This window comes from Musa acuminata, chromosome BXJ3-9 (assembly GCF_036884655.1).
Source record: "Musa acuminata AAA Group cultivar baxijiao chromosome BXJ3-9, Cavendish_Baxijiao_AAA, whole genome shotgun sequence".
Taxonomy (NCBI): domain Eukaryota; kingdom Viridiplantae; phylum Streptophyta; class Magnoliopsida; order Zingiberales; family Musaceae; genus Musa; species Musa acuminata.
Window position 1 is genome coordinate 8,038,986 of NC_088357.1, and position 535,946 is coordinate 8,574,931.

General features: G+C 40.3%; 67 protein-coding genes, 1 non-coding gene and 3 pseudogenes across 147 annotated transcripts; 30 read left to right on the top strand and 41 right to left on the bottom strand.

Moving 5' to 3' along the window:
* Positions 1-1,019: 1,019 nt before the first annotated feature.
* Positions 1,020-2,217, bottom strand: LOC135649006 (AT-hook motif nuclear-localized protein 25-like; annotated as a pseudogene).
* Positions 2,218-7,916: 5,699 nt separating this feature from the next.
* On the top strand, positions 7,917-9,268 carry LOC135648338 (uncharacterized). The gene has a single exon (XM_065165949.1). The coding sequence runs from the start codon at positions 8,138-8,140 to the stop codon at positions 9,128-9,130; it is 993 nt and encodes a 330-aa protein (XP_065022021.1). The 5' UTR covers positions 7,917-8,137; the 3' UTR covers positions 9,131-9,268.
* A 177-nt stretch (positions 9,269-9,445) lies between these two features.
* LOC103997707 (pyrophosphate--fructose 6-phosphate 1-phosphotransferase subunit alpha-like) lies at positions 9,446-23,697 on the bottom strand. Its single transcript, XM_009419012.3, has 19 exons — positions 23,541-23,697; positions 22,536-22,708; positions 21,757-21,869; positions 20,572-20,646; positions 20,114-20,227; positions 19,971-20,038; positions 19,721-19,804; positions 19,510-19,563; positions 11,643-11,723; positions 11,428-11,521; positions 11,270-11,343; positions 11,014-11,124; positions 10,885-10,929; positions 10,738-10,794; positions 10,533-10,637; positions 10,330-10,446; positions 10,124-10,224; positions 9,797-9,962; positions 9,446-9,657 (listed from the first exon to the last, which is right to left on the bottom strand). The coding sequence occupies exons 1-19, from the start codon at positions 23,628-23,630 to the stop codon at positions 9,529-9,531; spliced, it is 1,851 nt and encodes a 616-aa protein (XP_009417287.2). The 5' UTR covers positions 23,631-23,697; the 3' UTR covers positions 9,446-9,528.
* A 4,240-nt stretch (positions 23,698-27,937) lies between these two features.
* On the bottom strand, positions 27,938-29,802 carry LOC135648341 (splicing factor U2af small subunit B-like). Of its 3 annotated transcripts, none has more exons than XM_065165955.1 (3): positions 29,647-29,802; positions 29,299-29,388; positions 27,938-29,037 (listed from the first exon to the last, which is right to left on the bottom strand). In XM_065165955.1, the coding sequence occupies exon 3, from the start codon at positions 28,994-28,996 to the stop codon at positions 28,157-28,159; it is 840 nt and encodes a 279-aa protein (XP_065022027.1). In that variant the 5' UTR covers positions 28,997-29,037; positions 29,299-29,388; positions 29,647-29,802; the 3' UTR covers positions 27,938-28,156. The 3 variants fall into 3 exon arrangements, with proteins under 3 accessions (XP_065022027.1, XP_065022028.1, XP_065022026.1); XM_065165956.1 differs by having other exon boundaries at positions 29,292-29,388; XM_065165954.1 differs by lacking the exon at positions 29,299-29,388.
* Positions 29,803-30,635: 833 nt separating this feature from the next.
* Positions 30,636-35,591, bottom strand: LOC103997709 (cell division control protein 2 homolog D). The gene is made up of 8 exons (XM_009419015.3): positions 35,119-35,591; positions 34,565-34,706; positions 31,954-32,015; positions 31,762-31,873; positions 31,591-31,684; positions 31,417-31,486; positions 31,198-31,336; positions 30,636-30,927 (listed from the first exon to the last, which is right to left on the bottom strand). Exons 1-8 carry the CDS (start codon positions 35,373-35,375, stop codon positions 30,835-30,837), a joined length of 969 nt encoding a protein of 322 aa, XP_009417290.1. The 5' UTR covers positions 35,376-35,591; the 3' UTR covers positions 30,636-30,834.
* Positions 35,592-38,343: 2,752 nt separating this feature from the next.
* On the top strand, positions 38,344-44,369 carry LOC103997710 (AT-hook motif nuclear-localized protein 10). The gene is made up of 6 exons (XM_009419016.3): positions 38,344-38,651; positions 39,001-39,843; positions 40,603-40,655; positions 41,813-41,944; positions 42,499-42,660; positions 43,852-44,369. Exons 2-6 carry the CDS (start codon positions 39,333-39,335, stop codon positions 44,086-44,088), a joined length of 1,095 nt encoding a protein of 364 aa, XP_009417291.1. The 5' UTR covers positions 38,344-38,651; positions 39,001-39,332; the 3' UTR covers positions 44,089-44,369.
* Positions 44,370-44,990: 621 nt separating this feature from the next.
* Positions 44,991-53,478, top strand: LOC135648813 (damage-control phosphatase At2g17340-like). Its single transcript, XM_065166781.1, has 12 exons — positions 44,991-45,385; positions 48,220-48,285; positions 49,006-49,072; positions 49,181-49,249; positions 49,337-49,477; positions 50,342-50,470; positions 51,217-51,303; positions 52,432-52,506; positions 52,584-52,661; positions 52,766-52,843; positions 52,922-52,984; positions 53,110-53,478. The coding sequence occupies exons 1-12, from the start codon at positions 45,216-45,218 to the stop codon at positions 53,191-53,193; spliced, it is 1,107 nt and encodes a 368-aa protein (XP_065022853.1). The 5' UTR covers positions 44,991-45,215; the 3' UTR covers positions 53,194-53,478.
* Positions 53,479-54,215: 737 nt separating this feature from the next.
* LOC103997712 (delta(12)-fatty-acid desaturase FAD2-like) lies at positions 54,216-56,206 on the bottom strand. Of its 2 annotated transcripts, none has more exons than XM_018831246.2 (2): positions 56,065-56,206; positions 54,216-55,594 (listed from the first exon to the last, which is right to left on the bottom strand). In XM_018831246.2, exons 1-2 carry the CDS (start codon positions 56,153-56,155, stop codon positions 54,408-54,410), a joined length of 1,278 nt encoding a protein of 425 aa, XP_018686791.2. In that variant the 5' UTR covers positions 56,156-56,206; the 3' UTR covers positions 54,216-54,407. The 2 variants fall into 2 exon arrangements, with proteins under 2 accessions (XP_018686791.2, XP_009417293.2); XM_009419018.3 differs by having other exon boundaries at positions 56,045-56,200.
* Positions 56,207-60,635: 4,429 nt separating this feature from the next.
* Positions 60,636-62,169, top strand: LOC103997713 (uncharacterized). Its single transcript, XM_009419019.3, has one exon. The coding sequence runs from the start codon at positions 60,900-60,902 to the stop codon at positions 61,965-61,967; it is 1,068 nt and encodes a 355-aa protein (XP_009417294.2). The 5' UTR covers positions 60,636-60,899; the 3' UTR covers positions 61,968-62,169.
* A 1,336-nt stretch (positions 62,170-63,505) lies between these two features.
* On the top strand, positions 63,506-67,362 carry LOC103997714 (uncharacterized). Of its 2 annotated transcripts, XM_065169316.1 has the most exons (4): positions 63,506-64,051; positions 64,198-64,810; positions 65,587-66,646; positions 67,247-67,362. In XM_065169316.1, exons 1-3 carry the CDS (start codon positions 63,708-63,710, stop codon positions 66,643-66,645), a joined length of 2,016 nt encoding a protein of 671 aa, XP_065025388.1. In that variant the 5' UTR covers positions 63,506-63,707; the 3' UTR covers position 66,646; positions 67,247-67,362. The 2 variants fall into 2 exon arrangements, with proteins under 2 accessions (XP_065025388.1, XP_009417295.2); XM_009419020.3 differs by lacking the exon at positions 67,247-67,362 and having other exon boundaries at positions 65,587-66,841.
* On the top strand, positions 67,248-70,406 carry LOC103997715 (uncharacterized). Its single transcript, XM_009419021.3, has 4 exons — positions 67,248-67,362; positions 67,587-67,956; positions 69,561-69,790; positions 70,096-70,406. The coding sequence occupies exons 2-4, from the start codon at positions 67,602-67,604 to the stop codon at positions 70,372-70,374; spliced, it is 864 nt and encodes a 287-aa protein (XP_009417296.1). The 5' UTR covers positions 67,248-67,362; positions 67,587-67,601; the 3' UTR covers positions 70,375-70,406.
* A 697-nt stretch (positions 70,407-71,103) lies between these two features.
* LOC135650078 (UBP1-associated protein 2C-like) lies at positions 71,104-76,537 on the top strand. The gene is made up of 6 exons (XM_065169194.1): positions 71,104-71,311; positions 73,551-73,671; positions 73,854-73,997; positions 75,532-75,728; positions 75,807-75,882; positions 76,018-76,537. Exons 1-6 carry the CDS (start codon positions 71,175-71,177, stop codon positions 76,348-76,350), a joined length of 1,008 nt encoding a protein of 335 aa, XP_065025266.1. The 5' UTR covers positions 71,104-71,174; the 3' UTR covers positions 76,351-76,537.
* Positions 76,538-77,369: 832 nt separating this feature from the next.
* Positions 77,370-80,011, bottom strand: LOC103997718 (transcription termination factor MTEF18, mitochondrial). The gene has a single exon (XM_009419023.3). It carries the CDS (start codon positions 79,742-79,744, stop codon positions 77,792-77,794), a length of 1,953 nt encoding a protein of 650 aa, XP_009417298.2. The 5' UTR covers positions 79,745-80,011; the 3' UTR covers positions 77,370-77,791.
* Positions 80,012-81,439: 1,428 nt separating this feature from the next.
* On the top strand, positions 81,440-82,557 carry LOC135648946 (polygalacturonase inhibitor-like). The gene has a single exon (XM_065166983.1). It carries the CDS (start codon positions 81,464-81,466, stop codon positions 82,448-82,450), a length of 987 nt encoding a protein of 328 aa, XP_065023055.1. The 5' UTR covers positions 81,440-81,463; the 3' UTR covers positions 82,451-82,557.
* A 10,732-nt stretch (positions 82,558-93,289) lies between these two features.
* Positions 93,290-96,458, top strand: LOC135649397 (beta-glucosidase 12-like). Of its 2 annotated transcripts, XM_065167698.1 has the most exons (13): positions 93,292-93,508; positions 93,613-93,682; positions 94,090-94,148; positions 94,216-94,291; positions 94,385-94,462; positions 94,537-94,624; positions 94,751-95,006; positions 95,067-95,182; positions 95,268-95,485; positions 95,564-95,595; positions 95,667-95,769; positions 95,859-95,967; positions 96,037-96,458. In XM_065167698.1, the coding sequence occupies exons 1-13, from the start codon at positions 93,362-93,364 to the stop codon at positions 96,203-96,205; spliced, it is 1,521 nt and encodes a 506-aa protein (XP_065023770.1). In that variant the 5' UTR covers positions 93,292-93,361; the 3' UTR covers positions 96,206-96,458. The 2 variants fall into 2 exon arrangements, with proteins under 2 accessions (XP_065023769.1, XP_065023770.1); XM_065167697.1 differs by having other exon boundaries at positions 93,290-93,508; positions 94,751-95,182.
* A 4,526-nt stretch (positions 96,459-100,984) lies between these two features.
* On the top strand, positions 100,985-103,786 carry LOC135649747 (O-fucosyltransferase 20-like). Its single transcript, XM_065168491.1, has 5 exons — positions 100,985-101,717; positions 101,967-102,135; positions 102,509-102,598; positions 102,697-102,980; positions 103,058-103,786. Exons 1-5 carry the CDS (start codon positions 101,119-101,121, stop codon positions 103,551-103,553), a joined length of 1,638 nt encoding a protein of 545 aa, XP_065024563.1. The 5' UTR covers positions 100,985-101,118; the 3' UTR covers positions 103,554-103,786.
* Positions 103,787-103,854: 68 nt separating this feature from the next.
* On the bottom strand, positions 103,855-108,113 carry LOC135649746 (probable lipoxygenase 8, chloroplastic). Its single transcript, XM_065168490.1, has 9 exons — positions 107,715-108,113; positions 106,555-106,835; positions 106,226-106,466; positions 105,814-106,134; positions 105,648-105,733; positions 105,469-105,579; positions 105,096-105,397; positions 104,744-105,010; positions 103,855-104,666 (listed from the first exon to the last, which is right to left on the bottom strand). Exons 1-9 carry the CDS (start codon positions 108,055-108,057, stop codon positions 103,907-103,909), a joined length of 2,712 nt encoding a protein of 903 aa, XP_065024562.1. The 5' UTR covers positions 108,058-108,113; the 3' UTR covers positions 103,855-103,906.
* A 2,264-nt stretch (positions 108,114-110,377) lies between these two features.
* On the top strand, positions 110,378-113,870 carry LOC103997723 (outer envelope pore protein 16-3, chloroplastic/mitochondrial). Its single transcript, XM_009419028.3, has 3 exons — positions 110,378-110,482; positions 110,845-111,204; positions 113,400-113,870. The coding sequence occupies exons 2-3, from the start codon at positions 110,874-110,876 to the stop codon at positions 113,543-113,545; spliced, it is 477 nt and encodes a 158-aa protein (XP_009417303.1). The 5' UTR covers positions 110,378-110,482; positions 110,845-110,873; the 3' UTR covers positions 113,546-113,870.
* Positions 113,871-114,326: 456 nt separating this feature from the next.
* Positions 114,327-121,879, top strand: LOC135649696 (FT-interacting protein 7-like). Of its 2 annotated transcripts, XM_065168363.1 has the most exons (5): positions 114,327-114,543; positions 116,368-116,671; positions 116,836-117,886; positions 117,990-118,547; positions 119,202-121,879. In XM_065168363.1, the coding sequence occupies exon 5, from the start codon at positions 119,211-119,213 to the stop codon at positions 121,542-121,544; it is 2,334 nt and encodes a 777-aa protein (XP_065024435.1). In that variant the 5' UTR covers positions 114,327-114,543; positions 116,368-116,671; positions 116,836-117,886; positions 117,990-118,547; positions 119,202-119,210; the 3' UTR covers positions 121,545-121,879. The 2 variants fall into 2 exon arrangements, with proteins under 2 accessions (XP_065024435.1, XP_065024434.1); XM_065168362.1 differs by lacking the exons at positions 114,327-114,543; positions 116,368-116,671; positions 116,836-117,886 and having other exon boundaries at positions 117,937-118,547.
* A 388-nt stretch (positions 121,880-122,267) lies between these two features.
* LOC103997725 (IRK-interacting protein-like) lies at positions 122,268-130,152 on the top strand. Of its 16 annotated transcripts, none has more exons than XM_065167537.1 (10): positions 122,268-122,480; positions 122,567-122,722; positions 123,229-123,306; positions 124,551-124,624; positions 124,768-124,847; positions 124,949-125,144; positions 125,299-125,393; positions 125,672-125,761; positions 125,861-127,246; positions 128,561-130,152. In XM_065167537.1, the coding sequence occupies exons 9-10, from the start codon at positions 127,022-127,024 to the stop codon at positions 130,058-130,060; spliced, it is 1,725 nt and encodes a 574-aa protein (XP_065023609.1). In that variant the 5' UTR covers positions 122,268-122,480; positions 122,567-122,722; positions 123,229-123,306; positions 124,551-124,624; positions 124,768-124,847; positions 124,949-125,144; positions 125,299-125,393; positions 125,672-125,761; positions 125,861-127,021; the 3' UTR covers positions 130,061-130,152. The 16 variants fall into 16 exon arrangements, 14 of the variants coding, with proteins under 14 accessions (XP_065023609.1, XP_065023607.1, XP_065023608.1 ...); XM_065167535.1 differs by having other exon boundaries at positions 124,555-124,697; XM_065167536.1 differs by having other exon boundaries at positions 124,555-124,624.
* A 143-nt stretch (positions 130,153-130,295) lies between these two features.
* Positions 130,296-133,348, top strand: LOC135649306 (probable glucosamine 6-phosphate N-acetyltransferase 2). Of its 3 annotated transcripts, none has more exons than XM_065167540.1 (2): positions 130,296-131,051; positions 132,940-133,348. In XM_065167540.1, the coding sequence occupies exon 1, from the start codon at positions 130,542-130,544 to the stop codon at positions 131,010-131,012; it is 471 nt and encodes a 156-aa protein (XP_065023612.1). In that variant the 5' UTR covers positions 130,296-130,541; the 3' UTR covers positions 131,013-131,051; positions 132,940-133,348. The 3 variants fall into 3 exon arrangements, with proteins under 3 accessions (XP_065023612.1, XP_065023611.1, XP_065023613.1); XM_065167539.1 differs by having other exon boundaries at positions 132,955-133,348; XM_065167541.1 differs by having other exon boundaries at positions 132,963-133,348.
* A 365-nt stretch (positions 133,349-133,713) lies between these two features.
* Positions 133,714-135,075, top strand: LOC135649304 (DNA damage-repair/toleration protein DRT100-like). The gene has a single exon (XM_065167538.1). The coding sequence runs from the start codon at positions 133,829-133,831 to the stop codon at positions 134,912-134,914; it is 1,086 nt and encodes a 361-aa protein (XP_065023610.1). The 5' UTR covers positions 133,714-133,828; the 3' UTR covers positions 134,915-135,075.
* A 7,322-nt stretch (positions 135,076-142,397) lies between these two features.
* On the bottom strand, positions 142,398-144,560 carry LOC103997730 (large ribosomal subunit protein eL31). Its single transcript, XM_009419035.3, has 2 exons — positions 144,416-144,560; positions 142,398-142,814 (listed from the first exon to the last, which is right to left on the bottom strand). Exons 1-2 carry the CDS (start codon positions 144,496-144,498, stop codon positions 142,535-142,537), a joined length of 363 nt encoding a protein of 120 aa, XP_009417310.1. The 5' UTR covers positions 144,499-144,560; the 3' UTR covers positions 142,398-142,534.
* A 532-nt stretch (positions 144,561-145,092) lies between these two features.
* On the bottom strand, positions 145,093-150,216 carry LOC135648611 (U-box domain-containing protein 4-like). 3 transcript variants are annotated; one of them, XM_065166450.1, is made up of 4 exons: positions 149,907-150,216; positions 149,749-149,826; positions 148,130-148,960; positions 145,093-145,450 (listed from the first exon to the last, which is right to left on the bottom strand). In XM_065166450.1, exons 2-4 carry the CDS (start codon positions 149,758-149,760, stop codon positions 145,391-145,393), a joined length of 903 nt encoding a protein of 300 aa, XP_065022522.1. In that variant the 5' UTR covers positions 149,761-149,826; positions 149,907-150,216; the 3' UTR covers positions 145,093-145,390. The 3 variants fall into 3 exon arrangements, with proteins under 3 accessions (XP_065022522.1, XP_065022521.1, XP_065022523.1); XM_065166449.1 differs by having other exon boundaries at positions 149,749-149,838; XM_065166451.1 differs by lacking the exon at positions 149,749-149,826.
* Positions 150,217-150,451: 235 nt separating this feature from the next.
* Positions 150,452-150,894, bottom strand: LOC135648612 (arabinogalactan protein 23-like). Its single transcript, XM_065166452.1, has one exon. It carries the CDS (start codon positions 150,761-150,763, stop codon positions 150,587-150,589), a length of 177 nt encoding a protein of 58 aa, XP_065022524.1. The 5' UTR covers positions 150,764-150,894; the 3' UTR covers positions 150,452-150,586.
* A 740-nt stretch (positions 150,895-151,634) lies between these two features.
* On the bottom strand, positions 151,635-157,801 carry LOC135648387 (E3 ubiquitin-protein ligase makorin-like). 4 transcript variants are annotated; one of them, XM_065166043.1, is made up of 8 exons: positions 157,580-157,801; positions 155,668-155,755; positions 154,747-155,579; positions 153,603-153,672; positions 152,471-152,559; positions 152,275-152,377; positions 151,998-152,092; positions 151,635-151,908 (listed from the first exon to the last, which is right to left on the bottom strand). In XM_065166043.1, exons 1-6 carry the CDS (start codon positions 157,588-157,590, stop codon positions 152,344-152,346), a joined length of 1,125 nt encoding a protein of 374 aa, XP_065022115.1. In that variant the 5' UTR covers positions 157,591-157,801; the 3' UTR covers positions 151,635-151,908; positions 151,998-152,092; positions 152,275-152,343. The 4 variants fall into 4 exon arrangements, with proteins under 4 accessions (XP_065022115.1, XP_065022114.1, XP_065022113.1 ...); XM_065166042.1 differs by having other exon boundaries at positions 151,635-151,914; XM_065166041.1 differs by having other exon boundaries at positions 152,317-152,377; positions 157,580-157,800.
* Positions 157,802-161,861: 4,060 nt separating this feature from the next.
* LOC135648305 (zinc finger protein WIP2-like) lies at positions 161,862-164,202 on the bottom strand. The gene is made up of 2 exons (XM_065165840.1): positions 163,475-164,202; positions 161,862-162,603 (listed from the first exon to the last, which is right to left on the bottom strand). Exons 1-2 carry the CDS (start codon positions 164,030-164,032, stop codon positions 162,157-162,159), a joined length of 1,005 nt encoding a protein of 334 aa, XP_065021912.1. The 5' UTR covers positions 164,033-164,202; the 3' UTR covers positions 161,862-162,156.
* A 24,911-nt stretch (positions 164,203-189,113) lies between these two features.
* On the bottom strand, positions 189,114-199,060 carry LOC103997736 (glycerophosphodiester phosphodiesterase GDPDL4). The gene is made up of 9 exons (XM_009419043.3): positions 198,624-199,060; positions 196,324-196,617; positions 194,436-194,551; positions 193,818-194,319; positions 193,625-193,663; positions 193,242-193,529; positions 190,600-190,739; positions 189,817-190,297; positions 189,114-189,651 (listed from the first exon to the last, which is right to left on the bottom strand). Exons 1-9 carry the CDS (start codon positions 198,724-198,726, stop codon positions 189,356-189,358), a joined length of 2,259 nt encoding a protein of 752 aa, XP_009417318.2. The 5' UTR covers positions 198,727-199,060; the 3' UTR covers positions 189,114-189,355.
* Positions 199,061-209,439: 10,379 nt separating this feature from the next.
* Positions 209,440-218,208, bottom strand: LOC103997740 (probable splicing factor 3A subunit 1). 7 transcript variants are annotated; one of them, XM_065169004.1, is made up of 6 exons: positions 215,594-218,208; positions 215,189-215,478; positions 214,202-215,032; positions 213,878-214,030; positions 213,669-213,773; positions 209,440-211,005 (listed from the first exon to the last, which is right to left on the bottom strand). In XM_065169004.1, the coding sequence occupies exons 1-2, from the start codon at positions 217,751-217,753 to the stop codon at positions 215,209-215,211; spliced, it is 2,430 nt and encodes an 809-aa protein (XP_065025076.1). In that variant the 5' UTR covers positions 217,754-218,208; the 3' UTR covers positions 209,440-211,005; positions 213,669-213,773; positions 213,878-214,030; positions 214,202-215,032; positions 215,189-215,208. The 7 variants fall into 7 exon arrangements, with proteins under 7 accessions (XP_065025076.1, XP_009417326.2, XP_009417325.2 ...); XM_009419051.3 differs by lacking the exon at positions 209,440-211,005 and having other exon boundaries at positions 213,572-213,773; positions 215,594-217,778; positions 218,024-218,208; XM_009419050.3 differs by lacking the exon at positions 209,440-211,005 and having other exon boundaries at positions 213,572-213,773; positions 215,594-217,778; positions 218,005-218,208.
* LOC135649986 (rho GDP-dissociation inhibitor 1-like) lies at positions 210,086-211,299 on the top strand. The gene is made up of 5 exons (XM_065169010.1): positions 210,086-210,367; positions 210,443-210,509; positions 210,585-210,803; positions 210,895-211,019; positions 211,162-211,299. Exons 1-5 carry the CDS (start codon positions 210,086-210,088, stop codon positions 211,240-211,242), a joined length of 774 nt encoding a protein of 257 aa, XP_065025082.1. The 3' UTR covers positions 211,243-211,299.
* A 1,788-nt stretch (positions 218,209-219,996) lies between the features above and the next one.
* Positions 219,997-223,675, bottom strand: LOC135649784 (protein HOMOLOG OF MAMMALIAN LYST-INTERACTING PROTEIN 5-like). The gene is made up of 7 exons (XM_065168584.1): positions 223,417-223,675; positions 223,235-223,335; positions 222,110-222,219; positions 221,962-222,037; positions 221,728-221,856; positions 220,967-221,038; positions 219,997-220,868 (listed from the first exon to the last, which is right to left on the bottom strand). Exons 1-7 carry the CDS (start codon positions 223,514-223,516, stop codon positions 220,212-220,214), a joined length of 1,245 nt encoding a protein of 414 aa, XP_065024656.1. The 5' UTR covers positions 223,517-223,675; the 3' UTR covers positions 219,997-220,211.
* Positions 223,676-224,334: 659 nt separating this feature from the next.
* On the bottom strand, positions 224,335-227,285 carry LOC135649785 (large ribosomal subunit protein uL10c-like). Its single transcript, XM_065168585.1, has 2 exons — positions 226,584-227,285; positions 224,335-224,564 (listed from the first exon to the last, which is right to left on the bottom strand). Exon 1 carries the CDS (start codon positions 227,174-227,176, stop codon positions 226,604-226,606), a length of 573 nt encoding a protein of 190 aa, XP_065024657.1. The 5' UTR covers positions 227,177-227,285; the 3' UTR covers positions 224,335-224,564; positions 226,584-226,603.
* A 455-nt stretch (positions 227,286-227,740) lies between these two features.
* On the top strand, positions 227,741-230,875 carry LOC135649783 (heat shock protein 81-1-like). The gene is made up of 3 exons (XM_065168583.1): positions 227,741-227,943; positions 228,044-228,466; positions 229,093-230,875. Exons 1-3 carry the CDS (start codon positions 227,818-227,820, stop codon positions 230,641-230,643), a joined length of 2,100 nt encoding a protein of 699 aa, XP_065024655.1. The 5' UTR covers positions 227,741-227,817; the 3' UTR covers positions 230,644-230,875.
* Positions 230,876-232,971: 2,096 nt separating this feature from the next.
* LOC103997745 (uncharacterized) lies at positions 232,972-240,217 on the top strand. 2 transcript variants are annotated; one of them, XM_065168582.1, is made up of 4 exons: positions 232,972-233,059; positions 234,302-234,651; positions 235,270-236,428; positions 237,109-240,217. In XM_065168582.1, the coding sequence occupies exons 2-4, from the start codon at positions 234,506-234,508 to the stop codon at positions 239,791-239,793; spliced, it is 3,990 nt and encodes a 1,329-aa protein (XP_065024654.1). In that variant the 5' UTR covers positions 232,972-233,059; positions 234,302-234,505; the 3' UTR covers positions 239,794-240,217. The 2 variants fall into 2 exon arrangements, with proteins under 2 accessions (XP_065024654.1, XP_018674118.2); XM_018818573.2 differs by having other exon boundaries at positions 232,993-233,245.
* A 915-nt stretch (positions 240,218-241,132) lies between these two features.
* LOC135583243 (uncharacterized CRM domain-containing protein At3g25440, chloroplastic-like) lies at positions 241,133-244,515 on the bottom strand. 2 transcript variants are annotated; one of them, XM_065168685.1, is made up of 4 exons: positions 244,287-244,515; positions 242,413-242,857; positions 241,738-242,139; positions 241,133-241,486 (listed from the first exon to the last, which is right to left on the bottom strand). In XM_065168685.1, exons 1-4 carry the CDS (start codon positions 244,388-244,390, stop codon positions 241,331-241,333), a joined length of 1,107 nt encoding a protein of 368 aa, XP_065024757.1. In that variant the 5' UTR covers positions 244,391-244,515; the 3' UTR covers positions 241,133-241,330. The 2 variants fall into 2 exon arrangements, with proteins under 2 accessions (XP_065024757.1, XP_065024758.1); XM_065168686.1 differs by lacking the exon at positions 244,287-244,515 and having other exon boundaries at positions 242,413-242,587; positions 242,710-242,848.
* Positions 244,516-244,830: 315 nt separating this feature from the next.
* On the bottom strand, positions 244,831-249,889 carry LOC135583245 (ubiquitin-conjugating enzyme E2 5A-like). Of its 3 annotated transcripts, XM_065168689.1 has the most exons (5): positions 249,644-249,703; positions 249,485-249,541; positions 247,409-247,949; positions 245,913-246,136; positions 244,831-245,307 (listed from the first exon to the last, which is right to left on the bottom strand). In XM_065168689.1, the coding sequence occupies exons 4-5, from the start codon at positions 246,126-246,128 to the stop codon at positions 245,077-245,079; spliced, it is 447 nt and encodes a 148-aa protein (XP_065024761.1). In that variant the 5' UTR covers positions 246,129-246,136; positions 247,409-247,949; positions 249,485-249,541; positions 249,644-249,703; the 3' UTR covers positions 244,831-245,076. The 3 variants fall into 3 exon arrangements, with proteins under 3 accessions (XP_065024761.1, XP_065024759.1, XP_065024760.1); XM_065168687.1 differs by lacking the exon at positions 247,409-247,949 and having other exon boundaries at positions 249,644-249,889; XM_065168688.1 differs by lacking the exons at positions 244,831-245,307; positions 245,913-246,136; positions 247,409-247,949 and adding an exon at positions 248,030-248,592 and having other exon boundaries at positions 249,644-249,889.
* Positions 249,890-250,620: 731 nt separating this feature from the next.
* LOC103997749 (uncharacterized) lies at positions 250,621-259,501 on the bottom strand. 4 transcript variants are annotated; one of them, XM_009419061.3, is made up of 10 exons: positions 259,344-259,501; positions 257,359-258,651; positions 256,932-257,016; positions 255,720-255,831; positions 253,813-253,925; positions 252,847-252,944; positions 252,057-252,133; positions 251,840-251,914; positions 251,657-251,719; positions 250,621-250,944 (listed from the first exon to the last, which is right to left on the bottom strand). In XM_009419061.3, exons 2-10 carry the CDS (start codon positions 258,583-258,585, stop codon positions 250,809-250,811), a joined length of 1,986 nt encoding a protein of 661 aa, XP_009417336.2. In that variant the 5' UTR covers positions 258,586-258,651; positions 259,344-259,501; the 3' UTR covers positions 250,621-250,808. The 4 variants fall into 4 exon arrangements, with proteins under 4 accessions (XP_009417336.2, XP_009417337.2, XP_009417338.2 ...); XM_009419062.3 differs by having other exon boundaries at positions 259,341-259,493; XM_009419063.3 differs by having other exon boundaries at positions 259,286-259,493.
* A 900-nt stretch (positions 259,502-260,401) lies between these two features.
* Positions 260,402-265,521, bottom strand: LOC103997750 (ubiquitin-conjugating enzyme E2-17 kDa). 3 transcript variants are annotated; one of them, XM_009419065.3, is made up of 5 exons: positions 265,381-265,521; positions 265,008-265,087; positions 264,182-264,309; positions 261,090-261,194; positions 260,402-260,721 (listed from the first exon to the last, which is right to left on the bottom strand). In XM_009419065.3, exons 2-5 carry the CDS (start codon positions 265,075-265,077, stop codon positions 260,578-260,580), a joined length of 447 nt encoding a protein of 148 aa, XP_009417340.1. In that variant the 5' UTR covers positions 265,078-265,087; positions 265,381-265,521; the 3' UTR covers positions 260,402-260,577. The 3 variants fall into 3 exon arrangements, with proteins under 3 accessions (XP_009417340.1, XP_009417341.1, XP_009417343.1); XM_009419066.3 differs by lacking the exon at positions 265,381-265,521 and adding an exon at positions 265,248-265,356; XM_009419068.3 differs by lacking the exon at positions 265,381-265,521 and adding an exon at positions 265,275-265,349.
* A 770-nt stretch (positions 265,522-266,291) lies between these two features.
* LOC135650086 (uncharacterized protein At4g14342) lies at positions 266,292-269,658 on the bottom strand. The gene is made up of 4 exons (XM_065169210.1): positions 269,517-269,658; positions 268,739-268,824; positions 268,528-268,651; positions 266,292-266,639 (listed from the first exon to the last, which is right to left on the bottom strand). The coding sequence occupies exons 1-4, from the start codon at positions 269,526-269,528 to the stop codon at positions 266,592-266,594; spliced, it is 270 nt and encodes an 89-aa protein (XP_065025282.1). The 5' UTR covers positions 269,529-269,658; the 3' UTR covers positions 266,292-266,591.
* A 1,263-nt stretch (positions 269,659-270,921) lies between these two features.
* On the bottom strand, positions 270,922-276,390 carry LOC135650023 (ADP-ribosylation factor GTPase-activating protein AGD12-like). 3 transcript variants are annotated; one of them, XM_065169078.1, is made up of 9 exons: positions 276,193-276,390; positions 275,553-275,640; positions 274,497-274,581; positions 274,100-274,175; positions 273,026-273,189; positions 272,812-272,941; positions 272,508-272,624; positions 272,270-272,365; positions 270,922-271,440 (listed from the first exon to the last, which is right to left on the bottom strand). In XM_065169078.1, the coding sequence occupies exons 2-9, from the start codon at positions 275,590-275,592 to the stop codon at positions 271,159-271,161; spliced, it is 990 nt and encodes a 329-aa protein (XP_065025150.1). In that variant the 5' UTR covers positions 275,593-275,640; positions 276,193-276,390; the 3' UTR covers positions 270,922-271,158. The 3 variants fall into 3 exon arrangements, with proteins under 3 accessions (XP_065025150.1, XP_065025148.1, XP_065025151.1); XM_065169076.1 differs by having other exon boundaries at positions 276,240-276,388; XM_065169079.1 differs by having other exon boundaries at positions 276,299-276,328.
* Positions 276,391-277,679: 1,289 nt separating this feature from the next.
* On the bottom strand, positions 277,680-283,319 carry LOC135650024 (uncharacterized). The gene is made up of 7 exons (XM_065169080.1): positions 283,116-283,319; positions 281,442-281,552; positions 281,070-281,152; positions 278,705-278,791; positions 278,460-278,608; positions 278,147-278,278; positions 277,680-278,036 (listed from the first exon to the last, which is right to left on the bottom strand). The coding sequence occupies exons 1-7, from the start codon at positions 283,306-283,308 to the stop codon at positions 277,847-277,849; spliced, it is 945 nt and encodes a 314-aa protein (XP_065025152.1). The 5' UTR covers positions 283,309-283,319; the 3' UTR covers positions 277,680-277,846.
* Positions 283,320-283,868: 549 nt separating this feature from the next.
* LOC135583262 (protein FATTY ACID EXPORT 1, chloroplastic-like) lies at positions 283,869-287,386 on the top strand. Its single transcript, XM_065169081.1, has 7 exons — positions 283,869-284,003; positions 284,121-284,308; positions 285,192-285,429; positions 286,356-286,511; positions 286,869-286,915; positions 287,003-287,043; positions 287,126-287,386. The coding sequence occupies exons 1-7, from the start codon at positions 284,000-284,002 to the stop codon at positions 287,211-287,213; spliced, it is 762 nt and encodes a 253-aa protein (XP_065025153.1). The 5' UTR covers positions 283,869-283,999; the 3' UTR covers positions 287,214-287,386.
* A 117-nt stretch (positions 287,387-287,503) lies between these two features.
* LOC135650022 (disease resistance protein RPM1-like) lies at positions 287,504-290,582 on the bottom strand. The gene has a single exon (XM_065169075.1). The coding sequence runs from the start codon at positions 290,447-290,449 to the stop codon at positions 287,678-287,680; it is 2,772 nt and encodes a 923-aa protein (XP_065025147.1). The 5' UTR covers positions 290,450-290,582; the 3' UTR covers positions 287,504-287,677.
* A 4,090-nt stretch (positions 290,583-294,672) lies between these two features.
* On the bottom strand, positions 294,673-295,740 carry LOC103997818 (uncharacterized). The gene has a single exon (XM_009419143.3). The coding sequence runs from the start codon at positions 295,359-295,361 to the stop codon at positions 294,873-294,875; it is 489 nt and encodes a 162-aa protein (XP_009417418.2). The 5' UTR covers positions 295,362-295,740; the 3' UTR covers positions 294,673-294,872.
* A 25-nt stretch (positions 295,741-295,765) lies between these two features.
* On the bottom strand, positions 295,766-298,001 carry LOC103997757 (BTB/POZ domain-containing protein At1g55760). Of its 2 annotated transcripts, none has more exons than XM_009419077.3 (4): positions 297,371-298,001; positions 296,847-296,995; positions 296,659-296,777; positions 295,766-296,573 (listed from the first exon to the last, which is right to left on the bottom strand). In XM_009419077.3, the coding sequence occupies exons 1-4, from the start codon at positions 297,487-297,489 to the stop codon at positions 295,971-295,973; spliced, it is 990 nt and encodes a 329-aa protein (XP_009417352.2). In that variant the 5' UTR covers positions 297,490-298,001; the 3' UTR covers positions 295,766-295,970. The 2 variants fall into 2 exon arrangements, with proteins under 2 accessions (XP_009417352.2, XP_009417353.2); XM_009419078.3 differs by having other exon boundaries at positions 296,847-297,304.
* Positions 298,002-299,863: 1,862 nt separating this feature from the next.
* Positions 299,864-304,675, top strand: LOC103997759 (E3 ubiquitin-protein ligase RGLG2). Of its 5 annotated transcripts, XM_009419081.3 has the most exons (12): positions 299,873-300,060; positions 300,444-300,698; positions 301,692-301,776; positions 302,443-302,583; positions 302,669-302,782; positions 302,873-302,970; positions 303,220-303,299; positions 303,402-303,507; positions 303,603-303,733; positions 303,859-304,018; positions 304,258-304,314; positions 304,383-304,675. In XM_009419081.3, the coding sequence occupies exons 2-12, from the start codon at positions 300,519-300,521 to the stop codon at positions 304,461-304,463; spliced, it is 1,233 nt and encodes a 410-aa protein (XP_009417356.2). In that variant the 5' UTR covers positions 299,873-300,060; positions 300,444-300,518; the 3' UTR covers positions 304,464-304,675. The 5 variants fall into 5 exon arrangements, with proteins under 5 accessions (XP_065024319.1, XP_065024318.1, XP_065024317.1 ...); XM_065168247.1 differs by having other exon boundaries at positions 299,864-300,060; positions 302,708-302,782; positions 304,258-304,675; XM_065168246.1 differs by having other exon boundaries at positions 299,870-300,060; positions 300,511-300,698; positions 304,258-304,675.
* Positions 304,676-305,419: 744 nt separating this feature from the next.
* Positions 305,420-319,841, bottom strand: LOC135649648 (calcineurin B-like protein 3). The gene is made up of 9 exons (XM_065168250.1): positions 319,713-319,841; positions 317,985-318,139; positions 317,745-317,827; positions 317,353-317,412; positions 316,570-316,678; positions 315,031-315,083; positions 313,853-313,933; positions 311,844-311,956; positions 305,420-305,741 (listed from the first exon to the last, which is right to left on the bottom strand). Exons 2-9 carry the CDS (start codon positions 318,106-318,108, stop codon positions 305,684-305,686), a joined length of 681 nt encoding a protein of 226 aa, XP_065024322.1. The 5' UTR covers positions 318,109-318,139; positions 319,713-319,841; the 3' UTR covers positions 305,420-305,683.
* A 1,085-nt stretch (positions 319,842-320,926) lies between these two features.
* Positions 320,927-326,961, top strand: LOC103997761 (zinc finger protein CONSTANS-LIKE 9). 3 transcript variants are annotated; one of them, XM_065166086.1, is made up of 6 exons: positions 320,927-321,258; positions 321,515-321,607; positions 322,060-322,734; positions 323,443-323,667; positions 324,852-325,174; positions 326,198-326,961. In XM_065166086.1, the coding sequence occupies exons 3-6, from the start codon at positions 322,159-322,161 to the stop codon at positions 326,325-326,327; spliced, it is 1,254 nt and encodes a 417-aa protein (XP_065022158.1). In that variant the 5' UTR covers positions 320,927-321,258; positions 321,515-321,607; positions 322,060-322,158; the 3' UTR covers positions 326,328-326,961. The 3 variants fall into 3 exon arrangements, with proteins under 3 accessions (XP_065022158.1, XP_018686646.2, XP_009417361.2); XM_018831101.2 differs by having other exon boundaries at positions 320,927-321,607; XM_009419086.3 differs by lacking the exon at positions 321,515-321,607 and having other exon boundaries at positions 320,928-321,258.
* A 1,028-nt stretch (positions 326,962-327,989) lies between these two features.
* Positions 327,990-332,802, bottom strand: LOC103997762 (uncharacterized). Of its 4 annotated transcripts, none has more exons than XR_010501372.1 (4): positions 330,841-332,802; positions 329,963-330,196; positions 328,523-328,627; positions 327,990-328,326 (listed from the first exon to the last, which is right to left on the bottom strand). XR_010501372.1 is itself a non-coding variant. In XM_009419090.3 (2 exons), exons 1-2 carry the CDS (start codon positions 332,689-332,691, stop codon positions 330,062-330,064), a joined length of 1,986 nt encoding a protein of 661 aa, XP_009417365.2. In that variant the 5' UTR covers positions 332,692-332,802; the 3' UTR covers positions 329,706-330,061. The 4 variants fall into 4 exon arrangements, 1 of the variants encoding a protein (XP_009417365.2); XR_010501371.1 differs by having other exon boundaries at positions 328,411-328,627; XR_010501370.1 differs by having other exon boundaries at positions 327,990-328,627.
* A 1,505-nt stretch (positions 332,803-334,307) lies between these two features.
* On the bottom strand, positions 334,308-339,701 carry LOC103997820 (uncharacterized). Of its 5 annotated transcripts, XM_065167063.1 has the most exons (6): positions 339,430-339,701; positions 339,258-339,331; positions 339,065-339,131; positions 336,192-336,291; positions 335,316-335,485; positions 334,308-335,089 (listed from the first exon to the last, which is right to left on the bottom strand). In XM_065167063.1, exons 1-5 carry the CDS (start codon positions 339,489-339,491, stop codon positions 335,363-335,365), a joined length of 426 nt encoding a protein of 141 aa, XP_065023135.1. In that variant the 5' UTR covers positions 339,492-339,701; the 3' UTR covers positions 334,308-335,089; positions 335,316-335,362. The 5 variants fall into 5 exon arrangements, 3 of the variants coding, with proteins under 3 accessions (XP_065023135.1, XP_065023136.1, XP_065023134.1); XM_065167064.1 differs by lacking the exon at positions 335,316-335,485; XM_065167062.1 differs by having other exon boundaries at positions 334,308-335,485.
* A 2,084-nt stretch (positions 339,702-341,785) lies between these two features.
* Positions 341,786-345,173, top strand: LOC135649225 (uncharacterized). Its single transcript, XM_065167417.1, has 3 exons — positions 341,786-342,054; positions 344,057-344,245; positions 344,620-345,173. The coding sequence occupies exons 1-3, from the start codon at positions 341,815-341,817 to the stop codon at positions 344,707-344,709; spliced, it is 519 nt and encodes a 172-aa protein (XP_065023489.1). The 5' UTR covers positions 341,786-341,814; the 3' UTR covers positions 344,710-345,173.
* Positions 345,174-345,981: 808 nt separating this feature from the next.
* LOC135649425 (sister chromatid cohesion protein PDS5 homolog A-like) lies at positions 345,982-368,032 on the top strand. Of its 2 annotated transcripts, none has more exons than XM_065167749.1 (33): positions 345,982-346,279; positions 348,770-348,973; positions 349,086-349,267; positions 350,478-350,604; positions 350,696-350,914; positions 353,921-354,137; positions 354,227-354,372; positions 354,458-354,603; positions 356,373-356,522; positions 356,636-356,684; positions 356,764-356,952; positions 357,168-357,350; positions 357,979-358,133; positions 358,278-358,404; positions 358,483-358,632; positions 358,724-358,789; positions 358,913-359,049; positions 359,418-359,535; positions 359,664-359,798; positions 359,896-360,095; positions 360,670-360,826; positions 361,000-361,143; positions 362,729-362,809; positions 362,932-363,555; positions 363,624-363,728; positions 365,615-365,694; positions 365,908-365,959; positions 366,442-366,528; positions 366,626-366,663; positions 366,982-367,050; positions 367,124-367,290; positions 367,385-367,536; positions 367,626-368,032. In XM_065167749.1, the coding sequence occupies exons 1-33, from the start codon at positions 346,187-346,189 to the stop codon at positions 367,659-367,661; spliced, it is 4,785 nt and encodes a 1,594-aa protein (XP_065023821.1). In that variant the 5' UTR covers positions 345,982-346,186; the 3' UTR covers positions 367,662-368,032. The 2 variants fall into 2 exon arrangements, with proteins under 2 accessions (XP_065023821.1, XP_065023822.1); XM_065167750.1 differs by having other exon boundaries at positions 358,727-358,789.
* Positions 368,033-373,817: 5,785 nt separating this feature from the next.
* Positions 373,818-374,900, bottom strand: LOC135650033 (uncharacterized). The gene has a single exon (XM_065169099.1). It carries the CDS (start codon positions 374,898-374,900, stop codon positions 373,818-373,820), a length of 1,083 nt encoding a protein of 360 aa, XP_065025171.1.
* A 7,086-nt stretch (positions 374,901-381,986) lies between these two features.
* On the bottom strand, positions 381,987-390,633 carry LOC108953761 (uncharacterized). Of its 8 annotated transcripts, XM_065166184.1 has the most exons (7): positions 388,881-390,633; positions 388,625-388,718; positions 388,328-388,427; positions 387,947-388,047; positions 387,752-387,808; positions 387,081-387,166; positions 381,987-384,807 (listed from the first exon to the last, which is right to left on the bottom strand). In XM_065166184.1, exon 7 carries the CDS (start codon positions 382,920-382,922, stop codon positions 382,140-382,142), a length of 783 nt encoding a protein of 260 aa, XP_065022256.1. In that variant the 5' UTR covers positions 382,923-384,807; positions 387,081-387,166; positions 387,752-387,808; positions 387,947-388,047; positions 388,328-388,427; positions 388,625-388,718; positions 388,881-390,633; the 3' UTR covers positions 381,987-382,139. The 8 variants fall into 8 exon arrangements, with proteins under 8 accessions (XP_065022256.1, XP_065022254.1, XP_065022255.1 ...); XM_065166182.1 differs by having other exon boundaries at positions 388,328-388,718; XM_065166183.1 differs by having other exon boundaries at positions 387,752-388,427.
* On the top strand, positions 384,890-386,981 carry LOC103997822 (uncharacterized). Its single transcript, XM_009419146.3, has 2 exons — positions 384,890-386,095; positions 386,164-386,981. The coding sequence occupies exons 1-2, from the start codon at positions 385,684-385,686 to the stop codon at positions 386,727-386,729; spliced, it is 978 nt and encodes a 325-aa protein (XP_009417421.2). The 5' UTR covers positions 384,890-385,683; the 3' UTR covers positions 386,730-386,981.
* Positions 390,634-392,750: 2,117 nt separating the features above from the next.
* LOC135648577 (probable trehalose-phosphate phosphatase 6) lies at positions 392,751-394,939 on the bottom strand. The gene is made up of 11 exons (XM_065166382.1): positions 394,797-394,939; positions 394,582-394,722; positions 394,423-394,494; positions 394,243-394,329; positions 394,101-394,154; positions 393,878-393,979; positions 393,717-393,794; positions 393,550-393,619; positions 393,393-393,463; positions 393,190-393,282; positions 392,751-393,067 (listed from the first exon to the last, which is right to left on the bottom strand). Exons 1-11 carry the CDS (start codon positions 394,824-394,826, stop codon positions 392,999-393,001), a joined length of 867 nt encoding a protein of 288 aa, XP_065022454.1. The 5' UTR covers positions 394,827-394,939; the 3' UTR covers positions 392,751-392,998.
* Positions 394,940-406,693: 11,754 nt separating this feature from the next.
* LOC135649824 (ethylene-responsive transcription factor RAP2-4-like) lies at positions 406,694-408,857 on the bottom strand. Its single transcript, XM_065168675.1, has one exon. The coding sequence runs from the start codon at positions 408,047-408,049 to the stop codon at positions 406,946-406,948; it is 1,104 nt and encodes a 367-aa protein (XP_065024747.1). The 5' UTR covers positions 408,050-408,857; the 3' UTR covers positions 406,694-406,945.
* Positions 408,858-410,203: 1,346 nt separating this feature from the next.
* On the bottom strand, positions 410,204-414,408 carry LOC135649823 (uncharacterized). The gene is made up of 4 exons (XM_065168674.1): positions 414,009-414,408; positions 413,192-413,787; positions 411,374-411,460; positions 410,204-410,575 (listed from the first exon to the last, which is right to left on the bottom strand). Exons 1-4 carry the CDS (start codon positions 414,234-414,236, stop codon positions 410,314-410,316), a joined length of 1,173 nt encoding a protein of 390 aa, XP_065024746.1. The 5' UTR covers positions 414,237-414,408; the 3' UTR covers positions 410,204-410,313.
* A 538-nt stretch (positions 414,409-414,946) lies between these two features.
* Positions 414,947-417,805, bottom strand: LOC103998113 (type I inositol polyphosphate 5-phosphatase 5-like). The gene is made up of 9 exons (XM_065166993.1): positions 417,229-417,805; positions 417,085-417,147; positions 416,910-417,000; positions 416,732-416,836; positions 416,061-416,595; positions 415,792-415,985; positions 415,582-415,690; positions 415,366-415,514; positions 414,947-415,267 (listed from the first exon to the last, which is right to left on the bottom strand). Exons 1-9 carry the CDS (start codon positions 417,434-417,436, stop codon positions 415,063-415,065), a joined length of 1,659 nt encoding a protein of 552 aa, XP_065023065.1. The 5' UTR covers positions 417,437-417,805; the 3' UTR covers positions 414,947-415,062.
* Positions 417,806-418,630: 825 nt separating this feature from the next.
* Positions 418,631-422,740, bottom strand: LOC103997823 (2,3-bisphosphoglycerate-dependent phosphoglycerate mutase 1-like; annotated as a pseudogene).
* A 5,325-nt stretch (positions 422,741-428,065) lies between these two features.
* On the top strand, positions 428,066-429,373 carry LOC103997824 (FCS-Like Zinc finger 6). Its single transcript, XM_009419150.3, has 2 exons — positions 428,066-428,611; positions 428,977-429,373. The coding sequence occupies exons 1-2, from the start codon at positions 428,244-428,246 to the stop codon at positions 429,131-429,133; spliced, it is 525 nt and encodes a 174-aa protein (XP_009417425.2). The 5' UTR covers positions 428,066-428,243; the 3' UTR covers positions 429,134-429,373.
* Positions 429,374-431,946: 2,573 nt separating this feature from the next.
* TRNAY-GUA (transfer RNA tyrosine (anticodon GUA)) lies at positions 431,947-432,038 on the bottom strand. The gene is given in 2 exon segments: positions 431,947-431,982; positions 432,002-432,038. It is a non-coding gene; the product is annotated as a tRNA-Tyr (tRNA).
* Positions 432,039-432,107: 69 nt separating this feature from the next.
* On the bottom strand, positions 432,108-442,553 carry LOC103998117 (agamous-like MADS-box protein AGL104). Its single transcript, XM_065169100.1, has 13 exons — positions 442,369-442,553; positions 442,243-442,296; positions 442,151-442,169; positions 442,001-442,059; positions 441,865-441,892; positions 441,720-441,781; positions 441,528-441,627; positions 441,389-441,445; positions 441,146-441,276; positions 440,889-441,060; positions 440,668-440,805; positions 437,816-437,928; positions 432,108-432,432 (listed from the first exon to the last, which is right to left on the bottom strand). The coding sequence occupies exons 1-13, from the start codon at positions 442,551-442,553 to the stop codon at positions 432,108-432,110; spliced, it is 1,443 nt and encodes a 480-aa protein (XP_065025172.1).
* A 531-nt stretch (positions 442,554-443,084) lies between these two features.
* Positions 443,085-450,245, top strand: LOC135649546 (uncharacterized). 6 transcript variants are annotated; one of them, XR_010501305.1, is made up of 6 exons: positions 443,085-443,332; positions 443,764-443,900; positions 444,169-447,320; positions 447,443-447,823; positions 448,373-448,515; positions 449,654-450,245. XR_010501305.1 is itself a non-coding variant. In XM_065168023.1 (4 exons), the coding sequence occupies exons 3-4, from the start codon at positions 448,393-448,395 to the stop codon at positions 450,044-450,046; spliced, it is 516 nt and encodes a 171-aa protein (XP_065024095.1). In that variant the 5' UTR covers positions 446,006-447,320; positions 447,443-447,823; positions 448,373-448,392; the 3' UTR covers positions 450,047-450,245. The 6 variants fall into 6 exon arrangements, 1 of the variants encoding a protein (XP_065024095.1); XR_010501304.1 differs by having other exon boundaries at positions 443,085-443,328; XR_010501308.1 differs by having other exon boundaries at positions 443,085-443,328; positions 444,751-447,320.
* Positions 450,246-450,511: 266 nt separating this feature from the next.
* On the bottom strand, positions 450,512-451,474 carry LOC135649547 (ATP synthase delta chain, chloroplastic-like). Its single transcript, XM_065168024.1, has one exon. The coding sequence runs from the start codon at positions 451,407-451,409 to the stop codon at positions 450,672-450,674; it is 738 nt and encodes a 245-aa protein (XP_065024096.1). The 5' UTR covers positions 451,410-451,474; the 3' UTR covers positions 450,512-450,671.
* A 600-nt stretch (positions 451,475-452,074) lies between these two features.
* On the top strand, positions 452,075-472,223 carry LOC135650153 (DNA polymerase I A, chloroplastic-like). 3 transcript variants are annotated; one of them, XM_065169336.1, is made up of 13 exons: positions 452,075-452,390; positions 452,992-453,197; positions 453,276-453,517; positions 454,549-454,737; positions 457,698-458,359; positions 459,249-459,726; positions 460,041-460,136; positions 461,901-461,993; positions 462,100-462,294; positions 463,184-463,276; positions 468,279-468,491; positions 470,594-470,683; positions 471,759-472,223. In XM_065169336.1, exons 1-13 carry the CDS (start codon positions 452,245-452,247, stop codon positions 471,918-471,920), a joined length of 2,865 nt encoding a protein of 954 aa, XP_065025408.1. In that variant the 5' UTR covers positions 452,075-452,244; the 3' UTR covers positions 471,921-472,223. The 3 variants fall into 3 exon arrangements, with proteins under 3 accessions (XP_065025408.1, XP_065025407.1, XP_065025409.1); XM_065169335.1 differs by having other exon boundaries at positions 452,992-453,517; XM_065169337.1 differs by lacking the exon at positions 468,279-468,491 and having other exon boundaries at positions 452,992-453,517.
* A 4,519-nt stretch (positions 472,224-476,742) lies between these two features.
* On the top strand, positions 476,743-480,353 carry LOC135649745 (transmembrane 9 superfamily member 11-like; annotated as a pseudogene).
* LOC108951192 (sugar transport protein 7-like) lies at positions 476,766-490,252 on the top strand. Of its 4 annotated transcripts, none has more exons than XM_065168485.1 (8): positions 476,766-476,843; positions 480,820-480,865; positions 480,937-481,048; positions 482,039-482,145; positions 482,277-482,383; positions 482,485-483,106; positions 488,594-488,913; positions 488,984-490,252. In XM_065168485.1, the coding sequence occupies exons 6-8, from the start codon at positions 482,956-482,958 to the stop codon at positions 490,076-490,078; spliced, it is 1,566 nt and encodes a 521-aa protein (XP_065024557.1). In that variant the 5' UTR covers positions 476,766-476,843; positions 480,820-480,865; positions 480,937-481,048; positions 482,039-482,145; positions 482,277-482,383; positions 482,485-482,955; the 3' UTR covers positions 490,079-490,252. The 4 variants fall into 4 exon arrangements, with proteins under 4 accessions (XP_065024557.1, XP_065024558.1, XP_065024560.1 ...); XM_065168486.1 differs by having other exon boundaries at positions 482,053-482,145; XM_065168488.1 differs by lacking the exon at positions 482,039-482,145.
* Positions 488,065-493,319, bottom strand: LOC135649744 (uncharacterized). Its single transcript, XM_065168489.1, has 2 exons — positions 492,387-493,319; positions 488,065-490,061 (listed from the first exon to the last, which is right to left on the bottom strand). Exon 1 carries the CDS (start codon positions 493,216-493,218, stop codon positions 492,673-492,675), a length of 546 nt encoding a protein of 181 aa, XP_065024561.1. The 5' UTR covers positions 493,219-493,319; the 3' UTR covers positions 488,065-490,061; positions 492,387-492,672.
* A 5,944-nt stretch (positions 493,320-499,263) lies between these two features.
* LOC135648661 (ATP synthase delta chain, chloroplastic-like) lies at positions 499,264-500,220 on the bottom strand. The gene has a single exon (XM_065166537.1). The coding sequence runs from the start codon at positions 500,183-500,185 to the stop codon at positions 499,448-499,450; it is 738 nt and encodes a 245-aa protein (XP_065022609.1). The 5' UTR covers positions 500,186-500,220; the 3' UTR covers positions 499,264-499,447.
* Positions 500,221-500,878: 658 nt separating this feature from the next.
* On the top strand, positions 500,879-522,209 carry LOC103998110 (DNA polymerase I A, chloroplastic/mitochondrial). 3 transcript variants are annotated; one of them, XM_065169421.1, is made up of 12 exons: positions 500,879-501,201; positions 501,800-502,316; positions 503,348-503,536; positions 507,028-507,689; positions 508,578-509,070; positions 509,386-509,481; positions 511,270-511,362; positions 511,469-511,663; positions 512,532-512,624; positions 516,100-516,312; positions 520,633-520,722; positions 521,799-522,209. In XM_065169421.1, the coding sequence occupies exons 1-12, from the start codon at positions 501,056-501,058 to the stop codon at positions 521,961-521,963; spliced, it is 2,952 nt and encodes a 983-aa protein (XP_065025493.1). In that variant the 5' UTR covers positions 500,879-501,055; the 3' UTR covers positions 521,964-522,209. The 3 variants fall into 3 exon arrangements, with proteins under 3 accessions (XP_065025493.1, XP_065025494.1, XP_065025495.1); XM_065169422.1 differs by lacking the exon at positions 520,633-520,722; XM_065169423.1 differs by lacking the exon at positions 516,100-516,312.
* Positions 522,210-535,946: the final 13,737 nt, after the last annotated feature.

The window sequence follows — 535,946 nt, forward strand, 5'->3', positions numbered from 1 at the left end:
AGACAATAAAGACTTATAAAAGAATAAACTAATTTAACTATTTCGTGAAAGAATCTTTCAGAACAAAAGATTCATATTAAGAATAATAAATATAATATATCTATAGAAATTATATAAATTTCATATATTGGATCATAAAAAATATAATTTTTTTAAGTAAAACATAAAATATTTTATCTTATTCTTTCTCTTCATTTGAATCACAGCTTTACCTCTTTTTTTTCCTATCTAATTCAACGTTATCAACAGAGTTCCCAAAATTACTTCCCATCACGCTTCTAAAGTTGCGATTCGTTTAGAACCGATCTAAGTAGAAACCCTCCAACTTGGGAAGACAAAAGACCAAAGAAGCCGTGTGAATCTTCCAGTCTGCAGTCAATATAATATTGTCAGTTTCCCTTCCGTGGCCAATAAATGGCAGCACAGCTGCGCCTTCGAACTCATTCTAACTCGTCGTCTACCACTGCCTAGCAGAAAGGAGAGTTGACAGCATTCACTTGCACATCTTTACTCCCATTTTCCCAACAAAGATAGGGGACCAAAAGGAGAGGGGTTCTTCTGTCAAGCCAGCGAACAAAAAGGCAGGTCCTCATGTAGAGAAGATCAAATAGCAGAAGATAAAAACACCGTAACCCCTGTGAATGGTCATTTCAGGATGAGCAGATAGCACAGAACATAGTAGTGCCAGCATAGACAGTGTGAGAGAAGCCTCCGAGATGGAGACTTGGCAGAGTCTTCTGCACGACGCTCATAGATGTGAGAGAGAGAGAGGAGAATTTGTAAGATCGACTTGCAAACATAAATACTGTACTCACCACGGGAATCGGCGAATCCCATCTTCAGCAGAGTCTGCATGAGTTGTCTCTTCACGGCCTTCTCTTCTCTGTTTCACCATCTCGCATTACCCACCGCCAGCAATCGTTGGTCTTCTTGGGAGCAACATCACCGAGAGAAGCTTCCTTCATCTCGAACCTAGATCTCGTTTTGCATTCATATCATCACTCAGTGATCATAAGAACAATGGCACATTAATTTGATGTCTACTAGCAGCCGAGATCAAAACCAGCATAACAAAACAAGAAAAAGCAACTCAATGACTTCTTATTTCATCATGACATCTAAATGATTTCTTTCTCCTTAATTCCCATCGTCATCGTCTTCTTCTTCTTTAGTGGCATTGGATGTGATCAGTCAGCAGTAATCAGAATGGTGGCCTGAACCCTCCAAAAGCATCGCCTGCAAACGGATAACTTCCTCCCAAGTTGTAGAACGGCACACCGTCACTTCCACCACTCTCGCCGCCGGCAGCGGTAGCGCCGGAGGACTGAGACACCACCGGTTGCTGACCCTGCTCGGCCGCAGCAGCAGCTTCCTCGCACTCCTCCAAAGGCAGCCGCTCGTACACCGCGTTCGAGAAGCACGCCGCCGTCAGCACCACCGGCCCGGCTGCCACCAGCGGCCCCACGACGCTACCCCCCACGACTTGCCCCTGATTACCACCGGCTAAAAATACGGTCAGGCTGCCGGCGCCGGGCGGTGCTGGCGGCGGCAGAACAGTTCCCGTGAGTGACAGGATCTCGAACCGCCCTCTCAGCGTCCACGACGCTGCCAGGAGGCGACGCCCCAGGCTGGCGGAGTGCGACGTTGGCGACGGCCCCGCCGCCACTCAGGACGCTCACTCCACGAACGCGCCGCCGCGCGTACTCGGCGACGCACTCAACCACGTCGGCTCCGTTGGCGACCTCGATCACGTGGGAGCGGAGCGCGTTGGGGCTGTCGCGCGTGACGACGATGGGGGGTTTCGGCTTGTTCTTGGAGCCAGGGGGACGCCCGCGTGGGCGACGAACGGGGCCTACGGAGGAACCTGCCGCGGCCGACGTAGCGGCCTGTTGGTCGCCGCCGTGGTTGGGGGAAAGCTTGGTGCTTTTTTCCGGGGAGGGCTTCGATTTTTCCGGTTGCAAGTGCGCGGAAGGTGGCGGTGGGCGGAGGTAGCGAGAGAAACCTCCGGTGCCGGCGCTTCTGCCCCCGGATTCCGTTCCGGCCATCGCCAACACATCCAATCTCTCCCACCAATTGTTTGCCAGCTTTTCTTCGCCCTCTCACCACTCTCGTCTATCTCTTGTGAAGCTTCTGTTGGCTGCTTCCTCTACGGACTTCTCTCACCAAACGTAGAAAACACACGAGCTTTTGTGTCTTCGTCGGCCTCTCTATCTCTCCTTCCCTCTATATATGTATTACTATCAAAAAGTACAAAGTACAGAATATCTTTGTATGTGTTTTGTGGTTCTCTTTCTCCTATCCCAATTCACGTGTAGGGCTTGGAGCCCATTCGAAAGAGAACCTCCTTGTGGTTGACTGACTCAATCGAGTCGATCTACCACCTTTTCCTGTTAATAGCTCCAAGACAATGCATCAATGGAGCCACTCTTTTCACCTCATCAGTCTTCTGCAGAAGGAAGCAATTGAAAAGAAGAGAGAGAGAGAGAGAGCGACGCAAGACTGCTTCTTTTCCGACATGGATCACTGATACAGGCCAGAAAACCTTATCAACAGAGAGCGGCAGGATGCACTCCGTTCTTTATCTTCCTGTTTTATATTTCTCCTCAGGGATGGAGGTTGAGTCCACGATGAGCTTTGAGTGGAAAGGTCTGCCTCTGACAGGTGCAAGCCACGGATGGTGGAAATTGTGCATCGAAGGAGATGGATGCAAAAGTGACCGAATGGGGCGAGTAGAGAGAGAGAGAGAGAGACACACACACACAATGAAATGAAGAAGAGAATGACCATTCTACTTGTACTGGACGCAGACACGGAGGAAGTATCTTTTGTGATGTGTTGTCGTCTTCGTCGGTAGTGTCCTAAGCTCGCTTTATGGACTTTGAGCTGCCACTTCATTTGGTCAAGTTGGTATTAAATTGGGTTTAGATTCATTTTAATACTTATAATTTTGATTATATATTTTTTTTAAATTTTTATAATTTATTTATGTCTAAAATAATTTTTATATTTTTAAAAATATAATATATAAGTTATTCCTATTAAATTTAAGTTAACAAACGTTAGAGTCTACTTACATGACATGTTGACTCACAGTAAATCATTAATATAATGATACGTATAATTTAAATTAAAAAAAAACTGAGACTTCCATTAATAACGAGAAGAGACGTTATCGTGAAAGCGACCACTAGTAGTAACACTGAGCCACTACCGCTTAACAGGGTGTCATATGTACGTAACATCTCCCGCGCTAACGATGAGCTTATGAGCTTTTGGTTATATCTCAGGTGGACTAGTTCGACGCTAGGCACGAAACAGTCTCTTTATCCCTCATCCTTCTCTTAAGCGTCTTTGCTCCCACAGCCTCTCACTTTGTCCTCTCTTATGCCCTCACCCATTACGCCTATGACGTGATGGTTCAGCTCTCTCTCACCTCCATCTCCGCCCTCTCCTACATTTATCTTTTCATATGGGAGGTGGCTTACAAGGTATGATGGTACTCGTCGGGATCAGAGTGGGTGTTATTTGCAGTGGCGAATAACGTCGTGGTGGCATGTGTCCTGGATTTGTCAAGTGACATCTGGTAGATCTAGCTCGCCAACTCAAGGGCACATGCCACCATATCGCCCACCATGGCGTTGCTCGTCGTTGTGAATGATACTCGCTCCGATTCTGATGAGTACCACCTTACCCTGTAAGCCACCTCCACCATGAAGCACGATATCATGAAGATGAAGAGCAAGTGAAAGGAGCTGTTGAGTTGGTCCATGTAGCCCTCCCGCACCCGCTCGCTCTCCTTGACTAGCTTATCGAGGAAGATGTTGAGGTTGTAGTAGTGGACGAAGGTAGTGAGGTAGAGGTATGAAAGGTCAGAGATGGAGGTGAGAGAGAGCTGGATCACCATATTATAGGCGCAACGAGTAGGTGTACAAAAGAGGATGAAGTGGGAAGCAGTGGGGATGAAAACACCCAAAAAAAGGAAGAGGGACTAAAAGACCATTACATGCCTAGCGTCAGATTGATTAAGATACATCAACCTTAGATAGGATCGGAAGCTCCTAAGCTCATCGTTAGTGCGAGAGAGGTCACATGCATATGACACCCTACTAGGCATCAATGGTTCAATGCTGTTGCCAGTATCCGCTTCCACGATAACACCTCCTCCCACTATTGATAGTAGTATGTGTTTTTTTTAAACTTTATTTACACGTATCATTATATTAATGATTTATTATGAGTCAACACGTCACAGACTCTAATGTTTATTAACTAAGATTTGATGGGAGTAGCTTATATGTTATGTTTTTGAAAATATATGAATTATTTTATATACGAGTGAACTATAAGAACTTAAAATATTCATAACCAAAATCACAAGCACTAAAATAGACCTTAATCCTATTAAATTAAATCTTTTGGGTTTAATGAGATTTTTTAGGAGAGTCGAATCAATGTTTGTCTATATATATATATATATATATATATATATATATATATATATATATATATATATATATATATATATATATATATATAGTTTATTTGATCTATGAAATTTTAATAATTTTAAAAATATAAATTTATTTATTTATTTTTAAATATATTTAAACAAAAGTTAATAGAAGATCATAATCACACATATGAGAGATTTCGACTGGCTTTCTTGTTGGTGTTACGAGTAATCTAAGCTCAAAAATTACATTGATACTTTTGAGTAAAGCTATTATATTTTCAAACTACTCATGTCAAAAATGTTATTCTATTAAGCCAAAGTATAATAAACCGATGGCTCATTTAATCTAAATGTCTTTTAAGTCTTGAGAGGCAATAAAAAATAGCTAGACATTTAATAATAATAGGGTAGGAAGCCCGGACAAAGTTGTATGTAACAACAACAACAGATCTAGTAGTGATTCAAATGGTATAATCTATTCCGACTAACTTGGAGGGAACATTGAAGGACCTATTTCATTCAATATAATATTTATGATGGGGAATTATTATTTAGTAATATAAGATAAGAGTCTACGGATCTCGCTAGACTTGTATTGAATCATGTAATCATTGGATATAATAAGAACATAACACTAAGTTGATAGCAATGTGGAATGATGGTTGCCAAACAAATTTATCTACACAAACCACAGGGAGTTGGCAATTAAGTTACTTTGGAAAATATTAGAATCCCTATTAAAATTAGATCCATCATTGATCCAAGCCTCTTGTTCTTAAGAATCAAAATGTTTGACTGAATAATTGAATTTAGATTCCATAAATTTGGAGTTTCAATATTAAATGATTTATACCAACGAGTTCCACACTAGAAAGATATTTGAGGAGAGAAAAAGATAGTATGAGTTTCGAGATCATCCTTGACATTATAAATTGAATATTAAATGTAATATTAATCTTGGCTCAGTTACAATCAAATTGAATTGAAACTATGATCATCAAAATGATTATGATTATAGTTCGATTCTAAGACAAAAGGGAGACGGGCAAAAACCCTCTACTCTCTTATTTATACTACTCATATTACTGTCTTTCTTTATCTACATCTTTCGCTAACTTAACCATTGGAGGGGTTAAGCTGGCATGCCCTCGGTATCGACCAGTTGTGCATGACCCCTCGACGCTATTCGAAGACATGGTCAGGAGGCAACTCAGCAACTAGGAGAATTCAGCTCTCCTACCTGGCTTCATCATACCAAGGTCAAGCTGCTCCCAACGAACCATCTCCCCCAACGGGCTCTCTATGTTGACCGACAATGTCAGCTCCCTCTGTCAGCAAGGAGGAGTCACCAGGAAAGACCTGCACCTTCGACAGTGAATCAATCGAACTGTCTCACTCGTCGTCGATGGTTTTGTGTACTAACATAAATAAATTTGATTATCTACTAATCAAAACTTTAAACATAAAAGTCTAATGATTTATATTCAAATCTTAAAGAAGTAATTTAATTTTGTTTACCAATCAAAATTGATATATCGAAGACGAATAGTCTAGAATAGATTTGATTTTGATTTTAAATTTAATAAAATCGAAATTAAGGATTCCAAAATCATAGGTAACGAGATCAAACTCAAATATTGCCTGAGCTTAGGTGGCGACGATACACAGGGCAAGAGGAACCAACCTGTGTTGACATATATTATTCAACAACGAAACGGGTTTCATCCTCGAATGGCCAAAGGAGACCCCATTTAGGTCTTGACCGGCAAAAAGACGGGTTTGATGGCGTTGGTTCTCACCAAATCGACCCATTCACGTCTGATCAACAGACACGTGCTGGCTTGGGGATTTTTTTTCTTCAAAATTACAAAATAGATGTAAATAGTTAATAATAAAATATAGATTTAAAAATAATGAACGTGATTCAGTCGTTCTTATTTATATTAAAAAATAAAAAAAACCAAATCCTAAAATAATAAAATATATATGTTAGAAAATTCGAAAAGCTACATTAGAAATTAAAAAAATAAACTCATGTTACCATATTAGAAAATTTCTCATGAAAACTGATCGGTATAAAAACATATAAAAAAGAGTCTAGAGAAACTTCAAATATAAAAACTCTTAATAAAAATAAAATTTATAATCTCATGCATGATAGTATATATCTGAGTCTCCATTCAAATTCATCTCTTTCTCTTAAATTATATCTAAAATATTACATCTCTTTATGTCATGGCTTGGGAAGGGATACGATTTGGTTCGATCCCAATAGAGTAAGGTCATTTGCATTGTTACTCAGAATGAAGGTGTCATAGAGAATGGACGAGGGATCGTGGTTATCATCTCATAGGGTGTTTTCTGACGGATTCATAAGAGGTTTTTGGTCTTGAGTTCATGCATAATAAGTCAATGCCGGAGAGGGGAGTCTCGACTTAATCCCTTCGAAACTTAAGTTAATTTTTATGGATAATGTTTCTTATCCCCCAACATCTATCGGGGGTGATTTTTATATCTTCCATACGAAGTCAGCTCCTCTGCCAACATGAATCCTTGATTTATAGAAAAAAAAATAAATTGAAGACTTTAACCTAAGTATGATGGAGTCCCCCCATCTTGACTAAAACTCTTAAACTAAAATTTTATTTAATCATAAAATCATATCTAATCATAAATTTTAACTTATATTATAGTAATATAAAACTAAAAGTCCCTTTTCCTATATCCTTTGAATTGGGGGGAGTCTTCCTCTTCCTTTTTCCTTGTAAGGCCTTGAAGTGCCTATTTGTTTCTCTCCGAGCTGATTCGCCGGAGGCAAGTCGAGCCGCAAGTCCTTTTAGTCGACGACCTCTTTTCATCCTTTCATGAGACGAGTTTTTCTCCTCATATACGGATGTGGGTGCAATCGGTGCTACAAAAGAATAGTGCCACGGGCCAAAATGTTCCTGACAGCTCCTATGGTGTTAATTAGACGTCGTCTCCTTCTAACATACATCCTGCATGCAACAACGGCGGACTGAGCCTGCAATAGAAGAAGAATGGCTGTTAGGTTAGGCTGGTACAGTTTTCTCAGTGTCCGTCTTCGTGATGAGACGATACGGGTTTGGGTTGTGAAGATGGAAGCTGAAATACCACAGCACAAACCGAGTTGTTCGTCGGAGTGATGATGATGCCAACCGGCGTACACATTCTTCCCGAGTCAAAAACCATGGATTTGGGATTTGGGATTTGGAAGGCTGAGTTGGACAGCCACGGCCGCAAGATCTACGATCCAACAGAATGGATTGCATCCGATGGAGACCAAAGTGCTGGTCGGATAGAGCTGTAGTCCGGAGGAATCGGGATGACGAACCCCATCGTCGTCCAGGTTGTGTACGCTCGAGACTCGCACGGTGTATGCACGTTGGCACGTACCCAATCAAAAGTGTTGAGGACCGTGGGATGACCAGACGGACGGTGAGTGCAGGACCAGCTCGTCCTCGCCTCCTCCCTTCCCTCCCTCCCTCTCGTTTCGTGGCGCGCTAAAAACGAAAAGAAACAACCGAACAAAACAGATAGGGAAAGACGGGGAGGAGGAGGAGGAGGACGAGGGCGACGACGGCTGCTGAAGTCACGTAATGGAGCGTGGGAGGGAAAACTGGCGTTGACCAGACCTGATACGACCTCGCCGGAGGAGGTGACGACATGCGGCTGATCGACCGCTCCGACTCCCCCCAGGACGTGGCCGCCGCCGTCGTATGCTCCGCCCTCCTCGTCCTCTCCGCTGCCTCCGCCGCAGCCGTTCTTCGTGTACGCCGCCTCTGCCGCAGGCGCCTCCACGACATCGTCAACCCGCTCTGGTCCGTCCGCCTCGTCCTCCTCCTCTTCGCCTCCATCTGGTCCCTCTCCGACATCCTCCGCTCCCCAATCTTCCGACGTCGCCTCCCGCTCCCCTTCCGCCGCCGCCTGGACATCCTCTGCCACGCCCACCTCGTCGCCACGCAGGCTCTAGCCGAGCCCGCCTTCCTCACCGTCGTCCTCTTCCTCCTCCGCGCCTCCATCCGCCCCAAACCAGCCTCCTCAGCCTCCGCATTCGCTGCCGCCATCGCCGCCGCGCTCGTCTCCGCCCTCCCATTTCTCACCCTTTACTCTCTCTACCTCACCGTCTCTACCTGGGACCTCCGCCGACTTAGCCTCCCCCCCGTCCTCTTCGGCCCCAGCGACGGCGGTGTAACTTCGATCTCTTCCTCCGCCGCCGCGGCCTACCAGTGCACGTACCCGCTCATCGGCGCCGTTCTCCTCGCGGTACTGGGCGCGGTGTACGTACCGGTCTTCATCTCCGCCTCGTGGGGAGCGGTGTCGGTGGTCATAAACCGGCGGCTGAGGGCGCGGCTTTACGCGCTCTCCGCCACGGTGGTGGGTGCGCTCTCCGTCCAGGTGGCTGCTCTCACCTTCTCAACGCTCTGCAACCCTGGCGACACCGCGTTCCAGTGGCTCTCCCTCGCCGCCGCCGTCGCGTTCGCGACGTTAGCAGCAGTCGGCGAGGCGATCCTGGTCGTCTGGCCCATCATCGATGCGCTCTCCGTCGGCAAGACGGAGGAGGCAACACCGAAGCACATGCAAAGCACGTGCGTGGTGGGTGTGCGGGACGTGGCACAGGAGGAGGGGGAGGTGGACGGCGGGTGGTCTGACCGCTAACGGTGGCAGTTTCCATGGCCTTTGACTACTATAATCGGGTTGGGTGATCGTATTTACTTCCCTTAATTTTTTTTTTGCACCTTGAATTGTGGACATAGAAATTCTTCTTTTTTTTTTCGGCGACAAATTTGTTCAGTCAAAGAAGTTAATATATCGGTCTTTTTCAAGCTTTTTTTTGTGTACATACATACATAATCTAGTATTTATCTCAAGGAAATTCCATTTATGTATTGACGTTCTCTAATGTTTCTCAATAAACTATAGTGTGCTTTAACCATTATTCAACTCCCAAGTACAAATGGGGGGCACAGAATCTCAATAAAAACTATAACGCTTTAACTCGTTGGAACTGGAAAAGAAGAGTAGTAGACGAGAAGAGACGGAGCAAATCTAACATCTCAGAGAGGTGTCTGCCCATTCATGGAGGAGGAAGACATCAGCGCTAACACGTCTGTCACCGAAGCCATAGCACTCAAAGCTGCTTTCAGCACATCCTGCGAACACCCAGGCTTAACGATGCTTTTCACCTGTATAAACATAAGAATAATCCTCCATGATAACTTTTCTACGGGTAATTCATGGATATTGTCCATTCCATGGCTCCAATATATAAAGGTTAAAAAATGAAGGAAAAATTATATATCATGTAATGAGAAAGTTATGGACCTTATCCAAATACTCCTGAAGCAATTTTATTCGGCCCATGTAGTCTTGGTCTTCGACGCACAACGAAATAGACTTTGCATCAGCACCCGGCCCTTCAAATTGGATTGGCCCTGGGTTTCTATATATGTCGTCCATCAGAAAACTGGAAGCTCTGAGCCTCACCAACCTGGAACCAAAAGTTCAAAATTAACTCTCGCAGGAAAAACGAACATCAGAATTGTGCAGAAATAAAGCGATAATTACAAAACAATAATGTCCTAAGAGGAAGACCTTCTCACAGGGCTTAGCTGCAAAAATAGGTATTAATACAACGTCGTAAAGACATACTCATAGGCTTTTCCTTCCAAGTCAACTGTGGCAGGATGGATGGCAGGCTTTCCGATAGCTGTTGCTCCTGCGCCATATAACCTCTTGACAGTCATCATTGCCTGGCGTTCAGCCAAAACAGTGTGTTATCAAGTGAGTGTAATGTAAAATAAGAGAGCAGTGTCCATTTATTTGCAAACAAGTAAAAAAGATAAAAACAATTTTACCGGTATCGGAGCAGCTCCACACCTCCACTTATTCACAGGGTTCTTCAGATTTGTTATGGTCGCCATGTAACCATTCAAACCAGCAGCTAATATGTGATAGCAAACATGGCCAAGCGCCTATGCAGTACAGATCTATCTATGAGTGGCTCATTCACAAGGAAAGAAAACACAAGAAAAAAAAAATACTACTTAACAGAACATACATAGGCATAATCGCAATCGAATTTTGATGGCAAAGATCCCCGAGCTTGGTATCCAAAAAAGTGGCAGATTGCATTGAACTTCTTTCCTATATATGTGCCTTCTTTCTGTACACCAATTTAGTAAAATGAAATTTCTCTACCTTACAAGGTTGATCAGAAACAAATCTTGAATAATGTTTAAAGAGCGAGTATGAACCTATCGTACCAACCGTCTGTTCATTTCTGTCTCCACCAGATGGGCTAGCAGCCTTTCAGTCTCGATCTGAAAATAAATGAATTAAGCAAAACGAGTTGATGCATGGTAGAGCTTAATATATCTTCTACATTATTAGTCCAACTAGTGGAGATTTACCTGGGAAAGTTGTGCAGAGTCATCAGACTCCGGGTGGAGAACCAGCTGCGGAGTCGAGGATCTCGTCAGGGAAAAGTCCTCAGTGGATCAGATATATATATGCGATTGCGAGTAATAAAAAAAAGTAACCTGTTTCCTCATAAATGGGGGCAAAAATTCAAACAACGCGGATGCCCATGGTGAAAGCTGAGAAGGTATTGTCTCAACAGAAACTCCTTGGCGATGAAGACCGTGGATTTCCTTAAGCAATTACAAATAATATACTCAGTCCATCAGAAACCATGATCCGCAACTAGATGAAGAAAAGTAAAAAAAATAGAAGTCATTCCAATACGAAACTAGGCAAAATACCATAAAACTAATTAGTCTGAAGCAGATCATGTACCTGGAGCAGGGCGTACAATTCTGGAATACTTTCTACTAGCCCCTCGGGGATAAGAATGACACCATGATACTTGTCTGCATCAAGAACATATTGGTAAGTCACTGCGCTGTATTTCATGCTAATCAGTAAAAGAAACAGTACTCACTTCTATATGTTACCTTTCTCTGCCCTGACTTGGACTGCATCGCAGATCTGTTTTGTTATGTAAAAAATTGTAAGTTTCGATGCGGCAACATCCTCACCTAGGATAACCTGGGAATAGATTAAGGGTAATTTGAGATGAAATACACAAGATGATATCAAACAGACTCCGTTGAAAAGATGGGATAAAGTAGAGGAAAAAAATAATTAAAAAATAGCATGAAAGACTGACCATGTTTGGATGAGACTGGAGAGTACACTCTAAGGCCACATGAGATGCCTTACGTCCCATCAAGCGAATAAAATAGTAATACTGCAAGGTCAAACGTAAGTGACAGAACATGAAACCAGCTGAAGATGACATATAAGACTGATGATAGCCACATTGGATAAGAAAGTAAATAACGAGCTACTCATTGGAATGAAAAACGAACATCCAGAGAACGCAAACAAAAAAAGGGAGAGCCAAAGCAAAATTTCATTTCTTAGCAAGCAAGAAAGCACATCAGTGTCAGCTTGATTAACATTAAAAAGAAAGCCCATCTTTCTTGCCGACCATGACAAAACTATACGTCACTTAAGTATAGTTTTCTGCTCAAGTAAGCCTCCCGACAAGCACTTGAGGCATTGCAACAATTCTTCGACATCCACTTAATCAAGACTAAAGAGTATCAGAGAAGGAGCGGTGGAAAAGACAACTGGTACAGGGACTGGTTACCAGTCGTTCTTCAACAACAACGACAACTGGAGGAGGCCCTATCTCTGGTAAAAGACGTCTCACAAAGGACAACCAGCTTCAGCCTTTAAACAGCTGGAAAATATACTTTGCTCAAGCCGCCAAGTAAAGACAAATGGTGTGGGACAAAATATCTGCTTTTCTTAGCTACTAAGGAAAATGAGTTGAGCCCCGGGGAGCCGCTCATAGTATCATCAATAATTGTGCCAAGGAATATGCGGAATATGCTTTCCTTCGTTAAGAAGTTAGAGAAATATCTGACGAGAGGATAAGAATGCGATGGGGCCCAATGAGCACCCGGTTCTATCCTCTTCCTCTATATATTCTCTAGCTCAGTCTCTTGCAAGACATCGGTTAAAAAAACCAGAGTCTTACTTGAGCAGAAATCTATCATCTGACTAAGCCTTTCAACCTTTGTCTATATCCAATCTATTGTAAGCATTTTAAGCTTTCTTTAGTTCTTTGTGCTTATCATTTCTTATAATATTTTGGATACGCTTCCATTTCTTGTTGGTATCAGAGCCAATTGTATTCTGTTTTGATATAGTCTCTATCCGAATTGCTATGATATTTATGCTAAGTTTGCTTTGTAAAACATCACTTACGATTTAAAACTTGTGAGGAGCCCGAGGAAGGCAGCCAGGTCAAGGAACCACAGTAAGACCTTTGACGCAAGCCCTCGAAGTTAAGAACGTAAGAAGATCTAAAACAATGCATATTTAGCATATGTCTAAGCTTTGGGAAGAAGCTATTCAAAAATGGTATACAGACTCCCATACCTCCCATCTGGACTACCTAAATCTAGCGGAGACTTCAAAACCCACTAAGAAAGAACTAGCTCACAACATCTCTGTTATTTACGACCGAACTTGCCTATCAAGCAGAGTAAATCTTAGAAACTTCAAACTTTTGCTTGAAGAAAACCGCAACCTTGAGCAAAGGGTTAACAATCTTGAAACCTCAATAACAACGCTATCTTCCTTACTTATCAAAAACAAGCCTCTTACTCAAGCTGATGTTCAAAAATTGGTGCTAGAAATAACTAAGCAACCCAAACTCATTGAGGAAGAAGCCTTACGACTTTCACAGAACCTGGACCAAAAACTCCAAAGGATTGAAATTTTATTATCCAAAATAGAAAAACAAATCTTTGGATGAGCCATATATCCTCCAGGGGCACCGAATCTTACAAGGAAGCTCTTAAAGCTACTGAATCTATTGAACCCCCATCACTTGGGTTTCTCAAATCAAGTGATTTTCCGGGAGCTCTCAGCCATCAGGTAGCCATAATCAAGCAGCATAACGTACAAATTCAACTGCTGGTATAAATTGCTGAAGACATAAAAGGAATACGAACGGAGCTACAGACAATACGGGAACTGCAACAATCAAAGACAACGCAATCCCAATTAGTACCAGACGAACTCATCACCAAATTAGCAAACCTTAACCTAGGCCCCTCTGAAAGGCCTAAAGAAACAAAAGGAAAAATATTAGTCTTTAAAGATCCTATAAAGATCTTCCAGGAAGCAAGAAGATGACTTCCAGAACACAGACCCAAGAGGTATCTACGTCAACTCCTCTCATAGAAGACCAAATCAGGAACTACAGAAGAAACCAGAGGAGAATATTCAACGCTAGAAGACGACTTGGGCAACTTATCTTCAGAAATACAGACTCAAACGCTCAGGTTCTGGAACAACAAATAGACCCTCAGGCGCAGTTGCAATTATCCATGAGGGAAAGAGCTGCAATAGCACCGGCCGAAGTATTATACCACTCAAGAAGAGATGATGCGCATCACAGGGTCTACATGCATCGATCTGAAGAAGCTATGTTGGTCACCAACAATCAAGAAGACAGGGCTTTTATTCAGGAGCAAAGCTTTGACCAACTAATCAGAAGCGGGATGAGGTATATTCATCTCGGGATCCTACAAACAAGGGTCCAGACACTTCATAGACAGGAAGAGGGAACACTGGCACTATTAGTGTTCCGAGACAACAGATGGGCTGATGATAGGTCCATCATTGCCACAATGGAAGTAGACCTGACTAGAGGAAGTCAACTGGTCTACGTTGTACCAGACACCATGATGACGGTAGGAGATTTTTACCGTAATATACAACTTTCTATACTAACCCGTGGGTATGACACATGGCAGAATGGAGAAGCGAATCTACTGATCACCAGGGGAATGGTGGGGCGACTTTCAAATACCCCGAACGTCGCCTTTGCATATGAAATTTCAGGGGTGGTGGATTACTTAATAAGCCATGGCGTAAGGGCTTTACCAGGAAGAAAGTATTCCACAGCAGAAATCAGAGGAAGAGACTGGATGATCAGACCCACACAGGTCTCAATTCCCATGCAGCCTGCCGAACTCAGGAGTCGAAATCTAATTGATGGAAGAATTTCAATTAGCTTCGACAATTATAAAGCAGCATCAACATCCAGCAGAATCCGTTACAACAACGCGGATGACGAAACATTCAGTGATGAAGAGGAAATCCGAAGCCACACAATAGCTGTCAATATTCAATTGGATGACAGCAAGGACGAAGCTGAGGAGCTACGGGAAAACCTTAATTCCTACTTCAGAGACACCCACATCACAGGAAAGGAAGTAGAGATGCCGTACCCTCGGAAGCATCAAAAGGAATTAATCGCAGCAGGACTAGAAGAAGAATTGATAATGGAATACCCACAGTTAGCAAGGCTATCTCAACAGGTATATTCATCATCTGCTGTATCAAACTACAGGCCACCAACGGACTCAACCATGGGACCTGTAAACTATCCCCCGGCTGTAAACATAGAATCCACAAGTCAGAGACCAGAATATGAAGGACACTCAAGACAACCGAGGTTCAAGGCAAAGAACTTCTCGGAAGCCTGGAACCTCCCTTCAGCCTTTCAGCAGCAAGGAGCAATATTTATAATCCCATCCCAATTGGGAATGTTTGATGAGGTGTTTATGAGGTGGGAATCAATAACAAAGAATTTAGTATCTTTACAAGGGTTCACAGATCCTCTAGCAAAAATGGAATTTATCGAAAATCTGCTCGGAGAAGCAGAGAAACTAGCGTGGATCCAATGGCGGATGGCTTACCCAGAAGAATACCAACTACTTCTAGCCAATGCGGATGGAATGGGGGGAACACAAAATATCCTCTCACAACTGAGGACGATCTTTATACTAGAAGACCCATTTCAAGGATCTACGACAACACAAGAAGAAGCTTACAGAGATCTCGAAAGGTTATCTTGTACTAACCTTAAACATATTATTCAATTCTTAAATGACTATATGAGGTTGGCATCCAAAACAGGAAGGATGTTCCTAGGACCAGAATTATCCGAAAAGTTGTGGTCCAAAATGCCAGGGGAGCTAGGAAAAAGGATCAAAGAGGCATTTGAAGCAAAATATAGGGGAAACACCATAGGGGTAATCCCAAGGATTCTCTTCTCCTACAAATATTTGGAAGCGGAATGCAAGGATGCTGCATTCAGGAGAGCATTAAAAGACCTATCCTTTTGCAGTGAGATTCCTATCCCAGGATATTACAACAAACCTGAAAGAAAATATGGGGTAAGGAGATCAACCACCTACAAGGGCAAACCTCATTCATCTCATGCAAGAATTGAAAAGAGAAAGCACTTGATGAGAAATAAGAAATGCAAGTGCTATCTGTGTGGAGAAGAAGGGCATTTTGCAAGGGAATGCCCTAACGACCGAAAAAATATCAAAAGAGTAGCAATATTCGAACAATTGGACATTCCGGAAGAATACGAAATACTATCAGTACAAGAAGGAGAAAACCAAAGCGACGCAATTTATTCAATATCTAAAGGGGAAGATACAGAAGACCTGCAGCATGGTATTCACTCCTTTACTCATAAAATCTTTGCTTTAATAGAAGATAGTAGAACTTGGTGGATAGGACCTGAGACGGGATACCGAGAAAGAGTACAAGTTTCCCAAGAACAAGCTGAGTGCAGACATATATGGGAAATCAACACGGAGCTACCACCAGTATTTGAAGGATGCAAGTGCTGCAAGAGAAAGTCACAAAGAAGGCATAGGAGACACTGTCCCTTATGCAAGATCACTTCGTGCGGGATGTGCAGCATATATTACTTTGATAAAAGAACCCCCGTAATGATGGAGGAACCACCAAGGTATGAACCTAAAAACTTGCTTCAAACACAACAAGATTTCATTAATCATTGTGAAGCAGAAATAAGAAGGCTCAAAATGGCGGTTGAATTTGAACAACAAAAAACCAAGGAGCTTGAAGAAATGCATGCTCAATCCATAGCCACAGCCCAAGAAAATCTCCGTTTACAAAATGAGGTGGCAGAACTAAAAGCAAAATATGATAAATTGGAAGGAGAAGTACTGGAAGTGGATCGATTGAGGCTGGAAAAGGCAGATCTCCTGAAAGAGATACAAAGGCTGGGAAAAAGAAAAATTGAGGAGAGCGAAGAAGAAGAAAGTGAAGGGGCTCTTGTTCTCTTAGAAGAAGAAACTCAGAAGATCCTTTCTATGGAAACAAAGGAAACAGGAGGATCAAGAAAATCTAAGAATATGCTCTTCAACCTAAAGGTAACTATGGAAATTCTAAATATTCCCCCTTTCGAGGTTAATGCTATACTAGATACAGGTGCGACCACTTGTTGCATAGATGAAAAGGCTGTACCAAAAGCAGCAATGGAGGAAAATCCTTATGTTGTACATTTCAGCGGGATTACCTCCAAAACAACAGCGAATAAAAAATTAAGGGGAGGCAAGATGACTATTGGAAACAACATCTTCAGAATCCCTTACACCTATGCATTCTCAATGAAGTTAGGGGATGATATTCAGATGATAATAGGATGCAATTTCATAAGGGCAATGCAAGGAGGGGTTAGGATCGAAGGTAACACGGTTACATTCTACAAAAATTTGACAACTATTATTACTCTGCCCTATATCTCGACAGCCGCAGCAATAGAGGAACTAGACCTGGAAGAAGATGACTATATTCAAATCCAGGAGTCAGTATTTTACTCGGCAGAAGCTCAACAAAGCGATGAAAGAATAAGAGCCAAGTTCGGAAGCCTACTAGACCAGCTAAAGGCCCAAGGTTATATTGGGGAGGACCCTCTCAAGCATTGGAGAAAGAATGAAATAACATGCAAGTTGGAAATCAAGAATCAAGATTTTGTGGTGGAGGACAAGCCTCTCAGACATTTAACACCACAAGCAAAGGAAGCTTTTTCCAAACATATAAAAGCACTACTGGAAATAGGGGTTATCAGACCAAGCAAAAGCAAGCACCGTACCACTGCTATAATTGTTAACTCAGGAACCACGGTGGACCCCATAACAGGAGCGGAAAGAAAAGGGAAGGAAAGGATGGTTTTTAACTACAAAAGGCTCAATGACATCACGGAGAAGGATCAATATAGCCTCCCTGGTATCAATACCATCCTCAAAAAGGTCAGCAATAGTAAAATTTACTCAAAGTTTGATCTAAAATCTGGCTTTCATCAAGTCGCCATGCACCCTGATTCCATCGAATGGACTGCATTCTGGGTACCTGAAGGATTGTATGAATGACTTGCAATGCCATTTGGTCTCAAAAATGCCCCTGCTGTATTCCAAAAGAAAATGGATAATTGCTTCAAAGGTACGGAACAATTCATTGCAGTCTACATTGATGATATCCTTGTTTTCTCAGAAAACGAAAAGGAGCATGAGCAACACCTCACCAAGATGTTAAAAATATGCCAAGAGAATGGCCTTGTTTTAAGCCCGACAAAGATGAAAATTGCAGTAAAGGAAATTGAATTTCTTGGAGCAGTCCTGGGGAATTCCAAAATCAAATTGCAACCCCATATCATTAAAAAAATTACTGATTATCGGGAAGAAGACCTCACTACCAAGAAAGGCCTCAGATCATGGCTAGGGATCCTAAACTATGCAAGGAGCTACATACCCAACCTTGGCAGACTCTTAGGCCCGTTGTATTAAAAAACAAGCCCAACAGGCGAGAAAAGGATGAACAAGCAAGATTGGGAACTGATCAAGAAAATCAAGGGCTTAGTACAAAATCTTCCTGACCTAGAAGTACCTCCTGAAGATTGTTTCATAATACTGGAAACAGACGGATGCATGGAAGGGTGGGGAGGAATTTGTAAATGGAAAAAACAAAAATACAACCCCAAAAATACTGAAAAGGTATGTGCCTACGCCAGCGGAAAGTACAATCCCATCAAGTCCACTATAGACGCTGAAATGCATGCAGTTATGAAAACCCTGAAGGCATTAAAGATTTACTTTCTTGACAAAAAGGAAATCATTATCAGAACAGATTGCCAAGCAATAATAAGCTTCTTCAACAAATCAGCTCAGAACAAGCCATCTAGAGTCAGATGGATGGCCTTCGTAGACTATATCACTGGGAGCGGCGTGGAAGAAAAATTTGAGCACATCGAAGGAGAAAGTAACATTCTAGCTGACTCTTTATCCAGACTAATAAATATTTTGGTTGCAGGATGGCCAAGCGAATCATTACTCCTAATCCTGGAAGTCACTCAGGAAGTTCAAGCCAAGCCAAACTTCAAGGCTGCTACACACCTGAATCAACTGATAAACCAGGTGACCTCCTCCTGCAATACCAACAGGAAATGGATAAGCTCAGAACCAGGACACGTGAAGGACTCTCATTTAATGAAGTGGGATTATCTGAAAGAAGACTTGGATCAATTCAAAAGGAAGCCTCCCGACAAGCACTTGAGGCATTGCAACAATTCTTCGACATCCACTTAATCAAGACTAAAGAGTATCAGAGAAGGAGCGGTGGAAAAGACAACTGGTACAGGGACTGGTTACCAGTCGTTCTTCAACAACAACGACAACTGGAGGAGGCCCTATCTCTGGTAAAAGACGTCTCACAAAGGACAACCAGCTTCAGCCTTTAAACAGCTGGAAAATATACTTTGCTCAAGCCGCCAAGTAAAGACAAATGGTGTGGGACAAAATATCTGCTTTTCTTAGCTACTAAGGAAAATGAGTTGAGCCCCGGGGAGCCGCTCATAGTATCATCAATAATTGTGCCAAGGAATATGCGGAATATGCTTTCCTTCGTTAAGAAGTTAGAGAAATATCTGACGAGAGGATAAGAATGCGATGGGGCCCAATGAGCACCCGGTTCTATCCTCTTCCTCTATATATTCTCTAGCTAGCAGAAATCTATCATCTGTTCAAACCAGAGTCTTACTTGAACAGAAGATAACTCTGCGCAGGCCAAGTACAATGTGAAGCAACTGCAGGAACTACTTCACCCAAAAAACACATAAATTAAGGTGTTACCTTCTCTGCAGAAAGGGCGTCTGTACAAACATTGCTGATGAGTTGCGAATTAACCTGGGAAAAGAATTTCCAAAAGCAATCTTCAAACTTATACTTCAAGACAAGTCACAAGAAGAAGTACTAAAAGATGTCAAATTAATGACGAAGAGTCTTTATACATGGTTAATTTGTTTACGCGATTAAAGTATAGTTCACAAAAATGCATTAATACCTTGCATATTGTGTCAAACCCTACGTCTGTCTCAACAAATTGGTTCTTGAGATCTCCGTTCAAGGTTACAGGAACTCCAACTACCTGTCGACAGACGCTATTGTATTCAGGTATACAGCTAAAAAAGAGATACAACATCTCCCAACATATAGGAGACTGTTTCAGGAACTTATAGGGTTACGGTAAGTTTGTTTTGCTAGAAAGAGAGAATGAGAGATAGAGAGCGAGAGAGCTGTAGCAGAACTGAAACCTTTGTTTGACATTTGGACTCCACAAAGGTCTCTGCTAGCTGAGCAGCATCTGTGTGGGATGTAACTCCTAAAAGTGGACAAGAAACAGAACGTAAGCAACATAATTTGTTTTGAGCTTGCCTAGCTATGCCATTGGACTCACCACCAATAATGACAAGACCGGTTAAATTCAGTTCTTGGCACGCAGACATTGCAGCATTGACTTGCTCACTTGTTCTTATTTGATCTTTCGTCCGTCCGAGCAAATCATAACCACCTTTAGAAGTCAAACAGAAATGCATAATTAAAAAGAGAATATGCACAAAGAGCAAACCATTTCGCGGTTGCATATAGTAAGGTGTGAATCATGTCGCAACAGTGTCAGCATGATTCAGAGGCCACATCTGCACCTACATGTTGATGTGACACAGGCAACACAGCACATGGCGAAATGGATCTGTCCTAAAAGAAATGACTTAAAACATGCTCCAGTGCAAGTTAGACAAGCACAGTACTATTTCAACTTCATTGTGCCACTGTCAAGCATTTCATAAGTAATTTATAACACCTAAATCTACAGAAACAACACGAATATAACTATGAAGCAACAATGTAACTTACCCTGATTTTTATATGTGGAAAGTATATCGTCTGTAATTTTCAGAATTCTCCTAGCAAATAAGCCCTCCGTACCACCTACAAACAAAATATAAATTGTTTTATCCCGAATGCAAATGAGAATCATAGCAATGACACGATAGAATTAGAATGAAGAACAAACAGACAACTATTACATCTTTTGGGATTTGCGATGTGGACACTTTCCTGCCACTTAGCTGAGGAAAAATTCAATTACCATTCAAGGGCTACATACTTTCCCACTATTCCTGCCCGATTCTTCCTTGATCTAGCTCTCTCTCCAAAAATTCTTTGAGTTGCATTGTTGATATATGTTCAAAGTCTTGTCCTCAAGCTCACCATAAGTATTGTGATTTCTCTTCTTTATAGCCCCTGTTTTTTATCTCATCATCCTTGTTCCTACTACACTTTTCTTAAAAATTTTATTCATAAGTCAATTAATCACAAGAACACATAAATCTCATAGCCAAACCCACAAACTTGATCTTAGTGTCAGAGCTAAGGAATGGTAACTACCTAAACACACCTCAGAGAGAGAGAGAGAGAGAGAGAGAGAGAGAGAGCATCTGTAAGTTAAGTGTTAGTTTGGAAGATAAAGCCACATAATACAGCAAGAACTTCACCAAATATACAAGTACATGGGGATTTTTTTTGAAGTCCATAGGGGATGTTTGATTCAAGTAGTCGTTCCTAAGGTAAGTTCATCCAAAGGTTGGGCACTTCTCCTGCTTGAATCGTTGAAATAAAGTGTTTTGGAAGACTTAAAGTTTTAGCTCAACTTTGTCTGGGAGGACCTAGAATTAGCTCAACTTTGGGTCGAGCTCCGAGAATACAAACTAGTAAAAACATTGTTATTATTGGGATTGGTGTGAACAGTCATAAATAGTGCCCTGAAAATGACTCTTTCATTGATGAACTTGACTCCACTGATTATATAGTCCCTATAAAATTCAGGATGTTTTACAAAACTATATAAATTGCTTTACCATAAAAGTGCATAAAACTGTTTAAAATATTAAATAACCAAAGGAAAATAATTGGGAAAAAACGTTTAAGTGAGATGGCACAAATATATATGATATCAAACGAATTAAAATATATATAACGAGGAGCAAACTTTTAATAGAGTGATCAATCAAGATGGGAGGGGATAACACAAATGCTTACCAACAAATCCAAATAATGTGCTCTCTGGGTTATGAGATTTAATGGCATTATAAAGACCCCAAATTACATTATGTCCTCCTGGGGATTGTCTCCCACAAAAGACAATTCCCACCCTGCATCAGAAGATTTAGAGATAAAATGATGTTCGATAAGATAAGTTGTCGAACTAAGCAAAACCTGTTAGGGACTAGACAAAATAAGCAAATCCAGAAGGTTAAGAAAAGGTTTAATAAAGCAAATAATTCTCAAATTCAAAATTGACCTGCTACACAAAAATGATACAAATATGTAATGAAAAAATATCTCTATTTTGCACCGCAGTGACAATCTTAATAAAAAAAAGCTTATATTACAGATAAAAATAGAACTTTTGACAAGAAATGTACAAATGCTTGCCAACGGTGAAGTTTCATGGTGAGAAAGAGCGATATAAACAAGAAGTCTAGTGAATGACAAGTCCTTCAAAACTTTTTCTGAAAAGATTATATTATAGAAATGACTTCCCTGTGATGTATAAAATCTGTTAAATGACCAGCCAAGTGTAATTATTCTAGCAATCGAGTTTCGGTATTACAATGAATCATAAAACTGTTGGTCCCTGTCTAGAAGTTTAAGGCCATGGAAGAGACAAGGAAGCCGTATTGAAGAGTAAATAAAAGACTAATTAGATCTTCGAGACCATAACCATATAAAATTCAAATGACAGAAGAACATTCTCTCATCAAATACAATCCAAATTAGGCAGAAAAATCAAATAAATCTAGCGAACCAGTATGGACCTGATAGCTGGATGCTCTTCTATTATCTGTGCATCTGGAACATTAGCGGTAGCCCTCAAAAAATGAGCCAAAGGTTGCCCAGATGTGTGAGGAAAGGCCTGTCTGATAGCATGGTCATCTGCAGGGTCTGCAGCAATTGTTGTGTCACCAAACTCAACCCTAACTGTTGTCCCCTGTTAAAGATGCAACAGGGAAAAAGGAAACAGGAAAAAAGATTCAGAACGAAAAATATGGTGCACTACATATGAGAAAGAAAGGAAAAAGTTGAAACAAATATTCAGTATGGGTACTGAATTCATGTATAAGATCGCCATAAACGAATATCTTGATCTGAAGTTGTGCCATCTAATTATTCGATCCTAGATAACAATTTTACATATGATAAATGCCATAATACATGTTTTTTTTCCCTATACTATACCACATTGACACAGCAAAATGAAACGGTGATATTAAACAAGAATGCTTCTTTCTCAGGGTATCATCACAAATCTAATCAAATTGTGGGGAAAAATCATATCCTATGGTTTGTCGCAACTAGTCGCCAAACATAATGGAAGGAAAGGCACATATGAGACACAAATTTGTCCTGAAAGGGTTTAGAGATATCTTTGCTCTCCTAAAGTGGACGAGGCAGTCCACCGACCCAGCGAAGTTGCTGCGAGGAATATGATAGGTGACCAAACACTAGTATAGTAGAAAGGAGTACGCTCTTATGTTGAACTATGACTTCAAGATCACTCGCTTATGTCGTATCGAAACTAAAAACCATCGGAATGAGAATGCAGCCACAAGAATAAGAAAAACATCACAATGTTCCGAACTTGAAAGGATCGACGTTTTTATTACGATCTGAAACCCCACGATCCAATTACTCGGAACCGACCACTTCGATCAAAAAAATTATATTATAGAAGACAAGGTAGCAAAAAGATTACAGAATAAGAGGAGGGCGGAGGAGATCTCGACGGAAGCGAACCATAGCGAAGGAGACAAAGAGTATACCTGAAGGCATAGAGGGAGTTCCGGCTGGTAAAGAGCCCGCTGCTTCTGTAGACCCGACAGGTCTCGCGGGACGCCGTAGTCGGATTCCATCGTCGTCGCTCTGCTTCTTCCTCTGTCGTCTCGTCTCCTATAGCGTTACCGGTTGGAAGAAGCGTTATATATACCCCCCACCAACCCTTCGCATCCGCTCCCCGGAGAAACCCCAAAGAGTTGGCCGGTATTTACGAAAGAGACACGGCGGCGGTGCGGTGCCGATGAAACGGGTTTCGGTCTGTCCCTGAGGACGTCGATGGCATCGAGTGGCCGATCCCATCGAGGAGGTGCATGTAACCCGTTAACCGGGGAATGTACCCACTGCTTTCTTTCCAAATTTATTTATTGAACAATATTTAGTTATTGGTAGAATTAAAAAAAATAAAGAGTTAAGGACGATTTCCTTTAAAAAAATATATTCATATTTTAAATATTGTTAAATCGATATCTCACTTTATTTTTTTCAAATAATATTTCTAATTTAAAAATATTCAAAAAAAATTCTATCATTTTTTTAATTTTTTACAAGTTTTATATTGTTATAGTATTCTTATTTGATTTACTTATAATATTTTTTATAATATTTTAATTAAAATATTTAAAATATTATAGATGCTATTAAAAAATATTATAAGTAACATAATCTCTTTGGTTGTTATTGTTCGTCAACTATCATAATAGCATATTTTTATGGTTTATAGTTGGTTTGGTAAAGGTTAGGAGTTCATTTTGATCATTTATAATTATTTTGAGTAGGTTTAACAATTTAAAATATAAATATTTCAGAATTTTTTAATGAATAATTTATGGGTAAATATTCATCTTGAAGACGCAATTGATGATTTTGGAAATGTAGTTTAACATCCCAAAAACTTGGGACTTTTCGGCTTCACGCTGCTGTGCATCAGAGTTTGAGAGGACGGACGGACGCACCCATTAGTCGTTGGCTCAGCACCAAATTGCATTTACACAGAAAACAAAAGAAAAGATTATATTCGTTGTGATGCCGATGCCTTCGTCTGCGCCCACAGCAGTTCAGGAGATCCACTCGATGCGTGCATCCGCCAGTCAACACTCTGATATGGGATGGTTCTTTTAGCTCAAGTGCCACAATATTTCCCCTCTGCCACACTAGACAAGCATATCACACCATATAAAATAAGGGGGAGGAGAGAAAATACATGCAAATATATCTTCTCTAGAGAGAGAGAGAGAGAGAGCTCTTTTGATGAGCATCGTCCTCTAACTTGGTAGCTGACGAATCCTGATACAAAAGACACAAGATTGTTGTTCATTTCAACGATAAAACCTACATTCCTGGCAGCAGTCCCCACAAATGAAAGGATGCACACCCGGACATGAGACAGACAGTTACATAGTGACAGCAAAACCAAGATTAACGTTCCATTTGCTCCCAAATTACATCATCCTTTTGGATTTTACTAGAAACCTTTTGATAGTAAAAAGAGAAAGAGGTGTCCGAAATATTTGATGCTTCTTTACCAGAAGAACTAATATCGACAAGAAAATTTTCATTCTCCTAATAACATGTCACTATTTGTATCTTTAGTTGTACATCCACCTTGCAATCACAACACACACACACATGCGAAATAAAAGACCTGTATGTATCTGGATATTTAATTGGATACGGTTCTAACTCACAGATAAACGCCTAACCAAAAATGTACTACTTGATAAAAGACCACTAAGGTGCCTTGCAGAGAAAACTATAATTTGAACTATTTGAATTCATAAGTTAATAGCAGAGCAATATCATATCATTTTCTAAAATCACTAAAGGACCTTGCAGAGAAACTATACTTTTACACCACTTTGATTCATTAGTTGACAGCACAGCAAAAAAGAAGTCTATCCTATTCTTTTAGTTAAAGCTCCATCAAGTAGCCTCGAAAGAACAACAATGAGACAAATTACATTTGTTGCATTATCGGATACTGGATAGGAATCCATACTAATTTTTTATCAAGTCTTGGACCATTCACTTCCTCCGCCGTTCTAATCAGAATGTAGATTATAAGGAAAAATAGTCATAGACAAACAACCAAAAAAGGCATCAATATTTTTGAACCATTCATTTCTGAGCTGCTATCCCAATCTATACTAATTAGGAGTTCTTTTGGCTTCGAATGGATGATTTTGAGATATGTTCCCTGCACCTTGGATGGGTAAATGAGTCATGATCTACTTAAGTATTTAAAAGTAAACACAAGATCTGTCTACAACAATAATAAGCAAATATCCTATAAATTCTTAGAGCAAGAACCTTCCAAAGAAATGTTTCATGATTTTTATCTATATGAAATCCAGCATTCGGCCATCTAACAACATTCACTCTTAAGTTATCAAATTTACTCTCCTCTCCAATTTCTCCTAACGTTCAAGACCAACCTTTAGTCATTTTCTTGTCCACTGATCTCATACAGGTCAGTCACTGAGAAAAGGCTGCAAAAGGCATAACTGGCCTTTTTGTGGAACCCTGGGAGAATAACAATCACTTATAAACCACAACCCAATTGCCATTCAGATACTACCATGCTAATAACCTGTTCCATGCATACAAACACATCAACTTGGAAGTCTTAGCAGGGTTTCGTAAATCCCAAGCAACAACAACCTACAAAAAGTTAATGAGAACTTTTTGATTGCATCTCATATCAACAGTTTCTCACCTTTACTCTGAATATTTCGAACCTGCTATAGTAACTCTTATGTTCATCTTCTACCAAATCTGAGCTTAAGGAGAATTCTGCTGTTTTAGGTTTATAAGCATTTAATTACTTTCTCCTTTGAAGCATGATGGTCAAGACTCAATAATGCATGATGAGGCCAGACAAGCTTAAAAACAGGATAAATCTAACAGTACCATAGTTGTTTCCTAAAAAGCAGCAACGGCTAACAAGTTTACACTTCCCCTACTGGTTTACCTAGTAAATTGCAACTTCAAACAAAATTTAGTCCATGCAGAGTGGATGTATTCGTGTGAGAACAGCTAAATGACCTTTAGCTAATCCCAAATCCATAGAGATGATAACAAATGCAAACTGCTTCACCTATAATTTCATTTCCTATCTTGTACTCCTTCATGTAAGATTTGCAGATCCAACGTCTACCTTATAACCAGACATCTTAGCACATGGCCATGATCTTTCTGTCCAAGAAAGATACCTGAGTGTGACGACTTTGGACAGAACTTTAGTATCCAGGACGAGATTAATTAAAAGTTTCTTAAGACTACCAATTATATGATATCTATATCCTTGGAAGTCATGTAACACAACTGTCCTTATTTTCTTCTCTACAAACTCAATAATGCCGCCGAAAAAGAGTTGAAGAAATTCTTACTAGCAGAAAAGACAACCCAACCCAAGGCACAAGAATCCGACTAATGCAGGATCAAATCCATGCAACCTAACACTGCATGCATAAAGTTGTTTGTGCTTCTACAAGTCAAATCCTTCACATCCAGAGCAAAAGAACAACCTTACCAAGATGCCAAGACATTTTTAGTTAGTGTAATCATATATGTCCTAGATATACAGGTAAAACTTGGTTATATGATGGGCATGGATTTGAATGTGAATTTATGAGCGACTAACTAAGGTTGTAACTCAAATACATAATAAAAATTCTTAGATAGCAGGAGTTGAAAGTAAATACAAAAACTTATAGATTTCAACTCATAACTGCATCAAATGATCCTAGTCAGATAACTTCAAAGACTTAAAATTGTTTCACTGAGTAAATAAAGTACAAAAGTCGATCATAAAAGGCAAGGCCACATAAGTAAGAGATGCCATATGAAGATTTTAATCAGGTAAACGAAATTGCATGTCCAACTTTAAGAACATCTAAACATACAGATGCACTATGCTATCATTGCAACAACTAAATGAACTTTTAAAATGAATAAAGAAATTTGCATCTATAACACCATTATAAAATTGTACCAATGAACAGCTGCTGGGCAAGGACGTTCAAACAAAAATTGGCATAAAGCTTTACTATGTCATCCAAAGAAAGTCCTTATAACTAGATAAGCAACCAGATGACACTAATAACAGAGGGCATGTATGACCATGTTTTCTCTTGCTTTCAAAACCACAGCAGTATGAATCTCTATAGATAGCATGAAAACAGGAAACTAGCAAGGAATCTGCCTCTTGAAGCTGTGCTAGTAATATTTAGAAAACAGAATGATGAAAATGGCAATAATTCTTTGGTTCCAAGCTAATTGTAAGATCAAAATGGCCATGGTGCATTAAATCCAAACATAACAGAGGCATCTTATAACAAGTATAACAAAGATATGGTATTATAGTAGGTTCAGAGATAGCAGACAATTGAGCTCAAACACATGAAAATCCAAATAGAAATGTAACAGGGTACAAAGTTCATTCTAGTGGTAGAAGCAAAGAGAAAAGGGTTTATGTTCAAGATATGCAATTAAAATGGCTGGAGACATTTTGGTTCAACAAGATTAAAAGAAACAAACAGACTAAACCCTCACCCAGTCATCTCAGGATTAGAGTAGCAATAAGAAAAAGACCATGTGACCCAATTTATCCATGCTTCTCTTCTCTCTCCCGATTCCATTGTTCAATCTTAGCCCTTCGCTCCTCACTTCCTTCCCTTATCGGACTCTTTGTACGCCTCGGGTTTCCATGCCACCGCCTTCCCCCATCCCTTTCATAGTTTCCATGTCTATCACCACTCCTCCGCCCACCGTCCCGATAGTCTCCACGGTCACGATAATCACCATGATCACGGTCACGGGATCCTCTTCTGAGATATGGGCTTGGGCTGCGGCTCCGACTTCTTCGGATACTGGATCGCCGATATCGTCCAAAAAGCTTCCTCCTCAGCTCCCTACCTATCTGTTTTACATGCATAAAATTGCAGTATCCACCACGGTTGCAACTATTCTCCTCATACTGCCGGCATGTGGCTTCCCGGAAGTCTGTGACAGGAGAGAAGTCCACAATTATAGGGCGTCCCGAGTAGAACCGGCCCTGCAGGGCTCTCATAGCTGCAGCTGCTTGTTCCTCTTCCCTAAACTGAACATAGACATTTCCGATCATGTGATCAGCAAGGTTGTCACACACATTGAGGCTCTCGATCTCACCAAACTTGCCCAGCTCCTCAAAGATGTCCTCGTAGAAGTCCTCGAAGTGTTCTTGGATCTTCTGAGGTTCAATTGGCTGGCCTTGAGCGTCAACACCTGGAGTGATCATGTCTGGTCGCTGATACATATTGGAGAGGAGGAGGGTCGGTGATATCGTAGGTCGGTTATGGAGGCGGGAGCACCTGTCCCCATGACGGCAAGCCCCAATCTTGAAGTAGAAGGGGCAGTTGACCCTGTCCTTCTCAGTGCCAAAGATTGAAGCCAAGTGCTCCGCCATCAATCCAAGCTGTCAAAGAGCTCGCAAAACCTCCGGAAACCCTAGATGGTTGCAACACCGATATCAAAGATACCATCTTTCAAAAATCTCACCTTTTTTTTTTCTTCATGTGTGTAGCAATTGAAACTTGGAACGCAATAGAAAAATGTAAGGTGGGAATTAGATGTAGTTTCCTATTGGAAGCACCTATCAATATTTTGTAACATGGACCAACAACACGTTGTAAATATGAACGATCTCAAAAAAGAAAAATTAGAATTGATATTTCGACTAAGAAAACTGCCTGAAGACCAACCAAACACCTCTATCCAGTTCGGCAAGAAAGTAAAATGCACGGGCAGCTAAAAGCCCTAACTTGTATGATCTCCTCAAAGACCTGCTTCCCCGAGTGCCTAAAATTAAAATCGGAGAGACATAAGTATGTCTTCTTTAAAAAGAAATATATAAATAGTTTTGCCCCCAAATTAGCAGTCTCGATCAAATAAGTCGAAACTCCAACCAAAAAAATACAGAAAAGGAAAAACCCTAGCTCGAGCCGGAAATGAAATCAAAAGCCGAGCCGTTTATTCAAGAGAAACGACGACAAGAACGATTTCGAGCACAATCAAGGGATCAGAGAGCAATTTATGTTTTACAACAAGGCGACGGACCTCAAGAGCAAAGGAGGGAGTAGAGCCGACGGTAGAGCGGCGATCCCGGAACGAAGCGTGCGACAGCAGGGTTTCGCTGGTGTGCGTCGTCGAGGTTTCGACAAGGCGGCAGGTGCGGCAGAGTGGGGAGGGTCGACCCGACGATTACTTATGGACAAAAAATACGAACCGAACCAAACGGACTCCTCAGACCGTGCTCGAGCAAACGGGCTGAGGTTGGGTTCGCTCACTACGAAAGTCGGTCGAGAAGGCGAAATTGTTTGGTTCCGTCGACGTCCTCTTCGTGATTCAACCGAATGAGTCAATCAATTAAACGTACGGGAGCTCGGGCAGGAGAGATCTCACATACGCTTCATTCGGGGCGGCGGAATGAAGCGTCGTCGTGGCCCATTGCACCTTCAACTGTAAGAGCAATTCTGATCATGTGGTCAGAAATTTTGGAGGTTCAGCTACTGAGACATTGGTGGACAACGTGAATTTGAGTACAAAAAAAAGTTAGGAGATCATGATCCATTAGTAACTTTCAGCAGTGTAAGGCATGTGAGTTACATGTTTTGTATGGATGATTGAGACCTGCAGCAGCGACAACACAGACTTGCCCCCAAAGCCAGCAGCATTGTGGTAAAAGAGTCTTAATCTCATTGGTGGAGCATCATCATGTTAGAGGGCAAAGCACCCAGCATGAAGGTACCTAATCCTGTAACAACACTATTTGGCCACCACATAAACCATGTTGGATCATAATGCCATCAGTTGAAAGCGAATGACCTGTTATTGTTCTCTGGGCATACACGTTTTCCCTGCCATCAGTTTAAGTGAGACTTGCAATTGATCTCAAGATTTATCAGCAAACTGACGACAAATAGACCCTCAGTATGCACTGCACCGACTCGTCTGCCTAATCTTTGCAGTTCTTTTAAACATGGTCTTCATCCGCATATGTTGTAAAAGTTGCTTCTTGGTTGTCTTTTAAAGAAGAAACACCGCACTGCTACTGAATCATCATCTTTAGGTAAAAAACAAGCTGATGGCATTCTAACAAGCGCTAAATGCTTCAGCAGGTGTTGTAGTACACGAACAATGCTTAATGCTCGAGAAAAGCTATACATCATCCTAAATGACCACAACCGTGGTGGTACAGTTGTTAGTTTCAGGATCAAGACTTCCCAGCGGCGGCCGGTTAAGAGCTCAGTAATTAGCCTTGTTTATATCATCAAAATATGGGTGCTCCATGGCTCGCTTTGCTGAAATCCGTTTTGATGGCTGGTACTGCAGCATCTTCTGCAAGTGTCAGGTAAAAATGAATCGAGGAAAGCTGATCAGTATAGCCCAAAAAAGCTGATTACCAAAGACATGCGATAATATTTCAGAGGGCAAAGAAAAATCCTTTTTCAATAAAAAGTATGCTAGCATCTAAGATCTTCTTATGCTTAAAATATTACAGTGAAATACAACGTAAACATTTTATGATACCAAATACATTTTCTTTTGCTTTACGCATATAAAAGAATCGGTACAATATCAAGACAATCTACCCGAACCTACACTCACCGAAAGCAGGTCTAACCCATCGGCATCCAGGTTAGGCACAGCTGATGAAAGATTCTTGGGGCTCCACTTAGGATATTCGTGCCAGTTACTTAATCTGTCTACCCCAGGCCAAACTTCTTCGCTTGGAGTACCGAGAAACCTGCATCAGCAGTGTAATCGACGTAAATAACAAAGAAACATATATAGGTGAAAAGATGTGTGGATTGAGAAACAATTTACTGGAAGATGTAAAGAAGCTGCTGCAGTTCGGAGTCACCAGGAAAGAGTGCATGGGTTGTGACTAGTTCAGCTGAAGTTCACAAGAAACCAGGAACCACCAATTAGAAGGGCCTCTATGTATGACTATACTGTAGAAATTCTTTGCATTTCAATTGATGGGAGAGAACTTCTTACCAAATATACAGCCAACTGACCACATATCTACTGGTGTTGAATAATGTGTGGCACCAAGAAGCACTTCTGGAGCTCGATACCAGAGAGTCAGGATCTGAAACAATCAAACCAAGATTAAGAGATCTGCTGGATGCCATAAGCCCTTCCTACCAAAGTTCAAAACTATTATACCTCATGAGTATACTTTTTTAAGGGAATAGTGAAAGCTCTGCTGAGCCCAAGATCTGCAATTTTTAGCATCATGGTCTTCTGATCCATTAAAAGATTATGAGGCTTCAGGTCCCTGCACCAATGAGGTGTTACACTAATTCCCTCTGTATAAGATACTGGAATTAGGAAAGGCAGCATCAACGTTATTTTTACCTGTGCAGCACGCCACGGCCATGACAAAATGCAATTCCCTTGCAGAGTTGATACATCAAAATCTGTAGAAAGAATAATAACCTTGTATGAATGTTGGGGGAACTATCATATGGCCATTGGATGAGTAACAGAAGCAATACAAAAATATTGTTACGAGAAAAATTGACATGGACGTCACCTCAACGTCAAATGTGATTGTCACCTCAACACCACACGGCTATCCCCTCGACGCCACCTGTGGTTAGCACATGCCCAACATGTGGCTCAACACATGATTGACACCTTAACAATCGCCCTCCTTAATTGTTGTTGATCACAAGAGTAATCGTCCAAGAAACCCACTATAAAAGGGGGTCCTTAGCTGTTGCTTACCATTTCCAATGCTATTCAAATTATTGGTTGAATTATTTAAGTCCAAAATTGACTTAAGTCTCAGAATGGCATTTATTGGGAACGCCCCCGATGCAATTCTGTATGGTTCAACCTCCTTGGAGTCAGATGTGTTTGACGTTTCAAGGTTGGAGAAATGTAGCGTTAGCCGAGATCGACCTATGATGGATGTGGAATAAACCTCGATTGACTCTAAATTTGTATCAAAATCAGATAGCACAAACAGAGGGGTCACCCGGTGATCCACTGTCTACGAGTGTGGCAACTCTATTTTCTCGGAACAAGATTTATGCTAAAAGCAGACAATATCATATTGAGTTACTTCCAAACTCAAAAAAAGCTCTCCCTAAAACAAGCATGGTGGTAGGACTTCTTGGTTAAATTTGATATGATAAGTGCAAAGCCCGAAAGAGCAAATGTCGTGATCGATGCATTGAGTATGAAAGTGGAGCTAGTGAATGTCATGCGATTGAAAGACGAAGGCCAAGTAAGTAAGTTACACTCTGACTTCCTTTCCAAGATTAAGGATGGACTGAACAGATCCCCAGGCAATAACCCTGATGTAACTAATCAAAGAAGGCAAGACAATGATTTTAGGTACAAAAAGGACATCTACACCAAAGAAAATAAAGTATATTTCCCGAATGGACAATTTGAGAAGTGAACTCTTGAGAGTGTGTCAGCTCTCATGGAGAGAGTCTTCTATTTGCCGAAGATGGGGATTAATGTAAAATAATATATTCGAATGGTTCTTACTTGCTAACAAGACAAGGTAGAGCAACAAAAGTTGGTGGGACTTTTGGAGTCGTTGCTCATACCTAAAAGGTCGTGGGAGTGCATTTCCTTGGGCTTTATATCAAACTTGTCAACGGTAGGGAGACTTGGGTCGATACTTATTGTAGTCGATCGATTTTCAAAGTATACAATATTCATTGCTATACCCCTACACTGTTTAGCAAAGGGGGTGATAAAGAATATGGTGAAGTATTGGGGAGTTCTACGTAATATCATCAGCGATTGAGATACATGACTCTTGGGACGATTTTGAACCGAGTTATTCAAATTGCTAGGAGTAGCCCATCAACGTATCATTTTGCAAAGCAATGACATCGAATTGCATATATTGCCTAAGCTTACTTGAAGAAGGTAGCCAAAAAGATAAAAAAAAGTAGTCAGATTTAGGAAGACAACCATAAGAGTTTTAAGTCGGCAACTTGGTGCTAATAAAGCTCAAACCAACATCAATCTATTTTTTTAGGCATAAAGTGTACAAGGGACTGGTACGCAACTATGAAAGACCCTTTCTAATTATCAATAAGATAGACAATGTCTCCTACAAATTAAAACTGCCAACATGGCTTAAAATTCATAATATCTTCCACATGAACAATTTGAAAACCTACCATTCAACGCAAGATGCTTCTCGAAGTATTCCAACTCGACTACTCTCCACTAGAGCCTTCTACGAAAAGTGAGTTAAAGCCATTTTAATAGATCATATGATAAAACTACCTAACAGAACAAAGCAAATCAAGTATTTAATGAAGTAACAAAAGCTTTCTCAGACAAAAGCCAATTGAGAGCCTGAAAAAGCTCTGCAACACGAAAAGCCTACTAACAAGAGTCGACGAGAGCGTTGACAGTTTAAATGAGATAGAATGTCACGAACGATCGTCACGCACCCGCAACACTTTCATCAATAGACTGTTCATCACTTTTGTTTACTTACATGTTTTGCTCTATTTTTGTATGTTTTTGCTTGAAAACTATGAACAAGAATAATTTGCAATGCTACAAAAAGATCGCTCACCAAAATGGACAAAACTGCCTTAGAATCACCTAGTTTTTGCATGTCATGACCTATTTTCTGTAGACTACGACATGATGCCAATCATCAGCCATCTCAACAACAAAGCAACTTAAGGGAACTGTTTGCTCTAGAATTCATACATCAATAGTTTATTAATGAAAGGTTCTATGATTTGGTGTGATGATTTCATAACCACAGGGGCTACTCTGCTTCTCTCTCTAGTAATCCGAAGGGTGTTCATCAAGGAGTGTCAATTCTTGAGGGATAAAGAGAATAAGAACAAAGAAAGTGAAACCCACGATATTTAGAGCACAACAACTAAATTGTAAATTACAGTGCCAGAAGACTATCAATTGTTTGCAACATGTAGTAGAACAATGAAACAGTTCGTTTACTGACGTAGCTCGTTACCTTGATAGTTTTGGGCGGGATCATGTCACGATTCTGGCGGAAGCTTCTAATGTACTTCTTAAGATCAGTGTCCATGTACTCGAAGACGAGATACAGAATGGTCTGCCCTTGTTTGTTCTGGCCTTGCTTGAGATCCAGCAGTCTGTGGTGAGTAGTACGAGGAAACAAATCGATCATTACATGGGAAAATTAACAAGAAAAGCCAGGCGATACTGAAACTACGACAGGAAGAATTGCCAGAAAGTGGGAACAAATAGCAGACAAGAGAGCAATTTCCAGAAACGACTGACTTGGTAGATAACACAAAATTTTGAAACACAAGGCCAATAAAGCACGGGGAGTTCCTCCGATCCATCAATTACAGAGGGGAGGAAGGAATCTAATGCCTATCCGCATGAAAAGGTAGATATCGCACCATAAAATTAGTGAAGAAAACGTATGCAAAGAAGGAATCGAGGACGAGACAGAGACGATGGCGTCAAACTTCAATTACGAGACGAAAAGGATGGGGAATTCCCTAAACCAAGGAGGTATTGGCGTTCAGGGAACACCACCTGACGACATGGGGATCGACGGAGAGCATGCGGAGGAGGGAGACCTCGCGGAGGGTGGTGGGCGGAACGCCCTCGTCGTCCTCGGGGAGGCGGGTCTTCTTGAGGGCGACGATCTTGCCGGTAGCCTTCTCCCTCGCCTTGAACACCTTCCCGTACGTCCCTTCCCCCAGCTTCTCCAGCTTCTCGTACGCATCCATCGCCTGCTCCGTCCGCGGCTTAGGCTGCGCCGGCAGCTGCACCGTCGTCGCCGTCTCCATCCTTGTCTATTTCTCGATCGTCCAACGAGGAATCAACAGACAGACTAAACGGAAGAATCGAATCACGCAACAAATAGGCGGCAGTGGCGAGGATTGCGATTGTAATTAGGTTTCCCAGTTCAGTCAATTTGTAACGGCTAATGATTCGGATTTCAAACGCCATCCTCATCCTATCCCTGCAACGGTTGATGGGATCATCGTTTCATACGCAAGGGGCTTTGGAACGGATGAGATGGCATCACCAATCGCCATTCGTGTTCTTTGTTCTCATATGTCTCCACAGGAGGATTGCACAGAACTGCAATGGGCCGGCCTAGCGTGGAGGCGCGGCCCGTGGAATTGGTTCGGATGAGGCAGGCAGCTCAAGCTTAGACCAAGAATTGCAATGAGATGTGAAGATGGGTCGGATCTCATCTAGCGAGTCCATTGATCCAATTACACGGGGAAGGTCGAGTCAGCAAGTCAAAGCATTAACGAGGAGATGACTTGCACGTCACCCTTCGCCTTTCCATGCTTGGGCTAATGGTACACATCCCACGAGACGATATCCTATTCTTACGTTGGTGTTGGGAGGCTGCGCTTTAGGAATCACTGCCCACAAGAAGAAAAAGAGTATGCGTCGAGCGAAGCGATGAGGCGGGGTGGTGGTCACGTGGGTGACTCGTCCTTTTGTTTTTTGTTACTACTCCTTCGTAAACCCATCTCTCATTCACTATCCTTCCCGTGCGGATACCTAACCGGGTCACAGGTGCACATCTTTTTGGTATCCTTCCCATCTAATTTCTGTGCATGGAATTAAATTAGAGTATCCCGACGTGAAGATAAGGCTTCCGTATCCCCCGGCTTTCCGCTGCTCGTTCAACTACACAAATCCAAGGACTAGTAGTTGAAAAGGCTGTCCATTAGCTCTCGTCTTTTTGTTGGCCTCCTACGAGAGTTAGATTCCCCTACGGAAATATAATTAGACCATTTCTTTTCTTGTATTTGCTTTTGTTATTTATTTATTTATTTATATATCCGGGATTATATATAATAAGCACTCGCCCATAGGATGCATATTTCTCCCCGGTCTCGACAATTAAAACTCTTTCTGGGGTTGCTAAGGTGTAATAGCACTAGAGGCATTTAATCTTCCGTACGTCTTCTTTTGGTGATGTTCTTGGAAAGTTTGGTGGGAATTCCGCCTAAAAGTCTTGAGAAAAAGTCGAAGAACTAAAGACTCCGTAGAACATATCAAATGGAAGCTTACGTGGGTATGGCTAGTAGATATTAATGTTATGCATTTTAACGGTGTTATCTCATCATATGCAGACCATTCGTCCACGTGGCAATGGATATAATTGATCAGGTCAGTTTTTCCACTCTACGATTTTACTGTCTTGGTCATAAGCCAGGTGATGTGTTCCACCGGAGGTGGTGACATTCATGTCCAAGAGCAATTGATTGTCAACCTCCCTCTAATGCCTAAGTCAAAAGGTACTTTATGTTGGTGGACAAATGAGTCATCGTTGGTGAGTCAGCACGGCTCGGTCCACGGGTCGATGTCAGGAGTCTTCTGTTGATTGAGTTGGATGTCAAGATAGGTCGGATCTTTATGACGGGGTGTTGATCAGCATTTCTCGATCCGAGTGCCATCTGCATTGAGCAACGTCTCTCCGTTCTCGGGCTGGTAGGCAGCTCGCCTTGGTTCACTGGATGGCGATTCCCAGGTCGAGACGCTCGTGGCTCGGGATGGCCGCTTGCTTGCAAAAATAATCTTCGTCGAGTGATCCTCGACTTTGGCCCCTTTAATGAGCAAGTCGGTAATTGTTTTTCTCTTATCTTTTGTATCTTCTCCCCCTCTTGCCGGATGTCGGCCAGAGACTTTTATATTATTGTACGAGGGTCAGTCGCACACAGGTTCAACATGACGGTTGATCCTCGGGGGACAAGACGGTACTGTGCGGTCGTTGTCCCGGGACGCGTGGGATGACGTCAAACGGCGTCGCCCCGAGCTTCTGGGACGGGACGTACTAAACAGTGCCTTGGTATATGTTCTGACTTAGCGTGTAGGGATGCTCCCCTTGCTGACCCGGTATTGGTACGGATTCTGACTTAGCGTGTGGGGGTGCTCCCCTTACCGTAGCACGACGTGAGATTGATTATGATGTGTCTTGGACCCAAAATATACCCTATCATTTTACATTAAGAGTAGGTTACGATGAGTTTGAGATAATAACTTAGTTTTCTTGTCTTTTTCCTTGTAAAAAGGAGGAAAAGGTCCTTGTATGAACACTCATGCATATGAGCGGAGATTAACTTGTTACACAGAGGCAAGCGTAGGGATCGTGATGGAAGAACCATAGAGCAATGAATATTCTTGACATCTTTATATTGTGTTAAAAAATAATTGTCTATAGTTTATAGTTGAGGTAGAAGATATCAACATGATTACATGTCAACATCAGAGGAGTGTGGATTGTACTTGCTCATCACATTCTAAAACATGTCAGATTGATTTGAGGTTTCCACAGTGCATACGTGTGGAACTATATTCCTGATATTTATCGTAATCATATTTTTGATTTGAGGTTTCCACAGTGCAAACATACGAGTGATGACAACTGAAAGCTTACAGATTGGAGAGTCAAATCGAACATCTCAGTAGTGGTTAGGCCAGAGAAATAAAACTGATATCGTCCTGCCGACCAAGTCTAAAATCAATAATTGCGTTGACCAGTACGACCACCGTGCGAGCCGACTCCAAAACGTTCTCATCGTTGCATTTGCGGTCTCGGCGGCAGCGGCTTCCGACCGGTCACTGACGGCGCAGGTTGCACTGCCGTGAGCGCTCGCCATTATTTGATCTCCGAGTCAACAGTGTCGAAGCCCGAAAAGTCAACGGTCAACGGCGTCCGTCGATTAGGCTTCAAATGAAAGAGGATGGAGAGAGGGGTGGGGGGTCCACCGATCCTGGGGGCGCACTCGGCTTAATTGGCGCTTTAAATAAATCGGCCCTTTTTCTAAAATGATGTTATCGTGTGAAAGCAGTTTGGGGTGGCTTTACTTGTCTTTTTCCTGCTTTTTCGTTTCCACCATTATTTTCCCCTAAAAAATAAAAAGTCCTTACCAATTCCACAGAAGAGAGAGAGGGAGGCTTCTGGAAATTTATAGAAAAAGGGGTTAAATTTGGGCACGGAGGGGTGCCGGAAATATTAGGGCACGATTTGGCCCCCTCTTTTTCTCTCATCTCAGCCTGTTGGTGAGGCTCTGGGAGCGGTCCGACATGGGATTAAGGTTTTTAGTTTCCGTATTTTCTTCTTTCTCTTTGGTAAAGCAACCGGCTTTCTTCCTAGTTTCCTCGATTTTTCGGTGGGCCTTTTTCTACGAAATTGGTGGTGAAATCGTGGTTTATATGGATAAATTGGGGAAAAAAAGGGAGGAATTTTTGAGGAGAGTTGGGTTTGAAAATTCATGGTTTATTAGCTGGATCGAGGGTAGTATTAGGGTGTTTTCTTCTCTTTTTTACTGCTTGTGCTTCTTTTTTTAGCCCAGTCTTGTTTCCTCTTTACTTTGTACAGTGGCTTGTGGCCTGATCCTGATGCCGTCGCTCTTTCTTCTTGTTTGTTTCTGCTGTAATACGCAGGGATAAAGATGGGACTTCGATGCTTAGGGTTTTTGAATAATTGTTGCCCGTCGGTACTGCTTTCGAGCTTGTTCGAGTGGGTTTCTGCAGTAAAAATTCAAACTTTCTACTGATTTATCTCCTGATCTCGTCGATGCTCGCTTAGTAGAGTAAACTTTCCAGACTGTTTTTGTTCAAGTTGTCTTGCAAATTTGCGCTATTTTAAGTTCCAAGGAGAATCTAGAGTTGTGATCTTACTTTGTGCTGTGCTTCCTGCGGAGTTCTCGGGGTTGTTCCACCGGTAGGGTTTGGGTTTTCCCGGTAATGGTGTTTTGAGCTTCCTCACCGTGGCCATGGAAGTGCGATCAGAACCAGGAATTATGCCTGCTAGGGAACCCTTTAGCTCCGGAATGCAGAAAAGTCCCGCGCAGGCTCCGCCAGCCATCCAGAGCATGAGATTGGCCTTTACACCGGACGGTACAGCGATCTACAAGCCAATAACCAGCACCTCTCCTCCTCCTCCTGCTCCTGCTCCTGCCCCTTACCAAGGAGGAGGCGGAGGGGGAGGGACCACTGGCAGCGGCGTCGAAGGTCCCTCTCCAATGATGGCTCCACATGGCCTAAATATCACCATGGGTGAGCCTGTGAAGCGGAAGCGAGGACGGCCGAGAAAGTACGGGCCCGATGGAACCATGGCTCTTGCTCTGATCCCTACATCGGCTGCTGCTTCAGGCGCACCGGGGGGCGGTGGATTCTCCCTTTCCCCTACTGGAACAACTAACAGAGCATCCTCGGCAGATCCTTCGAAGAAAGCAAGGGGCCGACCTCCTGGTTCTGGCAAGAAGCAGCAGATGGCTGCTCTAGGTAATCCCAGTTCTGTCTATGTATCTGTAGATCTGATGATCTTTTCCAATGGAGGAGGGTTCCACTGTTGCAACATGGTTTGCTTGGCCTTTTAATCATCTGGTGGTTCATATAGGTTTTACTTGTTTGGGATCTGGCTGTAAAACAAAGGCTTGATGGTATGGTGGGAATGAGAGATTATTTTGTCAGAGGCATAAATATAATGCTCTTTGACTCTGCTGGGGACTTCTGAGTTCTGGTAGATCTGACAGCCTGGAGAATGATCTGCTTGAAATTACTTTTGCACCCTTATTTGTTTTTTTTAAATGTCTGTTGAGATTTGAGGAATTCAAGAATCATTTGTTATTTGTTTGATGTTAAGTGTATCATCTGCTTTTCTACAGTTTCAAAGTTTAAACTTTTATGATAATTTGTAAATTAAATTGCTAAGTTAGTGCATGCTACACTGATGGAATTCAACTTGATTTTTTTAATTTAATTTTCTTGACAAAAAACTTCGTTTTTCTTATGTGTTTTCTTTTTTAAAAAAATTGCTGTGTTCATATTATACTTACTGTATTTACCAAGTATTGGATATTCATCATCACAGGCACCTTTGTGGATTCTTAAAATGAGACTTTATCTTAAAGTCCATGGAATATGAGGTTAATTTTATATGCTTGATTGGCCATTTTAATAACCTTTTTAATTTAATTTATTATTGATATTTGTAACTCTACATTTCTATAAATTAGCCTGATGTAGAGAATAAACTTTCAGGATCAGCAGGGATTGGATTTACTCCTCATGTTATCACAGTGAAGACTGGAGAGGTATTCATTTATATTTGTTGCATAATGAGACCTACATCGGTGATGTGGGTGATGCTGCTAAATTTGTTTAATTTGAGTTAGAATGTGTTCTTCTGCTATAGTTAGTGTTTCTTGGGTGTCTCCGCAATGTTTGTTTAGATTTCCTTTTTGGTGCTTCTAGTAATACTCAGAATCAAGGAGAGCTTATATTGTATCCAACTTGTTTCTGAAGTCCACTTTTTTATGCTTTATGAGTTATGAGCAACAAACACGAAATGCATTGATTCTCTGTTCTGGTCTCTGGTTCATATCTGCAGTGTGATGCCGAAGAGAATGGCAATTGTAGATATTTCAAATTTAATATCCTCTTCTGGTGCTATTTTACTGTTGGAAGTTTTTAGGAACAAGCTAATAAACTATATAAGGTTTCAAGTTTGCCTTATCCAATTAGGTTTACCTTACCATAGTCTACTTCACTAGTTGCCAGTGTAACTGTCTTATTTATTCGCTATTGCGTTTGTTCACATATGATTTTTATTGTTTTTATGAGGTTGTCTGGCTTTCCACACACACACACACACACACACATACATACAGTAAGTCTATTTACTCAATCACTTACGTCTTCTTAATGTTACGATTTTTTAGTTAAATATTTCCATATATGAGATAGCATGTTGATCTAATTTCTGGCTGAATTACTATTTGTTAATTGTTGATTTCTTCCATTGAATAGCCGCAGGTGCTTTTAGCCTTTAGTACATTGAAAATTTTGAAACAGTTAATATTTTAATAAACTGAAAATCAACATAGGTGCTTGGAGATTTTTGCTTCGCATCAGCTGCCAATAACAGTTTTTGTGAATGACCAGAGCTGATGATCTGACAGTCACTTAGAATCATCTGGCAGCTCTTGGTTGTTAATTATGTTGTAAATTATCTATGTCCTTTGAGCGAGTGGGTCCTGGATGCACTTGATTAGAAAATACATACATTTGGTCAGTACTTTTGGCGCATCTCTTTCTATCAGATCTAATTTGCCTTCTCTTCAATCACTTGATGAATGACTTAGTACAAACTTCTGGTGGACCAATAGGTCCTTTTACAATATAAAACTATTTTGATATGTTAAGTTTCACAACACAAATTTGATGATAAAAATTTGTTCTATGTTTTCAGGATGTATCTTCAAAAATTATGTCATTTTCTCAGCATGGTCCACGTGCTGTTTGCATTCTTTCTGCAAATGGTGCAATATCTAATGTAACACTTCGTCAAGCAGCAACTTCTGGTGGAACTGTAACTTATGAGGTCTGCGCTTGAAACTGACATATTGACAGATTCAGCTTCTTGCAGGAACTGTTTGTATGGACTGCAAGTTATTAAATCTTGTTTCATTTGATTATAGTGTTAATTTTGCTGCTTGATCAGTTTGTACAATTGCATGATTCTTGGCGTATATCGTGGGTAATTCTTGTCATTGTTTACAGCTTTGGTTTGCACAAACAGCTAAGACTTGCTGTTGATAGTCTTAAAACTTGGCATTGGCTGAACCTATTTGCCATATTGTTAACCAGGGTAGATGGTGAGCAGATAGACCTTTTAAAATAATTATTTGGTGAGCTTTGACTTTATGGACTTATCCAGTTTCAAAGGCATGATTATCATTTTATATCAAGAAAGATATGATTACCATATATTGAAACACATTCCTATATAGCATGGGCTGTCTGGTATAAATGTCTGATTACATAAACTAGACAATTTATGATTGGTCTTTCTCAATCGTCTCCCTTTGCCTAACATTTTCTTTCCGAGTATATTAATCTGTAATGCCATCATAGTTTTATAATTTCCATGTGCAGGGACGGTTTGAGATATTGTCATTGTCGGGCTCATTTCTGCTTTCAGAGAGTGGTGGTCAGCGTAGCCGAACAGGTGGATTGAGTGTTTCACTTGCCGGTCCCGATGGGCGCGTGTTGGGCGGGGGAGTGGCAGGACTGTTGACTGCAGCATCACCTGTCCAGGTCTCTCTTTTTGTGACATGAGACATCCTTAGGCTAATATTATACTGTGCTTCAGCCTAATTTCTTTGCAACAATACTATGCAAATATGTTTACAGGTTTTGTGTAAGTTTTGTTAGTACATGCTTGTGTCTTCATCTAAGGCATTCTCACCCGAGCCATATACTGGTGAAATATGCTTGGTGCCTATGGATCCCACACACTACCATTTTGTCCTTATTTAGATGATTTTGGTCATGGGATAGAGTTATCTTCATGACTGCTTTGTTCCTACAGATATACATGGAATCAGCATTGTTTCTAGTCTTTTTTATCCAATAGTTTCTTCTTCTCATTTCAATTTGCATGGAATCCCCCAAGCATGGTTTTTTCTTTTTCTTTTTCCTCTCTCTTTTTCCCTCTCCCTTTTCCTTTTCGAGTATCAAACCTCAAAACATATTACTTTACCCTTGAGTTCTTAGGTTTATTGGGAAGGGTTCTATGTAAAGTTTGGTTCTTGGTTACGAAATTGCTACATTCATGTTACTACTCGGATCTTATTGTGACTGTAGACCTAATGTGGACTTGCATAATAAAATTATGCAGTAATCTTTCTTATAGTGAAAAGATATAATATCGATCGCCTTCTTGTTGTACACTAAATAGATTTTTCCTAGCCTCATCCCTGAACTATTTTAAGTTGTGTGTTCATTAGCATCTTGTGGAACAAGCCATCTGGCACCCCTGTTGATGTCAGTCATGAGGTGATAAGTGTGATGGGCCCTCTGCCCTTTGTTAGACCCGCAGCTGAGTGCGAATTGTCAACCCTGGGTTCCATTTGTTGTAACTTATTAATTGTGACATGATATAAGTATCCAAGCCTTAGTGGAAGGTTAAGTGAAGCATCTGTTCATGTTCACCTGACAGCAGGTGAAGATGCCACCTAGCTTTACTAAATTGACCTGCAATGTGATTCATCTTCTCCACAAGATTTTTATGCTCCTGTATCTTATCAGATAGTTGTGCTATGCTGTTTGAATGAGAAGCATCCTAGTTCCAAATTATACAAGTGATGTAGCAGTATGTTTATATGGTTTAAAGCGGATATAGAGTCAGAAGCCAGAAGGACCAAGTTTGCTTGTGTATCAGTGCCTGTATTTTACAGTAAAGAGGGCTTTTATAAATAACTGGTAACAGTTGGTTTGTCTCTGCAGGTGGTTGTGGGGAGCTTCATTGCCGGTAAAAAAGAACCGAAACAGGTCAATAATCCCTTGGAACCGATGTCGGCCCCTGGAAAGCTTGCACCTGTTCCAGCACCAGCCCCCAGCAGCCCAACCTCACGGGGCACCTTGAGCGAATCCTCCGGTGGGCCTGGGAGTCCGCTCAACCAGAGTATGGGAACATGCAATAACAACAACCAGCAAGGGTTGTCTAACATGCCATGGAAATAACTTATGCTATCATTACTGTGTGTTTGTAATTGTATTTGAATCTTGTTTAGGGGTAGTTCCTAGCGACTGCGGAAACAAACTGTTGTGTGTTTCTTCTCCCTGCGGTAGGTTATTTTAGTTGTGGTGTTTAGCTTAGAGACAAGAGTTTATATGTTTCAAGGATTCTTCAGCACCTGTTTGGACCTTCCTGTAATGCTTGTACCATTATTACTGACGTCCCAAGATGTTGTAGATTATTATTTTGCTTACGAGCCAATCTGGTTGCATATCCTCCTTTGAAATCTGTGTTTTTCCATGATCATACTGTTGACATCTCCGGAGCTTATGTTTTAGCTTGGCTCATGTATTGCTGGCCGCTTTGTTGGGGAAAAAAAATAATAGGAAGGTTGGTGGGGGTTTTACGTACCCCAATAGAACAGTAATCATCTTTAATGAGATTGGATAGTTTTAATGTGAATAATCATCCATCAAATCATTGATAAAAAGTACTTTAGGTTCAATTAATGATAGTTGATCTATATCATCATCATAAGTCAATTCAAATCTGTCCCTACTTACATTGAGATTTAATTAGAGGTTTACAATCAACGTTAATTAGATTGTTTTTCTCAGTTACTTTTACTCACTTTTTTATTTACTGTTAATTCGCGTTAGAAAAGGTTTTAAATCTCATAAATTATTGACGATACTGTGTGCTGGTAATGATTTTAATAGAACAATGCGAAGAAAACGTTGCAAGGATATATATATATATATATATATATATATATATATATATATATATATATATATATATATATATATATATATTTCAAGAAATTAAAATAAACTATAACATATATGGATCGCAAATCTTATTATATGGTGAAATCCAATAATAGATAAATAATTGTAAATACGTTAACCGAGGGCCGTCTCTTTGGCCCGCTCCGTGCTTTCGCCGCCAGCGTCATAAGAGCCCGACGGAGGAAAAGGAAATCCCCCTACTTCGCGTTGCGACTTCCATTCCGTTCTCTCAGATTTCCAATTAAGTTGTTCGCTTCCTCTTGGAGCCGCCGGAGCTCCATCGAGGGGGGAAGCAGCACGAGTCCAAACCCTCGTCGCGTTAGCGGAGAAACAGGGAAGGCATGGAGAGCTCCTCACCGACGGTGCCGTTTCCGCTCCTCCAAACCCCGATCGAATCCAAATACAGAGTCTGTACGATCCCTTACCGCTTTCCCTCTGACAATCCCCGCAAGGCCACGCCCGTGGAGATCCAGTGGATCGATCTCTTCTTGAACTCCGTCCCCTCCTTTAGGTCCGCATTTCTTGCTTTTCCTTTTGATCCGTGGTCTCTTGATCTTTACAATCTTGGGAATGAATGTGGACGGGGTGATATTCTCCATCAAGGCGTCGATTGTTGTGCTTTTCTTGATGATGTTTTAGGGTTGATGATAGTTATGTGATGCTTATTTCTCATGCTAGTGTGGGAGTTGTTTGTTGTGGATTATGCTGGACCTACTTGGCTACTAAAGCTCGGGAAATTAGAAGTCTACTGCTAGATGAGAAACGAAACTAAATAATATGATCGGGAACTGTGTTGTTTGTATAGTAGTGACATCTGAGGGCATTAAAAAATAAACAGAACAACCAAAGCTAGTAACTGGGAAACCTCTATTTGCTTTTCCTGTGATGGAGGTCTTGGTTAATCCTCTTCTCATACGTACATAACCTATTTAGTTGTTAGCTAATTACAATTTTTGAAGGAAGAGAGAGAACACAAATAGAACATAATTAATATGTATATGCCCACCAACCTAGAATTCTCTCTATTTCTCTATCAGAATAGTTACTTTCTTTTGATTCGGTATCTATTGTAGCTTGAGATGCCACACGCTGTTTTAACTATAGTATGACTCCTGAAGGAGAATAAAATCATTCACAATTTCATTTAACCCTTCATATGAGCCCCTTTCTTTTGGATGAATTTCTGCCCTTATTGGATTATTTCCCTTAGAAAAAGGGCTGCTGCATAGAGATAAGAATGTAACACTTAAATAGCTACTAATCTTCCTCTATTTGGAAGCCTGAGAAAATTCTTATTACAGATCTAAAGATAATAAAGATAGCTTCCAAGGAATCTTAGAAAAATGAAAAAAACAACCTGGACTTAGTTTGGCTGAAATCTTGAGATATTTTAAATTTAAAGTTGACCTTTGGGTGCATCAAGTCTCTTCTGTGTGCACATATCTCACCATGATCATCCAGTCAATGTCCATAAGTTCGCTAAGTTGGTGGATACTCGACGTATAATATTGTAACCAGGAGAACCCAAGCCAAACATGAAAATTTGGGGTTTGTAGGTCTTGAAATTTGTCCAGCTCAGGAAAGCTCAAATTTTTTACTCAGGTATGTTTGGTTTGAGGGGTTGTGCTACCCAACCCAGCTTGACCCAGTTTGTACTTATGTAAAGATAAACATACGTGGCACAAAACTTTAAATTAGCCAACTGATTGTCTATTACCATTGCTGCCTTCAAACATTTCGTTCCTCATTTCATCTCTCTACATTTCTTCCTATTCATATCAAGTCGTTTTGTATCACTATTGCAAGATTTTATGCTTCCATTAGTGTACCATGCCTCCACTTAACTTTGACAATTGGCATGTTCAAGTCCGCCAGCGATGGTCCAACTAGAGATTTTATGCTTAGAGTGCATTCTCTCTCCTCCTATTCCTCTTATTGTGTTCTCCCTGAGGTTCTTATTTCTGATCTACTGTCCAGCATGCACGGATTCAGCATTGACTGAAGAGACTCTTTTATTCGACCCTTTGAATTTAAGATATTTTGATGACACTTCTTTTGCAACCAAAAACACATTTCATGTCGGTGTCTTATTTCCCATGTAGATTGACCAATTTGGTCATTTTAATAATGGATCACTTCACATGTGTTGTTGTGATCATGCAGTTCAGAAAACACACCATTATTTATGAGCTCAACCTGATCAGCGAGGATTGAGGTGGACAGTGATACTTGATGGCTGCTGAATATATTCTTTCGGCAGAGATGCTAATTGATTAGAAAGAGGTGGAGATAGAGGTATGGGTAGAAATAGGAGATAAATTAAAAAAACAAAAGGCTATGCGTCCAAAAGAAGAAAAAGTAAGTATAAAAAAATAAAGTACTGTAGATGATGTAGGATTGTTTTATAAATCGCAACTTTAACAACTTGAATAGAAGAAGGGAGTTATAGTTGAACATTGAAATAGATAATGAAATTATCAAATGTAGAAAAAAACTATGATGTTATGGATCTATTATTCAAAAAGATCAGGACACTGGAAAGAAATATTTTTTATCTGATTGAAGTGACGATTAATGTAGAGAGACGGGTATAACAAATTCTGTATGAAGATAAAACAAACAATAATGGTGCACTACTGCCAGCATGCGTGAAAAATCCTATGAATGCACTGGTCAAGCGAGGCAAGGGATAGAGGAATACCAAAGAAGACTTAAAAGTAATACTTGCCAAGTAATTAATTATCTACAGTCAATGGTGCAGTTTAGTGCCAGGAAAGGATCAGACTAGCCTACCTCAAATAGTTGGACAAATGGCTTGTTTTTGACACCATGACTAACTAACCGAGAGAAAATTGATTGCCTTTGGGTAATTTGTTGAATTCATTTTGGGTAATTTGTCATTGACTTTAAAATTGATTGCCTTAGACATGTAGTTTATCTGCTGAATAAGTTATCTCTTTTCTTTTTTTGATTCTTGGAATGTCTTCAGATAATCATTTATGTAGAAAAATCTAGCAGGATGATCATGTGTTGGGATAATATTCACTTCATAATGAAGGCAGTTTGATATGTAACAGCACTTGGTGCCTCTTTTCCTTTCAGTATGGTTTGGATTTTGTTAGATGGTCCAAATTGTAACATTCATCTACATAACTGATTTGCTTATAAAGTTTAAGATCAGTGTATTTGAAGCTTATAATTGCTCATATTCTCTAATAGTCCTAGAATGAACTAGTTTGACTTGCTTCTGTCCTGGTTTTAGTTTGTTTATCATGTAGTTTTATTACTAGTTCATCTTGTTAAACCCTTTTGCTGATTATAATGGCCATATTGGTTTTTATGCAGGCAACGAGCAGAGAATGACCCTACGGTTGTTGATGCCCCTATTAAAGCTGAAAAGTTTGCTCAGAGGTAAGTCTTTGTCATTTGAATCATCATTGTCCTTGTATGTTATCAAGTTATATTCTTTTGTGATGCGCTAAATTTGCTTTTGGAATGTTTTCGATATTTTGCTAATTAATTACATATCATTGAAGCTGCCTAAAAGCTTCTGTTATTATTGTTCGTTTAAAAGAAATTATAAACCATCTATGGCATGTTTAGACTGTTTCATTTTCTTCTTAAACTGTTCTATGTAAAACAGCTTTAACATGTGGCACTCATGTTAGTTCTGGAAATAATGCTAGCCTTAAAGATGTATATAGCTTTGTTTAGTCATGAGGCACAGCAATGCACAAATCTGTAATCATATCTCAAATGTAGCACAGAAACTTCACAAATGTGATCTCAGTTGTGCTGCCTCTTGTGTGTGTATTCCTGCTTTGAATTCATTCCAAAAACAAAAACAAAAAGAATGATGGCTAAAGACTGATCTGTTTGACATGGCTGTGGGTTTGAGAGCTAACATGTTTTTATGTTTGGTTTAGCTGTTTGATCATGGATTAGCTTGCTATACTATGCACATAGTATTTTGATGACAAATAATTCAAACTGAATAGTTGGAATGCTGAAATATTCTCTGATGACTGTATGTCCTGTTTGTCTAGATCTTGGTTTCAGGTGTTCTATCTGAGGATGCAATTCAAATATAAGCATACCTAATCTACTTTGCCTCTTTTTCTTCTGCACTAGATATACAGCTATGCTTGAGGACATGAAGAAAAATCCTGAAAGCAATGGTGGGCCACCAGATTGTGTTGTAAGCTTGCTTTTGCTATATTTACTCTCATGATTTTTTCAATTTACAATTAGAATGTGGTTTAGTAAAGAATCAGTTCAGGTCTCATGCTTTTGAGGACGATTTTAGCTTCTTTGCAGGCTCCGTGAACAGGTACTTAGAGAATTGGGATTTAGAGATATTTTCAAGAAGGTTAAGGTAAATGCAAATTCTTAAACTTCTTGAATTTGATTCTTTGTTTATTTAGAATTATGATATTAAATTCAAGCAATCTGTTTTAAACAGGATGAAGAGAATGCTAAAGCTATCTCACTTTTTGAGGGTGTTGTCCGACTTAATGACGCTATTGAAGATGATAGTAAACGAGTGGAAAACTTGATTAGGGGAATTTTGGCGGGTAACATTTTTGATCTGGGATCTGCTCAGGTACATTATACATTGGATGGCAGTTAACAAGGTTGTGCATCACTTTCATAGTCACATATCTTTGTAAATTTATTTATATTTGATTTACATAATTAGCAAGGGAAAGTGAGAATATATTATATTGGTCTGGTTTGCTTATAATCCTTTGGTTCCCTCTGCATCTATTAGGTTGAGATTTAAGTTTCTGAAGGAACAGTTCAGGTTGATAATGTGTAACCTGGCAACCTACACATAATCCTATTCATCATATCTAAAGTTTAAAATTTGAATTTTTCAACACTTGAACATGTTCACTAGGCTACATCAATTCCACTTTTTTGGACAAAAGGTCTCTCTCTCGTTCTTGTTCACAATGACTAATCACACATCTGGTATGCCTTCAGCAAGAATCATTCAGACATTAATTATATAAAATTACCAACTTTGTCTGTGGTAGGTAATCCAAGTTTTAGTTTGCTGAGCCTTTGTGCAACTGAATTATTATAGCCTACCAACACTAGAGGCATGATTTCTCCGACACTAACAGTGATTCTACAGCTGAAGATAAATTAAACTCTACATGAGTGGTGTTTCTCGTCTTATGATCTTGATCTCTGTGCTATAGAGAAATAACGTCTTACATGTTGTGACTCTCTGATCTCGATAACTATTAGCTATGCACTAAGCTGGCATCTTGTGTGTGTGGATCAGTGATCTTTTCCTATCTAGTACTGAAGTGTGTAAAATTAACAAATTTTATCTTCTCAAGCAGAAGATATTATGGTATGTCTCATCAATTAATTATGAAAAGAGAGTGGTTGCATTTTTTCTTTCCAAGTATAATTAGTTTTCTTTTTTTATATATATATTTTTTCATTCTTGAAGCTAGCAGAGGTGTTTGCAAAGGATGGCATGTCCTTCTTGGCTAGTTGTCAAAATCTTGTTTCTCGACCTTGGGTTATTGATGACTTGGACAATTTTAAAATGAAATGGACTACGAAGACTTGGAAGAAGGTAATATTTTCCCTTTTTTTGGCTAATGTTTCCCTTTGCATTCCTTTGGTGAACATAAGAAGGTAAGATTTCCCCCTTTTAGCTAAAGTCTCCCTTTACATTCCTTTGGTGAATATAACATGTAGTATGGTAATGACAAAAAAATTCAAAAGGTCAAAACTTATATTATTTTTTAGTTCAGTGTTGATTATTTCCAAGTAAGAAGATTGTAATTAGCCTATGCCTACTTATCTTTTACTTCTATTTTATATGACCGCAAGCTGTTCAAGAAATTTCTAGGAGTAAGCAGAACTGAGCATCCTGTCCTCATTGTCTTCTAAATTAACTTGGTGAAATATTTACATCTGAGTTCATATGATCTCCTATATTCTTTTGACTTCAAAATCTCACTATGCACCACAATTCTTGGTGCAATAATTAGTGCTTCTGTTACAAATGTGGAGACTTTTGACTCCTACATGGGAACTCAACATTTTATGCTTTCTCTCCTCTTCAGTCTTCAGTATATCCATAGTGCATATTTGCAGCATTATCTTGATATTTTGCTCTTCTTACGATACCATGAAAGAGCAGCCTGTGTATGGAGTTCTCACTTCATGCTTGTTTGTGCTTTTGTGGTCCTTTGTCAAACGGTATCCTACTTGTTAATTACTTGACTTACCAGTCAGAGAAACTATCCTTGTTACTGGCTGTTATTTTTTGTGATAATTCTGGACTCACCAGCCAGAGAAACATATTTTTCACAGGCTGTTATCTTTGTTGATAACTCTGGTGCTGATATCATTTTGGGTGTATTGCCATTTGCAAGAGAGTTACTTCGACGTGGTACAACGGTATATCTTGTTTTGTTCGGCAATGTATTTACGATCTGTAGTTAAATCTTTTTATTTTTTGTAAGCTGAATTCAGCAAATCTCTTTTTGTCATCCCACTGTTTAGATTATGATGTCTGCATGTAGTTCACACTTGTCTGTGCGGTTCTGCTGTAGTGGTAGTTGAGCCATTTGAGAGGAATTTGTTTGCCATTTTTTTCCAGCTGTTCCATATTCACTAGGTAACAGTTTTTGCACTATATGCAGGCATCACTATCTTCTTCCATGATTTTCCTGTACATGTATACTGGAAAATGATGCATGGAAAAATATGATCTATAAAATATGTTGAATATATATAAGCAACAAATGTTGCATGGCAATATGCATTAGCAAATCCACGCATGGATTGGTTCAGCTGGAGGGAAGTCCTCTTCCTGGCTATCGATTAGTCATGTTTGGACATTTATTTTTGATTGGCATTACTTTGAAAAAATATTAGCGTATTTCACATATAAATATTTCACTATTTTCATTATATTTATGTAGTAGAATCAATCATGCAAGTTATTCCTTGCATGTTTGAATAGAGCTATATCCTTGTATTCAACATATTTTATAAACCTTGTCAAAGCAACAAAAGTATGGACTACGGGGTACCAGAAAAAAAGTGACAATCAGTTATATGTTAATTATGAGGGTGATTTGCTTTATTATGAATCTGAATGAGTTTAAATCATTGTCAGCAAAAAATATCACAAGCATGATGTTGTGAGATTGTGCCTAGGAAAGAAAAAATAGCTGGTCTTTGAGACCAATTCAGCATTGTCTATAGAGATAAGAGTAACTGGAAACAAGGCCATGGGTAAAGATTGTACTGTTTGCGGTTAGATCTGAGGAACAACCTGGTTCTTGCTGTTAGATTTTATACTTTGGCTTTTAGATGTCCAACATAATTAGAGATTAAGAGATTGCCTGTCTGTCAATTTTTCTGCTGTCTAATTAAAATGAACTTGAATGAATTTTGTGTTACTGCTTCTTTTCAAGGTTTTATTTATCAAATATACAATTTGAATTTTCCTTCTCAGATTTTCACAAAGAATCCTTTATGTGGTCATCTTCCTGATGCCGGTTTCTTTTGTTTGCTCAGGTAGTTCTAGCAGCTAATGACTTGCCTTCAATCAATGATGTTACATACCCTGAATTGGTTGAGATTATTTCAAAGGTGATAGAGAGGATTGCTTGACTCATCTTGTTTCTATGAGTGGATTGATTCTGATATTTATATTCACTGTTTAACAGCTGAAGGATGAAAATGGGCAACTCATGGGAGTGGATGCTTCTGGCCTTCTCATTGCCAATTCTGGTAATGATTTACCGGTAAGATGGTGAAAACATTGCACCTCTTGGTTTATTTCTAAGGAAAATAGCCATTGTCTAGGAGGTAATCATATTGTTTGATATGGAGTTGTATTGTTCTTCAGGTTATTGACCTTAGCAATGTATCACCAGATCTGGCATACCTTGCAAGTGATGCGGACCTAGTCATATTGGAGGGAATGGTAAGCTGTCTTTCGGATGTACAACAAATGTGAAATATAGCATCTCTACTCTATTTTCCTTTTCTTTTCAATTTTCAGGGAAGGGCGATAGAGACAAACCTGTATGCTCAACTGAAGTGTGATTCCATCAAGATTGGAATGGTATTATTAATTAACCCTTTTGCATTTATTCTCATTCATATTCTGAGATCCCATGCTTTTCTCTATTAAGGTTATTAGCTTGAATACAGTTGATGGCAGTGACTGGGCCTTTTTAACTTTGGCAGGTGAAGCACCCAGAGGTTGCTCAGTTCTTGGGAGGAAGGCTTTATGATTGCGTATTCAAGTATCATGAAGTTTTAAATTATTGAGGCATCTGAATTCTTTGGTTCAATTTTCTCATAACCTACACTATTTGTCATCCATGACACAGTAAGACCACCATACCCAAGGAGTAGCAGCTAAGAAAATGAAGTACTTTGCAGTTAATGGAATAAAAAAAAGTATGAAACAGTTTCCTCTGTTATTGCCCCCACTTAAAATATTTCGAGGATGGAGAAATTTCATAGAAATCATTCATGTGTTCATGTATTTCGTAAAATTGACGATATATATCAAAGGTGATATGATATAGTGACTAGTAGTTTTTCATTTTATTCGTGCGATGTGCATTTTGCCTTTTGTTGTTTCTTTTTGTCTTGATTGCTTGCCCCTCCAGGCATGTGAACCACCAGTTACATGATAATGAAGATGGAACAATTTCCTTTTGCTATCTAACTAATTTTTTCATCAGGTGCGATGCAATATGTATATGTATATGTATATGTATATGTATATGTATATGTATGTGTATGTATATATATATATATATATATATATATATATATATATATATATATATATATATATATATATATATATATATATATATGTGATCGCTGTCAGCAATAAAACAGCATAAGGGACCATCGACTACTTAATTCTTTTGTTTGTGATAGGTGACCAACTATTCCAAGAATTGTAGTACGGTCTCTCACACTGTCATCAAGAGCCCCCTCAGTGGTGACCTGCCACCAGTGCCTTCTCTCTCTGTCTCTCTCTCTCTCTCTCTCTTCATGTAGCACCGCAACCAGAACACGAACAAATTCTGGGCCAACGTCGCCAGAGCTCGATGCCAACCTATAGGGAGGACCACAAGTGCAGTAAATATGACGACGATGAAGATAGGTAGGCTTAGTGCACGTCAACCATGTGGTGGGTGTTTAACTAGACTTTTCCTTGTAGGTTGTACTTGCTTGCCCAACTAAGCTAATAGGTTAAGTACTCCAAATTACGACTACTTCACAAACCCCATCATCTACCTATCAATGATTTCTACTGTTCACTGCGCACGTCATGAATGCAAACCATTTTCGTACACGCTTCGAACATAGGCAATGCCGGCTGCAGTGATACGCTCATAAATTAGGCGTATCACTTGGAAAGATACATGGAAATTCCATATCAATCGCTAAATTAGCGACTAAGGAGGAAGCAAAGGTAAACACGACAACCTAGCCATCTTCTCCCGAGCAGAGCCGTCGACTTAGAACTCGTTCCGATACCACAGCACGCCCTTCTGCTTACTATCCTCGTCCGGTTCCACGTATATGCACTCCCGCACCTCCCTCCACATGGCCTTCAAAAGCGGCGTGTCGTCGGACTGGTAGTACTCGCCCAGAAGCGGCTTGATGACCTTGGTCGCCTCCATGGCGTGGTAGTGTGGCATGGTGGAGAAGAGATGGTGGGCGACGTGGGTGTCCGTGATGTTGTGGAACACCTTGTTGAGTACCCCGTAGTCCCTGTCCACCGTCGCCAGCGCACCCCGGAGCCAGTCCCACTCGCTCGAGTCGTAGTGGGGCAGCGACGGGTGCGTGTGCTGCAGGTAGGTGATGATGACCAGCCAGGCGTTCACGATCAGGAGCGGCACGCCGTACACCCGGACCAGCCACCAGAAACCGTAGCTGGCGGCGACGCGGTAGAGGACGAAGGAGGCCGCCACGATGCCGGCATCGGAGATGAAGATCTGGCCCCGCTCGCGGTCCGAGTAGATGGGCCCGTAGGGGTCGAAGTGGCAGGCGAAGCGAGGGTAGGCACGACCGGAGACGTTGAAGGCAAGGTACAGCGGCCAGCCGAGGGAAAGGGTGATAGCCAGGGTGAGGACGCGGCCGGGGAGGTTGTTGAGGTACTTGGTGAACCACGAGAGGGCGGACTTGGGCTTCGGGACGAAGACCTCGTCGCGCTCAATGGAGCCGGTGTTGGAGTGGTGGCGCCGGTGGCTGTACTTCCAGGAGAAGTAGGGGACGAGGAGGGATGAGTGGAGGACGAGACCGACTACGTCGTCGAGGATGGAGTAGTCGGAGAAGGCGTGGTGGCCGCACTCGTGAGCGATGACCCAAACCCCGATGAGGATGCAGCCTTGGAGGACCCAGTAGAGGGGCCAGGCGGCGAGGGCGAGGCCGGACGGGAGCTTCGGCATGACGGCGACGGCGAAGTAAAGGAAGAGGGCCGCGAACAGCAGGTCGTGGACGAGGTAAGAGAAGGAGCGAAGGATGGAGCGCTCGAAGCAGTGAGGGGGAATCGCCTTTTTGATCTGCCCAAGGGTGAAGGCGGGCTTCTCAGTTGGCGATCGTTGGAGACCGTTGTCGCCGCAGCCATAGTGGAAGTGGAAGGGCTCCTCCTTCACCGTCATGCGTCCGCCTCCTCCTCCTCCTCCTGCTGCTATGGGCTCACCTGCGACGCAGTCATCCGTATACCTCCTTTGTTAAAGGGAGAATCGAATAAATGCTGCCAGCTCGAAATAGATGCCATGAAGCTGGAAATTGCCTCGCAAATCAAAAGGCTTCCTCCTCTTCTACTTAAATCTAGTGAAAACAACAGAAACAAAGGACGTGCACATCTAATCAATTGAAGCGGATCACGCAATCTTACTCCCGGTTGGGTACATTAATTTCAATAAGAGGATAAATATCGTTTCCTCCGTCTCCAAACTAAAAGCTAGAAGACACTGTGCATGGAACGGAAGGGGTAAACAGTGTACGTCTTACGACGGCAAAAGACAATCTCAAACAGCGTCATCGAGATAGAGACCATATGAGCGAGACACAGAATCAACATTTCATTCATCTCAAGATCCAACAGAGGACACGAAATCTAACAGAGAAAACATTTGTTTTCATGTACCTGAGACGGGAACTACTTACTACTGATGAGGGTAATTCCCCTGTGCTTCAGCGTTCTCTGCCGCCCGAGGAGGAGAATACTACGCTCTCTCCGCGGCGCCTTTATAGGCATCTCCTCCGCCTCTTCCGCCCAATCCTTATGGAAAGAAACCACGCTGGCGTCTTATGGCAGCCGCTGCCTCCTTTATCGCTTCACGTCCCGTGTGGCGTCAATTCATTGGATACTCCGGCACGCTTCCTCGGACTCTCGATCCTCCAGATCATGACCGTCAGTTTCCCTGGGGATTCGACCAAGATCTGAAGGTCAAAAAACATACCGTGATTCGACGAAGTACCAGGAACACCCCCATCTCACCCACTGCTAGGCTAGCCCTACGAAGGATAGAATGATCATTTCCTCGCGGTGATCTCTTCCAGGCCCGCCCTGTGCATGAGGATCTGTTTCACGCTATGAACGATGCTGATTCATTTACTATTTATGATCTTTACCGTCTCGTGTCGCATCTCCCTCTCGTTCTGTGAGACGCTGGAGGACGAGCCGACTGAAGATAGTCTGCACAGCCCACAGTTTTGTTCTTAGTCACGGGGCAAACCAATGTCAGCTGGGGAACATGGCAGAAAAGCTCCACCAGGCGTAGTAGTCCTTTTGGTCCAGATCGTGTTACCGAGGGGCTGCTGCAGAAGATTTAAGCTACTTTAAGTACTAAGAGCATGGACTGTGGTGGATCACGTGAGATATAGTTTACACGATCGCTCTAATTCTAATAGATCGCCAACTAAATTCGCAATGTTATGTATCTAATCTTTGTCGTCATATTTAGATTCTGAGGCATAGGATTCTGCGAGCTACGCTTCCGGGCAGGCAGGCCGTATTGCCAAATCGACCAAGCTATTTACGTTCTACTTCACCAAAGATCAGCATGTTGTTGGGCGAGCATTGCCCCTGGAACAATGAATCGGAGGGTATGGTCGACAGCAGAAATGGCATGGAGAAACAAGAGGTTATAGAAACCTGTGAATGTGCTGCGAGAGTTTGCATGGCAACAAGTGAATGTGCTGCGACTTTTCCGGACCTTTACGACTTGGACTACTCTTCTCGTAGTTGGTATGCCATTCTCAGTTCTATTCCGTCATGAAAAAGACAGCAAAATTTGATGGCACAAAATGGGTTGTTCTCCAATCCCGTCCGATTCGCCTGCGCCTGTTTTGACCTTTTATATCCATCCTTATCAACAATGACTTGGTTATTGGCCTATTTCTTGTCGCTTGTTGTTTCTCACAGTAGCAAGCTTTCCTCGCAGTGCAATTCCCCTCTTCTCTCTCTCTCTCTCTCTCTCTCTCTCTCTCTCTTAACCCTACGTTTTGTGGTTGTCAACCTGGTGCATAAATGCATACTAGAAGCTTACCATTCTTCATCAAAGACTGCTAAATTCTTCGGAAGCCTGACGAAGTTTGGGTGGTGAACAGTGGTTGAGCACGTTCTTCATGCAATCGTAATTCTCAAAACAGCTGAATGCGCTCTCGCTCGTCGGAGAGTATTTAGGAGGAGCCCAAATTCTTCCAGAATGGGTAGGCGTCGTGATCAAAAGTGAAACTTTGGGGGTAGATCTCGATCCACGAAGCTTTACCCCTCTTGGGAGTTCATGCTACGATAGAAGATCGTTCCTCTCTGTTGTACGTCTCCGACTTGCAGCCATAAGTGCAAACGTCTCCCTCACAGATGAAGCTTCAGAACAGATTTGTGGATGCATGGTTGCCCCACGTAACTGTTTAGGGTGTTCTCAACTGTTAAGGTTGCTTCTGAATGAAACCTTCCTCCGATTACCTGACCAGTAGCACTCGCGTTGCGAAGTTGTATTCCTTCAGCTTCGCGGGGGTTTCCTGTTCCGGGAATTCAACAGCAACATTGACGAGCGAGCGAGCAACTCCAAAACACGCGTCGGGCTGGCAGATAAAAGCTGCCCTACAGATGCGTGACAAGCTCGTTGTGGGCAAGACTCTTAAGAAAGAAGGGATGTCCGTTTCACATCCCTTACCACCCACACCTACAACTCATGTGTGTTCAGTCACACAATAGTGTTAGGGGAAAGTTGACGTAGCCAACATCATGATATTAGTTGACATCTCCGACACCTTGTGTCATGTGCCTAACATCATGACACTATGTGGTTGACACTTGACCTCAGGTGCCCGATATCTTGATACTATGTGGTTGACATCTCATGTCATGTGGTCAATATGTTAATATTGGATGATTCCTCTTCGTTCCACCCTACTAATCAATTATCTTTCATCCACCCTGCCGATCAATTATCTTTCATCATGCACCGGCACTATATATCATAGCATGCGAAATGGCGACAATTACATTCGAGATCGGCATCCCCACATCTGATTATAATGGTTATATCAATCTACTATAAAAGAGGTTTAATAGGTGTGTGCATCCTAGTACGTAGACTTAAACTTGTTGACCAGTCTGACAAACTTGCTAACTTAGTATTAGAGGAAAAAATAATAAAATAGATCAACATATAAAAGAAATATTCGAGCGAAACGACGCAATAGAAGAGCCAACACATATCTCGAATGTGATTTTAAATCCTCAACCTTTGATAGGTCGATGGATGTCATATTCTGGATTTTTTTTTTTCTTTATAAGATCACAATATCGTTCCATAGGTACATCAAGAGTCGAATAAATAAACATCATTTTTATTAATATTCATAAATTAAAAATATTTATTATAATTAATTTATTCATCAAAATATAAGTTAAAATTAGTTATAGGTTTTATTCACTTTACCCGACGTTAGAAAAAGATCTACTTTGCATTGTAATTTAATCTACTACTACTGATAGGCTACTTTAAAAATAAAATATAAAACAAAAAATATTTCAATACCGTTAAGTAGAAACCATGTAAAGCATTTGTAAAATAAATAATATTCAAGAGTCAAACATTCTCACTAGTATATTCAAATATCCAAAGGAGCACTCCCCCAACAATTTATATATTTTTAATAACGTATAGAGACAAACCCATATCACACTCTCAATGATGAATGGAGTAATATCTCTCACCTACCAAATAATGACATATTCATCCCAATAACAAATAGAGTAACTATCCAATTATCATATTTTATGGTCCACTAATTCCCAAAAGAAATCATCCTACATGTCTTAACTAGGGAAACAAAAACATCTAAATATATCTTTTAAACATCATTAATGTCAAATAATATCAATTAAGTCTAAATTGATTTGAACAATAGTTCATTCAATCTAATTAAACTAGATTTTACTATAACATAAATCAATTTTTAATTCTCATTGAACTAATTTTAAACTACTATAAATTGGTATATTTTAGACTATATTAGGTTTAATTTAGGTTAAATAAACTTAAATAAATCAAATTTAGAATTATCATGAATTAATCTAAACTTATCAAATATGATTTGATTCAATTAATGCTTTGGGTCTAAATTAAATAAAGTAAACACAATGAGCTAGATTACATAGCAATAAGTTATGTGCACTACATATAACTATGTATTCACCATACCAAGTTAAGTGAACCCATAGCCTATGGATTGGCCATATGTATTGCACATGATTATTTATATTGGGCTAAGTTGAGTTATCTTTTGGACTAGAGCTTGACCTATGCTAAGCCTAGTCTACAAGGCTTGGCCTACGAATTGATTTCAGCCCAAAATACTAATCAATTCTCTTATTTTTGAATTATAGTACCATAGAATTATAATCAAAATATCTAATCATTAACATGGAGTCACTACAATATAATAAATAATAGTATATTAAAAATAAAATTACATAAAAAATAATATTTTTAACTAACTATTATATGAATCTAATATAAATCAAATATTACAACTAGAATGCAATTTTTTTTAGAAATTACATATAACATGAATAATTATAATATATTTTAATACTATAATAAAATTTTAAACAAATGAAGGAATATAAGAAGATTATAAAAACTATATATAGCATGGATACTTATAATATATTTTAATTCAAAAATAAAATTTTTAATCCTTAAAAGAATTATTTAAAAAAATAAGTATATCATAAATAATTATAAAATTATTTAATCTAAAAATAAAAAAATATTTATTTTTCATGAAAGGCAAAGAAATCTATCTCTAAGGAGGACAATTTTTTGTTTCTCTTACTGTTAGGTTTTGACGTAAAAAAAAAAAATCTCTCCCTTAAATAGGAGGAAGGTGAGTCCTCCACCTAAGATTATTATTTTTTAATTATTATATTTATTGAAATTTAATTTATTAATAAAAAATAATATAACTCAATTTGAAATGTTAAATATTTATTATTTTATTTTTATTAGCTAAAAAAATCATTATATTTAAATTTATTGATTTGATTACATGAGGCCGGTTGGGTTTTATGGATCATGGCGGCATCCACTTTATGTCACCATGGGTCCTCCTTCTATTCGGCCCAAACCGTAGATGCTGACGGGGAGTTTCGTTGTTAAGCGCTTCATACGGAAACCGTGACACACACACCTAAATTTCGCTTTTCTATTTCACAACTGCTCCCTCTGGCGTGAAACATCCAATTGAACTGCTAACCCGAGAAAAAACGCAAACCCTCCAACAAACGTCGTCGGGCGAAACGAAAAGAAATGTAATTCCAACCGTGCCCCCCTCGTCATTATGCTCCCTTCCCTCATTTGCCAAAACCCTAACCTCGATCACGAGCTGCGTGCTGTTCCTGCAATCGGCGACTAAATCGAAGCTTCGTAATAATAGAAGAAGCGGTGAATCATAGAGTCGAGTCGCCGTCATCGACCTTATCGATGAAGGCGTCCCTCAAGTTCCGGGAGGATCGCCAGCCCTTACTGCGGGCCAAGGTCCCCGTCAGCATCCTGGGCCTCCCATTCCTCTCTGGCCTCGCCGCCGCCCTCGACGATGTCCGCCACCTCCGCCTTGACCTCTCCACCGCTTTTGCCTCCGGCCCCTCCCTCCGCCTCTCCTACCGTCCGAACGACCCCGCCGCCCCCTTCTCTCTCGCTCTCAAGACCGGCCTCGGCCCCCTTGGCTCGCCTGCCATGGGAACCCCCTTCTCCATGGCCGCCGAGTTCGGCCTTCTCGCCCGCCCCGGCTCTGCCGGCCCCTCCTTCTCCATCCTCTTCAAGCCCCGCTTCGGGGACTTCGCTGTAAAGAAGACTGTCTCTTCCACCGCCGCCTCGGCAGCCGCTGCGGCTAAGTTCGACCCCCTCGGAGGCACGGAAGGCGACGGCTTGGTCAACGGCGCCGAGACCCCGATTGTGGGGTTCGGAGGAGAGAACCGGTTCCTTGCGAACGGCTTCGGAGATGGGATTCACGGGCTCGTCTCAGGTTTCGAGGTCAGCACGACTAGCGTCCTCCCCTTACGAAGCCACACCGCCGTCAAGTTCAAGTGGGGACTGAGAGCAACGCCAGAGCTCCGCACCGCATTCCATGATCCAGCGGCCGGGATCTCGTTCGCCAAGCTTCCCCTCCTCGTGATGAGCAAGATCTCGATCGAGCACGGGGCCAACGGCAGGGACGCTCCTGCGACCGAGAAGAAGGGCAGCGACGGCGAGTTGCTGGAGGAGCGTTCGTCCATGAGGCGGCAATTGGAGGCGCTGCAGGCGGAGAATGGGACACTGAGGAGGGCCGTAGAAGAGCTCCGTGCGGAGGTCGGCGGGTGGAAGGCGGCTTCGCCCGCTGCAAGCGGGGAAGACGACAGCAAGGGCAGGTCTAATTTTGCGGCGCCGGCCGGTAAAAGAGCTCGACGTGGCGATGAGAAGGCGCCAGAGCACCCCGCCAAAGCGGCGCCTGAGGACGTCAAGAAGGAGCTGAAGAAAGCTTTGGTGATGGGATCCACCGGTGGCGGTATCTAAGCCCGCCCCCTGGCGTTGGAAGGAGACTTGGATTTTGGGGTGTATTTTGTTTATAATAGCCCCTTGGTATTTCCTCCTCTTTCGTTTCTTGTTTTGTGTACATGATGACCGTGTTTGTAATGAAGTCGTGTTTTATGTAAATACTATTTTTGATAGGATAAGTATTTTAGATCAATCTAATCATATTAAATGGTGAATTATATGTCGCGCGAGTAAAACTACTTATCTGTTGTCCGTGTTAGAAGAAAGTGATTCGATCATTTATTGGTTCCCCGGCTACAATACGGTAGAAAGATACATCACCCACCCAGCTCTCTACCATCATTTTACTTCGAGATGAAGGTAGTAATTCAGCAAATCCAGGATCCCAAGAGAACAGAAAAGGAAAAATATTAAACAATGATGAAGCTAATTTATTAATTAGCTTATAGAAGATGAGTGATATCTTTTCTTTCTACAATATTCCATATCTAAAAGTTCAGAGTGCATTCCATCGACACTCCACCTCCTTTAACTAATAGGAGGCCGGAGAGCGGTGTTCCGTGCCGTAGAACCCTCTGGATTTTACCTGATGCGATCCAGAGGTGTAAAGCTGTCCTTTGAAGCGTTGGACTAGTGAAATAAAAGGCATCGAATAAAAGCATATCAGCAAGGAACTAATAAGGTTCTGCATACGCACCTGGCATTGGGCAAACACACATGTATGATAATTATTACTGAACTTACAACTCCAGCACTGTCAATAATATATGCGATTCGGCTTCTCTGTTTCCTGGAAGGCGCCCCAAAACTCACCATCTTTGAGGAAGTTGAATGCACGTGTTGAACAGCATGAGTTGCATGCACTTAAGTCGTTGAATGGTGCCGGATTTTAGTCATCAAGTTCTTTGGTTTTCCCTGGTCAAGCCTGATAACAACTAGAACTGATTCGATCGGTCCACGGCTGCAGAGCCGTCGGATCTAAAATACATGGTTGTCACACAAGATCGTGCGCCTAGTGTATCTATCATCGAGATGACCCGCATTATGGTCGGTATTGCTCATTTTCCACGTCGAATCATTTAACCAAGTATAGCTGGGGAAATCGCGCACTAATGTGCTCCGAATAAGTTGCTGCATTGGTGGCCATTACTTTCTCCTGCAAGGGTCCAACGCGTGAGTCTATTTGCCCGTAGATGCGTGCGTCAGACATGACATCAGAGTCCGATGTAGATAGCAGCAGATCATCTCAAAAGATGTCGCATGAAAGCGGCCATCCAGCCGATCATCTCCGCAGAAACCGGCATCCATCCGGGATCCAAGATTAGACCCAATCAGACGGTGATGATCGCCCCTTCCACCTAAACCAAAAGCCTACCCGAGACCCTTTACCTAACCCATCCTCACGACACGAAAGACAAAATGAACCGGACCACAGAGTGGGGGGTATTTTCGTCAACGAGAAGTTAGAAGACCCGAATCAAGTCCCTCCCCTCCGCTCGCTGGGGATTAACATGATTAGGGCCAATGAATCCCATGACTTGGTAACTTGAATGAAAGACGGAAGATTAAATTTCAAGTCTAATTTAAATGAATTTCAAGTCTAATTTAAATGGGACCCCAAATGAAAAGAAATTGAACAATACCAAGCCAAAACCAGAGAACAGAAAGAGAAAGAGGGAAGGGGAAGAGATCAAACCCTAGACTTCGAAGCGGCGGAGTGAAGACGACGGTGGCGGTCGGGTTTTGCGAGCGGCGACGATGGAGAGCCCCGGTCATCCCGAGGGAGAGGTGTGGGGAACGTGGGAAGAGCTCCTCCTAGCTTTCGCTGTTAACCGCCACGGTACCCGGAGTTGGGACTCTGTCGCCATGGAGATCCAGTCCCGGAGCCCCTTCTCGCACCTGTTAACCCCCCAGAGCTGCCGCCGGCGGTACCGCGACCTGAAGCTACGGTTCGCCGGTTCCGGCGGCGAAGAAGGCAGACACGAGGACGACGAAGGCGAGGAGGCTGGCTCATCTGTCGAGGTGCCCTGGGTCGAGGAGCTCCGGAAGCTTCGAGTCGCCGAGCTCCGCCGCGATGTCGAACGCTACGATGCGTCGATCGGGTAATTAAATAACAATTTACGGTGTTTTTTCATTTTTCTCAATTTATAGGATTATGTTTTATCTGCCGTCAGATCAGGATCAGGCGCATCTGAGCGCTTGATCTTGGATATATTTAAATATTTTTTTAATTATTTGTATATTTTAGATATTTGCAACTAAAGGTAAAAAGGTTGGAAGAAGAGCGCGAACGGAGCTTGAGGGAGACGGAATCCGTCGAGGAAAAACCGGATCAGGAGAAGGAGGCGGGCAACTCGGCGAGTCACACGCCGGAGGCTGCCGTCGGTGATGCGATCTCCGGTAAGGATTCCGGCCGCTCCTGCGGGGAGTCCAACTCGACTCTTCCAAAGGAAGGCGAGAAGAAACTCGATGGAGATGATGGAAAAGCGGAGGAAGCCGTTGGAACCGGCGGCGAGTCGGCCGATCCGGTGGAGCGGCTGCCGGCGGGTGAGTCGGGCGAGTCGATGGTGGCCGAATCCAAGGGCGAGGAGGAGGAGGAGGGTGAGAAGGAGGGCAGCGACGTGCAGTGTTCGATGAGCCCCTCAAGGCGGCGTAGGGGACGGCGGAGGAGGTTAATCCCCGGCGGCAGCAACAGCAGAGAGGAGGCGGATGCGGATGCGGATGCGGACGCGGGTGCCGCAGAGGAGTCGATCATCATGGGCAAGCGGGTCGCTGCTGAATCTGAGCCGTTGATGATGTTCCTTGACACGATTCGATCAGATCAACAGGTGTCAATTCTGGAGCGTCGGCTCGGGTGCCAGGTAATTATCCCCGATTTCTCGCCTCCCCCTCTTGGTCTTGATTTGAATGGACGTCGGGTAACGTATCGCTTTGGCATGAAGGCGAGGCAAACGCATATTCATTCTCGTCCTCTAAGCGAGAATTGTCATTATCATTCGATATGCGATGTGCGCCTTTTTGCCCAAAGATATACTTTACTGCGTTGCTGAACTCGAAATGCTTAAGCTTTTATGGAAACTAACTTGATTTTGGTTTATGACGTTCTGATCTAATCGATCATTTGGTTGATTGAGATATACAGACCTTTGAACATCACGAGTATGATTGAGATCTAAGAATGAACGAACCAGACAAAGATGCTCCAAGTTTACTTCTTTTTTAAATACAATGCTGCCTTGAATTGACTTGGCTAATATATTACAACAAGCTAAAGCATGTTAAAGGAAATGGCCAACAAAGACTTACTTCTGCCTCTCTGATTTGGATGGAAATTTAATGGTTACGGGGATCTTGATTTTTGTTTTGGTTCCGGAGATCTTTCTTGTAGTATATGTCTGGGTTTCCGCTGCTGCAGAATTCACAAAATGCCATATTAGTGTTTGTTTGTTTGTTTGCTTAACGTGTGGGCCGAGCAGTTCCGAACCTGAAGGTGGTGGGTCGTAACTCCTCACCAACATTGACTTTTTGGGTTCGCATGCTTGCGTGTAACGATTTGACTGTATATAGAAATATATCGTCCTTTATTTTTTTTTCTGTGGTTCGAAAAAAAAAAATGTTTTATTTTGGTTATCCACAGGAAACCGTCAGATATCACAGTCTGATACGGCGACACGTGGATCTAGAGATGGTGCGTGCCAAGGTGGACGGCTTAGGTCAGGGAGGTGGTTCGTACACGACCGCGGAGTTCTTGCGCGATCTGCTGCTGCTCTGCACCAACGTCATTGTCTTTCACCCCAAAGACACTCCCGAATCCATCGCCGCTGCTCGTCTCCGTGACAAAGTCACTAAAGAGATCTCCGTCTGCGTTGGGCCTCCCACACCGTCATCACGGCCGCCGATAGAACCCACTCCGTCTCCAACGCCAGATCTGGACCTCACTGCTTCTCTTCCTGATAAGCCGACGACAGCGGCACCTCTGATCGCTTGCCGGACGCGAAGCTCTACGTCGAACGTGTCTGAGGAGGTCGAGGAGGAGAAGGAGAAAGAGGAGACGCCAAAAACAGAACCGGAGGAGTCCGTCAACGAGGAGAAGGCCGCCCTCGAGAAGAAGGTGAATAAAGAAACAAACGTGCTTTCGAGGAAGACAAGGGGATTGAGGACCAACAAGCTCCGCAGCGGCCATGCAGGAGAAGGTTCCGCTGCTAAGAGGCCTAGTGTTGCTGTAGTTCCAAATGTTAAGACCAGACCCGTCCAGAACGCGGCGGTTGTGGACGCAGCAGCAACATCACATAGGAAGAGTGATGGTTCTGTCGCTTCAACGGCTGCTTTGGAAAAGCAGAAACGGCAGGACAACTCGCCGAACCAGGTCAAGCGGAGCTCCAAGGGGACCGTGAAGGAGACGCTCAAAAGTCCGTCCTCCAGAGGAGGCGGCGTCGGCGGAAAAGCTGCGGAAATACAGAGGAAGCGTGGAAGGAGTATCGGAGGGAAGGATCAGAGAACCCGTCAAGGGACCGGTGCCATTCGCGTTGAATCCGCCACGAAGAAGGTGGCGGATACAAGCGGTCCGGCGAAGAGGAGCGTGGGGCGGCCACCGAAACGGGCAGCGTCTCCATCTACACTCCGTCCGGGGAAGAGGGCGAAGGGGCATACGGAGGCCCGGGCGACGCCGGGTTCCAGGAAGCGAGGGCGGAAGTGAGGTGCGTTAGTGCGGAGCATCACCTAAATTAAGACTCGAATAGCTGTGACGTTACACACCTATTCTTGTTTTCTCTTTATATTTGTTTTTCGTGTTCTTGGGGTGCGAACTTAACCCGAGGATGGGATTTGGTTTGTGCTCCGCATTCATTTAACCGGTCGATAATTAACTCCCAAATGCCGGGTAATTACAATTAGTTGTGGCCCTATGCTAAGCTTTGTGAATACGGACTTCCAAGTCAAGAAATTGGTGCCTTGGTATGTTCTCGCCAAGTCCGCTAAAGCGTAGGGCCCCACATATATTGGACTGCAAGCCAGGTGCTCTCGTGAATGCGCTTCTTCATGGCCTTCGGCCTGGGCGATGTGTGTGTGACTCACGTGTTATTGATTGTGACTCGGTGGATTTCAATATCAATCAAACACTTCAGAGAAAGAGAATGATTATTTAGGAGCTTGACCGCACGTGTATAACTTTCCGGTTTAATCTTAAAGGAAGTTTTCGACATTTTTAATTATTTTTTACTTGACTTATAAACTTTAATATAATTTTAATTATTTTGGAATGACTCTTCATAATTTTAATTATATCGTGCATCCCTCAGGAAACGATGAGTGAAGTGTGGGGCCGGTTGGGAGCCAACGTGTTTTCAGAAGCGTTCGCCAACATAATCAGCAGGAAAAAGAACACAAGAATCAATCCTGGTTGAATGTTGAATCGGTAAGCGTTGTTCATACCAAGGAAAACTTTCACTTGACATTCCCTTTAGTTCCCACTGTCTTCTGTATTATTAGATTAAGACTTCGGGGTCAATTTTGACCACAGGTCAACCACGTGTTCCGAAAAACGGCAATCATCGTAATTTGCTAGGAAATTGCCACGCTGTTCCTTCTCACTCTTCCATTTCTGGGCTCCACTGCTTTATATATATGTGTCCTTCGCAGACTCGAAATCCAACCATGGCGGAGGCGGTAAACGAGGCGGCGAAACGGACGCCGGGGCTCATGCCATGGAGGAGCTTAGAGGGCAAGGTCGTCATGGTGACCGGCGCGTCCTCCGGCATCGGCCGAGACCTGTGCCTCGACCTCGCGAAGGCCGGTTGCCGGGTCATCGCGGCAGCGCGGCGGACCGACCGATTGAGGTCCCTCTGCGAGGAGATCAACGGATCCGGGGCGTCGGAGCCATCCGCCGTCCGATCGGTGGCGGTCGAACTCGACGTGAGCGCGGATGAACCGGCCATCGCCGCCTCCGTGCAGAGGGCGTGGGATGCGTTTGGCCGGATCGATGGGTTGGTGAATAATGCCGGAGTTCGAGGTACCATTTCTCTTCTTCTCTTCGGTAAGAAACCTGTTTACCGATCATATTTGGTCCACAATTTGGTGCTCAAACCTACGGCACGTCTGATAGTTTTTTGGAGTAGTTGATCGTGTCCAATACTTTTTCCTGAGTTGTTGTAGGCATGGCCAAAAAGTTAGTGCTAACGAAACATCTCGGAGAGTCTCTGTCTTGGCAATTGTGAAACGACAAACTAAAAACATCTCTCTCTCTCTCTCTCTGTCTCTCTCTTCCAAACTCAAAATAAGTCTTCTGTTTCTTCTCTTTCGAATAAACAAAGGAATATTATGGCTTTCATCACCGGAAACATTGCATTTATGTCCACAATGTTAGAGGAGAGATGGCCATAGAACAGTGCCATACAGTATCCATACAATGTATCATAGATAATTACATTGGAATTAGACTTGTGCCAATGCGAATAGTGTGAAAGACTAGAGAAAGAAAGAGGAGATGGAAAACCAGAATATAATTTTTTTTATTCATTGGTCTTCTATGTATATAAAAGGGAGATGTATATGGACTGATTATAATCTATACAACTAAGAAAATTGATTCTAATAATTTTATATAATATTTTTTTTCTAATTTATTTCCTATAATATGAATTGATTTGATACTAATTAAGAATCCCTTAATTATGATAATAATTTATTTTCTTAACTATGGGATTATAAAATCCTTTAGTTATGGGATTTAGAATCCCTTAATCATGAGATTTTCTATGAAGACTCATGGACATTGTTTCTTCTTTTTGTTGTTGTGCAATGCAACTAATGGAATTACTGAATGAATCTTATATTAATTTGGGGCATCAGATTGGGAAATTTGCTCAGAATGTTGAAGGCTTGATTTCTTTATCTATCTATTCTTTTTAAAATATTGGTATGTCCTAAGATCACTACGGAATGTTGTAATTCTTCTCTAAGATAGTTTTTGAGATGCTGGTGTCAGGAACCCCATATTTAACATGAATTAAACCGTAAATACTTTTGCATAGCAGACTTCCTGTACTTATTTCAACATATGAGTCAAACATTGTGATAACTGGAATGTATCTGCGAGTGAGAAGATATTCTTCCCTTGCAAAATGAATTACAACTGACTTTGAACTACTAGTATCCGATGACTTTTTCCTGCATGATATGTTTCCCTTTCAAGGATTATTTTTGTTAAGATTAGACGCCGCAAAACATTCAGTTAATCATTCCTTCTATTCTCCTTTTGATACCTACTTGCAGAAAATGATGTTAAAATTGGGTATGATATTCTCAGAGCAATAAACAAGATGTTGGAAATAGAATATAAGTTTCTAACTAGCCATATTTCCAATTTGCATATCATAATCTTATGGTATCGGTATCACATTAAATTGAGGAAGGGGGGATTTATAGATTTCCTTGATTGTTCAGATTTCTAGATACTTGTAAGTTTCTTCAATAATTTCACCAAGTACAAGAGTTTGCGAATTTAATCTTCTTCTTTTACATGATGATACATATCTGAATTTAATCTTATACCTTAATTTGATTGGTTGTTTGCCTACTCGATTCTACAACGCTGAAATGCTGTCTCTTCCTCAGGTGATGTGCACTCACCATTAGATTGGTCCGAGGAGGAGTGGAGTAGCAATATCAGAACAAATTTGACTGGATTGTGGCTGGTTTCCAAACATGTCTGCAAACACATGCGTGATGCAAAACAGAAAGGATCCGTGATCAATATATCATCTATTGGTGGCATTGAACGTGGCCAGTTACCTGGAGGGCTTGCTTATGTTGCATCAAAGACAGGTGTTAACGCAGTTACTAAGGTAATTCGACTGCTAGAACCCTAAATTCCCCATGTTTGTCTTGCATTGCATATGCTCTGTACCATGGCAGCTAAAAAAGCTGACTATTAATATGGATATGGACTCCATGTGTTAGTGTCACTTGTCATTTCGAGATCCAAATATTATATTACACATATTTTCTTCTTCAGATCTAATTTGTGGTTTTCATTGACTCATGTAATCCTTTGTTACAATTATGACACTTCTGTGTTGTTGAAAAAGCCTTCTTTTGTGCTGCTGTTGGTGTCTTAATGGTAGCTGACAAAGTTGTCTTTGGCAAACAGGTGATGGCATTGGAGCTGGGTGCTTTTAACATTCGTGTGAACTCCATAGCGCCTGGACTGTTCAAGTCCGAGATAACTGATGGCCTGATGAAGAGAGAATGGCTGAACAAGGTGGCTGAAAGAACAGTTCCACTAAGAACATATGGCACATTAGATCCAGCATTGACATCAATTGTTCGTTTCCTGATGCATGACTCCTCGGCATATGTTTCCGGCAACATTTTCGTTGTCGACGCAGGTGTCACTCTGCCGGGGATCCCCCTTTTCTCTTCCCTCTGATACTAATTCTTGTTGATGCTTTCTTGATTCCAGGATTTTTTTTTCCTTTTCTTGGAACTCCATGAGTTGAAAGATCGTTTTCTGCTTTAAAAAGGTTCATATGGTTAATCTTGTCACTGAAAAAAAGTTTGTAGTTCATCTTTGGTGTGACCCATTAATGGCCTATGCAGCATAATGGTCATATGAAATATAATTGCTGCATCATGTTAATAAAGATTTAATAATTACAAACCTTTTTCTTCTAAAAAATTACAAAATTTCTAAGTCTCTTTTTCCCTCTTATATATATATATATATATATATATATATATATATATATTTGTCGAACGTGTGTCATGTAATTCTGAAGGTTTATTTATTAAAACAAAAACAGAAAACCAAAGTAGAAGGAAGCTAAATGCTAATAATTAATTTGAGTAAAAAAAGAATTAAATTAAAGTCGGCTGTGATGAGATTCCTATTTTCCCTTTTTTTTTCGATCCGTTTATAGGTGGATTAATCTGCCCTTAGCCTTAATGCATGAAAACAAGTAATGTTAAAATAAGTATTTTTAGAGCTGGAAACTATTGCTGGTGCGGTTTCGGGGACGAATCTGGACGCGGTGGGCCCGGCCCACGTCGAACTTTCTTTTAACTTATCTCGTAGTCACGTGAGTTGTCCGCGTAGGAAATCTCCGTGCGGCCCCTAAAGGGTTCACCCAAACGAATAATAAAATGCTGATAACCCCGAAAGGCACCACCCATCACACCGCCCCCTGCTCCTACAACAGATAGCGGAGAGAAGAGAAGAGACGAGCGACGATGGAAGACTCGAAGAAGCGAAAGCTGGAGGAGGAAGGCGGCAGTGGAGGCGCCTTCGCTATGGAATTCTCCAAGCAGCTGCGCTTCCTTCTCGACCCTCTCAGAAAGGATCAGCTCGTCGATCTCCTCGTCAAATTGTAAGCGCTCCTCCTCCTAAAACCCCCCGATTCGATGAGCATCGGAGGTGGTTCGATTTCTTAATTACTTTCGCACGCTTCACATGCCCGCTCGTCCTTGATTTACCGGGAAAGGAAGAGAGTGGCGAGTCCTTTGATGCCTATTAGGTCTTCCCATTGATGATTTGGGGCAAATTTTTTGGGTCCCATTAGTGCTGTTCTGTCTGTGTAACAATCTTGCTTTTTTTATTTCGTAGTTCTGAATTCTCTTCACCCCCTTTTTTTCCCATGTCTTTATGCTATTCTTGAGGATCTCTTTTCTAGTTGTCAATGCTGTGGCATGAATTCTGCGTACTGTTTTTCATCTTCATTTTTTGTCTGTTGGCTACAGCATTCGTTTATCATGTAAAATTTCTTTTGTTCATAATGTGTATTGTCTATTACCGAGGTATTTCTTTGGCGTTCATGATCCTTGGCCATGAAAGGTACTTGTCTGATATCGTGGAGGGTATATTATCTGAATGAAAAAGTTGGCGTAGAAGGGAGAGACCAATTTACATGAGATAATCAGAGGGATGTGTGTCCTGAATTTGACTAGATCAGCATGTTATCAACACCCAAAGTAAGAGGTGAATTGCTAGAAGACGCAGGGGGGCTTAGATTGTCTGAGATAAGAATGACCAACATATGTTTATGTTTGACATCATTTGTTATTAGATACTTTAAAAATGGTTGGAACAAAAATTATGTCTCAAGGCTTTGCCTTTTGATTGGAAAGACTGGCATCAGATATATCCAACAACACAGTTACTACAGGATTCTCAGATTTTGCTGCATGGTTAATTAAGAAATTGCAGGTGAAAAGTCTGATCATTTTAATTATCACTAAACTCTTTTGACATTAGCATTAATAGTCAACCATTGGACCTGTGAACCTTATAATTGTGTTTTTTATGAAAATTGTTTAAATCATGATTATGATTTGTCGATCAGGTGCACCACACCAGCAAAGTAGAAATGATACCATGAATTTCATTAGGATTCCATACAAGTGAAGCATCAGGATAGAAGATGAAAAAAGAAGTATCATGATTTTTCTTGGCATCCAAAATGATGTCTCACAAAGTAGAAGCCCGTGATAGTATTTTCCATTTGGGCATAACAGTTAGAATACAATGCAAAGTAAAATAGAAGAATGTTAACTTGTATGTCTTGATTATTGTCCTAAATTAACAAAATGGATGTTTTCTCAAGGCATGAAAGTGAGGACAATAAAATGGCACCCTTTAAAAATTGTATTCGATCATAATGGTTATGATGGAATGCAACGTGTACTATGGGCTTCTGGTTCAGATTAATTTTCTTTTTGTCATATAAAAAAATGACTTCTGAGCTTAGTGTATTTAAGTTTTCCTTTAAGTTGATTGAATTTCTCTTTAGGTATGAACTTGATATAGCACAAAGTCCTCACTTCACCCACATTTTACTATGCTATTTGCTGCAGCAACTAGTTGTTTGGGTTATGGATACACTATTCTTATGCTGTTAAGATGTTAGCTAGGCCATGGTTGCAGTAATTTTTAGCTTACAGTTGCTTCTGAAAAACAGCATGCATGTCTGATGTGTTTCACCTTTTCTCAGACTGCTTTGTTCATAAGAAATTACACATTGGTCTTGTGTTATGGCAAAGTCAGAACCAAGCTAAGTTACTCGTTATGCTTTATTATGATTTCGGTTTGTTATCAAAGTTCATTTAACTGATGGTTTTTATTAGTATCACTTGTAATTTCCTCCTCCTCTTCCTCTTCCTCTTCCTCTTTTCCCCTCTCCCTCTGTCTCACACATACACATGCACACACTCTTTTCTCTTTTTCCCCTATGCACTTGCACATGTGTGTAACCTGCCCCTTTCACATCTGCTTAGAAGCACACCCCTTTGATCTCTAAATTAGTTATCAGTGCTTACTATGTGCTTGCCAATGTTACAGAATGTTTGGATGAGTCAAAAAAATTGGTTCGACTGTGTCTTTTCATTATTTAAATTCTATGTACCTCATGGTTCATGCTGTAATCTCCAGAATGGCCAGCCTGTTTGTTTTCACGAGAATCATTGTAGGTTTATCGTCTTTCCTTGAATCCATTTTTATTCGAGTTTATTGTCATTCTTCAATATAAGTGGGTGTATGACTGCTGCTATTGTTTGTTTTTGTATGAATTGCGGGTGCAAATGTTTGCCTGTGTGCACTGCATGATGTTGCAGAGGTAACCAGTATCCTTCAGTTGCAGAAGAAATTAAAGGTCTTGCCAGTGAAGATCCTGTTCATCGCAAGCTTTTTGTTCGTGGCTTGTCTTGGGAGACTACTTCAGAAACTCTGTGTGCTGTGAGTGCTTTGCTGCCTGCTTGTTGCTTGTTGTGAATGCCTGATGCATCTTTGATGACATGACCCTAACCAACAATGTCTTTGTTGTCATAATACAGCTAACCATGGACTAATTTTAAAGCCTGAAAATATTTTTATTTGCAGTATTCATGTTATAAACTAGAAGTTATCTGTTAATTTAGGTTTTCAGTGTTCACGGAGAAATTGAGGAGGGAGCCGTTATTGTTGACAAGGCAACTGGGAAATCCCGTGGTTATGGCTTCATTACCTACAAGCATATGGAATCCACTCAAAAGGCATTGCAAGAACCCAGCAAGTTGATTGATGTAAGAAATCTGTTTCAAACATCTACGGCATTTTTTTCTGCTTGTTTTCAGTTGTTTTTGCCATAGATAGTTTGATCACCACTTTGACATTGGCAAAGAGCTGATTATTGCTACTGGACTCATTTTGTAGCCCTCAAAAGTTCTATGTAATCCAAGTAGAACATTATAAACCTTGTGAAGATGCACCTTTTGAAATCCAAGAACATCGAGGACTCATGTGCGCTTACAATTGGATAAGATTTGTAACAATCCCCTTATTTTCAAAATTTTTATCATGTTTAGTTGAATTTCATCGAATGTTTCTTCAGTTTCACGATCTTACTAATGAGATGATAGATCTTCTTATCTACAGACTAATCATTTAGGTGCCATGGTAATCACACTCTTGACGATAGTTACTCTAGCTACGAATTCTGAACCAAGTTAAATGGTCGAAGGAATTGTCTTTGCTAGGATTCTGAACCGAGTTACTCTAAACCTACCTAAAAGAGTCCAAGACTAACAGTGTATTTATACACATCTATCCATATTCATATGCAGTAGTAAACATAGTCATTGCAAGTATAAATTTTATAGGCAATATATTCACAAGTACTTCTTGGTCACATGTGGAATTTTGTCAAATCTGATCATTAGTTGGATATGATCAACTTGTAGTAAAATGAAAATCAAACTTAAAAATCTAATATCAACCTTGGCATTTTGCAACTGATTCAAGCTTGTTCATTATTTTATGGTATGAAGTCTAACATGGGTTTGTTGTGACTACCTTGATGACTTGAAGTGCAGCCATTCTTGAGCATGAGCTGATATTGAAGTTGAATGAGACTTCAAAGTGAATCAAAATTTGGTGCATGTGAGTTTGTTTAAGTACTGAAAAACATAGCATCGACTACTGAAAGTCTCTGTTGAATTTGGTGAACAGTCAGATTGAGTCTCTATTTATTCCTTATACTTACTATATGCAAAAACCAATTAATGTGCCAGCATCTTTGTTTGCCAAAAGTCGATTTCTTGACATATTTTTTTCAATATGGTGATAACAGCTAATGATGTAGAAATCATTACATGAACAGTAGAGAATCAAATCATTTTTTTAGTCATTATAATTGCCTCTACACTTGTCTCTATTTTGTTATTTCCTTGTTTTCCTTGGGCATTATTTGACTTATGGTTTTGTTGTGCCTATGCTAATACATGGAAAAAAAGGTTACAACTAGACTTAACTATGATTCTCTATGTACTATTTACCGTCTGCCTGCAAGTAGTGTAAACCTCCTTTCTAGAACTAAGTTGCATACTAGAAATTAAAGGAATCTGCTAATCCAACAGGTAGAATTAAATGTTACTTGATAGTGAGAGTCCTTTTTTGTTGGATTTATCTGGTGTTCTGTTGCATTCACCATCATGCTGCATATCTATGGTGCTATCATTAAAGATGGGAATTCGCGCATCTAAAACCGGTAATTTTTTTCCTGTGCTATTTATCTCTGATTTGGCTTTAACATTCCTTTTCATTTAACAAAAATCTCAGGGCCGTTTGGCTGTCTGCAACCTTGCGTGTGAAGGCCTAAGCAGCACTTCTGTAACCAGTGATTTAGCACTTAGGAAGATATATATAGGAGGCCTTTCTCCGGATATATCCAGTGAGAACTTGCTTAGTTTCTTTAGCAGGCATGGAGAGATCGAAGAAGGTTCAGTTGCCTATGATAAAGAGACTAACAAATCAAGGTGTGGTATTTCAGTATAACTCATCGCATTTTGGGTTGGATCAACTAGAGTTAAATGTTTTTTGCTTATTTTGGACAGAGGGTTTGGTTTTGTCACATTCAGGACAGTTGAGGCAGCAAAGAAGGCCATAGATGACCCAAACAAGACACTTGGGGTGAGCAGGACAACTTCATTTTCATTTTTTTCTTTATGGTAGCAGGCAAAGAGCCGTAATATTTCTTTGGTTGTCAATACCTCGACTCTTCTTCCAGTCCTTGGTTTTGACAGAAAGAACTGTTTATATCTACAGGGAAGGAACATTACTGTGAAGCTCGCAGACTCACCCAAGAGCAAAATCATGCAATCACAAGTTCCAGCTGCAATGGTCCCAATAACTATACCAGTTCCAGTGGGATATGCACAGACTGGAAAGGCGCAGATCGGTAGCTCAGCGACTGTTGGCTATGCTTCTTACCCACCAGCACTGGCAGCATATCCCGTTGCTTATCCAAATGCTCAAATTCAGTACCCAACCGCACCGCAAGTTTCATACCCACAGACTGCAAAAAGAGAATCGGTTGGATTGCCTGCAGTAGCATCTACTGGAATTACTGGGTTCCCATATTATGTTACTAAACCATGATGGTCACCTATAAACTATTTTAGGGTCCATGGTAACTCCTATATCATCTGCCACAAACACTCCCCAGTGTCTAGGTCGGAAGCATTACACATCAGGTAGTTTCTAGCCTTTGTGCCGTGTCAAAATGAAATAGTCTGGAATTCATAACCATTTTTATCAGAAATTGAATGTTATGTGGGTTGTTTGATTGCTGGTTATTTATAATTTCCATGATGCCTGGTGTGTGTTTAATGCACACCATGCAATATGGTATATCTTTGATGGTATTTCCTGCTACCAATTTATTCGCGTAGATGGTATATCTTTGATGATATTTTCCTACTACCAATTTATTCGTGTGTTCACTAATCTCTCAAGACTGCAGAGTACGATCGAGAGAATACTTTGATCACTTCCCGGTCGCTCGTTAAAGTAAAAGACGAATATGCCATTTGCATCTTATCAGTTTATTTCTTGCGCCTCCTTTTAACGATAGAGTCCAGTATAACAAAATTTTCTTTCCAGGAGCTATCTGAGACTATAATACAGTGTCTACCATTTTTTCGGTCATTAAAAAGCCTGTATACGTAGACACCTTCCGTTGGATACGCAAAAAAAGGTCCTGAAGGTATAACACTATCTACGCCAAGTCTGATGTTGCAAGAGAAATAGTAAGAATATCACAAGTCGGATAATAGCAACCGGCGAGAAAGAAGAAAAAAACTCTACCAGTAAACCAACAATTGTGCTGTCCTCCAAACGCCATCATCATGTAACTATTCCCCTTTACCATAACAAAGATTTGAATGACCTCAACCCTCGGTGCACGGGTTTTATAGAACCCGGGTTTCACCGCTCTCTATTTGCAGATTTTCAATGTTTAAATTGTTCAAGTTGCATTCTATAGCATTGCTTATAGGTCAAGTTTCACTATTGTGGCTTTGGATCAGAAGGCTTAAGGCATACCATGAGGAAACTATCTGGTGTTTAATACATTTGATAATGCAATCGCTCAATAAGCAAATCGAAAAAAAACAAAGTAACAAGTGACATGGAATAATCTTATTGCTATAAAAAAGGGCATATCATTAATGAACTTAGCTATCAGGAAATTCAGTATGGCACTAACAGCATAAAAAATAAGTATTTGTTGGCGTGCCTCCAAACTGAAATCAACTTAGAGACGGTTCTAGTCTGAACAAGCTCTATCAGCAGTGCGACGGTTTATGATCCGAAAAAAACTATAGACAAATTTGGAGGACCATTAGGAACCTGATGCATAAAGCCCTGATCATAATGTCATCAAAGAAGAGTCGAAGAAAGACTAACTGATGCATCTCGGTCACTTGTCCAACACTGCAGCACATTGGGATGTGTCCTCGTGCCAAAGTTTCAATGAATACTTGTTGGTAAGAAAAACAGTAAATAGTGGAAAATGCTCCTTTGATTGGGATATAACATTTTATCTCAAAGATACTGATCTTTTCAACTTCTTCCATTCATCTGGCCCTCCAGGATGGCAGTTGACAAAATATTTTGTGAATCTTTCCTCCGAAGATGAAAGAATTGTGCCCAAGGGTATGGTGGAGTGGTACGTTTTCCTTCTTTTAGCATCTGTTGGTAATCCTTGCTCCTTAAACCAAAAATACATTGAAAACCTGAGCTTTATCTTATCTATACTGTAGCACAAAAATGCTGGATAAGCCACAAGCGATTCCAGAGGGTAGCCCAAATTATTCAAAAGATAGTCGATCTTCTTCTCGATTACTTCTGTTGATTGATTAAGTATAGCAGGAACCAACTTTATCATCTCCGAGGCAGTGCCCCATTCTAATCCAGCATTCAATAGGCAATCAAATCTCTCCTGCAGTTGGTCACCTCTGCCCCGGAACTTGGAAAGTGCTTTCACCATATCGTCCGAGTTCTCAACAAATCCTAGCTTCAACAAGAAGTTGGTCTTTTCTTTAAGAAAAATTCCAACTTCTTTAGCTAAAGCACTAGCCTTTGTCCTTGAAGCCAAGTTAGTAAACTGTTCAGGATCCTCCTTTATAATTTCACACAATCTTTTGGCAGATAAGTTCAAGCGTGACAAAACAACATCGGGTTTCTTATAAGAACAAGAACCCAAAACTTTGACATGGGAAGACAAAATTCTCGCAATATCATCTGATGCCATCCCAATTTCTGCTAAGAATTGCACAGATTCCGACAAGTTCTTTGGGAAATTCCCAACAAGGAGTTGAGGGTACTGCACGAACAAAACTAAAATGTTGTTCATTTTAATACCCAGCTTCAATAGGATTGCAACTAAAATGTATAATTTCTTTCCAGAATCATCAAAAATAAACCTTGGATTACTTTTAATAAAAGCAGCCAATTCGTCCTTGCTACAATGCATTCCATCAAGAAAGCTCAGCATTTTAAGTATCCGGCTCCAACTATATGAATGTTTGTCCGATAAACATCCTCTGATACCATCCAGCTCAACCCCTATGCTTCTCAACTTCTCAAGAAGCTGAAGAAATTCATCATCTACATCACCAACCAAAATTGTAGGACAGCATTGAACCAACTTAATAACAGTAGGTATGCCAAGTCCAAGCTTTTCATAAGCTTGGAGCTTCGTGTATAAGACACCATAACCATATCTAAACATGTCAGTTCCTTCTTTGTACATCCTCCCAATCGTACTTCGAGGAACTCCATAATTGCAAAGAACATGGTAATTCTCAAACAAGACCTCATCATCACTAAGAAACATGATATCACGGGGAAGAAGGGGATTCAACTCTGATGGCTTCAGACCCAAACTCTCAAAGAATGGCTCAAACTCATTTATGGGATGGTAGCGAAGGAACCTGGTGATGGATCTGCCAACATTATGCTCATTATCAACCTTCGCAAGGAGATTCTGGAGGAACACAGGAGAGTTCTTGCTGATATGATCGGCATCAGCGAACTGCAGGCTTCTAGTCTCATGAAGGTACTCAAAGAGAGCTTTTTGCGCACTGGCCCGGGTAACACGAGAGATTCGTGATCCAGCAGAACCATCATATGCATCCATCAGGGCCGGGTTGGCAGAGAAGGAACGATGCGGCAGCTGGTTTTGCCAATTCTTGGGAACCGAAGCATACAGTGACACACCAATACCAAGCCGAGTTCTTCCAAGATCATATGACGGAGTGCTACTCAACTTAACATCCCTTCGATCTGTCGGTTGGTATTTCTGAACAGCGGACGAGGTTGGAAGAAGAAAAATACGACAAAGACTATGTCTACCTTTCCCAAATCTAAAAGGCGTCTTTTTGAAAGAAGCAAGAATGTCCGGAGAAACAGCCGGCAGAATCGAGAGGGAACTCAACTGGCAAGGCATCTTGGAGGAACCAATGCTTCGACTCAATCGGCGCCTTATCATGACCAGTTTCACCAAGCACCAGAACGCGAAATGTCGGGATGCTCAAGGACACACCTCCCCGCGGCGAACAAGCGCTCAAATTGCTCTCTCTTGCAGAGTCCCAGGAATTGCATCCTCACCTCGAATCGTAGGGTTCCGTATCACAATGGCTTCGCCTGGGAGAAAAGGACTTGCTCTTGTTGGGAGCGGCACGGTCGAGCGCCGCCATTAGAGAGGAATCGAGACCGGCGGATTTTGGGTTAAAACCCTAACTTTCCGGAGGTCGTCAGGGGGATAAGCGATGATCCATTAGAGAACAGGGGATTGCATCATCGCCGTTAATTTTACGATGATCCGCGTATCGGACGGTTCCAGTGATGGGGTCTATAAGAGAGGCCCTTTTGTGTGAAGGAATCGTAACCTTCTGGGATGAGATCATGCCAAAAAAAAAACCATGCAGCTTTCGCTTTTTAGTGAGAATGTATTACATCATACTGCTTTGATCTCATCATATCATAAATCTGAACCTAAACAGTCAATTCTGAACGAGTCAAAATTTTCACGTGAAACTATATGGTTAGATTAACTCGACGCAGTGGTTAATTGCCATTCTGGCAGGCTGAATGATTTATAGAGTTACTTACTACAAGTTTAGAACTCGGAGTTACATAATGATTTTTATTCTTTTAACATATTTTATGAAGTAACTGAGTGTGCAGTATTATGAAAGCTCTATGTGGTAGTCATTGTTACGTATTTTGATTTATGAAGTGTAATTAGCCATATCTGTACGACTCCCTAATCTTACACTCATAGTCCTATTTATTATTTTTCTTATTCTTTATAACACTTCATATTAGTCCCATATTAAAATAAATAAAACTAAAATTAACTTATAAATATCTGATGAACATATTATTATTAACTTTAATACGTAAGATGAATATATATATTATTATTAAGAAAGTGATAACAATACTCATTTTTATATTATAATAATATATAGTGATCAAGAAAGTTGATAACAGTATTCATTTCTATATTATAGTCTTAGATCAATTAATTTATAGGTCGATTTGAGCTAGGTTAGCTTTAAATACCTTCTGTTCATGCCAACTCTCTTCTATCGACTGAGGCAATAGTAGAAACCTCATGAGGAAGGAGCAATAGATAGAAGTTGTAATCCCCAATCCGATTCAACTCATTCTAAATGACAGTCAACCATCTCCACTGGCTTTTGTCGACCCGTAGTGACCACATACGCACACCGGATAGCTCATACCACTATCTATAGCTCATAGCAATAGATAGAAGATACATATTATGGTCCCTGGGAGAATTATGAGCATGTGAAACACGTGGTATTGCTTTCCGCATCCTAAGTGCAATTATTGTTGACAGGATCTCACAACAATGGATGAAGTGCTACAAGACGTCCATTTAATAGGATTTTAATTTCGTACCGGTGGCAATTGTTGCTACACCCGGACAGGATACGGACACGTCATGCGTGACAAAAAGCCACACCGATTTGGATCCAGTAAAGATCATGCGTGTCACCGGACACATGTCTTGTGTGTGGCTAATCGACACAGGAGGCCACGTGGTGGTGTCATCTCCGTGACCGACGGTGACACTAATGATTCGAGTCCCAACTGCACTCGCGCTGTCCCCCGGTAGTGGCGAAGCCTCTATACAAACCATTGCCAACCTTACCTTTCGTCTCCGTCTCCTTCGATAATGGCTTCTGTTCTGGACTTCCTTTGTCTTCTCTTCTTAGTGCTTCTCCTTTCCTCCTCGCCGGTCTCCTCGGGCAAATGCAACAAGGATGACAAGAAGGCCCTGTTCGCCATCAAGAAGGCTCTCGGCGACCCCTACGTCCTCATCGCATGGACCTCCCAGTATGCCTGCTGCGACTGGGCCGGCGTCCGTTGCAACGAGACCACCAGCCGGGTCACCTCCCTCGACATCGATGGCACCAACACCTCCTTCGCCATCCCGTCCGCTGTCGCCCACCTCCCCTTCCTCACCTCCCTCACTTTCCACAAGAACCCCGGCCTCACCGGCCCCATTCCCCCTGCCATCGGCACCATTACCGACCTCACCTTCCTGCGCCTCGACTGGAACAGCCTCTCCGGCCCCGTCCCGGACTTCCTCGCACGTCTCACCCGCCTTGATTACCTCAACCTCGCCTTCAACCAGTTCTCCGGCGCCATTCCCGCGTCCCTCGCGACGCACCCCCTCGGCTACCTCGCCATCGACCACAACCGGCTCACTGGTCCCATCCCCGAGTCGCTGGCCCGGTCGCCCGCCGCCTACCTTTATCTCAGCAACAACAACCTCACGGGCTCCATTCCCCCGTCCTTCGCGTCCAACACCTTCGAGAGGATCGACCTGTCTCGCAACCAACTTAGCGGCGACGCGGCGCACCTGTTCGGAAAGTCCAAGCCATTGCAGGTTCTGGACCTGTCAAGGAACCACGCAATCGAGTTCAACATAACCCAGGTGGAGATCCCGGAGGAAATGACGGCGTTGGACTTAAACCACAACCGGGTCTACGGGAGGCTGCCGCCGGAGATGGGGAATGTGGAGTGGCAGCTGTTGAACGTGAGCTACAACCGGCTCTGCGGTCCGATACCCAGCGGGGAGGGGATCCAAAGGTTCGATCGATACGCCTTCTTCCACAACAAGTGCCTCTGCGGGCCGCCGCTCCCGGCTTGCAAGTGATGAATTGCCGATGAGGGTTGTGGCTATAGCATGACGATGCAAAGCGAAAGGCGAAATAAATATTCGGCAACAACCGTATTTGATTATAATTATAATTATAGTATCAACGAATATCTTATTCGAACAGGAAATTATTAGATGAATGAAGATTATTTCATATAATAAGGATATAAATATGAATAATACTAATAATTCATCCATAAATATTTCAATAGTTAAAATATTTCAAACTTAAGATAGATAACTTTAGTAAAATTTAAAAAATAGAACATTTTCATGAAAAAAAGAACATAAAAATGAAACTTTTGTTCATAAATTGTAACACTAGACTCCAAAACCTCACAACATCCCGAGGATGATGGTGATAGTAGGAGTTCCTGTGTCGGTCGGTGCCACTGTTGCCACCGACAAAGAGGTAGAAGCAAGTACTACAGGATGAGAAGTAGCGACCCCCAAAGCCTGATGTCAGATGGAGGGTTATAGGATGGATGTAACTGTGATGACACATTATTATCGACATGTGGGACGCACTCAAAGGCCTCCGAGAGTGATTAGAAAGCATATTTTTAAGTCCATCTATTTTAGACTTATTTTTCCATAGCAATAAGTATACCATCAACATTCAACATAAATATATTATAAAATTATTTACACTTTTTAGATATACATAATTATCATAAAATAATCTATTATATCTAGAATTAAGCATAAATTGATTAAATAATTTATACCATTACGAAAACAGTTTGATGTTGTAGGGGGAGTTCTTACTAAATATAGTTCTCTTTCTCTTTTTCCTTAAACCCTTCTTATTATTATTTAATATAGTTCTCTTTTTCCAGTTTTTTCGAAGAATTATCATTTTCACTTTCAGCTACTCTAATTTCAGATGGAATGTTGTTACTAAGGCCAGCAAAACTCAAATAGAAGTATGTTTAACAACTAAAATTATATGTATTTTTTATAATTGATACCTAATATCTAGCTATATTTCTTAGCGACCAAACAAGTTTTATAGTTGCCTCCTTTTTTTATCTTAAAGATCCATTTTCACCTAACTAGCTTCTTGTTGGGTTGAGGTTTCACCTATTTCTATGTACGATTGTAACTCCTCTATTATCATCTTGCTTGATGTGATTTCTTTGAGCATGAACTACCAAAAGCCTCGTTGTATGAAGTTGATTATTTTGCACTCCGTAACTTCTCAACAACAACAATTGCTTACGTGATGTCATTCGTGTCTTTTAGATTTGGATGTGATCGGTAACGTGATCGATAGAGGGCAATGCTATAGGGTTGCTCATCCTTGGTTAATTATAGTTCGTCTAATTTTTTTTATCTTCTGGAGATGTATGAGTGACAATAGGTATTCCATGTGCGAAGGATGATTTTGAAATCAAAACTCTTTGTGGAACCCGACTTCAAAGCTTTTTACCCCTAAGAGATAACTAAAACAAATATAATATTTTGACTTACGTTCTTCTAGTTTACCATTATTCACCCTTATATATACTTTATAACCATAAATTCTTAAAAGTAAATAAGAAGCAGGGGATCTGCTCCACTTTTCTTCTAATATCTTGAACTCAATTGCTGATGATAGCAATTTGTTTAGCAAGTTGCATACGATCGATTTGTCTTGACCCAGAATGATTTGGAAGCTCAGCTTTTAAGATTATGTACAATACCCTTTCCAAGATAGTACAAGTCATTCTCTTTGCTATTCCATTCTATTATAATTATACTAAGGATCTTGGCAAATGGAGATCCATTACCGTCTATATCTTCCCTATAGGTGAATGAGTTGGAAAGTGGGTTCCAATCTACTATTGTGCTTTCGACCACCAAGGTGATAACTAAAGTAATAAAAAAAAATAATTTAGTTAAATTTACAAATTAAAAAGAAGATGTCATCGTGCATATTTTTGAAGGACCAAACATATCGACGTCAAATATCATTTTATTTATGAAGTTATCACTAAAAGGAAATTTGAACTTCACATGATCGATATAGCTCGCAACTCGACGGACATGAAGATGAAGCCGCGTCCTCTAGCCAACTTCACAGTGTTGATATAGCTTGCAACCCAACGGACTGTTTGAATTTGGTCAATCTACGGCAAGCTTTAGTTTAATGCCCTATGGGGTATTTTTGGAAGAAGAGAAGATGGAAGTTTTTAGAGTTGAACCCACATCAATTTTTTTCTGACTAGAATTTATGGGAACTATCTTAAAATTGAATCAGATTTGAGTGAGTCTAGTCCAAGAATCAATATTAATAATAATAATAATAATAATTGTTATTATTATTATTATTTTATATAAAATATAAATGGTGAGATTCGAGCTCATGATCTTATGATAACTATCAACTAGATTAGCTTATATCTTATTCGAACAGGAAATTATTAGATGAATGAAGATTATTTCATATAATAAGGATATAAAGATGAATAATACTAATAGTTTATCCACAAATATTTCAATAGTTAAAATATTTCAAACTTAAGATAGATAATCTTAGTAAATTTTGAAAAATATAACATTTTCATGTTAAAAAACATAAAGTGGAACTTTTGTTCATAAGTTATAGTACTGGACTCTGAAACCCCACAACAACACTACCCAACTACTATTATGACTCCTAAGCCCCCATCTCCTAGTAAATCTCTCACAACAACATCTCAGCAATGAAGATGGGTTCTCTCGACTCTCTTGGATTCTTCGGGGCTTTTCTTGTCTCCGTTGGCTATCTCAAAGGATGGTGGTGGTGGTAGAAACTTCTTAAACCCCCTCAGGCTCCTGCTCCTGTGTTGATGCCACCATTGCCGACAAGAAAGAGGCAGAAGAAGGTGGTATTGGGTGAGAAGTATTGACCCAAAAGTTCCACGTGGAGGGTTATAGGACTTATTATTATTGATGTGTTGGATGCACTCAAAGGCGTCAAGAGTGATTGTAAAACATATTTTTAAGTCTATTTATTTTTAGATTTATTTTTTTAGTAATAAATATATCATCAATATATAATATAAATATAATATAAAATTATTTATTTTTTTAGATATATATATTTATCATAAAATAATCTATTATATCTAAGATTAAGGATAAATTGATCGAGTCATCTGTATCTTACAAGATTGTTTGAGGTCATATTGGGACTTCTTAGTAAATAAATATGGTTCTCATTCTTTTTTTTTCTCAAGCCCTTCTAACTACTCAATAGAGATCTCTACTTCTAAGTTTTCATAAAAAAAATATCAGTATCACATTTAGTTACTTTAATTTTATACTGAATGTTGCTATCAAGACTAGTAAGACTCGACTAAAAATATGTTTAACAATTAAAGAAAAATATCTTTATAATTGATATTTAATATACGACTATATTTCTTAATCAAATGAGTCTTATAGCACTTGCACCCACTTGCACCCAACCAACTTCTTGTTGGGTGTAGGTTTTACCAATTTCCAAGTAGATTCTTCAATAATGATTGTAACTCCTCTATTATCGTCTTGATGTCACTTCTTTGAGCATATACTACCAAGAACCTCATTGTATGAAGTTGACTATTCTGTACTTTACAAGTTCTTAGCAACTACAAGTGCGTAGGTGATGACATTCGTGTACTTTGGGTTTGGATATGGTTCACGACATGATTGGTCAAGGGTAATGCTATAGGGGTGCTCCTCCTCGATCAATTATTTTTCTCCTCATATTTATCTTCTAGAGATGTATAGGTGATGACAGGCTCTGGATAATTTTAAAATCAAAACTCGTTATGTAATTGATTTTACATCTTTTGCAGTCTCCTTGTCCTTCCTCAATAGCACATACTCATCAAAAATAGCATCGCTATGTATTTTGAATTTATGAATCTTTAGGTTCTAATCTACCATCATTTACCTTTACATAAACTTTATGACAAAAAATATTAAAAATAAATAAGAAACCATGGATCCACTCCACTTTTCTTCTAATATCTTGAACTTAATTACAAATAATGATGATTTGTTTATCAAATAGCATATGATCCATGTCGTCTCGACCGAAGTTAGGCTTTTAAGATTATGCATGATACCATTTTCAAGATGGTATAATTTATTCTCTCTGCTATCTCATTCTATTATGGAGTGTGAGATTGATTATATGGTGGTGAATGATTCTTTCCTTCGTTCAAGAACTATTGAATTCATTATTATAAAATTTCATATTATTGTATGGCATGTTTTAACATGCTTCCCAATTTATTTCTCCATCATATCTCTCTTGTGTTTAACAAAGTATACTCATACTTTCGTCAAGAACGCTCTTTCTTTAAATATTACCTACGAGAGGTCACATAAATTTGAATGGATGCAATAAAGGATTTCATTCGAGTAGGGGTAAGAATTTTATTATTCTCTTACTTTATGTTAATGACATATTTATTCTTGGGAAAGATATGTCTAAAATTGACATATTGAAGAAGGAACCGAGTGAGTCTTTTGCAATGAAGGATAGGGACTAGTAAAGCAAATACTAGGTATGCAGATTTTCCGTGACAAGAAAAATAAGAAGATTTGGTTGTCATAAGAGAAATACATCGAGAAGGTATTGGAAAGATTCAGTATGAGCAATGCAAAATTAGTTGGTTCTCCACTTGTAGGTCACTTCAAGTTGTGCTCAGAGTCCGTCAAGTGATGAGGCGAATGAGAAAATGCAAAATGTTTGTTATGTTTCAACAGTCAGAAGTTTAATGTATGTAATGATATGTACGAGGCCGGACATCGCATATGCAGTTAGTGTTACTAGCATATTTCTTGCAAATCCAGGCAAAGAGCACTAGGCAGTAGTGATGTGGATTTTTAGATATCTCAAAGGGATCTCTAAGGTTTGTTTAAGCTTTGGAGGTAGACCACCTATGTTGACAAGTTACATGGATGCAGATATGACAAGAGATATAGATACGAGGAAGTTCACATCAAGTTATGTACTTACTTTTGCAGGGGGAGCTATGTCATGGCAATCCAGATTGTAAAGGTGTATTGCTCTCTCCACCATAGAGATAGAATATATTGCTGCTATAGAGGTTTGCAAAGAAATGTTATGGATGAAAGAATTCTTATAAGAATTAGGGCTAAAACAGGAAAATTATGTGGTGCATTATGACAGCCAAAGTGCCATTCATTTGTGTAAAAACCCAATGTTTCATTCTAAGTCAAAGCATATAGATGTCAGATACCATTGGATTCGAAATGTATTTGAAAAGAATCAGTTGCGGTTTAGAAAATTCATACATATGACAACGAAGTAGACATGTTGATAAAGACTTTATCAAAAGAAAGACATGAGATGTTGATAAAGACTTTATCAAAAGAAAGACATGAGATATGCCGACAGTTGATCGGTATAACTTCACATTGAGGAGTTATGGGATAACCTCCCTTATAGGTTGAAGGGGGAGATTGTTGGGTTGATAGCCCATAGTTCAACCCATAGTGGGCTTGAACAGCCCACAACCCACCTCCTCTCTTAACCTAACCCTAATTCATATTGGGGGGTGTGGTGGCTATAATAAGAGGCAGAAAAAGGCGAGGAGTTTTTGGCACGGGATTCCAAAGAAAATAAGGAGAACAAGGTAGAAAAGGAAGAGAAAGAAAGGGAAGAAAACAAGAACAACACAAAGAAACTATTCTCAATCATCTAGCAGTGTTCTTATCTCATGTTAGATCAAATCTACAATAGATTCTTACTGTGATTACTTGGAGAGAATTAGAAGAATTTAGAATTTTGTGTACAGTGATGTCATCATTGTATCCCAGTTATTCTCTTGTGATTGTTGCCAGGGTTTTGAGTAAGAGATTGAGATTTGTATATTCATTATTTTTATAGTGGATTATCTCTAGTTTGCTTCATAGTTTTTACCGTTTATATTGAAGGGATTTTATGTATATCTTGGTATTTTATTTGATTGTGATTTCATTTAATTCCATTATGTATTATAACCTATTAGTATTTATTTATATACAAAATTTTTTTTTTTTTTTTTATGAAGTCGCTTCCTTTAGCTAAATTCAAGCACGATTTGAATTTGATCAATTTATATTAAGTTTTAATTTAATGCCACATGAACGAGGCATTTTTGGGAGAAGTGAACCCAACCAATATCAATTTTTTTGTCACGAGGAGAATTTGTGAAAACGGACTTAAAATTCAGTCAGATTTGGTCGAGTCGGGTCAACTGGAGATGTTGACCATGTCAACTTCTCACCGGCCCCACTCCTCGCTCCCTCACCGCAGCGTGCGTAATGTTCGCTGCTTGCGCTCGCGCCGCCGTCCTCACCCGAGAGTTCCATACCGCGTGCCTCATCGTTCGGCCCCCCACCGCGACGCTCACCATGGCCGCTCATGTGCTGTCGCTCCTCGCCCTCGTCGCTCCTCGCCCGCTCGTGGGCCCGTGGCGCTCGCCACAGTCGCCCACGTGCAGCCACACCTCTCCGCTCGCGGGTAGCGACCCCTCCACCTTCCCTGGCTCCTATAATGGAGGTTTGGGGAACAACAAAGGGGGATGGGAGAAGAAGAGAGGAGAAACCTGTGAAGTGAGGGAGACGTGAGAGAGATCTCACACTGCTCCAGCCCAAATCTGACCGAGGACTGTCTCCTCCTCATCCTCGATCTTCGTCGCCGGCCGGCCGTAGAGAAGAGGAAACAGAGGTAGTTGACGGGTCAACATGTCAACTTTGGCCGATAGGGGCAATTCTATAATTTCATATTTTTATTATTTTTTAGCACATTTAAGGATTTTCTCCGGTCGTCAAGTTACTTGTGCTTGTTTCAAATTTTATCATCTGATCTTTTCATTGACTCGATCTATATATAGTGGAGTCATAATATACTAATCCTTCTAACAGGAACAAAAGTTCTGTCAGTCAGCCATGTAGCAGGCTTGATTTGATTCTGTTTGCTTCGTTGCTTCTTTGAGTCTCTTTAGTTGGCAAATTTTGTTCCTTTAGTTTCTACGCCTCTGCATCTGACTTTGATTTCAATATGATGTTTAGGTAGGAAGACATCGATATCTGTTCTTTGCTGGAAATGTCACTATGGGCTCTGCAACATCATGTTAGACTGCTTTATGTAAGATTTGCATCCTCTTAGTAGATGGTTCTCAGATTGACTTTATTCTGTTCAGTAAAAAGCTTTCCAGTTTCCTCTATGTTGCATGCTTTCTGTAGCTTGAGCTATAGGAATTTGAATCGATCTTAGGATAACCTTTTGGGATTAATCTGAATGATGGACGAACAATATATGTTTATTGCTCCAGTTTAATGCATTTAAATAATTAATTAAGACCTGTTCATCAACTTCATGGAAAAGATGCCAAATCCAGGTTTCATCCACTACCTGACTTCGATCATGGGAAGCGTAGTTGCTGCCGACGGCTGGCGGGCCTCAGTGAGCGTCGAAGGAAGCCGCCTCCTGTGACTCCCTCATCACAGTTTCAACGTGAGGCCTCATCTTTGCATGGTAGAAACATCTGTGCTGTGCTATGTTGTTCGTTTGTTAGACTTGTCGGACGAGTTCTGGATTGGAATCCATGATGCTTTATTTTGTTTGATAGGAGAACTCAGCAGACTCAGAAGCTTTCAAGGAACTCTTTAAATCACCCAAGTTCATCAAACTCTACAGCAGATGTTTTGCATGATTGGGTAGCTGGTGATCACCGGGTCTTGTGTCCGCCATCTGTGGTGCATGGGTCTCATTATTATTCTATGCAGCAAGTTATGAGAAGCCCTTCTTCTGTGTCGGACGTCTTGCAGGAGTCGCTCACTCCAAGTGCTTTCTCTCTCTTCTGTCGGCGCCACCATGGAACAACAGGAACCAGGTTTCAGCTACCTCGGCGAGCGGTAGCTGTGATGGAACGTCAGTGGACAGTTAGCCATGGCAAACCCTTTGGAGGTTGCAACAAGCACTTAAGGTGTCGTACGTCTTGCAGGAGTCCCTCACTCCAGGTGCTCTCTCTCTCGTATGTCAGCGCCACCATGGAACAAGAGCAACCTACTTCAGCGAGCAGTAGCTGTGATGGAACCTCAATGGGACAGCCAGCAATGACAAACCCTTGGGGTCTACTGCCTGTGGAGGTTGGACAACGACTCCAGGTGTCGGACGTCTTGCAGGAGTCTCTCACTCCAGGTGCTCTCTGTCTCTATCTTCTGTCAGCGCCACCATGAAACAACAGGAATCAGGTTTCAGCTACCTTGACGAGCAACAGGATGGAACCGCAATGGGACAGCCAGCCATGACAAACCCTTAGGGTCTACTACTACCTGTGGAGGTGGGACAAGCACTGAGAACACCCAACATGATATGGGAATAGCGAGACCAGCTGGGTTTGGTCATGGACAGATTTCAGGTATGCCTGAGTCGGCTCGGCAGGTAAATTGGAGCTATCATGGCTTAAATAGGGTAGCAGATGACCCATCAGGCCGTCCAACGCACTGATCCCTGCACGATATTTTGATATTGGCATTCATTTCAATTGCTATTTCCAGCAAACAGTAGGTCCCAAGTTGGGCAGTAATTGCTTGGTCGCGACCTGACTCAGTCAATTCCTTTCCCTTAGAAAAGATTTTTTATTAATTATATATTATTCTTTATATGTAGATATTTTTAGTATCTCGATCGACTTAAAAATTTTATATTAAAATCTATATAAATATAAAAAGTAAAATATTTAATTTTATTTATTCTAGCATCCTTAATTTTATCGATGAAAGTATAAAAATAATAAATAAAAAGATAATTTTAATATTCTAATTATGTTTTTGATTATGATGAATGAGAACAATAAATGACTATGATGGATGAGAAGAAAGAGCACGAAGGATGAGGCAAAAGAATATGATGAAAAGGATGATGTAATACTCTATTTATATGATGACAATACAGATAGAGTGGTCTTTTCATTGCTATATATCTGCATTGGCACCGACGTAGATATAGAGTAGTACAAACACATATGTAGAACGTTGACATCTATGTCGTCCTCTCCCTTTGTTTCACCTCTCGTAATCATTCTCTCTTCTTATCGACAATAGCCACCTATACCCATAACGACATCGTTGTTTGCTATCATTAAAATATTAATATTATTTATTATTTTTATTTTTATTATTTTTATTATTAAAATCAATAATATTAGAGTAAATAGAGTTATATATTTTATTTTTATAACTATAGGATTTTAATATAATTTTTTTAAATCTAAAGACCGAGATACTATACTAAAAAAATCTAACAAAAATATATAATTATCCCAAGATTTATTTATTCCTTTTTATCTATCGCATTCACATGTCTCAAAACATAATTAGAGCAAGCAAAGCATTGAAACAAGACTGACAAGGTTCCACAAGATCAATAGAACCATTAAAGGCGCATTAAATGAAGTGCACAGAAGCATCTCCACTATGGATATTAGTTGGTGGCCATAAAAATGTTGTCAGATCATTTTAGATCTATATATGTATATATGTTTATATTTTTGAAACCGTTTTCATTTTTAAATTTTATATTATTTTATAAATATTTATTATTTATATATATTTATGAGGATTTGATCGGTAATGGGATTTTTGTTACGTATGTTTTGATATTTGATTATTATTATTTTCTTGCACAATAAGATATCTAAAACCTATGAAACTGTGGTTCATGTCATTGTAAGTAATGTTCAATGACCCATCTTCAGTAAAAACTTTCCACTGTGTCAACTTCCCAAACAGAATCACAAGAAAATGTTGAGATAATAATGTGTTAACTCTCCAATGGTTTTTTTAGTCTTAATCTAATTAATAAGAGAGTTCATAAGAACCTAAGCCAAAACCTAAATGGTCATTTTACATATTCAATCGTAAGATTAGCATCATATGACAGGTGGATTGAACTAAGTATCTACAAAACAAAATTGAATACGTGTCGAATACAAATCTTTTCGATATTTAAGTCAAAAATATAAAGATAATATTAAATCGAAATGAATCAATGCATTGGATCGAACTAATCTTTGTAAAGTTATTTTATAAATGACTACGCTAAGCATTAATATTTCGTAGAGTTGTTAAACATCATTAGACCTAATCGTCTAACCATTATAGTTAGTATCAATGAATCAATCATACGACGACCGAAGGGCAAAAGGTTAGTGTGACATAGTAAGGAATGAATCCAGATATAAATTTAATATCATTTTTAGTAAAGTCTAGAAAAAGATCATTTCTTATCATGGAATATTCTGGATTAAGATGTAAAAGAAATAATTTCTTAACAGCAATAAGGGTAACCTATGGTGAATCAGTCCATGAATGGTATCACAAAAGTACAATACAAAATTGTACTAATATTTGCTGGGGTTGCAATTGTCAACTATACTATTATATTTGAATCAGTAAATTTAAGAAGGAATATATTTATTGTCTTCGAATATCATTGATAATGTAAAAGATTTGTTATGATTTAGTAATAACAAAATGTGCTAACTATACTTCTTATACGTATGATGGGAAAGAAAAGACTGACTGTTCTCACTGTAATCAGAGATGGCCGATTGGGAGAAATAATTGCGATCTGCACCTCCATGTCATCGCCTTGTGTCCGCTTGACCGGTTCACATAATTTGGATCACCAAAGATGTCTGCCTCTGTGCATCAATCAACCCACACAAGGCTTCGATGCCGCTCATTGCAAACCATGCATTAGCAAAACAGGTTTTACCACCACAGAAACTGCAGTATATTTGGCGATTCTACCGACCGCATACGACGTTGTGCCATCAATTTAAGACCCAGTGGCGCTATATCATGCTTTGACGTTCTCCTCTCCCCACTCCCACCTCCACTTGTTGGCGACGTTTTGCCACCTCTTGGACATCAATGGCTCTCGGACTCTGTAGCCTTCTCCTCCCCCTCTCCTTGCTGATACTGATGGTGGCAGCGCAAGAGCATACGGAGCAGAAGGATGTGCATCGAAGCAGTTTTCCGACGGGTTTCATCTTCGGAGCTGCCTCCGCCGCGTATCAGGTCGGCCCTTCATGGCTTTCTCGATCTTAATTAGTTTTCAGAAAGAAGACTTCTGGTTCTGTGTCTCTTGATCGATCATCAACTGATTTGTCTCCTGTTCACAGTACGAAGGCGCTGCTGCTGAAGGTCATAGGGGACCAAGTATTTGGGATACCTTCACCCACGATCACCCAGGTTCTCTCTCTCTCTCTCTCACACACACACACACACACAGTCAACAATTTGTATGCGACGAAATACTTGCTTGATGTTGTTACTTTTGGAATAGTTCTATATATGATTCTTTTATTGGTAACCCAATAACTAGTGCACCTCAATTAATGTGTCATAAGCTCAACGCTGCTAACTCAATTAATCTCTTCCATCTCCAACATGATTTATACGTTTTCTTTGTATTATTTCTGGTTGTATTGATGAAGTGTAACATTTGTAAGGTAAGAAGAAGTAGGTGTGCTATCTCTGTCTTGCGTTCAAGTATTCCACAGCGTGCGATTGACTCTACACACACCATCCTACTTGTTGCTATCGTTTGACTTGTTCAGCTAAGAGATATATATGACATATGGCTTTGTGTTTGGCAGAAGCGATAGCAGATCGAAGCACCGGCGACGTGGCCATCGATTTTTATCATCGCTCCAAGGTAAAGCAGCAATCGTTATCCTCGTGATACTCATTGCCTACCAATTGCTGATTACCGAAAACTGCAGGAAGATATGGGCTTCTTGAAATATATGGGCATGGATGCTTTCAGGTTCTCCATTTCCTGGTCCAGGATACTACCCAGTAAGAAAGCTACGAATTTGGAACGATCTCCTATCATTGGATTCCTTTCCTAGATAATGAAACGTTTGACAAGTCCTCGTTGTCTGATATCAGATGGAAGTTTGAGTGGTGGAGTCAATCAAGAAGGCGTAGATTATTACAACACTCTTATTAATGATCTTCTAGACCATGGTATGTGGCCCTTCAACATAGGATTGGAAAGGTTAGCAACCATGTAGAATAACTCTTCTTCTCGAAATCGACAGGCTTGCAGCCCTTTGTGACCCTCTTCCACTGGGATCTTCCTCAGGGTCTTGAATCACAATACCAAGGTTTCCTTAGCCCAAGTATCGTGTAAGTCACAGATTTCTTGTGGACCTCAAACGTATCTCTTCTTCGAGAGGCTTGACTCATCAGCAGCTGGCCTCTTCAGACAAACCAATACCTAGACTAATTGCTCACCGTGATCCAAACATGCAGGAATGACTTCCGCGACTACAGCGAGATATGCTTCAAGGAATTCGGGGACCGGGTAAAGCATTGGATCACGTTGAACGAGCCATGGACGTTTTGCGACAGGGGGTATTCGAGCGGTATATTTGCACCCGGTCGGTGTTCTCCATGGACCGAAGGCAAGTGCACCGAAGGCGATTCGGGTCGGGAGCCCTACCTCTGTGCTCACCATCAGCTGCTATCCCATGCAGCTGCCGTGAAGCGGTACCGACGCAAGTATCAGGTAAGCAGCACATCCATTTATATACATGTAAGCTATCTTATTATATACATTTGTCGTCAGGCATCTCAGAAGGGAATGATAGGCATAACACTGATCACTCACTGGTTCGTGCCTTACTCGAATTCCAAATCTGATGAAGATGCTGTGTCACGAGCTTTAGATTTCATGTTTGGATGGTGAGTTGTGGCCTTCACGCAAACACTAACAGGATGGCCTTCTTCACAAAATCTTGATCATGGATTTATGCGAGTTGTGGTGTAGGTTTATGGATCCTCTGACTCAAGGCGACTATCCATTTACGATGAGGGCGATCGTCGGGAATCGCCTGCCAAAATTCACTGCCAAGCAATCTAAAATGGTTCGAGGATCATTCGACTTCATCGGACTAAATTACTACACCACCTACTTCGCTAATAGCATTTCCCTTTTGACAAAACTTAACGCCAGCTACGAAACCGATTCCTACACACTCCAGAGCGGTAAACAGGCGCAGACTTCCTTCTTGTCATCTCATATTTCTGCGTATTAAGTGTTGTTCTTTCTTTCCATTGAAACAGGTAAACGACAAGGGACTCCCATCGGCACTCAGGTAAGATCAGCTTAATGTTGCAGCACAGTGGCTGGCTCGATGAGCAACTCATTTCTATGCTTGTGATGCAGGCTGCCTCGGATTGGCTATTTGTTTACCCAGAGGGCATCAGAGAGGCCTTGTTGTATCTTAAGAACAGATACAACAACCCAATCATCTACATCACTGAGAACGGCAAGTATCTGAGAATATTCACCGACACGCATGAGACATAATGTACGCACGACCAAGTCTTAATCATCATGTGTTGCTGTCCCTCTTAGGAGTCGACGAGGTCAACAACGCGTCATGGCCACTTAACGAAGCCCTACAAGATGATATGAGGGTTGACTACTACAAGAATCATCTATACTTCGTCGAGAAAGCTATCAGGTTTGCTTGCATTTGAATTGTACTTGTTCCAGGAGTAAAGTGGAGCTGTGTGTTCGTTGGTATTGGCAGGGACGGAGTCGACGTGAGAGGGTACTTCGCATGGTCGTTGCTGGATAACTTCGAGTGGTCCGACGGCTACACTGTTCGCTTCGGGATCGTATACGTCGACTACAGGAATGGGTTGAAGAGATACCCCAAGACCTCTGCTCACTGGTTCCAAGAAGTACTTAATAATTGATCGTAGCTGTTGGGGTCTATCCTGCCACTATGTACTGGGAAATCAAATAAGGTTTTCAACCTCAAAGTCTCTGCTCTAGATAGAAATCAAGTTGTCGTTGTTGTGCGTCTAGGATTGCTGGTGATCAGCAGTACCTCATGAGCTGACATTCGTTGTCGGCAATGTATTAATGATGAGTGCTTCTTCATCTTCCTACTTGTAGCAGTGGGTGCTTCCGGTAAAGCAAATAAAGTTCTTCTGTTTCTTCACCAAAGAGCTGACGGTGTCGATACTATTCTGCAACTTCATGGCGATTGGCACAAGTTCAAACGCATAGTTCCATTCTTTTCTTGTTGCGGAGACTTTGCCATCGTCCTCCTTCCCGTCCCCACTTGTCTCGGTGCCCTCGATCGGTTGTCGTCTCAAGGTGCAAAAGCTTAAGATTCTTCTCGTGACGAGAGAGGCTTTTTGGCGCATCGGTGGCACACGGCACGGCAGGGCTGTGCTGCTACGGTTTGGACTTTGGAGGTTTGTGAATGTGCGCGGTACTGTCAGTGGCTTTCTTTCTCGTCAGTGCATCGGATTCCTCGTGCTTCGCTTTGGTTATTCCTCAGAGGAGGGCTGTGTGGATGTACACTTGACGCCAAATGGAGTAGATTCGTGGACATACTAATACGTGATCCTTCGATCCAAAAGCTCATTGTAGTCGAGACGGGAAACCAAACAGCATCAAGGCGGCTGGCGGAAGGGTCCTTAACATATATATAGAGATCTCTCTCATAAACTATAAGATTAGATGAACCGTGTCCAATTAGTACTTGGCACGTAGTACAAATACGTTTGTACAGTAGGGTAGAAAGGAAAACTCCATGAAGAAAACTCTAAATTTGAACTTAGTAGAGTGACTAAGTGAAGAGAATCATTAAAGTATTTTATCATCATCCATCAGACTAGTAAAATTTGACATCACACGAGAGATTATGTCACGAGAGTATAGATCGAGTCGGTGAGAGAACTCAACCTACTCGATCATGAGAGTATCTAAAGACTACATTCTTGATGTCCTACTTTCGATACCATCCAAACTGATGTGTGAATGTGGAGATATTAATAGAGGATCTCTACTGTTCAGAGTACAAAGCTACCATACTGATTCGTCAGTGCCGTAAACCAATCATACCCTCCATCTGTTTTCCGCAGCTTTTTATCTATTAGCTACTCATTGCCACTCGTAGATCGTTAGTATAATATTTCTCTGCTTTTGCATTGTCTTAGCACACACTTACCATTCGGTCCTCCTCTCCACGAGCTGTGTTCGGATTGATTTGGCGTGTTCTTCTCCGAATCAGTTGTGCTTCGCATCGGTGCTTCATTTAGAACTTGGAACCCTAATTTCTTTTTTCTTTTGTAGACAGACTGACGCACCGTCAGATTGAAATCAGAAAAAGTAGCTGAAGAACACAGTCCAATAGCAGAGCAGTAATTGCTTGGTCGCGACCGGACTCATTCAATTCCTTTCCCTTAGAAAAGTTTTTTCATTAATTATATATTATTTCTTTATATTTAGATATTTTAAACTAAAAATATATATTAAAATTTATATAATTATGAAAGTAAAACATCTAATTTTGTTTATTCTAGCATCGTCAATTTTATCAATGAAAGTATAAAAATAATAGTTAAAAAAATAATTTTAATATTCTAATGATACTTTCGATGGTGACGGACGAGGCCACCGCATGGGTGATTGTGACGGATGAGAATGCAGAGTTATGACAAAAGATGAGGTAAAGGGAGAAGACGAAAAGGATAACATAACACTCTATATATGCGTCAACGATAATGAGTGGTCATTTCGTTGCTCTTTATATGTATTAGTACCGACGCAGTTACCAAGTGAAGCGGACGTAAATGTAGAGTAATACTGATACATATGTAAAGCATCTACATCATCCTTTTCCTCCTCTTCCTTTACTCCATCTCTCATAATCGTACTCTTTCCTTATTAACAACAGTCATCTATGCCCCCAGCGACATAGTTGTCTTCCATCATTAAAAAAAATAATTATGATGTTAAAATTATTATTATTTATTATTATTTGTAAAATCGATGACGTTAGAGGAAATGGAGTTATATGTTTCGCTTTCAACTATAGAGAATCTAATATAAATTTCTTAAATCAAAGAGCAAGATAATATACTAAAAAAATCTAACAAAAATATATAATTATCCCAATATTTATTTATTCCTTTTTATCAATCGCCTTCACATATCTCAAAACATAATTAGAGTAAGCAAAGCATCGAAACAAGGCTGACAAGATTCCGCAAGGTCAATAGAACCATTGAAAGCGCATTAAATGAAGTACACAGAAGCATCTCCCACTATGGATATCGGTTGGTGGCTATAAAATGTTGTCAGATCATTTTAGATCTATATATGTATATATGTTTATATTTTTGAAACCGTTTTCATTTTTAAATTTTATATTATTTTATAAATATTTATTATTTTATATATTTTTGAGGATTTGATCGGTAATGGGATTTTTGTTACGTATGTTTTGATATTTGATTATTATTATTTTCTTGCACAATAAGATATCTAAAACCTATGAAACTGTGGTTCATGTCATTGTAAGTAATGTTCAATGACCCATCCTCAGTAAAAACTTTCCACTGTGTCAACTTCCCAAACAGAATCACAAGAAAGTGTTGAGATAATAATGTGTTAACTCTCCAATGGTTTTTTTAGTCTTAATCTAATTAATAAGAGAGTTCATAAGAACCTAAGCCAAAACCTAAATGGTCATTTTGTTCGAGTCGCAAAGCCAACTTGGTTTGAATATGATTCAATCATAGGATTAGCATAGGTGGATTGAATTAAACATCTATGAAACTAAATTGAATATGTGTCGAATACAAATATCTTCGATATTTAAGTCAAAAATATAAAGATAATATCAAATCGAAATGAATCAATGCATTCGATTGAACTAATCTACGTAAAGTTATTTTATAAATGACTACGCTGAGCATTAACATTTCGTATAGTTGTTAAGCATCATTAGATTTAATCGTCTAACCATTATAGTTAGTATCAATGTATCGATCACACGACTGACCTGAGTTGACTGATAATACATTTGAATATGTATCATACCAATGATGATGAAGTAAATATGTATCATTACACTCTCCAAAGTGGACTAGATTCTAGTAAACATAGATAAAGGAACGGAATCTAAAGTGAGAACAACCACAGACACCATGAATCGAGGGCGAATAGAATAGGATGGCAAACACGACATGCATTTAATCGGTAAGGGGTGCATTAAATTTGTCTGAGCCCAACGTATATGGATGCTCACATGATGAGGCCAACACCACACCCACCTTCTTCCATTAATTAACCCAATTCACCTACCTAACCCACTTTCATAATCGCCTTCACATGCGACATGACATGCATTTGCCACCCACAATCCATGTGTGTTATGTCAGACAAAGTATGACCACAGTTTTAATTTGCTCCTCTTTAATCTTTAACCTCTTCGTCCTATTCTTAGATCTCGGGCAGCAATGCATGCATGATTGCAAGAAGAGGAAAAGCCTTGACCTTTATGTATACACAGACAAATGCATGATAATTCCCAATTAAGCACGTAAATTGTCATATTACATTAATACAGATAGTTCTCATGATGAAATATATAATAATAATAATAATTAGATCCACTTCGAACTAATGCGAGATTAAGTTTATTTTAAGGTCTATCATTAGTTTTCCAGAGTAGCTTAATTTTTGAGTTGTAAGAAATTATTCGGATGAGTCTCGTACGATTTTATCCTTTCAATTTTTTTACTCTTCACTCGATATGAAATTAAATGAAAAAATAAGAAAAATATAAATGAAAATGGTAGCTGTAAGCAAAAAGGAATAGACACATCTAACATCCAACAATCACGGACGTGTTGGTGGCAAAGTTGCAGCCGTTCATACTGTTTCCAGACCATTGACAGCCCGTGAGAGATGCATGCAACACATGAATGCACCGAAACATCGATGTTCCGAGTCGAGAGCCGCAAAGAACCGACACATTACCTCCAACCATGCACCCAACTCACCGCTCTCCATTCACTAATCGATACGTTCGTCCTCCGATGATGACTGAGCCATCCCATCCCATCCCATCCCTATCGCTTAGACCCCATGGAGCGGTATGTTTGGTCTCTCGTCTTCTCCGAACTCCCCAATCAACGGTGTTAGCTTTTTCTTCCACGTTTTCTAGAGGTTTGACTGCTTTTACTGTCATTTTCTTCTGGAAATAATGACCACTGTAAATTTCGATCCACATTTGATGATCCACGTGTAACGTGGGATCTCATTTCTCGGAGTTGCTATGGGACGAATGGTCTCACCTTTAATCTTCCGACATGTAAAAGTCATGATTGATCCCATCTTTTCCCACCTCAAAAGTCTGGAATGGTACCATTGCTCGTCATAGGATACATTAATCACTTCAATTTTGGTGTCACATCCACATAAAAGTCCTTTATCACTTCGATGCATTAATGAGGGCTCGCCACAAGTGGTCCAACGCGTAGCAGTAAACCACCGCTTTGAGCCCCATCACGGCTCGATCCACCGTCCGATTCTTCGCGAGAGATGGGATTGGTTGACGTAGCTTCGGACCTCGCACTTGGATGCGCTCCAGCTGTCGACTTGTTGTCCCGCCACGTCTCGTTCTCGGGGTCCTATAACTCTAAATACCCCTCTTGGGTGAGGGTGTTTTCGTCATTCAATAGGGAACGAGTTTCCAGTTCCGACCACCTTCCCTACGCCCGCTTGATCGTGATATCACTGGATTACTCCCACGTCTCTTCTTCTTCCTCTTCTTCCTTGTGCTCCGTCTCCCTCTGTTTGTGGTCTAATGGCGAGGGCGAAGACGAAGCATCTATCCGACATTGCGGTGCCGTCGCAGCTCATCCACTCGCTCTCCGCTTCCGCGTTCCACACGCTCCACCTGTCCCCCAGGAAGGCCCCGCGGCAGGCAGGCCACCGATTCCCCTCCCTCGCCCGTAGCCCAAAGTTCCTCCTTGTGTCTCTCTTCTTCCTCCTCGCGCTGTTCCGAACCCTCAGGATAGGGTCCGAGCTGGACCGTCTCCTCCCCTTGTCTCCCGTACCCTGCTCCTCCTCTTCCTCGCCGGAACCCGTACGGTCGGTGTTAGAAGTGGCGGTGGAAGGGGGAGGAAGTGGTGTCGGTGTTGGTGCGGGAGCGGTGGAGGGGGAGTTCTGGAGGCAGCCGGACGGGATGGGCTACAGGCCGTGCCTTGATTTCAGCGAGCAGTACCGGGTAGAGACCGAGGCGGCGCGGGGAGGCAGGCGGCGGAAGTACCTGCTGGTGGTGGTCTCCGGTGGGCTCAACCAGCAGCGGAACCAGATTGTCGATGCGGTTGTGATCGCTCGCATCCTCGGGGCGGCGCTCGTCGTGCCCGTTCTGCAGGTCAATCTCATCTGGGGCGACGACAGGTGCCATTCTGCCTGTTCATATCTCTACTTCTCCTAATCTAAGATCCAAAGCTCATCTTTGCCTCTATCGTCTTCTCTCGCTACAAATATATCTTTTTCCTAAAGAGGCATCTATGTTTGGCTATCTTAAGCTCATTCATCGAAACATTACTAGTAAATGTACTATGAACATGATCTATATCTGCACCTCATATGAGGACTCGGTTTTATGAGGCATCTTAATTTTTGCTCTGTTCTTTGATCGGGCAGTGAGTTCTCTGACATATTTGATCTGGAGCATTTCAAGCGGGTTCTCGCCGACGACGTCAAGGTGGTGTCGTCGCTGCCGTCGACTCATATCAGAACAAGGCCGGTGGAGGAGAAGCAGACACCTCTACACGTCTCCCCTCAATGGATCAAGAACAGGTACCTGAAGAGAGTAAGTGATTCTTCTTCTTCTTCTTCTTCTTCTTCTTCTTCTTCTTCTTCTTCCGGTCTCATTGCTCTCTGGTTGGATGCAATGGGATATTAGCTGTGATCCACTTGTTCACTAACATATACTTCTTGTCTGAATCCATCTTCCCGAACTGCATTATTCCATTGTTTACTAAAACATGTTAGGTGTTTGTAGCCACAACTCCTCCAACCACCGATGAATGATCGCCAAAAAGCAGTGATGAACAGTGATATTAGTTCATTATTCCATACTTCATTATTAGCTCGTCGGTTTGTGACGGATGAATTGAATTATCACTTACCCTTCGACGGTGAGGGAGTACTGAATACAACCTCTCGTCTTGTTCTTTCTGCAGCTTAATCGAGAGGGGGTTTTGCTTCTCAGAGGCTTAGATTCACGGCTATCAAAGGACCTCCCACCTGATCTGCAAAAGCTCCGATGCAAAGTAAGTAATCACAAGATCCACCCCTTCCATCCTTGCACATTCGCCACAAGTCTCCCTGACATAGTACTGATGCATATACTTCCCTCGTGTCCCACAAGGTGGCATTCCATGCCCTGAGGTTTGCTGCGCCCATCCAGGAGCTTGGCAACAAGCTCGCCATGAGGATGCGGAGCAAAGGGCCTTACCTCGCGCTGCACCTTCGACTGGAGAAGGATGTGTGGGTGCGTACCGGTTGCCTTCCTGGGCTAAGCCCCGAGCACGATGATGCTGTCCAGCGAGAGAGAAAGCTCCGGCCGAAGCTCCTCACTGGGAGGTCCAACATGACTCACCACCAGCGCAAACTCGCCGGGTTCTGCCCACTGAATGCTCTTGAAGTAACCAGGTATAGGAAGAACCAGGAAGCAAATCTTTGATTCTATTACTTGTTTTCGAGTTACTGACGACAATTCTTCGATTCAGATTGATCAAGGCACTCGGAGCTCCCAAGGATGCAAGGATATACTGGGCAGGCGGCGAGCCATTCGGAGGGCCGGAGGCCCTGCTGCCATTGATCACAGAGTTCCCGCATTTGTGCAACAAGGAGAACATCTCACAGCCCGGCGAACTCGAGCGATTTGCGAGCAAATCTTCGGTGCTTGCGGCGATCGACTACATCGTGTGCGAGCAGAGCGACGTGTTCATGCCGTCACACGGAGGAAACATGGGGCACTTGATGCAGGGGCACAGGGCGTATGCCGGGCACAGAAAGTTCATCACCCCCAACAAGCGGCAGATGCTCCCATATTTCGTCGACGCTTCTTTGCCGGACTCGGAATTCAATCGGATCATCAAGGACCTGCACCGAGGATCGCTAGGCCAGCCGGAGTGGAGGACCGACAAGGTTGGCAAGGATGTCACGGCCTACCCTGTTCCCGAGTGCATGTGCAATGGAACAAGCACGAGTGCAGCGCTATAAGGACACACTACTGCCGATTGCTTATTCTCGACCGATTCCAATCTGCCGAAGCATCAACCTTCAGCGTCTACTGGCCAAAGTTTTGGCTGAGCGGCTACAGATACACGGAAGCGAGCCTCTGCATCATGTAATCAGAAGTCATTTTGATGCACGGAACACAACCGAGGAATGGAATTCTTTCTTAGAGTTTTCGATGTCATAACTCATTTATGGATGATAAATTCGATTCTTTCTATGATGGCGTGTATTGCTGCATTGTAAAAGATGCTACAGGCGATTCCAATCAATCAATAAATAGAAATATTCGAAGGTAAAAAATGTGATGATAGTTAATCTACCAGTATATATGATTGTTAGATAGAGACACTGTTAGGAATCCCCATCCCTGTAATTCCAGGCTTAGAGAACGGCTTCATGAGCTCGTAAGGGACGACGCCCGCTCCGACTCTGTTCTTCAGCTTAGGATCAGAATTCCGTGAATCGATGATCCCCTCGATCTCCCTTATCCTTCCATTGAATCTCTCATAGGCTCGTTGGATTACCGGATCTTTCACCCACGCCGCCTCCAGCTCGCTACCCAGGTACTCCTCGTCCACCGAATGGCTCGACAGCACATCCAGCACCGCCATCACCACCGTCGCTTGGATCTGGCTGGGCAGGCATTCAAGAAGTGATACCTCCGGCTTCCTCAAGAACCTGACAAAATTCTCCTTCTGCGCATCCTCCGTGGGCATGTTGGTGCGCGCGATAGATGGGCGATTCGGAAAGTAGCCTCCGAATCCGTACTGCCCAAAGTTCACGGCGGCGTGGTGCGCCGACGCTACCCATATGATGGTGGTCAGGGTGTGGATGAGGCTCTCTAACGTGTTAAGTTTCGGCCACCATGGCTCGTCCTTCTTGTCGCCGTGTCCCTCGGTCCGGACCTCGTCCCACCACCTCTGGAGCTCATAGTCGTCGGTGATGTGGCTCGGATCTGGGTAGTAGTGTGAGACGTAGTCCTCAACCCACTGCTTGATGGCAGACCAGATCAGAAGGCCGTCGTTCGCGAATGGGTAGTCGTCGACGGTCAGCCGCAGGCCGTGCTCGGCTGTGGGGTCCTCAACAGCCATTCCCCTGAAATGAACGGCCAGTTTAATCCATCGTTTGCTAAGGATGACTTCCAGCAATCCACCTGTTGTAGTGGTTAGTACCTTCGGATCAAGTCGGCGGGCAGGGCTTCCATGTCGAAGCGCCAAAGCTGGTCGTAGGCGACGGAGCTGATCTCCATGGAGTACTTGAGCGGGGAGAACGATATCTCGATGATCCCCCCGCCGTTTATGAGGGCCTGCCTTGCAAGCGCATTGATCTCCATGGTGTACCGGAAATGGGGGTGCAGCAACCGGTAGATCGGGTGCATCTCGCTGAGCTGCCGATGCGCCGCGATGCTGTAGGGCTCGACGCAACAATGTGTTCTTAGCCTGCGAGTCAAGTCACAGGTCAGATCGGTGCCGCAAGAACAGTAATCGACAATGCTAAAAGAAAGAGAAAGATGATGAACCATACCAATGGCTGATGAGCTCGTGGTGGCACGAATCGTGAGCACGCACATGCGACTTTGCATGCCTCCATAGCCAAGCCCCGGTTGCGTCCCGACGAGGACGGAACACCTGCTTCCATTGGGGCCCCGTCGCAGAGGCTGGTATAGTGAGCTCGATCGCAAGCGGCCTCAGAGTGCCATCGTTGGTGAGGAAGAAGATGGTGCGAGACCCATACAACGTGGTGCCTTCTAGCTTCCGCACCTTGTGCACGTACGGCAACAACAGATCATGGTAATCTAACATGAACAGCCTCTTATTCTCGATTGCCTGACGAAATTAAGCAGACCTATGAGGTTCCTTTAAACACCTAATGTTGCCCTTTGATATTTAGTCAATACCTCATGCACGGTCATGACTCCGTTTATCTCTTCCTCGATCATCTCCTCCGTTATTGCTGACTCAGGAGGTCCAAAGACCTCAGGGTCGAGTTTGCTTACCAGAGGAAATTCCTGCCCGATGGTGGAGATGTTAGATCATGATTCACAAAGATGACACGATAGCAAGAACTGGTCGTCACCTTGATCAGCTCAATGGCATAAGGGTTCACTCCGGCCAACGTTTGGCGAGCAAACTCTTCGTCCCTAAGCCATGAGAACTTGTCCCCTGCGATGGATACACAACGGAGCGACCTTCAGCAAACGCCAATGCGCGAAAGATAGCAGTCGAAGATAACAGGAGGTTACTCTCTATCATTTCAGGTGAATCGAACAGCAGCAGTTCCTGAGTTCCACCGGTAATGGCATTTACCAAACGAGGAAGCAAGCCTTGGAAGAAACCCACTCCTTGTCGCTTTGGCAGTGTCAAGCCATCACCGAACAATGAGTCAATGGCAGTGAAGTGCGGGAATCCGAGCTTGGCATCGATGACAGCGGTCTCGATGGAGGGAATAGCCGCACGAAGCGCCGATCGCAATGTCCTGGACGAGAAGGTCGCTGATTTGACCTCAGAGAAAGCCTCGTCTCTTGGAACGTACACGAAGCCGCTCCTTGTTTCCGATTCTGGATCTGTTTGCATGCCACAAATTATACTCAACGTACGTACTACAAAGCACCGTAACTCTACTGTCCTTCCTTTCATGTCAACATATCTGAATACCTTTCTTTGATCTCGGGCGGCCTGTCCTACAGCGCCTCGGATACGGGAACTCCTTGCTACCACCAAGAACTGGTCTGGTTTTGCTCACATCATGATCTGGATCACCTAGATCATTATACAGATCGTAGTCGTAGATCCTCTCGAACGCCTTTCGCTCTCCCTGACCGTCTCCTCTGATGACTTCAAGCTCTTCTTCCCTCAATCTGCGAAGCCCAGCTGGTGTTTGGGCAGGCAGGTATGACTGATTCCAAGCACAGGAAGCACATTTAGGATCAGTCGTCTATGCGATTCAAATATGTGCGCGCACACACAGACACACACATATATACCTTGTTGACGAAGAACAATCTCTTGTCCGTGTTGTCTGACTTGGAGTGTACCCATGATTTGCATGTTATAGTGAGCGTAGTAGCAGTAGCAGTATGATCGCTGGCGTCGAGCTTGATTTCCTCCAGAAACATCTCCTTGCGGTGCTCGTTCACTACAAAAACCCCTCCAATGTCGCCAAAATCCTTTGGAACTTTGAAGGAAGCCTCGTACTCGATCTCATCCCCATGTTGCTTAGCCTTTTTAGCATAAGCCTTGACGGTCTCCTTTTCCCGTCCAGTCTCTTTCACATAGTCAAACAACGAGTGAATTAAGTCAAAATATGGACCACCGGACTCGTGCATGCACGGAATTAATGCTTGGTAAGGTATTGTGGTTTTCCTCGTCTTCTCTTCCCACTTGGATGAAGATATTCTCTAGCCACCAGAGCTCTAATAGCCTTACGTTTGGCTCACTACAATAGCAGGGAATGGTGCAACGTACGTCTTCCATACGTGTCTTATTCGTCCGTAGACTTTTCTTGGACTATACGACGTCTTTTGGTTAGCGTCACTCTGCCCAAATCAGTGTAGGTTGATTTGTACGTCGATGGTAGGGAATTGCAGTTCATTGTTCTTGCGATGGTTTATCTTTGTGGCACCATGTTGAATGAGAAACTTGGAATTTGGCCTCGGAGAATGCATCTTCAGGAAGAAGATTCCCAAGTTTGGGGGTCATGTTTTCTATTTGTATTTCACAAATGAAATATGGTGGGATCTTCCTCTTTTCAGTACAAAAAATAAAAGAATCACTGGATCGACAATTTAGATGAACCGAACCTATTCTTCTATCAAATTAGACTTGAAAGTTCCTAAAATAATCAAAAAATAATAATAAATCAACAAAGGCAAGGAAGATCAATGGAGTAACTATTTCTATCATATTTTCACGTGGTTTCTCAGATCATTTGGCAAGCCAAGCCCAACTAGAACGACTCCAATTCATCATGCAAAATAATCAAGTTTAAAGATATGTGATCAAAGAGAAGGACTCCTCATGGTTTAATGTTTCTATCTATCGATGCGGAATAGGGAAGAAGAAAGGGAGAGAAAAGAGATGCATGTGATGATAATGGATGTTTCATGGGCGGATAATGCATACAAATGTGGCTACGAAAGCTTACTTGGATCCAGCTCGGTGCTGACGAGCTCGAGCAAGAGCGTTTTGCCGAGCAAATCCTTGACGTCGTCGATCCCGCGCGGCAGTCCAAGGTTACTCAGTAAGCCGCCCACCGTCACCTTGACGGTGGCGACCGCTTTGATGGCCAAGACGGCATCCGTCTCCGCTTGAGAGGACCGGAATTCCTTCAACGCGCAGCGTATACTGCGCACGCCGCTCCTCTTCGAGGTCTTCTTCGACCTCACCAGCACCGCCGGTCCGTGGGGTACTCCACGGCCGGAAGGAAGGGAGCCGCCATGGCAGAAGAGGAGGGAGGAAGCATGGCGATTGAGTTGAGGCGTCAGCATATTCTAAAGATAAGAGAGGGCGGTGAAGGTTTCGCAACTGCGTCGAAGACGATTGGCTTACGGTGTATATAAAGACGAACTTGCGTGGTGGAACAGTGGGCTTAGCTTAACCCATACGACATATGTGCGTGTCCGAAGTCAAACAGGGATTTCGTACGAAAGTAAGGTGGGGGAACACATTTAAAATGCAAATATATTTGAAACATGTGTCGAGGGTTTGTCCGGTGAGAATACATTTCAAAGGCGTCTCGACGTCTAATATATATTTTAAATATGAATTGATATTTAGTAATTTTTTTAAAAAAATCAAACTTGCTTCGATGTTATATTTACGAGATGTTAATGTAATTTTTAAAATATTATATGATATTATCTAAAATTATAAGTTTGTCAAATTTAGTAAGAAACAAATAAAATTTATGTCTTTGTAGAATTTTATTTATTTATTTTTAAAATTATTTATATTCATTTTATATTATTTTTAATTTATATTTATTATATATATATTTTATAAGATTATATTTATTTATTAGAAGGATAAATTTATCATATTATATTTAATGTATTTTTAAATTTTAATTTTATCAAATAATACTTACATATATGTTTCTATTATTTATCGAACACTCAAAACATTTCATACTTACATATTCACTAAAACTTATTTTGAGCCTAACATCATCATCTTATCCCATCATTTCTAACGTGGATCTTCGGAAAGAAAGAAAAAAAATGTCAGATTTATTCAACTATGTAATGTGGTTCAATAACAACATTATAGTAAAAAAAACCTAATCATGCAGGAGGAATTTAATGACAGAAAATTCAAATAGAGATTGGATAGTTGGTATGGTTGCCCCAAAAACCACGTAAACGGTTGACAATTTGGCTTCAAGCAGAACGACACCGATAGATTTCGGTTCCCATTGCTATTCCTAAACGTGAAGTCCAAATCCTCCATCAACACAGGAAAACGAAAATGGCGGTAGGAGTCCAAATCCTCCATCAACATATGTCACGTGTTCTCAAACTTATTGAGACTGCTGAGTTGTCGTGCCACATCTTATCGAAGCTCCAGTGATTTCAACGATCAATCATCATAACGTGTAAGACTACTGAGTGTTCTTTTTGGGTTGGGACTCCGTACGGTTCACTAACAAAGCAAGTTCCACGTGTAAAAGCCTTCAGCCTTCAGCCTTGGTGTTTGACTCGTCGTAGATGTGATGATCCATTTCGAGCGCGTTACTATTTCCTTAAACGGATATATATATATATATCAATTCCATGCGAGGTTACGTAAAGATATATCGAAAACTCAAAGTCTCCACCTCAAGCATGCTACTGTTTCTCCGATGCCTAGACTTGTTGGCACAAACTACGTGGCATGATGGAAACCATACTGACTTCCACCAAACGTGAGGATATCTTTTACGTTACATCCTTAATTTATGATGATTGTGAACCAATCACCACAAAAGCAATTTCAAGTGTTCATCTTTTTTTTTTCTTTTTTTAATACAATAACTACTTCCTTATACACTTATGCACGAGATATTCTTTCATGATAAAACGATGTTGCCTTCTCCGATCTAAGATATTTGATAGCTCGACTTAAAACAAACTATAGTAACACATGCAGATCAATAAATCTTAAAAAATCTTGACATGCCATAAAATAACATTCAATACATGAATATTAACCCAGTTTGAAACGAAATATGAGTTAGGAAACACTACAAAAATCGAGTCCATAATGGATATCGTTTTTATATTTCGACTTTGTTGTTATGAATAAACTTCTATCAGCCTAGTAGATGAGCTCAAAAATAAGTTAATTATCTTTCTCCGATTATAATCTTATTAAATTATTATGATTGAATTAAGTCATGCTCATGTCATCAAATAATAGAGAATGGATCGATCTTTTTCTATTGATATTATTATTTACTTGTATTATAAAAAAATCATTAAAACACCAACAAATACAAATTAATTTTTTCTAATTTTTTCATCCATAAAACTCAAAGTTTCGATTTCTTAATGAATATCTTATGACTTAAGTGTAGGGAGCTCAATGATATTAATTTGGATAAAACGATATCGTTGAATTTGAAAACATGATCACGAGATCTCTGATAACTTTGCAACATTTTGCGTTAACCAAATTATATTTGTGCTGTTTATAATTGATAGAAAAAGAGGAAATGACCCAAATTACAAAAATAAAAGATAAAAAAAGCAGGTAGCCGTTCTTTTCGATCAAACGGCCACGATATCTTCAGAGACCGATCGCCATCTGATCGTGATTCGGAAGGACGAGGGCGCTCTGGTAATTTCACTATCTTACCACGCATACTCTATAGGTCCGCCTGCGGTTTGCGAGAACTCACCCTCGCGCAAAGGTCCAGAAGAGCCGCAAGCCAAGGTAACCTTCCCCAATCATTCCGCAATTGTTGCTTAGGAAATTTCAATTGTCGCAATCCTGATCTTAATAACTCTCTCGTAATTGTGGTTGTATCTGATCTCATAGAGCAATCGCCCAATTCAATTTTCGGAATCTTTTAGGGCACCGTTCTTTTGTCGATTTGATCGGTACCATTTTCCGATCATCCCCTTGCATCTCTTGGATCTTGGTGTGGTTTCTCGTTATACCGTGGGTACTGCGATCAAATTTTAGTTCAAGAAAGAATCTTGATTTGCGATCTTGGTTTTTCTGGGCTGTGGCTCCTCGTCTCCCTTCTTTATTTGTATGATTATTTGGATCTATTGTTTGATCATGGGTTTTAGGGTTCCATTTCATCGAGTGGAAGAGAAGGATGGATCAATTGGACATGGGATATCTGGAGGACGAGGATTCTCCAGCCATGAAGACGTTTAAGGCTGCGACGACGGGATTAGTGGCAGGGACCATTTGGGGCACCATTGTTGCTACTTGGCATGATGTGCCTCGTGTCGAGAGGAACGTTGCTCTTCCGGGGTTGATAAGAACATTGAAGCTGTGCGGGAACTATGGGCTCACCTTTGCTGCCGTCGGTGGACTGTACATCGGTGTGGAGCAGTTGGTGCAAAAGCAAAGGATGAAGAGGGATTTCATAAATGGTGCTGTGGGCGCATTTGTTGCTGGAGCAACTGTTTATGGTTTTAGAGGTACCATTTTTCTCTATTTTCATCTAGCACTAGAATGTAGAACGTAAGCTCGCCGTCTTCCTTCATATATCTGTGGTCTGAGTGGCTCTTGTTATGACATTACTGAAAATTTTAATTTTCCACAATGGTTCTGTTAGTGGATAGTATCCGTAACACACACTGCATCTTGATTTTCTCTGGGAAATATGGTCTCGGAAATTTCTTGTTATTGAACCTTGGTTGGCATATCTGTTGTCTACCTGAAGAACATATTTTTCTGACATTTGTGTTAATGTGTTGCTTTGCTTGGAAACCTTGGTTGTTCTTAAGCTTGGCTGCAAAAGTGAGTGCTCTAGTCGTCAATCTTGAGGTTATTTAACATGGTGCTGGAGCATTTTATCACGTTATGCAATTGATCACCCATGAATCCATTAAGCTAACTGTCGAAATGCTTTCCTACTTGAATTTTGATAGACCGTATATATGGATTGATACTAGGTTCTTTAATGACCTTTTCGTTGAGTACATTTTTAAGTTGTTTTGTTTGAACTATCTTGCACCACCCGAGACATAAAATATCACATGCTTTGTGCGTAATACAAACCATGGTTTCAAGTATCAGTTTCAAATTTATGTAAGCTGTGGAATTTCAATTGTGACCTTTTTAGGATGAATTACAGTAGTTCCAGCTGAGATTCAGGAAGACTAAAAAATGAACAAACTAAACTAGTTAGATCTCACTCAGGTGAAAAATCTGCACTGAATTTTGTTTTTGCTAAATTAAGATTTAATACCTTGAAAATAAAGATCTGGTTATGTAATGTAGAAATAGATGCTCTTCTATATGGAGGTACATATACAGATATACTTATATATCAATAATGTATATGCCAAGTGAAGTATCATGTTATAATATACTAGTGTTTTTTAAAGAAATTTGTATCCAAAACATGGCTACTGATCACTTGTTTTGTTTTGCATGGTCTTGACAATTCTAAAAATATTTGATAGTGAGTTAATCTCTTGCCAGCCGAGATAACTGATCAAGAAAACATCAAAAGTAAAGCCAACGGACACATTAACCTTAATTAGTTCGTTCACTTGGAACACAAAACTTTGGCCAAAGTTCTAAACTTAGACTTGACTCTGGACCATAACTAGTCAAAGTTTATTGAAACTTCAAAGGTACTTTACCTCCTGATTGACTAAATAAATTGGTGTCAGCTGAAAATAAAACCTCAGTACAGGACCATATGATATATATCTATTGATGCAGCTTCTATAGGTTATCTGATTTTTCAAGCTGACTAGCTTCTTTTGTTGCTAGAGGACCAGTATGAAGAATTTCATTCATATCGTGGCATGTTTGATTAAAACAGCATGCTGTTGTTTGGTTAGTGCTCACTTTCCACCGAAATAGTTGTTATAGCTAGCCTACTATTTATCACTTATAATGATCCTCCAATGCTTATCCATCTTGCTAGCTTAATGGTTTTTGATTGTAGAAGTATTTTGCTTTAGTTGTCAAACTTGTGCTCAGGTCTGCATCTTTTGGTTATAGATGGTTTTAATTGGAGATATATTTAACATGCATTTGTTTCTGTATCTTTTCTAGTGACTTTAATAAAAAACTATTTGATCCAGAATGTTATGGCAGTTGACCACAAAATTGTTTCTTGAACTTGTGTGTTATGAACTGTATCTGTTGAAGAAATCATAAAGAATTTTTTTCACTTAGGAGTTATGCTATGATTTAAAATATTATAGAGTAAAAGGTCCATATAGCTGACCCAAATAGTCTGGATATTGTAAACTTGTTGTTGTCATCATAATATTTCCACGCTAAAGCTATTTAATAATGTAAACAGATTTTCAGGCTGTAGTTTATGAATTTTGCATTAGTATTAATAACTGTTTTGTGAGTAGGAGTGTAATGTCAAGATGCTATCTGATTGTTGCTTGGTGATTTGCAAAGATATCTACACATAATTTCCTCTAGTTTGTTCTTTTGACTTGCACTTGTTACCATCACCATAATGTGTCCTTGCCCCGAAAGGAGATAAAAGTTTACTGAATCTATGGTATCTGTTTCTTGGGACCATCCTGGAGAAAAGTCATAATACGAGTCTTTTTCTGATGTGTAATATCCATGCTTTATCATCATTTTTGCTTGAGATAACCCAGTTTACCTGATGTGTATTTCATCTGATGTTCAGGCAGGAACATTCAAGCAGCTCTCACTGGGGGATCAGCTCTTGCATTTACTTCTGCTGTTCTGGACATTGGAGGGCGCACGACAAGAATTGATAACGGGAAGGTGTACGCCCCGGTTACTATCGAGAAAAGACCTGCTGATAGCTAATTTCTCGTAAAAGGTGTTCAGCATCTGGCGACCACCGCAACCATCGAAATGGGGCTCCTGCCATCTAGTTTGTGTTCTGAACTAATTTTAATTTGTTCTATCCGAAGGAATATTACCTTGCTGCTGTTCTCAGTACCTACGCTTTGTCTGTGAAACCAAAGTGGAGGAAACTGCGAAATAAGCCAGTCCTGGTGTTGTTTTGGTTGATGACTATGGTGGACTTCCTTGAGATAAATTTTCTGGTGTTTGTTGCTGAGCAGTGGAGATGATTTCTCGTTTCACTGCTAAACTAAATCGTGGAATAAATTTGAGAGTAGCACATCTACACAGCAAGCTGTTGAGTAATTATCAGACTCGTCATGCGTAGCAACAACCTAGTGATGGGAAGGTGCAACATGCCGTGTCTTTGGTCTTTGCTAAGTTTCGACCACAGTGAAGGAGACTCGAGGGTAAGAATTGTTAGCTCACACGTACTGTCTGCTGCATATAATCCATATGACACAGTAATTCCTCCTCTTGTTTCGATCCTCTTATGAGGCTTCACATTAACTTTTGGATACATGTAAAAAGCTGATATATTTAGTTACACCTTCCCTGGTGGTGATCTCAGTGGCGACGACGCGTCATTAACTGTGGCAATCACCCGCTGTCTGATCATCTTGTTTCTTCTTCGCCAATCTTAAAGTCTTTTTTATGGAGCTCTCTCTCTCTCTCTCTCTCTCGTTCTCGTGCCTTCTTTGCTTGATTGATATTCATATCGTCTAGTTTCTTTTTGTCGTCGATCCCATGGTTCAGCGGTCTAGACGAGAGACCCAGAATCGAGAAGGAAAAAAGGGGGGGAAGGATGACCTTCAAGACCGTGGACGCTGTCGTCTCCGGTTTCGGGGGATCCCTCAACTCGGAATCGGCTGAGAGCTCCCCGCTTGCACCGGATCAGCCAAACCTGCTCGTCTTCTTGGCCGACAAAGACCCCCCAACCAATCGCAGCCGGTGCGCTGGTACGTGTATATTAGTAGCAGTAGCAACTTCTTCCCTCTCGTATTAGATGTGTTCCAGTTCTCGTTATTTGAAAGGATTAAGAGACGGAGACCCTTTTCTCTTCCTTCCGATTGAGAACAGTCCTCTCTTGGCGCGAAACCCTTCTGATCTCCTTTTTCTCTAAATCAGCAGATTGGTTTTTTTAACGTCGACTAATTATTTTCTCTGTTGTTCGATCTGGTATGTTTATGTGGACGGTGCCCAATGCCGTCAAGATTATTCTTTTATTGTTTTGTTTTGAAGTGGTATTATTTCCCACATCTACGTGATAATGGGTTTGGAACTGTGAGGTGATGCGTTCTGATTGTTACATTTGGTTTCTTTATCATCTTTCCGATACTCTGACTTTTAATTGAGGTTCAAATTTCTTGATCTGCTTTAGTTTAGGGCAAACCACGGGAAGAGATAAACCCACTGGATGGAAAAAAAAGCATTTTTGAACGTGGACTCCTTTAATTAATGGCAATCTTTGTTAATAATCTCTCCGTGGAGATATTACTTTAATTTGTTTCTACATGATTTGTAAGTTACATATACTGATAGGAAATAAACTCATTTCTATTCTGTAATAGATATTGATCCGATCTGTGGCAGATAATAATGCTAATGACTAAAGTATGCTAGTTAAAGAAATGCGTCATCAATGTTCCTTTCAGCACTTCATAAATTTAGCTTCTATTATGGAAAAGTTTAAATCAATTGCCTTTTTCATTCCAGCATGTTGTTTTTATAGTTTCTATGATATCATTCCGATTCCTTTTCTTTTTTGTTTTTCTGAACGAGGTGATGCTAACTTGTGCCTTCTTTTCCTTGCATGAAAATTTAGATGGTTGCATGCATGGTACCATTTGGCACTTCAATGTAACAGCATGTTTGCATTGTTACTCATGCTCACAGTTCCAGATTGGAAGGGGAAGAATGTCATGGTGGTCTCTAAGGTCGTATGGGTCTCATCATTCTTCCCCTGAGCTGAAGTATTTGAATGTGCAGTTTAATGTGTAGAATCAAGGTTTCATGCAGTGTAGCCTATGCTATGGCATATTCTTGGGTAAAATCAAGTTACTCGTGCATTTCTTTGGAAGATACACATTGGATCGAGGAGATAAACGAGAACTGTGGTCCTTGTGGCTGATGGATAATCATTAATAGTTGTTCTAAACTAAAGTATCAGTTATGATTACAATCGTATTGATTCAAGATCAACTGCATGATAATGCCTTCGTTATCTTCATCCTTTTGTTCTTCACTGCCTTGGAACTTGAAATGTCTGGATAAATTCGCAACGTGTTTCCACTTTTAGTTCTTCATCCTATTTAGAGGACTTTTTTATTTCTCTGTATACCAAACTTCTCTGATTGACAGTGCTGCGCGTTGTTGAAACATTGCATTTCTCATTATAGATTGCTTTATGACCCTCATATTGTTCCATTTGCATGATGGATGAAGGATTGAATTCATTTGTTTCTCTTCAACTCTTTTTGTGGATGCAATGTTGCTTCTTCATGCCTGCCTAGATCCTTTACCTTAGTTTCTAGGAAAATTTGGGAAAACCAAAGTATGATGGCCTTATGACTGTTTGGTTGTCTTGTCTAATGAAAGCTTTAGTTTTGTGAATCTATGATTGCCTATAAAACGACATAGTGTAACAACAGTTGCTTTTTTATATATTATTTAGTCATGTCAGATTCTACAAGGAAAATTACTTTGAGATCATAGAACTTTGTTTAAATTTACCCGATCTGACCCCTTTTTTTGTAACCAAGAGACTCAATTTCTGTCCCTAGTGTGCAGGTGATACACACAGCAATATGGTACTTCTCAGAGCATATGTTGAAAAATCCCAGCCATTGGTGGCGAGTAGACCTTAAATATCAATCGGAGAATGGTGCTATTGCCGGACTCTTAGCATGATGCTCATCCCAGTGACAATATTGACACCCTTCTGGCTAGCAATTGGTTTAGCAAACCTGGATTTACTTATGTTTTCTGAATTATTTCGCAGCCTCATCATCAATGAGTTATGTTGCAGAGAGCCTCTTCGCAGATGTCCCATCCTTGTTGACCGGCTTCCAGAAATTATTGCCTCAGGTCAGAAGCCACACTGTACTCACTATAGCTCTCTTGCCATGCAATTACTCTCTTAGATACAGCTGCAATTATTCAGTCCAAGTTGCCGTTTAGGTTTTTAGATTTTGGAGGTTTTGAGAAAGGTTGGGTGGAAATTAATTTGGTATGTTGGTGATGTGTGGTAGGCCTAAGCTTTGATCATCAGCTACAAATAGAGGCATGTGGAAGAGTGCAGAAAATGGCAAGTTACTGTCTGAGCAAAGCAGGGTCGAGACAGAGAGTTGACGATGACCGATGGACATCGAATGGACAATTATTTCCAATATTTGGCTGTGATTGACCAAAAGGTAAGAGAAGGTCGGTGTATCTTCTGGTCTGGTGAGAGAGTGCACACTTGACATTACAAGAGAGCTATGGTGTTTCACTGGCCAGTTTTGAATCCAATGAGTAGCTCAACAATGCACTGGGTGGGCTTACATGGTTCAGCACCCAGTCAATGGCTATCTTAAAGGGAAGCTGCTGTGGCCTGACCTCTCGTCTCCATGCTGTGAGAGAAGAATGGTGTGTTCCACAGCTGAGGCGTGCCCCTGTGGATGACCGGTCTAATGTTTTACGGTGCAGATGACTACGAAGGCATGTAACCCTCGTGATGCATCTATGATGATGCACAGTGTTCACAAGGGAAATTAAAGTTGGAGAGAAGAAGTAAAGGGAGACGATGGCCAAAAGCCAAAACAAAAGGTAGCAAAAGAAGGGTGAAAAGGACAACTGGGGGACAACAAAAAGACACTGCAGATGGCCCCACGGCCCGCTGCGGCCTGGTTATGATAACCCTCGACAAAAAGGGGGAGAAATAAAAGAGAGAGAGAGAGAGAGAATTAAAAGGGTAGAAAAACCTACGAACCTAGCAATGGAGCATTAATGGACTGGCTTTTGTGCGTGCCAAGACGGAGAGAAAAGGCTGCAATCGTGTTGGCAACCTGACACGTCTCACCTCTCCCTCTTTCTGATGAAACTTTCCGCCATCAGGCGGTTTGAAAGGAGTAATAAGAAGCGTCGCGGGGTTGCAAAATGGGTAGCTCACGCAACATTTGTATATGATCACGAGAAAGTGCTACTACTTAGTTGGACCACATGGACCGCCCTTCAAAACGATGAGACTTAATTGAGTTACTCACTTTGGTAATTGATGGGGAACGGACTGTTGAAAAGAAAAGCGTACAGTGTGACATAACAGTAGGTATTTTAAGCTCTTCAAAAAGCATAATTTAGCTTCCCTTTTTCTGTTTTTAGGTTCACTAGTTTAATATATTCTCATAATCTATGCGATGTACGTAAGATGATACAAAATGGAGAAGAGGCTGGAAAATGGTGGTTTGCAGCTGGAGTTGGAGACGCCAGCGGGGAGGGGCACGTGACAACCGCCCGATCGCGGTCTCCGCCCACGTTCGCCTCGGGTTCCCTGCACCGCACCAGTAAAATATCATTCTCCCGAGGAACATGAGTCTTGTTTAAAGAGCCACGCAGTGGCAGTAACAATGATGGTTATTATAATGCTGTAAGCCGAGACAGTAGTGTGGTGTGGTGTGTCGTGGGGTGCGCCAGCCTCTGCTGCGCTTGTCCCTTCCTTTTTCGTGTCTCCCACCACCCTCTCTTGTGGATTCAGATCTCTTTCTTGGTCTCACCCACTGAGCCACTGAAAAGAGATTAGACACCGAGGGAGTGAGCGAGAGAGTGTGATCAGTAAATGTAATGGAGCCGAACCTTCCATTTACATCATCGAGATGAGGAGGATCGGCGAGTCGGTCTCTTCTACGCCTTCTGGTTGCATCTGAGGTCCTCCAACCTCCTCCTCCTCCTCCTCCTCTGTCTTCCCCTCCCTTGTATTTTCCGTCAGGTACGTTGGATCACTCCTGCTGGTTACGGCATTTTACGTTGCTAAAGGTTGTAGCTTTTCCTATGGTTCTTTCTTCGCTTCGCACCTTGGTCTCGTCAACTTTCTTCGTTTAGAACTCAAAAAGATCGATTTTTCCCTATAATGTGATGGATTTGCTTGTTTCTGTTTCTTCCAAGTTCCAAGTAATGAAGATTGTTTTTCTTTTCACATGTACAAGTTTGTGGTTTTCTGGGGTCTTCATGCCTGGGTTTGGAACAAAAACCATCCAAGATTTGAAATCGGTCGCTCCACATTTTGATCGTCATGCACTAAATTTCTCCGAGTTAAAAAAGTTAGGGCTCTTCCTCTTCTGAAGTTTAGAGCTTGCAGTACATAAGCCTCCGTTTGTAGATGCTTTCTTGTGACAGGCACCCGGTTGTTTCCTCTGCAAAAGTCGCGGTTTCGAGTTTGCTTTTGTAACATTTTGTAGATGCCCTCTGTTCGGATCTTCCTCGTACCCCGGAGGTCTCCTGGATTCTGATGTGGTTTAACCTTCAGATGCCAAACGGCTGTATCTATTTGAGTTCATGGCTGGAATCATGTTTTCTTAATATCTAAAATGTTTACACATAGTTGTACAATCTAAAGATTTAACGCTGCTTCTTTTGCCATCAGTTTTAGAAGATGCAGAGGCCATTCCCGCTGCCTCAGGAGGACTTCTCCTTGAAGGAGACAGCCCCCCGCCTTGGTGGCGGAGGACTTGGTGGCGGCGATAAGCTCACCAACACGTATGACCTCGTTGAGCAGATGCAGTACCTCTATGTTCGTGTTGTGAAAGCCAAGGATCTACCAGCTAAGGATGTTACGGGAAGCTGTGATCCCTATGTGGAGGTAAAACTTGGTAACTACAAAGGCACCACTCGCCATTTCGAGAAGAAGACGAATCCTGAATGGAACCAAGTGTTTGCTTTCTCAAAAGATCGGATCCAAGCTTCTGTGGTGGAGGTCGTGGTCAAGGACAAGGATTTCGTGAAGGATGATTTCATGGGAATGGTTTTGTTTGATCTGAATGAGATTCCGAAAAGAGTTCCGCCAGATAGCCCGTTGGCACCACAGTGGTACAGATTGGAAGATCGCAAGGGGGAGAAGGTAAAGGGAGAGCTGATGCTAGCTGTTTGGATGGGTACACAGGCGGATGAGGCGTTCCCGGATGCGTGGCACTCTGATGCTGCAACAGTTCCCGGTGATGGCCTTGCAAACATCAGATCGAAGGTATACCTCTCTCCCAAGCTTTGGTATGTGAGAGTTAACATCATCGAAGCCCAAGATTTGCTGCTCAATGCAAAGCCAGGATTCCCAGAAGTCTTTGTTAAAGCTACTATTGGCAATCAAACACTTAGGACCAGGATTTCACCAAGCAGGTGCCCGAACCCTTTGTGGAATGAGGATTTGATGTTTGTTGTAGCAGAACCATTCGAAGAACATTTGATCCTAAGTGTAGAAGAGAGAATCGGGCCTAACAAGGACGAGGTGTTGGGGAAGGCTGTTATTCATCTGCAGAAGGTGGAGCGGAGGTTTGACTGTAGGATAATCAATTCAAGGTGGTATCACCTGGAGAAGCATGTGGCAGCTGATGGTGAGCAGAAGAAGGAGGTGAAATTTGCTAGTCGAATTCATCTAAGGTTATGTTTGGATGGTGGATACCATGTTTTGGATGAGTCCACCCACTATAGCAGTGATCTTAGGCCCACTGCGAAACAACTGTGGAAGCCAAGCATTGGTATCCTAGAGCTAGGTATATTGACTGCCCAGGGATTGCTCCCGATGAAGACTAAGGATGGGCGTGGAACTACTGATGCGTATTGTGTAGCTAAATATGGGCAGAAATGGGTTCGTACTAGAACGATCATTGACAGTTTTAGTCCGAAATGGAATGAGCAATACACTTGGGAGGTATATGACCCATGTACTGTAATCACAGTTGGCGTGTTCGACAACTGCCACTTACAGGGTGGAGACAAGGCAAATGGTGCAAAAGATAACAGAATTGGCAAGGTACGAATTCGACTTTCTACGCTAGAGACTGATAAAGTCTACACACATTCGTACCCCCTTCTGGTTTTGCATACAACAGGGGTTAAGAAGATGGGAGAAGTTCACTTGGCTGTTCGATTCTCCTGTTCCTCTCTGCTTAATATGCTGCATACTTATTCTAGGCCACTGCTGCCAAAGATGCATTACCTACATCCTTTGACTGTTACCCAGCTTGACTACTTGAGGCACCAGTCCACTCAGATAGTGTCAACCAGGTTGGGTCGTGCAGAGCCGCCGCTGAGAAAGGAGGTTGTGGAATATATGTTGGATGTCGGCTCCCATATGTGGAGCATGAGGAGGAGCAAAGCTAATTTCTTTCGAATTATTAATGTTTTGAGTGGTTTGATTGCGACCGGAAGATGGTTTGGCCAGATATGCCTTTGGAAGAACCCCATAACGACCGTACTTATACATGTTCTCTACGTAATACTGGTTCTATATCCGGAACTGATACTTCCAACAATGTTCCTCTACTTGTTTCTGATTGGAGTATGGTACTACCGATGGCGGCCAAGGAAGCCTCCTCACATGGACACTCGACTATCACATGCAGACACTGCCCATCCTGATGAGCTTGACGAGGAATTCGATACATTTCCTACATCGAGACCACCTGAAATTGTGAGGATGAGGTACGATCGATTAAGGAGCGTTGCTGGAAGGGTGCAAACTGTGGTTGGAGACCTGGCTACACAGGGGGAGAGATTTCAGTCCCTGTTGAGCTGGCGAGATCCAAGAGCGACTGCTCTCTTTTTGATCTTTTGCCTTGCTGCTGCCATTGTGCTCTATGTAACGCCATTCCAGGTTGTCGCCCTCCTCACAGGCTTTTACGTGCTGAGGCACCCAAGGTTCCGGCACAGGCTTCCCTCAGTACCGCTCAACTTCTTCAGGAGATTGCCAGCAAGGACCGATAGCATGTTATGAGAAGCTTTTTGTTTGGAGAACTTGTTCGCCCCTGAGACAATGTAGTGGCAAAGCTATTGAAACCCGAGTCTTCATCAGAAAGCAAGAGCGAGGATCAGTATTTTGGTCGATCGTCAACTCATGCTATGGTGTTCCTCCAACTCTACCTGTGTCGATCAGTCTTCATGTTATGCATTTCTTTCTTCTCTTATTTGTTTTCTATTGCTTTGTGAGATCTAGTTATGGTTTGAACTGGTCGCTAATGATGTATTGTTACCGTGATTAGAAGCTGTTGAGTCACTGATTAAGGCCTCAAATCCTATTGTGTCTGAACGAGTTTTTTGTCTTTCATGGTCTCTTATCTTCTTGGTGATGGTTAGGATAAATCCTTCCAGGTCGTTTGTAATCTTGTTCAAATCGTTGTTTATTGGACAACATCTGCTTGCTGTAGAGTGCATTGTTATCGACAGAAAGATGTGAGCCTCAACTCCCAGCTTGTTCCATGGCACTCCCGACTTTGTGCAATCTCTCATGCATGTGGTGTCTTCTCATATGGTGATCACTGTTCATATTGACCGGAACTTTGTCTTTAATCCACAGATATTGTGATACATGGAGCCTCTTTGCTTCATTCCTTCCCTTTTGTGGAGTGGTATCTCCACAGAACCATCAAGCAGTGAATTGTTGGCAAAGGGGTGTTTTTGTTGCTGCCTCACATCTCAGAAGCCGAGAGCGTAAATATAATGAGTTACTCAACCCCTCTTATTCTATTTTAGTTTACCTGACAAGAACAGAGTCCCTGACTACAGCTCGCGTGCTAATCACGTGAACGAGAAGACCGCTACGCAAATGAGAAACCCTAATTTTCCCTCGATTACTTGAGCCCGACGGGTTCAGAGCAGTGCGCGCTGCCTGGCGGCGATGATAGCGGCGATTCGGACGTCGCCAAGCCCTTTGGTAGCCTAACGAACCTGTTGTCGTTGTTCCTTGCTGCGCTGCTGCTTCTTCTTCTTCTTCTTCTTCATTTTCCTCTCGTCTGTTAGATCTGTAGGGAATCTCTTGGTGGACTTGTCTAATGTTCTGCTTGCTGCGCCGATTTAACGAAGCCCTCGCTGCTGCTTGCGTTAGATCTATTTGCCGCCGATTTGAATCCTGCTTTGAGGAAGTAGGAATTTTGCGACTGCAGCATGCTTAAAGCTGTGATAAATTTCTCCCCTTCTTAAGTTTGTCAAAGCAACCAGTCGCCTTTCTTTGAATTGTTCTAAGTTTCTCCTCCTGTAGAATTCACATGGGAATTGCTAATTCAATTTCTTAGTAGAAGACAATGTTCTCATACTTCCAAACAAACTTTGCATGTGATACTCGTTTTACCTAACATAATTTAGAATGCATCAAGCGTCAAAATATGAATTTTCTTGTGGTTGTTACGTTTGGGCTTCTTGAACAAAGTGCACATATCAAACAAAAGAAAATTGATGCTTGGACTGACGACTCCTTAAGATATCTATCGATGGAGGAGGTAGTAAAGCAAGCAACAAACCTGAAATGAAGCTTGAGTTCTATGGGTTCCGTAAACCTTAGATTGATTATTGATTTCCCATGGACCATAGACATCAAACTGGCAATTGAACTGATGGCTTTTTTTTCGGTATTCTTAAAAAATGGAATTTTAATCTTCACAAGATGGCTTTTTGCTTCATGCTAGGTCTTTGAATTTAGAGGATTTTACAAGTGGATCGATTAGGCCTATGCAGTGCAAGAACCAGAGAATTTCTTCTATCAGGTATTGTTGACTTACTTATAGAAGACGCAAATTACATGCTTTTAGAAACAGAGCAGCTGTTACATTATTTTTCATTATGTTTGTAGCTTGCTGGTCTTGGATGCTTGAAATTTGAACTGCTGCTTCTGAACAAATACAAAGAGAATCCATTTTATTTAAATGCCAAAAAAGCGACTGCTTTTGTAAAGAAGTTACACTCTTTTTCAATTTTGTTAGGTTATAAATGACAACGGTCGGGAGGAAACGATATGGTCCCAGACATCATTGCCAATAACCGTTGGAAAATCCTAGGGTTATTCGTGTTGTGTGCAGCATATATGTAGAAAATAATTATACATTGTTGGATATGTCAGATTGTGCTAAACCTTGGACCAAACTCCTAGAAAACCATGCAATCATTCCCATGTAGGCCACGGAATACAACTAAAGGCAGCCATAAGCATCTCATCTTACATACTAATGGTGATGGGATTGTTAGAAGCAGTGACTATCTGTTGTTTTCTGGAGGAGCTAGGTTGTGTTCATGAATAGTGGCTGGAGCCGGATTATCTTATCAGTTTTGTTTTAGTAATCCTGATGTTTATTTTTATCCATATAGGTTGTTAGTTTCTGCTTCTATTATGTTCAACTTATCTACTAACAAGTCTTGTTTGTGCTATTATCTTGTCATGAATATTAATTTGGTTTGTTTATGCTTGTGATCCCCTCTTGATCTTTCATCCTGTGTTCCATCTGAATGTAAAACTTGGTTTTGTTTTTGGTTACGTTGAAGATAATGTTTCTCCAAGTTTGTCTTCTACCATCATTATCACTATGAATATATTCTTTGAGCTTGTAGGGCTATTTACTTAATTGTTTTGTAGATATACAAGTCATACAGTCTTATTGTGTCTTTTACTTCCACATGGTTTAGGATTTTCTATAAGCAACTTCAGGATCTTGAATTTCTCAAAGAAGTGAAGCGACATGAATTCTTGTACTGCCACATTGTCAAATATATTAATGTCTCAAATACAAGAAAATAAAGTCTAATTAAGAAGTGTACAAGTAGGATTTGATCTTGTGATGGCGTCCTTCTAAATATGTTTAAGAAAGATGATAATTGCTGTTAACCAAAGCTTATGACATGAGTATTATGTTTTAATTCAACAATGAAAAAAAAGGAAATAAAAATTTTTCGATCTCTAAAATAGTTTGTCCTGCCATGCTGGTCCCCACTAACCCCTATCACTCCTTGATTGAAGCAAGGCTTCGGTGGGTCTCAGCCTTGTTCAGGGTGGTCATCACTTGTGCTGCTTTCATTTGCAGAGGATGACAGGTCTGCAGACTTAATGGCATCCAATTGCATATCGAGAAGATATTTCAGCTTTCCTGTCACCTGTGGGTTTTTGGTATGACGGCCATGCATGCTAAGCACTGACAACTGGGTGCAGCAACCTTCTCATTTCTCTCCATCAACAGGATGCAGTGTTCTTCTATCTCAACCGAGAGGGGAAGGAGTGGGTGCCTGAACTTGAAGACAACCAAACCCTTGGTGGCAGGTGCTTTGTCACTTTCTATTCACCATCAAATCCTTTTTATTTCATCAGAAGAAAACTGATACAATGCTTGAAAGTGACTCATGATCTTGGAACCACCGCAGGCCTACTGTAATATCAATTCTTATCACTTGTTTATGGAATTACCAAAAGGAAGAGGGCAGCACATGATGGCAATGCAGCAAGGAAGCATCTGCGTGTAACTATTGTCTCTAGTTCCACAAAATAGCTGTATATTTGGATGTGCCTTGACAACCATCATTTCTTGTGACATTCTTCTGCTAGTTGAGTTAAACAAAGGTCCATCATCTATTGCCTTGGTCGGAGTTATGTTTATAATATCAAGATAATAGGCCTACTTTATTCTTGTTGTATTTGTGTTTCTGAAGAGAGAGAGAGAGAGAGAGAGAGAGAGAGAGAGAGAGAATGACTTGTGTTTTGGATGGCTATGCAGATGTCTCCTAGCTATCAGTTGCCAGCCTCACCACAATCGTTCTTTGGAGCCACCCATCAACTTGAACCTGAAGAATAACTCGGCCATTATCGCAGGTATGCAGTTTCTGGAGAGATTACTCCTTGAAAGTTACGTGAAAGAAATTTACTACAGCATTGTACTTGCTGATATCGGCACATCTCCTCCTCTGTGCTTCATATTTTATTATTTAGTTCCATTCCTTGCAATCAATCCTTCTGAACATTCTCTATCTTTTTTATACAGTGGACAGTCACATGCTAACAGGCATTCTTACCCTGTGAAAACAAGAAAAAAAAATTGTTCTAGAGGTTAGATGTGATTGAAAGCCTTCTTCATGTTATTGTCATTTCAGATATGATCCGGTATGTGTGAGGACCTGGTTGGAAGACACTTGGCCTTTCTTCCTTCGGCCATGCTTTTCTCCGACCAGATGAGCTTCATGGTAGTGTCATTTCCCAGAGAGTAACATGGAAAAAGATGCTGCAGAACATGTGCCAGAATGCATTGATGTTGCCATGACATTAAGCTTCCCCCGTTTCAGGTTATGATGATGAAGACTGTACCGGAATCGAGTAGCCATCGACTTTGGAGGAACGAACAAGTTTAGCCTCTAGGCAAGGAAGGTCAGGTCTGTAATCATAGCTGCAACTGAGCCAGCATTGGGTGTGAAACACCGTGACAGGAAACCATAGAGAAGCCTATGGTCGGTCATACAGTGTTGAGACCTGTGAACCATGGAGAAGCTCGTCAGCATCTTTTTCATGTACCTTGATCTCATTTACGTGTGGCTTTGAAGCATAAAGAAATCATCATGAGATTGACGCATCTGAGGCATGCCAAGAAGCTTAAGATTCAAGATCATGTTCTGCGATCGCTATCAGCCCTACTTTTTCGTCTCGAGACTGGTGCTTGATTCCATCTAATTTGTTTGTTGATCACAGCAGCAAACAAAGGAGCACAGCTAGAGAGAGAGAGAGGACTTCGCCCACCTTGCCCTGTTGGCTTTTCCTGGGTGGAGAGTTGTCCCTTAGCCAATTGCTGCCAAAAAGAAAGTCCCAGCGCTGTTGGCCCATTTCGTTTGCAGACACAAACATCAAATCGGCTGCGGTAATATTAGCAGAAAGGTGCCAACAGACCTGTTGGTCACATCACGCCAAGATCGAGCAACCGATCTCGATTGATGGCCTATGTGCTGAATGTTTGTGCTGGTTCTAACCTGTAACTCCATGTTGCTATCCGAAACAATCAATCGAAAAAACAAGCAGCATCACTGTCACAATTCTGCCCTCAAATCAACTTCTTCGATCTGATGGAATTCGGATTACATTGATCTATAAATCTTTTACACCTTCATTCAATCTAGTCATTAGAAAAATAATTATTATTATTGCAGGAGACATATTTCAACTGCAAACACACACACCGAATGCTGCGGACACCCATGCAGACAACCTCTCTTCATCCCTTCCACGAGGAACGAAGAAGAACAGAGGCTGTCCTCCGTATGTATATAAGGTCCCCGCGCTCATCCTCCACCACCTCTGACCTCTGAGAGTAAACCAGCGTTACATTTCTTCTTTTCTTTGTCTCCTCCTCCTCGAATCTTGTCTCTCTTCTTCCATAGTTTTCTCTTCGAGTATTATGACCACCTCACCATGCCCTTTTGAGTTCAGTCCCCGCTCTCCGATATCTTCTTGGTGCCATGGCTTCTTCCACCGCTTCTTCTCAGCCGCATGGGACCCAGAACGAGGATGTCCACGCCGCCATTGCCAAGGCCGTGGAGCTGAGGTCTCTGCACGCGGCGCTGCTGCAAAGGAGCAACCTTGGCAGCCCCGCCGTCCTCGGCCCCCACGTCGGTGCTTCCCCTTCTCTCTTGCGGCGTTCTAATCCGCTCTCCACGGCCGAAGACTACCCCGTCTTCGCACCTGTGAGGATTCTTGCTGCCCTCAGCCTTTAGCTTCATTCGCTTCCTCGTCTCTAATAAACGCGTTAACTCGGTGTGAATCTTTCGATCGATTCTTCGTTCGGTTTGACCTTGGTGGATTCTTGATGTTAGTATCGCGACAAATATTTTGGAGGATTTCAAGTGGATTCCGTCGTTGTTAACTTCCATTAAAACCTTTGGAGCTTCTTGGTATGTTCCTTCTTGTTCGTTTCTTGAATGTGGCTGCGAACTACTTCCAGGTTGCTCTATGCGTGTTCACTAGGATCTTTTCTGGGGTTGTATTCTGCTGATTCTGATGTTTGATATCTTGGAATATAGCGAGGTAATTTAGATTTCGTTTCTCGAAGGTCTTCACACTTGCAACGAGCAATCTGCTTGGTCTTCACACTTCCTTATGCTTTTGTCTTGGGAGGGACTCTATATATGTGGTGGCTATTCTTCTTCTTCAAGGAAGGATGTGTCTAGCAATGCTTCCCTCTTTGTCTCAACATCCATCATCCTTGGCATGCAGAAATTTTATTTGTCTTAGAGATGAGACATCTTGTAGTGCTAAGACTCTCATTATGAATGAACTGCCAACTAGTATAACTACACCAACAAGTAAATGTATGAAAAGCAAAATAATAAGATCCTCCTCTGTAAATTTCTCTGGTTGTTTTTTATTCTGATTATTAATCATGTCTCATCTTACAGCAGGGATAACTGGATTGAGTGTCATTTACTTCCAACTTTGAGTATCTTAGCTATGAACATATGTTCTTCTTGATTCCTCTTTTTAGGCTTGGATCTTGTTGAGGACTTTAATTATCCACACTTGAGTTAATAATAATTTTAATATGGATCATATCACATTGCATTCTTAGGCTAATGAGTTTTAATGTCTCATAATTTTTCTCATTTTTTCCATCAATCAAATACTACTGTAGGCTCTGGTCTCTTCGATATAGGTTTATTGTTGATTTCATTTTATGATGTTTTCTCCATAAAGATATTGCTTACTCTTTCCCATGAGTATAGTTTGCTCATTCTTTCACTTGAATCTGATACCCAATGAACTCGAAAACACAGCAGAGTAGTAGGGCTAAACTAAGATATGAATGTATGTTTTTAGTGTGAACAATTATTGGGAACATTCTTCACTCTGTTACTGATCTGAATAGAATTATGGCCTCGAGGAATCTGAAATCTCAACATATTCTAATCTAACAACACTTTTCATTAAAACTGTTTTATTTATTTTCTGTTTTTCCCCCTGTTTTGTAATTGAAACTTAAAATGTCTATCTATGTTTGGCAGAGTTACGAAGAAGAGCCATTACGAGCTTATCACAGTATCCATCCAGAAAACCGAAGCTTATCAGGAACCTGGAGAGCCATGAAGCCAGCAGAAGGCAAGCAAGATGAATCAGTAAACATAGTTAGAAATGAACATTCTTCCCCTTACAGCGAGCGGAACATTTGCTTTACAACTGAACATTTCTCCAAGAGAAGCTCATGCGTAAATCACAATCTGCAAGCTTCTCTTGTGGCTGATGCCCTCAATTCTTCTAGTAGTAGAACCAGTCCAGGATACGAAACCATCGCTACATGCAACGCATGCAAGCCTCCAACCATCAATCGGGAATACGAAATCGAGCATAAGAACTTGAAGGCAGTCACGAGCATAGTAGGATCATTGCATGACTCAGAGCCACCAACACATGCGCACACCAAGCACAGAGGGCCTATCCTGTCATGGTTATTCCCCAGATTGAAGAAGAAACCCAAGCCAGAGATGTCGCCAAACCCTGTAGAATCCGAAGACATGGCTCAGCTTTTGAAGGACTGGGGATTGCTTTCACTTGAATCGGTGAAGAAGGAAGTGTTTAAAGCCAACAAGAACAGGGACGCAGCACTGGCAGAAGTCTCAGAAATGAGGTCTTCGCTGGGAGAGCTGCAACAAAAGCTAGTCAATTTAGAAACATACTGTGAAGAGTTGAAGAAGGCCTTAAAGCAGGCAAAGCATGCGAAGAATACCCTGGTTTTGGACCGGCCTAGTTTGCCGATGAGAACAAAATTCAATGGCAGCATAAAAGACAACACGATGACCGTCAGCCACGAGGTAATGGCGGAAGGTTTTCTGCAGATGGTATCAGAAGCCAGGCTATCCGTCAAACAGTTCTGCGAGATGCTGATCCATCAAATCGAAGAGACTGATTGTGAACTGATGGAGAAGCTGAAATCGCTTCTCCAGCCTCACCAGATGGCACCACCCAGTAATAAACACTCGAAAGCATTGTTACACCATGTGGAAGCTCTGATAAACCAATCTTTGTATCAGGATTTCGAGAACTGTGTGTTCCAGAAGAATGGCTCACCAAAATTTCTAGATCCGCAGCAAGATCGCCAGGAGAACTTCTCATCATTCATTTCACTACGGAACTTGAGTTGGAATGAGGTACTGCGCAAGGGGACCAAGTACTACAGTGAAGATTTCAGCAGGTTCTGTGATCAAAAAATGAGCTGCATCGTTTCCTTGCTAAATTCTTCAAGAGCATGGCCCGAACAGCTCCTCCACTGCTTCTTTGTGGCTGCCAAATGCATATGGTTGCTTCACCTGCTCGCTTTCTCGTTCGGCCCACCATTGATGATCCTGCGAGTTGAGGAGAATCAGAACTTCGATCCTCTTTACATGGAAGACATTCCTGTAGACAGAAAGACAGCACAAATCCCGGGCCTAGTTAAGATCATGGTCATGCCAGGATTCTACATTCAAGATAGTGTTCTCAAGTGCCGGGTTCTTTGCAGATATCAGTGACTCAATTCTCTTTGACCTTTGCTCTCCTCATGGATTTGGTGCTTGCAGGAGCTGTCGAAATCGATTCTCCATCCTGAAACTGTATTGTTCTATGAGTACAGGCTTGATAAAACAACTGTAATTTCTTTCCGTCTAACAAGGTAAATGTATTGTCTTGCAGATGAAGTGAGACTGAAAAGAAACGAGGAACTAATAATATTGATGGCATGGGGTTATTGTGATGGAAGTCATGGTGTTATCGTAGCTGCAGATTCTGAAACCATGTTTTGTGTTAGAAGCAGGCTCGTATGCTATGGTCTTCTTATCGGATTCTTGTGTCACGATCCGAACGAGCCGAAAAGCCCGTTAAAAGAGTCACGTGATTCCCACGTGGCGATCGCTGGATGATCGGCTCAGTAGTAATTGGTGGCACCAAGTGGAACTCGATCCATCGAAGTTCCGGCTACTTTCGAAGGGGGAAAAGGAAGAGCGATCGGACACGATGGCTGTCGATGGTGAGGAAGACGATCTGCTCCTCCCGCTACGCCGCCTCGAGATCTCCGACAACGCCAAGGGCTTCGTCGAGCTCCTCTCCCAGCTCAGCCCCGCCACCTCACCCCTCTCCGATGCCGACTTCCTTGCCCGATTCGCTGACCTAGCTGCCCTCGGAGACGACCACCTAATCGTCGTAGCCGAGGACCAACGCTCAGGCCGGATCGTCGCCACTGGCAGCGTCTTCCTCGAGCGCAAGTTCCTCCGCGGCGGCAGCAAGGTCGGCCACATCGAGGACGTCGTCGTCGACGCCGCCGCCCGCGGCCAACATCTGGGGCAGCGGGTGGTCCGCTACCTCGCGGACCACGCCAAGGCCGCTGGCTGCTACAAGGTCATACTCGACTGCACGCCCGATCTGAGGTCGTTCTACGAGAAGTGTGGGTTCACGGAGAAGAACATCCAGATGGCCCTCTACTTCTGATCACAGAATGGCCCGTCGTCTACTTGATTCATTGCTCGGGTAATCTGAAATCTATTTGCTTTGCTATTTATTTGAACTGTGCTGCTCCCATTTCTCTTTTGGGTGTATGATTTTGGATGTGCCTGTTAGATTTTGTTGACATGTTGGTATAATTTGAAATGTAGCTCGATGAACTAATTTGATTCAGATAAATATGCAAAATGAGGTGTGAAATCAGATACAGAACCACATAATCTTGCCACGGAGTATGTGGGTAGATCTTTGTTCTTCAAGCAATAAACAGAATCATCTTGGACATTTTGTCCATTGGAATTGATAATAAGCAAAATATAGACTTCGGATGAAGAAAAAATCATACTTGTTTTTGTTTCATTGTCTTTTATTTGTCATTGGGAGGAGAAAGAAGATCAAGGGAACTGTCCAATTGAATTGAATTGAATTGCACAGGATAATATGAATATATGCATATGTCGAAGACAAATAGTACTGGAACTTTGAGATGTATATCTGTCCGGTTCACATCCTGCCATTGGTGTGATGATGACCACACCAGTTGTTTAGTGAATTCTTCTGTTGCTCAAGCTACAAATTCTCTAGGATCAGTAATTATATCTTGTCAAATTGCACGATTATACTATGGGGTGCAGTTGAGGTGAAATCTTAATGAGGATGTATTTTACAAGGAACACATGCATAGTAACCAATAGAACATCATAAATGCTCTATGTGAGTATGTTCAGTGAAATAGGGGGTTAGAGAAAAAATTGATAGACATTTAATCATGTTGCTGACTCTACGAATTACAAAAATGAATAGTAGATTCAATAAGGCCTTGCGATCATATAGTTCAACAAATTTCAAAATTTTCATGCCTTATTCTCCTCTTCATTGTCCTATTGTTCTCTTAGTAATAACTAGTTGTTTAATTTGCCAATTCGAAGTATGTACACCACCTCATAAACAAAATTTATGACTTGAATAAATTATTATACAATATTAGTTTAATTAATCATAAAACAAGATTTAGTTAGTTTAATTAGTGAACTAGTTTAACCCCACCAATGTCTTTCACTTGTGGTGGTTATTATACAATATTAGTCAAGCAGTTTCCTTCTTATCAGATATATACAACACGGAATACATGAAAAATCCATTGTCATTTATTTTTTTATTATTTCTGATGTCTATCTTTCACTGACGGAAAGAGAACGAAACTTACTTTGCATTTGAGGATGTGAGATGCCTGCTTTGCCTATGTACTTCATTGAAGTCTGTTCTCCTCAATGCTTATTATATACCAAACCAAAATTAGTTTAAGGGGTGTGCTATGATACGGTAAAGCATTTTTCTTGCTGTGGTATACTATAGAGATTAGAGAAAGTAATTTTTTTTGTTAGAATTCCTTGTCTCTATTAACTTGTTGGTAGAACAATCTGATGTGGATCGTGAGATACATACATGATCCCACAAAATATCTGGTACATACTACCTTTCTAGAGAAACAAGCATTGGTACCCATTAAGTGCTTTAGTTTAATTCCTAGCAGATAATAAATAAATTGTGATTTCTTCACTAGCCACTGATTGTTTCATTGAAGCTAAAATTCTTAATCCTGTTCTTACTCTATTCCTCTTCGTTTCACCAAGTCATCTTTCCGAGATTGATATCTTTCGTTCTACTTTGGTTTCACAATACTTACAAAAGTAGTTTTTCGATTGAATGGAAGACTTGCATCCTCATATAACAATCTGCATCTAATTTCTGTAGCATTTTGACATCAAATTGGAAATGGAAAGAAACTATAAGACTGAAATGTTGTCTAAGGATCACATAGTAGTCTTACATCTTTCTTGATTTTAACGAAAAATAGATTGTTACATTAAGTCATCATATGTGCAGAACCAAGAGGTTAACTTACATTCTCTAGATATGTGTTGCCTAGCCATGCAGCTATTCAATGAAAAGAACCCCTGCCAACAATGATCCACAATTACAAAGATAAGCATCAACTGAAGGATCTTGCTGCTGCTGATGTATTAGACGAAAACCAGGATGACCTATAACTCCACCCACAATAGATCGACATCGAGACAGAGTGAAATAGACCACAATGGAGGTCCCCCATGGATTCTATTTGTTGCCTGTTTCTTGAATTCTTGAAACCAATCTCCTCTTAAATCTTAGTCACTGTTTTCACCAAAAGTCTTTTGGGATTTGATTGTTGATGAGGAAGGAACTTGGACAGGGTGGATTTTCATTGATCAGAATACGTGTTTGTATGTGAAGATCATCTTAGCTGAAACTAAAATATAATCAATTTGAATCTTAAATATTCACATCATAGTCTTTCAATATTAGTATATTTGCCTACTTAAATCAGTTTGAATCTTCAGTCTCGATTAGTTTGCTTCACTCTTTGGTACTGCCCCCCGGTTGTAGTTTCCACCTCTTATTCTCTGATTTGAATCTAATGTTAGCATTGGTTTGGTAGAGGCAGTTGTTTTCTTAGCTGCTGGATTTATGTTAATTGGTTCCAGACCTGTTGTGTGCTCTCGGCACATCCAATCCCATTTATCTCTGTTTCCTGTGCTCCTTACTTGGGAATGCACAGTTGATTCGGAATGCGTCGCCGACTATATTTATTTGCATCAAATGAGATGGGCCCTAATGCCCCCCACCGCCTATGTGGATCCGGCCCATCTTATCTCATCTGCATTGCTTTACAACTCACACTACTCAGACACGGGGCTTCCCTCGTCCTTCAAAGGAGCACATAACCCAGGGCACAGAGCGAGGAAAGGCTCGCCCATCCCTCCATGCCGCCTCGTAGGCTCTCCTTCGTCCTCCTCGTCGTCGCTGTATTGGCTGGCGGCGGCGCCGGATGCCCGGCATCCGATCGCGAAGCGCTTCTGGCCTTCCGGTCGGCCCTGTCTGAGTCGCACCTGGGGATCTTCTCCTCGTGGACCGGCGACGACTGCTGCTCCCAGTGGTATGGCGTGAGCTGCGACCCCACCACCGGGCGCGTAGCCGACATTTCCCTCCGTGGCGAATCGAAGGACCGCTCCGGCGGCCTCATGTACGGCCGTATCTCGCCGGAGATCTGCCGCCTGGACCGCCTCACCACCCTCGTCCTCGCCGACTGGAAGCACATCTCCGGGCCCATTCCCCCCTGCCTCACCTCCCTCCCCCTCCTCCGCATCCTCGACCTCATCGGCAACCGCCTCTCCGGCCCCATCCCCGACGACATCGGCAACCTTTCCCGCCTCGCCGTCCTCAACGTGGCCGACAACCAGATATCCGGCTCCATCCCCGCCTCCCTCTCCGCCCTCTCCTCCCTCATGCACCTCGACCTCAGCAACAACCAGATCGCCGGCCCCATCCCCGGCGACTTCGGCGAGCTGCGCATGCTCAGCCGCGCCCTCCTCGCCCGCAACCGCATCTCCGGTGTCATCCCCTCCTCCGTCGGTCACATGACCCGGCTCGCCGACCTCGACCTCGCCCAGAACCGCATCTCCGGGGAGATCCCGGACAGCCTCGGGTCCACGCCGGTGCTGTCGTCTCTATACCTCGATTCGAACCGGCTCAGCGGCCAGATCCCGGTGGAGCTGTTCTCCAGCCGGGGGCTGGGGATCCTGAACCTGAGCCGGAACGCCATCGAGGGGGAGATGCCGGACGCGTTCGGCTCCCACTCGTACTACACTGCGCTGGACCTGTCGTACAACCGGTTGAGCGGCCCGGTGCCGAAGACGCTAGTGATGGCGGCCTACGTGGGCCACTTGGACCTCAGCCACAACCGCCTCTGCGGCGCCCTCCCCGTCGGCTCCCCCTTGGACCACCTCCAGCCCGCGTCCTTCGCCGACAACCACTGCCTCTGCGGTGGCCCGCTGCCAGCTTGTAAGTGAGGCGCACGGTACAAAGATCCCAGCGATGGTAACGTGATTTCTCTCTCTCTCTCCCTCTCCCTCTCAGACTGGTGATTGCTACTAGTGCACTGAGAGTGAATAAACAGGGGTAGGGGAATGTAATTGCTTGCATGATGTTAATTCAAAGAAGCTTCTAATCCCGCGATCTCGCTGCGCACACGAGCAGGCATCATCGCCTCGGTACGGTCGTACGAGCAGTATGTGCTGTTCATGCCGGTCTCACATGCCATATGATAATATCGAAGCAAATGTTTTTAACATTTGCTGCTATGTATCTCCTGCAATCCGACGTGTGAACGGTATATATATATATATATATATATATATATATATATATATATATATATATATATATAGAGAGAGAGAGAGAGAGAGAGAGAACAGCTGGTGCTTTCCTCGCCCAATTGGATGGTCTAACAAAGTAAGTGTCGGTGGACCGGACAAAAGATAACGACACCAACAACTAATTAGTATCGTTACTGCCTTCACCAACTACTGTCGGTGCAAATTTCTACCTTGTCGACCGTAGTTAAGAAGTGATGGGGACAAAAACGACTCTTTTTTATAGAAAATGAGTAAATAAATAACTCTCTCTCTCTCTCTCTCTCTCTCTCTATATATATATATATATATATATATATATATATATATATATATATATATATATATATATATATATATATATATATATATATATATATATATATATATATAGAAGTGTGTTTGATGTGAAATTACCGGTGGGTTAGGTGTGATGGTTCTCCAATTAAGCGTCAAGAGCCATTCATAGTGATTCACTGGGCAAAAGGCTACCCGAATGAGATCGGAGATGTGCGAGGTATAGCAGGCAATGGTGGTGTCTCTGTCCTTGAGATATTGGAATGGATCAGATATGAAAGCCAAGGTTGTTCCCGATAGAAATTAAGCGAAGAAGATAGAAATTGTAGAAGAAACTATGAAATGTATAAGATATAATTGTCTAATGCATTTTGATAGTGAGTTCTTGACAGCCATTTATACACACTCAGTAGGGAGGTTATACATGGAGGATTTTTCTCAACTGCTGAGAGATTTCCTCAACTGCCTTGAGGAAATCTTATCTGCTTCTCAACTACGGAGAGATTTCCTCAACTGCCTTGAGGAAATCTTATCTGCTTATCATGCCCCCGCAAGATTGAGCTTCCATCAAGGATGCCGATCTTGGACCGATGAGATGAAAATAGTTTACGGGCGAGAGGCTTTGTGAGTGAGTCGGCTAGTTGATCTGCTGTATGTACATGAGAAACTCGGAGTTGATGTCTGGCAACTTGATCTCGCACAAAATGGAAGTCGATGACTATGTGTTTCATGCGGGAATGAAACACTGGATTGGCACATAAATAAGTAGCTCCAATATTATCACAATATATTGTAGGAATAACCGTGGAGTTGACGTTGAGTTCCTTGAGCAAATTTGTGACCCAATTGAGTTCAGCGGCGGTGGCGACGGCACGGTATTCAGCTTCAGTTGTAGATCGTGCAACCGTCTTTTGTTTTTTAGAACTCCAACTGATTGGAGTAGCTCCAAGGAAGACAATGTATCCGGACATAGATGTTCTATCATCAAAGTTCCCTGCCCAATCAGTATCAGCAAAGGCATGGAGATGGAGTGAAGTATTTTTGCGAAGAAAAATGCCATGATTAAGAGTCCCTTTAAGATACCGCAAAATTCGTTTGACCGCAGACCAATGCGTAGTAGATGGTCGATGCATGAATTGCGATAACTTATTGACGGCAAATGAAATATCTGGACGGGTGAGAGCCAAGTACTGTAAGGAGCCAAGGACTTGTCGATACTGAGTCGAATCTGTAGCAGGACTTCCATCATATAATTTAAGTGATTCACTGGTAGAGAGAGGAGTTGTAACCTCTTTCGCATCCTGCATGTTTGCCTTTGATAATAAATCTTGAATATACTTTCTTTGTGATAGGAAGAGACCTGAAGATGTAAATGTTGCTTCTACTCCCAGAAAGTAGCTTAAAGTTCCTAGATCTTTGAGGGAGAATCGATCGGCCAAGTGCTTTAGAAATGCCTGAGTCTTCAAAGGATTATTTCCTGTGACAATAATATCATCCACATATACTAAAAGATATATTATGCTTCCATTGTGCTGGCAAATGAATAACGAGGTATCAGACTTTGAATTGATGAAGCCAATTGAGGTCAAAAACGAGCCAAGCTCGTTATACCAAGCCCTTGGAGCTTGACGAAGTCCATAAATAGCTTTTTGAAGTTTGCAGACATGCCTCGGATATTGAGGATGAACGAAACCAGGAGGTTGTTGCATAAAGACATCTTCAGTAAGTGACCCCTGTAAAAAGGCATTGTTAACATCCAATTGTCGTATGTGTCAGCCCTTTGAGATAGCCAAACTCAGGATAAGACGGATTGTTGTGGGTTTAACAACGGGACTAAATGTCTCTGTGAAGTCGACACCAGGTCGTTGATGAAACCCTTTGGCGACTAGACGTGCTTTGTATCTGGCAACGGATCCGTCTGGGTTCCGCTTAATTCGAAAGACCCATTTACACCCGATGATATTTTGTGTGTGATGAAAGGGTACTAAGGTCCATGTAGAGTTATGGAGGAGAGCATCATATTCGTCACACATGGCTTTACGCCAGTGAGAAGATTTTTGAGCTTGAGTGATTGTAGTGGGTTCACTGGCCTCAGTGGAGGAATTTGTTATAGCATGTAAGTCAAGGACTTGACGTGGTTTGAAAATACCACTTTTGGAGCGTGTTGTCATTGGATGTCTAGGGGGGGTGGAAGTGGTAGATTGTGTTGGTGGTATAGCCGAGGGCGAGTCACTGTCATGGACCGGGTCAACCGTCGGCACAACAATGTCACTAGATCTAGGAGAAGGTAAAGCCAGTGGCAATGTTGCCGAGGGTATGACTTCATTAATAGGGGAAACTTGTGAGGAAGGGAGTGGAGGAATAGAGGGAGTGAGAAGCTGTTGAACTGGAGTAATAGTAGTATGTGAATCTTGAGAGTAAGGACTGGACGGTGTCATTGGAGGTTCGTGTGATGAGATCGGAGGGATATTCCAGTGATGTATGTTTATCGGAGTAGTTTGCATGGTAGGATTATTTTGAAAAGGAAAGACAGACTCCTTAAAGATAACATGACGTGATATAAAGACCTTTTTAGTTTGGGGTTCATAGCATCGAAAAGCATTATGTTCAAGAGAGTAGCCTATAAAAGTGCAAGGCTTAGATCGTGGTGTTAGCTTATGTGACGCATAGGGACGGAGCCATGGATAACATAAACAGCCAAAAACTCTGAGTTTATGAAGGTTTGGAAGTTTGTGGAATAATTTTTCAAATGGTGACTGGTATTGTAAGACTGGAGTGAGCATACGATTAATGAGATAAACTGCAGTTTGAAAAGCTACTGACCAAAAAGATGGTGGCATGGATGCTTGATGTAGAAGGGAGAGACCAGTTTCAACGATATGCCGATGTTTGCGTTCGGCAGAACCAACCAATTGGGGAGTATGTGGGGGTGACTTGAGGTGTTGTATACCACAAGCAGAGAGACAGGATGTGAGGGCTTGATATTCGCCTCCACCATCAGAGTAAACTGTTTTAATGGAAGATTGAAAAAAATTCTCGACCAACTTTCGAAAGTTGGTAAATACAGTAGAAACATCAGACTTATGATGGAGAGGATATAACCATGTGTACTTAGTAAAATAATCTACAAAAATGACATAAAAACGAAACTTGTCAAAAGAAGGAATTGGGGCAGGGCCCCACACGTCGGTATAAATGATTTCAAATGGTTTAGAGCAAGAAATGGAGGTTGTCCCAAAAGGTAGTTTATGACTTTTATTGCAAAGACAAGCATCACAATGATTAATAATGCTATTGATTTTCAAGGTAGGAAGAGAATAACGAGAAAGTAATTTTTGCTGAATAAAAGGGGAGGGATGACCAAGACGACGATGCCATACATCAACCGGAGCTGCGATTGAGGAGTGAGCAGTAGGAAGGGTAATTTGTGAAGTGGATGGCCACTCATAAATGTTGTCTTTGTTCTGGCCCTGGACCAAGGATGCCCCCGTGCTCAAATCCTTGACAAGAAAAAAGTTAGGAAAGAATTCAATTGATGTATTATTTTGTTTACAGAATTGAGAAACGGAAATGAGGTTTCTTTTAATGTTAGGTGCACACAAAACATCATCGAGTGTAAAGGTTGTGGTAAGTGAACTAAGCGTTGAGGAACCAGAATGAGTAATAGGAATTCTTTTACCGTCACCGATGATGATATCTTCATTTCCGTCATAGTTGTTGTGGATGGACAAGTTTTGAAGATCAGAGGTGATGTGATGAGAGGCGCCCGAATCCACAATCCAATTAGGTTGAGTAGGAGTTGGAGTAGCCATGAAATTCGCCTGAGGCCACTGTGATGGAGTAGGGAGTCTGGGACGAGACCGACAGACTTTCGCGGAGTGTCCAACTTTATCACATAGTTGGCAAACAACTCGTTGGCGGCCTGTGAAGTCAGGACACGACGGCTGAGTATTATGAAAGTTACCACCTTGATATGGGTAAGGAGGGTTTGGTCTGGGCCCCATAAGGCTAGGAGGCAGCTTAGCCAAATCGTTGTTGACGTGCTTATTGTACTGGTTGCTCTTCCTCTTGGATTTTTGATTGACCTGAGCTGTAATAGGTGGTCCGGGCAACTTATCATCACGCTTCAAGTACGTCTCATAGTCGATCAACTTATCATAAAGTTCTTCGAATGATATTGGTGAGTCACGTGCCCGAAGTGCTGCTGTCAGTTCTTTGTACTCGCCTCCTAAGCCATTGAGGGTATGGATTAGGACTTCTTCATCGCTGAGAGAATGACCTATCAAAGCTAAATCATCGATGATAACTTTGATATTTTGTAGATAATCAGCAATAGTACTTCCCTCTTGTTTCATTTTCATCAGATTGGAGAGAAGTCCGAGCATGCGAGTACGCGAGCGATTTGCCAAAGTTGTTTGTAATTTGCACCATGCTTCTGCAGCAGTCGTACATAAGGATATCAGCGGGGCAATGGATCCAGCAACGGAAGCTTGAATAGCTTGGAGGATGAGGCGATCTTGACGTAACCATAGTTGGTGGGCTGGATTTGGCACTGGATTGGGTTCGCCTGGGATGTTGATCACTTCAGGTGGACACTGGAGAGAGCCATCAACGTAACCTAAGAGATCATAGCCAAATAAAAGATTAGAAAGTTGTGCCCGCCAAGATGCGTAGTTGCCGCCTTTGGATAATTTGAAGGGAATGAGTGCTGCAGCATTGATGGTGATAAGACTTTGAGAAGTGCTCAGAGTCCCTGCAGAAATAGGGACAGGAATAACGGAAGAGGAAAATGAAGACATCCAGATATTTTGTGGCGGGTCAAGTGATCTTTATAGAAGATGTAAAGATATAGGATGGTAGGCTGCAGCGATTCAGAGTGCAGGAGAGATTGTTGCAGCGAGGTGGAAGAAATCTCTGTAGCTTGCAGCGATTTCTGCAGCGATGCTGGAGAAATCTGCAAGGTTGGAGATAGTTGCAGTAATGCAGTATTGGAGTTTGGTGGCCGGAAGAGCAGCGGAGTTTTCAGCGGAAGACTTCGGTTGGCAAGGGAGCAGCAGCCGGCGGTAGAAACAAAGGTCGTGACTGTGCTTCCTTTAGGATCTGATATTAGCAGCCGCAAGTGCTGCAGTAGGCTACAGCGAATGGCTACGGCTGAGGGGCGGAGGCGTCGCCACGAGAGGGATGGTTGGACTCCGGAGAAGAGGGCTTGCTCTAGGCAAACTGCTCTGATACCATGATAGAAATTAAGCGAAGAAGATAGAAATTATAGAAGAAACTATGAAATGTATAAGATATAATTGTCTAATGCATTTTGATAGTGAGTTCTTGACAGCCATTTATACACACTCAGTAGGGAGGTTATACATGGAGGATTTTTCTCAACTGCTGAGAAATTTCCTCAACTGCCTTGAGGAAATCTTATCTGCTTCTCAACTACGGAGAGATTTCCTCAACTGCCTCGAGGAAATCTTATCTGCTTATCAGTTCCAAATCCTTGTCGCAGCAAATATATGTCTCAGTGCAGACGCGGACAAACCCTTTCTACAACGTTATCCCGACTGCTCTCGCTTGCTTTCTTTGCGTACGATCATCGCGAATCTTTGCGTACGATCATCACTGAATGATTTCTTCTTTTTGTTGGACATGAAGACGGACAACGTTATCCCGACTGCTCTCGCTTGCTCATCAGAGACGACCGATGGCTCCTCTGTCCACGGCGATCGATCTGACTATTTGAGGCCGCATAGGAGAGAGATGGCAGGGTGGTAGCCGAGTCATAGAAGATCGACCCAACTCCGACCAGCAGTTGCTACCGTCGCTCGTGGGGAAGTGAATGATAGAAGATGATGATATAAATAAATATAAAATTATAATTTTATATTTTTTTTATATGTTTTGATACTCAATCAATCAATGATTTAAGAATCAATTAATTGAGTATCATTTACAGATTTAAGTGCATAATTTGAGCACATGATTCATGAAGATCATTTTCTCATAACCTATATAAATACGTATTATTACAATGAATGAAATCATCCCTTTCATAACAAAATTTTCATGATATCATAGTCTTATTGCTTTAAGCAAGGTTCCCTCTTCCTCACTCTCTCTTCCTCTACTCTCTAATTTGTTAGCAACTATTATTTATCTTCCTCGCCTAGCTTAATTTGTTAGCAACTATTATTTATCTTCCTCGCCTAGCTTGTTTTTGCTTGATAACTCTTCCTACTTTTGGATTCTAGCATTGCACCGAAGACGAATACACACAACTCCTTCGTACCAATCTCTTAGCGCGATTTGCTCTGCAACATATCTACTCCACTTTGCTAATATGATCAGCCTCATCCGACGATCGACCAGCTTCTCCGATGATCCTTCAAGAGGATTGAGAGGAAGGAAGAAATCGCCCTCTTCTACACATTTCAGATCAGATCCTCCCTTATGCATTTCTCATCTCCTTTGTCAGATCAGATCCTCCCCTATGCACTTCTCAAATATGATTTCCAATAATAGATCATATCTCCATCATCTATGCATCCAAATTAGACTATTAATTGACTTTGAATTTTTCTTATTAGATTACAACTTCTTAGCATATCTTCCTTCTCTACATCTATCGCTTCAATTATTATTATTTCTGGAAATAATAGTTCGTCTCAACCAACAAGACTTATATCTATCAATGTAGCAACTCTAATCTCCTTCAAGCTCTCCAAAAACGACAACTATACATCTTGGCAAATACATTACCAATCTTCTATTTAGATATGATCTATTGGACTACATCAATGGCTCTCTTAGTTGTCCACTAGAAAAAATTCAAAAATCAGAAGAATTCGTCTCAATCACAAATCATGATCACAAGTTATGGCTAGAACAAGATCGTCTACAAATCATTCAAACCTTAGTCGTTGATTCCATAGCATCATTAATATCTTCATATAGTACTATAGTAGAAGCTGATGGATGACTCGGAACTTAGTCTGCTTCATCAACAACCTTGGTGCCCAATCCCTTGAAACCCTCTTGTGAGACCTCGGCAACTGTGACCAAAGAAAATAGCTCTTCTTTGGCATCCTCTTCATCGTTCCTTTTTCGAGCAATTCTCACCCGGACTCGCCTTGGCACGCTTCGAATCCCTCTGCTCCATATGTGCTTGTTGAGCTTCACATCAACCCTGACATCTGTGGTACCCATGGCCTTCTGTGCAAACTTTTTGATCTCCTTGATTGCCTTGGGAGCCTTCTTCTTGAATGTGCTGCCCATTAACAGAACAGGAATATGAGCATCAGCAAAAAGAAAAAAAAAAAAGAATAATATATAATTGCAGCCATTGCCTTATAGTGCAGATGATACCCACAAAAACCTTGTAATCACAAGCACACAGCTTTCCTCCTAACTTGTATGTTCTTAACAAACACAAACACCCTTGTTTTTAACTTGCATGATAGCAAGTTCAAAGAACACATTCTTCAAGATACTTGCACAATGCTGGCAGTCACATGGTGAAAGAGGAACCTACTAAAATATCATCATGTTGGACTGATTGAAGGCCTTGCATCCATATGAGAACAATATTGTAGTTTGCAACGAAGAAATAAGATGAAAAATATTAACAAAACCCAAAATCAAGATTGAATTGTTTACAAAAAGGCAGCGTGTTGCAGCATGCCAATGCACACTAAAAAATCTGTAAAATCTCTTGTAAATATTAAGAATATGAAGGAACATGAATCCTTAATGAGTTCTTGAGGGGACATTCTGAGATTCCAGCTACAAGGTAAAGCCTAAAAGTTAATTCAATCATTGGGTCAAAGCTGCGGCAATATGATGCACAATTAACAACTGCATAAAGGACAATCAAACAGTCCATAATAAGGAAACCATGCTTGGATGTGCGGAAAAGGATATACAATTTAATCATCAACTGATGAAAATCGATGGTTGATTACAGTCCTTAATGATCACATGTCTGCAAACTGAATCCATTGATGCAATCCTATAATCAAACACTTACTGAAATCAAGATTTTTCAGCTTGCTGGACTCTTCAGAGAGATATGCCAATCCCTTGTTTGGAGGAATAAGAAAGCGATATGTTTGATGCATTTGATACATATTGCATGCCTGGCATGCCTCAGATCAGGGATACAAGTCCGCATGAGTTACCTGACTTAGGACAGTTGCAAAATGCTATCATGACCTCGAAGTTCATTCCAACCGAGTTCACGAGCAGTAAACGGTTGCAATATCACCACTAGAACAATAAATAGATACTGGGAGAAGCCTAATGCATTGCCACATAGAGTCCTCTAATGACAATATATAATGATGTACATTCTTTTAACGTTTGAGCAACGATAGTAACATAAACATAACCCTTTAGACGTAACATTCGTCCTCTCCATTTTGATCACATCATCTTTGGCTATGAATCAAACTTTACCAAATAAATAAATTTCCACTTCCTATATAAATCTATGGCATTCTCATAAATGAATCGAAATTCAAATCTATAGAAAGTGTAATTGGTTCTCCCAGCTTTGTTATACAAATAACCACATAAAGAAAGCAGAGAGATGAGTATGAAAGTTCAAATTAATTGGCGGAGCATATAATAAACACAGAAATGCTATTATGATGTTCCTAAGCAACACAAATACGAAAGGTTCGATTTACTTATAGATGCAGAAACATCGGATGCAAGAGGATGACCAAGGCTGCATCTCGACATGCATTAGCCACTTCGGTTTACTAATGAGAAACGAACTACTACGATCTCGACAAAATCCCTTGAAAACATGTTGTCTACCACTGTAAAGAAAAGAACCAAGAAGACAGTGATACGCGGAAAGAATACCATCCATGTAAACGTTTATGGAGATTGATCGTGTACTCCCTCGTGATCACCTCCTTCCTCCATTTGGTGCCCTTCTCCACCATCTTCCCTGCCGCCGCTCTCCCTGGAAAGAAACCGAGCTCGAACCCTTCGCGGCGAGTAAAACGAAACCCTTGGTCGGTCGAACCGAGTGGTAATATATAGAGCGTAGTGCACTCTCACGTGCCCTAAAATTACGAGATCGCCCTCTAATGACTTAACCCGGCCTAGTGATCAGGCCGGTTCGGTCCGATCGTTTATGCCCTACAACTTGGACCGAACCGATCAACCCAACTACGAATGTCCAAGGCCAGGCCTGTTTGGAATTTAATAATGAAGGTTAGATGAGACTCATTAATACTATGAACAAAAAATTAATATTAAGGTTAAGAAAGAAAGTTAGAAGAAGAGTTATGATGTTGAAACCATAAAACAATTAAAATATTCTTAATTTAACTAAAGATATTATATGATACAGAGTTAAACGATGAAAAAGGAACATTACAATCAAATCATAAATAGTTGTGACAAAGACGTGATGGAGATAAGATTCAATGCAGAGTATAGAACTAAAAATATTCCTTTTTTCTTGAATTTTTATTTTCATGTTCTTAACGAAAAGAAGGACTCAGAGAGGGCGTCCGATGAACATCATAGGCTATCAACAATTTAACATGGAAGTTCCTTAAGGATGGAAGTCACAAGTTACAGAAATAAAAGATGACCATAACTTGATCAGCTACAAACATACACAATAAGACTACAACGAGAAAAGAATCAACAGACACCAGTAAACACGGCACAACAGATTAGTGTGTTTCTTCCACAAGGCAGCATCCCATGCAAATCTGGATTGAAATGCTTTGAAACTTCCAAGATAGACAGCTAGTTACAGTCAGGGCAATCCATGGCATTTGAATTGTTGTTACACGAAGCTGAGAAACCTGAAGATATGAATCACCTCCTCCCAGAGTGGAGATAGCCTTGATTTTGGAAGCAGTTTAGAAGAGCCCGAGCCTTGGAAACAAAAAGGATGAAAAAGCACATAATCATGTTAGTAACATCGCCAGTTAAATAATATAATTTGACTCGGCAAAAACATGTCATGTTCTATCGCTTCCTCTTTGTTCAAGGAACCATGAGGGTGGGTGTTTAACCATAGGAATAAGTCAAGAGAGGTTGAGAAATAGAACAATAAAACAAGATGGCAAATGCATTCTTATCTAAGATTGAAACCAACGTATATGTTATAAAGTTTTATTTGAAAGTAGAAACCATTCTTTAGAAACCAATGAGCTTGCAATTGCCACAAGTCAAGATCAATTCATCCATAGATCAGGAACCTATCATAAACCTTTCAGTGGTTTTGTTTATATAACAATGTCAATCAATGATGTGATTATCTAAGAGCCACACAACAATGCAAGAAAATCATATAACAACTACATTGGAAACCGTACATACATTCTTAACATTTCAGGAGCATCCTATAACCAAAGTCTGACTACCCAAAATCTCCCTGTTAACTCTTCAGAACCACTATCTGACGTGCCCTCATGACCTCCATCAACTCTCTGCCATCTACTTAATCAGCTGATTCATAAGAATCTGGAATGTGTTCCTATTGCTCTTTCAAAATGTGACGATCCAAAAGACAAAAAAAAGTGACAATCCAAGACAAGATCACCGATGCTACGTCTAACCATCTTGATCATACTCTAGCCCAAAATAGGAAGTTCCCCCACAAATATTCAAGACTCTTTAATATTTAAACTTCCAATATTAAAGTTAATTTCATCTGTTCCATCCCAATCCTCCATATTCCGATGCTTATGTGTTCAGCCATAATGATCACATTTTCAAGCTTTTCAACAAAAAGCCTAGCCCAGATGAATTTCCACAAACTGCTTGTCATGTTCAATTGTTCAAAACTTCTAAGGTTAAACAACAAAGTCATATATTCCACTCTCATCCCTTGTATCACATTCATCTATTATCCATATTCTTTTCCAGATTTATAGAACGAAGTTACAATAATCTTGCTGTCAATATTAAAATAAGCATCACTTCTAATTATACCCGAAGTTCAGATCAAGATATTCCGATACTAGCTCTTTAAATATTATTGTGAAAAGGCACTGAGTGCTTGACTTATTTATATGTAGTATATGTAAGATATCAGTACTCATACATTTGGATACTTCTTATATATGTGCTGTATATTTCCTTGAATGGTCTAAGATAAAATAATTATTTAGAAATAGGATACACTGGAATATTTTCCTTTTTCATGAACTTTAAATTAAGAGTTTCTTTTTCTTGATCCATGTGTCTTTGAAGGCATGTAGATTTAGAGAATCAAATTATGGTTGTAAAAAAAAATTTCACGTTGTTGTCTTGCTTATATTGTTATATCTGTTCTATAATTTTTGGAGTATTTTTGATGAATGGATTGGGGATGCTTGTTAAATATTGGTACCATATCATGATTTAACAACATAATCTAATACTCTAAATAAGGGTTATATATGGTTTATCATATATAATCCTATTTATTTAAAATACTTCTAAAACAATATCCATGACTTGTATCCTCTTTTTTCAAGATGTAACACCAGCATATCACTAGAGTGTCACACGGATACCCAGCATTAGTAACCATGCTTAACACTGTTTTTGAAGAAGAAAGTACAGATAATTTGGCATCTTTATATCACTTCCCAAGTTTTATATATTTTCTAAAAGTTTTATATATTTTCGTGACATATATGATATTGTCCATAACTGGCAAAACTAATTTTGAAAAGATACGAGCATCACTTTTCAAGTGTTAATAAACTCAGACTTCTGGATCACTTGTAAATCTTCATTCCTCTTTATTGATGATCTACTCTAGTGTACATCATTTGAACTTGAAACCTAAACTACCATGAAGTTTCTTGGATGAAGCCACTTATGGGCCACTCATTCCTACCATGTTACAGTTATCATCAGAACTTCAGCACAATAAACAGATATTTTCCTAAGTACCACATCCAGCTTAAAAGCTGGAACCGACAAGGTTGAACTAGTATGGTCGCAACCTATCTCAATTGATTTAATAACTTGGATATGATAGGCCAAGGACCATATAATCTAAAATGCTTGAGCTTAATCTCTCAGTAGTAGATCCATCTAACTCTACATACTACTTTAATGACTATTGCAGCATCACAATCTCGCTCACTTAAAAGAGAACAGCAATGACATGTCCCATGCTGGTCCTGGACCTGCATAGGCATGATATCCAAATTCCAACATACCATCCTTATTTATCTTATAAAACCATTCTAGCCAAACTCATATATGCCAACATGCCGTTTAGCTTATTCTATTCTTAATGATCTAAAACATGCATATGCACATATAATGAAAGAAACTACAAAAATTAGAATAATCAAAGATAAGAAATTTAAGAGCAAGGAAAATGGCACGAACTAGTAAACATTGGCATTTTTCGAACAGTAAATTTAGTATTAAGAGTATAATAGTCAGCTTTGCCCACAAGCAGAAATAACAGGAACCAAAAACCGTAGTATTGATCTCTGAGCTACAAATTTAAATTATTTAAAATTTGTCACTTGTAAAACAAGAGAAGCCTAGCAGTAAGATGATAATATAAATGCAGCAAAAGAAACAAGATATAATTGACAATACCTTCTCTTTAGCACGTGGTGTACCAAACTGTGACAATGCTACCAATGGAGGCACAGCACCTTCCTGAAGAACTAGACTACAAAATCTACCACTATTCTTACACAGCTGAAGCAAAGCTGCAGCAGCATTTTCTTTTGCTCTTGCAGACCCCAATTCAACAACCTCCACGAGTACAAAGATACCACCATCTTGACCAAGTGCATTTCTTCCTTCTGGTATACTTGCAAGGTTTGCTAAAACAGCCACAGCCTTGTCAACCATACCAGTTGCTGGGTCCATCAGCTCTACCAAGTGACTCATGGCTCCAGCCTGCACAATCCGTAGCTTGTTGTCACGCAAGGTTGACAAATTATATAATGCTGATACTGCATCTTTCTTTCCTCGAAGAGTTCCATTTGCTAAAAGTTCTACCAAAGGTCCGATAGCACCAGACCGTCCAATCTGAAGCTTGTTTTCTTCAGTTACTGAAAGGCTAAGTAATGTTGCCGCTGAGTTCTCTTGTGCTTCAGGGTTGCCTGTCTTAAGCACATGAATGAGAGGGTCAATGGCATTGGCATTTGCAATGGCAATCTTATTGTCACTTAGTGACAAGTTTAGAAGGGCTGTCACGGCATTTTCTTGAGTCTTTGGATCTGTTGAATGAAGCAGACCAACCAACAAGCTTATAGCTCCACAGTTTGCAATCACCATCCTATTTTCCATGTGTCTAGCAAGAAGACGCAGCTCAGCTGTAGCAGCTCTCTGCACATCTGTAGAATTACTCTTCAAATCTTCAATCAGCTCAAAGACTTTGGATTCATCACCTGATATATCAAACCTAGAATCCATGGCCTGAGAAGAAAAATACAACAGTCAGACATGACTCTCTAAATGAAGCTGATATGCACTAATTGATGTATGAATTTAGGGAGAGGAGGAACAAAGTCTTAGGAAGCAAATAAAAATTAAATAAGTATTCCTGCTTTTATACCCCTTGACTTAGGGATTTGTCTTTGACTGCATCGACTAAACCAACAACATATACGGTCATTTAAGGTCTCATGCCCAATTCGCGGTGCATGTACGAAATCCATTTATGGAATTCTAAGGAATAAAGAAAAATTACACATTATTCATGCTGTATATTCATGAAAGAGTACATGCAACTCCGGCAAACTTAAAACCACATTTCCCTTACAAACAGTGTGCAGTTTGCTCAATGTTTACAAGGACAAGGTAGTAAGTGATTAAGCCACCTGATGAGCCCGGGTATCAGACTAAGAATCTTAGAGGTATGATAATATACATGTATTAGATTGAGAACAGAGGCAAAAATAATGATTGCATTGAAGCATACAATTCTAAGCACAAACAAATTACGATACGGCCATATTTGATGCCAACAGAAGAACAAAAGCAGCACAACCAAATTAAGAGACAGGGCCATATATAACATTAACAGAAGAACAAGAGTAGCACAATCCAATCAACAGCAGAACGAGTGCAGGATAGAGGATTAATACATATGACTTGGGTTCGATCTAACGTAACACGTACTGCGTAACATCAACAAGTAAGATCGAACAATAAATTCGACTTTAACCAACTTTTCCTGTCGATAAAACAAAAAAAGGGACTACCTCTAAATCCATACATGTACGTTCCTCGGCGACCAAAAAACCATTCAAGATGCGACCTTGGAACGATTAAGCGAAACCCTACATTTGCATCTGGTCAAGAATTTATCAGGTGATAACAGGTTTAATACGTGGGAATGAGGTGCATATATAGAACGAACCATCTTCATCTTGCGACAACCGGACTTCCCCACTCCGATTCGTCTCCACCTATTCGCCAAAAGAGACGCAAACTTCGCGTACGCAACAGTTCGAAGAGGAAGCTCACGAAGCCGTTCTGGGGAAGAGAGCGAGCTTGGCGGTGTAAAGGACCTCGCGGCGGAGAGCGGTATCGCAGAGGACCGGCAAGACCTGCGCTAGGGCGTCGGGGTTTGACGCAGTCAACCTCTCCCTCGTTCCACACGTCTTTCGCTGCGCTAAGGCTTCGTGGCCCATTTCAAGCCCAATTAGAACACCACGTTGCGATCGGATCACTCATTGTCAGCCCAACCAAGCAACATTTGGGTTAGGATCTCATTCCCAATCTTGGAATCAGATTAACTTGCACTACAAGTGCCTCCGTGTATATGGCATGCGATAGATGCTCCAATAAAAAGGAAGAATCTATAGGCAAATTCTCATCGAAGAATCAAGTGATTGATAATGGCGCTAATATATATCTGATCATCATCAAGTGCGTTGCATTCAATGAAATGAACAACAGATATCGAAGGATGTCAACAAATGCGTTCAATTAATTATTCAGCTATTCGCATACAAACAGGTGTATGCAATATGCATATATATGTAGAGAGAGAGAGAGAGAAAGAGACAGGATCCATTTCTTTCTCCTTGCGAGAGGCTACTGCAAGTAGAAGGCGAAGAAGGAGAGGACGGAGGCCCCAAGCACGGCTCCGACAGCGGGTGCAACCGCGAAGGAGGCGCTGGTGGGGGAAGGGGCGGGGGCTTCAGCAGCGAAGGCTGCAGTTGCCGAAGCGGCGGCGACGAGGACGGCGCAGGCGATCTTCTTCATCTCCATTGTTGGCGGTGGACGGCGAGAGAGTCTGGCCGGAGCAGCACCGCCTCCTGAGCTTGGAAGCTGAGATGAAGAAGATGGGTTGGTGAGTTCTTCTTCTTCTTCTCCTTTGCAGGCCTGAGGAAACAAGGGAAGGTGGGATGGGGTTTTATAGACGTATGGGCGGGTGTGGCCTTCGTTTGTGGCTGGCGGTGACAGCCGTGCGTTGCGGTGGTGGGGGGATTATGTGCACGCATGTTCGTGAAAAATGGGGGTTCGGGGAACGTTCCGTTGACGGTTGACCGAATCCTTCGTTCATTCGTTGGGTGTGTACATATGCACTACAATTATGCCTCATGCATGTGGCGGTGGTTTGTGTTGATTATATGTATATATATTACTTGTTTGCCCGGTGTCAGGTGTGACATTTCACTGGAATGATGATGATGATGATGATAGGTGGAAGCTCAGTGATTTATAAGAAGAGCAAAGCACTTGGGATTTTGTTTTTTATGGGAAAATACACAGGGAAACATTACAGATATGATTATCACGAGCAGGTGACCACAATGTATCGTTAAGCAATATTGATGTGACCGTGGGGTTACGTGAAAGGATTAATTTGTTTTAATTTGCGAATGATGATGGGATCGAATCCGCACATGAGATGGGTGATTTGTGGGTGCACAGATCTTGATGCCGCGTGACAAAGTAGAGGATATGCCCACATCACATCGATCAACATGTCGGTGAACGTTAGAAGCTCAATGGCACGCCATTCCAACAGCGTGGAGTAAAAAGCGGGTGAATTGTCAATGGGGTCCTCTGGTTTCACATCATCGTCGGAAGATCTAAAGAAGGCGGCAGGAGGAGATTAAGAAACAATTAACACAGGTTGACCAATGTGAACTTTGTAACATTCAGACCTTCCTTTTCTAAACACAGCCATTCGATTGCCAACAATGTTGAATGTAATTACAGAACGGCAAATTTTCAATATGCACTATTCTGTCAGAAACAAATATGATGACGATGATACAAGTCTTTTCCTTTTCTGTATTGTACTTAATGTTCGTACTTGTGCAAACACAAATTCCAACCGACATTTAGGCCAAGCAAAATGATGTTCCTCATACTAGTATCATCCTCCTTCAAAACCAGAGACAAATCTGCACCTAGACAAAACACTATGTAAACTGACCAAGAAAATACGCCACTCCAAGAAATACCAAAATAAGACGCTAGAGAAACATTTTACCTTGAAAGTTTTCTCTGATAGCATTTTGACATCTATTTCAGCGCAGAGGGAGGAACCGGGGCAGTAAAATGACCTTGCTTGGCCATAAATATTTCCTGCAGTTAAAGGTGAGTACCAAGAACATGAACAAAACCAAGATGATATCAGCATAGGAAGCATGAGGGAAATTATCAAAATAAAACCAAGATGATTATCTTGCATAGTGATCGTAGAAACATAACTGTGATGTACTAGAAAGATCAAAAAGACGGATAATTGCAATTCAATCTAAAATTACCAGCTGAGGAAAAGTTGTATAAGCATCTTGCTCCACACTTACATTTTATTAGAGACAAGCAATATAATCCTAGAGATGCAATCCATTGAAAAAGTCGGAAAGCCTGAGACAACAAGCAAGCAAAGAAAGTCAGTCACAAATATATTCCTTTAAGGTTACTACATTGTTGAACAAGCTACAAAAATCATTGCAAAACCTAATATCTTTGGCAATAACGGTGCTTCCATCTTCAGTATCTAGATGGCGTAGTACCACTTCTTCTAGACGACCATCTCTATAAGCATGCTGGAAAGATTAATGTTGTTTGTTTCATCAGAAACTGATACTACGAATATCAAAATGGTAAATGAGTTTCATCAATGAATTTGAAGCAAACGAATAATGAAACAACACAAATATCAAAAGTAGATCGTGAATTATTTAAACATAATAAAATATAAGACACTGCTGATATTGTAAACAAATCAGCAAAACACCCAAAAAAAAAATGATAGAGATCGAGATCTTGCATCATAATAATTTCTTAATAGTTTGAACAGGTTTATGAACAATGTCACATCCTTGAGAAAAAGTTCCAGTGACGAACTGCACCTGCCAAAGGTTATGCTGGCCTAAAAATCACAATATACTTTCTTTTACTAAACTGATTATAATTAGTGTCTCTCTGTATTTTCTATAGAGGATAATCTCTAACAAGACAAAAGCTAACGAGTCGATCAAAATGTGAGCTAGACACTTGGAGACAAACTCAAACCTAAATTTCATAAATTTTCTTTAAGGTTTTAAAGTAACCACAAGAAAAGAACATCAAGTATAAAACAGAAATAGGATCAAATTGACTCATTGGCCGTCTTCAGGTTTCGACTTTCAAAAATCTCATCCACAGCAAATCAAACTCTCATCACAGGAAAACTTACTTTTTTACAAAATAGTTGAAGAGGATGGCTCATGGTTGACCATAGGCATGGTCCAACACAATTAGTTTTTTCAAATAAGTTTTTTTATTAAATATTATCCTGCATTTCTAGTATCTTTGATTCCCTATCAAAGTATTATATCACTAATTAAACTTACTCAGCCTCGTAATTTTGTGAGATGTTTTCCTAGTATTATCTTATAGTGGAAAATATTGCTGAAAGCATGACAAAATGTGATTTTATAAGACAAGATGCAAGAGCATGAATGCTTTTGTTTGTCTTATTTCAGTAAAAGAAAAGAAAAGGAGGCTATCAACTTTGACGGTAGGTACAATATTAGATTAGTAGAAGTGTGAAATGTAAACTTCCGCCCGCTAGGTGACATGAAGAGGAATTCCAAATCAAATATACCTTGTAGAAACAACTAGTCCCAAATGGGCAAGTCCCATTTCCAAAGTCGAAATATTTGCAATCAATTGACCTGCCGAAAAACAAAAGCTATTAATCCAGAGCAAATTATTTTTTTCTAAGTAACATGTTCAGCCACACATGAAGGAAAGCTGACCATAATCAAAATATACTGTAGCTATCAGGATTTACCTAACACTTGAAACATGCTTATATAAACAAAATCAGCTACTATTATCAAACTGAGATGGCAATAGGATGTATGAATAGCTTCAATAAACATGATTCAGAAATAAGTTACATCTGTAGACCTATGGGCTCCATTCTAGACCATAACGAAGAAGGAAAGTTTCTAGCTTTAACTTGTGATAATATCTTTTCCATCAAACTCCTTTCCCTCATAACCACATATTAGTCCCAAAATCCTGTTTAAGCAAAATAAAGACGTATTGAGCCTACATTTAGATGTTTGCAAGAAAATTTGCACTTGACATACCATAGGGAGAAGAAAGATATTCAATTTCAAAGCCATAATAGCTTCAACCGCCGCATGATCCACAGTGCAAACCATAAAGAAAAGTGTTTATTAAAATTTTTGCAGAACTGAAAAATGGCAGAGTTTTTTTCTTGAACATCCAGGCAACATGCAGTTGCAGACAGAATTGGGAACAGTTTACCCTCCTACTAGAGATCAAGGATCTTGGTTGATCATAACAGATCTCGGACAAGAATTTTCAAAACCTGACTAGCTCATTGATTTAAACAAGTCCAACCTTGTAATGATCTCTTGGTCCTCCTACCCTGAAATGTACACTGCTTGTTTTCATAAAAATAAAAGGCAAAGTTATTTGACACAGAGAAAGCAGCATAAACAGTAAGTTAACAGCTCTACAGTTACACAGGTTCACTCGTCCTTTTTGTTTTAATTTTTCTTTTCTGGAAGTTAGTTTCTAAAGGATTGGAACTTAACAAGTTAGACCAGAAACAAATTAGTTCCATATACATCACAAGCGATCAGACTAATTATGTCACAATGTTTGTGTAGGCAACTAGGCATCACATATTTTACATGGTTTATGGAAATTAGAACACAATGAAATTTGACAATTATTGGGTGAATGTAGCAGAAGGTCAAATAATGACATACTTGAGCTTGATTTTGTAGCTATCAACTATCTCTTGTTTCTCCTCCTTTGTGGAATACCAAATGACACTGGGGATGACGAAGTATGATAGCTTTCGACATATTGGGCAGGCCCTTAATGCACTGTTGACATCCATGCCCGATGCTGGAGAATTGCTACGCCAATTTCGAATACAAGAAATGCAGAATGGGTGATCACACTCTGAAAGCAACCCAAACTTCCGTTCAGCTGCGGTGGGTTTAGAAAGTACATGTTCAAGACAAACACTGCATTCTATCTCCTGACTGCATTTCAAAGCTTCAAGGTGCTTGTTATTTTTATGACACATCTTTATATGTTCCTCTCTTTCATCAGGACGGAATGGGTGTAAGCAATGCTTTCCACAAATGGAGCACAAATCACCATGAATGTGAGGACATCTATCTCCACGAGGACATTTTCCAGAAGCAGCAAAAGAGCAGATTGGTTGGTCAGCAGGGCTAACATATGTAGGACCGCAGATTGGTTGGTCAGCAGGGCTAACATATGTAGGACAAGGGCCACTCTCATCGTTTAAAGAAGTATCAACTTCAAAAGCTTTTGTCCAGGCAGGTTTACACGGCAATGTATGAGCCAGGCTCATTGCTGACACATCTACAGATGTACTTGGTTCTGGATTATATTCTCTTGTCAAAGAAACTACAGCAGGGAGAGTAACTTGATGAAAATCTGATGTTACATGAGAAGCAGTGTTTAACGATGATGGTCGTGATGTTTGTTGTCGAGAAACTTTAACATGGTCATATCTGCATCGATTACCATAAGAGCACACTCCTTTTTGGTAGAAGGTGCATATCTGTAATGAAGAATAAGCACAAAAGAAGTTACAGCAATGCTGTATGCACCCTAAGAAAAACAACAATATCAAATAGAAGTTGTGTTACATTATTGGGCTGATCTTGCCAATCATGGGAAAACTCACAGTACTCCCCCTTTAAGCATGCTCCATGCAGAAAGAACTTGCAAAGAATCCTGGATCAGCCAAAAATTCATAATTCCTTAGTAGTTGAGAGTCACAATAAAAGAATAAAAGAGCCAATATTCTAGATATGAAGATCTAAACTTCATGTTTTCTTGTGTATCTAAAATTCATAAAGAATAACCAAGGACAACAATCTACAAAATGTGGATTAGACTTGTAGAATTTCAAAAAATCTTTGTTATCGTTTGATGTTCCAATAAGAAGCAGAATGGGACTACAAAAATATCCATCTCACTGTCAACTGGATCACCCAAAACAAAATAAACTGACATATCTTAATCAGAAAACCATATCATAATTTCAGGTGAATATTCAGATCTAAATTTATGAATGAGATATGATTCATTTGAGTTCTCCACAAAATTGAGATTGATGAATTTACACGTAATAGGTAAAACCCCAAACTCAAAGAGATTATAGACCAAAAGTGGAAAGAGAAGATAAAAGAGAGTGTTGATCGATCAATCACTCGACACTACATACACCAAGTCTTCCTATCGTCCCCTCATAAAAATCAGAAAGCCAAAATCCAGAGGTAAACTCCTTTTGGAGTATGCATGTTTTCAACTTACTCCGCAATAAAAAAAATATAAAATTGATGCCAAGAAAGTACTTTGATACATTTTTGTGAAAGGCATCCATCATACACCAAATCTAACAAGAAATTAGGAAAGCAAGCATGACACTTTACAAAACAACCTAAATTTACCTACAGCTGAGGATGATGCACACACAAACGATTCCTGTAATTAGTCTTAAACAACACCAGTTTGTAAATATGGAACATCACATTGAACAGCATGTGAATGCTCATATCTCAGCATCTGAATCCTAAACACTTTCATAGTTTCAACATATTACCAAAATAAAAATATATTGAGAGGCAATGCATGCCTGTTCATAAAAATGCTGCCACCATGGCCAATCAAATGAAAAGTTCTTGACTGAATGCATCCCTTCATCTAGGGAAATCAAATATCATTCCAATTAAATGTTAATATACTGACCCTTATCCTCCTAGTCATCATAGGAACCCAAGTCGGGCAACAAACTTCCTCGAAAGTGCCTCTAGCCAGCTGCAAGACTATACCCTCTCTACTTTGGGGTCCTTAGGAACCATCATAAGTTTGGGGCTCTTAGCAAACTGTATCATCAGAAACATCTTGGAATTCAGAACTTCATCTAGTATCTTGTATTCAGACATTAAAAAATCAACTCAAGTTTCCCGCAATTTTTTTCTTACACCACCTTATCCCTGATACAATTACCCAAGCAGTTCATCTACCGCATGGTTGTGTCTCAAATCTGACAATCTTGTGGTTCAAACGTCTATTATATACGTAAATAATTAACAAATAACCATCAACGGCCTCTCACTTTATGCACTCATCCTTCATTAAAGGAGCCATCAAATTTGATGTTTTTTGGAAGAAAGCACATAATCAAAGATGGTTCCACAAGGAAAGAACAATAAGAATCCATAATCGCAAGCGGTGAGGACTCTAACAACCAACTAGCACCCAAATCCCATCAACCATATGCAAGACAGCAAGTGGCTGTACATAAAGGCACCAAAGAGCACATATAATCTAACCACTTTAGACCACGGCTCCATGCCCTAATCCAGCACACATTTCCCGTTTGTCACATCAAGAACCCAAGAAGAAATGCCGATAACAGAAGAATCGTCACTTATACATAAGGGAAAAGAAGCGACGATAAAAAAATTCCATGGAATTAAGCGAAGCATATCAAAGAATTCGCGGGCAATCGACAGTAAGAAATTGGAAGAAGGGAAGGCAGGGAGGACCAACCTCTTAGACATCGCCGACAGAGAGAGGACGAGAGGCGACGAGGAGATCGGACTTTACGATGAGAATGGTTGGTAAAGGAGAGAGAGAGAGAGAGAAGAGATCGGGGAGGAAAAAAAGTAATCCTTTGTCTTAGGGCTCGGTGCGGCACGACCTCACCTCACCTATCATTCATCGAGACCATGGAGGCGGAGCGAAGCGGTCTTTGCGTTTCCCTTAATATACAGAAACGCCCCTCGCTCATGTGGCAACGGAGTGGGCCGGTGGTTGGCACCGATGTAATCACAGACAAAGAAGGGGCCGTGGAACGGTTTGAATCGCCTGTACCTTAGGCATCGGACGGTGGGTGTGGCCTAAAACTGGACCGGGGACGTGATGGGTTCGGTGATTTGGATGGCTTTTCTTTTTTGTAATTTTGGGAGTGCTCTTATGTTTTTCTTTTAAAGAAAATTTTGTTGGATATAAATGAGATGTTTTAGTTGCATCGTATAGACATAGATAAATACATCATGCGCATCAACGATGAATGCATCATGTAAATCAAATACTTTGAAATGCATAATACATTTTATTTTTCTTACCGAAAATAGATACATTTAACATAAAATATATCAATTTTGGAATAATAATAAATTGACATAAAATATTCTAGAAAGCAACACCATGTCTTTTGCACTCATCTTCGAATTAATAGTACCCTCCTCCTGTCTTTTGCATTTATTTTTATAAATAATTTGTATTACCTTGTTATCTATTAATGACATAAAAAAAAAAAGCTTTTGTGATCGAGCATTCATCACACCGACGTGTCTGCCTGCTCACGAGGCAAATACCTCACGGTTTGTCAATCCCCACTGACCTAGTTGGACATCTGCTACCTACTGCTTTCTCGGAGAGTTCTTCTTCCATGATCTATAGTATCTTGGCTTCTGTCTGTAGCTCGGTTGGGTACTCGATATGAATTTGTTCTGCTTCAGGCCCGACCCACTGGGCAAAACTAGAAATGCTTTGCGTTAGACTGTTCTTCGACTCATGTTTCCTTCTCCTTCACTTCACCGGATACAGTAAACGACATGGGAAATGCTGCTAAATATATTTCTGTAACTTAATTTGCAGACAAAGAGCTTTTGCTGCAGTAAGAGAGCATCGAACAAACCTTTCAATGATACTTCATGGCACTCTTCCCTTCGCGGAGCAACTCATATCTCGATGAGCGTCGGACAAAGGTGCCACCACTCAAAAGTGAAAAAGGAAAGCAAACACTCCTCATCAAATAAAGGAAAGACCACTAGATCTTGTCTGCTTTACTGGAAAGGAGAGTTGTTTCGTTGCATCACACCAAACTTAGATGCATCTAGCTAGGCCCCAAGAAAGAGAAAGAACTCCCCCTGCACCAACACCCAGACAAAGTGAGATGTAACAGTTAGTCATGGGCAAGAAGAAGAAGAAGAAGAAAAGGAAGGCTGCCTCAGTCTAGAATGAGCCGATGCAGGCCTTCTTGTCATCTTTAGGACCTTTGCTTTTCTTGTAGGCCTTTGGTTCTTCCTGATCAAAGTTAGATTTTGTTGAAGGCCATGATCTTTATGCTCTCGCACCGCAGTTCATCACTCACGACGTGAACTTCGCAGTACCCTATAAAGATTCACAGTGTGTACGGACGCCACCGATTCCTTGTGCCCACAAATCTACCTTTCACATCAACTATATATTTTACTGCTCACCGTCGTAAGTTTTACCTCTCGCCTTAGGTGGGGGTCAATGACAAGTGAAATCAGACGGTTGTGATTGATCAATCAATGAACCAGCAATCTCATCATCATCATGTGGCTGAGACAGAGAGACACTGTTGCAGCAGCGTTCCGTCGCTCTTCACTTGCAGGTTGTGGGGTCCATGGTGATATATGGACGAAGGGGACCCTGGCCCACACATGTTTCTGTAAAACGGAAAGATCTCAAAAAGGATGAACGCAGTGAAAGAAACAGCTAAAACAAAAGAACACATGGAATACAAACAAAAGTCGTAGTAGATTTGTATTTATGGATCGATCAAATCGGAAGAATTGGGTTTCTTTCTCCAAAAAGCCAACCAAAAAAAAAGAGTTTTGACTTTTTCCTTGTGAATATGATCCATGAAATACAATGTATCAGCGTTTGGAGCTGTATCTCATGCTTTCAATGATGTCCCATATCATATTGAATTATGTTATAACTCGATAGAATGAGATTATCGCCATTATCAGATTGCGAGAGAATTGAGTTAGATATCAATTCAACCTAAAAGTATAGATTACGAGCCAAACTTACTCTTTGAATCCTTGACGATGCCAAACTATCCTCTCAGTCAACCTCTTTTAATCTCACACGCATGAATATTTTTAATGATTATTTCTCTTTTTTTTCCTCTTTATTTCTTTAACTAACGTCATATCTTAGTCACTAACATATGTACAAAAATGTCGTCGGAAAGTAAACAAAGCTCTATTTATCTGTAAAGTCCAGTGATGAGAGGCATTTTATGTTGCAGCAATCGGCGATTTCCATGACAACCGAGTTTTGATAAGATCTTTTGAACTCTAATATTTGTCTGAGAAAACTAATATCAACCAGCCTTGTAATCTCCAGTGCAAAACAAGCAGCAAAAGCAATTAACAGATTTATTTATGAGGGAGTCGGTCCAGTGTCTCCTTTAAAAGGCTACGAACAGTAGGTTGCACTGTCACGAAACATGTAACAGTACATGGGAGATTCTGCAGAAAAGAAGGTTTTGGTAAGGAAGACAATGAATTCTCAGGCCTCAGGTCGGCAATTCTCCATGCTCCCGTCCATCTTGTCAATCGTTTCCAGTGATCTGACCTTTCATTGTTGGGTTGCAGACACGTTCGTTTTGTTATTTTCGATGGGGATCGATGTAGATCCATCTAATAAGCTATGGTTTTCGGATCTAAAATGAGGATTGGATTCGGGCAGGTTTTCATCAGCTACACCCCCTCTATCTGTATCATGCTTCGCCGGAAGACAGACAAAGTGCAGAGAACAGAGAATATATAGATGACAGGCCATTGAAAAGGACAAGAGGACACAGCGTAAGGATCAAGTATGGGGAAGGTCAGGGAAGTGTGGAGCCTCGCTCACGTTGGGGAAGGCCTACTACTACTCCAAGACAGACTGTTCACTTCCCCCTATATACTACACTACACTACACGCAGATCTCCTGATGGACCGGTTGTAGTCTGATTGATATGACCCGTCGATATGCCTCGTATTGACTACTCTCTCTCTCTCTCTCTCTCTCTGCACATAATAAATTTGCACCAACGATATCCATTGATCATGCAACCCATTCTGCTAACTGTTGTTCCGGTTGTGGCATCATTGTCGTTTAATATTCCTTCTCTCTCTCTCTCTCTCTCTCTCTCTCGAGGGTGGATGTTGTGTAGGTATGCCAATCATTCTGACAGATATGTCCAGTACTGTTCCGAGGCATAGAACATGAGAGGATGCATTATATGTGCTCCCTAAGGAGTTTCCAATGCGTATCGAACTGCGCTCGTATGCTTCGAAAAACATGACGGACGACAATACAACACGAAGAAGAAAAAGTTGGATAGTGATATGACGGATCCATGCAACCCTTCGAAATCTCCTGTTTGAGAAGCTTACTTTTGGTAGTTGTCTTTCCTTTATAGGCAGCCATATCCAAGGCAAGGAAAGGAAGGAAGACGGCATCCAGTTGTGCGCGAGAAGTTCATCGAAAGGGGCTTTACGAAAAGAAAGGTGGTATATATGTATATTTTTTGCTGGGGTATATATAAATCGATATGGTTAATAGTAGACAAGCTTAAGGCCTGGGATTTAAGAGTGTCAATTATTGGTACGTAGAGGATCCAAACTCTTTCGAGAGCAAGAAAAGCCTTTTCGTAGAGGATCTAAACTGTCTAATAAAGCAATAACCATCCTCGTGATCTATAGCCTCTCTTGTGTGCATGTGTATGTGTATGTGATTCATATCAACAAAAGACGTGAAGAAAGAAGAAAAGGACATTTATCACATATCAATTGCCATGAACCAAAAGCAGATAGCATTTACTACTGAAATCTCCTTCCCTAAGCCCGATCGGAAAGAGAAAGCATTGCTTTGTTTATTAATGAGGAGAATTGATTATTAATGAGAGGAGAAAAAGCAGCATCAGAACATGAACACATTGCTTTGTTTCCTGTAGGCAGTGAGTTTTCGAGCGAGAGGAAAACCAGGAAAACACACAAAACTAAAACAGAACAAGAGATAGATCGATACAAATGGAATACATGCTACTGAAAACAAGGAAAACAAAAGAGGCTGTTCATCGGTTCCTCGAAACATAACAATTTAACAGCTGATCACTCCATTACATTAGCAAATTATTAGGGCTAGCACGAACAAAGTAAAGATAATAGTATGACTTCATGTACAAGACCTTAGCCCACATAGATTGATCTTCTAACTTGGCATGATACTACCGAAACCAAGACATTCGAAGAAGCAATATTATTATGAGCTAGTTAACTCGATGACGGAGGGCACCTGCTAGCTAAAAATCATGTCACCTTTGCTCATTTCGTTGATGACAATCTTGTTCGATCTCCGATGATGGATCGTCTTCCTCCTCGAAGCAGTTGATGTCGTATGCAGCGTGCTCGCCCCCAAAGGCCTTGATGTGGTCCTTCAGTGATCTCTTGTGCTTGAAGTCGGAGCCGCAGACGCAGTACCACAGTTTACCGCAGTTCTTCTCATGGGTTCTCCAATCTCCTTTCACTGCAAAGGCCTTACCGCACTTGCGGCACATGAAGGGTTTGATTCCATGCTTCCTTTTATAGTGCGTTTGGAGGGTTCTGAAGTCCTTCAGTGGCTTTGATCTCGGATGGTCTATGTTGTTCCTGCAACCAGGAGCACAGCAGTAGCATGGAAGCCTCAGCATTGCCGTAGGTTGAATGCCCCTCAGAGACTTTGGTCCCTTCCGATACTGCGATCCATGTCCCCACATATGCATCTATCATTCAGCACAATTAAAGACCCCCGTCGTAATGAGATCATAAAGTATAAGAGATCAACTTATTTTTGAGACAGGTGTCACATATTATCATCCGAAGTAATGTATGTCATGCACATAACATGTTGAAATCTAGGAAGATTATGAAAAGGAATGATTCCACATGAGAATTTCAAAGCATAAGAGAAAAACAATATGCTGTTTCTAACTAGAGAGAGAGAGAAAAGTTATATCATGTCCATTTCATACATGTTCAAGATTTATACTAATATATGATTGAATCGGTTCTTTTTTTTTTATCTGCTGTTAAATCTGAAACACCTCGCTAGTTGGTCTGTCACTCAAGAGACTTGAGTAGGCGTCACAAGAATTTCACAAAGTCTTTTGCGTGAAGATCCACAGAGAGAGAGAGAGAGAGAGAGAGAGAGAGAGAGAGAGGTGACTGTCTCTCACTATTCTGGGGAAAGCAGCTAGCTCATTTGTAAGGCTTTATATGGACTCGAGTTCTTGAGCCAGTGGCCTGAGTGCTGAAGATCCTGATTTGCCCCGCGGATCATCTGAGTCACCCTGAGAACTAAATTCTTTTCAGAATTATCAGAACCTTTTATTTTAATTCATGAAAGAAAGAAGTTTGTTCAGGATTCTTCGCAACTACCGATGCTTCACATATCAAAAGCTCCAAAAAAGCACCAAATTTGTGAGGAATATAGCCTATGTCAGGTTCAATCACATAAAAAGGAGGGGAAGCCAAATGCTACATAGCTCCAACAGACCTTTATGTTGCAGAATACAGTTCTCATCATCAAGATCTGAGATGAGAAGCAAAAGAACATGCTAACGAGTCCAAGAAATAGAGGAAGAAATGCATTACCTGCATGTTGTTGTATCTATTGAAAGTCTTGTAGCATACAGGACAAGAGAACTGGGTAGGTCCGATAAGGATTTGAGAAGGAGTTGGAATCCAATACTGGCCTTTGTTGAGCTTTCCTATGGGATTGGAAGGGTAGCCTAAAGGAACCACCTCGTCGCCACCTTCTGCTCCCTTTTCTCCATTACGATCTTCTGAGGTGGAGGGGAGTCTTGATATCAGATCAACTGCACCAGGGCTTGGGGGACCGATGTGGAGAGCCACAGTCACCGCATCATCCGCTTCATCATCGACACCTGAGGCCTTGTTCTTGGCCACTTCGGTGGAGGCACTGCACGAGGTGTCCTCGTCCTCCTCTTGGTGCCTCGTGGGGCTGAGGCTGAGGAGAGGAAGAGCCTCTCTAAGAGGAGGAGAGGGTGGATGCCCTGGGATGAACGCGTTGGTGTAGCTTTGCGTGCTCAAGTTGTAGAATTGAGGAGCAATTGATGGTGGAGGTGGCTTGGAGTTGAAAGCGTAGTGCTGGTGGATTCCTATGAAGAAATTAGTGTAGGGATCTGCCATGACAGAATATGGGAGAAAATAGAGGAGACTGATGGATCTGTATAAGGGTAGACAGAAGTAGCAGAGAGAGAGAGAGAGAGAGAGAGAGGCCTCGATCACCAAAATAAATAGACTATCAAGACCGCAAGGATGACTAAATAATTCATTTGAAAGAGATCTAGAGAGAGAGAGGAACTACCTGACTGCCAAGAACACAAAGAAGGGGAAAGTTAGAAGAGAAAGAAGAAAAAAAAAAACACGAAGGAAAAGCAAAGAAGGAAAAAGACGGATAAAAAGAGACCAGTGATGATAAAAACGTAGATGGATAGATTAAGTAAACACAACTATATTCACATACAAACATGCCATGACGTAAACAGCCGAGCTGGCTCAGCTTTCTACGAGCCTATCCATCAAGCCTTCTCTCCCAGTAGCTTCATGCAGTCTTACGTCCTAGGAGAGATCGGCTGGCTTGGCCTTGAGCCGATTTCGGCTCGACTCCGCTCAGTTATAATTGTGATCAGTTTGATGAAGTTGGTGGAAGAGAAGACTCGGCATGATGATCATATGATCGAACTGTGAAAGAGAGATGTCATCCACTGCCCTGTTTCCAGCTTTCTGCTGTGATGATGGCATCACATCCTATCTAGATGGTGTTGATACATCTCTCTTAAAGATCATGAACAGACAAGCAATGACTATCAACACATATATGTTGTCGAGATGAAAGTTTCAGCAAACTGAACTGAGCCAACTCTGGTCAGATGCAGATAAAGATTTGGATCGTTGCACCTCCTAAAACTCTGAAACCCTTTTTCCAGTACAGAACAAAGAGAATATTACAGATCAATCTGTTGTTACATGTATCTCCTAAGTAGTAAATCATCTTCCCTGAAGGAAGAGAATATGTGAGTGTAGTACAGAAGAAAATGGCAGCCAGATCTCGCGGCTAGAGTTGCAGCTCATAGACATGGCCTACACATATGCACAAGTCCGGTCCTCTCTCACACCTCGTATGCCTTAAGCTTTGAAGAGACTCTCGTTGTCTACAGTTAGTGAGCTAGCTGAACCCGTCTTGGTTCTTCCCCTGGCAGTGAGGCCTGCTCCTTGAGCATCCAAACGGAGCCCTGGTACTCCAAAGTGGGTGCTGCATCAGATGACAAATCTAGACAAATGCCAACAGTTGTGCCGTAGGCGTCTGGAGAAGAAGGCAGAGTTTTTTAGGGTAATATTTCAGACAGTCACACAAGGTCCAAGGTATGAGTTAGCAGAGATGCTGAGGTTGATAATAATTCTCCATTCCTGCAGCATGAAGAGAGAAGAAGATAGTGGTGTAGGTTTCACTGGAGATGCTATGGAGGAATCATGTGCATCACTGCTCCGAAAAAAGGTGTAAGCTCATTCACGGGTGGCAAAGAGTCTCACAGATGTGTGGGGTAGCAATAGCCAGAAACCCTCAAGGGTGCAAATTATTCCCCTCTTCCTCTGGTTTCCCAACTCTGAAGTCTAAAGTGCCAGTCCATGGCATGCAACTGGATCTGCACAAATGACAAAGCTTGTGTGCTTCGTGACAGAAGGCAGATTTTTGGATCCTCCACCACATTCATTCTTTCTCAAAGACAAATCATGGTCAAGTTACAAACAGCTAGTTCTGTAGCTGATGGACAGTGGGGGCGCCAAACTTCTATGATTGGATGCATAATGAGCTATCAGGAACAACGACGTGCACGGAGACATACACATAATTGAGAGAGAGAGAGAGAGAGAGAGAGAGAGAGAGAGATGTCCATGGAAAAGGAATGTGTCTGCAGCCAGGTAAGCCCTTTCCCTCTCATATTATTCAGCAATGTTAGACCATATGAACTATAAAGAGTTATTGGAAAACCAGCTCTCTCTTTTTTCTTTTTTTTTTGTACTTTTATCATAAACTGACTAATTAAGTATTGACAACCAAGTCAATGGGATTGTAGATCTGAAATAAAATACAAAGAAAAGAATACATGATCTAGAAGGTGTTTATGTAATAATACTAGCATTAGTAACAACAACAAAAGCATAATAATAATAGCATTTAAACTATAGTATCATTGATTAGTAGTAACAAAATCATATTACAAAAAGGATAATCCCGAAAAAGTAGAATTCATTATTCTAAACAACAATGTAGATTCATAAATAACCCTACTAAACGGTGGTAAGAAGTTTGATACTCAAAATCAATACAACAAATTATTTATGCCGGACAATATGAAAGTAATATGTCCAAAAGAAGAAAAAAAATGGAAAGGAAGGTTTATCAATGCACAGAGGCATTTTTATCTGGTGGAAAGGAAGAAAGCAAAGTTCCAATCCTTCATTTGCTTTTTCTCTCTTCTTTTGCTTTCCTCTACCAACGATTCTAGGCTTTACTTTAGTTGGGGGCTCACATCACTGAGATAAGTGACTCACTTTGGTTATGATCAACCAGTGATGAAAGCATCTTTTTTTCTTGCTTTCCATTACATGAAAGAATTGCTTATCCCGTGGCGCAAAAGAATTTTCATGCTCAATTGATTGTGTGAAGGTTTTATGACTTGCTTGTTTGCATAAAGTACTCTGTCTACCGAGCTGGGATCCAATAGTACAAACTAATTGATCCTCTAATATATATATATATATATTAGAGTATATTTTAGTTGTTGAGAAGCTATATGGAATCTAACCTAATTCTTCTTTTAGCCTTGTAATTTTTCAAGTCAAATGTTCGGACCTTAAAAAAACTATGTAACTCATTTTATAATGAGTGCCAGGGAGGCCATTACGTATTTCGTATGATAACAAAAGCGTAATAATCAATTATAATCACCCTTTGCTAATGTTGAATTATTATATCCATCTATTACGCCGATAAAAATCGTCATCAACCAATGCTGGACCATTACGCTCGTTCACCATGTTGTTCATGCAATAATGGATGTGTGAAGATTGTTCGTACTCAATTTTCATCCGATAATTATAGGGTACATTTACATGAGATTGAGGTGGTGATAGGAATTCGCTTAAATGGCTCCCATGTGCCAATTAGGTGGCTTGCCGATGTGGAGATGAGGTGTCAAACACAAAGTGGTAGTATTGGTATATAGTATTGATGGATCAACTATGTCATTTTTACCACAAAGTGGTAGTATTGGTGTCAACTATGTATTAGTGATAAGGTACATTTTGGGTCCAAGACACGGCACAATCGATGTCACGCCATGCTACAACCGAGTCAATAAGGGGAGCACTCCCACGTGCTAAGTCAAAATCCGTACCAAGGCGTTGTTTGGTATGTCTCGTCCCGGAAGCTCGGGATGACACCGTCTGGCGCCGTTCCGTGCGTCCCGGGATAGCGACCGCATAAAGGTACCATCTCATCCCTCGAGGATCGGGCACTACGCCAAACCCGTGTACGATCGACCCTCATACAGTAGTATAAAAGCCCCTAGCCGGCATTCGGCTTGGAGAGAGGACAAGAAAAAGAGAAAAACAACTACTTACTTGCACGTCGGAGGGGCCAAAGTCGGGAATCACCCTGTTGGGAAATCATGGGGGCGACATCACATGCGCAGCGGAAGAACAAGAAAACAAAATCCCCGATTCCCAAAAAGATGTTCGTCGTCGTACGAAGATTGGTGCGAAAAAATCCGCGAAACATAAAACTGCGTATAGAGTATATTCTGTTACCTAGGGAGATCGTATATCCATGTTTCCTTGCAGATCCTTAGGAGAGGGTGAAGGAGGTCAAGCGTCCTCCTCTCTAGCGGTGATCCACACAGTAGGGTTGCGACGACGCTCCTCAAGACTCCAGGCCTGCTCTGAGGTGGAGAGGAAGAGGAGAATAGGAAAGGCAAGCAAAGGCTCTAGCCTATGAGGCTCTGAATCCCTCCTATTTATAGAGGTCCCCTGTCAAACACTAATGGGTCCTCCCCTAGTGGGTATTGGATCTGCATCCAATAAGACAAGGGCTTCGTCGGATATCTCATATCCGAACCTCTACTCATCGCAATGCCTACCATATGTGTGTGACCCTCTAGGCCCAATATCGAGCTGGCCGTGAGTCATACCTGTCAGAACTCCTTCTAACTCAGTGAATTATTATCTCTGTAATAATTCACTTGACTCATCGACTACGGAAATACTAGGCCACTACGCCGTAGTCCCTAGACGATATAGGGGAATCCAATCCATTGGACCTGTCTGTCCTCAGTTACCGTGTACCTATAATCCCTCATCCATCTAATATCCCAGAGACCGTATATCGAGCATGGTGTTGTCAGACCCATACGGTTTCTACTCGAGTCTCGCTCTAATCGGATTCTCCCGGAGAACTCTTTCTCTCTCAACCCGAATGACCCTGGCCAGGGATTTGTCTGAGCAAGAACACATGGGATATTCCTCTCATGACATCGAGAGTGGATGATCCTCTATCGACACTCAATAGCCCTCGTAAGGTTGACTACCACTCCCAATGACCAGCTGTACTAGATCTGGGACAGCCAAACCTATAAGTCTGGTATCAAAGAGTGGAGCACTCATACAGGACATCCTTGGTGTCTCAAGTCTAAGGACCAGATACACCACTAGGACTACGGAATCGCTGTCTGACAATAAGGCATCATTAACCATCCAGCATTCCGTAAGCGGATCAATCAGTGAACTCATTCTCCAATGAGCACCTGTACTGTATCCCTAGTGTCCCTACACGAGCAGCTATGAGACCAGTTGCATCCATCATATGGACGGGTATACAGCACTCCAGTCTATCCGGTTATCACGATGTCCCTCTCGAGTAACCTATGACCGGGATCATTTAGGATATGTGTTTAAAGGTGAATCGATCTCATTATCGTGATCTCATCACGATCCAATTCCTATTGCACAAATCCAAGGACATCACAATATATGTATGCATTTATGCAATAGTTATAAAGTGATATACGCCAAAATATAATAAGCAAAAAGATTATGTATCAAGTCACACGTGCCATCACTCACGTGATTGGCTTGTTGGGCACCTATGACTAGCAATCTCCCACTTGACCTAAAGCCAATTGTTGAATCTCGTATTTTGATGATGAAACCACTTGATATGTGTTTATGATTTAAACTGCATTTTGAGCGATGCAGGTCTACTCGATCAGGTTTAGACAGTTGACGCAGGAGGAATTGACATTGCGCCGGAAGAGATCACGTCAGGATATTGGATGGCTGAATGCTTCGGACGTCGGGCATCGAGCCAAGGAGAGCGAAATTGCGCTAAGGATATCGGGGTTGCAGAGGTCAACCGCCGATTGGGCAATAAGCCGCAAGAGATGACGATGCACCGAAGAATCGGACGAAGCGCCAACCAATGACGTGCCGGGCAACAGAATGTCAATTCGCGTTGTAATAATTGTCTAGATCGGAGTTGAGTTTTGGTTTGTGTGTGTAGGATTAACTACGATGAAGACATAAAGCGAAACAAAGTGCTGGAGTCAAGCGCGAAGGATTCGTTGGGAGTTCGAGAGTTCGACAGAAGTCCGAAGGTTCTTCGGGAATGCTGCCGGAACTAGCCGAGAATTAATAGGGAGCTTGCCGAAGGGTTTTTCGGAAGCTCGCCGGAAGGTTCGTTGGAAGTTCGCGGAGCTCACCGAGAAAGATCAGAGCTTACCGAAGAAGCTCGTTGGAACTCGCCAAGATCAAATCGTGAAGTCTAGGAGCTTGCCGGGAGTCCGCAGAATGGTTTCCGAGAGTTTATCGGAAGACCGTCGGATGTTCGCCGGAAGCTCGCCGGAAGAAGTCTTGACTTACGGACTTTGTAATAGCTTAGAAAATGTCTTTAAATTCATAGTTAGCACATTAATTAGGGTTAGGATTAGGTGTTAATCCTATAACCCAAGTAGGGGCCAATTGGGCCCGAGTTCGGACTGGTTTGGGCCAAGTTTGGAGCCCAACTAGTGAGCTGAATTGGCCTAGGCGGTGGCACCGCCCAGCACCCGAGAGCTGGGCGGTGACCCCACCTGGGCTGGGCGGTTGCACCGCCCAGCACCCGAGCGCTGGGCAGTGGCACCGCCAGCATCGGGAACATAAGAGAATTCAAATTTTTGGAGCCCAAATTTGAATCCTCTTGAGGCCTATAAATACCCCTCAAGTCTCAGCTGAGAAGACAACTTTTTGAGCAGCAAGTGATTGAGAGAAAAGTCTTAGAAGAGTCTTTGCCTTTCTTGTTTTCAATTTGCTAGAGAGTTCTCCTCCTTCTTTCTTGAAAATTTGTAAGAGGTTGAACTGCTTGTAAAAGGTTGTAAGAGGGGTATTTGCCCTTCCATTTCAAGAGATTTGCTAGTGGAAGGTGGGAGCCTCATCGAAGAGGGGCCTCGCAAGTGGATGTAGGTCATTTGACCGAACCACTCTAAAATCGGTGTGATCTCTGGTTTGCATTTCATTATTGCTATTTACATTACTGCAAACCTTCTTACATGCTTTAGTTCCTTATTACCTTTGCTGCGCAACTTTAAGAATGCGCTTTCAAGTTAAGCTTTTCAAGTTCCGTTCTTATCGTACAAAAGATTTGTCAAAACCAACGTTTTAATCCGTTGCACTAATTCACCCCCCCCCCCCTCTTAGTGCCGCTCCGATCCTAACAATTGGTATCAGAGCCCGGTATTTCTCATTTCGGATTTACACTCGAGAGAAATGACTCTTCATGGCTTTCAAGAGGGCTTATCGGTTGTTCGTCCACCGTTGTTTAACGGATTGGACTACACTTATTGGAAAACTCGAATGAGAGTTTTCTTGATTTCTATGAATTTGGATTTATGGAATATCGTTGAAAATGGTTTTCAACTTCCCTCTAAACCGATGAACGAATGGTCGGATTTGGAGAAAAAATATTTTTCTTTAAACGCAAAGGCTATGAATGCCTTATTTTGCGCTTTGGACAAAAATGAGTTCAATCGGATTTCTACGTGCGAAACGGCTTTCGATATTTGGCGAACACTTGAAATCACGCACGAGGGAACTAGTAGAGTTAAAAACTCGAAAGTTAACATTTTATTGCATGATTTTGAGCTTTTTCAAATACAACCAAGCGAGACTATAGGCGACATGTACACCCGTTTCACGGATGTCGTCAATAATCTAAGAGTTCTTGGTAAATCTTTTTCGAATTTTGATCTCGTAAGCAAGATCTTAAGATCCCTTCCAAAAAGGTGGGATTCTAAAATAACTGCAATACAAGAAACAAAAGATTTAAATATTTTTCCACTTGAAGAACTAATTGGGTTGTTGATGACATATGAAATGGTACACAATGCACATGATGAACAAAATCACCTTTCAAAGAACAGGAAGGATTTAGAACTCCAGACAAATGGATACCACTTGAGCAATGACTCAAGTGATGAGGACAATGATGAACTTGAATTTCGAACACTAAATCTTAATAAGTTTATTAAACAAAAATCTAAAATAAACAATGAACTTAAACGGAGGAAGAGGCCAAAGAAGAGGAAGGCAACCAAGGATGAATCAAGAACTTCCAAAGGTGAAACGGCGAATTCGGCTTTGACGAGCTTCGACTACAAGGTAAGTAACTCAACTCTCTTGAATTATTTTGAAATTACTTGATGTTTTCCATGATGCATTTTCTCTTTTCTTTTGAATAATTATTTTTCTTGAAAATTGTATGTTTTATGTTAATAGAATAAAATGTTAGATTTAAATAATCATATATATGTGCTTGAAAAGCAAGAATGTGTATTTTGATGATTTCCATATTAACCTTCAATGATGATGCATGGTTTTTATATGGAAGGCTTGATGATTTTTTTTAAAACCTTGTCTTTGGTTTTCAAACATGATGTATGTTTTTGACATAAGAACAAAACTTGAGCATGCTAATATAAAGTCAATCACATAAATTAAAACTAAAGAAGTTTTAGTTATCTATAAGAATCATTCAAAATTATGTTCAATGAAACCATTGCATAATGATGTAATGAAAATATTAAACATTTTGAAACCATGTTTTAGTGTCATGCATAATGATCATGCTTAATAAATTTCGAAATTATGCATATGAATCTTGTGATTTATGGATTATTGATTTTTACCATAATGAAAGTGCCTTATTAATCTTTGTTGTAATAAATCTTACACTTTCGGTTTTAAACATTATACATGTTTTTATTTGGTATAAGTGAAATAAAATCATATGAATTGAAACAACTAAAAAGAGGAAAATATTTTTTCCTTGAAAAATTATTTTTCTCTATCCTATTGATCTTGATGTTTATTATGATAAATCTATGCATACCATTTTGAATCTCTTGAAAGTAATGTTGATATTTTGATGATTTTGATGATTTAAATTTGAAATGAGTTTTATCAAAATCATGATATTGATTTCTTGGAATAACATGAGATTACCTTTGATGATCATTTTGATTCATGGAATTTTGGATTCATGACATGGTCTTACATTTGTTTATGAGATGGTTGAAATCTTTGTACGTTTGAATTCTTCCCTTCTCCTTTCAATTTATGCATGTTATATGTTAAAGATTTAAAACCATGTTTTGGTATCATGCATATCTAAGAAATATTGATGTGACAAATTGAATAAGTTGAAAATGAATGATGATTTTTCTCTTGAATATAACTTGTGATATTTTTTTTATATAAATCATCATTTTGATTTCTCGACATTCGATACATGAGATTTTATTATAAATCAAAATTTTTCATTAATCTATCTTCTACGATTTTACTTGATATTCTGAGAGGAGATTTTCTAAATGAATCATGATTTTTCCTTGTGAGTTCTTGGAGTTATTACTTGATTTTTCTTTTAAAACAAGATCTCTTCTTTGTACTCCTATGATTTTTCTTGATATTTTATTTAAAGAAGATATTTACTATATGAATCATGTCTTTTGGTATTCAAATGATTTTATCCTTCATGACATGATTTCTTTGTATTTATGGCTTGCATGGCTTGAAATGTTTTGGTATGATGTATGCAATGATGAAATATTCATAAAGTTAAAATGATGTATGCAATACTTATGATAATGATGTACATGATGTATTTATTGCATATGATGTATATCATGAATGCTTTAAATGATGAATGTTTGGTATCATGATCAACATGTTGATAAATGCTTAAAAATTTTAATGTTTGAGTATCATGTATGATATGCTTATTAATGATGATTGATTTATTTTTCGGTATCGTGCATGAAAAATAAGGTTATTGAAATTGTGTATGTTTTAATTTGAATATATAATGATGCACAAATAAGAATGATACTTACCTTTGTCATAATATGAAAATCGATATAAGGGTCTTCCCTTTTTTTGACAATGACAAAGGGGGAGCAAGAATTTCTAGCGTGGACATCAGGAAAAGAGGCAAACTAACTAGCTTGCACAATTCAAGATGAAAGCAAAAATTGCACTTCTCAAAAGAGAAGATGCAAATGTAACATTTGCCAAATTGTTTGCTTGCCTCATGTAAAACATTATCTCTTGCTAGTTTGGCATTTTTACTAGCTTGTATGTTGCAAAACTTGATTACTTTTTCAAACATTTTGCTAGCTTACATTTTGCAAAAAAAGCAAAAATGACACTTCTAGAAGAAAGAGCTTGTTATTTTGAACATCACAAGCTTGCCTATCTTAAGAAACAAAAATTACAAAAGTGCTATCTTGTCTATCTCAAGAAGCAAAACTTGCAACTTGCACATTGCAATAGGAAGCAAGAATTATGAGCTTACACAAGAAAGCTATCTTGCATTTGCTTTCGAAATTTTTGCTAGCTTGTATATTGTGAAACTTACATATCGTAAAAATTGCTAGCTTGTAGTCTAAAGAGAAGCAAAAAGTTGCTATCTCAAAAGAAGCAAATGTGCTATCTTTCCTATCTTAAGAGGCAAAAATGCTAACTTGCACATCTAGCAAAACTTGACAAATTTGCATATTTCAAGAAGCAAGAGTTGCTTTCTTGAACATCTCAATATTGCTAGCTTGCATGATGTAGAACTTACTATCTTGAACATTACCAAAAGTGCTATCTTGTATGCTGTAAAACTTGCATATCTAAAACTTGCTAGCTTGAATGTCCTAAGCATGATGCATTACTTGCTAAATTTTCTAGCTTCAAAACTGCATGATGATAAAACTTAATATTATGTTTTTTCATGCAATAAGTTGAACTTATATTACAAACACAAAGAATAGTTGTACTTCTCCTTTTTGTTGATGACAAAGGGGGAGAAGTATGTTGATGACATGATATGCATAAGTTTATGCATATGTTCATGATGATGTGTTGCAAGTATTCATGATGAATATTGCAATGACTTGAATTCAGTTTGAATTCAAGATTCTATCAATATGGCATATTGATAGGGGGAGTTTGTTTAAACTCCGGGAGTTAAGGTTAACTCCGTCATCAAGTGGTTGTCATCATCAAAAAGGGGGAGATTGTTGAATCTCGTATTTTGATGATGAAACCACTTGATATGTGTTTATGATTTAAACTGCATTTTGAGCGATGCAGGTCTACTCGATCAGGTTTAGACAGTTGACGCAGGAGGAATTGACATTGCGCCGGAAGAGATCACGTTAGGATATTGGATGGCTGAATGCTTCGGACGTCGGGCATCGGGCCAAGGAGAGTGAAATTACGCCAAGGATATCGGGGTTGCAGAGGTCAACCGCCGATTGGGCAACAAGCCGCAAGAGAGGACGATGCACCGAAGAATCGGACGAAGCGCCAACCAATGACGTGCCGGGCAACAGAATGTCAATTCGCGTTGTAATAATTGTCTAGATCGGAGTTGAGTTTTGGTTTGTGTGTGCAGGATTAACTACGATGAAGACATAAAGCGAAACAAAGTGCTAGAGTCAAGCGCGAAGGATTCGTTGGGAGTTCGAGAGTTCGACAGAAGTCCGAAGGTTTGTCGGGAATGCTGCCGGAACTAGCCGAGAATTAGTAGGGAGCTTGCCGAAGGGTTTTTCGGAAGCTCGCCGGAAGGTTCGTTGGAAGTTCGCGGAGCTCACTGAGAAAGATCGGAGCTTACCGAAGAAGCTCGTTGGAACTCGTCAAGATCAAATCGTGAAGTCTAGGAGCTTGCCGGGAGTCCGCAGAATGGTTTCCGAGAGTTTATCGGAAGACCGTCGGAAGTTCGCCGGAAGAAGTCTTGACTTACGGACTTTGTAATAGCTTAGAAAATGTCTTTAAATTTATAGTTAGCACATTAATTAGGGTTAGGATTAGGTGTTAATCCTATAACCCAAGTAGGGGCCAATTGGGCCCGAGTTCGGACTGGTTTGGGCCAAGTTTGGAGCCCAACTAGTGAACTGAATTGGCTTAGGCGGTGGCACCGCCCAGCACCCGAGAGCTGGGCGGTGACACCACCTGGGCTGGGTGGTTGCACCGCCCAGTACCCGAGCGCTGGGCGGTGGCACCGCCAACATCGGGAACATAAGAGAATTCAAATTTTTGGAGCCCAAATTTGAATCCTCTTGAGGCCTATAAATACCCCTCAAGTCTCAGCTGAGAAGACAACTTTTTGAGCAGCAAGTGATTGAGAGAAAAGTCTTAGAAGAGTCTTTGCCTTTCTTGTTTTCAATTTGCTAGAGAGTTCTCTTCCTTCTTTCTTGAAAATTTGTAAGAGGTTGAACTGCTTGTAAAAGGTTGTAAGAGGGGTATTTGCCCTTCCATTTCAAGAGATTTGCTAGTGGAAGGTGGGAGCCTCATCGAAGAGGGGCCTCGCAAGTGGATGTAGGTCATTTGACCGAACCACTCTAAAATCGGTGTGATCTCTGGTTTACATTTCATTATTGCTATTTACATTACTGCAAACCTTCTTACATGCTTTAGTTCCTTATTACCTTTGCTGCGCAACTTTAAGAATACGCTTTCAAGTTAAGCTTTTCAAGTTCCGTTCTTATCGTACGAAAGATTTGTCAAAACCAACGTTTTAATCCGTTGCACTAATTCACCCCCCCCCCTCTTAGTGCCGCTCCGATCCTAACACCAATCACCTATGTGTCTGATCCCCATCAGACCCTTGTGACGCTCAAAGACAATCTGAGACAACGACTTTGTCAGTGGATCTGCAATGTTATCTTCGGATGGAACTCTTTCCACTACTACATCTCCTCGGGTTACGATCTCTTTGATAAGCTGGAACCTCCTCAGAACACTTCTGATGAGACCCGGGTTCCCTTATTTGAGTAATCGTCCCATAGTTATCGCAATATAAGGAAATCGGCTCCTAAATCTGTAATGAACTTCTTCAACCCGACTCCCTCCTTTGCTACATCTGATGCAGCAATGTACTCCGCCTCTGTGGTTGAGTCAGCAGTGGTATCTTGCTTGGAACTCTTCCAGCACACTGCTCCTCCATTCAAGGTGTACACATACCCTGAATTCGACTTGCTATCATCGACATCAGACTGAAAACTTGAGTTAGTGTAGCCTTCAATCTTAAGGCTATTACCTCCATATATTAGTAAAAGATCCTTAGTCCTTCTCAAGTACTTAAGGATACACTTTACTGCTTTCTAATGCTCCAAGCCTGGATCCGCCTGATACCTGCTCGTGGCACTCAGAGCATGCGCTATATCAGGCCTAGTACATAGCATGGCATACATGATAGACCCTATTGCTGAGGCATAAGGTATCATATTCATGTTTGCCCTTTCTTCTGGAGTCTTTGGGGACACACTCGTAGAAAACGATATCCCATGTCTCATCGGTATGAGACCTCTCTTGGAATTTTCCATGCCAAACCTTTTGACAATGGTTTCTATGTACCTGGACTGGGACAAGCCAAGCATCCTTTTGGATCTATCTCTATAGATTCTAATCCCCAAGATATATGATGCTTCCCCTAAGTCCTTCATGGAGAAGTGTCTAGATAACCAAGCCTTTACTGTGGATAGCATTCCTACGTCATTCCCAATGATGAGGATGTCATCAACATATAATACCAAAAAGGTGATAATGCTCCCACTTACCTTCCTGTACACACAAGGCTCATCTTCGTTCTTAACGAAGTCATAAGATCTGATTACCTCATCAAATCTTATGTTCCAACTTCGGGAAGCTTGCTTTAGTCCATAAATGTATCTAAGCAACCTACACACCTTATCTGGGCAGTTCTTGGACATGAATCCCTCAGGTTGCATCATATACATCTCCTCCTCAAGGTTCCCATTGAGGAATGCGGTTTTCACATCCATCTGTCAGATCTCATAATCATGGTGTGCTATAATAGCCAATAGAATTTTGATGAATTTTAGCATTGCCACGGGTGAGAAGGTTTCGTCGTAGTCAACACCTTGTCTTTGACGATACCCCTTAGCCACTAGCCTTGCTTTATAGGTCTATACCTTTCCATCTACTCCGATCTTTTTCTTAAAGATACATTTACAACCGATGGGTACAATACCTTTGGGCGCATCAACTAGGTTCCAAACCTTATTGGAATACATAGAATCCAATCTCAGAATTCATGGCTTCTTGCCACTTCCCGGAGTCTATACTCATAATAGCCTCTTCGTAGGTCTGAGGATCAATATCCTCAACATCCTCTCCTCTAATATGTCCTACATATCTCTCAGGAGGATGGGATACTCTATCAGACCTGTATTAGGTACCTGAACAGACTCGGGCTGTAGAGTGGTGCTTGAGCTTGGTTCTCCAACCTCGCTCAACTCTATCATTCTCCCATTGTCTCCGCCAAGAATGTGTTCCTTCTCAAGGAACACTGCTCTCTTAGCTACAAAAACCTTTTGATCCTCGAGATGATAGAAATAATACCCACAAGTTTCCTTGGAGTGTCCCATAAATTTGCATCGCTCTGTCCTTGATTCTAACTTATCGGGGTTGTGTCTTTTAATGTGGGTAGGGCAACCCCAAATCTTAACAACCTTAAGATCAGGCTTCTTCCATTTCCATATCTCATATAGTGTAGACACTACCGACTTAATTGGAACTCTGTTCAGAAGGTAAGCTGCGGTTTCTAGGGCATATCCCCAGAATGAGATGGGTAGGTCAGCGAAACTCATCATGGACCGTACCATATCTAATAACGTATGATTTCTCCTTTCAAAGACACCATTGAGCTGAGGTGTATAAGGAGGTGTCCATTGGGATAATATCCCATGGTCCTTGAGGAACTGAGTAAACTTTGTACTTAAGTACTCACCTCCTCGATCTGATCGAAGAGTTTTGATACTCTTTCCAGTCTGATTCTCCACCTCATTCTTATACTCTCTGAATTTCTCAAAGGCCTCAGACTTGTACTTCATTAAGTACACATATCCATACCTTGAGAAATCATCAGTAAATATAATGAAGTAGGAGTAACCTCCAATGACATGAGTTGACATGGGTCCACATACATCACTATGTATGAGTTCCAACAACTCAGTGGCTCTCTCTCCAATTCCACTAAATGGAGAGTTGGTCAATTTTCCACGAATGTAAGGTTCACAAGTTGCATATGACACGTAGTCGAATAGATCTAGATATGCATCATTTAGTAACTTTTGAATCCTTCTTTCATGGATGTGACCTAGCCTACAATGCCACAGGTATGCACTGTTCACTTCATCTCGTTTCCTCTTAGATACATTTACATTCATGATATGTGGAGTAGTGTCTAACATAAATAAACCATTATGCAATGTTCCTTTCGTGATGATCTTATCATCTAATAATATCGAACAACCATTGTTCTGAAAAACAAATTTATATCCACTAACTGTTAAATATGAAATGGAGATAATGTTTTTGATAATAGAAGGAACAAAATAACATGCATCTAATGCAATAAAAGCTCCACTAGGCAGATGTAGGGAGACCTCGCCAATAGCTAATACAGTAACTTTTGCTCCATTACCCATCTTGAGGTCCATCTCGCCTCTCTCTAGTCTCCTAGGCCTTGCCAGAACCTGCAATGAATTGCATATATGATAAGCACTACCGGTATCCTATACCCATGTGTTATCATAAGAGTCTGACAAATGGAGACTGATCATGAATGTACCTGAAGCTTCATCAAGCTTTTGTTTCACCCTTTCTGCAAGGTACTTTTTGCAGTTCCTCTTCCAGTGCCCATCTTTACCACAGTGGAAGCATTGGCCTTTGTCCTTTACTAGGTCTTTCTTTGCAACTTTTGCTTTACCTGGTCTGCCCTTGCCCTTTCCCTTCTTAAGAGACCTTTCTGCTTTCCTTTTCTTTCTGGTCTCACCAGTGTAGAGAACTGGCTTCTCTTTCTTAATAGTACTCTCTGCCTACCTCAACATATTGAGGAGCTCTGGGAGAGTCACCTCAAGCTTGTTCATATTAAAATTCATTATGAACCTTGAAAAGGAATCTAGTAGGGACTGAAGCACAATATCCACACACAAGTTATCCTCTAGGACCATTCCTAGACCTGTTAGTTTCTCTATCCACTCAATCATCTTTAGGACATGGTTCTGAACCGGTGTCCCCTCAGTTATCCTAGCGCGGAAAAGGCTCTTGGATATCTCATATCGTTGAGTCCTTCCCTGTTCCTCAAACAATTTACGAACATGTAGGAGAATGGATCTGGCATCCATCTTTTCATGTTGTCTCTGTAACTCAGGAGTCATAGAGCCCAACATATAGCATTGAGCAAGAGTGGAGTCATCAATGTACTTCACGTAGCGAGCGATCTCATCCTCGTTTGCCCCTTCTTCGGGCGTAGGCATCACTGAATCAAGGACGTACACGATTTTCTCCGTTGTGAGAACAATTCTCAAGTTACGGAGCCAATCCATATAATTTGGACCAGTGAGGCGGTTGACATCAAGTATGCCACGTAAGGGATTTGAAAGCGACATTTTCTAAAAATAAAGATGCAGCAGAAATGAATAACATGCAGATTTTGCAAGAAATAAACTATCAAGATATGGACTTCTATCTTAATATGCTCCCACTATTTTACTAACGAGTCACGCGGCACCCTCAGCACGTGAAACGGAAGTCTCCGGCAGACTTCTAGTGGGGATCAGGATCCAATCAGGGTCTTAGTGTAACCTCGAGGGACTCGACCAATCACACTAAGCCTAAAAGGTAGGCAACTCTTGCCGATCACAACTCCTTGTGATTCCCGTCCTGTTCGGCCTCCGAATCACCATGGTCTCGAGGGACTCGACCAACCATGATGCTCGGTTAAGTCAACACCTTCGTTACAAGATGAGTCTGATTTGATGATATACCCTCGAGGGACTCGACCAAGCATACCATGCCCTCAGGTCACCGGTGACATCTCTATGTCGTAAGCAAGATAGCGAATCGCGATATAGGTGAGTCTCGAGGGACTCGACCAACTCAACCTACATCAGGAATCGGTTCCTACTCATAACGATGGAAGGCCACGTGGGTCAATCTAATTGCCTCACGTTTACCGACTTAATATTATCGAGAGATGTTTCTATGCTTTGGTCTCCTAATATGACATGTCACACATATACAAATTTAATATATATCTACATCGCATGCAAATATATATACATATCTAGTATGTGTATAAGCAATCACACCAGATGATAATGGACCACAACCTAATATGATTAGGCCCGAGCTAGTAGGCCTAATCACTCACATCAAGATCTATGTGTGCAACGGTGCATCTTCATGCCCTGTGATCGTCCATCTCGTCCTCGTCGGTTCCGTCGACATCTTGATGCATCTCCATGCATCACGATCGTCCGTCTCGTGGGTCCCGCTATCGCATCCACGCTCCCGCTGTGCCTCCTCATGTGATTACAACTTAATCATAGGCACGTAGGCCCGACAATAAACGAGAAATATAATGGAGGCTCGCAGACCTCAATAATAATAATCACAAGTACACACATCACACGGTCAATGCTCATTCGTCCACACATCATACATCACATGTATAAATAATCATCATCATGTAGGACTACTAGATAATAATAAAAATAATAATCAACTAAACCTTTTAATTAATTAATATTTTCTGAAATCAAGGACATGTAGGGAATTTCTGAATTTATAGGGGTATTTTCGTAATTTGGACAAAAACAGTAACTGGAATTTCTCAAATTCCGAGGGGCAAAACTGTCTTTTGCCCAGAAAACCCTAATGCCCTTTCCCCTTTTCGCTGCTGCCGCCGCCGCCACCCTGCCGGCGGCGGCCTGCGCGGCGGGGCGAGGGCACTGCCCTCGCCTGCAGGCGGCACACCCGCTGGCGGCGATGCCGCTGCGGGTGGGCGCCCCCTTCGGGCGCCACTGCCTCCGCAGGCGGTGCTGTCCCGCCGGGCGGCCGCCCCTGTGGGGGGGGGGGGGGGGGGGGGGTGGTTTCGCCCGCGGGAGTAGCGGCGGCAGGCGCCGCTTCCTTGCGGCGGCAGGCGCCGCTGCCCTGCGGCGCCTCTGCCCGTGGGCTGCCAGCCCCGCCGGCAGCAAGCCTGCTGCAAGCAGGCCGCCGGCCGGCTGCTGCAGACGCAGCCCCTGTGCTGCCCACCTTCGGCTGCGCTTCACGCACGCAGATCGAGGGCAGCAACGGTTGCTGCCTTTTCTCGCTTTTGCGTCAACAATTTTGACGTCAATATTCTTCCTAACCACAACACACGCAGTTCAAAACCAATCATTCACACAAACAACCTGGCTCTGATACCACTGTTGGGAAATAATGGTACCATATGTGTGTGACCCTTTAAGCCCAATATCGAGCTGGCCGTGAGTCATACCTGTCATAACTCTGTAATAATTCACTTGACTCATCGACTACGGAAATACTAGGCCACTACGCCGTAGTCCCCAGATGATATAGGGGAATCCAATCCATTGGACTTGTCTGTCCTTAGTTACCGTGTACCTATAATCCCTCATCCATCTAATATCCCAGAGACCGTATATCGAGCATGGTGTTGTCAGACCCATACGGTTTCTACTCGAGTCTCGCTCTAATCGGATTCTCCCGGAGAACTCTTTCTCTCTCAACCCGAATGACCCTGGCCAGGGATTTGTCTGAGCAAGAACACATGGGATATTCCTCTCATGACGCCGAGAGTGGATGATCCTCTATCGACACTCAATAGCCCTCGTAAGGTCGACTACCACTCCCAATGACCAGCTGTACTAGATCTGGGACAGCCAAACCTATAAGTCTGGTATCAAAGAGTGGAGCACTCATACAGGACATCCTTGGTGTCTCAAGTCTAAGGACCAGATACACCACTAGGACTACGGAATCGCTGTCTAACAATAAGGCATTATTAACCATCCAGCATTTCGTAAGCGGATCAATCAGTGAACTCATTCTCCAATGAGCACCTGTACTGTATCCCTAGTGTCCCTACACGAGCAGCTATGAGACCAGCTGCATCCATCATATGGACGGGTATACAGCACACCAGTCTATCCGGTTATCACGATGTCCCTCTCGAGTAACCTATGACCGTGATCATTTAGGATATGTGTTTAAAGGTGAATCGATCTCATTATCGTGATCTCATCACGATCCGATTCCCATTGCACAAATCCAAGGACATCACAATATATGTATGCATTTATGCAATAGTTATAAAGTGATATACGCCAAAATATAATAAGCAAAAAGATTCTGTATCAAGTCACACGTGCCATCACTCACGTGATTGGCTTGTTGGGCACCTATGACTAGCACACCCAACGAAGGTCATTCTTATAGGAAAGCGGCCACCCTCGAGCCATGAGCATTCTGACCTGGGAGCTGCCATCTAGTGTACGAAGGCGAGCTGCCAACTAGCTTGGAAATAGAGAGACGCTACTCAACATCACAGTGCCGACACTTGTCGCACGGGCCCGACTGAGCTCGGCAACCAGCTTAGCCTACTTAAGACTCCCTACATCGACCCATGAACCAAACTATGTTGACTCATCAGCTATGGTGCATTTGTTTACCAACACTCAGTATACTAACTCAGTATATTATAGGTCAGTACTTTGACTAGACGTTATAACATGGTGGGATGATACAAATGGATACAACGACAAGGTGCGATAGCACGATAGGATTATGTAGTCGAGTACGATGGCATAGTGGGCTAGCAAAGCCAAGTGTAATAGTACACAAAGATTTGGTAAGTTAGGTGCAATGGTGTAGAGGGTCAGTGGGGTCGGGCACAGTCATTCACAAAGGGGCAGTGGGTCAAGTGTGGTGGTACAAATGGCCAATGAGGCTAGAAGTGGTGATGCACCAAGCATTGGTCGGCCAAATGCAATGGCGTAGAGGGCATGTAGCATCGGGTGCGATGAAGGGGGATGTGACATAATTATCACTTATCGCATAGCCATTACGTGGATCATGGTAGATTCAGCATAATCTCTCTGATGATCTGAATGATTATTGTATCATTAGGATTGCACCACGTGTCCTAGGGAGCACTAAATAGTATCATGTCCCACATTTTTCAAGGTGTTCAAGAGTTGAACGGGCGGCGAGGTAGAGGAGGTGCCACTCTAAGCCCCTATAAATAGTGGTTAGCTACCACAGTTGCTCTTCACCTTAGTTTGCAACTTGAACATTTTCATATAATACTCTCGGAACCACTCACATAACAAAAGGTCTATGATGTCGTCCTCAACTTCCTCTTCCAAAGGAGGCTTTGCCAGATGTCCAAGAGCCAACCCAAGAAGCCATTAAGGCATCAATTGCTAATGAGCCCATCTAGCTAGCGAACACTTTGACTCTAGACTTGGTTCTTCAGGAGGACATTATTGAAATTTTGGAAGGGTAATCGAGTTAGCTTGTCCTTTTATATCTTTTTTTTATGGTTAAAGATTTTATTTTGGAATGTAAGGACTCTCGTAGACAATGTAAATACTTTTTTCTTAATAATTTTTTTTAAGTCAAAAATGTTTTTACAAGCTTTTATTGCAATTATAAAAAAAGTTACAAAATTAAGGATAGCATTTCTTGAGGTGCGAAATATGCTAAGTTTTGGGGGTGTCTGACCCATTGAGAGTCTAGAGTTGGTAAGTTCTAAGTCAGACATATTCTATTATTTAATATGGTTCCTCGTAAGTTGGTGCCAACTTACTCCTAGTGTGAGTCGGGTCACAAACTATAGCTTTCGTCAAAACTAAGCCTTCTTCTTTCAACCGATAAGGGTGAACTTTAGTATTAAAGGTCTTTGTAGTCGTCCTCTTGTAAGCCAAGTTTTTGAGATGTGTTGGAGCTCTGATTTCATCAACTAAGTCCATATTTGCTCTGAGTTCGACCTTCGACTTCTTTTTAGAAAAGTGTAGAGTTCAAGCAGTCAATAATATCAGTTCAATTAGGAGCATAACCTCTATCTCATAGGCTAGATAGTATTGTAATTCAATTAGGAGCACAACCTTTGTCTCTAATGGAAGCTTTTGGTGTAGTTCAATAGCTCCACAAGACACTCGAGAGCTCATCGACCAATGTGTCTTTAGCTTCAAATATTCTTTTCTTTAATCCATTAAGTATGGCTCGGTTAGTGACCTCGACCTAATTGTTGGCCTATAGGTGCGCCACTAAGCTAAATCTCAAGTGAATTCCAAAGGAGTTTTAAAATTATTAGAATTTAGCATTGTTTGAACTGTGTTCCATTATTAGTGATTAATGCCCATGGAACTCCGAATCGAAAAATGATATCTTTTTTAACAAACACCTTGACTTGTTTTTCTATAATTGATGCAAAAAGCTCGGCCTTCACCCATTTGATAAAGTAGTTTACCTCAACTATTAGATACTTTCTTTGGCTCAAAGTAGGTAGAAAAGACCCTAATATAACAAATCCCCACTAAGCAAAGGACCAGGTCGCATCAATCAAAGTTAATGCTACTATCAATAACCCTTGGACTCAAGCATTGCATTGGCATCTATTGTAGTGTTAGATGTACTTCATGATATCTTGCTTGAGGTTGGCTAATAGTGGCCTTACTACAAGACTTGAACGCTAAGGATCTTACTTTGATATACTCTCCACACTATCTAAGATACAATACCATGCCCATTGTCCACACACCTTTTTTGCTTCAATTGGGTCAATTGGGAGAATTTCGATCTTAAGATACTTTAGAATGTTCCATGTCCAAGTTGTTTCTATAGATGTAGTTGCTACTTCCTGTGGATGCTCCTTTGAGTCAAAGTCTTCATAATGATCTCTCTTGATGATTATGGATGACCCTTGGTGATTAGTTTGAAAAGGGCATTAGTTGTTATATTATTCTTGCTAGAGATTTGCTCGATGCTAAATGTCAGGATGTTAATTATCATTTGTTTAACTTCCATAAGGTACAAAGCCATGATAGGACCACGGGTCTCATATGTGTCATTAATTTGGCTGATGACTAGTTGAGAATTACTATAGATCTTCAAACTTTATATTCTCATACCCTTATTAAACTCGAGTCCTATTAATAGAGCTTCATCATACTCCACTTCACTATTAGTAAATTTAAAGTTGAAATAAAGTGCATGTTCATAACTTTCTCCCTTTGGACTTTATTGGACGAGACTTACCTCCATCTATTAATGTCGTAGATTTATCTACATGGAGAGTCTAATATTTGATCTCCTTCGATACCTCTTCAGTGAGAGTAATCTCCACTACAAAGACAGTAAGAGCTTGATCTTTGATGGTAATTATTGGCTCATAGGAAATATCAAATTTGCTAAGCTCTACCGTTGTTTAAGTAGTCTCCTAGTAGCATCAACATTAGAGAGAAATTGACACATTGGTTAGTTTGTCATGATGATAATATGATGAGTTTGGAAGTATGATCGAAGCTTTCTTGCTACTAAAACCAACCCATAAGTTATCTTTTCAAAGTTGGGATACCGAGTCTCCGCATCTTAGAGTACATGGCTAGTATAATATATTGGTCTCTAGATTTGGTCCTCCTCTAAGATAATTACTAAGCTTATGGCCATCAGTGTTATAGACAAATAGAGATATAAATCTTCTCCTGGGATGGGACTGGAAAGTTGTGGTAGAGTTGCCAGATAGCACCTATGATCAAATGCCACCTAATACTGCTCAGTCCACTAAAAATCCTTTGGTCTTTTTAAAATTTTGAAAAATTATAAGTATCGATTGCTAGTTCATGATAAGAATTGGCTAAGTGAAGTGATTCAACCTATCATACGCTAAACCTCTTTAATCAAAACCTGAGGCCTCATTTTAATAATAGCCTAGACTTTCTTTAGGTTGGTATTTATTCATCGCTAATATATCATGAAACTCAAAAATTTTCTTAAACTTATGCTGGACATGCACTTAGTAAGATTTAGCCAATTTATAGATAGTCGCAAACATTTCTCCCAGATCAGACAAAAATATATCTTCAGTATAACTCTTTACTAGCATGTCATTTACATATATCTCCATGTTCTAGTCGATTCGGTACTAGAACATTTTACTAACTATCTTCTGCTATATTGCCCCAACATTCTTAAGCAAGAATGACATTACCTTATAATATATCAGCCATTGTCAGTATAGAATAGGGTGTGTTCTTCATCTTTCTATGTCATTTTTAATAGTCATAAGTGTCTTACAAGCCAATCACGTGAGTGATAACATAATAGTCCATATGCAGTTGAAGGTAGGTCGCTTGATGATGGCATTGTAAGCTGATTAAATATCAACCATAAAAAATTTAGTATTCACCATCTTCGAATAACAGTTAGATCCTAAGGTCATATATAAATTTGTGATCCCTATTGGGATGTTTGAGTCCTCTGTAAACTTAGTGAGGGTGGAGGAAATGGGTTGTAGATCCTTAGCTAATAGGTCAATTTTTTTAAAAATAATATAGTAGAGTATGTTCATAGAGCTTCTCGTATCGATCAAGATCCTTTTTACGAGTATATCATCATGTTTATGGTCTAGGTGCTTAGCCCCCTCTTTTTTTAGTATGATAGGATAATCTTTATTGGGACAGACCCTTTTTTTATTATGATTCTATTATAGACATCCAACATAGAAAGTATGAAGCCTAAGGAATCGATTCTTTGCTTATATTTTTCCGTAAAAGAGGATCATAATTATGAGTTTACCATTGGCTACTTTTCTTACTTTATTTCTTCATGAATATCCTCCAATTATTGGTCCATTTTATTAAAATAGTCTCAGACCTTGGTTGGGTGGTCGATTAATTAAGCGATCGACCCATACAAAAATTATAGTTTCGGTGGAGGAATTGGGTTTTGGGCCAATAGACCAGAGTGCACATTTGGTAATACTTGAGCCTGAGCCGAGCAAGAATCGATTGCTAGGCTAAGAACGGAAATTGGTGGTCAAATGGAGGCTAGGATTGACGAAGCAGATATTGCTAATGGTGCTTGTTAGGTAAGTTGAGGAAGATAGAGAGCAACAGTTTAGGCTATTATAGTTAAAACATGCATTAGTTGGACTAGGGTATAAAAATGTCTCTGCATAAATAATCATGATTGCAAGAGCTATGAGAGACAACTAGGTAAAAGTCAAGTCTTGGAAAAGCCATCGAAAAATCTTGAGGTCCGATATAGGGAGAGAATTCAAATCGATCAACAACCCTGATTGCCCTTGGTTTAGGATTATTAAAATTGAGAGATTTGGCAAGTGATCATTCGAGGTTGTTAGACTCAGTTCATTTGGGTTTGGAGGATTGTGATCCTCGGGATTTATTCGAGATGGACATACGAGATTTTCTTGTGGTATGTTGGTCGACTCTCTTTCTAACGTCAATCTGTTAGAATAAATTTTAGTTATCCGAGCTGAAAATTGACTTAGAAATAACTTGGTTCTTCTTTGAGCCAACTTCAAGGTGAAACTATCTGAGTTGGATATCTGAATCTTATAAAAATTACATCAAGAGTATTTCCAATAATATTTCTCCTATGCTTAAGTAATCTAGCTAGAACCATTTTTTATAGTGGGTGCCTAGGAGGTCGTTACACAACTTGTACAGTAACAGAAGCCTAAGAACCGATTATAACAGTCCTTTGCTAGGTGACTGTGGAGATGAGGTGTTAGACCATAGAGCGAGAGTGCTGACATGTCATATTAATGGATCATTGTCACCCTAACACGTAGCATGTTTAGGAGTTACTAAATACCGATGACTATTCACAACTCACTGTTGCTTACAGTCATTTATTCCTTAAAACGTGTGTGTCAACGACCATGAAGAACCCGAGAAAGCTTCATCTGACATTATTGCAGGAGCACACCCAGGGATGGGCTTGACGTATCCGGCTTATTCTTGGATGGACGAAGTCCACCATGGAGTTCTTTCATTGATCATGAGGAAGCTATACGACTCGGGTATATCGTCATGAAGCCAAGTGTCACCACGGCGGCGTGATGTCGCTGGATTTGGTTGTTTTGGGGGAGGGGGAACCAATCCTTGAGACACGGGACTGGATCTCAGTGGATGTCGCCTTGCGACTGCTGCTTCAATCACAGTTCATAGTGCAAATTATTTTGGTGGTAGTTTCGGATCTGTTGAGGACTCAAAAGTTCTTTTCTTTGCCGAATGGCTTGTTCTTGGCACCAAGATGATGCTGGAACTGGAAACTGCTTGTGGATACTCGTATCAAAGACTCCATGTACCTGAAATAACTTGGAAGTTATTTCCTTGAGGAGTTCTCCATGTCCTTGCAATGCTTGAACTCTCGTCACAAGGTGCCACACTACATGAGATCCCTGAGCCTTCAAGCTTCTGCAAGATTGAATCCTTCTTCATATCCGTTTTCTTTCATTTGAGCAAGAGTGGGAATGGAAACAAAAAGATGGAGCGGAATGAGCAGGTGCGCTGGTTCTGACTCATATATGGTTGGAGAAACTTGTAATGCCAGTTCTGAATCTTCGCAAGCTTTGCTTTAGCTTGATCGATGCGCCAATGGCGCTGGGCTTCCTCTTGGACTTTGAAGAATGAGATCGCTGGTTTCGACGACAAATAGGGAGCTCTCTCCCTGCAGTCTTGTGTGGAGGTTTGTCAAGTATCTGGACTCTTACTAACCTTTGCCTCAATCACCACACAAAATCCCAAACAAAACATATCTCATCGCACAAATGACTAGTAACATGAGATAAAAAAGAACAGCAGCAGCAACTGCAACAAAAGAGTTTATAATCGACTGTGTACAACACTACCACACTTGAAATGATTACACGGATCTGATGCTGCACAGAAAAATAGAGTAGAATGAACAGAATCAAGTCAAAAAGAATAATAGCAAAGGAACCGGAATAATCATATTAGTAGCAGCATGCTCGCTCGGCGATGGCTTATCCTCCAACATAGATTTCCATTTCAATCACCTGAAGTTGACTCAGACAAGCAGGAGAAATCCACATATCATCATCAGTGGAACTAAAATTGAAGCAGGGGATCGCTGCCCGCTTGAAGGCTTCGCAGAAGGTGATGCAGTTCCCCCGGAAGCAGGGGCCACAGCCTTCGGCGTAGCAGATGGCAAGGGAGGCTCTACTACATCGGAGACATCCAGGGGTGGTATCGGAGCTAGGGCAGGTGGCAATGAGTCTGAGTTCATTAGTGATATCAGCCCACCAGCTAAAACAGCTTGCATATAGTTTGGCATGCTGTTTCCCAAATTTCTACATGAGTTCCCTGCACAATATAGAACACCATCAAGATTCAGTACTAAATGACATTTAAGGCGTAACAGGCAAGCTGAGCGTGAAATCATCAAGGTTAGGTCAGTGTATATATGATCATCACATCATGATAAAGAACAAGGGATGAACATGAGCAAAACGGATACTGGATCCATACTTTTGTAACGACGAGCTGTCTCTGGGAAGTCTGTAATGATCCCATCCACTCTAGCTCCAAGAACATGTGCATTGATCTCGACAGTTGCATCTGAGAAGAAGTCCCATGGTTGGGATACAAACTCGTTCTGAAACACATAGACATACACATCAATACCAGCATCATGAAACATGGAGACCAGTCCCGTTTCGCCTGTAGTGAACAGACGAGTTGCAGGATAAATAGATTGTTTGCCAAGGGCCACAGCATTAGCAAACGTTTTGATATCCTCTACTGATGAAGCAACAGCATCACGGATGGGCTGATCAATTTTGTAGACAAGCTTGTATTTCGTTAGCTGCTTGAACTTCACCAGAACAGAGCTGTCTGTGGATTGAATCATAACTTCTAAAGCAGTCTTGTTGTAACCCGCATCATTTACGGCAGAAATGACAGAATCTACTACACTAAATCCTAATTGCTCCGCCATAAATGCTGCATTCTGTACCCAAAGAAAGCAACAAATGCTTGATAAGTGTGCAGTCAGTCCGTGGTTGACATAGACACTAATTCCATCTTAAGTACTATTGTTATCAAGCACTGACAAATAAAAGCTAATAGCATTCTTTGTGGGGAATTGTAGTTATCAGGCCTGAGATCTGCCTTAATCAAGCACTGACAAATAAAAGCTAATAGCATTCTTTTGGGCAATTAAGATGTTACGTACCTTGCAATGATGTCTTATATATTCAGATATTAGCTGAAACTTTGACAGTATTTATCTATGACTACTGTAATACTCACCTCTACGCTAATCAAGACTCCGGACAGAGGCTTGCCTTTTGCAAACGATAAAAAATCAGATAATCGCATAAAGCTTCCACTATTTTTATATAGTGGGTTCCGCACCAAACCATACAGTGACTCTGGCTGTGAAATTGTTGCTGCAACATGCAAAAGGCAAGTTATTTCATGTTACAGTTCTGGAAGAAACAAAGGAACAATGTTGTGCTTCATCTTACAAAACGAAATTATAGTAATAATTAAAATAAGGAAACAGGAGCCTCAAATGGAAAGATACAGGTAGCCGTATGAACCATGCTACAACCAGAGGTAAAAGCACAAGGAAAAAGAAAGGAGAAATTCAAAAGGCTGAAAAATCTTGAACATACTTCTCACGAAAAACTATGCATCTCACCTTCGATAAACTATAATGGCTTTCAGAAATAAGGTTCAAAGTCCTAGCTCCACTAGAATACATCTTTGACGACACAAAAGAGCACATCTCTTACCAATGAGGCTACTTGGATCAAGACAGTAGAAAGTTTAGCCTTATACTAAGTGTTTGGATGGTACAAGCTCATACATTCTTTTTTTTTTCTTCATTATTTTTCCAAGAAGACAATATATAGATTAATCATATATTCAACTTTATTCCCACATACAAGTCCATAAAAATATCTTGGACAAGCTAAATATTGGAAATTGACAGCTAGCACCTCTTTCTTTTCTTTTTATTGAAAAACTGGTGTAGATCTCAAAGCAATGAGCAGCCAAGCAGATGTTCATGGCATTTTATAATTCAGAAGAAGCAGATAAGATACAACAAATAATGAAAATATAGTCCATCACAATATTCTTTGTTGACTGAACAGATCAGAGAAGATGGATTTACCAACGTTTCTTGCTTTAAAGGTCTCTTGTTCCCCTATTCAAATATCACCTAAGAAATGTTTTTGGAAAGCTTGAGGACAATTGAAATGACAAAAATGGCATAACTTGAGAAACAAACGAACATAAGGATCAGAGCAACAAACCCAAACAACTACAGGGATCTTTTACAGAATATCAAAATGAAGGTCGAGCATTTAAATGAAAATCAATCCTGATTTTGCTGTTTTCTGCAATTCTTGAGTATTATATTATTGCATCTATCAAACCATTAATAAACTATATAGCTATAATTCTCTGTTACAAAGTTTGAAATATGAGCTTTGGTTTCCATTTCATAGAGAGACATAGATTTGATAAAAGGGTTGTCCACCCCTGATCCAAGGCATTTTAATATCCACTCTATAAAAGATGGCTCTACAGGTGACACACCCTTATCATGGATGTGTATACAATACTAAAAAAGAACTACAGGGGAGCACTGCACATAATTATGAATATATGAATTAGTTGTTTGGTGTAAAAAGCCATCTTAACCCTAAAAGAAAATAGGTCTTGCATAATTCTAGTTCAATCCGGAACTTGCGCTCAATTGGGGGAGAAAACAAAATTCAAGTTAAAGCAGGGTTGTGAATCATGTTGCTCTTGATAAAATTACACATTAATAAAGATGGGAAACATGAAAGCATTTTTTACATACATGAATTCATAATTATTGAATTTACACTCTTGCTTCAAGATGAAAATTTGAATACGAAAAGAATTATCAGAACAATGGAAAATAGATTCTTAATTTCAGTTTCATGCACACTGAAGCTCAAGAATTTAATATTTTTTAAAGAAAATATATTCTTAATTTGGTCCATGGAAAATATACCATAAAATAAGATTTATTTCTGGATGCTCATTCCATTGAATTTAAGTTCTTCTAGATAATATTTTTGACTTCTTGGTGACTGGTGCAACCCTAAACTATAAAGATAACAAAGTAGGCATGTTTCGATAATTCATATAATAAAAACTTGAACATAATTGCTGTAAACTATTGCACCAATTATGAAGCAAAATCTTTTGATATGTTCTTTTTTATAATTGAGCATATTTTTTGAATGCTGAGCAGCAACTGCAGACATGGTCAAAAAATAAAAGCAATTTTGGATTTTGTTTTCTATAATGCATTCAAAGAACACAAAGGCTAAGCCGAAAAACAGTTGCAACTTGCAACTTAGAACAGCATTTGTGTCATCAGGTTTGCTTGATTCTTAAATTTAAGTAACAATGAACTTTAGATACAACACTTGCATAACATGAAAGATGAACAACCAAAATATCAGGTGCATGAAATTCATAACAATTTGTTCAAGCTAATGTGAAGTGAACCTGATGGTGTTATTAAGGCTTTGAAACCGACAGGTCAGTATCATGGAAATTTTTTAGCTGTTATTCTACTTAAAGTTGACTTCTAATCTTGCACTGCCTTTATAGTCTGGATATAACTTCCACTCTCACTTAATCTCTCCTTATAAAATTAACATATACAGAACGAATTACTAGTGACTGCATGTTCTTTTTCCTTGTTTCTTCCCCTTTATCCTTTGGGATATTATGCGGTCCATAAATGTCAGAGAGACATTTTCTTTTCCAAATATTTGATTCGCATCAAGGTCCTGTAATGCTGGTTTTCCTAAAAAATTTAAGTTATCATATTATTTGAACTCTTAAATTTTAAAGTTACAGTTAATATGCAGATAAAGCAGGAAGAGATATCAACTTACGCTTCAGATTTTTCTGAATTTCATCCAATGTGAGATTGAAGGTGAATATGCCAGGAGTTTTCTTAATTTGAGGTACAACAGAAATTTGGGATCTAAAGGGTGAGTTTGTGACTGTAGTGTCTTCTATAAGGTCGATAGAACTCATGCATATGAGAATTCCATCTCGTGTTAGTTGAACAGGACAATCAATAACATCTGCACCATCATCAACTGCTTTCTGATAAGCCAGATCAGTACAGTCCGCATAATCTCCACTGGCTCCATTGTGTGAGATTATTAATGGTTTTCCTGAAGCACAAACGGAAAATAAGAAGATCAAGAAGACCCATTTTAATTGGCAACTGTATCTAAGGCAAATATAGCCCAGAGGTAAGTCAGCATACCATGATCAATGCTGCTTTTGTTTAACTGAGAAAAACAACCTGCAACAAGAAATAACCATGCCAATAAATAGATACAAGAAATTCTCATCTGTAAGTAGTTTGTGTATCTATTTCAGTTGGGAGAAAGCAGCTGATTATCTGTAAGGCAATGCCAAATTGATTATATCCTCAGGTGAAAGGCAAGAGAATTTACCTATTGCCACCGATGGAGTTACAGGAAAGTCCGTCACTACCCCATCAACTGAGAAGAAACCATTATCAATAAAAGAGAGACACTCAGCCAGTGGATCATAGCTATAGTTGTAGCTAAAAAGGTAATCATTTGCAAAATCCGCTGCATAAACCTCCAGCCCAGATTTTTGAGCATCGGTGACAATAGATGTGTAGGGTCGCAGATAATTGTCAGACGTAGTTGGCCAAATGTAATTCTTTGGAACAAGAATTCCTGAAGCAAACGTCTTAATAAATGTGAGATTATTCAACAGCAAACCATATGTTTGGTTCGTAGATGGTTCTGTAGTGTCCTTGCCAAGAAACCGAAAAATGAGCTTTGTCTTCGTGTTCCTAAATCTTGGAGCTATGCCACTAAGGAAAGCCAACTCTGGGGAGGACAGATAGTTCACAATGACACGCTTTGATACAGAAAGTACATAGTTTCTCATGCTCAAATTATGCTGCCTATAGAAAATATCATGCTGCAAAAGGAAGAGTAATGATCAAAGAAGTTAGATGGAGATAACTAATAGGAAATTTTGAGATCAATAAGTATTGAAAGGGCGAACATATGCAACCCATGTTTAAGTAGGTTTACCTGTATATTCAACCAAAGAGCACCAGGTTTAATTTGTGTCTTCACATCATCAACAGAGAGTATGGGAGATGCACTGGAGTCAAATGCATTTGTTCGAGAATAAATTGCTTGTGTTACTGCTCAAGATGGAAAGAAAAAAAAATATATATTATATATTATGTATATACAAAAGCACATTTATATAAAGGTATACATCTGCAAGTACCTGTATTATCTAATAAGCATGTGTGCATGTTTATCGACACATACAGATTTTTGGGAAAACAGAGTATAACAGTTTAATCAAATAAACTTTTTCTTCTGAATATTGTTTACGAAACCTGATGGGTGTTTACGCAAAAATTCAGAAGTAGATAATTTATACCCAGATTCCAAACTTTCCATCGATTTTATTGAAATGCAAAAGAGTTAAGGGCACATGGATATTTAATACTGTTCATTATGGAATGAGAATCTCACATTTTAAATTAACCCAGGCTTTGATTCTTTGAAGATGTCTCCATGGAATTCAGGGGGACAATCAGAATTTTTTGGTCTTCTCCCATGAGCTCCTCGACATGGTTCCCTATGCTCAAGTGAGTGATACATTTGGTGGCACTGGCTAAACAAAAAACTCATCATCAATTTTATGTGACTCAGCTCCTTAGGGTGGTTAAAAAGCCCAAGTCTAAACGCATGATCTAGCTATCTCATATCTTTTTATTGTTCTCTAAATTACTACAGTAGCAAATTTACATGTGCACCCGATGCCTCACAAACAGAGAATCTAAAGCACATTAGATGCTACAATCTATTGCGTAATAGGGAAATGGAGTAATTGATCCACTAGGTATATTTATATGGAGATCACTGTAATATTAATAAATAAGTTGGTTAAATTTTAGTTTAAAATTACAGACAAAGTTACATATTCCCCATCACTTTTCAAGTGCTGCACTTCTCTAGCTCCTATAAACCTATAGAAAAGTTGGTTGGTTAACAATTCATAAGAGAATGTAAATTCAAATACAAGAAGGGAAAAAAAATCACTAAAAATATACAGGGAGACTAAAAAAGATTTATAGCACAAGAAAGATGAAGAACAAGGTATCAATGGAAAACCACAACACAGGCAGCACACTGTTAATACAACTTATATGAGTTTGAGGATAGATTCCTTGTTGATCAGACCAAAATGATATAGTGATGAACATTAAAGGGCACACTGATTAAGTTGCATATGAGAATTTGCTGATTGGTAAAACTAGTTACTGTAAGCAGTTGATTTTTTCATCATATCACAATGTAGATTGAACATTGCGAAAAAATATTCATAAGAAATTACATGCGAACATGATTTTCATCTTTGCTTATGTTGTTTTTCCATTAAATTCCTCGTGGTGCAAGGATCCATTTCTCTTCCCATGGCAGTATATAAGATTCCCAACAGAATGAAGGGTCGCTCAAATAGTCTTGTTAAAAGTCTATCTTTCAAGATTGAAAGAAAAAGAAAAGGCAGAGTTTAGTTTCCTATTTATAATGTTATTCTTTCCATCTCCTCTAATATGACGCTTCCTTTTATACTTTACAATCTACTCTTAAACTCCTATCTCCCTCTTAGTTCTTATATAATCTGTCACACAAGTTTCAGATTGTTTGTTTTTATTGACATTAAATTTTAGCTGTTTGGCAATATTTAATGAAGCTCTGCAGCATGTCCTGTTGTCAGAACCTGAAACCCCATTTATACTATTACAAGTATTAATTACTGGTACTGGAATGGAGCCAACCAGGAAAACAGAATGTAATTATTGTTAAGATAAGGCAAGATAGCAATTTTGCAAGCTTTTCATTGCACTGCACAATTGTCAGGATATCAAGTGCTAAAAGCAGCATATGTTTTACTTACCGGTAACCTGTGCTAATTCATTTTTGTCGTAGTCCACGGAGAACCATCCAGATGTAGGCACACCATTAACCATGTAGGATTTCTTCCCTTGAGGATAGGAATATTGGATATCAGTGCAATTGTTTAAAGTTATGTCTGGAAGACAAATCCCAACACCATCTTTTGTCAGTCGCACATCACACCATAAAGTTGTATCACTTGAACTGAATAATGAAACAGATTTATAGGCATTGTAACTGGAATCAGCAAACAATCCTGAAAAGCCTCCTTTAGCTATTATTGCAGGGGCATTGCCTGTAATATCAAAAAGATTTGTAGCTTTCAGCACAATGCAGAGAATTTAAATGTGTAGAGCATGATAGATAAAATTGTAAGTCAATGTCTTCTAATAAAAGAACTGTAGGTTGTATACTTGGAGAAAATAAGCAAGGCTAACAAATTGCAGATAACATAATTCCATCATCAGCCATGAAAGCAAGAAAGCAGATAAAACAAAAAAACTAAAACTAAACCTGATACCATAAGCAGTTTTTTCAGAATGCACCTTGTCATATAAAAACAATTAACTTCCAAAAGTTAATTTCAAAGGGAATGATGCAGAACAGTCCATGAAAGACATCATACTTATGCATCCATGTTCAGCCCTATGGAGCCTCCTCGAATTCCTAGCCAAGGTTATTTTCTCCAAAATAGTGTGTTGGGTTTCAACTTTCGGCAGGTGCATTTCCTATTTCATAATGTACTCGACCCTCTGCTTTTTTAACCATTGACTCCAGACTGAAGGCAACATCCTCATTATTTTGGTCTTCCAAACTTAATTCCTTAGTATCCATGCATTATCTCATACACTTTTCAATATGATTAAATAATCATGCCAACCATATGCAACCAAATGTTACAAATTAGACAAATCATGCATTAAATATTGGCAGAAATTTATTAGATTCCCATATTAAACTTGCGGAATCATGGAGATCAGGAGGTTGTTGATAATGGTGCATATTATATGAACAATGTCTTCAAATTGCCAAAGCATGCGAATGAAACAGTTTATCTATAAAATGTCTTTTCGTCTGTTCAGACCCCTCCAGAGTCCTAGTAAAGATTGTGCTGAGTTTTCTAAATCTTTCTGAAGTAAATCTTTTGCATATGGGAATAAATTTCAAATGCAGACCTCGTCATTATTCTTTATGGTAAGTGTAATGGGCTTGAATGTATTCACATTTAAAACTGATAACTTCTCCAAACAATCCAGGCACACATCTCCATCACGCTACAAAAAATCTTAGGCTCATGGCCAACTGTTTAACCAGCTTATATAAAAAAAGGTATCAAGAAACTTGGTAGCTGTATAATGCTGTTTCTTTAAAATAGTTCCATGCTGAGTGAAAGTCTCTTCAGATCCAACCTCCCAAACACACAACATATGGACCGATTTCTCATCAAAGCACATGAGCATATATCTTTCTTTACTTTAATATGGAGATCATGCTTGTCCATAATACAACAATGAAAGAACTATTAGCAGCCAAGATGACATAAAGCAGCACACTTACCAGCAGTCAGGTGGTTATCAATTGAAATGCCACAATAATCTACCTCAAGATGTCATAAATATGTCCATAGATCTTAAGCTAATCACATAACCTTCTAAAATCTTGATTAACAACTTGAAAAATGAAAATAACCCAGAATAATTGCCCATTATTAAACAATGTTTTCAAGTCCAAAAACAGCATCAGGCTGTCCACAAGTTTTTAGATCTCCGAAGGAATCCAAATTTTTAGATCTCCCTTAAATTTCTAAAAGAAAACTCGGATTGAACTCGCTACATATATATATAAAAACAGATCACAAGATTCACATGAAATCGATACTTCTGAGAGCAAAACCAAGTAGACATTGTGAACGGAACTCAACAACAACAAAAGATGTAAATCCAAGCTACCAGTAGTTGCCTACAAGAAGAAAAGCGAGAGGATCCGCCTTGTTTCAATTAAAAAAGAAAAAGATGAATACGTTTCAAGAAAGACATTGAAGCAAAAACAGAGCTTTATTTTTCTTTTTCTAGGCAAGGATATTTGACATGGATGGCAACAAAAATCGTCCCTGAAATCTGCCCACTGGAATCAAGTACACCGAGGAACTCAAGAAACCAGATCACAAAAATCCCACCTTTTTAGCATAGAAAAACCAAGAAAGAAAGAGAAGTAAAGATCACCACTCGAGAGAACCTCATCACAAAAAACCCTCCTTTCTTTACCAAGAACCAAGAAGAAAGAAAGAGGAAGATAGAGTACCACTCAAGGTCAGCCATTTTTGAGCGGTGGTGAGGCCCAACTGCAACAAGAGGCAGGCCACGAAGAAGGAGGAGATGCCCCCTCCAGAGCTGCTCCTCCCCATTGCCCTCAGCAAGAAAAAATCTAACTCCAGATCGCACCCACGCGCCCCCGACGGAGCCTGAGGAGATCGAGCTCAAGCTGTCCTCTGCTCCGCAACACAAGAACCAAGAACTGGAACAACGCGCAAGGTGGAAGGAGGAACCAGAGACCGAGCAGCGGCAGCCTATGCCCGCAGAGCGAGTTTTGTAATGTATATCATTGTAGGCTAAGAGAATCTCGGTTCTCGAAGAAAGTTTCAACCTTTTCCCTATTTTCTAACTTGTATATATTAGCTAATCTCCATTTCTTGACCACAGTCGAAACCTTTTTCTTCCTTTATTATATATATCGACCCATAAATCTTTTGACGGTGAGTTTACGGCTCCTTGTTGAGCTCTTGAGCGGCTTCTGCGGCGGCTGAAACCATCTCATTGTTGGTATAGGGTTGTGGTAAAGATTTATACTGTTGATGATGCTTCCGCAAACAGGGCCAAGTCTAATGAAGTCCTCTGATGAGAGGAGAGAGATGCAGGTTTTATGCCCGCCTGTTCTTTTTCTGTGGGCAGCCTGTAGCTTCCGAGCAAGATTTCAAACAGTGCAAGTGTGTATTTGGCACTGCATTCAGCTACTCGTCTCATAAATTTACTTCAACATATAATTGCTGTACGATCAGCTACTGTTATTCGTTGAATTAGACTAATTTGAGGTCAACCACTGTTCGATAAAAGAGGCAGCAATCAACGTGCACAATCTATGGAGTATATCTATCTAAACTCCGTTGCTTTGGATATTCACCTTTATTTGAGCCAGCCACTTCGTTTGCAGCACTGATTTCTACAGAAACTTCATGTAGTTGATCTATTCCTGTCCGGAGAGTGTTGTTGATTGGATCCATGCATCTTCCTTGACCAGAACTTGTTTCTCTAGATTTGTCACGAGCAGTAGAACTCGTGCATCCCATAATTAAGGATTGCAAAAAAAGGAGGTGTCTCGCTCTCAAAAGAACAGTAACCATCAACCACTTTTTTTACCTACGGGGTGGATTGTCACTGCTTTTTATGGCCGTTGACTCACGAAAAGAAGATACTGATCAATGATGATACCCGATCTGTCTTCTTAAGTTAATTAAACACCCCCAATTATATAATAAATGCCAACCAACGACTCCCAGGTGGATAATAATAATAATAATAAATAAATAAATAAATAAATATCAAGAACTTGTGTGTTTTGTTAATCAAATACGAGTGAGAGTCGATTTTGAGATTAAAGAATTATTCTATTTTCCTAATTATGAATAGGGGGGGGGGGGGGGGGCAGCGCAAGCAAGGCTGTAACGCATCCAAGGTTACGCGGTGATCCTATGGATCACCATGCGCTCGAAACGATGGCAAAGAGGTCCCCCACATGGGTCGGTCCCATGGAAAGCCATCTCAGGATCACGAAAAAGCCTTCCCCACCGTTCACCGCGTCATCCATCGCCTTCGCTCCCTCATGGACAGTGGGGCCCACGCGGTACCGGTCCCATCATGGGCTCGGGTGTCCCACGCGGCACGTGGGTACGTATATAAAGGCGGGGTCGAAGGTAAGGTCACGGAACGGTGACGCTAATGCATACTCGGCGAGCCGAGCCGTGTTGCGGGATCGGCGTGGGACCGTAACCTCTGCGCCAGTCACGAGGGAGGGGACGCGTACTGAAATGTCTTATATACCCCTTCCGTCACCGTTGGGTGAACGGTGCACGTGTCGGGACGCGAGTGGAGGGAGGGAGCCTCCGAGCGAAACGCTGACGGCGACGGAGCACTAAATGCCAAATTTGCCCCACAGACATCTCTGACGCTTCGGTCTCTCTTTCTCGCGGGGGCAATCACATGCCACCATGCCGCTCACTGGTGTGCGTACGCGAGCGCAACACTCTCTCTCGATAATGGCAGTCTTCAAATGGGAACTCACAATAATAGCACGGTGTTGTGGTGTACATGGATCGCATGGGTTGTTCTCCGGACAGATGGGACCTACGGAAACTGGTTGCCCAGTGGTGACATTAATTTCCTCGGTTTAATCCTTGGTGGATGCACATGGCGTGTCAACAGATACATCCAAGCATCGGCATGATGGACGGGCCATCGGGAACCTTCTTCATCTGTACCAGCTATATGGCACCGAGACCTCTCTTTCTTCTACGCAACTACGCTGCTACGTAGTTTTCTTCCCTTTTCTTTTAATTCCTCTAAGTAGTGCAGGAGGAACCCTTCGTGAAGCTGCTCATCCGCGTGAGAGTCCGATGGTATCTTAGAGATCAACATCAGTCCGCTTGCGCCCAGCTGTGCAGCACTGGAACATGATGAGGCATTAGATAGATTCCAGGAGGATGAAAGGAGACCGTGGAGTTTCCATGTCGCTCAAAACCATAACCTTTTGGGGTCATTCAAGTGCGTGAACAACGCCACAGTCTTCCGTATCCCATTAGGAAGGAGTGGTCCCCACTGCATAATGATAATGTTCACCATATCCAAAGTTGCACCTACCGGTGTACCGAGGGGGGGTGGGGGGGGAGAAAGGAAGAAGACGGTGGGTGGGTGGCGTCACATGGAGCAGCCTCCCTCCGTCGTCCAAGTGGGCAGCTCCGTGTGGGTCCCAACCCGGAAGGCTTAGCTGGCCTCCGGTCCTCGCGATGCGGGTTGGCGTGGGAAAAAGCTGGCGCTCGACGAAATGGTGGCGAGGTTACGGGCAACCATTCTTCGAGCTTGTTTCACACCATGTGTCTGCGTGTCATGGTTACAAGCATTCTGTCGAACACCTTGCATGCCACAGAAACAAAATGGGAGAAGAGAAATGGCAACATGACATTGAAACATCCCCATAAAAGATAATATGGATGCACATCAAAGAGGGTGCTCTGTATCGAGAATAAATACCATCTCACGAGGCACCATCTACGTGTCAGTAGTTGGCCTTCTATCTATCCATTGATCTTTCATAAACATAAAAAAAAAAAAAGGAACAACAGATGTATATTTAAAATATATCTTTTACGGATAAGAGAGACTTGACGAACTTACGAGATAACAAAAGTTCTCCGACGGAAAGGACATGTGCAGTTCCTAACCAAATGAATTTCCATTTTGTCTTACAAGAGAAGATCTCGGTGGTGATAATTTCTCACTAATTTGGACATTAATCTCACCTCATTAAATTAATCATAGAGAGGTTGCACATACAGTTAGTTCTGTCTCTCTCAAAGGACATTAATCTCACCTCACATCTTCTTCGGCTCTCTCTCAAAGGAGGAGCGGACCACACGAGCTACGAAGAAGCATTTGGGAAAATGTCCACAGACATCAAATGTACATCATTGCACCAATTTTGTACTTGTTGTTGATGTGATGCATCATAGGCAGATAAGTCCGTAAACTTGTGTGTCAAAACTGAAATGTCAAAGGACCTACGATATTAAGGGGTCCCATAGTGTCATATCAAAGATTTAATATGGTTTAGTGAAGCTAACATTCATATCAAGAAAATAGAGTGAATCAAATCTTAAAACTATGTTTCTTTAATCAAGACATCAACTAACTCATGTACAGTATCAAGTATAGTCATGCATTAATAATCATACACACGAGTACCTTATTTATTTATGAAAATTTTTAATAATTATTTATATTTCTAATCGTGACTATTTATGGATTCTCTCGTAAAGATATATATAGAGTCATATTTCATAGAAAATATTATTTCAAATCTATTTTAGAGTTATGCTGTTCCGATGTCTCTACATAGAAGCATTAATCATTAAAAAGATAAAATTAAAAATAAATTATATTTATATAAATTATTATACTCGGGCAATCAATCAACTTATTATTATTATATTGAATCTCCAATCATAAAGTTTAGATTTTTATCATTGAAATACTCATAAGATTTATCTCCTTTGTCATCTAACATAAAATATAAAAATGATAGAATGAGAATTTAATCATCTAATATATTTTTGTCTATTTTTCATGTGTTACTCATTTTAGTATTTATAAGTTTATTTTAAAAACAAAAAGAGTAAGGTTTGAGACCATACAAACAACAAAAATTAAATTCATAAACCATTCTCTTTAATACTTGTGGTGTCAAGTGCTACAAGCTCAACTTATTTTTAGATAATAATATTTTGTTTCATTGATTACTAAAATATAGCACTTTCACTGAGAAGAAATACATATTTAGATGTAGATTTAATATATAAATAATCAAAAATTTAGTTGGCATCGTTATAACTTTTAAAAATAGTAAAATATCATACAAAGCTAAGTTCATAAGAAAAAATACCAAGATATCAAAAACTCATTCAAGAGCATTTTAATGAACCAAACTTAATTACTAGTATATCTACTAAGTCTGAATATAGCATAAAAAATATTAAGTATAATCATATTTGATAAATAGAGAAGAGATCTAATTATTTGAAAGTATCTTTTTTTATTTATAAAATTATCAGTATTTTTAACAAAATGAACTTTTTGATCATAAGGAGTGAAGATAGATGAATAATCATGATATTTATTTTTTTAATATAATGAGATTGAGATAATGATATAGGATTAGAAGATTTTTGAATTTTTATTCTTAAGATGATGATGTCAGCTTTACTAAGATATTTTATATCAAAGCGGTGAGATAAAAATGATTTAATCTGTATCTAGGCAAGAATTAAGATGTCACTAACATAAAGATAAAGATGAATAAGTATAAATTTATTTTTAATAGTTATCAGATTCATTGATTTCAAATCTAAAAGATAAAATCACATAAATAAATTTTTCGTGTCACTGCTTAGGTGCTTGCTTAAGTCCATACAGGGATTAGATCACACTTTTCTTCTTGTTGAAGAACAATAAATCCTTCGAGTTGATTTATTTATATCTTTTTTTCTAGCTCTTCCCATAAAAAAATAGTCTTCACATTCATTTGATAAACAAAAAGTTTATAGATTTACGTAAAAGCAAATATGACACACATAGTAGCAATTCTCATTATAGGTGCATAAGTGTTTAGCCCCGCTATAGGTAACTTAGTAAGAATCCCAAGTGTTAGTATTAATTTTGAATTCTCTTTTATTGTTAATCGCCTCTTTCTAAAAAAATTATAAAGCTCATAGCTTTTTGAAATAAACTTGATATATTTTCTATTATATAAGAGATAAAATCATCATTAAAGTTATTTTCAATCCTACTTCTATTATTTCTTCGTTAGATGTTAGATTTTATAAGAGTTGAAAAAGATAAAGATCAATCACTTAAAAGGAATATATTTTCAAAAAATGATGTATCTCCGTATTCAATCAATGTCATTTAAGATTTCAAGTATTTTAAAATTTACTATAATAAATTTATAAGTATTGCTATCAACGGAGTATTTTACAAAGATAACATACACTGTTTTGAGATTTATCTTCTTTTTCTTAGGTTTTGAGATATCGACCTTAACTAAATAACCTCATATTTAGAAATAACTTAATCTTGGTTTATAATCCTTTTAAAGTTTATAAAGAGTTATCTTTTTATTCTTTTATGATATCTTATTAAGTATATAATAGACTAATAAAATAGTCTCTTCTCATAAGTTCTGAGGTATTCTTGAATTAAAGATCAAGGTATTAATCATATTTAAAAGGATTTTATCTTTTTTTGTAGTTACATCATTAGATTAAGATGACTAGGGAGTAGTAACTTCATGAATTATGTCATGATCTTTATGAAATTTGATAAATTTATTAGAAGTGTACTCATCTCCTCTATTGTTTTAATTTTACTGTAAAAACAGTTTTCAACTTTATTCAGATCTTAAATCAGTTAAAAACTTCATCTTTAGTTCTTAAAAGATAAGTATAGTATAATTCGGAGAAATCTTCAATAAAGGTCACAAAGTAATAACTTATACGTCTAGCTTATACCGAATCATAAATATCACTATAGATTAATTCAAGTTTTTGAGTATCTCTAAATTAAATAGGTTTAAAGGGTTTTCTAAGTTATTTAGATTAAACACAAATCTCACATTTAGATTCAAATTTAGAGTTAAATTTTATAATCAAATCAAGATAAGGCATTCTTTGAATTGATCTAAAGTTGAGATGATAAGTCTCCTATGCCAAATATCACGAGATTCAAAATTTAAGACAATAGAGGATGATAATTCATATTTGTTGATTAAAGGAGTGATTACATTAAGCTTAAAAAGTCCTTCAGATATAAAATATTTTTCTACAAACATATCTCCCGTCCAGATTACAATTTTTTTTTGCTTTCAAAACTATTCTATATCCTAACTATACAAAGAGAGATCTACTGATTAGATTTTATCTAATATCTAATACATGCATTACCTTTTTAAAGTATAAGTGTCTTTCCTTAAAGTAAGCTTGAGGGTAATGCATCCAGTTCCTAACACATTCCCAGATGCACCATTCCCCATGGTTACATATCCTTCACTTAAGATCTAGTAAGAGAAAAATCATTGTTATTAGTACAAATATAAATATTTGCACCTGAATCTAGTCACTATTTAGAATCATGATATGTTAGATTCACAATTAGGATAAAGGAAATATATCTGAAAGAGGAATTTGATGGTTTAGCCTCGGTCACATTTACTTAAGTTTTAGGCTTAAGAGAGTCATTATTTGTGTAAATCATCTTTTTCTTCTTTCGGCAGAAGTAGGATGGAGTAAGAAGATTGTCTCAATTGTAACAGCAGAAGAAGTTATGTTTTCTTGGCTTCTTATTCTCTTTGAGTTTGAAGGAATACCTAGGGTTTTGAAATTAGTTGGATTTAGGGTTAGTGTTAGAATTTAGATTAGGATTTGAAAACCTTAATTTAAACCCTTTACCTTTAGGTTTGAAGTTTTTACCCTTAAGATTAAAGTTATGATATTGATTATGGTTTGAGTTTCTATGATTTTGAAAATTGCTTTGGGAATCAGCCATTGACTTAGCTCATATTTGATTTTCTTAAACTTTTTTTTGTCGATATTGATATACTATTTTGATACCTTAAATAATAGATTTAGGAGCTTAAGTAGTTTGAGATATCATAATCTCTTGATCAAATTTGGACCAAAAAGAAGGAAGTTTATCTAAATAGACAAGAGATCTGATATAATTTAGAAAAGATAGTTCTAATTCTATAAATTTGATTGATCAAATTTTGAAATGTATGAAGGCTAAATGATCCATTATTTTGAAGTTGTTAAAATAAAAAACAATGAAGCAATAGATACATTTGGAATATCTAAAAGATGTATCTTCTGAAGTTTATCAAATTTTCTTAGCAATTTCATATTTACTATAATTTTCATAAATTTATTAGATTGTTAAAAATTTATGCATTTCATGGATTTAGAAGGAGGAGTAATTTCCAAATCAGGCCTATAGTTAATTGTTCAAGCCACTCGACAAGATTAATCTCATTAAATTTCTTAAGTCTAAGAGACAGAATCGTTTAAGGTCATTCATAGATTTTGGATGAAACCTAAAAAAAGAAATAGATTTGTAATATTTATAAAATAAAATTTGAAAATCCTTATAGTTACAATTCTTGATTTAATGGAGTAAAAAGTAAGTTGAATAGATTTTTTGTTTCATTCTTTAAAATATTTATTCGCAAAGAGATCTCACAGACAATTTTGATAATAATCTAACATAAAATAAATGTAAATGTAATCATATCACAAATAACAAATATTATTTATCGAATTATATAGAATAAAATTTAAATTATAATTTAATATAATTTCGTGCCTTTTTTTTCTCTCATAATTTTAATAGTCACAACAGCACGTAATTGCCATGTGTCATACATACCTAAACCTACACCCAAATCTCACTCATCAACACCAGACAAATACATGCAAATGGCCAATCTTACTTCTTAATCTTTCGGCAACACTTCATCGACGAGAGTAAAGAAGTCTTTCCACAACCGGAAATTTGAGTTTCAACTTTATTTTGCATATTGAACTTGATAGTTAGTTCGGGTGATTGGGGCTTACGATTACAATGGCGATGTAGTACTCGTTGATCCATCAGTTCTTTTATCAGAAAGCACTCCATGACGAAGCAAAGGCAGAGCATGACGATGGAGATGGAGATGACGCGTGTTAGTGTAACATCTTTATGCCGTGGCCTCGAGCCAATACGATTGGGTTCGGATCCGAATGATTGAAGATCTTCCTGAATGACGCTTGGGACTGTTGAGGTAGCCGACCGCGGTGGTCCGATCTCGACGGGATCACTGTTTTCTTCGTGAGGGAACCCCTAGCTTGGGCGTTCGGTGGGAGGCGCTCCGTCTTCATACATGCACATAGGTCGGGTCGAGAGAGCTCGGCTCGACTCCTCTGATGATCAAGTCAGTTGACAACCTCATGGGTTTTCTTTTCTTCCCCCTCCCCCTCTCATTGTTCCGAATACGAGGGTTTTTATAGGGAAGGTCAATGTTTCCTGATGTGCAAGCTTGCAGGGAGCAGGGTCGTACCTTGGATAACGTCTGACATCGGCATTGGCATGACGTGAAGGACCGGGCTTCTGCAGGATGGCGACGTGCCTTGGTTGGTGTTTTGGTCTGCTTCGACCAATGCTGTCAGCTCAAACCAAGACAGGCAACCTCCGTAGCTCCTCGGTCTGCGTGACCTAGGAGACGTCACCAGGGAGTAGGAGACGTTAGTTCGTGTCCCGTCATTATTATTATTACCCTCATCAACGCGGCTGCCAGAATCATCGACGAGGGCACCCAATACGAAGAGGAGATCGAATGGTATTGAGGCGGGACAATATCTACATCGAGCTCAGCTGTCGTATTGATTCAAAATGCAGTCAAAACTTTGCAAGCTGTCATGCGTTAGCTTCCGGACTATAAAATCAAGTCGTTTTCGAAATATATTTCATTTTCCATCTGTTTGTTTTCTGTGGGTGGATGGAAGCTTGGTGGTCAATCGCGGCAGTGGTGGAACGTCTCTCTGCTTGAGAAATAAGCAATAATGGCTTTTGCTGCGACAGAGTCCACTGATACGCCGACCGCTCGAATCTATTAAACCATGGCCGGCGATATCCAATTTGTGATTCGGGATGGTCCATTCTATTGCAATGAATATTTAGCATCTCTGGAAACTATGGCCGCTACGCAGCAGAAGCAAGAAAGATCATAGAAAACAGGGTGCCGTGTGAAACAGGAACAAGAAATAGTGATCTTGCCATCACTGGCCATCTGTCACAGTCCATGTTGTGCGTGGTGTCCTCTCTCGAATCATGTTAGAAGCCGCTGCTGCTTCTCCTCAAAGTATTGTATCGGTGTTTACGGACGTCTCGGGCTCTCTGATACATCCAGATCGAGGTTAGCTTATCTTTTACTGGAGCACTTGAGAGCCTCATCAGATTCAAACCAAGATGTTGGTGCTGACCAGGAAAAGTAATCTACGGAAGCAAAAGGTCGAAGAAGAGTGTTGCAAACATGCAGGTGCAGGGGAGGCGAACTGTTCCAAGGGAAAGCTCTGTCAAAGGATATGGCATTTTGGTGGATGTAAAGCCAACTTTCTTATAATTATCACTCAAAAATGAAGGCTAATTTCCTTACGGAAACAACAAGAACTCAGTTGTATTTGTTCCCTTTTAAGCGACTGTCACTGTTACCTGCATGAATCAACGATTTATTGGATCATCCGAAGACATAATTCCGGATGATAGAAACAAAAAAAGGACACCGACACTGCAAGAATTGGTTTCGAACTCTCAAGTATGAGGAGGTTGGTAGGGCATTGATTCATGCCACAAGCTTTGCCGTCTCCCTCTCCACCGCCCGCTTGAGGAAGCTGCCTTCCTCCACCACCATCTGCACCGGCAGGAACCCCAGCCCGCTCGCCACCGCCATCAGCACCTCCCTCATCTCAGCCCGGAACTCCTCCAACTCCACCGTCCCATTGCCGTCGCGATCGAACCGACCGAAGAGGCCGAGGTGGAGTTGCAGGAGCTCGTCGCGGCTCGGCCCCGTTTCGTCCACGCCGAAATGGGTCTCCCGCACCCGCAGGCTCATCAGCTCCTTCGCCATCTCCGCGTACGTGAGCCGGCCGTCGTGGTCCATGTCGAGGCTCGCGAACCGTTCCTCCACCGACCCGTTGAAGGCGCCTTCGTCCTCCACGAACTCGCGAATGGTCGACCCGTCCAACATTTCCACGCTCATCTTCGCTTTACCTAAGCAAACACGCACTTAGCGGTCGAAGAAGCACTCGAGAGTACGAGAGGAAGAACTCGGAATGCTTTGGAGGCGGAGACTCTCCACACGATCCGAACTGTGACTCCATGGTTACTGTGGGCCGCGAGCGTGTTGTTTTTGACCGTCGCAGCTACAGTCAAAGCATTACGACGTCAAAACGGTCAGAAACCCCCCGTGTTGACTTCGTTGACCTTCCAGTTGAGGCGGGGACGACTAGAAGACCTCGAGCCCATTGATAGCCCAACAAAGGCGTCGTTACAACCCATTTCGAGCTTTCCAAGTGAAGATGTGAGCTCTGCTACAGCGGAATCATTCATCCACCTTAAGAATATGCATGCCAGGCTTGCAGCATCTCGGAATCTGGAGGCCCCAACACACCACCTTATCTGCCAACCCCATCGACGAACAGTGTTGTTAGGTTCGAGAAACTCGATGTCCTACATAACATGAAAAGGATGAATACAGAAGCAGGAGGTTGGGAGGCAAGCAGCAGCATGGTGGATTTATGACAATAAGATAGCAATCAGTATCAGCGCCTGTCTGACAACATCTTTGGTGCTCCACAATCCGATCCCATAATGATGTCCGATTTCTATTGGCAATCACTGAAAAGAGAAAAAGAATAATAGAATCAGAGCCATGCTTCCATCCCCCGACCCAAATGCCAGTCCAAAGAATGGGTCAGAGAACTGGTATTCTCTCTTTAATCTTTAGTCTTCTTCTGGGAAGTGACTCTCACGTTCTCTCCAATACTGCTCTCGATAAATCCATGTTGTTTCATCATGTTCCTCTTGTCTCTTCTTGGGTTCCGAGCTATCACAACAGAAGCAGGAAGCTGAATCCCCTGCATTTCTTCATCACCGCTATTTGTTCTTAGATTCCATCATTTCCTTTGGCGGCATCATCTCTCTGTTTAGCCGGATTCACCTGCTAACCTTGGTATCTTAGTCTGCACATCATCGCAAGGTACCTTCCAAGTTGCCACCTTTTCGTGTTTATTGCCGTTATCCTCTCTCTTTCTCTGGTCCTATTTCCTTTTGGTTTCTGATGAGACTGCTGTGCTTCTGACCGTTAGTAGGTGGCTGGGATTCTTTTCCCCTGCTTTCTGCTTCCTGGTTGACATGTCTTTTGCCACCGGAGCTCTCTCCTGCTCGAAGAACATGGGTTTGGAGCACAAGATGGGGAATGCTGAGAAAAATGGGATCTTGATGGCTAGGGAAGGTGAAACGGAGGAGAACAGCGAGCGTAAGCATGCTGGTAAGGAGGAGGAGATCAACAGGCAGATGAGCGAGACCTCCCTTTATGCTACCGAGGAGGAAGAGGAAGATGATGATGGGAAGGATGGCAACGGGATTGATCTGGGACCTCAAGTCAGCCTCAAAGACCAGATGGAGAAAGACAAGGTCTGACTTAAACCGCCTCCTCTTAGAACTTCCAAATCCCATGTTTTCCTTTCAGTTTCATGGCGTCTGGTGCAGGATGATGAGAGCCTGAGAAGGTGGAAGGAACAGCTTCTGGGAAGCGTCGATGTGAACTGTGTCGGAGGTACATACATAAAAGCCTAACTTTGTTCGTCAAAGTAGCACTCTCCATCTCATCGTTCACTTCTCCTTCTCGTAGAAACCTTGGAGCCCGAGGTTAACATTCTGAGCCTTTCGATCATCTCTCCCGGAAGGCCTGACGTTGTCCTCCCACTTCCTGTGGCTCCGAACTCCAAGGGCGTGTGGTTTACCTTGAAGGAAGGTAGCCATTACAGGTTGAAGTTTACCTTCTCCGTCAGCAACAACATCGTCTCTGGTCTCAGATACACTAACACGGTATGGAAGACCGGCGTCAAAGGTTAGCTTTCTACTCCCAAGTCCGCCAGCTTCGAGTTCTGGAAATCCATTCCTCTGCTGCATGATTCTGACAAAGTCGATTTCCATTTTAGTGGACCGAACAAAAGAGATGCTGGGCACCTTCGGTCCTCGGCTTGAATCATACACATACGAGACACCAGAGGAGACCACTCCCACGGGTATATTTGCAAGAGGATCATATGCTGCAAGGACCAAGGTAAAATTTCAATGCCAAGAGGCTCCCAAAACTATTGGAATCAAGTTCATGTTCTCTGTTGTGTTCTGCAGGAACGAACTCAGCACATTGATGTGGCTATATCCTCCATTTATTTGCTGATGCGATTGTTTTCTTGTATCAGTTCATCGATGATGATGGAAAGTGCTACCTGGAGATGAACTACTCCTTCGACATCCGTAGGGAATGGCCACCGATTAGCTGAATATAAGATCAGTTCCATAGAGAAAAGTCTCATGCTTTTTGAGGCGACAAGTTCATCATATCAGTGATCAGTTTCAGAAAAATCTTGCGATTTCAGGAGGAGATTGTAACATTCTCAACTTAGTCCCATCTTAATCTGCAGGAGGTAGTGGGTGTATTATCATGTATTTGAGTTTGAATCAAAGTTATGGCAAAGGATGTGGCTCCGTCATGGATTTGGAAATGAATCTAAGATATCTGAGATAGGCTTAGAGACACTGAAGCACTAAAAACTAGATTCCAAAGTTGCTCGAGATTCATTCACCTGCTTCTTCAAGCTTAAACTTTGAAGTACCAATCACCTTGCCCAACACTCGTTTCTCCCCAGGAAAGGGTTAACCCTAAGCTTATTTGTCTGCCATGTTTCCCATATTTCTAGGCTCCTGACAAGATTAAAGAAGAACAATTACGTCTTCAAATTCATCGATGAAACCAGATGGGTAAAAAGGATCGAGCTTTGGAAGAGAAAATTGCAACCGACCTGCGGTCGGGAGGCGGGAGGTCGAGAGCGGCGTAGTGGCAGCAAGGTCAGAAGGCGCCGGCTTCTTGAGGGGCACAGAGGGCTGCACGTCCTCAGGGTCGAGGTCCGGATCGCCCAGCTCCGCCGCCGGCTCGCGTCGCACCCATCGCGACCACCTATGTGCTCCCAAACACCAACAAACCCACCGGAGGAGGTGGAGATGTCTCATGTTCGTCTTGGGTTCGATTCATAGTAATATGAAGGCCCAATGGGCCATAGGGCCCAAAATAAATATTAGGCCCTGAAATTGATGTGCCATCTTCTTTTTTGGAACTCAAATATAATATACTTCCTATTTATTTCCTTTTTCTCATTTTTTGGGTATAAATTTAATTACCCATATAGATATATATAATCTGTATATTTTGTATAACACATATCGCATTGTCATGAGACAGACTGCATTTTTCCTGATATTGTTATTTTTCCTCCCCTTGCAAAATCTGAATTAGTAATATTTGAAGGGAAAAATATGTTGAAAGAAATTTTTTGCAAACAATGAAACCAATCCCGTCTGAAGGCCCCAAAGGGATCTCCATGTCTCCTCTCTCACATAGGAGGATTAGAGAGGAAGACACAGATAGCAGTGGCCTCCGTGCCACATGGAGACCCATACCATGGTTGATCCAACGACATGGTGCGTGTCAGCCTTTTGTGTTGTTATATCCCCTCCAACTCACTGTTCTCGGTGCGTGGAGTAGTACTGCTGCTACTGCTCTCCTTCCCTTCCATAACTCTCATCTATTTCTAGGGTTTCATTCTGCATCCTTCCCAGACCACTGATCAGTTCGTTGATGGTGTCTTCAAAAGACTCCAGGGGTTTCGAGGTAAATATGGCTACATATGTGGATTCATGGTTGGTCTTCCGAGTCTGAAGACCCATACATGTGGAAGAAGAGTCTTAGGGTTTCACAGAGATTCTGGAGGCTTGTGGACACCACCATTCCCATGCATGTCCAGGGTTAGGGTTTTAACAAGTGTTGGGTGCAGATCGTCAAGAACTAACTTGTTATAGATCCGCCCATGGTGGACGTGTTGATCTCATGGAGATGAGTTAATATTTAGCTTAGGGTTCTTGTAAGCAAGGCTGCAGTGGCTTCAGAAGCTTTACTGCAACACGATCACAGTCATGAGGTTTGTGAGGAGATATGGTAGAAGATGGGTTGCCTCATATTTTTCCACAGCTTTCTTGAACTTGAGATAGGAACAGAAGCTTCAACTAAGCTCAAGAAAGTTGTGGGAAAACATGGGTAAGCCCAGATATCCGATTGCATCTTTCTCTACTTCCTTCAGGTATGCTGGTCAGATCTTTGAATTATTCATCTACTTTTCTTTTGTTTTGAGTTTAAAGTAGGACTTTTAATTCCTAATACTAATGTAACAGTAATGGATCCTTAGAAGAACAAGTTGCTCTACTTTTCGTACCATGTCGAGTTCTATCACCAGAAATATCTCTCTCTCTCTCTCTCTCTCTCTCTCTCTCTCTCTTTCTATATCCAATGTAAAATTTTAATTTACTTTTCTAAGTGTTCACCTTTGGGATTTCTTTCTCATTTGGTTTTGTTTTAAAATTTCTCCCGCCATCAGCAGCATATGTATCCCTCAAACTCAGAACCTAACAACAATTTTAAATTGTATTCTAATTTCTCATCATAAATTTATAGTTGTTGAATGACTATTTCAAGCCGTTGACTGTGAGATTTCAGGTTAATTACTAAACTCAACTGAAAATTAAACCGTCTCATAAAGAGAATGTGTGGAAATAACGTCGGAACGAAAAGATGGTTTATATGCTTATCACTAACTAAATACAATAGTCAAACATCTACACAGTTAAAATAGAATCTTTATACATGATAGAATCTTACCCAAGTCCCACCCTCAGAAGGTCAATATGCGTCTGTTCTTCTGCTGCACGCCCGCCCGCACATGAGAAGCTGACCCAAGAATTTGACAACCACCAAGGATTTATGCTACAAAAATCCAGGAATTAATTGCTGTCGAAACATCGCAGAAGAAAACAAAAAAGCATTACACCAACAAAGCAACAAGAAGAAGAAAGAACTATGATCCTCACAATTCTTGGACTCTAAAATGCATTCAAACTACAGCAGAAACTTGACACTGAGGTCTCCTGGAAGAAGAAAAGTGGGTTGACATCCAGGAGCATGCTTGAGTCACAGAAAGACAGGTTTTCTTTCTCACATCTACCACAGAGCATGAATCCTACCTAGCAATGGAATCCAAGGAGCAGGTCATTGCCGCTAAAGATCAGAGCAACAATATCCATAATGCAAAAAATAGCTACAGATAGTTTGGATCCATACAATAAAATAGCCAAGAACCAAATCAAACATCACTCAGAGAATTACGATTACCAGAAACAGGTAAAACAGTTTACCTTGCAGTTGCTCCCCTTTCCCCGCTGTATAAAATGGAGGCATGATTATGCTGAGAACTAACCCTTCATGTATATCATAAACTATTATGTCAAACAATGTCACATAGTTAGACCTTTCAAATAAGTCTAAGATGAAAAAAGGGTTCACAATAAAAGGATGGTAATATATCTCACCTACAGGAGAGAGGAAAAAGGAACACACAAGTACCTGAAATTCCAAGACAGCAAGCCAGAAAAAACTGTACCTTAGCCTATGATAGCATTTCAACTCTGTTCCGCAGACTTAAGCTGGCAACAAGCTAAAGAAAGTTGAGACTTTGGACAATCGCCATATAGCATATGCAAGAATAAGAAATTGAGTCATCATCAATTGGTTCACAAGTAATATAACTTACTGAGATTTCAGTGAACTTAACAATCAATGAATATATAACATCATTAGCATGGTAAATAATGTCTAATTGCATTAACCTAATTGAATTAGCCTCTATGGAGATTCATCTTCCTTCAGATCATACTCGATCAACAATGTTGAAAAACTCTGCAAAGGCATGAAAAAGAAACCAAAGGTTCCTTGCTGAAAGAAGAAGGGCAGATGATGGTACCAAGAGATGTGAAGAATCAAATTCACTGGAATAGGAAACCTGCATCAGGTACCTAGCAGATGAGAAAGTAAGATTTAAACAAAAGAAGTGGTAAATTGAGATTATACATGAAACAAGGTTTTAAAAAAGCAATATAATAAGCCATGATATGTCGGTAAGCTTGCTCCCTTGGAGGAACACATTCATTTCAGTGACTTAAGGAAACAATATCATCCGAATTGTGAATCTGCATTACAAACCATAAAGTTCATCAGCGGAGATAAGTTTCAAGTGTCAAACTAGCAAAAACATGTCTAAAAGATTATCAAATACAATCCAACAGTTTTTATTATCTCAAACTAGCATATATGAATAACTAGATGCAGAAAATTTCTGCAGCAACCTTTCTGTTTGACGTAATGATTATCTCTTTCTCCCACCACGCTCCCTCAGCGCAAGGGTTAGTGTTTCTCCAGGGCCAATGTTGTAATAAGCAAGCGTAAGATTGTCCTTAAGAAAACCGGCCCGACCACTCAGTTTCTGTTTATTAGCAGGAAGCTGAACCTCCGCTGCAATCTTCTCCTTAAGACTGCCAACAGTCTCAGATAAAGATTGGACTGCAATCTCCAGAAGCTGTCCTTTCAAGTTTCCTTCATCCACACTTGGAACAGATACAGAAATCCGACAAGACCCCTGAGAAGAATATAGGTAGGACTAGTGATGTGATATATAATAAATAGTTGTTCAGACAGTGATGAACCGATAGAATATGATTAAAAGGAGAGATGAAGCCAAAAGTTCACTTTACCGGATGCCGAGCAAGGAACTGATCCTCTGGAATGAGTGAGACATCATCGACTCTTTGCCGTTTTGGTTCAGGTTCATCTGGCAGTGGTGGAGCTTCCTCAGGGGGAGGAGGCGGTGGCATTCCTTGTGGGGGAGGTGGTGGGGGAACCATTGGCACGTTAGGTGGTGGCATAGGCAGTGGAACAAAAGTTCGGGAAAGTACCAATGGCGTGAACTGGGATCCAGGAGGTGGAGGTGGAGGTGGGTTTACCGAAATTGCTTGAGGCAATGGCTGCTGGTTCATCATAACAGGCTGCTGTGATGAAGGCATAGGAATAGGTGAAGGAGCAGGCCTCACAGATGGAATCATTGAAATCATTCCAGGCCTTGGATGTGGAAAAAGGCCCCCACCAGCAGCAGGAACAGAATACGGAACTGTGTTTGGTGGGAATCGAGGAATATTCAATGCCAATCCAGGAGGTGGAGGGAGGGAGCGGACTAATGGCACCCCAGGCCTTGGTTGTGGCGCAGGACCTGGAAGAATCCACGAATCATTATTATTAGCTTCAGTTTGTTCCTCACCAGAAGCACTCTGTGATAATGCTTGAGTCGCGGTACGTCCAATACTTCCAGAGTGCCCATCCCATATGACCTGCTTTGGTTGTTCATCTTTCTTCTTCTCAATTTCTGCTTTCACAGCATTGGAGACTTCTTCTTCTGTGGTGCCAAAAATATCAGGACGAGTTCGTGCAAGCCCGACAATGTTCTTTGAAATCTCATCATCTGCAGCAAGAGTTGTCTCCCGGATTTTAGCCATCATCCTCTCCTTTTGCTCCTTGTATTTGGGATCTATGAGTGAAATGCGCATGTGCTCAGCCATCTCACTAATAGAAATAAGCTCATTGGTGATTGGTGAAATGACAAACTTGGTTGGATCTCTTTCAGCAGGGATCCTCTCCTCGGGTCTCTTCCAGTTCTTCACTATCCTCATAGGAGGATCAGGCTCATCACCAGGTGCTTTTGCTTCCATGGCATTCTCATTGAGTCTAGCAGCCTTCATGCCTTCTTCTACAAACTGCAACTCTTCTTCATCCATTTCCATTTCCATTTCCTTTCCTGGTTCAGATGTTTGCATCGGTTCCTCTTCATCCAATACTGATATCTTGCTTCTCCTAATGACCTCATCCAATGTCATTGGTACAGGCAGCTCCTCATCCTCGTCATCAACAAACTCGATTGTCTCCACGACAACAAAGTCATGCCAATCAATCATTGCCATTTGCATCCTCTCTTGCTCGATCTCATCCTCAGCCTTCTGCCTAGCCTGTTCCTGGGACCGCTCCCACTCCAGACGGTGCAAACACCTCTCGAGCACTGTTGTCAGATCACTGGTGCTTTTCCGCAGCTTTTCAGTTAGCCCCGTTGGAGGCATCAGAACCCTTGAGTATGCATCTGTGAGAGTCGTGAAGAATGTGAACATGCTATGGGTCGGCTTCAAAAAGTGGAATTGTGGATTGCTCATCTCCCGGCTCGTGAGGTTCGTCAAGAAGTTCTTCCCATTCCGTGCAACAAACTGTGCAGTGAGCTTAATGATATCCAACTCCTCCCCAGTGATCCCTTCTGGGAGTCTAACTGTGTACTGCTCAGCTTCGGGGGGCTCAAGGACCTTATTTGGGGGAATCCTAAACTGAACAGCGGGGTCAACCTTGGTGGTAGCCTCATCAGAAGGTGCAGTTGCAGCTGCAGGGGCAGCCAAGCCATCAGAAGGTGCTGGGGCAGAATCCAATGGCTGAGAGGAGTCACCAGAGGGCTGCTGGGATGCCGCCTGAACCAAGGTGCGGTGCTCGGAGACCTTGTGCTGGTAGTAGGCATGATAAGGGTCCGAAGCAGTCAAAAAGTTGAACTTGTTGTTGCCAGCATTGTTGGCAAGAATCCTCTTCTCAAACTCCGGGCCGTTCTTGGCAACGAAAGCGGCAGTCTTGTCTATGATCACTCGGATATCAGGAGGAGGATGGATGATACCAATCGTTCTCGTGTGGGTCGCGACCGGCGCAGGAGGGGGCTGTTCTTTCTCTTCTTGGGGCTTATTGGCCGGGGCATCATTCGAGACCTGGGCAGGGGGAGTCGGGCCGAGGTTTCCATCAGAGGGCGGCGCCGGAAGCCGCAAGATCGGGGCTAGCATGCCGTTTCCTTCGATCGTTCGGTTCCTGTGGTTGGATAGAAGAACTAGGGCACAAATTCCAAAGAGAATGAGATAAATTAAAATCTAAATTTACGTTTCTTCGTCAGATTTCCGAGATAAATTCCCAAGAAATGCAAGAAATCAATGGGAAACGAGAGTTTACTACTCTGATGAAGAGGCATCACAAATTTCTCGTACAAAACAAACCCCAAAATATCAACAACAAATGAACCTAGTGATATATAGCATACGAATATAAGTGAAACTAACTGATCCTTTCTCGATTCTATGTCCAAGATTTCCTTCGGCTTAGTGAGGGGAACGGAGAAGCTCCTTCGATTCCCCGACCAAAACTTGTGAGGTTTGGCCTCTTCGTAGGAACCCTAGGAGAGTCGAGCGCGGTTTGGAGGTGGGCCGGGAGATTTAGCTAAGGCTGGTATACCAATAAGACTGACTCTCTCTCTCTCTCTCTTTATATATATATATATGTATATATATATATATATATGTATATATATATATATATATGTATATATATATATATATGTATATATATATATATATATATGTATGTATATATATATATATATATATGTATATATGTATATATATATGTATATATGTATATATATATGTATGTATGTATATATATATATATATGTATGTATATATATATATATATGTATGTATATATATATATATGTATGTATATATATATATATATGTATGTATATATATATATGTATATATATATATATATATACATACATATATATATATATACATACATATATATATATATACATACATATATATTTATGTATGTATATATATGTATATATATGTATGTATATATATATGTATATATGTTTATATGTACATACACATACACATATATATGTATATATATATACATATACATATATATACATATATATACATATATATTTATGTATATATATATATGTATATATATGTATGTATATATATATATGTATATATGTATATATACATATATATATACATATATATCTACATATATTAGATAAATTAAAGAAAAATGTAAGCTTGCGACACACCCACTTGTACAACTTATGTGATGATCTTGATACTTCCTTCATGTCTCTTTCAACATCTGTGATCTCAAGGGCGTTAAGTTTATTATCGTACTACTTTAGAACGAGGGAGACATCATTGTGAAGAAGGTTAAGTGCTTGAACAATTGTTTTTTATGAGTGTGTGTGGTGAGAGGTGAGAGAGTGAAAAGTAGAATCTTGAAGATGATGAGGATTTGGATCTCCATCATCTCATGGATCTCCTCAAGGAACTAGAGATAATAGTCACAAGGGACGAAGGAGACAACAATGCCTCCATCGTAGCCGAATGATGGGGTGAAATGATAATATTATTTTTTAAAAAATAAAAAATATTCTACCAAAAAAAGTGCTTAAATATTTTTTGAAAATTTATTCTAAACATTATGTAGTTGGTTTAGACATTCTGTAAGAGGGTTATGAAGTGGCAATATAAAGAGAGTGACCGATAAGACTAGATTATATAGAATTTCTATTCGAGATCGTAAAGAAATTGTATGGTTTTTAATTTATTTTGCTACAAACTCTAAAAGGAAAATAGAAATAACCTTGACTATAGTTCAATCGCACTGGTGATCGGGAAGATGATAAAAAACTTGACTAGGAAGATGGAAATAACCTTTACACCACAATATGTAACTTATAGGATAGTGGTTAAATTATTAGGTTAAATTTGAGAAAACTTGGTCCAAATCTTGAGAATAGTATTTAATTCGATTAAAAATTTCATAATTTTATTTTTTAATCGAAAGAGGTATTTAGTTGGATTAAATATGTTATAATTTTATTTCTTTATATCATTTGTGCCCATTATCGTTATACATCTATTTTTTAAAATTTCAAAAATAAAATTATAATTTTTATAATTTAAATTATTTTTATATAAAAAAATTAAAATTTGACTGTTTGAACTGGAACCAGAATTGGTGGTTACAGTTCATTTCCAGAACTAGAACTTGAGTGAAATCAGACAAATCAAATTCTAATTTTAGTTCTTTGATTTTTAGAAAATCAAATGGAATTCAATATTTATCTACAATATTGTAGATAAATACTACAATCAGAGTAATCAACAAACAAACAATAAACATCGTCCATGAGCGATACTAAGCTCTCAGAATTCAATATTTATCTAGTAGAGCAAGTAGAGGTAAAACTTAAGTCTGCTCTTCATATTACCATATTACATAAACAAAATAGAAATACAAAGAACATAACATGATCCATGAGTTTCAGCAACGTACAAATGTCGAGGTTTAGAGAAGAAAAACTATCCATATAAACAACATCACATGCCCGCAAACCAAATAGTATGTACAGAAAATACAATTGCAGTTTTTAAGAAAGAGCATGGACACGCACACCTAATGAATCTCAGCTGAAGGATTGGTCAATAGTTCAAGAGAGCGCCGAAGGAAATCCACAGCAACAGGGACATCGTCAAATCCAAGAGCACCCACAGCAAACCTTGCTGCCTTGTGAGCTTCTCCAATCTTCTCTACAGATGGCTGGTAATTGCTGTCATACTTGTAATTCTCAACAGATGGGGCTGGGGGCACAGCATGGTTCACATTGCCATTGCCATTGCCACTGAACGGCACAGTTGATGGGTAATTGGGAAAAGATGGAGCTGAATGGTGAGAGGAGGCAACGCCAGGGCCATGGTGGAAAGCAGGCTGATGTGTGGGTGCTGCTGGGAACGTGCTGTCATGATAACTTGGGCAAGACTGAAAATTAGGGTAACAATAGTTGGGACTAGGATTTTTGGGTGAGTGATAATTTTGTGGAACAGGTTGTTGTTCATTTGGATAGGATCGGGGATCGTAGTGTTGAGGGTAAACAGTGTATTCAGGCCTGTTTGTTGGTGGAAACTGATGGAGACCATTAGTAGGATGCTCAGTGGTACCATAAGTTGTTGAAGGTGCTTGACTAGAGAAGTCTGTATTAATTATTTCGGAGTGCTGTGATGATAAATCAGCACCTCTGTGGCTATTCTGGAAGCCCTCACTTCTTCCTAGACTCTGTAATTAAGAAAAACAATTGCCACAAGAGGCATCTATCATTAACAGTTTAGGCAGAAAGAAAAAACAGATCTCCATGTAAAAAGTTGCAAGGTGACCTCATTTATATGCGGAGATGATGTGTCGCCACCTGGTAGGCTAGATAGAAAGCTCTCACTTGGACCAAAGTCCTAAATAAGGATAAAATGTTATAAGAATCTTTCTGCACATTCCATTAACTAATTTTTGTCCATCAAAACAACATTTGGTGAAATCACTTTAGGAATAGGAAACTTCTCCAATTCAAAAAGAATAGACCTCCCAAGAAAGAATAAGAGTGAACAAGAGTTATTATATTAAACTATCATTACAATAAAGCATAAAGATATAATAGATCTTCCAGTATGGTCTCAGATGTATATACTGTCTTGTATATAACGGGGTATTAGTGACATAATTCTCAAGTAAATTATGTATAATTCCAGACTAATCTGCCAAATACACATAAAAGTAATAGGATTCCCGACAATCTCGTTTGCCAAATCACTATAAGCTGGCAGCATTACATTGCCTGTGTCGAAATTGAGAACGCTCATAGAGGAACAAACAAAAGCTAATTATAAGAGAAAAACAAGATGTGGTACTTTAAAGTTTGTTCCAAATTCCGACCCAGGAAAATTCAAATGAGAAATAGAGAGCAATTGACTTCAATCTTGGTAGCTGGCAAGAAAGCTTTGCCTTTTTTGCATGCAACTTAAGCTCACAGAAGTAACCCCAAAATTATCCAACACATGAATTAAGTGGACGAGAAGGGGGAAATGACAAATAGTGTTATAGAATTTATCTATATGAGATATTAAAATTAGGTTAAGAAGCATACACATGTGCTTCTTGGTGAGGTTGACACGTCATCACCACCAGGAGGGCCTGGTTCAGGCTTTCTTCCTTCCTTCAAAGCTTTCCTTATATCTACAGCTTTCCAAACTGCATACTTCTGCTTCTGCTCAATCTACAAATGGCAAACCCATTTTTTGAGCATGGACATGAAGAAGTTTTTTCCACTCTAAGGAATCAAGACAACAATAAAGGAGACAGTGCTGCCTGCTAAACTTACTTCAGGATGAAGTTTACCAAATTGATTCAAAATCTCAAAGAAAATGCTGGCTGCATAAAATGTTCTTGCAGTATTCCTGTAAGATCCACAGAATTAATTTGGCTGCACTAGTAAGACAGAATGTACCACAAATAACTGCATAAAGTACAAGTCAGCTCTCCCAGCCCGATCTTGCTTATCTGCCTTTGCAAAAAGATTCGATGCAAAACCCTCCACATAAAGATTGTCATCTGGTCCTAATTTTAACGATTTCTTGTCCTGCAGCAAGATGCAGCAGTTCCACAGGAACAAAGAGAAAAAAATCTAAATCAATAATGAATTCCCATATCATAATGCATTGCACAATGCTACAATTGACAGAAAATATAAACAACTAAATGAAGAAAAAAATCTACGCCATGTATGAAGTTTATTGAGAACATAGCTTAAGTGGATTGGTGATAGACTTGATAGAAAGATCCACTTGGCCAATATCATGGTTTGGCATTTCGGGTACCAGACCCTTGCTGGTCTCTCACCGAATGGGTATGTGCCAATGTACCCATACAGTACACTGACACATACGATGAAATTTCTTTTAGGCTTTGGCTATACATGGTGTTAGGAGGCACATGCCAATGCCACAACACAACAGGTCATCCTACACACCGCCTGGTATATACCGATCTGAGAAAAATGTAAAACCATAGAGCATATTTATTAGAGTTTCTTTGTTAATGCTCATCAGTTCATGAGTGGTTGTAATACAACCTTCCTTGACAAGAAACAAGCACTGGATATTGTTCTCAAGCAAAAAGACATGTCACATATGAAACTAAAGTAGCTACTTTAGCAGCAGGGCACCCGTCTATATGTTTTATGCATGTGGGAGAGGTACACGATGCCCTAATTTTTATGAAACATCCATTTCCTCAAATAAACACAGTAGATGTGCTCAAACCAGCCCTCCTGAGGCGACCAGGTCTCTTTCACATAGTGTAATAGTGTGGCCATCATCAGTTCACGAAAGGTAACCAACAAACACAATCAATAATTTGGACTTTTGAAGCATGATCACCAGGTTTCCACAATGAATCAGGTAGTTATAATAATCTTCAGAACATGAATTCTCTTATCATGCATTCTATTAACACACACACAATCCAATTCATACCAAATTAAGTGAATGAACACAAGCGTATGTACTTGACGCAGCAGAATTCTCACAGAAGCTGCATTGAAGAATTAAAACGAGCGATGAACCTGATGATAAATAGGAAGAAAAAGACGGGACCTTCTCAAGCTGGTTCATGAGAGAGAGAAGGATGGCGTCCGTGGTCTTGGTGCGCTCCTTCTTGGGGATCTTAAGCCCACGATCCATCGCGTACAGCCGACCTATGAGACCGATAGGAGTACCGACAGAGACTTAAGGAATCGTGAGAAATATATGGCTAGGGTTTCTCTACGCGGACTCACAATAATAGGTGACGATGGGCTCGTGCTTCTGGAGCTCGTCAGCTCTCTGGAGATATGGCAGCAGCACCTTCGCCGGCTCCGACTCGCTCCCCCCTGCCATTACACCTTTTTATGCTGTGGTGATGCAGAGATCGATCCCGACGCGAAGAAGTAGAAGAAGAGATCGAATTGGGGACCGGAAAGAGGAGAAGTGTTGGGGGATTGATCGATCGATCGCTACAAAGTTCGGAGTTGATATAGTGGTGTCCGGGTTGGTTAACTCGAGACGAAGGAACCGCCACTGAAGGAATATATATATATATATATATATATATATATATAGTTTCTTAGTAGATGTGCCAAAAATATTATAAATTTATTTAAAATAATATAACCGATATAAAAGTCTCCTTAATTATCTTTATTGCTAAACCAATAACAATCCTTTTTTTACTGAATAATGATCCTATTTAAAATCTCATTTTTGTATATGAGATGGTTTCTATTGGGTTTTGAACTTATTGTTTCAAGTATAGTATATTTGAATTATTTAATTGAGGTATCAAAAAATAATATAAATCTATTCAAGAATACTATAATTGACTACTGGCCCAACGATTCTCTCGAATACTATAATTGATTATCGATGGATTAATTCACCATATGCAATGATGCATATGGTATAAAAACACTGTTTCAATGCACCTATTCAAGGACATTTTGACTGTGTTTGACTAGAAACACTGTCAAAATACTATGATGCATATCCATTATAAAAATTGATATGCACTCATAATGTCAAACAGCACTCATAATCACAGCAATTCAACCTACTTCCATGAGAGTGATCCTAAACTATTGATTACCATATGTTCTTGAAACTGGATCCTTTATGCTATTGTACATTAATGTAAAATTACCAATATAACAGACCAAATATAGTCCATAGAAATGCTCAATTTTAATCATGAGCTGAAACCTTAGAATAGCAATCAGTAATGAGAGCTGGTTTTCCACTGCATATGTCTGCGTAGATTTAGTAAGATCCAGGTTCAAGTTTATGAAACAGCCATAAATTACACACCAGCCCATTGACTTCATAGCTGCTAGGGCTAGAACCTGCTTTGATGCTAACTGATGACCTACAGAAAGCAAAACTGGACCATCACCTGCACAAATGCATAAATGAAAATTAGATCAATGAAATATATGATGTAAAAAATATAGATAAAGGCAGCCGTAAAAAATAGTGCAAGAAAACATGCATATGAATTTTCGGTCACCACCAATCCAAAGTCACTATGTTTTTTGAGTTTTGATCAGTTTGGCGCAAAACAAGAATTCATTTCTATTAAAATTATTGTTATATGTAAGTGAAATATAAATTAGGACTACTAACATGAATTATCAGTGGTAATTGATTCTGTCACCAGGAAAGTCTGCTCGAGACAAACAACAAGACTTGAACACTAGATCTATTGATTGGGAATTTTACGCTTCACTTCATGCTAAATAACCCCACTAATCACTTTTCATGTCTGCTTGGAACAAGTATAAAACCGAATCTTAAAACAGTGACAGGATAACTCAAAAATAACACAAGAATTATACACCTGGTATTTCAATTTTTACCAGAAACTATCATTAGATTAGGTGACAACATACAGTTGAGCACTTCATACAGCGAAAGTGGTCATTTTTCTGTAGTTTTGCATTTAGGAACTTAAACAAAATTGCCTCCAGATGAGAACCAAAAGTGGAACAAAATTCAATACCACGGCCTGACCCCTTGCTACAATCAAGAACATTAACTCAAATTTACAGGTTTGAGAAATAATAACAAGAGATTGATCTACAAAGGAGAGAAGTACAGTGTCCAAAGAAAAACTAGAGGACCTCATTGCTAGAACAATGTAATCCAACTAAACAATGATGATGATGATGATGATAATAATTCTGAGGTAACATTTTTCCCTATCATTAAAATCAAGAAACAATACTAGACCACTTTTTTATTCTTATTTAAAATAATGTAGTCTCAACTGAAAGATTAATCTTTTAAGCTCAGACAAAGCTTTCAAATAAAAAAATCATTAGCATATACTATCTCGAGGAAGCTTAGGATGGTGAATCCTCTATCTAGTCAATCTTAACGACTAAGCCTATCAGCATCGTTCACACTTCACAACACATTGTCGGCTGGTTGATAAGAATAACTGAGCACCTTGCGTCATCTTATAAACATTAAAAAAAAAAAACCAACAAGCCCTGAATCTTTAGATCTATAACCTGATGGTCCTGATCTGTTATATCTTCTTCTAATTGCAGCATGATCTCCACAACAAGGTCCACTTATAACATCACCGGTGATTGATTCAACCACCAGAAAATAAGTTATACAGCTCAAGGAACAATCCATATGAATGATATTGCTCCTAATTTACCTTAAACCGAAAGTTTCGACTAGAAAGATGTGTAGTTTCAACCTAACATCAGCTTGTTGATGTTTTATTGAATTACATTAAAAAACATCTTTACCATCTAAAGAAACTATCACATAGTAAATACAGCCGCAAACAAATATACCAAGTAGAACCGAGGATGTTCAAGATTTTCTTTTGGCTTGACCCTGATAACTTAGGGCCACAAAGACACAATGAGCCACCACAACACCATATGTTAAACACTTCCATCTTACATAAACTCAGATATATAAGAAGATATATGTACTTTGTTACCAAGTATTGACTATCTCTCCATTGTCATTAACTAAAATGTACATCAATAACCCAATTTTCTGTGTCTTATTATAACCATATTTTATGTATAGCATGCTAATGATAATACAACATCTTGCCAATGTGAAGTTAGATTGGAAATTTACATAATCCTCCTGAATCCCATACCACGGTAGCCGAAAGTTTTCCGTGTGCACCATGGGATTAGAAAGAAGCAATATCTGGGGTGCCGGAACAGATTATACAAGTCAATGGGCTGCTGTTTTAAGGGAGAAATCTTAATTGCCAGTGGCTCTATTCATTGAAATTTATCTTTATACAGCTTTCTTTAGTCAATGGTGAATTTAGATCCCCCATTGTGATCACAAAAATAACAATAACTCAGCATTCAATTGGTTCAAATCAAAAAACAGCAAGCTAAAGACGAGAAAAAAGGGGAAGACAACATACTGCAATCAATCGTCGAGCTTTTAATTCTCAGAGGCGGCCGCCGCCGCAGCTCCTTCGGCAGCCTGATCAGCATCCGTGTCGGGCGCCTGCAAGATGCTGAGAAGCGACACGGCGGGCGTCTGCAGGCAGCCAAGAAGATACGCGTACGATTCCATACGGGTGGGCATGGTCTCGAGGGCCTGGAAGTCGTCCGGACCGTAGAGGCGACCCTCGAAGACAGCCCCGGTGAAGTCGTTGAGAGCGAGCTTAAAATCGCGCTGGAAGTCGCGGCAGGGCTTGAGGGCGGGGGGGATCTCGTCGGAGTGGACGAAGAGCCAGGCGTTCATGCCCTTGGCGCAGGGCCGGAGGGGCTCCCACCGGGTACCGGCGATGGCCTTCTCCACCAGGGTGTTCTTGGCCACAATCAGCTTGGCCGACGGGGGGAGCGCCCCCCGGAGGGCCTGCAGCTGGCGCACCGTGAGGCCGTGGCACCAGATCCCGGCCAGGAGGTGGCAGTTTTCCAGCTCCCGCCGCACCATCTCCTTCTTCATCCTGGAAACCGCCGCCCGGATCGGCGGCAGCGAGGTGGACACAGCGGACCGCAGCGACGCCATGAGCCGCCGCCGAAGTCTACCCGCAATGCAACGGCGAGAGGGCGTGCACACAAAAATCCCAGACCTAATAACCGGACGCGAACCATGAGCAAGATGGTCCTCTGCGCTTTAAAAGTCGTGTCGTTTGATCACATACGATCCATCTCGAATATGAAGGGTAAGGATCGTATTCCAGATCTACGCATGGTAGTATCAGAACGAATGACACTGGCTACAGCGCGCCGCTCGTTGATCCTTTTGCTTCGGTCGCGCCCAATAAATGAAGACTTCGAATTGGACTAACTCAATTGAGAAGAATATAACTATATTAAGAATAATATTTACATTATGGCTGATATCAAACATGCAACGACAACATTAAGCGAATAAATTAGAATTCTCCTTAATATAATTCGTAATATCCATCATAAATATTTCGTCGCCTATCACGGATTAAAGTAGAACACTGGTCCGGTCCGGGCCAGCTCGATCCGCACAAACTCGGCCTCGTACTCGAATGCGCGACGTCACATAGAAAGATCTAGAAATGCGCCCCCTTTCCACTATATATTCCACTTCTTCCCTCCGCACTCAGCCTCTTTACCCGAAGCCCTAACGCCGTAGCGCTTACATCTCTCCCTCGATCGATTTTGAGCGAAGCCATGGCGGCCGAGACGGAGACCTTCGCTTTCCAGGCGGAGATCAACCAACTCCTCAGCCTGATCATCAACACATTCTACTCCAACAAAGAGATCTTTCTTCGTGAGCTCATCAGTAATTCTTCCGATGTAAGTTTCGTGTTCTTTTAAGATCTTAGTCCGAGGCAAAAAAAATTCTCATTTTTTGTTCTTTCCTTCGTTTTTGTTGCTGATATTGGTCTTTAAACAGGCGCTGGACAAGATTCGATTCGAGAGCCTCACGGATAAGAGCAAGCTTGACGCCCAACCAGAGCTCTTCATTCACATCGTCCCCGATAAGGCCACCAACACGTTGTCCATTATCGACAGTGGTATTGGCATGACAAAATCCGATCTTGTAAACAATCTCGGTACCATTGCTCGGTCAGGGACCAAGGAGTTCATGGAGGCGCTGGCCGCTGGGGCCGACGTCAGTATGATCGGGCAGTTTGGAGTGGGGTTTTACTCTGCATATCTGGTAGCAGAGAGGGTCGTGGTGACCACGAAGCACAACGATGATGAACAGTACGTCTGGGAGTCACAGGCCGGGGGTTCGTTCACGGTTACCAGGGATACCTCCGGGGAGAGCCTTGGAAGGGGGACAAAGATCACCCTTTTCCTCAAGGAGGATCAGGTAAACACTTTCCAGTAGGCCATAATTCTTGCAAGTATTATAACTTTTTTTCTGTTTTTTATCAGTGTGTTTTACATGATAAGAACATTCGCTTCCTGTCATTATCTCGAATTTGCATGTGGAACGATATATATTGAAAGCTGATTATGAAAGGAAGTGACCAGGGGATTGAAATTGTTATTTGTTATATCCCTCGTACTGATATTTCTATACCCATAAACTTTAGATTTTATGTGTGATGGTAAGTAATTTGTTTCTTTGTTCCTGGTTATGTAGTTTTAGGCTACTGCATTCTTACTTATCTTTGTTATGTTACAAGCCTAAGCTATGATCTATTGCCATATGAATATGTCCATGTTTGGTGATGCATGAACTATGTTTCATCATTTTGAAACAATATAATAAGCTACTCCTTGTTGATCGTGACTTAGCCCCTCTTCTCTAAAGATTACATTTGCTTTGCTCCATGATTTCTTTCTTGGCAACATCAACTAGTTTTCTCCTAGTGTATTAATTGGACAGTTCTAAATGTCTGCTCTTGTTGGAGATTCTCGTGTGAAAAAAATCCTTATTGATTAATGTTAGCATATGAATGTTATCTTGTGCTTTGCTTTGATGAATTGCAGTTGGAATATCTAGAGGAACGGCGCCTCAAGGACTTGATCAAGAAGCACTCTGAATTCATTAGCTATCCCATTTCCCTGTGGACCGAGAAGACCACAGAGAAAGAAATTTCAGATGATGAGGATGAGGAGGACAAAAAAGATACCGAGGAAGGCAAGGTGGAAGATGTTGATGAGGAGAAGGAAGAGAAAGAGAAGAAGAAGAAGAAGATCAAGGAGGTTTCTCATGAATGGTCTTTGGTCAACAAACAGAAACCTATCTGGATGAGGAAATCTGAAGAGATCACAAAGGAAGAGTATGCTGCCTTTTACAAGAGTCTCACTAATGACTGGGAGGAGCACTTGGCTGTGAAACACTTCTCTGTAGAAGGCCAGCTTGAGTTTAAGGCCATTCTTTTTGTGCCAAAGAGAGCTCCTTTTGATCTCTTTGACACAAGGAAAAAGCTCAATAACATTAAGCTTTATGTTCGTCGTGTCTTCATTATGGACAACTGTGAAGAAATAATTCCTGAATACTTGAGCTTTGTCAAAGGGATTGTGGACTCTGAAGACCTTCCCCTTAACATTTCAAGAGAGATGCTCCAGCAGAACAAGATCCTCAAGGTCATCCGCAAGAATCTGGTCAAGAAATGTATTGAACTCTTCTTTGAGATTGCTGAGAACAAGGAGGACTACAACAAGTTCTACGAGGCATTCTCAAAGAATCTCAAGCTTGGAATCCATGAAGATTCTCAGAACAGGGCGAAGATTGCAGAGTTGCTTAGATTCCACTCCACCAAGAGTGGGGATGAGCTGACTAGCCTCAAGGACTATGTTACACGAATGAAGGAGGGTCAGAACGACATTTACTACATTACTGGCGAGAGCAAAAAGGCTGTGGAGAATTCTCCCTTCCTTGAAAAGCTGAAGAAGAAGGGCTACGAGGTTCTTTTCATGGTTGATGCAATTGATGAATATGCTGTTGGTCAGCTGAAGGAGTTCGAGGGGAAGAAGCTGGTGTCTGCAACAAAGGAGGGGCTGAAGCTTGATGAGAGTGAGGATGAGAAGAAGAGGAAGGAAGCCCTGAAGGAGAAATTTGAAGGGCTCTGCAAAGTCATCAAAGAAGTATTGGGTGACAAGGTGGAGAAAGTAGTGGTGTCTGATCGCGTCGTCGACTCTCCCTGCTGTTTGGTCACTGGAGAGTATGGATGGACTGCCAACATGGAGAGGATAATGAAGGCACAAGCTCTCAGGGACTCCAGCATGGCTGGCTATATGTCTAGCAAGAAAACTATGGAGATCAACCCAGAGAATCCCATCATGGAGGAGTTGAGGAAGCGAGCGGATGCTGACAAGAACGACAAGTCAGTCAAGGACCTGACACTGCTGCTATTCGAGACGGCTCTCCTCACATCAGGTTTTAGCCTTGATGACCCCAATACCTTTGGCAACAGGATCCACCGCATGCTGAAATTAGGTCTCAGCATCGACGAGGATGAAAAGGTCGAAGACACTGACATGCCGACGCTGGAGGATGCTGATGCAGAAGAGAGCAAGATGGAGGAAGTTGACTAATCTGGCCCAAACTTTGCCTCTTGAATCCTTTGGCACTTCTTAACAGCTTAAGAGTCTCATGGTGCTGTAGTTTGGTTCTTTAGGAATTTGGTAAACCTTCTTTGCGCCTTATGGCAAAGAGGTTCTTATATCTTCCACTTATGCATGCTTGGACAACATCTGTTATTTTATGTTAGATCAGTCTATGATTTCACAAGTAGTTGATTAATTTGAATGGCACAATTTATAGGAAGTTCCTTCTGTTCCCAATTGCCTAAAAGCAGCAGTAATTTAGTGCTAAAAGTCCACAAGAAAGCATGCAGATGGATCCACAGATGACATGGCTGTTCCTAGGACGTCTGAAACAGCTTCCAGGAGCTGGCCCTTCTCAAGACTTTTCAGCATGCAGTGACAAACCATCTGCAACTCTTTGGTCAGAGTGCTGAGGCATGCATCAGTGTCTCCACCGGCAGCTGCACAGATGCAATCTGTCATGTCCAATAAGGTTACATCCCTCTTGCGCATCACCCCATGTTGCAAATTAGTAGCAGCAGACATAGGTTCATCTTTTGAGTTCATGGTAAATGAACGTTGAGACAAAACGTATTTAGAGAAATTAATATATTTAACATATATATATTTGTATAAAAAAATCAAAAGCACATAATATTATTTGCTGTGATGAAAGCCCATGATACATGATTCTATAACCAGGATTTAAGGATCTTTTCACTATTTTGTGATTTCTTTCATGACTTCCAGCACTTTTTGCCTTGTTTTCTTCCCGAGGTGCAAAGATTGGACCCAACACACAAGTTTTAGCATCATCAATGTTATGAGCATCTTAATCTAATATTCATTTCAAAGACCTAAGATTTCTATCTTCTCCTAGTTGTTCTTATTTCACAGAAAATGATTTGTCTGCTAAAAAGAAACAAGCTGAAGGATGCTAACTGCTGCTGCATTTGAGTTGTTTCCAGTCTCCATATGATGCAATAAAGATTAATAGAACTCTCACAGTCATGTGATGATAAGCCTGAATCCAATCTGTAGACTTCTAAATTGATGCCTTTTTGTTTGTAGAATTAATAGAACTCTCATATTCACTATAGACATCCAAATTAATGACTTTTAACTTTGTTTATTATATATTCAAGTCAAGTTCAACATTATCAACTTTTCTTAATGCAAGACCATCATTTTTCCCATTGCCATGTAAAAAAAAAAGAAAAAAAATCATTGTTCTAAGTCGCCATGCAACAAATAATCTCCATCCCTTCTTTCTTCACAAGTTGTTGCACACTTTTTAAGAACCCTAAAAAGTGACCTTGGTCTTCCTCCTCAACACCATGCATACATCACACACACACCCCTTTAGTAGTCAAAGTAATCTTACTTTAATCAAGTGCCTCACTTTGTGGTAGTCTTGTTTCATTGAACGAGTACTCGACAATTTCCCTCAAGAAAGCCACTGGCATTTTGGTCAGATCAGTATTCCAGTGGCATATCCAAGCTATCAATCAAAGAGGAGGGGTGCTTTGTCACAGAGCTCCATCCTTGTCTATATCTCTTCCCAAAAACACAAAGGAAAGAATTATTTATTGATTTCAATATATTTGAAGTGAGTACTGACAAAGTTCCAATAAGTTGTTACCCATTATACATCCCAATTCAATGAATTTGGACCACCTTAGATCTTCCACAACATGTCAGGGGAACATAGCATCCTCTTCTTGTTTATATAAAATAACATTAACTTGATAACTATGATTTTTGTTTAAATACATTTATCCTACTCTTCTTTGTGGGTTGAAGTGACCAGATTATTCAAGTTAAGATTATAATTCACAACTTAAGATATATTGTACAGCATAAAAATTGAAGAAATCATGCTATCAAACTCCTTTTGTTAGATAGCATCTAAAAAAAGAGAAAGAAATAAAAAGAAAATGTAGGGAAAGCAGATGCAGGTTAGAATTCTGAACTTGCTAAGGTGTGCTCAGAAGGTGATGTTTGAATGCAATCATTGATCTCAGAAAGCCTTGGCTTAGATACTAAGCTCTCAGCTCTGAGGGAAACCAGAGATGATCCCCACCTTTGCATGTTGGGCATATCATTTCATTGGAAAGTACTTGCATGCTCAAGATAAAATTGATGGTTTTAGGTTGAGATAGGGGCATGTTGGCCAAGTGAAACTGTAGAGAAAGGGAAAGGCAGTGTCAAGAGTTGGCACCTCCACATTTCACTCATGAACAATATATCAGCAAAAGATAAAAGTAAGAGAGAGAAGATAAAAAAATAGATATTAGAGTTGGTACAGCATAGGACATCCTCCATTTCCATTGCTCTCTCTCTCTCTCTCTCTCTCTCTCTCTCTCTGCAGTTGCTTGTTGCTGTACAGGCCTGCCTCTGGTGGAGAACCTGATGCCATTGATGTGTGAGTGGGTGGTGTGTTTTCGTCTTTCATTTCCTCCCAACTTCTGCTGTGAGTGGAGGAAGAAAACAAGACCCTCTTCTTTCTCATCAGCTCTTCCTCTCCTTTGGTAGAGGAGGCAGCTCTACAGCTGCACTTCTCATCTCAACACTGCTTGATTTTTTTTCCTCCCTTTGGAGTCAAGAGTGGGTAAGGCATGGAGATGCTGCCTTTTCTTTTGTGTGTGTGTGATTCTTTTTCCTCTGCTGCCATGGGTTTTCATTCCTATCTCTTGCATGTAATTTCTGTTTCTCTTGGACCCTCTGAAGGTTGCATGTGGGTGACCGTTCATGGATTTTCTTGGGATCTTGCTTTGGTCACTGCATCAGTTTGCATCAGCCATGTCCGTGTCCTTGTTGGGATCTTTCATACGATCGACCTCTCTTCCCCTCCTCTCACCCTTCTCTTTCCCATCCTTGAAATCTTTTGCTTGGATCTTGGATCTGTGCGGGGTTTCTGGTACCTCTCAGGAAAGGGAAAAATCAACAACTGGATTTCCTTCAGATTTGTGTCTGGATTTTTTAGCCCAAGATGCGTGATGACCTTCTTCTTCTTCATCATCTTTACCAACACTTTTGTCCGGTCTCTTCTACTTCATCCCCTTCTGTTCCATCCGAGGAATCCAAGGCCCTAAAGATGAATGGTAACCCTCTCATGGCTTTTCTTTCCTTCCTTTCTCTTCCATCTTATTTTCCTTCAACTTCCTTGCAAGATTTCCCCCGGTGGGTGGCCATGCTTTTGATTCTCCTCGTTCTCGGTACTCAGGCCTTGGTTTCTATTCTGTTTCCCTTGGAATTTGTTTTCCACCCATCATTTCATGTGCAGGGCTTCTGCCATCCTCTCCTTTCTACCTTCCTTCCTTCCTCCTCATCTGCTAATGAACTGGTTTATTTTTGGAGGGTGTGGGTGCCCCTGCAAATCTCCTCACCCCCTTTCATCACATAAAATGACACCTCTGCAAGTTTCCCAACCGCATGACTTTTGATCTTCTTTTTGCATGGGAGGCCTCAGGTGCCTTGGTCTTCAAGGAGCCTGATCTGTAGTCTTGGGTTTGAAGTCCCCCCCCAAAAATTCCAGTTTCGTGTCTACATGAAATAATGCTCCAGAAGTCTCCATCTTGTATCATGGGTCCTGTTTCCTCCCCTAATAGGTGACTTGCTCCTTTTTGATTACTAAGTTTAGTTTTCTTTTTGTTTAATCTTGCAGGCATCAAGTCAGGTGAGAGGTTGCAAATTCTCCTTTGTGGGATTTTACTGTTCTCCTACTTCTTCTGAGGGGTTGCTTGGGAGCTCAAGTCCTTGGTATGCTGGAGGCTAAGAACAAGAAAAGGTCCAGTAGCAATAGAGCTGTTGGGCTACTACTCCAGTTAGAATATCTAATAGGAGAAAAATTGGAGCAGGCCTTCTTCAGATGTTATCCGCTAAAAGCCCTCTAGATCCTTCATGTTCCTCCAAGGTTCCAGCACCGAAGACTGGCGAGACGGTCTCTGAAAAGCTTGCCTCCCGGGAGAGGGATCCCATTCTTGGACAGACACCAACTCCTAATTTCTCTATAAGGTAACAGTTCCCCGGAGCACTGCCTTGTGTTGGTGTTGTGCTGCTAAATATTGCTTGCATCAATCAGATTAGATGTGTTTATTTCCGGAGGGCCTTTTGCTAAAGGTTTTGGTTCTTCACTTACAAATCTATTGGATGAGTACCGACCTTTAGTGGATCTGAGCTCATTTTTCGCCAGACTATTGCCATTGATATCCATCACAGGCCTCTGGATATCTAAAGCAATCAGGAATGAAAGGCTTGATTCTTCTTCTGGTGGATGATTATGGTTTTGATTTTCTTGATATGTTATTAATTATATGGGCTTAATTAATCATATCATCTGATTAACAAAAGTTGTCCTTCTAGCGAAAGGTGACAGATTTAGAGGGTCATGGCTTTGCGGAATGTTTGTCTAGTTCCTTGATTAGTGGTTCATTTTTGTATCTAGTCTTGGTAACTAATGTGTGGTGTGATCTGAACAAGTTCACTGGTGAAATATTGTTGTGAATGAGATTGACCTCCTTTTTGTGTCTATGCTTGGAAGTGTGGAGTTGTGTTTGATCGTCTAACTTTTATGCCTTGCTTGCAAAAATATATCTGAGGCTTGTTCTTATAGAACTGTTGCTTTGATCTCAGGGATTATGTTTTCACATCAAGGAGCAAAAGCATCGAGACGAGCTGGCCGTTCACGCAGCATTTCTTGCAGCGTTGCTTGAAGCATGGTGTCAAAGATCTATTGCCACCCTTCGAACCTCCAGATTTGGTGAGTGTCCAGTGTTGGAGCAAGGGAGTAGAGTCTCAACAATCTGTAATCCGCCCGGAAATTGAACAGATCCCAGTGCATATTGGTCCTCAAGAGAAGGCCGTGAATATAAGACGGGACTTGTGTTCGCCAATAGAGACACAACCTCCAGATGGAAGGTCAGCCACTTGTCGGAGGTTTAGGACTGATGAACTGACTCATTCTGGTGCAGATATCGGCTCGATAATTACTCGTGATCAAGTTGAAGGGACTTCTGCTGCGATTGGTGGAATTTCATGCTCATTTGCTGTAAATAGAGATGTCTTTGAAGCGCCTTCAGATATAGACGTTGTTGAACCCACCAAAAAGCTTGGAAACTCACGCGAACCATCCGAAAAGAAGTGCAGGTTGATAGTCAGATTGGGTGTCATCTCCGACAGTAGCCGGGCAGAGGACATAAAATCTAGCTCCAGTACTGTTTCAGATCCTATGGCTTCAAAGGTTTGTCCGGTTTGTAAAATGTTTTCTTCCACTTCAAACACAACTTTGAATGCGCACATAGACCAGTGCCTGTCGATGGAGTCCAACACCAAGTGTTATTCAAGCAAAGTCGTAAAACCAAAAGCGAAACCAAGGAAGAAAAGATTGATGGTGGATATCTATACTACTGCTCCTCGTTGCACTCTCGAAGACCTTGATAAGAGGAATGGTTCCCACTGGGCTGTTGAATTGGCATTTGCAGCTGCACCAAGTGTCGAAGTTGACACAGAGACAAAGAAACCAAAGTTGGTACTGGTGGGTTCTGGAGAGGGCATAAAGGAAGGAGCTGTATATGTTGATTCAAATGGTGTAAAACTAGGAATTTTATCCAAGCTCAGTAGTACATCACAGTCAAAGGAAGAACTGAAGTTGCAAGAGCATGACAAAGTCGTCAGGACTGGCAAAAGTTTTCTGATCGGCAAAAAGAAACATTTCAAAGCAAAGTACTCAAAGAAGATGAAAATGAAGTCACAGAGAAAGAAGTTGAATTCATTTATGCTGTTGAAAGCAAAGGTACTTTGACTTTCTTCATCCAGAAATCTATGGCTGCATTTGAGTTCTTGCACAAACACTCTTCATTACTTATATCATTCTAAGCAAACTCTTTATGGAAATTTCGAAGTATTCTCTTCTGGTTTGATGTATTCTTTAATATGCTGAACAAGTATATTGTTCACTACATCTCTTCTATAGTTAACATAGTATCTAGAAACATGTTGAAATCTTAGATGTGCTTAAGTCTGAAGCAACATCCAGTTTATGAGTTCTTAACAAAGAACCTGCCTACTGCTTCCATGGCCTTGTTTGTGTTACATTTATTTTTTCTAATATTTTTACAGCTGGAAGTTGGAACTTGTGACTGTTTAAGCCTTCACTTTTCTCTCATTTCAAGCGTTCTCATCATGATCCACAGCTATAATCATACCAGTCACTACTTCAAATTTGTACGACTTGATGCTTTCCAGCCTTTTGGATTTGTGTCTCCGATCCTTTTATTTCTTTCCTGTCTGGGTATATTCTTCAAATAGCATCCCAGACATAATTTACAATCTGGGTTTTCTAGCATGTTTTGTGTTTATATGGTTATTTTATGGCTGAATTCTTCATCCTAACTTTTTTTTATCAGCTTTAATTCTACCTGTGTTGATCATTAGGCCAATTTGGTGGCATGATTTGTATATTTGTTTGATCAGATGCAAACTTCAGTCGAAGGAGATTGTGATGGAGAAACTCATCATGAGAATGGAGAATCACTGTTACATATATCAGATCCAGGAAACCTTGCCAACAGTAGGCCTGCGTGTCTAAGGCAGTGGATTTGTTCCAGACGATCAGATCTTCCAAAAAAACTTGCCAGCAAGAATGCCCATAGTGCATCAGATAATACTGCACTTGTTAGCCGACCAGATGCTTATATTTCTTCTGTTTCCTTAAGCCATCACTTGAAGTTTTCTAGGTTATCTGAAGATTTGACCAGCTCTCCAGGATCCAAAAATATCGATATACTGTCTAAGACGGTCCACCCCATGGATGATGGCATGAAAGTATCTGAAAAGCTAACTATCTCAGCTTCCAGATGGTCGTCTGAAAGCACTGAAAAAAATAGCCTTCTACCGAGAGTATCAAAATCATCAGGGAATTTTGAGTCTTCTTCACGAACCGAAGCAAAGGAGACTGCTCCGAGTATTCAACATCGACCTGATACTTCTTCTGACAGGACAAACATACCTTCAATCCACTGTCCCTCTGCAAAGGACCAAATCGTTTCTACTCTGATGAAGAATGACTTGGTTAGAAGATCACCCTTCAACCTACAAGCAAGGAAAGGTGATCTAAGTGTGAAACCTGATACTTGTAAGAAGTTCCGTAAGCATAGATCCATTTTAAGGAGTGGCAAGATTAGAGCAAAATTTCAGTCAGCTACCAATGGAGTGCATAATAAAGGTGTGCTTGCTCCTGCTGCTGATATTGCAAGAGCAAGTAAAACACTAGGATCTTGCGAATTAAATCACTCATGTGTCGTAGGATCTGGAACAGGAGAGATGACGAATGATGCATTGCCAGGCACGAAAGATGTCCCAGAATTTGATAAAAAAGACGAGGGAAGCACACTGGAAGAGCAGAAACACAGTAATCATCTTGAAACCAAATACCACGGTCCTGATGTTCAGAATTTAGACATGCAAGTAGAGGTCTTGGACTCTGGAAATTATGTCAGGAAACCTTCATCGGAAACGGCTGGTGGTAATCTTCTTTCTAATGATACTGTGTGTTCAGAAAGTCTGCAAGCAGCCTCTGATTGCCAGTCTATCTCGAAAAGTGAGGTCAACACAGGACAATTAATGCAAATATCTGAGAAGCAAGTGGTGTTCTTTGGTGATACTTCCAGAGAAGAAATTGATGGACAAAACATTCAAATGGTAGACAAAATGGAAGATAGAGGAGAAAAAGACTCTTATGCAGTTCAGCTTGTGGAACGTACTGTTGAAACCATGTCCATCCAGGAGTCCAGTGGTTGTTCAACCAATCATGGGAATGCGGGGCATGAAATCCGCCAAAAGTGCTCCTCGATAACCTCAGTTAGAACAACAACAAATGAAGAGTTGGTTGGTGATGGTAAACCATGTGGATCACCTGATTCAACTGCTTCAACCATCTCACTCCCCTCTCCAAAAGATCTCAAATATACAGATTCAGATGCTAATGTATTTGCATCTGCTATCAATGCTGAAAATAAGTTGGGCTCGATAGATCCATTAGCTGAAGATACTGTAGTATCTGAAGAAAGAAATGTCAAGGAGAGGAATGAAGAACTTAAGGTGAATCTACCAGCAGAAATATCTGGTTGCATGGTAGATGATAAGACTTTCTGTTGCTCATGTAGGGAGAGCCTTTCAAGAGAGTTTCAAATTTTACAACCAAATGCTACTCACAGGACACCCAAGGTGAAGCAGGTTTCCAAGTTGTTCGCGAGGCCAAGAGTCTCTTCCTCTTTTAATTCATGTCAAAATCACAGAATTAATACCACAGTCATCTCCAATTTGCAAGCAGCTGGTCAGCCTACTACCAGCAAGGGTTTGTCAGATTGTGCAGTCAAGGTTCCAACTTGCAGTGTTCTAGGTTCTGCTATCCCATCATCTCAGTCACAGAACCGGTCAATATCCAATCCGATCCTTAGGCTGATGGGTAAAAATTTGATGGTGATGAACAATGAAGAGTTTGTGCAACCTCAAAGAACAGTTCTGGAATACCCACCAAATGTAAACTTCTTGTCACCTCTTGGATTTGCTTTAAACACCAATCACTCGAAGCAGGAGAATTTTCGATACCATCACAAGATCTTCAGCGGGCCTCCGGCCTTTGATGCAACTGCATCGGTGGGTGAGCACCAATTTCCCATATGCATGCCTAGCGCACAGATGGCTGGTTTTTCAGTGACTCCCTTGCATACTGCTTTTGTGCCAAGACTTGATCACCACACTTGGCAAAAGAATGCATGCAGAAGGTCCAACTCCTCTCCAGCTTCCTGCATAATGAATGAGGTTCTTGTGATCGATGACCCTATTGAATTTGAGAGACGACCAGTCACTTCTCTGAGCAGTCCAATAAGTACTTTGCCTTTTGCTACTTCAGGCTTGAATCCTTTGTCTCAGAGGCCATTTTCCTGCGTCTCTTCGCAATGCCAGATTAGATATCTTCGTGGTGGCTCAAGGCCCTTGTTACCAAAACCATCCACTGGAATTAATGCTAATTTGACGAAGAGTGGCAGCATTACAGAAGGCCATGGTCCTCTACCTCCCAGCCCCTTTTTGCTCCAAACTGCTACCGCTGCTCACATGCAGTCATCAGTATGTTACTCACAGTTGCATGGGTCCTAAACTGTACAAAAGTGCTTGCGGAACCTCTGTCTCAAGTTCTACTTTGCAGCCATTGTTCCAGATCTTAGCTTACTTGACTGAGTACCCTCCGAGCACGGTTGTCTTGCAGCAGATTTCTTGCTATACGGTCTTTCTAGCAGCCATGAAGCATCCTTTGGAACAAAAAGAACAGAACCAACAGGAATGTGACTCTGAGTTTTGAAACACTTCATGTATCGAATTTGATGTTCTAAAGGCCTTGTTGGCTGCGACGGCAAACATTCTGCAAAGTTGCAGTTTTGAACTTGTCAAAGTACATGTAAAATTCTCAATAATCCATGCATCTGAATCCTTCCAAACTCTTGTGTGAAGCTTCTTAGTACTACTGATGCTTATAATGAATTTTGAATTGGGGTAGTGGTATTGGTGGGTTCCTGTGGTCAATTTTATTTCTGTTCCAAAATGACTATGAAGTGATCAATAATTGTTTATGGTTTAAAGACTCGAATAAAAATCGTACTTGAAAATTTCTGTGCCCCATGATCTCTCTCCATCAACATGTTATGACGTGTATTCAGATCCATTTCAGCTGCCCAAAATGAAACAAAGCTACAGAGTGCACTGAAGAATGCAGGATGATCCTACCATTAAACCTGAGCTTTCACTGCTTTCATTCGTCTACTGCTGTGGGCGTGTGGATCTGACATCAGAATGGATTCATGAGTGAGTTGTAACGCTAAATACAACGAGCTCTTTCACGCTAGTTATCCCATTGCGTGTATATTAATGGATTCAAAGATGATCCATCGCCACATGAAATATAGCCGTTGCAATGGGAGAGGTGAGAGATGGGAAGGAACAAAGCCTTCTTGCACGAACAGTAGTAACACATATGGGCAGTACGACGAACAGTCGAGAGAGAGAGAGAGTGTGTGTGCAATGATCTGATTCCTTCTGGTGGCATGGCGACAGCCATCGTTTCTTGATGCCGCTGTTCGACGTTGGACGACACCAAAAAAGCTGCCCATCCACTCGTTACCACGTGCCGACACCGAGGGAGTGGGGCCCGGCAGCCAGTGATCAAAGCCTGGGGATTTGGAACGCGTCGATTGGCGACGCGGGTGGAACAGTGCGTGCGTCAGCCATGTCTCTTCTTCCCTGTGAGGGGCAGCGGCCCACCGTGCGGTGAACGGAGGGGAGGCGAGGGGCCATTAATGGCGTTTACCGAGTGCCATCCATGTGCATCGCTTCCCGTAGGTACGGGCAGCAGGGGAGGCCGTACGGTTGCCGTCCTTCGCGTTTTCGAGTCCTCTCTCTCTCTCTCTCTCTCCGTCCGAGGAAAAGCGAAGAGATCGATGAATATAATTTAGACATTTTTCATGTGCCTTTTGCTGCTCACAACAATACTGCCTCGACATGCCTTGTGAAGAAGACAAAGGTAGGAGTAGCGGATATCTTAAACACACCGATCGGTTTCGAAATGGAATTTTAAGGAACAGTTTCCGGTAAAAGATGAGGCAGAGAACAAATCAATCACTGTTTCGCGGATTTGAGAGTGCTACTTTTCTTCGCCGGCCGTGCTTTTGGTGGTAATCTCTTTGTTCTTCTGATACAACGCAACATGCTTATGGTACTCCTCCAGTTCCTGCTCCAGCTTTTCGATGAATTCACTGGTGTGCTCCAGAGATTGCTCGAATCTATATTTCTCCAGAGCCTGTAAGACATTTCAACGAAAAATAAGTATTGCGAGGATTAACTAGTTAGTTTATCATTTCCGAAAAGTACGACAGCAAAAGAACCTATGAGATTCAAAATTCCATTTTGGCCAGATGAACATGGAAATTGATTGATTGGGTGCTTCTCCAGTTTGTAGCATGATGCGGATACATGGATTCTATTGCCGATGCCAGGGGTCATATTACCATATGGATAATGTACATGAATGTGATAATCCAAGACCATTACCTTCTGCTTAGAAAGTGTCCCAGGAGGTGACATTATATCAGGTTGCACATAGTTCTTCCCCCGGTAAAATATGATGGTGTTATTGGCCTTTACGTCGATCGCGGTACCTTTGCTGAGCCGCGCCAGTTCTTGGGCATATTCATGGATCTGGCCAGGTCTGCAAGGCCTGCAGACAACTTTTACTGTTTCATGCTTCTTCCAGTGGAGATGCATGTTGAGAACCACACCGCCAAACACTCCTCGCCGCCCGACCGGAACATAATTCTTCTTCTTTTCACCGGTTCGTCTTAGGTAAAACCGCTCTTCTTCGGTGAGGATTTCGGGATCATGTACTTGCTCCGGAGCTTTCGGAATCTCATATTTCCTCAGCTTCTCAATCAACCATTCTTCTTTTCTTTTTGCCTGAACAATGAAAATGCTGGCCTAAGCAGAACAATCTACTTATAGAAGGCACGAAAAGCAACAAACTGAGTATATTTTATAAAAAAATCAATTGACCACTAAAAATCAACATTCATTAAAGAAGATTATCAAATGGCATATCACTGTAAGTATTAACCCGTGGAACTACAGATAGAAATCTAGAGAACTATGAACGACTATACTGAAGTTCTACAGCATGAAATGAGTGTTTGCAAGAAGAAATAGAAAGACTAGAATGCTTACGTATCAAACCTTTTCAAGCTTGTACCTAATTCTAACTTCAGGATTTGGCGACTTCATCTTCTTTTTTGCCTTCAATCGATACCATTTGAGCTCATTTAGTTTTGCTTTTCTTGACATCATCTTTCGCTTTTTCGTTGGCCTTGATTGAAATCCTGGTTTGGGATTTGGTATACCGACGGAAAATCTGGCCACATCATCATCTGTGTTAAGAGTCACTAGTGCATTGCTCCTAAATCTGATTGACTGCCACCTTTGTGGGTTAAACGGATAATATATGATTGGTTTGTGATAAATCAAAGAAGATACCAGAACGCAAGATGAAAATGGCATATCCTTGTATCCTCTCGGACCAGAACATGTACACATTGAAAGACGCAAAATGCATGTACATCTATGCATATGTGATGTCCAATTCATCAAGTAATATCCATTCCTGAACCCCACCAAAGATGTCCTGCAAGAAACATATCATAATTTGCAAATGCCCTCCAAAAAATCACCATGTAAGAAAACTTAATAGAAGAGAAAACACGCTCAAAATCACTTGTGTCTTTGTATATTTAAAGCAACAAAAGGATTTGAGGAATGATACAATAGCAGCTCTATCAATAGATGCATCGAGCAAATTCCTCTCTGTATACCCACCAGACACATCCCAATAAGAGGTTTGCATAACAATGTCAAACAGCAGTAGCATCAACAAGTGCACTAGCTGACTTGGTGGAATGCATTAATCGAGATTTTCACGATACGGTCTCATGGGTTTTTCCAGGAAAAGGCTCCTAAAACATTCACCGCACAGTAATAGCATCAAACTTTTAGTATGTTAAACTTACATACAGGGCAGATAAGCTCCTAAAATTGACAAAATATAGACTTAAGAACCATTAAGAATCCTTGTGGAATGGTCTGAAAGAAGGATATCCTTATGATAAATGGAACTGGAGACTACGAAGCCACCAACCTATGGATGCTTATTTAATCTAAAAACAATTAAGAATGCAGTTCTGTTTATGATTTAAGTTTGATGAAAGCAAGGTACAATAATGCAACAGAGAAAATTTAAGCTCCATATTTAAAAAAGATAAACAAGATAAAAAAATATGCAAAAGAAAATTCCTAGTCTTACAAGTATGGCAATAAAACTCCTAGTCTTACAAGGCCTTAAAATACTCGAAGCAAACCCCCCTGCCCTGAAAGCAAAACAACACATATGCACTCAGAAACACACAAGAATTATCTCGAGGCAACAAACGAGTAACTGAACTCAATCAAGCTCAAAGTGCACAAGAACAATAACAACAAACTAAGAAGCTTGAACTCATCACGAGTACATCTACTCATCAAGCATCGTATAACTAATGCCGATCAAACAAGAGGTTATGCGCATCTAGTATGTTTATCCTTTTCTTCTTTAATAGCATAGGAAACACATGTTAGGACAAGAAGCAATTCCGACAAGGTTATGAAATTTGTATCATGTCATGAGGATTATGAACATCCACCTTTCAGTCATTGATTCACAAAAAAGTAAGACTTAAAGTAGCTATTGCCTTCTCAAGCACAGTCAAAAACTCATTCCAATAGGTATACTGTTCAGACACTTTATTACTCCTCAGATGTCAAACTTCGATGGGAAGAGCAGCCAAAAGATAACCATATTAAACAGAATTCACGAGAATCACTGAAGCATATAAGACATTGAAGGAATCAAACAGATACAATAAACGGATTCGCCTATTATGAACTTGAAGAGAAAAAAAGGACAGAGAAAACGAAACATCTCTCGAAAAGTTCTACCAAAATGCTCCATGCAGAAAAATAATCGAACAAGAAGGAAGACAAACACAGAATTTATCAAGGAAAACCGAAAAAGGAATCACCTTGTCGGATTAGAAAGAGGAATTCCTTGACGACCGCACCAAGAAATCAATCCACGGAACAATCCGACACTCTTACTTCTCAGAAACCAAGAAGCAGAAATCATGGGAAGACGTCGCGTCTTCTACTGATTGCCACCACCAGCGAGAGGACGGCGCTGTTCCCGGCAGCGAGGTAAGCGGCGGAGCCCGAGTTCAGGTAGGGTTTTTCCCTCGGATATGTTGGGATTTGAAGCCTAGGCAAAAACAACTAATTCTACCCGATTCTTATCCCACCTTATGCGTCCCACATTTCTTCAATCACGGAACAGGTAATTTAAAGGGTACACTTAAACGGGTAACGAAAGTATTGTTCTTCTGTGATCTATGGGCGAATTGGGTTGATTTATTGAAGGCAATATATATATATATATATATATACTGCCTACATTATTTATATTCATATTAAGACGCGCATTACCCATCTAAAACATGTTTATTCTTAATTAGGTTTTATAAGGTGATTAGTCTGTAAGTAAAACAACCAATCAAAAAATACCAACAAATCTAAAACAAAATAATTAATGATATGACATTTCTAATAAAAAATTGTGAGAGTATGCCAAATATTATTAGAACTTAAACCACACATCATATTGAACTGATCCTTCTCCAAGATATTAGTTTCGATACAGAGAAATCTCATTTGTGGTCTTTAAGCATCTACAACAACAATACATAAACTTGGATTACTCCAGTGATAATTAGCATAGACTTCTCCTTCCTTTCTCTTTGGCACTGAGCTCGCCACCGGTCAACCCATGGCATGCTTTTGAGTCCATGATCTTGCCATCTCTTCGTAGCGAGGCCTCTGGTTCTTGTACAGGTGCGCGATCTCTGGGACGAGAGGGTCGTCCGGGTTTGGGTCTGTGAGCAGAGAGGAAATGGAGAGGAGCACCTTCGATATGGTCAGGGCTGGACTCCACTGATCCTTCAGGATGTCGAGGCAGATGCTGCCATTTGAATTGATGTTCGGATGGTAAACCTGCAAGTTTTCGAGCAAATCAAACACATTTGATGAGATTTCCTTCTCACCAATATATGATGACTTGAAGGCACGGTTCAAAGTTCAAACAACATACATCCATTAAATTCCTAGAATAAAGAAACTATTCACTGAACCAAGCAAAATGGAAATCATGACTCGAAAACATATTTAATCGTGTCTTCTAAAAGAAATAGTAGAGTTTAAGCATCGACTCTTGCATTCATGTACATGCCATGATCATAGTGGAATGCTTTGCTTCTTATATTTCGGAGTCAGAATGGCCACCATGATGAAAAGATGATGCTACTTGAGAGGGAGAGCAAAGACAAGACGACTTGATCAGTTCGGAGGAATAGCTCAATGAAACAGTAATACACACACAACCACCAAGAAATCCTGAATTCTTCTTCATGGCATTCTACATATTCACATGCAGTCCCTTTAGGAAATCATAACTTACTGCTATATCTAAGAAACAAAATATGGAGATCAATAATTTTTTTGTGAATGATCAATAATTAAAGTAAAACTCCTTGAGACAACTTTGCAACATATATCGTGGAAGAGAAATAACAAAAGGAGAAGCCGTTGGACCCTCTCACCTTGGTCTGAAAGTTGACCGTGGGAGGCTTAAATGGATAGTCGGGAGGGAAATGAATGGTAACAAAGAAAACTCCCCCGGCATAGGGACTGTCCGAAGGACCCATTATTGTGGCTTGCCAGTGAAACAGGTCTTCTCCCACAGGTCCGGCACTGCATGATGCCGGAGGATCCCTTTGCAGATCCTGAAGCTCTTTTTGGATCCGTCTGCTAGCCATAGAAGCTCCTGCACCAACACAAAAGAGGCTTACATATCAAGATATGCAACCGGAGAAAAGGAAGGAAAAAATAACAAGATATGTGCAAGTCCAAGTCCAACCACCAAGTAACCATAAACAACTAGAATAAGCTACATCAGAGTGCACAAATGAAGCTAAATCACGAGGCGATTCGCTAGCATCTGACCTCAATGGATTCTTCATTGATCCACATGGGCAAGAGATTGAATACAAAGAGAAATCTGTGAGCTCATGATGGTATCAAACTCTCTAAATTAAGACAATGGCCAAGACACTATTCTGCATCGATAACAAGATGCAGGATCAGAAAGATGTTTAATATATGGCTTTGGGATGGCCATCCTAAACTTCGGTCATCTAATAGCGCAAAAACAATGCAACAATCTCATAAGACAAGAAAACTTATGAACAAAACAGCTCATTAAACAGGACTTAAGAGTTCTTGAAGACTCTGATCTGAATTTAATTCCATGCTTTGATAATGAGAAGACAGATTCAGCCAAAACATTACCTCTCTATCAACAATCGAGCCAAATTAGTTTCCTATGAACATAAGGAATCCAATCTAATCTCCATAAAAACTGAAGGCATTCTTTTTTTCTTTTTTGCCTACTTTCCAGAAAGAAAAGCATGTTGTTAATAAATGGCTGCTTAAACAATCACAATTGGAAGATTTCACAGATGGAATGAGAAAAAGGAAACCCAGTACTATTTTAGAGATGAACTATTGCTTTGTATGAATCGACAAGCCGCATAAATACAGGGACTTTCTTGTAGCCCAAACACCAAAATGAATATATGTTGCATATTTAAGCTCACTTCTCATAATACAATCCATCGTATATATAATTTTCTTGTTCAAAAAACAAAAAAAAAAGGCCCACATCTAATACTTGCATGAAGACATAACCTGAACTCCAATAGCAGCTAAACTTTCTAACAAGATCTACAGACGCTATAGATTGAATCAATGAAAGTCTACTAATTTTGTATATATATATATATATATATATATACAAAAGCATGAATCAGAATGCGAGAACCAAAACCTAGAAATCAATCAAAGACCGATGCATAACTATGTCAAAACAACCAAAGCAATCAGCTTTTCGCTTCCCGGAGACGAATTCAAAGTTTAAGAGCAATAATGACTCGAAAAATCGAATAAAAAAGGAAAAAGGAGTGGCACCGCATGAAAGATCAGAACCAGAAAGCTTCCGAACTAATCGAGGAAGACAAGGCGAACAGGATTCACTTACAGGTTAGAGGAATTGATGGTAGATGAGCTGCGAGACCGGATTGGAACGAGAACCAGCTCCTCAAGGGAGAGAGATGACGGACGAACGGGGGGAAGAACTAGGAGGACAGCATCGGGTATCAGCTGGGCGGTGGAACCATCGAGGGACGGAACGGTGGATCTCATCCGTCTCGGTCGAGGCAGCGGACACGGTTTCGGCCCAATCGCAGGCGCTGGGCGTCACATTCGGCTTGTGGGGACGGGGACTGCTTTCCCGTCCCATCCCCATCTTATCCCCCCCATCGCACCTCTGAGCACGTCCTGTCGAAGGGGATTGGAGGTTGGATATCTTGTGGAAGTGAAACTTCGAATGGAGTAGAAAAGACGAAGAAGAATCTATGCTTAGATACGACTGAAGACTCGGGAAGTCCTTCCATCTGCATCAAGACAAAAATCTTTAGCTCCGACTTTCGCAGACACTTCCTGGTTGATCCTCCAACCCAACTTCATCAGATGATGTTGTGTTCTTGCTTCTTGGACTCGGGGATGACAGCAGTCAACCTCTACAACAAGAAAAAAGATCGTCTTTCAACCAGGATCGGAAGTGGCCTTGCGTGCTCGCCCACTCTTTAGAGTTCAAGTATGATATCAATCACAATTTCTTGAAGTTGAAGACATACGACATATGGACAAACACAAAGTTACAATCTCGGATACTCCACCGATGTTAGGATGAAGAACAAGAATACATTTTGTGTCACCAAGAACCCAATTTCCCCAAGCAATTTTACCAAGTAAACTCATCTGCGATCCTGCAACTTTCAGAGCTCAGCTGCTTCTACCTTCAAGAAAGCAGACACTTCAGAACGACTCCACACGCAAGGAAGATGACGGACATGAGGCTCTGCCGATTCATGTAGCCAGAACTTGCATCTTCCTGCGACTGCGGTGCACTAGCAGGACACACAAGTCCTATCTTGTCGTCCCGGCACTCACTGGAAAACAGGCCAGGAGGATACCTCCCATAGAGGTTGATGTAGGTGAACATGGTCGATGCACAGTTGCTCGTCAGATCATTCAATTCTGCGGCGTATGGGCATGCGAGTTCCTTGAAAGCTCCACAGCAGAGGTCGGCAGGGTAGAGGGGACCCTTGCACTGGCTTGTGATGATTGTGTAGTTCAGGAACTCAAAGCTCAGAGGGCAATCTACAAAGTTTCTTAAGATGAGCACAGCTGCAATTCCACTATTAGGCCAATCGGAGAACTATAGAACAACAGAAACAAGCTACGAGATTTTGCTCTCCATTTCAATGAGAATTCCATTCTACAATGTTCCAATACAATCAGTGTCGCACATGTATCACAAGCTTGTGATCATGTTCCGATAGGCAAAGTTTCTTTCGAAATGATATTACCTATGGGCTTCTTCCTGGAAAAAGAACAAAAGGGATAGGCCGATGGTTTCAGGATGTCCATTCTTTGACTCATTCGTGCTCGCACTGGTCAACATTCTGAAATGTTCAGCAGCCTTTGTCGACATCCACCGATAGCTTTTATTAGATTATCTTTTATATCCCTTTGCCATTAAGTCTATCAATCATAGTAAGTCTACATCGACTTCACAGATATTGTTATTTAATTTCATATTTTAATATCGAAATATCATGATTTTTATGCTTACAGAATCAAAATCTTTATGTATACAACGTGATAAGGACACAAATGAAAACCATCAAGAATTCTAGCGTTAGTCTTTTATGTTTGAATTCTTTTTCGGTATCGCTCCTCGGGATCATATGGTCATCCCCATCTCTATATTAACACAATTCAACAGGCCTAATGAGTTCGATTCGATCCTGCTCCTCAAAAATGGATTCGACTGATCTAGCAAAATAGAAAGAAATCCAGACAAAATAATCCGATAATTGAAGCCTACGACATCTCGTAAGACCAATCACCGGCTCGTTACCTCCTTCGACGTTTCTCCTAAATTACGTTATGGCAGTTGCTCACGCCACGGCCAAAGCCCAAATATCGGAAGAGAGAGAACTACAAATTACAGACGAAAAAGAGGAGAGGAAAAGAAAGCAGATCTTACTCGTCGGTGTCTGCAGCAAGCTCCGCCCTCCGGATCCACGAGGCACCAGCACATCATCTAAACCGAAACACCCGAGCGTGTTTTCAGCACGAGAAGAACCCCATGAAAAAAAATTCAAACTTTTGCTACAAAATCCAAACTTTATGGATGGATCAGTACCTGATATGAAGCTCGAAGCAGTCGCCAACCCAGCAAACGCCACCAAAATAAGTGCCATCATGGAAAGCTTTGGATCCAAATCCATCTCGATTCGTCTCTCCTAGCCTCCTCCAATCTAGAGAGAGAGAGAGAGAGAGATGTGAATTAGTAAGAAGAGGGCGGTCACGAAGTCGGGGCTCGGCGACCGCGTCTGCGTCTGCGTCTGCGTCAACTCGGGGCTCGGTGGGAGGGAAGTGGCTCACGAGCTTCGGCCCAGCCATCGTCTGACGGTTATCGGGAAGGTCTATCTTCGTGGGGCCCGCGTCGCTGACCAGTGGCACGGGAGGTTCCTTCCTACCTGGCGTCAGCCGGGACAGGTGATGACGCTAATCTACGTTCGGCGCCTGTGTACTAACTAACTTGAAGAGGCTTTGACGGTCTTGATCGTTCAAAGAGAGAAGGCGTCCAGTGATCGAACGGCGCTATCTTGAGACCAAGTTCGTGAACGACCCGCATAGTGGGACCCATCCCAAGCTGGATCTCTCCGCAAGACGTTTGACGGCGCGTTGCGTATAAAGACCGGCAGAATGACGGCAACATCCCTCAAGCATAAAGCCTTTATTTTTTTGTCTTTTGCCCTTTAAATTTAAGAAACATCCGCATACGTACATACGCACGTATACATGCATACATACATTATATATATATATATATATATATATATATATATGTGTATGTATATATCATTAATCTCCATTAGCTAGCTATCATCTGATCATTGATAATAAAAAAGATCATTAGGCTAAAACACCTGAGAAAAATAATAATACACAGACCCTTGGTATCACAGAGCACTATTAAATTACTTTATATAATGAAACCATCATCCCTTAATATGCATGCAACCATTTAAGTGACTATAATGATTAAAAGGAACTTAATATGCAACCTTCCGGTAGAATCTTACTGCAGCAAAGTCACATCAATGGCGATCACACTAGGCAAACAAACCACAGTTGCATTTCCACGAGAAACAAAAATAGTTCTGGTATCCTTTTTATCCATCCAACAACCGCACCTCAAACCGGTGTTTCCCTATGACATGTTAACAGATACACATTTGGCACAGTAGATACAAAAAATTTCGAATACTCCGAGTAAAAACCTTCAGATACACTTGCGGGCTTCAGTTTCTGTATTCAATCATTTCGGGGCAATAGCGTTTTGAAAGCACTTCCACTTGCTCAATAAAAGGCTTCTCCTTGAATCCACCAATGTGTCGTGTCATTTGACCCCATCGTTTTCGGCAAATTTCTGCTGATCTGAAGAACAAAATAGAAGATATAGCTAACTTCCTAAACAAGATGTCTGATAAAATAATTTGGTGGGCAGCAAGGAGTGTAGCTCAGACTGAGGTTCTGAATCTAGCTGGTTATTGGAGTGGCTGAATATAAGTGACATGTACAACAGAAAATCGTTTAACCAGGTTAAGATGCCAAATTTGATGGACAAAGGAATCAGAAACAGGAAGCAATCTAGCATCACGGAGATTAACCCATTTCTAAAATCACAACATGTTGTAACTAAAGATAACCCATTTCTTTAAGCAACTAGGCAAGAAATACAGCTCTTAGAATGGTCAGACAACCAAACATGTGCTGCTTGTCATATGGGAGGAGCATTATCTTCTCCCAAATAAAATTTTGAACAATATATCTAGCTTAGGTAATCTTTGATGCAAAATGAATCCAAATAGATTTCTGTGAAGGAGTATAGTCACTCAGAAGAAATTTCCTTCAACTCAGTCCAATTACAAGGGTTGAAACCGGCTGAAAGATAAGTTTGTACCTAAATTATATCAGGAATCCTGACCCATGGAAACTACTTATTAACCACAAAGGTTTCAGTTTTATTTTAGGTTCCACATTGAGGAATTGTATAGCAGTTTGTGTAATATAAGATGAATTTATAAGATTTTAAGAATATACTCTTACGTGATCCATGTCCAACAAAATATAAATGAATCACACATACCTGTGCTCAAGAAGATTGTCCCAGTCAACATCTTCTAGACAGCATGCATCGACTTTAAGAAGCCTGAAATCCATGTTGACAACCATGTAAATGCATTTAGACAACCTTACAAGGATTCATACAAAATGTTATTCTTTACAGAAAGGAAAAAAAGACATGATAAACAAAAGATGACAGTCTTACGCATCCAATAACAGATAGTCATCTGAGTCAGACCATAGACCTTGATTGACCAAAGGTGATGTTAGTTGTTGATACCTGAAAGAGCAGGACAACAATATATATAAATGGAAGAAAAATAAGCAACCAATATCTCGGATGATACAGAAAATTTTTTTGTCAATATGGTTCCAAAAATAAATGAATCTTACAGTACAAATATAAAAAAAATACCACTTACCACTTCTCACAGCAAGCAGCATCATATCGAGTAGACAGCTTCTGACTGATTGCTTCCCAAGAGATATTGTCCCTCAGCTACCAAAAGCACATACAGATCATGAAGACAAAAATAAAAATAGTGACGTAAATGAATATAAGTAACAAAATTATAAAAAAAAACAATGTGTAAGTGTGTAACCCTCTAGTACAAGCAAGATAACTAAGTATCAATGAAACAAGCAACAACAGTAATATGGACAAGCAATAAAAGCCAACCAGTCATGCTTATACTAGTGAAGTAAACGACTATAAGCCAAGGTAAGCAATACCGAATAATACCGTCCGGTACGGGCGGTACGTACCGGTCCGATGATATACCGGTACGTGGACCGCCCGTTACCGGACGGAACAAATAATAATAATAAAATTATATATATATATATATATATATATATATATATATATATATATATATATATATATATATATATATATATTAGAAAAAGGCTCGGCGACGTCACCCCACGTGGGGAAGGAAGAGGCGACGTCGCCGAGGCGATGCGACGTCGGCTTTTAAATATAAATATATATATATATATAATATACCGAACGGTATACCGCTCGGTATACCGTTCTGTACCGTACCGAGCGAACGTCGAAACGCCGGTACGGTACGATATTTCGAACCTTGCAATAAGCAACTCGATAAAAGAGAAACAACACAACCATCTTATACTAGTGCAAGCAAGACGACTAAGTCTCAATGAAGCAAGCAACAACAGTAATATGGACAAGCAATAAGAGCCAACCATGCCGTGCTTAGTCTTTTTTTCCTCGAAGGCTTTCATCCGCAGATCCAAGTTCACTAAATCAAATAAAGTCTGATACTCATCCTGAGTCCAGGTCCCTGTGCCAAGAGAAACAATAGAATTAAACAGATGGATCAAAAATGAAATGCTAACTGAATGAACAACCAAATATAAGCCAAATTCACTCCATCCTGGAAGCTGTACAGGTAATTATTAGCAAAACACTAAACATGTTCAGATCACACCTTAAAATGCTAGAACAATCTGAACCTTAATTGCAATGCATATCCTCACCACATATATCAGGATTTAGCTTGATAAAGTTACATTTAGCAGGGCACCGAAAATGAATGAGAAACTTCAATTTTGTAACCAAAAATGGACTTGAAAGCAGGGAAAATAGTGGAATAAAATCTTCAAGTAAAAAGCTATATTTGTCTCTTTCGATATTTAACAAATTGTCATATCTACATACACTTAGACATGCTTTACTTAATAAAAGAGCTAGCAATCTGTCATATTCATGTAACCATAGCCTGCACCTTAAGCAAAAGAAACGAGCTTTAGCAGTCTACAAGCCACTAACCTTTAAAACTAGGCCAATAACAAATATAAGAAAAATATTTCTAGTGGTTATTAGGGAATGACAACATGGGAGTCCAAGTGATCATTGGTTTAAGCAAGTCAAATACTATCTCAAATTATGATGAATTCTCAGATACAAATGTATCTATATAACATAAACACTACACTAGCATTAATTTGTCTTATAGCAAACGTTTTTAGTTATTGTAATCTAGTAAGGGTCACCTATAAGCTCAAAAAACTCATTACCAAAACTTTCAATTCTGAAGAGATTGAACTGTGGAGAAACAACAGACTAAATAACTGTCAGAAAATATTATATAATATTATACCCCGTCAGAACAGCTACTATCAAGAAATCAATAATAACAGAAATCATACCTCTTCTAAAATTAGGTGATTTTATCCTCCGCCAACAATCTTTAAGATGTATCCTATGTTTCCTGAGTTGGGCTGCTAGAGTTTTCCAGTCTGCTCCATGTTTTGCATGGAACCTATATGCACATGTTACCAATGGTAAATAGCAATCTGCAATGTAATAGAGTGATGTCTTCACTATAATAAGAAAAAATTATGAAAACAAAATACTTCATATCATGCAAGCTGTCAAGTGTCAGTATTTTTTAAAATTTAATTTTTGATGCCCAAAACTTGGTCAGCTGTAGCATGACCCAAGTGGATCTGGCTTTGCTTTCACACACACAATTTTATACCAAAATACCAACAAACAGCTAAAACTGATAGATTGATTTATGTCTAGGAGAAATAAGATCATTTGCAAAACAGGGCGTCGAGCTATATATTTGGACCACATGTTGGGTCAGTTCAAGAATGATCCATATATCCCAAAAAAAGCTGCTTTATTTGCCATCAAACAAGTGTCCTAAAAGCTATGCAAGAAAGCATAAATAACAAAGGGAACAAGGATAATACAATACAAGATAAACTTCTATAAACAGTTCTTCCTTAATGACAATCTCTTGTGGTTAATTTTTTCTGCATTTAGAACTGGTATGATATGGATGGCATGAACCGGTATGCAGATCGCCTCCATTTCAGATGCTCCGAACTAACCAATAAAAAAAAAGAAAAAATAACTATTTCACATGTATAGGGTTCCCATTCACGAGCCCTCTTCCCATCATCTATTTCAGGTATGCTTCCTCCTCTTCTCTTTCTCCTCCTCTTCCTCCACCACTTCCTCCTCATCCTTCTTCCTCCTCTTCCTCCATGAGAATCTGTTCCTTCCTCTTCTCCTTGTTCTTCTTCCTCTTTGAGTCTTCAATATGTAATGGGGTACCATGTGTCGAAACACCGGTACCGACCGGTATGTATCGATTTGGCCAAGGACCAATACATCAGTACAAGACGACAAACCTTGCTCTGAATCAAATAATTTGCATTTGATATTTAAGTGTACTGCATAGTATAGTATTTATAAGTAGACAACCTTCCTTGAATCTTGTAATTTTTGATGCATTTGAGTTGCAACAAAAACATATTTCCTTACCCCCTAATGACAAAATAATTTGGTTTGATATAAATTCTTAGAATCAAGCTTATATGAAAAGCATGGCATCCATTCTCCAAAATAAGTATTAAATATTCATTAATTAAAAATGAGAAACTTAAACTTCAAGTGGAAATTTATAGTTTTCCAAATATTGTTTATATAAAGTTTTACTGAACAAATCTAACTAGTTTTATCTCATGGGCCTAAGATGCTCATCAACAATAAAAGGTGAAGTCAAATTTGACCGACAGAAAATAACATGCTTTCTTGCATTGCTCGATGACTACTGCCTGGTTGCAGCTTTGCATGGTCCAAAAAAGTGCAGGATTTTGTCCAGCATACATGCACATAGGCAAATTAGCAATTAAATGATTAAGATATTTTAACAATGACAACTTTTTTTCAAGTATTTTAATAAATAAATCATATTTTCTTATAGAAACTTCAAAGTTCAATAGATTTGTCATTTATGTTGTTCTGGTAAAGAAATTGAGCTTTAAATCAAGCATGGTTGTTGTCTGTTGAATATCTTATATGTTTATTACATTGAAATATTTAGGCTCAGCACTTAAATATTTAGGAAGTTTATTAGATAGTTTATTTTATGTGCAAGTACCATTTCTGATTCCTAGATAACCAGTAGAAGCCAAATATGACTTATGTAGCGTATATAAAGATATTCAGGGACAAATATCTCAAACCACATTAAGCACCATAACTAGAACAAACAGGAAAGTAGAATTCCAACTCTGAGCCATGAGGGGGTTTGGGTTACCTCCGAAGGATATCATATTCCTCAGGATCCCACTTACGCTTCTCACTCCTTTCTAGTAGAACATGAGCTCGATAATATACAGCAACATAAGGCCGACGAGGCAAACAAGCACCTGTCGAGAAGAATGGATGACAAGTAATCCTCAGGATAATCTAAGGACAATGAGATTGGATGACTGAAGATATTCTAAGCAACTCATAACTTTAAAACTAGCCTAGCTGACAGGAATAGATGCATTTACCTTAATATTCCGAAAACATGTTACAGCACTAACAATAACATAAAAGCAATTTGTTATTACAAGGAAAATTAATGTAAGGAGGCCTCTAAGTGCTTCAAGGTGATACAACAAATATAAAGAAGAAAAAGGAGAAGCTCAGCTAAAAGATTAAGAATTAGCCAAAATCAGATAAAAATTTGTTTCATAACTTAAATAATTACAGCACAACCATGATTGAACATTACAATTAAAGAGGCAACCTACTGCCAGAATCAGGATATATTTTTTAAAGATCTGCTGTAAATTTAAAATGTTTAGAACTTACATATTCTGTTAGAAAGTTCAAAAACCATACCTTAAAAGATATATATTCTGCTAGAAGTGCAACAACTATATTGCAAAAGATACAAATTTTGTCAGAAGTGCAACAAAAAATATATAGAATACACTTGTCAATAATCGATTCGTAAAATGAAATATACTAGAAAGGCTCAATGCAAATTACTGCAACTGGTCACTGCATGACTGTGCAAAGAAACTAAAGTAATGAAGATCCCTTGACCCTAGTGGCCATCATTACCTACTTGGAAGTGAAAGAAGCTGACCTAATGCAGTTACATATTCATCCCAGTTCCCAAAAAACGAGGCAGCATATGCTGCAACAATCACATGCTGCTCTACAGCTACCAAAAAATTTTATACACTTAAAGTAGTCAAATTATGATTCGCTCAGTTAACTTTTATTAGCTCAACAAGCTGGTCTTTCCAAGACTCAAAAAAGCTCTGCAAATAGTAAACTCTTGATCCATTATTTTTAGCCAAATGGACTAGATAGTGCAATTTGCTCAAAGCCTCAGTCATACATAGGTAAACATTGAGAAAACTAAAATTAGGGGGGCAAAATAAAGGAGAAAATAGAGAAGAACTCGAATATCCTCTGTTAAACATGATAAGTAAATAAGCAATATCAGGATCAGTAAATGAATGCCTACCGATTTCCTTCCAACAACTTTTTATTTCTGGGTAATTTTTACAGTTGAGAATCATATGCTTGCCCTCCTCTCCCAACTGATGTGCCTGAAAGATAAAGAAACATTATGACACAGTCCAGGGGATCAAAATGAACTAACAACAGTAATACATCATCCGACAGCAATGAAGAAAATGAAATAAGTTATAAGAAGCATCTTCAACAATTTAATTAATTCATACGGAGAACGTAAGAGAAAACATTGCAGGAATATCTATTGGGAGCCTAAAAGATCCTTATAAAGTTAGCTCTTTGTCAATGAAAATATGGTAGTTTGACAGTAATTCATGACAAGATTTTGTGGCAACAATAGCATTCCCAATAGCAAGACTGCAAGACAATGCCCATACAATTTCTAAACCTTCAATTAGAAATGCAAGTAGACTAACCAGTATATACTCATCTATTGCTTCCTTAATCTTTTTGTCTTCCTCTGGAGTAAAACGTTTGCCTTGGATTAAAGGTTCTTCAGTATTTTCATTGTTCATGTTCTCATTCCCAGCAGGAAACACCTCAACTTCACTTGAAAAACTCACTTTCTTTTTATTTTTCTTTAGTGCAGATGTATCAGAACCATCTTTGGTGCGCTTGCCTTTGTTTTTTGTATCAGAAGCCTCAAAGTCATCAGAGCCTTTCTTCTTTTTCTTCGTGCTAGATATCTCTCCATTTCCTTCAGGTTTGGCAGCAGGAGATTTTTTCTCTGTCTTCTTGTCCACCAAATTTACTTCATTTTTGGAAGGTCCTTTGGCTGTTTGGTCATCTCCTTTTTTATCCTTCTTTTCCTTGTTCTTCTTTCTTTTCTTGCCAATTGCTGTTGCATGAGATGCCATTTCACTAATGCCATCTTCTGCAGCCTTGTTGTCTTCGATGCTCAATGACTGCTTAACTTCCTTCCCCGTCTCATAGCTACCATTTTCAAATTCAGGGTTATCAAATGCCTTCTCCCTCTTCGTCCTCTTTTTATAACCTGAAGTTTGAACTTCTTCATGGTCTTTCCTCCTCTCCTCCATTTCATCCCTTGACCCAACCTTACACCTGCCAAAACCAAGATTATTTTCTAAACTTGCATCTGCAGCATTTCCAGCGGTCTTGTTTTCGTCTGTACCAAGAGCACTTGCTGTAGACATTCTGTCCTTCTTTCTCACCTTTACCTCTGCATGTACAGACAACCTTGCTCCTACATCATCTCCCTGGTTCCTCTTCCTCTTCCTGCTTTCCTCCCCTTTTTGTGCCTCATCTTCTTGGACATGATTAACCCTCTTATCACATTCTTCATCACCATTCCCGTTCTTCTTTCTTTTATTCTTCTTCTTCTTCTTGTTGCCATCCTCTTTTGAATCCAATTCTAACTCTGCCTCTATCCTCTCATGTTCTTGAACCTTGTCATCAGGATTTTTTTGATTTTTCTCAAGATCCTTACTTTTCTTCTTCTTATGCTTCTTTGAAGCTACTTTAGCTTCCTCCAAGGCTGCACTCACATCACAGTCATCGAAACCCTGTTCCACTTTATCACCGCTCTCACCATCCATCCTCTTGTCTTTCCGCTTTTTCTTCCTATCCTTCTTATCTTTCTTGTTCTCAAGTTTGTTGCTTTCCTCTTTTGCTTCGTCTTGCATGATTAAGTGGAGTGACCTTTTTCTCTTCTAAATTATTCCTCTTAAGTTGGCGGACGTCAAGCAAATCTGAAACCACAAAAGCAAATCCAACGAATAATATATCAGAAGCGAGAGCGAAAAAGAGGGAAAGCAAGTGATCGGGGAGGTGGCTGCCGATAGAGAGGGAGAATACCGACAGAAAAGAATGGAGAGGGAGGGGGTGGGAGGTGACTGCCGGGAGAAAGCGAGACGGCGACAGCGGGATGTGGCTGCCAGGCAAGGAGGTGGGGAGGAAGACCAAGCAAGAAAGGAGGGGCGGGGCTGCACCGCCAGGAGGAGACAGAAAGATAGCGAGCGAGGGGAGAGAGCTAACGGATAGGAAGGTACCACCGTCCGCGAGAGAGGGGGCACCACCGGGGCAATAAAGGGTCGGACTAGGAGTAAATTAGGGTTTTTAACTAGGAATCACGTCGGTAGGGTACCTGCAAATTTATCCCTGTCCTTTCTCAATCCAGTGATTTTGCACAACACAAGCGCTCCCCGAGGGAAAGGAATGCCTAAATTTTTGGTCAGAGTCTCGTCGTCGCAGGACGAACTAACGCTTACACTAAGAGAGGAACGGGACCAAACCGGCATCGACTGGGCAAGAAAGCCCTACGCCCTTACCAGAACAAAGAACACAGAATAATACGAGAAGCTTAGGATTAAACGGTGGCCGTACCAAACAACAGCTAGGGTTTACGATGCAAAGAGTTAGGAATAAGAGGGACTCGTACGACTTCCGTCAGGTGGCGATGACGACCGCCTTGCGCGGTGCCACGCTCCGCCCGCTTCCGGATCTCGCTGCGAACGGAGGAGGTGGGCGATCCCTGTCGCTTGCCGAAGGTGTGGTTCTCGTCCGCGGCCAAGCGGCTCAGGGCAGAGGTGTCACGCGGTTGAGAAAGTGACGAACAGCTGCATCAGGTGATGGGTTAATATTGACCTCTGATCCGACCCGTTTTTAGATCCGACTACGTGCCCGAATCCGCTTCAAATCCAGTCCGAAATATTTTTTTTCTTCTTACCGTAAATTTCAATTCTGGTTAATCAATAACATATATCAATTTTGACGGGAGTAGACTTCTAGAAAATATTGTAATGATGATTTTTATATATAATTTTTAAAATACTATTGCATTCACCACATTAATATCAATATAATATGTATATTTTTCAAATATTAAGATTCTACATATAATCTCATTAAAATCCAATCAAAAAAATCGTATTGATCGCTATCAACATCGATTATTACTAATTAATTCAATTTCAAAAATATAAAAATAAAATAAAATTATCTGTAGTTTATTAAAATAGTGACAACTATTTTTTTGACATGGATAAATCTTTTTTTTTCTCTCATAATGTTTCTTTTAGATTTATTCTCATAAACTCTTATTTCACAAAGGATGAACATGTCCTTCTTAAAGATGACATAGTGGAAGATGGAGGAGGGTCAAAGAGGATGAAACATGCCAGAATGAGGGCACACAACTAATTAGGCCCAAGGTGACAAAAAAGAATGCTCTATGGGAAAAAAAAAAAAAATTTAAGATTTTTTTGAGAAATTTAACTTTATGATGGAATTATAAGCTATAAATAAACGTTGAAGAGATTTGATCGAAGCTATTTATTCTAAAAAAGGGCTATATCTCCCGAAAACCACAAAAACTTGAAACTGTTTTGTGTCTCCAGCACGCTAAGTCAACCACAGTAAGGCGCAATTTCAGGATATGATCTGCTGTAGATGTACATGCAATACAAACGTATAAAGTATATTTGTCGGGAACCAAATCACTGCAGAAACAACAGGAAGAAATTAAGATTCATATGTATATTAAGGTCTACAAGAGTTTTAAGGATCTCCAGTTGGGTACCAAATAGTAGTTTAGCCCATGACAATAGCACTACTACTACATATCTTATTTTCCAAGAGATCCAACCTGCGAATGCTCCACAAAAGTAGAAAGTTTTCTATCCCATGGCATACTTCTGAGTCCAAGACTTGGCAGTTGTCTCGTACTTGGCTCTGTCAGTCTTGTACATGTGAGCGATCTCAGGTACCAATGGATCATCAGGGTTGGGATCCGTCAGAAGTGAGCATATGGATAACAGCACCTGCAATTGAAGTATTAAATGTCAATTACCTTCTTTTTCCATACTACAAAAAAAAAATTGTAAAACTAAGCAAAACTGCATAAACACTATTTCCTTTCCTTGAACTCATTGACTACTCTCTCTTGACCTCCCAATTTATACAACCCTCGCTCGACTATGCATCCGCATCATCTACACTACTGAAGACATGCGCCAATGATGATTTTGTAGGTCATGGATGTTAATATGAACTGCAGACAAGCACCATGTCTAAAGATATCAAACCATAATTGACTTCTTGTCAGCTTTGGGTTGCTCCTGAGTGTTTAAGTATGATATCTTGAGGATGTTTGTTCCAGAAACCAGGAGAAATAAGAGGGCATAGTCACCTTTGATATGGTCAAAGCAGGGCTCCACTGCTCCTTGAGGATGTCGAGGCAGATGCTACCATTGCTGTTGACATTTGGATGAAAAACTTTGGTGCGAAAAGAGACCTGCAAGGTTATTGTCTTGTTAAGAAATTATGAAACTAGATCAGATCAAATACTAATGATTTCAAATAAGTTCCTCAAGAATTTTCCTTGGTAACAACCAACCCTGTTACAGATATTGTAACTGCAAGTAAGATATGACTAGGACCAGGATGATAACATACATGGTAAATGAGACTTAAGTTGATGGATATATTTCAGCATATCTCTAAGTATTATGGCATGTTTTTTGGTGTATCAGCATAATAATGATGTAGAGTTCACAATAAACTTGTTATGACCGCTAGATCGCAGGGAAGCAGCAAACTCTTTAAGGTGCAAAGATTAACTTCAGATGTTAATAAAACACTTAACAGATTAATATTGCTGTTGCTTATGTATTTGTAAATGCCATCGCACAATTGTCAAAGGCAGAAGAGCAAGCACCCATTACACATTTAGACATGTGATGGCAATGTATATGTTCCATGTTCTAGTGCAGAACAGCATATATAATCAGACATGCCATGGTGCTTAAGCAGCATGGTGTGGTGTATCCAAGTACAACACTACAACCGTGGCAGCCAGAATTCTAATGAAATATCTACAACAACAAAGCCGTAAGTCCCAACTATTTGAGGTCGCTTATATAGATCTTTTACCGCTATTGAAATCTGTAAAAAGTCATATATTTAGTTAAGTTCTAAGTACTTAATTCTTAATTTATAATTTCTAATAAGATCTTTCTCTATCTCTTCTCATGGCATTGACATGAATCATTTCACCGCTCCTGACTATTACATCTAGAGGTCTCCTAAGCACATGCTCATACCATCTTAAATGATTTTCTTTAATCTTATCCTCTATCGACGCGGTACCTAGTTGAAGTATTTATTTTCCTATCTTTCCTAGTAACTCCACACATCTATCTCACCATTCTCATCGCGACAACACAATCTTCTTGTATATGTTATATTTTTTAACTACCCAACACTCAGATCCACAAAACATTATTGATCTCACAACTATCTCATAAAATTTTTCTTTTAATCTCAAAGGTATCTGATGATCACATAAAACTTCTAACACCCCTTACTATCTTAATCATCGTATTTTTACTTTGAAAAATATCTTCATCGATCTCTCCATCTTGTTGAATTATTGATCTAGGATACCTAAAGTTTTTTAACTTCTAGTCCATCTAACTTATCTATATTATCCTATCTATTCCTAGAATTACTAAAACTGCATCTCATATATTTAGTTTTAGTCTCACTTAATATAAATTCTTTAGTTTCTAATGATTGTATCCATAGTTCAAGTTTATAATTAATTCCACTTAGATTTTCATCAATTAAAATAATATCATTAGCAAATAACAATCTAATGAAATTTCTACAATAACTAAAAATTGCAAGATTGATTTTTTATTAATCCTTTCATAGTTTAATTTAGATATCGATTCCAACATTGACAAAACCTTATAAATAGAATAAAATGAATGACAATGTTTCATCGAAACAACATGTTGTTCATCTCATCGAAGGAAATACAAAGACATCTAAATCTGTGTTACATTAGTTTTATTTTTGGAAAACAAGCTCACCTACAGGAGAATGTTTGTGTCATTTTGTAATAAAACATACAAACTCTACAACCAAAAACGACAGACAATATGGTTTGCAAAGCAACTTTTTTACACAATGGAAAATTTATGAAGTTTGCACGTCAAGTACATTGTTCAGATTTGGTCATCATAATCGTCTAGTTCTTGTTTTACACGAAAGTAAATTTTCCTGATTAAAATACAATATGTTCAACGCAAAGCTTAACACACATCATATGGACAAGTTAAAATTTAAAAAATAAAAAGTACAACTCTCATTTTTATTATTAGAGTTATAGCTCTTACCAAGCATCCTTCAAATTAAAATTAGCACTCGTCCTTCAAATTCTGGGACTACAATTCTAAAATATTACAAATAAAAGATATGGTTAATATTATTAGAAATGACCTAAACTGTCATGTTCTTAAAGCAAAATTAGATAAACATACAAATCCACCACCTCAATTACAGATACCTACACCCTATTTGTTTTTTTCTAACACCACCACCAGAGCCTTATTACAATTGTAATCACTTCCTCTTCATCGCTTCTACTACCCTATCAACACATAATGATTGGTTCCTCTTCCTCCTCTTCCTCCAAAAGTACCATGTCTTCTTCCAACATCAACAACTTCATATGTAACCACCACACCTCGGGGTGGTTGGTAAATGAACAAAAAAGTACAACCTCAATAAACCCCAACTAGAGTTGGGTTAGGGTTGATTTAGAACCCAACCTAACCAAAACCAAAATGATAGCACAAGGAATGGGGAGATCCTAACTTTAGGTTGTGTTGGGTTGGGTTGCGTTAGGTTGGGTTTGGGTTGAAGAAAATATACTGATGGCTTGGATCGTGGTTGCCATTGTCAGCTGCAGCTCTATCTATGGTTAGTGTCACCCATCCAGACAACTCAGTATGAAACTGAAAATGTCCTTGTAAATTCTTCATGTTTCCCAGATGGTATGCCATAATCTGCAAAAAGGTGGAATGAACCAAAAGACCTAAATGATAGCAATCCCAAGGCAAATAGAAAACTAGCACTCAGTATATTCCAAAATAACTTACGACTCCCATAAAGTGATCATTCTAGGTAAATTTGCCTACTCAAGAAACATATTATCGTATTTAACACCTTAAATGTCTGAGCATACGAGACATAGCAACATATTCAGGAAACACTTTTTATTACTTACAAATTAATGGTTCAAGCTAATACTAAAAGATAAGTTTGTAATACACTTATCTAATCTCTGAAAGGGCAAGAAGAGCAATGAAAGCTAACATAATAAATTTTCTGATACCAATACAATCACAGGAAGTAATTGATCCAATTGTATAAATATAGAGCACAAATAGGACACCATGTCCATGGACAACGAGTCAAAGAAAGAGCAGCTACCTTTGGTGGCTTGAATGGGTAGTCTGGTGGAAAGTGAATATTCACTAAAAATACACCACCAGCATAGGGGCTGTCAGCAGGTCCCATAATGGTTGCTTGCCAGTGGAACATGTCCTCGCCGACAGGGCCTATCAATGTTAATTAACAACAAGAAAGGTATCGATAATACATTTTGCTGTGGAGACAGTTCTAAGGAATGCTCAACATTTTCTAGTATCTTTAGCATCAACAACACCAATGAGGGAAAAAAGTCAGCATATGCAGGCAACAAACAACTATTACAACAAAAAATCGAGATGGCATATTGATCCATCTGAAAGCGCTGATGCAATCAGGGGAGCAGCAACGTGTCATATGCCAAATTAAGGCAACAGATAGAATTAATACATTTGGTTGAGAATGATGGAAGGAGGCTTCAAGAATAACAAGAAAAAATACATCAAATACATATAACATATGAACTACAGCCACAGATATGAGATGAATTCCAAAATTTGAAAACCTTATTTCTTAATATGGATATGGATCAGACATATGGAAATATGGTACAGACTTTATGAGGCACTAACCCATCATTAGCATTGATATATCAAATAATTGACATCTTTCATTAAAATAATTAATATAATCTGATAACTTGGGTTAGATATAACTCAACCAAACACAGAATATGGGTTGTATTATTGGCAAACACAATTGACATGCGACCGACAGATAATACTCCTCATAGCAACAAACGATCAAACAAAAATAATGAGGCAAAGCAAGAAGAAGGTAATGTCTACATGTTCACAAAGCCGAAGGGGACACATTATATAGAGCTAACCTGCACTGCAAGACACAGGAGGGTCCCTCTCCAAGTCCTTCAGCTCCTTTTGGATCCTCTTGGAAGCCATAGATCAAAGTCTGAACCGAAATCGATCATACACATAAAAATACATGATCAGACTACCGAAACGATGAAGCAGAACACTCGGCATTTACCACAAAAGGATCAAACTCTTCAGAGCGAAACAAAGGGAATTAAGCGATCTAAGACAAATCGACCATATGAAAACAAAACCACCGTCAAAAATCAAGATCGATCATCAACCCTTAGAACCCAGGGAGCGGTGGCCACCAACAGGCCAGAAACGCATCAGAAACGGGAGCAGATCAACCGGTCCGGCGTCGATGACATTATAGTCTAGATTCGTTACCTGGGAAGCGGCCAAGAAGACGTGTTAGCGCGATCACCACCCACGCTAGGGTTTCTTGCCTATCGCCACCGGCGAAGCGAATGGTCGTCAGACTTGCTTTCCTTTTCCTCGAAGAGACCGAGAGAGAGATAGAGATAGAGAGAGACCTTTCGAGCGCCTCGTTATTTATAACGCCCCGAGAGGCGGACACACAATAGTGAATGGTGAAGCAGACACGTCCACCGCTGGTTGGAGATGATGATGCCATCTCGACCGTCCATTTGGAGGACGTGCTTTCGCCACCAAGGATTCCTACCCGCTCGATCACCTGACGCGTAATGGCTGAGGATCCCGTGGAACCCACCTGTGAAGAGCACTGATTGCCTAAATCCTTCTTAGAAATTTTATATCCATCCTTGCTTTTTAAATGACCAAAATACAAAAAGAGTAGCTGAAAGTGAAGTTTGTATTTTTGTCATATCCAACAATAGTTATTTGTTTAGAAATGTGTTGTTTGTTTTACAATCTTTTCCTCAAGAATCTCTCTTTTCAAAGTCTCTAATTCCTTTTTTATGCTGATAACTTCAAATAACGAACTAAAATTTCCAAAATATTCAATATACTGTTTGGAATATATATTTTCCCACATATGGAATACTTTTGGTTTCCTTATGAGAAAATGAATATGCATGCTAAACAAATTAAAAAAACATACATTGAAAGATAACTAAAAAGAGAGATACCAAAAGAGCAACATGGACTAATTGAGATTCTAAACAGCAGCAGACTTCCCCAGCTAATAAACCATTCTTATCTTCACAATTCTATCAATCTGCAACATAAAACCAACAAAAATATAAGTGTGGATTTGAACACTTTAATAACAGTACAGAAAGTAGGCCAAGGTGGAACAGTTTCATCTTTGCAAGATATCCAGAAAGCTCTGTTTTACTAGGCTCTCACAACATAGGAATTACAGGATAACAAGTCTCACCACTGAACAGTATGCATGGCCACAGCATTTAGAAAAGTACAAATCAAGATTCAGGTAAAAAGGAACAGCTCCTTCTAGACTGAACTAAAGTTCAAATCCCCAACTCAAAAGTTCAAAGGAGAGTGATAAGCAACATAATCGAGATAGAAATACAGTTACATCCCAGTTTTCTCCAATCCTGGAAAAGAACAGCATCGATTGACAACAGAATTCATTTGCTGCACTGCTCCAATCGTCTTCAATCTTCTTCTCTCTCTGGAGGAAGACCGCAGGGCAGCAACATTTTCTGCAAGAAAAGCCGTTATATCACCACCCACCAATCACGCTGTCACAAGAAAAATTTTGAAAACCACCAAACAAAATGCACAGTTTGTAATAATGACAAAGATGGATCTTATCATCCTCAAATATTTCATAGTATGTTTCTTATGGCAAAAGAGACGTTATCTAATGCCAAAAGAACTGATCTATTGTTCATACTTAAACCGAATTGTTGTTTTTTTTTAGTCAAGGCAAACATTTGTTTTTTTATTGAAAGGATGATAAGACGAAAGCCCAAACAAGTGAGAAGTTTTAACTTCTTTGTAATAAAAAACAGTTTAGTCAGTGTTAGTAAGATATAGTTGACAAAATAGCAACAAAATATTTCATAGTATGTTTCTTGGAGCAAAAGAGACGTTATCTAATGCCAAAAGTATTGATCTATTGTTCATACTTAAACTGAATTGTTGTTTTTTTTTAATCAAGGTGAACATTTGTTTTTTTATTGAAAGGATGATAAGATGAAGGCCCAAACATGAGAAGTTTTAACTTCTTTGTAATAAAAAACAACTTAGTCAGTGTTAGTTATATATAGTTGACATAATATCAGAAGACATAAAAGGATTTTTAGTAGGCTTGAGAAGAGAGAACACCAATTATGCAAAAAAGAAGATTAAACTGATACAAATGAATTAATATTTTACTCATATACCTTCAATATTTTAAATCCAATTTCGCAAACAAAACAAACCAACCCTACTAAGATTACAGCAGGCATGAGAAAAGAACAATTATGTCAAAAAACAGATTTAACCAATGACGATCGAATTAATGATTCAACAACAAAATTTTGAGTACAATCTCTCTCAAACAAACCAAGCAAGCCCCATAAAGCCTTAGCAGGAACAAGCAGAGAACACAATTATGTTCAAAAGTACTTGTAACAGATTACAATCGAATTAATGATCCATCTACAAAATTTTGAATCTGATCTATCTAATACATAACAAACAAATCCTAAGTGAGAACATGTTCAGGTTAGTTATCAATTGTGTTTTCCAGTTCCATCCATCATATCGCAACATTCAAAATACTGCGATGGTCCTAACATAGTGACAAATTGTATATGGTTTGAAAATTTGGATTCACTAATCTTGTGAAATATGAAAACCATTGATTGAACCTGTTTGTTAATACTTTATTGCATTTGCAAAAGTTTATTTTGTTCAATTTAATTAGAAATTCTACTTAAAATCAGGTATGGTATCAACTCATGTGATTGGGACCACCATAACATGCCAAGCATAAAGCATCTCTATAGAACATGCAACTCCATAAGTTGTTTCTTTCCAATGATATCCTAACTGGTGAGCTAGCCAGGAGTTTCAGACTAAAGTCCGCTGGTTATGACGAAAAGTCAATTACAGGTACCATAACCTGTAATAAGGCTAATCAGTGTTCATTAACTTTGATTATAAAGCAGCAATTGAAATTCCATTTGCTAGAAAATGTTGAAAGCATCAAACCAATAAGCTGACATTAAGTAGTGGAAAATAATGACCAATTTGTTAAACTTATTTGTTATGTAAAAGTAAAAGAAGGAAAACAACATCAAAATTTCAAAAAAAAAATTACAAGTATAGCATGAATGCTACTTAGTAAATAATTACATGCAAGCTTTCCTGGAAGATGTCACAGATCAATATTTGGTGAACCAAAGCAACAGAAAATTTCTCATAGTTATTATTAATACACAATAAATAAAACTAATCCAGAGAATCACAACTCACCCATTTCTGCCTAACTACCACATTCTTTTTAAGGTGTGAGAATTCAGTGCATAGCAGCTTCATATTATGAATTACTGACAAAAAATGTAACCCATAGTAAAAATAATGGAATTGATGCCTTACTTGCATAAAATTGTAGCGTTCCCTTCCAATTGACTCATTTTCAGAAATGGCAAAATATGCCAGGACAGGGTAGTGACCAATATATGATGCATAACTATCACGTTGGATGTTCACTGCCCATTCACTGTAAGATATACAAAGATTTTATCGAGTCAGATTCAAACATAATAAGGAAGAAGAAATAAGTTTGACCAAAGATTTGGAAACTCACAATCTACTCAAGTCAGCATGGCCTGTTCCAACATATTTAGCTTGAAGATGCTCAAGCTGAGAATTGATATTGAATCTGTCGCTAGCCTGAATACAGCAGAAATTTTGTGGATATTAAGTCACAAAGAAAAATAAACCAGAAAGAGCAAGTGATTACTGCACCAAATCCTGATTTTATACATACATACATAAATAAATAAATAAATATATATATATATATATATATATATATAAAACCTAAATTTAAAAGTTTAAGAACAAACATTGCTGTAATTCTCCTAACATGATAAATTAAAATCGGAAATAACACTATGGCACTGGACAATGGAAGTTAGTAAATCAAAAGTTTCAATACGCCAGGCAGGAAGCAATCCATCTAATCTATCAATCTTCTAAGATGCATTTAACTCAGAAATGAAATCACTTTTATGGTCAGTTTTAATCCGAATAAAGAAAAGTGTAAAATCATCTCCACTCAGAATACTTTCGAGCATCAAAATTTAGACACCTCAAAAACTAACAATCAAGCATTTTATAACCGTATATCAACATTCTAGCAACTATGAGTGATCATAAAGCACTCGTAAAGGCATAAAAGTACCACCTAAGTCATTCAACATCCAAATTGTCAGACTTGCCTGATCAATTATCTGGTGAATTTTACCAAAAGCAACAATGAAAATAATTCAAACCAAGCCTAAAGAGTAACAAGATCGAGAAAAGTACTATCAATTCCATCCGTAAGAACTCATTCGGCGAGTAGAGATCGCAACGGATACCTTCAAATCCATCTTCTGTTCTCTTCGTGGCGGGTGGCGCGTGCCGGTAGCGGAGTTCGCCCTGCGACGCAAAAAGGTTCGAGGTTAGGGTTCTCTCTCGGTGCTTTTGAAGGCGACGGACTTCATCAAACACCACTCAGATCGTCGGGAGCAGAAAAAGAAAATTCAAGATCACGAATCTTGAAGCAATATCAACGTCCATGATTAGATGACACGATTGAGGTGGCACCTCCGTGGAATTATAGATCTAATGAAATCAGATTCATTTCAAACAAGTTATTTTGTGTTTGAGGTGTACTATTTAGAATCCTGTTGGTAACTCTCTTATTATTATAATTCTTTAAAAAAATAATAAAATAATATTTTTAGAATTTATTGTCCTGCTACTATTGATTTTCTTTTTTTTTTTCTAACAACTCATATGATGGCCACACTACGCATCCTAGCATCGTCGATACCCTATAAACTTGGATTCCTTATTATGCATCATAGCATCATTGATGCATTCCTAGTTCGTATTCTATGTCGCCTTACACTTCATAAATGGTTTCCCCTCTAACAATCATAGTCTTGTGCTTTGTCGATGCTTTCTCCTCCTTTGTTCTGTGTTGCCTAATGCTTCGACGATGATATCCTCCTTCTATGCTTCTCTTACCCTGTGATACATTTTTCCCTTCTCCCATGCTCCCTATTGTCTCACATTTTGTCGACAATCCCATCTCTTGTACCTTCTATCACCTCGCGCTTCATCAACTCTTCTCATTTATCGATGTTGACCCTATTAATTGTAAATGCTAAACTAATCTGACATCGATCGCTAACCTACTTTGATATCGATTGTTATCCCCTCGACACCATCCTCTAAGAAGTAAAAAAAAAAAAGAAAAAGAGGAAGAGATGGTTTAGAAATATTAAAATATTTCAAGATAGGATTGTAAATAGAAATAAGGGGTTATAAATAGCAATCTCTTTTGAATATTTCGTTTATGAATTTCAAAATAATAAATATGAGAATTGATTGTGATAAACAATATAATCAATTGATTTAAAAAAAATTATTGCTAATCTTAATATTGATTTCGAAATTCATAACTCAAATACAATAAAAATTAGTCATTTCAAAATTGATTTCAATTTTATTGTATTTCCAATATTTTTGCCCATTTTGATTGTGACAATGACCCAAACGTCTGAATCAGAAGGGCAAAATAAGAAGTAAATTCTAAATTCTATAATCCAAACAGAAATGACTAAATAAAATTAATAAATAATTTTGAAATGATTAGTAATCCCGAAAACTTAAGCATCTAGGAAAAAGAAAACTTAACAACAGGTGAAATAAAGGACAAATATATACTTGAAATAACATGATAAAAAATTTGATAGGACGATGAGTGATCTAAAATAAATAAATTGTTATGAAAACAAAAGATCTAATATATATTAGGTTCAACAAAAAAAATTATCAGCCAAAACAAAAGATGGTTTGAAACAATCTTTGTTCAGATACATTTAGATTAACTGGGCCACCCACAAAATTTGCATCACAAACTGCCAACTTGAACAAAAAAGGCCCTCAAATCCAAAACCAACTTATGCAAGTATATCAACAACAAAACCAATTACAAAAATACAACCGAGTTTATTCATCCAGAGGCATCCATTCCAGTTCTAATTCAATCTCTCCAGACTCCACATTCTGTAGCTTCAGGAGTACCTCCTGCTTTATCTTTCCATCTACAATGTTGACGATGCTGTCTTTGACGAGAGCGTTGTCACTTGTTTTCAGCCACTTCCCGATCTGCATGTTTGCAAGGAGCTCAGAATCCCCGAAAGCCATCGTGGCGGTGATCATAGGTTGTAGGTCGATCTCTGCCTCACCCATTATGTCATCAGCAGATAAAACGTCGTGGTCGTATACTTGCTATTAAGAGGAGAAAAACTGATGTTACAGCATCTTCATAAGCAATTGTCCATGGCAAACTACCATTATGGTTGGTTTAAAACTCATGTGACAGTAAATTCCATAGCAGATCGATAAACTAAGGCATGAACTCAGCTAATATAAGAAGTGAAAAGAATGAGAAGAGAACTTCCTAGCAAGCCAAGAAAACATTACAAATCAAAAACTTCAGATAAAGGAGTGAAGGAAATAAACCCGGAAGCTAAGTCACCACAGATAGCTACACTTCCAAGGGTAGACACCAATTCAAAATCTCAGGAGAAAGAAACATTGAATGGCTATGATGTTACTCTTCCAGATATTTTGTTCCATGCAATTTCATGCTGCACAAAGCATATAAAGAATTTGAAACAAAAAACGACAGCAACTCAAGCAGTGAACATTTTATAATCAAATATGGTATTACATTTTGATAGGCTCAATGGAAGGAATCACATGAAACAAAATATAAACACTCTAAACCAGAGAGAGAGAGAGAGAGAGAGAGAGAGAGGAGAGGGGATGTCATATATGGTGGTGTAAGAGAAACTCATGATTATGAATATGTAGACAAATAGGCCATATCTTTTTTTTGTGCGACTACCATTTCACAGGAACAAAAATAACTCATGACAAGATTTTGAAAGCAAATAGTGAATATCTAACTTTGCTTGAACAAGTATCATTGCACACAAAAAAAAGAAAGAAAATAAAAAATCATGACTTAAAAATAAACAACTGAATCTTCGTAATGTGAACATATAACCATGTATGTACAGAACACACAAAATAATAGTTTATATGAACTAACCAACTTCAGAGCCCCATAGCGTTGTGGTATTGAAAACTTGAGCTCTTCATTCCATACTGGGTTCAAGTTGCTTTTCTTTACTGTTGTCTGGGCTTTCTGAAACAATGAGAAATCCATACACAGTTGAAGATAGAACATAAAGTAACTCAACCTCAAAAACACTTTTCGCTTTAACTAAACTAAACCAATTTAACCACTTTGAATAAGCAAGGATTCATGCTTATTAACAACAGTTCACCTGCTGCCCAAGTATCAAGACAACATATGGATCACTAGTTAGCATATCTCTAACAGCCAAATTCGAACCTCGGACTACTTTGATCTTCAAATTTCCAAGGAATTGTCCCATCTCTTCCTGTCATTGTCCCAAAAACCTCTTCATTAAGAGTACCGACAAAGATAAAGCTAGCTGACAAAAGTACCTAGTATTGATGCAAGAACAGTCACAATAAATGCATATCTATAAGATGCAGAAAACAGAAAACAGAGGTGTCAAGAACTCATGTAAGTATCCAAATGGAAATAGGCATGTGATTGCTTACATTTTTCTTTGAACTGTTGGAAGTGATGCTGCAACCCAAATCTTTTCCAGATTCGAGAGTTTGAAAAGACATCTTAGATGACACAATACGCAAGCTTGGTGTCAAGAAGTCTTGCGACACATACTTGGAACTATTGAACCAAAGAAAGAAGTGTTTTTGCATGAGAAATCATCCAAGCATCATGCAGCATAAATCTCTCTACAAAATAATGTACCTGATAAACTTGGTTCGCTCCTCATTACTAGAGTTTGGTTTAGGTTTTGGATAGTCTTTAGGAAGAAAAGCCTCATAAATTGAGTTAGCATAGGAGTTTCCACCAACCTGAATCATGGAATCCATATCGGTTTCAGACCATTCATCCAGTGTCAGAGACAGCACCTGGATGCCAAGAATAGCAAAGGAAAAAAGATCAAAATCCTGAGCAGCCAAGTTATCATATTCAGTGTTTAATATAATGCTGATGTTAGTGCAAAAGGTTAGCACCTCCACCTCCTTATAGGTAAGCAAATGAATGGCTGGATCCATGACAGACAAAGCACCCTCAAGTTAATTTTTCACTTGGGAACTGGAGAAAATCGTACCTATGTGCTTAACAATTATATCCTAACTCAAAAAACAAACTTAGGATTTAGCAGGTACCACCAATTTAGCTATAACTTATGTTGTTTAAGATTTGCAGGTCCCAGAAGACCAACCCTGCTTGAAGGCAAGCAGACATGCAGAACCAAAAACATGAGCCAAGCTTCTACCAGGGTCCAAATTGCAATTAGTTGAAAAAGGATCTGATGCTGAAAGACATCTAAATTTCATATCCCAGACGATGTAAGTAGGAAGTTGTACAGTGCACATCTGCAGAAATCTTATTGTTCCCGTTTTGAGATGATATCAGTCATAAGCATATTTACATTAAATCTCGGAGACAAGTTCTTCATATGGTGATTAACTCGGTATCCAAATTTTCTACATGCACACACATGAAATTGCAGCAGGATCTGTTAGGCCTCATGCTTTTAAGTAATCATATTCAGAACCAGTACATCCAAGAAGGGTGAGGCTTGTGCTAGAATTGAAACTTTGTAATCACTCATGACATAATTATGACAGAAAATAAAGTGAAAAAAACAAGTGCCCGTAATCTATGAAAATCCCACACTTTCTAAATGTTAAAGGGCATGGTTAAATAACTGAACGCTTATAACACAAATAAATAGATGGATTCATAAGGACAATGAAGATTAATTTAACGCAACATCCAAACAAGGAAGACATCAGATGCCTGAAGCTATACCTTTGAAATTTCTGCACCAAGGCTTCTATGGACCTCACTACATTTTAAGCATATAAAAACTCCAATATTAGCAGACCTGTAGCAACGAGCACCAATTGTTCTAAAAACCATGCATTTTAAATTGTCAGACATCAAAACATCAACTATATGCATTTGCAATATAAGTGTCATACTTAAGCTCAACCAGTGTTATCTAGATGAATAAAACGACTGGCAAAATTGTCACCAAAAGATATTAAAAGCTTAAGCTATAACTTAACATTAGAAACATGGTCTTTCTTCTTTTCTTAAGGGGGGGTAAAATTTGCATAACGACTTACAATATTAACAGTAAAAAAATCTATATCATAAAATGTTTCATGATAACTGTAACAAATTGACAATTTACTGTACTCACGCCCATTTTGGATCTGGAGCACAACAATCTGCACAAATGCGATTGTCACTTCTAATCATAAGACCCCTCAGTTTCTTCCATTTACCTGTTATTCAAATAAGAACTAATTATGACTTAAGACAAGAAAATATCTCCTGAAGTTTCAAATATGTTATTGGTAGTTAACAACGAACAAATAGTATGATGTGCAAAGAAGTGTATGCTAGATGAAAACACATGTAGAACTGAATTATTGATGTTTGAAGTTCTGCATCAGAATATTTCATTTACTTGGTTAATATATATTGAAACATTATTCATGCATGTACACAAAAATGATGATGTTTAACTAATGGTACAGTACTAACTCTCCAGAGCCTAGTCAATGAGTTTTATTAAAGAAAGATCACTCCATGAAATGATTCCAAACATACTGTGACCACAATCATAACCATGAGCAGCAGTCCTTGGCTCAAGAGGACTACGGCTGTTGAATATTTTCATATACAATCACGACTTTATTAAATAGAAGCTCTTACAAATTTCATTTATTTCACCCAGTCATCCATCTCAGGCCCCCAATGACTTTCTCTTAACCAAAGAAATTAAGCTGATGGTTATGCAACTATGCTTCACTAATGACAAAAGACAATCGGAGCCTTGATCACAAGGACAATGAATTGCAAACCAGTGAAAAACACTTTTTCCTGGAAAAGTAGCTATTTTTTTGCTTAAAGTGATCCATAATGGAAAAGCACTGAGAAGCTGGCTAACTCATGCACAAAGAAATAACCCAACAGAGTGCTTCCACATACACCTCATAAAACAAACCTGATTAGCAGTCATACATTCAGTCAAATAATATTACAAGCAATTATTTCCCATCTTAATGTTTCTTCTTAGACTAAGCTTCCCTTTAAAAGAATACCAAATTCCAATGCATCTGGTATCTAAATGATGAAGCCTACCTATTCAAATTTAAATTAGTTAGTCTATGGGTTATTCAAATTTACTTTTATGTACTAATGAACGTATCAAGTATGAGCATTTGAAATGAACAGATATTTAAATGTGTACCTGAAACAGGTTTGTCAGGCCTAGAGTAGCGATTACTCATTTCTCCACCTCAAAAACACCTAAACTTTTGATGTTCAACAAAGGCAACCTTTATTGACAAACGAAAAAGAAAAAATCAACAAACCTTCAACAACTAGAAGTCAAACATAGAATCGCATAACAATTTAAAGTCGACCTGAGAATGAAACAAGAAAAACATCTACGTCACATGACGGGATCATTGGGTGATGAGAGATATATCCATTTCTGGACAGATAAATGGACTAAGAAGAGGATACTAGCAGTGGATTTTCAAGATCTTTATCATGACCTCACACAACTATTCAGATAGAACAAAATCGTGATTTATTCATACAATTTCTTTGTATATATCAGAAAGGTCGACCGCATAAAAGCTAACAAACAAATTCTCCAAGAAATAAAACATAGATTACAAACTCGTCATCCGTAGGAACATGCTTGCCACAGCAAAGAAGCATCCCAGATCAGAAACATGATCCAAGAGAACTTTCTTTTCCGGTCCACCCACAGAGAAAAAGGTCAAAACCAGGAGATTTAGTCTCTTCCTCAACCTAAACGACTGAAAAATCATCTACGAAGCTTGAAGAAACAAACTTTAACAAGCAAGAAAAAATCCGACCAGTTTAAAGCTCGGAATACGGATCGGATCATCAAGAAATCAACTACCAGTCAGGCACATCAAAGTGTTCGCGAGAAATCCTCAAAGAAATGGCGAGTAGAATAACTTGAGCTCAATATTGCACTTAGCTACGGGGGAAACAAGTAGCTATTTGCGAGAAAGAAACATCCCTGAATCGAGATCGAGGAGAAGAGACGGATGGCCGACCCTTTTATTTTCAGTGCATAGAAATTATTAGAAGGGCTCATTTTACCATATTACTCCTCTAATATTCTCTTATTAACTTATGCAAGACTTTGTGAATTACCTTTCAAAATTGCATGTATTTTATTACTATTTTTAATATAACATGTAAATAAATATCCACCAAAATATTATTTTTTAATAAATTAAAAGTATAATAATAATTACATCTAATTGTGATGAAAAAAATAATAACTAAAATAAATATATTTATATTAATTAGATTTTTGAGGGGTTGTTGTAGAGAAAAGGGGTTTTTTTTTTTGTTGCTACCATTGTCTTTTTTCTTTAATTTCGATCCTACACCTAATTGTGATGAAAAATAATAATAACTAAAATATTTCTAATATTTTTAACATCATAATTAACATTTGAAATATATCTATATCAAGTAAATTTTGGATGAGTTATTCTAGAGAGAGGGATGTTTTTTTTACCAATATTATCTTTTTTTTTTATCTTGATCCTTAAAATATTGATCCGATAATAATGTATCAAATTCATTTATTAAATATTAAATACTTGAAATCTCATCTGATATATTTTTTTTAAAGACACGACTGATAAATATTTTATCTCGTTTTTGTGGTATTGATAAAAACATTATAACGGAGTCAAATTTTTTTTCAGTCAACCATTCTCATTTACTCCCATCCGATTTTGTTGTTGTTTTTTTTTTGGTGCCTTTCTTGGAAGATATTTATGCAGCTCTCACTCTTATCATACCTATTTTTCAGTAGTGGTTTGCATCTACAATTAAATTTAAGATTCATATAAAAATTAATTTTGGTTAATGGAGATAATTTTAATAATTATGGACTGATTAGATATCATCACAGTTGTTCCTGCATCGTGCAACGTAGTAGGAATGCTACACGCAAGCAAGCAAGCATACGTGATGCCCATTACAGTCATTTTTCACGAACTACATAGTCAATGCCATTTCTTTGGTTATATGACTTCAGCCTCAAACACCAACAATGAATCCTCAATGGACAACATAAACTCAGTCGACATCACAACTTAATGGCTTCGTCTATGTAAACCAGGGAAAACTAATAATCCAGCCACAAGGGCTCGACAGCAGAAACCTGAAGCATAAGAAAAATGTAGGCAAAAGTTCGACAGCAGAAACCTTAAGCTAAAGAATTTGCAGTCCTCAAAACACATTACAGAACTGCATCAGCTTTCAACCAAGGCAAATGAGCTTAGAATGGATACTCTACATCAAAGAAAATGAACACTCAAGGCAAATGAGTTATGCATGAGAGCAGTTCTTCAGCATTAAGAGTGTCTAGAAAATCCTCAACTCTGATATATGATATGATGATAGCATGGGAGTTCAAGCTGCATGGTTTATTAAGGTCTCAGCGTCTCAAAGGGGTCAAAAAGCGAATGTCAACAGAATCAATTATGGCCTCACTAGCTCTCTGATGAACTGCTCGACCTGGGAGATCTCTCCCGTTAGCCCAGATGCATCAGCTACTGTCACCTTGTTTTGACAATGAGAAAACAAAAATGCTTCTCCGGGAACCCCAAGGGTATAGTCACTGGTTATATCAGCAGTTGAAATTGCACTTCTTGAGGTACGAAGCTTGTCTCTGCCCAAAAACAAAAAAACGTAATGATACTATATACATAGACTAAAGAGTACAGTAAGGCATTGAAAAAAAAGAAGGCGATGACTTCAAATATCAAATTAAGGTCATACATTTCCTTCTCCAACTGTTTTCTAATAAATTCCTTGGAATGTGCCGTCACTTTGTCTGCCTTGTTGCACAATATCAAAATGGGTATTCTTCGCTTCACTATGATTGCCTTTGTCAGTACATCATACAAGTACCTTGCAGACCACAGTATACAGAAGATAATCAACACAGTAATTCATAAATAGGGACCTGTTGACAAATATAAGGAAAAAACATATAACAGCACAGCTTTACCATTATCAGTCAGTCTACAAATAATGCTTAAAAAAAAAGAAGCAAATCATATATTTTTATCAGAGCGAGTTGGTGAATTACTCAGCAGCCGCTCGGCAATTTGGTAAGAAATCTAAACTGTCCACAACAAAAATGACTCCAGCCGCATGAGGCAAGAATTCATCAAGCTTTGGTCTCAGTCGTGAATGCCCAGGAACATCAATCAAATGAACTGGATTTAGTTTTCCCTTCTGTGCATATAAAAGGGAGACAAATTCAACATGTACCTCATGTCATCATAACAACACTATAGCATGCTTTAATCTAGTAAGTCCCCAAACCATTACCTTTTCCAGCTCAGAGTGCAGCACAAAAGTACCATCATTTGGTTCCATTGATGTAACAGTACCAAGATGTGGGGAGCCATCACGAAGCTAGTGTAGTAACAATGATAAAGACGATGGTATCAGAAAGCTGATAACAAATCAAGCATGTCTGGTCTATATCTGCATTAGTTATATTTAACAATATAAAGAAATTTAAGTTTTCTCTAAAAGTTTTGACAAGCACCAGCAAAGTTCAGCACATTAATCACTGTAAAGATGTTAGGTTGTTATTATGCAGGACAGCTAGATATTTAACATCTGATCATTTTACATTGAGCTGTTTGTTTCGATAATATTTACATACACGTTAAGCTGTTTGTTTCGATAATAATTGCATACACGTTAAATTCTCCTGAACCATGAGAGACAAAAACTAAACATCCTACATAAAAGATAACATGTTGACTGAGCAAACTAGCTAATGATGAGCCAGAAGCTCTATTTATTGGTCAAAACGTTGAACCAAGCATCACATAGTACAATTGGTGTTGCCCTATGCCCATAAAGTCATCTCAGCTAAACAAATATAAGTATGATATTTCCATTATCTTGTGACATCACATAAAAACTTTTGACAACCAAGGCATATGGCATTTTGCTAACAAACAAAGACAGGATATGCAACACCTAATACTTGATTCTGGAGACAAGATGGTTATAGTTATGTTTATTTGCTTTTAAGTCATGCTACAGTATTCTATGTGCGTTTTTATGATCGTTATACTTGTTTCATACAGAGAGAAACTAGTTTAACAAACTTTTCAAAGTACTGCTTGTAACTTCGTCATGAATTAAAGAATACTTATGGAAAATGTTTAGTATTTGAACTTACAAACCTTAAAAGAGTTAGTGTCAATTAATATAATGTGGGTTGTAGCATAAAGAAATTGATCAAATCAAATCATCAAGCTATTTAATTGTGTTCTGGGGTATAATGAATGTCTTACATTTTTGAATTATTTATGATATCCATAATTTTTTTGTTTAAAATATATTCATACCTCTATGATTTTACTTTGAGGATGTGACAGAGGTAGTATCAGAGCATGATTTAAGAATTTATTTAGAACTTATGTCATGGATTGGAAAGGTGATTGAGATAAAGATCTTAAGGAATCATATCATTCTTTTGATTGAAAATGATTTGGAAACACCATTCTATTAAAAAATTTACTTGGAGAAATGATGAAGGCTTACCCCCCATCTTTAAGGCTTACCCCTCATCTTTTCATTGATTAAAGAATTTCCTTGGGAGAAATGATATCCATAATTTTCTTGTTTAAGAATAGGTTCACACCTCTATGATTTTACTTTGAGGATGTGACACGAGGATCCCACAAATGTTAAAGACTCTAATAAGCCACCGTGCTACGTAAAAGCATGCAATGCTCAACTCAAACAATATAAGTTCATGGAGTGACCCTCAACAAATTTGACAGTCTAAGTCTCGTCCCTTCTTTTGCCTTTGAAATACCCTTTTCCCTCATTTGTTATTAATATTTATGAGTTCTTAGCCATAGAAATAAAAAAACATATGCCAGATAGATGAATGCTAAAGATGGTTCAAGTGCTAACAAGATACACTTTTGAGTCAGGATTTTGTAGTTAGCTACAAGGTTCGCCGTACCGTACCGTACCGGCGTTTCGATCCACGCTCGGTACGGTACGGTACGGGTGTACCGACCGGTATACCGGAACGGTAAGAGGCGGTCCGCGTACCGAAAGTCTGTCGGACCGGTACGTACCGGAACGGTAAGAGGCGGTCCGCGTACCGAAAGTCTGTCGGACCGGTACGTACCGCCCGTACCGGGCGGTACTGTTCGGTACGGCAAACCATGGTTAGCTAGATTTTGAATTTTTTGCCAACCCCAATCCAGATCAGGAACGGGCATTCAGATCCAAAACTCTTGAGTTTCTGTGTTCAGACCTTAGCATGGACTGAAATCAACAAAACCAACCACTGAGACTGTCCAAGATCTCATTAATTAATTTAGACATTTATTATTCAATGAATTATTTCTTCAAAGGCTCTTAGATGATTATAATTGGTCAAAACTGCTGAAAATTGTTTTAATATGTTGAAAGCATCAGACTACCAAAGCATGAATACTGTTGAAGCTGCAAATTGTGAAAACTAAATCTCTTTGACACAACTGAAACGACTTCCAACGTTAAAAGCCCAACCAACTTTTGTTATAATATATTATATTCCATATTTTAGTTAATTAGAGAATAAACATATCTATGATAATATCACATCAACAACAAAATTTAGATGAATAAATCAAGATTTTAATATTAGTAAGTGAACAATATAGAAATATACCTGGTAAAAAAGAACAGTTTTTCCACTACCACTTAAGCCAACAAGCACTATGGTATTGGACTTTGAGCGTCTCAAGATACGAACTGAGATAAAAAAAAGGTACACAGTTAAATTTAATAGCTCTTCAAGAACGCCAAAGATTTCCTTATCATTGCACTCCTTTGGAGAATCATATACGTCCTTTTCCAGAAAACTCTTGGAGGATATGTTAAAAGCCCAATTTGCACAATAGATTAAATTAATTTCTTCTTTGCATATCTGAGCTTCTCTTTTTCATACTTTTAAGCACATCAGTCAGCTCTTGAACAGGAAAATACCATGTCTAAACAAAAATGGACGTGCAAAGAAGAAAAGAGGGTAGAGTGAACCTACACAACCCAAAGAAAACAAATGTGAAGACTAGAACAGCGAAAGCAACATAGAGTTGCTCTATGGGCTGCTGATGAGTCCATTCTTCAATTTGATGTATCCATTTCTCCATATCTACCACAAAACAGAAAATGAATTATTTACATTGAAATATGAATCTAAAGGAAATGAGTAAACCTGAAGTACTTGCAAACAATTTTTAATTTCCCAAACAATCCCAAGTGAATCTAGTAATGTGAAACATAGCAGCATGATTCAGCCACTAGTGGATTATACCATACATAGATACTACTATTCTTTCCTAATAACGCTATTGGATTGGGTTCCATTACAAGAAGCTGAATGCACACTTTTCTTAGTGATACGGAAAAGCTTGGCATTGCTAACTTCCCTCGCCACCTGGGCCAGCAATGCCACCTAAGCCAAACGTGGGAGCCCCCACCAACTCCCCCTAGCTGCCAGCAGGGATCTCCCCTGCCTGTCTTGGCTTCCCAAAGTAGGCATGCAAGACTCACTCCTTGCTGATACCACAATTGAAAAAACTATGTCTAGCATTAATGGCTAACAGCATGCCCCAGCTTTCCCAGCTGCCTCCTGGCTGACATCTCAACAAAAGTCATGCCTTCACATTAATGACTAACAACATGATCCGACTTTACTAGCCTTCCCTTCCGAACAGCTGATGGAGGAATCACTCCCTGCCTAACCTAAAGAGGCAAGGGAGTCAGCCCAGAGGCATCCCAATGGCCCACCCAAGGCGCCAGAGGACACACGCCAGCAAGTCACCCTCACTAATGCCTCCACCATACAGGGTAAGGGGGACCTTGGCTAACGCACGTCCAGACCACTCGGCGTGCAAGTATAAAAGCCAAGCCCCAAACCAAGAAGAGAGAGAGAGAGGGGCAGGGGGCGGCAGGCAAAAACCCTATATTCTATCATTTATATTATCTTCCTCCCTGTCCAATTTTCGCTGACTTAAACATCGGAGGGGTCGAGCTGGGATGCCCCCGAAACGGACCAGTTATGTAGGACCCCCGGTTCCATCCAGAGAAGTGGCTAGAAGGTGGCTTAGTAGCTAGGAGAATCCAGCTCTCCGACCAGGCTTCACCATACCAAGGCCAGGCCGCTTCCAGTGAATCACCTCCCCTGGCGGGATCTCTAACCAGCTGACAACGTCAGCTTCCCCCATCAGCAAGGAGGAGTCATCATGATGGACCTGCACCTTCGACACTAAACCAATCGGACCAACTCACCCGTTGACGGTCTCTATGTACCAACACTTAGAATCGTTACGATGAAGATGAAAGGAATAACTTAAAGCAGAAACAGAATGAAGCTTCCATTGCCAGACCCGCAACATCTCCCATTCTGAGAATGAACCAACGCAAAACAATTCTGGAATCTGAGTGGCAGACCATAACGAGGATTCAATGACGACTTGATGATGATAAGTCTGAAACTGATCCAATTGTTAAATACATCTAATTTGTGATTGGTAATGCTATATCTCCAAGTCTCATCTAAGGTTACATGAAAACAAAGTAGCTCACTTGCCTTGCAAAGGAGGTCAAACATCTTCGTTCTGATAAAAATAAAGTCTTGCTCTATACACTACATGTTTGCTCTCACTCAAACAAGAAAGTTACATCAGCGTAATGACGAAGCTTTCTGTTATACCTGTTATACGAAGAAGGCCACCGGTGGCTGAGAGCGATCGTGCAGACAATGGAAGAACAGCAAGTTTCGGGGGACAGAGGGTGTGGAGAAGGAGGAGCGCCGAAGGAGGCGCGGCAGGGAGGTCCGGCGACGGGGAGAGACCGCAGATCGCGGGATTTAGGGCAAAGAGAAGATGCCGATACATCTGTATCATTCTTCCGCTTTAATGAGTATGAATTTACCTGTATACCCTTCAATAATAGTCCCTTTTGATGGATATTAAAAATGAAGCGTTTTAGTCTTTCTACGTGTTGAAATACCAGTCCGGTTCAATCTTGGCTCGGTTCTTCGGCTCGACCGGATCGGCCACCAAAATGTCCTTTTAGTGTGCATAAATTGATCATATTGCAATTGCCAAGCAATGACTGTCATCGGCAGAATTCGACTGTGTAATTCTCACAAGGGCTTGGAGATGGTCCAAGAAATAATCCATATATGTAAACCGGGTTTATTCGTACATTATCCAACCGGTTCATGTCCACTGTGTGAGCCGGCGGTTCAAAGTGACTGTTCAGAGCTTGTCTAGTCAAAAGACTTTAATGCCCATCATTTATGTTTCCCTTCACCACAAGTAAAGGGTATAGCAGAAAATTATAATTATACCGACGGCAAAAGTCGAAACAGAACACGACGAGCTCCCAACTCTTGGCTCGAAGCGTTCTCCAGTCATCCGCCGACCTGCGCTGCTTTGACCCACCCCACCCCTCTCCGTCTTCGCCCCTGACCGGACCATTCGACTGCGGCGCTTCGCCTCCGCAATCCTCTCCGCCGTTACACCGCCACCTTGGTACGCTTCCAACTCGCCATCCTCGGTGGCGAGCACACGCTGGTCGCTGCCCACGAGGATGGGTATATCTTAAGATTTCCTTCATAATTCCTGATTTCGAACGGATAAATCCTCGATTACCCGAATTTATTCCGTACCTTAATCTATCATTGATTCTGATCTCATGAATTCTTCTTCAGCCTGTAGATCGATGGCTGCCTCGCAGCTTTATGGATCCGGTTTGGTGGCGAGGAGGAGCATGCGATCCTTGGAGGGGCTTCGGCCTTCTCTGCCGTGGTCTAGGGTTTCTTCTTCCGATTCCGTGGATGTCAAAAGCATGTTTTTCAGAGTCCCTGCCTTTAGAGTTTCCAACATCAGTGGCAGAAAGGTGCGAGTTTATTTGCCACGCCTCGCCTAGTCTTTTTATTTCCTTGCCTCTTGTCAGCGTTGTTGCGAACTTGAAGAGAGGTGGTGGACTGGTGGGACTGAAGTATTATCATCGGCTTTTAGCTTTGATGCATAGTTTTCGTATGCTGTTAGGTGTTCAATTTATCCTTAAGAAAATCTCTGACACTGACAGCATCTTCCCAATGCGTGTTTAGCACTATCAGATAACAATGACATGCATTTGAAGATCAATGTATGTACGTTGACAGGTTATTTAGTACCTATGCAAAAATATAACCGGAATGACTAGTTATTGACATACATGAGCAAGGGGCAACTTGAAGTTGGTGTTTTTTCTGCATTGTATTTGGAAATAGTTCCTTTCCAAAGATATGAAATGTTGTCTGACTGAATCTCTATTTCTTGTTTTTGACGTTTGTGTTCTTTGATCATGTGATTATAAATTCATGTGTTGTCAAGCCTATTTGTTAAAATTCTTCTTTACCAAACTTCCTTATACTCTGGTCACATATTCATTGCACTAGTAATTCTAGACTCTAAATTGTTGTTTTTTTCTTTTCATTTGTATGAGGTCCTCCTGCTGATGTGCCATTGTAATTGGGATCCTAGACAAAAGATTTCGTAAGAAACCTTAAAGAAATGTAACTATAACTATATTTATTTAGGTCAGATGTTTTGGTGTTTCAGCTGAAGCTTTCATGGTCTCTGAAATTAGAAAGGAAAAGGGAGAAATTGCAGTAAAAGCAAGACAAAAGCAAAAGATAACTCATTTTGGCTTGTAGAGCTTTTACTTATATTCTGTTTTCCTTTTCTTTATGTGGTGAGTGAGACATTGACTCTTAACTCTTTTCTTCAATTTACAGCTTTCAGTTTCTATGTCCCTTAATGGAACCAGTGCTGGAAGCAATGTTGATGCCAATAATGCCATAAGATATGCAGAGGGTACTAAACCAGATCTAGTCTATGATCCACTTAAATCTAATCCAACTGAAGAATCATTCGATGGGAAAATGGGTATGGACATGCGTATACAGAAGGAGGGCATCATCCCAACCAAAAGAAGTGCAAAATTACATGATTTTTGCTTCGGCATCCCTTTTGGTGAGCCAATCTGAACTGAAGTCCAAATATTAAGCTTATTTCTGTTCATTGTAGAATGTCACTTAAGAAATTGTCAAGTAGGTTGTTTTGTTTCTTGGTGGTTGATGCATCTGTGCATTTGTTTAATGTTTCAGTTTGTTTCGGAGAGAAGAAAAACTCTTGTTTTCTCTTGACTGGGATTTATTTCTTGGTCTCTAAACTGACAAGGAATTACATGTTGATCACAGATAACATACTGATATTTTCATAAATGAGTTTTGCATAGATAAGAAGTGTTTGTCCCTGTAAGTATAGCAAATATTTTAGCTTATTGTTCTTCATTATTTGGTACCAACAATCATCATAGATCATAGTTTTGGTATGAAACAACCGATCTCTCTCTCTCTCTCTCCTCTCTTCTCTCTCTCTCTCTGTATTTGGGTCTGTTGCACGTTCTGTGGAATCCAATGTTATTTCTGTATAGCTTATTCAGCTTTCTTTAATAAGATAGCTTCTTTAGTTTTTATGACAATCGAAAGCAAGATATATTGTACTGGATAGTTTTTTGTTTCTATTTATCAAGGTGATGTTGCTTTTCTGGTGAGGATTGCTGTTTTACTTGTAAGGTAGTCCTGCTGTTTGGTTGTTGCAGTTTGTCCTAGGGGAACCATGATACATGAAATTCTTGTGTCTGAGAAAAGGCAATTTGTTACTTAGATCTGTTATTGTTTACACAAATCCATATTTTGCAACCCTTGTAATCATGATAACTTCCTTCTGATGGGCTTAGATTATGGCCTCTTTTCTATGGAGAAAAAATTCATTATTTATTATTCAGTTTAACATTTTAAGTAAATTAATTAAAAGAACCTGAGTATCGGTATTGTGATGGATGTGAAGAACACAAGCTACATCCTTTCTGATGAGTATAATATTTCCTGTTATAGGTGGATTTTTATTTGCTGGAGGGCTGCTAGGCTTTATTTTCTCTAGAAATGCCACGGCCATGATACATGGTGGTGCTATTTTGGTGCTGAGTGTACTTAGCCTAAAAGTTTGGAGGACTGGAAGATCCAGCTTACCATTTATACTGGGTCAAGCAGGTATGAACCGCAGTTTCTTTATTACAAAATGAATGCCTTTATGCTTAGCCTTTCAACTTCAAGTAATCTTGTTGTGGTTCAGTATAAAGAAAAAATTCCTATAGTTTAATGTCATCTAGGATTTTTTTATGACTGAATGTTTCAAAATTCACATTTAGGACATTATTAGCATTACCAACATTGAGTTTTACATTTATAATTAATCTACCCTTGGAGGTGAGTGGCCAATTCTCACGCATAGAGGATTGGGCATCTAGCGCTCACACGTAATACTATGTGTACATATATATTTCCATACAATACATATGTTAATTTATAATTTTAAAACTTATATCAATTCTGTCTGTTGTTTTTTAGCCTTCTCTGCTGCATTTCTCTGGAAGCTTATGCAGGCATACACATTGGTAAGTACCTTATTTGGTTTCGCATTCACTAGCATATAGTCCCAATTACTATGCAGTAATGACTTAATTGGCTTCTTATCGATGCAGTCAAAGAAACTCTTTCCCACAGGATTTTATATCTTCTTGAGGTATTTATCTCCACTCATAAACTATTTGGGACTTGACTTCTCAGAATCTACTGATGCCTGGCCGCATTTCTACCACTGGCAGTGCTGCAATGATATGCTTTTATTCGTATGTGTTGATCTCCGGCGGAAACCCACCACCGAAGAAGTTGGCAGCAGCTCCCCAGTCATAAGCCATGAGAATTTGTACAAAAAAACTCTCTATGAGCATGGTAAGATAACCCGATTTACGATACATTATATTAGTTAAAAAGTTTTGATGAATTTGTACAAAAGATTCATTATATAAACTGATAGTGAAATTATGGAAAGTTTTGATGAAAGCTGGAATATGAATCGTTGAGTATCGTCCTTGCAATTAATTATTTGCATGATGCAGTGTCTTCATTTAAATTAATAGCTTGGTTTGGAATAGTGGAATGATCCTTTTTTCACTGAGATGCCTACAAATCGGAGCATTCAATTTGCAGTCCTAAATTTCAATGATGATGATCCTTGTTATGTAAATCGCAATTACATTGTTCCAGATGCATAACTTGTGTTTCCAATTGCAATCAAGTTCAGGTAATGATTCTATACGCCAGCAACTGAGATCTAAACGATCACAGGCTACGATCTAAACAATGGTGAAAAGATGTTAAGAGAGCCTTTCCTCCATCCAACATCCGTCTCTCTGGAACCAGTTCATGATGATGGGGATATGTTGAAGCCGCGCACGGTCGTCCTCGGTCTGTCCCCCTCCATGCAGCTTCTCCACCAGCTCAATTGGCATGCCCTCGAGTTCCAGCTTCTGCAAGCCACCGAGGTACTCTATGCCAACCGGAATCGTCTTCAACTTGCCACACCTTACCAGTCTCAGCTCACGCAGGCTCTCGAGGGCGTTCTCTTCTACTTCCATTCGGCTGAGGTGGATCATATCACACAGCCCCAAAGACTTGAGCCTCCGGAGCCAACCGGCACGGAAGCACAGCTCGGTCCCGTCGTATGCTTGCATGAGAAAGAGGGACACCAGGTTGGGCAACTCCATGAGCGAAGACAGCGAGTCCTCCTTGAGTCTCGACATCTTTAGGACCAAATGAGTGAGAGCTCTGAGAGAGTCAGGCCACCGAGACGTCATCCCCTTCTCCAGCATCCCGTACAAGCTTAGCTTCCGCAGCTGCGGCGGAGGAGTGAGGTTGTTTAGCAGCAAGGTGTCGTCTTTGTGCCTCGCCATCACCACCAGGCGAACAAGGCGATCCATATTGGATATGGACGCCGAGAGCAACTTGCTGTGGATGGTTCTCACGCCTCTGATGTCCAAGCTCTTCATCTGCGTCAGACTCCGCAGATGCCGGACCGTCGTCTCGTCCTCCACTACTACGGCCTTCAGAGTCTGCAGCTTCTGCAGCTTGCCCATCCCGCCCGGAACGACGACTCCGCCGCCGAGAATGGTGTATCTTGAAGTCTGACGGTGGAACTTCTTCACCATCAGATGCCGCAGGCTCTCCAGCCTTGTGACTCCGCTGGGGAGCTCCTCGACGTGGGTGTAGACCGCATCCAAGGTTTCAAGCTTCCGAAGGCTTCCCAGTGTTTTGGGCAGGTGCCTGACATTGGTGCGCCGTATGCTCAGGTATCGCAGGTTGAAGAGGTGGCCTATCTCGTCCGGCAAGCTCTCCAATGGGGCGGCGCGGAGATCCAAGACTCTTATCAGCCGACACTTGGAGAGCAGCGAGGTGGAAGCCGGTGAGAACGCAAGGAAGGACCGAAGCAGCGGCATCTTCTCGCTCAGCCTCTCATCTTCACCCTGCACGAGGGAGAGTCGCCGGATCCGATCGCTTAAATCTTCCGGCTTGCCGTCGTACGCCTCGGCGAAGTGCTCCTCTCTGGATCTGGCCACGATGAGCTCCCTGACGAGGTCATGAACTCGGCAGAAGCGCACCCTTCCGGACTCGTTTGTGTGGGTGACTTGGAGCAGGCAGCGGCCGACCAGTTGGTTGAGGTAGTCCTCGGCCACCTCCTCCATCGACCTCTGACGCCGCTCCTTCACGAACCCTTCCGCCACCCAGAGCCTGATCAACCGATTTCTTCCGATGAGGTAACCCTCCGGGAAGAGGCTGCAGTGTAAGAGGCAGTTCCTGAGGTGGTACGGTAGATGCCTGATGCTTAGGCTCAGGATTCTGGAGACTCTATGGAGCCCTGTGTGTTCGGTGGTAGACCATGTCAGGCCGTCGTGCATGCTCTTCCATGTCGACTCCGCCCTGTCCCTGTGGGACAACAGGATGCCGATGGCGACGATGGCGAGGGGGAGGCCTTCGCACTTGTCCACGATTCTTCTGGCCCAGTGCTCCAGCGCCGGGGGGCACACGCTTCCTTCCCCCCTCGGAAACGCCTTCTTGCAGAAGAGAGACCACGCCATCTCCTCCGGCAGAGGGTCCACTGTCATGACCCGGCTGCCACCCGCCACCGAAGCCACTTCCTGCATCCTCGTGGTGATGACGACTCTGCTCCGGCAGCTGTTGGCGAGCAGCGCGTAGCTGATGTCCGTCCAGATGCTGACTTGCCACACATCGTCCAGCACAATCAGGTACCTCTGGCGGTCCAGATGCGCGCGGAGTGCTTCCACCAGCCTCCTGTACTCCATCGAATCGAAGTCGTCGGCGGCCTCTTCCATCCTCTCCTGCAGCAGCGCCCTCAGGATCTTCCGCAGCAGGTCATCGATGTTGTAGTTTTGGGACACAAAGACCCACGCGCGGCAGCTGAAGTGGCTGAGGATTGCTCTGTCTCTGTAAACTCGGGTCACGAGGGTGGTCTTCCCGACGCCGCCCATGCCGAAGACGGCGACTGCGGTGCGCCGGCGCTCCTCGTCCGTCAGCAACCCGATAAGCCTATCCTTGTGGTCGTCGATCCCCACAAGTTCGTCTTCCTCGACGAAGTGTGCTGATTCCGCTAAATGGTAGCCCGGCTGGGGGTCGTCGGGCAGCTCCGCCAACCTGTGTGGGATTCTGATGACAGGCAACTCTCCGATTCCTGATAGCTGAGCAAGGCTAACTTCCTTGGCCTCCAGTCTCCTGGCGATTTCGCGCAAAGCAGTGGCCTTGGCGTCGTTGGAGAGGCCACGGACGAAGGCTCCCAAGCTGCCCCAGCTGCTACCGGCGACGACGTAGGTGTACTCGTCGACGATGTCCTCGATATCGTAGGCCACATCTTGAACCTGCTTGGCCCAGGAGATAAAGACCAGCTCTTGTTCGCCTCTGTACGTGTTCATGGACTTGAGGAACTCGTGCATCACCTCGAGCTCGCTCTTGATCCGGATCATCCCTTCGTGAACGTTCTGCTGAGGCCTGGCGAGCCAGCCGGGAGGTCGGACTGCTGCAGTGGCCACAGCATCGGTCATCTTCTCGATCAAGCTGAAGACTACAACCTCTGCCATCTTATCTCAAGATCTTCCTCTATCGGAGAAACTGCTACTGTACAAGGCCAGATCAAAGGCCAGAGTTCATCTACCCACCATTTGGCCTCTATAGAGTTGATATTGTTTTCGGAGCATTTAGCTCCAAGATTTCTCCATCTCTCTGACAACGAAAGAAAATTCCTGTTAGACCAAACTCAGCACGAACGGTAAGGGACGAAGAAGAAGAAGTCCAATTTTCTATGCTTTCCTTGATCCTTCACACAGATTCCTTCTTGTACCAGCTCATGTCTCATTCGGTGGTGTGGTGTCGGCAGTCGAAACAAGGGACAGGCATTGCTTTCATCTGTCCTCGGAAGAAAGCATATGATAGGTGACAAAGAGGACTATCATTGGCTTACCCGCAAAGATCTCTCTATCCACACTTGTTTCTTAGTAAGAAAGCGTGGCAAAGGTGACACAGAGTACTACCATTGGCTACCGGTAAAGATCTCTCTATCCACACCTATTGTTTCTAGTAAGAGTCAACACAAGACTCCGAGGCTTTTGATGCGGAAGGATTGTAAGGCTTCGAAGAATCAAGGCCGCATGAAGCGGCCGTTTTGGGTCACCTTCTGCTACTTGGACTTGTTCTTAGGTCAGGGCAGTTTCATTGCAGAAAACAGAGACCGGCATGCTCTACTTGCTCAGACCGTTTGGAAGAAGACGAGAGGAAAAGCTGAAATAGAAGATGAACTCCAAAAGTTGGCTGCTGTACTATTATTTCTCATGAACTAATAATACCATTTATGATGTCCTAACTTTATTAGATAAACGACTCATTAATTTTATTGGGTTTAATCCACTAAGTTTTTTTTTTTCCTTATCTCCTCTCTTACTAAGATTATATATACATATATAAATAAATATAAAATCAAACTCTACACTTTTGGAGTTTGTCTCCCTAACATTGGAAGTCTTTTAGCAATTAAAATCTAAAAATATGTGTAAAATTTCTCTTGCATAAACTTCTAACAAAAACGTAATATAATTTAGTCTGTGTCATGAAAATTCATAGGAATATTGAAAACAGGAAAAGAAAGAATCCACTGCATCACACAAAAGCAACAAAACAACTGAGAGGGACAACGACAAACCAGAAAAGCCTCGAAGAAGGTCCCATCTTGTTCTGCTCGAACGCCAACTGCGAACTCCGAAGCAGACAAAAGAGGCAGAAAGTGTCTGCTGGAGAAAGATGAGAGCTCGTTGTTCTGCTCGAACACGAACTGCGAACTCCGAAGCGGACAAGACGAGGCAGAAAGTGCCTTGTTGGAGAAAGAAGAGCTGTGTCTGTGCCTTGTTGGAGCCGTAGGCTTTGTATTTAAAGCGTGGGACGTGGTCTCAGAGAAGAAGAAGAGTCTCGGATTGCACGCAAGCAAGGAAGACTTGAAAGGTCCTCGGATCCGAGTGTATGGCAAATGGGCCTCTGCTCGGTCAAAATTATATGTTGACCACCAACTAAACATTGTAGCATCCATCTTATCCCTCTCTCTTAAACTAATTTTATTTCAACAAAATCCATGTTGTCTTAAATTTTTTTAAACTTAGGCCACTGAAGTTTTGGATTCATGAGGATACACAAAAATAATAACCATGAATCATAATACCTCAATTATTTGATATCAAATGCTTAAATTATTAGTCCAAATCCAATAAATGAAATTTAAATCGATCGCGATATATAACATTGGTCGTAGTAAGCTATAATGTCTCAACTATTCAAAACAAGTAATCAAATAATTCAAAGTAGGTGATAGGTGAAGAATAACATATCAGATATGATGTCGTCTAAGTGGTGATACATGATCCATAGATCAATCGTAAAAAAACACACGAATCATACGTGATGAATTGGTGGCAATCGATCCTAAGACATGTATTCATTGTAAGGTGATACGTGACCGAACGATTAACCATCGAAAACTATAATTGATACGACCAACCTTTGTAAGCATCGGATTCGACGATCGTCACACTAAATCTCCACCACGTTCCCCTCATAAAGTTGATGACTCCGGATATAACCATCCTCAAAATCATATATAAAAGGGACTCCATGTATGCTCCCACATAGACAAAATTCGTTTTGGTTTTGATTAACTAGTTCGATCAGACCGAGTTCAAAACTGACTTGATCATCCAATGTATATTTGTCAGGAACACCCCTAACAGTATGATTAGAACCTACAACTCAATATCATTTCACACAAAAGCTTAAATTATAGTAACCAAAACCATGTCCTACTTGATTAGCTAGAAATTTTTATATATAAGAAAACCATCTGTCAACTACATATGTGGGCTTAAGCTTCTTTGCAGATAATATATTAAAAAAATAATGATAGATTACCTTGTCTATGATTAATTGATCTCTATATCAATTGCAGCCTAATATTCTCCAGCCTAGCTTCTTTGCAGATAATTCTACATCCCAACAGTGCTCAGCCACAACAGTCAACCTCCATTTATGATTCAACTCATGCAGATGACACCCACCACCAGCAATTTTTCTGCAGGATATTGAGGGACGCAGCAAGTCTTTTGATTGGCAAATGACTCCAAGAAGCTTCTGAGAAAAATCCAAAAACCAAAAAATCCTTTTGGTCCAAATAAGCTGCCCACCTTGGACTGCAATGCCAGTCTTCACCCACATTTTTTGCATTCAATAAATGAGATGAATTAAAATTCCAAGCAAAGTCTATAGGTGTAAGGAGATGTGGATTGCAGACACCTCACTTGGATGAGTCTCCTCCTCAGACAAGGGGTAATACATGTGATTGTGCAAGTGCCAGTAAGACGGTGATTAAGGATGGTGCCTGGAATATTCATTAAAATATTAATTTATATAAAGATCGAAGTTGTGTGGAGTGTTCGATCAGATTTCTCCGATGCTCAAGTTAGCACTAAGATGAAAAGTGAAATCATGGGTAAATAATATAAAAAATATATATTATTTATTGGATTCATCACTATTATAGTGCTTATGTGGTTGCCACATTATCTGGGCCCACTTCTCATGCTGATTGGACAATCACATGATAAGCTACTGTTTCATGTAAACTTCTCCCCTGTCTACAGGAAAATATGTCCTACCTCATGCAAATTACCTAGGTTTCATTTCTAACACTATCCACTTGAGCATCACATGAATTGATCCTTTAGGTGGATATTGTAGCTTAAGAAATTTTCCCTTCATTCAACAGCATAAAGAGAGTTTTTATATGAAACAAATCATAAATATTAGAGCTTTGGAATTTATGCAAATATATACAAGAGATTTACTCATAATATATAATTTATTTTCACATCAAGAACAATTTATTTATTCTTTATGAATATTGTAAAGGAACACAATTGTGTTATATTGTTGATTATCTTAAACATTCATTTAATACCAACATTAATCACCATCAGATTTTTAACATTATCTAATGAGGCAATCATCTGGGCATAGTTGACATCATGTAATCAACCTATGTCTTGTTATTATGGATATAGTTGTAAATATTTTTTTGTTTTTCACTCTTTCTAATATTTTTGTTCACTTGTTCTCCTTTAAAAAAGATTTTTTATTAAATAAAAAAAGAAAGAGGTCTTGCCACTGGTGCTGCTCTCATGAGCTTCAGAGAATGGTCATGGTTCATCATGGTTCTACTGATACATACAAGAACCCTTCTGACTTCATCATCATTTGGATGATCAACTAGCACAAGCTTAAAACCAATCCATGATCATTTCGGCCAGACTGCTTGTCCATGATCAAAGGCACTTTGGTAAACAGTCTCAAGGTCATCAAACTTAGGGTAGACAAACATGTATCCTTCTGAAATCTCAGCATTTCCAAGTCTGATAACACAACACAAGCATTGTGCTAAGACAATCCCAGAGCCTATACAAAACCTAATTATAAATTGTTGAACCCTAATGTTAGTTCTGATATCAACAAGAATACAAATTTACTAATAGTTGAAGGAGGTGATAAAAGAAGGTGAAGAAATGGACCAATTTGGAAAGGAGGGCTCAAGTCATGAATGCATTAACATCTAATTGGCTTCGGCATCATTGGCTTTGCTTGCAACAGTTGCTTTTAGTAGCTTGTTGACAATGGACACAATTAGCAACTCAGTGTCTTGCTTGTGAATCAAGAAATCAAGAAACCAAATAAGTGAAGGTGGTAGCTGAACACACAACAATCATTTCTATCAAAACCAAACTTCCAAGTTACAACTTTCAGAAAAAAGAATGATTCCCAATGCACGCAGAATACTTTCACATCATTCACTTCCTCTAAGACACCATTCTGTAGTGTATGACATAAATCTCTAAATGACGAGATATGTGCAGACATGGCAGGATAGCAACATCCTAAACATTCCTAATCCCTCTATTGTTCATACTGTTATCATTACGGGTAATGTGTGGAGTTCAAGCAAGAAGAAGAACCTGTGATGATTCCTTCTTTCTTCATGCATTGCAGCTCTTGCTGTACACGGCGGAGAGCGGCTGGCGGAGGGCGGAGGACGGAGCTCCAGAAGCACTCCGCGCCGCCGTCGGGATCCCCGTCGGACGGATCCTCGGGGAGGCAGAAGGGCTCCGGGGCGGCGGGGTAGAGCCGGTCGCCGGGGACCCCGATGGCGGCAGAGCAGCCGTCAACGAGGGAGGAGAAGAAGACGTCGCGGAGGTCCCACTCGTCGGGGGGCTCCGGCACCATCAGGCGCTCCCCCTTCTGCCACGGGAACTCGAAAAGCCCCGGCGGGCGGGACACGTCCATGCGGCGGCTCTCCCCCGTCTCGCCCCGCTTCCCCTTCTTCTTCGCCAGCTCCGCCGCTGCTACCGCGATGGGCCCTCCCTCCCTGGGCTCCTCTCTGTCTCTCTTCTCGGCGTCTCGATCCATGAATCGCGCCTGGGCAATGGCCGGTTGTACGAGAGAGGTGAGGCGAGGGGAGGAAGATGTGTCTGTACGGAAACGGCCTCAACGACTCACGACGCGCTCTCGCCTTTCCCTTTTCCGTTTGTTTTATTTTTATTGGTTTTTTTTTTCTATTTTTTATATTTACTCTCTAATTTTTATACGCAAGAATTAATCATCTGATCCGTGAGATCAAATCCGCACCGTCGATGTTAGGCTCCGTCATAACCCGAAGAGCATTCTGCAGACAATCCTATCGTTCTGGTCAAACAAATCTGATCGCTGGTCAACTGAAGTCCCTCCAGACTCTGCTCCTAAGTTGCCATTCAACTCTGTTCATGCTGACAATAGCAATTCTCATCCATTTGTGGTAAGAACAGAATGCTGTGTATTATGGATGCAGATCTTCCTTTTTCCAATCAAATTATACATACATATTCTTCTCGATCTAAAGAATGCACACATTTTGTGATGATCAATCCTGTACAGTGTTTTCAGCAACCCCTGTATACAGTGACACCCAACCAGAGAAGACGAGATTGCGAGGAACTCACACAAAGCATGTACCATGATCTCTCTGTCATCGATGGTGGACTAGAAACCTTTCCAGGCAGCAAGAACTTCCTGAAATATTTCAGCTATGAGCTCCCTATCGGCAGTCTGCAGGAAGACACTGAAATCTTCACCGAGCTCATAGATCTTTCCGAAGGCCACCAGGTACCTCATGCAGCTGCTCTTCAGCTCAGGCAAACGGTGGAGGTGGGCGGTTTGCAGCCTCTCGAGCACGTTCTTAGCATCGATGTCTTCCAAAAGGCTCTCGTGGCACGCCTCCTTCAGGTCCGATAGGTCATACTTGTCGGCCGCTCGCAGGAGTGCGAGGCGGTGGCCGAGGAACTCGTCGGCCTGGAAGTTTCCGTAGATGAAGTCGAGGAAGGCCCGGCAAGCCTCGAAGGACATGTCGCATATGTCGACGGCAGAGAGTTCCTTCTCCTTGAGGTCGTGCGAGAACATGCTGCGGAAGACGGGCGACCTCGCCGCGAGGACGGCGCGGTGCGAGCCGATGCTGCCGCCCCTGGCGTTGATCGTGATGTCGGTGTGGATGCCGTCGGCCAGCATCCGGCCGAGAGTGGTGAGGGCGGTGGCCGCCGAGTGCTTCGCGACCTGGTAGCTGCCCCAAATTGAAGAAGGCTCGCCACCCTGAAGTCCAAGAACATGAGAAAAGCCAAAGACAATGCTGAGAAATCTAAAGATTAGAGTTCATGAGCGAAATGCATGAGCATACTGATGACGGCACAATCTTTAGATCAAGGAATTCAACGTCGATTATGAATCTGCCGGGGAGCAGGGTGTCGATTGCCCATACAAAGTCGTCGCTGTTCTTCAGCTGCCTGTCCCGGATTCCTGCACACAGAAAGACATTTGGTACAAGAAGAAGAAGAAGGAAGATTTTCTGGCAGGGAAGAACAAGACCTGGATGGATGAGCGTCTTGCGGTTTGGAGATGATGGGGAGACAACCTTGATGACGAAGGAGGCAATGGGCGGCTGCTCCCTCGTGAGGCTTGAAACCTCAGGGAACAGCTTCACAGACAGTTGTTTACTCTTCTCCACTGCAAGATACCTTCTTATCATGATCAAAACAAAGGATCGAATGATTAGATTCTATACTTCAGACACTGCATCTGACATCAATCTACGGGGAAAAAGAAAAGAAATTGATAGTAAGAAGTAAAGAATCATGATTTCCAGTGCTCATAAAGAAGAAGAGAGTGCTCCAGACAGAGTCGAAAAGCAGCAAAAGAAACAGCAGAAGAAGATGAACCGAAGGATACTATAGGACATCGAGATGATCTGCAACTCCAAAATCCCAATTTTCTTCGTTACGTCCATGAAAGACCAGATCTTTATGCAGGAGAACTCCTAGTCGCCCCTTCGTCAACATTAAATCTGCTAAATTCAGGAAAAAGAAGCAGGGGACAATCGCTTGTGCACGTACCAGTTCCAGAGGCCGATCTTGAAGGGGTCGGACTTGCGGTAGGTGTAGGAGGCGAGGCTTTCGATCCTCCATTGCGCGAGCCGCGGCGTGGTCTCCACCTGGCATGCCCGCTCGCTCATCCCCGCCGATGATGCTGCCGCGATCGCTGCGGTGACTTCATTGATGCAGTCGAAGATCCCCAGCAGCTCCCCTACCTTTCCCAGCTTCACTCGTTGGGCTTCCTCCCTTCCACCTCCACTCCCCTCTCCTCATGTACTCCAAAAGACACAAGGCAAAGCAAACAAGAACAGCACCAGTCCAGTCCTCAACTAAACCAGAAACAGGAGATGAGAGCAGCAAAAGAGGGTCTCTTATTGGAGGGGAACCTGTTCCAGGAGTAATCCGGCACGCAAGGCTCAAAGTAATTGCTTCCACGCCATCAAAGGCCGAGGCAAGGGAGAGGGAGAGGGAGGAAAGGTGCTTCTTTTATTGGCTTCCACTCCACTTCCCAAGTTCCAGAATTGCTATTCTTTAAAGCTCTGTCCGTCCGTAACAATGGAGACGAGGTGAGGTGAGGAGTCGTATCTAACCATTCAAATGATTCGACATGTGATGGCTCGATATCCTCCAAACTTCAATGGTGAAATTGCCAAGATACTCTTGAAGTTAACTTTTCTTGGTAAGAATCTTACTGGCTTTGCTCGCGCAGCTCTAAAAAAGGGATTCTGGTGTTTTGTCTCATTTCAAGCCTCTAACAGCGATTGCTTTGGAGGATTTATTTGAAGAACTTGCATCTACGATATGACCTCTGTCCTAAGCTGTAAAATTGCAAGTCTGGTCATCTACTGAGATGGCATAGGAACATGTCAACCATCATCTTCTGTTCCATGTTGACTCCGGCGTCACTTGGCCAGGAGACACTCCTCCATCAAATGCTACTCTCCTATCAGACATCAACCATGATCGGACAGAGTAGTAAAGCATATCCCATCCATCGGGCAAGAAGGTTCAAAGGTTTCCTACATTCCAACTTCAGCAGCATGCATCATAAACCCTGCCAGTGGGCATCCAAGCGGCATGGCTCTTCTTCTTCTTCTTCTTCTTCTTCAGTCTGGACAGTGGTCAGTGACAAGTAGATGCATCTGACAGCAACAGCATGGAGGTGTCAGTATGAAGCTCACAGAGAGAAGTCTGTCTACATGGGTACTAGTGGTGACACTGCTTGTAACAGAGAGCAAGCTGAGCATATGTTTAGTCTTCAAATGCTGTGTGTCAAAGATCTGAGTCATGTCAGCTGTAACTATGAATAAGAACAAGAGGTTAAATTAATCCATCTCCTATTCTTAATTCTTTGGAGATCCCAAGCAGACAAGAAAGGTATCTTTGAATCCTTGGTGGCTCCACTCCCACCCACTGGAATCTGAAAGCATTCCACTGCTGCAAGCGACTTGTATGTAACCCCCAACAATATCTTTAATTGCTCTGTCTCATTGCTTTCCAGTAGTGCCTTTTACTATGTACATCCAAAACACTTAATTCTCAATGTAAAAGATCAATCTTAAAAGATGATGATGATGGCTATGATATTATATGATCAAATTCTGAATGAGAAAAATATCTCCTTTTGTTTGGATTCTGAATCATTTGAATCTTGTGGGGTTGACAACTAGTTGAATTGTATGGCACACAAGATGGATTCAGCTGATCCCTTCTTCTCCTATCACCAAACGTCAGTGAGGGCCACTGGGGACTTCTTCTGTGGTATCTGTTGCTTGCACCAAAAGCAACACAACTGTTGAAGGTGACAATGGTGATGCAAGCTATGGAACCCACTTGACAAGCTGCCTCTCTCTTCCATTGCCTCTATTTCTCCTGCCTTGTGCTGTCCCTTCATGGCTTACAAGTGGTTGAATGATAGACAGATCTCTCTTCCTTTAGATGGAAAGTGAGAGGGCCTCAGAACACTATCTTATCATAGCAAGCAACTTGCTGCATTATCCTCAGCTTTATATGAATTATATCTGATTGATTCGAATTCGAATATAAGTGATCAAAAATCAAAAAACGAATCGGGTTCTAAGTCGAACTGATAAGAAAAAACATAAAAAGAAGTTTACTATTGATAATTTCTTATTATTGATGTTTTTGTGCTCATTGTGGACGCCACTTACTTGCAGTCCCCTTAAACGACGATCTTCGATGCTTACACGATGATCCATTGACGTTCGTCGCCTCTGTGAGATTTGGGCCTATTATGGGCCGGGCTTTGAAAGGTCCGCTTCGCAGCCCAATAAGACCGATTGCGTACTTTTGGATTATATCGTGCTCTTATTCTTATCCATTAGTTTTATATTATCGTATTAAAAATGCCGTTGAAAAGATCGACGGCTGGTGATGCAATCAAAACTTTAAACGAGAAAGAACCATCGATTAGACTCACTCACACATTCGTTCCCCGCTACTAAACTCCGGCCTTCGTTTGTTGGATTAGCCCACGTGGGCTCCACTATGTCAGCTTCGGTGTGAAATTGGGTAGGAGTCGAGATGCCATTGGAACGCCGACTCGAGGAACCATCCACGCGAGCCACTCCGTTCGACGGTTTCCGGAGACGTTCTCCTTCTCCGCCGTCAGCGGCTGGTGGTGTTCTCAGATTCGTGCTTCTTCCGCCCTTCTTCGTCTTGTTCTTTCGTCCGTGATGTTCTAATCGAAGGCAAGTATGGTTTCCTTGGCTTCTTTCTGCACTGCGTCTTTCGAACTTTATTTTTCTTTCAGTTTAGTGTACAGAAAGGTTCGGTCTTTGTCGGTATATCGATGGTTTAGAGGAAGATTAGGTTTTGGAAAGGTACAAGTTTTGCTCGATTCTGCTTGTTTTACTTTCCATCCGGAAGATTTAAGAGGGTTTTGCCCCTGTATTGCGAAAAGGATCTAATTTTTCGTAGCGTTCACCGAACTGCAATCTGGTTTGATCTGAATGGATTCGGGAACTCCAGCGAAAGGAATTTTTTGTAGTTCTGATGCTTGCTTAATTCGTCTGGAGGATTTTGGTGCGAACAGTGAAAAACTATTTTAATTTCTGGCTTTGACCATGAACAGAGCATTTTGCTTGGGGAAGAGAGAGAGAAAGGCATACGATTCTTATAGATCTTATGCGATATTTCAGCTCTGCCCATGGGAGGCAGATTATCGAAGTCCAGAGGGTCTAATCATTATCCGCAATATGTATCTACGACTTCACGGAGCACTTCGAGGTACTCATCACACCCGGGGGCACATGACCTGCCCAGGGCGACAGGGATGTTGCAGAAGAAGTATTCGAAGATAGGCGATGATTACGACTCTGTTGAACAGGTACGTTATGCTCTTGGGTCTTCACCATGCGAGGTTAAAAGCATTCATTTGGTGTCGCTTAACTACAATTTGTGAAACTATGGTCTAGTTCTTAGTATGCACTTGACAAGTTTTAGAACAAGATCAGACGTCACTCATAAAGAAGATCCTAAATTTGTGGTTGAAAGGTGAGCACAGGAATGATATAGGGTTGTATACTTTACATGCATGATCCCAAATTTAAAATGAGTTATAGGATTACAGTCACTTTGAGTATTTGTATGTGCACAAGACGGGGAATTAATTGGACCAAGAATAAGTAATAAGTTATAATTAGCCTTTTAGGGAAGGTCTAGATTGCTACCTATGTTATGAAAGTGAATCTTGGCCCGAATTCATGTTGTCTGGTGAGGACATCAATATGTAAGCTCGGAAATATGTGATCACTTATGTTGGCTTGTGTCGAGTCCCACACCGAATTTATTTTCACAAAAGAAAACTTTGGGTATAGGCAAAATACAATATTATTTGTGATTCTTAGGTTAAAATTTGGTCTCCTCAGATTTTTGTGGAACCATAGGACTTTCAGGAATTTATGAAAACAAAACTTAATATGCTAAATTTATTCAAAAACTTGCTTAGTTGACTCAAAACTCAACTATATTGGAAATGTGTACCGTGGGCTCTGACAACATGGCATCTTTGTGCACTTCTGGGGCGAGGGAAGAAAGGAGCAATAACCAATTCCCCAAAAGTGCAGTTTAAGGTTCACTTTTAACTGATGTTAGAATATCATATATTGAGGGATGGTCAATAACTCAAATAAATAGAAGTTTTATCAGCCGTCAGCTATACAGTATCCTGCTGACGTTTTGGAACATTTTAGTATTCCATTTGGCACTTTAAGCTACGTTAATGAGTTGAAATTGATGATAGTCCCTGTAGAGAAACTCTAGTTATGATTCTTTGTCACATAACTTACTACATTAATACCTTTCCACCTTTTAAATGCAGGTAACAGAAGCTCTTTCAAATGCTGGTCTTGAATCATCTAATCTGATTGTTGGCATTGATTTTACAAAGAGCAATGAGTGGACAGGTTTGTTCCTGTCTCAGTGTTGCTATTATTCATGTTGTTGGTTTACACGCATCTGGTGTTGCTATTATTTCTCAGAAACAATTTCTGACATGATTTTACTTATTGCAAGACAAATTTGAATGATATTTTGGGGAAAACATTTTAATTATTCTCATAATATTGGTAAAATCAAGAGAATTGATCAAACAGAACCATGTTCTGATATTATTTTACGGGGAAATTATTCTAACTATTCTCAGCATATTGGTAAAAATCAAGAGAATTGATCAACCTCAACCATAAAGTTTCACCTTATAAATCTTACATATATATATACCAGCAATTTCCCTTTTTCTAGGACTGTGTATAAGGTGATTTGCTGCCTGATCATCACAGTTCCACGATCGGTCATCTGTTGCTTGCATGTATTAATTGCAAATCTTTGTCAAAGAAGAGTCATTCTCCTTTAGTTTAAAGATTCTATGTAATGCAAGTCCAAAATATTTTTTGGATTGATTATTCTAGTCGGAGTTTGGGCTCACGGTTTTGTTGTTATATTATCGTAGTTGGAATATCTAGATTTAGTTAGTCTTACACTAAAAGAGCATAAAATGCTAGTTATTATTAAGTTATAAAATTATTGAGCCTTTGACATTTTTACAATTTGTCAATGCAATCTGCTATTAGGTAAGGTTTCTTTCAATCGCCGAAGTTTACATGATATGGATCATTTTCCAAACCCTTATGAAAAAGCAATATCAATCATTGGAAGGACTCTCTCTGCATTCGATGAGGATAACCTTATTCCCTGCTTTGGATTTGGAGATGGTTAGTTACACTCTAGCTTATACATCTATTCAGCTGGAAAATTTATCTATAGTTGTTAGAAATTTTAAGCTACCTTCTATTGCAGCAACCACTCATGATCAGAAAGTGTTCAGTTTTTTTCCAGACAACCGACCGTGTAATGGCTTTGAGGAAGCACTTCAAAGATACAGAGAAATAGTTCCACAACTTCGTCTTGCTGGTTTGTTCATGTAGTTTTGGTTCCCTATAATTACACGAACTTCATGAAATTTTCAAATTGGTTAGTTATGGTTATTGGTATTTATAATAGGTCCAACATCCTTTGCTCCAATAATTGAAACAGCTATCAGCATCGTAGATCACAGTGGTGGCCAGTATCATGTTCTTCTTATTATAGCAGATGGACAGGTTTGTTACTCAAGCTGCTTCTTGAAGAACATGGCAGTTATTTGAGATGTTTTTTGAAGAGCATGACAGTTATGATATGCATCTTTTGATCCTTCCGATTCTGTTTTCTCTCCAGAGCAGCTTACTCTTTAGGACAAAGCTGTATTTGATGGGCTTGTTCTTGAAGTTCATAGACTATCATATTCTGGTAGTTTGTGTGTAATTTCTGCATATTGCTGATCTAATCCTTTTTGTTTAAACTTGGTCTAGGTTACACGTAGTGTGGACAGAGATCGTGGTCAGTTAAGCTCACAAGAGAGAGATACTATAAATGCTATTGCTAAAGCTAGGTAAATAGTGGCATTTGCCACAAGAGGCATTCCCAATTCTTTATATATATATATATATATACATTTTGTCTGCTCTTCTGATTTACATCTTTGGTACTGTAGTGATTATCCACTGTCAATAGTTCTTGTTGGAGTCGGTGATGGTCCTTGGGACATGATGCAGCAATTCGATGATAACATACCTTCTAGGGCATTTGATAATTTCCAGGTAATAGGCTAAACATACATTTCAGACACGTGTGTTGTCTAACATGTTACATTTGTGTGGAAAAATCACTTGACATTTGTTTTATTACCATGCAGTTTGTGAATTTTACAGAAATCATGTCGAGAAATATCACCAGTAGTAGCAAAATGGAGGCGGAGTTTGCACTTGCAGCTTTGATGGAAATTCCTTCGCAATACAAAGCAACACTGGATCTCCAACTTCTCGGGTATCATGATAATGTTTTAGTCTTATCTTCAAGAGGTTTAGAGCTGATAGGTTTTTTCTATCTTCCTTTTTTGTGTGGTAACAAACTGGCAGATATTTGAGTTTGTTTAATTTCTTGCTTCTCAGTAATCGTAGAGGAATCGAGGAAAGGTTTTGTCTTCCGCCACCAGTGAATGGTAATGGTTCGACTGCAAAACGCCCAGAATCAAGCATTACTTATCGGAGTACTGGATTGAAAAAAAGCATCCCTGCTGAGACATCAGAGAGTTCTACAGAAGAGAGAAAGGTACATCAGAATTGTAGATGACTTGATCTCACATTGCAGTCCTTTTACAAGTTTCTTAGTTGATAGAAAAAGAGGTTGCCGATTTAATTTGAAGCTTGTTGATAAGCAAACTGTCGGGCTTTGTTGTTTCTGACTTTTAACTTCATACAATCTGTTGAATACCAAATTAGGACAAAAAAAAAGGGATAAAGTCTGGTCAATACGCTTTCTTTAATAAAAATGAATTCTAAAACATTCAGATCTGTGGCATATGTGGGTATCTAATGAAGAACCTAGCTTTCGGGTGTGGGCATCAGGTACATATATCTTTTCTTTGCTGCTTGCGATATCTGCGACATGTACTAACAATGTCTTGTGTAAACAGACTTGCTATGACTGTGGGAAGGATTTGAATGTCTGCCCAATTTGCTCGAGCCCGATAGCCAAGAGGATTAAACTCTATTAACACTCAAGATGTAATGTTTAAAGGAGCTGTCGGCCTTGTCTCGGCATTGCCATAAAGGCTTCTTTGAACTCGTATGGTTGTTGCTGTTGTTCTGATATGTTTATGGTGTACATGCGATCTACTAATGAATTGTGTATATTGTTGGGTTGCAGTTTTATTTTTGATTTTGTAATTTATGGTTGTCTACCTAAATACATTGGCTTTTCTTCTTCCCTTTCTGTTTTAATATGATGCTGATGCATCGGTGACATTTGTATTGAGAACTAATACAACTTGATTACCACATCAGGTTGGCTCTCAGATTTGGATCGATCACACCTACTTGATTACCACATCAGCTGATTGGCTTTTCACGTGTACGAAAAATTTGGAGCACTATTTCTTGGACAGCTTGAAATGGTGTTGCTAATTAGTGCAATGAGTGGAGACTCGATCGAGCAGCCTTGAATGGTAGAAAATGAGACCCAATTGAAGGATTAGATAGTCGTCAGCCAAAGTTAGTTGATGTCTTAAAACTTATCTGATGAGATTTCCAAACTCGACGTAGGTATCTCACAGTCAGACCAGTATTTTGATGAGATTTCAAACCTCAATCTAAGAAAAGTGTGTTAGATATTTTATATGTAAAATCTATAGACTAAGGTTCTAAATTAAAGATATGGAAAACGGCATTTAGAGGCACTCTTCGTTAACTACTTTGACTTGATAGCTTATTTCCAAAGAGAAATAGACAGTAAAGCATATTACAAGGAGTTGGAAAAACAATACACATACCATTTCCAAAGCATGTTAGATAATTGTAAATCAATACTTATACCATTTCCAAAATCAATGCTTTAAAGCTTCCCCAAAGAAGATTTAACCATCAAGTTGGGATGGGAAACTTTTCCAAAGCATCACACAAAAGCCCGAACACTTCAAACACCGTCACGTGTGTTCTTCGTATGCTAGCCATCTTAAAGCCAAATCAACTAATGTTTTCTTATTTTATTTTTCACGCAATTCATCACTTTGTGTTATTCTTTACATGATTCGACAAAAGATGATAATAGAAATTAAGAAGGATATCATTCACTCACAAAACAAAACCATGAAGAGAAGAAAATCCTAACACCAATCAACTATCTCTTGGTCAGATACTTATCTGACATCACCCAAACATCGAAGAAGTCAATCAACAAATATGCTGGTCCGCGAAATTGCAACAGAGAATCAGATGCTCAGGTATCGTCAACTTGTGAATGGAAAACAAAGCTCGGGAAAGTAGTTGTGATGTCCCTGGTGACAGAAAACACGTTGATTAGCTACTCGTGGTAAATTAGCTGGAACTAGTTTTTAACTACATGATGACATGCATGAACTCCATAACAAGAAGACCAGATCTTATTAGACAGTTATAAACCAAAAATAATAATTATAGATTCAATATTAAAGACACAGTTATATTAACAAGTAAAAGCCATAAAGAATGGTTTTCACTTTTCAGCACTCAGCAAATGAGTTAAAACAGGAACATGTGTACTTCACTGCAGGTTTTTAAATAATAATAATAATAATAATAATGTTCAAAATAAAAGGATAAGACCATGCCTTGTTTACTGGTACCACATTAATATGATTGTCTCACATGCATAAATTAGTTAAATGGTAGATCAAAAAATATAACATATGAAGATGGAATATATAAGAATTGAAAAAGCATATTGGGTGGAAAACTTGATATAGTCTTGCTAGTAAGAAGCGTACTTAGCAACCACAATATTCCATAGAAATAAGAAACTTAACTTCTTAATCATAAACTCCACTCCTCGAGCCTTCCTATTTCAGACCCAATCTCATAATAGAACAACTCTTAACTTCTGAAAGTTGTGATGCCTTGTAAACAGAAAAGCAGCATTCACATAGCTTGTTTTACCTTTTCTTTTTGTGTATGCAACTCTTCATGGATAATTCCAGTAAAATTGGTAAATATAAATTGTGAGCATTTCCTGATACTGTTATTTATGGTCCTAAACTCCAGGAATATGTTCCTTTATATGATATACGGCTTGACACCTAGAGCAATTTTTATTTCTTTGACAACAGAAACTTACATACTATATATAACTATATACAGATAAGAGAACAAAGAACGAAGATTGTTTAACCTCCTATTTTGGATACTACATTGTCAGACAAAAAAAGGAACCACTAAGCATGGTTGAAAATTTTTGGTACAAGATCTTTACTGGTCCGGGGACCAGGTCTGGTACATACAGGCACGCTGACACATAATATGTTGGCATGCTAGACTGTCACGACCTTAGCTGGTTTTGCCTAAGGCGTGCGGCACCCTCGCGCGTCCGTCCGCAAAGGTCAGCCTCCCCGAAGCCTCCCATTGTCCCTTAGGACCAACAAAAGAGAGAACGGGTTAAAGAGAACGGCTCAATCGGGATCCACAAGCAAACATGTCCGAAAAACACTTCATAGACAATGCAAGTTACAAACAGACTTTACAAGCTCTGAACAGTGGCACAACAAAGGGTAAAATGGTCCATTACAGACCGAAAAGCTCTCGAGCGTGTCCACATGACACAATCTTTATTTACAAGCCTAAAGAGGCCACCAACCCAACTAAAATGGGACTATTAAGCCTTCGGCCGCCCCTTTACATTCTGTACAAGGCATGAACATGCCAAAAGACACGGACATACATAAGCATTACATCAAACACCTTGTTTAGAAGTTTGTCCGTGACATTCTCCCCCACTTATCCCTTCGACGTCCTCGTCGAAGCCTTTGTGAACACTGCAACTCTTCGCCTTTGCTAAGTCTTCAATCTTCTGCTCCAGCTGCAATGCGCCTCCTGGCTCCCAGCTGCTCTCCGCTGCTGTTTTTGAGTAGTCGAACCTTTGATCCGCCATGCTGCTTCAACTCGCCAATGACTCTGACTCTGGTGTGGGGTTGGCTGAGTTGTGTTGATCCTCATTGATTCCTGCGGATCCACCAACTGAAGGAAAAGACCATTCTTACTGCGCCAGTTTCTCAAAATTTCCACATGCTGCTTGAACTGGGTGGATGCTTGTTGGAGCTTTAACGAGCATCGCCTCGCAAACTTCTGAAGTTTTGGGTCCTTCCTCCACAAAATCTGCTCATTGACTCTTCTTTCAGTTAGTTGTCACATCCAAGTAGGTTCGCATCACTTCCGCTTTCGATTGGCATTTCGTTGGGAAATGAAGCGGACAATCTACTCTCAGTAGCACTGATCACCGTTGGTGAGGATTTGACAACTATTGTCTTCCATTATCTTCGAAGGGTCTTTGAACTTGTGCAGAGCTCCTCTGCTGGATAGATAAGAGAACTGGGGTACTCGGTTTCGCCCATTCTCTTAAGAGTTGAGAAGGCAAAGGTTACTTGACTTCGCCCGCCTCCTCGAGGTTGTACTTCATGCATCGAGCTGGTTACTGGCCTTCGCCTGCTCTTTGCTCACACTTCTGAAGCACTTGAAGTGTTTGCACTCCTTGCGTTGAGTTAGCTACTGTGATTCACCTTCTCAATGCCATTGAACTTCTGGAATGCAGGAAGTTTTCACCCCAACTTGGAGTAATTCTCTGATAGATGAGGTCGCCTCTGGGATTGTACCGTCTTCTCCATCAACCCTGCCGCCTACTCCACTGAGTAGCAAAGGTACAGCACCGCGTACTGCCTGCTTCGTTCCTTGGTCGTGCACTCTTGCATGACCCGAAGTCCTTCACTTACGGCTATCTTGATGAGAAACTTGTTGACACCGGTCTTACGAAGTTTCTTGGCCTCTGCCCTTCAGCCTTGTCTCGGTACTTGGAGATTGCCTCTGCATGCTCCACCTCCTCGGCCCCTTTCACGACCAAGCGCTCTCCCTCCGTGAGAGCAAGGGATCAATGACTTGCACGGAAGTCCCACCTCTGCGGTACCATGGCGCTGCCATGCCCATGGCCCTACTATCCGTCGCCTCGCCTCTGTATCCCTTTTCTTCACAATCAGTAGAGATGTCTCCGTGGCACTCCTCTGAGTCCACCTCCATTCTAACTGATGCTTGATTTTTGGGTAGCTAAGTCCCTCTGGACTCATCGTCGCTTCCTCGCCCCTTTCGACCCCCTGCTTCAACACCTCTGTGTTCTCCAAGCAGTCCGTTTGGTCGATGGAAAGACAGACTGCAAGTCCCATGCATGGCCTCTGCCATCACGTTGTAGAGTTTGCACCGATTCTGTTCTCCTTAGCTTCCTTGGTAGCAACGTTCGCTTACTCGACCTTGTCCTCTGACTTGTCGGGCTCCCTTAAGCGAATATGAGCTTTGGAGCAATCCAACTCTCCAGTTGCTTCGATCATACCTCTGCATGATCAAGTCCCTCCCATGGAACTCACTGGTACTTGCATTCGAACTTTTCCCTTGGTGGAACCCAACCCCCATATGCTGATGACCAAGGTTTTCATCCGATGCAAAATTCGGTGCACGCCCGGAAGACCCGCCTCTGCGGTACCATGGCCTTCACTCCTTGCATCCATAGCCCTTCTTGCCGTCGTGTTGTTCACCAAAGCGGAGCTCCCAGTAGCTCCCGATCATACCTCCATATGATCTAGTCCCTCCCGGGACTATGTCGTGTGTGTCGCATTGCCACGAACTGTTCCACCACGATCCGCTGCACCATGTCGCCTCCTGGTGACATCTCCATTGCATTCTGATCCTTGTGGAATAAACTCGAATTGTGAACCCTCCATGTGTGGCCTCTGCCAATACATCGCAGGGTCTCCTCCACCTTCGATTTTGTTCGCTCCTTTGGCAATCGACCTTCATCCACCCACTCTTGGGTCACACCTAGATGAAGCACCGCTCTAGGACAGTCCGTCGCCTAGTAGCTCCCGAAGTCCACCGACTTCGCTGTAATTTGTGCGCCATTGCCTGGATCCTGGGCCTCTGCCCCTACCAGCACAATCTCCGCTGCGCACTGCTTCCTTCATGGCAACTTGAATGGCAACACTGTGGCATATTCTTCAAGAGTACCCGCCTCTGCGTCCTCTTGCCCCGTGCTAAGGCCTTCTGAACCCAACTTCGCCTCCGCAAATTGAGTCGCCTTAGTTCCTCCATCAAATGCTCCTCCGAGATAAGGTGCATGTGCCTAGAAGCTCCCTTCATCTTTGGCACCATGCAAGATGAGTCCGCTCCGTCAGAATGAAGGACCCATGGAACAACATGATCCTACTCTTGCCTCTGCAAGAGTTCATGTCTTTGACCTCTGTCTAAGGAAAGCACTGTGCTTCTGCTCCATGTTCCAACTTCTCTGCTGGCTCCCTTCATGCGGCTTGGGTACTTCACCAAGTTACACCCAAGTTGCTCCGCTCCTCGTTTTTGCATTGAGTCGATGGTGGCCCTCGTGCCCTCCATTCCACGGGTCAGCCCTCCCTTGAGTCCGATCTCCATATCGACTCTAAGTGTGCCTTCATTTAAGTTGCTTCAGGTCGCTCCCCCACTTGATCTCGCAATGCATCCACCAATGCATTCTCTCGAGCGAGATCATGCGACAACTCCTCGCCGCTTGCTCAGTCCATCGAGCTTCGTGAAGTTGTTGTTTGTGAGGTACTCCTCCTCAACATGTGAAGTCCGTCTCACATGATTCTCCCTCTGGAGTGCCGAGACTTATCCCTCCTAGATAACTGTCCCGTTGGAGCAACATCTCTCTTCGTTTCGGAGACCACCATCCCCTTGGACTACTCCGATCTGCTGAACAAACTGTGCAATGTCTTGCCTCCTGCAAACGCACTTGCTAGATTGCGCCTCCACGTCAATACAGCCACCGCCGCACCCCTCAAGGCCTAGCAACATGCTAAACTCGTTGCACACTTCAGCCTCCTCCGGACGTATCCTTTGCATGCCGAAGAGAAAGTTTCAATGCTCCATGGCGCCGAGTCTGGGTCACCTTGGGATGGCCACGAACATTCCATCGTCTGCATACAAGCCCATGCATGAGTACCAAATTCTTCGAGTTAGCAATTCCCCTCACCTCTGTGAGCTTTGAATAACTCTTTTGGTCGTTGAACAACTCATTCCACCTTGGATGGTCTCATTCTTGCCAAGCGCCTCGCTTGCCTAGAGCACCATCAAGTATAGTTGTCAACGTTGAGCCGTAGCTCAAACTCAGCCATCCCAACCTTTGTGCGCTCCGCATTCTTCCAAGCTTGCCTGTTCTTGTGGTGCCTCTTGCGCGAAGGGTTGGCCATTCCTCAAAATGCAAATGTTAGATGCCCGCTCCTCTGAGCGACTCTTTTCCCTACATCTCCATGCCCGTTTTCCCTCAAACGGTCGCGCGTGTGCTGACTGCCCTCAACGCAGCCCCGCTAGGTCCCCCACGTTTGCATGTCAAGTGTTTCTATGAGTGCTTGTCCCGCTCTGATACCATAATTGTCACGACCTTAGCTGGTTTTGCCTAAGGCGTGCGGCACCCTCGCGCGTCCGTCCGCAAAGGTCAGCCTCCCCGAAGCCTCCCATTGTCCCTTAGGACCAACAAAAGAGAGAACGGGTTAAAGAGAACGCCTCAATCGGGATCCACAAGTAAACATGTCCGAAAAACACTTCATAGACAATGCAAGTTACAAACAGACTTTACAAGCTCTGAACAGTGGCACAACAAAGGGTAAAATGGTCCATTACAGACCGAAAAGCTCTCGAGCGTGTCCACATGACACAATCTTTATTTACAAGCCTAAAGAGGCCACCAACCCAACTAAAATGGGACTATTAAGCCTTCGGCCGCCCCTTTACATTCTGTACAAGGCATGAACATGCCAAAAGACACGGACATACATAAGCATTACATCAAACACCTTGTTTAGAAGTTTGTCCGTGACAAGACGGCAGAGAGAAGGGTGGTAGTGGACGAAAAAGAGGCGAGGTGGAGGAAGAGAATAGGTGCTGGAACAAGACTAGGCAGAGGAAGAGAGGAGGAATACCGGACAGGGGCCGCAGCAGTTGAGCAGCAGGCGATGGCAGTGAATGAGGATCAGAAGTAAGAACTTTCTCCGGTTCAGAGAATGCGAAAGTGAGATTAAATCATTGAAAACCCTACAACTATTGATTCACAAAAAGAAAGGAATGGGTTAAGCCCTGCTTTGCAGAGTTACTGGATGGAAACCTCGAACTGGACTCAAACCAGTCGAAGCAGGTTGATCAGCACCTAGTTCTTTACAGACTGGTATACACTGGTCCAAGCAGTTTCTCAAAAATGATGCTGCTATGATCATAAAACCTCCGAAGTGACGCATTATACCAAAATATCAACTAGAATCTATTGTTATCACCAAATGTAACAGTCATCTAGAAAATCAAAATTGAAAAAAAAAATCAGAAATGACAAGAGTGAAAATTATTACTTGAGATATTGAAGAGTCATGTTTTTCAGCAGAGAAGGATGCCTCAAGACAAGGTTCCGCCACTCTTCCTTATCAATTTTCCCATCATGTTTTGTATCAGCTTCCTCGAATGTCTGAGAATCAACAGAAGAAAGAAACACATGTAAGTCAAGTTAGAAATGTGCAACAAGATTATTAATTGAACAATTCACTAAAAGAAACAATAATGATGCATATGATGTGATTTTTAGGTTACCAACGGACTAGATGTCAGATGATAACTTCATTAATCACAAGTCAATTTAGTGAGTAGCTAAACATCAATGTGCTGTCCATGTCATCATGAGACAGAACATTTACTAATTTGCATCTACAATTACCAAAACTGGAAATATAAAGCATATTCCAAAGGTAAATATCCAACCAGCTAAAACTTGATATCAGTCACACCAAAACGTATGCCTTCTTCACCTCCTGTAACAACTATATAAGATGTATGCTATCTGCAACTACTGAGAGCCAAGAATTAACATTGACTTGGATCAACATGACCACAACTTAAGACACCATTTTACCTCTTTACTCTTTCAGTCCCTAAGATATGTTGCAGTATATTTGGTCATCACATGCACTTACTACAATTCTACTGCAACTTTTTTTCTTTTGTGTAGTTGAATCTATTTCCATCTCATACTTGGACAGAATTGAAATCCAGGAGGTTAAAAATATAACAGGCCATCAAGGTTCGTAACTTCATACCATACCAGAGTATCGAGCTTAGCTTGGTACGAGTATACCGAGCAGTACGCCTTGGCGTACTGCTCGGTGTGTGTGTGTATATGCATATATATATATATATATATATATATATATATATATATATATATGTATATATATATATATATATATATGTATATGTATATATATATAATATATAAAAAAAAAAATCACAACGTCGCCTCGTTTCTTCTCCCCACGCGGATGAGGAGAAGTCGCCGACGATGCTACGGCCTCATCGCCTCAGACGAGGAGGAGGTGACATCTCATCTGTGACGTCCAGCGAGGGAGGGCGGTGACGGATCGGGATCGTCAAGGGAGAGCGACACTAGATCTCCAGGTTCTCCCTTTTCTTCTCCCTCTTCTTCCTTCTCCCTCGGATAATACCGCCCGACAGCGAGCGGCGACGGTTGAAATTGATCGTCACCGGCCGATTTCGCATGGTAACAGGGCGGAAATAGGCCCAATCGACGGTATCATTCGAAATTAAAAACCCAGTAGACCATATACCCAACTACTTTGGATCACATGGATCCTTCAAGTCATTTAGCATTATTATTGCGGAAGTCTTCTGACAGTCGTAAGGCCATAACATATGTTATTTCTAATCAAATTTGTCTTTGGTCTTCTCTTGACTTGCACCTCAATTGTGGCGATAATGGTCAACTTCATGTATGTCCAAAACATATTAAATGATTCTCTGCATCTTGCCATTAACCATAAAAAATGTAGTAATTAGAAAATTTTGAGACAACACTAAAGATTGCAATGAAAACGTGTTGCCAATTATATTATCAAGATCCAACTAGGATCGCATCTTCCAACCATGCAAATTTTTTCAGCAATTATGACCATCAAAATTCAAAATAGTTTATCGCTACGCCCTATTCAATCTCATTTCATATTCTTCCAGCAACACCTTTTTTTTTATCTGGCAATAGCTCAAGTACATACAACCTTACAAAAGTAACAATCATGCTTAGAATAAATGACTGCAGGTTAAGTTAATACAAGTCGCACAGACTAATAGAACAATCACTCAACTTCCACAAAGATTGTGGTGGACTAATAGAACAAGGAAAGATATAGTTTAAAGAAAATCATGTATTTAATCATACAAAATAAGTGATGCAAAGATGTGGCAAAATATCAGAATATTAGAATGGTTACTCATTAAAGAGCACAAAGACATCATGTATGCAATAACTAGAAATTATATCAGGAATAAAGACAACATAAAATGCTAGAATCACCTTATCAATAATACTTTCTATAACTTCATCTGACAAATTCATGCCCGACTCAGCAAGAGTTGCCACGACCATTTGCTTCACCTGTAAAGAATAAATCCTTATATCATACTTCGATACCAAATGAAACACATATGACCCGATAAATCAATTGCTTAGATAAGCTATAAAATTGTTCTAACTAAAATAGCAAGTCAACTGTGAATAGATAGACAAGCTAATTAAAGAAACAATGATTTCTTGGTATTTCTTTTATTCTTAAGTTCCATATCACATATATATTTCTCTATATTACACTTTCTCAATGTCATTCATTCAATAGAAGTCATCTGTAATAAATTATAACATGCTAAAGGGTATACAAGATACTATGCATTTCACATGGGTTCGCAAGCAAATACGAAATCTTTGACAGGGTATACACACAAAAATTAATTGACATTGGCCTGATGGTAAGGTTGCTAAACTGCAATATGGTAAAGTTGCTAAACTACAAGCTGTGTGTCATTGTTCGAAATGTGGATGAAAATTTTGATCAAATTTATGCAGTAGCTTATTTAGCAACTTACATCCATTAGCAATGTGGAGAAAACTGTTACACAGAAAGATTTGCTTATTTCTTTTATTGTAACAAGTGGTCATCTGACATCCATAGCTCTAGATTCTCAATGTGTAGTATGTCATGCTGATATCATGTTTCTTGGTGTTACCATATTAGCTGTCAGAGAAAATTTGCAGAAAACATATTTGGTTCATAATCATCAGCGTTAAATAACTTTGTTTCAGTTAAATGTTTCCGTCATTTGCTTGATCTTTTATATTAACCAATACCATTAAGCATGATAATACATTTATCATATAGATGTTAACAGTATCACCTCTGGTGGCAAACATCAATCTTAAGAGCATAGATTTTACTAGATTTAACAATTGAATGATCAACTAGAAGCTAAGAAAGTGATTTTGACACAAACTAACATAGTTGGTTAGAGCACTGAGTTAAAGTTAAGAAATGATATGTTAATTGGAGAACAGAACCTATGTTGTCACAAGTGTCTGTAACAGGCTATTTAGATTCCGAGACCTTGTTCATATATGAGAATCGAAGTTAGCACAAGGTCTTCATTATTGAATTTTTTATTATATACAGAATCATAATAATTTTATTATTGACTAAATACCTCTTGTCTTTCAATAAAACCTTGCTGCTTCAGATCATATAGTTGGAAAGAGACTGTAACAAAAGAAAACATTAGGTTATTCATTATCAAAACATCAAAACAAAATATGGCCAGTGAAAAACACAAAGTTAGCATATATGGGTAGTTGGTATGGAAAAAATGAAACAAAATACCAAAAATTTATAGCAACTTCCCACATCATCATGTCTACAATCCATCTAAAAGAGTTGAGACACGACCATCACAACTATGGAAAAAAAAAAGACGAAAAGAAAATGGCAATGCATGATCTAGCAATTGCCAGCTAATTAGTTGTTGATATTAGCATGAAATGATATATCAAATATATAAATCTTAGAGGACACAGTATCAAAAGGAAATATAGAATTGAAAGGGTTCAATGTAGCATTTTGAGTGACATAGACCTAACACAAATATTATAGTCATTATGATCAAAGCTTTTTCCACCATGCCAATGTAGTGTTAGAAGAAAATTCAAAATCCAGAAGGCTCCATAGAAAGATTTAATAAAATTGTTTATGATCTACTACCCAGATGATGTCAATCCCCTAAAGCAAATGTCATATTTTACACCAGAGAAAATTTAGGAAAGATATGGACTTTAGAGCTAAAAAGTTAGTTAGCGTGTAGGATCTCAGAATATATGTCCATGCAACCACAGAGCAACCCTCCAGGACTCCTCAAGTATGAGAAGAAGCTAGGAGATGGGGGTGAAGAAAGTTTGACACAGAACCAACATTCATACCAAAAAGCACAAATAAGACAAAAGGTTCCTGAAACTATATTCCTGTCATTAAATAGGAAAACAATTTGAATATATAGTACAAGTGAAAAAGCTTGGGCTTATATTAAGGGTACTTATAGTGACAATTTTTAAAAGAATAGTCCAGATTGCAACTCACATTATTGAATCAGAAATTTACGTTAAGGGTACTTATAGTGACAATTTTTAAACCAACAGTCCAGATTGCAACTCACACATTATTGAATCAGAAATTTACATTAAGGGTACTTATAGTGACAATGTTTAAAAGAATAGTCCAGATTGCAACTCACACATTATTGAATCAGAAATGCATAATATAGGAGGGAACCAACGAGACAACTATGACTTTGCTAGCATGTGATACGTGACAACATATGAATTACCAAGACAGCATTTTAATAAAGAAAACTTGAACAACACAGACTCAAGTGATAAGATTTAAATATTTGGTAAAGCATATACAGTGCACTGGATTTTGGATCTAACAAAACAATAGTAATTTCAGATCTTTTTAATTGGGATTCAAACATATCCTGGCATATCTGTCTGCTAGAATGTTCCAGACAAGTTGAACAAAGAAAACAACAAAAGAGAGTATATTACATCAAATTGCATTGCTTCGACATGTATGTGGTGCTTTACTTGGTTAACTTGCACCACCAGATACATCAAATTAAATATTTGATTACCATACAGTCTGTATATGTTGAGAATTCTTCAAGGCATTAATGAAATAACATTGACAGACTTACACTCAATCTTATCATCAATTGGAGCATTAGGATGGAATACAGAAAGAGCACGTGCAAACTCTTCAAATCCCAAAATTCCATTGTGTTTTGTATCAAATAAGTCGAACACCTGTGTAATTAAAAATTATAAAAGCCATAAGAAATTTCATATGTACAAAAAACACAAGAACACTAAGTTACCGGCCTTGTTATTTTGTCATTAAAAAAAAGCCCATACTACATGTTGGAAACATAAACCAACAAAAATCAATTTACTATGATTTAGACTTGGCATAAAACCAGAAACCAGTGGTTGTACTTCAATCATGCACAGAAAATTTGAGTGTGGAATCCCTCCAAGAAAAACACTGTCTACTCATGATAAAAACACGTTCAAAGCTTTAGGCTTATAAATTAGACCACATGGTACACATAAATAAGAAATAAGCCATGCCAAAAACCAGGATTGGTTATCTGGTTATAACTAAGGCCAACTGATGTGGCTTTAGACAGAGTACAAGACTAATAAGTGCTTTGGCAAGGCAACTCTATTAAAAGAGATGGTGAAAGAGGAGAGGCCTATGTGAGCAACGAGAAACTGAGATAAAGATTGCCAGACCCAGAAAAAAATGTAAAGGATGTAAACTGAGATATGAAATTTTTAATGCAATTCAACACTGGGATACTCCAATCCTGTTGAAGCAACCACCTGGCAACATGTGATGATATTCCAGAACAGAGAAACAAAAACATTTTTTTAATCCAGAGGGAAAATCAAGCACCAAATAGTTCCATAGGGCATACCCGATCAGCAAATAAGCTCTCCTTCTTGTTAGTCTTGAATAAAGCTAATTGGAATTCTTCCTGAAACATGATGATTAAAGCAAGCAGTCAATTGTATAATAGAATCGTTGCACTTTGTTCATTAAACCTTGACAACTTAAATTTAAATGAAAAGCATATACCCCTTATAACAGGACAGTGGCACAAACTTTATGATTTCAAAACTTTAAAGGATAAGAAAAGGTTAATATTTAATAACACATCTAATAACTGCAAAAGAATAAAGAATCATGCAAAATCTACTGCCAGTTCATCAAGTTAAAAATTTTTGATGGAATGTAGCAAAAAATTACGAGACTGGAATTTTTTATCAAAATATTTTTATAGTCATGAAAAGTAGATAAGATCCAAACCTTGTTGATCAACCCATCATCAATTACAGCACTGCTGATCTTCTTGAATAACTCATATAGTGCTTCTATTTCACTTACACTAACTGCAAAGAAATTAGCATACAATGTTTTAGCCACTACTTTGCGGACTTCATTGTTGAAAAGTATACACACATCGAAAGACAGGTGCAAGAAAAGCAAAAAAAATCTTATTTTCACTGCCAATAAATGATCACAACTTAGGAAGTGGTATGAGCATACAAACGGTTTCCCTGGCCAAAACCTCAGGATCTTCAAGACCCTTTGCCTGATTGTACAGATCAATATCACAACACCTTAGCAAGACAGCAAGTGAATGCTTGAAAATTTCTAGGCACTGCAACATTATAATTCCAACTCATCAATACACTCCATTCCTGCAATTGGAATAAAAACCAATGAATTTCACAATTAAATTTCCTGCAAAATCAGCAAAATATATGTCTTGAGTCTTGACAGCAAAAGTTGTGGCAAAAATTCTAATATACTTTGAGTTTCTCCTCATTTTGATTCTGATACAAAGGACTAAAGAAACTTGATTAAATTGGAAGTATGCAAGGACTTCACTACACTGACTAGCAGGAAGCACCGATCTGGGTGGAAGAGCAACTCCTAAACTTTACAAATGACTAGTGTCGGAGATGAAGATATGGAAATTTAGATTGTGAACAAAATGGAACCAAAAAATGACCAATTCTGAATTTAAGAGATATGCTTGCTCCCCAATCTTTCAGCACAACGGTAGAGGAATTATAATTAAAAAGAAATCTAACAAGTCAACTAATTTCCAGTTTGTACAGAGGCACTGGAATTGCAGGAGCATTTAGAAAGGCATAGACAATAAACACTCTGTGCACCTCTGACAATATGCCAATGTTACATAGACACCAACAGGCACATGGTCCAGCCTTTTAGGGATAAGAGAATAAATCATCCAAACCCATATGAAAGTGATCAAAGAATGTGAACATAAACAAAATGTCATCTGAAAAGAAAGGTTATTTTTGCCAGTGTTGCACAGAACTCCAACTCGGCTGTTGAACATAATTTTCAAGGTTTCGTTAAATTGACAATATCCCAGATACTCAGCTGTGATATGGATGTAGCAAATAGGATACCACCAGCGAGGACTTGTTATCGTTTTCATCAAATCAATCTCAACCAAAGTTGATGTCGAATGTAACATAATCAAATAACTTGCCAGGGTTGGAACACCGAAAAGAGATCAGAGAATGAAGCAATATACAAATTTAGTTGAGACAACAATATCTCATTATTCTTTAACAATCCCGACCACTCATACTGGTAAAAGAAAACAGTCGGAAAAATCCATTAAAACAGGTGGGAAGTGATAACCAACTTACGGACAAAGCGACCACCTTAAGGAATCCCTTACGAATCAAAAGGATCATGAATTTAATCCCTTTCGAATCAAAACGACTATGAATTTGTTGTATAGTTAAATGTAAAAGCGGAGAAAATATTAATTACCATGAATATTAGTATCAAATTTCACCCTTCCCATATAACTACAACCGATTAACCATTTGTCTTATGACAAATTCCATTTCTCTCGCACAATCTATTACATGAATTTCAAGGTACCTTTCTCCTTCCCCACGACACCAAACCAGATTTTTTTCCTTCAGCCCCAAAATTTTGCCTTTCCTTCTTTCCCCAATCTACGACTTCACTAATACACATAAATCTGGGGAAACATTGCAGATCGTCCTTTCAGAACGCTTAATTACCCAACGAGAAAATAACAAAATTCTCTTAGAAAACAAACCAAATATTGCCATCTCAAACAGATCCACAACACCGTCGTTTCGATCGAGGGGTCCCCGATTCGGGAAGAATATTGAATGCACGGATCCAAGAAGACGAACCAAAATTAGGGTTCCAACCCCGAAGATGCAACGAGGAAATGACACGGAGAGGGAACCTTACCGCTGAATAAGAACGGGAATCCAAGAGACGAGGAATGGGTAGGCCGCGTTCGGCGACTCGATGATGACGATGCTCTTCCTCTCCGTTTCTCTCGCGGAACAAGGCCTCATTGCTTATATAGCAGTCCCGAGCTCCACCGTCTCATAACGTCCGTTAAATTTCTGTCATTAACGCCGCTTCTTCGCGTACGAAACACGTACGCCCGTCCCGTTATTGCTGATGTTGATGCGGTCGTGTGAGTTCGACTCGGCTCTCATACGACACGTACGAGCCACATCGACACCAACGAATCAAGGACAGGGGATTCGATGATGTCATCTTGGATCGGTATCTCTGTTATTATCTGTGATATTTGTTTGGGTCATCATCATTAATACCTCTAAGAAAATATTATCATCATCATTTTTTTTGTTTTTCTTTATTTTAACATTTAGAACTGTTTAATATATTCGGTAGAGTAAAACTACCCGAAAATCTCAAAAATATTCCCAAATTCGATTTGTCAGGTAAAATATCGCAGCCGTCCATGTGGGTTCCCCTTCCAATCATTTCCGTGCAAGTATCATCCGACGGCTTCCATTGCTCCGTACTTGATGACGGGTAAACTGAGACGTCTCTTTTTTGACGGACGGCCAGGATGCGTCCGATGTCACTCAGCCCATCTTATCGACGAACGAGAAGTGCGCTTTCCCTGTTTGGTGGCTTGCACGGAACACCGGAGTCAGAATCTTAGTCACGGGGCATATATATATAGCACACTCGAAGTCACCTTTGCTGGTCCTTCAATAGCATAGTTTCTTTGGCACTTAGTTGCAATGATGTCATTGATACTGCAGCAGCCATCGATTATATCTCATATTTACGATCATGTAATCTGATCATCAAGAAATTACTTGATCTCTACAAGTTTCCCGTCGACGTTGCAAGCCTAAGCCCGGCCCAGCCCATGACAGTAAAAGAGGAATGGGGGGTAGAAGAGTCATTACGTGCACGGCAAAGAAAAGGTCGTCGTGGGTTCGAGAAATGGCCTGCTTCGATATCGCGGCGGTCCGCGGGGCCCGCGCAGGCCGCCACCTGATCCCTCCCGCTCGCGATTTACCCAAAACGCCCCCACGGAAGCGCAATAATAACGAAAAGGACGGGGAGCGAGGAAAACAAAAGGCACGCCTTCGGTCGCCTTTTCGCTGGAGGGCACTCACTACCTTTCACCGTCCCACCCTCATCTCGTACCGTCCCTTTCTTCAACTGGAGTTGTATGCGGGGCCCACCTGTGTTTCGCTACCTTCTCCATCTCCGGCTCCAACCACACGGCGGGTGCAAAACGGGTAGTTCAAAAACGAGTAGAAGTAGTTTGTCTAGTACACGGGAACCCCTTCCGGCTTCCTCATCCTGTCATCTTCCTCCCCGCCTTTCTTCCCTCCCATCTGTTCGTCGACGATTCCTCCCGTGTGGGAATTCGATTTTGCATCCCTCGTCTTCTGCTAGGGTTCCCACTTTTGTTCCGTGCACGGAAAGAGAAAGCTTTTGATAAGATCTCCATGAATCGGTAGTTTATTTCGAGGAAGCTTGTTGTTGATTCTCGTTAGATATTTTGCGTCATGATCAGTCGTTTCGCTCGGTGGATTCTTTTCCCCTTGATGTGGATTTCGTACAAGCTGTCCGTGTGTCTTTTCGTTCCTTGGATAATTAGCGGGATAATGACGCAGTATTAAGTGATGCATAGTTCAACCTTGGTCTTATCAGTTTACTTTTCTTAGATTTGATGGAAGTCGAATTTGACTAAAAAAAGTATCCTTTTTCAGATTCTTCAGTTTCCCAAACGTTGCTTTTGAGAAGCATGGAATCTTCTCGCTGGACATAGTAGTATTGCCGGTGAAGTTGGATTGTTCATGGAGGTCTCTTGCTTTTTCCGTATACGCTTTTAGATGTTAGGCAGCTTCCAAGATTCCAAGAAGTACTTTTAGACCATTGCCTTTGTGAATTTTCAAAGACAGGTTGCCAGATTGAAAGAAATCTATATAGTTGTGAGATTCCTAAGTGGAGATTTTATTACAATAAGATAAAAAATTTCGATTGGCAATTCGTATGTAAGCAATGTTGGGAGTTAGAGCGTTAACCTTAGCTCTTTGTTGTTATCATGATTAATGAACTCGGGCTGGCAAATCTTTCTTTATAACAAAATCTATTAATTGTGACTTTTCTTTTTGGCTAAATTCGAGAAAATGCATTGAAAAGTTCTCTTTTTGTTTTTACTAATTTGAAACCTAGCCAAGTATAACTTAGTAACTTATAACTTTTAGGTTTTTTTTTCTTTGGGATATATGCTGACATTGATCGAGTTTTTCAGGAGTATGCTGATAACTACGACAGTGAAGACATTCTTGTTAAACCACAGGAACAGGAGCAGAATTTGATTTGTTTGCTTGTCCTCTGAGAGTGAGGAAGCATGAGCCATCTTTGTGATTTTTGTGGGGAGCAAAGATCTGTCATCTATTGCAGGTCCGATGCTGCTGCTTTGTGCTTGTCATGTGACCGCATAGTTCATTCTGCAAATGCACTTTCTCGACGCCATTCGCGCACTCTTTTGTGTGACAGATGCAGCACACAACCTGCTTTTGTTAGGTGCATTGAGGAAAGTGTTTCACTCTGCCAAAATTGTGATTGGAATGAGGATGGTGGATCAGCAGTTGCCAAGGGACATAAAAGAGAGACAATAAATTGCTACATAGGTTGCCCGTCTGCAGCTGAGCTTTCGAGAATGTGGCCATTTTTTAAGGAGTTTCCTCCTATAGAGGATGCTGATTGTGAACAGGGATTGGGCTTGATGACCATCGATGAGAACAGTGTTACTAATTGTTGGGGACATCCGGAAAACAGCATTTCTGGTGCAGGCAAGCTGAATAATCCAGGAGCTTTTGATAAGTTTGATTCCTTGATTGGATCATCTTCGGGGCCTGCAATATGTTCGATGCCCTGTACTGCTGATCTGGTAGCTGGTTCAGTAGATTCAACTACACCTAAGGTGCATTTAGGTTTTAGTTCACTTTATTTAGCTTCAAATTTTAGAGCCCATCAATGGTTGCTGTCTTTTAGACAAAAATCTACTACAAATTCAATTACCAAATGCAGCTCTACAATTCAAATTCCTCTTTTGCCTTAACAGACTTGATACCAAGAGTTGACTTGAGTTTTATGTTCCAGATCTTTTTTTGTTGCCAGCAAAGATGTATAGTTGCTAATTTCATTAACAAGTAGTCTATACAGGATAGATTAATATGTTTAGGTGTACCCTTGATTACTCTGGTACCATTAATTACAGTCTACCAAAGTATCAGGTCTTCTGGCATTTTCACATAGCGAGAACCTCAGCCATGCTGCTTTTACACCTCATTCCTCATTTTTTGTTGCCAGAAAAGATGTGTAGTTGCTTTTCTCATTAATGAGCAGCCTACACGATATATTAATAGGTTTAGGTGTTCCTCCATTCCTCTGGTATCATAAATTACAGTAGATTATAGTAAACTCTCTTCTTCGGCTGCTGCAGAAGCTTCATTTGGGCTGAAGGATTAAAATTTGCTGAGAGAAACTGATTTGTAACTTAAATATATGATGCACTATCTGTGAGATCTAAGTACGGTCCTTATTCTTTGAGAAATATGCTTAAGTGCACTTCAATGTTTAGCTTCATATACCGATTCCAATTGCCAATAGCTTTTTGACTCATTTGCAGTTATCTTGTCCTGGGACAAATGATTCTGAATTATGCAAAGATGGTCTCCGTGATGATTTTAAATTGGATGATGTGGATTTGACTTTTCAAAACTATGAAGAACTTTTTGGTTTATCTCATAACCAAACAGGGCATCTTTTTGATGATCACGGAATAGATGTGATTTTTGATCCATGGGACACTTGTGCTGCCAATTCAAACTGCCAGGATGAATTTGTTGGAGAGGTACATATTGTCACTTTTTCTTTTGCACTTTCTGTTTTTTTAAGAGCAAACACCATCATTCTTTTATCTTTTAATTAAAATCAAACAATAGTTCAACAGACTCCACCAGCTACATACATCACCTAGTGTGCGCTCAACTTTATTTTGTTGTCATGCATGAAGTACTTCCTGCACCATGTTCTCTTTGGATTTTTATTATGGAAGAAAAGATGGTTTCATAGAAATTCATCCCTTCATTGAGGTTATGATTCTTTGTTGTTGTTGTGGCTTGTAAAGGTTGTCAGATTTCAAGTGCTTACTTAAGAGGAAGGAATGCTTTAAACTAGTTGTGAGTTTGTGAGGAACCTGAACTAACTGCTCGATGGAGATAAATGTTACAGTTTATGAGTTATAGCTTGAAAAAAAAAATTGTGCATGTTGTTCCATTTTTCTTTGGAATTACAAAAAAAAAAATCTTGTGTTCTACAACCATGTTAGAAGATGACATAATTTTGCTAACTAATTCATTGGCTACAAGCACACTTGTGGATTAGCAATTACATCTTGATTCAACCATTTCTTCTTCATCTATTCTCATTGTCTCAATGTCCTTGATAATTGCCTGATATTATCTATATGTCAATACCCTATCTGAATATCCCGATTACAATTGGTAAGAGATTTCATGCCACAATAGATTAATTCATGCAGAATTTAGTTGCCAACAATGGAAGGAACATTGTTATTTTACGCCTGCCCTGCTTGCTTCCATCACTGCCAATATGTTAGTCAAGCTCAAGAGTCATCACCTTGTATATTCATGACAACATGGTTTTGTGAAACACCTGATGAGTCTCATATTGAATTACCTGAGACAGATACGATGCTGTGCTGTGCATGGTTACTATATCCATTTAAAAAAAATGATATATGCATGACAGTGAGCAGCTATCATATGATAACATAATAGATGCTTCTTTGGATTACATAATTTAAAATTGATTTACATGGTAGTATGTATCTGTGTTTTGTTTTCCTAATTAACTGTTTAAGCAGGTTTTGCCAATTTTATCAACTGATGATTTCAAGTTGTGAACTACTTATCTATTTATGTGTCATCAAGCAGTGTACTTAAGATTGACAACATTTTTCACTCTTGTGGTCTCTTGTTTGTTCAAAATAATTGTCCCTATTATCTTTCCTAGGCATCTTCTGAGGGGCAGGTTAAGCCTTTGCCAACAACGTGTAGCAATGCAGTCTCTGCTGATTCTGTGATGTCAAATCCAGGACAAAATGTGGATTCAAGTATGTTTTTTCCAGCACGACAAGCCCACTCCTGTCTATCCTTTTCCTTTTCTAGTTTGACTGGTGAAAGCAGTGCCCGGGATTATCAAGATTGTGGTGTGTCATCAATGCTTCTTATGGGTGAGCCTCCAGTGTTCCCAGCTGGACCTGAGAGTTCCATGTTGCCTACAGCCAGCAGGGATAGCGCTGTGATGCGCTATAAAGAAAAGAAGAAAACACGCAAGTAAGTTTAGACTCTGGCAATACTAAAATGGATGTTATATCTGAAATGTAATTTCTCATCAAAGTTACTGAGCTTAATGTTTTCTTGAACTCCTTGATAACTGGGTTAGATGTACAGTCTTGAACCTTAATAATTAAAAATGCACCCTGCTCCAGTAGCCAGACCCATGACCTTAGAATTTGCACTTCTAAAAGCCCTGAGGCCTTGCGGGGAAAATTATCACATGAAATATTCATAACCGATGTCAAATTAATTTATAGTTTTAGCTTGTGTTGTTTTCTGTTGGCACAGTAAATATGGATTTTTTATGTTTGCATTATATGCAATTTAGTGTGTTCAACCACTGTTAGTAGGATATAAATGAACATGGTTGGCTGCCTAGCTGTGAGAGTACAACAGTGTAGTCATATATGAGAGTTATTTGTGTGGTTCATATATATCTAATCTCTGTCAATCTGCTCAAGATCTTACAGTTGTGCAGATTGAATAGTGATGAGAAAGAGTCAGTAAATGAGATTAAAAATAATCTGCTTGATTGTGTTTGTGACAGACAGGAAATTTAGCAATTTTAATAGCATTCTCATTTAGAGAATCAATCACCCATGTCAGAGAGAAGGTGGTGAAGCCAAATAAGCTCCTTGAGGCCAAAATCGATCTCTAGGAATAATATGCAGTATGAAATTAGTAAGCATGTTGTGTTGTAAAGTTACAAAGAACTGGACTCATTTGGAATTTTGTTGATCTGAAGTTCAGCAACTTGACCTATTTAATCATGAATGTATGAAAATTAATTAGATGTATATTGCTGCAAAAAAAAATGTTAAATAAAAAATAATTATCATGTCTTAATGAAATTATTTGAAGCTATATGTGATACCTCATTTTACAAATGAAGAATCCAATTTAAATATAATTATTATGGAGATAGTTGTTAGATATGGAGTGTTATTGTGATTGCTCATAGTATTTCAATGAATATGTCTGAAAAAATTCTCAGCAACTTCTTTCTTTTCCTCTGGACAGGTTTGAGAAAAAAATAAGGTATGCTTCTCGCAAGGCTATGGCCGATGTGAGAAGGCGGGTGAAGGGCCGGTTTGTCAAGGCTGGTGAAGCTTATGATTATGATCCACTTGCAAAGACAAGAAGCTGTTAAGAGCACAGCGTTATCTTAGTATAGTATAAAAATCAGTTGGTATATATTTGGGAAAACAAAGACGGATGTTGGTCACCCTTCCCTGGTGATTAATATGTTTATCAGCCTACTCGAAGAAATAAAAAGGAGAACAAAGAAAGGCAGTCTGATTGGCAGCTGAAAATATTCCAGTTGAAAGTGCTCAGTCCATGCTAAATTGCCGAGGCACATTCTGGAAATTCCCAACAATCTGATCCTGTAAATGTTGGCCTTTACAATGTTCGATAGTAAATATTCTACAACTGTGTAAACGGCAGCACATATTGGTTTAATGTTTACATGGTATCGATGCTGCTATACGTTGACTCTGATGACGAGTCTTATTCCTCTTCTTCCTTCGTTTTTTTTTTTTTTTTTTTTTTCTGATTCCACTTGAGGGTTAGCCGCCAAGCGACATGCTGCAGTGTGCTATTCCCAGCTTAGATATCTGATTCTGACATTTATACCATTCTCTATATTGTTTCATGTTAAATTTGCAGAGTATAACTCTGTTGTTGTAATCAGCAAATAGCTCTTTGTATCCATTCAAATGTGAAGGAGAATTTTGGATGTAACAAGATTCTTGGAAAAGCTATACACTTGGTTTTCGATGTCAGTGACTATAGAAACATAATGAACTGGCTCAATTTTTTTTCGCATCTGTTCACAGCAATTAGTTGATGCTGTAAAACTTTGCTTGTCCATCTCAAACACTTGACAATGTGTTTTAAGGTATTGAATGATTCCTTGATACAGAAAAGGCTTCCTTCTCCTTTGTGATGCTGTTGGTGATAGTTGTCTGACATCAATATTATCACATTTTGTGTGTCTTACATCATCTTAACACACAGAGGTGATGTGTTCTCATTGGTGATAAAGTCAAAAAATAATATAAAAATCGTAACATATCTAAACCACTCCTAATATTTTTACTAACATAATGGAATATATATATATATATAATAATAATAATAATAATATGTAGAACTTAAATTTAGAATAGTAAATATGAAATCACTAATTACGGAAGGATGCAGAAATGCATAAACCGAGCAAGCAAAAGTTTCGCAATCCGATTGACTTCCCTCGCAACTTTAATTATATATTAATCTTTATAATTAATTATCTTTAATATATTTAATTTTTATATTTTAAAAATTTATATTGACATTCTTAAGAAAGTAAAACCTTAATATAATATAAAATCAGTTAAAAGCATAGTGGTACCTTAGTATAGTATAAAAATCAATTAACATATATTTTAACGTTCGTGTTGATGATGACGGACGGTGTCAATGGTAACGAACAACGATGCCACTAAGAGCTATAAGTGACTATTGTGAATGAAAAAAATGACGATGAGATATGAGGACCTCTATGCATTTATGTTGACACCAACATAATTATAAAACGAATCTCACCTCTCGTCATCACTCTTCTCATTCACAATAGTCATCCATAGTCTCCAACGACGTCATCATCATCGTTATCCATTACAACCAATTAAAATGTTTAAATTATCTTTCTATCTTTTATTTTCGTATTTCTGTTGATAAAACTGACGATGATAAATAAATTTAAATATTTTAATTATAATTACTATAGATGTCAATATAATTTTTTAAAATATAAAGATCGAAATATTAAAAATAATTGACTATAAAGATGGATAATATGAAAAATTACGGTCGACAAATTGGTGGACAGAGAGCACTTAAATACTTAGTGGTCATATCCTCCTCTCTCTCATAGAAAGCTATCTTTCGTATCGTCAAACCAGCTTGGAGAACTCGAGCATCTCCGCGTCGAGACAAGGCAACAGTGCATCAGTATCTTGGACGAGCATTGCAGTACCCACAAACATAAGCATCTCCATGCCCACAGGTCAACTTAAAAAGGGGCATTGGCATCCAAACCTCTACATAAATCTCATTGTCTTCTTCAAGCTGAGAAGTCGCAAGTCCTCGTGCTATTATGAGACCTGCAAAATGTTATAGATGATTATTAGAAAGTGGTATATGCTTCCGGATAATATCAAATGTGATTGAAAAAGGTAATCCTGCACATCATAATTAGCTCAGTGAGATCAAAGATGATGTGCATGTCGAAGCTGACATCTCCTTGATTGCTAGTGTTCTTCGTTTCCACGAATTAACGAGGACCAGGAGCACACACACCTGATGATCCTTCCAACCACAACCAAAAGCATGACCATCTAACCACATCCTCCCTTTATGCATGAGAGATCATGTAGATCATATCATGTTGGTCCTGGAAGAAGTCTGCAAACAAAGAATGTTGAGTTACTTACAAATGTACAAGTCCCACACCTTGAATCAGCTGTACACCAACTGGTACTGCTAAGAAAAAGCAGAAAGAATCTATGGTAGCTGTCAATGAAATGGACTTTGACAAAATGCTGGTATCTCAAATTGACTTGTAAATTTCTCATTCATAAAATAGTTTTTCCAATGACATAATATTACAGAAACTCAGAAAGCAACCAAACACCATTTCAGCAAAATAATAACTGGTAAATTTGGTACCAGATCAGTTTTCCAGACAGACAGCTCCCAAGAACTGCTTATTATGGTCATTCCACCAGTAAAAATGAATCATAGCAGCTCTGACACCACCATGCATTTGAAATATGAAAAGGGAAACAGGGGAAGAATGAATGCAGCTGATTAAAAGAAATTCTGCAACCATAGTTTTGATAGTTTTCCAATACTTCCAGAAAGTAGATAAACCATAGAAAGCTTGGAACATGTAGATTTCAAAGTGCATGATCCACTAAATAATGGAACAGTAGAGAATCAGATCAGTATTGTTTAAGTATGTAGGGGTGGTCAGTCAATGCCCATGTGCTGTGGGAAGAAGAAAGGCACCTTTGGAGCTTCCATTCATTCTCCTGTTGTTGGACTGAACATGCAAACAAGCCTTTGTCGGTCTATCATTAACATAAATAATGAGAAACAACAACACAATTTTTCAGGCAAGAAGTGGAGGAATAGAACTCCAGAGTTCAAACAATTGCAGCCACATCCTCCAGACCACATATTTCTTAGTTGCCAGAAACTCCCAATTATATGTGAATGCTAGGTGTCTCAAGTCCACCAAACTTAATTAATGTCATGTGAGGTCTTGGTATTTAAACAATTAAGTGGAGCCTTGGTATGCAGTAAGATGCTCTCTCAATAATCACTTCCTTTAGCTGATGAAACTTGTATCCCAAGCATGATAAGGTAATCTCACAAGTTATTTAGTCCCATGCTCAGTGTTTCCATCCCAACCAAGTGACACAAATCTCCTAATTGTGTTTACACATTGTTTTACGTTCCAAAAAGGAAAACAAAAGGCTTAGTTTCAAGCTAACATGAATATCTTATTTTCAAATGTTTAAAAATGCTAAGATGAACTTGTTCTTACAGATCCAAATATTGCAACACTTTATCGCTCTTTAATGACACTAACTTACTGCTTGTGTAAGACTCGTACAAGGAATGTACAATTTTTTCATCAACCAAACGACAAAATGATCGATACATACAAAATCCACATCCTAAAGAATAACTGACCCCTAATAAAATGGAACGGCCAACAAAAGATAAATATACCACATCGGTCCAGTGACTAGAAATCTCTGACATGCTCCTGAAATGATGCTAAACAGTCTGCATAATCTTACTTATATGAAGGTATGCTCTTAATAAGAACTAGCTGCTGCTATTCTCTTTATCAGTAACCACAGATTCTCTGCCACTTTCCTCTTTATCAGCAAGAACAAACTCCACATACAAGTTCTTCAAAGCAATGACAACCGTCATAATTAGCGGACCCATTATGGCTCCCTGAAGGATGATAAACAAAAAAGGCTACTTAAGATCTGCATATTAATGGGCATAGATACAAAGAATAAAAATACCAATACAAATTTAACAAAGACAATAACCAACCTGTAAATGCAAGAAAAAAGAAAGACTCCTAACAGGATTACTGGCAAAGAGAACACAGTGACAAAGTTCAAAAGAATGAAATCGCATGATTGTATATTGTGCCCTTGCAAGAAGTAGCAAGATATACAAAGTGAATCTGCATTATATTTGTTAAAATCTAAATTCTAGCAAGAAAATATTGTAAGGATTTGTTGCATGATCTCAATACTCTTCTTAAGTTATTGCCTTGCTTTTGTTCGAAAATAAGATTGTTCTCTTTGCAGAGATTTTGTTCCTTTGAACATGCTCATATTTAAATTTTAGCAGCACATGACGTCATAAGATTTTTTTTCCAAGAAGAAGTTTTAGTAAGCCAGCAATGTGTTTGCTGTACCATGTCCGGCATTGAGGTATGAACGGATTCAATAATCAGAATCTCATGACAGACATCTCTTTTCCTCAGAAAACATCCAAAACCTCAAGATTATTATCATGTAATTGTGGCAGAGATGCAAAGCGAACAAGGCAACCAATAGGGACATCATATGATGGAATAGTACCTCCAAAGCATTAGGGAACAATGTCATGCCACCAATGATGCTAAGGCCAGTTAGATATGCATTATGCCCAGGTATATCCTCCTGAAGCACCGTAGTACCATAATCCATCATCATAAGGTGAATCACCGTGACCACAACCGCCCATACAAATTTGCCTTCCATGAACAACTGAACCACAGCAGGGATCGTTGACAGCCAAAGTGGGAGTATAGGCACCAACGAGCTAATAAAAGCAAGGAGAGTCGAGGTATACACGAAATGAACGGAGCAGAACCTGAATAGCAGCCATGTTAGAGAACCTTGGAAGATTGCAATCTTCGCTGTGGCCAAGAACACACTGCTGATGGCATGGTTGATAACCTCGACACAACGTACTCTTGCCCATTTTGACATGGGCAGCATATCCATGACCTGCTCTGTCACCCCGCCTGACTCCGAGGTGATGAGATAATACAACACCCACAGGAAAACCGTCAACTGGGAAACAAAATTCAATACTTCGGCTGCACCCGAGGCCAACTTCAAGGCAATGGATACCATTAAACTAGCACTGCCACCGATGACCGAAGTACTACTTGAAAGAACCCGCTTTGAGATTTCCATCCCTCGGAAAGCAAGCCCTTTCGCTGTCACCACCAGATCCTCTCTGGTGATCAGCAATTCCCTGAAGAACGAGTCCAATTCCTTGTAGATCTCTGCCCAATCGTGATTCTTGAAGTGGATGCTCAAAGATTGGAGCTTTACGCTGTAAGGATGCTGAGCCGAGGCCATCAAAGAGGTGGAAGCGCCTCCCGAGGGGTTCCTGGATCGACTGATCAAGAATTGCCGGAAACCATTGGCAAAATCTGTAAGATTGTATTCGACCGCCAAGCTATCGATCTGCTGCCAGACAGTATCGTAGAGGTTGGCCGAGTATTGATCCACCAGGCCGGGGATATCGTTGTCGTCCAACCACTTCTTGAATCCGATCCTCTCGGCGTAATTGCTCTTCTGGACGTGGGATTTCAGCGATATCACCGCATCCTTCCCTTCCACTCCGATCTTGTAGGAGAAGAAGATGCCTCCGGCCAAGGCCCCGATAATCATCCAGACGATTAAGCTGACGGCGATTATGGTATTCAGGTGCTTGAGGATGCGTTTGGTGAAGAATCCGCCACCGCCCCGCTCGGAGGGGCGTGTGGAGGACCGACCGCGAACGAAGCTGGCATTTTTTACGGCGGAGGTCGCGGTGGGGCTGGCCAGGAGGAGACCGAGGGCGAATAGTGCGACGGTGGCAGCGGGGCCGAGCTGCTCGTGAGAGATGATGAAGACCCAGAAGGAGACGAGCCAGCGGATGAGGCGGGAAAAGCCGACCTTGCGGGAGGACCGGAGCTTTCGGCGGAGGATGGCGGTGCGGAGGTCGGCGAGGGTGTCGGCGGAGGCGCGGACGAGGGCAGCGGGGACGGCAAGGAAGGCGGGGGCGAGGCCCAGGTGGAGAGGCGGGGACCAGAAGTCGACGAGGGCGCGCTGGAGCTCGTGGAGGGGGATGGAGCAGAGGAGCGCCCACTGGAGGGGTCGGACGAAGTCGTGGAGGAGGCGGTAGAGGCCGTAAAGGAGGAGGAGGGTGAGGGCGAGGCCGGCGTGCGCCATGGCGATGTAGAGAGCGAGGCGGGCGGCGTCGTGGGAGGACTCGACTGAGGCCGCCTCGGGGGACGGAGGCGGCGGTGCCTCCTGGCGACGACGGGGATGAGGAGGTGAAGATGGGCGGGAGGGGGGAAGCGAGTCCGGCGGGCGGCGGAGGGAGGCGGCGCGGAACATCTCGGACCAGGGGACGTTCGGGTTACGGTTGGACGCGTAGGGGACGAGCTCCATCAATGGCGACGGCCTCAGCCTCAAGTGAGTCTCCTCTCTCTCTCTCTCTCTCTCTCTCTCTCTGCCCTTCTCCCACCTGTCCTTCTTAAGCAAGGAAACCGAGGGAAAGGGGGAAGGACAAGACTAATAATGGCTGGCTTGTTATAGAAGTAAATATAAGAGATTCTTTTTAATGACATATTAGCACAAATTGATTTATAATTATTATTATTATTATATATATATATATATATATATTTATTTATATTTATATTGTGGGAGGATAGCAGGAAGAGATGGATTACAGGGGGAGGGAATGGCCTGGTGAGTGGCAGTACATCTAATACATAAAAATTAGGGGAGCAGGTGATCCTTGTAAGGACAAAGGCACACTAGTGTAACTTGACTTACTTTTTAGTTTGGATTAGGTACCAATACCACTTTTTAATGGCTTGATCATGTAATATTAGCAGATCTTTAGCTTAGTTCGCTAACGACCAAAAATAAGGCAGGTCCATTCCAATAGGCTATCGATGCTGACCCAAAGCTTATCTCGGTCCACAACAATTATTATGAGATGAGATGTGGAGGAAGAGCATCGCCTCTTTTTTTAATGACGGAGAGAGCACACCTTCCAATTATAAGCTACAGTTGAAGTTATTTTTTTGAGATAATCGAAGTTGAAATATTTAATTTTAATTCTTCTTATACAGTTAATTTCATCGATAAAAAAAATCAAAAGTAAATAAAAAAAATATAATTTAAATTATTAATTTTATAAAAAAAAACATTTTATCTTAATCGATTTTTTCTTCTTCTCCTCTTTCTAATTTGCTCGTTCCTCACCGTCTCCCGCATCTAATTGTCCGTCGCACTCGCCGCGTGCCTACCTAAAATAGAGAAATCTAATGAAGGAAGTTTTGAGTTTTACAAGAACATCAATGAGAATATTTTGATCTTTAAGCCTTACCTTAAAGAATAGGTAGCAATACATAAATCAACCAGTGTATCCAAGTCCCACTAACTTCATGATCTTCGGAAGCTGCAAGCACGTAACATTTTTGTCTCGATTTGATTGAATAAAAAAGGACGAGTTAATAGCACCGACGACGATGGAAGATAGATAGCTACACCGTAAGGAGTGCACCGTGGACGTGTTCTCAATCGATTCCCACTGTCATTGCAATGCCATCAGTTGGAGCATTTAGGAGACGATGGCATAACTTCAAAAAATGTTGAGACGAGAAAAAGGAAGAGAAAATCGATTAGGACTAGAAGTTAATATAAAATTAATAATTTAAAAGATAATAAAATTATATTTTTATCTTTTTCTTTTTCTTGGAGAATGAATCAGGAAAGTCACTCTACATGATCTTAGCAGATGGTTTCGTGATTGCAAACATCAATCAATCAAATGTGGGAGCCATCGGCTTTAACATAAGAAAAACCTAGAAACCAACATTAACCATAACTTGGTTCTCGGTAAAAGGTAGAGGTCGGTGAAACAATAACCTACATCAGACCGCACTAACAACAGAAGCTTGGGAACTAAACTTGACAAGTCCGAGATGCCAACAATCAAATTTCATTTCAATCTCCCATTACATGAACATCTAAAGAACTAGCGAGAAATCAAATGCTGGATAGAAACTGATATTAAAGCATTCTACACACCAAGGTATGTGGTCTACAAGTCTAGAATAACCAAAAAAAGAGCAAGAAAAAACAAACCAGAGAGCATCTAATTTGTGTTCTATGTATTACATGGCTCTCACAACAGTCAAACAAGCAAACTAGCAAAGCTCTTCTATCAGTGACCTTGGAAAGATTGCAGATCAAGAACTATGCATCTGGTGCACTAATGCAAGCTGTCGTGAAATGACTAGAACAAAAAGCATACTGAGGAGAAACTGCCAGCACCACTGCCATAGCTTCCCCGACTATGATACATTCCACCAGATTCGGCACCTGGGCTAGAATCATCATATGCACCACCATAGAAAGCATCATAACGACCAAAGGTATCATCACCGTGACCATAGCCACCGAAGCCACTCGGCCCATATCCACCACCAAGCCCTCCCCCATAAGATCCAAGCCAACTTGAATGACCAAGGGAAGATTCCCCTAGGTTGCCACACCTAATCCTCGATCAAAACCACCATATCCTCCACCGAATTCACCAGCACCAACACCATAGCCACCAAACCTACCACCAAAACCTCCAGGAGTCCTATAGGGACCAGGGCCATATCCACCACCTCCAAAACCACTATAAGTGTTGGCAAGACCACCAAAGCTATCACTAAAAGACCGTGGCCTAGGTTCACTACCATATGAAGCCGGCTAGTTTGAGACTTTCTTTGGTTCAGCTGTCTTGATCTCCACCTACAACAATGCAACAGCATTAACCTAATTCCTGTTACATGAAAAAGTCAACAGCCTTGGTCAGGAATATCTATGAACCCAAAATCAACCTACAATGCGACATGGTTATCGAATATCAGTGTGGCAAAAATAAGCATGTTAACTGCTTGTTTATCTTCATAATTCCAAAACACAAAATGGAACAGTGCAAAATGCACATGGGGCAAACTTGGATCAATTTTAATGAGATCATTTTTCAACAACTGTATAAAACTCACCTTAGAACCAGCTAGATCAATCATATTTCCCTCAGATAACAAATCATCTACAATTTCTTCCGAATCAAATATGATAAAGCCAAAGCCACATGCTCTGTTGGTTGAATGGTCACGTATAATCTGGTGATTCTCCACCTTTCCATACTTTGAGAAGAAATTCTTGAACTCATCTGCTCAGTTTGTGATATAATAGGAAAAGAAGCAAGGACATTAATCTTCAATTTTTTTTAAAAAAAGACACTTACTTTGACCCATCTGATCAGGTCATAGTGCTTCAAAAACAGGCAATTTTTCCCAAGAACCCTTCTGTATATTAATATTTATATCAAGGTAGACAATACCGAATGATACCGCCCGGTACGGGCGATACGTACTGGTCCGACGGCATATCGGTACGCGGACCGCCCGCTATCGAGAGGAACAAAAAATAATTATATATATATATATATATATATATATATATATATATATATATATATATATATATATATATATATATATATATCGAGCGGTATACCGAACGATACATCGCTCGGTATACAGTTTTGTACCGTACCGAGCGAATGTCGAAACTCCGGTACGGTACGAAATTGCACACCTTGATTTATATATTCCTCTGAAGTTGAGAAACTTCATGAATGTTCCAACTCAAAATTTTGCATTGGGCATATGTGGAAAAATTGGGTATCTATAATATAAAATTTTGTTGTCTTTTAAAAGGGAATTCATGTTATATAAAACTATAGAGGGACAGACATGAAATTCACTTTTTTTTAAAGTATACATAGAAAATTGCTCCTAAAACATAGCAAGAAACTACAAAAAAATTAGACAAAGCATATTTCATTTTAAGCCTTAACAACTGAAAAACATTACCTTCTGTAACAGTTGACCGAATCCCACCAACAAATATTTTCTTGGTTTTAAAATCTTTAGACCGAAGAGAGCCCCGTGGTATAGTTTTTTTGGTTTCAACCTACAGATAGAAACTCATAAGGTGGCAAGTATCAAGAACTTGAAAACATAAGACGAATGACATTTGGTGGCAAGATCAACAAGTTACAAAGAACAAATGGCATTTTGAGAACCTAAACAAGAACCTTTAGGAGTAAAACAATTAGGGTCAATGATCCCAACAATTCAAGATCATGATATGGATCTGTTCCTGCCATTGTGCACAGTTGAAGGCAATGTCACTACATAATTATCACTTCTAAGAAGTGCTAATTCATCTTCCTATAGCCATAATAGCACCTCTAGTGTGAATTAGCATGTGTTTCTGGTTCATAGATAAGGTATCTTTAAACATACCATAGATGCAGCAATTTCTTATTCTTTTTTTTTTTAGTCCACAGATAGAAAATTTAAATAAGTTAGCTTAAGTCATAAAAAGTTAAATTAAACCAATGACAAACAATAAGAAAAAAAATTTTAAAAAGGGAATACTAGAAAGATTGAGAAATAAAAGCATATACCTTTAAAAAGAAGAACGAGGACAATTAACAAAGTAGGCAAGGCACATCAGTAAAAGAATAAGATAGACATTCATTCGTTATAAAACATCTCAACCTTCAGAAGTGAACTTAATGATACTGTATCTAGTGGCCCAAAACTGTAACTGAAATATGGATAGGACGAATTTATGATATGTATCAAATCTCTATGCAACCATCTTAAAATTGTAACCTTAAGATATATTTTAAATATTGAAATCTTAAAATATACACTTAAAAATTGACTATATGACAACATATAAAAATAATTTTCTATTATTTTTAATTCCTTCACAAATGAGAATTACAATCGAATATTGAAGGCTTGAGATAAATGTTTACAGTTCCTCAAACTGCCACCAGATGGTTCGACTAAATGTAACTTCATTTGTTTTAAATAATTGAATATATCAATTAGTGGATAACTTGTGCAAAAGAGTCAAATAAACAGTTTAGATAACCTAAAGAATGACCTGTCAGCATCATTTGTCAAAACATAAAGGACAAGAGGCCCTGTGTTATTACGAGGCTAATAACAAATGACAGAGACAAGTCAAAAATTGTAACTAAAATGCTGTGACAAATTGATGGCATAGTACCACTTATTTCAAAAGATGATTGTTGACAAAACAAAATAATTACACACACACTCTTAAACAAAACCCCTTTCTGCTCGTTTGTCCATTTGATTTCTAGACCAATCTAGAAAATCCAGAGAGTGTCTCCCCTCTTTAAGACTCAATGACTGCTTACCTTGATATTTTTATTTGATTTTGTAGGATGCTGGTGACTCATCTCTCACATTCTTCCTCTTAATATCCAGAGTATTAAACCATTCAAAATGTTCCAATGAGTACTCTATCACATGCCCTACCCATGAGTGATCAACAACTGTAACTTTTTTATCTCTTTTGCATTTGAGACCCATGTCATAACATATTCCCATATCCATTCATAATCATATAGATCTTCGTTACTTGCTCTTATAAATCCGTAAACATTATAAGTAACAAATATTAAATTTAGTCTCACTCTAGAGGGCAATTAACCTTAGCTAAGTCCATATTTAGCCCCTTCCTTTTAGAAAAGCAAAAAGTACTGAAGTAGTTAACTAAACTTCAATGGAACTAATTTTTAATATTATCAAACAACTCTATTTCTCTTGTTTTATAAGTTCTATAAATTATATGTCATGTATGAAATGGAACATATTCAATTTACATACTCAGATCAATCATAATGCTCCTTATTTTGCCACTATTTCAATGCATGCATGAAAATATGCAAGGGTTTCAAACTACGAAATCCAAAATGCCTATGGAATACAATCCCTAAAAAAACATGCTAATAGTTATTTGACTAATAACTCGATCAATAGATAACTGATTCTTTGAAGCTTGCAAGACACTTTTTCCCATTGATAAAATGTGTGTCCTCAATTACGTTGTCAACAACTGAAGGATTAGCAAAAGTGACAAAACCAAAACCCCTCAGTCGAGATGTGTTCTTATCCATCATTATTACAGCATTTATTATATCTCCATACTTGCCAAAATGGTTCGTAAATGTAGCTGGAAAAAACTGACTTAGAAATACAGAATGCATGTGATGAATAGTCAATTTTCACAACCACATGAAATACAACCAATAATCAAAAGTGTGAGTATATGCAGCCAACAATAATACCTAGGATTAGTATCAACCAGTATAGATCCCTGGTATTGGTTAACAACATATCTATATTAAGGCGTATTTCTTGAAAGATGAAACAGTAAAAGCAAGAAGTGTCGGAAAAAAAAAAAACAAATCCAACAGGTTTCTTTTACTGTTGATAAATGTAGCTCGATTGACACGGTTTCTGATGAACTATCACAACAAAAGAATGGTCGCTCCCAGCTAAACCGGGATATGTAAAAAAAACTGCATGCTATGATTGCAAGTTTAATGCCTCAGAGAAAAGACAATACACGTGCTGCAGTGGTATTTTATGATGCAACAATAATCATGTAATCAATGCTGGGCACACCACAGGTGCCAAGAAGAAATTGATATATCAATATAATATATCCACTTCGGGAGAATGATTTTCAACCTCCAAAAGGAACTCCACCAGGTTAATTAATCAGGAACAATCAGATAGGAAGAGTCTGACGTCAAACACAAAGGATTATAGTAATAGTTTCCTATCAAACGAGAATCAAGGAAAAACAAAGTAAGAGGAAATAATGAACCAGATGAAAGGAAAGCCTAAAATACACCAAAATCGATGAACGAATCTGTTGAGCTTCGTAGTCTTTCGCGACTTCGTGGCCAGAGAATCCATCTAAAATAGCGAAAGGAAAAATTATCTCTCATTAAAACTGCATCAGGAGCCAAATCCCTAACACAATCGCAAATTCTACATCCAGGCGAACCACTAGAGCTCAACAAAGAGAAGCAAAGGCTCTACAAGATAAGTCAGGATCTGAAGCAGGTCGTAGATTTCCCATAGATAGTATCCCGGTGCAATCCACCAACAAAAATCTTCATGCGGCAAAAAAGGTACAGGTTCAGCGAGGAAGAAAAACCTATGGTAAGGCCCTCGAACGAGGACCGAACGCAACAATGAATGAAGATCTCACCCAGCACTGGCGCCGTCGTTCTCCCTGGGCCTCGTCCCGTCGTTCCTCGCCATCGATCCCATGGCCGCCGCTCTCCTCTGCCGAGGGATTCCTTTTCCTCTCTTTTGTCGGTTAAGGTTCCAAAGGCGGACGAGAACCGACCGAGGCAGCCTACGTATCACGTGACATGCCTCGCGCTCATCCGGCGAATAAAATGGACCGTTGATCTTTCTCGTCGAACGGACGTGATGACGATGGAGAGAGGCCTTCCCTTTCTTCGGCGGAGATCTCACCTGTCTTGACGGAGGCAGGGAGAACTTCCACTTTTGCGTATCGCTAATTACGTATTACCCCCCGTAATTAATTATCTTTATTTATATTATTTTTTTATATTTTAAAATATTCATATTAAAATTTTATATTTATTTAAATAAAATATTTAATCTCATTTTTTTCTCACGTCATCAAAACTCTATTGATGGAAAGTCATGTGAAAAAATGATATTAAAATAAAATTAAAAAATAATTTTATAAGTTATTTCGATTAATTCCTATTGCATGCACTTATGTTCTTGGCCAACAATTATCCTCTTCAACTTCTTGGGAAGAGAGAACAAGGTTTTGAACCTTGAAAAAGCACTTCTAGTGAGCGTATCGCGTGAAATCAAGTCATTATCTTGAGTGTTACGAGCTTTATGACTAGACACTTCAATTTAAATATGCTCAAGTTGTCTTTTAATGGGGTAGCAGCGTCATGTAATAGTAGCAGCAGCCACAACAACAGCAGCGACCATAACTGCAACAGCACGGTGGGTACCAATTTGATGTCGATATGGCCTCATTCACGTCCTCCAAGCCAGCCCCGCAACTCGCATGCTCTAAATCCTCGGTGTCGATCCCCTTTATTTGTCACAGTAGTTATTGTTGCAATTGGTAGAGTTCACACCAACGCTGGTCAATCGTTGATCCCCGACTCCCATGGATGCAAGCAATTTCAATGAGCTATCCTCCATCGTGACCAACAGCTTTCACGACAATGAGGCCCTCATCGTTGGCTACGAGATCGAGTGTGGTGGCACGCCCGGGAGCCACCAGCCATAGTAGGAAACACTCATGCTGCTCAAGATCAGCTATGAGATGGACGTCGCCTTTTGAGACACCAGAGAAGACCCTTAAATATGACATCTTTCTTAGAGCAAATCTTGAGCAATGTGGACATCTCTTGCTGCTGCCAGTGGCTCCTGGGTGTGCCACCATGCTTAACCTCATGGTTGACGATGAGGTCCTCATCGGCGTGAAAGACCCTAGGCATAGCGGAGGACAACTCAACGAAATTGGTTGCATTCATGGGTATTAAAGGCCAACGATTAATGGGCATCGATGAAGACTCCACCAACTATAATGATGGCTATTGTGGTGGATGGAGGGGGCCGATGCGGGAGATTTGGAGCATGTGAGTTGAGGAGTTAGCCCCGGAGGATGCAAATGGGGCCATATCAATAATGAACTAGGACCTATCCTGCTACTACAACTACGACGATGGTTGTTACTGTTACTGTGGTTGCTGGTACTATCGCATGGTGCTGCTAACTCGACGGAAGACGACCAAAGCATCTCCATATTGAAGTATTTCGTCACAAAACTCACAACACTCAAGACAAAGCTCGCAGAGGAGGACAACAACATAGACAATGACTTGATTCCGGATGATGTGCTCATGAGGAGCACTTTTTCAATGTTCAAAATCTTGTGCTCCCTTCCTAAGAAGCCGAAAAGGAAAGTTGCTTATCATGATAGAAGTACAAACTAAAGGAATTAATTAAAATAACTTATGAAATTATCTTTTTAATTATATTTTAATAATATTTTTTATATGATATTTTTATCAATAGAGTTGATGACACGAGGATAAACAAAAATAAATATTTTACTTTTGTAAGTATCGATATCTCGATATAACTTCTAAAAATATAAAAAATAACATATTAAAAAGAAAATAATTAATAAAAAAATAATACGTAATTAACCTTGAGGGACCAAGCTGGAGCCCACAAAATAGTATCAGTCTGTAAGAAAAAAAAATGGCGTCCCTTCCATTAACCGGGACAGCTGATCGTCACCAAGAGAACACTGATGGTCGGAGATCCCCGTTGTGGTAGCGACATCCTCCCGTGATCCAGACCATCTATCGTGTGAAGGAACAAATCTCAAAGATGGCTAATGTGTTGATGGATGGCCCTCGTGCGAGCGTAGCCAACATGACGTCATCGGGCCATGTACATATTGGCTCAAAGAAGAAGCCCATTCCAAGAAGCCCATATGAAGCAATATACAAGAAGCCCATATGAAGCAATATAAGATGGAAGTGAGTCGGCGGTCCAAAGTTCCGGGGATTTCCGTGGATAGATGCTGCGGTCGATACTACGGGCGGGGCGACCGATCCGGGCGGCCGCCGGCGATGGGCCGGGTGAACTGCTGAGGGCGCGAATCGGAGAGCGGGAGCGCTGGCGGCGGGGGCGGCGGGACCCGGCCAAGGACGAGTTCTTCGTGCCGGTGCGGGAGTCCGCCAAGTGGCTCGACACACTTACCTGGCCCATGGCCCTTACTGCCATCGCCGTCGCCCTCTTCGCCAAGGTTCTCATGATGGTGCGTCTCAAAATCTATTGCCTTTAGGCGATGCTCTATGCGAAACCCCACTTTTCCTCTTGTTCCCTCTCTTGGGATTCTTCGTCTTGAAGCCCTAATTTTTATTGGGTTATCCATATCCTTGATTTATTATTATTTTTTCCGGAGTTAATGTGCTGCGGGTTAGACTTCACGTATCAGGAGATAAACTCCAGAGAAAACTGGAAGTAAGTGTGGATGCCATATTATCCTGGTGAAAGCTCACAGTATTTGTTTTGCTACATCAGGTTTAATAGATATATTGTGCCAACTTATTGAGTTCTCTGACATCGTCGTTGTCCGGCATTGCATGATAGTTAAGACTTAAGAAGCCATTTTCGGAATCACGAATTTTTATAAACCCTGCATTCTAAAGGTTTTAGAATAACGACTTTAATTATTATTTATTGATAACTATTCTTTCTTTCTTTTCTTTTATTTTCAAGTTTAAACTTTATGTGAATTAATTTCTTCTCTCCAAAGCTTCATGAATCATTGCTCTCCTAGAAGTCTGGTGAGCTGGTTCCTACATGTTAAGTTTCAAGTCCGATAGTGCATGATAAGGAATTTGTTTGCTCTGTTTCTTTCAGGGATTTGGACCTAGAGGGCTTTGGCATTGAACTGAGATTATTCAATTTGGAAGATGATATGGACTTTATTCAGATTTACAGTATAGAATGAACAACTTGTAAAATTAAAATTATATTTGAAGGCACTTGTCACCTGACATACAACGTAATGACTAGATTTGTTGATAGAAACAATACTTACTTAAAACCCTTGGCTTTTCTGGGACTTCAGGTATATGGGTCTTGACTTGTCAATAAATTTTTATTCCTTAATAGTTAGACTAAATGTCTAGGTTGATCAATTTCGTACTTTGGTATATGAAATTATCATGAATAAAAAGACAAAGGACTTCATGTCATGCTTGATGCAGCACATAAAATCAATCAGTTTCAAGTCTATTACAGATGGCATCAGGGAACTCCGTGAATTGATCATTTTTTCAAATGCATGACAACCACTGTAGAGGAAATGCCTAGTGCAACTGAAACTTATTTTTGTATTTCTTTGCAACTCAGTTTGGAAAGTGTGATGGAATTTCATCTTGATTGAGGTGATAAACCAAGGGCATAATAGAAGAATCTGCAAGAGCACTTGGAACATGACTGAGAAACGGTAACAGTAATCAAAGTCCTAAAATGGTCTTATGTAATCCCTTTTCGTGGCTCTCAAGTTGTTGTTTGGCAACTATTGCATTGGTTTAGCTATTTGTTTGCTTATTTTATTTAATTTGAAATTTACATGATATTTATTTTGGTAATCAATCATCAGTGCATTGACAAATAAATTACTTATCAACTTTTAGGCGTTCTCCCGTAAATCTTATTAAAATTGATCCTTAGTAAAGACTTTTGGTTGTGAGCTTTTAGTAACCTAACCAATATGTCAGTATTAGCTGAGATAAATGTATAGTTTGAAACCATCATCCCACATTTTCTGATATATTCTTTTGTAAGTACTTGTTTGACTTCCATCGTATATGGATGTATGTTGCTCATAAGGGTGACAAGAAACTGGTCGCATGAAAACAGTCTATGAACCTTCGTGGAGTTAAAGTTTGTCTTTTGAAGAAAAAGAATGACCTTGGAATTGGTTTTATCAGACATACCATGTTCGGTCTAAAAAATTGCCTATCTAATATTCACTGGGTGTAATATTTGTTCAGTTGACCTACCAATTTGTTGTGTAGTGCCCTTGTTATTCTAGTAATTGTTTGATTTTTTTATTCAAGCTTGTAGTTAATCATTGGCACTTAATATATAGCAATCATTTGGACATTTTTTTATCAATCTTGTAGTCCTTTGGCACTCAACATATAATAGATGCTATTGGCAGATATATATTCTTTGTTGTTTGGTTTTGCTTGTATGTTATAAGAAAAAACTTAAATGTAAATCTGCATTGGTTGTGTTCGCAGATTGATGAATCTAAGGCCGAAGAGAGAATGGAGCGCAAAATACAAAAAGGCCCTAAGGGTCAAGGAACTGTTAGAATGCTTTCTCGCGAAGAGTGGGATGCAATCCAGGAATTACGGCCAAGAACTCCTTTTGAGTCTAGGTTTGCTCGTCCAAATGCACGCATTAGAACTGGAGAGCCAGTAAAGTTGGTATGATTTTCATGTTGTTAAAATCATAATCAATATTGTATATGGATTAAATTTGAATCTCCAAAGGGTTATTAGTGACATATGAGTGAATTTATTTCTTATTATTTTTGTTAGAAACCTAGAAGCCATGCTAGTCATGATTAGCTTTTCACACCATCATCCAAGTGGGAGCTGAAGAATTTTTAGTATACTAATTAATTACTCAACGCAAATCTGAAAGGCTCTTCTAATCCATTCTTCTCAAGACTCTCAAACATTCAAAACCTCATGAGTGTCTGCTCATAATGATCTTTTTGGCATTGTATGAGATTGATCATCTTGTTTGTTTCCTGAGGAATGACTATTGAACCTACATTCTTGCCATTTGACTGCAGGAGGATGTTAAAGATTGGACCATCGATGTGTTCAGAGATGCTTTTACAAGAGCAGAAGAAAGTGTCAAGCGAAAGAAAACCGATAGCTAGCTTCGTAGCGCACACTGGCTCATTCGTAGGAGAATATGCAGAAATGAAAGTTACTAAGCGGTTGTATGGTTCATCACTGGATCAACTCCTCCTGGTCCATGTCAGATATGAGAAGTTGAAGAAACCCATCTGAGGATGCATAATAAAATTATCTGGAATTCCTTATTGTCCGGCTTGAAGTAGTTGATGTTCTTTTCCCACAAATGCAGTTGATTGTATTGGCAGGGCATCTTCTAATTGAATTATGCATATATATATATATATGACTACTGAATGGTGTCAAGTAATTGGTTGTCATTTCTTTGAAGTGCCTGCTCGGCTTTATTGAGAAAAGGCAAAGTTCAATTACAATTGCAATGGGCTTTGGATATTAGAAATTGATGACTAACACAGGTGTATTGCTTATCGTGATGTTTGGTGACAGTTCAGTTATGGAAATTCTGTATGGTTGATGTTTCTCTTCATTTATGTAAATTCTGGAAATTCTGTATGGTTGATGTTTCTCTTCATTAGATATGACGACACAGTGGAAATAACTTGGAAGAGATGTTTCTAGGAGCATATTTTGCATGGGGGGTGGTAAACTATGAACTTGACTTCTACTGGTTATGAGATTGATCCAGAAAGCTTTCAACCATGAAATTGAAGTATCTCTGTGGTGTTCTAACAAAATTAGTTGTAGGAGTATCTCCTTTTTATATTCTTTAATAGTTCTTGAAGGATATGTCGTATTTGTCATAGCTTAACTCTCCCTAACAATACCACGGGAGATAAATTGGTTCATAGTTCATAGAGTAAATTAATTCATTGATTTTGCTTAGTTGTCATTATGCTATAAAGCGATTTAATCTCCAAAGTGAATTTTCTTTAAATTCACTTCTTTTTTTCTTTTTACCTCATATCTATGCGTAGTAGTTAGTCACATTTTCTGTGGATCAAATTAATGTATTTTAAGTGCTTGTCACATTTAATTAGCATATGGTTGATGTTTCTCTTCATTTATTTATTAGGTCAAACGAGTCGTGAGGGCTATTCAGGTAATATCATCCAACAGAAGGGGGCCAATTGCGTACGTTTGACAAGGCTTCGTCAACGCCTCTCCGGTAATATTGTGGAAGTAAAGGGGGCGATTTGCAAAAACATCCAAGTCAAATTCGAAATATCACACGTGTCGCCAGGAAAGTTGATGATCTCCTGTATGCTGTTGGGTAGAAACATGGCATATCCTCGGCCGCTGGCAAAGCCCCGATGGCTAAGCCTTTGGGTCCTCGTGATCTCTCTTTCTCTCCGTGCGATCGAAAAGATCGGGCCAGCTCAGTTCCCATTACACCTCCCCCTGTTTCCCCCATCATCCCGATCTCGCCGTGTCGGGGTATTTTGAACCGGGGGTATAGCGGAAAACCTAGAAGAAGAAGAAGAAGAGGAGCAAGGACAACGAGCTACCAGCGCCCGCTTCGTCGCGGTCCGACGGGCAGAAATGGCGCAGAAGCTTCAGCAGCAGCTGAAGGAGGTGGGATCGAAGCTTCAGAACCCTCCCGCGTCGAAGGACGCCCTAATCAAGCTGCTTAAGGTCGGTATCCTAACTCGAACCTTGAGAGCTTTTGCTTCGGGTCGTTCTTGTTCGAGGTCGTGGTTTCTAGGGTTTTGGAGTCGAGCAGTCGCACGAGGCTGGAATTAGGGTTTGTATCGGCTGGGAAGTGGAGCTGAACGGAGATTTTGGAACCCTGTCACGTTTTGGTTAACGAAAATGTGGTCTTGGCGTGTTTCAGATTAGAAAGTTTGCATCTTTCGATGCAAGGGTTTTTAATTGTAGCGAAAAATGTGTTCTTTAATACCATTCTTGACTTCCTGTGGAGCGCATAACTTTATTTTCATTAACCTAGAAATCAAAGTTGGAAGAGCCCAGACCTTCTGAAGAAGATCATTGGAACATTTTCCTTGATCTGACGAATAGATATCTTTGCAATTGCATCAGTTATATTGGAGTGTTTAAATAGGTTGGTTTCATCAGCGGTTTTGCGATATTGTTTTACCAGTCAACTTTCTGAGATTTGATGAATGCATCATGGATGTACTTAGGTTTTAACTTATTGGCAGAAAGATTACGAAGTATAGATTCACTTTCTGTGCTACCTCAGGATTTTTGTTGGTGATGAGCTATACTTGATATCTGGATGTTTAACTGTCTGGCTAATTGCGTTCAAGGGTGATCACAACAACAATCTTCCTCTCCCATAAACCTTTTTTCAATATACTCTGAACTCAGGCGTAGCATATGGTTCTGCATTGTTGTTTCTAATTTCTAATAAGAAATTCAGTCTGATTCCATCCAGAGTTGTTATCAGTTTGTAAGTTTAGTCTTTAATCTTTGAGAGGTGTACTGTTGTGATTGGTGACAGATCAACTGACCAGAGTTTTAGTTCACACTCACTTTGCTTTGATGGACATTCATGGAGATGCATAGCGTGTTCCAATGTGGTCCACATACCACAAGCCTTTATAGCTATGATATCATGTTTGACATGAACAGTGTCCAAAAAGCATGTGGGCGAAGCACCAAGCTAGTATTTGAAAGTTCTCTTTCGGATAGTAGCAACATTCATTAACCAAAGCCATAGCCCATACTCGATATAAGACTATTATAAGGAATCATAGTGCATATCTGCAAACTTTTGCGTTATTATTGACACATGTTAACTGAATATGCATAAGCAAAAAAGTTAACATTACATAGTGGTTCATTTTGGTTAATAAGATTGATAACCTGATTAAGGACTATTTTTAACGTTAAAATTTTAACTATAACTTGAACAAGCATAGGAATTGTCCATTTGTCATTTAAAGGCTCATATATAAAGCAATCCAATTGATTTTTCTCAAACAGTCAACAATATAAATGATAATTAATGGTCGATAGTGGATTCACCATTATCCTTTTCTTCTTTGCATGCCTTGAGGAAAAAGATTTCCTTTTAGTATTTCAGGTCTCAAGAAAAGAGCAGGAAAAAATAGGGCTTTTGAATGTGATTGTAAAGTAATATAATTCCAGTTAACTTGGAAATTGGCACAATGAATTTTGCCTAACAACAACTGTTTGGGAGATTTTCAAAGAACTTGGATATGTTGAATATTATAGTTCTCATGGGCTTAACCGAATTAGAAATTAGATCTATCAAGGGCTTTTTTGCTTAAGCAAAAATTTATACCATGCTATAAGACAACAACCCATAATGCGATTCATTTGAAGTAAACCAAGTCCGGGTGAGAGAATTGAAATTCAGGTTGATTTTGGGTTATAACCTGACACTATGTGTCTTGGCCTTATTGAGTCTACTCACTCAAGTAAAAGATGATCAGTACAGAACTCTTCACATGTATACATCTGATAACTCTTACTAAGCCGTACATGGTACATTAAGTTCACTTGAACAAGAATCACAATGCCCAAAACTATTTGGAGTTGACTATATTGACTGTTTCTTATCATTAATCTTTATTTAAAGAAATACCACTAGTCAAGCTAAGAGTTATCAAATATTTAGGTTTTCCTCTAATTCTCACACCACTAGTTGTAATCAACTCAAATTGTCTAACCGAGGCAACTATAAGTATCCTTAGTACATTCTGATATAACATATCGAATGGCTTCATTCTCATTTTATCATCCATTGGAACTATATCTAATTGTTCACAGATTGAAACATTGCTTATCTTTCTCTTTTTGTAACCAAACAATCATCAATATCCTCATCTTGGTGACACCAAGTAATTAGAACTTAAAAAGAAGTAACATGATTTGGGCTTTGGCTTTCTCCAGTTGTTTTAGTGTGTTTCACCTTTTGTTCATTTGAAAAATTGATTTTTATGCTTCTTTGCTCCTAGAGGCAAGACTATGTACATTGAACCTCTCCAAGCCCCATGTTTGTGAGTTCAGGCTCTGGTCTTTCCTTTAGCTTTACTATGAAATAATCAATCTTTAAGGTGTTGTCAATGCTTCCCTCGGCAATAATGCAAGTGGAGATTCAAGTTGTTAACTAATTATTTTCATTTGGATGTGTAGCAAGCTGAAAATTGTCTATCTGAGATGGAGCAGTCACCAGAGCCTTCAATCTTGGACTCGATTCAGTCTTTTCTTAATGCAATTGCAAAAAAAGAATTGTTGACACATCAAGATCGAGATGTCAAAGTTCTCGTAGCAACTTGTGCTTGTGAAGCCACCCGAATAACGGCACCAGAAGCTCCTTACAGTGATGATGTTCTGAGGGTTGTTATCTTACTGTGTAGAGAATTTTTGCATTGGAGTTTAAAAATAAAATAGTGTTCATGCTGAATTACATTTTGATCTCTTTCTTTCTGATTGAAATTTGTTCTTGCAGGATATGTTTCATTTGATTGTTGGGACTTTTGCTGGATTAGGTGATATTAGCAGTCCATCGTATGGGAGAAGGGTCGTTATCCTGGAGACTCTTGCTAAATACAGGTCATGTGTTGTAATGTTGGATCTTGAATGTAATGATCTCATACATGAAATGTTCAGAACATTTGTTTCTGTTGTCAGGTGAGTTAACATTTGACTTTGCAGACATTTTCCTTGTAATTAGATTGTGTCTTGTTTTGTTCCCTACCACCTGTGCAAGGATGATAAGGCAAACTAAAGATCAGAAAGTTACCATTAGATTTCATTCTTATTCAAGCATAGAAAAAAAATAAAAAACTTTTAATGGTGTTCTTATACGAGTGGTAAATCATCATTTGTTAATCAACAAAGAATCAAGATTCAGTACAGTACTGGATTCCCACTTGAGCAATTTCATGTGAAGAGCACATGGGAAGAACAAAAAGCTATGATGTAATATAAAACATATAGCTAATGGTTACACACTTGCATCAGTCGTAAACTGTTGAGGAAAAAGGTTTTTCTAAATCACGGTAGAAAGCTGATCGAATTGGTAGATTTTAGGAATTGTAAGGTCTAACAATTCAGATTTTCTTCGAGTTGTATTTGAATTTGCATCTTGTTGAAAGTTTATGTTGGCCTATGAAGCAATTTTAGGATTCATGAGAGCCAAGTGTCACAGGAAAAAAATATTGCTGATCCTGAAGAAGTTTGGCCCTTTCTTATCAGCATAGTAGGGATTGCCGACTAAAGAAGTTTGGCCCTTTCTTATCATGAGAGCCAAGTGTCTTGTCTGGACAATTTCTAGGTAAAAGTCATACTCGTATCTCTAGGATTATTGCATTAATAAACCTGCATGTTTTAATTATTAAGGCTGGGTTGGGAAGCATGGCAACTTCCAGATTTTCCTGTTGGCTCTAAACAATATTTAATCCAAACTGAAATATAGATATTCGCATCCATAGTGAAACAAGATGGTGACATTTTGTCACAAGTTGCACCTTAGAAAGTCCCTTCTGTGTATGTCTATGGTTTCCTGTCCATTTTCTATTATATATCCTCTCTTAGACAACCTAAATCAATTTCAGGTTACACTGTTACAGCAAAGGACTTTGTATACGACACTTGGTCACCTGTTGCATGATGGAGAAAGCAATGAAATTTCTGTAGCATTAATTGTATGAATTGTAATATTTAGAATTGGTTCTCTTAAGAATTAACATCATATATTTTTGAATGCTTGTATCATCTGTATATACAGTTGGATTATATTATCAAGGGATGAATAGAATTGGTGTGCAATCATCTTTTGAACAAGCTGAATATTTATCATTTGCTATCTGCTTGACTTATGATAACTTACAATTTGCAGCGATGATCATCCCCAAAACATTCTTACATCAATGCAAACGATCATGATCCTTATTCTAGATGAAAGTGAGGATGTACAGGAAAATCTTGTAACTACCATACTTTCAGCTTTGGGCCGTAAAAAAAATGTAAGCCTTCTTATTCTACTGGATTCTTCCTTTCAGTTATGGAACATTTTTTATATCTTATTTAATAAATGTTTATAATTTATGGCACTAGGGGTATTCTATGGCTGCACGGAAGCTTGCGATGAATGTTATAGAACATTGTGCAGACAAACTTGGACCATGCATAGTGCAGCTTCTTGTGTCTTCACTGTCTGACGACAACAGTTATTTGGATCGTTCACTTGATCATCATGAAGTCATCTATGATATATATCAGTGTGCACCCCAAATTCTTACAGGCATAATTCCTTATATAACAGGCGAGTTGTTGGTATGTTTCCATTCTCTTGACTATATATTGCTGATTATTCTCACTATGTTCTTTTTTGAAATGCCACTTCCAACAACATTTGACAATTGATATAGCATTTATATTTAATCTATACAACCGATATCTTATTTCTGGGTTTCAACTTGACTATAATCATAACTAACTTTCATATGTCCTGTTTATGATGAGGGTGAGCCTTGGTAGTATGGTAACATAGCTCCTTTGTTGTTTGGATGATTTGAGTTTGAATCACAGAACAAACAGTTGCTTGCTCTGACAGGATCGCAATTGCATACATTGACCCTCTTGGACCCCATGTTGATGGGAGCCTTGTGTACTAAGTCATCCTTTTCTCGTCCTGTTTGTTTTGAGTTTTGAGCACCATGTTTCTCTGACATTGAATTTTTGGACTCTGTTAGAAGTTAGAACTGCTTTTTGGTGTTAGATGTGCATAGATTTCTCTTGCCTCTCCGCATGCGAAATTTTTGGACACTTGGCTAGGTTGTATCTGTTGCTACCAACCAAGGTATGAAAGATAGAATCGAGGTTCAAAATCACCAACAATCTTTGTGATTGTAAACTTGCTGGATACTGTCAGGATATCTGCAGTTTTGTGGAATTGATGTAGCATCATTGAGTACGAACTCTTGGGATCAGTGCAATTCATTGGAATCAATCAAGAACTATTTAAACTGGAATAACCCTGGATCAGTTGGAGTTGTCCAATCCCACTTGTTTATTTGCCCAGAGTAGTATAACCCCTAGAAATTAGGATATTTCAGACTGGTTATATTCTATCTCAACTCAGATACATAATAAACTATACCAGCTTTGGCATTGACCTTGGCAATAATGCACTTTTATAGGAAACTTTGATCTCGTCAACAGTGAACTAAAACTCATGCAAAATTTTATTAAAATTTAGCAAATCGGAAAGTTATAAGTCAATAGCTTCAGTGTGATTTATGATTTTTTAGTAAATTAAAGTCAATATGGTTCTGTGAATCATTCACTAAGCAATATCATGTGTCATGCAAGTGGTTATTCACATTGATAAGATGACGTGAGCTCCTTAGACTAGGGTTGTGTTGGTTGGTTCTAGCTCCAGAACATAGCTTCTTATAGCAGAGGTTGTCATGTTTGTCTTCTACACTCTTTCAAGAATAAGGGAATTTGGAGTAACACTCTTTCAAGATTTAAGGGAATTTTGGAGGAGTGCTCAAGCACAAGGGTGGATCTTTCTATTCAAATCATGACTTTGCTCAAGCTCACTATACAGACTAAATTACCCTGATTCAAGCACTAGGGTGGATCTTTTATTGCCTCCATTTTCTTTCATGACCTGAGCCCAAATCATGACCTTTCCAGAGAAATTCAGGGATGATTATTCACAAACACAGACTACATGTTAGTTACATCTATCATGAGATTGTTTGGGGTGTACAATCCCCCTATTCAAAATATTGACATTCTCTGATAGGTTCCATTAGATCACCATGATCCACTATAAGTAATATTGAATTTTAGGAGTGCCACAAGCTCACCATGCTGCTGCCGTTGTCCATGTTGCTATCATTGCAATCAAAGATTTCTAACATGGCTCATATACAGTGGGGAAATAATCCTTTGATACCACATTTTTCAGAACTCAAGTAAATTACTAGCCTAATAATCCTCATCCAACATTGTTCAAAGTGCCTTATTACAACTATTCAAGTTATCAAACTCCTAACTCTTATGTATGTGTAAATGTGATCCTTTTTTCCCTAATGTGGAACTAGTGTCCATACACGAATTTCTGGTGCTGTTGTAAGATGAAATCCAAAATCACCTCTGTAATTCTAGTGGTGGATTAGTCTGTGGTTCTTTGTCTTGTCACACACACCAACCATTCCCATCTTGATGCGTGTTAACTTTATTAAGAACTATTGGTGTTACTTCTAGACCATTTAAAACAATTGACATAACCTATTAATTCAATAACTTATGTTAAATAGGCTTCAACATACGGCTTAAGAAGCTTAAACCTATATTATCACTAACATTTTAATCAGGGCATGCCAACCCTCCCAAAATTCTAGTTGTGGGACTGTCAAGGTGTCACATCACTCGTTTAAGAAATTTTCACTAGTATTAGTGCCAAACAACTATCAGAAAGCTTGATCAAATGTTCCATGGAAATTTTCAATTTTATGACTACAGTTGACTACTTGTTTTCTGGGTGAAGGCATATGTAATGATGCATTACTCTTGGCATCTATTAGAGATTATATTCGTGTATCCAGTCTCATGAAGTCTTCAAACCAATCATGTATGAAAGAAGCTACATGTTCGTTCGTAGAGGGACTAGCCTCACCTTTTATGGATCTTAATTTTCGAGATACTTCTGCGCATCTTTGATGGATCTCAAATTTTCACATTCAAAAAGTTATGAATTAATTAAAGATGTCAGTATGTTATTAATAATATAATAAACATTGCCTAAGAAGGAAATGCATAATGAAGTATGAACACACAAATTTGCACACAAAATAACTTCTTGCAATGTGGCAGCCCAAATTCATTTCTTGTCTTTCCATCTTTGTTAATTATTTTATTATTTTTAATTTGTTTATTATGTTAAAATATTATTTCTTTCTTTTTGTAAGCCATGAGAACCAAGTTTGTGAATTCTTACTTAAAGTTATAAACTCTTTGTTTGTCTTCTAATGTTAATGTTATCTTTTGAGGATGTCACTTCTTTTTATCGTTAGTGAAGTTTTTTACTTGGTCGCCACCTTTTAGACATCAAATTTATGATGGATAACCAAAAGAAAACTGTTGCATATTTTGTTATGAATTTATTTAGTTTGTAAGCCTTGATGGTATACTGAGAATGTTACATTATTTAGTTCCATCGTCTTAGCTTAACTCACTATAATTAAATTCAACTGGAAAGCTTTCTAAAGGTTTTTTAGATGGTTATTTTATTTATGATTCTGATTTTTAAACTTTGAAATTCTTTAGACAGATAAGTTAGATATTCGGCTTAAAGCAGTTCATCTACTAGGAGATCTATTTTCTTTAGCTGAAGTACCTATCTCTGAAGCTTTTCACCCAGTCTTCCTGGAGTTTTTAAAGAGATTGACTGATAGAGTAGTGGAAGTCCGCCTGTCTGTGATTGAACACTTGAAGAATTGCTTGATTTCAGATCCTTCCCATCCTGAGGCTCTCCAGATTATAAGTAAGGGGCCATCTGTCTGTATATTTTATCTTCTAATTTATTATTCTTCGGAATAATTGGTGATATGCATTGTGATGTTTATCTTCCAGAGGCACTTTCTGATCGAGTGTTGGACTACGATGAAGATGTTCGCAAGAAAGTTGTTGCTGCAGTTTATGATGTTGCTTGCCAATCATTAAATGTCATTCCACCCGAAACTGCCAGTCTAGTGGCAGAGCGTATCCGAGACAAATCTGTTTGTATTTCTTCTCTTATTGACAACTATTCTTTTGTATTTTATGATTGATTTGTTGACCTGTAACTTTGTTAAAATGTCTTAGTTGACTGTAAAGAAATATACCCTGGAGAGGCTAGTTGATCTGCATCGACTCTATTGCTTGAAGAGCTCTGATGGTTCAATACATATTGAGGATTATAAGTGGATACCTGGGAAGATATTGAGATGTTTATATGACCGTGATTTTAGGTATGGATAAAGGAATCTTATTCAAAGTATTGATAGTTCTGGTTGCTAAAGAAGCAATCTTAACTTGCATATTTATTATTAAAGTTTCTTTTGTATATCAATTGGCATGTGCTTAATCATACTTTTACTGCATGTTTCATTGCTACTTTTTATTGCTTTGTCATGTATGCTCAAACTGCAATAATGATGAGTTCATAATCATCTACCATTTTTGGCACTATTATCTATCATCAATACCACCTTAGACATTCTCCACCTCTTTTCTGACTCTTCGAACTATATTCTAGCTCTTTTCATTTCAAGATCATGTGCTTAGTCTTATACATCCATTTTGTTATGTTAAAAATGAGAAACTTTGATACAAAGCAAAACGATTCTGCTTCCAGAATTTCAAATAATAATTTTTGTAGGTTAACTAGATTTCAAAGAATTTTGAAGGAATTGATTTAATTGCTTATTTTAGTCATTTGTGGGATTGTTTCTTATTACAAAATTATATTTTAGGTTCATACTTTTTGAAGCTTTGCAACTTCTCCATACAAGAATTGTTAATATTATAAAAAAAATGCAGATTGGCACATTGGTAGACTTTGTAAGATCTCAAAAAATTCCCTTTGAAATTAAAAATTGAGTTCGTTAATTCATAAAGTTGAGATTATATATATATATATATATATATATTTATATTTATATTGCTTTGAATAGAAATTGATTCTATTTTGAAGATATTTTCTGGTTCTTGTTACGTATATTTCAGTATCGACTATCAGCATTTATTAATTGAAAATATTATAATTGAGGCTTCATTAAGTTATTATTTTTAGCAGTTACGTTGTTTACCGTGCCCTTGCTTCTTTTGTGGTAAGTATACTTGATATTACAGTTAATAAATCCAATGCAATCTGCTAAGAGAAGTTGCTTCAGTGATTATCTTGTTAGGTGATCACCAAGAAAAAGAGGTTTTTGTATAATTAAACATGATAACATACTCCTGAAGTCTGAGCTTTTCGTTAATTTTTTTTGGTAATCTTCAATAGTCAAGGTTTATTGATTCTTAATTTTTTTTTCTTCTGTTTTTGATGTAATTCATAAGTTTCGGAAAACCAAAAAATTCACCACCAAAACCATGAAGCTCACTATTGTTGTGTTTTTTCTTTTGGAGATTCAAAACATATCAATCATCAATTTATCCCTGAAAAAAAATTAAGATAGTCACTGGAAATTAAATATGTGGAGGCTTAGTTGTACTCGCCATTGTGGCCTTTGGATCTGTCTCACTGCAACAAAAGTTACCATCAACCTGAAAGCAATGACGATCAATGATCTGGAACAGAGTTGGTTATAGGTGTATGTCATGTGGGTCACTTGAGGTTGTACTTCTGGTTTATAGATCCTAGGTCTATTTGAAACTTGTAATTTACAATTATTGTAAATACATTTTGCCTTTTCACTTTTTATTTCTGGATCTGCGGTAAAACAAATCTAAGACATGGTTTTATTATTCTAATAAACGTAGATGATGGCCATCCTAGGAGTGAGTGGCCGCAAAATTTGGAGGTATATTGCCATTTTCATCTACATAAGTTAGTAAGAAACTGTTAGTTTTTTTTCCCTTGTGAGCTTCAAGGTTCATGGGATGCTTTGCCTTGACATATTGATGTGAGATGTTCCTATTTGTAGAAAAAAGTGCATGAAAGTATTTATAATCGTACAACCGACAGTGCCTTGGTCTTCGGAGAGAATTTAAGGTTTTATGCAACGTATTGCAGGTCAGAGGCAATTGAACTTATCCTTTGTGGATCTTTGTTCCCACCTGAGTTCTCAGTAAAAGATAGGGTGAAATATTGGGTAACAACTTTCTCAGTGTTTGATAAATTTGAGGTGAAAGCTCTTGAGCAGATTCTTGCACAAAAACAAAGGTTTGTATAAGTTTCAGCATGGTAGTTAAGTGATCGTCTCTCTGTTCAGATAGAAGTATCTAGTTTGTGATAGTCTGTCCACGGATTTCAGGTGATTTCCTCTTGGATTGCAGGTTACAGCAAGAAATGCAAAAGTATCTGTCTCTCAGACAGACATATCAGGTTTGCATATAGTGGAATCTTACAGTGATGTTAGTTTGATTTCATGATGTTGTTGAGAATCAGTCTTGGTAAAATGCAGGAAGATGCAGCTGAACTCAACAAAAGAATTTTTGGCTGTTTCAAGGGTATGTCTCGCCTGTTCAATGACCCTGTGAAGACCGAGGAGAATTTTCAGTTTCTCAATCAGCTAAAAGATGCAAATATTTGGAAAATCTTGACAACACTTCTTGATCCATCCACTCATCTACACCAAGCATGGTCATGTCGGGTAATTACCATTCAGATTATTTATTTGTATGCTTTAGAAACAATTATAACATTGTTGGATCCTGTGTTTTGTTGAAATGGTTTGAAGCTAGAACTTGTTGCTTTTCTTCACTCGAATATCTATACTGAAAATAATATGCAGCATATTATTTTCATGTCAACTTAATGTCAAGATGGATATTAGGAGAAACTGTTAAATGTTAAACTATATTGCAGGATGACTTGCTAAGGATCCTTGGAGAGGAGCATCCACTCTTTGATTTTATGGGTACACTTTCTTTGAAGTGCTCATACCTGCTCTTCAACAAAGAGTACGTCGTGGAGATACTCTCAGAAGCTGATGAACAACAATCTGCTGGAAATGCAAAACTTATTTCTTCATGCATGAACCTACTTACGGTAGAATATACTTTAACTGCTGCCTTATATTTCAGATTCAGATGTTATGAGCTGTATGAATAGTTTGAATCTAATTTTCTTGCACTTGTAGTTTATCCCTTTAAAACATCTGCATTTACTAAGATGGAATACAATCTATTCTGATGTTTCCAAATTCAATTAGTAATTTAAGCAAGGAAAATACTCCTTATTGGATTAAGCACCTTAATTAAGTCAATGATACTTGCAACTAGTTTCATGCCATTTTCAACATTGAGAATTTTGCTGATTTCAGGCTATGTTATTCTCAACCAAGGTTTGCCGTACCGGACTGTACCGCCCGGTACGGGTGGTACGTACCGGTCCGACAGGCTAGCGGTACGCGGACCGCCCTGTACTCGGTACACCTGGGTGTACCGAGCGATATACCGTACCGTACCGGTACCGAGCCCGGGTCGAAACGCTGGTACGGTACGGTACGGCGAACCTTGTTCTCAACATTGAGAACTTTGCTAATTTTGAACTCTTGTTTATATCCGGATTTTTGATTTTATGATACAAAAACATTCTTCAGGAAAAATTCCTGTCTGACTTTCTGAAAAATTGTTACTTTGGAAAACAATTCTGTAGCTTTAATTCAAATATTTAGGTTATTGCATGTTACTCTCCCTTGCTTTTGGCTGGATGTGAAGAAGATCTCATTCGTCTTCTGAAAGAGGACAATGAAATAATAAAAGAAGGCATTGCTCATGTTTTGGCAAAGGCTGGCGGGACTATTCGTGAACAACTTACGATGGCATCAAGGTATACCTTAGCCACCTGTTATTGAATTTACAATTTACCTGTGACTTTTGTTCTTTGTTTTGGTTTTACCATCTATCTTTTTTACTCCTTGTGAAAGCTTTGAATTCTATTCACACAATTTTATTGTTAATCGATAAATTGCAGTTCAGTTGAACTACTTTTAGAAAGGCTATGTCTAGAGGGTACCAGGAAGCAGGCAAAATATTCTGTACAAGCCATAGCAGCAATAACTAAAGATGATGGTCTCAAGTCACTCTCTGTTCTATACAAGGTTGCATTGGTTACCCTTCATAAAAACTCCCTTTCTGATGGTAGCTAAACTGAATGAACTTTCTGAATGACTTTACAGAGGCTTGTGGATATGCTGGAGGAGAGAAGACACTTGCCAGCCATTTTTCAATCTCTGGGATGTATAGCACAGACTGCTATGCCAATTTTTGAAACTAGAGAGGATGAAATTATGGAGTTTATAATGAATAAAATCTTGCAGAGCAGTAATGTATGGCTTTCTGACCCAGTTTTACATTGTTCTATGCATTCTAATTTCTGAATGATTCAAAAGTTCTGTCTAATGTTTCTTCTCTGTGCAGAAGGCTGATGAAGTTTCTTTAGATGATACTGAATGGAGTGAAAGGTCTGAACTCTGTTTGATAAAGGTTAATAAAGGAAACTCAATCCTCTGCACTAGAGTACTAGGATTCTTTTAGCAGCAAAAATCTAGCTTTGTACCTTGTGTATATATTTTTGATGTTTGTCATGCTTTTGCCTGCGTTATGCAGATATTTGGCATCAAAACATTGGTTAAGAGCTATTTACCTGCCAAAGATGCTCATTTGAGACCAGGAATCGAAAAACTTTTGGAAATTCTGAAGAACATACTTTCTTATGGGGAGATTGCACAGGTTATTATATCAAGGTAATGATTATAACTCAGGTTTGAAAAACTGGATGTATTAATTGCTTGGGACTGGTATCTACTGGTCCAACCGTGAACCAGAACACAGACCATTGGTTATTGTACTGTTTGGTTTACACTGTTTACTGCCTGATATGATATGGTTAGCTTAGCGGGTGTACCGTCTGGTTTGACTAGTAAAATCGGGGGTACTCAGTGGTAAGTCTGCCACCCGATACTTGTATTATTAGTTTTGTTTCCTTTTTTTCTTTTTTTGATCGAGATTTAGAACCTTAATTAAACTACTAATTATTTATCCTATATAGGCCATATTTTGAGGCCTTTTTTTTGGCAAAATTTATCTGCTAGAGTATAATATCTTCTTGCAGTGATGTTGATAAAGCTCATATGAGGCTTGCTTCAGCAAAAGCTGTTCTTCGGTTGTCAAGACACTGGGACCAGAAGATACCTGCTGATATTTTTTACTTGACTTTAAGAATTTCACAGGTAGATTATCAGTTATAGCAGAAACCAACATGAATTTTCTTTTCTTTTTTAAAGTATATGCTAGAAATTAGGCCTTTTATTTGTTTATATTCTTGACTGGAACTTACTTTTCTACATCATTGATTTAGGATGCCTATCCTCAATCTAGGAAATTGTTCTTGAACAAAGTTCATCAGTATATCAAGGAACGGCAATTGGACGCAAAGTATGCTTGTGCCTTCTTACTCAACATTAATGATCGTCTCTCCCTAGAGTATGAAGAGGTCCGACTTTTGTTTGTCTGGGTTTATCAATATTCAATACATTGGAACAAAGTCATTGTTCTTTAAAATAAGACCCTTTTATCATCTTTTCCACCAGTGTCAACAAAGTCTACTTGAACTTGTACAAATATGCCAGCAAGTTCGGATGCGGCAACTTTCTGCACAATCTGACATGAACACTACAGCAGCTTATCCAGAATATATTCTTGCATATGTGATCCATGCCCTTTCGCATGATCCTTCATGTCCTAACATTGATGAATGCATGGATGTTCAGGCATTTGAGCCTACCTACTGGTATGTCACTTCCTTTTAAAATTGAACTAGTTGTTCTTTATTATACGTCACATTTGATGATCCATATTTGTGCATCTGTCCTGAATCTTGTACTTGTATGATCTATTATATGCTCATTTAGGGTCACTGCATGATCTTGTTGGACATTTGCATATTTGGACCTTGCTATTTATCATGAAAGTCTCCTTCTTCATGCTAGCTTTTCCATCACTCCGTGTAGTAATCTGTATTGGAGGATTGGGTAACATGTTTCGGAGATTTGATGTGATTGTCTTTCATAATTTTATAACATATGAACCTTCTTGTAAAACATTGTTAGTTTCTGAAGGAATCCCATTTCTATCTGGTGACCCATTATGCATGATCTATTTACAAAGTCTTTATTGGGAGCACCATTTTTTTTCTTAAATCTGGTTGGCTGCCTTTAATCATTGTGTGAAAATTAAGAAGTAAAGATGACAGTATTTGTGTACTGATTTCAATAATAAATCCAGCATTACATGGTCTTATCAGTCTAGGAGATTAGGATTAAGAGACTTTTTTAAATATTATGCTAATATTTTGTAGCTTCCAGGCGGTTGAATCTATTTCTTTCCTCGCTGTTGCATGGTGATGAAGGTAGCCAATCTGGTGCTTTTCCAAACCAGAGAAAGGAGAGTTATAATGCAATATTTTCTATCTTCCACAGTATTAAGAACTCCGAGGATATAGTTGATGGATTAAAATCAAATGTAAGTGATTTGTTAAGCCATTTATTGCCATGGCTTTCTCATGTTGTAAAACAATTTCGTACTACAAACTCCATTGAATTGCCACTTAGTCCTGTAACTTCTTTTTATTTATTCACTTTTACCATGTTTTATTTGTTGTGAACTGATTTTTGCATTGGGTGGGAGATATACAGACTGCACATGCTATATGTGATCTTGGGCTCTCAATTGCGAAGAGAATAGTGTCCGAGAAGGTGGAGGTTTCAGGGTTTGATACCGTTCCTTTGCCATGTATGTTATACAAACCTGTTGACAAAAGCAAAGATGAAAATGCCATGGTTAGTATTTCCCGGTTAAACACTTTTCCACCTTTCCCAAGAATTCTGTATTAGCAAGGTCCTAATTTTACTTTATGCACTTTTTTTCTGGATTCCAATGAATCATTGTAAGTCTTCTTGTTATCATGATCTCCATATTTGCGCATACTTACTTTAATTTCCTGGCTGAGTGAGCAGTCCTTAATGCTTTATAATGTTCAATGGAAGCATTCATTCTTCATGGATCGGGAATAAACATCGATGGTTATTTTTTGAAACTTATGGTAGGAGAAAAAATCATTAATCAAAACAAATATCATATGAAAAATATTTTTTTTTTTTCTGTGGACATGCTAAGGAGCTTTATTTTGTTGAAATAATGGATTGTGTTTTAAGTAATTAGTACATTTAAAAATATAGAATAGACAGCTCTAAAGTGTGTAAGGGAGGTTAATGTACATAATCTTACACCTATAAGCAGAGAGGCTATCACAAAGACTTGAAGTTTGGTGACCTAGGAGCTACCTTATTGTTGTAGCAAAGCTTGCCTTCTAGCTAGAACTTGTGATAAATTAATTAGGGTCATTGTTTTAATTATGATACCTAATGCAAACAACACTAAATAATCTAAGAATATTTCCATCTCATCTAAAATCGAAAGTCGACTTTAAAGACAATTCTCACGAGAAGTGCCAACAAAGTATCTTTAACTATCCTAAATATTTCCGATCTTGTCGATAATTTAATATAATTGAATACTTATGAAGTTGTGTATCCAAGAAGTAACCTACAACATGTGGCAAGCAATTCAGACTTAAAAGTACCCATGCATAGTGGTTGTATAATATTCATGGAATGGATGCTGAAGTGTCAACAAAGTATCTCTAACCATCCTAAGTATTTCCAATCTTGTCGATAATTTAATATAATTGAATACTTAGGAAGTTGTGTATCCAAGAAGTAACCTACATGTGGCAAGCAATTCAAACTTAAAGGATCCATTCTTAGTGGCTGTATAATATTGAGGGAATGGATGCTGGTGTGTGGAATATTTGATGCATATACCATGCTTGAACGATGTACAATCACATAGTTGTGAACTCCCTTATGCATCCACCCCAGTTGTTGATGTTCAACTTGGATGCCAAGCAAGAAAGTATTCATGTCACATTATGATTCTGGTTGTTATGGATCTGTGTTATTCATCAGGCTTTCATAACATCAATGTTGCATTCACTGCCTGTCTTTATTATATTGAAATCAATTTTCATCTAAATGCTGAATTGTCATAATTGATGGACATATGTAATCATTATCTTTTTATCCCTTCATTTATAGATGCTATGGAAGATAAAACTAATAGAATCAACTGTTTGATAACTGATGAATTCTTCTCTTTGTTTGCCTGGTGGAGGGTCTCCTAAATAGAAATTGCTTTCACTAATGTAGCCATTGTATAGTATACAACTGGAGCATTTAAGAGGCAAACTTCAAATAAAAATTATTTATTTAGAATTTGATAAATTATCCAACCATTTGTAAATATACCGGCAGCTTTTTTGTATACCACAATTTTTCTATATTAATTGTGCAATTTTCATTTTAGGATGATGACAATCAGACATGGTTGACTAGTGATAGTGCCTTGGCCCATTTTGAAGCTCTTAAACTTGAACACGAGGAAAAGGTCTGTGTATCAAAGTTATGAGGAAATTAGTTTGCATAGTTATCTTTCATTAAAGTAATTCCGCCATCTGCAAATTTATATTGATCGTGACTCTACCAGTTTCTTTCTATGTGGAATTCTAGGGTGATTCAGGTGCTGCAAAGGATGAAATGGTCTTGGAGGAGAATAATGGAGATGACAGTGAAGTTCCTCTTGGGAAGATGATGGAAATTCTTAGATCTCAGGCAGCCAGGAAGAAGAAAAAGAAAGCTGTGAAAAAGGATAACTTACCTTCTGTTTTGGAAAATTTTGAAAATGACTTTGATGTTCTCGGAGTTGTAAGAGAAATAAATTTGGACAATCTTGAACGAGTACAAACCACGGAAATAGACAACTTGGTAGCAGATATTGAATGCAAAAGTGCAAAAATGGCTGATAAAAGTAATGATGAGAAATATATGGTATCTCCAAAGAAAAAACAAGATGGACCTAGCATTGAGGCTGTTGTGCCTGCTACAAAACGCAGAAGGTCAGTTTCCACACATAGGTCAAATTCATTAAAGGGTCAAAAAGGAAACACAAAGGTTTCTCCCCCAAGGTCATTTGGCAAAGATGAGGCAGTGCATTCTTTGGTGGAACAAAGTTTATTTGAGGACATGGCTGAAACTACTACACACTTGCTAGTCTCACCAGGTATCTCATCAACAAAAGGAAGGAAAATTGCTGACAGATTGCATGTTGAAAAGGCTTTGAACAGTACTCCAGAGGTAAAACTTCATCTTTGCAACATATCACCTTGTGCTGCTTTAAATTGTGGGTATGGTATATGTTGCAGAAATTGGCCTTGTCAGAAGACAACAGAAAGAAAGGTGATCAATCCAAAAGCTTAACTAGTTTAACTAAAAAGCGTAAAAGAAGAAGCATTGCTGGTTTAGAAAAGGTATGTCAACATTAGTTTATTTGGCCATCATTTAAATCTGTGCTGCTTTTTTTTTTCCTTTCTTCTTTATAATCATTCTCTGTGCTGTTTACTGGGGTTTGCATTAAGATTATTGTTATCTCATTTTTTCATGCTTAATGCAGGATTAGTTCCTCAGTCACAATATATTGGGGGAATTATAAGTTCTTAAACATTGTATTTGTTTATCCAATTTTAATGTTTCTTTGATTAAGATGGCATATAATAAATACAAATTAATAGTAAAATCTCCACAGTAGGAATGAACTACCAGACTGATGTATACTACGCTTGGATGGTATAATTCGTTACACTAAATAATTAGTGTACTCCTAGAGTATAATACTTTAGTACTTGGTAAAGTAGTACTTTTATGTTTGGATGACATGCCATGCTATTTTTACAATTAGCTGGCTGGTGAATTGCCAGAAAAGAAGGAAAACAGAGAACATAAGAGATCTAAGCTTTAAAGCATGGTCCTTATAGAAACCAAATTATTCACATAGATGGCTAGATGAGCTTACTTCTGTCCTCTGGTTTAAGGACATTCTTCTAGCTGGACCTGGTTGTATCTTTACCATATCCTTCTCTTTGGTGACCAATGCTTTTAATCCTGGCCAGCCACTTGTTACCCTTATAGAAATAGAACTGTTCCTTTTTTAATAGGATTGAACTGGTTCTTCATATCTTATGACCAACATGGCTGGGAACCAAACTTGGGGCCAAAAGTGCCTGGAACTTGAACACTTGCCCCATGCATGTTCGAAAGACCTGATAAAATATCGAGACTGAACCATGTTATTCCGATGTCCCAAAAATGCCTGATAAATTTAATGCTAATATCCTTTGTTGTAGATATTTGTATAGTTATTGAAATTCATTCACAGGCTCTTAGCTGCTATGTCTACATCATGGAAATTATTACATTGATGATACCGGATGCAAAGGTTCACCACAACTAATTGTTACGCACCCATGTAATTTGCATGTATTAGCAGGATAGATAGTTATCAAACATTTTTGTTATAAACTTATAAACACAGAGGGAAGGATAACTTCTTGTTTTTGAGCACTTTATAACCCTCTTGTAAGTATTCATATTCTTGTGTTCCAATATATTGCATAAAGTTATTATCATGCTATACCTTTCTTTCTCACTCTTACTCCATTTCCATGCAATAATGTATGAAGCTTTATTTGTCTAAAGTCTAAACAACTACAGATAGCATTCGCTCCAAATTCCAATACAGCTTTCTCATTAGATGTAAATAAATGCAGGACACACATCCAGAAAATTAATTGGAAATTTGGGCATGATAATTGCTTAGATTATTACTACATTGAGGTCAATTTGTGTCTGGTTAGTTATATGAAACTGCTATGCGGTCAAATAATCAGAAGACTGTAGAATATTTTGTTGTATTCATTAAAGATCAGGATTCCAACTTGTAATGTCACTTGATTTCCTTAATACTGTTCATAAAACTAAAAGATATGAGAAAAAAACAACAGGTGACCCACTCTTCACTTAATCATCAAATACATAACTACTGAAGCATAACCTTAGGATAATGTTTGTGCAGATAAAGATTCAGCAAAGGTGCAGCACATCTATATCTTTCTCTATGTTTTTTTTATTAGAGTTTGACTCTTGAGGATGGAGTCTTATTCATGTTAAGACAGTAAAGCATGAGTCATTTGTCTTTATATACTGTCATGTCTATAATCATTTGTACATACGAGTACCATGCATGTCTCCAAAATTGTGTATGATATTTGTTTTAAGCTTTCATCCTTTATCATAGATAAAACTATAGTTTTCTGCTATTTAAAAGGTCATAACATTGACCTACTATCTATGTGTGCAGTGTTCATCACACATAAGTCAAATAAGTGATGCTGAGTTGGTTGGATCAAGAATAAAGGTTTGGTGGCCACTGGATAAACGGTAAATTTTTTAGCATATGAAACTTTTACATAGGTAGATTACTGTAAATCTTGCTGTGTCTATTACAATGATCATGCCAAACAATCTAATGAAGAGGACAGTAGTATGTACTTTACATATATTTATTACAGAGAGCTATTGTACTGGAAAAATTAAATTTCAAAACTTTTATTTCTAATTTTTCTCACCAGAAACTGATGCTTCTTTTTCCAGGTTCTATGAAGGTCTTGTACATTCTTATGATTCAGAAAAGAAGAAACATACGGTAAAAATCAACTGAAGTTGCAGTTTTCATTGTTGTGGATGTGCTTTTGGGGTCATCGAAATGTCTGAGGCCAGTGCCATGAATTGGTTATGCTTGCATAGTTAATAGGTTCAAACTTGTGTTTTATCTTTGAAAGAAAAAAACTATTCCCAAATATGGAACTATCCGGTCCCACAATGAATTTCCCTTGAAGTTCAATTACATCTATTAGGTGATTGTAATTACTTCTCCCACAGGTTAAATGTCAAAAATAATTGTGGGCTGATCAACAGGTAGAGATCCTACATGCGGATGCTGATTCTGCACATATATATGTTTCGTCAAATCAACTTATACCATTTTTTTTCCTTACCAGACTCTTGTTTGTCTATATGCTTTTTTGTGTCCTTGTGTTGCTAGTTCTATCTAAATCCTATATTATTATTTCAGATTTCAAATGAATTAGAAGTTTCTTTTCTTTAACCTGTTTACTTGTGTTATAGATACTTTATGACGATGGTGATGTTGAAGTGCTTCAATTAGGCAAAGAAAAATGGGAAGTTGTCAGTAACATTCACACTCCTAGAAAGGTTGGATCTTTGCACTTGTTTTTATTTTCTGTACCTCATTTTAATCCATGAATTATCAAAGTTTTTGATACGTTGTTGCTTGTCCCGTCATTTGTAGAAAGAAAATACTCGACATACATCAGCAGTGAAAGACAAGTGAGTTCGCCTACCATTATTATATTATGTAACTGTGTTTTAATTAATAGACAGTTTGCAAAATACTCAGATCACTTGACATAACATATAAAGAACTGCATGTCCATCTTTGCTATTCTCTTTCATTTATAACCTAAAAAGCTCAAGGCCATAACCTTCCTGTCATAGAGATTATGCATTAGTAACATCTCATCAAGAAATGTCGGTGTTTTCCTCTTTAAGTATGGAAGTTCATCCATTATTAGCAAATATGTGAACTTTACTTCATAGTAGCTGCTGTTTGATTGTTCTTTTTTCAATCATTGGATGCTGTTGCAGGTCACCTGAGTCTATAAATAACAAAATTTACCATTCTGATTCAGAGAAAAATAAGGATACAAGGAAGAAGTAAGCATAATCCTTGTTTTTTTTGTCCCTTTGCCTGTGAAACAACTTATTTAGTGGAAGGAGAAATGGACAGGTCTTCCTCATCGAACTCAAGGAAAAAAGGTCCTACCAAAAAACACGTAGGGAAAAAAAGCAAAATCGTGTTAAAGAGTAACAGTAATGCAGATTCTAGTCTGGACAGTAGGGGTGACTCTGATGTATCAGATATCCACCCTCGCTCCATGTTCAATGATGTCACTGGTACGTGCGCATTTGTCAGGAATTATATGACATTTTCCTTGCCACTAACAGTTATCTTTTCTCGTTGGTTGTCGACGCTTCCCTTTTTCTTCAGATGGGCTTGAAGAGAAGGAAGCCTCACCGGACCCAGAAGTGGGAGTCGAAACAAAAGTGGACTCAAAAGAGTTGGATGACAAGTTATCAAAGGAAGAATCACCAGATCATTCCAGTTCAGATGGGAAGGATGACTCAGACGATGAGCTTATCGTATGTTCTTCAGCCCTCCAATTCCATCTCTGAAACTCGAATCTCAACCACGTTCTATTCATCGCCATTAAAATAAACACATGGTGCAGAGTGCCTGGAAGCTACGAGCCGGGAAGTCCACCTGAATCTTCAAAGCCCACCCTCACCTTTGCCGAGTCCATTTTGTGGTTTCCCGTCTCCTCACATGCTTTCATTGTCATGCCACAACCGACGTTCTTGTAGGATGGCTTGGTGAAATGGCCCAAGAGACGGTGATACTACGACATGGATATCGAGACAAAAGCTCTGTAAAATGGCATATTGTCGGCGCAAGTTTATCCACTGCTTAAGATTTTAGTGTCTTGTTGACATGAACAATGGAACACTGTGGGCATTATTATGGATTTGCGATCCAATTCGTTGTATTGTGTAGCCACCAATATCCTCTGCCTGACATGCAAATAACTAACATACTAATGATTCTGAATTAAACTGCATAGTTAGAACATTGTTCATATATGTGATCTCGTGTGGATTGATGCATGCTTATCGATTTAGTTACATGGATAATTTTAGGAATTGTATGGGCCGAGAGGCCCATTCTAATTGGACCTCTGTAGATGTTTTATAGATGTCCGATGGCCCGGTCCGGTCCGGCCGAATACAAAGGGGTTGGGTTTGACGTGGCCAGGTCAAAGCGCCATCCGAGCTATCGCCCTCGATCCTCGTCCCCCGCCCCCCGCCCCCGTCGCATTCCCCCGTCCCCATTTTCTAGCCCGCGGCGTTGGAGCCGCTGACACCACCACCACTTCCTCTTCTCCTCGGACGGCCACCGCGGACTCCAATCCGGTCGCAGTTCCCATTCTGCCACTAATGACGGTTAGTTTCGCTCTTAGTCTCTTGTTGCATCGGCTTCTCTCTTGATCTGCGCCCAAGTAGCACACCTGTGCATCTCCAATTGAAAGAGACTTCAAGAAATGCTTCATTGATGCGTGAATCTGAACGGGGAGTTGTTGGAACTCCGAATTTGGTGGTACAATTTAGAGAAACAGAGGTAAAGATTTATGCCTTCGTAGGTTGTTCGATTGGTGCGGATTTGAATCTGCATATTACCATGTACGACCTTCATAAATCCCTAGTTAGAATCATCGTCTTTGTCATCCGTTGGTGTTATCTGTTCCTGCCTTTCTCGTATGGAGAAGACGGACACGGACGCAGGAACGGACGAAAGCCATCAATCCTTTAGGATGATGACGGACATGGTCGTAAATGTACGTGTAGGGCGGGCCCCGCAACTGGCCGAGCAGCCGATGGGCGAGACTGCGGACTCGGCTCCGGTGGCCCTCCAGCCCCCGTCTTGCGCAAGCGTGGCGGATGGACGACGCCATTGTGAGCTAGCGTCGAGTCTAGTGGATCGGGTCAAGGATCCGCTTAAGAGCCTGGATTCATGTTTCCTTTGCTCGCCAAGGCTGGATCAGCCATGCTGCAAACCGATTCGGGTTATGATACTCGAATCCGACCCGAACAGTAATGGGGTTTCTATGCGTTAAAAGCATGTACTTTGGGTGATGTCTACATGGTACACAAAGCCGTGGGTTCTGCGGACATTGTGCGGGGACAGTGTCCGAGGTGATGCGAAATGCCAACCCGTGTGCTTTGGGTTACTCATCATCAGCAAAAGTGATGCATTTTAGAAAGGCAAGAAGACTCGGAAGCTCTGCCAGTATAGGTGCATGGACTGTATGGTTAGTAGATAGACCAATGGGACCCATGGTGGGCTCCAAAGCAGCAATTCCTATCAAGGAAGCCATATGGCACAGTGTGTTTGTGGTAGACCACATCATCAGAAGGCAGAAGAGGAGGTGGGAGTTTCGAAAGGTGAGGCAGGGGGGGACCCCTCAGCTTCAAGCATAGCAGTGTATTGTCTTTGGTTGGTGCTAGTTCTTGTGAAAAAGGGGATCTAGCTCTCCATTGTTGCTTGGGTAGATGATGCTGTCAAATCCAAGCAATGGTTGCAGTAGATCATGTTCAGAATTATGGTGAAGAGAAGTGGACGGTGGACTATCACTGCCTGTTTGTCGAGGACTTATCTTGACAGTAATGTCCAGAAGAGTAAACCAAAAGAACAGAGAGATATTTCATAGTTCATGCTGCAAGGTCTCTTTGTCTGCTCCTGCCAACAAGATTTTGCACTAGTTTTCCTGAACTGTTTGAGTTTTCCTTGGCTCAATGATTCTACCATTGGTCATGTCAACTTCAGAGTGGCCTTTAACGCAGGTTGATCTAACTAGTTTTCTTAGATTAGTATTCAAAATAAATATTTTCGAGTCACAAAAATTAATATTGGCAGTCATCATAAACTTGAGGAAGGAAATATGCTTGAATTTAGCTACATGACTACACAGATAACTGAAGTTAGTTCTAAGTTTGTGCTAGTTAACCAGCAAGGTGTGGAACCACTTGTAGCCAGATTCCAGTTCTGCCTAATCCATATCCACAACTGAGTCATGCTGCTACAGCATAATGGTGCAGAGGGCTCATATCATATGGTTTTCATCTTCTGCCAGTGAAATTGATGAACTGCATTATAACTGCAAAATATTTCCAATTGGAGGAAAATGTTTGTCTTGTTGCTGACACCAAATAATTCTTCGTCATGTGCCTGGCTACCAAAGGTTGGAGTTTTGGTCCCCCATGACAAACCATGAGTTGACTTGTCTTTTAACAGTGTGGTTAGGGTTTCAGTGAACATGGTTAGGTGGCATGCTGAATTGTTGTTGCCTAGATCGTGAACATTCTTCTGCTGGGCATGCCATCATTTATGGTCAGAGGCAGCCTTCTTATGCCCTAGTCTTCTTGCTGATGTCCATCTAAGGAATGCAGTTCAACCACAAAGTTCTGATCACTGAGTCTTGGTCATGTCGGAGAGCTTGATAAACATGTACATGTGCGGAAATTAAAGTTTGCCTGCCTTGAGGTTGGCAACTAGTTTGGTAACTGTCCCAAGAAAAATCTAGTCAAAAGAAAGATCAATGCTCTCTGTGGTCTAGTCTTCACTTTCCACATCATAAGAGGGGACCAAACGTTGTCATTTTAGTGTTATGCTGATATGTTGGCAGGGAAGGAAATATTGCTGGGCATATGCTTAATCTTTGCAGAAAAAGAACCAGTTGATATGGCTTTCTGATTATGACTAAACTGCTTCTCTATGGAATAAGAAAAATGATTGTATTACTACTTTGAACTGGAATGATTCTACTGCTACTTTGAACTGCTTCTCTGTCAAACATAAGATTTCCATTTTCATCCTGGTCAGAATTAGAAGATCTTAAATTAAATGACGTTAACATACCGCTCCTATCCTTGTTTGAGGAACACATAGTTCTGACCTAATTTCCTAGATAACTAAGATGCTTGATATGCAGCAGAAGCAACAAATGATCCCTTTGCCAATATATATTGTGCCAGAGCATGTTTCTGCTTCACTTTACATGCTTGTGATAAACCTTTCCAAAAACTTAGGACGATTTATGTTGCATTGGAATGCAGATAAACTCATTAAATTATTTTTTTGGAGAAAGGCAGTACACCCTTGTTGATCAGTCTCAGTTAATGCCTCATTTTACTTGATGCCAATCTATCTTGCCTCTTTGTACTGAAAACAAGCCTGAATGACCTACCTACTTTGTTTTTTCCTTGTATTAGGTGATGAATATGTTGCAAGAACATGATACTAGCGTAAAGAATCTACTCGAGTAATTGCAAGATGGTAAGATCCTGTCTGTATGCAGGTAATGTTTCTTTTGACCAATCTATTTACCTTTTTGTTCATGTCTGCATCATCCATATCTCACCTGATACCGAAGCATCTCACAGTTTCTGCAATCTAGCATCTGTTGGATATCAAAATTCCTAGCCCTAGGATGAGACCATTATTAATTATTCTAGCACTAGCCAGAAAAGCTAGTAAAATAAAGCCCTTGAACATATTCAACAAGTACCCTTGTCTTCTAGCATGGTAATACCTCCTCCACAACAAAAAAGAACCCACCTTGATTTCATACCTTCCCTGGTAGATTCTATTCTGTCAGCCCAAATCATGTGGAGTTTTTAAAACTAGCCTCACCTTGTTGTATCACATGCTACCTCCAATTTCTTCAGATTAAATATGGGCTTGGAGGATAGACCTTCCAGATAATCAAATGGGAGAGAACACTTGGTGTTGGTATTCTTCCCAATAAAGTCACTTTTTTTTTTCTGCATTCGGCTATCAGAGAAGAAGAAGACTGTAGATCGAGACTCCAAAATTTCTAGTTGTATTCCTATCAATAAACCAAGTCCTGACCTAAAACCTTGAGCCAAACAGAGGAGGTACATGATTTATGCAGTGGTCCAGGGTGTTGGAAAGCAACATACCACTAGAAGGCACCAAAAAGGAGAACTCCTATCTTTATCTTCACAGAAATTTCTTCCTGTCTCGTTGCTACTCCTCATAAATGTTCAACCACACGCTTCAAGGAAGGATTCTTTTCTTTGTTCATGAGTCAGGTCAAACAGAGCACTTTCAGTAGATGAGTTTGAATCTTCATTAACTCGGTCCAAGTTAGCTTCAATACTGCTTTCATCATAGCTTAGGTTTGTGGAGCTTCTCACATCAGAAAATATATGCATACTGTTCTCTAGAGGAAATAAGAGACAAGCTATCTTTCAACTCCCCAATCTGATCAACCAACCATTCTTGGATTTCAAGAAAATGATACCTTTTGCTTTAAGAGTAGCTTCCTGCAAGGGCATTTCATACCCTCCCCGCCCCCCCCCCCCCCCCCCCCCCTCTTTCCCTCAAAATCAAGTAGAAGACCAACTAAGATTTGATCTAGTTCATGGTAGGATTGTTTGGTGGTACCAGTCATATGATCTGGCTCCAATGAAGACAAAAACAATTGGTACAAGAGGAGAGACAACCATCCATTAGTTTGTCAGTCTGGTTGCAGCCATGATGCCTAATTGACTTTATCTGGTGAGCTGCTTTGTTTACAGCAAACCTCACCACACCTCACCTCACATCATTCTGGTGCATCATGGTGAAACCATAGAAGTTGGGAAATCTAACGAGTTGAAATCTACCAACCAAATCTTGTCAGTGATACTGGTAGAAATTTGCACCACAGATTGTATAGCACATAAAATAATACCAAAGGAGATTTGCTGCTATATGTGGCAGTTATGATATTGTGCCATCGACATCTGTCTTTACCTATATATGTTGACTTACAAACTGAGCTCAAATAGTTTTCTCTTCTCTTTCCTTGATCATCTTTTGTACCTCAATGGCCATTCTTATTTATCCATGGTATTTAGCTACCTACTTATTTCACTCATACAGAAGTAACACTTTTTCTGGGATGCTTCAGTCAATCCAAGTCTACGTAGCAGTGTCCAGGACAGGATTGGGAGTTACGGAGCTCCATCTCCTTTAGACAAACACCAAGCGATACTGAGAGGGAGGGTGGAGAGAGGAGGGAAGGGAAAAGACATGATTCCCATTGGTCACTTTATTAGAATGCAAGGAAAGGCCAGTCAGTACATATCCCACAATCACATACACCTAATCATGCAATCAATTCCACCTTCACCTGCTACTCCAATCTCCCAAAAAGACCGTGGCTGCTCATCTCCCATATCATCCTAAAAAGTAGAACTCGTATCTTCCCCACGGGATGGAGATACACGTTTCCTGTCAGTCCAGATTTTGAAGTGCTGTCTGACAAGAGAACATGAGGAGGGACTAAAACTGTTGCGTCGAAAGATACAAGAGCAAGCATCTTCCAGGGATTTTACTTAACAACCTTGCGTCTGTATCACGAGCTAATCCATCCATGGCTTTTTGTTGCATGTCTGATGCTTTTGTTTCTTAATGAAAATGTACCACACTGCTGCAGTTATTCTTTATATATGCATCTTCATAACACTAGGTATTGCTGATCTCATTTCTAAAGATATTTGTTGCCCAACAATCACCCAAAATTTACAGGAATTATGACTGTTAGCCATATCAGAAGGGAGAACAGAGAATTGGATACGATGTAATCCAAGGAGAAAAGAAGACCCATCACAACTGTTCCCATAACATTGTCGTTTTAGATCACGTATAATTCTGAAGAGAAAGAAATGGAGGAACCTCGTCTACGTACCAATTAGAGAAGACAAAGAAGAGGATGGTGTCACATGCACGAGAAGAAAAGGCAGCGAGAGCTCTTCTTCCTCAGCCTCTTCGATCTAACTACATCGTGCTTCTCTAGCTTCTACTCAGAAGAATGAATCCATGACTCCACCATGCCCTCATCACGCCTCGTCGCCACGAAGCTCTCCGATGCATTGTTCCTGTTGAAGTCTGACGGGTCCGAAGTAGGGTAGTTCGGCTTGCAGCCTCTGTAGTCACCAACAGTGACCGGCCTCAACTCCGTTGTGTCATCGCCGCCGTCTGCTTCAACTGTGTTGACGAGCCCCGGCGGGAGCCCGCGGAGGTCGTTCATGCTGTGCCTCGCCGAGAAGCTTGACGCCATGGCGGGTAGACTGTACTTTGGCTGTAGCAGTGGGTCTTGGAGATGGGATTGCAAGTCGAGGATGGGGATCTGGGGGTTCACAATAGGTTGGCTTCGGCCTCCGCCATGGCCAAGGTCATGGGAAGGTAGTCGGTAGTTAGTGTTGTCGGTAGGAGTGATAGTGTTGCCGTTGGCATCGGCTGCAGTAGTGATCGTGTTGCTCAAAGTAGGAGGACGAGATGTTGCGGGATTAGTAATAGCGGTGGAGGGAGGGGATCGGACCTTCTGGGGTAAGGGACGGAGGAGGAAATGGGGAGGAGAAGGGGCGGCGGAGTGGAAGAGGTCGAAGCGGGAGCGGGCGAAGGGGGATGCGGAGGCAGCGGCGGCGAAGGGAGGAGAGGGGACTCCGGTGAATTCTTGGACCATGGCGCGGAAGTTGGAGGTGTCGGTGGTCAGCACGGTCGTCGGCGCCCGGCGCGAGGCCCTGGAGCGCTTCTTCGAGCTCCGCGGCGCTGTCGCCGCGGCGATGGACTGGTCGGGTGGTGGTCGCACCGACGACGATGACAGGCTGCCGGCAGCGATAGCGGTGTGAGTGGAGGGGCTGGGGATGAGGGAGCGAGGCCAAGGGGCGGCAGCGGCAGCGATGGTGGAGTCGAGGTAGGAGTAGTCGAAGAAGTGGTGGCCGTCGGAGGAGGAGATTGACGGTGTATGAGAAGGCGGGAAGGTGACGGCAGCGGTGGAGGAGGACGAGTGTAGGAAAGCGGAGAGGGTGTCGAAGCGGGAGTGGAAGTCGTCGCTGCCGCCGCTGGAGGGCCGTAGGCTGGTGCTGTGTGTTGAGTCCATAGTAAGAGTTTAGGAGAATGAGAGTAAGAAATAGTGGTGGTGGAGGAGGAGGATGAGGACGAGATTTAGCCAAATTAAGAGGGGCTGAAATAGATGCAGATGAAACTGCTCATTCTTCTGGTGTAGTAGTAGGAGAACAAAACGCGCAGAAGCACAACAGCAGCAGTGAAAAAGGCAGTCACCCTTTATGAAAAGGGATCGATATAATCTTGGAGAGAGAGAGAGAGAGAGAGAGAGACGGATGCAACCAGGGTTTTTTAGGGGGGGGAGAGAGAGAGGAGAAATGAGATGGAGTAGAAAGAGGCGATAAAAGAGGGAGGGAAGAAGAAAGGAAAGGTAGAGGAGGTTCTTTGCAGCTTCCATGGTTTTGTTTGTTCTGCTACCAATACACATATCCCTCGAAGAAAAAGAAAAAAAAAAAAAAGAGATTCTTGGACACGCCAGCACGTGATTGGCGAGCAAAGTGCGGGGCCCGAATCCCGCCATTGGAGGCGTGCCCCGCTATGCTCGGCCTGTTGCCGAGGGATACGTAGCCAAAAAAACAAGCTACGTGTAAGGCTGCCGCGGCGCCGACACCAAGTCTTCACCCGGTAGATTAACTCCACGTGTCACAGTGGGCTTCACCTGAAGCTTGTCATCCAAGAGATGCGCCTTGTGGCCCAAAAAAATTCGTACGTGGACGTCGTGCCGGTGAGCGGTGGATGCCGAATACGGTGTCATTTCTGGCCTGATAAGCTCTCGAATTCCTTTCTTTTAGAAGGTGCAGTAAGTTTTAATCTCTAAGAAGCTGACATTATATTATGCAGATGAACACGAGCAAAGCCGCATCCCAGTGTACCTGATCCATACCTTTGTGGATGTCATAGGCCTATGACTCTCTCTCTCTCTCTCCCTCTCCCTCTCCCTCTCTCTCTCCTCTGTGTGTATGTATTTGCGATTCTTTTCCTCAGGTTGGGAGAAGTTGCGAAGACAGTTCATCTCAAGCGATCCCAGTGACATGACATGAGGCACAGGCTCTGTAGTTCCACGTCTCCCAAGTCCACCAAAGCCCGTAAGCTGAAGGAATCAGAGTCTGTCTGCTGCTTCCTCCGGTGCTGATTCTTTTCCACGAGTCTTGCACCATTCTATTCCGCATCTTACAGTGCTATCTCAGCGTTCACCTGTTCTCTTCTCCGAATGGCCTTTTGCACTGCAAGCTGAGGCTCTTCTGAAGCTACTACACAGACACGAGGAGACCGAGCCCGGCTCTGCTGCACCAAAGTAGGGCATCGATGAATCCATATAACTTTTTGGAGCTACTGCAGACGCGTACTTCCTCGTGGCCAGAGCACAGATTGACAGGGCGGCGGGAAGGTTGGAGGGGGCAGCGGCGGTGGCGGCACGGAGGGCCGCTCGGATTGACCCATGAGAAGAAAGAGGACGTGATCCCTCCGCGGTCTCCATGTTTGCGGAGGCATGCATGGGGTACGGAGAAGGCCTGAATCATGACGCCCACAACGCTCTTCTTCTCTGCAACCGAGCCGCTTGCTGGTTGCAAGCTCGGGATCCATGAGAAGGCGGTAGAGGACTGCGGCATCGCCCAAGTCGTCCGCCTTTCCTACAGCAAGGCGCGTCTAAGGCGAGGCGAGCCGACTGCAACGCCAAGGTTACTACCACGACTGAATCCATGCAAGCTGAATCAAGAAGACTACTTGTGATGTCATATCTATAGATGGAAAGATGGGAGGCATCGGTCGATTATCACGGGGTATTAATGATCCAGGAAGAGATGAGAAGGTGAGTAAAAAGAAAATGTAGGCAGCGGCGACGACCTCTGATGGGAAAACGGAGTTGGTTCCATCCTCCTGCAAGAAGAGGAGCGATCACGAGTTTTAGTTGAAGTTTTAGAAGTTATTGTGTTTTAAGCTTTTTTTTTATTATTTTTTTATTAGATTGATGTAATGTACGAATGTCACACACATTGAATTATAATTAATATACCAGTAGAAATATAAATAATATGTATATATTACTCTAATTTCATGATATAATTTATGATGTTTATGTTTCATAAATATGATAAATGATATATTAATATTTTTTATTTTAATATTAAAAAATATATATATTTTTTAAATATCATCCATATGAGGTTAAGTTACGGTAAAAAGCAGTCATATAATGATTAAAAATAACGATGAAATTTTAATCGATCTTAAGTGAATCTCAAAGTTTGAATGAGTTTAACCATGATTAACGTAAGAAAGTCTAAGTTTTAAACGTTATGTATATGGAGGATAATAAGCTAATTAGGCATTGAGTAATAACAAATTAAATAAAGATATAAAAAAAAATTATATTAAAAATGTTGAGATACAAATTGAATGATGAGTTTAGACCAGTAATAACATCCTTGTCAAACTAAATTAGACTTAATTATGGTTGTTGTAACCTTATAATTATATTAGTAAAAAAAAAAATTAAAATGAGGCATAATAAGATTGAACCATAAACCTCAGAGTAACCTCTTAAGCATATCTATGCATGATCCTCTTTATCAACCTGATAACTCACACCCTTTCTCTTCTTCTTCAATCATTCTCTTAGCTTTTCTCATGTAAGTCAAGAAACCCCAATTCTAAAGAATATTGAGGTAAGAAAAACTCAATTCTTCTCTTGCTATACCTAAGGTTTTAGTTTTACAAATTATAGACTGCTTTTTTCTATTGCTTTTAACTAATCTAGACTTTGAATTTATCTTTAATTTTTAGATATATTTTGTATGAATCTTTTATAATTCTAAGACCTATGACTTTAATATGAGAATAGTGCATAGAGTTATTTATATCTAAATCTGAAATACTCAAAATCTCCTATTTTCTGAGAAGGGGTTCTGTTAGAGCTGAATTAACCCTCTTTGGGATATAATTAAGCTTTGGCTTTTTGATAGATTTTAAAAGATTCTCTGAGAATTTTGTGAGATTTGAAGATTCTCTAAGAATTTTGTGAGATTTGAAACTGAGTGAATGTCACTTCTGTACACAAGTGATGGTTATATGGTGTGTCAATCTAGTTTCAATAAAACAAAATAGGTATTGGTAGTTGAATCAAGAGGAAAGTTTAACCTCCAAATGATTCAGTTTTAATCTGAATTTTGATGTGTATTTAGTTTTATTTGTCTTTTAGTCTTCTACAAAATTTCATCATAATTTAAAATCGTTTGGTAAAACTTTTATCAAACTTTTTCTGTGAATTATTATTATAAATTATTATAAATCAATAATTCAAGAGGTAGAGTTCTTAATTAAGAGATTGTATGACGTTATGCTCCTAATTTGGTAAGTATATCGTTTCCTAGCATATTTGGGTTGTTCTAGGTGTCTCGCAAGCCAATCATGTGAGTGATAATACGTGTAATACTTTACGTAGTCTTTTTATTTATTATTATTATTGGTATTTTTTTGTTGCATATTGTATATATTATGATGTCCATGGATCTGTGTAATGAGAATTGAATTATGATGAGATCATAATAATGAAACCGAATCGCCTTTAAACACAGACCCCAAATGATCCCGATTATAGGTTATTCAAGAGGGACATCGAGATAACCGGACAAACTGGTGTGCTATATACCCGTCAATATAATGGAGGCGGTTAGTCTCATAGTCGCTCATGTAGGGACACCATGGATACAATGTAAGTGTTCTTGGAGAATGAGTTCACTAATTAATTCACTAATGAAATATTGGATGGTTAATGATACTTTATTGTCAAACAACGATTTCATAGTCCTAATTGTGTGTTTGGTTCTTAGACTTTAGACATCAATGATGTCTTGTGTGAATACTCCACTCTTTAATACTAGACTTATAGGTCTGGAGGTTTCAAATCTAGTATAGCCAGTAATCAAGAGTGCTACCCAACCTTACGAGGGTATTTGAGTCCTAATAGAGGATCATTCGCTCTCGGTGTTATGAGAGGAATATCCTATGTGCTCTTGTTGAGACAAATCTCTAGCCAGTGTCATTCAGATTGAGAGAGAAAGAGTTCTTCAGAAGAATCCGATTAAAGCAAGACTCTTAGTAGATTTTATATGGGTCTGACAACACCAGGCTCGGTATATGGTCTATAGGATATTAGATGGATGAGAGACTATAAATATAAGGTGAAAGAGGACAGACAAGTCCAAATGGATTGGATTCCCCTTTATCGTCTAGGGACTACGGTGTAGTGGCCTAGTACGTCTGTAGTCGATGAGTTGAGTGAATTATTATAGAGATAATAATTCATTGAGTCAGCAGGTATCATGACATATACGACTCATGACCTGCTCGATATTGAGCCTAGAGGGTCATACACTTATAGTAGGTATTACGACGAGTAGAAGTTTAAATATGAGATATCCGTTGAATCTCCTATCTTATTGGATATCCAGTAAGTCCCAGAATTATTGGATCATGTGGATAAGATCCAATAAGAGCCACTGAGATATTATTGGGTAAAGATCTACTAATAGAAGCTTGGATAATTGGATAGAGATTTAATACACAATAGGGCAAGATCCATAAGGGTTAAGTTGACAAGGATCTCTATAAATAGGAGACAACCAAAGGGGCATAGGCTAGATCATTTTTAGCTGTCACCTCCCTTCTCCTCGTTAGTCGATAGCCCTAGTTTGGAGCGTGTATACAGCAAGAAGGATCGACCCCTTCTTGATCATGCAGTGTGCTTAGAGAGGAAGATCGTGTAGTGATTTGAAAAGCGTCTTTGTAGCATCTGCCGTGTGGTTCACCGCTAGAGAAGAGGACAATTGACCTCCTTCATCTACTTTTACAAATCTAAGATTTTACAAAGATATACAATCTTTTTATGTAACAAATATGCCTAGACACGTTTGGTTTTTGGTTTTACATTTTATTTTGCACATCGATCTTCACACAAAATTTTATTTTTCTGTTCTTCCATTATGCATGTGATGCTTTGTCTAAGTTTTCCAATAATTTGACCATTAAGAAATATTATTTGTCCTTGACATCTTTATTTTTGAGTTCAATTAGATGAGTATAAATTTAATTCACTACAAAATAATGATTGTATAAACTATCATATGCATATTGTATTTTGGAAAACATGTTTCAACGAATGTGATCATCATGAGCTAAATATGAATATATATATATATATATATATATATATATATATATATATATATATATATATATATATATATATATATTTATATATATATATATATATATATATATATTAAGCATAAAAATATATAAATTACGATAAAAATATCTTATATGTATACATATACGATGACGTGCAATATGAGAATGCATGTGTTTTCTATGACGTGTAATGTGAGAGTGTATAAATATATTATGATGTTGTTGGGAAATCATTGGGGGGCGACATCATATGCGCAGCGGAAGAACAAGAAAACAAAAATCCCCGATTCCCCAAAAAGATGTTCGTCGTCGTGCGAAGATTGGTGCGCAAAATCCGCAAAACACAAAACTGCGTATAGAGATTGTGTTACCTAGGGAGATCGTATATCCCTGTTTCCTTGCAGATCCTTAGGAGAGGGTGAAGGAGGTCAAGCGTCCTCCTCTCTAGCGGTGATCCACACAGCAGGGTTGCGACGACGCTCCTCAAAACTCCAGGCCTACTCTGAGGTGGAGAGGGAGAGGAGAATAGGAAGGGCAAGCAAAGACTCTAGCCTATGAGGCTGTGAATCCCTCCTATTTATAGAGATCCCGTGTCAAAACCCTAATGGGTCCTTTCCCTAGTGGGTATTGGATCTGCATCCAATAAGACAAGGGCTCCGTCGGATATCTCATATCCGAACCTCTACTCATCGCAATGCCTACCATATGTGTGTGACCCTCTAGGCCCAATATCGAGCTGGCCGTGAGTCATACCTGTCAGAACTCCTTCTAACTTAGTGAATTATTATCTCTGTAATAATTCACTCGACTCATCGACTACGGAAGTACTAGGCCACTACGCCGTAGTCCCCAGACGATACAGGGGAATCCAATCCATTGGACCTGTCTGTCCTCAGTTACCATGTACCTATAGTCCCTCATCCATCTAATATCCCAGAGACCGTATATCGAGCATGGTGCTGTCAGACCCATACGGTTTCTACTCGAGTCTCGCTCTAATCGGATTCTCCCGGAGAACTCTTTCTCTCTCAACCCGAATGACCCTGGCCAGGGATTTGTCTGAGCAAGAACACATAGGATATTCCTCTCATGACGCCGAGAGTGGATGATCCTCTGTCGACACTCAATAGCCCTCGTAAGGTCGACTACCACTCCCAATGACCAGCTGTACTAGATCTGAGAACAGTCAAACCTATAAGTCTGGTATCAAAGAGTGGAGCACTCATACAGGACATCCTTGGTGTCTCAAGTCTAAGGACCAGATACACCACTAGGACTATGGAATCGCTGTCTGACAATAAGGCATCATCAACCATCCAGCATTCCGTAAGCGGATCAATCAGTGAACTCATTCTCCAATGAGCACCTGTACTGTATCCCTAGTGTCCCTACACGAGCAGCTATGAGACCAGCTGCATCCATCATATGGACGGGTATACAGCACACCAGTCTATCCGGTTATCACGATGTCCCTCTCGAGTAACCTATGACCGGGATTATTTAGGATATGTATTTAAAGGTGAATCGATCTCATTATCGTGATCTCATCACGATCCGATTCCCATTGCACAAATCCAAGGACATCACAATATATATGCATTTATGCAATAGTTATAAAGTGATATACGCCAAAATATAATAAGCAAAAAGATTCTGTATCAAGTCACACGTGCCATCACTCACGTGATTGGCTTGCTGGGCACCTATGACTAGCAGATGTATGGTATGAGAGTACATGTATTATGACGGGTGGTGTGAGAATGTTTATATGTGTTATAACATATAATGTGAAAGTGTACGTATATATTATAACGTCAAGTATGAGAGTATTATGACGTGTGATGAGGGAGTACACGTATGTATTATAAAATATTATATTATGATGTGTGGTATATCATTCATTTTATAACTATTCAAAAGAAAGACTATATGCTATTAAACGTTATTAGGTAAATACTTTATTTTCATACTCTGGAGGATAGATTTGTAGAGCACACGAACAAGGGAGAGGAGGAGAGCTCAAGTCTCATGAACACCATGAAGCACCGGTAAAGCGGTTGAACGCCACCACCGTCGACATCCATCATCTCTTCCAGCTTCGACTCCTCACCGGCAGATTCATCCTTACCTCGACCCAACTCTCCTTTGCAATCTCCGACGACACCTTAGGGAAACCATGAGCATAGTTCGGCAGAACCACCCCCTCCTCTTCCGCCCTAATCATCTTCGCCGACGACTCTTCTCCATCACCACCGCCGCCTCCTCTCGGTGACCACCTCGTTGCAGGTGCTGACCTACACCTCGTGAGCAGAAGAGCATTTGGAGGTGGCGCCATCGATTCCACTTCGCAACGTCCGTTGCTCTCCTCTTCTACGGCCTCCTGTAGTTGGCGATTGTCTTCCCTCTCCTCTTCATCTTCGTCTTCCTCTTCGCTGGTGCAGTCCGCTGGGGCACGGAACGAACCGAAGCACCTGGCGCCAAAGCGGAGGCCTCGGAGGGCGCCAAGGAAGTGCATGGCGTCCTTCTTGAGACCGAACATTTCGAGCCAGTTCCTGTCGCAGCCGCCGCCGCCGCTGCGTCTGGGCGTTGGTCTCGCCTTGGCCCTTACCTTGATCTGGCCGGCGCAGGTGACCTTGGGCGAGGCCGGCTCGTCGAGCTCCGCCGAGTTCAAATGCTTGGCCTTGGCCTTAAAGAGGGGGCTCGCCCGGCCACGGCCGGTGTGCCTCGTCGGAGGGCGCCTGCCGGATTCCGTGTGCCGGGATGGACCACTTATAGTCTTTGGCATCAGCGGCAGATGAGCTCTTGATGGAAAGCAGACCAAAAGGTCTGTTGAGACTCCTCTTCCTCCTCCCAGGCTTCCTTTCATGGCCTCTCTCTCTCTCTCTCTCTCTCGCGTTTATGCCCTTTGATTTGCTGCTCTGTTTCTGAGGAAGGCAAAGTGTGGATTAAAAGGGAGGGCTAAACCAGCTTTACTTTCTTGCTTTGGCCGCCAGTATTGTCGTCTATCTTCATGTTTTCTTTCTTTATTTCCTTCAGCTTTTGGGTGGTGATCATCGAGAGGGTTACTGTTCCGGAACTCGCCATTTGGATGTTAGATAATAATAAGTAGGTACATTGCATCATTCAATCAAAAGAACTAACTTTATAGTTAAGAATTGAGATGGAGACTTGAGATTACTATAAAAATCTAACTATTTGGAGAAGTGATCTTAGTGCACTGATTTAAGCCATTAGTTAAATGCAATCTTATGCTTCAAGCAATACACTCTTCTCATGGTGTAATGATTAAGGGAAACAATATATCAAATCCATATCTAACTGCAGCAATCATTTATTTGTAAGGTTCTTCACCCTCCCATCATTCCATGTTCCAAACAGCGATGTCAATCAGGCGGGATGGGGAGCGAGAAATGCTTCCTCGTCGTCTTCGTTATGGTCTTATCCTTCCATCTCCTATCCTCGTCTCATTCTGTATTTTGATAAGACAGGGACGAAGATAGAAAATCCCCATCGGCGACGAAGACCATATCATTTTAATTAATTCATTCAATTTAAAAAAAAACCATCCTAATATCACCTACGATTGGAGATTAGGTGTCTGCAACATGTTACTGTTGAGAGATATTTCATTTGATTCAATTGAATCAAATAATTTCTAATTAAATCATGATCGATTCGATCGAGGTTGATCCAATCTAATTTGAATAACGTAAGCATGATCTACTTAGTGTCTGGGCCTAACATCTCAACTCACGTATTAATAGATCGGGTATAAGAATAACTACGGACTAGAGAGTGCTCTACCTATCCTCACCCCACATTTGTACGCTAATATAAAATACCTTTCATCTCCATTTATTTTTTTTCTATCATCATCCCATTAGGAACATTTTATGAACATAATTGACATTCTAGAAAATAAAAAATAGTACTTTTTCTTAGAATAATATAGTGGTTAAGGAGCTCAACTCTCGTCGAATGACAAACCAAACCAGAACGAATGCAGATTCCTTGCAAATTGATTCAGCCAAACACCACACTTTAGCTCTTTTGTTATCATAGTTTAAGAAAGGAAGTAACTCAAAAGAGGTCACCATCATTCTCCTATTGAGTAGCAAGTAGTTCATCTCATTGGGTTCAGTGCGTTACCACCCGATCTGATGAAGCAATTAATCCATTAATTTATTGAACCTAAATCATTATCCCAAATTGCTTAGATCCAAATTGAAGCTACTAATTTCATCAAATATAATATAACTCAAAACCAACCTCCAACATTGTGCACATATGATCGTCCTATCTAGCAATGATTTCTCCGTTTTCTATTTGAGTTCCTCACATTATCTAATCATATGTACACCATAATTAACCGATTAATTTATTGAGCCCGAACAAGGATCCTAAAACATTTAAACTAAAATTATCAATAATAATTATATCAAGCGAATAAATCTTTATCTACCAATTATTAAGGTTAATACACAATATATCCAAGGAAGAATAGGGAGAATCCTCCTCCCAAAGACTAGTAGTAGTTAAAGCTTAGAGGAACACTAGTACTCTCATAAATAGTATGGTTAAGCATCTACTTGTGTTGGTGGGGAAGGTCAAGGAGCAGTTAGGAATTAATGAAGAGAGTGACAGAATAGAATAAGCCATACCTACTTGGTGTAGATCCTGATAGCATCATGAGTGGGAGGCCCAACTCTTTAACTTTAGCTGATAGAGATGCTCTTGCGCATGATGTTAGTCTGTGAGAAAAGATATTATCATATGAAGCACACTGTTAACTATTTTGAAATGTAAAGAAGAGATCTGACATTTTGGTGCAAGCATCATAGCATATATTAGTTACAAGACACACAATGAACCTAAAAAGATGAATATGACTTGATTCCAAGGTTAGATTGATGTGAAGTCCAAAGCAGAACTAAGCCGATCATTAGGAAGAACACCAGGTTCTCTGGGTGTGTGTGTATGAGACAAGCACACAGGGCTAACGTGACAAATGGATGCTGGCTGAAGTAGGGAAATGGTGATTCCAAGTTCCAAGATGTGTCATTAAGCTTCGACGAGACTGAGAGGTGACAAAAGCCCTCCAACTAAGCGGGTGGCGGCAACGGGCTGAAGCCCGCAAGGAGGCACGGCTGCTTCGGCGGTGTGCTCCTTAGAGCCGGTCCACGGGTTCGGGTGGGTTTACTGCTGTGTGTCACGGCATCATTTCCAGAGCACTTGGCCGTTGATTGCGTCTGTTCTCGAGCTTGTGCGTCGAAGAAGTGTAAGCCGGCGGGCATGCAGCGCTGCCACCGCAGCACACACGTGCACGGGCGCCAGCCACGTACTCGCTTTCCACGCACCGCTCCGCCGCAAGGCGCTCTCAGCAGCAGCGACCAGCTCGCGCACCGTCCCCGAAGCCCCCTTCCTCTCCCTATCCTCTCCGCAGGCCATGTGGAGCCCCCCCACCCCGATGAGTCCCGCCTTCGCCGCCCTTCTTTTACCACGACTCTCTATCTCTCTCCGCGTGTGCGTCTGTGTTCTATTTAAATCCCTATAACTGCACTCACGCCCATCTCACCCATCTGTCTTTTAGTTTCCACACGTCGGTTTCACAGAAATACCTGCATGCGATGGCTTCACACGAAGCCATGACGAAGGTCATGGTGGGGAGGACGACGGAGTTCCGAAAGGGCACCGACACCGAGCTGCTCGCCCTCCACAGCAGCTCCGCCGAGCTGCTGCTCCTTTGTGGGGAGCGGTTCGACGCCGTGCAGGCCTTCCGCACAGGGCGGCTCTCCTTGCACATGATCAGAGCGAAGGGGAACCCCGTTTGCATGGTGAGTTGCACGGTGGGGGATCACCAGTGGATGCTGGCCAAGGACTCGCTCGTCCTCCGTGTTGACCCTCGCAGGTATGTCTTCGCCATGCCCGGCTTCTGCTACGGACTTGCATTGCTGGGCTCTGGTTCGGACCATGAGTGCAGGACGCTGGAAGAGATCCTTGCGAGGTTTTGTGCTTACCGAGACATTGCAGCCGAGGAAGGTAATTAACCCACAAGGGATTTGCTGTCTCCATGAATTCCCCGTTGACCATTCCTCCTTTTCTCTCAGGAGCTGATATATGGGCTCATGCCTATGACGAGATGACGAAGCTCGCCACCATCGCCGCCGCCGCCGCCGCCATCGACACCACCACCGGCGGGGCCAGACGGCCATCAACTGCCACAGGCATCGCCTCTTCCGAATCAGAGAAATGGAAGAAGATCCAGCGGGCAGTGAGGACGTCGGCCATGGTCAAGCTGCTCTCCCGGTCCCTCCTCACCGGTGCGCTCGACCCCAGAAAGCACCTCGACCTGACCGCCGGCAATAACCTCCCGAGCATGCGGGTTATAGGAGACCTTGCGGAGGTGATCGAGACAGGGCGGCGACCACCCGCGGTGGACGGGCGGAACTCCTTTTGGTATGTGAATGGTGAGGGGATAAGGCTGCTGCTCGCGATCCTCTCGGCGTGCGGAGCCGCCGAGCGGAGGAAGCGACCACGCCTGGAGACTCTCAGAGAGGAGTCCGAGTGGGCGAGCGAAGGCAATGCAGGTGATGAGGGAGGTGGAGTCAGCAGCAGTGGTTCAAGGTGCCTTAGTAAAGAGGTGAGGTTAGAGAGAGAGAACGACGACCAATGAAACAATGTCCAAAGTCATATGTTCTCCTATCTTGACATAATTTTAGCAGCTCGATGTTCTCTTCTTCCTCCTAAAGTAAGAAAGTAAGGATGATAAGTGATTGACGAGGGGGAGAAGGCGGGAGGACGCTCCAATGGTGAGGCTCAATGTTGCGTCTTCCCCGCCCACAGGAAACGGAGGATAACTACTGCTCCTCTGTTAATCGTTTTGTAAAAGTGGAGAACTAAAGTAATAATTTAAATGAATGGGACTTCAACGTCAGAGAGGGAGAGAGATGAAGATTATATTGCATAAAAGAGGAACTGGAGATATTATAGGCAGTAAATGCGATATAACAGCAGGTTTACTTACTGGTGGGAGTCGTTGCCAATGATGCATCTCAAGTCGTGCTGCTTCCTGGGAGGGTGCTTTCTGTAGAACTTATGCATTTGAAGGTTCTGCATATAGAAATCAAATTTAGCCAACATAAAATTCTTGTAGAATTAATTATATTGCTAATGACGAGAATTTATAGCTAGACACAGTAAACTAAGGAATCGAATTCCAGCAGAATGAAGCTTAAGACGCTTTGCAAAATGATAAAAAAAAAGGTTTAGACAAGACATTCCAAACCATGCTAAAGAAAAGGGGAGAGAGAGACAGAGACCAGCTCATCAGAATAATAGCATATATAATTCATGTAGGGGGCCAGCAAAACAATAAAATGTTTCAGATACATTAAGTCAGATCCCAAATGAACTAAATCATGTAGGGAAATGAGAGAGAGAGAAGCTCAGAAGAAAAATAGAGGACCTGAACAACGCAAACATGAGGTCAGGTGGCAACTCAGAATACTCGAATCATGCAGGGAAGAGAGAGAGACCAGCTCAACAAAATTCTACTACATCCAATTCATGTAGGAGGCCAGAAAAACAATAGAGAACTTCACATCAATAGAATCATTCATGTAGGAAACCAGCTAGCAAAATACTAGTACAGGCCACATGCAGGAGGCCAGCAAAAGAGTAGAGAACTTCACATACATGAGGCAGGTCCCAAATCTACATCCTCAGAACCATTGCAACAAACACTTCATAGAGCTGTCAAGATTGTGACAAAACATGAACATTTATTTATGTTTAACAGCACAGAATCTATCAACTAAATCAGAACTATCTGGTGACGAGAATCGGCACCAAGTACATGGGATATCAAATTGTAGCAGAGATGAGCCTTACACTTAGCCAGTTGCTGCAGGTACATAGAAGCTCACCATAATTTAACTCGTGTTCGTACAGTGTTAACATTATATTAAAGTGGCACTCATTTGGATCCTTCTCTATGGAAGTGCATGAAGTCAAGGATACTAGATAACCAGGATCAGATAAAAGGTGATAAATACGATACTAAGAACGTAAAAGAACATGATGATTGGCACATCTCAGCCTGTAGTATTGCTGTAGAAGTTAAATAAATACTAACTCTTGCAAAGTCAAATTTGTCACACTCTTTCTTTCAGAAAGAATTAAGTGGCATTGGCCATGTACTGCCATTTGCCAATCAGACAACCAACAGATGAAGGGTGCCAAAATGGGAGAATGATGATATGCCAAGGATACTCCCACATGTAGGTTAAGCAGAGCCTACGCCAAAATTGGTACGTATACACCGAGGATATTCTTCATGGATGCAACGAGATAACATTGATGCTCATCAAATCTGCAGCAACCTAAGGTCATAAACTAATTGCATATGTCAAGTTTCGTCATGGTAGCAAACTCGTGGATTTAAACATAATTTAAATGAGTTGATGAATATATACATGATAATACATCATCCAACTATCATCTATCTCACCAACATTCTCAAATATCTAGAAGTTAAATAGCACACCTAACTTTTGGCTTTAGCCATACCAGATAGACATGGATCTAGAATTTGTATTGTAGCTCGATGCCACAAAAAATGAACCATGCAGCAGACTCCGAACATTGCTGTTGAATAATCTAGCTGCATACAGTAGCACTTGTCATTTTGGCAAGATGGTTAAATCTACTGAAACTAAAAGCAAATGAACTCTATAACTAGCAGTGCTTCATCAAGCTAAAAAGATGCTTCCTTAAATAACAAATCAGAAATGATATAATCTCAGATTAAAAAAAACATATGTACCTCAACTGAAATCATTTTCTTGTGCCAAATGAATAGCATGGTCATCAATCTTTGCTGATACAAATGATTTTTTTTAGCATTGCAAGGTGAATTTCCAGAAAACCAGTCTAATGAGTACATTCTTTTAGTTCACTGTCACTAGGCAGACGTCCATCCTTTGCCATGTTAGTCAGAACATTCAATACAACATCTACGTTTTTGTGGTTCACTTAATTCAGTTCCTCATCCTTATCAAATTGAGAGATACCCTTAATAATTGCACTGAGGAGAAAGCCATCTTGTACCATCTATGCACACAAGTTTCCTGCCCTACAGTGTCCATGGATGATAACATTATATGCAGTAGCATCAGGCATCCACCTCCTCTTCGCTGTTGAATCAAATGCCTTATAAGCTTCATTTATCAATCCTTTTAAAGAATGAACACACTTTTGAACTCCGCTTTGCCACATCAATCCCTCAGTATGCCATATGCCATACTATCTGGAAAAAACTCATCATAGAACATCCTAACAGGAATCGTTTTACTTCCTTTGTCTGACTCACTCTATGAAAGCCTTCTTCATTCCCCACATTCCATTAGCCATCAATCAGTGTGTGTGTGGTGTATGTAAATTCATCAAGATGTAGATCAAAATCAACATTTTCTGGGAATGCTTATAAGTGCTGTCCAGTCTCTTACATCACAAGTACTTTCAATAAGTTGTCAAGCATCTCCTGATTCAACTGGAATGCCAGATCAATGTCTCCACTCCTACCGTGCCATTCATTTAGTTCGTAACACATCGTCTCGAACAATCCTCGATGAACATCCATCCTCCCCAGCAAACAATACCCATTAATTAGAGGATTGTAGCTCGCAAAAGGAAGCCAAATTCCACTCTCCTTTGTCTGCTTCACGATCAGGAATGCAACATTCAAGAACCATCTCGTGTGAAAGTGACCTCCTTAGTTCGGCTGACAATCTTAGTTGCTCTCCTCAGCTTCCCTGCTTTACACATTGCATTGACCAACGAAGTATATGTAACAACACAGGGTTCCACGCCCTTACAAGACTAGATCTTGATGCACGTGGCCATCCCTGCAGTACCCATTCACGAGCGTAGTGCGAGTATGGCATCAGGGGCCAACACTTCCACCATCTCATCGGAAAACTTTCTTGAATCCGTCATCGTCCTCAGCAGCAGGCGACCGACTTGCAGGGACCATCAGTCAGAGTGTTGTATGTGAACGACAACTTTGGGCGAACAACCGGCGAGCGTCATCTCAGATGGGAAAGCCGACGCCCGATCCAATTCAACCCATGAGTATAATTCTCTGATAAGTATGTTGGATGTGTAGACACTGGACGAAATCCCGGAACCAGCCATTCATCGACCAACTCTTCGATTGGCGTCGAGGGCGAAGTTGTAGGAGAGAAAGGCTGGGGAAAATCCCGCATCGCTGGTGATGGAGACAGCGGAGAGAGAGAGAGGGTGGGGAGGGAGAGGGAGGAGTATTACTTGACGAGAAAGGAGACGTCCATCTCGGCGAGGAGGCGGCGCCGGCTTCGAGAGGGCTCCGCGTGGGGGCGAATCGCCGCCCTAGCAACGAAGGCGGGCCTTTTGCTTTGGATCGATCGGAGAGCCCGAACGAAGCCCAAATAGAAATTCTACCCAATTCTGACTCGACTCGAGCTCTGTACGGACCCATCAGAATGAGCCAATTAGCTTATCGATGTCAATTCCGATCCCAATGTGCACAGAATTAGCCATCTCACACACACACACACACACACACACACATCCAATATGATGGGGCCAAATATGAGCTCAAAGCAGTGACGAGAAAAGGAAAGGGCGGGGAGACGGGCCTGCGAAGGCGTCACGGATGCATGTCACCGTCCCAACCCATGGTGTGCATTAAAAGGCATCATCACTGCAGTGGGATCCAACTCCTCACCAACCATGGATTCCTTCCCACCACCTTGTTGGTGCGTCCCTTTCATTCCACCAACATCAAAAACAAGAAACCTTGGATGTTGCTGAGATTCCACTCCCTCTATTGAGGTGGGACTGACAGAGATCCAAGGTGGCCAATGGTGGAGTTCTGATAGATACCAGGTGGTGGTGTTTGATATTTTAGTCTTCCTAACTAGGAAGAACAGTTCCTGGAGATCCAAAGTCATGTGCTCATTAGGTTTGCCTGCTCCTGTGCCTCTTGTTTCAACAACACTGGTTTTGCTCCAAAGCTTTTGCTCTAAGAACATACAGCCAAAACAGCACCCAGTAATGGCTGCACCCAATATTTTTATCTTGCCTTGTTCTTCTGCATGGAGTTGGAGACTCAAGGACAGTCTCAATTATATGACCCCTAGTCTTGTCTTACTTGTTGTCTGAACTGAGGATGAGAAGACAACCAATCAGCATATGTGATATTAATGATGATACCCGATTATCCAAGATGACTTTTCTCAAGCAGTAGGATCGATCACAGATTTGTCTTTCCTTCAACCAGGACCTCAGATGTCAGAAGGCAAGCGATTAAGAGATAGATACTACAGCCCCTCCATACCAAGGATTAGGAAGGTGGCCATGAGAAGAGTTTGCGACAGCTCTCACGTAGAATAGCTCAGCTATTCCTCAAGCTAAAGGATGTGATCCCACCAGCATATTTCAATCTGTTCACAACTCCCCTTGTACTTTGCCTCTGATAGGGAGGATGATGAGATCAAGTATCTGTGAGTGGCTTTTGGGTAGGATTCAGTGGTTTCAGAGTTCATTAGTTGGTGGATGCTGTCAGAAATAAGACTGTCAGCTGATGTTAGTAAGTGTGAGACTGTGAGTGGAGGAACCAATGATTTATTTTCTGCTAAAGCCTCGATTAAGTGAAAACAACACAGTCACGAGGGTCTCTGCAGATTCATGTGGAGGAAGGAAACATGTCAGTGATTGATGGAAAGGCTCATCACAATGATTGGGACACTGAGTGCATTTCAGGTAGCTGCTAGTTTTCTTTCACCAGAGAGGTGCCAGAAGAATAGGGACTGAAAGACCCAGTGAGATGCTACAGCTATCTCAAATTGCTGAGATAACTTCCCAGCCTACCATGGAAATAGTGACTTCAGGAATCCAAGATTTGCAAATCAGCATCACAGTCATCATGAATGAAAATTACTATCAGGAACAGTCTTAAAGAAATCATCATTACTCATCAATGGACTATTAATGTCAGTAACTGCTGTTGTTATTGTGTTTTAGTGACAGAAAAAAAGACACAAGACAACCGGAATGCCTACAGATATCTGCAATACGAAGAGTTGTCATCACTGTTTACGACCTTAATAAGGACCTGAAGGAAAATAGCACTTCAACTAAAAGGGCACTTTCCTGGTGGAAATTACATCGTCTGTTGACCTGCATAAGAATTATTACTAAATCTGAAGAAGTGAATCTGTTCTTTTTTAGTATAATTTTGTCACTTACACTGTTGCTTTTGAGCTGCAACATTGTTCACCAGTGAGATGAACAGTCAATCACAAGCTCAGAGTCCATGAAATGAATCAAGCCAAAGTTTGGACTTTCGACCGCTAACAAGTCTCGTTAAAGATTGCCAAAAGCAATTTTGCTTGGAAGAAAAAGTACATCTGCTAAAAGGCATGCCAAAGTCGGACCACTAACAAGTCTCTCTAATAATAAGTTGCCATCACTTCCAGGACACAAGTATATTCACGTACTACTCACAGGGTTTGTCAAACATGGCACAACTATTATCATGTACCAATCTCTTGCTTGCAAGAAACAGCTAGATGTGTTGGAAGAAAGCAAGCCACACATCTCCATGAACTAATTCCAAGATATCCAACCTCAGATAAACAGGAGGCACATTGGGTCTTGCAAAGGGGAGAACTGTTATTTCTTTCTGCATTGTACATGATTCTACATGCAAAACATAGCTCCATCCAGGGGCGAGAAAGCTACTCTATTTTGAAGTGCTTTCGAGCCCAAAAAAAAGTCTCCAAGAGAAGCGAAAATGAAACGCGGGTAGGTGTCTTTTATGTCTTTTTCTTCTTAACAAGAAACAACATGAGCACCGATCACAGTCAATGGGGGGGCGGTAGCGTGAGAGCTCCTTACAGTTTACGCCTTTGGACGAGCCTTCGAGGAGAGGTTCTTCCACTCCACCAAGCGAAGTAAGAACTCCATCACCTACAGAACATGGCCAAATCGAGTCACGTCCAGTGCAACATCTCCATCGCAGTAGCCATCAGGCGGAGTGGAACCTGATGGCGCCCAAAGCAAACGAAAGCAAAGCCTGAAATTGCACTGACCTCAGAAGGCTCTCCAAGGGAATAAGAGGCGTTTGTCTCTTTAGGATTCTTCGAAACAAGTATTCCAAACCCTTGTCCTCTGTCCCGTAAAACCTGACAAAGACATGTCAGGGTTCTCGCGCTTGTTAATAGGAGCTGCTAATGAACTCGGACAAAGACGGTGAAAGCCACTGTTACCAGACTCGTGATTGAATTCAACGTACCTTGAACGCATCTTCGTCGGTGCAATCATCTCCGATATAAAGGGGCACTGCCGTCTTGCAGTCAGCAAAGCCTGCATAGTTAATGCGTGCTTTCTGGTTACAGAAGAACGGGAAGTGATGTGATACATGTTTAGGCAATGATGATCGTGAAACTTACCGAATGACTCTAACAGGAACTCCAAGGCCTTCCCCTTATCCCATTTGATAGTAGGGCGGATCTCCCACACCTATCGATCACATAAACATGCAAATCAGATCACGTCGAAACATGTTATATCATACGCAACATAAAGATACTGATCGAGACCACGGTCGTGGACGCACCATTCTCCCTCGGGTCATCCGCAATTTGGGGTATTCGTTTATCACTGACAACACCTGCTCTAGCAACCCACTCCAGCGCTGCACAATGTTTACACATATTGCTTTCACGTATGGCATCAAACAAGAAGTTGGTGCAGAAAGATGGAAGAATCACTGCACACCTTTTCATCCACACATCTGTAATGGACGGAGACGCAGAACTTGTTGTTCTCCACCTTGGCGCCAGGGATGGACTTGGTCTCCTCCAGCAGCGCTCTATGAACCTGGAGGGAACAAACAAGAACAAATGCTGGTGACCATTGCTCTGGTTTCAGGTATGGATTGATGTACTAGTGCTTTTCAAGGCCTGGCCCTGCTACAGAGACACTTGGAAGAGGAACCAACCTCATTTATCATGGGGAGGAACTCGCTAGCTGGTTGGAAGAGAACAGGTCGTTTCTAAACCAGAAGAACGTGAGAACACATGTGAGCCAACTTACGTGTATGCTTTTGTTGAGTTTGATATGTGAGGAGGAGTAGTGCCTACCTTCTTGGTGTATCCCTTGGGAACCTTGATGTCCATGCCATGGCTTCCAGCGTAGCATAGTCCGGTTAGTCTCACGAAATCGTACACCTGCAGACCATGAGATGGAAATAGTAAGAGAACAGAGGAAGTATGAACATAGTCAGCATCTTTCGACTACCGCGAGGTGGGATCGGCATCAACCTTGCTTCGGCATCGCCCGCTCACGATCGCCGTGGGGAAGCACCTCGCCACTTCCTTCACTGCAGCTCTCATCTGATTGGAATAATAAAAATGCCATCTTTAACAGTTGAGAATACAACTAGAAGCAGAGGACGCCTGAAACAAGAGTCAGGTGCTCACTGCGTCGGACATGAAAGCGGAGTCGGGATCATCGACAATAGGGGAGAGGGTCCCGTCGTAGTCCAAGAAGATCACGATCTGCTTTCCGTCGGTGGCACTCATGATCTGTTCGAACTCGATCAAAGCAGAGGGGTGCCGCATCTACGAAGGGATCAAACACCATCAGCACCCGAAACATCCGTACTTCCGAGTTAAAAAAACGAAGCAGCACTTACAAGCTCCGGAACCATCGCATTGTTCGTCATCTCTTCCGTGATAGAGGAACAGAGATCAAAGCACAAGCTCGAGGAGAAGAGAAAAGATCGGATCTTTCTGTTTCCTCCCCGCTATAGGCTTTGTGCAGTCGACAAAGCGGTGGTGGTGGCTGGGGAGGTGTGGCAGGGGAGGGTGGATATATAGGAAGAAGGACGCAAGGCGACGTAGGGGGCGGAGAGCATCCGCGGTTGGCGGTGTCCAACGGGACCCCGGACGTGGGCCAACCGGCCAGAACCGGTCCGCCGTCTTCTACGTCGGCGGGGACGTACGATCTCGCCAGCTGGCGGCGCGTACACGTGCTGAAAACCGGGGTCGAGGTGCCCCCCGCACGTGTCGAAGACGCAGCAGGCAGCAAATCCACGGACGCCAAAAGCCGCTAATAACCGGGGCGTTTTCCCAGTAAAGGCGGTCTTCTTATTACCTTCTCCTCTTCCCTCCACCAGCAACATAGTTCATAAGGACGTTAAGATCATACAGTACCTAATAACTTATTCGAACTTACTGGGAATTCTGATTTCTAAAGGAGCATTATTGGGGCTTGACGCCCATGGTAAACATAGGAAACAACCAGCCACAGGATGCCAAAACCAGCTGCCAGGTCTGTAATCAACCTGTGCATATTGTACTCGCCAGCAGTACGTATTAAAAAAAAGGAAGACCTTCAACACTAATCAATCTTTGTTACAGGACTAAACAACACGATGACATTCTACTATTCTTTCCGATTGGTCTTTTGGTCTCCTGAGGGGTTTGGTGTTCCGGTTTGCAGCCGTCCTGAGTCGCAAAAAGTCAAGGCTCCATTATATAATCCTTGCTCTATTAGGTCAGCATGCAGAAAGCTTTAGGAAAAAGCGAGTGGGTGGCTTGTTGTATAATCCCTTTGCATGGCTGTCTGGTTCATAGTTTAACATAAAGGATCTGAGAGAGTTCAGCGTGCCCTTTAATTATGTTGTAGATTTCGACGTTAAAATTTCATGTTCACGAGTGAGCTTGTATGTGGAGTCTTATCAGTCAGAATGGAACAAAAGTAACCGGCGTATGTGAACAAAGGTAATTAAGTTCTGATGCAAACAGTTGAAAGCACCGAGTCTCCTTTAGCAGCAATTGTAGCGACGGTTGCGACTCCAAATGATGGATGCAGAGCTCACACAGCTGCATTGATGTCGATGTGAAGAAGCACACATCTGATGCAAACACAGAAACCCTTGCTCGGGAGGACGGTTCGAGGCCCATCTGGTCTCCGCAAGTGCTGTTTCTTGTCTGCTTCGTGAGACATGATGGTGGAGTATATGCCATCCGGTCCTCGAGCACCACCATTGCAGGCTCTACTGACACGTTCTTCCGAGCTCCCCTCTCCCACCCTTTCCGGCGTACTGTCCTTTATTGCCACCCTTCCTTTCTTTATCGAGTGACCAACACAGCATTCCCGTCCTTTTGTGGTCTCCGAGTTATCACCAGCTTCGACCCCAAGTCTGTCATGCTCGTCTCTTTCCATCTTTCCTTCTTTCTTTCCTTTCATCCTTTCCAACTTTGTTGCCACTGCGACCTGGGGAGTCGTGTCGTCTTTTAACGTAAAGGCGGTGGAGACGGGACAAGTCGGCTTTATGGTGGTGTGAAACATGAAGAACACCACTTCCAACCCTCTCTAGAAGCCCTCTTTAAGGGAAGAAAAGGCTGTGAACGCCACTCCCCTACCTTTAGTTGCTCTGTTGCCGACTAGGTCACTGTTGCCATACGAGTGAGAGAAGGTGGCGACGATGCTTGAACAAGCTGATGTTACCCATCTGCACGTAACAACAGCGACAACTGACATTGTCGATGAGCACATTGTGAGGACATGTCAACGAACCCAAGAATTAGAATGCAGAAACCAAATGCATTGATCTTTTCGTGCATGTATCTCCTTCGAGTGCATACGTACAGGCACATTGCAGCGAACAGGAAGACAAACATAATAAGCCACCATTGCTGCACTTCACCTATTCCGACAGCCATCGATTGTTTACGTTCAACAATCGTACTTCCAGTAGAAGAAGCAGTACGTGTTTTGTGTTGCTTGATGAAGAAGTAAGCTACAGTCCAGCAGGAGACGTCAAGGCGTGCCCAAAACAATTGCATAAACCTGTCGTCTATGATCATGGTCATGCTAATATACTGCCACGAAGTATGAACTAGGGATTCACTTTAGGACTTTGGAGACCTAAAACATGGATTCTCCTCGGAGGAGGACATCAGAAACGTTGACGAAACAGCGCATAGGATCCCTAGAATATTAGTCACAAGTTCTGCAGTGTGTTCTTGCAACTTTTCACCTAACACCATTGTTTAGTGGTCAAGGGGCCAATTAGATACGTTTGGATGGTCAGAAACATACGGCCCTAGATGAGGAGGAAGGGTGGCCAACGCGTGGATCGCGGCTTGATCAACGTGTTGGGAGCTTTAAAATTCGCAATCGGAGCCTTCTTCCGCTGGTCCCGCGGTGCAGCTACGGCCTGCGTGGCGGTCCGACCTTTCGCCGTCTCATTGGCCGCACCAATCTTGCGGCGAAAGCTTATCCTGTTCCGCCGCTTGACCCGCCACCGTGGACACACCATTATTAGGCTGGAAAGACCCGGGCCCTCCTTGGTTGCGTGGCACCCAATTATTTCGGCACGTCTGGGCCCATTTGCCCAGTAAACTAAGAAGTAACAGAATCAAATCCCTCCCCCACTTTTCTTGGCATTTACTTTTTGTTGTGCTTTGATATCTCTAATGTACTTCTCCAATGAGCAATAGATGCAAACAATGATACAAGAGCATCAGTTGCTCTTAGACTTATGCCCTGAGGCACTTCTTCCTCTTCTTCTTCTCAGCGCCAATGATTTCCTCTTCACTGTAACATCTAAAAACTGCAAGTCGAGATGTGTTGAATAGGAAGTCTGAGAACAGTTCTTACTTTAGTTCTGGAGGTGGCTGTCATTGTATGTGATATGGCAAGAAGTTGACAGTACACCAACTAAAGAGCTAAATGGTTGACAAAGATTTCGTCTCTAGTAGTACTAATTCACTGCTGTCTTAGGTACAAAAAATTAGATATTTCTTTGATGCGTGTTCCCATACCTACAACTCTCCTGCGGCAGTAAGTCCTCTTGAATTGGAGTGGCGTCAATTTATTGCACTGTTGCTTATCCCACTGAAAGCTCTATGTGGACAGACCTACTGCTTCAATGTAGTATGAGTCAGAGACATGTGGCCTAGCACAAGTACAACTAAAAAAAAGCCTCCATGCTATTTTCTATTGAGAGAGATTAAGAAGCTGATCAAAAGCACAAAAGTGACATGATCTTTGAAACCTTTCTTTGTAATTTGAGCAGAACATTGATTGGGGTGATAGATCGGTAAAGGCATCATTTGGTAATCAAAGATCATAACAATAAATAAATATGAGTGAATCAGATTACTCTCACTTGTTTTGGCATATATAAATATGAGAGAGAATTATTCCATGAACACAAAGACGATTCCACCAGATGGAGAAAATAATGGTGGAAAAGAGCATATCTGTGATAAGATTACATGGTTTTTTAGATGGCGAACACATTCGAAGTTAGAAATAGTAGGAGAATGCTGCAGATCAATGGAGTTGCTTAGGTTGCACTTCAACATTATGCAATGGGTTGTTGAGACATGGGAAGGCTTCTTCCTTCCTTGTCTTTGTTGGAAGTCTTTTTTGCAGCATCCATGCAACAAGTTGCCCTACCAAATGTGTGGTCAATCTTCATGCAAACTGGACTCACCTAAACCAACAACACCTTCCAAATTCCTGACCCCACCACAGGATAAAGCCATGCACAACACCCCTGGCTCCACATAAGCTATGGCTTTATCTTGTTGTAGCTCATATTCCCTGAATCAAATCAGATTTACCCCTCCTTTTATCTTCTTTTTGTTGTGAGGCATCAATCGAGGTGTTTTCTGTCTACCTTGGTTCTCCATTTGGATTATTAATTGTTATCTTTGTGGCCCCTTTTTTATCATCAGATGATGGAGATTGCAAGCCCAAGAACTTTCTTTTATTTCATCTCAACTACAATAGCAGTTGGTGATGGCGACCACTGTTAGGTAGGCAAGGTGGAGTTCCACCAAAAGGTCGGTTGTCAAAGCACCACATGACCCAACACATCCCCGTCCTTCTATTAACCCTAAAAGACAAATCCAACAAAGAAGATCCAATGGGGTGGCAATGGAGTGGGGAATGATTTGATACCTAAAGGGTCTCCATATGTGGTCTCACTGGCCAATGCCCGAGAAGCCACATATGCCTTCCTAGGAGGCATGCCACAGACCTAAGGTGAAAGCTACTGGTGCATTTATGTATGCAGGCGACAAAGAGATAGACTTGCTCGGCAAGTGACAAGAGATATATCTCAAGGTTGAGGTGCACGTTCATTCTCATGCACATGTATATCCTTTAATCTTAGGGAAGCAGTATTAATCAGTAGTCTCTCATCAAGCCTCACTTCACATAGAAACCTACATACAGGAGAGCAAGCTATAGAGTGTACATAAATCATCATAGATAGATTCATCAAGTTTATCTATCTTCTTCCCATATGTGAAAGCAGAGGTTCTTAATTTCCGCATTCATTCCACTTGAAACGGTATTCTTAAGAACAAGAATCAATGTATATTCATATTCATATCATACAATCATTAACACGTGTTGATATTCTGCATTCTATGAACAAGAAGCTAAAGATCGCATGCCTCTTCTTCCTTGACTTCCTTGGACAAGTTAAAGATCACACAGTTGCACACACATCTCTTTGTTAGGGCACTAGGAACATCCTTTCGATCGGCACTCTCCGAAAAGGATTGAGATATATGTGTCATTGTTACTGCCACCTGACACCTACCATCCACATCCTCGATCTAGATGAGATATATTGTCCTCTTTCCACTACTAGACTTGGCTCAGCATTGGTATTATTTGACGTAGCCTTAACTGGGGAGACACCGAAGCACCCAGTGCATGCCTTCCATCTAACTTTAGCCGGCATGCAACTTACCATCATGTTCATTCACTAATCAGCATGCAATTTGAGAAGACCAAAGACTGATTTGAAAGGAGCATTTCATTGATAGGGCATGAACGGTGTTGTTAGTGAAGGAACAAAAGATAAGAAGATAGGAAGAACTAGCAATGGTTTTGAAAGATCATTGATAGTATAAAGCTAGGGTTCTTGGATTTGCTTGGATCCACAGTGGTGTATGGCTTTGATATTGAGTAATTGCATCAAAAACTTCTATATGTTTGCATTAAGCCACAAATTAAAGCCTCAAGAATCATCATTTGAGATCGAAATCCTTTCTTGCATCTTCTTTCTTTACATGCACTTCATCAGGTTACGCAGAAATCTGGAAATATATATGGTAATGATTCCTAAACCTCTTGTTGATTGGAAACACCATCTTGCTAACATGTTGCAGTCATCTCTTGATGCTGGGATGCGTCAGCAGTGATGGCCGGTGGGATAGGAATAGTACAAGAGTGAAGCAGGCCGAAAGCAGGAGCAACACAAATAAGACATCGCAAATTCTGATTCCTAAGGGAAGCTACCTCTGCTATTTCCTGGTGGAGCTCCACAAATCACAACCCATCCCAGAATAATTCCCCCAACATCTTCCTCCTCGGCCCACCACTAAGTCTGAACCCCTCGTTCCAGAGTCCCACTAATGCAGATTCTAGTAATGAATTCAGATCTGCAACCTCAGTCTTGCATTCCAAGATTCTCACACTTTATGTCTTGTCTTCCTCACCTCCTCCTCGTCGTCGGTTTGGATGCTTGCTCATGGCATCAATGAGTGAGTACCAGGGTTGGCCGCACTTTATTCCACGTTCCATGCCTTCTTTTCTTTCTTTGGGTTCTGATAAGGTAGTGTCTGCAGGACCCTGAAGCTTTCTTCCACCAAAAGCCGTGGGAAGGGTGATGAATCTGGCGTTAGAGATTCTTCCACCAAAGGTAGGAGGTGCTTCTAACGGGAGTTGTTGAACATGGCTTTCACATGCATGACTGTGAAAAGGAGGTGTTTCTTGAGGGGCCATGGCACGACTACGTGACGAAGACGACGCATGGTCTTGGTCAATGTTGTTGTCCGACTCGTATGATTCTTTTATGTTGACCATTGACTTGGCCTTGAGTGTTCACATGCACGTACTTGGGTTAGGTTTGCATGCGACAAAGGTTTCAACGTCACATTTATTGACTACGACTCTCTTTGTCTTTGTCTGCCATAAGCAGAATTGTCAGCTAAAAATTAGTAACCTTGAAAGCAAAATTTCATGGCTGAAGAACACATATCAGCAACAAATCATTTTCATGTACATATAGTTAGCTGATTATTGCTGTAATATAACAATAATTAGTCGTCATATATCAGCAAGTTGACTATATGATCTTTTAATTTTATTGAACTTTTTACAACTTAGTATCGATCATATCCAAAGAGCTCAATGCATGCTTTAACAAGATAAGATGTGGACACATAATTTTGATCTAAATATTCTTTTGTACTCGAATCAATCTCAAACCCAATTAAAATATACATGAAAGAAAAAAAAAAAATCCGACCATCCTCCTTTTGCTTAAAATTGACGTATGAAATTATTTTTCTTTTACGCATGGCTTTTCGTTTAAACCTATATTATATGAACCGTTCATACATTTCGTGATCTACAATGCTAATTAATATATGTTCTATCTCCATATTGCTTTCCCGGACGCCATAATGACGAGTTCGGATCATCGGACAAGGCTTAATGATTTGGGCTGTTATTGGGTCTTATGGCCCAACTTTTGTATAAGGGTTGGTTTCATGGGCTTTTGTTAACGAGTTGGGTTGCCTCAAGATTAGTAAACTTCTATTGATTGTTGATGATCTTAACAACGAAACGGAAACCGAGGGAGAAGGATATCAACCTGACGGAGGGCCTCTTCGGGAAGCTGCGCAACCTGGACGCCTGCTCCAAGATCAACCAACGAGGATTTCTCCTCGTCGTGTTCCTCTTCTTCGTCTCCGAACTGTGTATGTTGGATCCCGTTTGCCCTTCCGTGCCTTCTTTTGTTAGATTGCGCTGGTGCTCGATGAATTCTGTATGGGTTTCTTAATTTGATCGATGTGGATGTTCTATCTTGATCTTTGCTCTTGGTTTCACATGTTCTTGGCATCAGAAATTTTCTTTTCGTTTCCCTGAAAGGATTCAGAGGATAAAGGTTAGATCTTTAGCTCTTGTTACTCCTGTCAGATGATAAATTGTAGGGCAGCTGGTTCCCCTTTTTACTATTAGTTTGTTTTTGCTTCCGATTAGGGTTGCATTAGGAGAAGGATTCGTATGGTAAGATTGTATGTGTCATTGATAATATCGATCTCTATGATCATGATGTCTTTAAACCTCATGCACAATGGCATTCGATAAACCTATGGTGCTGCAAAATGTTCGTTCTTTTAGTACACTGCCCAATTTATAAGTCTGCATTTGTTCTGTATTGCAAATAAATACCATTTCTTTTACTTCTTGAGATGAGAGAATTGCGTATTGTTCATTGAGACTCACAACACATGCATAGTCTCATCATTATTTTGCACCTAAGCTCCTTAAATTTAGAATCACTTGACGATTATTTTGCTTGCATGACCATTGTCACCTCGTTTGCTTGAGAATTACTTGAGACATCAGTTATTGAATGAAGTGAGTAGTTGGAGACCACCACAACCGTCCACCCTTGTGAGTTCGAAGGATTTGAAGTGAGGTTAACAAGTTGTCTATTTCTACTTTTCTGTTCACTGTTTCCCTAAATTTATTACCACATAACTTCCATTATTGCCAAAATTTCTAAACCCCAAACTGCTTAAAGTCTAACATTGTTAGAATTATCCAACTTTGGAGACGCATTGATCATTTTCATGCCCAATTCAAGCTAGTCAAGAAGGGTGAACTAATGTCTTTTTCCTTCCCCAGAATCAATACGCATTTGAATATGCAATACTCATTGTTTTATTGGTTGAGTTGAGTTTTCTTACAAATTGAATATGTTCTTGTTTTTTGAATCCTCATCTGTTTTGGCTTTTATTTTCTTATTAGTAACTCTCTTCCCTAAGCCTATCACCCTTTAGGTTGTCCTATATTATTTTGCCTTGGTTTTGAAGCCTATAAGGTTAATTTTGGGTTAGTGGGATTGCGACCTATCAATATTGTCCTTCTTACATTGATCAAGAAATGTAATCTTCCAAATATGCACATATATCAATCACATATTCATGCATAAAAAATTTGTTGTGAAAAATTCAAAGAAATTACAATATGCATCAACGAATAAAAAAATAGTCTGCTGGCAATGAGTTATATTATGTAAGAGCTTGATGCCAAAAGAATTATAAATTGAGCAACATGCAGGAGTTTCAACAAGTTATCATTTGAAAAAGATGATAAGTTTTTGTATGAAACATAAAGAGATCTAAATCATTTCAAATTAAGCATAAGGTCACAAAGTTATGATTAAATTATGATACTATTAGAATTAAGTCTTTCTATATTACAATCTAGCTCCCAATCAAGATTAAAAAAAAGTGGTCGGACCTTGGTATTCATCGGTCTAACCAGGAACAAGGTAATGCCATTCAGTTTGGTTCACAATTGGCCTTTTAAAACTTTTAATTTTTTTTGCTGTAACGTCCTGTCAACAATCAACCCTACTGTTGATTTCCAAAACAGCTATCAACAGGGCTGTTGATTGTCAACAGCAGTCCTCCTCCTCTCCTCCTTCCTTCTACTCTCTTTCTCTTTGGTCTGTGCCAATTGGTATACCAATGTGCCAGGGTCGGTGTGTCATACCAGATCTATACTGGTCCGAACAAGAACTGGTATGAGTCTCGGATTATTAAATGGTCCTTATGATATCATAATATAGTCTATGGGTATTGCAAATCAATCTCTAGGACTCACGAATCAATCTTTTAAACGCGGTACCTAGTGCATGAAATTCTCGCCAATATGAAGTATAGAGAGGATCAATGTACATAATCTTACATCTACAAATAGATAGATGGACTATATGACTTAGACCTTGTTGCCAAGGTCATAAAAAGAGCAAGATTCACCCTCACAATGGAACTCAATAAAAAAATAGTTAGATTTTGCTTGGATTCATTCACAATAGATTCATTTCTTGTCATCCAATCTGATCAACTCAATTGGGCAAGATTGATACCACAGCTTTATAACACTACTCCTAATTTCATCCATTCCCTACATGTTTGACAAAGATAGGATGCTACATTTCTTTCCTTCATTTACTACTATCGATATGAATGCAGCGGAAGGTATGCAATCTTAAATTTTAAAACATGTTAATGTACTAAACAAAACGATCGAATTTCCCCTGTACATAATGATTTTGACACATGTACAAAATTATAATATTTAATAAAAAAATCCAAACAAAATATTTCCAACTTATTCCATCTAACATAATATAACATGTTCAAAAATCTTTTATACACGAAATGCCCACAGGTTATCGTCCATATCTGCGTTGGCATGGGCTTACACGTGCTCACTTCTCACTTCCCTACCCAATCACTTGAGTGGAGTGTTAGAATCCTTACCTGCAAAATAGGGTCCATAATGAGTCATCACTCAGTAAGTATAAGCTTTTTTTCAAGTGAGCATGTATCATGTCATATATATAACATTTCAAAATCATGGGCATTAGACATTAATGGTAAACATCCTCATCTTATAACTTCTTTAGCAAGTACAATCCTACAACATAGTATATGCACCATAAGAACATAAAATTCTACATCAAAATAATTCAAAATGTTGATATAACATAGTATATGCACCCAAGTCAATGACCTCAATCATTGACTTGGGTTCAGTTCTTATGAATTTTCCGGATTGGTTCATCTATTCAATGTACAACTTAACCATCTAGGATAACAATTCTATCTGATCCAACCACTCACTGGTAAATACAATCACTGGTCTTCCTTATTTTTCTACCCTTCATTCTTTCCTGAGGCCAATATATGAGCTTTCATTCTAAAATCAATCGGCAAATGCAATCACTGACAATAATTATACTGGTATGAATTTATTTTAAAAATTAATTAAATAAGATAATAAAAGAAGACAAACAGACCAAGGAAAGAAAACACAAATATGAGGACATGGCTCTGATTGCAGGGATCACCTCTACCTCAGTGACTCTCCGTTCAAAGATGACCTGCTTCTCTTGCCATGCTCCCTTCCATAGACCCCACAGGAAGAGATAACAATTGATTTTTTTTCTTTGAGGCAATTACCTTCTTAATTTTAATTTCACATGTTTGCTATATTCTTGGAAAATGGTTGAACAAGCTGTTGACAAGCATGATCCATGGCTTTACTCATCAATGTTTCATCAGTTTGAATGAGTTGCTTAAGCTGAAAAGTCTTAGTGCTTGTTTGACAGCACCAATGTTTTTACTTGTTTTTATTAGTTTATTGCAACTGTTCATCAGCTTAACGAAAGATCGGAATGGATGCAGGATATTGTAGTTTTGGCAAGGAAACCAAGCACTGAGCTAGTAAGTCAGATTGTGTTGATGCAGAACCACCAATAGTCACTAACTGCATCTGGATATGTTGAAGTCCCTGTTTCCCTGTTCAATCATGATGTGCTTCATTGCACTTTATGCAATTTCTATTGGTGATCATGTCAACTGTTGGACAATCTCACTAGTGATGTGAAAGGAAGAAAAAAGAGAAAAAGAGAAATCCAAGGATCCACAAGCTCTCTTATCAACAATTCTTGTTCTTATACTTGAGATGAATATATTCTGTCAATGTGAAAAGCACCATATGCCAAACTCACAAACTTTCTTTCACCTTATCTGATCCACTGTTGAAGTATCTTCCCCTGTTTTGAAGCATTCACATATGTGATTGGAGACCATCAATGAAGCAGAGAAGAAAAGGGAAACAAAAAGTATCAATTTACTTTTGCTACTTGTTCAGTAGGGCTGGTGTTATGGATTCCTGCAGGTCCAACCAATCCCATGGAAGCAAGAGGATTCTTTAGATGTGGAAGGAAGGAAGGAGGACGACAGAGAGATGGGCTGGGATTGGTTGGGTGGTTCCGGTGGGGAGCACATCACCAGAAAAGAATGGGGTGAGTGGGGAGAAAAACTTGTGCTTCTTTTCATCAGGTCCAGCAAAGGGATTCCATATGCCTCCTCCTCATCCTAGTCCATATTGCCCTGTGAAGCAGCTAATGTCACAACAATTCTCGGAGTACAGAGCAATACAGCCTCAGCAAACACCTGTGTAAATTTGTACATTGGCATGGAGAGCTCAGTTCACAAACCTTGCTCATCACATGAGCATGCAAAGAACAGGATACTTGGTTGGCATCAGAAGGGATTCAGAATTCCAATAACAAAATTGATTGGTGCATCAGATTTATGGAACTGATCTGGTCATAAGAGCTTTCCTCAAAATGGTGAAGCTTGTCTAATGGTGAAGCTTGTCAAAATGGTGAAGCTTTCAGGAAATATCAACTTTTGGCTAATTTCTTCTGGCAACCATTGTTGACATAATACATGCACACATCATTATCTTGGCACGAGGAGAAAGGAGACTAGGAAAGAATCAAGAAACATTTTTTCTGTAAGTTGTGTGACAAAAGTACCTAACAATATTGTTAGATTGATGCATGTTTAGACTTGCTCTGTTAGTAGACTCTGCCATAATGTAATTGTCTTTTCTAGGTTTTTTTTATCTCTGCTTTGCTAATTTACATAACATATGCATGCAGCCAATACAAAGCCAGACTGATATAAGCTATACAAATCTTGCAGAAGAGTGACGACTACAGCCGACTACACTGTGCTCATCCACCATGGTCATGCCGAATAAAAATAACCAGCAGAACCAGGAGCTCATGTAGCTACGAGACACACTTCTGACCCAGTGACTCTTCTACTACCGACAGCAGCTGAGCAAATGTCTAAAACCCCATTTGCAACAGCCACTTTACACACACTGCCCACTAAACTGGAACTGATAGCACAAATAACAAGCATGCTAAGTTCTCGGGGAGAGGATGGAGTCCCAATCAATCTCCCATGAAGGGTACTTCTTCAGCACAAAGTTCTCTGATTCATCCCAAGGCACCTCAGTGAAGTCCAATTGCTGCATCTCGAGCACCGGCGATGACCCCGAAGAGTCTTCCCCGTCCGATGAGATCTCCACCATGGACGTGACACCCTCTGCCGCCACCTTGGTTGCAGCGTTGGAGTCGGGGTTAGTAGTGTCAATGGGCAAGAGGGCGCCGCTGGCGCTGCCCTGCTTCGATGAACTGGCCAAGCTTTGGCAAATGGCTTGGAGTTTGGCGTCAACAGAAGCGTGGAGGGAGCCGCCGTCGGCAGCGCCGTGCCGGTTTTCTGGAAAGTTGAGCCTCGCCGACTCCCCGCGTAGCCGGTACGCCGCCTGGTCGTAAGCCAGCGCGGCCTCCTCGGCGGTGTCGAAGGTCCCAAGCCAAAGGCGCGTCCGGTTCTTGGGCAGCCTGATCTCGGCCACCCACTTTCCCCAGTGGCGCTGCCTCACTCCGCGGTAGAGCTTCGTGGTCTTCGGCGGAGGGGTCGAGCCGGCGTGCTTCATGGCCTGGGGCCTCGGTGCAAGAAAGCCGGCAACTTGGTGTTGGTGGCGGCGGTTCGGCGGCAGTTGCCTGCCGACGATGCTCAGTTGCTGCTGGAGTTGGATTTCAGCTTGGATCTGCTGGATTTGCTCGGGGCTGAGATGGGTGAGCCCGACCGAGCCGACAAGGCCCTGGCGGTCCAAGCCGAGAAAGCCTTCAGGGACCATGCCGGCGCTCGACGGCGACTGGGAGCAGCCATACAAGGTGGGATCTTGATGGGACCCGAAAGCAAAGGTAGGATTTTGATGAGAGTAGGCATCAAAGGAGTGATTCTGATGAGTGGAGGATGGGGGGAAGAAAGAGGGTGAGACGGAGGGAGGAGGAGGAGGAAAATAAAAGTGGGAGGAATGGGTGACAGTGTAGTTGGAGGAGGAAGAAACAGAGGAGGTGGAAGCACCTGCTATAGAAGGTTCAAGTGGTTTCATGAGCTCACTAAAAGGGTCTGCGGAGAAGACTCGCTTGCCGTCGTGCATATCTACAGCTGCGGCCATGTCATCTAAGCGAAATCTATGCTTCCTAAAACCAAGGAAGAAAAAGAAAGGCAAAAAGGACGAACAGCAGAAGAAAGATGGGACCTTTAGGAAGGGAGAAAGAGGAAAGAAAAGTTGAAACCTAACCTGGTTCTTCAACAAAACCAAAGAACAGGTGAGGAGAAAACAAAGAGAAAGAAGCTGTATGTATCGTACAAAAAAGAACCTAAAGGGTATGAAAAAAGAACCCTCTGGGTTGATCAAGATCAAAAGAGAAAAAAGCACACAAGCTCTGGATCTCTCGCTCCCTAAGAACCAGAAAAGGGCCTCAAAATGAGATATTTTTTCTCTTCGAGAGGACAGAGGATTACAGAGAGGGATTCAGAGGAGGAGAGATTAGAAATGCAAACCTTGTGGTCGTCGAAGGGGTCGCTCAACCTCACCGAAGGTGGAGGGAAAGGGGGGAGGGGAGGGGGGAATGGGTTTGGCTTGGGGGTGGAGGCGACCTCACTCTTGAGGAGAATAGAGGCTAATGGCTGGTTTATATAAGCCTCTTAGCAGAGCATTGGCTTTCTTAATTACCCTCTGACAGCCAATGAGAACTCGCCGCCCTTATCACGAGAGAAGTGGCAACCGGGAAGCTTCTCTCGCCCGCATCAAGCCGCTCTAAGTTCGGCGTCGGCTTCGACTCGGCTTGGCTCGGAGAATGTGTCGTTCATCGATCAACAGCTTGGCGGCGGCATGCACTCCCTTCCGTGCGATGATGAGATGAGCGAGCCGAGCTGCCGCCAGTTGAAGCCAAATGCATCCTTCTTCTTCCTCCGTGCTCTACCTGATGAGAGAGGGAACGGCAGTTGAAACCTTCCTCAGGAAACAACGCCCAAAACCTGCTACTGCGCCGTTCTTCCTAAACCGGCACTCGACACACAAAAAAAACCAGGGGCTGTCGAGTATTTCTACAGCTTTTTGCTTCACCAACATCATCATCACACACACATCTCAAGAAACAAAAGATCATCGGCACACATGGGTGTCAATCACATGAGAACGCAGAGATAAACTCCAGTTCTTTACTCTATGTACTTCTGATCAGTTTGCTACGTCACGGACGCGCTTCATCTTCGTAGATTAGAATCGAATGGCTCTGGTGGAGTTCAGAGGGAGGTCAGGAAATCCCATTGGTCAAAAGGGGATCATCCGGCACCACCGGTGGCCCCGTGACGTACTCCGTGGGAGACGCCAACCTCGTGAGTCGAGCGGAGCGTCACATGCAAAATGCATGCATGCATCCATCCATGCATGCAGGGGCCTTCGCCCTTTTCTAACCCGTCACTTTGGCGTTTAAGAAAGGCAACATGCATTGGAATTTGGAGGCCATCGTGCTTTTGTCTCGTGCATCGAACTTCTCTCCTCCTTTTTGTCTTCCTCTCTGTGTTCTGCCTTTTTCACTTTTAACTGTTGCAATGTACAGCATGCATATTCTTCTTTTGAGCTCAGAGAGAGAGAGAGAGAGAGAGAGAGAGAGAGAGGTGTCTGACTCGATGATGAGCATGTGTTTTCAGAAGATGTCTGCGGTTTGCACATCAAGCTGAGAGCCCACCTCGCTCGTAGTTGCGGCCTTTTACTCGACGAGAAGTAAAAGGGGAATTAGCTTTCTTTTCCTTACTGTTCATGCATGTGACTGCTATCATGGATTGTCTGAGGTGCGGGACAAAAGAAGAGCCGAGCTAGTCGAGCGTCTGTTATCGTTCCCAGGTAACACATGACTCAGAACCTTGTAATGGTTACGTAGATCCAGCTCATGCAAGGCCAACATGATATGTACAAGGCGGAATCAGAGGAATAGCTCATAACTCGACTGTTGAGGAAGAACATTTAGAGGAAAATTTGCATCTTGACAGATGGATTTTGACTGTAACTCTTGACAGATGGCAGCCAAAAGTCTTGATGATCTCCAAGGTTGTAGAAGGAAAAAGTCATATTTTGGAGACCAAGTATAATGACATAGTTCTTATATGGCTATTACAGATCCATGCACCATTTCATCATCAATTCACACTGCATTTTCTTCATGACTAGTGTCTTTGCTGTCTTTAGGAGATACTGAAAACATTCCAGAAGCAACAGCGGGTATACTTGCAGCTACTTGACTAACGAGGACTTTCGAAAAGCAAGTGTAACAACATGAGATATCTTCATGCAAAATACAAAGTTACAACTAACCCAATTAACACTCTTGGAATGTACAATCATGACTAAGCAACATTTCAATGTTTAGCATACAGCTAAGTTACAAGATTTGAGCACCTAATTACAACTAATACCGGTATGAACAGCATAAAGAAAATGATGTAAGTCAGTATCACATGCCGTTCGGAAGCGAGAGAGCAGTGGCTCACGCTCACTGCCTTGTTTTGTCGGAAGTTAACAAATACAAAACCAGGTTTTTGCCTTGCAGCCCATGTCATCGCTGGCACGGTTATCTCACGTGTACCATCACTGTGGGTGTGATCACAGAAGTTATGGGTGTGAGCACTGAACACAATCCTGCAAAAGGCAAGTTACCAAGAACTGGTTTTCAACTTCCAAATGGTATACAAAATGTGTACAGAATGCAAAAATGATTAGATTGCATTCTAATTTGTTGAAGCTACTCTTGTTGAAAGGTCTGCCATCTAACTACCATCATGTTTCATGGTGCCTGTTACTGCCCTATTGATGTGAAATAAATTAACATTTATCCATCAGAAAATTGATATCTTACAGGAAGATATATTGGAGGCTTAAACAGGCTTTATGTGTGATGAGCAACGCAACCATGGTGACAAACTTTTCTTTCCCTCCTTGTATGAAAAATGATGTGGTGGGTTTTAATTCCAAGACAAGAGACTAACAGCATAACGACTAGATGGATTTTTAAAATAGTGCCCTGTTGGCGTATGGATGTGAAAAAAGTGGTTATGGATGCAAGCACAAAATTGCAGACTCTCTATTTGTGAAGGCTGCATCATAGAATTTAAATAAAGGCATATTGTAATTTCTTGATGTGATTCCGTTAATACATCAATAATTTGAGTCTATTTTTCTCCTAAACACAATCTAGATCACCGTGCATATTCCTGACATAAATGATGACAAAAAAAATTTATTAAAATTCAACCCGGTATAAGATGTTAGTCATATAATATGAGGCAATGGGATTCTGGGAAAAAAAATAACGACTGAGATACAAGATAATTATCCACAATAGTTGCCTTACCCAAATGGTCAAAGGTCTTAGAACATGTTCACGCGCATGCATATAAAGAAACCAAAATATGAAGTAATCATCTCTATTTCACCAACCTTGGCTTAAGAGCCTGAAAGATGTACTCAGTTGCATTAACAGGGAGAGTTTGGTCCAACTCATATGGGTCCATATCCTTGAAGTTACTGACAAAAGAAAGTAGGAAATGTGAGTATTGACAACAAACTCGAAGCAACCACATACATATCATTGCAAATCATAAATCTAAAATAAGGGAAGCTTCATGCAATTCAATCGTTATCATATCTTTTTTTTTCTTGATATAGAAGATCCAGATGCACATTCAGAAACCAAGACAAACTATAAGAAGCATCAACATTCTGAGGTGTGGTCAAATTTAGAGAACATGGAGTTCAGAAAGTAAAGGATATAAAAGAGTTAAAGGAAACATTACAATTAGAAGGTATTTGAGAAAAAGTCATGGACTGGAGCAAATGAGAACAAGAAATGAATTTGGCAAGCACCAAGTCACCCCAATCTTAGAACAAGATTAGCACTGCTTTTAGGTAGCAGACAAACAGTCACATTACAGTAGATCTGCGGATCCGATACTACGGTCTAACTTGTAACTACCTTTTCCTCAGAACATGTTCGTCCTCAAAGCAATAAAGCATGTTTGTTATCCATATCAAGTCTCTCTTTGGAAGTTGTTCTTAATGGTCTAAAATCAATGCCCAGAAGATATAATAATTTCTTCAGAAACTTTAATAACCAGAAACATCTTCTAAGTGATTAATCCCCTAAAAGAATCTTACGAACAAAAAAATAAATTATTCTTCCAGCTCACTCACTATTCATTCTTGAATAAAGGATATTTCACACTTAATGAAAGGAAGAAATCTTCCAATTGTAATAGCATCCAATTTCAACAGATATGAATACCTTGCACGCATTCATCCACCTTAGGAGCAAAAAGAACCATACGTTGGTAACATATCCTAAATCAAGTGACAGATTTAAGTGGCAATTGACTACCCATAGATTTATGTGGCAGTTGACTAACCATATCCTAAGATCTTTTTTTTTTTAAGGATTCTGAACCCAAAGCAGAACCACCAGTTACCACAAAAACAATTTACCAGTCATTCTCTGCCCTTTCATTTAAGGCTTCAAGGTCGAATAAAAAAATTGACTCTGAAATGATATCAACTACTACACCTGGAAAGTCTCCCTAACCCATCACACCTAATCACCATGACAACCCATATGACCAGAAAACTCAGCACTAGATTCGGACAAAATCCATAGTTTATAACATTCTGAGATCACTCAGACTTTATCTATCAGACTAACAAACTCTTGTCTTCCTTCTTCAACTTTGTCACTTGATAATCCCTAAATCAAGAACATAATCTCTAAATCGTACGAATGACCTTAATCACATAGCAAAGATTGAAGTCCCAAGGACATACATTACTTGCAAACCCCATGAAAAGTATATCTTCTAAACTACTCACATAAAAGTAAGGCCAGCACAAGTTTTTAGTTCTCCAACCCAAATGCACCATACTGGTGACCCAATTTTCAGTATCCAGATCATCGATCATATGCAACTCATTTAACTATGTAAAAGATAATTTGCTTCTCATGAATTCTAAAATTTTCATCACTGGACCTTAAAATGTAAAATAACTAAGCGACCACCTATGGATGATCATGCACAATAAGAAATATCAATTTATAAAAAGTTCAAATAAAATTGAAGGAACTTGCTTATCCACTCTTAACGCACTAGGATTTTAGTGAACAAAGTCAAGAGCCTCCGATCAACATGAGAAATAACAACATCACTGTCAGAATTCTGATTTTGAGATCCAATACAATAACAAAATCAGAAAAAAATGAGATTAAAGTACCTATCGTCATGCCTTGCTAATCCCTCAGCCATATGATGATAGATCCCTAGATCAACTTTTGTGTCCCCAATAATGTTTCTCTTTTTTCTGTAGAGAGGAAAGTGAAGCAACAGAACAGGACCAGAACCAGACTCCATGTGATTATCTCTCCAATCGAAGTTTTTGGAACCCTCTGTCCTCATAGTAGGCTCAGAAACTTTTTCTGCTGCTTCGTTCATTGGATTTCTTAAAGCAATGCTTTCTCTTTCTACAACCTTTTCGACACCGAAGCGTAAATCATTATTACCACAAAGCAAAGCAACGGCATTAAGGGAAACAAAACTGATATTGCCGATCTCAAATGCACTGCAACCAGATGAGCCTAATCCAGGTAAATTGCTTGAAACTTGATTTATAAATTGTTCATCTAACTCACTACACTTCCCAATATCTCTGTCCCCCAAAGCAATGTGAAGAGGAAGTCCACCAACCGGACCCAGAATCGTATGGAACTGCCGCAGAACTGTTAGCCACTTGCTACCCGTCAGCGCCCATCCTTTCGCAGAAATATCACCCAAAACAACAAGCATGTCCGGCTTAAGCCTCTCAAAGGATTTCTGTAGGACAGGCAGAATCCCAAAGTTCAAATTTTTGGTTTCAACTGGAATCAGAAGACTATAAAGTTCGAAACTTTGTTTCCATTGTGCAACCAAACAAGTAAAGATTCGAATTTCAACTACAGATCCCTAATTTCTTTCTACGGAATCCCTGAACTAGATATCAACAAACAGACGGCTTTGGATAGATCAGCGACCACGGTACAGGAAGCAATAATTACCCTAAAGAATTTGGATGTGAAGGAATCCCTAAAGAAGGTGTCGGCGTAGCTAGCATCTGATCCCAGCAACAGGAGATCCGCCACCATCATCACCTTCAGATCATCTGAGTGGGTAGCGCCCTCACCTCCTCGCCCGGATGCCACGCACGATGGCCCCGAGATCCTCTCTTCCACCGCAATCAAGACGGCGACCATGACAAGCGGCAGCACAGGTCTCAGTGACGCCATCTCCGTAATCGACGGATACAAGGCCTACGGATTGCCGAGAAAGCAATAGATGGGGTCCGGATGGAGGAGGAGGAGGGATTGGGAGGAATAGGGTTTTGGCCGCCATGGATAACCGATCTCCTCTATTTCCTTTCTCGGTAACGTAACAGGGATCATTTTGACCGCCAGTATGCAATTTACTGTGTCATTAGGCATGAGGTTGTTCTCGTCTTTTAAGAAGATCGGGATATATATATAAATATAAATATATATATATATATATATGTATATATGTATATGTATACATATATACATATATATACACACACATATATATACACATATATACATACATACATACATACATATGTATGTATGTATATATACATATATATATATATATATATAAATGTTACGTGAGAATTTTTTTAAACTAAAATTTTTAAAATACATGTTTATAATATTAATTTAAAAATATTTTTATAATATAACTAATAAAGTATTTAAAGTTTAATATGACTAGTAAAATATTTTTATAATTAGCTTCAAACGAAATCATTTTCAATCCATATTGTATAAATTTAAAGTTATAGATGTAATCATCAATATCTAATCTAACTTCTCTCAATTTAGAGGTAATAAATATATCGATACATTGTACATGTTTTTAGAGATGGTTTTATTTATAATCATCAAAATCCCTATCATGACTAGATAGAAACCAGGATCAATTACCAGAATGCTTCTATATTATTATATTCATATATATTAACATAGTATTAACAAGAGCTATAAGCATGTTTGTGACATCGTATGACCCCTCGACAACATAAATGAAGTCTCCTCCTCAGTAGAAACTGTGCCTTTGAGGTATCAAATCATCAGAAGGAATTCTGGAGTCCGCACCAAGACATGCCGTTCTGCATCTGTTGTTCATCTCTGCCTGCGCTGCAAACACGGCACAAACAGGTCGGTGGTCCGAGAACTTCGACTCCCCTCTCAAGTACTGCAGCTGTTCCATCCCATTTCCATGCCATAGTATCCGATCGCACCTGTGTGAGCATTCAGGAATTTAGACCAAGTTTTTATGTTGCTTTTGAATGAATGAGAGAGAGAGAGAGAGAGAGAGAGAGAGAGAGAGAGAGATTACCAAGCTGGTGTTCTTCGCTTCTTCTTGGATTTGACGGTCTCACCAGCGTAGATGTCGGAGTTCTGTGAGTATTTATAGGTTGGAGCAAATGAGATCTTCCCTTCCTTCCACCCATTGAACACCCTTCCTGCTTCTCTTTCTATCTTCAACTGTAATACAGAAAATCACACACCGTCTTCGGAAGAAGAAAGAGTAGATCAAGAGTTGATGGTTTACCTGATCCCTTTCCAGGAGAGAGTTCCAATCGTTGTTCCTGAGCAGAGATCTTGTCTCCTGATAGCTTAGTGCAACCCGGTAGTTCAGATCACCAAACCATATCACTCGACTTCCTCACACAAAGCAAATGTAAACATGGTGGAGTTAGATCTCGGAGAAGGCATGGTTTGGATTGAGGTTTGGAAGAGGAAGTTGTGCGTGAATCCATACTCGTGGTCTAAGATTCTTTCAGGAATCCGCCGACATGGAGACTTGCAGATCCTCGGGAACTGCGCGCTCTTGAGGATCTCGGCCACGTCAGAGTTCCTCTTCAGTTCGTCGCCTTCCTTCTCGCCTGACGCCAAGTGGCTGCAGACGAAGCAAAAACTCGTTCGGTGCAGCGACATGCTCATCGCAATGCATCCCTGAGAGCATCGGTCGCTCCTGTAAGCTACCTCGGTTGCCACTGGCAGAAATCAGAACGGAGATTTGGAGCTAACCTTGTTACCGAGACAGCCCATGATTCCCCTTCCGATGGTGGCCACCCTAAGGTGGCTGACGTGTTGCACGAGCTCCCTCCTGACCCAAACCGAGAGGAAGATGCCCACCATCTGCTTACTCGCGACGAGGCAGTAGTTCATGTTACCCTTTGCCTCGGAGCAAGCGAACTGCGGCGTCGCGGAATCCTCGTCGGAGGAGCTCGACTCGTCCCTGGTGATGAACTCCCTCAGCTGTCTCGTCCTTCGCCGGACGCAGGATGGCTCGGAGGTGCAATTGCACGTCTTCACTAGGGCGCCATCCATGCGATAATTCCTGCTGAGGACTTTGAGGGAGGGCCTTTGGAAGAAGAGAAGGCCGCTCGTGGACTTGGAGTCCTTGCCATGTTTCCCATCGTTGCTGGAATCGGAGTCGTCCGGCGAGCACTTGCCGTGCTTGTTGATGGCTTGGCTGATGAGGGCAAGCCATTTCGCCGCTGGCTCGTTGTCCTCGATCACTAACACATTGCCTGCATTTAAAGGAACTATTTCCTGAAACCTGCAAAGCAAATACGAATCAAAGAGGTCCACATCGATCATAGACTCTGCGGAGCTAATCGAGAGCAGAGGCAGCTGTCGTCGGATATATTTGATTGATGTCAAGAAAGCCAAGTTATGCAGCACAGATTCCTTACCCTAATACATAGATGTCATGCGATCCTTCTACCTGTAGAAAAGATTCGAGGTCGAGGTCATCGCTGGGTGGCTTTCCCCCCACGTTCCATGTGGCAACAAACATGCTGCATGAGGCAGACAATGAAAGGATCAGATCGATGAACACGACGCTAAAGGATGAAATGACTGCCACCCTACCGGAACTCCTGAACATGACGAAAAGCTTTTCTTCTGAGGCTTTCCAAACTACAAAGATTCAGACTCTCGATTCGCGAGCTCGAGTGCCTCTCTGAAGAGAAGTGGGGATTAGATTGAGTACTGCTCGTTCGGTCATCAATTTGCATGCAATGTAATGAGATGCTACGTAAATCACCTGAAAAGCTGACCGAGGATGCCTCCAAGAACGTCCTCCTTGCCACGTACGTCTTCTCAAGATCTATGCCCATAACCATGAATGATTCGATCAGATTAAAAGGAGAAAGGAAAAGAAAAAGGCAGAAGGGATTTCGATCGGCACCGAAAACAATCTCGGTTCCGGGGAATATGTCTTCCTCCGATCGTCTCTCGTTCTTGCCTTTTCTGCTGAAGATGTTCGACAAAATGGACTGGCAAACGGAGGAAAAGGGGTCAGAGAGGAAAGCAGGAAGTGGGGAATCGGGAAACATGGAGGTGGCGGGCACGAACCTTCTTCTTCTTCTCGTTCTTGAAGGAATCATCGGACGCATTGGACTTGGTCATGTCGTCGGAGGTATCGCAGCTTGACATCCAATTCAGAAGCTCACCTGGCGCCGATGATGGTATCTTATATGCGTGCAGTTAGGTCGGCGTCATCGCTTCGGTACTGGCGGAAGGGAATCGCCGGCGACGGGAATGGCGGTGGGTGGGAGGGGGAGGGGGGAGGAAGGGAAGGCAGAAGTTTGATGGCTGGGAGGGGATGTGGAGGTGGAAAGGGAAGCAAAGGCTTGAAATGGGAGGGGGAGGACAGAAGGTGGCTACTGGTTGGAGGGAGCTCCTACTTCTTCGTTTGCCGTTGGCTTTTGTTGAGGGTAAACGAAGCCTCGCGCCACCTCCCCGCCCCTAACAAAACGACAGCCAAGACACAGTCTTCTTCTTCTTCTCTCTCATCAATGATCTCGAGGATACCACCTGCAGGAGAAGAACATTAAGGATTCGGAAACGAAGGGAAATGATCTTTTTCTTTGATTGATTGGATAATGAAAGGAAACAGTTATTGATTGATTTAGGTTTGGAACAATATATTTGAAGTTATTTTTCGGTGATTGTTTGATGTAATCTACCATAATATTTAATTTGTTGAAAGGAACTCTATGAATGGGGATACCGGTATTGGTTATAATAATTGTTATCTCCATTTGTATATGCCTATTTTCTATATTAAAATTCCTAAGTCTTAAATATATGTTTTATATCTTTATGTTCTTTAATATTATTAAAAGTATTTGAAATTTTAAGAATATATAAGTTTTTTAGTCATGAGGATAAAGTGAAAAAGGTATATTATATTCATTACCCCCTTATTCCCGTCTCAATGTCATATACTCCTTTTAATATAATTAAAATATTTTTATATTTAAATATATATATATATATATATATTATTTTATCTTCTCATCCTCTTTTATTATTATTATTTGCTTATTTGTTTCTATTATAAATATTATACATTATATTGTTAAATAAGGTATTATGACGATAGGATTTGACCACGTCTAACAACTGTTCTTTTTGATCATTTGACTATATTTCAGTAAATTATTATACAATCATTTTTTTTTTTACCGGTTAATACCATAATAACGATCATGATATGACCCAAAGGGTTACAAAATATTTAAATCAAAATTAATGATAGTACATTCATCAAACTGTATTTCATTGACAATGATCAAAATGCATAGGTCAACAGATGAGGAATATGAGGAGAAAACATTCTGAATTCATCATCTTACGTGCAGCTCTTACATGGGCAGTAGTAACACAAGAACACCCCAATTCAAGAATACACACATCAAAATTGAACAAGTAGTACAATTTGCATCATCTTCTATGTTGTAGGAGCTAAGGGATGATAAAGGAGTGAAGGTTGAAGTTTATGCCATCTCCAACCAGGAAAAGCTCCTCAAGTATTGGTAGCAGAAGCCTGTGCAAACAAAACAGGGGCGCAAATTAAGATCGTAGTTTTTAGGGTGTGGTATCCAAATCAAGATAGAAGTTACAAGCTTACCAGTATTACTGGACCATTTCATCTAGCTTCTGTCTGTAAAGAGCCAAACTCTGCATTCAAAGGCAGCAGATTTATGTTACTCCCCACAAAGAAGAAGCATGAGAGGAGCAAATATAAGAGATGCAAAAGCATTCATAGAATTTATCGTAGAGTCGTTTTGCTGGACTATGGATAAAAAAAAGAAAAATGTTGTCATGTTGCATTATAAGATCAGATTTTGTTGATGAACTAATAGTCTAAATGAATAACAGAAAGACTAACAATCCATATCATCATCCACAGTGTTTTCAATATTTAGATGAGAACAGAAAATGAGTTGCTAATAATACAGTCAATTGTCTGTAATCTTACTCTTGATATGGATGATGAACTCATGGCAAAAGAAATTCATAATAAAGATTTGTTAAAAAGATCAAGTGTTAGGTTTTGAAGGATATCCACATGATAACTGATTTAAATGGATCCAACCAAGGAGGAACTCTTTTATGCTACCTACATCTAAGAATATTATGAATTGAAAGAGAAAAAACAAGCTTTCCTATGGATAGTGATGCTTGTCTCAAAGAAACAGAGGAGCTGACGAGCATGTATATCTGAAATGGCAATCCAGATATCCCTAATAGTGTGCAAAAAAATGTTTGATATAACATCGAAATACAGAATTATAAGAATCATTTAAGGTTCCATCTTCTTCTATTTTTTAGATGTCAAAAAACAAAGCCACCCTGTAACTCTTAAGCTTTCTGCTTCTACGCATGAAGACCTACATGTAGAGGTATCATAAAGCAAAGCAGCTAAATTTTTACCATGAAGATACAAAGAGATCATAATGAGGAAAGAGCAGAAATATGAACAGAAATAAAGTTGCATACTCTGGTATAAGCATAAACTCCAGCCTCAGAAGGACCAATTGGGCTTCCTCTTCCAATAAACTTTCCCTTTTTTAATATATAAAGAAGCATAGGAATGCCAGTTGAGAGTTCAAGGCTGATGACCTGAAGATAAAGCATTAACTTTAACCAGATACAGAAAACAGTTTAAGAAACAAAGCAGTATGCAGCCCATTTGCTCACCTCTTCAGAAGTCAATTTGTCCAGGCACATAATGATGTATCTCAGTGAGTTTCCATGGGCAGCAATCATCACATTTTCCCCAGACAAGAGTTGAGGTACAATCTATCATGAAATTGTTCTCAGTTGTTAGGAGCCTGAGGATGAGATACTATATACTCAATCCTAAATATGCTCACAGGACACTGTTATCAGGTAGATGTGTTAGGAGGGAAAGTTTTTTCAAGAAGATAGTTTAATTTTCTTAACTATGCAATCAAGGACTCAAAATTTATTGTACTGGAAATTTTCAGTGCCTTTATATTGCTCTGGCAAATTGACTTCCTATTTAAGGCTTCTATTAACTTGTAGGACAAAAACTATTTTTCCTCATTCATGTGAGGCATGTTAGGTGACAAGGAGCATAATTTATAACATTTTACATCTTATATGTCAAAGGTAATTAAACAAGATCAATCGCTTTAGTTAATTTTTTGAGCATTCAAGTACCATGTATGCAAGTAACAAAAAAAAAGGAATAAGATTTCCATGGATGACTGCAACTGAGAGCTGAAGACATCTTTGTTAAGAGAAAATACTACATTGGTAAAGAATAGCACCAACACCTTGAGGCCATCAAGGTCAAGAAGATAGGAACATGTCCAGCAGAACATAGCCAAGACCAGTGCATTGTCATGCATTTGCCAGTAATAGTTCAAATGCATAAGTCAAGTAAAACTTACTCATGAATAGCATATCTGTCTCAAAGATATACTTTGGTCTCGATTATCTTCTCAGAAAGTTAACAAGAAAGGAATTCAATTACGAACAAACCGCATTAAGAAGGTCATGATATGCCATATCAGCACCAAGATAAAAGCTTTATATCACAGGGTAAGAAATTATACTCAATTGCCTTGATTAATTCTTTTGAAATGAGTACTAACTACATGTAGCAACAGCTGAAGATTCTAACAATGAACTTAATCATTAAATAGTCATTACTTGTTCTCTGATATAAACCACAGCTCTATTGGCACACATCTCCAAGCTCTCACCATCTGGGGGAGGAATATCATAACTACGACGCCATTTAATAGCCTTCTCTTTTCCCAAGTGGGCAGTTGTTTCTTGCTTATTGAGACCTTACAATTCACCATACCTAGAGAAAACCAATGGGAAATGACACAAATTATGTGACATATTGGTTAGAGCCTAATTTTTAAACAAAATAAACATATTTACAAGTATGTGGTATCATTACATTCTTTCATTCAGTTGCCAAGCTGTTATCACAGGACTAGATTGTTCCTTGGTATCTTTGCTATATATCTGACTCCATTTCTGTGGTTGTTTTCCCTCATTGTGCATGATGATTGGAACCATAATCAATGTCGATGCGAAAGAAAAACACAAAGAAACAATTGTTCAGACTTCTTGGTAGTTTAGCATATTGCAACAGATGCTATGGATACTAAAGAAATCATTAGCATAATTAACAAGGGAAACAGATTGGAAGAAACAGAGACCTTTTTGCGGCGATGTTGGGTCATTGCAAGCATTGCAGTCATTTGGCCACGAATCAGTGACGATGTATAGATCATGTCAATTGGTATATTGCTTATTCTTTTACCAGCTTTGATTGCCTCCTCAACACCCTTTTGAGTCAATGGTACATTGGCACATCCTGTAAAGAGATTCTTCTCATTCCACAAAGACTCACCATGGATAATAAATAGCCTTAGCAGAATAAAAGAAAATTGAAGAATATGCAGCAGCACTCTAAAACTAGATTAAAATACATTCTCAATTACTCAGCTTCTCATTTTTGTTATGTGATAAACTTTTGCATAGCACTTGATATTTTCTGAGAATCACTAGAATTGCTGTTGGATGATATAGTAATTGGATCAGCAACTGAAGAATGTGAGCTCGATGCGCGAACCAAGCAGAATATGCTGCTCTCAGGGTAGTGGCTTCCTCTTGAAAGAAGTTGTATGTCCATGTCAAAGCCCTTAGATACCAATTCCAGAGAAAAGCTTCCAACTTTATCTTGCAAGCCAGTTCTAGGACTGTTCCCCTGGGCTTGGATCAATCCGAGGGCATGATGACATGCAGTTGAAGCCATTCTGATGTCCTTTACACAAAATTAAGAGCATAATCTTGTCAGTTACATGATTCATTATTACAGAAAGAGGAAGACTATGAGAAAATAACTTAGCTTGATGGTGCAATAACAAGAATCAAAGGGGTTCAAGAAGTCATCTTTATGAATTAGATTTCGGAGATCTAGCTAGCAAACATACTGTAGAAAAAAACAGCAAAAAACACATTGAAATTGCCTCGTAAATGCAAAGAGGAATTCCTAACAGAGCTATCTCAGAAAAGATCATTTTTTTTTCCGGTTCCGCGCATTTGGAAATGCATTTTACGAAGAAGAAAGCAGAAAATAAGATGTCATCTTATTCCGTCACACATGGAGCTGGATTTAGAGCCTCAGCAGCAGCAAGATCGCACCTAGAGTCCTCCAGAACCGAGGCGGTTCCAATGAAACCGAGGTCGAGAAAGACGACGAACGGACGGGTTTGCGCAGGAAATAAGAGGAAAAGAAGCGAAGAAATGGCCGAGGAATCAAAGCTTCTTGGAGAAGGCGATCAAAGATGGCGTGAATATGGAAATGCAAGCTTTAGTTTTCGGCCGACGAGCGAATGGTTAGGTGACGCAGTTCTATAAGGGCGATAACAATTTAAGTGGCGTCACCCAAACTTTGCGGAAGAGAGAGAGATAAAAGGAAAACGTTGGTGTTTTTTGGTGTTCGTTTTCCTTAATGGAGAAAAAGGAAAACGTTTTCAGTCCAGCTAACAGTTGGTAGGGACGAAACAAAAAGCAAAAACAAAGAACGAACCAAGAAACAAAAACAAAAAGGCCAAAACGGGCTTCATGGGCTTCTCCACGTGGATCTGCATCAGATGCAGAGAGTTGACCGAGTTGACCATGGTGGAGTTGCTTGTTTTGTGCTCTCATCACATGAACCGAAGAAAGATGCCTAATCACTCTACTCTCTCAAATCTAATTGGCATTTATAGCAGTCTTCTCTTAGAAACTGCTTGAGATCTTTATTTCTGATTTATCTTTATTTTGCGTGTGCTCAATATATATGAGAAATTTTATTTCCATCTCGGCAGACCTTAGGAATGCATCTACACCATTGCAGCTTATGATGTGATTCTTACATACTATCAAGTACATAAATTATTTATTAATATCAAAAATAATCAATGATCTATGTCACGGAGTTAATTCGATCTAATTTTTTTAAAAAAATTATCATGTATTAAGAATTGGATCAGTTCCCTCGTGATAAGTTCTTATGTCAATATTTTTTTTCCGAACAATTCTCTCATAATAAGTTTCTCGTGTTAATGCTTTCTTCGAACTATTTTCTCAAAGCAAGTTCCTTATGTCATGGATATCATATGCAAAATTAGTTAAAGATATATCGAGTGAAACTACTCTAATACTTTAAGTAGAAACTTAGATCGAGAACAACTCCTTATATACATACATACATACATATAATATTATGAAGATAAAAAAAAATATTTTTTCAATAAACTCCTATTGATGTCATAGTTTTAGCTCACTAAATTTCAAGACTAATAGCTAAAGTCTACAATAATATTTTCTCTTTTTTTTAAGCTTCAGTAGTGTTAGATGTAAATGATATGGTCAATCATGTGCTTAAAAGAATGGGGTGAGAAAGGGGGGTCTTACGGTAGGAATTCTGCTACGAAAGAGTTAGGTGGAGGTCTAATTGCATGCTTCCATTATCCTCCCCAGTACTCAAGCATAATGGTACCTGTTCATCCTTGAGGACTTATCAGTACTTGCCAGCTCAAAGAACAGTCAGCAAGCATGCAATATGATGCAAGTGAAGTCACATCTGTTGCAGTACCGCAGATGCTACCTGAGAAATCATTTCTTTTCTTGTCTGGTATCATTACTAGTCTCCTGTGTCAGCATGCATGTCGCCTGCTCACATGTGATTGATGTTTTCGCTGACAGTGTGACTCAGAGATATTCCTTGAGATATTCTTCTGATGGGTGAGAAAGAACTCACTTAGGTTTAGGTCTCTCTCTCTCTCTCTCTCTCTCTCTCTCTCTCTCTCTCTCTCTCTCTCTGTGTGTATGGCTGGCCTTGAAGCCTTCCATTGATGACCAAAAGAATGCAGTGTAAAGATAGATGCTGTTGTCTGCCATGAAGAGGAAGATACCAAGACAGTAGAAAAGTTTAATGCCGTCTGCATAACCTTACAGTTCTCTTGCTGATATCATAGACGACCAACACAAGCTCTACTGGGTGGCAATCTGACTCATTTCTTCTTCCTCCTCTGCTTCGGGGAAGCTGGTGACGCACTTTGAGGAAAGCCTGGTGGCGAGCGCTTGGATCTCTGGCTGGAAGTCAGAGGAAAAGGTCTCAGCTTTAACCACCAATGATATGCTCACTGCCTTCTCTCTCTGCCACTGATGGGGAACAAAGTAAGAGGTCCAAAAAGGGTGGTGGTGGAGAGGACACTCTTACCGAAGCATCAAAAGTAAAACTCTTAAAGAGCTTTTGATTACTAGTTGAGGTTTTGCATCAAGATATAGACCCTTGGTATTTCTCGGCTGCCATTTTATGAACAACTTTAGTACCATACGGACAATAGTACTACTTTAGCATAAGGTGGAGTTGAAAGATGGCTACAAGTCGTCATATACCTCAGCTTTATTCTTCATTATTCAGATTATAGGGTTTTCATGAAATCTAATAATATATTTACTTTTTGTACCTTTTATTATAACGTGGTTTGATGGGATAATTAGATCATTTATCCACATTTGAAGCTGCTGGTGTTATAATTTTTCATACTGTTTGTTGTTGATCTAAAATTTTATATCTTATGATCGCTTGTCTGTGATTGATTTTGTATCATAATGTATCTTTAGTTTTATTTATAAAAATAATAATTTTCTTTTCTAATTGAGTCGATCGTCCTATTTAATACTATGTTAACTGAGTGATAAGGGATAATTTGGTTGGTCAATTATTGATGCAACATGTAGGCTCTTGAGAAATTATCATCTTTGAACGATGGGCGTACCCACACGGTTTTATCTTTTTCGAATCATACGAGCTCCAAAAGGTAACTCTGAGGATAAGGGATACCTGACGGAGGGCCATTGATTCTCATACTTCTCAACTAATGTAGGATTAAATGATCTTATCAGTATTCCCTCCCGTATGGAAGTTAAGGGCTCATGACCAAGGTATGCGACTCGAGAGCGAGTTGCTCGACCGAGATGTAAGCCTTGGACTCTTTTTCTAACGTCAATAACTAATATCTTCTGTGTCAACTCTAATAAATAATATAATTAAACTAAGCATGATATCTCCTTTATTCAAGAACTCATCAACTATAATTCATAACCAAACTTCTTAGGATATATGTTAGGTCTTGTGCAATAATAGTTCATTGATAAACATATTTGTTTCTATATCAAGGAAGAATAATCAAGAGAATCTATCCAAAAACGAATATTTGTTTACGAGCCCACGTTTTCATACATTTAGTGTGACATGATACGGTGTAATACGATAGATACAAAAACCGCCTCCCGTGTGATGTGTCACCACCACTTGTTCTCTTCTAACCTTTTTCCACGAGATCCACTTACGAACCCATTGGATTCGTGGAGGCTTCCGAGAGATGGGAGACCACCACCACATGATAACCATGGACGATGATTTCCTCCCTTAGACCACACATCGGTCACGGTTTTCCCCAATTCAGTGAACAGTATCAGACATTCTTGTGGTTGATGTATAACGTGCACTTGAAAATTGGTATGAGATTCAAGTGGAAATAAAGACATATGTTTAATGTTTTCGAATGATATTAATATCAATTGGAACGTCAATGTCACTATGCTAAATATAGGTCTTGAGTTTTACAGGTATACATATATCGAATAATAATTTAAACAAATGAAATAGACAAATCATGAACCCTGTCGGGGCCCGAAGGGGTGAGTCACAACCAAGAAGTGATGGGCCTTGTCCCGTCGCTCTCATCCGACTCAGCCAGGGTCCCGCAGCAATGATTCGTGGGACGGCAAGGGACCCTCGGACTTGACGTTACGTAGAAAGGCTGACCGCCGGATGCTCATCGGACGGCTTGGTGGCGATTACTCGATTTCTCGTCGATTTAAACAGGTGACCAATTATTGGACTAAAATAACACCGATAAATTAAAATAATTTTGAGAAAATTTTAATACAGAGACTGACGTACATGTATTAGTTTATGCGTTAAGATTTCATTTTAAAAAAGAGTTCTCATTGGTTTACTGTTTATAAAATAACTTATACATTTTAAAAAGTATAGTATATAAGTTATTATCATAGTTAATAGATATTAGAGTATGATTACGTAGTATATCGATTCATAATAAATCATTAATATGATGACACGTATAATTTAGGGTTAAGGTCTAATTTAGCCCTATTGGGTTTGGATATAGGTTTCTTAAATCTCTATAGTTTACTCGTATCTAAAATAATCCATACATTTTTAAAAACATAGCATATAAGCTCATTCCGTCAGTCTGAGTTAACAGACATTAGAGTCTGCTTATATAGCATGTTGACCTATAATAAAATATTAATATAATGATACATGTAATTTATTTATTTTTAATTGAAAACTCTATTAATGGTGGGAGGAGGCATCATCGTGAAAACGACCAACGACAGCAACACCGAGCCACTATTGCTTAGCAGGGCATCATTCGCATGTCTCATGTGCTGACAACGAGCTCAGGAGCTTCCGATCATACCTTAGGTGAATGTGCATCGACCAGTCCGACATTAGAAACGTAATGGTCTCCTGGTCTCTTTTCCTCCTCATAAGCATATTCGTCCCCACCACCTTCCAATTCGTTCTCTCATGCACCCCCACCTACCACGCTTTTGATGTGGTGGTCCAGCTCTCCCTTAGTTCATTGGAGTTGGATCTATTGAATGTCACTCACTAACTCTACGATGCATGCCACCAAGTCGTCCACCACGACGCTACTCGCTCTGATCCCAATGAGTACCACCATACCTTATAAGCCACATCTCTCACGAAAATGGAGAACAAGCAGAAAGAGCAATTAAGCTTGTCCATGTAGCCCTCCCACACCTGCTCGCTCTTCTCTACTAGCTTGTTGATGAAGAGGAAGCGACGGAGGTCGTAGCGGCGAATAAAGGCGGAGAGGTAGAGATAAGAGAGGCTGGAGGTGGAGGTAAGGAAGAGTTATACTATCACATCATAGGTGTGACAAGTGAGGGAGCAGACGAGGATGAAATGAGAGGTAGTAGGGACGAAGACGCTTAGGAGGAGGAAGAGGGACCAAAAGACCACTACGTGCCTAGCGTTGAACTGGTCAACGTTCATCCACCTAAGATAGGACCGGAAGCTCATGAACTCGTCGTCAATACGAGAGAGGCTGTGTGCTTATGATGCCCTACTAGGAAACAATGACTCGGTGCAATTACTAGTGGTCGCTTTCACGATGATGCCTTCTCTTACTATTAATGAATGTCTCAATTTATTATAAGCATACTTCAACGTCTGTTAACTCATATTTAATGTGAGAGACTTATATGTTACATTTTTTAAAATGTAAAGGTTATTTTAGACATACTTGAAAGGTTTATGACTAAAACTATAAGGGCTAAAATAGATCTTTAATCATAAATTATATGTATCATTATATTAATAGTTTATTATGAATTAATATATCATTATTTAAAAAAATTATATATTATATTTTTAAAATATAAATATTATTTATATGAGTAAAAAGGACTTAAAAATCTATATCCAAAGCACAAAAATAAATAGAGCTAATTCAGCTGTCTTAATGAACATAAACAAAAAAAGAAAAGAAATTGTATAATAATGGAGGGGTGAAGTGGTTGCATGATTGGAACCGACGGTCCAAATCTGTCTACGACTCTTTTATCTTCTCCTCTCCTCTTCCTTCCCAAACACCCTATCGTCTCTCTCTGCTCTCTCCTCGGTCTCCTCTTCTCCCTCTCTTCGCTGACGGCACCCTATTCCCGCTACATACATCTCCTCCTCCTCCTCCTCTTCTGCTTCGCCGGGGGGAGAGAGACACAGAGAGGAACCGAGGTGGAGGAGCAACCGAGATGGTGCTGAGGAAGCGGCCGCGGCCTCCGATGAGGCGGACCACCAGCATGGCCGAGTTCGCCCCCAACGTCGTCCTCCCAAACGATAAGGCCTCGCAGCCCTCGTCCGACCATAGGAAGGCCAGCGACGTTCTCCACCACCAGAGGGAGCCGCAGAGGGCGGCGGAGTTGCCCGTGCAGAGGAGGGACGCAGGCCCTGCGGATTGGCTGGAGGCGAGGTACCAGTGGGTCCTGGATCCGTCGCCGGGTGGCGGCCGGAGCCGGAGGAACTCCGGAGACTTTGCGGTGGTGGAGACGGCGCCCTTCCTCAGGGCCTGCGGCCTCTGCAAGCGCCGCCTTGGGCCCGGCCGGGACACGTTCATGTACAGGTACCACTCCGGCTTCATCGATTTCCACATGCAAAGTCTCATCTTTCGTTGATTCTTAGATTTTCTCCTCAAAAATTCGAATTTTTTTGTTACTGTTCGTTGATGTTTCTCGGTGAGCAGTTCTATTGCTGTGGATCGTGCTTATCATCTTAGAGATTCGATCTTTTTCTTTCTCTTTATTGATTCTGATGCGGCTGATCATGATGTCCAAGTGCATGCATATCCTCTGATCCAATCAAAGCCTTTCTCTTCTTCCATGAGAGAGATACAGAGTTTTCTGTACACGCCGATCCCGTTATGATATAAACAGCATGTTTTGCATCGTTCGATGTATTCTTACAAGTTATATGCTGGATTTTTCGCAGGGGAGATATTGCATTCTGCAGCCACGAGTGCAGACAGCAGCAGATGAAACAGGATGAACGCAAGGAGAAGTGCTCTCTGACTTCCATCAAGGACGCTGCTACTGCAACCAATGGCTCCGAACAAGCTGGTAAGGGCGAGACGGTCGCTGCTGCATGAGCTCTGCCGTTCCTCAAAGCCTCTCCATCATGTAAATGCCACAAGGCAAAGCTCAAGATAGATGTAGTTGGGCTTTAATGGTTTCCTGCCTCAATGCAGCAGCAGCAGCTGCTGCTGCTACTGCTTCTGCTACTGCTACTGCAAGGAAATGTAATGTAAAAGCATGTTGCTAATTTGATTCCCAACATCGTCTCTCTGGTTCTTATGAGAAGCAATGAAGGTCTTTATATCTTCTGGTTCTCTCTCTCTCTCTCTCTCTCTCTCTCTCTTGGTGTTCAGATTCAGTGAAACTGGGAGCAAACCATGTGTTCTACTTGCAGGATCTGCAGTGCCATGCATCAAACTTCATTGGATTGTATAGAGATCATGGTCAGCTGCAGGCACTTTCCGGAGCTCAACGCAGGCACAGAGAACTCATGCAGCTGAGTAAATGAATCATCACCATGAAACTCGACTGCCATCATGAGATCACTATGACATGCCGTAGCTCTTATCCGCGAAAATTTTGCTGCAGAAAACCATTTTGACGAAGAAATGTAGAAAGAGAGAGAGAGAGAGGGGTTCTTACATCCTCTGTCAGCTTGCGTGGAGTGGGTCCCATCCTGGTGTCCTTTGGGGCCCACGGTCCCCAACTTTAGCGCCGCCCACTGACTCGACTGGCTCAGCATCGTTCACGTGGCCACCTCTCTCTCTCTCTCTCTCTCTCTCATATTTGCTGAGTGAAGTAGAGAACACAGACAAAACTTTGTTTACATCAATATCGTCCTCGTCCTTGTCAGCCGTGACGTCGCTGAGCACCGACGGGCAAAAAAGATGTGCTGCTTACTTCAACCCTAAGCTCGCTTTTCCAAAGAGATTTACACTCGGCACTCACTGCAATGATCTTTTTGAAGCTCCAGTTGTGTCGGATAGTGCGACGATAAGCTGCAATCGCCAAAAGCCACCAACTCATTTCATATCTATCTCATCTTTGTTACCTATTGATAATTATGTTCATGGTGAGAGCACCGAGCGAACGAGTTCCTTGTTATGGTGCTGTTGTTCCAAAGTGAAGTAACATCTAGCTAAGCAAAGATGCAGATTCGAGCTACGAAAATATAATTAAGATGACAACCGGCTCAAACAAGAAACTCAGTGGAGTTCACAGAACAATGGGGTGCTTCCAGGAATGCAAAGGAGCCTTCTCTTCTTGTCTACTGACCTACACTGAAAACATACTCTGCACTTAAATAAGTGGGACAGGTTTAAGCTACATGACTTAAGATATTGTGGAATCCGAGAAATATTGAGTGTAAGATATCCAATAGCTTTCACAGAGAAAGTTGTCCTGGATCAGGAAGCCATGCCGTTCCTCTTACTAACTTAATCTTCATTAGACTTCTTAGTTAAGCTTGTCCACTAGGTAAAAACTATAGCTTTGTGGTTGGCTTACATGACTAAGACTTCTTTCTTGGGGTGATAATGTATAGTTTTGCTGCAACTCTCACTTCAAAGTCAAGGAAGATAAGTTCTTACTACCACTAGTAAAGAGATGAAGACCATGATGAGTTCCTTGCTCATAGATTGTACTGAGCATTTCAAGGTCTGCAATATAAATCTTGCTCTAATGAAGCTTTTAAAGGGCAGCAACAAACCCTTGCCGAGTAGCAGGAGCAATGTAGATGTCACATTAAGGTAATCTCAGAGAGTCAAACTGTACTTGTGTGGTCCATCAGCTAATCATGGTGGGTGCCCAAATAGCATCAGCTGTGTGTTCTTACTGTGGTCCGGATAGAGGAGATAGTGAAAGGAAATAGACTGATGACCAACCAAAACAAACCGGAGAAAAGAGGCTGCAGGATTGATGCATGACACTGCCATGCCACTAAAGCTCATGTGGTGGCAGGCTTCCATGGTCGACAGTGCAAGTCAGTTTGTGGAGATTGGTAAGCTGAGAAGTCTCAACTGATCAATCTACATGGTCGATGCAACTCAAAGCCACAGCTTCCTTTTCTTACCTTGTACTGCTAAACTCCTGGTGGCAAGCTCCGGGAGTTGTGAGCTGCGCAAAGCCAGAGGTCCTCAGGGAAGAGCAGACATGATGCACTGTCCCAGAGCAACATGTTGTTTGTTAATGGTTGATGCAGATGGTGCCCGGTGGTGATGGTGATTCCCACATGATTACTAAAACAATCTTAGTAGTTGACATATGGAGATCCCACTGGGGTGATAAAAGACTGATTTATGTCTCAAGATTGCAACAACAGTGGATTTCAAGCTCAGCTAGAAAGATAATAAATATCATAAGCTGTTTATGGGTCTCTTGATGGTGTAATCTCCCTGTAACCTTCCATTATACAAACACACTTGCATTAAATTACTTCATATTCTACTAAGCTGATGAATATCCATGCAAAATTAATGCAATCATTTTAGAGACTCAATGTGATAGAAAGTGTACTTGATGCAAAAGGTGCATACATTTGCCAGCTTGATTCACATCTATTAGGGTGCAATTAGGCACATTAAATAAGAGGATTAGCACATGGTGGCATGGGGTTTGCAGGTAAGCAAAGTACAAGTGATCTGAAAAAGAAGACACCTTTTGAAGGGTGGTTGACTTAGGAGACAAAATTTGACTAACATATAATTTTTAGTGTATGAGGTTTATATTTGGATCAGCTGAGTGCTACATGTGAAAACCTAAAATAGCTTAAAATTATATTAATTCCAAAAAGTCACAAAAAGAAAAGGAAAACTTATATTTATTTATCATTCATGTAAAATAATAATTCTTTATTAATCTTAAGTAAAATGAAATTAGGGAAAAAAAATCCGACCTGCCGGATTCGAACCAGCGACCTAAGGATTTAACTGTACGAATGCCCACTACAGTCCTCCGCTCTACCAACTGAGCTAAGGTCGGTATATATAATATTTATGGTAAATATTCATTATATTAATGTTTCAGCCTTCTGCACCTTCAGTCATCCTACTACACCTCGTGGGAGCGGCTCGTCACTGCATCAGCAACGGTGAAGAAGATCCTGTCATGGCCTGTCAGCTCAGTGAACTGAGACGCCTCCAGCTTTTCGATCGCCACCGGACCGGGGTTAGCAAGAATAAGCGGCGTGACTGTCAACCTGTGAATCTCCAGATTTGTTTGATCTCGCATCTGATTCTTATAAATGGTTGTGTTGTTGCTGAAGCGTAGAAAATTCTTCTCTTCTGCAGACCTTTGTGCATGTCTTCCGGGGCATGGATGCCACCGGTGTCGATGTTGATGATAGCTGAAAGAGTGAAAGATGTTACTGGTTCTTCTGCACCAGATGAAACAATCACTATGAACTGAGGATTCAATCGCGGTCCTATCGACGATCAACAGATCGATTCGGGCTTGTCCCTTAGCTTCCTCTTTCTCGTCTTCATCAGCGAACCATCTCAGTATTCTGCCGATGCAATGTCATACTGTTAGCAAGCCATCAGCTTGAATTCTCTTTTGGTTATTCTCTTGTGGTTGTTGCTTGGGTTTTGGGCAAGAGATTGAGATTTGTATATTCATTATTCTCATAGTGGATTATCTCTAGTTTGCCCCGTGGTTTTTACCCTTCACATTGAAGGGGTTTTCCACGTATATCTTGGTGTTTTGTTTGATTGTGTTTCCATTTTATTCCGCTGCGTATTTTGGTCTTCTAGTATTTGTTCCTATACAAAGGTTATTCCTGTTTATATCCCCATCAACTGGTATCAGAGCGGGGTTTTGGTGATTTAATTTTTGCATTTGAACATGGAGGCCAGTAATATTTCTCGCATGATTAGTTTGAATGGAAATAATTGGATGATATGGAAACCAAGAATGGAAGATCTCTTGTATTGCAAAGATTTGTATGGACCTTTGCAAGGGGATAGTGCAAAACCTACAACTATGATAGATGATGAGTGGAAGAGGTTAGATCGAAAAACAATTGGATTTATTAGACAGTGGCTTGATGATAGTGTATTTCACCATGTTTCTACTAAAATTTCTGCATATTCTCTTTGGAAAAAATTGGAAAGTCTCTATGAAAGAAAAACAGCTGGCAACAAAGCTTTTTTGATCAGAAAACTTGTGAACCTAAAATATAGAGAGGGTGCTTCTATTGCTGAGCATTTGAATGAAATGCAGAGTATTACTAACCAGTTATCCTCTATGAGAATGTCTCTTGATGATGAGTTGCAGGCATTGTTACTTCTCAGTTCATTACCAGAAAGTTGGGAGACACTGGTGGTTTCCCTTAGTAATTCTGCGCCAGATGGTATTGTCACTATGAGTCAAGTAACAAGCAGTTTGTTGAATGAGGAGTTGAGAAGAAAGAGTTCGGCAAAATCTCAGAATGATTCACAGGCACTTATCTCAGAGAACAGAGGAAGGTCAAAGTCTAGAAGCAGTTCACGTATGGGTAGGAGCAAGTCAAGATCAAGAAAAGATATTGTTTGCTATAACTGTGGTGAGAAAGGACATTACAAGAACCAATGTAAGCAACCTAAGAAGAACAAGAAAAAGGGAAAAGAAGTGGAGTCTACAGAGTCAAAGGATAATACTACAGCTACAGTGCAGGGTGGTGATTAATTGATTTTGTCTCCTTCTGATGATATTTTTTCTTGTGTGTGTCAGAATCTTGAGTGGGTGATTGACACAGGTGCTTCTTATCATGCTACACCACGGAGGGAGTTTTTTGCTACATACAGGTCTGGAAACTTTGGTGTTGTCAAGATGGGCAACTATGGCACAACAGACATCATTGGCATGGGTGATATCCATTTAAAGACCAACCTTGGCTGTAAGTTGGTACTTAAGGATGTGAGGCATGTGGTTAACTTGAGACTAAATTTAATTTCAGTTGAAAGACTAGATGATGAAGAGTATGAAAGCAGATTTCACAGAGGGCAATGGAAGCTCAGTAAGGGTTCTCTTGTTATAGCTAATGGAAAGAAATGTCATACTTTGTACAGGTTGCATGCTAAAGCTTATGGTGAGCAGTTAAATGCTACAGAGAAAGACTTCAGTATGGAGTTGTGGCATAGGCGATTGGGACACATGAGCGAGAAGGGGCTGCAAGCTCTTTCCAAGAGAGAGGTATTACCAGATCTCAGAGGTATACATCTGAACCATTGTATTGATTGTTTGGCTGGTAAACAACATAGAGTTTCATTTGCTAGTGCTGTTTTGTCTAGAAAAATGCATGCCTTAGATCGTGTTTATACAGATGTATGTGGTCCTTTGAGGACAAAAACTCATGGTGGATCTGTTGATGTTCTTGGTATAAGTGGTGCACTTTATTTTGTCACTTTTATAGATGATTTTTCCAGGAAAGTTTGGGCTTATGCTTTGAAGACCAAATATCAGGTTATTAATGTCTTCAAAGAGTTTCATGCCAGGGTTGAAAGGGAGACAAAAAGGAAATTGAAATGCATAAGATCAGATAATGGTGGTGAGTATATGGGATTGTTTAATGACTATTGCAGATCGCATGGGATCCAACATGAGATGACAGTTCCTGGTACACCTCAGCATAATGCAATTGCAGAGAGGATGAACCGCACCATCATGGAAAAGATCAGATGTATGCTTTCACAGGCCAAGCTACCCAAAAGGTTTTGGGATGAGGCTTTGAAGACTGCAGTTGATGTGATCAACTTATCACCATGTACAGCCCTAGATGGTGATGTTGCAGAGCATGTATGGTCAGGGAAAGATGTTTCCTACAGGCATTTGAGAGTGTTTGGTTGTCGTGCATTTGCACATGTTCCAGATAATGAGAGGTTCAAGCTAGATGGTAAGTCTAAAGAATGTATTTTTCTTGGTTACTGACATGATCAGTTTGGTTACAGGCTTTGGGATCCAGAAAAGCAGAAGGTGTTCAGGAGTAGAGATGTGGTCTTCTTTGAGGATCAAACCTTTGAGGATTTGAAGAAGAAGGCACCAGCCAAGACTTCTGTAGAAGGATTAGCAGATTGTGACCCAGTTATTCCTCCAGTATATCAGGGTGATGGGGGAGATGTGCAGGAAAATAGTGTAGAGCCTGATATTGATTTACCTGTAGGACATGTTGAGCAAGAAGAAGTAGGAGAGCAAGTTCCCGCAGAACCTCAATTGAGAAGATCTTCTAGACAACGTCAACCTTCCAGAAGATACTCTATAGATGAGTATGTGATACTTACTGATACAGGTGAACCAGAGAGTTACCAGGAAGCAGTTGAGAGTGAGCAGAAAGAGAAGTGGTTAGTTGCTATGCAGGAAGAGATGGATGCTCTTCAGAAGAACCACACTTATGATTTGGTGCTGCTACCAAATGGAATGAAGGCCTTGAAGAACAAGTGGGTTTTTAGGTTGAAGACTCAAGAATATTGTTCTCAACCAAAGTACAAAGCTAGATTGGTTGTGAAAGGCTTTGGTCAAAAGAAAGGTATTGACTTTTGGTATTGCTGCTAGCCAGGACTTGGAGGTTGAGCAGTTAGATGTGAAGACAGCTTTCCTTCATGGTGATTTGGAGGAGGAAATTTATATGGAGCAACCAGAAGGCTTCAAAGTCAAAGATAAAGATAATTTTGTCTGCAAGTTGAAGAAGAGCTTGTATGGGCTAAAGCAAGCTCCAAGACAGTGGTACAGAAAGTTTGATTCATTTATGACAGAAAATGGATACAAAAGAACGGCTTCAGATCATTGTGTGTACATCAAATGGTTTGGTGAGAATTTTATTATTCTCTTACTTTATGTTGATGACATACTTATTCTTGGAAAAGATATGTCTAAAATTGACAGGTTGAAGAAGGAACTGAGTGAGTCTTTTGCAATGAAGGACATGGGGCCAGCAAAGCAAATACTAGGCATGCAGATTTCTCGTGACAGGAAAAACAAGAAGATTTGGTTGTCACAGGAGAAATACATCGAGAAGGTATTGGAAAGATTTAGTATGAGCAATGCTAAGCCAGTTGGTTCTCCTCTTACAGGTCACTTCAAGTTGTGCTCAGAACAGAGTCCGTCAAGTGATGAGGAGAAGGAGAAAATGCAAAAGGTTCCTTATGCTTCAGCAGTTGGAAGTTTAATGTATGCAATGGTATGTACGAGGCCGGACATCGCATATGTAGTGAGTGTTACTAGCAGATTTCTTGCAAATCCAGGCAAAGAGCACTGGGCAGCAGTGAAGTGGATTTTTAGATATCTCAGATGGAGCTCTAAGGTTTGTTTAAGCTTTGGAGGTGGACCACCTGCGTTAACAGGTTACACAGATGCAGATATGGCAAGAGATATAGATACGAGGAAGTCTACTTCAGGTTATGTACTTACTTTTGCAGGGGGAGCTGTGTCATGGCAATCCATGTTACAAAGGTGTATTGCTCTCTCCACCACAGAAGCAGAATATATTGCTGCTACAGAGGTATGCAAAGAAATGTTATGGATGAAAGAATTCTTACAAGAATTGGGGCTGAAACAGGAAAATTATGTGATGCATTGTGACAGCCAGAGTGCCATCCATTTGTGTAAGAACTCAATGTTTCATTCCAAGTCAAAGCATATAGATGTCAGATACCACTGGATTCGAAATGTATTTGAAGAGAAGCAGTTGCAGCTTCAGAAAATTCATACAGATGACAACGGAGCAGACATGTTGACGAAGACCTTAACAAAAGAAAGACAGGAGATATGCCGACAGTTGGTCGGTATGGCTTCACATTGAGGAGTCATGGGACAGCCTCCCTTATGGGCTGAAGGGGGAGGTTGTTGGGCTGATGGCCCATATTCAGCCCATGTGGGCTTTATCAGCCCACAGCTCACACCCCCTCTTAACCTAACCCTAATTAAGATTAGGGGGGTGTGGTGGCTGCATTTTAGAGGCAGATTAAAGCTATAAAAAGGCAGCAACGAGGCAGATCTTTGTAGCGACGAGATTCCAAAGAGAAGAAGGAGAACAAGGCAAAAGAGAAGAGAAAGAAAGGGAAGAAGACAAGGACAACGCAGAGAGACTGTTCACAATCATCTAGCAGTGTTCTCATCTCAGGTTAGATCAAATCTACAGTAGGCTCTTGCTGTGATTACTTGGGAGGTTTTAGATATTGTGGGCAGTAACGTGATCCTTGTATCCCAGTTATTCTCTTGTGGTTGTTGCTTGGGTTTTGGGCAAGAGATTGAGATTTGTATATTCATTATTCTCATAGTGGATTATCTCTAGTTTGCCCCGTGGTTTTTACCCTTCACATTGAAGGGGTTTTCCACGTATATCTTGGTGTTTATTGTGTTTCCATTTTATTCCGCTGCGTATTTTGGTCTTCTAGTATTTGTTCCTATACAAAGGTTATTCCTGTTTATATCCCCATCAGCATCTGGGTTTTGCTCAATGTTCCTGTACAATGTAGTACCTGGAAGATTTCCTACCATTGCTCTCCTGGGTCTCGTAGCTTGGTGGAGGATCTTAGCAAAGGATACGCAGACCTAAGAATCATTGAGAAAGATCATTAGGATCCAAAGAGAAGTTGAACGCATAAGCATCAGCTTTTTGTCTTAAAGCAATCAAGAGGCCAATTTCAACAGATACAAACATTACACCAAGGAGGGCTCCATTCAGGCAACAAAATCTAGCTTATCAATCTTCCAGATCAGAAGCGCTGCTTGGTAGTCAACAAGGCCAATGACAGCAGAGATGATGATGGAGGCAAGGATTGCACTTGGAGTGTATTTGAAGACGGGTGTGATGAGTAGCAAGGTCAGGAACACCATTGCCGACATGACCATGTTTGGCAGCCAGCCATGTAATCGACAGCTGATCTTGAGAATGAACCTGAAGAAATAAGACACAGAGAAGTAAGAAAATTATAGAGCTCAAAGCTCAACATCTACTTAGAAGAGGATTGCCTTTCTTACCTATTGCAACATAGCATGAGGTCATTGAGCAAACAACATTCATGGATCCAAGTGCCACCATTTCCTTGTTTCCATCCGACCGGTAGTCCTTCAAAGCAGCAAAGTTCTTCCTATGGCCGCAGCTTCCTGGTGAATTGTTACTTCAGTTTCTTGCAAGGAAACTGGATGCTGCAACCACAGGAGGAGTTAGTGTTTGTATGTTGTTACCGTAAGCGCGATCATGCAGCAGATAATTCCGATTCTGAAACCTTTCTCAGCATTCGGACCTGCGAAATATATTCTTCCCCTGATTGGGATCTCACTATGTACTTATCAGGGAGGAGGAATGCCAGGAAAGCTGTTCCAATGAGAATTGTCTGCCAGTTCCACTGCATTCGATTTGAGTGGATATGTAGACAAGATAAGCTAACAAGAGAGTAATTAAATGGCAATGATTCATTCTGCTCGAGAAAACAATGCAGGCTGGCGTTGACATTGATGCATGATTGGTGGATACTTCCCAAAAGAGAGCATGTCGAAACCCAACCCTTGTCTATTTCTTTAAGGTGAAAGAGAAGCTTTGACTAACTACTAATCAACACCCACTTCATGTCAACATCCATTAAGTAGCAGTGAACATTCTAATCAGAAGAGCTCAAGGGTCCACAAAGATACCAAGTAACGAAGACAAAGTCAACTCTTGCGTTTGTGCATTGCAGTGCAGGTGAATGGTTTGAGATCAACGGATGAATTCTCATGACGACAAGTCTCTCATTGAAATTAATATAAACCAAAGTTAAACCTATAAAAGAACCATTTGGAAAAAATTGTTTGAAGTCAAAGAGAATTCTCTTTGACTTGATCAAGATAAGGGGATGATCGTATTGCTAACATCATGTGCATGCATGCTGCCGGATCAACTACTAGACTGAATCAGAAACAAAGAGGAGAAGACACGACAGACATGCATATCGTCATCATGGCTCGACAATGGCCATATTTATATATAAGCAGAACTATATACGAATCATGTTATGTTTGATATGCCAATCGTGCCATCTTGGTGATCAACTAGATAACTCGATGATGAAAGCAGCTAATGTAGATATGAGATGTATGATGCGTAGATAGCTGATGTGGGAAACAGCCTTGAGCTGTGGCTTCGGGGCCGACGCGGTTCGGTTCGGGTCTGGACGATGGGGATCTCTCTGGGGCCTTCCTCGAGCCCGCCGAGATGGTCCGATCGAGACGGGGTGGCCGCTTTCTCCGGGCAAGAACTCATCGCCTGCGCGTCCCGCGGGGACCTTCGACTTCGCACCTGCACAAAGGTCGGGTCGGGAAGCTCGACCCAACCCCTCCGACGATCAAGTCAGTTGATGTGAAGGGGATTTCAGATGAAGAAGTCTTTTTTGTGCGTCTCTCTCTCCCTCATTTTCTCTCCTGATGAACGAGAGGGTATTTATATGGAAGCTTACTACTTCATGAGCTGCCCGCTTGCAAGGGGCAGACTGGTAGCGTCTGACACTTATGTTAGCGTGGCGTGAAGAATTGAGCTTGAGCATGGTGTTAATGTGCCTCGGTCGACGTTCCGATCTGCATTAACCAGGTGATGTCGCGTCGATCGAGATGTGAGGCGTCATCTGACGTCAGTCGAGTCTTATCATAATTACTATTCTCATCAATATCTAAATCAGTGTATACTTGGCCATTAATTTAAGAGCTAATTAACCCTACATCTTATGAAGGGTCGCTTCTTCTTCGCTTGCCGTCATCATGCTGGAATAGTTTTCTCCTAATGATCTCAAAGCATTCATTCCATAGATAAATGATGCATCACCTATGATAGGAACAGCCTGGATATATGGTTTCGTATATCCAAACATTGTACTTGGGTATCTTTTCCTTGCAAGAAGTTAAACGAATGGAATGCCTTTTTGATGCTTTCGGCATGCGTTAATACTCCGTCGCAGGGAGTACACCGAGTAATCAATCAGCAAACTCACTTGTAGAAGGAAGTAGTGCATATCAGATACTAAGGACACAACAACGATCTAACGTGTTTTTGAAAAGATCCACTACTACATGCATGCATGAGGGAAGGGCAAAAAAAGATGAATGATAATACAACGGAAATTATGAGGAAAGAGTCTTCTTGATGCAGGCCATTATCCCATTGCTGATTGGTGTGGAGGTATCAGTGGACTCCAAAACTGTTCCTATGAGCTCATGACACTGTGAGTAATACAATCATTTACTAGAGTTATTAATACGTATTATGCCATAATATAAAGTGATCTTTGAAGTGACCTAATTCTTTGAAACAGTCTCTTTTAAGTTCTGAAGTCACATTATTTGTATGCTAAATACTGTTCATCTAACCGATGCGGAAGAATACAAACTGCGGCGAACAATACATTTAATTGATACAGAAAGATGAACAACTTCATTAGCCATGTCTGGCCATTACATGAAGTAGCCAAGATCATCAAATTATGGGATCCATCTTCTGCATCCTCCATGAACACCTCTCCTGGCCTCTGTACTTCAAGCATAGAGATTGTTTTGCTACAACGGGGTTCCTAAATAAATTCCTTGCTCACCTGCCCAATAGTGCTACGTGTGTTATAATGTGTCGATCTCGAGTCACCTCGACGTATGGGATTCGGTACGGACTTACGTGCACCGGAGCAGCATTGCCGTCGTACGTGTTGTTGGAGGCGCCGCCGTCGTCCACGGGTAGGTGCGAGCAGGCCGCCGTCGCCTCCACCTGCTCCTGCGGCACCAGCGTGGGCAGCTCCGTCGGCGCCATGGGGTGCTGCATGCCACACCGTCAAACACACGGCCTGAGTTCCGCGCGGGCGGGACGAGTACGAGCGAGCCGACCGGCAAATTTCCTACCTGAATCAGAGGGTAGGGCGGCGACGGGATGAGGGCGGAGAGGAGCTCCGTGGAGGTGTACGCCTGGTGCCACGACACCTCGTGCTGGCCGCTGACGAGGCATCCGGCGGTGCAGGGGTCCACCGACAGGCCCATCCCCTGCGGGGCCATCGACTCGTAGATCCCGTGTTCCCTGCCACATCAACGCATCAATCTACGCCGTCGATTTTCGCGAGAGCTGATCATCGATCATGATCGACGGGTTGCGGCATCTGTACCTGAGGTCCATCAAGGGATCAGAGCCGACGAAGATCTGGTGGCCGGAGTTGGTCGCCCCCTCTGGGACCCACTGCACCATCTCGCTCCCGTATGGGTCGGGCAGCTGCTCCTGGTGCGGTTGCAGGTACATCTGAAGAAGAAGAAGAAGAAGAAGAAGAAGAAGAAGAAGAAGAAGAAGAAGAGAAGCGTGAGAAGGCATATCTACGGTTGCCAGTAATAATGTTTAGATAGCTTTCGATTACCTGGATGCTTGATGCAGAGGGATCGTAAGAAGACAGATGGTGACTCAGCAAATATTCCTGCAATCGAAACTAGAAGTGATCAAAGTTGAAGGGTTTCTATTGTACCACGCAAACAAATTAACGCTGCCTCTGGACTGACCTTTCTTGCCGTAACGCGCTGCAGGGCTTCCATGACGAACTTCTCGCATGACTCGAGATCACTCATGGACGTCAAGCTGAGAGGATCAGGTTCGAAAAATCTATTCGAGCAGACAAAAGAAAAGAAAATGTTTAGGATTTCGATAACAAAGAGGGTCCTCTGTCGCTGCCATAGTTTGGGGTTGTAGAGAACCTTAAGCGTTGTTCCGAAAGCTGTAGCTGTTGCTGATACCGACCGATCTCTTGTTGAAGCTCCTATAAATATGAGATGAAATCACGTGGAATGGAGAGAACACTAGAGAGAGAGAGAGAGAGAGAGAGAGAACAAGGTCGTTTACCTCCACGTTGGAGTTGACCACTGTAGGGCTGATTGAAAGCATCATTTGAGAGGGATCAAAGACATTAGAACTGAAACAAGTGAAAGCAAACTAAAGATCTGACACGAGAATTCAATGGTTTGGAAGGGTTACACACTTGGCCAGGGCCGCCATGTCGTTCTCGCACTTGAGCTTCTTCAGCGCCCTGATCAAGAACTGCAAGCATGGTAGGTTATCATTTACATATATGCTAACTATTATGATTGAGAGAAGCTGATAGTTCACGAAATATGGGAGATTTACTTACCTCTCGATTCTGGATCACCCTGCATATCAAAACAAACAAAGAATTACGATCATTATAATTCATGTAAATCATAATATCTCTTGAAACCTTACCCTCCCCTATCATTCTCTGGGAGATTCACATATCTAGCAAGAACATCCTCGATCCTGAATTCTCACAATAAATCAAATGATTAAGCCCAGTAAGATATAATCAATAAAGAGAGAAAATTTGTCGACCTTCTCCTTCCAGAGAAATGGCTGAGCCGTCCTGAGGGAGAGAACATGATGAGGGCGATGTCGATGTCGCAGAGGATGGAGAGCTCGTAGGCCTTCTTGATGAGGCCATTGCGACGCTTTGAGAAGGTCACTTGCCGATTGGTGTTGTTCTCTATCCTCTTTATCTGCAGCTTAACTCGTCCCATGATCCAAGATAAGCAAGCAGATACAGGACGATGCAAGGAGTCTCTAAAAAGAACAGTGGGAGGGAGCAAGAGATGTAAACAGCTTGAGAGAGAGAGAGAGAGAGAGAGAGGGGATGGCTTTGCGTGGGATGTGGAGAGAAGGCGAAGGAGAGAGATTTTAGAAGCTCGTATGCCGGGAAGCAATTCCGCTTCGACAACAACGGCTGGCTTCAAACCGAGCAGTGCGTTGTCTACCCGTTCGAGCGAACCCGTCGTTAACGCCAGGTCGTTCGAGTCTATGATGGTCCGAACAGGTCCCGAATCAACGTTCAATCAAAAAGCCGGTAACTGTTGCGGGTTACTCTGAATGGTAGAACTACCGTTTACGAGTTACCCAACTAAGCGACGTAATTTGCTGTGCACAGATGTTGAGGCGTACGGATATAGCTGTCATGTTAACAAGGCCGGTCCAAATAAGGCCCACAGTAGCAATTGGTAGGCCACGGCAAAGCCCGCTCTCAAAAAGGGGCCCCCCGCCCGACTCGTTCCCGTTCTTACCCTAAACGCCTCCTCTTCCTCTTCCTCCTGCTCCGCATTCCTCGCCCGCCCGCTCAGCCGAATCCTCCACTGGCCGTCTCTGCCATTTCCTTCCTTCTTCCCTGTGGCCCCACTAGCGCGGCTGAGTTTCGCGCAGCTGTTCTTTCCGTCACACACCTTGGTCTGCTGTCACCACCGACCCTCAAGTCGACGCTGTTCTTGGATTCTTCTGGGCTTTCTACATTTCATCTCCATACACGTAGGTTCCTTTTGATCCCTGTGTTGTTAGCATCTGTGAAGTCATACCACAACCACACTATAGTAATTTACTTATAATGACCAATTTGTCATGTTATTTAGTTCATATGCGATTTCTTGTTGACTACATCATTCTAGTTGTTACTTTGTGAACTTATTGTACTTTAGGCTGAGGTAAATTTGATATTTTTTCCTAAAAAAGATAAAAAGAATTAGAAGTTGGTATATGTTTTTTTTTGCAATGCAGTTCTCTAATTTTTTCTCCATGTTAATCAAGAGATGACAATTATGTGTTTCCACAATGTCAAAGCGAGCTCCTGAAAGCCCTTCAAGTCCTACTCTAATATTTAGCTGAATTCAACAACGCTTGAGTAAATATGTTACAATGTTTTGTGGTGCTAATTTTAATCATGTAGTTCTTGTTTCCTATAAACAGAGCTACTATGACAAGCAAAGGTGCAAATGGATTTTCGTGGCTCTTAATTGAGCATAAAATCTGAAATATACATGCGCGAAAGTTATTGTGCAGAGTTCTTGCATCAGCATTATGATAACCTCTGCTGCAGCTTGCTCGTAAGTTCCCTCTCTGGAAAGCTATTGTAGTTGTGAACTTTCAGCAAAATTTATTGTTGTAGATGTTTATGGTAATAATATTTGACAGTTAACAAGTATGACAAAGCTTGTAGTTCACTTACCAGAATTGTTAGATTTGGACTGCAACATGTTGTTGCCTGGTTCTTCGTATGTTAATTTTATATTATTTTGTGTTGTATCAGAATACAATTTCAGTTGGGAAGCATGCATCATATAATCTTCAACCTTTTTTCATTCTTGCCTTCAGGTTCAGTGGTTCTGTGACTGTTAAGGATTGTTGGGGTTTTATGCTTCCTGGCTGTCATGTTGCTGCAGAGGCTAGGTATGCTTCTGCAGCAATGCTCTCAAAAGAAAGCCTTCAGACATGGCATTGCTCTCCATGCTTCAGTCATCAAGACAGGCATGGATTCTGACCTCATACTCTCAAACCATCTGATCAACCTGTATGCCAAATGCAAAGATTTTGAATCTTCACATCAGATATTTGATCACATGTCAAATAGAAACATTGTATCATGGTCAGCTATGATTTCTGGCTACGATCAGGCCGGAAAGCCTTCCATGGCACTGGATCTGTTTGCTAAAATGCCATTACAGCCTAATGAATACATCTATGGCAGTGTCATAAGTGCATGTGCGACCCATTTTGCCCTGACACAAGGTAGACAGATTCATGGGCATTCACTTAAAAATGGGTATGATCACATTTCTTATGTCTCCAACTCTTTGATGTCAATGTACATTAAATGTAATTGCTTTGATGATGCCTTATGCATCTTTAGCAGCATCTCAGAACCAAATTCTGTCTCTTATAATGCTATGATCACAGGATTTGCTGAGAATTTAAAGCTCAGTAAAGGTTTGGAGCTATTCAGACTCATGAACAAGCAAGGTTTAGATCCAGATGAGTTTTCTTACATGGCTTTAATAGGAATATGCTCTAGCGTGGAGGATTTGCATGTAGGAATTGGATTGCATTGCCAAACAGTCAAGCTTGGCCTTGACACTACAGTTTTTGTTGGGAATGTTATATTGATGATGTACTCAACATGTGGTTTATTTGAAGAGGTTGAGAAGGCTTTTATGTTGATCAAAGAGAAGGATGTCATAACATGCAACACTTTCATAGTTGCATGTTCCAATTGTGGGGAACATACTAAAGGTTTGATGGTCTACAAAGACATGACAGCAACAAAAAATAATTTCTCTTTGAGCCCTGATGAGTTTACCACAGCTAGTGCTTTGGCTGTTTCTGCAGAACTTGCTTCATTTCACCATGGTGGTCAAATTCATGCTCATCTAATAAGAACTAGGATGGTCTTAGACATTGCAGTCTATAATGCTATCATTAACATGTATGCTAAGTGTGGTTGTAGCAAATATGCTAGTCATGTGTTTAATCTCATGCCATACAGGAATCTGATCTCCTATAACACAATGATTGCTGCGCATGGCAATCATGGCCATGCAACAGCTGCTTTGGAAATTTTCAAGCGAATGAGATATGAAGGTTTTGTTGCTGATTCTGTCACATTTGTTGGTCTCTTAACAGCTTGCAGCCATGCGGGCTTAGTCGATGAAGGTTTAGCATTATTTAATTCGATGCAAGAAACTTATGGAATATGTCCCATGATCGAGCACTTATCTTGTTTGATTGATATGTTGGGTCGATCTGGGAGATTAGAGGAGGCTGAATGCTACGTTAAAACATCTGCTTTTCAAAATGACTCCGTGATATGGGGCAACTTGCTTTCATCATGCCGTCTTCATAAAAATGTTGTTGTTGGTGAACGGGCTGCTATTAAACTTTTGGAGCTTCAACCTGGCACCAGTTCACCTTATGTGCTCTTATCAAATTTATATGCATCAGATGGAAGATGGGAGGATGTTGCGGCAGCAAGGAAAATGTTGAAATGTACTGGGGTGAAGAAGGAGCCTGGTCATAGCTTCATAGAAGTAAAAGGAATCGCTGAAAAGTTCACAGTTGGAGATTTTTCACATGCACAAATTGAAGAAATCATTGTGACATTGGAGAGCTTAAATTGGATGACAAAAAAGCTGTATATGTCAGCTCTGTTTGACTAGTCTATTTCTATAATGGCCAGATGTATCAGGTGCTACGTTAAGTTTATAAACCTTTCTTGTGCTTGAACCTCTTGATTCTTCTAATGAAAGTAAAGGCATGCTGTTTGGTAATTTATCAGGGGTTTGAGCTTAGGAGTTGGATCCATTCTTGTGTCATTGAAGGGAATTGGAGCAATATGTTAGTTGATAACATGTATATGCTCTCGTGCAGAGTGCGGTGGTCTTTCTTGGTGTATCAATGTTATTACTAGACTACCGTGATCATGCTCGTGTCCGCCGTCTGCATAGGACATGAAACATTGTCGATGTTTCTGGAGATGCAGAACCTGGGGTTTTCACTGAAGGAGTTCACTGTTAGCAGCGTCCTCAAGGCTTGATGAGAACTGAAGGAATTGGGGCTTGGGAAGCGACTGCATGGTGTTATTGTGAAGAGGAAGTTCAAAGAAGAAGACCATATCAATTCTCTGGTTAATATGTTTGAGAGGTCTGGTAAACCTATGAATGCTAGAACAGTCTTTGATCTGATTTCAGAGAGAAACATGATCACATGGACTTTTGAGATTACTCGTGATGTGTTCTTGGAGGTGTGGCCATTCTGTTTCCATGGAGCTGAAGTGACAAGGGAATTGATGCTTTTATGGATTCATTGAGCCACTTATGGTTGCTCTCTACTAAAAGTAAATCTTTGCCTAGGTATTCTCTGCGGGAATGCTTAGAGCATATATGTGGCCTATTGTCGACATCAAGAACCTCCACTATGGGGGCTTGTTCTAGACAAAAGTGCAAACAACTTGAAGCATGGGCTATTGAGGAGCATCTTGTTCTCGTGGAATCAATGTGGCCTTGCTATTGCAGAACTACAACCTTTTGAAGACAGCACATCTCAGTTAGCTGAGTTTGCAAGCAACAGAGCCCCACACAGCCTTGTTTGTGTTCCTGTGGAGAAGCATGGTGTTCCTGGATTGCTGATGATTCTTCCTAATAATTCTTGCAACAGAGCTAAACCTGAGATGTTCTTTTGGATCAGGAATTGACTGTTTGTTGTCTCTCCTATGTTGTGCCCTAAATCTGAAATCGACAATAATTTGATTGATGAATGGGATTATGCCAGGGCTGGAATCTAGTGCTTGTTCTTAATGGCATAGCTTGTCTTAATCGTATATCTTGATCTCTTTTTCCACTTGGTGTATCCAGATCAGATCTGGCTGAGAAGACCACCTATCTAAACCAGTGTCATCAGGTGCATCAGCATGGCAAACATTATACCTCTGTGTGAGGCTTTAACAGGATGCGATGGTTTGTACTGATGAAAAGGTGAAAATTTCAAACATTATTGTTCCTGTTGCAGTAATATTCTAATTCTTATCTAGAAAAAATAAGTTGCATTGCTAACATTTTAGGTAACAATTTAATTGGGATTTAAAATTTTCTTCTAGGAAATGAAGTTGACTTCATCGTAACATCTTCATTCTAAATCTACACCGACGGGAGCTGCCAGTGCCAGCTTCCGGAACACACCATATGCCATGGTCGACAAGGAGCAGGTCATTCAAAACCGGAGAGGACGACTCGGAGAATCCAATTCCCATGCTGTGGTGGCTGTCAGCCACGCATGGTGCTTTCATTAGTGGCCTAATTAAGCATCCCAAAGATACTAATCCTTTTTCTCTCTGTCCCTCCTATTTCTGCCGTAAGATTATCCAATCACTCCTCTCGGCTTCTCACTGCTTGACGATGAGTAGGGCAGCGTCGAGCTGGTTCTAGAACCGTGGAACACCGGGTCCGCTTTGCTCACTTGCTCGGAGTTCCTTCTCCAGGTACTTCTGTGCTTCGTTTTCAGTTCTTATATCGCTAGATTCCCCATATGCCACCAAAAAATCCAGTCTTTTGTTCGGATTGAGGGTTCTCGGTTCAGGATCGACTGGTTTTTGGCTTTATCGCCGGCTAAATTTAACTTTTTCTGAATTCATAATTCTGGTAAAAATCGCTTCTTTTTTTTCTCTCTGGTTCGACCTTTTCTCCTTTTATTTTTTTGTGAGAAGAGGCAAAAAAAACTAGTGGTAAATATGTGTCTTTATACTTTCCATTTTTATTCTGTATCGAATTATTAGACGTTTCTACTGGATTTGAATTTCTTTTATTTAGTTAGTTTTTCCTCTCTTTATGTTTTTGAGAAATCGAAAAACTGTGGCTTTCTTTTTGCTAAAAAGGGGCTAAAATTCACAATTCTCTATTTTCCTCTCTCTCCGTCTCTTCTGTCTTTGTTCTTTGTTCCATTTTGCCCGTGAAGATGTAGTTGATGGATTTGTCCCTTTTATTGGATCTGACGGCCACTGTTTCATCTCCCACCTCCTCGCCCCTCCCAGGCCGATCCAGGCGGCGAATCATGGCCGTCCATGAAGCCCAGACGACAGTGCCGCCGCCCCCGCTCCTCCCCCTCCTCCCGCTAACGTGCCCCAGCCAGGCCCTGTTGCGGGGAATGCCCGCCGTCGCTCACCTTCAGGTCCCGGTAATGGTTTCGTTCCTCCATTAGAGTCATCCCCCTCAATTACCTCTCGTTTATCCTGTCAATTCATCTTCCACACACACAAAATCCCATCTTTGCTGCCCCGTTGCGGAACCGTGAGCGGTTTGCAGCGCCGTCAACTTCGTCCGGCACAATCGTCGGCTTTTACTATATTCCTCGTTCCTTCCAAAATTCCACGCCTTCAGCCGATTTGTGCTTGTGGCACGTGCCGATTTGTCCCCGGCGTGGCTGTGGAGTAGCCTTCGGAAAGAGAAGAAGACACTCAAAGATGGCCGGCCATTGATGTAGGGCCTGGCATGCCTTTTGTGCGCTGGGGCCCGCACAACTGTCATGCAGTTGTTGGGTAGAGACCAAACACAAACCGCATCGCTTTGTACCCACACAACTTCGTATCTTTCTAGTTCTTCCCCACCGAGAAAGACTTGACATGTAGGAAGCACAACGTTCTCCCATACATCAAAAGCTTAGCATGGGTGATTTCTATGGCTTGCTTTGAGCATATAAGTAACTATACTGCGGTGACAAGTTCTTTTCCTATCTTACTATCATCATCCATCTCATAGAAATCATAGTATTGCTATCCATGCTCTACCTACTGGCAACATTTACCTTTGTACGTTGCTTGTCATTACTTATAATTTTTCTCTACCTTACTGTTCTGATACAGAAGTTGCATTTAAAATAGATTCAAACTGTAGGGTGAAAATTAAATCAAATTATCAGAATTTAGGGTATTGATCACCTTTCCATTAGAACAGGATAATTTAGGGATTGAAACATTCCTTAACCAGTATCAGGTTCCACAGGCAGTGCAGAGTGTAGGTCCTCAAATGTGATGTAAAGCTTTTTTCTTTTGATGATAGTATTGGGGAATTTGAGATTGCTTAAAAATGTTTGATGGCCATATTAAGTGAATTTTTTGATGTGTCAACGTTGACAGTGTTCAGTCTGAAATTAGTTAGACTTAGGGTAGCTTGGATCATTCTTACTAGCTGATATTGGAAGTGTTTTCAATTATGCTGCTCGGATAGAACCATGCACTCGTAATTCCATTTGCTTAATAGATTGTAACACTCAGTTGAATGACTTCTTATTCTCACGCCGATTCTTTCTTCTTCAGGACCTAATCCATAACATGCCTGACATCCAACCAGAGAAGAGGGTGCCTGTTGATGCTGACGAAGAAGATGGTGATCCAGACGGAAATGGAGATGAAGATGGGGGTTCTGGTGTAGGTGAAGAGGGGTCCTCGGACAAAGATAGCGAGGGGCACAGGAACCCCGATGATGCCAACAGCAAGGAAGTTCCAGGAGGTGAAAGGAATGGGCAAAACGATGACGAGGAGGAAGAGCCTGAAGATCAAGGGGACGACAATGACGATGACAAAGAGGAAGATGATGAAAATGGTGAAAATGAGGATGAGATAGAAGACGAGGAAGAGGATAAGGAGAATGATGAAGAAGAAGACGATGAGGAAGAGACACTTCGACCCCCCAAAAAGAGGAAGAAGTGATTTTTTGTTCATAGATTTTCTTCTTGCTGGAGCCCCTTATCTTATTACTTTGAGTTGTCATATTTAGGGGCACAAGTACTTGCTTAGGATAGTGGTTATGCATCAGAAGAATAAACTTTTATCTCTGAGATGTGGCATTGAGCTAATCTGTTCCCAAGTATAAAACCTCTCTGAGTAAACTTGTGCTTCTTGTGCTTCCTGTGGACAATGTTAGATCAAGCATTTTGATGAGCTAAATGATTATGGCTGCCCGGCAAAAGAGAAACAGCTGAATGAGACTGCCGAACTCTTATCAGCGTCTTGATGACTTCTCTTAGGAAGCACCATGAGTCTGTTTCCTCATACACTGTTGCTGTGACACTTCTATTTGTTTCTAAGAGCTCATCATACTATGCTCCTCCAAAGACATTCCTGTCTTCAGGAATATATGTTTTGTCAACAGGTTGTGAACGTGAACTCTTCGACTATGAAAACAGCATCAAGACAGAGTTGTTATAACAATGGTGAAGAACCCATACTCGTCCTCCACTCTATGAACGCTACATTCATCAGAATCATAGCTGGAATGCAGCCCGATTAAAATGAGAAGAAGAAGAAGAAAGGTGGAAGAAGATGCGCACGACGATCAGGCGAGGGTGATGGAGGAGAAGTCGAGCTGCGAGGCGATCTCGTCGAGCTGCTTCTTGACGCTCATGTCGATGAACTTGGACCCCGACGATCCGTACCGGATGGTGAACCCGGCGATGAGCGAGGGGTCGAGCACCGCCTTGATCCTCACCTTCTTCGCACCGGTGAGCCTCTTCACCGTCTGCGCGATCTGGGCGACGTCATCCTCCCCCATGTCCACCACCGACGTCACCACCGCGAGCTCCGTCCCCGTGATGTGGTTGTAGCATGCGTCGAACTCCTTCACGATCTCGGCGATGATGTCGATCCGGCTCATGTCCACGAGGATGTTGAGGAAGTTGACGGTGTGCGGCTGCAGCTCGGAGGAGCCGGAGATCTCCACCAAGATCTCCCGCTTCTTCTCCGGCGCCACCGTGGGGTTGGCGAAGAAGGACTGCACCGCCGGGTCCGCGAAGAGGCGGTCCACCTTCTCCATGTCGGCCACCGTCGCCTCCAGGGTGCCGTTCGACTTCGCCACTTCCGCGAGGGCGTTTGCGTAGCTCGACGCGGCCGTGTCCATCATGGCGGCGCCGGCTGCCCCGCGGTGGGTGCGGCTCCCGGAGAGCTTGAGGGAGGGAAGGCGGAGGCGGCGGGCGGAGGGAAGGCGGAGGAGGGAGGAGGATACGGGGACCGAGGCGGCTGGGGAGGACGCGGCGGATGCGCGGACACCGGCAGTGGACGAGCGGAGGGCGGCCATCACGGCTTTCTTCCTCTTGGGAGTGTGAAGAGGGAGGGAGACGGCGGCGTGGGAAGACTCATTTTCTGGTCGAGACTTCCCGACGGTCTAGATTTATGATCGAGAACGATCGGACGGCCGTAAAGTATGTATGATCTTATCTCCTAGTTGCATCAGAGGAACAGCGGCCTCAGAGACCCAGCGCAAATGACAGGTGGACACGTGGCTAACCCACGGATGAGGTTATCTGCAAGCGGGCAATTCCCGCCTCAATGAGAACTCTGCCGATCGACGGCTTTGATCGCCTGGGTATTTTTCTGGATATTTCATTATGAGTGCAAAAACCAAGGCTAATAAGAATGCATATGGATTTGAGTTCATATTATTTTTCTTTTTTGACATGAAAATTAGGAGTATTTATTACATTGACAACTATTTTGATATCATGATGGATCAAAATTTTCGAATACATCACCGTATAAAACTCCTATAATAGGCTTTCAGAAACGAGTTTAATTGGATTCGGGTGAAGTAAACGGGTCTCTACCCGTTTCCAGTAGGAAGGGGAGGCATGACCGTTAAACGACTAATGATATCCCAACTGGCCAAAACGGGTAAACCCGATAACTTGATATCCTTTAGTGCCTTTATGAGGAATGAAAACCCGCGACTCTAAAAACCCTGCTGCCGCTGTCTTAGGGTTTAAGGGGTCTCCGCCAAGAAGGCGAGCAGGGCAAGGCATTCTGAGGCCTTATACTCGTGTGCTTTCCGACGAAGAAAGCTCCCTACTCTTCTCTTTCTCTCCGCGAAGACGGCGCTTTGCGGCTGCGGGAAGCTGGCGAGAATAGCGGGGGCCATGGCGATGGGAGTTTCCGCCCGTGGAAGTGTCCTCAGACACCCCTTTCCATCGTTGACTTCTCCCTGGTTCTCGTCGTGCCTCCGCCGCGCGGTCTGCGGCATCACATCGTTCTCGCGGGTCTCCCAAGGCCCGGACGTTGGAGGGTATTGCCTTCATCTTCTTTTTTCCTTGTGCTTGCACATCTTTTTGTTTTCTCGGTGGTTCACCATCCTTTTAATGAGCCTAGTGTTGAATTCGTTTTTTTTCTTCCAAGGATATAAATTTTCTTTCTTATGGTTGTTTTGAATTGAATATCCCTCGGTTGTTCGTCATTTTGGCAAGAATTGTAACTTTACCTGCGGCACACAGTTGATCGTTTAGCCTGTCGAACACTTTCTTCCTCCTATATTATGAAGAGTATATAAACCAGCAATAGAAGGCCCAAGTAGACTGAGGGAAGTTCGTTGGGTTTCTTATGCATGAAGTTAAAAGTCGTGGCTCTGGTCATTTAGTCGCACACATGATTTTCGTTTTGTTTTTCGTGAATATAACTTCAAGGTTGTTTTTTTCCTATTGGAGGATTGTCTGAGAATGATTCTGCTGGTTTCTATGGTCTTCCATGAAGAAATCGATTCAATACTTGATAAAATGATTTTCCTCGCATTCTAGATGTTTGTCCGGATCATCAATAACAACTTTGGGAAAAAAATAGTACATTTATTTCCCAAGATAAAACTGAATTGTTTTCTCTTCTTCCATTTCTAGGGAAGAAGGCTCCAAGAATCTGTGGGTTCAAGCAGCTGGCAGAGTGAGGTGCCACAGAATACTTCATTCCGCTTGGCTTCCATGGATGGATGGAAAGACCAACTTGTCGGACTCAGATTCTCATCCTAAAATTGGAAGTTCAGTGGAGCCAATTTCTCAAGAGTCGCCCCATCCTTCAAGATACGTTTCACCCCCAAGACAAGAAGGCAGAACAGAATCCCACTCCACTAAACCTGATAAATCTTTAAGACATGTTCAAGAGCCTTGTGATCCTGTTTTAGCAGAACGAAATGCTGTCCCTGGTGAGGCTGCAGGTTCCAATGGAATGTCCATCAATGGGCAAGATACTGGGACACCTTCTGATACAATTCCACCTGTTGAGGGTTTGCATAAGGTGGTAGACCGGAAACAACTTGCTCGTGTATACGACAAAGTAATTGTGGTTGATAATGTGTCAACAGCTAGACGAGTAGCCAAATTACTTATGACAAAGTACAAGAATTTCATCCATGCATGTGATACAGAGGTGAGTTGACAGAACATATTGCTTTACCTGATAGCATGTGGCACAATTTCTTTGAGTGGAAATTGCTTGGAGTCAGTCTCATTGTGAATGTACAATAAGTTTTTGCAATTAATGTAGACAATTTAAAGGACTAAATATCTTACATGAAAACACCTTATGGTGACTACCACTTTTATAGCCTGAAATGGCTGTCCCAAGGGCAATATCACTAGCTATATGCATCGATCGTACGGGTTGGCTAGATCGATCATTTCTCATCATTGAGCTTAGAGGCCAATTACTAGCCAAGCTAAGGGCTGCCACTATCCTAATACATTCTTTTTGTAAAAGAACTTATATCTTTAACCCCTCCTAGCAACAATATTTTGGATTAACACAACTGTCCTAACTGGTGCATCAATAGTTCTTTGTTGGATGTCCAAATTACATTAAAAAAGTGTCTTATTTTTTAAGCCTTGATCGGTCCCCACCTGTGATTGTTCATGAATTCATACTTTCTTATTCTAGCTCAAACACCTTTTGAACTTTCTCATCCATATGGTATTAGCTTATAATTTATGTTGTTTTCTAACCTTCTTCCAAATGGCTGTTCCATATGTCATAAATTTCATATAGTTTCTTGTTCTTTAGCATCCACGTCATTTCTCTACGGTAGTTCTTTTTTGATGAACCATTTGTTTGTTTATGTTTGATATCTGTCAGTACAGATGTAAGTTATGGTTAGAAAATTACATTAACCCACAGTTAAAATCATAAAAATAGCCGATTGGTTATGGTAGTTGTGTCAAAGTTGCCTCGACCATTAACGTTTAGGCACCATGGATGCAGTTCTTATGTTTCCTCAGCTCCGTTGTTTGCTTCAGTTTTTTCTGCATGCATCATATCTTGTTGTTGTATGCTCCAAGCATATCCATACTCATGATCTCTTGAAAAATCCATGCACTTTAAATATTCATATAGATCTGCAGGTCCTTGACTCTCACTCACTCTCATATTTTATGACTTATTTCATTTTACTTTTTCTCCAATAGGTTGCCAAAATCGATGTAATGTCTGAGACACCGGTTGGACATGGAGAGCTCATATGCTTTAGTATTTACTCTGGTCCACTAGCAGATTTTGGAAATGGAAAGTCTTGTATCTGGGTCGATGTTTTGGATGGTGGAAGGGATGTATTGATGAAGTTTGTTCCATTCTTTGAAGATTCATCCATCAAGAAGGTGGTATTTTTTGAAAGTCTGACCATTTCTGAAGTCTAGATGCAATTCTTAATTCCATCTTTAATTACTCTAGGATCTATTTATTATACTTTTTTTTGGTCAATGCTACATTGTAATATGTATTTTTATTATAACAAATAGCATATAGTGCACAAATGTGCTGACATTCTCTAGATGGACGTCTTTGAATTGCTGCATGATGCTTTAGATTCTTTAAATGTGTTACATGTTTGTTTGATTCAAAATCCTCTACTTGTTCTCGTAGTTTACTTCAGCCTAGCGCATGTTCTATAAGTACAAACTTACATACACAACATATATGTCATGTAGAATCTTGCTGCAACTAATATGGGAATTAACTACATCATCAGATTGCTTAAATAATTTGATCTTTTAGTTGCCAAAAGGACTGGAAACCTAGATGTGAAAGTCGTGGTGTAGACCAATGATCGTCGCATCAGGTACTAGACCTGTTTCATTGATTTGGTCAGACCAATACATATCGGCCAGTACGGTGTACCATGTATTGTAACTCCGGTACCGGTTTGTTGGAGAGGAAAAAAGAAGAGGGAGGGGCGGTGGCTAAATGAAAGTAAGAAGAGGAAGGAAGAAGGGGAGGTAGCAAACGAAGGAGGAAGGAAGAAGGGGAAGTGGAGGAGGAGGAAGAAGTAAGAATGTGGAGCGAAGGAGGAGGAAGAAGAAGGAAGAAGACGGGGCGATGGAGGAGAAGGAAGAAGGGGAAGCGATGGAGGATGAGGAGAAGGAAGAAGGGGAAGCAATGGAGGATGAGGAAAAAGAAGAAGGAAGAAGAGGAGAAGAGGACGGTATGTACCAGAAATAAACGGCGGCGAACAGCTGGATGATGTTTAAGGCAACCTCGACAGCAACGACGTCGTGAGAAATGGGGGTAAATGGGTTGTAAGCCCTGATCAAGGGCGGCATCACACACAGTTGTAGTTATTTTGGGTTTTTTTATATATGCTTTGGACTGGACTGCTCGAAACAGAAGTGGTTTGTGTACTGGTCCATGGCTGAATTGGTACATACCACCCGTTTCATATTCGGGGGTACGATGGTCCTTTGTGTAAACGATATTAGGCCATTAACAATTCAAGCTTGTATATTTTTGAGCTTGAGGGTTATGAGTGAGAAAATGCTAGTTGGACGTTTGGAACTCTTGGTGAAACATTAGTTACTAGTTATGGGTGTTCAATTTTAATCTGCTTCTTGTGATTCTCTCAGGACTTGTCCAAATGTGATTGGTGTAACATTAGCTACTAGGCATGGGTGTTAAATTTTAATCTGCTTGTTATGATTCTCTCAGTACTTGTCCAAATGTGATTGTTGAGATCACAATCTTACAACATGGAATATGCTTCACAATTACATGTTACTCGGTTACGTTGCAACATTGGCATGCCCCCTCATGGCATGGACCCTGAATGGATACTATTGGGGCCAGTAGGCTAAGACTGACATAGACCAAAATCTAAATCCATATTAAGAGACAAGACTAGAAATATCTTCATATCTATTAGTTCATATCATTCGTGGCTTATTGGTAAGTTGGTGAAATGCAACATCATACCTCCGATATGAAATTTTATGTAGAATATAAACTCTGATACCAAATCTGATATAGGACAAGATACATTGAAGATACTTGGAGCAAACAAAAGAATTTCCTTTTCTAGGATCTGGAACTAGATCTCACTTGCATCTAAGTCAGGTTCTCCTTAGATTCATGTCTAAAGTTAGGTGCTACCTCAACCTTTAATGTCGACCCCTGTGATTCATAACTGATCTGTTATATCAGTGAGTGATGCGTCAGCCTTTTAAGAATGAAATTCTTTTCCCTTGTGATTTTCCATATTTTCTTTTGTTTTCATGCATGGTAAGGAACCGTTATACCATTGAATCAAATTGCGACCATGTCCTTGCAGTATCCTCTGAAGTTTGGCATTAGCTGTAAGTTGATGTAGGAAAAGATTAAAAAATGAGAAGCAATCAGATGTGGCAGATTAGATGGAGGTGGGCCAACAATTTACACTCAAGGAAGGGATCTCTGGGATACTGCCCGTACCGAGATGTGGGTATTGGTCAGAGTAGACCAGAATTTGGATCTTTCAGTTTTTGGTGGAAGGTGGTATTGTCAGTCAGACTGATATTGGTGGTAACCTGACTGGTTCTAGACCAAAATGGTTCGATATTTTGGTTCACACATATAAAGGACAGCACAAATTGGGCTCAAAACCTGAAGCAACAATATGAGAAAACAAGGAGATTATCAAACTCATGAAAGGGCTGTATGCTAGTTGGAATTTCTCTCAGTCTAAATAGAAACTGATACAGGTGTGGGAATCGTTGTTGGCATCCACCTTTTTCAGAGCTTTATTTTACCTATGACAACTACTATTAATTTGTTTGTCTCCAGCTTTATGTTTGAAGCCAAACAGATCTTATTAGTTTTCCAGCATAAATGGATTCATTTTTTCTGTGCATAAACAACTTGCATCATAATTGAAGTTCTCTGGAGTGGCACTGCTAATGATTAGGTGTCCAGCAGCATGCACCATGGTTAATTAAATATCTCTTCCTTTCATGTGACTTATACTGATAGTCTTAAAACAGAGTCTCGCTATACTATAAATTGATAAGATAAGGTGGCTAATCACTTTTTGTTCTTACGTTGTGGTATGTCAAAAACTCTATAAAAATTAGTAACTTGTTTTCTCTTTTTGCTAAAATATGTAGTTTCATAGATTAATCCTATTTATTGTCATTCTTTTGTGATTGCTAATTTAGTCTGTGTTAGGTCCAGGACTAACGTGGAACTTTTTCCCCTTTGAATATCAAGTTTAAACCTGGGTTGCATTTCTGATTCTCTCTGAAGTTTGATGATTGTATGTTCTTGTTCAAGGCTACTAGTAATACAAATATTCTTGTTCTCATCTTTGTAGGTTTGGCATAATTATAGCTTTGATAGTCATGTGCTCGGAAACTATGGGATCAAGCTTTCTGGTTTCCATGCGGATACCATGCATCTTGCACGTCTTTTTGATTCTTCTAGGAGAGCTAATGGAGGATATTCACTTGAAGCACTTACAAATGATCAAAAGATCATGTCGTCCAATGATGAACTGAAAATGGGAAAGATAACAATGAAATCCATTTTTGGTAAAAGAAAGTTAAAAAAAGATGGATCTGAGGGAAAACTTATCACGCTTGCTCCTGTTGATGTGCTTCAAAGAGAAGAACGAATATTATGGATTTGCTACTCTGCTTTAGACTCGATAAGTACTTTTAAACTTTTTGATAACTTGAAAGCTAAGCTTGAGCGTGAACCATGGACTCTTGATGATATTGTAAGAGGTACGATGTATGATTTTTATGAAGAGTATTGGCGCCCTTTTGGTGTTCTGTTAGTGCAAATGGAATCTGAGGGAATGCTTGTTGACCGAACTCATCTATTGGATATAGAAAAGCTTGCTATTACTGAAAAGCAAATAGCTTCAAATAAATTCAGGAAATGGGCATCTAAGTACTGTCCTGATGCTAAGTATATGAATGTGGGAAGTGATGCTCAAATACGTCAGCTCTTTTTTGGTGATACATTGAGGAGGTACTTGCATATCATGCAGTTATTGTTCATTCCTATGATAATCAGTCTAGAAGTTCTATTCTGAGCAGCATTTAACATGATTTGTTAATCAAATTTGCCTGCTTTATTTCTTTGTTTTATGTCACACCTGTGTTAGTGTTTCTTTAAGTACTAGTGTCTTTACATGCTTGTTTAGGTTCTTCGAATGCAGGTTAAACTTTTAGATGTTTGCTTTCCATTACTTTGTCATAAATGTGCTGGAAATGAGGATATAAAAGGGTTATACTTTTAGAAGTCAGTAATGATGCTTGACATTGTTGTTTGGAAAAGTAGACTTGTAAATTGCACTGTTCTGTTAAGTAAAATTATGATGTAAATAATGTCTTGAACTAAGAATTTAAATATCAGTTTGTTATCGGTAACCAGTTGAACTAGTACTGTACCAGTATACCAGATAGTATACTTGCTGGTTGTGCCTGTTATTATAAAAAAAGAAATAAAAAAATACCTTGATACTGACCAATATGGTTTAGTTCCAATCCTTGGTTGGATCTGTAAATGTCATATTGAAATATCTTTTCTGAGTATGCTTGTGCTCATGGGCTTGGATCAAGGTTTGCCTTTGTATGTGCTTGTGTGCACATGGTGCATGTTCATGCATGTGCTTATGCATGTGTGTGGGTCCAGTTAATTGTAGTTTGCTCTATGGAAGTTAGTTTTTATTTTTGTTGCTACTCTTCAAAGGCAACATGTGCAAGCACGAATGCAGATCCAGTTTCCTTTAATGGCCTATGTGAGTTTTTCCTGTCTCATCAAAGCTTCTTAAAATGCTCCTGTATATATTTCATACTTATTATTGATATGAGTCAACAATTTGTAACAATTTCTTTTTATTGTTTTCGATTTGCAGAAACGATACAAACAAATGTGAAAATGATCAAAACAAATGCTTGTCTAAGCCAAAGTCTTTTAAGGTGCCTAATACTGAGAATGTCATTGAGGATGGAAGGAAGTCTCCTTCCAAATACCGCACTATTGTGCTAAATAAAATTTGTGAAGAATTGCAAACAGATATGTATACAGAGAGTGGGTTGCCTTCTGTCTGTGGTGATGCTCTAAAAGTTTTTGCTGGGAAAGTCTCGAATAATCAAAATTTTCTTATTGATGATGCATCATATCAGTCTGGTAGTGATGAAGAGGTTAACGTTGACCATGATTCCACAAAGGAGACAGAAATGTCTCATGACAAAGACATTTCTGATTATGGAACTGCATACAAGGCATTTGGAGAAGGTAAGGAGGGAAGGGCGGCTTGTCAAGCTATTGCAGCTCTTTGTGACGTCTGCTCAATTGATTCGTTGATATCAAACTTCATTCTTCCCTTGCAGGTAAGTTGATTCTGTGTAACATATATATTATCCTTGTGGAAAAAAAAACTACATACAAATTGAAGAGAAGTTAGGTGTACTTTGGAATCAATGAGCATAATAATTCAATTTTTCATTCCATGCATCTAAGGCATATTTATTTACTTACAAATATTTTAGCATATACTGTCTCTTTACTATGTTCATTATCTGTTTTTATTTTACTGGAGAAACAAAATTGTTCTTCCTATCCAGTGGATGTATTATTTTGAAGAGATTTTGGTGTTGGTTTAGATTTTGATCGCCCCTTGTGTGTTTCTTTCTTGTGCTCGTAGGGGAATGATATTTCATGTGTTAATGGACGAGTTCATTGTTCTCTAAACATCAACACTGAAACTGGACGCTTATCAGCTAGGAGACCAAATTTGCAGGTTTCTCTACTCTCTCTCTCTCTCTCCCTCTCTCCACGAACCCGCACATGCATGCAAGCATGCACATATACACACTCAGTCTCTGCCTTCTCCCTCTGCTATTTCTGTTGTATGTTCCCATGAGAAGTGGAATGTGATAATAGTTTTGAGAGTTGTGCTTTGTGTTTGTATTTGAAAATGTCATCAAATTTTGTCTTCTGGTAACTTGACGTTTATCTTAACTTTATTTACCAGTTGAGATTGAAAATTTTGGAAATTTTTAGGTAACATTAATTGACATTGTAAATTGGTCATGCTTCCTGAATAATTACAATTGTTTAATTCCCTAAAATACATATGCTGCTATAAATGACATGTGATGAAATATCTAGGGTGATACATATCTTGTTGACCCTAAGATATCTAAGATCATATATTTAAAGCTGCATACATTGACCCTCTCCGGATCCCGCATTGGCGGGGGCTTTGTGCATTTTCTTAATCTAAGATCATATATAATATGAAATTTATATTAAATTTTAAATGATTAATCAGTTGTTACATTTTCAGAAAACCGACTGGACCGATATATGTATAAATTGGTATTTACCTGTCTGGCGAAGAACCAGTATTTGGATCGGCAATTTTCCTTGGGTTAGTTCGGAATTTTTTTCTTCTAATATGTCTAGCCTGTTGAAGATAGCCGAAAGAGTTGTTAATGGCAGACCTACCCACACGTCTTCTCTCTTATCGTGGATCTACATCCTCGTTGATCCAAAATAGATTTGCATGGATGTAGTTCAGATTTTCAATGATTTAGCCTAGATCTGCGTGACTATCTTTCTCGGCTGGTCTAGGCTATATCTGCTAGGTTTGAGCCTTAATCCTTGTGGATCTAGCCACAAGTTCATTAAGGAAAACACCTCAAATCTGACCTAGTTTGATTAATTAGCATTTCACAGGATGAAATCCAATCCTAAAGTCCTTGCAACAAAATATAAACTGATCAAAAATTGAAATTAAGGTTTGGATTTGCCAAATTTTGGAGGAAACCTGGTTTGGAACTCAAGATTGAGCCTTTAATTTCTTGAGATTGAACTTCTCTTTGCAAAATCATTTGCGAGAGGATTCGAGTGAAGTTCGAATGAGATTGAGAGGAGTGAAGACGTATAAAAGGGGAGAGGAAAGAGGGGTTGATGGGGATACAGAGACAATCTGGTAATTGGGCAGTCAGGTTGCGGCCTGATATACCATATCCAATTGAAAACCAAGCTGTAACTAGTGGTAACTGGTAAGCCTCAGTTTGAACCGGTGATACCTCATAGTGTACCACCATCTGTCCGAACCTGGCTGCAAGGTAGGGGGGCTGCCCCATGTATCAGATTTAGGTTGAAGTATGCACGTATCCGAATGACATTTCAAACATTGTATGATTTTATGTTAGAAGTATCCTACTAACATCATAACTTTCATGTATCTAATGCAAATTGGTTTGGCACTTTGTTGTAGACTTGTATCTATGTTTTGTATGCTATTGCATGCACACATATGCAATTTACACATGGAGGTAGTCATTTGACTGGGCCATGAGATTGGCATTCATACATGTCAAATGCTAGTGTACATCAGTATGTCGGGATCTCATGGGACAACATTGTTTTGATGGTTGATCACTTTTGGTACTGCATTAACACTGCTTTGATTTTGTTTTGGTCTTTATACAATGTTTAAAGCAATGTTTTTTAGTGTTAATAGGGCTGTTTCTTGTGTTGTCTTTCTAACCAGAACCAACCTGCTCTCGAGAAAGACAGATACAAAATCCGGCAGGCTTTTGTTGCTGGACCTGGAAAATCTCTTGTTGTTGCTGATTATGGACAGGTGAGGAAACAAATTACTTGTTTGTAATTATTTTTGTAGTCCTAGTTTAGGAACAAGTATCTAATGTTTGTTATTTTTTGTTAATGCTGAATTTGGACATTAATAGTTGGAGCTTAGGATTTTAGCACATCTTGCGAACTGTAAAAGCATGTTGGAAGCCTTTAGAGCTGGTGGGGATTTCCATTCCAGAACAGCTATGAACATGTATTCACATGTGCGTGAGGCTGTTGAAAAGAAGAGAGTGCTCCTGGAGTGGCATCCTCAACCAGGAGAAGACAAGCCTCCAGTTCCATTGTTGAAGGTAAGCATGCTTTTAACACTTCTATGCTATTACATTCTGGAACTTTGTGGAATCATTGTATAGAATCTATAGATAGCTAATTGTTGAGATGTACAAATTTGTTGTGATAATAAGTGTCTTGGAACTTCTCTAAGAGTTACTCGGCTGGCACTTCATGTCATGGATCTTTGTCCCAAAATCTATCATATTTTGACTTCATGTTGTATGTTACCTTCTTTTAGTCGGTCAACTACAAGATCACAATAAGAAAGTCACTTATTTAACTTAGTATATTTTGGTTTTGATTGTTCTAATTATTGCAATGTAATTGTAGATGCTAATCAGGTTTTGTGTTTAGTGTTACTTAAGGCACTTCTACTGAAATATGCTGCTATAGTCATGATAGTCATTGTAAATGGCTGGCTGCAACATTGGGATGTTCAAACGTGGGTGGGTTGCCAGCAAGTATGAGCCACTGCAGTTTTCTCTTAGTAGTTGCCAAAATGAATATCCTACTATGTTCCAGACTCATCTCTTAAGCTCCAAAATGTGATGGCTTTGCAGGATACTTTCTTTGGGTAGTCAAAATTCTGAATTTTGATTGGTTTTCACCACGGACTTTCATACTATGCTAAATATCTTTCCGGTCTGCCTGGTCTCCTTGTCAAACTTTTGAAGTGAATCCTGTTTGCTGCCTCCTGAAGTAGTTGAGTTTAATACCATCAATCAAGTCTCTTAAATAGTCATGCTTGGCCTGTAAACATCTGTTGTTTCTTTAGTCTGGCCGTTCCCCCTAAGAATGTTGTGAATTATTTAATCCTGATGTCCTGATTTGTTTGTTTATTATTCTAAATTTCTTTGAATTTTGGTCTTGTGCTTCACTTATGTATTTCCTTTATTCTGTCTGCAGGATGTTTTTGGTTCTGAAAGAAGGAAGGCTAAGATGCTTAATTTTTCTATTGCTTATGGCAAAACTCCTGTAGGTCTCTCTCATGATTGGAAGGTAATTACCATAATAACCTTTAAATATGGCCATTGTTACATATATAGTACTTATTGATGCTTTTAAACCTTCTTATTCTATGGCACAAGTGTTTAGATGCCAATCTCCATTTACTTGTTACTGGATTCTGGTACTGATTATCTTATGCATTATAAATATTCATGCATCATTATATTTGATATGCCTTTGCAATGTTGAGGCATAATCCATTAGTTATGATGTTTTACAAAAGAGATGCAAATACAATATTGCATTGGTAATAATTAGTTAAGAAGACACAGGAGACTACCAGTCCTAGGATCTGAGAAATAGATTAGGCAAGATGAACTCAAGTAAATTTCTTGGTTCAGCATGATAGTAGTGTAACATAAAAGAAAAACTAATTGCCTGCAACCTAATGGATATGTACCTAATGGATATGTGTCCGACATGACAGTAGTATAAAGAGCCAAGATCAACCCCAAAGCTTTTCACTTCATTGACTTCAAGATACCCTCACTTGTTAATCCATATGCCTCTCTTCTAAAATCATGGGTCTAGAATTCACATATAGCACAGTGATTTAAAAAGCGCCAAGCGCCAAAAGACGCTAAAGTCCAAAAACGGTCGAGGCGCTAAGCGCTCGCCCGAGCGAAGCGAGACGCTAAAATATAAAAATATATAATATAATTAATATATATAATTATTTAAAATTTTAAATAAAAATATGTTATTAAATTAAGAAAATTAATAGTATTAAAATTAAAATAATATATTATTAATCTAATAAATATAAATATTATTATTAGTATACTGTTAACAGTATACAGAAGGAGAAGAAGGAAGAGAAGTGTAAGGGGGTGTTTATTGAGAAAAGAGGAAGCGGCAGCGGGAGTGTAAGGAGGTAGCGGTAGTGGGACCAGGAGTGGGAGCGACGACAGTGGCAGCAGCAGCGAGCAGCGGCGAGTAGCGGGAGCGGGAGCAGTAGCGACGATAGCGGCAGCGGTAGTGAGCAGCGACAGCGACAACGAGCAGGGTTAGGGTTGGGCAGCGACAGTTGATATCGATGCTTTAGTTGGTTCGATTGAACCAACTAAAGCATTGGAGACCGAACCAGACCTAAAACGTTGGTTTGGTCGCCTGGTTTAACCCAGGCGCTCGCCCGAAGCGCCCAGCGCCTGGGCTGGGGCGAGCGCCCAAGCGGCGCCTCTTTGAAGCGCGCCGCCTGGAAGTTAAGCGAGGGGCTCGGGCCTCGCCTCGCCTCGCCCGAGCACCTTTTTAAATCACTGATATAGCAAGCAACTCATTGTTTCATCTCCCTTCTTACTATGCTGAATCCTTTTCCTTACATAGGACAGTTGCTTGCTACCTCGTGTGAAGCTGATCCAGCTTGTGGTTTTTGTTATATGACTAGTAGCAATGCAAAACAATGGGACATAACGGGCTTGACACCAATGACTATAGGCAGTCTATCATGGGATGACTCTAGGGAGGACTTGAAAACACATTAGACAATTATTTCCTAGAGTTAACATGCTAAAGTATCATAAAATTTCAACTTCTGGCCATATTCAACAGTTCTTACAAAAACATATTTTCTTGTACATGCCATATTATTGGATGGCATGAGATTTCTCTTGCACATTATAGCTTTGAATTAAAGTGTTTAACATTATCTACCTTGAAATATGAAAAATTTGTGATCAGAAGGTAAATTAGACCTACCTTAAAACAGAGGTTGTAGTCATTACAGCAGACTTGTTATAACTCAATTTGTCACTAATGATCTTAAATCAGAATTAGAAGCAATAAGATAAGGTCCTTCATGGTAGTCGGTTCCAAAAGTGGAAATGCAAATTCTGTGACGTGTATGCAGTGATCGTTAGTTACTTGCCTTATGTCAAAAATATAATCAACGATAATTTCTCCAGTAACATAAATTAATTACTATAAATAATGTATTGTTTTATTATTAACTTCCATGTTTGTGTACTATAGTTAAGGAAATGATTAAATTTGATTTCCTGAATAAATTAGGAATTATACTCATCAATTAAATTATTAATTGATTTATTTCATAATGAGTGATTTGATTTTTAGGAAGTAAATAGTTTAATTTCTATTTTTGTGTGTGAACCATAAGAAATGAATAATATATTTCTCTCTTTATGTATAAAAGCAAAATAAAAATAAATAAAAAAATAAAAAATAAATTATTATTTACCTTTCGAGGAGATCTCATATTCTCCTATGTAAAGGGGGCTCCTCCTCCCTCATTCCTTAACGAGCCTGACAATTAATGATTGAGAAGAGGACTTCCTGAAGAGATGATCTCGAGAAAATGATAGTCGATGAGAGGTAGGATCTTCTATTATTTTTACCAGTTTTGTTTTATGTTTTGAAATCTTGATATTGGGACTATTATAATTTTATGATGTATAATAATATTTTAATTTCGAAATTTAATGATTATAAATAATGATAATTGATTTGTGATGTTAGAATGATTATTTGATTTATATTGATTTCTTAAGCTTAAGTGAATTTTAAGATTTATTTAATTATTAATTTTTTTAGTTTTGGATTAAGAGTTTTGATTTAGTTAAGTAGATATATTTTTGTTTCAAGAATCATGTCTATACTCCTATGATTTAATTAGTTTTAAATTTAAGATCATGAATTTAAATCCTTTAATTCATCAAATCACGATCTTATAATAAGAACAAGAAATCTTTCTCGATCAATCCCCTTGCCCCTTATTTTTCGAGAATTAGAAAGATCCTTTTCGAGTTTGAATTTGTTCATTTGGAATCCATACTCTTCTATCTTCTACTTATTTTGAATATCTACTTTTTTTTTTTGCTTTATTCTTTATTTCATTTCGATTTTCTTTCCCTCTCTTTTCTTTTTATTCCCTTCCATCATTACTTAAGTTCCCATGGGTTTGTTGATCCTGTAGAATCTGACCCATTTTCTCATCGAGCGAAGGGTATGAAATAAATCGGATTGATTTTTCGATCAAAAACAAAAAAGTACTATGTGAAATCTTCGGCTTTGAGTTATTCTTTAATACTTTAAAATATTGAAATCTAATTTGATAAGAGGAGTTTAATTGGGGTTTGAATTGAGTCGGGTTAATTTGTCAAACTGGGTTGACCCAACCCATGTGGTCATATATGACCCAGCCCATGTGACTAGACATGATATATAGCCTATATGGCCAGATAAGAGCCAACCCATGTGGCAAGGTATGACTCAACCGATGTGGTCGGGCATGACCCAATCGATGCGGATGAGCATGACCCAACCCATGTGGCCAAGTACGGTCCAGCCCATGTGGTTATGTATAACCTAGCCCAAGTGGTAAGGTACGACCCAACCCATGTGGTCAGCCATGGTCCAACTCATGCGGCTAGGTACGATCCAGTCAATGTGGTCAGACACGACCCCAACTCATGTGTTTAGGCATGACCCAACCCGCGAGCCAAGCATGGCTAAGTTTAGTAGTAAGGCTCAGCCCAACTTATGAGCGAGGCTTAGCCTAGTCCATAAAGTTAAGCCTGCCTAGCTATGCGATTGGCGTTAGGCACATCGTCGTTTCTCTATCTAGTCCGTTGTACCTCAACTCAACCTATTATTTGGGATAGACATGTGCAATGCATGTGACCCGTCCAAAACTCAGGTGGGTTTGTTCGGTTTGGGCTAGGACCATAAATACTAGTCCCCTCCATCCCTTTTTCCCTCGTATAATTTCTACTCTCACTTTATCTCTATATGTATTTGAATATGTTCTATGTATACTGTGTTGCAGATCTATCCATACCTAAGTGTGTTTTATGCACATTCTAGTTCATTCTACCTATAATGGAATAGAAAGCTAGGACGAAGATGGACTAGAAGTTTTATATTGGAAAGGACAAGGAAAAAAAGTTATAAACTGGTCCAGTGGAGCCAGAGCTCAGTTATTGTTTTTTGGAATTATGCTTTATTGTCAATCTCTATATGTAAAATGGCTAGATTTTATATAGATTATGTCATGGGCAATGGACATGTTATATCAAAGCTCAATGATGAGTACTTTCTAATGTTTTGTCCGTTAACCGCATTAAGACTTCAAATTTTAGCTGTGTACAGTTTGGCCCAGTTTTGTTGTCAGTTCATGATTCAGTTCACAATATATTTGTCCATATTATATTTTGCCTTGTGATGAAAACCTCTCAGCTGTTATCTATTTTGAAGTTTAGAAGATGATTTTCTCGCAAGAAATCACAACTGTCATTAAGTCTAAGGAGTGCCTTGCTGTTAGCGTGCATAAGGCATCTAAGAGTGTTTATTTGACAGTCACTAATAGCGCATCCATCTTGGGTTTGTTGGAAGGCTCGTCAAGGGATGGAAGTCTGCAGGGAGCCTGAAGGCCTCTGATAGTCAGGTCCTACCTTCAAATGATCGGGCCTTCCTTAATCATGTTCTTAGTGATCTCAGTTCCTTGTGTCCCTTCGCATTCTTATCAACCTTGTGCCATTTCAGCATCATGGTGTCTTTTGCTGACATTGCATCTACTCACATTGTCAACATGCCTGTATGCTCTCTTACTGCTGATGTGGTGTTTGTCTGGTTCCTAACTGCCACTGGCATGTCATATTTTGTAATGTCTGTGGTTGCAAAATGGGACCTTTATGTACATCCAAATATTCAGGCATGCTATGACTTCGTATGATGGAATAAGTTTCAGGCATATTAAATACTGGTATCAAGTGCCAGTTGTTACCATTATGTTAGTGGGTATATTTTCTAGCTATAATTCCTTGTACTTCAATTTCATGCGCGTAACCAAATTTCTATTTTTATTTGTTTAAATGAAATGTCCAGGTCGTGTTTAAGAAAGCATAACCTTTTGGAAGAGATTTGTGTTGCATTTTTGGATATGCACATTTACATTGTGAAGTTTCTCGTTTGGCTTTCTGATGCAACTTAGATCGACTAACTACTACTAGAATGTCCTCAAAATTTGCTGTGTTCTCAGGTTTCTGTTAAGGAAGCTAAAGATACAGTTTCTCTTTGGTACAAAGAAAGAAAAGAAGTTCTACACTGGCAAGAAGAACGCAAAAAGGAAGCTATTGAAAGCAAATGCGTCAGGACGTTGCTTGGACGATCGCGGCATTTTCCTTCAGTGGAAACAGCAAGGAATGCTCAGAGGCGTCACATTGAACGAGCAGCTATTAATACTCCAGTACAGGTATTCCTTCACATCAACCATGGCTTACTGTTCACTATGAAGGACTTGTTCTGGATATCAGTTATTGCTTAGGACTGGTTTTGATACCAAATATAATGTAAGATAAAGAACTAGTGCTGTCACCTTTGGTCCTTTTGTTCTATTCATTACATTTCATTGGATGCCTCAACAAACTTCTTTTGGGTTTTGCATGAAATAAACTTTCGATTTTTTTTTACATTCTACCTACTATTGTGAATGTATTTGATGTTTGAGATAAGCTTTTATTTAGTTTTTCTAATATTTGAGATTTTGTCACCCTATGAATATTATGTACTTCCAGCCTTTTTGAAGTTAAATTGATATCTCGATTTGTTTCTGTGATGGAATCTTCACGGCTGGAATGTGTTTTTATTTTGGGAAACTAGAGGTAACAAATCCCATGACATGGGCCATTTCCTGCTTTTTGGCAAACACAATCTGTGTTGTGCCTGCTGACCGGCAATACTGTTCCAGCAAGGAATTGGTGTGTCTAGGAACACCAAAAAACATGAACCATATGTACAATCAGCAATTTCAATAGGCGCTCGGGCGAGGCGACGCGAGGCCCGAGCGCCTCGCTTTGAAGAGGCGTCGCCTAGGCGCTCGCCCGAGCTTAGGCGTCGGGCGCTTCGAGCTAGTGTTTTATGTTTGGTTCGGTCTCCGATGCTTTAGTTGGTTCAATGGAACCAACTAAAGTACCAATATTGGCCTCCCAACATTCCTCTCGTGACTTCCCCAACCCTAACCCTGCTCGCGATTCTACCGCTGACATTTCCTCTCTACTGCCACTGCCTCTCTCCGCTATCATTGCCTTTCTTCATTGTCGCTGCTCTCCGCTGCCGCTGCCACTGCCACTGCCACTGCTTGCCATTGCTATTGTTGCTCGCCGCTGCTGCTGTCGTTGCCACTATCGCTGCTCCTGCTGCCACTATTATCGCTTCTGCTTCTCTCAGTCAGCAACCTCGGTGTTACTCTTACATTGCCCCCCACTATTGCTACCGCTGCTGCTGCTTGTGGCTACCACTATCTTTGCCGCTGCCACTACCGCTGCTGTCGCTGCTTGCCACTATCGTCGCTCCCGCTCCCGCTACTGTTGTCGCTATTCATTGCTATTGTTACTCCTACTCCCTCTACTCACATCGACTCGATAGTATACTGTTAACCATGGTATGCAATTTCGAATGGTGCCGCCCGATATGGGCGATACGTATCGGTTCGACGGTATATCGGTACGTGGACCGCTAACGTGCTACAGTGTTGCACTACAGTAGTGCTATAGTGCTACAGTAGAGAAATATTTAAAATTAGGTGTACCGCTCGGTACGCCATGATGTATTGCTCGGTAGGCCCTGGTGTACCGCTCAGTACACGATATCGTACCGTATCGAGCCAATCTCGAAACACCGGTACAGTACGGTATTGCATACCTTGCTTTGACACTTAACAGTATATTAACGGTATATTATTAACTGTATACTAGTAATAATATTTTTTATTTATTAGATTAATAATATATTATTTTGATTTTAATACTATTAATTTTTATTTATTTGAAATTATTGTTATTGTTTTGAATTTTGAGATTTTTTGTTAATGGGATATTGTGATTCTGTAAGATTTTTTAATTTAAAATCATATTTTTTATTTAAATATATTGATTAATTATATTATATATTTTTATATTTTAGTACCTCGTTTCGCTCGGACGACGCCTAGTGCCTCGGGCATTTTTGGACCTTGGTACTTTTTGGCTCATAACACTTTTTAAATCACAGCGTATAATTTAAATGTTGAAATGGTTCTATCTTTCTTTTTTTTCCTCCTGTTCTTTGTTTGCACTTGGTTGTTTTGCAGTTGGAACTCTAAACATTGTGCTATACTTCATTGTTTTTTTACTTAACATCAACTTGATGGATGGTAAGGGTTGTATTGCTATTATCTGTTATTTAGACAGAAGAATGTTCCTCATTTTATCGTTTTATGCTTCTCTGAGTCATTTGATGCTTATAGCTGTCTCATGAAACTTCTACACTTATTCCATCAAACCTATTCAAGATTTTCATTATCTTTTAATTTAACAGGGAAGTGCAGCAGATGTTGCCATGTGTGCAATGCTCGAGATAGATAGGAATATTCGTCTGAAGGAGCTCGGATGGAAATTGCTATTGCAGGTTAATTTATCATATTGCTAACTTGAGTTTGCAGGAATTCCACCAGCCACTTAATAGTCCTCGAATGAATATCCTAATAACTAGCCAGCTCATCTTAACCCTAGCAGAATTTGTTGTGATTTCTTTTCCCATGACTGTTTTTAAAAGTGATGTTACATTAATTTATTATAAGGTAGAATTATTTAAAAGAAATGAAGGTTAGCATGCTATTTAGCAAGAGGCATGATTTTGTGATCATAAAAAGATTTCCCATGCTTTTGTTGGTTTTAGTGGGTTCACCAGAATAACTGCCAAATTTTACTTGTAGAGGTTAATGTTGATTTTGTCTAAGCTTCTTTTGGTCTTAAGCATTTAGTGGTGCATTGTTTCTCTAAATGATTGTTGAACAGTAATTTTTTTTGTTTATTGAATTTATTTCTTTCTTCCTAGTGTTCATTTCTGCTGTTAGTCCCACAGTTTTTCTTTCCATCTTTTTGTTATTTTTTCCCTATTTTGCATCCTTGTTACTCAAGTCAAACATAGATTTTGATCATATGGAGGCTTGGCTTTTCATTGGTTAGCCAATGATAGACCTTTGCAAAATATCCTCTTTTACACAAACAAATGGAACTTTGCTTTGAATTCCGAAAAGTTTGTTATGATCATTACTTTATTATTTTCCCTGAGAAGGAAGTAAATAGTCCTTTTCTGGGGACCTTGGTGTTCGATGCCCTGTTCTTGTCTCTTTTTAAGGATAAATGTGAGATCATCAGTAGCATCTTATGCATTCTTAAGAAAAAAGAAATATCTTGTAATTCAATCTTCAGGGTCAGTACTGATCATCGATGACCTCATTTAGTTTGAGTTTTTTTATTCAAAGTTTGTCATGACAAGGTTGCCCATATGGTGATCGTATAATATTGTATGAAATTTAGGTCCTTTTGCCCATGTCTCGGTTCTCGCTATGTGATGCTGCGCCGCCCATCTTTCCTTTCAATTGTTTTAGTTTGCAGTATTAGCATTCTGGGTTCTTGTTGCCCGACCAGATTTCCTCTAAATCAGAGAATTGCTAATGGCATGCTGTGGCTGGATTCAGGTGCATGATGAAGTAATACTGGAAGGACCAACGGAGTCAGCTGAGCTCGCCAAGTCCATTGTTGTCGAGTGCATGTCCAAGCCCTTTTACGGCACGAACTTCCTCAAGGTTGCCTTGGTGGTGGATGCCAAATGCGCACAGAACTGGTATGCAGCCAAGTAACCAACAATTGGGCACCATGTCTTAGATCCTGCATTTTTTTAAGAAAGCCTACCGGGAGGCATAGCCTGCTGGTTTGCTATGCCGTTGACGGCAACAACAAGATGGAAAAGAGAGATGTATTATCTGTAAGAGCAATTCCTTGTTGTATTGAGCAGTGCCATGTAATGCATGAGCTGCTAAAATGGCCTTTTTTTCGCTGCGTATTTGTTAATTGGGTGGTTTATTGTTCTCATTGTAACGACTGCCATTATTCATGTTCAAAAGAGGTGGCTGCTTACAGCGTTCTGCAGCTTCTAAGATATATATTCATGTGTCGCGATGTTTGAGATGGAACTATGGAATCAATGGAGAAGATTAAGCTTCTACATGTGCTTCTCATGCAGAGGACTTTGCCAGGTTATTATGCCATGCTCGCCGATAACTTGTTATCGAGTGGCACTAGTGATCGTTTTCATCCTCTCTTTTCATTTTCAGGTGGTGTGTTGAATATGGGTTATCATCACCGCAGGTGCGAACAAGTATGTGGAATTTAGACAATTTCGGTCGTTCGATTTTTTTCTGGCCCCACTTTAACATCCTGCTGTTGCTGGTATGTTCACCAACAGCGCTCGAACTCTAGATTCCGGTCACCGGGGTTGGCATAAGAACGCGACTTTTTGGGTGAGTTTACCGCTCTATTGGTACGCGGTACCTGCACTGATACATTTCCCAACTCGCCATCGTGGTAATACGGGACTACAGACATTTTTCCGTCGCCTCCGGGCTAGTGTGCGGCTAGCTGACCGACGAATCTTATAGCTTACCCCCATAGGATTACGAGAGCCCAAGAAAGCCCGTATCTTATATATATATATATATATATATATATATATATATATATATATATATATATATATATATATATATATATATAAATATAAAGGAGACAAAAGTTATTCGGATTGATTACGTAGACAATGGACTAAAGCATAGGGTTGTAAACTATCTTACCCTTGTCACTCACACGGAGAAAAATGTAAAGAGATTGTTAAAGATGAGTGAGAGATACCTCCCTGTAGTGAAAAAAGAGAAGATCATTTTTTACCACTCACAACCATATGCACCTATCTCAAGTTATTAATTTAGACATCGAAGGAATTAAGTCAGAAAATCTCTCAAGGCCTTAGTCTTTACGTAGGCGGTACCTCGGAAGCTCGACATTTTCATTACAAAGACATCTTGGACAATCCAGCGCATATGAGTATGAATCACGTCGAATTCACATCTTCCTATAACTATTATAATGCTTACTTCTATATATGTGAGAAGCTGAGAGGATGTTGGCGGAGATGCATGAGAATATTCGAGAAAAACAAGTATTAATAATTGAAAGTATGAGCATTATCAATTGAGAAGAACAAGTATTAATGATAAGTGATAGGTACCATAGAGCCATTGCCGGAGAGATATGCTATGTATTGGTTGAGCCACCTTGATGGAGTAGCCTTCTCGGGGCACATTCCACTCCAGGAAGCATTCCAACCATGGCAAAAACTTACTAGAGTACACAAGAGTAGCTAATGATGTAAGTTTAAAAATTATGATTATGTTACTACTATGCAAAATATTTTAATATCAAAAAATTAAAATCAAATAATGATAGATCAAAATTTATGATACAAATCTTTCAATACTATTTAGAAAGCCTTTATCTTATTTGTAAGTGTACCGTCGTCGGATCTGAAAGCTACAGTAATGTTGATTTATAAGAATTGCTAGACTTACATTCTCATCTTTTTCTATTTTTTTATAAAACCATTATAAACGATGAATTACAGGGGATATGAGAGAAAATCTGTAATCTTTTAATGACTGATTCATGTGACTAAAAGAAGAGGAGAGAAGATCTATAATCTCTCAATGTTATCATGTATACATATTGAGTCTCTAGGAGTCTGATAAATAATTAGGAAAGTCTCTTTCATCAAGGTTATCTCATTTGGAATCCTATCATCCAATCGACACTGATCACGACTAGCAAATGCTACAGTAATATTGCTACATATAGTAGTAGTTGTCACAATCATCATAGTCGCCACAACTGTCACAGGTAGCATCGCTACATGTGATGCTACTACAGTCACTGTAGTTGCTATAGGTAGTAGCTCTGTTGTAGTCACTGCACACAATGACACTACTACAATCGCTTGTGACCAAGGTAGGTCGGTCATTATCGGTTATTGTAATCTATGACGCTTTCACTTCGTGCATAATCATTGCCCACCATTGGACTAGCGACCATCAGAGACCATCATCCTCAATAATACTATTATCAATAACAAGTTGTTAATAGTTGTCCATTGATCAAACAAGAGGAACCTCACATCACTCATGAGCATATGATAGGATGAACTAGATAGAAAGTAGATCAACAACATAAATATATCATTCAAGTATCGTAAATGAAAATGGAACAATACTTTTTTTGCAAGCGAATGATACTAATAAATATATCTAAATACAAAATAGTTTTGAAATACTTTTACAATATACAATATTTGACTTCAAAACATATCTTTGAAACCAATTGTAAGCATAAAAAAATATGATTATGGTATTATTATGTGAGATACTTTAATGCTAGAAAATTGGAATCAAATAATGATATATCAAAATTTACGATGCGTACCTTTCGATGCTACTCAGAAAAGATTTATCTGATCTATGAATATACTGTTATTGGATCTAAAAACTACAATGATAATGATCTATAAAAAAAGCTAGATTTGTCTTCTCCTCTTCTTCTATCATTCATAGAATTGCTACGAGTAATGGATTAACGACATAGGGGAGATGAGAAAAGATTTATAATATCTTAATAATTGATTCATATGACTAAAAAGAGATAAGATACTCTCAATAGTAACATGTATCATAATGAATAAGGTTTGTCTATTTATAAGTAATAGAAGATGATATAAGATAAGTAATTAGAAGAATCTCTCGTATCTCTTAAAGAATCATATCATAATTAATTTTTTATTAATTAATAATTAAAATTAAAATATAATCATATTTATTATATATCTTATCGAATTAAATAAAATCAAATAATACAGATCTACTTCTTATCCGTCATGCAAAACGAGCGACCCCTCATCGTCCACATCTCAGCTTGACAGTGGAGTGGAAATGAGTGGAGCAGCAGTGCCTCCCACCACCACCACCACCACCACCACCACGTAGGCCTTCAAGTGGCACAGCATTTACATGATGTGTGGGGATTTCAGGCCACCACATGAAGTGACTGAGGATTGAAGAGGAAGAGATTCCACTGGTGGTGGTGGCTCACAAATATAGGCAACTTCCTCGAAGGTTCGCGGTCTGAAAACAACAGCTAGGCTATAACTTCCTTGAAGGTTCGCGGTCTGAAAACAACAGCTACGCTATTAATTCCCTCTCTCTCTCTCGGATGAAAACTTCACGTAGGGTTAAAGTGGGATAAGATTTATCCTGGACATCGACAGTAGTCTTTGTCGAATTCAAGCATGTTGTCGTAGTGCTGAAGTTGACATGATCTCGTCACAGAAATTGAAACCACAACTTCGATTTACCGTCTTGCAAATGTGGTTTTCAGATGAACAGTAGCTGATTATATTAGAACATTTAGCACAGTGAATTAATCCACACAGAAGAAGCAACAACTTGCTTCCATCCTTCTTCAACGAAAAGCTATGTCTGAAGGAGCATGATGTAGCAATTGCATATATAAAACCATGATTTCTATGCACATCACCCTCAGGATTAAGAATTCGTATTGCACTCATCGAAGTTCAACTTGTAGCTCGTTGAATCGTATCTAAACACCGGCTTTCTTCTCCTGTTCCTGCTGCAACGCCTGATCTTGCTCAACAAAGCCCTCCATCTCAACCTTGGTGTGATCTTTGACAAGAACCTTCTCGCTCGCCTGACTCCTTCCTGCCAACAGTTCGCTCCCTCATCACCGTCTTCGTGCCGCAGAGACCTGTAACCGGTCCTACTCTTTGGCTTCCCTAGCGGGCATCGAAAGCACAACAAGGGAAGGCAAGGAGTCTCTGGTCCGAACTCCTCGTCGTAGCCTCGGTAAGCAGCCATGAGAGAGAAGGATAGATGAAGAAGAAGAGTTGATCGATGAGGGATTGATGAGCCATTGGAGGGTATTTAAAAGGAGGAAGTCGGGAGGAAGAGAGAAGGTGGTGGGAAATGCTTCCTTGCATCCGCGTACAGGCTGCGTGTTAGCCAATGATGCTTTGGCCACTTCATACGATTCTTCTCCCCGCGAGAACTCTCACGGAAGCAACGCTTCGTGAACGCTGACAACGTCGTCGGGACTCCCGACAGTTATCGTGTTTCGACTCCCCTTTCAGGAACGTATCTCAGCCGTTCGTTAGTAGTGAATGACTGTGGTGAATGCTACAGAAGAACGCAGTATAGGTTTGGTCAAAATAATTGACATGCTCAAAGATTTGATCAAATGTTTCTACTTAATGGTCAGTGGCTGTAACATAATTAGATCCCAATGTGTCATATACGATTGGATACTGATTAATTAATTTAAATTATATATAACCGATATAAGAAAGTCTTTTATCCAAGACTAAGTTTTTTAATTAATTAATTTAGTATATATATATATATATACCCACATTTTTATCCAAGCGAAACAAAAAAAATGTCTTTCCAGAAATGCCCTCAATTGAATACAACATTAGGTGGGGAATTGAAGCATATTTTTGAATATTTCGGTAATTTCGAGGCATTGAGTCTCCGAACTCGAACGCCATAACCGTCTATGCTACCCGCGTAGTCTTCGTTCTTCCTCTCACGCCTCAGCTCCGTTTCTCCTCCCTCCTTCTCTTTCTTCGTCGATCGATTCGGTATAGTGCCGAAGAGAAGCGCGCAGAGGTAAGATCTGTGAGCTCCTGATCCTTTCCTCTTCGATTTTTTTTTTCTCGCTGATTTTTCTCGAATTTTGGTGAATTTTTCCCTTCAAAATCGATGCGCATTTGTGGGTCTGACGCCCAATTCCGCCCCCCACCACCCCCACCCCGAAAGACCGACATATTCTCTTCTTGGTCTGCTTTCAATCTTGATTTTGTTCGGATCTGCAAGAGAAACCCCGTCTCCGGTGGGGTTCGCTCCCGGATCGGGCGCCAAGATGGGATCCTTCCACGGATTTGGCCTCTGGTTTCTGGTCTCTTGCTTTTCCATCCGATCCGGCGGTGGGTTTTCCACGAGTATCAGATAGGAGATGTCCTCTCGGATGAAGGTGAACTCCCTCAACCATCGAGACCGAGATGCCCTTTGGTTACTATAGCCTCCCTTTCTGGTGGCCACCGGAGGGCTTCAAGGATAGCGCCGAGAACCTCCGCTAGCTCCTCATGGGCGACCCCATCGAGAATTCGCTCTACCGATTCAAGATGTGCACCAACGAGTCCGACATCTTGCTCTGCCGAACCGACCACTTATCGGCCCAGGACTTCAACCTCCTCGAGAAGCAGACCGACGAGGTGTACCGGGTCAATGTGATCATCGACCAACCTGGGTCTAGTTGTACACCAACTTGGCCAATGATGGGCAAGTACGAGGACACCAGCGTGACGAGGGTGGTGGGCACCACTGGAGATGCGGCCGATGTGATCCGGACGACGGACAAGGCCAGACGGGGCAAGCCCGGGTGGATGGTGGTCGGATTCGAGGCGGTGCTGTGCAGCGCTGTACAACGCCGAGCCGGTCGAGGATCTGAAGATGTATGATAAGTACCCGGCGAAGATCCAGTGCGATCCTACGATCGTGGCCATGAAGCTGAACGAGATCCAACCTATATAGTCTTCACCTATGAGGGCGCGTTCATCGCGGGCGGTATCAAGTGGCCATCACGTTGGGATGCTTACTTGAATATGGAAGGGGCAAAGGTTCACTGGTTCTCGATTCTCAATTCTCTAATGGTGATTGCTTTTTTGACCAGCATTGCTCTTGTGATCTTATTGAGAACCGTCAAAAGAGATCTCACCCAGTTCGAAGAGCTGGATATGGAGTCGAAGCGCAAATGAATGAGGAGCTCTCAGGATTGGAACTTGTTGTCCGGGACGTATTCAGGGCTCCAATCCACCCATTGCTGTTCTGTGTCACGGTAGGTGATGTGATGCAGATGCTTGGTATGGCAGTTGTGACCATCGTATTTGGGGTACTTGGATTCATGACCCCTGCATCCGGTGGAACCCTGGTCACATGAATGCTGTTCTTCTGCTTGATTTTCTGAATTGCAGTAGGGTACGTCGCTGTTAGGATGTGGAAAACGATCAAAGTAGAGATCACTCTGGCCGGGTTTCAGTCTCCTGGTGTGTTGCTTGTTTTCTCCCTGGTATTGCCTTCCTGATCTTGACAACATTGAATTCCCTGTTGTGGGGTAGCCACAGCACTGGATCAATCTCATTCTCCTTGTTCATTGTGTTTCTGTTGCTCTGTTCTTCATCTCAGTTCCACTTACTCTTACTGGCGGTTTCCTTGGTGCCAAGGTACTTCACGTCGAGTATCCTGTTCGAACAAATCAAATACCCTGTGAGATCCCTCCATAAAATCACCCACCGTGGTTGCCAGAAATTGGCGCAGGGACTTTAACCTTTGGTGCTCTGTTCATTGAGCTTAAGAAGAAGGTCTAGCATTTGGATGGGGCGAGTCTATTATGTTTTTGGCTCTCTCTTAATCATCGTGTTGGTTCTCCTTGTTGTCATATGTGCTGAGGTTTCTCTGGTCCTTGCTTGCATGCACCTATGTGTGGAAATCCTTCTTCTCTTCTGGATCAGTGGCTATATACATCTTCTTGTAGTCGGTACTTAGGTTTCTCTGGTCCTTCTTTACATGGATCTACGTGGGTAAGAGTGGAAATGGTGGTGGAAATCCTTCTTCTCTTCAGGATCAGTCGCTATATACCTCTTCTTATACTCCGTGAATTCTGTTTTTGATTTTACAAGTTTAAACGGCCCTATCTCTGCTACCCGCTTCCTTGGTTACTCATTGTTCATGGTCATTGCTATCATGCTTGCCAAAGTATAAACGGCCCTATCTCTGCTACCCTCTTTCTTGGCTACTCATTGTTCATGGTCATTGTTATCATGCTTGCCACTGGTACAGTTGGATTCATTTTTCATTACATCTTCTCATCTGTCAAACTGGATTAAACTACTTCTGCAACGAGAGTTTCTTAGTGAAGATGGCCGTAATTGAAGTTATTGATGCAACTGGAACAAATACGAAGAACATAGGATCTAGTTGGTATATTGATGTTATCTTCATTTGGCAACTTGGAAAATCTATATGGCACTCGGTATTTCTTTTGTGCTCTTGTTATTATTGATTGGCCATAGATCTAGATATACCAGTTTGTTACCTGCATTCTGAGACTCTTCAGTGTGCCAGAGAATGTATAGATTGAACTATCGATATCCTCTCTCTGTCTCTGTCTCTCTCTCTCTCTCTCTCTTAAGTTGTAAGCAATAGTCAATCAGTTCACGTCATTTTGAACAATGAATACTATTTTGTTGCATCTAGAATTTCCAAGCTTCTTTACGTTCCTCCTGTCATACAAATATTTGAACTGCGTAACAGCTGATCTTTGAAACTTCTTTTACATTTCATTTATTCTGCTACATAATTGTTGTGCTTGGTAGTTGGTTTTTTTGTGAAGTTTGTTTAGGGTGATGATCTGGAGAAGCTTGTTTGCTGCACATACCAAACGTTTCTCTCAGCCACCGGAGTCTAATATTTTAATTGGTAAAATTAAACCATGAGAGAAGTATTTGTGCTCTGCATGATGGATCTTAAAATCTTTTATGTTCTGCTTTATTATTTCTTCGAGGATTTTAAGTGGGCCTTCAACAAAATCAACTTGTTGAAGATTAGATATTCTTTGACTCTAGATAATGGTGCAAGCTTAGAAAGTGAAGAAATTTGGCATACTTACTGTGCTGAAAGTGACTATACATTTATCTTATTGAAATAGAATTATGCTTGTATTCCAAACTAACCACGGATCCGGGCTGCACAAAAATTCATTTGAAAGGAATTTCACATGATTAGTGAAGAAGTATGTTGTGTGATTGTTGTACTGAACTCTAAGAAGTTTGATGGAATTATGATTATATTCCAAAGTAGCTAGTGATATGGGTTGCAAAATAATGTCTTTGCGAGCAATTTTATATGATTAGTGTAGAAGCATGTTGTATGATTGTTGTACCAAACTCTAAGAAGTTTTGTTGTGTGATTATTGTTCAAGAAACTTTGTATATTCAAACTTGTCACCATATTTGATATTCTAGTAAGGATACTCGAAAGATGTACAACCATGATGTATGATTAATGGAGGTTAATTTTGATGCAATGTATGGAGTTCAAATTTTGTCTCAGTGTGGCTCATATTTAAGTAATCTTGGTGGAGAAATGGTTAGTTTATTTTATACAACAGCTTAGTTATTATGTATCAATCAATCCATAACCTGATTTAGTTATATCAGCGGTGTATGTTGCTGAACCTGATCCAGTGCCTGCAACCGCAAGTGCCATGCTTCATGACATAGGTTGCAATTTCCAGATTACATGTTGCTAATGATGAGAAGTGTAGATTGATAGACTTCTGCAACTTAATATGAACTCCCATTCCTGGAACCCTGAGAAAGTTTAAGATCAATTTTTGTCTAGTAGAAACTGATCATTTTTTTAGTATTGCAAGAAGAAAAGAAACTGATCTCTACCAGCACTACAATTACGATGGCTTTTCCCCATCCAGGAAATAACTGTATATCATATTGCCAAAACATACATCAGTGGTAAGTGCATTTTCTATTCTCTCTAACACAAGATTTTTGGATCATTATTCTTGCAGAAGTAAATTTTTGGGTTGTTCTCTGTTGCCAATGACAGTTGCACAGGTTTGTCCCACTCAATCCATTCATTCAGATCATGCAGTGATTTTGGTTAATGTCACATTAAAAGGCTGCAGGCTGAGGTTTTGCTCTTGCGGATAGCAGCGATTTGTATGTCTGTCTTAATTGTTCGGATGGACTAGGGACAGAAGCTTCATCACTCATTGAAGTCTCCGCGGGTGTCGTCAGGTGCGTACTGTTCAGATGCAATAGATCAAATATCTGAGATATTTGCTGTTCTTTTTTGCTGTCTTCTTCTTGACTTTATGCGTGTCAGTCCAAAATCTGCTGAAGTATGTTCATATATATTATGTATACATATAGTCATATATAATGTGTGTTCATATATTACAAATATACATAAAGTATGTTCATAACTCACTCAAGAATATTTTCTTTGATTGATCCTTCTCTCATTCCTTCTAGATTCTGCTTCAAGAGAAAACTGGACATAACTTTAAACACTTAGATAGCTGGTATCAAGGTTCCTGATTAGATGAGGGCAAGGGTACTGATAGAATAACCTTCAGATAGATTCTTTCTTTCATCTCAGACTCCCTACGGTGTCTGTGGCTTAACAAAAATGAAGCTAGATTTCGCAATCGTCGGACCGAACCTCCAACTTTAGTCTATATGAATGGAACTCTTCATGCCAATCCTAACATTGATTGCATTCTAAAATGTGATGATTTTTTCACTTCTCTTGACCTCTCTGGAGGTGTTGGATACATCTTCAAAACAACTAGCAACACTGTCTTTGTTGTTGGTTGCTCCTTTTGTAAAGCTTGCAACCCTATGATGACAGAAGCCTTTGCCCTTCTAGAGACCATTGAACAAGAGGAGAGGGAAAGCTGGATGAATATATATGGGTCTGACTTGATGCATTGACCAGTATCAATTATGTAAAGGGATCTGCATTAATGCCATGGCATTTGAATGCTATTGTAGCTTATATTAGAGTTGTGTTTGTCATTTCATTCATATTTGTCACCTACATAGGAATCCTAATAATAGCGGTCATGACCAGGCAATGTTTGGAAGAACCACTGGTTTCTCATCTTTTTGTAAAGCTGATGGGATAGGCTCGTCGTCTCAATCCTCTTGCGATAATACGATGCTTTTCTTGACCTGAATGAAAGTTTCTTCGTTTTGAAAAATGATACGACCTTTCTGCACTAGGAAAGCAATGCCAGTGCGGTAGCGTATGGTCACAATTACTCCGTGATGAGGACGGTGGCAGTGATGACGACGGAGATTTATACTGCGAGAGCAACAGGCATTTGATGGTGCTAAAAGCGTCGTTTATTTGAGTCATCAATGTGTCATTCCTTCGTGACGTCTGTGTGGTTGAAAGATAGACGTCGTCTGCATCTTGATGTTCATTAACTTCCTAATGATCTTTTATTTGTTCCTTCAGGACTTGTTTGATGGCTATCACTTGGAAGCAAGGACAACTCTCCGCAACATAATACGAGACATATCAAGCCCCTACCACTGCCTTCTATAAGCACCGAGAGGGAAGAGGTACATCATTTATTCTCATTATACCTGCAAACTATTCTGTTCATTCTGTTGTTCTGATCATTATACTCACAGACCTACCTCGTTCTTCTCTCGTCTTGAAGGTGTAAGTGGGGAAGGGAATTGAGCAGATGCAGGCAGCGGTTGCGGTTCTTGATCACGTCCTTTATGCTTTCTATCAGGCCATCTTTTTTTTTAGCCGACGGTATCTCTCCCTCTCTCTCTCCTCCAGGTATAAAACAGAAAGGACGAGTCGCAAAGGGCTGATAAAGTGGGCAGAGAGTGACAGAGAGAGAGCCACCATTAGACGTCATGCCTATCTCATCTGACGAATGCGTAGAGATATAGGGAGAGTCTGACCCACCCTTCTCTTTATGAATCGTATTTTGTTAAACAGAGATATTGGAGGTGGCTGGGAAGTGTGACAGCCGTGGAGAGAGTGACCGTCAGGGTCAGAGTCTGCTAGGATACTTCTATATACCGACTTGTGTTGTTCCAATGCGAGCTGCATCTGCTCGATCAGTCTATTACACAGAGAGAGAGAGAGAGAGAGAGAGAGAGAGAGAGAGAGAGAGATGGCAGGAGGTGGTGTGGTTCATGGGCCGGTGGGGGTGGCCAAGGAGAGGGCGCAGCAGTACAAGGGAAGGGTAACGCCGTACGTCGTCATGGCCTGCTTGGTCGCTGCCGTCGGTGGATCCATCTTCGGCTACGACATCGGCATCTCAGGTAAACCATTCCTGCAAATTCTATATATAATTAATCACCAGCTCTCTTCCTCCTCCTCTCTAATTCTTCCTGTAAGGAAACAACGATTGCTAAGGGATAACTCCGAAAGATGCTAAGGGATAACTCCGAAAGAAAGATTCAGATAAGAGAGGAAAAAGGGTGCGAGAGATTAGATCTTGGCCGGGATCGGTGCGGAGGTGGTGGGAGGCTGCGGCTCCGTCCACGACGCCTCATTGAGTGACGCGTACAAACCTGTCCTGGTCTCTCGTGTTGGGGCCGATCGCCAGCGGTGAATCGAGCCGGGTCCCCCACCTCGTAGGTAAGATGCATCGACACGGGTCTTCTAAAAGGAAAGATCAAACCCCGTCGGTGAACGAATACTCGAGATAATAAAACAATACACGGTAAAAGAACTATTTGCAGTCCCTTCCCACCTATGTAGTAGAGTTGGTGGCTGCTACCGTAGTAGGTTCAGCCGCTATTTGCAGGTCAGGTATAGGTTGGGTGCTTCTCCCCATAAGCTGCATGCTTAGGTTACACATCCATCGTGTTGATATGAATCGATTGGCCCGTTTCACCAACTCGATTGATGTCGTGAAGCGGACAGAGTTTCCGTTAGGATATGTAGTAGTGGTTGTTGAGTTGATATTGTTGTGGGAAACAACTTTGAGCCGTGGCCTCGGGGCCTACACGGCTTGGTTCAGGTCCGAATGGGTGGGGATCTCGTACAGCGTCCCCCGAACCTACCGAGGGAGTGGTGGTCTGGCGTCCGATCGGGGCGATGTACCCGTCTCTTCCGGGCAAGCGCTCCTCGCCTGGGCGTCCGGAGGGAACCTTCGGACTCGCACCTGCACAAAGGTCAAGCCGAGATGCTCAGCTCAACCCCTTCGACGATCAAGTTAGCGGAGGCGGAGGAGATTTTGGATGAAGAAGTCTTTTTTTGTCCCCCTCCCTTCGTTTAGAACTCTGGGGTATTTATAGGTAAGTTTAGTGTTACCTGATGTGCCTGCCTGCAGGAGCAGGACCGTACCTCTGATGGCGTCTGATAGTGCCTTTGGTGTTGCGTGGAGAACCGAACTGCCGTAGGATATGGGCGTGCCTCGGTCGGCGTTCCAGTCCGCTCGACCGGGTGCTATCGGGTTAATCGAGGCAGGGGACGTCACTTGGGGCAGGTGACGTCAGGCCGAGTCTCGTCGCCATTATTACCCTCATCATATCCCCCCCCCCCCCGAAGGAAGCTATGCGTCGGTCGCTGTAAGGGGAGTCCGATGCATGGCTTATGCCTTCAGGTGGGCTGGCCGCGCAAGTGTGTCTCGAGGGGCATGGAGTCAAGGTGCCGAGGAGCCGAGGAGCACAACACAAGCGGGCAAGCCACGGAGGTGTGGTCTCGGGGGGCATGTAGCCGAGGAGCACGACGCAGGCGGGCTGGCCACGCAGGTGTGGTCTCGGGGGGGCATGGAGCATAGGAGCCGAGGAGCACGACGTAGGCGGGCAGGCCGTGCAGGTGTGGTCTCGGGGGGCATGTAGCCGAGGAGCATGACGCAGGCGGGCTGGTCGCGCAGGTGTGTCCCGGGAAACATGGGGCCGAGGAGCACGACGCAGGCGGGCTGGCCGCGCAGGTGTGGTCTCGGGGAGGCATGGAGCCGAGGAGCACAACGCAGGCGGGCAGTCCGCGCAAGTGTGGTCTCGGGGGGCATGTAGCCGAGGAGCATGATGCAGGCGAGCTGGCCGCGCAGGTGTGTCCCGGGAAACATGGGGCCGAGGAGCATGACGCAAGCGGGCTGGCCGCGCAGGTGTGGTCTCGGGGAGGCATGGAGCCGAGGAGCACGACGCAGGCGGGCAGTCCGCGCAGGTGTGGTCTCGGGGGGCATGTAGCCAAGGAGCATGACGCAGGCGGGCTGGCCGCGCAGGTGTGTCCCGGGAAACATGGGGCCGAGGAGCACGATGCAGGTGGGCTGGCCGCGCAAGCATGGTCTCGGGTGGCATGGAGCCGAGGGGCCGAGGAGCACGACGCAGGCGGGCAGGCCGCGCAGGTGTGTCTCGAGCAACGTGCGGCCGAGGAGCACAACTCAGTCGGGAAGCCGAGCAGAGGTCGTGGTCTCGGACAACGTGCAGCCGAGGAGCACAGCGTAGGCGGGCAGGCCGCACAAGCGTGGTCTCGGGCAACGTGTAACCGAGGAGCACGACACAGGCAGGCAGTCCGCGCAGGTGTGGTCTCGGGAAACACGCGACCGAGGAGTACGGCGCAGGTGGGCTGCGGCCGCGGGAGACGGCTCAGGCGGTGCTGCGGCCGAGAGGCACGGCTCAGTCGGGCTGGCTGAGCAGAGGTGGTTTAGGGCAACACGCAGCCGAGGAGCAGGACTCAGGCGGGCGGGCCGCGCAGGTGTGGTCTCGGGGAGCATGGAGCCGAGGAGCACGACACAGGCGGGCAGGCCGCGCAGGTGTGGTCTCGGGCAACATGCTGCCGAGGAGCACGACGCAGGCGGGTTGGCCGCGCGGAGGTAACTATCTCGGGCAATGTGCGGCCGAGAGGCACGGCTCAGGCGAGCAGGCCGCGCAGGGGTGGACTCAGGCAGTCTACGACCGAGCCGTGCGAATGCAAAAAGAGAGTTAGGCTGAAGCTAACCGCGCGACGAGAGGCAGTCAGGTAGACAAGGAGCCTTTGCTCGGAAGAGACTGAGGCAGGGGCTAGATTCCTTTCCCGAGGATTACACCGAATAGCGACCGCAGGTGCTCAATTGCTTCTATGGAGCCCGCCGCCCAGAGTCGCTCCTCTTCCTCACGGCCACCCAAGCCTCCGCCGCGATGTACTGGTTAGCCCGCTGAAAGCATATCTGGTACTATGGCGGGGGTCGCTCCACAAGGGACCAGCAGAATCTGGAAGGTCGTAGGCCTGTGATAAACGCCTGCACCAACAGAGAGGGATGAGCGTCCGGCCACCCCCGGATTTGTGTTGTAAAGCGATTCACAAAATGGGAGAGGGGCTCGTCCTCTCTTTGGTTGAGCCCGAGAAGTAGTGCAACGGTCAGTTTTGGTCGGGCATAGGCCAAGAAGTTGAGCTCGAAGTCCTTGACGAGCTGGTCAAAGGAGACGATCGCCCCGGTCTTCAGGCCGCTGTACCATGTGCGGGCCAACCCCCTCAGAGTTGTGGGAAACGCCTTGCACATTAAAGCGTCAGAAGTTCCATACAGTGCTAGTTGGGCACGAAAAGCGGCGACATGGTCTACTAGGTCAGTGGAGCCGTCGTATGCGTCCAAAGAGGGGAGTCGGAAGTTCGAGGGGACTGTCTGATTCTGTATTTCGGGCGCGAACAAAGACCCTTGGTGTGCGTCCTCCTCGAGCTCTCCCTTTGAGTTGCGAACCTCCTCCTCTACTTCGTCGAGCCGCTGACTAAGAAAGCGTAGCTGGGCTCGCAAGGAGTCCATTGATTCCGAAGATAATACCTTGGGTTCCGGGCGGCTGCTCGGGTTTTCCATGCCTCGAACCCGGGGGGGGCTGATCGGACCCGAGGCGGAGTAGGGAACTCCGGAAGTGGCGTGTGGGCCTGAATGGGCGGCTCCTGTTGCCGCAGTGGTTGAATCGCAGGCGGGTGCGTCAGATGTGAAACGAGCGGGGTGATGGTTTGTACCATACCCATCAGGGTTCGGACTTAGTGTGCGAGGTCGTGAAAGGCATCGGGTGACACAGGCGAAGGGACGCTCGGAGCGCCCTCGGGCAAAAGCAGACCTGGGTTGTTGAATAAATGCCAGTAGCGTTCCGAGATCGGGGCTAGGTCGTCAACCCATGGCTCGTCACGCAAGGGGCGCTCGGCTTGCGCCCCTGTTAAGAATGATCCCTCGGCAGGGAGTTCGTCGGGGTCAGTCTGAGGATCCCTCGACATTCGGGCCCTCCTTCTAGCGCCAATCTGTTACGGGAAACAACTTTGAGTCGTGGCCTCGGGGCCGACGCGGCTTGGTTCGGGTCCGAATGGGCGGGGATCTCGTACGGCGTCCCCCGAACCCGCCGAGGGAGTGGTGGTCTAGCGTCCGATCGGGGCGGTGTACCCGTCTCTTCCGGGCAAGCGCTCCTTGCCTGGGCGTCCGGAGGGAACCTTCGGACTCGCACCTGCACAAAGGTCGGGCCGAGGTGCTCGGCTCGACCCCTCCGACGATCAAGTTAGCGGAGGCAGAGGGGATTTTGGATGAAGAAGTCTTTTTTTGTCCCCCTACCTTCGTTTAGAACTCTGGGGTATTTATAGGTAAGTTTAGTGTTACCTGATGTGCCTGCCTGCAGGAGCAGGACCGTACCTCTGATGGCGTCTGACAGTGCCTTTAGTGTTGCGTGGAGAACCGAACTGTCGTAGGGTATGGTCGTGCATCGGTCGGCGTTCCAGTCCGCTCGACCGGGTGCTGTCGGGTTAATCGAGGCAGGGGACGTCACTTGGGACAGGTGACGTCAGGCCGAGTCTCGTCGCCATTATTACCCTCATCAGATATCGTTAACCGTGGGGTCATCGTAGCTTGATTCAATGCTGAAAGCGTAAAATTATCCAGAGGGCTCATGAGAAGATTAGAGTGGGAAGAGACTCCGATTGGTGTGGCTTTGAGGCGTTGCTCACTCACCAAAAACGAGTTTGGTATTGTCTCGAGATGCACTTTTAAATTCATCGAGATCCCAGCACAAGCGGTCAATATTGAAAAATATTTTCGATTTGATCTTTCCGATGATCAAGTTAGTAAGATAGTAATAATAGATAAAAATCTTATCTATTTAGGCTTAGGGGTTTAACTTTTATACATGAGTAATCGACGAAGTACGATCGACCACTTCATCGTGTCCCCTTACGTCATCCAACGGCTCATGTCGATGATCAATAAGTATGTTTCTCTAAGGTTTACCTTAAAAAAATGATGACTGTGATAGCATCGTTTGCCAAGGGCTAAAGTTTATCTGGGATAAGAAAGGAATGATCCTCGATGTCAGAAAAAAAAGAATTGAGCCATATCGCTTTGGATTAATATTTTCTGCAACCCTCCCAAAATCATGATTGATGAGGGTGAGAGATTACTTACGACTGGTAACCCAGACGAGAAGGGAAATCTAAGTGAATCCAAATCAGGGGAATGAGCCTCGTTGTGGGAGAGTGAAACTCCCTGCGATTGGCTCGTCTCCCAGGGATCGAGACGAACAAAGGGGGTCCCGACTCTCCTGTCGGAGAGTGAGCCTCGTCTCCGATTGGCTCGTCTCCTGCGATTGGCTCGTTGTCGGAGAATGAGCCTCGTCTCCCAGGGATCGAGACGAACAAAGACCGGAAGATCATGCTCTCCTGCGTACATCATCGCCTAGGTAGCAGTTTACGATAGGATCAGTCTAATGCTTGCTTCATCATTTTCTCCATCAATGCCAAACCTGAATGATGTGTGGCACGTCGCGCAAGCTTAACGGACACCTCGCTTTGTTGTTGTAGCTCAAGCGTTTGCTCTGTTGTTTAAACACTGCGTACTGCAGGAGGTGTCACAAGCATGGACCCGTTCCTGAAGAAGTTCTTCCCTGTCGTCTACCGCAAGAAGAACTCGCAGTCCCACAACAACTACTGCGAGTACGACAACCAGGGCCTCGCCGCCTTCACCTCCTCTCTCTACCTCGCCGGCCTCGTCGCCTCCCTTGCGGCCTCCCCCGTCACCAGGAAGCACGGCCGCCGCGCCAGCATCGTCTGTGGCGGCATCAGTTTTCTCGTCGGAGCCACCCTCAACTCCGCCGCCGTCAACCTGCCGATGCTGATCCTCGGCCGTATCATGCTCGGCATCGGTATCGGGTTCGGGAATCAGGTACTCTCTGCCTCCACTTCACCACCACCTTCTTCGTGAACTGATGATGAACACCGATATGGTGATGCAGGCAGTTCCTCTCTACCTCTCCGAGATGGCGCCGGCGCACCTCCGCGGCGGCTTGAACATGATGTTCCAGCTCGCGACGACCCTGGGAATTTTCTCCGCCAATATGATCAACTACGGCACCGAGAAGATCAAGCCGTGGGGGTGGCGTCTTTCCCTCGGCCTGGCAGCGGCCCCCGCGATCCTGATGACCATCGGAGGCGCCCTCCTGCCGGAGACCCCCAACAGCCTCGTCGAACAAGGGCGGGCCGAGGAAGGCCGCCGCGTCCTGGAGAAGATCCGCGGCACCAACGACGTGGACGCCGAGCTCCAAGACATGGTCGAAGCCAGCGAGCTCGCCAACTCCATCGAGCACCCCTTCCGGAACATACTGGAGCGCCGGAACCGGCCTCAGCTCATCATGGCCATCCTCATGCCCACGTTCCAGATCCTGACGGGCATCAACTCCATCCTCTTCTACGCGCCGGTGCTGTTCCAGAGCATGGGCTTCGGTGGGAACGCGGCGCTCTACTCCTCCGTCATGACCGGCGCCGTGCTCGCCTCTTCCACGCTTGTTTCCATCGCCACCGTCGACAGGTGGGGGAGAAGACCGCTGCTGATCGGCGGCGGATTACAGATGATCGTGTGTCAGGTTGCAGTGGCCGTCATACTAGGCGTCAAGTTCGGCGGCGACAAGCAGCTGTCGAAAGACTTCTCCATCGTCGTCGTCGTGGTGTTCTGCCTCTTCGTTGCCGCCTTCGGGTGGTCGTGGGGGCCGCTGGGGTGGACGGTCCCGAGCGAGATATTCCCGCTGGAGACGAGGTCGGCCGGGCAGAGCATCACGGTGTCGGTGAACCTCCTCTTCACCTTCGCCATCGCCCAGTCCTTCCTCAGCCTCCTCTGCTCCTTCAAGTTCGGCATCTTCCTCTTCTTCGCCGGTTGGATCACCATAATGACCGTCTTCGTCTACGTCTTCCTCCCGGAGACCAAAGGGGTGCCTATCGAGGAGATGATACTGCTGTGGAGGAAGCACTGGTTCTGGAAGAGAGTCATGCCACCTATCGAAGTGGCGGATGAAGGCGGACCAGCAGAAGCAGAGTTGCCTGATACGAGGCTTTAATCAAAATTAGAGCACTGTCGTTAGAGAGTATTGTTGCTACCGATGCACTGTTCGAGTGCTATGCAAGCATCACTTAGTTGTACGTTATCACTAAGCTAACATGTAAGAAGTACAGTCCATGCAAATTTATCATGAGTAAATTTACTACTGCAAACAGATAGTTGATTTAGTTCATGTTAACCTACTATTGAGTTTTTAGAGCGCGCTTCCTCCCTTCCAGTACCGCCTGCCCTTCCCCGTGGTCTCCTCCCCCTCCACCTTGTGTTTGTTACGATAGCAGAGGGCGAAGGTGATGACCAACGAGAGAGACGAGAGGGAGGACTCCCCCATCTCCCTTCCTTTTGTGCACTGTGATAAGGTATATTTTGGGTCCACATCGCGTCACGAGCAATGCCACGTAGCGCTGTAGCCAGGTAAACAAGAGGAGCACCCCCACGCGTCGAGCGAGAGACCGTATCAAGGCATGGCTCGATACGTCCCGGAAAGCTCGGGACGACGTCGTATGGCGCTGTTCCGCGCGTCCCGGAGCGACAACCGCACGAAGGTACCGCCTCACCTCTCGAGGATCGGTCGCTACGCCCGCGTATGATCGACCCTCATACAGTAGCATAAAAGCACCTGGCCGGGACCCGACCAAGAGGGGAAGAAAAAGAAAAACTTCAATCCGCCACTGACTTGATCGTCGGAGAGACCAAAGTCGGGAAACACCCGTCGACGATCTTTTTTTTGCAGGAAAGCTGTCATCGCAAGCAAGAAGGCGCTGATCAAACCCCCGCCGCCGACGCTCAAAGTGGCGTTCGATCGATCTCGACACCTAGCTCAATCGACCAGAGACTCCCGACATTGCCTCGTGGACCAAGCCGTGCTGACTCTATCAGCCACACGACACATCAATCCATCAACACACTATCGTCCACCCATCGACAGGACGGGTGAGGAAGCGATGGACGACGCTACTTGTTATGAGAGCTAGGGGCGAAGATGATGAGGGACAGAAGGGACAAGAGGACTCCCCCACTTCCCTTCCCCTTCGTGCAACATCATCTATCCATTGCTAGGAGAGACGAACAGGGGGCGAAGGCGACAAGCGACGAGAGGGAGGACTCCCTCACCTCCCACCGGCAAGGAGGCAACAAACGAAGTCGCTCATTATGGGAGCAAGGGGTGAAGGCAACGAGCAACGAAAGAGACGAGGGGAGGACTCCCCCATCTCCCTTCCCTTCGTGCTTTGGAAAATATTTCACCTGAAAAATTAAATACTTACATACAGCAGTCAATTAGCATATAAATCAAATCATTTGACAACATCTTCAAATAGTGTCCTTTGCGCGGAAAAAAGTAAATCCAACAGATATAAAAAAGACTAGGAGAAAATGGCAACCTAACAACCAGAAGGTGAACTCAACAACTGCAACTATGTCTTATGCTTCTGTACATAATTTAGAATAATATGCTTCTGTACAAATCTTCACAAGATGAACCATAAGCATACCTATTATATCTGAATACGGGAGTTCATGTCAAAAGTAAGGGTACAAGACTTGCTCTCAACAAGTACAATTCAAAGGCTAAGTAGGCAACAGAAATGCACTCTAATTAGGAGTCAGATTAAGAAAAAGGAAAGCAAACCATTGATTGTAGGCAATGGAACTACAGAAAACAACTAATTGCAACAAAAGTTATCATGAGGCAAATAGAATGTAATCCACAAAATGTAAAATTTAGTTCTCAAGGATGGTTTAAAAGATAGATAAAAAGATGTTCTGATGATCTAGCGATCTGGAAGAATAAGCCTTGACTACTCCAAGAGATGAAACTGATGATTGCTAGGGAGGGATAAATTGCAAGCAATCATAACAAAAATTATATCTCCATCTCAAAACACACATTTCAACTCGAAGATTGACTAACTGCAGGGATAGAATTAACTATCCACAACAGTTGTTCACTTGACCCCAGCAGAGATCCTTCAGTGCTGCAGCAATGACTATATATAGACAAATCACGCAAACTATAACAGACATCTTCCACTGGGGACTATAACAATCACATATGTAAGAGAATAGAAGCTCAAGATTATATGATAGAACTCCAGACAGGATGTTAAACTAGTCATATCTAACGTAGTAAACGAAAGCAATTATTCCTTCAAAACAATCAACAGTACTTCAATCATTGAACGTGACACTGCTAAATGCTAACCCCCTTCATCCAATCTTTTTCTTGAAGAGATTAGAACCACTAAACTGATTTATGTCTTAAGAAAAAGCTACTATGCTAAAAACCAGTATGATACCATTATCATTACCCTTTTCCTCTGATCTCTCATCGTCCTCCAGAAAATATAGAGGAAGATCTTTGAATCCGGAACAGGCATGAGAAGACAATTCCATGATATTTGAATCATGGCAGCTATTTTTCCCCATTAATCCATCATTTTTCGCATTACCAAATCAACTTTTCGCCTCAGGCGTATCTCAATCTTCACTTCAGCATCGGCGTGAAATCAACGCATTCATCAGATGTAAACTGCTTCGTGGCGGCAGATTGTGGCTATCACGAGCACATCAGCTGACCGTCGCAGTTCCATTTCCTTACTTCCCGGCCACACCAGACTTCTTTAAACAGAAACTCGGCAAGGGGAGTGAGCTCGGCGAGGGGGAGACGACGAACCCCGGCCCAGCGTACACGGGTTTGAGATCGAAGAACCCTAACTTCCTCGGCAGGTCGTCCGGGCCCGGCCCGAGCCGACTCGTCGGGCAAAAAACCGAGTCGGCCCAGTCCGGTAGGGCATCCGCGGGCGGGGACGCCACCGGCTTCAACTGCTCGCCGCGCTTCAGGATCTTCACCTCCTCCATGACGAGAACCCTCCTTGGGCGCGTCATGCCGTCGGTGGCGCCCTCGTTCTCGGGCGATGGCCATTGCCTTACGGGCCGCGGCGGTTTGGCCTTTGGAGGCGGCGACGGGGTCGATCGCGGAGGGCAGCCTCGGCCAGGCTTCATCGGAGTGGTGGCGGACGAGACAGGGGGCTTCTTCCGATGGGGCTTCGTCGACGGCAGCTGCGGAGAACGAGATCCGAAGGCGTCGAGATGTAGTCGCCCTTGGAGGCAATCCTGGGATCGGAGCACTGCTGCACCCATCGGGGTTGGAATCACCGACGACGACGGGATCGGCGGGAGATGAAAAGCCTACTGACTATACCTTCGCTGTGGTTGGGTAGCGGGTGGGTACGAACTCTGGTGCGTATATATAAATCGCAGGGCGGCGTTCATGCGTTTTGTCAGCGTGTGGGATCCATTTAGTCGCGAGGCGGTTCAGAACGCGGAGGAAGAAACCAGTCAACAAAGTCGAAACCCATCCATTCCTTACGTGCACTGTCGTTCGTCATCTTAGTGTGGGTCCCACATTTTTCGTGAACCGCCTCCAGACACGAGAACGCAGGTGAGACGGACAGGAAGATGAATCAGCGGACGACGGAAATACTAATGCCGTCGGCCTTGAATCATGTTACGATCGTACCATCCACGTGGCATCAATCTGACGGGTATGATCGTGTTTGGCGGTTTGTTAGACCACGATGGCGCAGGGGCAGTTTCGTCTGGGTGGAAAAAGTAGCAAGTGCGGCTTCTAATGATCAATAGGTTTGGACGGATGTGATGAGCGGGATTCCGCCGGTCGCGATCCATCCGTTCGTTCATTCGTCGGTAGCGAGCGCCATAAACGTGTTCCGCAAGTAAGCATGCGCAGTGTACCATTTCCAGGAAGGTGGCGATCACCGACCTCTGCCACCGACATGCTGTACGAGTGTCGATTGGATTTACCTTTTAAAATATATTACTATAAAACTTTTACCCTAATTGATTTTCACATGAGAGTTATTTTTTAATTAATTAAATAAAATTATTTTTTTTTAATCTTTTTTTAATATAATCTATAAAAGGCTCTCTATCCATAAAAAAATATTCAAATATTAGGAGAATTCATCCCAATAATAAATCCTGATTATAAGTTATGATTATGATAATATCATCTTATTCTATAAGGCATTCAAGTTTTAATTATTATCTCCGAAATACTATTAATATCTTTATATAATATTATAATAGCAGCATGATCCAAGTTATAAATCATCGTTATCGATCGTTCTCGTACTCACATGTTAGTCTTTTATATACTGTGATAAAAATAACACAAGTATAAAATATTATTATTAATTATATATAAAATATAATAGTTACTTTAGATAATTTTTCTTTAATAGATCATATCCTTAGTAATGAAAAAGTTATTATTTATGCTCTTAATGACTTAGAAGACAAATATAAAAAATTAGTGATAATAATTCGGACATGTAACTAACCAATGTCATTTGAGGAATTATATGATAACTTAACTAATCATGAAACATATCTAAAACGAGAAAAGAGGAAGACATGATCAACTATCATAGCTTAATTCAATTATAAATCCAAATAAAAGGGTGATTAGAATAATAAGAACTTTAATAAAGAATTGAATAAGATGTCTTATAAATAAATAGGTAACATATAGAGCTATTATCCTTCATTACACTATTAACTCTATAAACATGATAGTAACTTCAACCCAAATAATTTAAGAAATAACTTCAGTTACAACTATCAAAGAGTTCTAGCATCCTAAGAAAAACAATTAGAAAAAAATTATCTACTAGCTCTACATAAAAAGTTGGACACACAAAAAGGTTATCGATCTCTACACCAACCCTTCATGTCACTTACCTTTTGATCACTATTTGAAAAACTATTTCATAAAATATCAAACCTTCAAAAACTTAAAGTATTTAGATATTTGTGTTATCCTTGGCTATACCTCTATGTTTTACTTAAATTAATACCAAAATCCAAATCTTGCATATTTATTAGGTACTTTCATAAACATAATGTTTTTCATGTTATAATCTTTAAACTCTAAAGGTTTTTGTATCATGTCATATTATTTTTATTGAATACACATTTTCCTTCCAAGATCTTGCTCATTTACTAATGTGAGTCAATACAATAACTATCTATCATTAGGTTTATATGAGTATACCTTAAACCCCCTCTAAGTGTACCACTTAGCACATCAATCAGTAGTGTACCACTTACCACATCAATCAGTAGTTCTCTTTTAGACTTGGTGCTCCCTTATTACTTTACTTCAATAACACCTCATCCGGTATGCAACTTCTCTATCTATTTCTCTATCAACAACTCTATAATACTCGATAAAACAACACTCTCAACACCACAAATAATGTATTTATCCTCTTCTCAACCAAGTGACACCGAAATATATCATACTAATTAGGTACGAATAATTTTCATATATTGAACATAACCCAATAATACCATAGAGCTTCGGCATCACATGTCAATACTTTTCAAAAATGATATCTTCAAATCATGTGAAATACTCGATCTTCATGTTATCACAAGCTTTATGCTTAAGCATTCTAAACCTACAACCATCATCTATGTCAAAAAATATCCAAACTAGCATAATACTATGTGTGAGGAATATGATGCCTAACTCTATAATGCCACATAGACCATTATATTATCTCACCTCGCATAAAATGTAATCGAGTGCAAATAGATCTTTTGAATTAACCAGGGCTTAGATGAATCCATTGCTAGATACAAATTACATCTAGTAGCCAAAGGTTTCACCAATGACCATGTGTTGATTTCACAGATATCTTCAATCTAATTGTTAAACCAATGATAATTCAGCTTATCATGAGTTTAACTATTACTCAAGGTTGACGTGTATATCAACTTAATGTTAATGATGCTTTCTTATAAAAGGCCTTAACTGAAAATATCTTTATGCAACAATCTCATAGTTTCATCTACTCTCAATATCCAAATCATATTTATAAACTATGAAAAGTCCAACGTCTATTTAATTCTTACAATAATAAAAGAGATATATTATATATTTACTAGTCTATGTAGATGACATTATCATCATAGGTAATAATTATCATCATAGGTAATAATTTTATGAAGATCAAGTAATTTCTTAAGTAATTAATTGATCGATTCTCCATCAAAGACTTAATAACTTTATGTTATTTTCTAATAGTGAAAATAATATTTATATTTTCTAGATTTTTTCTCTCTAAAGAAAAGTACATTCTTCATCTATTACCAAAGACGAATAGGTAGAATATAAAAAAAAGTCATTATCTCACTATTCATCATTGAGTTACTCAAATTATATAATGATAGCTCTTCTATGAATCTCATACTATATTAATAAGTGCTTGGTTCCTTGCACTATTTATCTCTTAGATGTCTAAATATTTTATTTGTAGTTAACATATTATCATAATTCATACTTCGACCCTCCACTACGTAATCATCTATACTAAAATGTGTATTGTGATATCTTAAAAGAACTCTTAATTATATACTTTTTTTTTCATAAACACTTATCACTCTATCTCTATACTTTCACTAGTACTAATTGAGTAGGCAACAATGATAATAATATATCTACATCAACTTATATTATCTTCTTTAAAATAAATTTGATTAGTTAATGTTTTAAAAAACATAATACAATCGTAAGATTCACTATTGAAACTGAATATTAAGTCATCACCACCATAATTTTAGAATTCAATTATGTTACTAATCTACTATACAAACTTGACATCACCTCCTAATCCACTCGTATAATATAACTGTGATAATGCAAGTGTCACTTACTTATGCACCAACTCGATGTATACTTGCACATAAAATGCATTACTATCAACTTTTACATTGTTATAGATCAAGTTATTAGATGTCAACAACGTGTTTCTCATATCCATACTTCTAACCAACTAGTAGACTCAATCACAAAGCCTTTCGCTCATATGATATTTCAATTGCATTGGTCCAAGATTAATATTCTTAACAAAAACTAAATTATGTGATAATATAATTATAGATCATGATAGAGGTAAATATAAAAAGATAAATTTGTATTTCTTATATGTTTTAATCCGTAATCAATCTATAATTTGAGGATCAATCACACATTTGAGTGTATACTTGAGAAAAATCTCTCCTTTAAAATCTATCTAAATATATATTACTTCAATGAATGATATATCTCTTTCATAATAATTTTTTTAATTCTTCAAAAAGAATATTATTGGGTAAAAGTTTAAATTTATTAAGAGGTATACAAGATGGGTCATATTTGAATGGGGATAACTTAAAGGACTTATAATTAATCTCATATATTAAAATTTTCTGCTTGGATGTATGTGAGCATTATTACTTATATTTGCTCTTAAAATATTTATTTTGATTCACTTTATAATAAATTAACTAGTAAATTAAGTTTGGGTGATGATTTAGAGGTCATGAGTGTCGGTAAAGTGAAGATCAAAACATTTGAAGGAGTAGTGCATATTTTAGAGAATTTAGCTTATATTCCAAAGATATATAAAAATTTAATTTTTTTGAGTTTTTTTTATTCTCGAGATTATGTAGTTCAAAAAGGTACTTCGGGTTACATAGTCTTAACGAAAGAAATATTGCATCAAGGTTGTATCTATAATGAAGTGTAGAGGATGGTATGTATCTATAGTAATGAGCTTTATTTATAATGCAAAAAAGGAAGGATAATATTTATGATTTTTGGGATGTGGATAGTTGTAAGGGAAAATATTATATTGGTAGTAAGACCATGAGATGATGATCTCTCTTCAAAATGAAATAGTACCATTGATTGGATTCTAGCTACACAAGATGCATGGTGTAGGACCATGAACTGTTTTCGTTTGTGTAGTTACGGTGAATTCTTCAAGTCAATGGTTTAATATATTGCGAGAGATATTAAGTGAAAAAATACTTAGATAGAGATTATTAGGATTGATAAGTATTTTTAGGAATCATAATTATATTCAAACTAGTTTAGAGAGGCCTATTAAATTGAACTCCTCGGAGAATTAGGATTTGTTCCAACAAATATACTTTAAGCCTCGAAGTTTTAGTGAGAGAGATAAACAAAACACTTTGGATGCCGTGAGGATGACATTTAAGATTTTTAGAGACGGTCAAGAGAAAAGTTCTTAAGTCCGTAACGGGGATTGCTCAAAGATTTTATAATTGATCTCATATGTTAAAGAATTTAGATTCTTTTTAAAATATAGATGTAAGTTTTCAAATCATGTTAAATTTTACAAAACAATTTTCTGATATATTTTTTATTATTAATCTTTAATTTTTTTTATTTTAAAATTCTTCTATTCCTTCCCAACATGCTATTAATCTTTAATTTTTTTTATTTTATTTTAAAATTCTTCTATCCCTTCTCAACATGCTATTAATCTCTTCTTATCACCTATATGTGTTAATGCTCGACATGGGTGACTGCCTGTACTAAGTGAAACGCTCCAACTAAGTTCAATTTTATAACCTATTATGATAGAAATCACACATGTCAACATTGATGCTAGAATGTTTTGCCTACAAAATTGATGCCAGTTTCGAACAAAGACCCTTCCACACTCAGGTCAACTTATAATGTCTAGTTAGAAAAATAAAAGTGTTGTCAGCTATATGAAAAAGCAAGCCAAAGACAATATAATGCCTAATTATAAGATAATTACTTGGGCAATTCTCAAACCAACCCATTTTTAGAGAATGAAGAGATTGTGGCATCATTGTCTCCATGATGGACCACCAACATGGATGCTAATAAGGTGTTAATGTTAATGTCGACTAGGATTAGATATGGTTTTGGTTATCCATGTGTAATTTTATGTATATCATTGTAAAAGTTTCTCAAATCTTCTTTTGTTGTGTATATTAATATCATCTTTTATTTTAAATTATTTAACTCAAGCTAATATATGAATATTAGAGAGTGATACTCATATCTTTCTTTCGCTTACATCCCATCCTTTATTCGAGCTTCACTTAGTAATCATAGTCCAAAATAAACAATAGTTTTGTTGGTTGTTCCATAATAAGAATAGGAGAACCTAAGCAAGACTAACAAAAGAGTAAATTGAAGAGTCAATAAGGAGCAAGAGTACTTGACCAATTATATTGAGAGATTATATTGAAGAGTCAATAAGCTCTCAAATCTTCTAACTATTTTTAATACAAACAATAATTATTGTGCATCTAACAAAGATTATAAACACTTAGAAGTGGAATGGGGACAAATGATATGATAGTTATATGCATCTAATCGTGCGAGGCACAATACAACGGTGAAGAACACATACTCGGCCACCACTCTATGAACGCTACATTCATCAGAATCATAGCTGGAATGCAGCCCGATTAAAATGAGAAGAAGAAGAAGAAAGGTGGAAGAAGATGCGCAGTACGATCAGGCGAGGGTGATGGAGGAGAAGTCGAGCTGCGAGGCGATCTCGTCGAGCTGCTTCTTGACGCTCATGTCGATGAACTTGGACCCCGACGATCCGTACCGGATGGTGAACCCGGCGATGAGCGAGGGGTCGAGCACCGCCTTGATCCTCACCTTCTTCGCCCCGGTGAGCCTCTTCACCGTCTGCGCGATCTGGGCGACGTCATCCTCCCCCATGTCCACCACCGACGTCACCACCGCGAGCTCCGTCCCCGTGATGTGGTTGTAGCACGCGTCGAACTCCTTCACGATCTCGGCGATGATGTCGATCCGGCTCATGTCGACGAGGATGTTGAGGAAGTTGACGGTGTGCGGCTGCAGCTCGGAGGAGCCGGAGATCTCCGCCAAGATCTCCCGCTTCTTCTCCGGCGCCACCGTGGGGTTGGCGAAGAAGGACTGCACCGCCGGGTCCGCGAAGAGGCGGTCCACCTTCTCCATGTCGGCCACCGTCGCCTCCAGGGTGCCGTTCGACTTCGCCACTTCCGCGAGGGCGTTTGCGTAGCTCGACGCGGCCGTGTCCATCATGGCGGCGCCGGCTGCCCCGCGGTGGGGGCGGCTCCGGGAGAGCTTGAGGGAGGGGAGGCGGAGGCGGCGGGCGGAGGGAAGGCGGAGGAGGGAGGAGGATACGGGGACCGAGGCGGCTGGGGATGACGCGGCGGATGCGCGGAGACCGGCGGTGGACGAGCGGAGGGTGGCCATCACGGCTCTCTTCCTCTGGTAGTGTGAAGAGGGAGGGAGACGGCGGCGTGGGAAGACTCGTTTTATGGTCGAGGCTACCCGACGGTCAAGATTTATGATCGAGAACGATCGGACGGCCGTAATGTATGTATGATCTTATCTCCTAGTTGCATCAGACGAACGGCGGCCTCAGAGATCCGGTGCAAATGACAGGTGGACACGTGGCTAATCCACCGATGGGCTTATCTGCAAGCGGGCAATTCCCGCCTCGAATAGAACTCTGCCGATCGACGGCGGTGATCGCCTGGGTATGTTTCGGGGTATTTCGTTTTGAGTGCAAAAATCATTTCAATCTTCTCAATTCAATATCGTTATTTCCTTCCAATGCTAATAATAATACATATGGATTTGAGTTCATATTATTTATCTTTTTTGACATGAAAATTAAGAGTATTTATTACATTGACAACTGTTTTGATATCATGATGGATCAAAATTTTCGAATACATCACCGTATAAAACTCCTATAATAGCCTTTCAGACGAGTTTAATTGGATTCGGGTGAAGTAAACGGGTCTCTACCCGTTTCCAGTAGGAAAGGGAGGCATGACCGTTGAACGACTAATGATATCCCAACTGGCCAAAACGGGTAAACCCGATAACTTGATATCCTTTAGCTCCTTTATGAGGAATGAAAACCCGCGACTCAAAAAACCCTGCTTCCGTTGTCTTAGGGTTTAAGGGGTCTCCGCCAAGAAGGCGAGCAGGGCAAGGCCTTCTGATGCCTTATACTCGTTTGCTTTCCGAGGAAGGAAGCTCCCTACTCTTCTCTTTCTCTCCGCGAAGACAGCGCCTTGCCGCTGCGGGAAGCTGGCGAGAATAGCGGGGGCCATGGCGATGGGAGTTTCCGCCCGTGGAAGTGTCCTCAGACACCCCTTTCCATCGTTCACTTATCCCTGGTTCTCGTCGTGCCTCCGCCGCGTGGTATGTGGCATCCCATCGTCCTCGCGGGTCTCCCAAGTCCCGGACGTTCGAGAGTATTGCCTTCATCTTCTTTTTTCCTTGTGCTTGCACATCTTTTTGCTTTCTCGGTGGTTCACCATCCTTTTAATGGGCCTAGTGTTGAATTCGTGTTTTTTCTTCCAAGGATATAAATTTTCTTTGTTATGGTTGTTTTGAATTGAATATCCCTCGGTTGTTCGTCATTTTGGCAAGAATTGTAACTTTACCTGCGGCACACAGTTGATCGTTTAGCCTGTCGAACACTTTCTTCCTCCTATATTATGAAGAATATATAAACCAGCAATAGAAGGCCCAAGTAGACTAAGGGAAGTTCGTTGGGCTTCTTATGCATGAAGTTCAAAGTTGTGGCTCTGGTCATTTAGTCGCACACGTGATTTTCGTTTTGTTTTTCGTGAATATAACTTCAAGGTTGTTTTTTTTTCCTATTGGAGGATTGTCTGAGCATGATTCTGCTGGTTTCTATGGTCTTCCATGAAGAAATCGATTCAATACTTGATAAAATGGTTTTCCTCGCATTCTAGATGTTTGTCCGGATCATCAATAACAACTTTGGGAAAAAATAGTACATTTCCCAAGATAAAACTGAATTGTTTTCTCTTCTTCCATTTCTAGGGTAGAAGTCTCCAAGCATAGGTGGGTTCAAGCAACTGTCAGAGTCAGGTGCGACAGAATACTTCATTCCGCTTGGCTGGGTGGAAAGACCAACTTGTCGGACTCAGATTCTCATCCTAAAATTGGAAGTTCAGTGGAGCCAATTTCTCAAGAGTCGCCCCATCCTTCAAGATACGTTTCACCCCCAAGACAAGAAGGCAGAACAGAATCCCACTCCGCTAAACCTGATAAATCTTTAACACATGTTCAAGAGCCTTGTGATCCTGTTTTAGCAGAACGAAATGCTGTCCCTGGTGAGGCTGCAGTTTCCAATGGAATGCCCATCAATGGGCAAGACACTGGGACACCTTCTGATATGATTCCACCTGTTGAGGGTTTGCATAAGGTGGTAGACCAGAAACAACTTGCTCGTGTATACGACAAAGTAATTGTGGTTGATAATGTATCAACAGCTAGACGTGTAGCCCAATTACTTACGACAAAGTACAAGAATTTCATCCATGCATGTGATACAGAGGTGAGTTGACAGAACATATTGCTTTACCTGATAGTATGTGGCACAATTTCTTGGAGTGGAAATTGCTTGGAGTCAGTCTCATTGTGAATGTACACTAAGCTTTTGCAATTAATGTAGACAATTTAAAGGACTAAATGTCTTACATGAAAACTCCTTATGGTGACTACCACTTTTATAGCCTGAAATGTCTGTCCCAAGGGCAATATCACTAGCTATATGCATCGATCATACGGGTTGGCTAGATCGATCATTCCTCATCATTGAGCTTAGAGGCCAATTACTAGCCAAGCTAAGGGCTGCCACTATCCTAATACATTCTTTTTGTAAAAGAACTTATATCTTTAACCCCTCCTAGCAACAATATTTTGGATTAACACAACTGTCCTAACTGGTGCATCAATAGTTCTTTGTTGGATGTCCAAATTACATTAAAAAAGTGTCTTATTTTTTAAGCCTTGATCGGTCCCCACCTGTGATTGTTCATGAATACATACTTTCTTATTCTAGCTCGAACACCTTTTGAACTTTCTCATACATATGGTATTAGCTTATAATATATGTTGTTTTCTAACCTTCTTCCAAATGGCTGTTCCATATGTCATAAATTTCATATAGTGTCTTGTTCTTTAGCATCCAGATCATTTCTCTACGGTAGTTCTTTTTTGATGAACCATTTGTTTGTTTATGCTTGATATCTGTCAGTACAGATTTAAGTCATGTTTAGAAGATTACATTAACCCACAGTTAAAATCATAAAAATAGCCGATTGGTTATGGTAGTTGTGTCAAAGTTGCCTCAACCATTAACATTTAGGCACCATGGATGCAGTTCTTATGTTTCCTCAGCTCCGTTGTTTGCTTCAGTTTTTTCTGCATGCATCATATCTTGTTGTTGTATACTCCAAGCATATTCATACTCATGATCTCTTGAAAAATCCATGCACTTTAAATATTCAAATAGATCTGCAGGTCCTTGACTCTCGCTCACTCTCATATTTTCTGACTTATTTCAGTTTACTTTTTCTCCAATAGGTTGCCAAAATCGATGTAATGTCTGAGACACCGGTTGGACATGGAGAGCTCATATGCTTTAGTATTTACTCCGGTCCACTAGCAGATTTTGGAAATGGAAAGTCTTGTATCTGGGTTGATGTTTTGGATGGTGGAAGGAATGTTTTGGATGAGTTTGTTCCATTCTTTGAAGATTCATCCATCAAGAAGGTGGTATTTTTTGAAAGTCTGACCATATTTCTGAAGTCCAGATGCAATTCTTAATTCCATCTTTAATTACTCTAGGATCTATTTATTATACTTTTTTTGGTCAATGCTACATTGTAATATGTATTTTTATTATAACAAATAGCATATAGAGAACAAATGTGCTGACATTCTCTAGATGGACGTCTTTGAATTGCTGCATGATGCTTTAGATTCTTTACATGTTTTACATGTTTGTTTGATTTGAAATCCTCTACTTGTTCTTGCAGTTTACTTCAGCCTATCACATGTTCTATAAGTACAAACTTACATACACAACATATATGTCATGTAGAATCTTGCAACAACTAATATGGGAATTAACTACATCGTCAGATTGCTTAAATAATTTGATCTTTTAGTTGCCAAATGGACTGGAAGCCTAGTTGCGAAAGTCGTGGTGTAAACCAATGATCGTCGCATCGGGTACTAGACCTGTTTCATTGATTTGGTCAGACCAATACATATCGGCCAGTACGGTGTACCATGTATCGTAACACCGGTACCGGTGTTTTGGAGAGGAAAAAAAAAGAGGGAGGGGCGGTGGTGAAATGAAAGAAAGAAGAGGAAGGAAGAGTGGGAGGTAGCAGACGGAGGAGGAGGAAGGAAGAAGGGGAAGTGGAGGAGGAGGAAGAAGTAAGAATTCGGAGCGAAGGAGGAGGAAGAAGAAGGAAGAAGACGGGGCGATGGAGGAGAAGGAAGAAGGGGAAGCGATGGAGGATGAGGAGAAGGAAGAAGGGGAAGCAATGGAGGATGAGGAAAAAGAAGAAGGAAGAAGAGGAGAAGAGGATGACATGTACCAGAAATAAACGGCGGCGAACAGCTGGATGACGTTTAAGGCAACCTCGACGGCAACAACGTCGTGAGAAACGGGGGTAAATGGGTTGCAAGCCCTGATCAAGGGTGGCATCACATGCAGTTATAGTTATTTTGGGTTTTTGTTTATATATGCTTTGTTCTGGTCTTTGGCCGAATTGGTACATACCACCCGTTTCATATTGGGTGGTACAATGGTCCTTGGCGTAAATGATATTAGGTGCCATTAACAATTTATGCTGGTATATTTTTGAGCTTGAGGGTTGTGAGTGAGAAAATGCTAGTTGGATGTTCGGATCTCTTGTTGAAACATTAGCTACTAGTCATGGGTGGTAAATTTTAATCTGCTTCTTATTATTTTCTCTGTACTTGTCCAAATGTGATTGGTGAAACATTAGCTACTAGTCATGGGTGTTAAATTTTAATCTGCTTCTTATGATTCTCTCAGTACTTGTCCAACCGTGATTGTTGAGATCACAATTTTACGACATGGAATATGCTTCACAATTACATGTTTCACAGTTATGTTACAACATTGGTATGCCCCCTCATGGCATGGACCCTGAATGGGTACTATTGGGGCCAGTAGGCTAAGACTGACAGAGACCAAAATCTAAATCTATATTAAGAGACAAGACTAGAAATATCTACATATCTATTAGTTCATATCATTCGTGGCTTATGGATAAGTTGGTGCAATACAACATCATGCCTTTGTGAGATACAAACTCAGTGAAATACAACATCACACCTCTGAACTCCGGTATCAAATTTTATGTAGAATATAAACTCTGATACCAAATCTGATATAGGATAAGATACATTGAAGATACTTGGAACAAAGAAAATAATTTCCTTTTCTAGGATTTGGTAGTTGTTGAATAAAGAAAAAAAAATCAATCGAGAGTCTCACATCACACACATATAATATGGAAAAAGGAACTCATTCATTCATTCATCCATTTTCTGATCTTCAATTACAATGTTTTTTCCTTTTATATAGACACCAAGTACAACTGAAGAAAAAAAAAAATGAAAATGAGGAAGAATTCATTAACTCCCATTTCTATTTTCCATATTTTTGATAAATAATATTTGTTAATGAAATGTTTGATTGATATACTTCTTTTTTTGTAAAAATTCTTCAATATTGATGAAATTTTCTTGTAGGATAAAATTTTGAATAAACCCGAAGTCTTGCAATCAAACCCAAAATGTATTTCCTTCTTGTTCAGCTTCCTTTTCTTACTTTTGATAATCTTTATAGCCAATATACAATTCTAGAAAACGTTACCTAGAATGACTTATTACATTTGTAAAAGACCCCTAAACTAATAAAATTTCATTTAAAAGAAAAATCAACCAAAATGGTCTCACATCACTCAGCATCAGTGATTCAAGGTAAATGATCTGGAGCTAGATCTCACTTGCATCTGAGTCTGGTTCTTCTTAGATTCATGTCTAAGGTTAGGTGGTACCTCAACCCTTAATGTCAAACCCTGTGATTCATGACTCATCTGTTATATTAGTGAGTGAGGGGTCAGCCTTTTAAGAATGGAATTATTTTCCCTCGTGAGTTTCCATATTTTCTTTTGTTTTCATGCATGGTAAGGAACCAATATACCTCTGAATCAAATTATTGCCACCATATCCTAGCAGTATCCTCTGAAGTTTGACATACCTGTAAGTTGATGCAGGAAAAGAATAAAAAATGGGAAGCAATCAGATGTGGCAGGTTAGATGGAGGTGGGCTGACAATTTACACCCAAGGAAGGGTTATCTGGGATACTGCCCATACCAAGATATGAGTATTGGTCAGAGTAGACCAGAACGTGGATTTTTCAATTTTTGGTGGAAGGTGGTATTGTCAGTCAGACTGATACTGGTGATAACCTGACTGGTTCTAGACCAAAATGGTTTGGTATTTTGGTTCACACATATAAAGGACAGCGCAAATCAGGTTCAAAGCCCGAAGCAACATTATGATAAAATAAGGAGATTATCAAACTCATGAAAGGACTGTATGCTAGTTGAAATTTCTCTCATTCTAAATAGAAACTGATACAGGTTTGGCAATCCGTGTTGACATCCACTTTTTTCAGAGCTTTATTTTACCTATGACAACTACTATTAATTTGTGTCTCCAGCTCTATGTTTGAAGCCAAACAGATCTTATTAGTTTGCTAGCATAAATGGATTCATTTTTTCTGTGCATAAACAACTTGCATCATAATCAAAGTTCTCTGGAGTGGCAGGGTTAATTAAATATCTTTTCCTTTCATGCGACTTATACTGATTGTCTTAAAACAGAGTCTCGGTATACTATAAATTGATAAGATAAGGTTGATAATCACTTTTTGTTCTTATGTTGTGGTGTCTCAAAAGCTCTATAAAAATTAGTAACTTGTTTTCTCTTTTTTCTAAAATCTATAATTTCATAGATTAATCTTATTTATTGTCATTCTTTTGTGATTGCTAATTTAGTCTGTATTAGGTCCAGGACTAACGTGGAAGATTTTCCCCTTTGAATATCAAGTTTAGACCTGGGTTGTATCTCTGATTCTCTCTGAAGTTTGATGATTGTATGTTCTTGTTCAAGGCTACTAGTAATACAAATGTTCTCGTTCTCATCTTTGTAGGTTTGGCATAACTATAGCTTTGATAGTCATGTGCTAGGGAACTATGGGATCAAGCTTTCTGGTTTCCATGCGGATACCATGCATCTTGCACGTCTTTTTGATTCTTCTAGAAGAGCTAATGGAGGATATTCACTTGAAGCACTTACAAATGATCCAAAGATCATGTCGTCCGATGATGAACTGAAAATGGGAAAGATAGCAATGAAATCCATTTTTGGTAAAAGAAAGTTAAAGAAAGATGGATCTGAGGGAAAACTTATCACGCTTGCTCCTGTTGATTTGCTTCAAAGAGAAGAACGAATATCATGGATTTGCTACTCTGCTTTAGACTCGATAAGTACCTTTAAACTTTTTGATAACTTGAAAGCTAAGCTTGAGCTTGAACCATGGACTCTTTTTGATATTGTAAGAGGTACAATGTATGATTTTTATGAAGAGTATTGGCGCCCATTTGGTGTTCTGTTAGTGCAAATGGAATCTGAGGGAATGCTTGTTGACCGAAGTCATCTATTGGAGATAGAAAAGCTTGCTATTACTGAAAAGCAAATAGCTTCAGATAAATTCAGGAAATGGGTGTCTAAGTACTGTCCTGATGCTAAGTATATGAATGTGGGAAGTGATGCTCAAATACGTCAGCTCTTTTTTGGTGATACATTGAGGAGGTACTTGCATATCTTGCAGTTCTTGTTCATTCCTATGATAATCAGTCTAGAAGTTCTATTCTTAGCAGCATTTAACATGATTTGTTAATCAAATTTGCCTGCTTTATTTCTTTGTTGTATGTCACCCGTGTTATAGTTTCTTTAAGTACTAGTGTCTTTACATGCTTGTTTAGGTTCTTCGATTGCAGGTTAAACTTTTATTTGTTTGCTTTCCATTACTTTGTGATAAATGTGCTGGAAATAAGATATAGAAGGGTTATACGTTTAGAAGTCAGTAATGATGTTTGAAATTGTTGTTTGGAAAAGGAGACTTGTAAATTGCACTGCTCGATTAAGTAAAATTATGATATAAATAATGTCTTGAACTAAGAATTTAAATATCAGTTTGTTATCGGTAACCAGTTGAACTAGTACTGTACCAGTATACCATATAGTATACTTGCTGGTTGTGCCTGTTATTTATAAAAAATGCAATAAAAAATACCTTGATACTGACCAATATGGTTCAGTTTCAATCCTTGGTTGGATCTGTAAATATGTTATTTTGAAATATCTTTTGTGAGTCTGCTTGTGCTCATGGGTCTGGATCAAGGGTCGCTTTTGTATGTGCTTGTGCGCACATGGTGCATGTTCATGCATGTGCTTATGCATGTGTGTGGGTCCAGTTAATTGTTGTTTGCTCAATGGAAATTAGTTTTTATTTTTGTTGCTACTGTTCAAAGGCAACATCTGCATGCACGAATGCAGATCCAGTTTACTTTAATGCCCTATGTGAGTATTTTCTGACTCATCAAAGCCTCTTAAACTGCTCCCGTATATATTTCATACTTATTATTGATGTGAGTCGGAAATTTGTAACAATTTATTTTTATTGCTTTTGATTTGCAGAAACAATACAAACAAATATGAAAATTATCAAAACAAATGCTTGTCCAAGCCCAAGTCTTTTAAGGTGCTTAATACTGAGAATGTCATTGAGGATGGAAGGAAGTCTCCTTCCAAATACCGCACTATTGTGCTAAATAAAATTTGTGAAGAATTGCAAACAGATATGTATACAGATAGTGGGTTGCCTTCTGTCAGTGGTGATGCTCTAAAAGTTTTTGCTGGGAAAGTCTCGAACAACCAAAACTTTCTGATTGATGATGCGTCATATCAGTCTGCTAGTGACGAAGAGGTTAACGATGACCATGATTCCACAAAGGAGATGACAGAAATGTCTCATGTACTTACACTTGACGAAGACACTTCTGATTATGGAACTGCATACAAGGCACTTGCAGAGGGTAAGGAGGGAAGGGCGGCTTGTCAAGCTATTGCAGCTCTTTCTGACGTCTGCTCAATTGATTCGCTGATATCAAACTTCATTCTTCCCTTGCAGGTAAGTTGATTCTGTGTAACATATATATTATCCTTCTGGAAAAAAAAAACCTACATACAAATTGAAGAGAAGTTAGGTGTACATTGGAATCAACGAGCCGAATACTTCAGTTTTTCATTCCATGCATCTAAGGCATATTTAATTACTTACAAAATATTTTAGCATATACTGTCTCTTTACTATGTTCATTCTCTGTTTTTATTTACTGGAGAGACAAAATCGTTCTTCTCATCCAGTGGATGTATTATTTTGAAGAGATTTTGGTTGGTTTAGATATTGGTTGCCCCTTGTGATGTTACTTTCTTGTGCTGGTAGGGGAATGATATTTCATGTGTTCATGGACGGGTTCATTGTTCTCTAAACATCAACACTGAAACTGGACGCTTATCAGCTAGGAGACCAAATTTGCAGGTCTCTCTCTCTCTCTCCACGCACCTGCACCTGCACCTGCACCGGCACATGCATGCAAGCTTGCACATATACACACTCAGTCTCTGCCTTCTCCCTCTGCTATTTCTGTTATATGTTCCCATGAGAAGTGGAATGTGATAATAGTTTTGAGAGTTGTTCTTTGTGTTTGTATTTGAAAATGTCATTGAATTTTGTCTTCTGGTAACTTGAAGTTTATCTTAACTTTATTTACCAGTTGAGTTTGAAAATTTTGGAAAATATTTAGGAAACATTAATTGACATTGTAAATTGGTAATGCTTCCTGAATAATTACAATTGTTTAAATCCCTAAAATACATATGCTGCTACAAATGATCTATAATGAAATATCTAGGGTCATACATATCTTGTTGGCACTAAGATATTTAAGATCATATATTTAAAGCTGCATGCATTGACCCTCTCCGAATCCCGTATTGGCGGGGGCTTTGTGCATCAGATGGATCATTTTCTTAATCTAATATAATATATAATATGCAATTTATATTAAAGTTTAAATGATTAATCAGTTATTACATTTTCAAAAAAACCGATTGGACCGATATATGCATCAATTCGTATTTACCTGTCTGACCAAGAACCAGTATTTGGATCGGCAATTTTCCCTGGGTTAGTTCTAAATTTTTTTCTTCTAATATGTCTAGCCTGTTGAAGATAGCCAAAAGAGTTGTTGATGGCAGACCTACCCACACATCTTCTCTCTTATCGTGGATCTACATCCTCGTTGATCCAAAATAGATTTGCATGGATGTAGTTCAGATTTTCATTGATTTAGCCTAGATCTGCATGACTATTTTTTTTGGCTGATCTAGGCTAGATCCACTACGTTCGAGCCTTAATCCTTGTGGATCTAGCCCCAAGTCCATTAAGGAAAACACCTCAAATCTGACCTAGTTTGATGAATTAGCATTTCACAGGATGAAATCCAATCCTAAAGTCCTTGCAACAAAATAAAAAGTGATAAAAAATTGAAATTAAGGTTTGGATTTACCAAATTTTGGAGAAAACCTGGTTTCAAACTCAAGATTTAGCCTATAATTTCTTGAGATTGAACTTCTCTTTGCAAAATCACTTGGGAGAGGATTCGAGTGAAGTTCAAATGACATTGAGAGGAGTGAAGTGGTATAAAAGGGGACAGGAAGGAGGGGATGATGGGGATACAGAGACAAACTGGTAATTGGGCAGTCAGGTTGCTGCCTGATATACCATATCCAATTGAAAACCAAGCGGTAACTGAGTGGTAACTGGTAAGCCTCAGTTTGAACCGGTGATACCTCATGGTGTACCACCATCAGTCCGAACATGGCTGCAAGGTAGGGGGGCTGCCCCATGTACCAGATTTAGGATGAAGTATGTACCTATCCGAGCGACATTTCAAACATTATATGATATTATCTAAGAAATATCCTTTTAACATCATAACTTTCATGTATCTAATGCAAATTGGTTTGGCACTTTGTTGTAGACTTATATCTATGTTTTGTATGCTATTGCATGCACACATATGCAGTTTCCACTTGTAGGTAGTCGTTTGACTGGGCTATGAGATTGGCATTCATACGTGTCAAATGCTAGTGTACATCAGTATGTCGAGATCTCATGGGACAACATTGTTTTGATGGTTGATCACTTTTGGTACTGCATTATAACTGCTTTGATTTTGTTTTGGTCTTTATGCAATGTTTAAACTTTAAAGCAATGTTTTTTCAGTGTTAATAGGGCTGTTTCTTGTGTTGTCTTTCTAACCAGAACCAACCTGCTCTCGAGAAAGACAGATACAAAATTCGGCAGGCTTTTGTTGCTGGACCTGGAAAATCTCTTATTGTTGCTGATTATGGACAGGTGAGGAAACAAATTGCTTGTTTGTAATTATTTTTGTAGTCCTAGTTTAGGAACAAGTATCTAATTTTTTTTATTTTTTGTTAATGCTGAATTTGGACATTAATAGCTGGAGCTTAGGATTTTAGCACATCTTGCGAACTGTAAAAGCATGTTGGAAGTCTTCAGAGCTGGTGGGGATTTCCATTCCAGAACAGCTATGAACATGTTTGCACATGTGCGTGAGGCTGTTGAAAAGAACAGAGTGCTCCTGGAGTGGCATCCTCAACCAGGAGAAGACAAGCCTCCAGTTCCATTGTTGAAGGTAAGCATGCTTTTAACACTTCTATGCTATTACGTTCTGGAACTTTGTGGAATCATTGTATAGATAGCTAATTGTTGAGATGTACAAATTTGTTGTATGTTATCTTCTTTTAGTCAGACACCTACAAGATCACAATAAGAAAGTCACTTATTTAAATTAGTATATTTTGGTTTTGATTGTTCTAATTATTGCAATGTAATTGTAGATGCTAATCAGGTTGTGTTTAGTGTTAATTAAGGCACTTCTACTGAAATATGCTGCTATAGTCATGATACAGTCATTGTAAATGGCTGGCTGCAACATTGGGATGTTCAGACGTGGGTGGGTTGCCAGCAAGTATGAGCCACTGCAGTTTACTCTTGTATTGTCCAAAATGAATATCCTACTATGTTTCAGAATCATCTCTTAAGCACCAAAATATGATGGCTTTGCAGAATACTTTGTTTAGGTAGTCAAAATTCTGAATTTTGATTGGTTTTCACCACGAACTTTCATCTATGAGACTTTGGCTTTTATCTAGCAATACTATGCTAAATATCTTTCCGGCCTGCCTCACCTCCTTGTCAAACTTTTGAAGTGAATCCTGTTTTCTGCCTCCTGGTGTAGTTGAGTCTAACACCTTCAATCAAGTCTCTTAAATAGTCATGCTTGGCCTGTTTCTTTTGTCTTGCCTTTCCCCCTAAGAATGTTGTGAATTATTTAATCCTGATGTCCCGATTTGTTTGTTTATTATTATAATTTTCTTTGAATTTTGGTTTTGTGCTTCACTTAAATTTGAAAACAGAAGTTAAACTTTCCTCCAGAATTTGCACAATCTCTATTCCTACAAGTCTGGCAGTTAAATGTATTTCGTTTATTCTGCCTGCAGGATGATTTTGGTTCTGAAAGAAGGAAGGCTAAGATGCTTAATTTTTCTATTGCTTATGGCAAAACTCCTGTAGGTCTCTCTCGTGATTGGAAGGTAATTACCATAATAACCTTTAAATATGGCCTTTGTTACATATAGAGTACTTATTGATGCTTTTAAACCTTCTTATTCTATGGCACAAGTGATTAGATGCCAATCTCCATTGTTTACTTTTTACTAGATTCTGGTACTGATTATCTTATGCATTATAAATATGCATGCATCATTATATCTGATATGCCTTGGCAATGTTGAGGCATAATCCATTAGTTATGTTATTTGACAAAAGAGACATGCAAATACGATATTGCATTGGTAATAATTAGTTAAGAAGACAGAGGAAACTACCAGTCCTCGGATCTGAGAAATAGATTAGGCAAGATGAACTCAAGTAAATTTCTTGGTTCAGCATTATAGTAGTGTAACGTAAAAGAAAAAACTGATTGCCTGCAACCTAATGGATGTGTCTGGCATGACAGTAGTATGAAGAGCCAAGATCAATCCCAATGCTTTTCACTTCACTTCATTGACTTCAAGATACCCTCACATGTTAATCCATATGCCACTCTTCTACAAACATGGGTCCAGAATTCACATATAGCAAGCAACTCATTGTTTCATATCCCTTCTTACTATGCTGAATCCTTTCCGTTACATAGGACAGTTGCTTGCTAGCTCATGTGAAGCTGATCCAGCTTGTGTTTTTTGCTATATGACTAGTAGCTATGCAAAATAATGGGACATAATGGGCTTGACACCCATTACTATAGGCAGTCTATCATGGGATGACCACAGGGAGGACTTGAAAACACATTAGACTGTTATTTCCTATAGTTAACATGCTAAAGAATCAAATTTCAACTTCTGGCCATTGAAGTACTTAATCCAACAATTCTTACAAAAACCTATTTTCTTGTACATGCCATATTTTTGGATGGCATGAGATTACTCTTGCACATTACAGCTTTGAATTAAAGTGTTTAACATTATCTACCTTGAAATATGAGAATTTTGTGATCAGAAGGTAAATTTTAGACCTACCTTAAAACAGATGTTGTAGTCATTACAGCAGACTTGTTATAACTCGATTTGTCGCTAATGACTTCTTAAATCAGAATTAGAAGCAATAAGATAAGGTCCTTCTCCTTCATGGTAGTCGGTTCCAAAAGTGGAAATGCAAATTCCGTGACCTGTATGCAGCGACCACTAGTCACTTTCCCTATGTCAAAAATCTTTTGCATTTTGTGACTGAATCCCTCCAACAATGAAAGAGAATTCCGAATTAGACAGATTGAGAACAGTAAGTGGTTATTAGTCAAATTTCAAAATAATTTTGTTTGTTTTAGTCTTCTTTTTGCTGTTGCTGAAATTAACTTGTTTCTTTTCAAGGACTACAAATGTCTCATAGAGCTTTAACTTATATTACGACAATTGATAACACAAAGATTCTTCTTGACATAATGGATACCCAGCGAAATTACTAATTATTATAATGGTTATAATGATCCTTTACAAGAGTTCTCTCTTGGTTAAGATGCAAAACTATTTTTCATGAGAGATTCTTATAAACTATCATAACAGGAACAAAGGAAAATAGTGGTTTTTTCGTCAATCTATGACAGTATTATAAAAATAAGCTAGTTCTCGGTGTCATTGAGATAGAGACAGTGAACAGGAGTCTTTATTTGCTGTCATAATGTGTCTTCATAACATATAGTAAAGGTATATAATGGCTGTTACCTTTTGCACATCAATAATTTTAAAATCATATTATGGATTATTCTAGACCTTGCATTTTGTCCTCTTTTACTTTTATTTTATTATGTTGTCATGTCCAGATTTTATAGAATTGTACTTCGACAGCAATGCTTGCTGTAACCCCTTCTTCACTATCCTTGGGTCTAGGGGAATATTCGGAATTGTCGTTCAATACATGCTTAAACTACAGAATTAGATACATATTTTTATGCACAAAATAACCTTATGGATTGTGCAAATGATGTCTTGCTTAGACTTGCTTTGGCTAGGGATACTGGTGCCACCTTTATTTTGTTGACATTAAAGTGAAAGTGGACCAAATAACTTTGTCAAGTCTGCTGTGGCACCTCCTTGATTTTGAGTTGGAAGAACTTGATCATTGATCCTTTCTTTGTTGGCCCATAAATACTAGTCCCCTGTACTGGAAAAATTTTCCATCCCTTTTTCCCTCATATAATTTCTACTCTCACTTTATCTCTATATGTATTTGAATATGTTCTATTTATCCTGTGTTGCAGATCTATCCATACCTAAGTGTGTTTTATTCACAGTCGAGTTCATTCTACCTATAAAGGAATAAAAAGCTAGGACATTGATGGACTAGAAGTTTTATATTGGAAAGGACAAGGACAAAAAAGTTATAAACTGGTCCAGTGGAGCCAGAGCTCTATATATAAAAAGGCTTGATTTTATATAGATAATGTCATGGGCAATGGACATGTTAGATCAAAGCTCAATGATGAGTACTTTCTTCTGTTTTGTCCATTAACCGCATTAAGACTTCAAATTTTAGCTATTTACAGTTTGGCCCAGTTTTGTTTTGTCAGGCCATGATTCATTTCGCAATATATTTGTCCATATTATATTTTGCCTCGTGATGAAAACCTCTCAGCTGTTATCTATTTTGAAGTTTAGAAGATGATTTTCTCGCAAGAAATCACAACTGTCATTAAGTCTAAGGAGTGCCTTGCTGTTGGAGTGCATAAGGCATCTATGGGTGTTTATTTGACAGCCACTAATAGCGCATCCATGTTGGGTTTGTTGGAAGGCTCGTCGAGGGATGGAAGTCTGCTGGGAGCCTGAAGGCCTCTGATAGTCAGGTCCTACCTTCAAATGATCGGGCCTTCCTTGATCATGTTCTTAGTGATCTCAGTTCCTTGTGTCCCTTCGCTTTTGTATCAACCACGTGTCATTTCAGCATCATGGTATCTGTTGCTGACATTGCATCTACTCAGATTGTCAACATGCGTGTATGCTCTCTTACTGCTGATGTGGTGTTTGTCTGGTTCCTAACTGCCACTCGCATGTCATATTTTGTAATGTCTGTGGTTCCAAAATGGAACCTTTATGTACATCCAAATATTCGGGCATGCTATGACTTCGTATGATGGAATAAGTTTCAGGCATATTAAATAATGCAGTTTAAACCATAGGTCTGCAAAGTGAACCAGATGAAAACAATAAACCACAGGCAAGTATTTTGTAATTTACTATGGTATCAAGTGCCAATTGTTACCATTATGTTAGTGGGTGTATTTTCTAGCTATAATTCCTCGTACTTGCATTTCATATGCCTATCCAAATTTCTATTTTTATTTGTTTAAAATGAAATGTCCAGGTCGTGTTTAAGAAAGCATAACCTTTTGGAAGAGATTTGTGTTGCATTTTTGGATATGCACATTTACGTTGTGAAGTTTCTCGTTTGCCTTTCTGGTGCAACTTAGATCGACTAACTACTATTAGAATATCCTCAAAACTGTTTTGTTCTCAGGTTTCTGTTGAGGAAGCTAAAGATACAATTTCTCTTTGGTACGAAGAAAGAAAAGAAGTTCTACGCTGGCAAAAAGAACGCAAAAAGGAAGCAATTAAAAGCAAATGCGTCAGGACGTTGCTTGGACGACCGCAGCATTTTCCTTTGGTGGAAACTGTAAGCAATGCTCAGATGGGTCACATTTTACAAGCAGCTATTAATACTCCAGTACAGGTATTACTTCACACTGACCGTGGCTTATTATTCATTATGAAGGACTTGTTATTGGCATCAATTATTGATGTAGGACTAGTTTTGATACCAAATATAATGTAAAATAATACATAGTGCTATCACCTTTAGTCCTTTTGTTGCGGACCTTCGTATGAATCAATGCAAACGTTGACCAATTACGTTCGCAGCCACTAGATGTTGTCTGTGAAAGTACACGAATGACAACCTTTCTTAAATGTGGTGCATCGCCTCCAAATTGTAGCCACCACTCGATTACAAAAAGATATAAATAAGATTTTATTAGCATAACAAATAATTAACATTAAATATAATTGATAATCAATATGCATAACTTTTCCTCACCAGGATCCATAGTGTAACGGCATGATACAGTTACTACGTCGGAGAATGAACCAACTGTTTCTCGAAATAATTGACCCTCCATAAGAGCATCGGCTACCTTGGTAGTGTTTGGCAAGAGCCGATATATAACATTTCGTAGTGTCGTTAGGAAATTATTTTGCGTTCCGAGAGCATATCGATATTGAATTGCCGGGGTTAGATAATACGTTGCAAAACATAATTTTGTTAGTATGATTTTTTATTATCTAAATAATAATAAATTAAATTGTTCTGAATATGAACTTACCTGCATTATGGATATCTTGATCCATATGAACTTCGGTCCGACGATTAATGATTCGTACGTATTGGTCGACCTTAAAATCATCTTTGAATGTTTTCCTGACCTCCTCTCTTACTAAAATCAGCATATATTTAAGATATGACATTTGTGGACTCTTGTCCATATCGACCTTACGGGGGACAATATAAAGTGGTTCCACACTTTTTATGATTTATGCTATAGTCTCCCAAAATCTAGAGGAAAGAATGACCTCTTCTATCTTCTTTCCATCACTCAATTTCGAATATCTGGATTCAGACCACTCTTGTGAGCTAGCCATTGCCTTCAAGCCATGCCTTTTTTTGCTGTAATGATTTTAATGCAATAAAATTGGTAGCAAACCGAGTAATTTCAGGTCGAAGTATCTCACCGTTTACATACTTTTGCATTAATGCGTGGATCCAATGATGATTATATATAAACTTTGTAATTGATTGTGCTCGAGCTACACATTTCTTGACCGCATCCAACTCACCAATATCCTTCAGCATTAGATCTATGCAATGAGTTGTACATGGAGTCCAAAACAAAGTTTTTCTTTTTTCCATCAATTGCAAATCAGCCTTTTTGAAATTCGCTCCATTGTCGGTTATTATTTGGACAACATACTGTGGTCCAATCTCCTCTACCATAGTGTCCATCAAGCTCTCAATGTAGTTTGCATCTTGGATCTTTTCAGAAGCATTAACGGACTTATGAAACACCACTCTTCTATTGCAATAAACAAGAAAGTTGATGATACTCATTCTTGTTGGTCCTGTCCAACTATCACACATCAATGTCACCCCATATTCGTCTCATTGCCTCTTGAAGGATTTGATCCAATCCTTTAGTTCTGCCACCTCCTCATCTAAGTACACGCCGTAAATCTCCTTCGGTGTTGGAGGTTGGATCCCCGTGCCAGACTTTTGAATAGAGGAGAGATCATGCTCTGATAATATGGATCTTGGGCTGTGTTGGCTGGAATCCTATGAAAGTTGAACCATTTTGAGATTGCCTTCCCAATATCCCGTTTTTTTTCTTTTGTGTATGCATCGTCAATCCGTGTCTGTTTCGTTGTTTGTGGGGGATAGGTTTGCGGATCAATATCAACAATATCTGGTGCGGATCTCCTGCCAAGACCTCTCATAAAACCACGGAGTCCACCATACCTCATGCTACTAGTTCGGCCTAACTGAGAAGGAGTAGTTGGTTACCTCATGCTGGTTGACCTTTGGATTCCACTACCACTGCCATGCTCTAATTGTGAGTCAAGTCGTCGATGCCTCATTGCTTCATCGACCGTATACTGATGCTCCAATGATGCACGAATCCCAGCTGTGAGATCCGGGTTGACTTCATCGCCGCAACCCTCATACTGATCATAAACTGGGCCTGTGTAGCCCTATGATATTCTTCCTCAACTCTTGTCTTCTTTTTTAATGTATCTTCCTTTGCTTGTTTAAGCTTGCTTTGAAATAATTTACGGATCTCCGTTGGAACATTCTTGCATTTTGCAACATCAGGATACCCACCAGCCTAATGCATTTTCACTCGAGTTATTCCTCCACCTTTACCAATGTAGTCACAATAAATACATTGCCAATGATGACGGTTTCCATTTAGCTTTCGGGCATGAACCCATGCATCCTCATGTGACTGTTCCTTTGCTTGTTTAAGCTTGCTTTGAAATAATTTACGGATCTCCGTTGGAACATTCTTGCATTTTGCAACATCAGGATACCCACCAGCCTAATGCATTTTCACTCGAGTTATTCCTCCACCTTTACCAATGTAGTCACAATAAATACATTGCCAATGATGACGGTTTCCATTTAGCTTTCGGGCATGAACCCATGCATCCTCATGTGACTGTTCCTTTGGTGCCATGATCCTATCAAATTTAAATCAAATAAACTATAAAATATAAACATATTAAATTGACCAAATATCGATCATAAATCACTAATCACAATATTAAGTAATTTTATTAAAACATAACTAATCATATTTTATTATCATAAATATGTTATATGGATAAAAGAAGTATTAAAATCATTAGACACACTAATTATGCGATTAATATAGTTAATTTTTCATTAATTATTTCTCTTTCAACACTATAAACATGGCAAACACCCTAATAGATATTAAAGATATTGGATTCATATAAAATCGAATAAATTTTGATTAAATCATCGTTAAAATAACTAATTACAGTATTAAATAACTTTAATAAAACATAATTAAACTTATTTTACCATCATATATATGTTAAACACATAAAAGAAACATTAAATATGTAATTTTAATCCAATATGATTCAAAATTCAAATTATGATAAAATTATCATTTATCTACACTAATTATATGATTAATATAATTAATTTTTCACTAATTATTTCTCTTTCACCACTATAAACATGACAAATATCCTAATAGATATTAAAGACATTAAATTGATATAAAATCAAACAAATTTCTATTAAATCATCATTAAAATAATTAATCACAACATTAAATAACTTTAATAAAATTTAATTAAACGTATTTTACTATGATAAATAATATTCAATATTTACTATGCATGAAAAACACTAATCATAATCTTAAATATCTTAATTACTCTCTAATTAAAGAAAACAAATGTATACCTCTTGATTAGAAAGTTCTTCCTTTTAATCTTCTCAAATTAGCCTCGATTGAATTCACAAATCGTTGTTTTACAGAGTTTATGAGAGAAAAAAAATGTTTGAGAGAGAGTTTAAGAGAGTATAATGAAATAGGGGAGAGAAGATTGGTTTAAATAGGAGGAGAAAGGGCTCCAACGGTCAATTTGACCGTTGGAGCACTGTAGCACTGCTACAGCGAGTGATACCGGGCGGTAACAATCGAAATCGACCGTTACCGAATGGTACCGGGCGGTAAAATTTCGACCGTTACTGCCCGATATTACCCGTAACGTTTGATACGAGTTTTTTTTGGGTGTACCGCCCGGTAGCGGGCGGTCCGCGTACCGGTCGCCTCTCGGACCCGTATGTACCGCCCGTACCGGGCGGTATGAATCGGTATGGCAGACCCTGCTATGAATATTATGTACTTCCAGCCTTTTTGAAGTTAAAATTGATATCTTGATTTGTTTCTGTGATGGAATTTTCACGGCTGGAATGTGTTTTTATTTTGGGAAACTAGAGGTAACAAATCCCATAACATGGGCCATTTCCTGCTTTTTGGCAAACACCATGCGTTGTGCCAGCTGACCGGCAATACTGCTCCAGCAAGGAATTAGTGTGTCTAGGAACACCAAAAAACATGGACCATATGTACAATTTAAATGTTGAAATGGAGCTAATGGATGCCTATGTCCATTTCATTCTTTTTTTTTTCTCCTGTTCTTTGTTTCTGTTGCACTTGGTTGTTTTGCAGTTGGAACTCTAAACATCATGCTATACTTCATTTTTTCTTTTTTACTTAACATCAACTTGATGGATGGTAAAGGTCGTATTGCTATTATATGTTATTTTTTACAGAAGAATGATTCTCCTCACTTTATCATTTTATGCTTTTCTAAGTCATTTGATGCTTATAGCTGTCTCATGAAACTTCTACACTTCATCAAACCTATTCAAGATTTTCATAATCTTCTAATTTAACAGGGAAGTGCAGCAGATGTTGCCATGTGTGCAATGCTTGAGATAGATAGGAATATTCGTCTGAAGGAGCTTGGATGGAGATTGCTATTGCAGGTTAATTTATCATATTGCTAACTTGAGTTTGCAGGAATTCCACCAGCCACTTAATAGTCCTCGAATGAATATCCTAATAACTAGCCAGTCTCATCTTAACCCTAGCAGAATTTGTCGTGATTTCTTTTTCCATGGCTGTTTTTGAAAAGTGATGTTATATTAATTTATCATAAGGTAGATTTATTTAAAAGAAATGGATGGTTAGCATGCTATTTAGCAAGAGGCATGATTTTGTGATCATAAAAAGATTTCCCATGCTTTTGTTGGTTTTAGTGGGTTCTCCAGAATAACCGCCAAATTTTACTTGTAGAGGTTAATGTTTGAGTTTGTCTAAGCTTCTTTTGGTTTTAAGCATTTAGTGGTGCATTGTTTCTCTAAATGATTGTTGAATAGTAATTTTTTTTGTTTATTGAATTTATTTCTTTCTTCCTAGTGTTCATTTCTGCTGTTAGTCCCACAGTTTTTCTTTCCATCTTTTTGTTATTTTTTCCCTATTTTGCATCCTTGTTACTCAAGTCAAACATAGATTTTGATCATATGGAGGCTTGGCTTTTCATTGGTTAGCCAATGATAGACCTTTGCAAAATATCCTCTTTTACACAAACAAATGGAACTTTGCTTTGAATTCCGAAAAGTTTGTTATGATCATTACTTTATTATTTTCCCTGAGAAGGAAGTAAATAGTCCTTTTCTGGGGACCTTGGTGTTCGATGCCCTGTTCTTGTCTCTTTTTAAGGATAAATGTGAGATCATCAGTAGCATCTTATGCATTCTTTAGAAAAAAGAAATTTCTTGTAATTCAATCTTCGGTCAGTACTGATCCTCGATGACCTCATTTAGTTGGAGTGTTTTTATTCAAAGTTTTTTATGACAAGGTTGCCCATATGGTGATCGTATAATGTTGTACGAGATTTAGGTCCTTTGTCCAAGTCTCAGTTATCGCTACGTGATGCTGCGCCATGCATCTATCTTTTAAATTGTTTTAGTTTGCAGTATTAGCATTCCTGGTTATTGTTGACTAACCAGATTTCCTCTAAATCAGAGAATTGCTAATGGTATTCTGTGGCTGGATTCAGGTGCATGATGAAGTAATACTGGAAGGACCAACGGAGTCAGCGGAGCTCGCCAAGGCCATCGTCGTCGAGTGCATGTCCAAGCCCTTTTACGGCACGAACTTCCTCGAGGTTGACCTGGTGGTGGATGCCAAATGCGCACAGAGCTGGCATGCAGCCAAGTGTTGAGCCGGGGGGTGATTGGTAAAGGGTGGAGGGGTTTTTGTTTTTGATGAAAAAAAATTGGTGTAGTAGGTAAAAACCAATTAAGAGTGATAGAAGATTATGGTATAGATAAATATGATAGTTTAACTTTACACTCGTTATGTTTTTTTTATCCTTAATCAATCTATGATTTGAGGATTAATCGTAAATTGAAGTATATGATTATTTTTTTTTCTCAAAATAATGAATGATATCATCATTTTCATAACATATTCATCAATTTATCGTGATATCAGAGTTTTCTTGATAAAAGTTAGGCTCTCTTTTTTTTGCTCTTTTTCTCGTTATCTTGTTGATCCGTTGGCGATTGTTATTTCTCTTTTGATCTCTTAGTGTGTTTTTCTCTACAATAAATTTTATTTACTTTTTTAATCTAATCAGTCTCTTTTAGTGATTGACTTACTTTGACCATCGCTTTAGTGGGCGTTCTGTCTCTGCTCCTACATTAGTGTTTATTATCTAGTGTCTTCATTCCCATCTCATTAACTATCGAACTCACTAGCACCTTTAATCCATTATTGATCTCTTTGTAATAGTCCATTTGCCTTCCACTAACCTTTCAACCACTCCTTTAGCCCCTGTGATCGAGAGGACTTACGTGAGGAAGAAAGATATCGTCTTCTTGTCTTAGATTAGATCCATTTTTATTCACTTCTCAGATTTGGTCTCTGATTGGTCTCTAATAAATTAGAACTTCGTCATCTCCTCGACCAAGTGATACCAAAGTGTATCATTTCGATTAAGTACATATCATTAATTATTCACTAATTTTCATATATTGAACACAATCCAGTAATACCATTAAGCTTAACATAATATGATAATATATTTTAAAAATAATATCTTTAAATCACATCAAATCATTAATCTTAATGCTATCATAAGCTCTCCACTTGAGCCAAAATAAAAAAAATGATATCTTTAAATAACATCAAATCATTAATCTAAGTACTATCATAAGCTCTCTACTTGAGCCTACTAAACCTACAATCATCATCCAAGTCAAAAAATTTTCAAACTATCGCAATGTCGTGTGTGAGAAATAATATGCATTACTCTATAATACCGTATGAACTCTATTACTATCTCACGTCATATAAAATGTTTTCTAGTATAAGTAGATTTTTTGAATTAAGCAGAACTCAAATAGATCCATTGCGAGATACAAATCACTTCTAATAGCCAAAAGGTTTCTCCAATTATCATGTGTTGATTTCATGCAAACCTTCATGCCAATTGTTAAACCAATGATAATTTGATTTATCTTAAATTTGACTATCACTCAAGGTTGACATGTATGTCAACTTAATGTGAATGATATTTTTTTATAAGAGGCATTAACTAAATATGTCTTTATGTAGCAACCCTCTAGATTTATCTACCTTTAATATCCAAATCATATTTGTAAACTATGAAAAGTTATTTATAGACTTCTTTAACCTTTAAGAGTCTAGTATATTAAAGTCTGATACTTCTTTATTCTTATGATAATAAAAGGGATATATTATATATCTACTGGCTATATGGATGATATTATCATCGTAGGTAATAATTCTATGAAGATCAAGTAATTTATTAAGCAATTGACAGATCGATTCTACATCAAAGATCTAAAAACCTTATGCTATTTTTTGGGACTGAAAATAATGTTTACATCTTCTAAGTCTTTTTTATCTTAAAAAAATATATATTCTAGATCTATTACCAATGATGGACATGTAAAATACAAAAAAAGTCACCACCCCACTCCTCACCACAGAGTCACTCCTAACTCGGTATTCTACTCATGCATGAAATGCATTATTATCAATTTTCACTTTGTTAGAGATCAAATTGTCAGACGTCAACTGTATGTTTCTTATATATATACTTCTAAACAACTACCAAACATCCTCACAAAGCTTCTCGCTCATAGGATATTTTAGTTCCATCAGTCTAAGATTAACATTCTTGATAGAAGAATAATCTTATGAGGACATAATTATAGATTATTATAAAGGTAAATATGAAATGATAACTTTATATTCCTTGTATACTCTACTTTTTAATTTAGGAATCAATCATATTTGAATGCATATTTGAGAAAAAATCTCTCCCTCAAAATTTATATCAATATACATTACTTCAATGAAAAATCTATCCCTTTCATAGTAAATTCTTCAAGAAGAATGTTATTGTGTAAAAGTCCAATAATAAAGTTCTTTTAGGTAAAATGTCTATAAAAGAATTTAGTGGACACAAGCTCAGAATCATACTAGAACCCACTCATATTGGTAGAATCACATGAAATATATGTTCCCATGGTCATAACTCTATTTAAATAAATATCAATTTTTTTACAAATATCAGGTCTATTTAATAATAAAATTATTTTTAAAGCAAAACATATTATGATATTATCAAACCTATTCTCAGTTTTACTATGTTAATGTTAATAAGTATTTTTTGGCATCATAATTATATTCAAATTAGTTGGGAGAGTCCTGGTTAAATTGAAATTCATCGGTGAATTATGATTTCTTCCTACAAATACACAGGGTCTCTAAAATTTGTTTTGAGAGAGTCAAGAGAAAAGTTCTTTAGATTTATTAAAAGGTATGCAAGATGAGTCATACTTGAAATGGGATAACTCAGAGACCTTATAATTAATCTCATATATTGAATTTTTCTCCTTGGATGTAGGTGAGTATTATTACTTATATTTACTCTCAAAATGATTATTTTGATTCATTGAATAAAAAGTTGACTAGTAAATTGAACATGGGTGATGATTTCAATGATAGAGGTCGTGTGTATCGATAAAGTGAAGATCAAAACTGTCAGGATCAAGTTAGTACTAAGAGGGGGGGGTGAATTAGACATCAATTCGAAAAATCTTCATTTTGATTAAAATCGATTCAGAAGATAACTTGTAATTGAATGCTGGTTCATAACCATAGTGAAAGCAAAGTAAGGAAATGCCAATAGTAGAAATGCAAACCAATTTATATTGGTTCGATCGTTGTGACCTACATCCACTCATGATTCCTCTTCCGTTGAGGCCATCAATTTCTACTACCGATTTTCTTTCAACGGTCGAAGATCAACTATCCTTTTACACCCCTCTTCTCATTTTTACAGGTTTAGAAGACAACCTTTTACAAGCACTCACTCCTCCTTAAATAGAATTCTAAACTTAGAACTATAGGAGGGGATCTCTCAAGTGATTACTATAGCATTTTTTTCACTTTTAAGCACTTTGTACTTGTGTATGTTAACCAGGGATGAGAGGAGTATTTATAGGCCTTAAGTGGATTCAAACTTGGAGCCTAAAGGTGTCTCATCCCGGATTTTTGGGGTACTAGCGGTACCACCGCTTGTGTTGGGCAGTACCATTGTCTGCAGCATTGACACTAGACGGTACCACCGCCCATACTGGCGGTACCACCGCTTGAAACTCTCAGAGACTCTAGGCAATACCACCGCCCAGACTGGCAGTATCACCACTTGACATTGTCTCGGAGATCATGTCACCGACGGCTCCACTAGTTTGGGTCACTGTTTGGGCCTTTCACTTGGCCCAACATAACCCAAACTTGGGCCCAATTGGCCCCTAATTGAGTTGGCCTAATTCCAACCCAATTATGCCTAAAACTTACTTCGATCTAGATAATTATTATGAAGCTAAATCAAATATTGTTTAGCATATCATTGGTACATCGATGCCTCGTCCGATTCTTCGGCGCATCGTTCTCTCTTACAGCCTATTGCCCAATTGGCCAATTGACCTCTGTAACTCCAATTTTCTTGACGCAATTTTCACTCTTCTTAGCCCGATGCCCGATCCCATGGCCCAAGGAATTCTGTCGATACGTCGATCGATCCTCCGGCTCAACGTCCAATCTTCTGACATGTTCTACTTCGGCCCAACATGATTCTTCCTGCTTTAATTGTCTCTCCCTGATCGAAGCTTCCCACGTTACTCAAAACACAGATTAGATCATAAACACTATTAATTGATTTTATCATCAAAGTATGAGATTTAACAAAAACATGTAGTGCACATTTCAGAGAATGTAGTTTATGTTTGAAAGATATGAAAAATCTAATTTCTTTTAAGTCTTTTAGATTATTAAGGTTATAACTATAAGGTTGAGGTAGAGTTCGAAAAGATACTCGGGGTTACATAGTCTTAGTCTTAATGAAAGAAAGATTACGTAAAGAATTGTGCAGTCTATAATAAAGTACAATAAAGATCTTAAAGTATTGAAAATTGATTATATACGTAGAGGATCGTAGGTACCTACAATTGCGAGCTTCATTTATTATAAAAAATAAAAGATAATATTTATGAATTTTGAGATGCAAATAGTTATAAGGAAAAAAAATTATGTTTGTGATAAGACCATGAGATAAAAATCTCTCTTCGGAATCAAGTAGCGCATTGATAGCTTTATTAAAATTAAGCGTTGAACCATGAATTGTTTCCGTTTGAGTAGCTAGGTGAATTCTTTAAGTCAATGGTTTAATTTTTACAAGAGATACAAAGTAAAAGAAAACTTACCAAGGTAGAGATCATTAAGATTGATAAGTATTTTTAGGAGTCCTAAGTAAATTAAACTTCTAAATTAGGATTTGTTTCTATAAATACACATTCAATCTCAAAGTTTTGGTAAGAGGGAGAAACAATATAATTTGGGTGCTCTAAGGATGATCTCTAGAATTATTAGAGAAGGTTAAGAGAATAATTATTAAGTTTATGTAAGAGGTATATAAGAGGAGTAGTAATGGGAATAACTCAAAGGCTTTATAATTAATCTCATATATTCAAAATTTTATTTTTAATTTTATTTTTAATTTTCTTTAAAAAAATATAAATAAAAGTTTTTTAAATCTTGCATCGACATTCTAGTATATTTTTTTATTATTAATCTCTAAATAATTTTTTCTATTTTAAAATTCTTCTTTCCCTCTCTAACATGCCATTAATCTCTTCTTGTTGTCACCTATATTAATGCTCAACTTTGGTGGCTGCCTATATTAAGTGTAACCTTCCAACTAGGTTCAAATTTAATGGGGAATCACATATGTCAACATTAATGCTAAAATGTTTTGACTTACAAAATTGATGTCAGTTCCCAACAAAGATCATTCAACACTCAGGTTAGCTTACGATATCTAGTCAGAAAAATAAAAGTATCATCAGTTATATGAAAAAAACATATGTAATTTGCTAGAATATTTGCTAAGAGGGTGCTAATGTGAATATTTGCTAGGGGGAGTAGACATGGTTTTGGTTATTCATGTATAATTTTATGTATATCAATGTAAAAGTTTCTCAAATCCTTTTTTGTTGTATATATTAATATCTTAATCTTTTATTTTAAATTATTTAACTCAAGTTAATATATAAATATTAGAGAGAGATGTTTATCTTTCTTTCACCTATATCTCATCCTTTGTTCGAGCTTCACTTCCTAGTCCAAAACAAATACTATGTTATTGGTTGTCTAATATGAGAATCTAAACAACCCTGGTTAGAATATGTGGCCCTTTTATAATTGAATAAGATATATAATAGAATAATTAATTGGGTTCCGTTCAGATATTTTAGCCAATAGACTAAGTCCACTACGGAACGATTCCTCGGAGATATCCTTGATGGGACGTAGACCCTTGCTCTCGCGGATCTCTAGGGGTTAAGGGTGTGTTAGAGCGTCATAACGTTAACACGTATAGACGCACCTCTCCGTTAAGGGATTCAGTTATTCTCCTCGACTCTCTCCCCAAATCCTTCAATCTGTGTGGGTCATGTGAAAGGATAGGAAGAGAGGAGAAAGAGTCTACTCTCCGCACTCCCTGCAGATTCCGCAGCACGATTGGATTAAAGACGGAGCCTGCAGCAATCTTGGATCATGATGCTTAGCAGATCAAACAAGATCTCTGAACGGATGGTATCAAAAGGTACGCATCGTATAATTAGATCTATGCATTGATTTCAATCCTGGCATTTAGGTTATTTCCGCATTATTGACATAGTATAATTATAGATCTTTATGCTTACAATTGGTATCAGAGCCCGGTTTTTGAAATCATGCGTTAGATCTGTAAATTAATTTACGATGCATAATTACCTTTATCTTCCAAGAACTGCTAAGCAGTAATGGTCACCGTCGACCTCGCTGCAAATCTGCTGTTACGCCGAGTAGCATGCGCATCATAGAACCCGTCCCATATGCGGACATCACAGAACCCGTCCCATATGCCGACATCACAGAACCCGTCCCATATGCGGACATCATAGAACTCGTCCCATATGCTGACATCACAGAACCTGTCCCATATGCGGGCATTACAGAATCCGTCCCGTACGCGGGCATTACAGAACCCGTCCACGCGACGGCATTACAGAACCTGTCCGTGTGACGGCATCACAGAACCACGTCCGTGCGATGGCATCACAGAACCCCACACGGCATCACAAAACCCCGTCCGTGCGACGGTCGGTCGCACGCAGGCAGACAGCCCAGGTGGCGGTCGTGCGTGAGTAGGCCATGCACAGGCGACGGCCGCGCGCTGGCAGCAGGAACCGCCGCAGAGGCGGTGGCCGTGCGCTGGCAACATCCGCGACCAGCCGTGTGCGCCGTCCACAGGCAGGAATCGCCGCAGCGGCAGCGGCCGCGCGTGAGCAGTAGCAGCCCCGCGGCGGCAGCGCCGTGGCGGCAGTGGCCGCGCACAGGCTAGAACTGCCGCTGGCAGCCGCGTACAAGCGACGACGGCGAAGGCAGATTAGGGTTTTTGGCATAATTATGATTTTACCCTCGAGGCTAGTTTTAAAAAAATTACAGTTTTACCCTTTGCAAATATCGTAATTACAGTTTATGTTTTGTCAACATATTTACGATTTTGCCCTCGGATCTAATTTTTGCCAAATTACAGTTCTGCCATTCGCATATTTTCGATTTATATCCTATCAAATATTTTCGATTTTTATCATTATGAAATTGAGAAATTTAGGTTATATTCTCAATTATAAAAAAAATTGATAAATATCATTTATTATAATTATGATTAATTTTAATCATGATTATATTTTTGATTATTTGATTGGATTTAATTTTATTTAATTTTGATTAAAAAAAACTATAAATTATGGTTTATTTTATGGTTTTCTCATATGAATTATTCATTATATATGTGGTAAATAAAATTAAAATCCAATTATTGTTTTTGGAATTTTCATTTATTTATTCAGATGTATATGCTTGAAATTATCATATGTTTTATTAAAGTTCAATAATTATTATGGTTATTTATTATTGAACTGCTTAGCATTAATATTCAATAATTATTATTGTTATTTATTATTGAATTGTTTTGCATTAATGTTCAATAATTGTTATGGTTATTTATTATTGAACTACTTTACATTAAAGTTCAATAATTATTATGGTTATTTATTATTGAACTGCTTAGCATTAATATTCAATAATAATTATTATTATTATTTATTATTGAATTGCTTTGCATTAATGTTCAATAATTGTTATGGTTATTTATTATTGAATTGTTTTGCATTAATATTCAATAATTATTATTGTTCTTTATTATTGAATTGCTTTGCATTAATATTCAATAATTATTATGGTCATTTATTTTATTATTGAATTGCTTAACAAAAATTAAAGAAATTGATGAATATTATTTGTAATTCATTTCCCTAAATTTTATCTGACTAGTAGTTGCCAAAGTGGCCTGGGATGATAAACTTTTGTGATATGAATTACAATAAAAGTTTTATCATTTTATAGGACATTTTTATTTTATATTATTGCATTAGTCTTGTAGCCACCGAAGTGACCTAGACTAATGACTTATAAAATAATATTAAGGAATTAGTCCTAAATGACATTAAGGAAATAATATTCATAATGACACATATAATTATGAGATTTAGATAATCCTAAAGGAGAATCTAATTCAAATAATTATATGATGGGGTAGGATGATACTATTTTTGGATATTCTTGCAGTTTAGGGTTGTATACCCAAAGGTAACAACACTATTCTATAAGTATGGTATCAGTCCTTCATAAATATTCTTGAGTGAATACTAGATATGTCAATATTTCACTCAAAGGTGTAATATATATGATATCAATAGTTCATCAATTTTTTGACAAACTCAAGGCATTAATGTTGTTATTATTATTTTTTTTTTGTAGTGGTACTTCCGCATATACATTCATATGCTTCTAGTGTCCCTGTACTTTCTGAATCAAATTATTCAAAATGGTTAGAGCATGTGCAATTCACACTGGGTGTATTAGATCTTGATCTAGCATTACTTGTTGAAAAGCCTGCAGACTTGACTGATGAAAGTACTGCAGAACAAGTTAATGAAATGAAGGCTTGGGAAAGATCTGATAGGCTTAGTTTAATGTTCATAAGAATGACAATTGCAAATAACATAAAGACTTCATTACCGATTGTAACTAGTGCAAAGGAATATTTAAAGGTTATTGAAGACAGATTTAAATCTGCTGATAAGTCATTAGCTGGCACATTGATGAAAGAACTGACTACGGCTCAATATGATGGTACTCGAGGAATTCATGATCATATCCTCAATATGGCTGACAAATCTGCAAAACTTAAAACATTAGGCATGAATGTTGATGAATCTTTCCTCGTGCAATTTATTCTCAATTCTCTTCTTTCTTAGTTTGGCCCATTCAAGATTCACTACAATACAAATAAAGATAAGTGGGACTTGAATGAGTTGACTAGCATGTGTGTTCAGGAAGAATTGAGATTAGGGCCGGAAAATTCATATTATGTCATGATGACTACTCAAGGAGGTGGTAATAAGAAAAGAAAGTTGAAGCATCATCCATCAAAGAGATTTGCTAAGTCTGGAAATGTTAAACAGACTAATGAAAAGAAAGCCTTTACTGTAAAGTGCTTCTTTTGTGGCAAGAAAGGACATGTGAAGAAGGATTGCATTAAACGCAAGACTTTCGAAAAGAAAGGTATTAACTCGACCTTTGTATGTTTCGAATCAAACATTACAGAAGTTCCTTCTAACACTTGGTGGATAGATTCCGGTGCTTCAACTCATGTTACAAATAACATGCAGGGATTTCTTTCAATTCGGAAACCAAAAGAACAAGAAAGATTCATCATTATGGGAAATCGTCTTAAATCGAAAGTGATATCAATAGGAACTTATCGTCTACGCTTAGAGACGGGTCACTTGATGGATCTTGTTGACACATGTTATGTCCCTACAATTTCTAGAAATTTGATTTCTCTTTCTAGAATTGATGAGTTAGGATATTGTATTTCTTTTGGTAGTGGCAAACTCAGCATATTTTACGATTCAATAAAAGTTGGTTCTGGAATTCTGTGTGATGGTTTGTACAGAATTAATTTGGATTTTGAGTTTGCAAAGACACTAATGACCCTGCAATCAAGTGTTGGATTGAAACGTAGTTTCAATAATGAAAGATCTTCTATATTGTGGCATAGACGATTGGGGCATATCTCCAAGGAAAGAATTAAAAGATTAGTGAAGGATAATATTTTGGAATATTTAGACTTCACTGATTTTGATATTTGTATAGATTGCATTAAGGGAAAGCAAACTAAACAAATAAAGAAAAATGCCACAAGAAGTAAAGAACTTCTTGAGATTATTCATACTGATATCTGCGGACCACTCCATATTCCTTGTTTTAGTGGAGAAAAATATTTCATCACATTTATAGATGATCTGTCCAGATATGACAAAGTTTATCTAATACATGAAAAGTCTCAAGCCGTTGATACTCTTGAAGTATACATAAATGAGGTTAAGAGACAATTAGATAGAAAAGTTAAAATTGTCAGATCTGAAAGAGGTGGTGAATTTTATGACAGATATGATGGATCTAGTCAGAATATTGGTCCTTTTGCTAGATTCCTAGAACAACTGGGTATTTGTGCTCAGTATGCATTACCAGGTGTGCCACAGCAGAACGGTGTTGCTGAAAGGCGAAATCGTACTCTGATGGATATGGTTAGGAGCATGATGAGTTATTCCTCTGTACCTGAGTTGATGTAGGGTGAAGCTCTTAGGATAGCTATGTACATCTTGAACAGGGTTCCTAGTAAGTCAGTTTCATCGACTCCATTTGAGTTATGGACTGGTAGGAAGCCTAGTCTGAGACATTTACATATTTGGGGATGTCCTGCAGAGATAAGAATATTCAATCCACATGAAAAGAAATTTGAGCCAAGAACTATTTCATGATATTTTATTGGTTATCCAGAAAAATCCAAGGGATACAGATTTTATTGCCCTAATCATAGTATGAGAATAGTAGAATCTGATAATGCAAAATTCCTAGAAAATGGCGAAATCAGTGGGAGTGAAAAATCTCGAAAAGTTAATTTTGATATTGAGGAGATTCAGGTTAATTCTCTCATATCATCTCTTGTCCGAGAGATTATTGTTCCTCAAATCAATAAGAGTATTGATGAGGGTGAACAACAAAATAACATCCAAGAACTCTCACATGATGTTGATGTCGCCGCTGATGATCTTGTAGAACAATCACAATTGGCAGATTTGAGAAGATCTCAAAGGAAAAGGAAATATGCCATTTCTGATGATTATGTTGTATATCTACAAGAATCAGATTATGATATAGGAATAAAAAGAGACCCTTTATCGTTTTCACAAACCATAGAAAGTAACAATTCTGAAAAATGGTATGATGCAATGAAAGAAGAGTTAAAATCAATGGTACAGAATGATGTCTGGGATCTTGTTGAATTGCCCAATGATTGTAAAAGAGTCGGTTGTAAATGGGTCTTTAAGAGAAAACGTGACTCAACGGGCAATATCAAACGATATAAAGCCAGACTTGTGGCCAAAGGTTTTTCTCAGAAGGAAGGCATCGACTATAATGAGACTTTTTCTCCTGTTTCTTAAAAGGACTCATTGAGAATTGTTATGACATTAGTAGCTCATTATGATCTTGAGTTGCATCAGATGGATGTGAAAATAGCATTTCTGAACGGGGATCTAGATGAGGAAATCTATATGGAACAACCCGAAGGATTCATAGAAAAGGGAAAAGAAAGTTGGGCTTGTAAACTTAAGAAATTCATTTATAGCCTTAAACAAGCTTTCAGACAATGGTATATAAAGTTTCATAATACCATTACTTCCTTCGGATTTAAGGAAAATACTGTTGATCAATGTATATACCTGAAGGTAAGTGGGAGCAAGTTTATTATATTGGTCTTATATGTGGATGATATTTTACTTGCCAGTAGTGATCTTGGTTTATTGCACGAAACCAAGATATTTCTCAACAAGAACTTTAAGATGGTTGATATGAATGAGGCATCATATGTTATTGGCATTGAGATATTCAGAGATAGATCTCAAGGATTATTAGGATTGTCTCAGAAAGGATATATTGATCGTATCTTGGAGAGATTTAATATGCAGCTTTGCTCAACCAATGATGTACCTATTACTAAAGGTGAAAAATTCAGTCAAAACCAGTGCCCAAGAAATGACTTAGAAAAGAATCAAATGAAGAATATTCCTTATGGATGCGCAGTTGGAAGTCTATTATATGCTCAAACCTATACAAGACCAGATATCAGTTTTGTAGTTGCAATGTTGGGAAGATATCAAAGCAACCCAGGAATGGAACATTGGAAAGCTGCAAAGAAAGTAATGAGATATCTACAAGGGACAAAAGATTATATGCTCACATACAGGAGATCTGATCAGCTTGAAGTAATTGGATATTCAGATGCCAATTTTGCAAATTGCCTCGACAGTAGGAAGTCCACTTCAGGATTTGTATTTATGTTAGCTGGTGGGGCAATTTCTTGGAAAAGTGCAAAGCAATCGCTTATTGCATCATCAACAATGGAAGCTGAATTTGTGGCATGCTTTAAGGCCACAAATCAAGCTTTATGGCTGCGAAATTTTATCTCAGGACTTGGTGTGGTCGACTCAATTGCCAAACCGCTGAAGATATTTTGTGATAACACCGCAGTAGTTTTCTTCTCTAAGAATGACAAGTACTCTAGTGGTTCCAAGCACATTGAGATAAAGTACTTGGTGGTTAGAGAAAGAATCCAGAAACAACAAGTGTCAATTGAGAACTTAAGCACCACTATGATGATTGTTGATCCATTGACAAAAGCCTTACAGTGTAAAATATTCAAAGAACATGTTCTTAGTATGGAGCTTGTGAGCAAGTCATAAAGGATATGGTGATGCATGTTTATGTGGATGCTATTATTGACATTTTACTTAATTAAAGTTATCTGTTTCTGTTATCCTGTTTACATTTATGTTTATGCATATTATGGTTGAATGTAATAACAGGATTGTCTTGACAAGACAAATTACAGGGGTCATTATGAACTATGTTAGGAAAGACTAACAATGTTGTGGTACATAGAAGGGAGTATGACATTGATGAAATACAACCGCTATGACTCGCATTGATAGTTGGACTTAATATAGTATTATTGTGTTTATTGGACTTATTTGCTTATTTTTAAAACATGGCCATGTATAAATGTTTTTTCAAAATTTATTGGAATCCAATTAGGTAAAATTATTTTTAAACAAATTTTATTTTGTTTGTTTTAATTTTGTATCTCTTTTATATCTTATCAATTAATGGGCCAAGTGGGAGAATGTTAGAATATGTGGCCCTTTTATAATTGAATAAGATATATAATAGAATAATTAATTGGGTTTCGTTCAGATATTTTAGCCAATAGACTAAGTCAACGATTCCTCGGAGATATCCTTGATTGGAGGAAATCTTTTGAGATCTTACAACCTGTGTGGGTCCTGTGAAAGGATAGGAAAGGATAGGAAGAGAGGAGAAAGGGTCGCACTCCTGCAGATTCCGCAGGCTTACAACCCTAACATGACAAATGTAACTAACCAAAAAGAATAAATTAAAGAGTTAATAAAACGAGAGAGAAAACATCTCCTTATGATGTCAAATAGTTTTTGCATAAGAGTGGGTCAATTTCGTTTGTGATACATCACTAGACCCACTTGGTCAAATCCATTGACTTACCATTGCCAAATGAATAGGTCAACTCTCCAAATATAACCTAACCAAATACTTTCTTTATGCTTAACTTATTTACCTAATACATAAACATCCAACTGTTTGGTGTACTCCCTACACCTAATCATAAAACATCCACACATAACAAAAGCATTCAAAGTATATTCATATGTTTGATGCTCCCATCAATCAATATTGAAAGTGTCCAAATTATTTTAACCATACAAAGTATCTCTTTGTGTCTGATACATTCACTTAGGACAAATGCATCAAAAATGTTGATGATTTCTAAATAGGCAAGTATATATATACAAAGTATATTCACATCCAATGTATCCATTTGGAGAATAACACGCCTATACCTTCTAACTATTTTTAATACAAATAACAATTATTAAGTATCTAACAAATATTGTGCTCCAACAAAAACTAAACATTTAGAAGTGGAATATGGGACAACTCTGATAGTTATATGCATCTAATCGTGATTCGAACACACAGTCTAATCAATATTCTAAAGGAAATATTCTCCCATTTATATCTTTCGTCGTCTTCCAGATAGATGCATATACGATGTCTCTGATTATGAACTCTCAAGCTAATCTTCTTCTCTCCCCATCCTCTGCATTTGCCGGCTTGTGCAGATGAGACAATAAAATGACATTGGAAGGTTCAAATCCGCGTCTCCACATGCTCACATTGCTGTTTATTCCATTGATTCGAGATAAGTTGACCGTGTTGCAGGTTGGCGTGCTTGCACAGTATTCTTCGCTAATACTGTTGACTCTTCCCTCATTGTGTTCCTTTTCTTTATTCGATATATATCTATCTAATTCTAGCGTTACAAACGATGTAAATTACA

Coding starts and splice junctions, on each gene's coding strand:
- LOC135648338 (XM_065165949.1), top strand. CDS start 8,138: ATGCGGCTGATCGACCGCTCCGACTCCCCCCAGGACGTGGCCGCCGCC.
- LOC103997707 (XM_009419012.3), bottom strand. CDS start 23,630: ATGGAATCCGACTACGGCGTCCCGCGAGACCTGTCGGGTCTACAGAAG. Junction 20,228..20,571: donor TTCCACATATAAAAATCAGG/GTAAGTTACATT, acceptor TGACTTCTAAAG/GTGGTTATGATTTGCTCGGA. Junction 10,447..10,532: donor TCGATTGCGATTATGCCTAT/GTATGTTCTGTT, acceptor TGTACTGCATAG/GCGCTTGGCCATGTTTGCTA.
- LOC135648341 (XM_065165954.1), bottom strand. CDS start 28,996: ATGGCGGAGCACTTGGCTTCAATCTTTGGCACTGAGAAGGACAGGGTC.
- LOC103997709 (XM_009419015.3), bottom strand. CDS start 35,375: ATGGAGACGGCGACGACGGTGCAGCTGCCGGCGCAGCCTAAGCCGCGG. Junction 34,707..35,118: donor GTCGATCCCCATGTCGTCAG/GTGGTGTTCCCT, acceptor TACTCACCACAG/ACTGCTGGATCTCAAGCAAG. Junction 31,874..31,953: donor GGCCGTGGCGTGCTGCACAG/GTAAAAATAACG, acceptor TCATTGGTGCAG/GGACCTGAAGCCTCATAATC.
- LOC103997710 (XM_009419016.3), top strand. CDS start 39,333: ATGGAAGTGCGATCAGAACCAGGAATTATGCCTGCTAGGGAACCCTTT. Junction 39,844..40,602: donor GCAGCAGATGGCTGCTCTAG/GTAATCCCAGTT, acceptor ATAAACTTTCAG/GATCAGCAGGGATTGGATTT. Junction 42,661..43,851: donor CTGCAGCATCACCTGTCCAG/GTCTCTCTTTTT, acceptor TTGTCTCTGCAG/GTGGTTGTGGGGAGCTTCAT.
- LOC135648813 (XM_065166781.1), top strand. CDS start 45,216: ATGGAGAGCTCCTCACCGACGGTGCCGTTTCCGCTCCTCCAAACCCCG. Junction 48,286..49,005: donor GCTGAAAAGTTTGCTCAGAG/GTAAGTCTTTGT, acceptor CTTCTGCACTAG/ATATACAGCTATGCTTGAGG. Junction 52,844..52,921: donor TAGTCATATTGGAGGGAATG/GTAAGCTGTCTT, acceptor TTCAATTTTCAG/GGAAGGGCGATAGAGACAAA.
- LOC103997712 (XM_018831246.2), bottom strand. CDS start 56,155: ATGCCTATAAAGGCGCCGCGGAGAGAGCGTAGTATTCTCCTCCTCGGG. Junction 55,595..56,064: donor GGGAATTACCCTCATCAGTA/GTAAGTAGTTCC, acceptor ACTGCGTCGCAG/GTGAGCCCATAGCAGCAGGA.
- LOC103997713 (XM_009419019.3), top strand. CDS start 60,900: ATGAAGGCGTCCCTCAAGTTCCGGGAGGATCGCCAGCCCTTACTGCGG.
- LOC103997714 (XM_065169316.1), top strand. CDS start 63,708: ATGGAGAGCCCCGGTCATCCCGAGGGAGAGGTGTGGGGAACGTGGGAA. Junction 64,052..64,197: donor CGCTACGATGCGTCGATCGG/GTAATTAAATAA, acceptor TGTATATTTTAG/ATATTTGCAACTAAAGGTAA. Junction 64,811..65,586: donor AGCGTCGGCTCGGGTGCCAG/GTAATTATCCCC, acceptor GGTTATCCACAG/GAAACCGTCAGATATCACAG.
- LOC103997715 (XM_009419021.3), top strand. CDS start 67,602: ATGGCGGAGGCGGTAAACGAGGCGGCGAAACGGACGCCGGGGCTCATG. Junction 67,957..69,560: donor GAATAATGCCGGAGTTCGAG/GTACCATTTCTC, acceptor TCTCTTCCTCAG/GTGATGTGCACTCACCATTA. Junction 69,791..70,095: donor GTGTTAACGCAGTTACTAAG/GTAATTCGACTG, acceptor TTTGGCAAACAG/GTGATGGCATTGGAGCTGGG.
- LOC135650078 (XM_065169194.1), top strand. CDS start 71,175: ATGGAAGACTCGAAGAAGCGAAAGCTGGAGGAGGAAGGCGGCAGTGGA. Junction 73,672..73,853: donor CTTCAGAAACTCTGTGTGCT/GTGAGTGCTTTG, acceptor CTGTTAATTTAG/GTTTTCAGTGTTCACGGAGA. Junction 75,729..75,806: donor AAAGAGACTAACAAATCAAG/GTGTGGTATTTC, acceptor TATTTTGGACAG/AGGGTTTGGTTTTGTCACAT.
- LOC103997718 (XM_009419023.3), bottom strand. CDS start 79,744: ATGATAAGGCGCCGATTGAGTCGAAGCATTGGTTCCTCCAAGATGCCT.
- LOC135648946 (XM_065166983.1), top strand. CDS start 81,464: ATGGCTTCTGTTCTGGACTTCCTTTGTCTTCTCTTCTTAGTGCTTCTC.
- LOC135649397 (XM_065167697.1), top strand. CDS start 93,362: ATGGCTCTCGGACTCTGTAGCCTTCTCCTCCCCCTCTCCTTGCTGATA. Junction 94,149..94,215: donor ATTTTTATCATCGCTCCAAG/GTAAAGCAGCAA, acceptor CGAAAACTGCAG/GAAGATATGGGCTTCTTGAA. Junction 94,625..94,750: donor TTCCTTAGCCCAAGTATCGT/GTAAGTCACAGA, acceptor CCAAACATGCAG/GAATGACTTCCGCGACTACA.
- LOC135649747 (XM_065168491.1), top strand. CDS start 101,119: ATGGCGAGGGCGAAGACGAAGCATCTATCCGACATTGCGGTGCCGTCG. Junction 101,718..101,966: donor CTCATCTGGGGCGACGACAG/GTGCCATTCTGC, acceptor TTGATCGGGCAG/TGAGTTCTCTGACATATTTG. Junction 102,136..102,508: donor AGAACAGGTACCTGAAGAGA/GTAAGTGATTCT, acceptor TTCTTTCTGCAG/CTTAATCGAGAGGGGGTTTT.
- LOC135649746 (XM_065168490.1), bottom strand. CDS start 108,057: ATGCTGACGCCTCAACTCAATCGCCATGCTTCCTCCCTCCTCTTCTGC. Junction 106,467..106,554: donor GATTGTTCTTCGTCAACAAG/GTATATATGTGT, acceptor GCTTGGAATCAG/TCATACCTGCCTGCCCAAAC. Junction 105,580..105,647: donor ATGCCATTGAGCTGATCAAG/GTGACGACCAGT, acceptor ACCATCGGGCAG/GAATTTCCTCTGGTAAGCAA.
- LOC103997723 (XM_009419028.3), top strand. CDS start 110,874: ATGGATCAATTGGACATGGGATATCTGGAGGACGAGGATTCTCCAGCC. Junction 111,205..113,399: donor AACTGTTTATGGTTTTAGAG/GTACCATTTTTC, acceptor TCTGATGTTCAG/GCAGGAACATTCAAGCAGCT.
- LOC135649696 (XM_065168363.1), top strand. CDS start 119,211: ATGCAGAGGCCATTCCCGCTGCCTCAGGAGGACTTCTCCTTGAAGGAG.
- LOC103997725 (XM_065167537.1), top strand. CDS start 127,022: ATGGCTTCTTCCACCGCTTCTTCTCAGCCGCATGGGACCCAGAACGAG. Junction 127,247..128,560: donor ACTACCCCGTCTTCGCACCT/GTGAGGATTCTT, acceptor TATGTTTGGCAG/AGTTACGAAGAAGAGCCATT.
- LOC135649306 (XM_065167540.1), top strand. CDS start 130,542: ATGGCTGTCGATGGTGAGGAAGACGATCTGCTCCTCCCGCTACGCCGC.
- LOC135649304 (XM_065167538.1), top strand. CDS start 133,829: ATGCCGCCTCGTAGGCTCTCCTTCGTCCTCCTCGTCGTCGCTGTATTG.
- LOC103997730 (XM_009419035.3), bottom strand. CDS start 144,498: ATGGTGGAGAAGGGCACCAAATGGAGGAAGGAGGTGATCACGAGGGAG. Junction 142,815..144,415: donor CATAAACGTTTACATGGATG/GTATTCTTTCCG, acceptor GTTAATGGGCAG/CACATTCAAGAAGAAGGCTC.
- LOC135648611 (XM_065166450.1), bottom strand. Junction 145,451..148,129: donor CACCACGTGCTAAAGAGAAG/GTATTGTCAATT, acceptor TTTGTTTCCAAG/GCTCGGGCTCTTCTAAACTG.
- LOC135648612 (XM_065166452.1), bottom strand. CDS start 150,763: ATGGAGATGAAGAAGATCGCCTGCGCCGTCCTCGTCGCCGCCGCTTCG.
- LOC135648387 (XM_065166043.1), bottom strand. Junction 155,580..155,667: donor GGCAAGATCAGCCCAATAAT/GTAACACAACTT, acceptor TCTTCATTACAG/ATATGCACCTTCTACCAAAA. Junction 153,673..154,746: donor AGCTACAAAATCAAGCTCAA/GTATGTCATTAT, acceptor GTTTTTCGGCAG/GTCAATTGATTGCAAATATT.
- LOC135648305 (XM_065165840.1), bottom strand. CDS start 164,032: ATGGCAGATCCCTACACTAATTTCTTCATAGGAATCCACCAGCACTAC. Junction 162,604..163,474: donor ATAGATACAACAACATGCAG/GTAATGCATTTC, acceptor GCTGAATGATAG/ATGCATATGTGGGGACATGG.
- LOC103997736 (XM_009419043.3), bottom strand. CDS start 198,726: ATGGGGAGGAGCAGCTCTGGAGGGGGCATCTCCTCCTTCTTCGTGGCC. Junction 196,618..198,623: donor AAAATGGCTGACCTTGAGTG/GTACTCTATCTT, acceptor TTGATATTACAG/GCAATGCCCCTGCAATAATA. Junction 189,652..189,816: donor GACAGCTCGTCGTTACAAAA/GTATGGATCCAG, acceptor TATATTGTGCAG/GGAACTCATGTAGAAATTTG.
- LOC135649986 (XM_065169010.1), top strand. CDS start 210,086: ATGTCTTTTGCCACCGGAGCTCTCTCCTGCTCGAAGAACATGGGTTTG. Junction 210,510..210,584: donor CGATGTGAACTGTGTCGGAG/GTACATACATAA, acceptor TCCTTCTCGTAG/AAACCTTGGAGCCCGAGGTT. Junction 210,804..210,894: donor ATGGAAGACCGGCGTCAAAG/GTTAGCTTTCTA, acceptor TTTCCATTTTAG/TGGACCGAACAAAAGAGATG.
- LOC103997740 (XM_065169004.1), bottom strand. CDS start 217,753: ATGCTAGCCCCGATCTTGCGGCTTCCGGCGCCGCCCTCTGATGGAAAC. Junction 215,479..215,593: donor AGTTCCTTGCTCGGCATCCG/GTAAAGTGAACT, acceptor TATTCTTCTCAG/GGGTCTTGTCGGATTTCTGT.
- LOC135649784 (XM_065168584.1), bottom strand. CDS start 223,516: ATGGCAGGGGGGAGCGAGTCGGAGCCGGCGAAGGTGCTGCTGCCATAT. Junction 223,336..223,416: donor GCCCATCGTCACCTATTATT/GTGAGTCCGCGT, acceptor TCGGTCTCATAG/GTCGGCTGTACGCGATGGAT. Junction 222,038..222,109: donor CGGGCTGGGAGAGCTGACTT/GTACTTTATGCA, acceptor TGGATCTTACAG/GAATACTGCAAGAACATTTT.
- LOC135649785 (XM_065168585.1), bottom strand. CDS start 227,176: ATGGCGTCGCTGCGGTCCGCTGTGTCCACCTCGCTGCCGCCGATCCGG.
- LOC135649783 (XM_065168583.1), top strand. CDS start 227,818: ATGGCGGCCGAGACGGAGACCTTCGCTTTCCAGGCGGAGATCAACCAA. Junction 227,944..228,043: donor TCATCAGTAATTCTTCCGAT/GTAAGTTTCGTG, acceptor GTCTTTAAACAG/GCGCTGGACAAGATTCGATT. Junction 228,467..229,092: donor TTTTCCTCAAGGAGGATCAG/GTAAACACTTTC, acceptor GATGAATTGCAG/TTGGAATATCTAGAGGAACG.
- LOC103997745 (XM_065168582.1), top strand. CDS start 234,506: ATGTTATCCGCTAAAAGCCCTCTAGATCCTTCATGTTCCTCCAAGGTT. Junction 234,652..235,269: donor ACTCCTAATTTCTCTATAAG/GTAACAGTTCCC, acceptor CTTTGATCTCAG/GGATTATGTTTTCACATCAA. Junction 236,429..237,108: donor TTATGCTGTTGAAAGCAAAG/GTACTTTGACTT, acceptor TTGTTTGATCAG/ATGCAAACTTCAGTCGAAGG.
- LOC135583243 (XM_065168685.1), bottom strand. CDS start 244,390: ATGATTTCTGCTTCTTGGTTTCTGAGAAGTAAGAGTGTCGGATTGTTC. Junction 242,140..242,412: donor TTAGGTACAAGCTTGAAAAG/GTTTGATACGTA, acceptor TTCATTGTTCAG/GCAAAAAGAAAAGAAGAATG. Junction 241,487..241,737: donor GGACACTTTCTAAGCAGAAG/GTAATGGTCTTG, acceptor AATGTCTTACAG/GCTCTGGAGAAATATAGATT.
- LOC135583245 (XM_065168687.1), bottom strand. CDS start 249,728: ATGGATTTGGATCCAAAGCTTTCCATGATGGCACTTATTTTGGTGGCG. Junction 246,137..249,484: donor CTTGCTGCAGACACCGACGA/GTAAGATCTGCT, acceptor GTGTTGGTGCAG/GAGCTTCTATGGCTAGCAGA. Junction 245,308..245,912: donor CGGTCAACTTTCAGACCAAG/GTGAGAGGGTCC, acceptor GAAAACTTGCAG/GTTTACCATCCGAACATCAA.
- LOC103997749 (XM_009419061.3), bottom strand. CDS start 258,585: ATGCAAGACGAAGCAAAAGAGGAAAGCAACAAACTTGAGAACAAGAAA. Junction 257,017..257,358: donor CAATAGATGAGTATATACTG/GTTAGTCTACTT, acceptor TTTATCTTTCAG/GCACATCAGTTGGGAGAGGA. Junction 255,832..256,931: donor AAGTTGTTGGAAGGAAATCG/GTAGGCATTCAT, acceptor TCTTCTCGACAG/GTGCTTGTTTGCCTCGTCGG.
- LOC103997750 (XM_009419065.3), bottom strand. CDS start 265,077: ATGGCTTCCAAGAGGATCCAAAAGGAGCTGAAGGACTTGGAGAGGGAC. Junction 264,310..265,007: donor TCCTGTGTCTTGCAGTGCAG/GTTAGCTCTATA, acceptor TAACATTGATAG/GCCCTGTCGGCGAGGACATG. Junction 261,195..264,181: donor ACCCATTCAAGCCACCAAAG/GTAGCTGCTCTT, acceptor ATAACCTTGCAG/GTCTCTTTTCGCACCAAAGT.
- LOC135650086 (XM_065169210.1), bottom strand. Junction 268,652..268,738: donor CATGCTGACTTGAGTAGATT/GTGAGTTTCCAA, acceptor TATATCTTACAG/TGAATGGGCAGTGAACATCC. Junction 266,640..268,527: donor AACGCTACAATTTTATGCAA/GTAAGGCATCAA, acceptor CTTTTCTTGCAG/AAAATGTTGCTGCCCTGCGG.
- LOC135650023 (XM_065169078.1), bottom strand. CDS start 275,592: ATGAGTAATCGCTACTCTAGGCCTGACAAACCTGTTTCAG. Junction 274,176..274,496: donor GCTCCAGATCCAAAATGGGC/GTGAGTACAGTA, acceptor TCGTTGCTACAG/GTCTGCTAATATTGGAGTTT. Junction 271,441..272,269: donor GCTATGGGGCTCTGAAGTTG/GTTAGTTCATAT, acceptor TCCTCTTAATAG/CAAGTATACGACCACGACGT.
- LOC135650024 (XM_065169080.1), bottom strand. CDS start 283,308: ATGATACAGATGTATCGGCATCTTCTCTTTGCCCTAAATCCCGCGATC. Junction 281,153..281,441: donor ATTTGTTTTCTTTGGGTTGT/GTAGGTTCACTC, acceptor TTTTTATCTCAG/TTCGTATCTTGAGACGCTCA. Junction 278,792..281,069: donor AAACTGTTCTTTTTTACCAG/GTATATTTCTAT, acceptor TTACTACACTAG/CTTCGTGATGGCTCCCCACA.
- LOC135583262 (XM_065169081.1), top strand. Junction 284,309..285,191: donor CCAACATCAGTGGCAGAAAG/GTGCGAGTTTAT, acceptor TTCAATTTACAG/CTTTCAGTTTCTATGTCCCT. Junction 286,512..286,868: donor ATTTATACTGGGTCAAGCAG/GTATGAACCGCA, acceptor GTTGTTTTTTAG/CCTTCTCTGCTGCATTTCTC.
- LOC135650022 (XM_065169075.1), bottom strand. CDS start 290,449: ATGGCAGAGGTTGTAGTCTTCAGCTTGATCGAGAAGATGACCGATGCT.
- LOC103997818 (XM_009419143.3), bottom strand. CDS start 295,361: ATGGATCGAGACGCCGAGAAGAGAGACAGAGAGGAGCCCAGGGAGGGA.
- LOC103997757 (XM_009419077.3), bottom strand. CDS start 297,489: ATGAGCGAGCGGGCATGCCAGGTGGAGACCACGCCGCGGCTCGCGCAA. Junction 296,996..297,370: donor AAGATCGGCCTCTGGAACTG/GTACGTGCACAA, acceptor CATGATAAGAAG/GTATCTTGCAGTGGAGAAGA. Junction 296,778..296,846: donor CAAGACGCTCATCCATCCAG/GTCTTGTTCTTC, acceptor TTCTGTGTGCAG/GAATCCGGGACAGGCAGCTG.
- LOC103997759 (XM_065168246.1), top strand. CDS start 300,519: ATGGGAGGCAGATTATCGAAGTCCAGAGGGTCTAATCATTATCCGCAA. Junction 302,971..303,219: donor TTATTATAGCAGATGGACAG/GTTTGTTACTCA, acceptor AACTTGGTCTAG/GTTACACGTAGTGTGGACAG. Junction 303,508..303,602: donor GGGCATTTGATAATTTCCAG/GTAATAGGCTAA, acceptor ATTACCATGCAG/TTTGTGAATTTTACAGAAAT.
- LOC135649648 (XM_065168250.1), bottom strand. CDS start 318,108: ATGTTGCAGTGCCTAGAAATTTTCAAGCATTCACTTGCTGTCTTGCTA. Junction 317,828..317,984: donor TTTGGCCAGGGAAACCGTTT/GTATGCTCATAC, acceptor ATTTCTTTGCAG/TTAGTGTAAGTGAAATAGAA. Junction 317,413..317,744: donor ATGATGGGTTGATCAACAAG/GTTTGGATCTTA, acceptor ATCATGTTTCAG/GAAGAATTCCAATTAGCTTT.
- LOC103997761 (XM_018831101.2), top strand. CDS start 322,159: ATGAGCCATCTTTGTGATTTTTGTGGGGAGCAAAGATCTGTCATCTAT. Junction 323,668..324,851: donor AGGATGAATTTGTTGGAGAG/GTACATATTGTC, acceptor TATCTTTCCTAG/GCATCTTCTGAGGGGCAGGT. Junction 325,175..326,197: donor GAAAAGAAGAAAACACGCAA/GTAAGTTTAGAC, acceptor TCCTCTGGACAG/GTTTGAGAAAAAAATAAGGT.
- LOC103997762 (XM_009419090.3), bottom strand. CDS start 332,691: ATGGAGCTCGTCCCCTACGCGTCCAACCGTAACCCGAACGTCCCCTGG. Junction 330,197..330,840: donor TGTTCCCTAATGCTTTGGAG/GTACTATTCCAT, acceptor ATCATCCTTCAG/GGAGCCATAATGGGTCCGCT.
- LOC103997820 (XM_065167063.1), bottom strand. CDS start 339,491: ATGGGATCGATGGCGAGGAACGACGGGACGAGGCCCAGGGAGAACGAC. Junction 339,332..339,429: donor AACGACGGCGCCAGTGCTGG/GTGAGATCTTCA, acceptor TGCCGCATGAAG/ATTTTTGTTGGTGGATTGCA. Junction 335,486..336,191: donor TCGGTCAACTGTTACAGAAG/GTAATGTTTTTC, acceptor CAAACTGAGCAG/ATGAGTTCAAGAATTTCTTC.
- LOC135649225 (XM_065167417.1), top strand. CDS start 341,815: ATGCTGCGGTCGATACTACGGGCGGGGCGACCGATCCGGGCGGCCGCC. Junction 342,055..344,056: donor TCGCCAAGGTTCTCATGATG/GTGCGTCTCAAA, acceptor TTGTGTTCGCAG/ATTGATGAATCTAAGGCCGA. Junction 344,246..344,619: donor CTGGAGAGCCAGTAAAGTTG/GTATGATTTTCA, acceptor ATTTGACTGCAG/GAGGATGTTAAAGATTGGAC.
- LOC135649425 (XM_065167749.1), top strand. CDS start 346,187: ATGGCGCAGAAGCTTCAGCAGCAGCTGAAGGAGGTGGGATCGAAGCTT. Junction 358,134..358,277: donor CAACTTACGATGGCATCAAG/GTATACCTTAGC, acceptor GATAAATTGCAG/TTCAGTTGAACTACTTTTAG. Junction 367,051..367,123: donor AATAAGGATACAAGGAAGAA/GTAAGCATAATC, acceptor AGAAATGGACAG/GTCTTCCTCATCGAACTCAA.
- LOC135650033 (XM_065169099.1), bottom strand. CDS start 374,900: ATGGACTCAACACACAGCACCAGCCTACGGCCCTCCAGCGGCGGCAGC.
- LOC108953761 (XM_065166187.1), bottom strand. CDS start 382,922: ATGAAAGGAAGCCTGGGAGGAGGAAGAGGAGTCTCAACAGACCTTTTG.
- LOC103997822 (XM_009419146.3), top strand. CDS start 385,684: ATGGCTTCACACGAAGCCATGACGAAGGTCATGGTGGGGAGGACGACG. Junction 386,096..386,163: donor AGACATTGCAGCCGAGGAAG/GTAATTAACCCA, acceptor CTTTTCTCTCAG/GAGCTGATATATGGGCTCAT.
- LOC135648577 (XM_065166382.1), bottom strand. CDS start 394,826: ATGACGAACAATGCGATGGTTCCGGAGCTT. Junction 393,980..394,100: donor TCCTCCCCATGATAAATGAG/GTTGGTTCCTCT, acceptor TGTTCCCTCCAG/GTTCATAGAGCGCTGCTGGA. Junction 393,620..393,716: donor GGATGACCCGAGGGAGAATG/GTGCGTCCACGA, acceptor TGTGATCGATAG/GTGTGGGAGATCCGCCCTAC.
- LOC135649824 (XM_065168675.1), bottom strand. CDS start 408,049: ATGGCCGCAGCTGTAGATATGCACGACGGCAAGCGAGTCTTCTCCGCA.
- LOC135649823 (XM_065168674.1), bottom strand. CDS start 414,236: ATGGCGTCACTGAGACCTGTGCTGCCGCTTGTCATGGTCGCCGTCTTG. Junction 411,461..413,191: donor TTAGCAAGGCATGACGATAG/GTACTTTAATCT, acceptor TTCTTTTGTCAG/TAACTTCAAGGATATGGACC. Junction 410,576..411,373: donor TTTCAGGCTCTTAAGCCAAG/GTTGGTGAAATA, acceptor TGCCTTTTGCAG/GATTGTGTTCAGTGCTCACA.
- LOC103998113 (XM_065166993.1), bottom strand. CDS start 417,436: ATGCGTCCGATGATTCCTTCAAGAACGAGAAGAAGAAGAAGGTTCGTG. Junction 417,148..417,228: donor CGGAACCGAGATTGTTTTCG/GTGCCGATCGAA, acceptor TTATGGGCATAG/ATCTTGAGAAGACGTACGTG. Junction 415,268..415,365: donor AAGCGAAGAACACCAGCTTG/GTAATCTCTCTC, acceptor ATGCTCACACAG/GTGCGATCGGATACTATGGC.
- LOC103997824 (XM_009419150.3), top strand. CDS start 428,244: ATGGTGCTGAGGAAGCGGCCGCGGCCTCCGATGAGGCGGACCACCAGC. Junction 428,612..428,976: donor CGGGACACGTTCATGTACAG/GTACCACTCCGG, acceptor GATTTTTCGCAG/GGGAGATATTGCATTCTGCA.
- LOC103998117 (XM_065169100.1), bottom strand. CDS start 442,553: ATGGGACGAGTTAAGCTGCAGATAAAGAGGATAGAGAACAACACCAAT. Junction 441,446..441,527: donor AGCGCGTTACGGCAAGAAAG/GTCAGTCCAGAG, acceptor TTTCGATTGCAG/GAATATTTGCTGAGTCACCA. Junction 437,929..440,667: donor GCAATGCTGCTCCGGTGCAC/GTAAGTCCGTAC, acceptor TTATTTCTTCAG/GTTCATTCTCAAGATCAGCT.
- LOC135649546 (XM_065168023.1), top strand. CDS start 448,393: ATGGCCGTCCATGAAGCCCAGACGACAGTGCCGCCGCCCCCGCTCCTC. Junction 448,516..449,653: donor TCGCTCACCTTCAGGTCCCG/GTAATGGTTTCG, acceptor TTTCTTCTTCAG/GACCTAATCCATAACATGCC.
- LOC135649547 (XM_065168024.1), bottom strand. CDS start 451,409: ATGGCCGCCCTCCGCTCGTCCACTGCCGGTGTCCGCGCATCCGCCGCG.
- LOC135650153 (XM_065169335.1), top strand. CDS start 452,245: ATGGCGATGGGAGTTTCCGCCCGTGGAAGTGTCCTCAGACACCCCTTT. Junction 461,994..462,099: donor TTGTTGCTGATTATGGACAG/GTGAGGAAACAA, acceptor GGACATTAATAG/TTGGAGCTTAGGATTTTAGC. Junction 468,492..470,593: donor CTATTAATACTCCAGTACAG/GTATTCCTTCAC, acceptor TTAATTTAACAG/GGAAGTGCAGCAGATGTTGC.
- LOC108951192 (XM_065168485.1), top strand. CDS start 482,956: ATGGCAGGAGGTGGTGTGGTTCATGGGCCGGTGGGGGTGGCCAAGGAG. Junction 483,107..488,593: donor CTACGACATCGGCATCTCAG/GTAAACCATTCC, acceptor TGCGTACTGCAG/GAGGTGTCACAAGCATGGAC. Junction 488,914..488,983: donor GTATCGGGTTCGGGAATCAG/GTACTCTCTGCC, acceptor ATGGTGATGCAG/GCAGTTCCTCTCTACCTCTC.
- LOC135649744 (XM_065168489.1), bottom strand. CDS start 493,218: ATGGGTGCAGCAGTGCTCCGATCCCAGGATTGCCTCCAAGGGCGACTA.
- LOC135648661 (XM_065166537.1), bottom strand. CDS start 500,185: ATGGCCACCCTCCGCTCGTCCACCGCCGGTCTCCGCGCATCCGCCGCG.
- LOC103998110 (XM_065169421.1), top strand. CDS start 501,056: ATGGCGATGGGAGTTTCCGCCCGTGGAAGTGTCCTCAGACACCCCTTT. Junction 507,690..508,577: donor TTTGGTGATACATTGAGGAG/GTACTTGCATAT, acceptor TTTGATTTGCAG/AAACAATACAAACAAATATG. Junction 511,664..512,531: donor CTCCAGTTCCATTGTTGAAG/GTAAGCATGCTT, acceptor TTCTGCCTGCAG/GATGATTTTGGTTCTGAAAG.